Source organism: Mesocricetus auratus, unplaced genomic scaffold (genome assembly GCF_017639785.1).
Source record: "Mesocricetus auratus isolate SY011 unplaced genomic scaffold, BCM_Maur_2.0 Super-Scaffold_100003, whole genome shotgun sequence".
NCBI classification, from domain to species: domain Eukaryota; kingdom Metazoa; phylum Chordata; class Mammalia; order Rodentia; family Cricetidae; genus Mesocricetus; species Mesocricetus auratus.
In genome coordinates this window covers 99,956,298-100,388,235 of record NW_024429188.1, presented here as the reverse complement: position 1 = coordinate 100,388,235, position 431,938 = coordinate 99,956,298, and the positions used below count along the sequence as shown (strand labels likewise).

At 39.8% G+C, this 431,938-nt stretch overlaps 1 protein-coding gene and 2 long non-coding RNA genes across 5 annotated transcripts; 1 reads left to right on the top strand and 2 right to left on the bottom strand.

Annotated features, from left to right (window-relative positions):
* The first annotated feature begins 20,384 nt into the window (after nt 1–20,384).
* Nucleotides 20,385–281,649, top strand: Hs6st2 (heparan sulfate 6-O-sulfotransferase 2). 3 transcript variants are annotated; one of them, XM_005085552.4, is made up of 5 exons: nt 20,385–20,924; nt 21,717–22,235; nt 211,065–211,097; nt 245,581–245,667; nt 278,529–281,649. In XM_005085552.4, exons 1-5 carry the CDS (start codon nt 20,497–20,499, stop codon nt 279,409–279,411), a joined length of 1,950 nt encoding a protein of 649 aa, XP_005085609.1. In that variant the 5' UTR covers nt 20,385–20,496; the 3' UTR covers nt 279,412–281,649. The 3 variants fall into 3 exon arrangements, with proteins under 3 accessions (XP_005085609.1, XP_005085610.1, XP_012980301.2); XM_013124847.3 differs by lacking the exon at nt 211,065–211,097 and having other exon boundaries at nt 20,386–20,924; XM_005085553.4 differs by lacking the exons at nt 211,065–211,097; nt 245,581–245,667.
* On the bottom strand, nt 257,719–259,264 carry LOC121140030. The gene is made up of 2 exons (XR_005876864.1): nt 258,165–259,264; nt 257,719–257,823 (listed from the first exon to the last, which is right to left on the bottom strand). It is a non-coding gene; the product is annotated as an uncharacterized LOC121140030 (long non-coding RNA).
* On the bottom strand, nt 265,523–275,214 carry LOC110343799. The gene is made up of 4 exons (XR_002386134.2): nt 275,037–275,214; nt 272,780–272,927; nt 269,380–269,457; nt 265,523–267,167 (listed from the first exon to the last, which is right to left on the bottom strand). It is a non-coding gene; the product is annotated as an uncharacterized LOC110343799 (long non-coding RNA).
* Nucleotides 281,650–431,938: the final 150,289 nt, after the last annotated feature.

Here is a 431,938-nt window from a genome sequence, read left to right as displayed (position 1 = left end):
TGCTATATTGTACTGGTACAAAAGCCTGGTACTTGTTAGGAGGCTCAGGTTTGAACTTGTCACAATCCTCCTGTCTCTGACTCTGGGGTACTAGAATTAAAGACTTTAAATTTCCTTTAATATAGGAAGTAGGGCAAAGTGAAACATGTTGACAATTTCATGGATATCAGCCATTATGGCATGCCATCACAGGGTAGGTGAGAAGTATCCTAAGAAAATTATTTTTCATTCTAGTGTAGGATACTTTTGAACAGTTTATTTATAAAGCCCATGAAAGGTCTTGTATATCTAAGATGACAGTAGATAAAACAATGGAGAAGACACTTGAGTTTTACGTGCAAAGGCAAATTAAACTAACCTGTTAGAAGCTATTATTTATACGCTGCAGCGTCTGGCATCATTACTCTGTAAAATGCCTCCCATTTGCTTTGATATCTTTTGTTGTTGTTCTGTAGTTGATCAAAAAATGAACAAACATGTTGTGTCCTTAAAAATTATTGAAAGGAATATATTTTTTCCTAAGCCAACCACTACAACACGTATATGTTTTATTGCTGCCTGTCTGTATAGTCCATTAAGAGATCCAAATCCGTGTCCTCAAGTGGGGCACTAGTGGCTAAATGACAGTGGTAGGAGAGTGTAGAAAGTGGCTTCCCAGCACACCCACACAGCACTGGGGCTTTCTCTTTTTCTTTCTAAAGCACTTTTCCTTCTTTAAATTGGATGCCTGTTGTCAACTAAAACTAGAGAGCATGAAAGGTGAAGGAAGAAAACCTATATTTAGGGGCTGGCAAGATGACTCAGGAGTTAAAGGCCCTTGCTATTCTTGCAGAAAACCCAAGTTTGCTTCCCAGAACCCACATGATGGCTCACAACCATTTGTGATTCCAGTTCCATGGGGTTTGCTGCCCTCTTCTAACCTCTGTGTGCACTAGGGGTACACATGCATACATGCAGGCAAAACACTTATATACACAAAAAGATTTAAACACACAAAACCCCATATCTATAAAAATTCAACAAATGGAATGAATTTTGAAGCAGAAATATTTATTGCACTCAAAAATCAATGCAGTCATTTAGGGGCCATGCATTTAAAGGTGGAAAGCCACACACACCCAGCATGTATCTCATCGACTTCATCAAATATTGGATAAGTCTCCTCACCATTTTTCTGAAATAAACACTTGAATTGTCATTCTGACCACTGTCCCTACCTGAAAAATGTCTAAATGTTGTCATTCTGAGTTCCCTGAAGCTTGTGCTTGTCACTATATTAATGTTGACTACCTAGACTTCGAGTCTGGGCTATTGTGGGTACCTATCTGTGGTGATCTGAGTGAGAATTTCCCCCATAGGCGCCTATATTTGAATACTTGGTCTCCAGTTTGTAGAACTGTTTTTGAAGAATTAGGAGGTGTGGCTTTGTTTTGAGGAGGTGTGTCACTAGATGTGAGCTTTGAGGTTTCAAAAGGTCATCCCATTCCCAGTTAATTCTCTCTCTGTCTCTGTCTCTGCCTCCAACTTGCAGATCAGGATATAAGCCCTTACCTATTGGTCCAGCGAAGTGCCTGCAGGCTTCCCATTGTGGTGATCATGAACCCTGAGCCCCAAGAAGAATTTTATTTTCTTTTGAAGTTGCCTCAGTCATGGTATCTTTTCACAGCAATAGAAAAGTAACTAAGACACCATCCCATGGTTTGTTGTAGAGCTGAATTTTGTAGTCTTTTCTATAACTTGCTAACTCTGTGAACCCAGAGAGATGATTTTTGCCTCATTTCTGCAATTCTACTGAAAAAGAGTCTGGGAAACAGGAAAGAATGTAAGAGAGATATGCATGGTACCCCAGAGAAGAGGAATGAGGCAAGATCTCCTGAACCGATTGGGAACATGGCGGGGGTTGGGTGGAGTGGGAGCTGGGAAGAAGAGAGGGGGAGAAGACAAGGAGAGAGTAGGTCATGGGGCAACAGGAAGGTTGAGTGGGGATAGAATAGGGGGAGATAAAGATGAGAAATACCATAATAGAGGGAGTCATAGGTTTGAAGAGAGATCTGGCACCAGTGAGACCTCTAGCGATCTACAAGGATGACACCAACTGGCAATCTAAGCAATAATGGAGAGACCACCTTAAAAGTTAGTAATTATTGTTTAAAAATATAAAAATATTTCAGTGTGTTAGCTGTATCAGTAAAGAGTAACAGTGAGTTTCCCCTTTTCCCAATGTGAATATGTAGTTGCTTGATGAACTGCAGAATCTAAGGCCACTTTGGGGTTGATTAGGATAAACTTGAGCTCTTGAAGATGGATCTGATAATACTTCCTGGGTGAGAAGGCAGCCCCCTGTCCTTTTCTCCAAGAACAAATAGCCTTGCATTTTTTTTGTCCCTGAAATCTACATCAGTTTTGAACCTGGGGTTTCTGTATGGGACTGGGGTGGTTACTGAAAACCCTTTGTGTTTCACCATTTCACCTCAAAATGTATTGTCTTTACTACCTTTCCTCCAAAGAAGAATTTAATCTCATCAAATCCTTAAAATTCAGTACTTTTGTAATCCTCAAAAGACTGTGAAGAATGACTTCAGTTTCATGAAGAATTCTTTGCCTTTGTCCCTGCAGCCACTTTTTGAGAGAGAGGTCCCTCTATTTTGCCTTGCTAGTGCACCGTACGGTGTCCTAAACATGTTCCTTCAGTTTGCTTTTCTTATGTATCTCAAACCTGGTCCCATCTCCAACCAGTCTTCCCAGAAACCTCCTTTAAAACTGCTTTTAGAATTTTATTTAACATCTCTTACCCCCGCGCTCAGACAAACTGTTCTCTACTTTCCTCATTTGTTCAAATGGATAGAAATCTAGGAGAAATTCCTTCATGTAGGGACTCCTCAAGCAATCTCCACTAAGAAAATGGTTGATGACGTCTGCAATTCAAGAGGCACCAGTTGTTGGCACACCCCTGTAAGCTTGGGATGACAAAGATTTATTGCCAGGATTAGAAAAAAATCTTTAAAATGGAAGGAATTCTCCCATTATTTGATGCTTGAGATATTATGCTCAGAACAATGCATTCTAGGGGCTGGGTGTGTAGCTTAATGGTAGATTGTGAGATAGCCCTGTTCAAGGAACTGTATTGAATCCCAGCACCAAACAAACAAACCAACCACGTTTAAACTGAGAAAGGGACAAGGTAGGAACTGAGCCCATAGATAGAAGCCCTAGGGAAGTAGGTTCCCAGGGCAGGGAATGGAGGAGGGTTGGAGAGTGGAGTGTGTCAATGAGGAGGATCAACTGCTGACTTTTCTCCTTTGCACGGTGTCCATCTGGCCCCAAGTTGTTGATTTGTGAGCACGGATGCTTCCTGCTTTGTCCTGTTACTTTATCCCTGGCAATGAAGGGCAGGGGGAAGAACAAGGGACAGCTGTTTAACATCCCGCTCTAGCTGCTTTGCTGAGAACAGAGTGGAAAGAGGAATGCATTCATGTTTATTGAGCACCTGCTATCTGCCAGTTACCAGGAATGTCCATATCGCATCAGTATTAGTCCATAGGCGGTGTGGCGGTGTGTGTGTGTTTGTGAGGGGGTTTCAAATAACCCACTGAAAGAGTCAGCCTGCTGGGAAAGAAGGGAGAATGCCAAAAGCCATCCAGCAAGCTCACTTAGCCATCTTGTGCTCATCATTATTATCTGCTTTTCAACAGATGTGGAGGCTGAGAATTAGACTGAAAGGCCCTCCCAAGATCCCACAGCTAGTTTATGGTAGAGATGGCTGAGTTTGCCTTCTCTTCTATTAGTGAGAAATCAGACATCCTTCTTGCACCAGTATAGCATGCAAACCAGAGGAAAGGGACATGTTTGATTTCACTTGGGCATTTCTGTTAGTGGGTATCAGGTGTTAAAGTAAAGGTACGTATATTTCCAGAGGAACCCAATTAGAAAAGGAAACACAGTGGGTTAGAATGCACAATTCCACTTTGGCAGCTGCCTATATGGTCAAAGAAGCAAAAGAATAAAAGGGGGAAAGAAAGAAAAATGGCAAGGCAGCCAGAGGCATATATTTTTAGAGAGCTCAAAAGATAAAAATGATAGTCTCCCTTGGAATTTATCTTAATGAGCAAGACTCAATCAATGGGAAGTGACAGATGGGATAATTTCAAGTTCAACTTTCCTTCTTCTGTTTCTTTGTATAAAAGAGAACCAACTTTTTGATCTTTTTTTTCCTCAGCTGTAATATTCTGCTGCATAAAGAAGATTGAACACCGAGTACCACATTAATATGTTATTGGCATCTTTCTTTTTCATATCCTACATGTTGATTGTAAAACCGTCCAGAGAGACTGATAGCTGTAATATATTACAGTTCCTCAACCTCAAATTAATTTCATAACAGTACAGTAGAGCCAGATACTCTGTACTCTAAGAAATATCTCAAAGAAGGTAACAGTCTTTTTCTTTGAAGCCCCAGTTCTAGCTATTTTATTTATTGTATAACCTATCTAGACTAGACTTTTCTGCTCCATTACCCAATGCAGCAATTACCACTACCCCTGGAGGATCCCACGCCTGCTTCAGGTGCCTCCATGTGTGAGAGTCTATGGTGAACTGAACAAGTATAGGAGGAGCAGAGAACTGTGTGTGAGATGTGCAGTCCTTGTCTCCACACTCAGAGCTACAGGGTAAGTAGACAGGCTCATGTAGACACAGCTTAAGCTGATGAGCTCATTCAGGAGCAAGGCAAGGTACTTGTCAGGGTATCACTTGAACCCTTTCCTTCGCTCACAGGTGTTTCCCACCCAGAAGAGACAAAGCCTAAGAGAATTCTGTCTTTCTGGCTTTCATTTGGGAAAATGGTTGTGAGGGATGAACATGAGCACTCTCACTCCCCACCCAGTGAGTCTTAGGACCACTTTATTTGCCACAAAGAATCGGAAATAGATGCCAGGCTTGGACTCTTTTCGTCTAGGACTGTGCTGTTCAATATGGCGGCCATTGGTCAACATGACAATTCTAAGACAACTTATGTGAGCCAGGTAGTGGTAGCACATGCCTTTAATCCAAAAACTCAGGAGGTAAAGGCAGACAGAGCTCTCTGAGTTCTAGGCCAGTCCAGTAGGTCCACAGAGTGAGTTCAGGACAACCAAGGCTACACAGAGAAACACTGTCTCAAAAAAAAAAAGAAAGAAAACAAAAGGAAGGAAGGATAATTTACTTAAGATTAAATTAAAATTACCTAAAATTAAATCAGGGAGCTAGGGACACAGTTCTGTGGCAGAGTGCTTTCCTAACATGGCACCAGGGCCTGAGTCTAATAAACAAATGAACGCACAAAAACCCACCATCAAGAAAAAACAAACAAACCCAAAACCAAAACCTAAACAAACAACAACACACACACACGAAACAACCTCCTCCACTTAGGCTTAGTGGTGCACACCTGTAACCCTAGCTACTTGGAAGGCATGAGGGTTGCCTATGTGAACTGTGTAGTGAATTCAGGGTTAGCCTGGCGATTTAGTGAAAACTGGTCTTAAAAGTGTAAGCTGAGAGGAGAATGGACTGGGAAGAAATCTCTGTGGCAGAGCTCGACTATCATGTGTGAGGCTCTAGGTTAAAATCCTCAGTACTGAAAAATATTATTTCTTAGTCTCAGTTGCTGTATTTGAAGTACTCAGTAGCTGCACACAGGTAGTGACTAACATATTGAAGAATGCAGACAGAGAACATTACCATCACTGAAGAAATTTATTGTTGACAGCTCTTCTCTTGACTCCAACTGGGTATGATCTTGAAAGAAGAGTAGAATAGTGATTAGTTTCTGGGAGAAGGGAGACAGAATTTACAGAATCTCCTTGTTCCTTGCTACTGGCTTTGTATGGTGCATTGCTCTATGAAAGGAGCATCTTTGAATATGTAGTTATCTACAAAGTATAGTCAGTTGTCAGAAAGAATGGAGGGCACCTGAAAAGGTAGTCTCCTTTGTAAGTCATGTGAATAAAGTAAAATGAGATAGGGAAGCAAAGCACAGAAAGTTCAATGGGTATGAAACATAATTAAAATTTTTCCCTCATCTAAGTTCAAAAGAAATTTCTCCAGTATCTTAATTGTTCATTTTTAAAATGTGGTTACTATAACTATGAAATTAATTCATCATTAAAAGTAAGTGTCATTTAAAGTTCATATCTTCGGTTAATATTTAACTTATTTATTCAACATATGCTTTTAAGTACTTGGGATGCTTATCAGGCATTCTTCTAGGCCTTTGCTGGTTATCAATAACTAACAGATACCTACAAAGAAGAATCTTAATTCCTATTAGGTAGAGATAGAAAGCTAGCAGGAAAGATCATAAACCAGTAAACATATGAAATATGTAGGAATGTTTCCTTGACAGTAAGGGATAACTGCTGGAACTGGACAGGGCACATTCCCTTGGTGCTTTTGACAGAATAATATCTTACAGCTGTAAAAGGTAAAATCCAGGTTGGCCAGAATTCATGAATACCTATACACATATTGTACTGTGTGGTGGTAAGGCTGTGTGAAGTGGAATACTTTCATACAATATTCATAGCACTTTTTTTCTTTCATGTAATTGTATATGTTTATGTGCTTGTGTGTACAGGTGCATGTGGAGGCCAGAGAAAAACTTTGGGTGTCATTCCTCGGGAGCCATCCACCTTGATTTCTGAAGACAGGATCTTTCACTGATCTAGAATTCACCAATTAGGCTAGACCCAGGATCTTTCACTGATCTAGAATTCACCAATTAGGCTAGACCCAGAATCTTTCACTGATCTAGAATTCACCAATTAGGCTAGACCATCTGACCACTGAATCTACTGCTCTTCACTTCCTGACACTAGGGTTAAATGTGTACCCCACTAACATGGGTAGCTTTTTACATGGGTTTCTGAGGCTTGAACTCAGGCATTTTTTTCTTGCAAGGTAAGTACTTTACTGACTGAGCTATCACTCCAGCCCAGAACTTCCTGTTTTGGTGGCAATATGCTGTTATTTTTTTTTTGGCCATACAATTTCTACTTTCAGGTTTATGGCTCACACAGGATTGACTGGCTTATTTCATATTAACAAATAACTTCAAGACATCTTACTACTTTAGAACAAAACGATTGTTTATTGTTCACTTTGTGTGTATACAAGGTCACCAAAAGTCTTGTTCATGGACCTGCTCATAATAGCTCAGCACTTAAAATTAGAACAGTGAGAGTTGGGTACAACAGCTCAGGAGATTGAAGCAGGAAGATCATGAGTTTGAGGCCAGCTTGGGCTGCACAGTTAGATCTCATATCAAGCTGGGCTGTGGTGTCATTTATCTTTAATCTCAGAAATTCAGAGGCAAAGATAGGGATCTCTGTAAATTCCAGGCTAGCCTGATCTATAGAGTGAATTCCAAGATAATTAGAACTATATAGTGAAACCCTGTCTCAAAATAACAAAACAACAGAAGTTCCATATCAATGCAAGTAAAATAAAATGATAATACTCATCAATATGAACAAATGTTGGATAAAAATATGTAATATAGTCAACAAACAATGTAATAATTCATAACAATGGCTCTATAGCCCCTCATAATGTGGGATATTGTTAATAAAATAGTGAATGAAAGAAGCCACACACACACAATTGTGCATGATACACAGAATTCTAAAATGGCCTTCTAAGACTCCATGAGCCTGGTATGTATGAACCTTGTTCTGGATGTTCAAGCAAAAAGTTTAAAGATGCAATGAGAACTTCAAATAAATTGTCTGAACAAAAATGAGATTATATTCTGGTGATTCAAATTAAACTCATGGATTTTTAAAATGATCAAAACGTAAGTAGACACTTGTAAGAAAATGTCAAAGAATGCAAACTTTTAGAAAGAAATTTATTTTAAAATAGTTATCTGATATATATGTATACTGTGTGCATACATAATTTTACCACTTATTAAAAATGAAAACAATTTTTACACAAAAAATGGAATATATTCTTGGGCTGCTGAGGTGGAAAAAATTGACATGGAATGAGCTCTCTGAGTTGAGTGGTGGTGGTGTACACCTTTAATCCCAGCAGAGACAGGAGGATCTATGTGAGTTCAAGGCCAGCCTGATCTACAGAGCTAGTTCTAGAACAGCCAGGGCTATAAGGAGAGATCCTGTCTCAAAAAACAAAAGAGAGAGAGAGAGAGAGAGAGAGAGAGAGAGAGAGAGAGAGAGATACACAGAGAGAAAGACAGAGAGACGCTCTCTGTTGTTCACCTGAAATTGGAAGAGGTCTTGAGACAAGGAATGTTGGTGGCCTCTAGATGCGGACACTGACCTCAGTACTATAATTGCACTGAAATGAGTTCTGCTAAAACCAGTGGAATTGGATGGGGACCCCAAACCCTCAGTGATATCCTAGTTCTTGCCGACACTTTTATTTAAAATCTGTAAGGCCTTGGAAAAAGAATCCAGCCATATTAGCTTTGGATTTTGAACAATAGAAACTGAGATAATTGATTTCTGTTGTTTTAAGCTGCAGAGTCTGTGGTAATTTGCTACTAGGCAATATAAAACAATTGCACTGTGATTTGATTTATAGAAAGCACAAGACAGACAAAAGTAATCTATGATAATATAGATTACTGTAGTTGGATTTTTCTCTGTACTGCCAGCTCACAAGTAATGACAGAGAAACTCATTATTAATTATGAAAGCTCAGCCATTGCTTAGGTTTGTCCCACTAACTCTGATAACTTACATTAACCCATTTAATTTCATCTGTGTTCTGTTATATCATCTCTCTATACTGCCCATCCTACTTCCTCCACATCTGGCTGGTAACTCTGCCTTCTACCCAGAGCTCTTTGCCTGAAAGCTCCACCTGTACCTCCTGTCTAGCTATTGGCTGTCCAGCTTTTTAGTATACCAATCACAGCGATACATTTTCACACACTATACAAATATCCCACACACATTAAAATGGCAATGTTTATTGATATTAAGATATTAAGGCTGATTAGTCGTGTATGTTCACGTTATGAAAACGTATCACTGTATATTTATCCTGTGTTCACCTTCCTTTATGTATATTACATTTCAATAAAATATTTGAAGCATACCTATAAAACATATATTTTGCTTTAAAGCAACTACAGGTAAGCTAGACTGTAATATTTTTTGCCAATGAGTTTATTTTATTTTAAAAATTTCCCCAAAATATACTTGTAAAGTCACTCATACACTGACCTTAAGGATAGACTTTACAAGAGATTTTATAAATTTATTTTTGATTAAGGTATTTATTAAAGCACACTGCAACATGATTAATAAAAAACAGGGACAGATATTGGGGTTCAAGCTAAAGATCAGAAAAGCAAAGCAGCCAAGCCAGTAGCTCCTACCTCTACCTCCGACTGAAATGGGTGATCCTGACTCTACCAATCCTCGGAGTGCAATGCAGACTGCACTGCTCTCCACCAAGCCTCAGACTGCAATCTCTGAGTTCCTGTCTCCTCTCTCTGTATTTTCCTCTCTCTTCCCAGGCGTATCCATCCTGTCTCTATCTCCCTAGTGCTGGAATTAAAGGTGTGTGATCCCAAATGTTGAGATCACCTTTGTGTGAGATGTTTCTCTTTTAGACGGAATCAATTTTGTGTATCTCTGAACTAACAGAGATTCCTTTGCCTCTGTCTCCTGAGTCCTGGGATTAAAGGTGTGCACCCGCACTGCCTGGGTCTATGGCTGTGGCTAGCTTTTCATTTTGATCTCTAGTGGCTTTATTAGATTATAAACAATATATCAACACAGCACAGATTTAAAAGATGATAGAAGAGAACATATTAAGTCAGTGTTCAAAAAGGGTTAATCTGTATTGTGTTTTCCGTTGTGAGTTATTAATAACTTGGAACTGGAGATATAGCTCAGTTATTAGAGTGCTTGTTTAGCATGCATGGAATCCTGAGTTCGATCCTTTACACTGCATAACCTAGGCAGAGTGGCATACACTTGAGATAATGAGGTCCTGTCTCAAAAATAATTAAGTAGATAAAAATTACATAACTGAAACCATCAAAAATCATAATGATAGAAAAGATTGCAAAGCTTATACAGAGTTGCAATGACTAACTTAAGCCTGAAATACCAGGGCTGTGATTTGAAGAAAATCCTAGACATCTCTTCTGCCTTTTTCATTAGGTGGCTACCTCTTCTTTGCCAAATCCTCTAACAGATCTTTTATATGCATCATCTGTAATTTCTCTCATATACATTGCAGGGTAGCTGATAAGCATCATCCACATTGTACAGGGAAGACACGGAGGCACTGTAAGCTAAGGCTTTGCTTCAGGCCACCAGCTACTAAGGAACCGGACTGAGATCCAAAGCTTGGCTTGACTCCCCAGTGTGCACTTGCTACTGCAGTGCCTGCTCCCTGGGTGGCCTAATTAGGATGGTCTAAAGGATTCCTTGGATTTAAAGCAAGTTTTAGGAAGGAGATCCTGTGTGTCCTGAACCCTTAGATAAAAATAATTGTTCTTTAGGTTGTTTTCTCTCCCCATACACACTTCAGAGGACTGTCAGGTATGCTTGAGGGTGAGTGGGACTAGCATAAAAAAGCAAGATTCTGTCTCCTAGAATGGGTTAAGTAGATAGTTCTTAAATTGTCTCAGGGTGGCTGGCTTCCCAGTTGTCTAGTCTCTTTCTGAGACCATGGATGAGCCTCGCTTCACATTACAGGCTTTATTATCTGAATTTCAGCATGCTCTCAATATGATGCCCCTGCAGGGATTATATTAATAACCTTGATGCAAACACTGTAGACATGGAAAGTGAAACCCAATCTCTGCTCAGGAGATTCCAATCCTCAAGACAAGGTCCAAGCCATCCATCCAATTGCAAGAGGCTCACAATGGAGGCAGCTGACTCTAACCTGGACTTGACTTGGAATTCATTGAATACCCAGGAGTTAGTCAGAGGCCTGACCTGAGCTCCACTTTCCTGAGCACTCAGGTTACTGAGATTAAAGAGCAACCACTGCCCAGCAGGACTTGTGTGAAGGAGAGGGCACAAAAAAGACTTGCTCAGAGCACCCAGCTTAGGGTTCTGCTAGCCTTTTACATAAATGGTCTGTTAATATTCCAAAGAGAGACCTCTGCCTTGCTCCAGTTTCAGGGTATGGGTGCAATTCAGCTTGACTCTCCCACTCTCATGGTTTTGGTGGAGTTTGTTGTTACTGCTGTTTTATCTTAAGTTGCTTGCTCTAGAGTTGTAATAGAGCACAAAAGATGTTTGGAAAACAAACAGATGTCTGTATAATTTTTGTAATGTGCACATCTCCCTGATCATTGAATGAATTCTTCCATGTCAGTGATACAGTGATGGATGAAATTTGTATGGAATTAAAAAAAAAGATTTTCTGTTGCCATCCAACTTGAAAATATCTTTGTTTAGGATGTTGTGGTATAAACCTCTAATATGGATGATAAATCATGTCTAGCTATATCTTCAGACTTGAGTCAACAGAGAAAATTGCCTGACCTGCTTGCTGGACTCGAAAGTGCTCTGGCAAATTATGGTTGTTAGTTTGCTATTGCTCCGGCATCTTAGCCTCTCAACTGCCCTGAGATTTTGTCCTTGATAAGAGCACTAGAAGCTGTCCATTGGTAATTCATCATCTGACGCTTATCCATAAGACTCTGTAACAAGTGCCAGTTTCCACTTTAACTACCTACCAAACCTCTGGTAGGACCAGAAACTGGGGAAAGCTTTGGGGTAAAGTGCAAAACATCTTTTATGATTGAAACTGTGCCCATCACTGTCCCTCTTTTATTCAAAAAGCAGCTTGTAGAGTTTTTCTATTTAAAAAAAGGTCAGCTATTTGTTGGTCAATTGATATGGATGTTTTGACGTGAACTGCACTAAAATCTTTCCAACATAATTATTTCAGAAGTTTGAGGGTACCTCATTAGAATGAGTGTAGGATTTGGAGCTGGAAAGAGTTGGGACAGTTTCGTAAAACATCAAGAAAAAAGAAGGAACTGGGTACACTGAGAAAAACAAGGAAAAGAAAGACAATGAACATAGTTCCCAGAACTTGAATATATCACAGAGATCCTTGCACACCAATATTTATTGCAGCACTATTCACAATAGCTAAGTTATGGAATGAGCTTATGTGGTCAGCAACAGAGGCTTGGATATAGAAAATATAAATTACATACATAATGAAATTTTATTCAGCCACAAAGAAGAATGAAATCATGTCATTCACAGGAAAATGGATACAACTGAAAATAATCATATTTAGAGGATCAGGTTAGACTCAGAAATGTCAAATTGTTTCTCACTCGTAATTGCTAGATTTTATATAGTTATATGAGACCATGTATGTTTATACAACATGGAAGTGAATTGACAACTGTCTAGGATGATAAAGGGTATTCATTAATAGAATGTGGGAGGGAGGAGAAAAGGGATGATGGGGAGTATGAGAGAGAATATGCTCAACATACACATGTAAGGAAACTTGAACAAGTGAACCCAAAGCCAATTTCTGTCACCAGAAGTTCCTCTTTCTATAACAAAGACAGAAGGGGTATGTGTGGACTAACTAGCTCTTCCTGGCATTCTCCCAGAGTGTGCCAGCCTCCTAGCATTCATTTGCTGTCCTCAGGTTCTTTCCTCTTCATTGTACTTATTTACATAGAGAGTAAATTCTATAAAAATGTGTCCTGTCTGTTGCAGATGTTGGGTTCCCAATATGAGACTACAAAAAGGGAGCCATTTATCATCATTGCTCGCTCCTTGAGTTCCTGAGAGTATTACCTGGTACTGACCTCTGTGACTAGAGAGAATCAAGGGAGCAGTTAGCAGTGGTATTCCCATATAATATTTGGCCACTGGCTAAATTTTTCCAGCACTCATAGACCTAAATTCCTCATACATGTAATGAGGACAGGAACAGCCACCTTGAAGGATTGTAAAAGTTCAGTCATTATCTGTGAAAGTATCTGGTAAACAGCGAGGCTCTAGACCAAATATTATTGTTATTGGACACTTAAAGGAATTTTTAAAAACAAAGAATCCAAGGCCTACACATCCAGGTTATTACCAAGTACAATAGACAAGGTTTGCTTATTGCACCTCTCAGAAAAAGTGTCTGATCCTGTACACATTCCAAGGCTATGCATGTATTGCATTGTTCCATCCAACAGTGTCTCAGTCTCTGTTTCTTCCTGTGAAAATTCAGGCTCTGGAATCTTGATATCCTTCAGTGCCTTTTAGAAGGAATGACAGACTAGTGAATACATTGCAGAGAGCATTTATTGGAGTAGTGAGCACTTCCTTGTCTATTGCCTTGAGATCATGTTCCTGCAAATGCAAGCCTGTGCCCATGTGCACATGCACCCCTCACCACAGACTCTCTGTGCAGCTCTTCTACCTAAGTCTCTGGATTTTTCATTTGGAAAAATAATGTGTCATAGACTCCAGCTCATGCCCAGGTACCCTGGATCGGGGTGAGAATCCTAAGGGCAACATATACTACAGGTTGTGCAACTAGAGACATCTGGATTCAAGAACTAGTTCATTCTAGCTGTATGGTTATAATAACAAATCCCAATGTCCTCATTTGCAATGAACTCATTAGATTACTAGGAATATTGAAACAGTACATGTATGGTGTTTAGCACTATATCCAGTATATAAGAGATGTTTAGTCCAGGAGCTGCTGGCATCATTTGCTAAGCATTCTGGTGCTACCCAACAGGATATGTCACCAGGGCATGCCACACCTGATCACCATAAGTCACTGGGGGTAGCATACTTCCCAACATGTCCACTTCTTCCCTCACCCACACCTGGCTGTATTTCGAGTCCCTCCTTGGGCACTTCCAGCCATATTTTGTCTCTTTTCATTGAAGGCTCAGATATTATCTTCTCCCTCAGCTAAATTTTCTATAAGATGATACCCATTAACAGAACATTCTTCAGTGTAGAAGACGAATCTCAAAGTGCCTTTTACCAAGCTCATTTTCCCCCCACGGCTCTAATGTTCCAGTTCTCTGCAATTTAATGCTACTTAGTGAAATGTGGATTTTGAAAATATGGATAAAACAAGTAAGTCCCTTTCCAGGCTATTCAATAAAGTCCAGTTAGGGCTTTAGGAGCCACTGACCTTGCTCTTGGTTACAAAAATTAATTTTAATTTAGTCTGTAACATGCATAGCTTCCCAAATTTCTTTTTTCCTGACTTACGCTCATAAGGCATTCCCTCCCTAGCTCATCTGGTGTTAAAGGATCCTTTTCCTGTATATAACTTGAGCCTTGAGGCTTATGTCCTCCATGTTACCTTATGATACAATTTTTAACTTTTTACTTTATTATCCAAAATAAGCTCTCCCGTGGTGACCAGCCTGTAATGGATGAAGAGAGAATGCATTTCTCTCTTGTTGAAATCCCAGAATGGGAAGCAAATGGGAGACCCTGGGTCAGGCAAGGACACTTGCTTTTATTATCACTCTCATGTCAGCCAGAGGTCTGTTCTCAACATTAGTTTCCCTAAGTCTTCCAATTTTGCTTTTACCGTGTCAGTCATTAGAGCTTCAAAATTCTTTTTTCAGATTTCTATTTTGTTCAGGTGACCTGAGAAAGTTTTGGAAAGGTTTCTCTGTGTATCCCTGGCTGTCCTGGGACTTGCTTTGTAGACCAGGCTGGCTCAAAATCAGAGATACATCTCTCTCTGCCTCCTGAGTTCTGGGATTAAAGGCATGCACCACCATGGCCTGACCTGAAAGAGTTTACTCCTCATTGAAATTCTTGTTCTGGTATAAAAATACTTATTTATCATTATTAATTATTTTATGGGTGTTTGGCCTGCTTGTATGCAAGTGTACCATGTGTGTACAGTGACCACAAAAACCACAAAAGGGTGTCAGATGTCTTGGATCTGGAGTAATAGACAATTGTGACTCACGTGATGTGAGTGCTGGGAATTGAACCTGGGTCCTCTGCAAGAGCAACTGCTTTTAACTACTGATCCACTTTTCTAACTCCTTGTTCTGCCTTTACAAATATTTTAAAATTTATTTTATGTGCATGTTTTGATAGCAAGTATGTATACCTTGTATGTCCAGTGTCCTTGTAGGCCAGAAGTCATTGGGAACCCTGGAACTAGAGTTATAGATGATTGTGAACTATAATGTGAATGATGGGAACCAAACCCTGATCCTCTGCTAGAGCAGTAAGCTTGCTTAACCCTGGAGCCATCTCTCCAGGCCCCTCATTTTGCCTTTTTGACTCAGATTTTAGTTAGAGGGTTGGTCATCTTTGATAGTGTACAGAAAGGTAGATCTAGAAAGGATTTGTCCTTCCATCAGTCAGCAAAGATTACATCTCTCTCTCTCTCTCTTTCTCTCTCTCTCTCTCTCTCTCTCTCTCTCTCTCTCTCTCTCACACACACACACACACACACACACACACACACTTCCTTCTTCAGGTAGACCTATAGGATCCAGTTGCACTTTATTATTTTACCAAGGTGAGCAACTAAATTCCAGAGATATCAAAGATATCAAGTGACTCACCCATGGTCATGCAGTGAGCTAATGCAGTTGTCGTGGTTTCTGACACAAGCACCTTCCTCTTCCCTGACTTTGTGCCCTACTCCTTCATGTAGCTGAATGGTTCCACTAAGATACATCAGCAGAGAGAGATAGGGAACTGGGGGAGGGAGGGGAGAAAATAGCAGAGATAAATAGACAAAGCCACTTTAACCCCTCTTAGTGTCATGTCAGTTATCATCAGTAGGTTAATATTGGGGAAAAAAAAGATATCAGATCAAAGATATTCGGAGTCAAAATTGGTAGAGAAAGGTCCGTTTTTCCAGGAACCCAAAGTATTCTCAGTAGCTTAGTTAACTCACACGAGAACTCAGTGAGGTCACTCTGAGCTTCGTTTTTATAGAGGACAAAACTGAGCCTCAGAGAGCTCCAGTTGAACTTCAGAGCAGTGTCCTCTCCAGAGCTTTGCTCTATCTTTTTTAAGAAGGCCCACTAGAGCCGGGCGTTGGTGGCGCACGCCTTTAATCCCAGCACGCGGGAGGCAGAGGCAGGCGGATCTCTGTGAGTTCGAGGCCAGCCTGGTCTACAGAGTGAGTTCCAGGACAGCCTCCAAGACAATACAGAGAAACCCTGTCTCGAAAAAAAAAAAAAAAAGAAGGCCCACTAGAGATTGGGTTCATTCTTACTGTACCCATAAAGCAGCTCACTATTGTATGTGCAGGAACTGGGATGCAGAGAATTGAGCAGACTGCCTAGGAGCTGAGGCTATGCTTGCTGCAGGTTGGCATGCTGTAACATCTAAAAGCCCAGCATGAGCTGATTTCTATTCCTTCTCAGCAAGAAGGGGAAACTGCCCTGTTCCGGAAAGGCTTCTGCAGTCGTCAGCCTGCATGTTCACACTGATGAGGCACTTATTTTACTTTCACAACACACTCCTTCAGTATGCACAGCACCCCAGCATTAGCCTCCTCTTCTAATTTCCTGAGCCCCAGGTTTTGTCAGGCTAGAAATCAAAGCTCTGTGTTTTGTGAGGGAAAATGGGACTGTGGAGAGGGACATGTATAACACACCCAACCTGTTTATAATATTAAAGCTTGAGCGTCAGAATAGTGTTTCATTAAGCACTGCTGTTCATTCAGTTTGGAGAGACACAGAAACACAGAAATGAATTGGCCCCATCATTTGCATGCCTTCAATCATTGTGACAAAAATGGCCTATTATTGAGAATATGAGCATTTTCAAAAATTATAGACAGCTGGAAAAACGGGGCTGAAATGAATACTCGGGATGAGGGGAAAGCATATTGTTCTATGCTTTATAGTAAATGTGTTACACTCTCCCTAATATTGTTTCCGCTATTTCTATTCTAATTTGAAAAGGGGATCCTGCTGTCACTAGTGTATTATAGGCCCATAACAAATGTAGCTGCTGAGATCCTGTGTTGCGAATGCCGTAGAATGCAATAGAATTTCATTTTGAGGACCAGGAATCCAACTTCTCCTACTGTCTGTGGCATTTTGGCTTTTGAAGCCGACAAGTAACCTTGGTCTTGGCATTATCAGATCGGGAAAGCGCTCTTTGAATCACATTAACCTTGCTGTCTTATACACAGGGGACAAAAGAAGCCAGCAAGGAAGTGGCTTCCCTGGCCTACTAGGTTTCTTTGCATCCTAGTTAAATTGTGGTAGGAAAGTCAGGCCAGGAGAAAGAGGCATCAAGATTACCATATGAAAAAAGTCAGAAGGACGCTAACCTCTTCCCACCAGGGCTGTCTGTAACCAAGCAGAGCATCCCTGGGAAATGCATGCAATCTGCAAGTGTGGGAGAAAACAGGAGTGGCCTAGAAAGGGTCACTGTGAGGAGACCTGGGAGTTTTCAGCCTGGGATTTGTCCCAGCTCTCTAGTCCATTCCCATTCTTGAGAGTCTCATTGTCTTTCTTAATGGACTGTCACTATTTCTATCACTATCCACGTGTCCCCGGTTCTCGTCTTTGTTCTGTGACAAAAGAACCCGGCTATCTCAGTGGGTGCCCTCCGGATTCGGATTCATGCTTATAACAAAGGACTCCTGCCAGTGCTGCTTGCTGTCCTCTCAGCCTCCAGCACCCAGACGCAGGGCTCCCAGTGCTCTGCTTGCTATACAAGCCAGGCTGACCTTTGTGCTCTCTGAATCACCAACCTTTTGTTGAAAACCACTGAAGGACAGTTCTGTGCAAACACTGAAAACCTCACCACGGTCAACCAGAGGCCCTGCTCAGGCTGCAGTGCCTTCCTTACCTTCCAAGTACTGAATCCTCAAGTTTTATACTCGCTGCAACTCAAGTTGCTCCTAAGAGATGAATAAGCAAAGACGTTGCAATTTAGCCTGTTCTTTTGCTCTTTTCCTCCTATCTCAGTCTCTCTCCAGAAGTCACACTCTTTGTGCCCAACCCGCAGTAAGTGGGCAGCCTGCTGAGAATAGTTATGAATGTGGTCCAAGACAAAAATGATAAACTGGCTTAAAACATTATGAGCTAGGTGTGGAGACCCGGACCTTTAATCCCAGCACTAAAGAGACAGAGGCAGGAGGATCTCTGTTAGTTCAATGTCAGCCTTGTCTACATAAGAAGTTCTAAGCCAGCAGTTCAGGGTTATATAGTGAGAATGTATTTCAAAACAACAAACATGAGATTTTTTTGCTATTAAATAGTGTGTGTGTGCGTGCGTGTGTGTGTGTGTGTGTGTGCGCGCACGTGCGTGTGTGCCTGTGACTATGCCATTGTGTTCCTATGGAGGTCAGATGACAACTTGCAATGGTTGGTTCTTTCCTTTTACCACATGGGTCCCAGGAATTGAACTCAGATAGTCAGGTTTGGCAGCAAGTGTTTTTACCTGCTGAGCCACCTGGCTGAGCCACCTGGCTGGCCCACATGATTCATTTCTTTGTCTCGCAAACATGAAGAGGGGTCAAAGAAGGGCTTGTAAATGAAAATATCCTCCACTGAGCTGTTTATATATTCACATTGGCCTGTTAGCAAAGCACTACCGTTTATTTCCTTGAGCTCTGTAGAGATAAAGCTGACTAGCACTTCCACTGATATTCGCATTGTGAGCATGCTTGCCTGTTTGTGCATGTGTGTTTACACTTGTGCCCAGGTTTCTTTTTTTACGCTTTGAGAAAATCCTGATTTTTCCCCCCCTGGTGCTGCTCACCACCTCCCTCTATCCTCCACCCAAGGTAATTTCCTTTTCCATATTCCAATCCCATTAATCCTTCTTAAATAAAAATTCCATAATTGGTAGCTGAGGGGTTGAATGTGCAAGCCACCAGTTTCAGAAAGTATTTTCTTAAGAATCCACTGAATACCATTACCGTGGTGATATAATGATAGGGGGAACCTTATGTGGCATCATGAGGAGAGCTACCTACTGTGTCAGGAAAGAGGGCACTGTGTGGGTGGCCATGAAAATGATAATCCCTGTATCTTCAGGGCTTACATCCTAACAAGCCCCCAGCGGGGTATAGGTCCTATTCCACAGATGTAGCAGACCCAGGGTAGCTTTGAGGGGAAGGTGAGGTCTACTTTGTGTATTGCAGCATCCAGTTTCTTTGAACAACTTTGCTCCTGGAGTTTGGGGCCAGGGATGCAGGAATGCCACACCTGCAGCAGCTAGACAAAGAAACCCTTAATGTAGGTTCCCTGAGGCTTGGGTAAGTCCAGGCAGAACTGGAGATTCTGAGTAGAAGGACAGGGGCACTGCTGTAAAATGGCTTGACACGGATCCCTTCATTCTTCAACTAGCCTCAGACTCATTTGGTACACCTAGGCAAGGGTTACAGGTAAACAGCACCTGGTGTTTGTTACCCAAAGGTTTCTACATTTTATCCTCACACTAACCTACTTGGTTAAAGGGGAGGCATTACTTATGTGACAGAAAAGGAAACTGAGCATCAGGAAGAGCAAGTTAGTATGCCACAGTTTCTGTAAGGAAGTGTAAAATTCCAAGGACTCAGTGCTCTGCATGCTGCTTCACCATACAGCAAGGGAAACAATGCTCTGGGAAGAAACATCCCTACACTAGCTCTCAGCTTACAGCATCCTCTTCCAGTGGCCCCAATGCCAGTGGTACTGCTTTGAAGCCCGCACTACTTTTGCATCAGTTGGATTGGAAGTGCTTGTTCAGTAATGGGAACTCCAGTGTCTTCATGCACTGCAATTTCTCCTATTAATTAGATAGGAAACGTCTGGGGTCCAAATTGTCAAGGAGCCTTATTCTCAAGGAATATCCATTCTTAAATTCTGGAACTCCGGGTCCCCCAGCTGAAAAGAGTTGAACTGGTCTTGATAACGAACACATAAATATTTATTGAGAGACGTGTTCTAATTATGAGAAAATGGCTGGATAGTTCCTGGGTTTCTGAAAATAAATCCCTGTGCTGTGCTGTGTGACCTTGAGTGTATACCTAATTCTCTCTGGGCTTCAGTTTCCTCAGATAGCACAACATTTTGACTCACTCTGATGTGGGGTGTAGTTAATTCATTCAATAAAAAATAGTGAGTGAATCTTTCTGCGGGCGGTGGCCTTGGTGCAGGGGATTTAACAAGGGGAGAGGAATAAGGGCGAGTGTGCTTTGAAAATGCTCAAAATCCCCCATATAAGGTTTTTTTAGTCATGCTTTATTTCCATGCTGACTTACCTTTTCAGAAAATACCCCCTCTTCCGTTGCAGAATGGAAATTGGCAAAGAGAGAGGGAAAAGGTCCAATTTGCGCCTTAGCTATTTTAAGGGTGGTTGAAATTACGAGCCAAAGTGGAGTGATGCACTCTCTGGAGTGACCTCCGTTCTCTCCAGCACAGGAGAAAGCCCAGGGCTTTTGCTTCAGAAGTGGCTGGGGCTCCTGGGCGCGAGGCATTATTATATAAATTCAAGCTCGCTCCTGATCCTTAGTACCCTGAGTTGCCTGAAGGGGGGAATGGCACTGCCTGCGTTTGCAGCCCGGGCGCTCAGGCCGCCTCTGCAACCAGAGCTAGGAGCGCCTGCCCGCACCACCTGTCCCCGCCGGCATTCCAGAGTAGAGGCCGAATTGGCAGCAAGCCTGCCCGGGTCGGTCGCCGCCTCAGTCCGCGCCGGCCCTCCTAGGGGTGTGTCTCTGGGATTCAACTCCCCGCCGCTACAGGACGAGCCCCCAAAGGCATTTTCTTCCTTGGCGGGAGCCTTGTGCGCCCCGCTCTTCGCGCTGCTGCCTCGAGGCCGCCGCAGGCGGATGCACGACCTTAGGCGACGCTGGGACCTGGGCTCCCTCTGCCGGGCCCTGCTCACTCGGGGCCTGGCAGCGGTGGGCCACTCGCTCAAGCACGTGCTCAGTGCAATCTTCTCCAAGATTTTCGGTCCCTTGGCCAGGTACGTGGTGTGCGAAAGTGGGGTTCGCGCTCTGGGTCCAGGGTGAGCCGGGGTGGCAGGAGCAGGGAAGGTAGCCGGGGAGAGAAGGCAAGGCTCAAAGTTCCAGTGAGCTTGCGGTGACCGGGCTGGGGGACTCAGGACCGGCTGAGCGCGCAACTGACCACGGTGCGGCTCCCTCCCCGCTGTTCCGCGGGAAAGGGCAGCACCGCCGCTGCCTCAGCTTGCAAAGTCCGGCTGCCCGCGGGCTCCCTTTCTCCCCTCCAGGGGAACCCTGGAACCCCAACTCACTCCCAGAGGTCACCCTGTGGGCAACGGGACAGGCACCAAGGGAGCCCGCGTTTCGGGTCGGCAGCTCGCACATGCGGAGGGGACTGGGGTCTGGGGCACCGGGAGAGTCCCATGGGCCAAGTGGGATGGGGATGGGAGCTGCAGAGAAAGAACAGAGCGGGAAGCACCCGGTGCCGGATAGGGGTGGGTGTGAGTTAGGGAGTGCGGAGACAGGGACAGGAGGGATCCTTCGGGGACCAAGACACCACGGAAGGGGGCCAACGGCCAGCGGGATGGAGTCGGGGTGAGGGATGGGGGTGCGGCAGAAGCCACAGCGCTGAGCCTGCCGGGAAGGAAGGAAGCGGGGAAGGGCGCCGCCGCCACCGCCGCTGTGTTGGAGTACTCGGTGTGGACGGGAGGGGAAAGGGGCGCTACGGTGGCACCAAGGGGTGGGGGCGGTGCGGGAGCGAGGCGAGAGCGGGCCAGGCTGCGGGGCTTGACGTAACGAGCTTGGGTTTCCCCCAGCGTCGGGAACATGGATGAGAAATCCAACAAGCTGCTGCTGGCTTTGGTGATGCTCTTCCTATTTGCCGTGATCGTTCTCCAATACGTGTGCCCCGGCACAGAATGCCAGCTCCTCCGCCTGCAGGCGTTCAGCTCTCCGGTGCCGGATCCGTACCGCTCGGAGGATGAGAGCTCCTCCAGGTTTGTACCCCGCTACAATTTCAGCCGCAGCGATCTCCTGCGCAAGGTAGACTTCGACATCAAGGGCGATGACCTGATCGTGTTCCTGCACATCCAGAAGACTGGGGGCACCACTTTTGGCCGTCACCTGGTGCGCAACATCCAGCTGGAGCAGCCATGTGAGTGCCGCGTGGGGCAGAAGAAATGCACTTGTCACCGGCCGGGTAAGAGGGAGACCTGGCTCTTCTCCAGGTTCTCCACCGGCTGGAGCTGCGGGCTGCATGCTGACTGGACCGAGCTCACCAGCTGCGTGCCCTCGGTGGTGGACGGCAAGCGCGATGCCAGGCTGAGACCTTCCAGGTGAGTCTTTGGCTACTTCTCAGTGGGTCAACCAGGGGCGGGAAAGGCTTTGACTGCAGTTTCTGGGGACCCTGTGCACACCTTAGCATCCTGAGTGTTGAGTCGCTGCCGGGTAGAGGCTAGGTACCCTAGAGCATATCTTTACAGCGCTGAGATGCTGTCAGGAAGCCTTTGGGCTCCAGCCTGGGACAGCTGGTTTCCCTATCAGGCCTGCTTGGTGGTTCTGAGTGAGTATGGGGAGAGTGGCCTGGCTGCCTGGAATGAGCATCCCAGCAGCAGTCAGGACTGGGCACTACACTCAGAGCACTAGAGAGCCCTAAAGAAGTGCTTTGCATGCAGTCTCTGGGTTTCTACTCTTTATGTCTTCTCTCCTCTGCACCTGGCTTGCAAGCCCAGAGCTCTTTCTCTCTTTGGTGATCCTTCCCAGGTTCGTGCTCCCACATTCTCTTTCCCCTTCTAGTTTCTGGCTTTCTCTAGCGGGAAATTCTCTGCCCATCTTGTCTGCTGTCGGTTACTCCTTTCCTTTTCCTGCTTTTTTTTTTACAGCGTCTATCTCCCTTTCCAATTTTCTCCTCTCTTTCTCACCTTTCTGTTTCTTCTTTCCTGGCTACTACTGCCTCCCAACCCCAGGTCTCACTTGTCTCTGGAGAGTGGATGTCATTCTGTCACTGTTTGCTGACACTCAGTAAGAGCTTCCAGTTCCCATCCTGTGCCCCTCACTGCTGCCTACACTGTGTTAACAGTGCTTTTCAAATATAAGGGGGCATGCTGCCCTGAAGACTAGCTGGAATGTTGCTCTAGACCAAGCATAGGGCTCAGGGACCCCAGGAGTGGTAGGAGCTTTTTCTGAGGCACAGAAATTCCATAGCCTCAGCACCCATGACCTGCTCAGGGTCTGGGTGACTGGGGATGATGCAGGAGCAACTGATTTATGAATAGTCTGTAGCCAGCAGGGCATTTTCTTCTCTCTAGCTGCTATGGCCAATTCCTGGAGGTCATAGGATGCTGTGAAGTGGACAAAAGGAGCTACTTTGGAGACAAATCAACACAGCCAGGGCTATTGTTTCCCAGAGCTCTTAAAAAACATCTAGGCTGGGGCACAGAGTCTGAGAATGAGTTAGTTGCAGGGAATGGGATTGGGGTCTTCCAGCAGGCAAGGCCATGATCATGTGTGTCTTGCTTTGCCCATTTTGGTGACATCATGGGCCTTCAAGGGTGCTAGTATTGCTTTTGACCACCGGGGCCCATCTTACCTCCATATCCCGTGGAGACACTCACTCAGTTTCCTGGCCAAAATGGTGTTTTGCAGGCGGCTGTTAAGAAACTGTGGGTGTGGTTTCTCCTGTCTAGCTTCAGGAAAGGGAACCCCTGGTTTTCTGGTCACAGCCTCAGTTTACAGTGACTTTTCTCAAAGGCTGGAGTTCTGGCTGAATCCTTTGAACTTCTATTTCCTTTCTACACTAACAAATTATTTATTTTCCCATCCCAAGAGAACCTTGGTCACAGGAACACTGGGCCTTGATTTATGGCAAGAATTGTGTAAGTCATTGACACAACAGCATCGTGGTGTTTAAGAAAGCTCCTTCACATTTGGCAGTACTGTAAATGATCTCTTATGCTGTCTAAGCTTGTAGGTATACTGAGGGATGGACAAAAGTAAACTTCCACCATGACAGCAGTGGTGAGGAAATACAAGAGAAGTCTTCACTGCTGTGGAAGCAATAGCTTTGTCTAGCGTTTGTGTGTGGCATGTGTGCCTATTTCAGTTCTTTTGAACATGTAGGTCAGGATGTGATGTCTGTAAATACATTATTAATGTAGTCTGAATTATCTATTAAACAGTCATTGTCCTTTGGCAGGTTCCTTCAGATGTAATCTATAGGATAAAGGGCTTGTCGAAGCCTCTTGGATTGTCTCTAGTTGAAGCAAAATTGTAATGCAATGTGATTTTCTCAGACATTGAAAGGGTGATACCACAGTGCCATCTAGTCTAACCAAAGAAGAACCACGTTTGAAAAAGTCAGTTGACTGTGCAGTAAACGAAGTAAAATTTCCTAGAGAAATACAATACTACCTCAAGAGCACTTTTATTATTTCACTCCTTTCTGCCCATCTACAGAATTATTCAGTGATAGCCAGAGGGATCCAGAATTTTCCAGAATGTTGACCGATCCTTGCTTGCAGAATGAGTTCTGATAATTAGTATGAATGCATGCATGCATGTATGATTGCACATGGGAGATGAAAATTTAGTAGTCAAGGCAACTGCATGGCTAGTGAGTCCTGAGGTGAGATGCTAGTCTCAGGACTGCAGAATACACCTCTGAAGTAGTTTCCAAGAAGAGCAGCCTGTGTAGATAAGTCATTCTATTTTGTCATAAGCTGCATATTATCTTGCTGTTTCTCTGGGAATGTGTACTCTCTTTTGGAGGAAGGCAGGCAGAACAAGAATATTCCCTTTTATCAGAAGGAACTGAAATCCACAGAGGCTGAAGGACTTCTCCAAGGTCATTGAGGTCTTTGGTGACACAGCAGAAATCTGTCTCTAGTTTTGTCTGACTCCATATACTTTGATATGTTGACTGTGCCTTGATGAACAGTTTTGCCAAAACACAATGAGGTATTTCCTTCTAGTGATTATAAATGGTAGCTGGTACTAATTTCACCTCCATTATTACTGTTATCAACCATTTTACACTTGCAGCTTTAGGGGAACGGTTGGGCCATAGTTGCCACCCTGACCTAAGAAGAATGGATTTCTGTATCAAGAAAGCTTTGTTCCAGCAGGAGTAGGTATTGGTGTTAGATTGCTCTGAGGCGTCTTTCATATGTTGGAAATCTCTGTAAAGCTAAACAGGATGGTGACAGATTGGAGGTATGGTTAGTCAGTGCCAGAAGGAGCCACCTTCTGAGGATGAGCCTTTCACCCACATTAGGGTCACCAAGAGGGCCTATGAGGCTGTAATGTAAGTCCCTGGATTCTGCCATTACTGCAACATCTGAAATGTTTTCATGCCTCCAGGGATGGTAAAGTGCTTGGGTGATATATAATAATATATTGCTGAATAGAAAGGACTGATCTTATTGTCTGGGGAGAGGGAAGGGAGGGAGCTTGAGACAGAGCCTGAGAAAAGCTCAAGTTGTTTATTAAACTAATATTTCCTTAAAAAAATTAGAAGTTGTGTTTCATCCATCTGTTTGCCAGTATGTTGCCTGAGGTCAGAAAAGAGTTCTGCTCATTTTAGAATTTCTAAGACCATTTAAAATATGTATCAAAACATTGTTGCACACCAGCTGTTCAAATTCTACAGGCTTTTTCCAGGCCCAAACTTCCTGCGTTTATAGCCAACTCTAGTATGTCACTTGGTCTGTGGGAGGAATTCAAAACTGCCAAGAAAGTGCACAAACCCTGTTCTTAGCTTGGTAGTGTGCTGGCTGGTGTTCATAGGATGGGTGTGGGCTCAAAGCACATGACTGTACTGAGACTCAGAATTTGCATATCTGCTAAAGTCTAGATTTTTAACATCTCTATAGTTTTAGTAGCCACACGGAAGAATAACATTAAAATCTGGTAGCATATTGTTGATAGGAATGAACTAAAAGGTTTTTGTTTAGATATAGGAAAACTTTCTGTTTGGGGGATCAGCCATTCATTTACAAATATGATAAAAACTTTCTATTTCTTTTAAAATGGTGCCTTTATTTTGAAAAAAAGCTAGAATACAGTTCATGTGTCTGATCATCCCTTGCATGTCCTTACTTGTATTTCTTCTCTTTATTGGTTTTGCAGTGAGGCAAGAGACAGCCGCGTAATGCAAGATGAGGCAGGGAGTGAATGAATTGTTATAGCAAGCAGTGCCACCCATGTGGTTCACCAGGCTTTGGTCCATTGGTCTCTCACCTTTACTTAGTTGCAGATGCCTTCCTTCCCTCCCTCCCTCCTTCCTTCCTTCCTTCCTTCCTTCCTTCCTTCCTTCCTTCCTTCCGTCCTTCCTTTCCTTCCTTCCTTCCTTTCAAGATTTGCATCTTATGTCTATGGTATTTTGCCTTCATGAATGTCTGTACACAATGTGCATGCCTGATGCTCTCAGAAGCCAGAAAAGGGTGTTGAATCCCCTGAGGCTGGAGCTAGAGATATTTGTGAAGCATGTGGGTACTATCAATTGAACCTGGTGCTCTGGAAGATCAGATCATGCTCTGAGCCAGTGAGCCACTTCTCCAGACTCGATGCCTTTGGTTAATTTATCTGTTGCTGAGAGCTTTTGTGTTGTTTATAGCCACGGGTACCAAATACCCAACAGAAGCGACTTAAAGGGAAGAACTATTTCTTTGTGCCCCTTTTCAGAGGGTTCAGTCCATGCCCTCTTGGTTCCATGTGCTTGGGTAGGATATCAAGGCAAGAGGAACAGGTGGCAGAGGATTTTTCTCACCTCATAGCAGACAGGAAGTAGAAAGGCAGGAAGGAATAAGGTATCCCTGAGGATCTGTCCTCGGTGAACCCTTTCTTCTAGCTAGGCCCCATCTACTAAAGTTTCTACCAGTTCCCAAAATAGTGCCACCAGCTGGGAACCAGGCATTTAAAATTTGAACCTGTGCAGGAACATTCATATTCAAAGTAAAATAAAGAGCAGGATGATGGGTGGTGGCGAAAGAAAACACGAATGAGAGAGAACAACAGCGTGTATAGAATTCTAGCTGTCATGTGGTAATTTAGATCTAATCTATGAACCAGGAGAAGTAATAATCATGGCCCTGTTATGGTGCCAGCAGTTGTGAAGATGAGAGTCAAACCAATGCCAAGAAAGCCCAGCTTATCCTCTTCAGCCTAAAGTCCCTAAAGTTTGCCATGTGAAATGTAGAAATGTGTAGATAAGATGACTGCAGGAGACCTTCATAACCTGAGGTGGTCCTGTCCTCTTCCTGGCCTGCAATGTGTTCTCTGTAAAATGGAAGATTTAAATAAGATGTTTCCGAAGGCCCATTCCTTTATAAAGTATGAAGACAAGTTAGAAAAGGGAGAGGTCTGTTTGAAAAGTCCTGTGGGACTATGAGGTTGTATTTAGGAGAAAGGAATTGTGGCTAGTCACGGCATCCTCTTGGCAGTGTGGAACCAGTGGGCATTGTGAAGCTAGGTAACCTGACCTTGCTAGGAGCCTGACCTAGAGAAGGCTCATACTTGGGGAAGTAATGGCTGTGGAGGCAGTTGGAGGTGAAGCCCCAGCATTAGGAATCTGGAAATGTGATGAAAAATATCAACCCATGTGAGTATGAGAAGGTCTTAAATGGAAGAGGATAAGAAGCACAAAAGTAAATGAAGGCATTTAATGTTCATTTAAAGGTACCTCTCTGATTTCTAGTCTCCAATTGAGCTAGTACCACAGATTAAAACAGAGGTTGAGTAGGGATGTAGCTTGGGCTTCGAGAATACAAAGGCACAGTGACTGGTGCTTGTTGCCTAGACGCCTAGTGGGCAGGGTTTGTAAGGAGATGAGAACTGGGGCTCTGGCCCTGGTTTAAGCTTAGTGGTGTATGTGGGAATCTGTGAACACAGTTCATCTGAATTCGCAATTGGCATTATTATTTAAATGATAGCTGCAATTCACACATGGGACTCTTAGCCAAAGAAAGGAGATTTGAATAAAGTAAAAGATAGACAGTTATGATTACATAAAGATGAGAATGTTCATCTGTCAAAAGAAAGAAAGAGCAAAAATGAAAAGGCATATGTCAAACTTATGAAAATATGTGCAACAATTACAATAGACAACAGGCTGAAATCTTTTCTGTACAAAGAAACCCTATGAATTGATTAGGGAAACAAAGGGCATGTCCAGACAGTTTAGGACATGAGGCCCAGGACTAGTTTGCAGACATGAAAAAAAGACTCAGTCTCCCTGGTACAAAAGAAATGCAAATAGAAGTGTTTAAACTTAGGATAACTTTTTTTAACTCTCTAATTAACCCTAATTCAAAAATATAAAAACTAATCTACATTACCACAAAACCAAAAATAAAATATGAGTAGCCAGTGCTGAGAAGGATGTATATCAAAATTCTTATAAATTAATGTTGAGAGTATAAATTTGAATACTCCTTTTGGAAATAAATTAGATAATAGAAATACAAAACATTAAACATATTTACTTCTTCACATGACCAGGATGTGCAAGGTTCAGGGTTCAATCTACAGTACCCTTAAGTTTTTTCTTGGGATTTCATTGAAACAACCCCCACTCACATTTGTTTCCTCATTTATTTATTCATTAGACAAATATTCACTAAGTACCTGCTATCATCACTAAAAATTTATCCTGTGGGCATTGTGATCAATCAACTAGACTGTTCTTGCCTCTGTAGTCCAGGAAAGAGTTACAATCTAATTAACTAAAATCATTAGAGGAGCTATAGGGGGCAATCTCAGTTGAAACAATGGGACTGGAAAGTCCACATAGAAAAGAGTGCTTCAAGAATGTTAATGAATTCACTTGGATAATGATTATTGCAAAATATCATGTTATAAGTATGGAAAATGCTACTGAATCATTGCTAAGCAGAACCCCATAGAATTAGAGAATCAGTAAGACTAAGACTGTTTCTTTTCTTTCTTTTTGAAAAGAGAGGAGGAATGGGAGAGAAATAGACATTTTTTCTATCTCTACTAAATCTAAGCAATAAAGAATACAGACAAGAAGAAGACACACCAGGATCTTAAGAGATAGGGAAGTGATTTGTTTTTATTATTCTGATACTCTGAGGATTTTGAATTTCATTTGCAAGTATATCAATCTGATGATAAAGGTAAACCTAGCTGGGCTGATAACATATACCTTTAAACCAAGTGCTCCAGAGACAAAGGCAGACAAATATCTACAAGTTCAAGGCCAGACTAGCCTAAGTAGTAATTTCTGGGTTAGCCAGGGTTACATGGTGAGACCCTGTCTCAAAAATAAATAGATAGATAAATAAATAAAAAATAAACAATACCAAATTTTTAAAAACAACATTTTTCTGTGGCTGCCATAAATGTACTTGTGTCTAAATTTTGCTTCCTAAAGACTATCTGTGGATGTTCCTCTAGCCTTTTGACATCCTGGTCACCCTTAATGAGGAGAGTAGCTTCAGTCCAGTCAACCCTCCCACTGAAAGGCAGAGGTGCTAAGGCAGATTAGTCCAGCACTGGGTGCTGATTTTTCTCCTAATTGGCTAATCTATTTCTGACATTCCAAGGAACTCTATACCAGCATAGCATAGAAATATCTAGGAGAATTGCTATTATTTCTTCTTCACTGGAAGACTCAGGAAGCTAGTGTTTTTCTCTGATTGGAATTAGAAGACTTAGTTTTGCTTGACCATGACTCTTCAAGACAAGTTAGATCATTGGCCTTCATGGGAATCTAAGTGAGCTGATTGCTTATCTACAAGATCAAAGACTAGAGGTTGGTTAAGGGTTGTGATTCTAAATATCTGTGTGAACTGCTATCATCAGTTTGTGCATGTATGTGGTTCTTTGGTTCAGGAAAGAAGGGCCTATAGCTGGACAGCCTTCTTAGAGCAGTTTTACTATATAAGAGCTTTACCTTTAATTAGACATAAATGAAGTCCATTAGAATACTTTGTTTGCCAGTTATTCTGGATGTCCATGAGCTGGCTCCCTATACATCTATCGAGGTGCATACCCTTATTGTTGAACCTGCTCTGAAACTACGTCCAATGTAGAAGTTATTTTGACAGTATAAACAACGTCATTTATGGTCGTAAAGCTAACATTGCCATTCCATAACAGAAAACAAGGTATTTAGTGATTGAGTTTAGAAAGAAGGTTATGAATGTGAATTTCCCTCTTTCCATTAAAGGATAATGAATAATCCACTTAACGGTACATGTCATATAAAACAATGCCATTGTAAGCATAGGGAAATATTTGAACTTCAGTAAGATATTTATTGGTGAGGGAGCTTTCCTTGCTCTGGTAGGTCTTGGGCTGTGCAGATTATTCAGTTGGTCTTATTGCATCCATTTGTTATTTCTGCCATTTTGCCTTCTAGAACAGAACAGTGTTGAAGACTTTGACATATTTCAGAGCATTACACTAAATAAATCTGTCTTGCACATTCTACTGTGCTTTTTCTGGAATATTATAAGTATTCAAATATAGGCATGCATGTAGATTCAAAATAAAATTCAATACATGTAAATTCTGCATAAATTTCTTACTTATAACTTAGCAATAATTTTGAACTTGTTATGCCATGATATAAATATATCAAATGTGAGCTCATGGGAATTACCAATAAATATATTTTTCTGATTAAACTGTGGGCTTTTTTCCCACTGACAATTTAAGCTTCAATTTTGAGTTATAAGAGAATAATTTGCACTTCATTTACTCTAAATTGTCAAGAATTGCACTCTTCCACAATGTAAATGTCTGCAAAGAAGATTTCTTATTCAGTTTGATTGGTTTTTAAATTTTACTAGCAGAAATGCCACAGTGAGCCTGAGAAAACTGGGCTGTTGCTTGTGATGAATTCAGTCCTGGTGAATCACTTCCATGTACATGTCTGTGGAACCACAGAGCAATTGAAATGTGCAGTGTATTGATTTATATCAGATGGATTAGGCTTGTGTGCATCATCCCTTGCATTAATTGACTGTTCCCTATCGTTTTTGGAATTTTTAGGCTCAAAGACTAGGTTCTGTTAACTCCAGCAAACTAGACTCATCCTCAGTCTGCCAATTAAAAAGACAATAGTGAAAAATAGAAAATGTATTCAGTATGCTCAAATTGTGAAAAAGAACAAGTAAAGGGGGTCAGGTGATTCCATAGCCCATATTCGGTATACTGACATTTTTAGGTTTCAATAGAGGGCAAGAGATATGCATAATGAAGCAGTCCTAGTCAAGATGCGGGGCCACATGTTCATGACATACCATTGTCACTGCTTACGTCCGTTATTCAAGGGTTCCTGCTAGGATGTTAGAATTGTATGAAATCTCTCCATGCGAGGCAAGTTCCTCCATTGGCTTGAACATTTCCCTCTTTGAACCATAAACTTCCCAGGGGAAACTTTAACTCTTTGAGGCCTATTGTTTCAATACTCTATCCCAAAGGGAGGGCAACAAGAGTCTTACTTAGAATGTCTTCTCTCCTCCAAGGACAGTTCCAGCATAACTGTGGCAGTCAAGAGGACAAATGGTTAGAGCCTCAGCTCTGATTCTCATAGGGATTCTTGGACTTTTGTTAACTGCTCATAGGAGTGAAAAAAGCAAAGGAATTTAGAAAGTCACTTGGGCATCCTTGTGTAACTGTGCATGCCTGTAATTCCAGCACTGAGGAGACTGAGGCAGGAGGATTGCTGTGAGTTTGAGGAGAGCCTAGGTTACAAGTGAAACTGAGATCAGCCTAGGCACTACATAGCAAAATCATATCTCAAAAAAAGACATGCATGATTAGGCTACAGGTAGGTAACTCAGAGGTAGTGTAAATAGACCCTTTTATGATGGTAGCCAACTCACCCATTCAAAACACAGATTATCACAAGGGATAAAGGTACAAAATGCAACTGTACTTGAAGGGTTGTCATAGCTACATTATACAAACACTAACCAGAAGGAAACTGATGTAGGTGTACAGATGTGATGATATTTTGTTTATGATCTAAAATAAAGCTTACCTGAAGATTGGAGTGCAAAGCTAGCCACACTAGTCAACCATGGAGGCCAGGCAATGATGGCACACATCTTTAATCTCAGCAGTAGCACTAGTTGCTATAGAGGCCAGGCAGTGGTGGAATACATCTTTAATTCCAGTAGCCACACTCGTTGCCATAGAGCCCAGGTAGTATTGGTACACACCTTTAATCCCAGCACTTGGGAGAGAGAGGCAAAAGTATCTGTTAGTTCAAGGCCACCTTGAGCGACACAAAATTGATCCAGTCTAAAAGAGAAACAGAGCTCACACAAAGGTGATCTCAGCACTTGGGATCCTATGCCTTTAGTCCCAGCATTAGAGAGGAATATAAGGCGGGAGGAGACAGGAATATTGCAGTCTGAGTTTTGGTGGAGACAGAAGCAGTCTGGAGATGCAATCTGAGGACAGGATCTCCTTTTGGGTCTGAGCATTGGTAGAGGCGAAAACTTTCTAGTGGCTGAATGTTTTGCTTCTCTGATCTTTAGCTTTATCTTCATATCTATCTCTGGGTTTTTATTATTAAGACCAATTAGAATTTGTGTTACACACAGATATCAAATAAAATAGACTTTAAAAAATATTTTTTTGATTTTTTTGAGTCTGTCCTGGAACTCACTCTGTAGACCAGGCTAGCCTCGAACTCATAGGGGTCTTTCTGTATCTGCCTTCTGGGTCTAAGGTTGTGTACCATCATGCTTGACTGCAACATGCTCTTCAGGCCCTAAGAAATAATCTTAAAGACCCTATACAGTATTATTTAATAATTAGTTTTTGTTACCTGTCCAGCAGGTACAGGGTACCAGATTATGCTTGGGTGCCCGAAAATGATCATTAGTAGATGGCTATTACCAATCTTTCACAGATTATGGCAAATTTCTTGATTTACATGCAAAAGTGAAGAACTCCAAGTCAGTCCAAGTGAAAAACTGTACAGTCCAGTTATCCTGGCTTGATTGGTGAAGATCTATCACTATTTTGGAGAATATTCTTAGCCAAACCCTGAGCAAGCAACATTACATATTTTTTCATGTTATCTACAAAACAACCCTTTGAGATAGATGTTTTAAAAATTTACATAAAGATGAAAAACAGAGGATTGCAATCTATCTTTCTATCTACCTTTCCATCCATCCATCATATATCTATCTATTTCTGTATTATCTCTCTTTCTCTCTCTCTCTCTCCTTCCCTCCCAGCCCCCTCTCTCTCCTGCTAAATCTAATCATCCAATCAGTATTGGAGCAGTATATAAAAATATTCAGAGTACCTGGTCAACTATAGCTTTCTGTGTTTAGAAGCAGAATGGAGACTTGATGTGACTATTAGGGATATTAGGAGCCCATAGGTTAATGACTTTAAAAAGTTTAATAAACAGAACCAAGGAGATGGTTCAGTTGGTGCTTGCAGTAGAAGCATGAGGGCCTGAGTTTGATCCCCAGCACCTATTTGTGACCCCACATGCCTGTAATCCCAGTGCTGAAGACACAGAGAGGATCCAAGGTTTACTGGCAGAATTGGTTAGCTCTAGTTTCCGTCACAGACCATGTCTCAATACATAAGATGATTGATTTCAGGCCCCATATGCATGCTCATACTTGTGTGTACTACCACACATGTGCATACACAGGAACACACACATACACCACACAATGGCTTTAAAATTTTGCTCTTTGAAGTGAAGTCTGCTATTCATTTTTTTCTCTCTTAAACAAATACTCAGACAACTAACATTTAAAATGCTTTCAAAACCAATTTTTACAGAGAGTTAAAGTTTTTAAAGTGTGTTAGTCATGGGAGTTTTCTTTTGTTACTGTAAGAAAACAACTTCAGGAAGGCTCAAAGTTTGAGAAAACAAATCTCATGGCGAGATCACTCTACTTTCTTCTAGGCCATGGTGAAGCAGTGGAACAAAGTTCTTTACCTTGTGGCATCCAGGAAGCAAAGAGGCACACAGAGACAGGAAGAGGTCAAGGACACAGACAGAGTACCTTCCTACGATGTGCCTCAGGTGACCTGCTTCCTCCTCCCAAGTCCCGCACTTCCTTGTGAAGCCCCAAACCATGAATCTTTAGAAGACATTTTTCTTAATTCAAAATATAACAGAGGAGAAACTGTGTGTGTGTGTGTGGTTTTGGTTTTGGTTTTGGTTTTTTAAGCCTGGGTTTCTCTGTGTAAGAGCTTTGGCTGTCCTGGAACTCGCTCTGTAGACCATGCTGGCCTCAAACATATAGAGATCCACCTGTCTCTGCCTCCTGAGTGCTGGGATTAAAGGTGTGTGTCACCACTGCCCTGCAAGAAGAAACTTTAAACTTTAAAAAAATGAGGTGGACATTGTGACACACCACTCTTAGGCTGGGTACTCAGGAAGCTGACATGAAGGATTATTCAAGTTCAGGACTTCAGGGACAGCGTGGGCAACACAACAAGACCCTATCTTAAACAATCAAACAAAACCAAAAATAAGACAATAAGAAGAGGTTAGAGAAATGGTTCCCTTTTTTGTTCGTACAGAAAATGAAGCTCTTAACTATAGTTTAATTGCTGCTCTGTGTGCACCGAAAATTTACTGTGCACTCTGGAAGATTTGTAAGGTGCCAATCACCTTGCTTCTACTGGAATGCTGTTGTTGTTTTATTAGTAATATCAGTATATCAGTTTCAGTGTTGTGATAGATCATGACTCTGTAAATGGCCATTGTGGTCTGTGTAGATTCAGTGTCATGGAAGGAGTGTCACTGTTTTCTACAAGGGCAGTTCCTGTAATATGGAAGCAGAGGAGCCAGTGGAATAAAGAGACTCTCTCAAAACCAGAAAAGATGAATTTGAGAGCTCGTTCTTATCCTAGGTCCTTGTCATAAAGCTAATACGAATGTATTTGGTTTCTGAAATAACCAAGTGAGGGAGAGCAGGAAATTGTTATAAGCATCACTATCCCCTCCCTTTTGAAGAGGCAGCTTCAAAAAAGTGTCATTAAGTGAATGTGCAAATTAGCAAAAGCCTGCTAGCCTGGCAGATATTATTAGTGTAGATGGCAAGAAAAAAATAGGTTGAAGGCATGGAAAAATGGTCATGCCTAGGATACCCAGAGGACAGCAGAAGCTTGAGCTGTTTGTCCATTTAGACAAGACTGAGGGCTGAGTGAAAAGTTAACCAGCAGTATATGTTATGGTTGGTAAGCTGCTTGAACTTTTTTATTTTTTCCAAATATTGTAACAAGCAATATTTGTGACTGGTTTTGATGCAGGTATGTTCCAAAATTGTAACATCCCATGCTAGTTCATTAATACATGTTGAAATGAAACATATCAGACTGAATGATGTGTACTAGGACTATTTAAGACATCTTAACTCATTAAAGACTATAACGAACACATAGAAGTAATTTTATATATAAACATCACATAATCACATACATTTGAGAATGTGAAGTTGAATCAAGATTTTAATAATTATGGTTTTAAGGGACAGGAGAGATAGCTCAGTGGCTGTCAGCACTGGCTGCTCTTCCAGAAGATCTGGATTTGATTCCCAGCAACCACACAGTGACTCACAGCTGTGTCTAATCTCAGTTTCAGGGGATCTGACACCTTCACACCCATGCACATAAAATAAATTATTTAAAAATTAGATGAGCAAAGGGGTTAAGACTGGGCTGGTTTAACCCCCAGAAACAGCTGACCTGACAAGGGTTAGCTCTTGAATCCCAGGCTAATGCCTGGGAATCCAGCATGGGACTGATCAAGACCCCCTGAATGTGAGTGTCAGTGAGAAGGCCTAGGTAATCTATTGGGCCTTGGGTAGTAGATCAGTATTTATCCCAGGCATACAAATGGACTTTGGACTCCCATCCAACAATGTGAGATGCACTCTCACCCTGGACTCTCGGGAGAGGGTCTAGGCCCTGACCTGGATGTAATGACAGACTATGGATACCCCCATGGAGGGCCTCACCCTCCCTGGGGAAATGAGGGGATATTGGGGGGGTTGGTGGGAGGGCGTGGGAGGAGGGGAAGGAAAGGGAAAGAGACCTGGAATTGACATGTGAAGCAACCTTGTTTCTAATTTAAATTTAAATAAAAAATTAGTTTTGAGTAAAATGATTAGTGTATATTTCTCTTAGGTAAAGATCCATACTTAACATTTACCACCCTCAGTTTATTCTTTGTGATTTTGGTGGAAGGCAAGAAACAGTCAGAAACAAAAACAACAACAAAAGCACAACAATTAACCTTACACAGACAAACAAGAAACAAAAGAGAAGAACACAGAGATGATTTTAAGATTAGTATAGGGTTTTACAATCTTTTCTGTAGTTCTCACCATATGGGTACATGAAATCTGCATCTCTTTCTCATTTACATGTTTATGAAGTTAAAAAAAATAGGCACATGCACACACAAAATAATTAGTCAAGTGATGTGTTTAACAATGTTTGGTGACTTAATGTCAATTACAGGAGGTTTCTTTTTTAATAAAAGCCTTGCTTTCCTAATACAATTGCCCCCATGCTTTTTGGTTTATGTACTAGGGACAGAATCCATTTAAAGTGCCAGAATTTGCATACATACAGCCTTGAGTGAGATGTCTGTTTATTCCAAATGATTTTGAGAAACTTTTAGTGAGGTGCTTAGAGACCTGGATGGCATGAGAGATCCATTAGGGTGAGATGGATATCACATTCTTAGGTTTGAGAATTTCTTCCTGTGCACGTGCAGAAAGGGCTGTGTTTTCATTCTATGGAGTGCTAAAGGTACGTAGCTCAGCTACACTATTTGTTTTTTGGGTGTTTTTTTGAGATGTTTTTTTTTTCTGTGTAGCTTTGTAGACCAGGCTAGCCTCAACTCACAGAGATCCGCCTGTCTCTGCCTCCCGAATGCTGGGATTAAAGGAGTGCGCCACCACCGCCTGGGTCAACGTCACTATTTAATGGAGCCAGATCTGCTGAACTCAGCTCAAGGAGGGCATCTTGTGTCATAGGCACCTTGTCTAATGCCACTGTAGAAAACTGGCTCATAATTTCCCAGAGTTCAGTTGAAAGCTGAATGAAAGGCTACACGCAGGATTTGTATTCATGATAATCAGAGTTTTCTTCTTTTTTGTTGACATAACTAAATGACAGAGTGCCCTTTAGTGATTCTGACTATCCTTTTCCAGATCTAGTGATGGCCCGCCCTGGCCCACCCTGACCCTGCCCTGGCCCTCCCTGGCCCGCCCTCACTTCTCATGGCCGCACAAACTTCAGGACCCGTCAGTAGATCCTCATCTACTGCATGGCATTTGAGAGAGGCGATGGCCTGATGCGAACTGTCACAGCCCTTGTAGTGAGAACCTGAGAAGTTTAGGTCTCTATTGGCTGTCACTTCTTTAGGACAAGTGACTACAAATGCACTTGCTGGGTCTTCTGGTCATTACACATTGAGTTTCATACTGTCAAGCTGTTTTTCAGAATCATTGCATAGCATTTCACATTCACAATAGCCATGTAAAAGTGAGCCATTTCTCCTCACACTTGTCTGCATCTGCTGTTGCCCCTTTTGAAAATTTCAGACATTTTAGTAAGTGTGTAGTAATATCTTATTGTGGTCTTTCTTTTCTCTTAATGTTTAAACATGTTTTAACAGTGTCCTTTCCTAGTTGATATTTGTCTTTTTATGCAGTCTGCCTTTATTCTGATTGGATTGTCTTTTTAAAATTTTCAGTGTTCTTAGACATTCCCTGTATCATTTCTTTTTCATTTATCATGTTTATAAGTATCTTCTCTCAGGCCATTGGTTGCCTTTTTCATCTTCACCCAATATTTGATAAGTTATAACATCATCTCTTCCTTCTGTGGATCATGCTTTTGCGTGTCCAGTCTGTAACAATTTGCTTATACCTGGGTATTGATTTATTTTCTCCTGTGACTTTCCCCCTAAATGTTTATTAGTTTCTACATTTGAAACTATACTATACCTTGTTGTATTTATATTTTGAAAATTAAAAATATTTATTTTAGATGTATGGGTGCTTTGACTGCACACATTTATGTGCACCAGGGTAGAAGAGAGCATCAAATTTCCTGAGACTGGAGTTCCAGATGGTGGTGAGCCACCATGTGAGTGCTGGAAATTGAACCTGGGTCCTTTGTAAGAGTAACTAGTGTGCTTAACCACTGAGCTATTTCATCAGCTCAATATCATACAGCTTATTTTTTTCTTTTTCTTCTTTTTTTTTTGGTTTTTCGAGATAGGGTTTCTCTGTGTAGCTTTAGAGCCTATCTTGGCACTCGCTCTGTAGACCAGGGTGGCCTTGAACTCAGAGATCTTCCTTCCTCTGCCTCCCGAGTACTGGGATTAAAGGCATGCACCACCAACACCCAGCTCATCTTTTTTTCCATAAAATTTCATTCTATAATATTTACCGTTTAGTATACAATAAAATTACTTTGAATATTTGTCTATTGCCGCATACACAAACATTTTACTCTTGTGAGCAAATGATATTCTATTACACACATGCATGTACCACATTGTGTTAATCCATTCACCATCTGATTTACATTTAAGTTGTATCAAAATTTATGATCATTTTGATCAGAAAGTAAAAGTGCTTGCCAAGCAAACCTGATGACCTAAGTTCAATCCCTGGATTGAAGGAGAGAACTGACTTCTGAATGTTTTCTTCTCACCTCCACATTCACATACTGTGGCACACTCATGCCTATAAGTACACACACACACACACACACACACACACACACTTGCATGCAGGCATGCATGCACGCACACATACACGCACACGCAAGCACGAGCCTATACATACATAAATTGTGGAGGGGAGAGAATTAAAAAAAATATGAGGTTGTGAGGGGGCTAGAAAGATGGCTCTGAGGTCAAGAGTACTTGCTGCTCTTGCAAAGGTGCCTAGTTCAGTTCCTAGCACTCAGGTCAGGAGGCAATAGCCTCTTCTTACTCCAGCCTCAGGAGGATAAAGTGTCTATGGCCCCCATTGTTAGTGTTAAGGCATCTGTACTGGCCTGTCCTTGGGGTTCTAACAGGATACGTTCTCAGCTGCAGCCACTAAGAACATCTCCTGTGCACATTCACTATGTTCCCTTTTAAAAGGGCCCTGACCACCTCCCATCTCTCTCTCTCTCTGCTTTTCTGCCTGTCTTTCCATCCCCCCTCTACCTCTTCTCTTCTTCCATTCCTGTTCCCAGAGGCCAGTCTCCCCTCTTCTCTCTCCCATTCCCATTCACTTTCCCCCAATCAAAACTCTACCCAATTTCTGTTTCATGGTGTCATTCTCTCTTGTGTACCTTTAAAAAAATCACAACATCCATGGGTACCTGTACTCATATACATGTGCACATGCACACACACAGACCCAATTATAAACAATAATAAAAATAAACATAAAATTGTGAGCATTTGTGTACAAGTTTTTGTGTGAACACATCTTTTCCATGGGTTTGAGTGGGTATGTGCAGACACTGGTGCTGGAGTTGCATATATACATGAGTAGAATTGCTGAGTCATGAAGAGTTCATGTTTGACATTTTGAGAAATTACTCAATTATTTTCTGAAGCAACTACATTCCCATAAGCAGCACGTGAGGTCTCTCATTTTTTGAAACCTCAATATTTATCACTTGCCTTTAATTGTAGTAAAATACCCACAACTTACAATTTGTCGTCATTAATGTTTAGGTCATTCAATGCTGTGAAACCATTACCATTATCTAATTCATACCCTCAAAGTAAACTCCTTACCATTAAGCACTCACTTCCTTCCCTTTCCCTTCTTACAGGCCTTGGAAACCACTAATATTCTTTCTGTCTCTATGATTTGCCAGCTCTGAATATTTTATACAAATGCCATCACATCGTATATGTCTGTTCCTGTCTGAGTTCTTTCACTTAATGTGATGTTTTCAAGAGTCATCCATATTTTGCCACCTGTTTTTATTATAGTTTTTTTTATAAATGTGACTCAATGTGGGACTCTTTGCATAATGTTATTAGTATATATCAATTGTGAAAAATAATGGGTTTCATTATGACATTTCATTCATGTGTGTGAAGTACTTTGATTCTTTTAACTCCCATATTACTTGCATTTCTCACTATTTCCCCTGTTACTTTTTAAATTATTTTCCTGATGGCTAGTGATATTGAACATCTTCTCAGGTTCTTATCCATTCAGTTAATTCCTTTGGAAAAATATCTGTTAATTTTTTTGCCATTTTTCATTGTGCTTTTTCTTTTCAGTATTGAATTAAATATCCTTTATGTATTCTAGATATAAGTCCCTTATAGCAGGTATGCTTTTCAAGTATTTTTCATCTGATTCAGTGGTTATTTTTACTGTATTGAAGATGTCCATTGTACAAAAGTATTAAAAACATTTTTTTTGGTTTTTTTGAGACAGGGTTTCTCTGTGTAGCCTTGGCTATCCTGGAACTCACTCTGTAGACCAGACTTGTCTCGAACTCACATAGATCTACCTGCCTCTGCCTCCCTAGTACTGGAATCAATGGCATGCACCACCACCACCCAGCTAAAAACATTTTTGGAGACAGGGTCTTACTATGTAATCCTTGCTGGTCTTGAATTCACAGTGGTTCCCAATTTTGAGTTCATTGTTGTATGTGTTGTAAGAAGTCCAACTGTATTTTTAAGAAAATCAATCAAATAATTTGTTTTGTTTTGAGTATGGTTGTTTTGTAAGTCTCTGTACCACATTCATGCAGTGCTTGCAGATCTCGAAGGGGGCATCTCATTTTCCAGAATTGTAGTTACAGAGGGTTGTGTGTCATCAAATGGATGCTGGGAATCAAATCTGGGTCTCCTAGAAGAGTAGCCAGTGCTCTTAACCCCTGAGCTGTCTCTCCAGCTCGTAACTGTATTATTTTCTATGTGGATATAAGTTGCTCCAGTGCAGATTTTTTTAAACTTGCATTGCCTTAGCAATGTTCAAAATCAGTTGACCAATGAAATGTATATGGATTTGTTTCTGGGATTTTAGTCACCTGTATAGGTGTCTTTATGCTAATGTCACAGTCATTTATACTACTGCTGATGTTGCTTTGTGATTAGTTTCAAAATCAGAAGAAATAACCATTTTTCTTCTGTTCTGTACATTGATTTCATTATGAATTTGAGGAAGAGCTAACTTGCCCATTTCTGCAGAGAATCCAACTGAGATTTTGTTAGACATTGTTTTGAACCTGTGAATCAGTTTTGGGTAATTGTGTCCTAGTAACAATAGTAAGTCTTCAAATCTCTGAACATTTGTTTGAGTCTTTATGTTTTCAGGGTTATTCTGTGGATTTCTCTTTGTAAGTTTGGCATTTAAATATATTATATATTTATTATTCTTTGGTTGCTGTTTTAGGTAATATATTTTTGAGAGAGGGTCTCTATCGTAAGCTAACCTTGACTTCCATGTGTAGCCAAGGATAACTTTGATCCTGTGATCCTTATGCCTACACCTCTGGAGTGCTGGTATTACAGAGATTCGCTAACATATACAGTGGACTGACCTCAGGGCCTCATTCATGGTAGGCAAATATTTTAGCAAATGAGCTATATCCCGAGGCTTAGAATTTTTCTTAATTTCATCTTTGCATTGGCCATTGCTAATGTATAGAAAGACAGAGTGGGCTTTTGAATATATATCTTGTAACCTGCAACCCTAATGAACTCATTTATCATTAAATGGATATCAGATTTTGTCATAATTTTCTTGATTTATTGAGGTAATTGTGTCTTTTCATGTTCATTCCTCTTGTGTAGTGTTTTATATTAGTTGACTCACGTTTTAAAACAACCTTTCATACCAATTGGCTCTGTGTTGTTGGCCTAGGCCTGCTAGTGCTTTGTTGAAGTTTTACATTGTCCATCTGTGCTGGGTAGTTTTATGTCAACTTTACACAAGCTAGAGTCATCAGAGAAGAGGGAGACTTGGTTGAGAAAATGCCTCCATAAGATCCAGCTGTAGGTAAGGCTGTAGGGCATTTTCTTATTTAGTAAGTGATGGGTGAGAGTTCAGCCCATTGTGCCTGATGTAACTCCTGGACTGGTGCCAACTCTGGGCTGGTGTTTCTGTAAGGAAGCAGACTGAGCAAACCAGGAGGACCAAGGCAGTAAGTAGTACCCCTCTGTGGCCTCCGCATCAGATGCTACCTCCAGGTTCCTGTCCTGCTTGAGTTCTTTTCCTGAGTTCTCTTTGGTTTTTTGAGACAAGGTTTCTCTGTGTAACAATCCTGGCTGTCCTGGAACTTGCTCTGTAGACAAGACTGGCCTCAAATCCACAGAGATCCACTTACCTCTGCCTGCTGAGTGCTGGGACTAAAGGTGTGCGCCAACACTACCCTTTAATATTATGTAACTATACTTATTTGGCTGTCTGTATGTGAACTTGAATTGACCTTATTTACTTTCTACTTGATGACTTTTCTTTTGATTATTTTATGTGTATGTGTATTTTGCTTGCATCTATGTCTGTGAAGCATGCGATTCTCTCAGGTTTTGTTTATCTGCCAATGTCTTTACAACAGTTTCCTTTTGAGAAATCCTTTTGCAAGATAAATGGGTTTTAGGGCAGCAGGTTCATGGAAAGGTGGGAGCCTGTTGGAGGAAGCAAGGCTAGCAAATAGGACCAAAAGTTTAAACAGATGAGGAAAGGCTGTGGCTGGAGACATGGGTCAGCACTCAGGACAGCTGTCTGCTCCTCCGCAGCGTAGGGACTCACAGCCATCTAGAACTCCAGGTACAGGGATCCAATGCCCTTTCCTGGCCTTCCTGAGGACCAGGGTTGGATGTTTTAGGGAAGGATTAGGAACTAGAGAGGTTAGACAATAGGCTGGGTAAGGAAAAAGGAATGGGGATGAGGGCTGGACGTTAGTGTGGCAGCCCAGCGGGGAGAGTAAAAAGCTGGGGAGCAAGGCAGAAAACAGAAAGCCTTGGAAGAGGGCAGAAGCCTCTCTGAAGGGTGGAAGGAGGCTCTGATGGATGGTAGGATTATGGGAGTGGACAGAATGCTAAGCCGAAAGACAGATGTAATGTGGAGGTGAGTAGGAGGCACAATAGGAAGGAAGAAGGGTGAAGACGTGAGCAAGAGGATGAGGGTGTGGTAGGAGGCTTGGGTTTGGCAGGATGCTGATGACGAGGGCACAGAGCACAGTGGAGGTGAAGAGAACTGGGAGGGAGGGCAGAAGGCTCATGGAAACGTGGCCTCCAACTGGAGGAAACAAGGCTGCAAATGGGGCCACAAGTTTAGATAGCCCCCAAGAGTCTGGGACTGGACATCTGGCTCAGCATTCAGGACACTGCTCCTCCAGAGGACCCAGGTTTGTTTTCAGTCACCCACATGGGACTCACACCAATCTGCAACTATAGTTCCAGAGAATCTGATGCTCTTTTCTGTCCTCCCTGGAATCTTGGTGTCATAACACATAAACAGGTAAATCAACAAAGAAGAAGGAAGAGGAGGAGGAGGAGGAGGAAGTAGAAGAAGAAGAAGAAGAAGAAGAAGAAGAAGAAGAAGAAGAAGAAGAAGGAGAAGGAGAAGGAGAAGGAGAAGGAGAAGGAGAAGGAGAAGGAGAAGGAGAAGGAGAAGGAGAAGGAGAAGGAGAAGGAGAAGGAGGAGGAGGAGGAGGAGGAAAAGGAGAAGGAAGAGGAGGAAGAAGAAAAAGAGAAGAAGGAGGAGGAGGAAGAGGAGCAGAAGGAGGAGGAGGAGGAGGAAGAAGAGGAGGAAAAAGGAGGAAGGAAGAAAGAAACACATTTGGAGAGACTGTTGGAGGCCTCTGTTTTTATGATCCAGCTTTCTCACTGTTTGCAATCTCCAATCTACTAGTACGGACATGGAGGCATGGAAAGTAGCTGAATGTCCTTTTAAATCAGGACAGTCTAGAAGACAGTATTTTCTGTTTTCACCCAGTTCTCTTGATATAGACCCTCTTCACTAATAGTGAGCTGGAATGTTGTTGCCTTTCTATGACTGCCATAATCTTTGTGCTCTAATTGGGGATAATACGGAGGAAGGGAATTCTGGCTTCTTGGCAAGTCTTGCTTGGAATTTAGCCCCTGTAGCAAAGAACTGAAACCAGCGAGATATTCTGGCAGTCCTGTGCTCCTGGGGAGACACAGCTGTTCACTTGGAGTTGGGAGTTGTGGGGACTCCATCTATTGCCTAGATCCACTTACTTTGCTGGTAGAGAAACAGGGAGCAGATCAGGTCTTAAGTACTACATTGCTACAGATTGTTTTCCATAGCAATGTTTAGCAGACAGTTTAGGGGAATAAATTATATCTTCCTTTTCTGTACACGGTTAGCACAATTTACAAGATGATAGACAGCAATTAGCTTTTTATTTTGCTGTTGTTGTTTGTTTGCTTGTTGCGGCAGTGTTGGGGATGGATCCCAGTGCCTTGTGCGTGGTAGGTTAGCGAGCTTCAACCCCAGCAGTGAGTGCTAGTTTGAGTGTATGGTTTGCCCAAGTGTGGACATACCATTGGGAAACAGGTGTGCAGAGCTCCTCAAACTGATGCTGTAGATGAGGGACTCATAAATGAGTGTCTGTGCTGCTTAGTTTGTCTAAACTTGATACTCCCTAGAGAGTGTTACCTGGGAAGAAGGAACCTCAGCTGAGAAATTGGCTCTATCATATCAGCCTGCAGGCATGTCTGTGGGGGCATTTCCTAGGTTAATGATTGGCTTTGGGAGGGTCCACCTCACTGTGGGTAGTGCCACCCATGAGCAGGTGGTCCTGAGTTGTAAAAGAAAGTCAGGTGAGCAAGTCATGGACAGTAAGCCAGTATGAGGTGATTCTGCTTCAGTTCCTGGTCTGAATTCCTTCAGTGATGGACTGTGATCAGGATGTGTAAGCCAAATAAATCCCTTTCTCCTCAAGTTGCTTTTGACCACAATATTTATTACAACAATGGAAAAATTAACTAGGCCAGTGTTTTAAAGTTTTTCCCCTTAATTACAATGTTAGATTCCCGTTGGGACTGGAATCCCTTGATTTTGTTTGCTTATTCAAGTTAGTTAGTGTTCTTGTTTCTAGTTTTGATGAATGAATTTTTGTTTAGCTTTAGGACACATTGTGCACTGTATTCAGGAACTCTTGTCTCCTGTTTGAATTTTTTATTTTAGGAGTCTTAACCTTGTTTTCATCTAACATATAGGTCTTAGCCCACTGTTTTGGGCCATGGTTCCATTGGGAGATTAATTTCCAGAGTCTTTTTGTATTATTTTGGTCTACTCAGTTTATTTTATATTAGTAAACTGGCATTGCTCTCAACTGTTGCTGCCTGAGAATGCCAAAGGTTTTCCCAAGCCAGACTTCTGGGTAGTTTTGGTTGGTGAGGAACATATTGGGATCCCCTAACCATACTTCTCTGGTTTGGTGTTGCAACACCAGTGAGTAAAGTTTTGGGAACCTGGTAGCTAAGAAGTGTCTTAGTCACAGCTGCTTATTTGTTTGTATGACACTGGCAGCTTTCTGCAGCATCTCTGGAAAAGGAAAGAAATCTCAAGTCTGTGAGAACAAAGAGGCTTCCCAGAATGGGCTACATGTCATGATTAGAGATCTTCTCCAGTTCTGCCTACTGTTCTGTCATCTCTGGGGAAGAGGAATCTTGGATCCTTGTACAAAGAGACTTTCTGGACAAGCCTATTTGATGTTATTGTTTCAATTTTTAAAGTTTCAACTGCCTTCTCCTGTGTCTTTGGGTTGTGAAAGACAGTCATATCCCTTCCAGAATAAAGATGATGCCCAGAACAGGTCACCTGTTGTAGATGAGTTTCATTTGTTGGTTGTAGCCATCTAACTTAGGCTCTCTTGGTAGAGAGGGGAATCTGGCTCATTGGGAAACATGAGGGCTGCTTTCAGTTTGCCTTCATTATGGTAAATATTCCCATTTGCTCTGGAGGAGCAATTGGCTTACCTGGCCTATTTTCTGTATTAGGATCAGGGAAACAATAGGCCTGGTTTGTATCTCTTTGTTGGGGGAGAATCAGGATATATTGTCTAGTGTGGTTTTCGTGTCTGGCTTGTCATCTTAGCACTGTGATGGTTAGTTCTGTCAACTTGACACAATCTAATGTCACTTGGGAAAAGAGTCCCAAGGCAGGATCATCTCGATCAGATACCCTACGGGATTATTTTTGGAAGATGGTCTTGATTGTTATTTGGTGTGCCTACTGTGTGAAGCATCATTCCCTAGGCAGGGAATACTGGACAGTGTAAGTGTAGAGAGTTTGAGCAAAAAATAGGCATGTATGTATTTATCTTTCCTCTTGTTTTGTAATTGTGGATCTGACCAGCTCTTTAAGTTCTTGTCTTGACTTTCCAACAGTAATGGACTATAACATGAACTATACCCTGGAATTGTAAGCTAAAATAAATCCCTTATCCACCAGGTTTCTCTTTATATTTTATCACAACAATGGAAATAAAATTAGAACATTGCTTTTGTTCAACCTTGATATCTCTTGAGCTGTTTCCATGCAGGGTTTCCTATTGTGTTCATCCAGGAAGAGTAGAGACAAATGTGAACATGACGTTTTTTGTTCAAGCTGTAAGCTCCTCGATACATTTTGTGTGGATATGTTTTTAATTCTCTGTAGTAAATTCCCAGGAATAAAATGTCTGAGGCATATAATACTTGTCTAATTGTATAAGAAAAGGCTAACCCTGCTTGGTAAGTCACTATGCCAGTGAGTACTCAGTATTTCCTTTCCAACATTAGCCATGCCCCTAAAATTTAGACACTTTATTTTTATTTCTATTTAGTTCAGTGTAATTTGTGATTTCTTTTGAGACTTCTCTTTTGATCTGCTTGACTTAGATGTACACTGAAACTGGCAAAGAATCCTGTTATGGTTGGGAAGATTGGATTCGATCTTGCTGTTGGGGAAATAACCCTCATGTCTTGGTTCATGGTACTGTGTGGTATTTGTACACACTTGTTAATTTTCTGTCTAGGTTTTCTATTCACATTTGAGAAAGGGATAGGAAGTCTCCCTCTAAGCATATTTGTTCATTTTTCCATCAGTTTTCACTTTATGTTTTGTAGCTGTAGTTTGATTTACTTAGAGTTGCTGTATATCTGTGGCCCATTCATTATGTAATGTTCCCGTCATTTGGGGGAATTTTCTTACTTGAAATCTATTTCCTCTATTAGATATATCTACTTACACTTGATTTTGATTTCCTTTTGCATAGTAAAATTTCCTATCCTGCAGTGTCTTCTTAAGTGGTTTTAAATGTTTATGTCACGTTTTCCTTCAATCTGTAATTAGCTGGAATAAAGGGTGATGCATATGTTCTTTCATGTCCAAGACTAGAATTCTAGTTCACCTATTTCTGTTTGCTTGAATGATTTAGGTTGGCTTTTTAAGCCTCCGAGGCTGTTGCACACACCTAATTTTAGCTCAATAATCTCATGTTACCAAGTCTACTTCTCAGTACATCAAAGGATATAGTGGCCCCATTTTCTTTATTTCCAGAGATCAAATGTTTTTAAACTAAATTTAGGGACTAGGGAAATAACCCAGTGGGACAGCACTTGCCTGGCATATCTAATGCTCGGCTTCATCCTTAGTACTGCAATTAATTCACTTTAGTTTAAAGACAGGCTGGCTTTATGCTGCTCAGGCTGGCCTTGAACTATTTATGTAGCTGAGACTGATCTTGAGTTGCTGATCCTCTGCCTCGGACTCTCAAGTGCTGAGATTAGAGGCTTGCCACCACAAATTACTTGTTTATCTATTTATTTATTGCTATTTAATTTTTTAGAAGAGTATTCAAGGGCATCCGTATCAGTCTTCTTCATGGGGTTTAAACTCCTAGTTTAAAGTACTTTATTTAGCATTCCAAAACCATTACTTTCTAAGCCCTGTGTGGGAACGATTGGAAAGCTTTTTGTTTACAGAAGGCTGTCCTTCCATCATTTTCTATCTATATCCACAAGTCCATTATTCAATGCTAGATAAGTTTATAGTCACTGTGAATGACTATGACCATCACTTTCAGAGACCAACTGGCACATATCCAGTCAGATTTGGCTTAAGCTTACATTTAGCTATTACTTAAAACCTAGATATTGAATGTATTTGTAAGATACCATGCATTGTTATGGTATAACTATATGTTTTGTCAAGTTTAAATTCGGTTTAACATAAGCATCCTCTTTTTGTGGTGAAATAATTTGAACTCCTTTCTTCTACTTTGGAAATACACAGTAGAGTATAATTATTTGCAGTCAGGCTACTGTAAAATAGCACTCCAGAATGTGTTACTTCTAGTAACTATGAGGTAGTACCCATTAATCCAACCACTCATTGTCCTTTCCTTTCTCCTACTTTCTCCAGCATCTGGTACTCCGCATTCTAAGAACTCTCAACTTCTGTGAGATTAAATATTTGAATATCTAACTTTTGAGTAAATGTATTCCTGTTCTTGGTATATTTCAATTAACATGGTGATTTTCACTTTTAGCCATGTTGCCACAATTGATAGGATTTCATTTTTTCTGTGGATTTTATTGAGGGTGTATAGTTACTGCTCACATATTCTTTTTCTATTCATAAATTGATGGATGCTTATGTTGATTTCCTATCTTGGGTATTGTGAACAGTGTTATCATGAATGTAGTTGTGTGTGGGGGGGTGTGAGGTCTCTTCAACATACTGATTTAAATTCATTTGAATACATACCCTTTGAAAATATATGAAGAGTTGGGATAATGTATAATTTGGAAGACTCTGCTGCCACAAATTCAGCATAAAACAGAAACAAAATTTATGTGTAAAGTAGGTTGATGCTAAAACACAAACTCAGTATCATGATGTACTTTGACTAAGCTGAAGTATTTGCCATTAACTAATTGACTCAGGATGTAAATGTCTATGTGTGTCATTTCCATTTCCTTGAGTTACAGAGCTGGCAAATGCCATAGGCACTGACTTGTCAGAGGTTTTAGACTACTAGTGATGGGGAACAAGCAAATAGTCTTTTAAATTGAAGCTGCTGTGATGATGGAGGGACAGGGTTCTCAACCAGAACATACTCTGCTTACTGAGGTAGCAACTTATCTGTGTTCCAATAGATGCATAGCCCAACAGGGAATAGGGAAAATCTTTAGGAAATAGTGAGAAGTTGTAGCAGCATGAGGAATTGTAACTTGTAGGCTTAGGATGAGATGTGGAACCTCAGGAGTTGATTCATACAGACTTGGAGGGCATGCTATACTATACTTTGAACTTCGTCCTGAAATCAGTGTTTTTCTGATTATTAAAACAGAGGTGTCGGGGTAGATTTGTGTTTTTACCAAGTTACTTTGACTTCTATGTCAAGAAGAGAACAGAAAAGGGCAAGAATTTGGGGTACTCAGTTAGACTAACCTGGGAGGAAGTTGGGTTGGAGGAGAGACTGTGAGAAGATGAAGAGGTGAATGAATTCAAGAAGTATTTAGGAAGAAGGATAGAAGGGAAGCAGAAGCTGAAAGTTATATAAGCTAAAGATAAGAATGAGGGGACAAGAAAGGTAGCACTTTCAGAAATCTGGAAGGAGTGCTATAATAAATACAAGAATGTGGGACAGCCCAGCTTTCACTTACGGAATTTGAAAAGAATATATGCTGACCATGTTGAGATGGCCTTGTAGGGTGCGAGCTCAGAACTTCAGATAGAGTCTGAAAGTTCTGAGTTTTTTCCTTAGGATCTCATTTAAATAATTTCTAATTTTGTGAAAAATAAATTCTAGTTAAAATGTCTAAGCAACTTGTCTGTGCAAGTTGCTAAAGGAAAAACAGGAGAAATTAGACCTAAATGATAACAGAAAGTATATGAAAAGACATTTCTTTTTTTTTTAGTTTTTAGAGACAGTTTGTATTGCTTTTGAGGCTGTCCTGGAACTCGCTCTGGAGACCAGGGTGGCCTTAACTCACAGAGATCCGCCTGCCTCTGTCTCCCGAGTGCTGGGATTAAAGGCATGCGCCACCAACGCCCAGCAGTGAAGAGACATTTCTTGACCGGATGGGATGCTAACTATTGGGATGTTCCAGGCAAGGGTTATTTTTTTATTGTTTTTGAAAGAAGGTCTCATGTAGCCCAGGCTGGTTTTGAACTTACTATGTAGTCAAGGGTGATGTCGAACTCTTGGTTCTCCTGCCTGTATCTCCCAACTGCTGACATCACAGGCCTGTGTCACCATATTCATTTTATTCAGTACTGGGGTAAAACCCAGGACTTCATGCACTATAAGCAGCACTCTTTCATCTAAAGTAAATCCTCCCACCCCACATCCCAGGTGTGAAAGCCAAGAGCTCTGGGGGAACAGGTATACCTCTTGTCACAAAACTTGTACATCATGAAGGAAATGCTTATATTTGTACTTTTCTTCTACTTCTTTCTCTATATGACACTCCAGATGCTTAAATTTTCCTATATCACACTTGTTATCAGTGTCTTATTTGTAAAATGGGGATGTTACTTCATGGGGATGCCCTACAGTACAAAGCTGTTACAAAGTAAGTGAAGGGCTTCATGGAGTGTAATTTTTCTGGTTACACTGTGAAATATGTCAGTGTTATTAGAAAATCTGTGTGATTGTTGCTAAGATTAGAATGCATTGCTGTAATTAGAATTCATTATTTTACACCACTTTTACTTAAGAACAAATTATATAATTACATGGTTGTAATGAAAAACAAAACCTGTTTCTTATTGTGGTTCTGTCTGTAGCTGTACAAAATGTTATCAAAATGTGTTCATTTTCCCAAAAATCAACCAGTTTTTCTAACCCTAGCTCATTATCTTAGGTTCAGATCAATTCAGTTCTGACACTAAAAAGTTTAGATTCTCCCATTACCACAGATTAAGAGCTCTGTTCTACCTGTCAGTTCTCCACTTCAGATGCCAATCTCAAATTCGAGACTTTTATTGAAACTCTCAGATGGTTCACAGAACTCAAGAAACACTTAAACTTCCATTTACTGGTTTACTATTTAATAAAGGATTTGATAAAGGACACAGATAAACCTACTCATAAAAAGGCACACAAGCAAAGTATGTGTGAATCGATACAGCGTGCCTATGTCTTTTCATGGTTTCAATTCTTGCCCTTTCCACATGTTTACCAATATGGAAAACTTATAAAGCTCATCTTATTGGATTTTTTAGTGGAAGCTTTATTAAGCATGAAAGAGTAAATCATTGGCTTTTCATGACCAACTTGGTCTTCAGTCTTCCAATCCTCTCTCTTCCCTGAAGGTCGTAATTAGGCTTCAAAGTCCCATCTCTTTATATGATTAGAAGCACAAGTTGGTACTCCCAGATATCAGCCATCCCCATCCCGAGATATTATTAGCATAAAAGGGCATCTCCCTCTGTCTCTATCTCTCTCTTTTATACACAAGTATATATTTTACTATAAATCACACTACTACGTTGATAATGGGCCATTTATTATTTCATTTTCAGATTAAACATGGATTGATGAAATGGTACCCACCCGATATTTTCTAAGATTGGGAAATTGAGCATCTTTAATCTGAACATCTACAATCCAAAATGTGCCAAAACATGAATGACTTAGTATACTGGTGTGATTCCTCAAGTATAAGATTTTACACCTGATTTCAGATGACAGGTGCCAGTCAAAATGTAGCTCTACTAAAAATTGTACAAAAATTTCCTTCAGAATATGTGTATGTGTGTGTGTGCGCATGCGTGTGTGTATGATGAGTATGGAACAATTGATTTTTATGTTTAAACTTCCCATCCTGTTATGAATATACAAATAAAATTTGAGAGGTTCTCTCAAGCACTCATGGTCTCAAACACTTCCAATAAAGAATATTCATTATGTACCTGTTGATAACTCACCCAGTTTCAAAGATGCTTATGTAAAAGCCAAAATATGTTGTAAATTTGTAGCATGTGTTCCTCTTCCATTTAGCATGATGTTTTACACATTCTCTATAGACCTGTATTATCCAATTTTTGCATGTTGTAGTAGAAATTTGGAATTGTGGTTACTCTTAATATGTTTCATAATTATTCTTGGCTTCTGACCTGGGCAGAATCTAGAGAGATAAAATTCAGCTAATGTGCCACAACTGAAAGATTTTTAGCTATTATAGATTGTCTGTGATGGTACTGGACAGCTAAAGAACAACACTTTATTAAATGATGGATTTTAACCGGTAAATAATTATTGCAGAGGATCTTGTTATCTATGCAAGATGTAGAAATCCAAGCTATTTGAAAGTTTTTATGAAGCTCAATTGGTATTTTCTGATATGTGTCAGGGTTATCAATTTATATTGTTACACATGGCAAGAAACAGGTGGATGGCACTATCTCTTGGCATAGTGGTACCTACACTGATGAGCTAACTGGCTTTAGACAAAGACTCTAAAGTGCTTTCTATTTCAGTGAAGTAGAAAGTAATATTTGCTAACACTGACCTCATGGAGATGGTAGATTGCTAATTAGATTATGCCCTAAGAACACTTTGTGTGATGTTAAGAAATATGTTGTCTCAAATTAAGTAGAGCCTATGGTTTTTATAAATATAAACATATTGCCAAGAGATGAATCATTGATGGATCAAAGCATACACACCAGATAACAGGGGTTAGTAACGTCAGTGTGAGGGAAAACAAAGAGGAGGGTTTTTCTTTGGAAGATGGGACTACTGGTCAGATTCAGACAAGGACCATGGCCGCATGAGCCCAGTGGCTTTTGGTCATTTCTTGAGAATGAACTGAATTTTAAAGAGTAGGATAAGTGGAGGCAACCAGTATGATTTTGTACCTGTTTTCAAAGAAGAACCTTTTGGTTGAATTAATGCGGTATTTTCTTTATCTCACTAGTAATTTTTGAAAGAATGTTTACTTGTTAAAATAAAGCTGCTGTGTTGGATTTACAGCTCGCTGATTTTACTTATTGTTATGAATGTGTGGTTAGAAACAAAAGCAGACACATATTCTGTCTTTCCACAATGCAAGAGTTTATTGAAAAGAATTTAACAAGCTCTTCCACCTCATTGGCTTTAATTCACCAAGTACTCTTAATTTCACTTGATATTTATGCCTATTTGAAAATAGCTTTTATAGAATCCCATTCCAATCTTAATTGCTTAATATTAGCTTTCAGATAAGACACTATAATTCACACAATGATATGTAGTTTACTGAATGGCTATGAATGAGCTAAAGCAGTTGTGGTTGATCAAAGGATCCTTACTATAGACAAGATGTAGAAAACTAAGATAGATGCTGTGGTAGTTTGAATATAATTGTCCCCCATAATCTCATAGGGAGTGGCACTACTAGGAAGTGTGGCTTTGTTGATGTAGGTACAACCTTGTTGGAGGAAATGTGACACTGTGGGGTTAGGCTTTGAGGTATGCTCAACATACCATCCAGTGCCACAATCCACTTCCTGTTGCCTTCTGATCAAGATGTAGCCAGCACAATGTCTGCCTGCAAGCCACCATGATCCCTACCATGATGATAATAGACTGAACCTCTGAATTATAGGCTGTAGACAGAAGTTTCTGTCCTGCCTGGTCCTGAAGCCTTTTAGTCCCAAATAAACACACAGAGACTCATATTAATTATAAACTGTTTGGCCGATGGCTCAGGCTTCTTATTGGCTAGCTCCTTCTTAATTATTAACTCATCTCTATTAATTTGTGTGTCTCCATGTGGTCTTGGCTTACCAGAGAATGCCTGAGCCTCTTTCTTCCTTGGCAGCTACATAACATCTAGCTTGTGACCTTTCTCTGAGACTCTTCACAGATTTCTATTAGTCTGGTAGCCCTGCCTGTACTTCCTGCCTGACTACATCCTTCCTGTCCATTAGACGAAGCAGCTTTATTCAATAACCAATAAGGGCAACATATATTCACGGCATACAGAAGGACATCCCCTATCAATAAGCCACCACCTCAATTGAATGTTTTCCTTTATTAGAATTTCCATGGTCATGGTGTCTCTTCACAGCAATTGAAACCCTAACTAAGACAGGTGTAAAGAGAGTTATCAATTACATAAGATATTGGCTCAAGCCTGCTGAAGTCCTGACACAGGGTTGCTGCCAGTTGCAGAGCTGATTCTTGGTCTACTGTGGACAAATGGTAGTTCAACTAGACTAGATCAAGCAGGGAGATCCTATCAAGCAGAAGCACTCTGTAGACAGTTCAGAGTTCATTGCCTGACCTGTAATGCACACTGGATGGCCTTATGATGCACTGGGTGCTGCCTATAGCCAGTATTAGGTGTGTCTTATTTTGTATGATCCTGTTGAAGGACTTGCATGATTCATTGGTCTAGTAGTTGGATGAACTCACACTTTGGTTTCACTCAATGGACTCACACTTTGGTTTCACTCAATGGTTTGGATATACCCACATTGCCCTTGTGTTTCTTATTTAATTATTAAGTTCATAGGTGGAAATATTTTATTTATACAAACAAGTTACCAATCTGTGCCACATGGTTTTTGAGGGACAAACTGTCATTATTCACTTGTACATTCAAAATTAAAAGTCATTCTGCCTCAACATTTGAACCTAAGATGGATCAAACTGCTGTCTTACAAAAATTCATATAATCTGAACACCACTGCTTTATACAATATGGGGTTATTTAGAGCAGAGACAAGCCTCATCTCCACATCCTTTTTAGATCTTTGACCACTAAGGCAACAGAAAGAAATGATAGCTAATTGGTTTCTGATGAGCCAGCCAAATCACTCTAGCAAATATTATCCTACCTCTAGCCACACAGTTGGAAGCAAAGAAGCTTAGGGGTCCTAACTAAATCATTGACATGTCTGCTAGAATATGATGTAGGCTTTACTCAAAGTATCTGGGCATTAAACCTGAGTTTATTCATTAAGGGTCTTCTGGGTTCAACCTGAACCTATCCAGACTTGGTCTTGGCTGGCTCTCAGCTCCAACATGAAAGCAGAAATTTGTATGACCTTTTAGATAATGTACCCGGTTTGTAGCCTGTGTCTATTTCAGCATGGTGCTCAACATTCTGTCGTACAGTTGCCTTTTTGTTTTGATTTCCCAGATGTTAGCTTCCTAGGGCCAGTGACTTTTCTATGTCTGTCTTCCCAGTGTCTTTGTTTGTTGTGTCAATAGGTGAGTGTTGAATTAGAAAAATTAACTTTTTAGTGCTGTAGATTTAGCCTGTCAAAAGCCAAACACAATAGTCTATCTTTCAGTGAATGGTTTTAGAGGCAGTTTTCTAGAAACCCAAGTGTACCTTAAACTAGCATCTTTCAATTGCACTATGTATATAAATCAACCGAAGATCTTGTTAAAAATCTAGATTCTAATTCAGTGAAGCCTGAGATTCTGATTTTTCACCTCCCAAGTGAGGTTAATAATGTTGTTTGTAGACTATATTTTGAGAATTAAAAATCTAGACCATGGGTGAGCCTTGTCTCATCTCCAAAGTTGATTCCATCATCAAGTTTAGTTGACTTTGCCTCCTCTGACACAACCTGTTTTTTCTGTAGCCTCTGTTTTAGCTGAAGATTTCATTGTTTTCTGCACAGATTGCTGCAGTATCTTCCATCTAATCTAACTATATCTTTCTCCTCCTTTCTGTTCTGTATACTGCTGCCAAATGATATCCTGCAAATACGTCTTTGGTCATGCCAGTCTATTGTTGAGAGGCTTTCAACAGAAGATAATAAACTAACAGTCCTGCTGCTAGATATTTTAATTTTGGGTGGGAGCAGGGCTATGCTAAACAATATAGGATCTGGGAAGCTAAGAATGTAGGTGTTGGTAAACCAGTCATTAGGAGCCAACCAACTAGCCAGGGCTACTTATATATACTTGCTCCTCCCTTCCTCCCTCCCTCCCTCCCTCCCTCCCTCCCTCCCTCCCTCCCTCCCTCCCTCCCTCCCTCCCTCCCTCCCTCCCTCCCTCCCTCCTTTCCTTCTTTCCTTCCTGGTAGTAAGAAAGCCAGGCATCCAAAATGCCAAAACTATTGACCATTGCTTCAATCAAGGTTTTGCGTGTCATTCATGATAAAATCCCAACAACTTGAAATGCATTGTTTCCAATTCTTTGGCAGATGAGATGTTTCAGCTGTTTCCTTGTCCAAATATTAGCTAACCTGGGCTCTGTCAATCCCCAAGTCCACCACTAGTGTTTTAGTTTGAATTATTATTTCTTGTACCTAGTGCAATACTTTATTATGTACCCCATACCTGAAATGCCACTCACCAGTTCCTTTTTCTTTCAGGCTTCTCTTGCTGTGCTTTCAGCTGGGGTCTGTTAGGTGGTTGACGTGCATATAGTCTCACTCAGGTATAAACTCACTAATATCCAATCTGATCCAAGAGTAGAACGTGGTGGCAGCAGAGGATGACAAACTTCTAGGATTATACTTTTCTTTCTTAACAAAAGAGCTCACTGTGCTTGTTGCAACAGGTATATCTGGGATGGCCAGACATTAGGAGATGTGAAAAAGAGCAAAGTATCCTACCTTCCTGAGAAGCAGTTTGACTCTTCTCCAGGAATTCTAACTGGCCTGTTCTGACCATTGAGCTGCTGCTGCTGCTGCTGCTGCTGCTGACACCGCCGTGGAGTGTGGCTGCATTCAGGAAGAATGATGAGCCCTGTTGACTTTTGGTAGTGTTTGTTTTCTTCCTGCTTTAATTTAGGAACTCATTACAGGGGTTGTTCTTTGTTCATCATTCCAGGCTTTTCCATATGCTTACTAATGCCTCCAGCTGGTTCTCTAGAGAAAAGTGCTGGGGAGATCAATCAAATGAGATCTTAAAGGGTAAATAAGGTTTTTAAATGTGTCCGAGCAGCATCTCTTCAGTTCAGTGGGAAAAAGTGCTTCCAACGAAAGAAATTTGTCCAGTGAATGCCTCCCAAATGGCAGCAGAGCAATGGGCCTCAGATGGTTGTTTTGTAACCCAAGTGTTCAGTTCTGCTTAGATTTCCAATGGCTGCTTAAAACTTAAGAGTGAGGGAAAATGAAGTGCATTTGACTTAAAAGAATTCACTAATGGAAGATGAAAGTAGTGAAAAATGTACTTTCACACACATTATTGGATGGTTGTATGTGTGAGTAGAGGGGTTGGGGCAGGAGATTGGGAAAGGAAAGTTACATTAAGTATCCCCTTTCAATAATTTCACAATACACCCCTTTTCTACTTCCTGCATATCTCAACAAATAAGGATCACAGAGACTATAAAATATTTCAGGAAAAAATTCCAGAGTCATTTAGAACTCAGTAGTTCTGGTCTCTGTCTTCTCAGAAGCTCCAAAATGAGAAATTTTATTATGCAAATTAATGCACCCAGAGTAGAATTTATAGGATTTTATGATATTGCAAATTTGAAAATTACATCTTGTCTTTTGTCCTTTGTTGTGACTTAAAATGTGGCCATGCCTAAGGAATAGAGTGAATATATTGAATATTCTAAGCCACTTGGAATTGAAATATACATAGTGAACGCTATTGGTTATACAGAGGTCTAGGTTCATCATGGAGAATTGGCTAGGAGAGCCCTTCTTGTTCTATTACACAGATGCTAAAAGTTGTTAGAGACTACCTGCCATCACTAAACCAGAAAACCAATTTATTCTGTGATATATTAAAGAAAGCATACTTGGCATGACAATTTTGTAAAAACATTATTGAACATGGTCCACAATCCAGTATGCATTATCCTTTCTTAATTACTATTTCTTGAAAAACTTGACAACAATCCCGTCTGTTAGAGTAAGGGATTTAGGACTGTCTAAAGAAGAACACAGGCCAGAGTCAGCATGAATGTGTGATAAGAGGAATTAGCAGTATTTGCTTACCTTTAGCGTGCCATTTATTCTGATCTTCTTTTCCAGTTGCTTCCAGGACAGGGGCCATTAAGACCAGAGTGTCTATTTGGATGCTTGCAATCAGGCTGAGGGGCTTTTGTCAGAGTAAATCAAGTATCTTGTATGGCTTCTCTGAAAGTTCACTAAGTAAGGGTGGCTTTTGTTCTACTTGACCACATTCCAAGGAGGTAATAAATGGGGTCCAATTGAACTGTGTTTCTGAAAGATTTCTGGAAGAGCTTGGGGGGAGGTACCTCGTGTCTTGGACATTATAGTTGCTCATGGTCTGACAGTCACCATGGTTATCAGTCATAGACTTGTAGCACCAAATGCCACATCCTTTTGTCTACCCATGGTTGTCAGAAAGACAAGCCTGGTGTTCCTAGCAAATCTGCCTCTCAAGTTTCATGTCATTGTCATGCCTTGGCTGAATTGAACTTCTAGGATGGTCCCTGTGCCTGGTACCTGGCACACCCAGAATTGTTAGTCTGCATTGTCCTCACGACTATAAATGATTTCAAAGGAGACAGGAATGAAAGAATTGGTGTGTAAGTAATACTCTTGGATAAAACAAACTCTGTCCTAAGATGAGTATGTGTTAGAGCTGTCATAAAAGATCCTGGGCATAAAACTGCTTTCCACATGGGAGGAGATGTTACTGCGATTATCAATCACATTACAGCTAATTCAACTTCCTCATTTGCCCAGGCCTAGAGAGGCGCAGAACTTCTTCCTGATGCCTTTCCTCATCACATCAGGCTTCTTCCAATATAGAGAATTGTGTAGTACATTGAGAAATGGCTCCATTTAATCTTTGAGGTCTCAATGGCAGGTATGCCTTTGGACAAGTGGATGTCTAGACAGTATTCTCAACCTTGTAGAGGTAGCTGTCAACTTGTCAAATGTTATCTTAAGATGTGGTCTTTTTAGACACAAAAGAAACATCTTCCAGAATAACCATTCTGTGGAATATGCTTGATTAGAATCTTGCTGCTGTTTCCTCTGTTGTTTATTTATTTTTATTTAAATTCTATTCATACACTATATTTTGAGTGTTTTTCCCACTACAGCTTCCAGATTCTCCCCACCTCCCTATTCACCCAACTTCTTCCTGTTTTTATTTCTCTCTCTCTCAAACAAATACCCCAAAATAAAAACAAAGGAATAAAAAAATAGGACAAAAGATGCCAGAACAGTCTTTTAAAAAACCTATCATTTATTTTAAAATTATTCATACATCTAATACATTGAGTATATTCTTCCTCCTTTCCCTTCTCTTTCTCCTCTTGACTCCTGTTAGCCCAATCCCTTTGTTCCCCAAGACGGTTTTACTTCTATTTTCATGTCGTACATACACACAACATTTTATATTATCTATATGAAGGCATATAATATTTGTCAGAAACTAACTTAATTCACTTACTGTGATCCTCTCCAATTGTATCCATTTTCCTGAAAAGGACAAAGCTTCCTTGTTGTCGGCCAAAAATTTTCATTGCGTATTTTCTTTATTCCATTGTGTATTTCCCAAAGTATACTTTCTGTATGCATTCCTCTATTCTTGGACACCTTGGTTGGTTCCATAACTTAGGTACTGTGAATAGTGCTACAATAAGCATTGATGTGCAAGGATCTCTGTGACAAATTGATGTGGATTCCTTTAGTAAATGCTCAGAAGTGGTATGATTGGGTCATATGATAGGTCTCTTTTAGGTTTTTGAGGAATCTCCATACCGATTTCCATAGCATGTGGACTAATTTACATTCCCAGTTGCATCCTTGCCAGTGTTTGTTGTTACTTGTTTTCTTAATCAGTGCCATTCTGTCTTTGGTGATCTGGACATCAATGTCCTTTGAATTTCCATTTCTCTGATGACTAGTGAGGTGGAACTTTTTTTGTTCATGTGATTACTGGCCATTTGTATTTCATTTGTTGAGAGCTATCTTCATTTCATTAGCCCAGTTATTGTTTGCATTATTTTATTTCTGATCTAAATTTTATTATCCTTTTGTATTCTAGATATTAATCCTTTGCCAAATGAATAGTTAGCAAAGATTTTATCCTGTTCTGTAGACTGTCTCTTCTCTTGCTTAAGTCATTCATTTTTTAAATCTTTTTTAAATTTAAGTTAGAAGCAAGCTTGCTTCACATGTCAATCCCAGCTCTCTCTCCCTCCCCTCCTCCCCTGACTGCCAGTCCCCCACCCAATCCCCACTCCGATCTCCAGGGAGGGTGAGGCCCTCCATGGGGGATCTCCAGAGCCTGTCATTTCGTTCAGGGCAGGGCCTAGGCCCTCCCCCCAAGAGTCCAGTCTGAGAGAACATCCCTCATTGTAGGATGGGCACCCAAAGTCCATTTGTGTGCCAGGGATAAATACTGATCTATTACTCAAGGCCCCATAGATTGCCTAGGTCTCCTCACGTTCAGGGGGTCTGGATCAGTCCCATGCTGGCCTCTTAGCCATCAGTCTGGGGTCCAAGAGCTCCCCCTTGTTCAGGTTAGCTGTTTCTGTGGGTTTTACCAGCCCAGTCTTGACCCCTTTGCTCATCACTCCTCCCTCTTTTTCGCTGGATTCCAGGAGTTCAGTTCAGTGTTTAGCTGTGAGTGTCTGCCTCTGCTTCCATCAGTCACTGGTTGAAGGTTCTAGGATGGCATATAAGGTAGTCATCAAACTCATCATCAGCGAGGGGCATTTAAGGGAGGTCTCTCCAGCTTAAGTGGTTCTTTTGCAATACAGAAGCTTTGTAAATTCATAAGGCCCCATTTTCAATTATTATTTATTTATTATTATTATTAATTATTATTATCAGCAGCAGTAATAGGATTCCTAGTCAGAAAATACCTTATAATGTCTACATTTTGAAGTGTGTACTCCATAGTTATTTTCAGTATTGGTTCTTATGTTAAGATAATTTATTTATTTGTGTTTAATTTGTGCAGTGTGAGAGACAGGGCATCTTATTTATTCTGCAAGTATATTTATCCTGTTTTTCTTATACTATTTGTTGAAAAGGATATCTTTTCTTTAAGATGTATTTTTTGTCATCTTTGTCAAGATCAAGTGGCTGTAGCTGAGTGAATTTATATGTGGTTCTTTGATTCTGTTCCACTGATCTATGTGTCTCTTTGTGTCAGTATTATGCTGTTCTTGTTTCTATCATTGTGTAGTATAACTTGAAATTGGTATAGTAATGCCTTTAGTAATATTTTTTGAATAACACTTTGCTGCTATTTCTGATAGTCACTCATAATATTTAAATTGTAGAATGACAGATTTATTATGCCTCTTAGAAATTTTATTATCCAGTAATTTATTTACCATGTTCCCAGGTCCCAGCTGTTTCTAGAAGGGACACAAATGTCAAAGAAACTGCCAGGCATATATTGTTGATGGATGCTAAGATATCATGGGTTATTGTTTGCAATATTAATATTGGTACTTACGAATATTGAAAGAAGATGCACAGTCATAGTAAAACCTGTCCTTACTTTAGGTGTTAACTATTAATAGATATAATCCATCATCAAATTAATGAAATTTAGTGCTTTTCTGCAAACAGTGAAAGTTTACAACAATGCAAACAATTTTTAATTTTTACTTTGCTCTGAATGTTGAAGTCATGACTATAATTTCAGGTAACAGAAGATTTGTAAACCTTCAGAATTGTAAAATGTGTCTAACCTACAGCAACAAGGTCATATGAGTAGTTAGCAGAAAGATTGGGAAAAATCCTTTTAAGTGCAACTTCACTTTTCTTTAAGTGTCATTATGCCTCGTGTACAAAGTCACATTATATCTTCCCTTTGATTTTCCTTTGACATTACTTGGTTGTATATGAAAACTATAAATCCATCTTATTACAAATTTCTTCTATGATTTGAATGTGTCTTCTAAAGTTCCTGTCCTGGAAACCTAGTTCACACCAGATGTGACCCTACTATCTTAGATCTTGAAGCTTCTAGGACTATAAGCAAAATAGACTTATGTTCTTTATAAATTACTAGGTTCATGGTATTCTATTTTTTGAGACATGGTCTCACTCTGCAGCTCTGACTGTCCTGAAACTCACTTTGTAGACCAGGCTGGCCTTGAACTAACAGAGATCCACCTTCATCTGCCTCCCAAATGCTGGGATTAAAGGCATGCACTACCACATCTAGTAATGGTATTCTGTTATAGCCGTGGAAAACAAACTAAACTGTTGTCAGTGATATGTTTTTTTTATATTAGTACAGCCTTTAGTTTTACATCTACTTTTCTTTTATGTTTTGTTTTTTTGTCTTTGTTTTTTTTGAGACAGGGTTTCTCTGTGTTACAGTACTTGCTGGCCTGGAACTCAATTTGTAGACCAAGCTGGCCTTGAAATCAGAGATCCAACTGCCTCTATTTCCTGAGTGCTGGCATTAAAGGTGTGTGTCACCACTGCCTGGCTCCTCTACATATTTTTCTTCTTTTTTTTTTTGCATACCACACTTGTGAAGTAGGGCAGGGACAGCAGTTGTAATTTTAAAAAGCAACATGCCAGAGAAAGATACCATACGGCCTCTGGTGACAGGAGTGACAAAAGAGAAGAGAGAGGCAGAGAGAGGAAGGAGGGAGGGGAATAGAAGGAGAGACAGAGATAGGCAGAGAAGGAGAGAGAGAGAGAGAGAGAGAGAGAGAGAGAGAGAGAGAGAGAGAGAGAGAGAGAGAGAGAGAGAGGAGGTAGGCATGGACTTTTTAAATGTAATGAATGTGCACAGGTGGTGCTCTTAGTGGCTGCAGCTGAGGACATATCCTGTCAGAACCCCAAGGACAGGTTCAGTACAGATGCCTGTTTACTAACACCAGCACCAGCACCAACCTGTCATTATTAATGATGCTTCTTTTTCTGTATTATGGTGGAGAAAGTTGTAAGTCAAGGAGAGGATAAATAGCTGGCTTAGGATCAAGTATACAGTAATCTAACTGAGATGGTCATTGTGACATATTCATTTAATTCTGTTGCGCATGAAAGCAAAACATAGAGATAAGAATGTGTTAGGAAAAGACATTCACAAGAAGCTAACTGGAGAATTGTTTCACTGCTGAATCCAACTCCTTTCTACCAGAACTGTTAGCTAGCTGACATCTTAATCCAATGAACCTACAACATTAGATCATTTTAGCTATAAATGTGATGTCATACATGCAGACCTAGCATAGCCTTATGCTGCACCTTGGATGTTTATTGTAACAGAGACTATTCTAATAGAAAGATCACCAGTGGGCTCAGTGGCCAGTAGTAGTGCTTCCATTACTACATGAGAGAGTGCCATACGGAAGAAGCTGTGCTACATGAGAAAGTGCCATACCAAGGGAGCTGTCTTTAAATTTAAGGGTCAAGTGTGATAAGGGTCAGTGGTTAACATGGGGCATCTGCCATGCTTTGAGATAATCTGTCTCTGTTCACACTGCTTACAGGAGAGCTTCAAGGACTCATTTCACTTGGCAGATTTCAGTCTGTTGTGATTTTTCGTTTTAAAACACATCTTTTCTTTTGAAAATTTAATGAAGTGCTGCCACTTTCCTAGTGTTTTAAATTGTTGATCATTTTTTAGCTGGCACAGAAATGTTTGTAAGTGTTAATACTTAAAATACCATATTAGAAAAGAAGAAAAAGCCTCGCCCATTTGTTTGGTGCGCGTTCTGAGTAAGGGTGGTACTTGCTATGCATACTAGAGTACAAGCCCTGCTCGGCTGGCATTTTGGACATCCACAGATGGCTCACAAAGAAATGCTTTGGTCATATCAAGACACTGAACCTCCTTGGTTACTGACCCAGTGTGCTGCAGGTCAGGGCCATGGTGTTGGTGATTTAAATACCAACAAAGTGGTTCTGCCACTCCTTTGAGTGTCCCATTAGTGGATGAATAGAAAGTTTCCATCCTTAGAGGTGTCAAGTTGCATGATACCAAGCGTGCTTAAGTGAGGCAGGCAAGATACAGTCTTAAGAGAACCATCCTACAATCAAGTTAAGGATGTTTTGAGACAGTATCTAACTATACAGCTCTTATTGGTCTGGAATTGCAATATAGGCCAGCTTGGCTTCCTACTTGTAGTGATGTTTCCCTCTGTCCCTTGTAAGTGCTGTGCTAACAGGTGTGAGCCTCTGTGCCCCCTCACAAGCTCATATTCAAAGCAACACTTGGTGGTTGGAATACAGTTTTCCTGGCTGTGATTTCCCTTAGAACACAGATAAGCTTCAGAGGCAGAAGTTACGTATTTGGTACTCATCAGAGGTGGATCCCTCTCTGCCTGCTTGATGAGTGTATTACAAGGGGGTGGCAGTTGTCAGTAGATTCAGTAACTCCCTGGTGAATTTAAGTATTTTTCTGTGGGTTGTTAACGTGATGATATCATATAAAAAGTACTGTCAGGAAAGCATATGTTTGCAACATGAAGATTCCTTAATCACCCCCGCCTTTGGGAGAGCAGAACGAGATACACACAAAGATTTTATCATTGAAGCAAAAATTTCACATGGCTTCCAACATGATTGGTCAATGAGTTTTATTTAATAATTCAATAGAAATAACTCCAGGACAACCTACTAAACCCGAACTGAAAAGAACAGGCGAAAGGACAGCATTAGATAACAGGCAGCTTGAAGCGCCAGGGAGGGGTAAGGCAGAGAATGGAGACAGCTATCTATTCAGCTTCCATTTGTAAGGCCAGTGAACATTCTGTTCGATTTAGTGGAATTTGAATGATTTTGTTTTGTGGAATTTCACATAAGATATTTGATCATATTCTTTTGTCTCCCCAGCCCCTCTCAGACTCTCGCAACTTCGTGTTCTTTCTGTTCTTTATCTTAAAAACAACAGCAATGACAATGACAACAAAGCTCGATCACACACACAAAAATAACTATGGAGTAAGATTTGTGTTGACTAACTTCTCCTGAGCATGAAGGCTGCCATGGAGTGCAGTTGATATACCCAATATCACTGCATTAGGATGCATTGTTATAAAGGGATAAAGGCGAAATTAGAACAGGAATATTAAGTGTGGTATGGGAGGGAAAGGGAGGAAAGAGGAGGAACTGTGGAGATGAATAGCTAACAATTGGTTGAATCTTTTTTTGTCTGAGATAGTGTCTTTCTGTGTAGCCCTGACTGTCCTGGAACTCCCTATGTAGAGCAGACTGGCTTAGTGCTCACTGAGATTCTCTTGCCTCTGTTTCCCAAGGGCTTGGATTAAGTGCGCATGTGCCACCCCATCTGGCCTGTTGAACTTTTTTATTTGTTTGTTTTTCTTTTTTTTCTTCTTTTTTTTTGTTTTATGAGAAAGGGTTTCTCTGTATTGTTTTGGAGGCTGTCAGTCCAGCCCGGCCTCGAACTCACAGAGATCCGCCTGCCTCTGCCTCCCGAGTGCTGGGATTAAAGGCGGGCGCCACCACCGCCTGGCCTGTTGAACTTTTTAATGGCTGCTATCTTTCAGAATCTCAGGTTAGGGACTATGAAGGTATTTTGATTGATATAATCTCAGATTTCATAAATCCTGATTGACCAACAGGATTTTGAAAGCTGCTTCCTAAAGATGATGGGGATTAATAAGTCACCTGGAGATGGCAGACACATAGGCAACAAGAAAAGCCAAATAGAGCCTTATCTGATACTGTAAGTTGGGGGTTTCCAGAAGGGCCAATTGAAGGGAAAATTTTATCAAAATGGAAGAGCAAAAGATGAACTTTTTTTTTTCACAAAAAAAGAACATTCCAAGTGAAATTATAGTGTAGTTTTAGGGGAGTAAATTCTCGGTCTTAGGCCCCACATGGTTCTAAGCTATTTAATCATTTCAAAATAGATACCATCGTAGCAGTTTATATGAGTATCAGTGGCTGAGTTTATTATGCCATGGATGGGATTATGTGGGATCTAAGAGAAAGAGCTTCAAGTGGTTGCTCATTGTTCCTAACCAGAGACCAATGCAGTGTGTCTGTGAATTTGGATGAGAGTTAAAATGCAGGATGCAAAGATGTAGAAAACAGGCAAATAACCGAACTGAGAACTGAGAAGGCCTGTAGGTCTCATTGAATCCAGCCTCTTAAATGAACATATGGGGAAATTGAGGTTCTATGTGAGAAAGTAGGTTGTATTTTGTTGTTCCAGGTTTGATTGCAAAATAAAGTATAAGCTACCTATCCATCTACTGTTTGCCTCCATTTATACTTAGTATGATTTTGTTATGGAGATTAGAGTCATGAGATTCTGAACTAAGTGACTTGTATGTGATTAGAGTCATGAGATTCTGAACTAAGTGACTTGTATGCAGTCTGGCTGGTGGAAGGAGCCAGGGTCTGTCTGTTTCTAGTCTGTGAACATAGCTATTGGAACTAGTGGTTTGTAGTGGGAGGTGGAGGGAACTTAAAAGGGCTTTCAGAAAGGTCACTGTAAAGAAGTTATATTTAAGCTGAAGTTCATGGACTCTTGGGGAAGAAGGAACCATGTTACAGATGGAAGAAGCCAGCCAGCGAGCTGCACCCACCCAAGTTAATTTGCCCTCGGGACTGTTGCTGGGGTAATTCTGTGACAGGCCTACTGCAGTCTGGTACTTTCAGTGCACAAGTGCTCCATTGTTGGTGGCTCTAACTTGAGAGTGCACCAGAGGCTCATGTCACGACAGTTTTCTTAAAGCTTGCCTGTCTGCTGTGTTTTAAGTAAGATCAGGATGAATCATAATGCCAGAAGTGTGGGATGGGTGGGAAGGGAATGAGTTAGGAATGGCCTTGTAATCTCATATTACTGGTAGAATACTGAAAAATATTTCTCTAAGGTTTTAAAGATACATCATGCTACAAAGATTCCTAGAAGTATTTCCCTATGACCATGAGAGGCCTGTATTTGCAGAGGCACCGAGATCAAAAGCAAAGAAGGACTGGTTGAAAGAAACATAAAACCCTGCTTGTCTGGGTCCTGGAACAAAGACATGTAAGGCCAGGCTTTGACTTCTGCACTGGGACTGTGTTGCCTTTGATTCTCCTCCTTTACCTTTCCTGTTTAATATGTGATACACATAAAAAATGTAGTTTCATCGAAAGGATTCATAAGGCATTTATCTTAGCCCCATTCTCCATTGTACTGCTCACCTCAGTGTTCTTTGGTGGTGATTAAATAAGTGCATGCTCATTGCAAGAGCATGTGTAAAGTTGCCTTGCACATTGCCCACTAAGAAAGGTAATGGATTCAATATTTTGGCTTCTTATTTCTCTTCTTTTTCTGCTTGCATACTTTTAAAGATTTTGTTGTTTGTTATTCTTCAGTGTTGGCCACTCACAACTGGTGGAAAAGGACTGGATCTGAGGTGATTTGGTCTAATAAACGCAGTAGAAAGCACTTGACTAAAAGAAAATCCTAATGTTAATTTGGTTCAGTCTTTTTTTTTCCTAATTGAAAGTTTGAGAACTGTTGCTGATATCCTAAATTCATAGCAAGCCATTTCTACAGGGGTTGGAAACAAAAGAAGAAAAGTCACTTATTGTAAGGTTCAGGACCAAATTTGAAGGTTTTCAAGGTCCCAGTATGGCAAATGGTGGAGTGAATGTGAATGTATTATGAAATCATGTTCCTATCATCATCTGCGCAGTGAAGAATGGAATTTGGGTCTGATGTCTGCATTTATTACCACCCCTGTAGCTATTGAAGTGATGACCATTCTTGGTGGTGGTGTAGTATGATGTATGAAATGCTGCCTTCATAAGGACCTTGATACAGGGCAGAGGTGATTACAACAAATCATTGCTGCTGCTATAATGTTCCATATACCAAGATTAAACCACTAGATGAAGTAATGTGCTTTTTTTTGAAAAGCAGCTGGAAGGAAACCAGGATACAAACTACTGCCAAGTGAAATATAATGCTCCAGGGGACAAAAAGAAGATACTGTAAACTTAAAAACATTACAAAACTGACCATCTGTGTTATATATTAAACCACAGGTTTTTGATTTGTTATGGTTTGAAGAATGACTTTATAACATGTGCCACTCCCCCCTACCTTCCTCAGACCCAGGAAAATATTCAATTTTCATAAGTGTACTTAAACCATTTTTTCGGTGTTTTTTTTTTAACTTCAAATCAACAGTTCTTAATTAAGGCCTTCCGCTTGTTTCTTCACATTGAGCCCTACCACATAGTAGTCTCCTTGCTAATTTCACATCAGCACCAGTGTGTAACCACCCACCAAGATGTGAGTCGAATCAGTGTGGAGTTGACAGTTGAAAAACATCTCTGCCAGGGCTTAGGAAATAAGAGCCTGTTACACTTATTTTTGGGAAACTCTGTGGCATTAAAATCTTAAGCTTTCCATGTTTTGAGAGAACTGAGCAGTAGTCCTGCTTCTTTTAGTTTTGTTTTTCCTACTAGAGATGGAAACCAGAGCTCTGTATCCACTGTGCTATGTTGTGTTTGACAACCAAGTTCCCAGCCCAGCTCTAGTAGCTCCATCTTAATTAGACTAGAATTTTCTCAAGCAGAAAATCACATTTATATGTTAGCTAGGATGTAACACCTGATAACTATCCATTGTCTCCAAGCAAAAGGGACACCTCTGTGTTTTCTTGCAATTTCTATGGGACTGGCTTTGAAACACTTGTAATTTAGGAAGGCAACTCGTGGTTAACCCAGCCTCTTTGGTAGGTTTCCAGGGTTCTGTAGCTTTGCTAGTTCTCATTTTTTGAAAAGCACAATGTTTTGAAACATAATTTACATTGCTATATAGTTTACACATTAAAGGGTGAAACTAAATTTTAGAGGATATATTCACGGGGTTGTATATCCAAAACTATAATAAGTCTTAAAACATTTTTATTACTCCCCAAAGAATTCCCACACTCCTTAGCCTTTATACTCAGCTTTTCCTTTTGCAAAGCCCTAGGCAACTACTAAACTGCTTTCTGTCCATTTGTTTGTTCTCTACATTTAACATAAATGGACTCAAAGCATACATGATCTTTTATTACTGGCTTCTGATTCATCTGTGTTGTAGTATCTCTTAGTGCTTCATTCCAATTTGTTGCTGAATGTCATTCTATTCTATAGACATATCACAGTTTTTTTTACACTTTTTATAATATGTTTAAATTAGAAACAAGCTTGCTTCCCATGTCAGTCCCAGCTCCCTCTCCCTCCCCTCCACACCTGCTCCCCCCAGCATCCCCAGCTCTCTCAGCTCCCCACCCAATCACCACTCCATTCCCCAGGGAGGGTAAGGCCCTCTATGGGGGATCTCTAGAGTCTGTCCCCAAAGTGTCCAGATTGAGAAAGCATCCCTCATTGTGGGATGGGTCCCCAAATTCCATTTGTGTGAATACCACAGTTTTTATCCATTCAGTTGCTAATTGGCATTTGGGTTGTTTCCTGGTCTTTTGGCTTGTGCATAATACTGCACTAGACGTTTGTGCATAGCCCTTGTGAAGACACAAAGTTTGATTTATAGTAGAGTTGCTGTGTCATATGGAGTTTCAATGCTTAAACCTTTGAGGAACCATTTTACACTCACATCGGCTATATGTAAGTTCCCAATTTTTCTGTATCCTTGTCAGTTCTGGGTAGTATCCCTATAATTACTTTTTGTCACAACCACTCTAGTGGATATGAACTGATATATCCCTGAGATTATAACTTGTATTTTTCTGCTGACTACTTATGTTAATTATCTTTTTAATTAGACTATTAGTCATTTGAATGTTTTCTTGGGTGGGGAATATTTGCTTAAGTTTTTTGCCATCAAAAATTGTACCCCTGTCTTTTTGGTTAATGAGCTGTGGTTATTCTTAATATATTTTAGATGTGGTCCATAAGTTGAAGGATTTGTACAAATGTTCTTCCATTCTGTAAATTGGCTTTCCATTTCCACTCCTGCAGTGCTGGGGATTGAACCTGGGGGCCTCACACTATCCCTGAGCTGTAGTCTCAGTTTTCTGTTTCACTTTCTTGGTGGTATTCTTTGAATCCCAAAAGACTTACATCTTGATATATAGTTTATGTATTTTTCTTTTTTGTTTATTGGTTTCATAGCAAAGAAGCCATTGCAAGTCATAAAGATTTATAGCTATATCTTCTAAGACATGTATAGATTTGGCTCTTCACATATATACTTGTAGTGTGATCTTTCAAGTTAAATTTTGCATATGTTATGAAGCAAGGGCCCAGTTTCATCAATTTGAATGAATATTGTTTTGAGATAGAACCATTTGGTGAAAAAGCTACTATTAGTTGTTCCTTTCCTATCTCACAATAGCTATGCATAGTAATTATTCCAGTGGGGTAGCTATAAATTTGTTAGGCTGACTTTAGCAATGGTGGCACCATAGTCATATTCTGCTACTATCACCTGTGATGACTTGTTTATTTTCAGCAAAAATTATCATGAATCCACATTTTACTTACCGTGCTTGACTCATTACTGCAGAGGAAACTACAGAGAATTAATGAGTTATCATTACCATCTAAATTTGCGTATCTCCTTGAATGCTTGGTCCCTAGCTTGGAGGATTATCTGGGTAGGAAGTAGAAACTTTTGGAGATGGAGCCTCATTAGGGTCACTGACTGAGGTGTGCCCCTAGGAACTATACTGCCTTTGGTCCTTCCTGTGCCTTCCACTCTGCTTCCTGAGTTTGATAAGGCAACAGCTTCTGTCACATATTTCTACCACCGTGATATTATCCTTCTTCACCACAGAAACAACAGAGCAGGATAAGAGTAGACTGAAACCTTTGAGACCACGAGTCAAAACATGTCTTTCCTCCCTTGTTATACATATCAGATATCTTGTCATAGTGATGAAAAGAAGCAATAAAATACAGAAAATTGCTATCAGAAAAGTGGGGTCATTGCTGTGACTATTTGACAGTGTGCTTCAGAATTGTTCGGACCGTTCTAGTGGAAGCTCAACAGATCAGCATGCCTATAGGAATGATAGGAATGTAGACAGAAATGACTGCTCAGGAGGTTTCAAATTGCAGCAGGGACCTATTGGGAATTGCATCATTTGTATTACATCTTGGCCAAGAAATTCTCCCGATTTTGTCTATGCCATAGGGTTCTCTTGGAAACAAGTTTTTTTAATTTGTGTTTACTATTATTGTTACTATTATTTCTCTCTGAGTGTGTGTATGTATCTGTGTATGTATATGACATGTGGGGAAGATGTATGTATGTGTTTCACAGCACATTTGTGAAGATCAGAGGACAACTCTGGGGGAGTTGGTTCTCTCCTTCTAACTTTGGTGGAACAAATTCAAACTGTTAGGCTTGTATAGCAGCTGGCTCTACCCACTGAACCATTTAGCTGACTCAAGAAGCTGGGTTTATAAGTGATAGACTATTTATTCTGGTAGAAAGAAAATTACAGAATTCAGGCTGTGACATGAATTTTTGCTGGCTGCCTTGCTCCACATTTACACGGAGAATCAGGAGCAAAAGAGGAACAGAGAGATTTGAAAAGCTTTCAGTTTGGTCAAAAAAGAAGTTTGTGCAAACTTGGGGCCAGTGATAACAAGAAAGATGATTTGAAGGCATTTCAGGAGTTGGTCAATTACCACTCATTGCAAGACGTAAAACAGCAAAGTGCTTTGAAAGTGTTTTTTTTGGGGGGGATTAAGAGGTTTCTAAGGTGTCTTGCTCCCATATGACCACATAAGGAAGCATCTCCCCAGGTTTCCTATCTAGACACTTAGTGAATCCACGATTTAAAGGATTCCAGCTCTAAGGTGAGCTGGCAGCATCTCTTTGTGTCATTTATATGACAATGTTTTGGGGCACGTCGGATGCAAGTGTTATATGGTAATGCCAGAAATTAGATAAGAGACTGTGAAAGGAATGGGAAAAAATCTTAAGGGAGTTTGAAAAGGAGAGAATGATGTTCATGTAAAATGAAAACAGGATTTGTTGTGGGGGAGGCACAAGCAGGAGGAGGGTAGGGGGAATGGGGTTGGGCATTTGGGAAAGTGGGTGGATAAGAACCAAGTATGGCATATGTAGATGAAAGTGCCATAATGAAACTCATTGTTTTGTATGCTAGCTTAAAAATAAATTCGGATAAAAGAGGTATGAGGTCACGGAGGTCTCCACCTAGATTTCAAAGGAAACTGCAGCCATCTATACAATGTGGCAAGGTCAGACTCCCTGCATGTGAACCTTGAAAAGGCAGTCAGTAATGTAAGGAAGAAACCTAAGCTGCAGTAGACTTTCCGGAAGTAAAGAGGTCAAGAACAAATAACCTGTGCTGAAGAAAAGTCCAATGCAGTGAGCACATTATTAAATGAGAAGTGTAAATGAAATTCCCCCAAATATAAAGTAAGATTCTACTGATAGCCAGCTGATGAATTCATGACTAAACTACATCAGGTGGTAAATTTCTAGCAAGAGACAAGAGGTAACAAGTGAGAGACGAGCGCCTTCATTATACCATCACATCTGAGCTGATATCCAAGTGTGTTTGCTCTATTTGTTTGTTAAGAGTAAATCATTATATCTGTCCCCCAGTCAAAGAAAGATAGCACACAGGAATGAATACCAGAGCTATGGATCATTGGGAGGCGGCTACCTACCATCTCTCTCTAACTTTTAGCATTCTACCTTGAAATATTATAGTATTTCACATGAGATATGAAATAGAGCCAGGTGTTGGTGGCGCACACCTTTAATCCCAGCATGCAGGAGGCAGAGCAAGAGGATATCTGTGAGTTTGAGGTCAGTCGGTTTACAAAGCTACACAGAGAACCCCTTTTTTTTTAAATCAAAACAAACAAAAGAGAAAGAAAGAAAAGCATGTAATAATTTATTTTAATTTTCCTACTCTCAGAATTTTTGCTATTTTCATCATATTCTATGTTATATATGTTATATAGCACATAGTATAACACATTTAAATTGTTAGTTATATTTTAAATAATTGTAGAGGCCAAAACCTAGATATTTAATAGTTATTCATATAACTGTCAATTATCATGTGATTTATTTCTTCTTTTGTACCCCTAGTAGTTCATTTTACTTCTACTAAGATAATTTTATTTTATTTTTTAGTTATGGTCTTTCTGGCAATGAATTTTCCTTTAAGCAAAGGAAAATGAATGAGTGTGGATTGAAAAGAAAAATCTAAAGCCTTGATTACTAATAAGAATATTTGGCAACTTCCAAAAACCAATTCCATTTTGCTGTATCAACAGTAAATGACTGTCCCACAGAATACTTCTGATTTTACCTTATTTTTGGAAGACTAGTGTAGGCAGAGGTTCTGTTTAGCCTGGTCCCACTGCCATTTAGCCCCAAATAAGCACAGAGAGATTATATTTTGAACTGTTTGGCCAATGGCTTAGGCTTCTTACTGGCTAGTTCTCTCTTAATTATTAACCCATTTCTATTAATCTAAGTATTTCCACACACTCTTGACTTACTCCTTCTTCTGCTAAATGATGTCTCTCATGGCCTCTCTCTTCATCCTCTCCCCAGCATTCTCTTCGTCTGCTAGCCTTACCTATACTTCCTGCATGGCTACTGACCAATCAGTATTTTATTCATCAACCAATAAGAGAAGCATATATACAGAAGGACATCCTCCATCAGACTAGAATGATAAAGCATCCTCCATCTATGTCATCAGTTTGAAACTGTGACATTCATTCTTGTTTGGCCTTCTTGGCCTTTGATGGATAGTGTGGGTCTTCATGGCCTCTCATGGAAATTATAATGTCATTCTTGTCTTTGTTACTCTCAATGAACTTCCTTATTTTTTCTTATTTGGATTGGAATGTTCTATAGTGTTTCTCTCTTCTCTTTTTCTGCATAGGGCCCATTAATATTCTTAAACTTGTGCATTTACAGTTTTTAGAAAATGTTCAGAATTTGCTCCTTATTTCTTCATATCTTTGAGAGCTTTTAATAAAGCTCTTAATGTTTTGTCACAGTTAGTGTGTGTATGTGTTATGTATGCTCATGTGTGCGTATGTGTGTGGAGACAAGAAGTCAATATTAGATATCTTTCTCTATCAGTCTCTACCTCACTTTTGAGATAGGGTTTCTCTCTGAACCTGGATCTCATATCTCATGCATGCATCTAGCCAGTGAGCTCTGAGGATCCACTTAACTTGCTTTCCCGACAATGCTGTGGTTACAGATGCATGCTGTTGTGCTTTGCTTTTATGCAGGTATTACGGATCTTAATTCAGAACTTCACGCTTTCCTGATAATCACTTACCCATGGAACCATCTTTTCAATTCAATATCAGTTTGTTCTTATTGAGACTTAATTTTATGCTTTGTTGAGGTATCATCATCAGTCTTTAACCTGGGGCTACTTTTATCCTGTTCCTGAGACAATATACCTTTGAGGGCTCTATTTAGTGTCCCCAGAAAACACAGAGTACTCCTGTTCCTTGTTCACTTCATAAGGATTGATTCTCTATTTTTGAAGTAGCAATTCTTTCCTTGAACTTGAAATCTAGATAGATCAGTGCTTACCCAGCAACATGAAGGTATCCATCTAAAAAACCTTGATTTCTCTTCTGTCCTCTGTGTTACCTTTACTAATAGTTTTTAAAGACTGTTTTTGCCTCTCTATATATTAATGTTAGGGGGGTTCCTAAATATTACCCCTCCTTCTATTAACATGGAAAGCCTTGATGAGCAGTGGGACAGTTTTTTGGTTACCTAACTTGTTTGCTTCTCTTAAAGGGTACATTTGTGTGTTGGCTGATATTGATGATCTGAAAACCACATTTTTGTAACATGTTGTATAGTTTTATAGTTGTTTAATCTTATTTCGGTTACTCCATTGCGATAGAAGTGGAATGTGTTAGCATGTATTTCATGTCTGACTGAATTTATAGCGTTTCTTTCCAAGTGCTGAAGTCAGATCATCTAGCTGTAGCTCCTCTTCTTCCCTTTCTGTGCCCCACATTTCCCTAAATGTCTTGCCCAGCTTGGGAAGAATTCTGTTTGGCTTCAGTGGGCAATGCTCTTTGTCTGCCATTTGAGCCTGGTTCTTGCTTCAGTTCTTTTCTTGTGCTCAGAGGCACACAGCTGACAGATGCTCAGGTCAGAAGAGCCTTAGGGCCCTAATTTTTCATGTCCAAGCCCCCGGAGCCATCTGGGCCACTTACCTCTCATAGAGAAATTAAAAAGTGCTCCTTCTTTTATCATTCCAATTATACCTACAAGGAGATTTTTAAAGTTTTAGTAGCACTGGCTCTTAACAATTGCTAAGATAGTCAGAGGGTTTTTTGCTGGGTGTGTGTGTGTGGGGGGGGGGATTCTTGGGATAGAATCTATGCTAGAGAAATGCTCTAAAAGGACCCAAGATGTAAAAACTAACTTGACTGTAACAACAGCTGCTGTTTATCAAGTGGTAACCATACCAGATGCAGCTGTGTTTTGAAGTTCTATTGAGTTGAGGAGGGTCCTAAGAGAGCTTGAGGAATTGCTACCACTATGTGGCAGCCACTTCCAGAATTGAACTCAGAACCTAGGGTCTCTTTGTACCACATCTCATCCATCTTGCTGCTCTCATGTCTATGTGTACATCAGTGTTCCTCAAATATGACATGTATGGAGAGCACCTGAGAATCTTGGAAATTACAGTTTCTGATTCAGTGTCTCTGGCGTGAGTCCTGGGATCCTGGTTGTCTATTAAGTGATTTGTTCAGGCTGGTACTATTGATTCATAGATCACATTTGAAATACATAAGTATATGCTAGTAGAAATGCATGGAAAGTCAAGTCTCATAACCTAATTGGACATTTTTAAAAGTGTTGAAATGATGTAATAGAACACATTTTTCTTTGCTTTTAACAAAATACATTAAACATAATTTCTAATTTATGAAACATTTCTTCTTTTAGTGAATATTGTATAAATTTGGGTAAGGAAATTCACCAGATGAGGAAACTTTTGCCCCATTTTCTAACTTCTTTTCTCTTTCTGTGATAAAAATTTTCTGATAAAACAGGTGGCTTTTTCACACAACATCACAGTTTTGAATTTTACTTATATTTATGTATCAGTTATATCTTGTGTCATTTTTTCCTTTTATGATTAAGTAATATTCCATTATATGGATGTACCACAGACAGTTTTCCCATTATCAGTGGATGGTTGTTTTACGGATTGTGAATAGTACTGTTATGAATGCTTCTGTATATATTTTTTGCATAGGTGTATATTTTCATTTACCTTACATTTACACCTAGGAATAGGTTGTTAGGTTATTTGGTAGGTGTATGTGTTACTTTTAAGAAGCTGCTGGCATATTTTCCCAACTGGCCGTACTATTGAACTTTTCAACAGTGATTACTTTCTCAATGTGTTAGTTCATCATATGCCGACCAAGCTGGTTATTATCTGCCGTTGTCAGCCCAATAGATGTATAGTGGTCTCCCATTTTGTTATTGATTTAATTCAGTGTATAATGGCAAGTGGACATCGTGTGTTGATAAGCAATTATTAATATATCTTCTCTGAAATGAGCAATCAAATATTTTGTTCAGTTATATTTGGCTTGTGTTCTCATTAGTGATTTCTTAAAGCATTTTTTTGTATTCTATATCCAAATTGTTTATCTCTTCTGTCTGGCAAATTCTCTGTCTTTACTCATGTTGCTAGTATCCTGATTTTGCTTCCACTTTTGAAGAATACTTTTACTACATGGAGAATTCTTGGTTGGCCAGTTTTGTCTCAATTTTTTGAATGTTACTCTGTTGTCTACTCTCTCAGTCGATACAGATGAAATCCCAGCCCTTATTGTATTGATTCTCATATATATATATGATATATATATGATCTCTTTCTTCTCTTGAATTGTTATAAATGTCTTTTTTCCTCAGAGCAGGAAGGAATTGTACTTAGACTTTGTGGAAGTCATCCAAGTGCTCTACTGAACTGTGACTCTAGCATGTTCTTCTCTTTGTATTAATCGTCTGTCCTGTCTCTCTCTTTGCCCTGTGAATGCTTTGACCATGTTTCTAGGTGTGGAATCCTTTGTGTTTATCCTTCTTAAAGTTCTCTCTCTAAGCTTTTGTTTGTAAGTCAGTGTTCTTAGTCACAGTTGGGGAATTTTTTAACCATTATTTCTTATACATTTCTCCCCTTTCCTTCTGGAAGTTTCATTAGAATAATGATTGTTGTCCCACATATCTCAAGTCTGATATTTTTAACTGTGTCCTATTCTTCTTCAAGTCAAACTATTTCTTTTTAATTTATCTTCCACTTATTATTCTTTTCTCTGCCATCTGAGTCTACATCTTTAAGCCTTTCCAGTATATTTTAAGGTTCTCCTATTTTAATTCTATAGTACAAACTTTCCACTTACTTTTATCAAAAATGATTTTTGATATATTGCCTTTTGTTAAAATTTTGTTGTTCTTAATTGTGGTGTGTGTGTGTGTGTGTGTGTGTGTGTGTGTGTGTGTGTGTGTGTGTGTGTGGTCACAGACCAATCTTAAATATCATTTACCAGGCAGAATCCACCTTGTTTGTTGAAACAGTTTCTCACTGGTCTGGAGCTTACCAAGTAGACTGTCAGGCTGCCTTGTGAACACCATAAATCTCTGTTTCTTTGCCTCTTCATCTCTGTGATCATAAACATGGTGAACCTTTTTCTTCTCTTTCTTCCTTCTTTCTTCATGAGCTCTTCAGAACAAGTGTAAAGTAAACACTCCACCCCAGGACTATGTCCCCAGCCTCTTCTTTAATTTTTAAAATACAGTTCTTTTAAATTCTATGATATGATCAGAACATACTAACACTCAAGGAATCAAATCATCTTCATATGAGAGTTTGGAGTTTCAAGATTTATTATTTTTTCTCTCCTTTTCCTTCTCCAATTCTTCTTTCTTCCTTCCCTTTCATTTTCTTTTGTCACCTCCCCTCTTCTCCTCTCTTGTCTGCTTTCTTTTCTCTCACCCAGACCATACATAATATTTTCTAGATAAGTTTGATTTATCTAGAAATTTTGTTGTGTTATGTACTCAACAAAAAATACCGACTGGGTATGGGAAGATGGCTCAATGGTTAAGCACATACTCCTCTTCCAGAGGTCACACATTTAGTTCCTAATACCCATATGAGATAGCTTCAGAAGTACCTGAAACCCCTGTCTTCCAGGGACATTTGAATTAATGTGCACATACCCACATACAGACATAGACGCATGCATGTACTTTTTAAAATGAATATTACAAAAATGGTTGGTTAAATAATATCTCTTGTTGAGCCTTTTAGTGCCACCCTGTAATCTCACTTACTTCTGAAACTGAGACAGGAAGATTGCAAGTTCAAGTCCAGCCTGTGCAAATTCATAAGACTCTGTCTCAAAATACAAAGTAAAAGAAGACTTGAGTGCATTCCTGTACTCGCAGCATTTTGGAGATGGAGACAGGAAAACCAGTTTATCAGACTTCACAGTGAATTTTAAGCTAGCCTGGGCTACATGAGACACTGTTCACTTCTGCACAAACTGGAGATGAATCAGGTTTAGTGATGGAGTACTTGTGTAGTATGTGCATGGCTTTAGGCTCAATTCTCAGTATGACAAACCATAAAAATCTCTGCCAAATAAACAATACATTATCAGATGAATTTTCTTTCTTTAAATTTTTTACATGTGGTTTTCATTTTGGTGAAGGTTAGCCCCTGTATTTAGTGCAGAAGGGGAAGTGAAGACAAGCAGCTCTGCTTGAAAAATGTAACAGGAAACAAATATTTTGTTAGCATGTGTGAGTTGGTAATGGAATATGCAACAGAGATAATTCATAGCTGCATGCCCTAACAAAGCCTGGGCACCAACCACTGAGCATTTGTTCCCAGAGGGACTCCCGCTTTAGGTACAAGATTGGATCCACATTCACCATAATTTGAGAGCATAGCACCCTAGCAGACAACAAGAATTGCAGGAGAGTGTTAAGAGAACAGTAGTGATCATTGTAGGTGGTGCTTAGTGTCCAAATGGAGGGGCAAAGGTTTCCCCGGAACCACAATCTTTCAACATCTTTGTTTGCTTTATATCCATCAGTCGTCACAGGGAGTGAAACTTTGACTGGTATTTCAAGAGGCTTATGCCAAGGAGGTGTTCAGTTGCTATATAATGGACAAGAATAAATCGAATTGAAGATTGAACTGAACTCTGAATGTGATCTCTAAGGTTCCTTGCAGTCTGAAAATTCAGGCTCTTTGGATTTCAGCCATGGCAGTTCTGGCTCAGCCTCCCTTTGTTTTACCCACCTCTTTGTATTTGAGTAGTGTAGGCTTTCAGTTGAGTCTCGGGAGGGTGGAAGTTTCTTGTTGCACTTACTAGGATGTGATAGGATTTCAAGCAACACCCAAAGAATACGTTTCTGGGAGATCTAGCCACACTCTCTGCACATATGGTGGTCTGAAATATATGGCTACATAGAGCAAGCTTTCGTTGCCATGCACAAGATCCCTGGGCTGTTAGAGAATGCTTTAGCTTGGCTTTAGTTAAAGGGTGGAATTCCTCCTGAGGTAATCCCTTGCAGCCCTCAAGTACTTCCCATGTGACATAGAATTTACTAGTCTCTGAGTTAGGGAGAAGAGGTCAAAAGCCTTTGGAATTAAGTTGTACACTCTAGGTCTCTAATTAAGCATAGATGTTAATTCTTTAAATGCTTGTAATTAGGAGATTTCCAGATTTGTATTGGTTTTTGTCAAGCAATCTGTTTGGGAAGCTGGAAGCAACTGGGTACTGATGGCTTTGGTGAAATTTATTTAATTTATTTTTATGACAGTCTTCATGTTAGAAATGAGATTTTCAAATATTGCTTTGCCAAGCAACATTACTTATTTGCTGGTTTTTATTTCAGGATTGGGACTGGTTCAGGGTGCTGGGGAAGCATTTTGTGCTGCTATGTATTACAGTTGTAATATCCAAGAAAATTGTTTGATTGTATGCAGTATTTAGGATGTTGTACTTTATTGAAAATGTTCCAGACTTTGACAGTGCGATGCGTTTATTATTCCTGATTTATATTCCAAATGATCTTATTTCCTCTAAATTAATACTTTGTGCAATCTTTGAGATTCTATTATGCTTTCTAGCATCATTAAGAAGCGTTTCATTGGTGTTTTGTATCATTTGGCACCCTCAAGCATTAAAAGGAAAGTGAAAGCAGATCCATTTCTTTTGTAGCATAGAATCTCTTTGCGTTAACATTCACATTGATCATGAGCCAAACCAATTGTTACAGCTTTGGCAGAAGCAAGAGCTTTCCAAGTGTTTAGGACTAGAGGAGGAGGTTCAGATCGTATCTCCTCAGTGGCTATTTTTTCTTTTAAACAGTATTACTCACAGTCCCACTTCTTTTGGAATGTCATGCCCCTCCATTGTTTGTACAGTTTTCAAGAGCACCTCCTGCTTGAAGCCTCTACAATGTCCATATCAAAATTGATTGCACTCTAACTTTTGATATCTTGGTTCTCAGCATTACCTTTCTTTGGGATCCTTGCTAGTATGTGTCTTGTTGTATGAGCTCCTTCTTGGTTAATTGTTTCATTCAACTAAGAGACACTTGAGAAAAGCAAGCATAAGGTTTGGATTGGAGCCTTACAGTGTCTTCCAGAGTGCTTGGTGCATCCATGTTTGTTGAACAAATAGCTGTCCTCATCAACTGCACTGATTCTTTCGGGGGAACACTGATTGAGTCAAACAGCATTATGGATGGACTGGGGTCTGACTCCAGGTTGGTAGAGCTGATGCGCTAGAACTGGAAGACTCAGTTGAGCTCCTAATGTGCTATTGATTAGTAGCATCACCTTCAATGACTTCCCTTTTCTGAGGTTATTTTCTGTTTGTTTTTTTTTATACTATAGATATTAGTACCTGGCATACATAATGTGAAAAGAAACTATAAGCATGAAAAGAATGATTGTATAAGCCCATCTTTCACAAATTATGAATAAATGCATATAGTAAATTTCCATTTTTACAGCTTCATTTTCCCTCACCTTTAAAATAGCAATCTTAATACAATCCTGACCGAGTTAGTGGGAGCATTAAATAAGGAAACAAGAAGTACTTAGCAGATAGTAGGTGTTTAATGACTGGTGTGTTTTCTAGTGTGGGCCATTCCCAGAATTAGAGAATATGGGCTGAAGGTGGGCTGCTTGGACTGTGAATTCAAATAGTTCCCCACCCCCTGGCTTTGGTAGTTCCAATTTCATAGCTATAACATGCAAAGTAATTAAATTTACTTGTAAATGTTTCCAGGCTTCTGAATGGCAGCCAATAAAAAGGGTAAATATTATTCTTTTTAAAAATTGATGTCCTTGATGTGGCAGAAATATTGTATTTACTTACACATATTCCTGCCGCAGACTCAGAAGACGAATAAGAAAATTCTTTTTTCTCTCTGAATTTCCAGCTTGAAGGTTTTATCTATATATAAACAGTGATGGCAGCTACCAGCAAGGGCAAACCAAAGGTTCAAATCAGAATTACGGCCACCTCTGCTGGTAGACTGGACGAGAGCTCATTCCTTAGCAGGCATTCAATCCCCTAAGCCCGCAGCTGTCTCTTACATCCTTCCCACCATAAAGTAGGTGCTCCCTAAGGACTGTGCACTGCCTCCCTCCCTCCAGCCCTCTTCTCCCCACCCACACTTACTTCCCAGAGCCTCTACCCTGTGGCTGATTTTTCTTTCCTGGGACCAAAGGCAATTAAGCATCAAAAAAAAAAAAAACCGGAAAACTTGCAAGGAAAGAAGGAAAGGCGATCCTAAATGTAAACACCCACCCCACAATGGTGATTACTTGAAAGTAGGCTGTTATTCTGTCTCCAGATCACAAATAGTCCCACTTTAAGCTCTGCCACTGAAAGAACTATTGAAAGATAAGGGAAGGTCAGCACATCCAAATTCTAATTAATTTAGAACGTGATGCTTATGGTGCTCTGGATGGGTCACAGTTCTTGAAGGACTAGTGTTCCAAAGGTTAATGAAATTTGCCTAAGGTGTTGCTGGATTAGAACTTCTATTCTTACATAAATTGCCTATCTTTCAGTCCCCTTTGTCCTTCGACATTTTCACCACAAAGAGGTCCGGGAAAGCTCCAAGGAGTCTAAAAACCAGACTATATTTGTGAAAAGACATGATTATAGACCTGTGTTTCAGAAAAGAGGTATTTCCAGATCTTCTCATTACTTAAGCTCCTTACTTGTCAGACTTTGGTTGTTTTGAAATCCCCTTCATTGACATGACAAACTGAAAAATAAAATTCTTTACGTTAATGTGCCTCTTCCAAAATACCTGAGATTTTCCTTTTAAATACTCCAGTTTTGGTTTTTAAGTTTACATCCTTTTAGATATCCTGAGGCAGATGTTTTCTAGCTAATAGAAATCAGAATGCCAGCATAAAACCAAGTATCCCTTTACTCTCCCTGCCCCTGCAAAGTTTAGTGTTCTTCAAAGAACACAGATTTGAAAATGGAATATCTCCTTCTGGTCCAAATCTGGGGCTATAGACTTTGGCTTTACGTGTACTTTTCTATAGAGATTTGACATTCCCTTGATTTTTCTCTGTTAAAGAAAGTGAATTCATTCAAGATCTCCTCTGCCATCCATCAAGAGCCTCCCCCAAGACGAGCTATCTGGAAAGGTTTATACAAAGAGTAAGGTAACCATCTCCCTGGGCCATAACAAGATGCTTAGACATCTTGGGCACTGCAGACACAGATGGAGAGAGATAAAGGAAGCAGCTGGCTAAGTTCCTGACTCTTTTAACACTCCATCCTGCCAGCCTATGCACACAGGGGACTTTGAGGCTGTTCATTACTTCTCAGACAGGGCTGGAAAGACAGATACAAGAGCCTCATCTCAGGAGAGCTAAGCTCCAACCCAAGGTGCCCAACCGCTTCAATCCTTAAATTGAATCTTGAACTGAAAGGAGCATTAAATATGAACAATCTCTTTAAAATCAGTTTGACCTTTTGGGCACTGCCTGCTTCTCCTAGGGATGTGCAAACCTCTGTGTTCCTGTTGCCACAGACACATTGCCAATAAGGTACCATTAATGGGCACTTCATTCTTCAAATTGAATGTCTGCTACACATGCCCAGTCTCAGATCTTTTTCTTCTCTGGAGCTTCAATGCTCATCTTGTGAAGCATAATTCACATTAGAGAGGAGTCAAAAGTGTCTTGTCATTGAGGAACAGGCTTCATTTACTCTACTCTTGGCCTTCTTTCTACTTGGACGTCCAACTTCCTCTTGGCCCTCTGTGAGGTAGTGCGGAAAGAACATTCCTGAGTCTCTGCCACCCATGTTTTTCCATAGGTCTCTTTTCTGGAGGAGGAGGCAGAGGACTACAGGGAGGAGGAGGAGGAGAAAGAGGAGAAAGAGGAGGAGGAGGAGGAGGAGGAGGAGGAGGAGAAAGAGGAGGAGGAGGAGAAAGAGGAGGAGACCTCCTAGGAAAGTCATTTCACACAAGATAGAAAAGCCAATCAAGTCCAGAGAGGTTTTTGGCAGTCACCTTGGTCTGGATGTTGTACTGGACCAAGATTGAGTTGAGTTTGTCCTTTCCATATTCACACAGCTAGTTGAAGGAGAAGTACATAATGGAGTCCTGAGGACTTTCAAGGGAAACACTGTATGATTAGAAATTTTGAGTTTCCTGATGAGCTGACACCTTAAGCTGAATTCAAAGAAAATTTTAAATGTTTACATTTATTTATTGTAGGTGAATGTATGCCTGTGTATTCACACATGCCTGGCACATGCATGGAGATCAGAGGACAATCTACAAATTTTGTTTTCTCCCACAATCGAGTATGTTCTAAGGATCAGACTTACGTCACCAGCCTTGTTGGTGGTACCTTTACCCATTTAGTCATCTTATTGGCCCTGGAAAGAGGTGTGTGTGTGTGTGTGTGTGTGTGTGTGTGTGTGTGTGTGTGTGTTTGTTTGTTTGTTTAATGTTTCTTATTTCTATTCTCAGTTTTTGGCTTGCTTTATACCTTAAGGAAGATATTTCCCGTTGTAATAAAATTGTGTTGTGGGTTCTACTTATTGATTCAGATCCTTCCACCTTATGGGAGCAGTTCTAGGAAAAATTCACCTGATTATTTATCTAAAATTACACACAGGTAATTCTCTTGGTCAAAGCAAGAGTGCTGGGAAAGTGCTGTCTCTGATCTAGGGCAAGCTTGAAGCTACAGTGGTAGCAGTAGGCCTCTCAGAGGGCAGTGTGCACTACCTAGCTCCAGCTGCCTGAGAAGCACTCTGAGACGGATAGCTATTCTTAGAAAGAAGAGATGTAGAAAACTGCAAAATGCACAAAGACAGTATCTCTTATGACTCTGAAACTCTGGCTTTGTCTCACAGGGATCTGCAGTAAGAGCTACTTGAAATTTTACTGTGGTTCCAGCCAGTACTCAACTAGCCTACTTGTTCCTGTTCCTGACCATGGAGAAAACTTATACTTTGATTCTTTAAAAACATTTTGAGGAGTATATGAATGCTTCCACACTTAGGTGTATATACCCTTTCTATGCTTAACCAGGTCCTTTGTTTGTTTAATTGATGCCATTAGAGTTGTGTCATTAAAGTCATTCATTTATGCATTAATTTCCTTCTATAATCAAAAAACATATTTTGAAATTAAGTCTGTGTTGCTTTTCAGTGATTAAAAGAAATTACCCAGATCTTCTAATTTGCAAGCTTCTTTAAAGTAGGGAAGTGCATATTTCATTTGTGTGTACATACTGCTGAGCATATAGTTTCCATAAGTATGAATGGATGCTTGAGGCAAATGCAATTTAATCAAGTTTGCCACAGAGGCATCTATTTCTCCAGCCAGATGTTGGTATTTTAATATCTTTTCATAACCGGAGGTCTGAGGGCATGGGGAAATAGCTGAGAATGAGAACTCTGGAATAACATGATATTAAAATAGATGCATGAGCGAGGACCCAAAGCTTCTCATTGTTAGAATTACAGAATAACTTTTGCTTCTTTTTTTCCTGGGAGAAATGTAAAAGGATGATGAGTGGGAATAGAGAGAACAACAAGCCCATATCAAGCATACAGGCAAAAAGGAGTGATCTGGAGTGGTCAACCTTAGCTCTCTGCTTTTGTAAGCAGTCAGACCGTAAAACACAGATTGGTACCTAGAGTGGACTTGGTCCCTGGAAACCTTATTTTAAAAAATCACAAATTGTGTTCCAACATTTAGTAATATTTAACCTTTCTCCTCACTCCTTCCCTCCCTCCCTGCCTGCCTGCCTCCCTGGCTCCCTTCTGGTCCCTAAGGTGTTTTATTGGCAGTAATTCAGGACTGAGAGATTGCAGAATGGATGAACCAGGTTCAAAAACTCTGGACATCCACATAACTTAGCCAAGGACCTGCACAGTTCATTGTCTTTATTCCTGTGGACTCCACGAAGGAATCTATGTAGCCATAGATGACCTAAAACTCCTGGTTCTCCCATTTTTACCTCTTTGTCTTGGGAATACAGGTGTGGGCCATCACACCCAATTTATATAGTTTTTCAAATTGAACTCAGGGCTTTGTGCCTGCTAGGTAAGCCCTCTCTACTGACTACACCAGTCCTAAGTTTCTCACTGTGTGCTACAAATATGATTCCTTCATATAGATAATTTGAATTTTACTAATAACTGCTTTAGTACACATTTGAAAAATATTTTATTCATATTTTAGCCATTACATTTACAATTACTGCAAATTATAAAGCACCTATGGAAGGTCTCTATAATAGAAATTTCTGTGACAACAGAAATGATTTATAATATGAACACTATCCAACCCTGATAACCACTGACATTTATGATTGTTGAACACTTGAATATTGCTAGCGAAATCAAGAGGTTTTAATTTTTATTAATTAATTATAACCCAAATAACCAGTGTGACCAGTAGAGTACTTAATAATTCAGACATGAACTCCAAATATTTTTTATTTTCATTTTTGTAAGTAAGTAAGATGCAGTTGAAAAAGTTACATAATTTCCTAGGAGTGACCGAGATTGAATGTAACTCCTGGGTTTAGTTCTGAAGCCATTGTCCTGATGTTTCTGCCATATTTACCATTTAGACTATGCTTGCTCTACTTGTATCCAAATCTGTGAATGGACAACTCTGGTACATTTATAATCAGACATACAAGGAAACACACAATAAAGAACAATAGTTGTTAAAGCGATGCAAACTGATCCCAGGTCGAACCATTTTTAATGATATGGTTAAAAAGTCACAGAAAAATTGGTTGAAAATTCATTTGAGAGACTGTATGTTTTGTGGAAATTTGAAGAAATGATGAAGAAAAGATTATAGGTTGGACTACTGAAGCAGTAAAATGTGCTTAGAATTAAAAATAGATTTGGAGGATATTCAATAAGGGAGAAGTAGGTGATAATTAAGATCATAAAACACTTCAAGATGGATACCCAGGAGTTAATGGAAAACAAGGTGAACAGACAGTTCGCATAACTAGTAAGTAGGTGTATGGAGAACAGCTAAGATGGGGCTTTTCAAAGAGCTACAAATTAAGTTCTGATAAGATAGCGTCTTGTACCATTTGAATCAGCCAGTTTTAAAGACAATATTAATCATCTGTGTTAAAGAAAGATGGTAAAGCTAGCAGACTCATATGTTGCTCATGGCAGCCAAAATTGCTCTGATTTAGAAAGCAAATTTGATGTCATCATGAATCATTAATGTACTCAGTCCTCCTGAAAATTTACCCTGCGTGAAGAACTTATGGAAAAATGCACGGCCTCGCTAGAATTTTAAAGTGTAAAAGAAGCTGTGCATTGAACATATGATAATCTAAATGTATAATGTGATCCTGCAGAAAGAAAGAAAATGAAACAATATAAAATACCAAGTCATGGATAGCGTGTGTGTGTTTAAATTTATTATCACACATCCACACACACATACACTCTGTAGAATATTAGATCTGTGTTAAATTGATAATTATGAATATTGTAACAGCATCGAAAATGTTCATCATGGCAAATGAAAAACAGCAAGACACAGAGTTATGTCCAGGCTAAAATTTCAACATTGTTCAAAAAGATATATAGATACATGCGGATCCAGATAGAAAGGGAACTCAGGAAAGTGAAAACATCTGGTGTTTTGGTGTCTTGGGATTAATTTTTATTTACCTTAGTTCTGTTTTCTGAAGAGACAAAACAGAAATGGAAACACAGACAAGCAGTCACAGAAATGGGCTTCACTCACAAAGCATCATTTCTTATTGGAAGCTGCTCCCTTCTCTCTTCTCAGACATCTATTTCTCATTTTGATGAGCAGCACGTGATCAGAAAGAGTCCACCTTCATCCAAACACAATCAGCACAAGGAGGGTAGGTACTGCTTTCTGTGAGGAGATTTACTCTGTGATGGTTGGCAGAAGAAAGGATGTATGAAGGATGTGTGGGTAGATTTCACAGAGGTAGTGGGAATGAAAGAGCAGACCATCTGTTAGAATGGGCTGTGGCAAATTAAACTGCATGTTATGAACATGGAATACCAGAAGAAAATCCAAATGCTCTGGATTTGGAAAATGACCAGCTGAGGCAGTCTAAAACAAATTAACTACAGACTGACAATATGTCGTTCATAAGCTCAAATAATTCCATTACTAGGGAGAACATCATTCAGCCAAAATTTGCAGACCACATTGGAAGTGGATTCCCCTTAGGGAGAAAAAACAACTACCCACATCCTTCCACACCACACACAGATGCCTCTAAGGGTGCTGCTATTTCAATGAGGATGGTAAATTCAGAAGGAACTGAAAGGCATTGGGTTTACTTTCAGCTTATATTCATTAGTGAATTCTGACACCCAAATCAGGCAATCAGAATTGTCAGAATTGCATCTGGATAGCAGCTCTTATAGATCCTCCTCCTGTTCCCCGTCTCTCTTTTTTCACTAACTCCTGGGTATCTTGCTTATTTACTGAATAGCCTCCAAATCTCCTTTCCCTTCCTATCTCCCTCTCTTTTCTTTGCCTCCTCTTTTCTTTACCTACCTAAACAGTTCACATTCTTATTGAAGCAGACATATCTGGAGTTATGCGCAATTTCAGCTCACCATCATTTCCTCCTATCATCCATTTCTTCTTTGTTATTACTAGGGACTCTTTCAGGTTCCCAAGTCTTTTATACATGGTGATGGTGGTGATGTTGGTTCTTCCCACACACCTTTAATGTTTTACTTGGATTCATTATAGTGTTGATAATGATGATAATCCTGATCTCTGTGTAGTTCTTATGTCTCAAGTGTACTTCCAGTGATACCACACTCCTGATGTGGCTTTGAGACTGTTTTGGTTTGCTTTCTAAGGAAGTAGCTAGATACATGTGATAGTTTGAAGGGTGATGCTGAAACAGCCTAAGTATGTGGACTGGCTCTAGGGAGAGAGATTTTGGTATTTCCCAATGCACCAAATGCCACGAAGCAGTAGAGTGTCTGTCTGTGAAAGGAAGTGCCATCTAATATAGCAGGTCAAAGATAGAACACGCTATTTTCAAGACAAGCATATATGGGTGTGCAGGTTATTCATTGGTTATAGATATCTGGCAGAGGAAAAGAGAAGCTGAAGTACAGCCTGTGCTTTGGAGTTGGTCCATGAAAGCCTGGAGGAAGGCATACCTGGGATGTTACTTTGCGGTGGTTCCTATAAAGACACCGTATGTTCAATAGCTATTCCACAGAGAAGTACATCTTACAGGGTCGATTGTTGCAGACCAAAGAGGAGAAAAACTGAGCTCAGGACTGTTTCTTCTTTGTCATCTCTTTTACTCCTGGGTGTAGTTTCAGTCTCTTGAATGTGGCGCCGGTGCCAGAAGCAACTCCGAGGTATCAGGAAAAGAAAGACCAGATGTCCAGCTGTTTGTACTAAGAAGTGTCTTTATTTTGCAAGTGCTAAGATGTCTCTCTCTTATAGGAGAAAACAGTCTTATATATAGTCTTACATCACAGTAGAAAAACCCCAGGTGGAAGAGAGCGTGTTTTTCTCCTGTTGGGGCAGTAAGCCAGGACTAGAAAACAGGATGCACCTGTTGCTATCAGCTGACTAACAAGTCAGAGAGCCTGTGGGGGCTAGGCCCCAACATTTGAACTTCTAGAAAACCTCTTATTTTTGTGTCTGTGTGCATGTGGTGTGTGTGTGTGTGTGTGTGTGTGTGTGTGTGTGTGTGTGTGTGTGTGTGTCTGCTTGGAGTCTAGAGGTCAACCTTGCATATAGTTCCTCAGTAAATGTCCACATTTTTTTGAGACAGCATCTCTCACAGACTGGTACTTGCCAAATAAGGCATGCGGGCCAGCCAGTGAGTCACTGTCCTATAGTCTCTACTTACTCAGGCTGCTAGGATTGGAAAGCATTGGACCAGGCATTGACTTTGTATGTGGATTCTGAGAACCAAATGTAGGTGTAAGAGCTTCCGTGACTGATCTCTTTCCAGACCCTGAATTTTTCTTAATATATTCATGGAAATCTTGCATCTTTTCTATCATTTGCTAACAATATGCATATCAACAGTATCAACTTCTTGAAGATAGATAGATAGATGAATAACATTGTGGATAGTACTGAGTCATAGTCTCAATTTATAGACTATTTTTCTCTTTCTTAAGTGAGGAAAAACTTCCCATCATGGTTTGCCATCGAGGAGATAATGCAAACTGAAAGCACTATGAAAATCACAAAGGAATTTTCATCAGAATTATTAAATGAGACCTTGTTACACTAGGAAATTAGAAGTCTTAGGATTCTAGTCATATCAGTGTCTTTACTGAGCCATCACTGTTTCTTATTTCACCATCCAAAAATCTCTTATCTTCTGCACTTCACTGTGAAGTTCTTATTCATTGAACACTTTGTGGTTGACCTTTACACCACTGATTTGGTTGATTCAGTCTAACATTTGGTAGTGAGTCACCCTTTTGTACATATCCTATGTTTCTCTTGAATAGATTGTAAATTCCTGGGGCCAGGTGATATGTTGCAGTTTTCCCCTTAGAATTCCACGCAGGTCATCACACATACGTTTTACTATTAAATTGAATTGCTCCTCTTTCTTCCACTTCCTTCATCAAATATTGATTGAAAGTTTATCATGTTTAAGTCTCCATTCTAATGGCCAAAATAAACAGAAGGCCCTGTCCTCATGAAGTTTTCTATTCATGTCCAGATCTTCCACTTATTCAGTATGTGTGGCCTTAAGCATGCTCCTTTCCTTAAGGGAGGAAGTGTGGCCTCTAGTGTACACTGATGGTTTCATAAATATTTCCAGTTTTCTTTCTCCTTGTTTTCCCTTAATCACCAATTGCTTCCATGATAGTCTATTTTCCCACTATTCCAAATGTTTACTATTATACAGAAAATAACAGAATGCCCTTTTAACTATAGGTCAATTTTTGGTATCTTTATGCTCACATTTGCTTAGAGAAAAATTCTTTTTTCCTTTCCTATTTATAGATTACTTAGGACAAAGACAGTGGCTGTTTTATTTCTACTTTGAGTACCCAGCTCACAATATACTTTCATTTACTTTTTCAAGCATTACTTTAGATTTTTCCGTTACAACAGTGGCTCACTTTTGTTTGTTTCCTTTAGTTCTCTGTCCTGAGAGCAGCTCCCAGAGTTACAGCCTTGGCTTCTTCAGCTGAAGGAGATTACCTATTTAACCATGATAGATCCTCACGAGAAAATTGGCTCCTTTTTTTCCTTCTATAATTTTATTTATTTAAATCTTGACTGCTTATAGTAAATATCCTCTCAAAGATAATTTCATTTTCAAACAATTTTGTATGTGATTTGATGCAGCTTAAGTGTTTATTTGGAATATTGTTTTTCTTTTGTAACGAGTTCCCAACAATAGCTCTGTTGAACTGCTTTTATATATTATTTATTTATTTATTTATTTATTTATTTTAGCCTGGCTACTGGCAGGATTCTGGTTAGCTTTCCTGGAGGTATATTAATTTACTATAGTCATTAGCTTTTGGGAAACTTCTTCGTTGGCATCTGATCTTTATTTAAAAAATAGTAGAATTTTTTAACAAATGTAATGATTTAAAAGGATTATAAGAAAAAGACAGCAAGTTGTTGCCATGTAAATTTTGTAGAATTTGTAGTCCAGTGGCCATTCTCATAGAATTTATGTTTTGTACAGTATCAGGATACTAAGGTGAAATTGGTATTATCATATTATGAAACCAAAAAGTAGTCAAATATGTTATCGGAATATGTACTAACTCGGATTTAGTTCTTAAATAGCTTTGGCCTAAGCAGATGAAGGTTCTGTTTTGATCCATAGCTTCACACATGTCAAGCTTGAATTTTTGCATGTAAACTCTGATAGTGTACTGTCTTTGCTTGTTGCTTTCAACATGCTGTGAGCTTTATAACTTGGAAAAAAACACTAACCAACTCAGCTAAGCACCTACAAGTTGTCCTGCATGGAAGAAAATGCAATGCCCCCCTTAGGTCCATAAGCTAATAAGTTTCTTCAAATGGTCTTGACCAGATTCTAAGTGGCAAGGTCTCAAGATTTCAGTTAGATTAGTTTAGGGAGTAGAAGATTCAAGTCAGTTCACAAATAAGTACATTTCTAGTAAGTATTTGGGAATTATTTATTATTACCAATTCTGTTGAAAGCCAATTGTAAAACACACACCCTTCCTCCAAAACCTCAGCTCTAGTTGGGTCTCTGTATTAATATAGCCATTTGCTGATTGCATCATTTTCTTTCATTTGCCATTATGTAAATATGTTGCACATGCCTACTGTTTTTAGACATAATTCTAGGCACTGTATTTTGCTATTGAATAAAACAACATAATCCATTTTGTGAGACTTACAGTTGACTATCTTCAAGCAAGTCATTTTATTTCTCTCAACTTCATTATGCTTAAAACAAGCATAATGTCTTCTTGAAGAATTAATAAAAGAAGCCGGGCGTTGGTGGCGCACATCTTTAATCCCAGCACTCGGGAAGCAGAGGCAGGCAGATCTCTGTGAGTTCGAGGCCAGCCTGGTCTACAAAGTGAGTTCCAGGACAGCCTCCAAAGCCACAGAGAAACCCTGTCTCGAAAAACAAAACAAAACAAAACAAAAAAAGAATTAATAAAAGAATAAAAAAAGTTAAGTGTAGATATGTTGGTTACCACATAGGACATGGTAGGACCTCAACAATGATAGTACTTATAACCTTGTGTATGCTGGAGAGCCTTTGGTCTGGTACTAGCTAAGAATGAAGGTAATGGGCTGCATAGAGACCAGTTAGTCTTTTAATATAGGGGCATTATATTACATACTTCAAATAAACTTGAATGGGAGAGCATAGTACACTAAACATGGGATTTCTGGATCTTTCCATGGGAAACTTAAAGATGACTTGTTTTCCTCTAGCATTTTAAAAGTGATAAAATACAAGGGAGATTGAGCAGTTGTTCTTAGTTGCCAGAAGTGAAGGGGCGTAGAGGCAAAGGTGGATGGTGTTCAAATATGTTCAGTAATGTTATAAAAACTCTGGATGTTAATTTTACTTCCACAAGTCCAGAGTAAATGATAAAGATTCCTAAATCTTTAGAACACCTTTCTCCCCCATTAGGAGTATTTTAAGGTAGAACCTGTGGTGATTTTCTATGTTAAAATAAAAATTAAAAGCAGTCATGCTGCAATTTCTCAAAAGGAAGTTGTCTGTGCCTATGAAAGTTGCTGTTATTTATTGTATGAAAGCATAGATTGAAAGAGACTACAAAATCATTACCCTTTGCTTTCAGATTCATAGATTTTGTAGTAAATCGCACATAATAATAGTTTATGAACTTTAAAATGTTTTTGTGCTTTTTATATTCTGCTAGGAAGATAGGAATTATTATGTCCCTCTCAGAAGTAAAGGCACTGAAGAATAGATGCTTGCCCTAGAGCCTCTTCGCTAGATACAAAACCTACAGCTACAAGGATAGCCTTACTTATGCCATAGCACTGGACTGCAACAGACAGCCGTTTGCTCTTTTCCTCAAATTGACAGGAATAGGTTGTACCAGTATTCATTAAGAGAATGAGAAGTAATTAAGTCTGAGTTTCTTAAAACAAGACCTCCATCTATAAAAGGATGGAAGGTTTGTAGAACTGTGAAGAACTATTTAAAAAGTCTCAGCAAAGGCTGGTGTTGTGGCTAGCAAAAGAGTGAAAGCTGTGAGACTTGCTCAGATTCCAAAATGCTGTTCAACAGGCCTGCTGGTTGTTTTTCATAATTGGAAACATGGCTTTATGGGTTGTGGGTATTTGTTTGTGCTTGGATGTACATTGATCCCTTAGTGGCTTTTGAGCTCCTGCTTCACGTGTTCCAAACTGCAGAAGGCCCAGAGTGCCCACTCTCAATTCATTTGAAATCATAATGTGCATTTTATAAGAAATCTATATATTGATATTTTGGGGGGCTAATATTCTTTGAATACCTACCTTTTACATTTAGAGGCTCAGATTCCACATTTGTGTAGGATTGGAGGTGGAGACATAGGTACAAACCATTTTATTTTTCAACACAAATCCTAAAGACAGAACAGTTAAACTAGGAACACATTCAGACTCTTGGCTATAGTGTTGGAATATCACGACTTTCTGTTATCTATGTCCATGTTGTCCCCCAGGACTACAAATTATTGGTAGGTGTCTATTATGATAGCTCAAATAAATCTCAAGTTGAAGTTACTATGTGTCTCCAGGTTGACAGGATGACTGCTGACAGGCAGCAGAGCCTGTGGCTATCAGTGGTGTGTTGGCCTGCCATTCAGAAACCCTTTCTCACTTTAATCAGAGCCATGGCACTTAAAAGGATGAACTGTCTGTGGCATCCTTTTATGGAATAGCTCTAGGTAGATACAGGGCCATAATCTGTATCCTATATTGAGATTGGTCCTAAGGCTCATTGATAATAGGAGACTTTGGCGCAAACACATTCATTTAGATATAACTTGTGTGGTTTGACTACATATGGCCCACATAGACTCATGTGTTTGAATGTTTGGCCCATAGGGAGTGGTACTATTAGGAGGTAGCATTGTTGGAGGAAATGTATCACTGTGGGGCCAGGCTCTGAGGTCGCAAGTACTCAAGCTACACCCAGTGTGGCACATATTTCACTTCCTGTTGCCAGTAGATCAAGATGTAGAACTCTTAGCTACTTCTTCAGCACCATGTCTGCTTGTACACTGCCATGTCTTGCCAAAATGACAATGGACTTAACCCAAAACTGTAAGTCACCCCCAATTAAATGTTTTCCTTTATGAGAGTTGTCACATTCATGGTGTCTCTTCACAACAATAGAAACTCTAAGACAATCACTGAGTGGGTTTTTACCAAATATGTCACCCTTAGAATATCAATGAATTTTTATGGGTTGATGGTAGGAAAGAGTTTTCTATTTCACCTGTATCTCCTTCTAGAATGTTTTGCTGTAGTAGTATTTTTGCACCCAATTTTGATTGAAAAGATAAGCAAGTACCATATATATATATATATATATATATATATATATATATATATATATAGCCTTCTTGACATGGAAGGGAAGTAAGGCTGTGGCATGTCCTTGTATATGTTGGGTCCAGGAATCCTGCATGAGGGTGGTGAGGAAATGAAGAAATGACAGACACACAGACACATGTACAAAAAAGCTGGCCTCAGGTAGATTTTGCTTGCTCTGATGGAGGACCCACAGAACCCTGGAAGTAGTGTATTTATTTTATACATTTGAACATGGAAACAGAGCTATTTCATACAACTAAACAAGAAAGTGATGATTATGGTATACAGCTGAATAAGGAGTCAGGTTTAGCTTTTTTGGTGTAAGTGGTCTCTGTAGGGAAGTAGTCTTCAGGTTGTAAATATTCTGGTGGAGAAAGCTATGGTAGACATTTCCTGTACACACTATCATTACACTTGGACCAAGAGAGAAGAATTTTCCATTTCTCTGAGCCTAGCTCTGGGAAGGCTTTGCCAATTCCTATGATTCTAAGGTATTTGGGTCCTTGTGTGTCAACAACACACATGCACTCTGGACTTATATTTACTTAGGAGTTCGCATGCTTCCTACAGGCTTTAAATTAGGAGCATGTTAAGGCAATTGTGTAAAGGATTATTTATGCAGATAAACTCCTATAAATGTAAATGTAATATATTTTATTGTTTAGACAGGGAGAGAATGCCATGTTTGTAGATCCTTTTTTGTAAATAATTAAAATACCCTCTGCTCCTTGTTGTAGAGACCACTGCAGTTTGGATTGTTGTTAGTATAGAGAATTAGGATAGAAACACCCAGAAATGCATCTTTCAAATACAGCTGACTACATAGGCCAGTGTTTTGTGGCCTTTTTTTAATGATGGCAACCTAAGGAAGATGTTTATTCAAATTATCTCTAAATAATAGGTAAAATACCAAGGAATGAGATTGGCAGAGAGTAAAACTGGATGTCGATGACCATACACCACTATAATATCTAAGGTTTTTAGTTTTTCCTCCCTCTATGAACTAATTTTCTTACCCTTTGTGGGCAGTATAACCTGTGTTGAAAATACATGGTACTGATATGTAAAGCTATAGTCAATTTATGTAGTGACTTTTTTCCAACACAATATTTTTATTGATTATTTGGGAATTTCATACAATGTACCCTAATCACACTCAATCTCCATTCCTCCCAGGTTCACCTGTGCCCTCTCCCCCAAAAAGAAAAAAATACACTAAGTCCAATTTGTGTTGCCCATTAATCTCTGATGATGGATTTTGTTTCCATCACCAAAATTAAATAACCACCACTAGGAAAGCCATGATGCCAGTTTAATTCTTGGTATGTGTTAGATTCTCATACATTGTTCGATTTAATTTTAACAATCACCCTAAATTTGAAGAGTTAAACAACTTTTCCAAACCTCTAAGCTCACAAAGTGGCAAGGTACGGTTGAACCCATAACTTTCTGATATCTACCAGAGACTATGCTCCTCTAACACATTTTTTTGTAAAGGGAGAATTGTATATGCCTTTTTAGAATGGACAGACAAGTGAATGAAGTTGGTTTCGAGGCTTGTGTATTGAGTTTTGGCTAACCTTCCTTTAGTAGAAATGAAAAACAGGAACATGACTACAAGTAAAAATTCTTTGTCTCTTTCTTCTTATTGTATTCCTTTTGTAGTCAATAGAAATGACCTTTGCTTCCTCATATTTGCTGAGACCTCTGAACTCTGCCTTTCCTGCATTTGACAAGGTTTGTGATATTGTGTTCCTAATTCAGCTCTTAGTTTTACAACAAACAGTCTTCCAGGTGGGAAACATGAAGAGGACCTTTGGTGAAATGTTTGGCCAGTTGAAAAGTCATGGTAAGTTGAAGAAGATTTGTAAAATAAAGGGGGGGGGGGGGAGAAAGTGAATTTATTTTCAATGAGCAATCAGCATAATACATTGCATACATTTATGGAATTAGCAAACAATAAACTTTAAAAGAAGATGGCTTGTGGAAAATGTGCTGGTGTCTTATCAGAGACCAATATGGGAGCCAAGATAACATTTGAAAAGAATAAAACGAAGGGCATAGGCCATGGGCATCCTTGTGATCCCAGGTCTCAGGAAGTGGAGTTAGGAGGATCATGAATGCAAGCCCAATACTGCCTTGTCTTTTTTCAATTAAAAATCTTCCTTGTTTATTTATTTATTTGCTTACTTACTATTTGGTATTTGTGGGGGGGCACACATGCCACAGCACACATGTGGGGGTTAGAGGACAGCTTTTTGAATTAGATTCTCTCCTTCCACTTCTACTGTAAGCATCATTACTGACTAAACCATCTTGCCAGCTCTCCCCCTCCCACAGCCATATCTTTTTATATTATTTGACTAAACCATTTTGCTAGCTCTAGTCCCTATGTTTTTTATTTTGCATCATATCTATTGTTATTGTTATTATTGAGAGAGGGTTTCTCTGTGTAGCCCTGGCTGTCCTGGAACTTGTTTTGTAGACCAGGCTGGCCTTGAACTCAGAGATCTACCTGCTTCTGTCTACTGAGTGCTGGATTAAAGGGAGCCCTATCTTTTTAAAAACAGAAAAAATAATGAGGACAATAGACTCAGCAAAGTGCATATATGTCCACATAGTAATACATTGGTTACAGTATAGATTTTTTGTGAAGAACTTTCTTACAAGGTACTCTAAAAATAAAATAAACCTACTGAATACCAATAAAGTCATATACTATACATTTTCTCCAAACACAGAGTCTTCCTGGAAGTTGATGCTTGCTCTTGGAGATGCTCAAAATGATTCTTGATGTAGCCCATAAAGAGGCATTTTTAGCAGATGCAGAGATAGCCTTCTGCTAAGAACTAGTTGGCCTGGGTTCTGCCTTCCTTTCCTAAGGCATCCTCGGTGACTTTGTCAAGTGAAACTGTATCTCTGGGCTTTTAGATCCTATTCCATGAAATAGCTGGGCTGAAGTAGGTAATTTCTAAAGTGCTTGTAAGTCTCTTCAAGAAGGAACATGGCTTAACACTATTTTCCAGCCTTTGTCTGTCATTCTAAAAGCTTCTGCTCTATCATGGGCAATTTCATACCATGGCCATTTTTGGTAAGATGATAATATACTTTGGGTTGATAGGCAGTAAGTGAAAGAATTGTGTTAAATCTTGTTATATGTATATTAAACAAACTGTATTTGCTGACATTTATAATGCCACCAAGTGAACAATTTACAAAATCAGTATGCCCTACTGAAACATTTGCACAGATAACTTCATTGGCTACTTGGGTTCCGGTTAAGGTGAATGCTGAAAAATATTGTCTTTTGTCTGTACTAATATTTACAGCTCAGTACACTTCCCATAGGTAGAGATAATTGCCTGATATTGTTAGCATACCCCCTATGTTCTAAAGTGGGATTCTGTGATTATAATGATTTCCATTTGAAAAAAATACTGCGTTTGGCTGACAACCTCCACCCTAGCCTTTTTTCCTCATACACTTCTTTGTCTGGTTCTTAGAAGCCAGCAGAACAGTATGCGTAGTTTAATTACCTTCTGTTTCTTTCATCCAGGTTTTGACTTTCTCGTTGCATTGTCAATAGGAAGACTGGACAGTTAATATGCTGTATTGACTAAATAAATAAAGGCCAAAATTATGTGTACAATAAAAATCACTAGAAGGAATTGATTTCAAATTATAACAGAAAAACCAGACACTGAAAGCAGATTATCTTTGATTTTTGTTTCAGTGGCTAGCTGGGATTTATCAGTCTTAATGAAGAACAAAAAATACTGTTCCAGACCAGTGTATTTCTATCTTGTTATCAAGCTTCCCCCATGTGCTTATGCCTGTGTGTCTGTCTCTGTCTCTTAGTCTGTCTCTCTTTATGTTTCTATCTGTCTCTTTTTAACTCTTCCCCTGTCTTTCTTTTGACTAGACAAGGAGATTTCTTTTTTTCCACTGAAGATGCACTCTGGAGGAACTTGGGTACATTTGAGTGTGTGATAATTCAGGTACATCTATACTCATGGTTTATAGATAAGAGAGGGCTCCATATACCTATATGGTTCTAATCAAAGTCTTTCTAATAATTTGTTTGTGACTTACCTTTGCAGTAATTTGGTACTTAAGGAGAGACCTATTTTCCAGAACTGGACTCTTCACTATTCCTGCTACCATAGGGCATCCTTCCAGAATGCTGTTGGTTTTCAGTTACAAGCTTTAGTGAGGATGCTCTCAGAAACTGCACAGAATTTCCTTCCAGGTCTCTGGAGGAATTATAAGCTGTATATCCTGTACTTCTTCCTTATATTTGTGGAATGAAATGACCTTCCTTTTGCAGTGTCTGAGTTCATGACACACATCTATGAAAATAGCCCATTGGCAACTATATGGATATATGCTGAGTATCAGGAAATATAGAAAATATTCTCCTGTGGAGAAGGGCCAGGATTGCTCAAGGACATTTTTCTTTTAAACAAAAAGGTTGTAGAAAATGGTTTTCCATTAGAGCCACCGTTATGTGTGTACAGATGCTAAGCCTCATCCTAAATTGTCTCATTGTCATCTACTCTACCTGGGAGAAGTACATCTCTGGCCATGGAGATAGAATGGAAGGAGGCAGATTGATGGTGCTTCATTTTTCCATTACCAGGTAAATGACTTCACTTTCAAAGGTCCAGTGAGAACAAATGAGCTTTAGGTTCCCATGCCGAATACAGTCCTGGGAGAGAGGTATCTTTAGTAGATGCGCTTTAGCGTACTGCTGCTCTGAAAAGAGCACAGTGCTGGCAGCATTCTGTTCACCTGTTAGAATCTACAGGCTCGAAGAATTCTTAAAAGTCATCTACTTCACCCGCCCACCCCCATCTGATACACCAGCTGCTTCTACACCCGAATTGCTAGCTTTGCTTATGCACTGTGCTCTCAGACCCAGGGACCTCAGAGCCTAGCCACGGGTGATTTTGAATTCCTATTCCACATTACTATCACCCATTGACACTGGCTGAACTATCTGGGACCTCACAGAACATTTCTAGCTTCATTCATATGAATCTTTCAGAAACTGGTATGGGTTCTCTCTCCCATGCGTCCTAGTCTAGTTTGAGTTCTTCCAAGTATCCTCTAATCCTGTAGACGTAAAGACAAGAAGGGAAGGATGCCTTTGAGACAATTGAAGAGCAGCATTTTTCTCTCTTGCTTAGAGTGAGATTGTTTGATGTGAATTAGTGGAGACTTAGGGGCAGAGTGAGGGGTTTTAGAACCATTCCTCTGATGATGTGGACTTGCTTTTCCCAGTTCCTTTTATTTCCATTTATAGAGATAAGTAGTTCTTCCTCAATATCCCTTTAAGAAGATTCAGATACAACCTCACTAGTGGAGCTGAGCAAGGAGGCATAGGCCTGTGATCCTGGCACTTCAAGAGACTAAGGACTGCAAATTTTCAGTCCAGCTTATGCTACATGGTGTGATACCATCTCAAACTCTTGTGTTGATGAGCTCTTTCCTTCATCTTTACGCTGCACTTGGACTTAACACTGAAATTCATGCACGCATTAGTCTTTCTTGTGACCTTACCATACTGGAAATTATAGCTCAGCATATACTTGACAATCGTTGCCTTGCTGCTTGTAAACCAATGGTTCTGAATGGGTGTGATACAGCTGCCTCCACTCTCCTGGGATATCTGGCAATGTCTGGAGATTTTTTTTAAATTTCTGGGCAGTGGTGGATCATGCCTTTAATCCCAGCACTCAGGAGGCAGAGGCAGGTATATTTCTGGGAGTTCAAGGTTAGCCTGGTCTACACAGAGTTCCAGGCCAGCAAATGTTACACAGAGAAAACCTGTCTTGAAAAACTAAAAAAATATATATGTATAAGTGTCTGTCTGTCTGTCTGTCTGTCTGTCTGTCTGTGTACTGATTGAATGAATGCTGCCTATGGAGGCCAGAAGAGGATCCTGGATCCATTGAAACTGGAATTGTAGATGGTGTGATCCACCATGTGGATGCTTGCCCTAAACCCAGGTCTCTGCAAGAACAACCCAGATCTCTGCAAGAACAAGTGTTCCTGAATGCTGAGCCACCTCTCCTACTCTGGACACAGTTTTGATAGTCATGGCTGAGTGTGTATACCACCGGCATCTACCAGGTAGAGTCCCGATGTGCTGCTAACCATTCTTCTATATACAGGGCTTCCTTTCCATTTCAAAGAAAACAGTTTCAAGGTCAAGAAACTCTCCTAAAGACCAATATGCACACATTCCTTCCAGGTTATTTCTCTACAATTTCAAAGGCGCTTTACGTGCAATTTTTACATTTACATCTCATTCAATTTCATCTATTTGTAAATCATGTTGCATTAAGATGTTTGTACATGTAACATCAGTTAGCAAGGCTTCAGTATTCCTAGCTTTGTGCATTAAGTCTTCACTGCTTGTAATGGTCAGTTATTAGCACATATAGAGACCCCTTCTCTTTCTTAGAACAATGTTTTCCTGAACTGGCATGTACTTCTACAGCAGGTTGGTTAACAATCTGTTTCTGTTTTTTTTTTAACTATAAACATGTTTTGGCAGTCTCTGACTTTGATAGCGAGCTGGTGGGCTCTAGAATGGTATGTAGTTAGATTAACAAAAGACCACTTAGTGTCTTTTGTAGTGTGCTCCAACTGGAGGCTCTAACTGCCACATCAGCGGAAAATATTGGCTCTGAATAAGAGCAAGGGACAGGGAACCAAGGATACCTAGAGTGTTGCTTGGCAAAATCCATTCCCTCCCAAGTAGTATTCAAGTGTTATTAGTTCCACATGCCTAGACAGAGATAGGGATGACTGTTACTGGTAGGCCAATACTGCTACCTTTAATGGGATTTGTTTTAAGGAAAACTTTCTTACTTCTGTTCAGATTTCTGTACCAGGCCAGGCATTGCTCCAGTTGCTGGCTTATTGACTGTATTGTTGCCACTATTGGTCAAGATAAGCAGACTCAAATTTCAATTCCCATTTATATAGCATTTTGCAATCAAATTGCATAAGGTAAGGTAGGCAGTTCTCATGCCCTGGTTGCCAGAGATGTCTACCTCTTGAGATTATTTTCCAGAAAGCTAAATATTTCACTTCCTAGGGCCAAATGAGTGATTTTGTTGTTGTTGTTGTTGTTCCAAAGAGTAGAGCAGAGGTCAATAAGCTATAGCCAATGTCAGTGTGTTTCCTGTGTCTCTCTGCCTATAAACTAAGAATGTTTCTTTTAAACCCTGTCAAGTGATTGAAAATAGTCCAAAGCAAAATATTTTATGATGTGAAAATTATATGAAACTCAACTTTCAGGATACATATGAAAAGGATTATCAGAACACGACCAGGCTTATTTGTTTGGATGTTTTCTTTGCCACTTTCATGACGAACAGAATTGAGTAAGTGTGATAGAGCTCTTATAGCCCACAAAGTCATGTATTGGACCAAAATTTCTATCCTTTTACAGAAAAAGAAAACTCGTTTTTTCTCACTAGCATAACATGTAAATGAGTCTTCATTTTGTGCGTTTTAATCTGTTTAGTGCCATGAAAATAATCTTTCTGTTAATATCCTGTGTGATAGGAGTTTTCTGGCATCTGACCTAAGAGTGAAACTATGTAAAACTCTGTAAAACCCAATCTTAGAGCTGGGAGAAAGGGTTCCCTAAATTCGCTGGAGATGGTAGGGATGGGAGTTTCTGCATTCCATGTGTGTAGATCTAAGAGTATCCCCTAGAGTTGTACAGTCCTTTCTCTTTGTTGAGGTTCTTGCAATGGCACTGTGGGCAACAAAATCTGTTGAGAGAATAGAAACTGAGATTTCACCATCTCTATCATTTTTATCATTAGGATTATGTTATTCAGCATTTGAAATTCAAACTCTCCATCTCTAATATACATAGTTAAATATGATACAATCACTAAAATTGTGTACTTTATTATGTCAAACACCAAACATTATAAATATAGTGATGCATAATCTTTTAAATTAATAAAATTATAATTGCATAGTATAACATAATATACTAGTGATGATGAGCAGTAATTATCAACCAATTATATACTCCTCATATAATTGTTACACATTATATGTTAATCTAAAATTGTATATACCATAATATATTACACAAATAATATACTATACTATCATACTATACTATTTTGTAACATGCAGTTATTTGTTAATATATAATACTATATAAGTATATAAACACTATATACTTGTAGAGTGTAGCCTTTCCTTGTGAGCCGCTTTAGTTTTTCACCCTCTCCAGCCACCTGAGCTCTGCCACAGTGGCAGTCCCCAAATAACACACAAGACACTATATTAATTATGAAGCTGTTGGCAGTTTGCTTATTTCTTACTGGCTAGCTCTGACTTAAGTATTTAACCCATAATTGTTAATCTAAGTATTTCTCTTACCGGAGAAAGGGATCAGGACCTCTTACCTCTATGGTGGCTTCATCGTGTCTGACTCTGCCTCTCATTCCCAGAATCCTCCTTGACTCCTAGTCCCACCTATCTTGCTTCCCTATTGGACAAAAGTGCTGTATTCAACAACCAATAAGAGACAGATTTACAGAATTACATCTCCCATCATATACTTATATATTATAACTATGAATATGAATTTCAGTTAACTATATGTTTGTATTTTGTCAGATGCTTGAGTTTCAGGCCTACCCAGACTATTTGTAGCTTCTCAAACATTCTATTTAGCATTTTATTTAGGATGCCAAGACTTCATTCTCTTTTATGTCTCTAGCATCATGTAAAGTGTTCAGCATAGTAGATTCTTGTTCAATGTTTATAGAATTAAGCTCACTTGCTGCAATTGAGAGAATATCCTTGAGATTTCTTCTATACAGTCCTATAGAACTGATGAGTGATTGAACAATCCCCATAAGAATTTGTCTATAATTTATCCAGCATTCTCAAGGGCATATCTAGGCTCCATCTGTACCAGGTTGTTGGTGTTGATTCCTCTAATGCATTCCCTGTGGTTTTAGGAGAGGCTACAAAGTGAAGAGTGTTTTGTTCAGGAGAAGGAGGAGGAGAAGTAGATTAGTTGGATTTTGCCCTGATGATAGCTGTCCTGCTTGAGCATCACATTTGGAAATGGAGTTGAAGAGAAAGTCTACATGGAGGCTAAGAGAAATGAGAAAGAAATAAATGGTAGCTAAAGACCAATAGTTGTTTTATATAACTTAGGTGTAGAGCTTCATTTAAAAGTTTATTTCCTTGGAAACATGAGAAATGCTGAAATTTGTACTTTTAGATGAAGATCTAGGACCATGGAGAACCCGAAATGCTTCCCCACATAAAAGAATCTTTCTTGAACTGTCACACATTAGTGCTTTATAGACTATTTTCCATATTGGTGTTTTTCTCATTGTCTATTGTAAAGCTATTATTCCTAGAACTAAAGATAGTAATCCAAGGGTGTTGTGAACAGCACAAATGAGAAGGTTTTTTGAATATCTATTTCTATTTACAGATCCACTTGGAATAGATTCACTAATAGATTCAGTTTAGATAGAGTGTACATCTGTTTATACTCATTGTTTTTAGATTTTTTCATGTTAATGTCAAATCATGACAACTATATGCATATGTATGTGGGTAGGTAAGTTTCCTCTGAAGAATTAGAAGTAAAATCCCTATTTATCTTTATTATTCCTATTGCTTTGCAAAAATGCTTAAGAAATCTAACATTTTCAGAGCAAACACCAGAGCTCTTCTGAGTGGTATGAAATTTAAGAACTATGTCAGACACAGAAATACAGAAGTGACTTATTACACAATACTTAAGAATGTTTTATTGTTTTTATTCAAATAGTCTGGGGATGTTGCAATAATTATTAGTTCGAGAAGAATCTAAGATGTTTAATGGATATAGTAATTATGAAGAAATTATTCATAATTACTTGTCTAAGCCAAGTTGAAGGTGATGTTACCTTATCAACAGATGCCAATGTGGACAGCTACCATTAGGTACTTTCTGAAACACTGCTAAGCCACAAAGCATATGTGTATGACATGTGCATACACATACATCTGGTCGTCCTTATTCATGGGTTCCACTCTTGTGAATTCAACTAAATGAAGACTTAAAATATTTGAAGTGCACTGTGTCTGTACTAAACCTGCATGTGTTTTTTTTCTTGTATTTATTCCCTAAATAGCCTAGCGTATTAACCATTTTCGTAGTACCCACTTTTCACTAGGTACTATAAATCATCTAGAGAGGACTTAATACGTATTTCAGTATGTGCATAGATTATATACAAGGAGCTTGAACATCCACAAATGTCAGTATCTGCAGGGGCTGGGGGTTGTCCTGGAATCAACCATCCACGAATACTGAGCAAAACTGCAAATGTAAGTGACAAGCAAAAACATCTTTATGTAAGTATGTAGGGGGGAGGGGTGTCCTTGCTCCTCAGAGAGATAGAATAGCTTCCCAACACTATTGTTTTATAAATGCATTGCTATTAAATCTGTAGCAATTTATCCATACACTTGTGATGGAATTAAAGAGCTCCCACTGGTTCCAAATCTGTAATGAACTGTGGGTAAGTACTGCACAGGCTTAAGTATTGCAGGCACAAGAGGCCCTCATACAAGAATAGAGTCCCTGGGATTTGAACCCTGTGGAGGCTGCTTTGGTTGGATGCAGTGATTACCAATGAGGACATTTGACTGTGTGTGATAATTGGGGAAGGCTCCCTCCTTCCCTTGCAGAGTGGTTTAGGGAAGTGGGGACAGGGTGGAGGAGAGCAGGCTAGTTTCAAAATACTGTTTTCTCTCTGTCGTCTTCTCTGGGGGACTTTCTGAGAGTAAAAATGGAAATATTTTCCTGATAGTTTGGCAACACATTTAATTAGAGGTGGTAATGAAAAGTCATTACAGCAGCACAATGCATTTGTATTATGAGTTAGACTTAATATATTTAAGGGTACTTGCTCACAAGCTGTTTGGTGATTAGGGACCTATCTATTGAACATGTAAATAAATAAATAAATGAAACTGTTGTGTGAAAAATTAATGCACTGAAGTTAGGCTGCATATAATTGGTACATAACCAAAATTGAGCATATATAGTCCCCAAAGAGAGGCAATAAGCCTTGCCAGGGAGCTTTGCTCGTCTAAGCTGTTGTTTGTGGCTCTGCATGCTGTTGGCTCAAAGCCCACTCTGGACCCTAGAAAGCAGTAGGGTGAGTTGATCTGTTCAATCAAACTGATTGATGTAGTCACTGGATTTCTCAAGTGTGTTTCCTCTACTTTCATATAGGCAAAGCCCTATGTTCAGTGGTTTTGATTTTTTTCCTAACCTCTAATCATCTAAGTATGGTATCATGTCTTCATAGCCCATTTCCTTCTTGAGTGACTTTCTTTCATCTCCAATCTTCTTAAGACTTAGGAGAGATAAAATTACTTCATCTGTCCTTTGATCTTCACCTACTGGGCATGCCCATCAGTTACAGTTTTTTTTAATGAAAATGTTTTTACTTAGCATGGCATGTCTGTAGATTCTAAACACAACTGGCTAAAAATTTGCTTCATTAAAAAAAATCAGTAAGGCCAGTGTTTTGTCTTTATAAAACATGCTTACCATTGTCTGCCTTTTCTACTTCTCAACTGGCTGTTTGGACGTCAAGTTAACTGACTTCTGAACATTATACCTGTAGGAATGTCCCCATTTCATACAGTATGTCACTGAGTCAAGAGCTTCAACCAGTGTCCCACCGTATTGATTCTTCATTTTATCAGGAACCCCACTGGCAGTGAAAAGGCTCTGTGTCTAATTCAGATAATGAGCTCCATTGCCAGAAGTGCCTCCACGCCACGAACTCCATAATCAGCCTGGGAATTCTTCTTGTGGAAAGGTCTGTGCTCAGTTGCTGCTCAGTTTGATGCCCATTAGGGATAGTTACAAGATGCAAAGCGTCTTCTGCAGGAAAGGTGCAAGAGGAGTGTTCGCAGTTGTAGGGAGATCCAAGGATGTTGTCACAGAGCAACATTTATGCTGATTGTACTTATTTTCTTGATTTGGAGAAACACAAACTCCAGATGAGAAGAGCAGACATCTCACTGGAGACCTTTAGAAAACTGAGCAATAAATCTAACAGGCTTCTTTGGAACCCTGGAAAGCTCCTAAGTGTCAGGTTTCCATGGTTCTACATAAGAGTTCCAGCTCTTTATTTTTCATAAAAGCAATCAAGAGACTCAGTTTCTTCTTTAAAGTGTGAGGTTTGGGAAGTGTGTGAGATCATGTGATTTCATTTCCTCCACCAGGACTTTCTCACCAGCTCTAACTAGAACGTAAAGTTGCACTTGAAATAAATTAAGCTCAGTAAGCCTGTTGCTTTCTACTGACCCACTGTCGTTTAAAATTGCTTTGGGAGTTTTATGACCCACCCCTGTGAAGTTCTTTTTTTAAAGACACAGTATGTATTTTATATGAGAGGGAAATATAAAATGTTCAACTTTACCACATTTCTCAATAAGAACAGGGAGCATGGAGCTTAATTTAAGAATAAGTGATAGTATTTTTGTATTTCTGAGACTGTGAATATATGTTAGAATTGACTTTAGTTCCAAGTCAAACCAGCTAAGGAAACAATAGTTATTGAAGAAGCAAATTAAAAAGAGGGAAGAAGGGATGGAGAAAAAGAGAGAGTAATAGTAAAATGAATATTTCATAGCTCCTCTAATGTACTTAATTCCAAAGTGTCATTTGCAGAATCTTAAAAACCTCCAGCAATCTTAACAAAAATGTATCAGGTGCATATCTTTGGGTGAAAAGAAGAATAGAGGAGCAAGGAATGGGAAAGGAGGGGAGAGTGGAAAGGGGAAAACAAAGCAAGAGGCAAAGCCTGCCTTATTTCAGAATGTTGAAACTGTGGGTTGGGAAAAAAAGAAACTGTAGGTTGGGAACCTGCATTATTCATCTCCTTATGCTAAGGTTCCCCCATTTCCCTGAACTAAGTCCTGTTGTTAAAATAATTGGATATTTGGAGTAAGAACTAAGAGGTCCTTGGTTTATAGTGAGGTGCAAAGGAATTGGAACCACTTCATGGCATTTATTTCTTATTAGCCCTGCCGAGGCTATAATCTGAAAATGATAATGGGTTTCAGTTCCTTACTTCCATAGAGACCTATATATTTTGGTAGTGGTGTGCATCGAACTCAAGGCCTCCTGTATATTAGGCAAGTGCTCTGCCAATGAGCTTTATCCCAGACCCTAGGAGCTATTTTTTGCCTGCCTATTCGAGTTGCAGAATTATGGTATCATCTTAAGCAATTCTTGCTTGCTATAGGCAACACATTTAATAGTAGTGGGAAGTGGGATACTCCTCACACTTGGCTTGTCATCTACAATTGTATTTCATCTCGTGCCATAGAAACCCAGAATCACTTTTTCTACATTCAAGTATCATGTGGAAGAAAAGCAAAAATTTTCCTTCCTTTGGAAATCGTATTGCTATCTCATATTGTCTGTGTTACTTAATTCTTAGTGGGAAAAGCAAAATTCAAATCAAAATAATAAAATGCTATATTCAGTGTTAGTAGTAGAGTAGAATTTCAGATCACAAATGATAATTTTTAATTCTGGTTCCCTAGAGCCCTAGCCCCCTTACACCACCCCTTTAATCCAAACCTAACATTTGGAGATCTCCTCATTCCTTTTTCAGTAAACACCATCTGCTGCTAAATAGTGAAACGGAGATACTTAGCTAATGACCTGCTTGCTTAGGGATATGTAGCAACCAAGGCTCAATGGCAAATGTGGGGCAGGGGAGGGTAGGGGAGATAGGTTTGGTGGGCAAGAAAAGAGCATTTTGATAAAACTTTGATGTTACGTTTACCAGAACCTGATGAAGTGTGGGGGGGGGGAGGTGTTCCAAGAACAGCCAGATTGGTAAAGAACTCATGACCATTAAAATTATGTTTTTGTGTGAGTGTGCAATACTACCACCATCAAAGTATAATTACTGCAAGATATAGTTGTAATTGATCAAATAACCACATGATGACTGCAGTTATCTGTGTCAGAAAGAAATCTATGCTTTTGTTGAGGAGGAGGGAAAAAAGAAAAGACAGATAACAGCTATGTACAGCTCGTGTTAACTGCTCACAGAGAAAAACAACAGAAAACCCTGACAGGAGCAAGTGAAGGGCAAAATACAACAAACCAAAAACTGTTAGTGAGATGAGTGGAAGTGTCGGGAGTGTCACTGGACACCTGCCATTCCCCAGAAGTGCCTGGGACAGTTTGAATGAGAGATTAGATTAAGTTTTTTTGGAATTCTATTTTCCCAAAATCTTCCTAGGAAAAGGACTGCCTGTGTATCTAAGATAAGTGCTACTGGGGGCAAACAATGACTATTTCCATTTGAGTTAGGGATTCAATGACACTGCTTAGAGCTCAATTAGTGAGAAGCCAGGTTTTCCACAATCTGGTAAGCTCTGTTCAGAGGGTCAGTCTTGGCCTCACAGTGGTAAGGAATTGGTATTCAGGCAGAAACATACATCCAAGAAGTGAGGTAGCCATCTCCAATTCCCAGTTCCAGATATAATGGAGCAGAATCCAGTAGGCATGTGAACAGTGTCTATTTACACATGTGCCAGGGCTGCTGTTTTCCTTCCCACATTTTCTGGAGGAACTACTGGAGTCACAAATCCAAATTTGTGGCTTGCCCTGGGTAATGAGTCATTGGATGGAATTTCATTTGGTAGATTTAAAGAGAGTTAGTGTTGATCTATGAAGCCAGATGATTTAAGAAATTGAAGCAGTAACAAGTAAATTGCTTTTCTCTTGTAGTGCAAAATGCTTTTTAGGCGTTTTGGCTTTTCTTTTTAAAATGGATTTATAATACCATTTCTCCCCACCTCAAGGCTCAAGTAAACATTTTTGCTCTGATGAATCCTAAATGGCTCCTCATTTCCCACCAACAGATTGTCCAACAGAGTTTTTAATATCTTGTTTTAGACTATAGAAGCTAGACTTTTTAATTCTATAGGAAACACAAATTAATATATATTATAATCTCATGGCATTATTTCTTCTATAATTTCTTAGGGAGCAATTATGCTCAGTTGTACTCAAATATTTAGCCTAGTAGCCAAGGCCTGCAGTAACTAACCAGCACAAAGTCGCTTGCCCTTATCTATTTCTCTGGAGACAGTAGGGAAGTCATACCAGGAGTTACTTGTTGAAAAGAGACACAAAAACAATAAACATAGTCAATTCATTCAAGCAAGTCACCGAAAATTGTGCAGAACAATTCTGAGAACGAACACTTTGGGAAGCTATGTCCAACCCATGCTGATACGTAGTCAAATGCTTTGCAAGTAGAGGAACATTGCTGCCTCCCAGAGCCAGCAGCATGCTTTTGGAGGCTGGATAGGAGGTGGAAAGACTAGAGTGGTTCCAAAATAGCCACTTCTGTCTTTGCATGTCCTCTTGTCAGTCTTTCCAGTTGTAAATAAATATCTTCTCTTCCAACCACCTTAAGGACAATGCTGCCAAGACTCTTGAGAGACTGTTGAAGTTAGGAGGAAAATTAGCAGTTAGATATAGAGATTTCTGAATGAAATAGGTTTACCTTGTAGAAATTCAACAGACTCAGTGAACTCAGTGTGGAGTTTCTTGAGGGCAGGAACTATGTAGCACAGGATTTGTTATCCTTGTAAACAGCTTGGAGCATCCCATGTGCTTCATGCTGAGCAAGCATTTCAAGCTGCTGAGGAGAAAGGTACCTTGGCATTCTAGAGAGGAGACAGCTAGCTTCACTTAGGGGACTCTGAAACTGTGCCCCCAAAATGTGTAAGTTGAATCCCCCAAGTCAGGAATTTGGGGGGCCTGGGGCTTTTGCCACCAGAGCATGTGAGGCAAGGCGTTGAAACAGGAAAGCAAGCTGTTTAGCTTCATTATTAATCTGCTTCTCTAAACCATAGGGGCCACTTGATAAGCCTGAAGTTTGTGGCTGCAGGGAGACCCATAGGATGTATGGGAGTTCAAGTCATAGAGCTACCGTTTTGAGATGGGCCCTCAGAATGATACTGTAAGGAGGAGGAGGAGGAGTAATCATTGGGTATTGTTTAAGAGAGCAGCTGTCATTATTGCCATTTCTGGGTGGAGGTCAGGTAGTGGGTGAGAGCCTCTGCCGGTCATGGTTTATGTAATTTGTGTTCTGTTCTCTTTCTGTTACGCCACTCATCCGTGCAGCTGTACATCTCTCATGTATTTTCCACTGTAGTGGCCTTTGTAAGACATAAGGTGAACAAACTGCTTATTAAGGTAAGACAATGGAGGCCCCATTTTAAAAAGGTTAAGATGTACTCGAAAGTGTCAGTACATCGTAGTATTCATTAGCAGTGTACGGATGCACAGCCTGGTATTTTCCAAAGGCCACACTAACCTTTTCAAGCATGGAGCCAGCTAAAAGGAATAGATTTCCTCACCATTTGATGAGAGAAGAAATCTTTTAAATGCTTATTTTTATTTGCTCACTGAGAATCATCTCTGTGAAGCTCAACATGGGGAAATGAATCCCTAACACTTTAGCAACTCACTTAAAATACCATTAGAAAGTACTTGGGTTATTAAAAGCTGAAAACAAAGGACTGGGAGCCCTCTGGGGCTAATAAGTCCTAGAGAGAAAACGAGACCTACCTTGGGCCTCCTGTTTGCCAAAAATGTCTCTGAATTTAAGCTCTTTATTGTTAAAAAGCTTAAGTTTTGCCAAACCTTTTTTTCTTTAAGTACACCCACTTTTCCATGTAATTGGCTCAACACTGCTATTTGCATAATTGTCATATTTTTCTACTTCCCAAGAGGTCTGTTAAGCATAAAGGTGAACCACAAAGTGGTTTGACAAAGTGCACATTTATGTGTGATGTGCAATTCTCAAGTCATGAAGAAAATTGCATCTTTTCTATTGAGGTTATCTTACACCTGGAAACCAAGTATTCAAAACTCATTGCCCCCTGAGATGGGTTTAACCTGCTTTTCCTGGACTTGACCAAAGACTAATTTCCTGAGCCCTGGGTCTTCAAATTATGAGGTTGCCACAGGGCCTTGATCTTATCAGGGACTTAAAACACAACCATTTTTCTTTCAGCTTTGCTATAACAATAAGATCATTGAGTCTGAATCTTAATGTTGGATTTCACAGTAGCAGGGCCATATTTTGCGGTGAGGTGTCTGACAATCATTTAGCCACTCAGAGCTTCCCTTTGTCTAGCTGTAAAATAGTGATGCGTTTAACTCACAGAGCAACTGCATATCCATTTATGAGAAAGCGTGTTTCCTAGGGCGTGGTTCAGAGTAGATGTGCTGACAAATGTGTGCTACTTCTTCATTTCTTCTTCTTTTATAGTAAGTGGATGGCATTCAAATGAATGAATGAGAAGTCTCTATCTTTGCTATAGGAAAGACCTGGATTTATATTCTATGTTTTCTGCTTATAGGAATAGTGGCACAAAGAGCTATGTGATTTTTGAAAAAGCATATGGTGTTTTTCTTTTATCTGGTAATTGGGACAGATGCTAGAAATATGGACTTTTAATTTTGTATTGAGAGGATTAAATAAGATGCTGAATATGAAGGACATGTAATGTTCACTGCATCTGTAACCTGGAGTTACTAGTTTCATCTGTGATAGGTTTGTACCTGTTACCTGGTTTGGAAAACTATGGATGAGGATGTGAAAGCTGAAGTTCACTTTAGATTTGCTGTGTGTTATCTTGTAGGTTTTCACACTGAGTAGGGAGGAATGTGCATCTTCTCTTCCTGTAAATGGCCTGACCCAGGAAGACTTTTGCTTACTTCCTTTGCAGTGGAACTCGATTCTCCCAGGTTTCCTGAGTGCTTCTGGCTGTGGACTGATGGCATCAGATTGCAGGGCTGAGTGGAGAAACAGTATTCATGGTGTGATAGTGATCAGATGAGGGAGATAACAGGACACTAGACATCCGGCCTCTGAAGGCTAATCACATGGCTGATTTTTGAGTCCTGGGTTCCCCTTGACAAGGTTACCACTCTTTACCAAGGGTTTCATGGTCAGAATTCTAGCCAAGCAATAAACTTCAGCAGAGGGGAGGAACTGAAATTTGTATTGCTCTGTCATTAGCTGGCACTTGCATTCAATTGTTTATGTATGGAGCCAATATAATATAAATGCATCAGAATAATAACTTGGAAAATATCTAGAATTCCTACAGGTAATTCAAAGTGTTTTCATAAATCTCCAAGGGCTATTGTTTACATTTTTTGCAGTTCTTGAGATTGAACCCATTACTGCATACACTTATTTTCTTTTGTAATTAATTCTTATTTAAATTAAAAATAATCTTATTTTACATACCAATCTCAGTTCCCTCTCCCTCCTGTCCTCCCATTCTCTCACCATCTCCCCATCCCTCCCCCATCTACTCCTCAGGGAGCAGGAGGCCTTCCATGGGGAAACATCATTTGGGACAAGACCTAGGCCCTCCCCCGTGTATTTAGGCTGAGAGTATCCTTCCATAGGGAATCGGCTCCCAAAGCCCATTCGTGCACTACTGCTGGAAGCCCCATAAACTAGCCAAGTGTCCCAACTGACATACATGTTCAGGGGGCCTGGTTCAATTTTATGCAGGTTCCACAGCTGTCAGTCTGGGGTTCGTGAGCTCCCACTTGCTCAGGTCAGCTGGTTCTGTGGGTTTACCAGCATGGTCTTGACTCCTCTGGTCATCACTCCTCTCTCTCTGCAACTGGATTCCAGGAGTTCAGTTCAGTGTTTAGCTATGGGTGTCTTCTGCTTCCATCAGCTACTGGATGGAGGCTCTAGAATGGCATTTAAGGTAGTCATCAATCTCATTACAGGGAAAGGGCATTTAAGGTAGCCTCTCCACTGTTGCTTAGATTCTTATTTGGGGTCATCCTGGGAATTTTCCTAGTGCCAGGTTTCTCGTTAAGTCCATAACGGCTCCCTCTATTAAGGCATCTCTTTCCTTGTCCTCCTCCTCCTTCTCTGTAGGGAATTGACTTTACTACTGACCTTAAACTTATTCTGACCTAAACACTTTTTAAACAAGAATGTGGACATTAATACTAGAAATGTTAGATGAAAAAGGTGTGTGCTTGTGTGTGTGTGTGTGTGTGTGTGTAAAAGCTTAAACTCCTAATAAGCAAATCCTTTAGCTATAGAAGGAAGATAGATTCCTGGTTGCCAGGAGATGATACCCATGGGGACTTAGAGAAGACAGAGCAGACATTCTTTTGGGAGTGATGAATATATTTTAAAATTTATTGTGTTGCAATTTACACACTTCTGTGAATATGCTAAAATCTACTACACAGTGCATTTTAAATGAATGAGTTGTTTGTTAGGTAGATTATTTCTCAATAAATCTGCTACAAAACAAAATAGCAAGAAGAATGATATACAGATTGGAAGTAAATGTTTCTTGAAGCTAATAGTGGATATAATACAGTGGTACCTTTTAACTGATTTTAAGATGGGTTCATTCTTTAGCTTAGACTGTTCTAGGACTTACTATGCACATAGGCGGACCTCGATCCCTCATCAATCCTCCTACTTCAGCCTTCTTAGTGTTGAGATTATAGGTGTGAGCTACCACACCTGACTGAGCTACTTATTTTCTTATCTGTATTTTGCCACATTTTTCGTGGTGATATATTGGTGTGTATACATACTGTATAATGAAAATGTATTAATAAGGAAAATAAAATGAATTAATACCACCTTTTCCATCTCATGAAATTGAATATAGAAATGACAAAGAGATTCAATTATGTTTACAGAAAATTAAAGTGTAATATAAAATAGATGATCCTGTGTATGGATGAAAGCATTGTCACTCACCGTTTTTATGAATACTGAATTTTATAAAAAATTTGCCAAGAATAATGGCACTCTGAAACAGCACACATTTATTTTGGAAGACTCATGGCAGAAAAACAGCACACAACTCCTTTCATCCCAGGATGGATGTCTATCATGATTTCACTCAGAACTCCTGAAAATTTCACTGCATACTATGATAATTACCTCATAAGCACGATGTGCCACACAAATTCCTGTCTTGATCTTATCCCATAATTTTAATAGTAGCTTTTATCAAAACACTCAGAAAAGTGATTTTCGTGTGTTTAGCATTAAGTGCTGGTGGGAATTACTTGCTAAAAGCTAGCCTTTCTGGGGAAGCTTAATTGTAGTTGAGTGATTCCCTGTTGCGTCCTCCTCCATGATAACCCTTATTATTATCCTTTGTACGCTGTAATTTGTCTTCCATGGCCTACCTGTAGCATAAAACTTTTGGTTGTTTTACGCCTTTTTCAGATAGTTAAACAACTCAAGCTGTAAAAACCACAGAGAGAAGAGAATGTGCAATGTGATTGGATTTATGCACCATCAGACCCTTTTCAACATTACTGCCATGCTTTTTATATTGAAGGGCAAGGAACAGCTGTCTCCTTCTACTTTGGTGTCCAATTCAGCTGTTTCATATTCATCCTGTACCTTTAAGCATCTGTTGACAGGAGGGAAGGCTCACTGTGAAGACGATTGTTGCTTTGGGTGTCTTCTGTCTAAAACAAGCCCGACCCTTTGTTTGCCCCTGGAATAGAATGAGTGTGTTCCTCCTGGCTCTCATTAGCCACAGCTGTTGGTACCTTTTAGTAGATGAGAACCATTTCTGAGGCGTTTCTGCATCTCTCTCTGAGAACCGAAGGGTATTGTTCAGAGTGTCACTGGACGAAGCTTGTTTGCTGTGGAATGTCTGCAAAGTGCCTGGGACTTACTGAGCAGTGGCCTGACTGCTATTAGTCCTCCTTGTCTTAGGGATAGAAAGTTCCACTTGAAGGTCCTCTTCGCCTTTCATCTTTTACCAGAAAAATACAGAAACTTGAAGGCTTCTTTTGTTGGAACCCCTTGCTTTACAAATGAGGAGCCCAAGGTGGGTCGGCTCAACTGTCTTGTTTTACATGGCAGAGGTGGCTAATGCTTTTGAATGTCTAGAAAGCGACATCGCAGTAGTGCAGAGTTGTTACTCACCCCTTTGTATCATGTTTCTGAGAAACATTTGTCTCTTTGTGTTCATTACTTTACCTTGAATCCAGCATATTGAAGTTTTAGGTACATAGGCTTTGTTCTAAGGGGGGATCTGATCACTGCTCGTAGAACTTAAGAAGTTTAAGCAAACTAAAAGAATAATTGAGGAAAAGAGAAATCCTTGAAATGGTGTCTTGACATGTCATATGTGAAAATCTTTCAGCACAGCACCTTCAGTACCTTCTCACTCGTCTCTCTTACTGCCATCTATCCCACACTGCATATGTAGTCACTTTTGCACACAGCAGTGGAAAGGGACACATGCATTAATGCAATTTATGTACTCACTAGAGGTGATGTGCTCTAAGATTTCCTATACTGAGTGTAAAATCCTGGGCCTGGGGACCCTACTAATGACTTTTCAAGAGCCGTTCTTTACAGAGGCCAAGTCTTCAATCTTGTGAGCGGACCATCAACCCCAGTGACAGCCTACTTTGAAGGAGGCCTCGTAATGGCAGATTTCAGACCCTTTCTAATGGCTTTAGCTAATGGAAAACCTGGAGGGGAAGTAGGAAAGCATCCTCAAGTCTCTCACAGGTGGAAAGGAAGATAAGAATTCTCTAGAAGTTCTGTGAACTGACAGGAATTTAAAATTTTGGGTTTGAAATACATAAAGTCACAAGAGATGATGGCGACCCAGACTTGATTTACTTGCTGGTCTCTGGAGCATTCGCCTAGGAAAAGAAATTAACTTTAGAGGCAAATTAAAGGATTAGTATTGGAAGTGCTACTTCTGTGGCCACTTCCTCTTTATAGGTCTCATATACATCCTAGCCTATGTCATCCAAGGGCTCAAGTGGGCCCCTGTAACCTTGTATTTTAGCACTGCTTCTCTCAAAACTAGGCAGGGCACCTTTAAGCACGCTGTGGATAATATTAAATGCACAATGCAGATCTAAGATAATCCATATGAACTGTTCTGTTGCTTCAAGAAGAATCATTTTGTCCACCTGTCTGTTTGCAGAGCCCTTGAAAGAGTTGTTCAAGCCTGGACAGTCCTATGGTGTCTAAGGTCTTTGTCCCTCATTTCTGAAAACACTGCTGAAGGAAATGCTGTGCACAGACATAAAAGAGACTTTGAGATAACCTGAGGTTGGAGTCTCATAAGAGGAATAACCGAGAAAACCTCCATCCTCCCAGCATAACCATTTTGATAATTCTGGTGTATTTTCTGTCTTTGTTCTGTCCCTTTTTTTGTCAGGACAAGTCATAATACATAGGAAAGCCCTTATACCTTGCTTTTTTAACTTACTGTGTTCACAGAGCCTAACCTAGGCACACCGACCAAACGTGTTTCTCATTCATTTTCATTGTTTGATCATAATCTTGCACATAGGTTTTCTCATGTTTCAGATTATTTTCTTGGTGTAGATATCCGGAAACGGGATTACTAAATCAGGCTCTAAAGCTATTTTGAGGCCCTTGATGCATGGTGACAAATTGTTTTCCAGGAGTGTGCCAGTTGACTCAGCTGGGGACAGCAAGGCCCGAGTCTCTCCTGGGCCTATAAATGTATACAGATAACACTGAAAATATTTTTCACTTGCTGATAGTTTCTTTCTTAGTGAAAGCATTCTCTTCCCGTGTAGATATATAGCATTATATTCTCAGATAGAGATACTTTTGAGATTCACTATAGACTGAAGATTGTCCCCACACAGCTGATCATAAACCTGTGCCAAAACAAGGAAGCACTTCCCGGTAATGAGGCCTAGAGAAGGCTGTCTGTCTTGTTATCCAAACTCCATTTCTTTCTTTTTAATTTTTCCTTTTATTGAAAATAGATTTTTTCACATAATATAACCTGATTATGGTTTTCCTTCCCTCCACTTCTCCCAGTTTCTCCTCCCCTCCCCTCCCATCTGGATCCACCCCCTCTCTATCTCTCACTGGAAAATAAACAGGCTTCTAAGGGTTAATAATAAAATATAATATAATAAGATAGAACAAAAATGGACACAACAGAATAGGACAAAACAAATAGAAGGAAAAGTACCCAACAGAAGGCACGAGAAACAAATACAAACCCAGAGAACCACTTGTTTGCACACTTGGGAATCCCATAGAAACATTAAACTAGAAGCAATAATACATATGTGAAGAACCTACAGAGTAAAAAGAGAGAGAAAATATAAATAAAATAAATAAAAATAAGATAAAAAGCCTTGAGCCCACTATCTGTCAGCTATCATTCAGTCTACCCTTAGGAGTAGTTTGTTTCCCCAGTGAGGCTTCCTTGGAGAAAACTAGATTTTTATTTACAAGTAGTTATCCATTAGAACCCTCTTCTAGGTTAGGGATGGGGGCATGTTTCCACTTCTTTCAGTTCTAGGAAAACATCTGGTACAGATGTGCGCAGACCCTGTCCATGCTGCCTCGGTCTCTGTGAGTTCACATGTGTGTTGATCCTGTGTCTTCCACCCCTTCTGACTCTTAGAGTCTTTTGGCTTTATCTTCCACAAGGTTCCTTGAGTCCTGAGGGGAGCGATTTGATAGGACATCCCATTTAGAGCTGAGTGTTCCAAGGTCTCTCACTCTCTGCATAATGTCTGGCTGTGGATCTCTCTGTATTTCTTCCCATCTGCTGCAGGAGGAAGCTTGTCTGATGATGACTGAACAAGGCACTGATCTGCTCCTGTAGACAATGAAAATATTTTTAAATGAGTATAATTGACATATAGTAAATATACAAAAGTTTAGTTTATAAGTTTGGTGAGTTTCTGCATTTGTGCTCCTGTGTCAATGATGTCTAGATTAAGACATAATATTTCTGTCATTTGTAGTATCTCTGGAAAGTTCTATTTTGCACCATTCAATATTTTGCTCTGCTAACACTCATGAAAAGCCTTCATTTGTAAGAGTTGTTTGAATGTTTCTTTCTTAGTCTGAAGAGCTTTGGCAGATTATTTCTCTCTCTTTCTGTTTTCTTGTTTGAATCAGGGTCTTACTTTATAGCCCTTAGTGGTGCTGGTCTTACTATGTAGATAAGACTCTCCTCAAACTTGCAGCCATCCTCCTATCTCTGCCTTTTCAATACTGTGTCTACAGGCATATGCCACCATGAGCAGTCACAGGTAGCCTGTGAAGATGGCTTTTTCTGCCACTAAGCTCTCTGTCACCCCATGTTGGTTGCCTGAGGAGATCTGTATATCTTTGTTTCATTACTGCTTAGTTGGTGACGCTGAGCCTAGATAGCCTTGACCACTTTTTTCGCCATGTTTACCATACCCACTAACTTCTTTTTTTCCTCTTCAAGTACGGACAAAATCACTGCAGTCTGTGCTGTATCACATGAGGCAGCAGAGAACAGTGATGAAGAAGGTGTGGAACAGAAATAGGGCAGGAGCAATGCTGGCTCAAGAAGAACAACCATCCCCTAGTATTCCTCCTGAGTATCTCTTTTTCTAGCGTTAAAAGAGAGGTCACAAAGATCTTGGTCCGCAGATCTAGCAATACTTTTCCCGAGCAGAACTGTTCTTTGGACTGTGAAGTCCCTAGCACGTGAATTTAAAGGGAAGTCTCCCAATGTGAGAAGGAGTGGTTCTTGAAATGGTATATTCCTGTTGGCCCATGTATTTGGAAATCTAAATTTAGAGAGTAAGCATTACTTGCTGAGACTAAATGCTCATTTTATCTTCAAGTTTGACAATCAGGATTGCCAATTTTCCATGCAAACTATATTCAGCTGCCTCCCTCCTCATAGAAACAAATTGGTTTTTTTTTTTCATAGGTTGACAAATGTCTGAAATCCTTTCTGGTAGCAAAGCAGAGATCAGTCCAGGTTAGGAACATCATGTGCAGGAACATGGATGATCAATAGTAGTTGCAGGTGTAAATTCAGATGTTGAGAGCAGAAACTGAGAAGGTTAAGCCCCAGATGGAGATAAGAGGAGAGAGGATTAACAGTGATGCAGGGTCTGCACCTGAGCAGGGAACAATGTCATCTGCATTAACCCATTTAATGTTCACCATAAGACTGTGCGAATGGTGTCATTTATCCCTTGGTAATCATAAAACTCAAACATATCCAAAGTCTCAGAGCGTATTTCTTTCTTGCCACTATGTCTTTTCCTTATTTTACATTATTGTTAAATTCTTTATCTTTTTCTCCTCTTTCTCATTTTTATCCTTTGCTATAACATCCTGTGCTATGGCAAATATCTCTTCTCATTCATGTGTCAACGACTTCAGAGAATTTTTCCATTCAGTTTCCCCTTCCTTCATGCCTTTCCTGACACTGTGGGCAGTAGTGAGCTTTTATGACTGTTGCGGTTTGAAGCTCTGACAGTTATATCGCTTACAACTCCCACAACATCTATAGAAGTTGTGTGCATGGAACTCCCAATAATTCTTTGTCATGAATAATGTCATGGCAAAAATGAGCTTCTCATTAGGACGATGGCTTCTGTATAAAGGTACAAATGACCTCTTTGAATTGACCAAGAGCTATTGGGTGACATGTGATCAATAGAAACTCTTTAGTTCTTACACTGCCACCTTAAAATCAGCATCATATTCCATCATATTCCAAAAGTGATCACTGAGTTTGCTGCTTTGCCATCCTTCTGCATTGGCATACATAAACCTTGGAGTATTCTATTTTAGCATCACATCAGAGAACTTTCAGACTTCTTAACTAAAAGCAGAAGCATATCAAGCAAGAGCTAGATGGCCTGACCATAGCACATTCCTTTACTAAGTAAGTGCTCTATAGATAGTTCCCCATCTGGCATAGACATCAAGGGCTCCCATTTTCTCCAAGGACCTGTGAACACTTCACACCTATATTGCTACATTAGAGCAGTCATGAAATTCAAATGGCAGTGACTTGTTTTAGGTGCTCTCTGAAAAGAAGAGTGGTAAGGTAATTAATGCTTATAATTATCAATGTGCCTACATGTTTCATATATTCATAGGATCACAGTGGAGCTGGGTAATATGAATATAAATACAGTTTCAGTCTCATTTTTAATTTAAAAATTTCTAGTAGTCACATGAAAAATATAAAAGTTTGTAATGTTACTTTTAATAACACATTTCATTGAACTTGTAACACAAGCACTATGTCAACAAAGAAGTAATGTAAAATAATAGTGATATTTTTCTTTATTGTAGTCGATCATTGCAACCTGATGTATAATTTATACATAAAGCACATCTTGTTTTGGACTACTCATATTTCAAGGGCTTGAGAGCCATGTATAGCTATTGACTACAATGTTAGATCCAAAGAAATTTCTAATATAATCTATCTCGTAAAGGTAAGGATATTTATTTATAAACAACAAAACCAAGAAGCCACAGTGTTTATTGGAGCTCTGCTCTGTCGTAGGTACTGCACTGTGGAAGGAAGATGTAGAAGTGTGTGTGTCCCCTCTGTTTTCAAGCTGTCACATGTGAATACTGAAGTCATTCCAGTTATAATATACAATGTGTCCACCACAAGGCAGTTTTTTTTAAATTGTTCTCAGGCACATGATTCATTTTTCATGCATGTGATTCATTTTCAGGCAAGTAAGAGATTTGGGCAGGAAAGGATTCTGAGTTTCGATGTAAAGTAACCCTTGATAGTTGCTAGAAGACAGGGGACATTAAGTAAAATATATTTATATGAGATATCAAAAAAAGAAAACATGCAGTTTGGGCAGGGGGTACAGCTTAAGTAAAAGTATTGGGATGGTGAAATTCTAGTATTCTGGGAATAGATTAACTTGGCTCTAACTGAGAAGTCATATCAAAGAAATTAGAGACAGAAGGATGGGATTCCTTTGGGCTGTATTGCAGAGAGGATGGCTAAAATGCTTCAAATAATAATGACAATGAAAATAATAGTAGCCGCTGTCATCTAGGTATTAGGGACCGGTTCCTGTACTCAGTACTTTGTATGTGTTGACCTCACAATCAAGAAAGCTAAAAATATAGAGAAGTCGAATGACTTGTCTATGTGGGCAGAAGTGAGTTTTGAATTCATACCTGTCTGACTCAGGGTTGTTTACCTTAACTATTAAAAGCTATGCCTCTGGGAATGCGGGAGCTATGACTTGTCTGTTTGGCTCATGAGAAGGCCCTAGGAATATTGACCACTTCAACATATGGCTCTCTAGGGCTGGAGTTCTCTGCAGGTTCTTTATTCTAAAGAGATGCAAATAGGCACAACTGTTATGCTGTTTCTGAGGTTGATGGAAACCTTGAACTTAAATATTTATGACTCTAGTTGAGTTTCTCTTTTTCTGTCCTTACATACTCCAATATTATACTAAAATACTGAGATCAATGCCTAAAACATTTTTTTTGAGACAGGATTTCTCTGTGTAGCTTTGAAGCCTGTCCTGGAACTTGCTCTGTAGACCAGGCTGGCCTCGAACTCACAGAGATCCACCTGTCTCTGTCTCCCTAGTGGTGGGATTAAACACATGTGTCACCAACGCCTGGCATGCCCCAATCTTATAGAAGGATAAACAGGGGCTGAGAAAGGAAATGACTTTCCCAGCCACCCAGTTTTGGAAGTGACAGAGCTGGGCCCCGTATCATGATTCTTTGCACCTAGAAATCTCTACTGCCACTAGCTAAAGGCTTTCTCAAGACAAAGTAATATGTTTACATTAGGAAATGTATTTCAGTTATCCTGCTTTAGCTGTCTTAGGTTAAAGCCTTATTGTAGATGATAGATAGCTCTGAATTAAGAGATGAATTTCACAAAGGGTTGTTATAAAATGAGATTCTACTATGCAGAATCTACAATTTTTAATAGAACCAGATATCCTTCCTATAGGGAAACTGAATGTAATCAAATTTTTACCTTCAATGCATATTTAAAAGTAAAGCAATTCTTTTTAATGTTGAACACTAGCAATTCCATTCACTTGGAAAAGTGACTTTAGTTGAATATCAAGCCATAAAATAAAACTACTTAAAACACAGGGTAGCCACAGAGCAGTGATCAGGCATTCTGGTAGATGTTTAGGCTTTTTCCTATCTGACACCCACTATTTACAACACAAGGTTGCCAGTTCCTGTAAATCTGGCTTCCAGGTCTCAATACAGTCTATTTCTTTGTGACTTCTCTTACACCTCCTACCATTGTTTATCCTTATGACTGGTTGCTACTTAATATTTGGTATCTATTGGAGCCTGATGTCTGTGGCACTCAGACTTCATAAAGGGAGATCTAAGAGTCAAAAAGGATATGTAGTCCCACTGCAATGAAGCAGTGATATTATAGAAGACAGGATTAAAACACGAGGAGCAACTAGTGAACCCCAAACAATACAAAAGCGTGCCATATAATGTGCAGATACCAGTATAGACCAGCTCCCTCTGTTAGATCAGTAACAGGGCACATTGGCCATTGCCTTTTGATATAGCTCAGAGAAGCACAAGATGCCAGTTTGTGTTCCCAATCCACTAAGGGCCAGCTGCCCTTTAGCACAGGACTACTTTTTCTCAGGATAATATTCTTAAATTAGGTTCCAGTTTCATGAAATTCATGACCAATTAGTTGTCCTATTTCAAGTGGTCATCACTGAAAACACACATACAAGTAACATTATTCAGATAAAACAGGTAATATTTAGGAATACATACATACATATGCATGCAACAACAATTAGTGAAAAAGAGGCCATGAATTTGAAGATGATTGAAGAAGTGTATATGGGAGGGAGGAAAGGAAGGGGAGAAATGTGGTAATCATATTATAATTCAAAGCTGTAAAAATGGGGACATGCCATATTCGCTTCATTCTATGTCATTCCCTTAGAGAGTTGAGGCATCTTGCCATATGAAAGCCTGTGAGGCTTTGAAACCTTTTCTCTGATTCTGTCATTTAGAAAATTTGACGTCCTCCTGGTAGTAACCAAACTGGCCTGTTTAAAAGAGCCTGATTTTGTAAAGCATATCCCTTGGGCTTTGTGGCAGCATACACCTTGGGAAATGTTATGGCCTCCAGTGACTTGGCTCCCCCACAGCAGTTAAATGGCTGATTAGGTTACAGTTTTGTCAGCCCCTTGATTTTCCAGATGTCAGTCTGGAGCAGGAAGTCATAAAGAGAGTGTAGCTCAAGCTATTTGAACAACAGGCCTCTGACTGAAACAACCTCCCTGTATGGTTGATAAATATTTCCCCCTCTTAAGAGAAAACCATGCACAGAAACAAGCACATATGAATAATTTACCAAGCTGTAATAAGCTATAAATAACAAGCCTACTAAATAATGAATTAACCCAACTGCTGATTCATAGGTAAATGTCTCTTGTAAAGCAGCGATTTTATGGATTTTACAACTTAGTTAATATCTACTCATATTTCATTAGGATGGCTGAGCTGAAGTATTGGGGTAATAATCTAGATGGATTTCAAAGTGATGCAGCACATACGAAGTCCAGGCTGAGCTTGGGGAGCTGCCAGGTTCCCTTTCTTCTGGCGATTGTACTGCACTGTAGTCTTTTCTCTCCTCTGTGGCCCCAGCTCGCCCAGCTCCTCAGGGCAAGCCTGATATCTGAGTAGGAAGGAGGTGTCCTCTCAGACCATGAGCAAAGTTGGAAACAGAGGTCACTCTGAACTGGTGGGAAGGGACACATGAAAGTCACTTTGGTTTGCAGTTTGGTTGGTCTATCAGCTCCCCTAAAATTCCCTAACAGAGGCACAAGGTTCTGGAGCTGAATTCTTGATGGTTGAATATTAACTGACTACTTATTTTGTGATTTTGGACAAGGAGTTTATGTTATCAATGGTCACATTATATCATGTCTAAAACAGCATCAATAATTGTATACACAGCTCAGGTTTATTTTGAAAATTAAAGAGTTTGTATTGTCAAGTTCTGGCACATTTCTTGGCCTATAGCAAGTACTTTAGGCCTGGAGATGTGACTCAGTGACAGAGAGCTTGCCCAGTAGACACAAAGGCTATACAATCCCCAACACTCTTTCTCCACAAAAAGAAAAGGGAATTGCTTTGTGATTTTCATTTTGGTGTCTTTCAGCCTTAGGTCCGGAAAGTTGAAAGATGGTGGAGATGAGGGTGATTCAAATGTCCTCCATTGACTCCAAATAATGAGAATTAAGAGTGGTGCCTATAATGTCATACTCAGGAAAAACTGCTCTGGCCAAATACCTAGTTATTAAAAATAAGATATGTTGTGTATATGTGATTGCTTAAGATGAGAAACTACCAGAAATTACCAGTTGAATAACCTTCAAGAGGTAGTTTTAAGTTTGTTTTTACTTTACAGTGTGTGTGTGTGTGTCTGTGTGTGTGTGTGTGATGCATATGTGAATGTGGGTGTCTTGCCTAGGTATGTGCATAAGGAGATAAGACTGTCAGGTGATTTCCTCTATTGTTTTTCACTTATATTTTGAACATGGGGCTCGTCCTTTAGTCTAGACTGGCTGGCTAGCAAGCCTACTGGATTTGCCGATCTCTTCCCACCATATTTCCTGGGGTTAGAGATGATACCATATCAAAAAATTTACTTGAGTGCTAGGAATCTGAATTCAGGTCCTCATGCTTGCTCAGCAAGTACACTTGTCACTGAACCATTTCAATAGAGAAGGTTAATTTGAATTTCATAAATAAGCCTTAATTAAGGTGTACAAAAGATTTCTATTGTCATCTTGCAGTGGCATTGGATTCCTTAAGCTGTGGAGGACATCACTGTTGCTGGTAATAGGGATAAAACTAGGGTAAAAATGCCCCACACAGTGAACCATCACATCCAAGGTATAAATCCTACTACTGGCATAATGGCCACTTGGTTGCGATTAAATGTAAAAGTAGACCAAGCCCTTGCTCTGACTTTTAATGGGTAACCAGCTAGTTATCATGGCTCATCACTCCAGATATTCCTATCATTTACTAGAGCACAGAATCATAGGTATAGTTTGTTACAGTGGTCCTCAGCAGTTCCCCTGAAGTCCCACGTGATTGCAACATCATTTCTCTGCATTTTAGTCTTGGGCTTTGGTCTGTGTCCTGTTCTTGGGGAGGCTTTGGCTTGATAGGATTGAACTCCAAAACTCTTATTTTTAAATGGCCAACATTAAAAGGTTGACTGTGTACCTTCAATAGCCCATAGGCTGTACAGTGTCTCCTAATAGAATAATTACCCCCTACTGCCTTGCGTTCTTCTCATTTGGCCTGTATAGTGAAGTGCACCAGGGCTCAAAATTAACATTTGGCTAAGCTTTGTCCTCACCCTCACTCCCAGGTAGTGGAAATAAATATGGTAGATTAACACTGACTTAAGACCTGGAGAAATAGAAACAGTTGCTAAGCTACTAAGTGGGCTCTGTCTGTGTGTTTCGTTGTATTAAGAACTTGTGCTAGCATCTATTCAGGACCTTAAACTAGAAAGAGGGAATGGGGTACTGGAGAGGACTTTAGTTGTTCAAGTTCAGTTATTGGTCATGTCAAGTGCTTGGATGTGGAACTACAAGTATACTGGAGCTGACTACAGTTCTGCCTCCAGGTGGGAAACAGGAGGCACATGCTGTTTTCTGGGTCTCTAAATCTTTTAAAGACGGCATTGGTTTGGGGCTTCATTTTTCCCTCTGCATTTATTTCAGGAAGGTCAGTTCTCAAGAGAGTGTTGGTCACACTCCTAGTTTTCTAAGCAGTGGGTTTGTATCCATCTCATGCAGTCAGTGCTAGTGATGAACTGTGGACAGCAGCTGGTCCTAATGAGCTCTTACCTTAACAATTCAGAAAGCATAGGAAGCCTGACCTTCTGCACCCTTAGTCAAATTGTTGCGCTGCTTTGCATTTAGTTTTTAATTTTCTTTTCTGTCTTCAGATCCCAGTTCAGGGAAGTCTTCATTTAACAATGTTCACTTAACTTAGAATTTGTTAGAGCTGGCTGCTGAATGCAAATGCCACACCTCTAGTTGGTACTAGGATTGCTTTCCCTGTCCTAGTTGAAAGGCGTTGACACTTAGAGGTAAAAAGAAAAGCTATTTCCCAAATTCCACACTGCCACATTCTCTAAATCATTCATAATGGCCAAATCCAGCCATTGCATGTTGGTTCATGTTGCATGAAGGCATTCCTGGTTTTTGACTTGTTTTCATCAACTAGCTCATTCTGCTTCAAGTTGGGCATAACAAAAAATCCTATAAAAATTAATGCAGCCTGGGACACTCTTTATGGAGGATACATTCAAAATACATCTTTAAAAAAACCCAGGAAATTGTGCCTTCTGTCTTTCACCTGTCAGCATAAGCAATAGAATTCTATAGCCCATTCAGTGGCATATTTAATTAAGCAACCTATCTTCTGAATGCACTGGGGGTTGTCTGACAGTGCTATTCACTCCTGATTTGGATGACAAAGGATATGGTGAGATATTCAGCAGTCTGGTGGAATGGAAAGAAACTCCCAATTGGTCACACCTACCTATTTCTCTTGGCATGTTGCATTCGCTCTGATAATATGGAAAATAGGCCTTTTATGTACCGAGAAAGTCAGTGGACACCAACCTCTTGCCTTTTGCACTTCCACAGCAAGCCTTGTCTGAGTTTTGCACACATTTTCACTATGGGTGAATAGATATTCAGTTGTAGATGGGAAATTTTAGCATTGAAAGAAAAAAGCCAGGTGCTCATTTTAACGATGGTATGGAATGGTTACTTCCAGGCCATCGTTCTTTATTTTGGTGGGAGTTACTGCCTATCTTAATGGTTACTAATAGTATTATGGATAGCTTTACAGTGTTTTCCTGGTTCCAGACACATTTCAAAGTATTATATATATTATCCTTCTTAGCACACCTATGGTAGAGATGCAGTTATTATCTATTAATGCAGACCCAAAACCTAAGACACAAAGTGAAGTCACACAACCAGGAAGTGGCAGAACCAAACTTGGAATGCACATCTCTTTTATCCTAGTCTATATCCTTAACCACCCTGCACTGGTTTTCTAGGAGGCCCAAAGGGATTTTCATCCCAATACAACAATTACTACATGGGAGTGGGTTTCCAAGACTCCAGTGTATATACCCTTTTGAGGCCTCTCCAAGGGAACCATGGGTTCTTCACTTTGGTTTTAGAGGCTACAGAAAACTCACAAAAGTCTTCAAACTAGATGCAAACATATACATACATCTTCTGGGGAGATGAATATAATCTTATCTGCTTCTTGCAGAAGCTTGTGATATAAGATGATTAAATTCTGTATGTAACTAAAATGCAGATAGCAATTGTCTTGTGTTATACATGAATATGATGCCTGGATGTGATCATGAACATGCGTTGGAATATAAGGAAACATTTTATTATTACCATAGCTGTAAGAGGTAGGTATGAATATCATACCCATTTTACAGAAAGGGAAATTGAACTTAAGACAGGTAATTTTCCAAAGGTTACTAAGCTAATAAATGGCAATATTTTTATTTGAAGCCCAGCAGTCAGCCTTCTAAATTATTGCTTTAAATCGTGTTTGAGAGAAAGTTTCTCTTTATTCATTCACCTATCTCCTAGTACAGGGCCTGATATATAGAAGATAGTTATTGGTATTTGTTGAATTGATTTGTATGCTGTTGGTTGTATGTGTTTTTCCTCTTAGGAATCGGTCTCAAAGATCTCATGTATAAGCAGAAACACCACAAAACTGGGCTGGATGGATGAAAAGAATCAGCACAATCAAAAGATATTTTAGGGTTTTTAAATAAGGGTGGCTTGGCAAAATCTAAGTATTTTGCTTTCAACCAGGTCTCCCTGGAGGGTTGCTGCATTAATCTCTGAGCCCATTTTTCTCCTGACTCAGAAGATTGCTCCAATTAGTCATAAGGTACTCCTGAGTAGGGACTAGTTACCTTTTTTGCCTTTATAAAACTGGATGATGCTTTGTATCCTGATTACCAAGCATAATTCTCCTTGCTTCTTATTACCAAGTGACTAACTGGAAGCCCCTCAACTCTCTGTATGTAATCCCAATTCAAATCTAGGTCTCTGCTGGGCTTCTTGAGGGGAGATTGGAGGAGATGTAAATCCAGTTCAACTGGAGCTGAGTGTTGGGTTTCTAGGATAGGGCAGTCTTAAAGACCTGAACAATTGCCTATGATTGTGAAGAGTGAGTGCATGGTGAGTTGGCGAACGGGTGAGTAACAAAGTGGAGAGACTCAAGTTTTTAATCACCTTGATTACATGTTCCAAGGTTTAACTTCGAGGCCTCCACTCTTCCCCTAATTTTACCTGCTGTGATCTTATTTCACTTTTCATTTTATTCTCTAATCACTGCCGATTAGAGCCCGAGTCCATGCTGGTTCTGTTGCCTGCCTCTCGGCCTGATGGGCCTCTTTGTACTGAGGCATAGAACCCAGCTGGCGCTGAGACTTCCCAGGGCCCGGAAGCTTCATTACTCTTTGTTGGCAGTGAACTCAAAAGTTACTGGCTTTGGGCTTGGGTTTTCTGAAGTACAGAAAAGCTTACCATTTGGTCTCAAAGTTGAGAGTCTTTTTTTCCCTGCCTTTTTTCCTGAATTAATCACATGCATGAGCTAATTATAATCCAGCAAATATTTTAAGAAAACTGCCCTCCTATAGTACCCTTGTACAAACTGCAAACTGTTTGCTCAGTAATTAATATGTTTCTTTTATTTCCTTTGAGGTGAAAAACCACCGTTGACAATGACTCCCTACTCATTTGGTTCAAATAACTAATTTTGTACCTGAAACTAATTACAGTAGTGACACCATCTTCTCTGATTAGGTCTCTCACTTGAAGAACTTGAAGCAATTTATAACTTTGGAATCTTGGGAGCTAATCTGTCTGTGGGCAGCACAGCAGCAAGCTGTTATCAGCAATACAGTTAAGCCTCTTTAGTTGAGCTCCTGTGAATTCAAAAGGTAGTAATCCAGACAGTACGAAGAACGAATTTGGTACATCTCTGACAATAGAACGTTGGTAAAGGGGTTATTTAAACTGCCAAACAGAACATACTTTTAGAGGTGCCAATTCATATGCAAAGGATTGGGATGTACATATAAATTGTTCCATTAATAGACTCTAAGAATTTGAAGGTTAAAAGTCATGTAGGGGCTGGGGCTGTAGCTCAGTTGGTGGAATGCTCACCTAGCATGCAGGGGACTCTGGGTTGAGTCTTCAGTACCATAAAGAATGAGTATCAGGTTGCATCAGTTATTCAAGTGCTAAGAAGGTGGAGGCAGAAGAATCAGTTGAAGGACATTTTGTGTTCCATAGAGAATTTGAGACCAGCCTGAGATACATGAGACCCTGTCTCCAAAGCAAACAAACAAAACATATAGTATGGCAAGTGGCCGCTCATCAATCAATCAAACATTTGTTGAGCAATGCTATGATGAACCATATGAATATAATTTTTGGATAATAGCTATATTAAGACTCAATAAATGTACTAAATAATTTACCCATTTAAAATTCAAAGTTTGATGATTGTCGGCATAGTCACAGAGTTGTGAAAACACCATCACTGTTTATTTCAAACTATTTGGATCACTTCCCAAAAGGAATCTTATAGCTTTAGTCATAACTCTTAAATTTCCCATCACTCTCCATCTCAGTCAACCACTTTGGAAGACACATTTGGCTGAAACACAGAACCCAAAAGGATATCACAAGACACCTCAGAAAGTAGTGCACATGTTGCACAGCATCCTACATTGTTGATGCTGAAGACGTATCAAGTTGATCATCAATATCATTTTCTCATTTGACATTTAGAGAAGCCACATCCCTAAAATGTGAAAGGAATTGCTCAAGAAAACAATGCTCATGGAGCCATGAATAGAAAGCATGCATTTTGTTAATCTTAGCCCAGTGAAATATCAATTGAAGTTCACATTTGTGGGGCACAGTTTCCGTCATGAGCATAGATTCTCGAGTCAGACTGCCTGGATTTAACATTTTGCTTTACCTTTCATGGGCTGTGTGATCTCAAGCTATTGTTTAACTACTCTGCGACCCAGCTTCCACATTTGATGCATTAAAATAATCATTGTAGCTACTGTTTAGGATTGTTGTGAAAATTAAACCAGTTAAAATGTAGAGCATTTAGGCTATCATTTAGCACTAGATAATTACCACATGAGTTTCTTGGTATTGTTTTGATATCTAGTTACTGAATATGAACACAAATATTTCCTTATACTCCCAAATATGCCACCAGTGTTCTGGTAATCTTCATACCTGCTTGTTGAGATGTAGAAAAATTATAATACATTGAACACTGTGGAGAGGGTTTGTAACATCATGGAAAATAGCATAATGGTTCTTAAGAATATTTAAAAGAATGCTGTACTTCTAGTGTAGCTAAAAAAGAATTGGAATACATATTTGAAAACCTGTGCTCATGGCAGCGTGTTTCACAGTAGCCTAAAGGTATAAAATACTGGCATGTGTAAAATGGGGATATTAGTCAACATTAAGAAGGCAAAACATCTTCATGCATGCTACAACTTAGATGCATCTTGAAGATATTATGCTAAGTGAAATAGCAGGTCATAGAATAATGGTTACTGAATGATTTCCTATATCAGAAGCATAGAGTATTCAAATGTTAGAGACAAGATATAGACCAGTTGTTGTGGAGATATGAGGCGCAGAGAATTATTTTTGTGTTTATGAAAATCAAAAAAGTTCTGGAGATGGATGTTAGTTATGGTTGCCTGACAATGTGAATATACTCTGTTCTTACTGAACCATATAGCTAAAGTTAGTTAAAATGGCAAGTTTAATTATATTACCTCAAGAGAAAACCTAGCCTCATGGAGCCATGCTTTGAGCTCAACCAGGTTGGGTTCTCCCTGAGTTGTCCACAGCCTAAAACAGTGACAGTTCCCACAGCTGACAGCTAGGAAGTTCCTGGAAATGTACATGAGATTTTCAAGTCTCTGCCTGTGTCCTCATTTGCTTGCATTCAAGTGGCCAAAGAAAGTCTCTTGCCACCTCCTGTAAGATCTCCTTCCCAGGAGAACTGTGATGCAGTTGAATCCTATTTTCTTTCTCAGTGTACTTATACAGTGGTAAAATGATTAATGTAAATTAAAAACAATATCTTTGAGAACTAATTCAATATATATATTCACAAAATCATCCCTTCCCCTAAGTTAGTGCAGTAAGAGTCTATTGGTGTACAAGGGCCTACCCCGAGACTCATTGACTGGTTGCTCCTTTTTTGTTTGTTTGAGAGAAGTCTCACTATACAGCTTAGACTCCTGATGATCCTGCCCCAGCCAGCTGAATACTGGGGTTCCAGGTGTCCACACCTGCCCCAGCCTGCTGAATACTGGAGTTACAGATGTGCACAACTTCCACAGCCAGCTGAATACTGGGGTTCCAGGTGTCCACACCTGCCCCAGCCAGCTGAATACTGGGGTTCCAGGTGTCCACACCTGCCCCAGCCAGCTGAATACTGGAGTTACAGATGTGCACAACTTCCACAGCCAGCTGAATACTGGGGTTACAGGTGTGCACAACTGCCCCAGCCAGCTGAGTGCTGGGGTTAAAGGTGTGCACAGATGTCCCAGCCAGCTGAATACTGGGGTTACAGGTGTGCACTACTGCCCCAGCCTGCTGAATACTGGGGTTACAGATGTGTAAAATGTTCCACCCAGCTCTGTTTATTGCTATTTGTTCTATGAATTGGCTGGCTGAATTAACTGCAAGCTTGTTTGAACCTAGCTAGGCTAGCTCATCAGTAGGTTAGACTGAGTTCAGCTTTTTTAGAATGGCCTCAATTGGAATGACTTGGATCTGTTTCATTGTAGCCTCTCATGCTACCCCTATTCCCCAAGTCAGCCCACATTGGTTCTCATAATGTGGCTCAGGTCTAAGGAAACCCACATAGTCGTGAGTAGAAATGCACTAGAACTTTTCAAGTCTCTGTTTCCTTATTTGCTGACATGTAATTTGCCAAAGCAAGTCACATGGCGCAGTTCAGAGTTTACAATGTTAAAGGGCAAAGTGCAAGACACTGGAAAGGCCATAGATGGGGCTTATCAGTGTAATAAATCAAGTACAGTATAATTAAGTAAAAAAATGCAGGAATCTGCATTTTTGCAAGCATCCCATTGTAATTCAGATGCAATGAATTCAGATCTTTTGAAATATTAGTCTAGTATCTCTTGGTACTAAGACTGGAACTGGTATGATAGATGGCTCAGAAAAATGGAGGTTGTAAATGGGTTGCCTTATTCTTTTCCATAGTCCCCAGTTATGATTCCCATGTTTTGGTCCCTCAATGGTAGAGGCTTAAACTAAAGCATTATGCTTTTTAATAATCTTTTATAATCAGTTGTTTGTTACAACAAAGTACACAGTTGGAGTCATGTTGATGAAATTATTTTTGTAACACAGGCCAGGAGGCTCTGTTGGTTTGTTTTGTGTTGCTCTTTACGATATGTCTCTGTCCAAGGGAGGCTCATAGTGATGTAAATGAAGCATTGAGATGCTTTATGGGCCATGTGATAGGATCATAAAGTTGAAGCTTTTGCTTGGATGAAACCTTTCTTAGAATACTAATCCAAGCAAATGAATATGAACAGCAAAAAAAAAACCCTGAAAACATAACAAGAAAGTACAGTCATTCAGTCAGTTGTATGATCTTATCATGAAGACTCTTAGATAAGATGAGGGATTAGAGATCTGCAGCTATTTCTCAATCTCAGTAAAGGCAGGTACCATAACAGTCTTGTAAGCCTGTTATAAATTATGGTGACTGCCTCATAGTCAGTGCTTAAAACATATTTGTTTGAGTTAGTTTCTTAGATTGCTGTGCTAGTTTTCTATTGCAGTGAAGAGACACTATGACCAAGGGAACTTGTTAAATAAAAGCATTTAATTTTGGGCTAACAGTTCATACCAGTCCATGGCCATCATGACAGGGAGCAATGTAGCAGGCAATCAGAGACAGAGACAGACAAGAGACAGAGAACCAGCTAGGGTAGATAAGATGGCTAGTTAGCCTGACATTTTGAATCTGAAACGCCACCCCCAGTAACACACGGATAAGACCACACATCATAGTCCCTCCCAAATGTTATAGAAACTGTGGAGTAAGCATTTAAGCAAATGAACCTATAGGGCCCATTCGTTGCAAAGGGCTGTAAACCTATACAACCTGGCAAATGACCTCATCAGATGACGTCCCTTTGTGGCACATAGGGTTATGGTGGAAGGTGTTTGAGCAGAAGGAACTACAAAACATCAAGATCAAATAATCTCCTTGCCCCATGGACTCCATTTACTAGAATTATTTCTGCTATAGATACAGTTTGAAAAATAAAAATAAGGTGGAAAGGCATGGCAGTGGAAATGGCTCCTTATCACGTCTCATCCTCACATCCCAGGAAGCAGAGAACAGCGGATTCAGGCACGCAACATTTTTGCCCTTTCATTCTATTGGTGATCCCACTCCATGGTACGGTACTACCTACAATCAGCGGATCAGTTCTGCTTCTTCGGAAGCACCCTCACAGACACACCCCGAGATGTGTCTCCTAGGTGAATCTAAATGCGGTGAAGGAGACAATGAAGTTCAATCATCACAGCTGAAGTTTGTCACCTGTCTTGAGAGAGTAAAACTAAAGGGGTGTGATGTTTATTATTCTTAGCAATTCAGTGTGACCACTCTTTTTCCTGATGCCCAGTACCCTCTGCCTTCGGTCATTTTCTATTCTGTCCTTTTACAGTGCCCGCATTTTAGTCAAAATCACGCCTCATGTCTTCTCTATTTCTGGGATGCTTGCTTCTCATAGTGAATAATCTATCAGCTGTTTCTTGAATCATTGCATATCTGTTAGCGTGTTAACATTTTCAGTTCTGCTATACACAGCAATTTTGCCTAGTTTAACAGGCGATCCACAAAGAGCAACTGAAATTGAGTCAAGAGCTCCATCAGTTTTCATTTCCCTCTTCTCCTCTGCCACAGCTCTGCTCCTCCATCATAGCTCTCTTCAGACTCTTAGTATTTTATCTCAGTCACCTATGGAAAGAATCAAGTATTTTTTAAATCTTTTGGTGAAAAGCAAGTTTTGACTCTTTAGATTTTAATTGACTAGTAGCTGTTTCACTTCGTATATTCATGTACCTGATAAAATTTTCACTTAAACTACTCTACACTGCTAGAGTAGTGTAATGAGTATGGAGTTGGCAATAGCACCATTTAACAGTAAGGGAGAAGTGGGCCTTGGAGTCAGCTATATGTGGTTCTGACCTGGACTGTATTACTTTAGAACTATGAAGTTTTTGGCAAGCCATTTCTGCATTTGTATGCCTCACTTTCCTCATTTGTATCAACAGTCTTATGTTCATACATTAGTGTGAGTATTAAGAGAGTCCATTGATATCACTTAGCCTGATACCTAGTAACTATCATGATCTCAGATACCGTTGTAATTGTGATTATTTACACCATGAGAAACTGTACAAAATGCTATATATTGTTCTTCTAGTTCAAGAATCAGCTAAAGATAAATGTTTTTTAACAGTTTCAGAAATTTGGAAAAAAGGTCAAAAGAATAATGCTACTTTGGACCATAGGAAACGACACGAATTTAAACATTTAGTCTCTATAAATAAGGTCTTGAATAGCATGCTCACATATTTTTCTATTGTCAGTTGGTTGCTTTCACTCTAAACCCACAAGAATCAGATAATTTTGATAGAGATAGTACGATCTAGAACACTTAAATATTTACTGTCTTGATGAGCTCCAACTCCAGAGCATTTGATGCAGGTTTTTCGAACATCACAGAGTTGCACAGTTCAGAAATAACCCACATATTATCACCAGTATCATCCCCAAACCCTGTAGGAGTGTCTTTGGATGTGGAATAATTTACAAGGAATGGAATTACACAAGTCCATATGAGATAAATGGCATGATACTATTTGGAATTTTAAGCTGAGGATTCCCATTGCATATATGGGGAATCAGACAAAATTTAGGAAGAGGGGCAGCATTTGTTGTGTATATAGGTTCTTTGGTTTGACTTTTTGTCATCATTGCCTTCTCTGTGCAGAGGAGAAAATAAATGATTCATTTCACTTTGGAAAGTGAACTGGATTTCTCTGAGTGCACTGGGATTCTAAGGAGTTGGTCTCCAAATGTGGCACACAGTCTGATCTCAGCCTGCCCTTCCCCCAAGGCAATTTCTGTGGAGAAGCATAAAATCTTAGAACATCAAGATTGGAAGGAGCCTTGGAGATGTGCAGGCATGATACACATATTAATATCTCCCTGCTGATGTAGATACAATATCCTGTTTGAAGGCAAAATATTGCACAATAAACAAGTTCATTCAATTTATTCATCTAAGATGGCCTTCAGTGGGGGTTTGTTTACTGGAACTAGATTTGAATACCTGTGAAGTATTAAATTTCATATGCTTTACAATATATACAGCTATGGACACAGACACACACAGCCAAGGCTCACTATTGAATTGTGATGGTTGGGGAAAGTTGGGAATGTCTCATCTAGGGGCTATTAACTCTAGTGTTGTGGTCTTCACATTCATCTTTTGTTTGGCCTGTGGCTCTAATAAAAATGCCTTTTTAGTAGGCTTCGATGTACATGGGGCCGAGGAGGAGTCTGGCCTGTTTGAGGAAGGTGTGTGTTTAGCTGAGCTTTGCAGATAGTCTTGCTTCTCTGTCAGAGAAGAGAGTAGGCCTAGGAACACTGCCAGTGGGAGCTGACTAGCGAGTCAGAAGGGGATAGAAGGAAGCACAGGAAAACTGATCTTGCTGAAATCCCAGAGCCTCTTCCATTTCCCCATCTTCTTACATGCTGTGCTTTGAAATTTCCTACTTGTAGGATGTTGAGGTGATGGATACTTTAACCTTTGATTTTCCTGAATTATGCTTTGAAATTATGGCTCAAATAGCATATAAAAGTAACAGAGGCTAAAGGTGGCCCCATGTATATAGATCTGATACTCCATGTTTACCAGACAATCAATCCCCCAAGCTTGCACTTCAGTTTCCATTTTTCCTCCTCCTCTTCTTTTGATAACTATTTCACTAAATAGCTCAATTTCCTACTTTAGCCTAGTAATCCCGGATTGAGAGGAGTGTACTGCTGTGTCTAGCTTGCTTTCTCTTTCATGTCTCAATGCATGCTCCTAAAGTATCTTATGTGGACAGTAGCAAATGATGAAGTTACACAGCTGAATTTAGTTTGTTCCCTGTAGTGATAGACTTCCATTTTGTTGAGATTTGAATGTATTGTAAGAAACTGCCTATCTTAATACTTTGATTTAGAGACGAAACTTCTGTATTTTACATACCAACCAAAGTTTCCTCTATATTACTGTTCTGTAGGAATTACATCATATAGGTTGATGATTTCAGCCAGGATCATTCCCAAAAAATATCTATGGCTTCCAGCTCCTGGGTTAGGTGGTATGTGATGTCCAGGTACTGACATAGGTCAAACTCATACATAATGTGATTAGACATGGCAGACAGGGACCAAACAAACCATTGTCACTATATGGACATTTTGACAACTCTAAAAGAATTATTTTTACTCTGAAGCTCAGTAACATAGCTTGAGTAAGAAAATTGTGTCAAAAATCCTTTTGACATATTTACTTTTTAGCATTATACTTCTATAATGGACACGTTCTTAAAGGTGTAAATAAAGCCAATTATTTTAGTTCACTATTGATTTTGATATTCAAATTGTCGATACTGCTTTGATTTAATAATTAAAAACAACAAGTTGGAGTTTATGTTAATATAGTGACAGTTGTATAGTTGGTCAAAAGATCTTTCTGTTTTGAGTAATTGAGTGCGAGAAAGTATATGTCAAAGCTAATTGCTAGTTAATAAAAGCTATCATTTTTCAAGTACTTAATTTGTGCCAGGATTTTGCAAACATTATCTCATTTAATACCACTGATCATTCTGTGAGCTGAATAACTCTTTTGTTATTGTTGTTTAAGACCATGTATAATGCTATGTATAGTTCAGGCTGTTCTAGAATGTATGGTCCTCTGACTCAGCCTGCTGAATTCTGGGATTACAAGTATGTGATTGCTGTTTTTATATAAATGGTATAGTGAGACTCAGGAAGTCTTTCCCTGAAACAGCTGACTGACGGTTCTAAGAATGCATATCTTTCTGACATTATATCTTATATTCTTTATTTCATAGCTGGAAACTTCTGCTAGCCATTTCATTTGGGAGTGTGTCCATTATATTACCTTGCAGAAGTGGTATAGCTAGAGATATTGACATATCATGAAACTAGGTAGAAAGGCTACATCCAGGAGACTAAAAAGCTTAGGTGCAGAAAGCTTTAGCTATTAGGGACACGCTGGTTGCTTATCAAACCTAGTAGAGAGCACCAGGCCTACAGGAAACAGAGCATTTGCAACAGGACAGGACGAATGATAGGTTCTTCCTGGCTTCTGTTAAATACCTATTTAACCTGCCTTCATGGTTTTAGTCAAGTCATTCTGGCACCACATGACCAGCATTCTCCTGGGGAAGGAGAGAGGGAGGGAGTTGAAAGAAGTTCACTAATGAGGCAATATATGCAGGGAGTCTTCAAATGAGGCTTGATGGCTATAGTGAATGGAGAGAGTTTGAGTCCCTTTCCCCCCCTCTGGTTGGTTTTCCTGTACTCACTGGGCCTTCTGTAGTTCTTGTCCTACCATCTTATTTTAGATCTGAAGCCATTATTCTTGAGACTGAGACATTTATAAGACTAGACTAAAACTCAGCAGCTCAGTTTTATGTTTTGATAACACAAAACATGAGAAGTCAAAAGTGGAGGCAGCCTTCTGAGATAACCTGCTCTCCTTTTGCTATAGATGCCCCAGAGTGAGTTTTCCACCTGTTACTGCTGGATTTGGAAGTGCCTTTTAGCCCTGATGAAGTTTAGCAATGAATATCTAGATAGTACAGCTGTTTGGACTCCTGTTTGGAATCTCCATGTTTATTTGGAAGGAAGGCTTATTTTCCTAGGGAAGTGCTACTACATCACTGTTTCCCCTTTATCTGTGAAGTTAGAGAGAAAACAGGCAGTAAGCCTGCTGTGTGAACTGATCACACACTGTGAAACCCAGGAGAAGGCCTTCTCATTTAGGGAAATGTGACCAATGGTCAAGGGGGAACCCTGTTGGGATATGTTATCATCATTGTGCTACCTGGATTTTAGGCAAAGGCAATGAGCATAATACATATATGACTCTCAGCGGTTTTGTTTTTTCCTCTCAGTGAGTTTTCAATTAAATGGTGGCTTTCTCTAGTACTGTATATAGCTATACCCAGCCCAATCACCAACTTTACACACACACACACACACACACACACACACACACACACACACACACACACACATTTGCATGCACATGCACACAGGCACTATCAGTGAGTTTGTTTCTCTAATTGTATGTTATTCAGGTATTTTGCAATACAAACAATATTGATTATGTTCATTTTGAACAGGTCCCAATTAAAATCTATAAACCCCTTAAGCCTCTATAAAATCCCCACTAACTATCTTAGAACTTATCTTAATAGTAAACTCTAGAGAGGAAAATCATCTCTTTTTGTATTCATATCAGATGAATTATTTTTGTTGTCATTTAAAAAACCCACATATTTAATTGGATCCCTTAGGTGTCAATGAAGGAAAGACACCAATGGGATTCTTTACTTACCAGAATGTTACCAAAGAGCATCTTCCAGTTCCTTTGAGGAGGCACACATTTAATATTTCCATGTAAGAATAAAACCATTCTATGAGCTTAACATCGCCATACTTGGAAATGTAGACAGGAGGAGTTTTCTGGGACAGTAAAGTTCTGTGGCATGCAAGGATCATGTAAAACCAAGGACATTTTAATCTTGGTTCACATGTTGAGCAAACAAAGAAATAATAGGACAGCCATTTTTACTGAAATACTTCTGGTTGTGAGGCTCCAGCTATAGAAAGTTCAAAGTCTTTCCAACTCTCTTTTCAAATATAAAATGCTAATATTTTTGCATACTTTGTTTTATAATCATAATCAATATTCAATTTCCAAGGCAGTTAAACCAATAAAAGAATATAAATGAATCCAACACAAAGGAAAGGAGGTAGAATTAATTTGCTACAAATGGGGCTAAGGAAGAAAATAGGAGACTATTTGTAACCATTGAATCTTTTCTGTGTGTTCATTTCTTTGAATCAAATTCCTATGTCGAGAGATTCTGGGATTATCCCTTGCAAAACAAGAATCAGGAACAATACTACAAACCTCCTAAGTTTGTGAAGTCCTTCCCTCTGTGATGTTTTGGTGTTTGGAAGGGTTTGTCCCTTTGATAATGGGACTGGACCTAAAGTCCATTTGGAGCCTGTAATTGTAACAGGCGGTCTGTGGAGCTGAGTTAAACACGAGAAGCATCAGACAACAGAGGAGATAGGAGAGTGGCACGCTATAGGTCAGGCAGTGTTGCAGATTTTTGAGAAATGGTCCTCCTTCACATGCTACCACACCTTAAACTTTGCAGTGCTCTTTTGGTTTAATGGGTAAAGAGAAGTCTTCCTTATGGCATTTAAAGAGATGTTGAAAACTGTTTATTGAGAACTTTTGAATTACACTGGGTATCTCACAGACATCTCATTTCATCATCTCTGAAGACTCACGTGGTTAATAAACATGCCGTCTCCTCACTGCAGATGAATACAGTGACATACATTTTGCTCTCAGAGCCGGTTAGTGCTGGAAGTGGAGTCAATAGCCCAAAGGTGAAAGGTTACACAATGTTTCATGGCACATTGGCACTGAAAATTTCTCCAATGAAAGGTGTCCCTAAATCTTGACTGTTTAGGGACATTTTCATTTAGATAAGCATTTTCAGCAGCGTTGATTTCCAAATTCACTACCAGTTTCTCTAAAATGACTTTTGAGATCTTGAACCCTACTTTTTGTTATTGGGGCTGATGTACTTTAGGTGTTTGCCCTTGACTCAGTTTCACATTTACTGGGTAAACTCAACACAGCACCTTGCTTTTTCTGGTAGTCCACCTGAAAACAAAATCAAAAGATTCTTAACATGAAAGGATCACACAGCTCCTAGTTTAGTTCCTAAGGGAATGGGCTTGCTACTCTCATAATTTATTTATTCAATAAACATTTACTAAGCATTTACTCAAGGTCAAGCCACTGGCCACGGAGGGAAATCTCACCCTTGAGGATCTCTCACAGTCAGCTAGGAGAGATAAGCAGTAAGCAAGTAATTGTGCAAACCTCATCCAGGTGCTGGAGATTCTGTCCCTAAGTTCTTGAGGAGTGTGGGTGCTTGGGGAATAGTCAAAGCTCTATGAGAAGAGTAGGAGGCCTGTTAACTTTGAACTTTAAATTAGCCGAAAGCTAATCACTTGCCTTTTAAATAACTTTGTTTTAATAGAATCAATTGTTATAAGTTAATTCAAAAGATAGGTTCTCCAGTTCACTGAATATCTTTCTCTCTAAAATGACTGATGATAGGTTTTGTGATGCTTCCAAGGTACTAAACAAAAGTAGCACAGACAGGACGCTATTGGAGTGCATCATCATGCTCTCAAGTCCAATTCCGTGATACATTAAACAACTGTACCTTCCAAATAAAAAGGAAGAAAAATGCTAAGAACCACGACTTACAAAGAGATGGCATGCACACTGTAGAACAAGCAATGATTTGTACACGAGGATCCGTGGAGAGAACTGTGCTGAGAGCCCAGTAAGCCCCTGCCACTTTCTGATCTTAATTTCCTAGTCAGTAAGATGAGTGTTTAGGTAAGTATCTCTATCTTAAGGTTTGCATTCTTTTTGAAGCTGATGGAACCTTGGATTTCTCTTGTAATGCTGCATGTACCATGCTAAGGTTCCTGATCACAGTGTACAGTAGGTTCCATTCTTAATTACTTCACTACACATGCCTAGGCAACACTTTTTAAGGTCATTAGGCATTAAGGGGAGTGTATGGAGTATTATGAAAGGAAAGCAGCTCTCCTCATGTCAATAGGCCACCTCAGTTCTACTGCTTTACTCTGTAACACTTGCGGTGTTTCTTTTCTGAGTCTTTCCCTTTAGATAATTAATTGGAATTCAATCCAGGAATTGGGTCATTTTTTCTAGGTAATAATAAAAACTTGCATCCTTTTCCATAGTCCCTCTTTCTCTTAATGTACACATGTGCATAGAGAAGTATACTCATTCCACATTGGTCATTGGAGAGAAAGTATTAGGTATAAACTCCTGTTTCACTCAGAATCTCAAAATGATGGATGTATTTTTATATAGTTTGGTATTAAATGGAATTCTATTATCCTTGTCAAGTTTCAGACAGGAGTGAGAGCCCAGAATTCCAACAATGATGGTATTCTTGGCAAGCACATTTCAGGGTGGTAAGGTAACTAGGCAGTGTGAAGGCTCAGCCTTCATCTGACTTGGAACTCCAATGACTTAGGTTTGAGCTTAGCATGTTTTATGTACCAATTATGTGGCTTTCTCCATGCATTAAGTACCTATTGCCATCTCGGGGAAGGATGGGACAGATTAATTGAATCTTTCTGTCTTTTTAGTACTCCACAACAAGAGACTTCTTGGAACTAGACTTAGTTTTATTGCCTTGAATTGAACCCAATACCTTCCTTCAGGATGAGTGTATTTACTTTCCCAGAATCCATTTTCTAAGGACAGCCAGGTGGGCTAATCAACATTTTTCTCACTCAAAGAATACAATACAGTCTGTTTATCAATCCATCCTTTCACCTCTGCCCTAATTTTCCTTTTCTAGCTACCATTTTATCCCTTAATATTAAGCTCTCAGTTCTTTAAAGAAAGTGTGGCAGCACTTTCTCTCCTGCTGACAAAATAGGGAGTAATTGGCTCCACAAGATCCTTGCATCTCTTGTCCCTTTCATGGACCTTAACAGCTTTGCTTCATGGATGTCCTATATCTGTACCTTAAAGTGGTAAAAAGTACCTGTTAGAGCCCAGGGATCCACTTGCCACAGAACTCCTGTGGATTATAGTAATAACCATCTGGCCAGACGCTTCTGAAGATGTCTCAGTTAAGGCCTGTTCCCTGAATGGACCTTTGTTTATTTCAAAGCCACACTGCTGTTCCAACCTGAGAATTACATTTTGCATGATGGGCAATGGAAGTACAAGTGAAAGCTCCTTAAGAAAAACCTCCCAGTAAATTTATCAGTCCATGTGTGATTGCCATTTTCAATTCAGCCAGGACATAGCCATTCCTTTTCATTGATAACATATGGTGGGCACTTAGAACAAACCCTAGACCAGATCCAGTCATGGTGCCATCAAGTGTAGCAAAAATTAAAAGAGGAGGAAATGGTATTCAGGTGGTGGGAGGGGTTTGGTAGGTGGGATGGGAAATATTTTATGGTTAACAAGCTTTCATAAGAACAGAAACAAGTTAGATGTGATTTGCAGGTCCCAGCAGAGGGGAAGCATTGAGAGGACTCTCATAACTGCCTCACATTTGACCCTAACCATCTTTCTGTCATCTCCACCTTAAATGTGTTCATAAATGTCATTATCTTTGAGAATACATTGAAAGTATTATAGTACTTTCCTTGCAGCATCTCTTCTCATCCTCTCAGATGCTATAAGACAGAGGGCATCATCCCCATGCTACTGATGGGAAAACAGACACATGTATGTGGATAAGTCTAGGAAGATGCAGCACTCGGGCGTGATTAAAGATCTCTCTGCCTTTGAGGCCTTTGCTCTATACCTACTATTGGGAAATTCCAGCAAGCAAGGAAAGATGCTTGCAAATTCATCAAAAGAGCCATGCTTTCGCCCGAGAAAGGCTTTTTAACACAATAGCTACGTATCCTGTGCAGCCAGACAGATCTGGGTAAGTATCCCTGGCAGTTGGAGCACATGGGTCTCTTACAGAGAGGTTTCCAGCCAGTTCATATTACTTCAGCCTCCAATAATGCAGTTGAGCACAGGCAAGCCACAGGGTTGGCTTTGAACACCAGCAGAAAATTCTATGTATTGTCCACTTCTCTCAAAATCTTCATGAAGTGGTAGGAAGCAGTGATTTTCCATCCAGGGAAGGGATGGAAAAAAAGTTGAAGACAGAATTCAGTTTCTACCAGCTTAACTGATTCCTTTTGTCCTCTTTATAAAGGTTGCCCAAATATGTCCAAATTCCTTTTGTCCTCCTCCTACTACCTATAAGTTGTTAGGAAATAGCAAATTAGGACTTCAGTTCAGAAGTGGGTTTAAAGAACATAAGACCTCCCCAGGCAGGATGCTAATCCTAAAATGACCCTCAAGACATTAAGACAGTAAAGGGGACTAATTGTAAGAAGACTTGAAGTTACAGATAGCTCTTGAGATCTGAGGTTTTTTGACTGTTACAAGGCACTTAACTGCAACCTCTGTGTCTGTCCATTCAATAGAATAATCTTTTCCTGTTAGTCATTGCTCGATTGTTGTGAAAATTAAGCAGGAAGACATGAAAATATTCCAAAACTCTGATGCTCCACATAAACGGAAGTGATTATGAGAAAGTTAAGTACAGAGTGTCACGTAATGGACATTATCCGTTTGATGAGAGAAAGTTGGTGCTGGCCTCTATGGTGCAGAGCACCATACACTCTCAGAGCACATTTACAGAGCAGAAGGAAGCTTTCATCCAAGCCCAAATGCTACGTTTTTGATATGAGAGCTAGTTTGAGATTTAAATGAACCCTGTCTCTCAAGACACAGCTTTGCATCTATTTTGCATTCAAATGTATTTATCTAGAGACAAACTTGTGCATTCTTTAATTCTACTCACAGCATAGGCAAGTAGACCAAATGAGGTGCTGATCCAGCAAAATGGCAAGTAGCCTTTTGCTTCCCTGAAATTGCTAATTTTACAAATGGCACAATGTTGAAACATGGCACGGAATATCTATTTTACTAGAATCTAGCCAAACGGGCACATATGGTCTTGTCAAGAATGAATCAAATGTAATTCCAGGATTCTAATTAAGAAGTTGAAATTCCAAAAGGAAGAACCTAATAGGAACCAAGTCAGGTTTAGACTGCTTCTCCTTAGATTTCTCTCGGGCTCCTTCCAAGGCACATTATTGGGAATACAAATATGTATGGAGTACTTATCGTGCAAACTGTTATTTGTAAGATAATGAACATTTTTTATTTGGTATCTGTACACCATACTCAGGGTACCATACATCACAGAATGGATGAAGTTCAGGTTAAGCCAATATGCCTACATCACTGTTTAGGTTGACACCTGCTCCCATTGAATATGCACTTCAGACCAACTCCCTTGCAGGTCAGCCAAGATAAAAGATAGACAGGGGAACTGCAACTGAGAAAAGCACTGTGTTGTACAGAGATCGAACCAAAGCCTTGTGTATGCTAGGTGATAGCTCTACTGCTATGCTATGTTTTCATCCCAGAAATGTCTTCTCAGTCTTCCTTGGAGCACTTTTTCACCTCAAGGGAGAGAACATAACTTTTTTTCCTATCGGACTGCAATCTATCATAGCAATTGACATGTGAATGACAAGTTGATTTGGATTGCAATCTCTGTGTCTCAGAAACATGCCCAGGGACTCTCTTCAAGTTACTGCAGACCTGGTTTTGAGTCTTTGTTGATAACTGAGCATCTGTGTCCCCCAAAGCAGCCCAAAGGTAGAAACAAACCAAGCATACTTTGACTGTAGAGTCCTAAATATGCATGTGTATATAGCATGTATATGCAATAGATTATTGTTCATTGATAAACAGATACTAATATATAGAAAACATTGATGAGTCATGTAAACACTGCCCTGATTAAAGCCAGATGTGTTTGATTCCATTTATATGAGGAATTAAGATAAGAAAATTTATAGAGAAAGATTGAAGGTTGTCAGGTAACAGCAGAATATTAGAAAATGTTAGCTGAAATTATGAAGTTTTGGGGGGATTTTGAAATGGTCTTAAATTGATGACAGCAATGTTTGCACAGATTTATGCTAAAGGGTACTAAAAGTCTTGAACTGTATTCTTCCAATGAGTAAATTGTAGCCAAATACCTGGATGTGCAATCTCAGTATTTGGGGGCTTAGACAGGAGGATCATGAGTTTAAATTTTTTTAAACTTGTTAAATGTATCTAGTTTAATAAGCTGTTTTATACAGATGTCCTCTAGATGACTTTGTGGTACACTTGGGGTCCACATGTTACTAAAATTCCAGCAAACTCTGGGCTCCTAATCCTTCCCCCTCCCATATCTTAGGACGTCCAGGTTTCTCTCAGCCCTACTTTTCATTATCTGCTTTAACTCTAACCCAATACAAAGTCAAGAATGCTGGGTTTAAAGCTCTGTCTACATGCACACCTCCGGCTCCTTCTGCTTGGACAGACACTTTGCTCTGTAACTTTCACATGTTCTTACTATTCTCATGTTTTCCCACGGCTTGGCAAAGGCTCAATCAAGATAGCTGCTTTGTAGCTCTAAAATAGCTCAGCATTTGGTCATCTACCAGAATGCAGTAATTCTATTAGTGAAAACAGCTGCCACAAAGCAGTTTTTAGGTTTCATACAGGAAATTGTCACTTTCAAAAGAAAAGGGAGTAGACTCCTTTAACCCTCATTTAAAATGACAAACTTAAAATGCAGAGTTGTACATGCTATTCATTATACCCCCTTTTGGACTTACTTTTTTTAAAGAAAAGGAAAGCATTTTGGATGCTACACTCCCCAAACTACTTCCAGCTTTTGACTTTACCAAAGTAAGAAAATATTGTTTTGAAGTCTGAAACAAAGAACACACCCTTTGTAAAGTGGGTGCTAATTCCTGTTTTTTTTTTCATTTTGAGGCAGAATCTCACTATGTAGCCCAATCTCATGACCACTCCCCTGCCTCCGACTCTTAAATGCTGGAATTATATGCATAAGTCACCCTAAGTAGCTCACATGGGTGTTTTCTAATAATTATTAATAAACACAATAGTTTTTTGTTAAAAACATCAACAACTGTAGATTTCTAGAAAGATCACATTGCAATCAAAATTATGAACAATGTGCTTGAAGTCTAGGTCCAAAAGCGATATGTCTTTATATCTCCACTAAACACACTTACTCATCAAAAATTAAGTATCACGTATTTAAACATTGGTAAAGATAAAGTTTATGTCAGAGTGGACCAGGGTCTTCTAACATAATGCTCTGTGATGACTGGTGATAGTCACCATTCCACGTCTTTGAACATGGATGTATCTTACCACTGAATTTGCTTTGGAGTGGTTAACAAAAATTTTAACAGAGTTTTAAAAACCAGTGTGACATTGGTGAGTTTTAACCACTTCCAGACACCATCTTACTGCCCTCAGTACCCAGAGAACTGCTACTTTTAGCACCACATACTTCAGTGTGTACTTTGTTGATTCATTCTTGGCTTCAAAGGATCATTCTGCAAGCCTCAAGGAAAAGAGCGAAATATCGAGTCTTCAGTGCTTATTCCAGATATAGTTAGTTGCATGACTAAATAGACATGTCTTTAATGACTGAATAAATAGATGCATGGAAAGATGGACTGGTAAGCACACCCTCTGTTTATTAAAGTGTACTTCATAGCACATCATTTCAACCATGGTCTGTGTGGTGAAAAGCCTGAAGTGACTTCTGTGGCAGTTTGTTTTAGGGACCTCTGGTCTATTATAGACTGAAAAGTTCAAGTGGAGATATGAAGATACTTGGGAGCTAAGACAGGTAAAACTGAGAAGAGAGCCCAGATGGAGAGAGTCCAGGTAGAGACAATGTGTCAATCTGTGTAGCTAGGGCAAGAAGAGTGATAAACTAATAGAAACCACGAGGAAACAGAGTACTGATTGCTGCAAATGTCAAAGCAGTGGTTCTCAACCTGTGGGCTGTGACCCTCTGCATGTCCAATGACCCTTTCAGTGGGGTCACCTAAGACCATTGGAAAAGACAAATATTTACATTATGATTCATAACAGTGGCAAAATTACAGTTATGAAGTAGCAATGAAAATAGTTTTATGGTTGGGGGGATCACCACAACATGAGGAACTGTATTAAAGGGTTACAGCATTAGGAAGGTTGAGAACCATTGGTTTAAAACAATGTTGCCATTGTTCTAAGTGCGTGCCTTATGTTGTCTTATTTAATCCCCAGAACAAACTCAGGAGATAGAAAATATTATGAACCAATGCACAGATGATAAAACCAAGGCACAGATTCCTTTTCTCATCTCTGGTGTTATAAACTTTGGGCCTAACTATTAGTCTGTCTTAAAAGCCACATAACTGTTCAACAACAGATCTGTGAATTGAATGAACATAGTCACTACAGTGGCCTTTCTTCAGTTCTAACTTGAATTCTGTTACTCCCAGAGTTGGGTATACACAACATAATAATCATACAACCACAGGGTGTAAACTAAATATCCTGGTCTCCACTAAGCAAAGTATTCTACATCAGGGAGAAGGTGAGTCCTTCCTTAGGAGCTGAGCTGTCCAGAATGTTGCCATCCATTATGTTATAGTTATTTGAGCAGTGGGTGTTTGGGAGCCGGCATGAGGCATTGTTGTCCTTCAGCTTAATTCAATGGTTATATTAGAAGCTGTCATCCAAATGTATAAAATAGTAATAATAACAATAATAATAATTGTGATGATCACAATAATAATCACACTAATAATCATTGTGTCCTTTGTGAGTGATTTAGAAACAATACTGACTGCATTATAGTGTGACATGTTCAACAGGAGACCAAGGTGTTAAAAAACAATGCTGGAGATTACATTTCAAGGGCATCAAGTAAACCTGTTGTTACTATTTCCACAGAGGATTTGATTAGGATGAAAAATGCATCTTTGTTTCATCATTTCAAAGCAATTTCATGCTTCAGTTATCTACACTTTTGTCTTCTGAGCACTTCCAAGGGCCACACTTGGACCTCAGCATCAGCCTGCAGTCTTGTGTGATGAAGTTGCCACATCAGGACTCTGTAGGAGTTATGTTGAAAACTACATGGTAACACTTGACTTTGATAGAACATTTAATCATCTTCCTCTGCCTCAATGAAGCAGAGAAGACTCAAAATGCGGTTTTGAAATTGAAACGTGTAACTGAATGAAAAGGTTTATATCAAATATTGAAAAGCTGAAATAGAGTGCAGGAAGTATTACAACAGAGGCCCACAATCTGGAGTGACTCAAGGCCATAGCTGTGAACAGCGATGCTCACTTTTCTGAACTGAATCATGGGAGAGGTGGAGTGGGATGTTAAAGACAGATTCTAGAGAGATTACCCAAAGCACTGTCTGGCACCTGTGGGCGGTTGAGTCTATTATGTAAAAATTCCAAACACCATCTGGTCATTTGTGGAATTTTTTCTTCCTTTTTTCTTTTTGAGACAAATCTCATACAGTCTCCCCAAAACCTTATACTTCTGAGCCACCATGGCAAGCTTATGTGGTTCTAGGGCTCATGAATTCTAGGCAAATACTCTTACTGTTGGGGAAGTCCTGTGTATATGTTAATAAATTACTGCTGGCCAATAGGAATCTAGATAGGTGGGGCTAGGAGTCCAGGAGGATTCTGGGAAGGAGAAACACAGAGAGTTCGAGATGTAACGCCATTGGGGTAGGAAGCCCGGAAACCTCTCCGGTAAGAGAAATACTTAGATTAGCAATTATGAGGTAATTACTTAAGTCAGAGCAAGCCAGTAAGAAACAAGCAAAGGCCAACAGCTTCATAATTAATATATCCTCCTGTGTGTTTATTTGGGGACTACAATGTGGCAGAGCCCAGGCGACTGGCGGGTGATAAACCAAAGCGGCTAGCAAAGAAAAAGCTTCTCTTAACACTTACAAACACTTAGTTACTTAACATCCCTAGCCTCTGCGGATTCCCTTTTTCATTTATGTTCTTCTTTGACAACTTCATACTTGTATATAATTAGTTTAACTTCTTGCCACCCCATTCCTCTATGTTGTCCCCTCCATTTCTCACTCTTTCCTAGAAGGCTTCCTCCTGATTCCATGCCCCTCCCCGCCTGTTTTTACCCAGTGAGTTTAATGATGGTTTCAGGAATGAGCATGGGAAAGGTGATATTTACTGGAATCTAGCAGCTTATCACTATAGTGTCTATATAACTGAAGAGAATGACACACCTCCCCATCAACCATTTATTGCCACTAGGTCCCCAAGGAGCAATACAGGTCTCATAAGACCGTCATGTAAGACTCTTTCTTCCTTATAAATGTATTTTATTTTAATTAAAGTATAATTATATAATTTTACCTCTCCTGCCTCCAGCCCCTCCCATCTCTTCTGTTCTCTCTCAATTTCATGGCCTCGTCTAAAAAATATTATTATACTTATTAATGAAACCCAAATGTGGGTTCCTTCAGTGAGGTGCTTGGTGCCTATGAGATAAAGGAGAGGGGACGCTCCTTGATCCTTCTCCCAATTGCATTACAGACTTTGTGCTTGGGTGCTTTCCACGGATGAGAACAGTGCTGTCAACCCTGGCTGCATTGCCAGTCCTTCTGAGATTCTCATTTATTTAATCTGAGTAGGGATCTGAAACTTCATTATTATTAAAGCTAGGATCCACGGATGAGTCAAAATAAATAAGATGGAGAACCACTGACAGAGCATATGGTTGCATTTGAGAATGCTCTTCTGCTGCTTTTGCCCATTCAGAACTTGGCGGTTGAGTCACCATTTTTGTTGTGACCAGTATGAGAAATGTGTGTAATGGCTTCAGGACTATGACTACCAATGGCAAATTCCATCAACATGTTAGATCAGTGCTTTGGATTGTCTCTCTTCCCTGCTTCTGCTCCTAGCTAATACTGCTAGCCTTCTAGAAGACCATTTTCATCAACCCTTGCTTTAGATTGCCATTCAAAAGAAGTATATGCTTTCTTTACTTTGTAGCTTCTATAATCTGAAAATTGATGAAAAAGAGATACTTTTTTAAACCCCTAGAAGAGCTCCAGAGATGCTTCAATGATTTAGAGCACTTGCGGTTCTTGCAGAGGACCTGTGTTTAGTTCCAGCACCCACATGCAAGCTCACAACCATTTGCAACTCCAGTCCCAGGGGATCTGATGCACTCTGCTGAGCTCTGCAGGCACCAAGCACACATGTGGTATATATACATATATGTAGGCTAACACTCATATACATAAAAGTATAGATTAAAACTAATTTTAAATAGACACCTTTAGCAAGAAGAGCCCACGTTCCATGCAAAGTTTCTTTCTTGGGAACAAGTTCCTTAATATCTACTTTCTGTCCTCCTGACCAGGCCTTCTTGAGACAACCTCCAAAGACAGAACTTATGGGCTATGAGAGAGGGATTTGGGAGAATAATAATTCTAGATGAAAGTTATCTGTCTCCCTATAAATCTCCTCAATAGGGCCAGATGTGCACTTGGTTGAAAGAAATCTATTATCTGTAATTTTTTCCTCCCAGGGACCCTACATTCTGGTGCGAGTGTGAGTGTGGGGCTAGAGATGAAGGAAAAGTCCTGTTTGCTTCAGATGGTGGTGGATGACTCCGGCAAACATAGTCTGGGGCTTAGGAAAGAAGAGACAATGCCTGTCTGGGCAAGTTTTTATTTTACTGTTATTTTTAAGGGTTTTTTTTGAGACAGGATTTCTCTGTGTAGCCCAGGCTGTCCTTGGAACTTGCTCTGTAGACCACACTGGCCTCAAACAAATTTCAGGTTATTGACAGATGGTAAAATAAGAAAAATCAATTTACAGATCTCCTTCCCACATAATCTAAATCAATATTTTGAATTACAAAATACTAATGAAATTGTCTTATTACTTTGTGAGTTAGGAAATGACAGTGAGTCTTACAGCCTTTCTACTATGTGTGAAGCACCTAGCTAGTCTATACGTTAATCTACTACTACGTGGTTTAACTTTCCTACTACCTGGGAGGAACCTAGGATTACTTTCCCATGTTGTAGCTGAGGAGAGTGAAACTCAGATCATTGATGTGAGTTACCCAAACTGGGCAAAGTATTTGGGTAGATCTGACGTGTAATCGAACTCACATCTCTCTAGGGGTGCAGAATAATTCTCATGCTTTCCAGTTTCCATTATGTGTCATGAACCTCATCCTCCTTGGCTTTTAAGTTAAAATTTTTCTCTGGATTACATATTCCTTAAATGTTCCCTAGATTTGTCCTTTCTACATTCTCACTGACTAGTTTTCTTGGTCCTCTCAAATCCAGTTTCCATCCTATATCTTCAGATGGTCAAAATTGCCAGATCCATCTCTAATCAGCTTTTAACTGACTGGCTTCCTAGCATTTATTATGGATTCTTGCACTTTTTTAAGGGTTTCTCTGTGTAGCCTTGTCTGTCCTGGAACTAGCTCTGTAGACCAGGCTGGCCTCAAATTCATAGAGATCCGCCTGTCTCTGATTCCCCAGTGCTGAGATTAAAGGCATGTGATGCCTGCACCTGGTTCTTGTGCTTTTTTGAACTGAGTAGAATAAAGGAATATGCCTGTGAAATTCTTAGCACTGACTGAGCAAGGGGTAAAGGTTCAACAAATGCCAATTATTTTTTTAATTTTATTTTCCAGTTTAAATTTAGATAAGAATCAAGGTTGCTTCACAAGTCAGTTCCAGGTCCCTCTCCCATTCCCTCCCTTCCTCCCGTGCCCTCCCCCCCCCGTTATCCTCTTATTTCTCCAGGGAGGGTGAGGCCCTCCATGGGGGTGTCCATAGTGTGTCATTTCATATAGGGCAGGGCCTAGACCCTTTCCCAAGAGTTCTGGGTGAGAGTGCACCTCACATTGTTCTATGGGAGTCCAAAGTCCGTGTGTATACTTGGGATGGGTACTGATCTGCTGCCCAAGGCTCAATAGATTCCCTAGGCCTCTTCACTGACACCCAGATTCAGGGGGTCTTGATCAGTCCCATGCTGGCTTCCCAGGCTAATGCCTGGGATTCAAGAGTTAACCTTTGTCTGGTCAGCTGTTTCTGGGGGTTAAACCAGCCCAGTCTTAATCCCTTTGATCATCAGTCCTCCCTCTCTGTTACTGGCTTTCTTGAGTTCAGCTCAGTACTTAACCAAGGGAGTCTGCCTCTTCTTCGATCAGCCACTAAATAAAGTTTCTGTTTCCCAGACTCTCTGGCCATAGGATTGTAGGCTGGCACTCCCCAGATCTATGTCTAAAATCCATATATGAGAGAGTACATGCCATGTTTCTCTTTTTGTGACTGGGTTACCTCACTCAGGATGGTTTCTTCTAGTGTCATCCATTTGCCTGCGAATCTCATGATTCCATTATTTTTTTCTGCTGAATAGTACTCCATTGTGTAGATGTACCACATTTTCTCTATCCACTCTTCAGGTGAGGGACATCTAGGTTGCTTCCACGTTCTGGCAATTACAAATAAAGCTGCTATGAACATAGTGGAACAGACATCTTTGTTGTATGAATGGGCATCTTTTGGATATATGCCTAAGAGTGGAGTTGCTGGGTCTTGTGGTAGGTTTATTCCCAACAAATGCCAATTATTGCTGCCATTACTATATTGTTAGATGTGGCAGGGAGAAATATTGAAGGAACTTCTTAGAGAGGGCTTCATGGGGCTTTCTGAGACAATCCTAAATGAATTTTCTCCCAAAATCAGCACAGATTACATTTGCCCCCATTAATTGTAAGAAGTTTTATATTCTTTTCTTTTAAGTTCATTTTGCAGTCTAGGTCATTAGGGACTTTAAAAAATGCTATAAGGGTTTTGATCCAATTTAAAATTACCCTGTAAGATATCATATGACAATCATACTGTACTCCCCACAGCATTTTATTTAAATGATAGTGATGTGATATTTGCAACTAGTGAAAATTATGTACTTCCAGTAACTCATACTTAGGACACACATAACCAGTATTCAGTCTCCTTCAGGGCAGCTTCATTTCCTAGATGGTCCTCATGGGTTTCTCTAAATGATGTAAGTGTTATCCATGAAGTGTTATGCAGGGGTTATGTAATAGAACATCTTATTTTCTGAGTGGACTAAATCACTGTTAAATTGCACTTGCTACCCAAACATGCACAGTTCTTATCCCATTCTGAGGCTAAGTGCACAGGTTGTTCTTTTGTTTGTTTTGTGCACATGTCTGTTTGACACAGTGATTCACTATTTAACCCTTGAAGCAACTATGTAGACCAGGTGGGTATCAAACTCAGTGATCCTCCTGCTTCTGTCACCCAAGACTATACTTACAGGTTATGCTGCCATATCTAGCTCCTTGGACCTCCATCTTAACTGACAATTTTAGGGCAAGTTCCTGAACCTATTGGTGCCCCCATTCCCTTACTAAGATCCATCCATCCCGTAGAGGCCTAAGAAGGAATAGCATTGATCACTAGTTTATAGTAACATTTCTATTTCAGATTTTACTTATTTTTCCTTTTATTGAAAATAGATTTTTCTCACATAATATATCTTGATTATGAATTCCCCTTCCTCTATTTCTGCAATTTCCTCCCCACCTCCCTTTCCATATAGAGCCATCCCCTTTCTGTCTCTCATTAGAAAACAAACAGACTTTTAAAGGATAATAATTTAATTTAATATGATATGATAAAACAAAAAGTAACACACCACATTTGGACAAAACAAACAAAAGGAAGGAAAAGAGCCCAAAAGAAGGCACAAGAGTTAGATACCCACTCATTTACACACTCAGTAATCTCATAAAAACAATAAATTGGAAACCGTAATACTTGCACAGAGTACCTGATAGAGACTTATGCATGCCCTCTACAGTAACATTTTTAAAAGTTAATATTTAAACTCATTTACACAAATATAAGATGAAGCCAAACCTATCATTGTATTTGAAAATTTTTCCTCTCTACTCAATCAGATTCTCTCTACTCGTTTCTGGAGGAATAGTCTCTCTTAGTGTTGTCCTTGGCACAGCAAATGATAGTGTTCCTAGTCAGAGAATTCTAATTCAGTTGAAGAAACGTCAGTTGCATATGTTTAAATCAGAATTTATTTTCTTTATCAGTACTAAGGCTTAAACCCAGGAATTCTACCACTGAACTATATCCTCTTTTATGTTTTAATACAACATCTCACTAAATTTCCCAGGATTATCTCAACTTGCTTTGTAGGCCAGGTAGGTCTTTCAGCTTCCCAAGTATCTGGGGTAACAGGTGTGGGTCACCACACTCAGCTTAAATAAGAGTTCTTCAACCTGAACACATTGTTGGCAGGATACTTCATTGTAATTGCCTTGTGTGTTATGGGATATTTCTAGCACCCCTGTCACTGACCCACTAGATCGGCCAACATTTCAACTCCAGAGAAATACCCCAAAATACTTCTGGACATTTCCATGACATACAGTTTCCTCCATGATACAAAATCTCACTCCACTGAAAACTACTGGTATATAAAGTGATCTTCTACATAAATTAATGTGAGGGTAATTCACTGGCTGGAATGAGTTGGAACCCATACACATGTAAACTATACCTTTAAAAACCCAAGTCAGTTGTAAACTGTGGTTCAGATACTGCATTGCAATTTGATTTATGAATGGTGGTGAGACTATCAGACTTCAGTAGAAGAGAATGTACATAGTGAGGAACCAGACTCATAGGACACATCCCAAGCTTGTCGATGGGACTTGGTAGCAGAATGCAGTGACAGGATATGAGGAACATTTAGACAGTACCTTTAACTGTAGTGTGCAGAATAAGTGGCAGGGAGGATGGAAAGAAGTAGGGTTGACACTTTATTTCTCCCTGCTTTTACAAATGATCACAGCCAACACAAGTCAAACGGAATGACGTTCCTCTGCAGCAATGGAATTCTTTGTTCTGTGAGTCCTACATGTGAAAACACATCATGAGTTGTATTCTGCAGATTCCTCCTCCTTTCATCTCTTTGGTTGTAGTTTTGAGGATCAGAAGATTTAGATTCATATATTTTTTAACTGGAGATGATTGTCTTGTTTTTCACATTAATATACTTCATTAGGTCTTTTAGAATAGGTTACAGGGCTAAAATCTATATCTCCCAAGCACTTTTCTTTTTATCCATGTGTCTTGCAAAGGTTCCTTTTGCATCTATCCAGTATCTCACTTGTCTTTCATTCAGAATGTTATCAATTTTGCCTACAAGACCGGTAATCCAATATTATTGCTGACATCACCATCATCTGTCTAGCCACTCCTCATGATCATATCCATATTATAAATACACCAGAAGAAATTTTTTCTGTAGTGTTTTATTTCTGTCAAAATAGACCATATTCACATTGGTGAGATTAAGAGCTCCACACACGGAATGTTCACAGAAGGACCCCATGTGTGCTTTTACATTTTAATAACTTAGGTGTTAGTCTGCCACTCCATCTGTATGAAGCCATTATCCAAATGTGAGGATATCGAGTTTTAAAGCAGTGATAGGATCCAAGGAGAGGTTTCAAACTGTGAGTCCCTTTCTTTGCCTCTCTTGTCAAAGTTGAGGCGCATGAACATCTTCAAGCCCTACAGTTTGGTACCATTAATTTGAACACAGTGAGAGTGCAGCCTCAGTAGATGATGTGCCAGTGGGGATCTCAGAGTTCCTCAAGCTGACTTCACAGTGGAACTACACTGCCACTTTGAATTGAATCCCCTACAGAAAACTTTCTAGCAATAAGGATATCTTTAGGCTGGTAAAACGGCTCAGTATGTAGAGACACTTGTGTGCTGAGCTGACAATCTGAGTTCAACACTTGCACCCCAATGTGGCAGAAAAGAATGAACTCCTGAGAGTTATCCTGTGACCTCCACACCGCACCTGCACTCACAGTCACACATACATGCACACACACCCATATACATGCATATCCACAGACAAACAACAAATAAATAAATGAGTAGATGAGGGATCTACACTATGCCCTTTCATGTATGAGAGGGACAATAAGCTTGCAGAATCACTCCTGATAGAAGATGCAGACATTTATGCATGCCCTGTATTGTGCAAGGGGAACTGAACTAGATGCAGGCACAGTGGCAAGTCACACGATCCCTGATCTCAAGGAGCTTACCACTGAGGAGCTGTGTGTAGCATCAATCAAAGCCAGTATAGTTGGAAAGCAGTGGGATGTTTTCTGGAGGAGTCCAGTTTTATTCTAGGCTTTTGAAAGTAACCTGTGGAGAAAGGTGTGGGCATTTGGAGTAGCATGGTAGCTGAAGGAAAAAGTTCAGTGGCATGCCTGGTTGGAGTAGAGGAGGAAAGAAGGGCTATGTTTAAGAGTGAGAAGTTGGATAGAAACAATTCCCTTGGACTTGGAAAATAGGTGACTCCATGCTGTCAGCAGTGATAACCAGCATAGTCCATGGTGCTGTGTTTGGAAGGAAATTGCACCCAAACAGAAGACATCCTACAACATTCTGTAGCCCAAGCTTAACTAGTGTGCATCATGGAGATTCTTCTTACAGTTATGGCCATGCTGAACAGTTCAATTGTATGTGATTACAATCAACCTCAGATTCAATTGTCTATGCCTTTCTTGACTGATTATGTGTCTCACCCCTTGCCACCGCCGAAATACATGAGGCACTTTGCATGAGGATCTGGGATTCTACTTCATAGCTGTTTTGAGCCACTGTGTGTAGGAGCCATTTTTCTAGAAGCAGAACCATCTGCACTTGGCATTCAAAATGATTCTATGGGTTGGAGAACATAAAAGAGCAAATAGCACCGTTTTACAAATGAACACGGAGGTTTACCAGCTATTTCTGGGCATCCTTCCAAACCTAAAATCATACACATCACCCAAAATGTATAAAGTTGGGCTATTAGGATGTCATGTTCATGAGAGCAGGGACTTTCTTATGGTTGTTTCTGTATTCACAGCACCAAGAATAGTGTCTGGCGCACAGTAGAGGCTCAACATCCCCTCTTTAATTAATAAGCTGGGAATTAATGAATTTTCTAAGTTTTGATACCAATGATATTTGAACAATAATCTTTATTATAAGTCTGTCCTTTTAGCATTGGATTTGCTGATTTAGCATTGCATCATTAAGTCTACACCTCATATAATTCATATAACATACAATTCATCCTTTCAAAACATACCGTTGAGTTCTATATTCAAAGAACTTTATGATCACTACATCCAGAATATTTTCCACACTCAGAAGACAAACTCTTGATGATTTAGGGGCCCTCTGCATTTTTTTCTCTTTAGCCTTTTAGTAGTCAGGAACCTGTTCCCTATCTGTGGATTCACCTATGTTGGGCACTATATACACAAGATCAACAATATATGGTCTTTATGTCTGGTCCCTTTTATCATTAGCTATGTATTTCAGAGATACAGCAGTGTCGCTCCTTGACTGCTTTTTGTCTAATATTCCATTGTATAGACACACCATGTTTATTAACCTAGTTATCCATGAGTGAATATTTAAGTTTCTACTATTGGGGTATGTTGTTTTCCACATTCAGCTCCTGTGGACATACTGATTTTGGAGGATCATATGTTTCTAGTTCTCTTGATCATAGAAGTAATAGTGAAATTGCTGGGCTATGCAAATATTTGAGGTTTAAGTTTTTGAGAAGCTCTCTGATTGTGATCTAAAGGGTTTATACTCTTTCAAACTCCTACCAGGAGTGTGCAATATCCCAGCTCTCTTTATCTTTGTCAGCACTTGTTACTGCCTGTATTTTTTTTACTTCCACCATCCGCAGTGGGTTAATATTGTCTTTGAATTTAAGAATATATTGAGTAAACACATATATGGAGCACAAACATGAACACTAAACTATTATTTCTGTGCTACAGAAGTAGCCTTGTCAGCACAACATTTTCCTTCTTACATCCTTAGTTTTCATTTAGTTTCATGTTTTATTTCCTCATAGAGGAAATGAAAGAGAGGGATTGGTGACCTGCTAAGCCATATTTTAGCACTTCCTTGATTGAGAGTGTGGTGGTCATAAAAAAACATGCACTGGGCTTGAGATGGCATGGAAAATTCCAGAAATATGCCATTTCACAACATCTGTGCAGAAATTGTTTCTGTGCCAGTGTATTCCATTTGAAGCCCCATTTTCTGTGTGCTCAACTTTTTCGCAGATCTTGAGAAAATGAAATTGAATTTTATGCCTCTTTAATTTGATTTGAGACCATGACCAGACCATTTCTTTATAATAATTACAAGAATGTATTCAATATATGACTTTCATCTTATAGTAATTACAACCATTTACCATTTATAGAACACATAGTTGAGGACACTATAAGTCACATTTCATGCTAATCACTTTTCTGAAAATAAAGGGCTCTGTTGTACAATTCTGAGAACAATGATAGGAGAAAAGAAAATCAATTGATACATCACATCAAAGAGGATCTCAAGAAGAAGACATCAAATATATGCCAAAGGCTCTCATCAATTGCAAATTATGAACTCACCCCAGTCCTTATTTTTAGTCAAATAGAGTATCTTGACGGCTCATTATAACAGCTACTTCAAAGGTGATGTGATATGACAGGATTTTCCCCCAGGGCTTTGCCTTCTTTACACGCCAAGGGCTTCTCCTGTGAGTATAGTTCCCTAGGGTCCATGCCCAAGTGACCAACTCTACTTCGAGATTTTTATCTCAAAGGACAAGGGGCTCATTTTTATGATCTGGTTCTCATTTCCTTCTTTATTTCTAAAGTTGTATTCAGAAGGGGCTTCGATAGCTGTTTCTTCTTGCTCTGTGGAAAAACATCCTCATCTGAAAAATGCCCATTGAGTCCTCCAAATAGTTCTTACATGTCCCAGGCTTAGTTTCTCTCCATGCTTACAGGTTCAGCTTTCCGCTGTCTCTTTTAGGAAGTATTCATTTTTCCTATTAGGTCTTATATGTAATATGTTGCTCATTGGGAAATGAAATTGACACCCATAGTAATTATGCTTATAAATATTGATGTTACAACTGCCTGGCTTCGTAAATTTTAAACTTAAGGATTACTTATGTACCAAACACAAAACTGTGATCATGAATGAATTTTTCTTTAAATATTCTTTAAAGGTAATACTTCTAGCAGTGCTGGGGATTGAACCCAGGACCTTCTGCATGCTAAGCATGCTCTATTATCAAAGAGCCATATCCCCAGACTGAAGATGATATTTGCAATGACTATGTAAGATTCCAGTTTGAGCTTCTATTAAATCATTATTATTATTATTATTATTATTATTATTATTATTATTGTTTTTTGAGTTAGGGTCTTCTACAAACATTTATTTTTTAATCATTGATCATTTATTTTGGTTCTTGCTTGGTATCATAATTAAGGTAGCTTTGAGTATCATTTCAAGACTATACACATTATATGGCTGCTGTTGTATTAGTCAAACTTTACTTAAGATTGTTTTATCAAGGTGAACATTAACCAGCTGTTTATGAGGACCGTTTAACATAGCAAAGGGCAGTACTCAGCAGAAGACCAAAGGAAGCAAATGACTTAATCTATCCCTTTGCATTCAAGGAAAGTCAGAATGGTCACCACTAGCTGACAGAAGTACAGTTTCTCTTAAATATTTACTATTTATTTATATGTGTATATCTCTGAGTACCCTCTTGTGTGCAGGTTCCTGTAGAACCCAAAAGAGGATATCAGGTCCCCTGGAACTACAGTCAAATTACCTGTGAACCATCTGACATGGGTTCTAGGAGTCAAAGTCTGGCCTTTCTGGAAGAGTCACAAGTGATCTTAACTGTTAGCAAACTCACCCACCCCATGAAGCCAATTTTTATATTAGAAATAAACAAAACTTCTTAAGACCTCTCTATATATAGTACCATAAAGATTTATGGCCGATTAGCTGTAGTAGTTGGGGCAACATATTTATATATAATGTTATATAAATCTGTAAAAAGAGAGGTAAGAGTGAAGAGGAGGAATGTCCATTATATAAATTCAAAGAACAAGTCTAAATACTTACTAATTATCTATTATTCATCAGAAATTGAGCTAGCTGTTATCTATGATACAGGGTTGAACTCATTGCTCACCTTCAGAATTTAAAGTCTAGTAGCAAAATTAAGCATGGACCAGAACATGGCTTGGCTACTCTGGGCAGTTATATAATTTCTATAATGTCTCATCTGCGAAACAAGAGTTTTTAGAAGATAGGAATGAGACAGTATTAGTAACAATTCATATGCAAATACCTGACACATAACAATTCATGAAGTAGTTGCCATTGCTCTGATAATAGTGTTTCTTTTCTTCCAGAAATGTGTATGTATAATAGAAACAATAAATAAATGTAAATCAGTTTTGCTATAGCCTCAAATTAAGATGATGATAACAGCTATCTTGGTGAAAAACAAGAAAATATAACATAAGTGAGTTATACCAGGCATGAAAACAATAACAGAGAGTTTTCTGTTGCTTCAGACCATGTAGACCTTGGCATACAGGACTACAAAAGACATTCTAACCTCTCCAAGTCATAGTCCTCCAAGAGATACAAAAATCAGATATACAAAACCATCCCAAGTTTTATCTTTTCAAACTGTCGGTTGTCTCTGCTCATTGCACCACACAGTTAAGGATACCTGTAGTACATTTTGTCTTGGTAATGCGTTGAGTTTCTGCCTGTCACTGGCCTGGAATTGACTACCAAATGCAAGCTTCATTGGACTTGGTGATATTTGTCTCTTGCACCATCCCTGAAGAAGAACTTTTGTAGTTTGAGATTAGACAGGGCATCTGAGAGCTCTAAATGTCTAGTGTAAGAAGTTAGAGGCTGGAAATGCTGTTCTGGATGTCTATGAAATGCAATTGATGAGCAAACTTTCCCCCCTGAGCCACTTTCATGTTATGGGGTGGGAGCTGCTCTATTTCAGTGATATGTGCTTGACTTCTCCCATCCTGGAGCCCATGTATTGAATGCCTCCAGGTTTAAAAGGAATGAGGGCAAATTAACTGTTCTTTTAAAGTACTAATGCTTCAGGCTCTTGTGCAATAAAACCTTGGCTGAATGGAAAATATTATTGTCTTCCTGATTTCAAAAGTTACTTGTTTACCTGTTGCTCATAAAGCACAGGGTAATTTGTGGTTGGGAAAAAGGTATTCTTTGTCTGATGGGTTTCATTTCAGCACTTCAGACTTCTCTGAAGATTGCAGAGATGTTCTATTGCTACACATTTACACAGCTCACCCCGAGGTAGGAGAATTTGTGTCTGGTAATACCTTCCTGCCTGCCAATTTTCCCTCACTGATTCAACCTTTGGAACTGATTTAATCAATGTATCAGCACATTATTCAAGGGGGGAAATGTTATTACAGCAAGGCTTTCACAAAGGCTGATGATTCATGCAGCCTCTATTCAAGACTTTTTAATCACACTGTATAATAGACGTGAATGTGAGTGTTGTTTATGCCTGGAATTTTGATGAAAAGGAAAATATTAAGGACCGGTAGGAGAAGGCCCGGTCTTGAATACAGACATTTGTTCTTTTGAGGAGAACTAAGAATGTTCTAGAATAAAAGGGCCACAAAATCCAGATATATCCTGATGGGCAAACCCGGTCAAGTGAGAGATGTGAGGATGTATGAAGGACAGTGAAGTGCTGAGCCTCTTCTCCACTGGAAGAAGTCCCAGCATTAAGAACAGAGGCCTGAGTTTCCATCCTTTTGTTTTATGGCAAGTAAATGTCCCCAATACTCAGGTACCTTATTTGTTAGCTTTTATTTTCCCATGGCTTCATGGGAATCAAAGGCCAGTAAGTTCCTTGTAGAACTTACTTGTCTTATACATATTCAGTTATTGATGAGTCCAAATCAGAATCTCAGAATCCAAGTGAAGAGCGTGTGCATGTATGTGTATGTGTGTTTGGACTCACCTGCATGTTTACAAGTATGTACGTATGCATGGTAATGTGTGAGTGTATGCACATATGTGTGCAAGTGTTTGCTCATCTGTACAAGTCATTCTCAGCTGTCATTCCTCAGAAGTTTCCAACCTTGGCCTTTTGTTTTCCCTTTGGAGAAGGGGTCTCTCACTGGCACCCAAGAATTGTTGGCTAGCCAGTAAGCTCCAGCTCACCACAGCACTGTGACTGTAAGAGCATGCCACCATACCCAGGTTTCCATGTGGATCCTGTGGTCCTTCTCTTTGCAAGCAATGTACTACCTAAGCATTTCCCCAGACCCAGTAAGAACCCCTCAATGTGAGGTCAGAGGCAATGGAATCCATTGAAGACATAGAGGCCTTGGGTCATTGGAAAAGCCTTCCTGACAAAGGGGGAAATAACTCCTTTTCAGCAGAGTTAGGCTGACAATACTAAGAGAAGATACAACACTCTGCTTAAGAGCAAAGATTTTGTGCTCAACTTGATGTGGATTTGAACCCTACTCCCTGTTTATGGATTGTAGAATCATAATGGCCAAATTTCTATTGTTTTAAAGGTTTGTCAAATTTAGAAATTTACTTGTGTGTTGCATGCCCTGCACACCTGTGCACTACATGCATACTTGTATCCGTAGAGAACAGAGGAGGTCATCAGATCCCTTGGAAGTGAAGTTATATATATACAGCTGTGATCTACCATGTTCATGATGGGAATTAAAGCCAAATTCTCTTCAAGAGCACCCAACACTCTTAACCACTGAGCCTTTTCTTCAGCTCTGTGGGCAAGCTTCTTGATGTCTTTGTGGTTCTGGTTCATTAACATAAAATGAGAACAATAATGCTACCTCCTTAGTGCAGAGCAGGAATGATTCTATCATATAAAATATGGAAAAAACACTACCATATCTGCCAGAGAAACTGGTTCAAGGACAATTGGCAGCTGTGGTAGCAATAACCATTGAGAACATAAGTCATCAGTCATTTTAAAGTAGCTGCAGTGATGGTTCCTTTGGAGCTCCCTTTGATGGAGGTCATATTCTTTATCTTTGGACCTTACTGTCTTTCTTAATGTCTTTCTTACTGTCTTTCTTAATGCTGGAACACATTAATACAGTTCCTCATGTTGTGGTGACCCCCACCATAAAATTATTTTTGTTGCTACTTCACAACTGTAATTTTGCTGCTGTTATGATCCATAATGTAATTATCTGTCTTTTCTTAGGTGACCCCTGTGAAAGGGTTATTCTACCTACAGGTTAAGAACCACTGCCGTAGATCCTAGTAAACTCATATCAGCTTATTTTGGAAACAGGATGTAGCTTAGGTTCTCTTGAATTATTTTGTGTAGCCAAGGATGATCTTGAACATGGTGGAGTTATGGGTGTGTGCTGCCATACCTAGTATATTTAGTGCTGGGATCAAACCAAGGTTTCATGCATGCAAGACAATCACACTAATATCTGAGTTACATCCCCAGTACAGTAGCTGTTCTTAAACGCTTTTGTCATCTGGCTGTTGAGGTTGGATAGATTTCAATTTGCTCTTTATTTTGCTGCATTCCAAGTGTGACTCACTTGAGCAAATTGTGTCAATTTACTCCTCAGAGGTAAACTGACAGATGAAAATAAAACAATTACTTGTTGCATAGGGTTATTTAGAGAATGAAGTAGGACATTCCATATTAAAAAGACTACCTAGCCTCAGGAGCATATTCAATAATGATGCTTCCCTAGGGTATGGAAGCAATACTTTATTTCATGGGGTAGCATTTGACATTGAAGTTCTTGATATTAAAATTGTATTTGACTTGGTAGTACATGCATAGCAATAACTTCCCCATTGACCATTCAGTTCTTGAGCTGGCATCATTGGCTGCCAATCTTCTCATTTTTCTCTATAATGATCAAATTCTCACAGCCCATTTAAGGTCTATATACTCATGACAGAATGGCCTAGACCACTGTCTCTCAAAATCTGGTTGAATCAACTACATCGATAGCACATGAAAGCTTCTGAGAAATTGAAAGCCTGAAGCCTCCCCCCTTACCCTACTGAAACAAACCAATTCTCATATGATTGCTTTCTAATAGTAAGATATTATTGCTTCAGTGTTCATTGACACCCCTATTTGGTTGTTACGTTGTTCTATGTATTAAGCTACATATACTGTGTATTATCATTTTCCAAGAGAGTTGTGAACCCTTGAACAGTTGAGTGCTTTGCTGTGGGTCACACATCTTGCTTAATAACAGGGCCAGGATTATATTGCCAAGGATCCAAGATTCCACTTCCTGACTCTGCCCTTAAGAGCTGTGTCCTTTGCAGTTTGATCTGCTTTTCTTTCTCTAGAGTCTGTTATCCATTGATCATTCTTTTACCCCCTCCACAAATCACAGATGGTTAACTGTATAGAATTGCATTTCTTTGATATTCCATCAACCGTACCAGGGCAAAATCTAAAATGACTTAGTGAACTAACTATGAAAGATTTATATACCAATATGAATGACTCTTGGTTGTGTGTTCTGAAACCTCTGTGTTACTATTTCAGCTTTCTTGTGCAATTAAGTGCTATACTTCAGTGGCTCTCCTTTTTACTTTAATTGCTTTAGGTTTATCTGGGGACCTTGTTTTTAACACAGATTTTTAGTCACTCATGTGCAGAGATTCTGAGTCCTCCAAAATTGAATCTAAGGCTAGGAATATACAGCTAGTACTTTTGAAACCTGCTTGGATTTTTGAGTCAGGTTGCCTGGCTTCCAATCCAAGCTCTGCCAAGTGTCTAGCTGGCTACTTTTGTGCTTTACTTACCTCAACTTGGAAAGAGGTCTGGCAGTATCTTTCCATCAACATAATGTCACTATAACCGTTACACATCACAATTAGTATGAAGCATTTAGTAGAGTGTTGAACTCACAATTGGTGATCAAGAAATGTTAACTGGCATTCTTTTCAAATCTGTGCTTTTGTGGTTACTAAATAGTTATCAGTTTCAAAGGAAGATTCTCTTTGCATGAATACATACACATCTCCAGATGAACTGAATCACCCTTTAAAGCTTAACACTCATGTTATCTTGTCCTTGAAGTCTTTCTCATCTTGCTCTCAACTTGAATCACTGTTCCTTTTATAGCTCATCCACTTGTCCTCCCCCTAGAATAGAAGGCAGTTCACTCTGCAGCAAATTTTAGTAAGAACTTTGCATCTCTTTCCTAGGTTGCCAACCCCTAAGTATATTATAGCCATCTTGTGCTTCTACCAGCGCTTGGTGCTGTGTAGCTTTCCAATCCACTTTGCTATGTTGAGCTGAAGTTCTAGAAGTGAGAAGCCTCCACTATAACACTTCAAAGAACAATCACTTCCCTCTCCCACGCTTAAATAAGTGCTGAGAGGCATAAGATAATCTCTGCTTTGTTTCTGCTGCAATTTGAGGGGAAATATCCAGAAAAGTCAGAACTGGGTGGAATACTACCACCACCAAACTACCAATGATTGCCACTATTTAGAAAAATAAATTCTCACCAGATGGAAGACATTTTCTGAAATCACATTGCTTAGGTCTTGGAGGAAGAAACAAGGCCATTCCTGTCAGGGAGTGTCCATTAACTTGGTGGGTAGGGAGATTCTACTTGACTTCAGGGTGAGTTTCTGTACCAGCTTCTAACAGATAATTAAGTAATAGAGGAACTTACACTTCAGGGCACATGAAACAGTAGCTTGATAAGTTTTCTGCTTTTAACTGACTGTTTAAGGATTTATATTCAGTTTGAGTCTCTAGAACCTACACTTGATAGAGCAAGGATTCGAACCCTGAGAGATGAAATGCACACATCACATCATGAATTCCCAGACTGATGCTGCTGGGGATTTTAAGGATCATTGACACCAGGAAGCAGCATCCAGATAATTGTTCTTTTGCTAGTTCTACTTTTTTTCTTCATCTTTTCTTTTCCTTTTTCTTTCACAAAATATTCATGAGTCTTTATAGCTTGTTTCTCTGGTCTCCTTGATTATGCCCTATTCTGAACTTACTAGCATCTCTGGGGATTCAAATTCAAGCTCTTACACTAATAAGCCGTGTTACCTTGGACATATCAGTTGTACTCGTGGAGAATAAATTCTTTTCATTAAAGGAGAAAACTGGGATGAGAGAGTTTTTAGATCCTTTTTATCTCTAACACAGATTCTCCAAGAAACAGAATTGTGCTGTTCCCTTTTAAGGGAAACCCATTCTTTCCTGATGTTGATATTCTGGCAGCCTAGTGAGCCAGGTAATTCCACTCAAAGTTGTCTTGCAAAGCATTTAAGGAGTTTGGAAGCAGGATATATTCTGTTTCTCCTGTTAAATCTATTTTAGTATTCCAAGTGACACTAGCTTCTGCACAGCTCACATTCCTCATGAACATGTTGTGTGGCAGGTCATATACTGATTAAGACCTATTCGGAGAAAACTTATTCTTTCTGATGGATATCCAAATGTATTGATTGTTTTTTATCTCTATCATAAGATTGCTTTCTGGTCTTGTGACGGATGACAGCTCTCCACACCACTTCATCTGCCAACTGGACAGAGGGTGACACAGACAGTGTTCATGTTTTGTGGACTGAGCCATTAGCTATGACAGGCAGCTCCAAGCCCTCTGTGACCCTGTCATAGCCCTAACATGGTCAAACTGTGCAAGATTAGACATGTCTGAGCTGTACGTTGATGCTCAAACTGATGGCTCAGTGAAAAGAACCTTTGAAAGTGCCAGGAGCTTCTGAAAAGATCCTATACAGGGTGGGACCTGGAGAGATCTGAGAGTGGTGCCTGGAGTCTGTGCTTTGTGTTACCTCTCCATATATCAGTGCAATAACAAGACATTCCTAGAAAAATGAAGACGTGTCTATGAGCTCAGTTATCCAAAGTTATAGCAAGCCCATAGATTAAGTATTTATTATAACAATTCAGGTTTATTAAGCTCTCACTATGTTTCATGCACACCATGTAACTCTGACTAGTTTTCATAACAATTCAATGAACACAATAGTATTGTTCCTGTTGTCTTTAATTTGTAGATTATAAAATGAGGCCCAGAAAGGTTAAGGAACTTCTCAGAGTTAAAAAGTAGGTGGCAGAGTTAATAGTTCAACTTATTTAACAAGTAGGAAGTCTTATCTCTTATGTGCTACTGCAGGCAACTTTGCGTCTTATCCTTAAAAAACCATTAAGAATAGAGAGACATGAGTAGCTTTTGTTTCCTGTGCTATTACTAGCAACGTGGGGCCAAGGAGAAAGTATTATTTTAAACTTACCTCTTGTATGGGGCCATGAGGCATTGGCATGATGAAGCAATATATCTGCAGGACCATTTCAGGGTGATCTGCTATTATTCTTACCCACCATTCCTCCCTGTTAACTTTCCTCTGGATCGTTGGTAACATTGGCACCACTTTTCTGGGGCATCACTCTCTATAGATGAGACATGGAAAGTTATGATCGAGAATTGTTTCATAATTAGCATTACTCCTTATATTCTTCTGAAAAGAAGCTTATGGATCTCCCACAGAAGCCATCATTAAGTGACATGGAGTGACAAAGACACCTGAAACCTTGTTGAAGAAATGCAGGAGGAAGAATGTAGGAGCAGCAAGCAGTATTTCTATCAAGAGTTTGGAGTGGGGATAATTTCAAGCACTTAATAAGCACCATGTGTGTGTCTGTGGGGCTTCCAATAAACACATGGCTTCTGTCCTCAAGGAGCTCAAACATCTCCTAGCATTAAAATGATCAGTGAACTTGAGCATTCAGTTTGGCTTTGAATTCAAGCCAGGCAAAGTGAAACTTGATGGATGATTCAGTATCCATCTGCTAAGTGAAGTAGTGTCTGTTCTTCACCAGAGACAAGCTTCTCTACCAAGCTGAATAATGATGACAAATTATTATTTAATATCAATAATAGCCAACATTCTTTGAGAGTTCATCGTCTACCAGCTATTGTACCAAGCAGAGGGCATGCATTATCTCATCTAATCCCCATAAGTATCTCCATAGTGTACATCAAATTACCATCATTGTGCAAATGAAGCAGTTAAGATGAAGAAGAGTCACCATATGTACCCATACATAATATAAGGGGATATCCTCAATTAAGTTTTCACACAAGTTTCATATCTGTCTTTGACAACATCATCACATAAAGTTTTGTGTTCTTTCTGTCTCCAAAGGCATTAATCACAGCTGTTTTGCTTCAACATTGCCATTCATGTCCTAACAATTCAGATGCAGCTACTTCCCTTGCATGGTTCAAATATAGAAAACTTTATGAAACAACAAGATGAGCCACAATAGGCAACTCATCATCTGCCTTTTTCCAAGAAGGAAGTAGGGATACAGGTAAAATGTTGGTTGGCCTGAGAAATGGCAGGACTTCAGACACCTTCCATTCCCACATCCAGTATTGGCCTCTGAAGATGACTTGGTTCATGTCATGAACATGTTTACCATCAGTCTTATTGGTCCTGGAATTCAAGGTGACATAGGAAGGACAATTGAGGAGCCACATGAAGAGCCAAAGAAGGACAAGATATCCTGTTCCTTCACTCCAATCCACCTATCTGATGGCTAGTGTTGCTGTCAATAGCTCTGCCTTTTTTGTTATGTGCCATTTTGAGGTGTCCATGCCACAGCCATTTTTCAGAGACACTTGGCTTTGATAGAACTCTCTTCCTCCTGCATACATATATTTCTTACATATGCATGAGCCCAAGAGCATGCTCTCTATAGTCAACCACAATGTGTGGCAGCTATGTGGCCTTGTGTGTATCAGTTAACTGTGAGCCTCAGTGCCTTCAGTAAATCATAAATAGAGTTGGTCACAAAGAGTGTTGTGTGTACATTCAGCCAAAACAAGTATGGCCTTTCATATTATTGCCTAGCCCATAGTAAGCAATAAATGTAGCTCTCATCATCAAACTTGGAGGTCACAACCTGTGCCCCCAGCCAAGTTCAGCCACCTTCCCCCCCCAAAAAATGAACTAAAAGAGCTAATTGAAAGATAGAAAGCAGAAAATGGAAATTTATTCAATATAGTCCCATTGGAAAGAGAGGCAAAGGAATGTGGAATTTCCCCAATCTAGCTTTGGTGTCCCAGGTGAGATTAAAGTTGAAATAGAGGTCCTAAGGTTTGCATAGGAACCTGCCTGTGACCTGTCCTTGTCTGGGCTAAAGTAGCCTCACAAGTTGTTAGAATTGTGAAATCTCTTTTTCAGGAGACAAGTCCTTCTCTGTCTGGGGACTTTTCCTTCTCCTAGCTTTTAATTCCTGGGGAAATTGCCATCTAGGAGGGGGAATCACTGTTTTAGTACTTAGGTAGATTGAGAGAGATAAGTGTCTATTCAGATACTCTTCATTTCTGATGGGATCTTTAGAATTTAAGAGCTTTTGTGGAGTATTTTACACCTTCACATTGTGTCTTCCCTGTTTAGAATGCAGAACAATATTCTCTATTATCATCAAATTATTTGCTTTTTCATGTTCCACAAAATTCACCATTTTATATTGAACAATTCAGTGAAATTTAGTACACTGTTGATACTGTGGAATTATCATCACTGTAGTTCTGAAACATTTAAAAAATCACCCCAAAATGAGACCATTAAGCAACCACTCACCATCTTCCACCTATGAAATTATTTACTTTCAAATCCGTTTCTGATACTGTGTTATTACATGAACCTGAGGAATTGAGGCAGATCTATTCTGGGTGGTAAACTTTTCCTAAAAATCAGGAACATATTCACAAATAGAGGAAACCCAAGCACTGTCTTACAAGAGAATACAGTGAAAAATCCAAAGTGATAAGCCCTCACTCTGGCCATCAGCAAAATCCACTCTCTGATATTTATTCCTTATATTTTACATTATGTTCTTGTTTTTTCACTGAATGAGAAAAGGGACCTGCGTCTTTCAGTAAAGTGAAGGGATGGATTTTTCTACATGGTCCTCTAAACAAGTGATGAGAAAGCCAGGAGAAGGTTAGCAGGTCAGTCTCTCTGCACTTCATTTCCATCCTGACACATTCCAGGAGAGCAATTTCAGACTTGGGAGGCTCCAGATAACCCTCAGGGGAAATGTAGCCCTTTGAAGTTACTGGTTGTCTGTTTCTGCAGCTGCTGATCAACTCACACCACCCAAGTTAGAGGGGCCCCACTCATCAGCACTCGGGTGCAGCCTAGTTGACCACTACACGGCAGTGGAGCCCTATATAAGCATCCCACAGCAGGCTGTTTGAAGGGCAGGCTTCATTAGTCGGCTGCCATGGAGACAAAAGAGAAACTCCAGTTGGCAGTGTCTTCAAGAAATGTAGAAAAGGAAAAACAGAAAAAGGAAAAAATAGAGAGAGAATTCTTTGGTGCCAATACTGCGGGATTTTGCAAATGGCTATGAAGCCTATGTGTTAGTCAGTTTGCACTATGGGATGGTGGCGCTACCTAAGAAGGTTTCTGCTGCCTTGAGAGCCAAAGAGTGAACAGGCTTCTTGGTTTAGTGACTATTGGTTGAGGCAGGAATTTTGTTTTGTTTTGTCATTAATTTTTGGCTAGGATGTTGATACTTTGGTCACTGTGCTACCATCTTAATAAAGTATAATTTCCTTCTGTAAAACGATGTCCTTTTGGGGGGCAACTTTGATGCAGGTGGTTTTGTGTGCGTTTGTGTGTGTATGCATACTGATGTTCAAGGCCAACCTCCCGTATATGCTGGATGAATACTTTACAAGCCAGTTATATCTCCAACCCTTGCTGCAGTTTTGAGGCTATAGGAAGAAGTAAAGCAGGACTGATGATATACTTGGGAAACCTTACATTGTTTTAATGGTTAATGAGGTTTTCATAGTCTAGAAGTAAATGCCTAAGAGATGGTGGCACTCTTAATGGGCTTCTTCTGATGGGAATGTTACAGTTTAACCTCCCTCAGAATTATCCTAAACACCAGGGACGTGCCTTTTCAGAATTCACATTCCTAATGCCTCGGTGAATTATCTGACTCTATATGCTAAGTTAAGAACTAGTTAGAATATGTTTGATATTCAGATAACTGGGTCCCCAGGTCAAAAACACTGCTGGCATCAGAAAGATATGTTTGAGCAAGTAACTTGATTGGCTCTGAATATTTGGTCTTGGACCTGAGCTCAGGGAAATAGCGGCCTTGGGAATGCTGGGGGTAGGAACTGTGAAGGGGTAAATTGAAAGGCAGAAGGATGCTTTTCATTTTCTTTTTTTTATTTTTATTTTTTTGTTATTTATTTTTAAGTTTAAATTTAGATTAGAAACAAGGTTGCTTCACAAGTCAGTTCCAGGTCCCTCTCCCTTTCCCTTCCCTCCTCCCGTGCCCTCCCCCCAACCCCTCCATTATCCCCTCATGTCCCCAGGGAGGGTGAGGCCCTCCATGGGGGTGTCCATAGTTGCTTTTCATTTTCAATCTGATCTTTTAACTGGTTATTGGGGACTAATGGGCAGACCCAGCTTGGAGCACAGATTGGGGCCCCGGGATCAGAATAAGCTTATTATTCATAAAGTTACGAGCTAGTTATCCCAAAAATGGGGCATTATGAAATAGGGCTTTTCCCTCATTTCTGTTTATGCACATTTCCTGCTTTACAAAGAAACTCAAGTAAGTGGCCATTACCATTATCTGTGATTGAAAACACGTTATGTGACGTTGTAGGACAAGCTTTGACAGTTATAGCTTTAACTTCATTCATGAGATTAAATTTGAAAAGTATTCTTGAAGGCTTAATAAATAGAGATTTCTAAAAGTTCCATGCTCAAGGGTATTTTCTGATCCTCATGTCTGTTTGAATTGAGAAAGGATGAGATTTTACCTCCTAGTCACAAGGTTGGAGAATTAGTAGCTCCTACTAAATTTGCCCCTTCTGTTCCTGGAGTAAAGTATTTATTAAAAATCAAGCTGCATTGTGGATGGAAGTCAAATCATTTTTATTGCTATACTTAGATGGATTCTTATAAATGAACATGAAATAGTCTAGTTTAATGTCTCTTAAAAGGCAAGTATTTCACAAAGGGGGACGTTTCTGCACAGCTAGCCTTATTTTGGCCTGTGGTCTATGTTTATCTCAAAGCATTTAAAGCATCTAAGTCAGCTTAAACTTGACCTTTAACTGGGTCTGGGGAGAAGACCAGACCTAGAGGCCCACTTCTGTCTCTCTTCTTCCTCAGTTGCTCTTCAAGATGTCCTACCATCATTCTGTAGTTGCATACCTACTAATGTCCCAGTATCTGTATAGATGTCACAGACCATATTATTTCTGTGTTTCCTGACAGACACTGGTCCACGGAGAAGTTTTCTGAGGGGATTAAGTGAGATTCCAGGACCATCTTGGTCCAAATCAAGGATCTGATCCAATAACTGTAAACTAAATTTTTTGTTTAAAAGCCTCCAGCATCTCTGTGGAAGTCCCCATTCCTTATCTTCTCAGAGATGCTGATTTCGCTTTCTTGAGAAGTTCCTTTGCTGATAACACATTTGAGGTGAGTTAAAATGTCGTTATTCCACAGCCTAAGCTTCCTGTTCCTAAGGGTGAGTTACACAATTAATCCTAAATAGTTCCAGCTGTTAGGGTTTCCCAGAGGACGCTCCTTGTGAAGTGGTTTCCCTTTTCACTGCTTCTAATGAGGCTGCATACTTTATCTGTAATAGACAATGCTAGATTACACAGCTACATCTTTATGGTACCTCTAAAACCCTAGGGTTTTAAACATTCTCTAAGATCACTCCTGACAATCTTATATCCAATGGCATTTCCCAGTTGTGGAACCAACAACAAAAAACTTTCCCATTTCCTCTCATGCATTGAGCCTAGCGCTTCTGCTCTGTGCTATGTACGCAGTTTGTCTAGGGAAATGTCTCTTCACTTTTTAAAGCACACACACACACACACACACACACACACACACACACACACACACACACAAACGACAGGAACACTGGGTGTGTTCAGGGGGATGGATAAAGATGAAAGGCAGATAGAACAATGAAGAAAGTGATGTCACAATGACGCCAGAGAACCACTAGCCAGCAAGGGTGTATTAGGAGTTCAAGAGAGATTGAGATTACACAGTATCAATTGTGAACTCTGTAGGATAAGCAGCCTTGAGAAAAACATGCCAACAAGATCACGGAGAATCGTGAAGCAGACAAGACTCTGAGAGAAGGAAGAAGGGAAGGTGAACAAGCACTCACAGGACAAAGGAATCAACCATAAAGTCTCAAATAATGAAGCGCTCTCTCCACAGAGCCTAGGCTCCCTGTACCTCAAATGGAAGTTCAGGACCATGTATCTTCAAAATAATCACCATCTAATGACTTTAAAGTCCAAGATGCCATTCTGAAGATTTAGATGGCAGAATAATTGCCAAAATGCAGGAAACCATGGGATTGATCCCCAGTACCCCATATGCTGGGCGTGGTGACATAGACATATAATCCTAGTACTTGGGAGGTGGAGAAAGGAGGACCTGGATTTCTAGACCACCATTGACTAGAAATGGAGTTGAAGGCCAGCCTGGACCACATGCCACCCCATTTCTCTCCAAAGTAAAAAAATAACAAAACACCCCATGCATGATTGAAATACACCCAGTCTTCCTTTCAATGTATTTGAAATTTTGGTACAAGTTCTTTTATTCCTCCAGAGGGAAAACTGATCACTTTACAACATGCTCGTATTAAACAGATACCCATGCAAAGTCCCGAATAAAATGCTTTACCTTAGTGATTCCCAAGCACCAGAGCAGAATAATTGTCACAGATTCTTACTAGTTAAAATATCATGCTCTAGGTCTGAGAGATGACTCATCAGTTAAGAGCATTTATTGCTTTTCTAGAGGACCCTGATTATAGTCCCAACACCCACAATGGATGGCAACCTTCTGTAGCTCCAGTTCCAAGACATCCAACACCATCTTCTGGTTTCTGCAGGTACAAGACATGTATCAAGTATACACACAGGCAAAACATTCATGTATGTAAAAATAAATATGTAATTACAAATAAAAGCAAAATACCATCCTCCCAGGGACTGGAGAGGTGGAGTAATTGGTGCTTGCTAACAGCATGAGGACCTGAGTTTGAGTCTCCAGATGCCTAGAATTTAAAATTCCAGACATACTAGTTTATGCTTGTAATCTGAGTGCTGGAGAGGTAGAGATAGGAACATCCATGGAGCTCATTGAGTAGTCAGCCTAGATTATGCACTACTTTCCAGGTTGTATTTGAGACTGTGTCTCAACATAGAAGTCAGAGATTGCATTGCGTCAACACCCAGTGTTGACCTCTGTTCTATTCTACCTATCTTTGTGTCTGTAGCTTTAATTCACAGCCCACCACAAGCTTCTGCTGCCCAGCAAGATGTTAGCTTTAAGCTGTGACTTTTCTCTGATATTATGCAAATTCATTTTTATCACTGACTTTAAGTTAGATTGCTTTCTAACAAGGCCTAGACTCAAATGGGTACCAATTATATCAGCAACAAACTGAAACAATATAAAGACCCAAAATTAATGCAGAAAAACAGGTGACCAAGAAAATGTAAACCTTTAAATAAATAGAGAGTCCAATTTTTCACTCATGTACCTGCTTCGTTTGAATTGCCTATCCTTAGCTCCAGTTAAACTTTACAAAACCAGTAAACCAACTGTGGGCTATGGTTTACAGGCTTTATCAATTACTTTGATTTATATTATTATCATTGTTTGCGATGTGTGTGAATGAAGGTTCCTGTGCTATGATATAAGGAGTCAGTTCTCTCCTTCTGAAAACTCTGGATCTAGGGATTGAACTCAGATCCTTGGCCTTGTATAGAAAGTGTTTTTACCTGTGTAGCCATCTTGCTGGCCAGGGTTTGATTTAATTTTCAACACTATATTATGATATTATTTATTCAATTAGGATCCAGCTCGTGGTTTCCATTGCCATTACTTAATAAAAACGGGATGACCTCCTTTGGGAAATGGTTGGTTCTAAGAATGAACCTGGAAATAGTGCAAATACTTTGCAGTGCCAGAAAATAAGCAAGTCCTAATAAACAAACAAAAACAAAACACCAATGGGACATACCTCATGAGTCAAGTGACCAAAGCTGGAAAAATCGGAGAAACTGTGTGAGTTGTATCATTCTACAACCTAAGTATTCAAAGCCTGAAAGCACAGTTAAGAATCCACATTGATATAATTAAATGTTTGAATAAATCAGTGAGCTGAGGGACGATTGCATACAACTCCAATTGATTCTTGCAGATATTTTGCCCACACAGAGTGGAGCATAGCTCTCCTTTCTTTACTTCTGAGAAGTGGTTTGTGCCTTTCCCGTAATGAGTATAGCTTATAGAAGAGGAGGAGTAAAGAGGAGGAGCCTTCCACTGGCAAATCCTGCCATGTAGTATCTCAGCCAGGTACTCAAAGCCAATATCATCAGCCGTAAATCATGTTAAGAATAAAGGTCAGACAAATTCCATCAGGTGAATATTTTATAATGTTGCTCTTCAATTGTCGGGGTCACAAAAAAACATCTGAGAAATCGCTGTAGTCAAGCAGATCCTAAGGAGATGTGACACTGAAATGGACAGAACAAATAAAAGTTAAGAAAATATGAATAAAATGTAGATTGTAGGTATAATAACACACCACTAATAGCCCAAGAATTATAACAAAAGTACTTATAGAACTAAGATGTTAATAATGGATAAAAGTGGACGGCTGGGGATGCTGCTCTGTGGAATAGTACTTGGCAAGCCTGAGTAAGGCCCCAAGTGACATTCATAGAACTAAAAATAAATTGCTTTCCTTGGCGTGATAACACCCACCTGAAATCTTAGCACTCTGTACAAGGGCAACCTGGGATATATATATGAATGAAACCTTATTGTAAAATAACAAAAACAATGTAAGAAAGCCTTTTTCTTCCTCAAATTTTCTGTGAATCTAAAGCTATATAATTTAATTTTATATGATATAAAATTAAAAGAATATTATTTGGATCAACGTTTTTGTGGTTCCTTCAATTTCATAAATAAGGTAAGTACCTCACTCAGCTTGCCACAGTCATGGCCCTAGTTCCAAATGGAATACAAACACCTAGCTTCCTGAAAGAGAACTGTGTACACATCCCAGATGGCCAGTATGTTTTGTGTTTGTATATAAAGAAAGTCAGGCATGGTGAGTAATGCCTATAATTCTAGCATTTGGTTAGTAAAATAGAAACTACATGAAATCTTGTTAAGGCAGGAAAGAAAGAAGGGAGGGAAGGAGGACAGGAGGAAGAAGGGTAGGAGGAAGGAGGGAGGGAAGAAAGGAAGGAAAGAAGGTAGGTCACCATGCAACCTCCTTCTTATAATTGTCTGTATTGACCATTATCCTGGCAGAGAGAATTAGCACTCATCTACCTGAGCCTGTTTCTAAATGCCTGAACCTCTGTCCTAGAATTTGGTATGATCAAAGTAGGTTTTGTTCTTTTTGTTGCTTTCCTATTGCCTTTCACATAAATACTGATAAGACAGGAAAAGCATCTATTTAAGCCTTGAGGTCTTAGGTGTAGACCTTTCCCTCACCCCTCCCTCCACCTCCATTTTGTTCATTGGTGTAGAGAAGCTAGGCTGCCAGGGCATGGCAGAAATCTGGGTAGACACATTGCTTTCACCCTATTCCCTCAGGTGAAACTGCATCAATGAAAGAACAATACTGAGTAGACCTGTCTTTGGCAGGAAGATATGTCTGGAGGGGAGTTGAGTTCCGGAAATAGTTGATGCAGACACTAAATCACAGAATGTACGTTCTGCTCTCTGATGAGCATCTCTGTAAGAAGATCCCTCAAAGTAAGACTTGTTGATTCTCTTTGGAGTAAGTGGGTGAATCTGGTATTTGTCTCCTGCTAAATGAAATGCTAGAAAGTAAATGCCAACGACACCATCCGGATTCATTGTGGCATTATCTCTGGCTTCAGGTGAACTTGGGTGTGGATCTACCTTTAATTCCAGGGTCCCTGAATTGCTTAACAGTGAGACCTGTACAAGTCACCTAACCATCACAGAATCTGAGTTCCTTGCTCTGTAAAATGTGGATGCCAAAATGGAGTTTCGCTGTGATGAAGTGAACTAGTGAGGCCAGCCCATAGGGAAGATGCCTGCTCAATGACAGTCTTCTTCAGTGAGGGCTACAGCTTGGAGCCTGGATAGAAAACTTCCACTAGAAACTGTCTCCAGGATGGCTCTGGAGATGCTGTTTGCATGGGACTCACTAGCTTTCCTGCATAGCACATTAGAATTGGTTCAGGAACAAATGCTTCTCTTGGGAGATTACTGGAAGAATCCCCATGGAAAACAATGGTTGTCCAAGGTGATGCCACACATGAGTACCACTTCTTACTCTCTTTTCAGTGTCACTAAGAAGGGGTTTCCAGAGGAGAGCAGGTCTGGAAGCTTGGCCATGCTTTCCTCATCTATTTGGGGTGCTTGTAGTATTGTTTGAGTTGGGATGTATGATGGTTTCTGTCTAGGCTTTGTACTGAGAGCCTTGGGGTTTAGGGGCAGCAGCAAGTATCAGCCTTCCCAGGTGCTCATCTGAGAATGCCCTGATGGAGTTCTGTTTCAGTGACATTCATAACTGGAGAAGTCTACTCTTTCCTTTTGTTTTTTGGATTGTGCAGCTGAGGACCAGATGACATCATTGAAAACTGGGGGATAGAGTGGGGGCTAGAAACAGCTGTTGCCACAGGAAACAAGGCTTCCCTGCTTAGAGAACACACTGCTCCAAAATGTTCTTTGGGGGTGGAGGTAGATCCAGAATGGCAGCTGTCCTCTACCTGACTTTTTCTTTGTGTACCCAGAGGTCAGGCTGAACTCTAATTACCCACAGCAATTCCAAAACCAATACTTGACCTGCAAAATCTGCGTCCAGCTTGCTCTACTTGACTTATATGAATACACTCTCATCTTGTGGTCAGTACACCATCTCTTGCCCAGAGTGTTTGAACGTGGTCAACATTTCAAAGGGCAGAGTAACAAAGACCATGCAGACTCGTGTTTATGGCTTATGTTTTTTACATATGCTCAGTTCTACATTGGAGAGATGTATATTAATCATCCAACCTCAGGGGTAAATTCTTACACCGAAGGCTTGATGCTGATAGTTTAATTTTAGGTCCCAGCCGCAGGTAGAGGATGGGTATTTGAGGATGAGGGAATTTTCCTAGATACTTGAATTGATGATATTCCTACAGTGCCTTGTTTCTGCAGACTATACTATCCCTATTTGGGGAACCACACACAGTCTGCACACTTCTGGTCCATTACACCACAGCTATAAAGTCCTGGAACCAAAGAAACCCCTACCAGATGTCTGTAGATAAAAACAAAGTTAGCCGCACTACCGTATAAGCCACATATTGTTGTAGTTTTAAAAATAGACTGCGGCTTTTGGTTTAGTTGCTCACTCACCCCACTTCCTGATAGAATGATACTGCCCAGGCGAAGTGGCTCTGGGGATTTCCTTGGCTCTTTTTTTCCTCGATTGGCATCTTCTGCTTCTAAATAAAACCTCAAATACTCCTTCCAGAAATTCAAGTCAATCAACATTTATTGAGCACCTACTGGGTTCATGGTCCTGTTCCAGGCCTTGGAATTGGAGCATGATGTTACACGAACATATGCCCCAACTGGACCTCATCCAGTCTGGAGATGAGGCCTAGTGCTGCGGGAGACTGACTGGAAGAGGCTGCAGGCTGCAGGAAACTTTTAGATGGGAGCTGGATATGTGTGACCTCTTAAAACTCTTTCCTTGTCAATTTTCTTTGTTTCTGGAATACACTGACCTGTATCCAAAATGGGCCTAGCTCATGTTCAAAGCTATGTGATGAAACTTATTACCTCTTTCCAAAGCCCCTTTCCTATTGGTATATACAGCTTCCTCTTAACCGTGCCAGTTTTCTTGAAATGTTTGTTAGCTGCTCCTGATAGAATCACTTCAAATGAAAAAGTGTCATTCCTGTGGATATTTTCTTTACAGCCAAGCAACTGTAACTAGTGACATTACCCCTACCAGTCTGGAGTGACTATAGATCTTTGATACTGCTGAATGACTCCGCCAGGGGTTCCAGTCTGCTTTTATACAAGTGAATTGCCTGATTCAAATAAAACGGGCTGCATTGCTCTTGTCCCCCTCCCCCCAGTTCCCTGCACTCGTCCCCACAAGCATGTGACTCAAAGCCCAAAGCTACTGACCATTCAGCCAGCTGTCTGCCTAGCACAGACATATCAAGTTGGTCTACCCTAACCAACTGGCAGTCGAGCTTGATTGAAAACCATGTGGTGAGTTTTAATATGGGAATTTCTGTACCGGTCTGGTTTGGCTAGACTAGGTACTTTGCCATACCCTGAAAGCACTTGTGTGTATGGGGCCACATTTTACTTTTACAGTGGGAATTTTATGAGTAGGAAGGACTGCTTTACAACTGTGCTGCTGAGGGCTGCATTTGCTCATCATTTGTTGAAGTTTCTAAGAATTTCAATACTGGCTCTAGTCCTTGTGTTGAAGCTCCTGCTTCGGTGCCTAGACAGTCCCTGCCTGCTGGCTCCCATGCATTGCGTCAAGTGCCACGATAGCGGCAAGGACACAGCATGCCATATGAACCAAGAGAGGAAGGAAGGATCACTTCTACTTGGGAGGGGAGAAGGCCAAAGGCAGCTCAGAGGAGGTGATATTGGAGCTAAGTCAGGTGGAAAAGCTATTCTAAGCAAGGGGATCTGTGTGAGCAAAGACATTCGAGGTATTGGGGGAACCTTGTCTGGGAGGTGGGAGGGAATTAATTAATAAAGAGCACCTTGTTATATAGAGCGGTTCTTTCCAACTGTGATCCAGTCACTAAGAATGCACCACATCTTGGTCAGCATTTCCAGACAAAGCAATGTGCACAATTGTAGATCAGTTGCTCCTTCACTGTATGAAGCCACATTCCCTTAAATGGTGGCCACACCAGTAGCAGCCAAGGACTGCTGCTTTGTGAGAGAGAGGAGTTAAATCTGAGAAGATTTATTTTGGTCCCATTACCAGCGGTCTTTGCTGAGCAAGGCTTAACGAGAGCGAAGCTCCTAATGAACTCCTGAGTGTCACCAACGTGTTCAGGGCTGGCTTGCAAAGCCAAAGAAATGAAAAGAAAGAAAGAAATCAAAGGGTCCTTCAAAAGAAAAGAGGTAGACAGTAATGGCTATGGGGTTTGGACTTGCCTGCTTCCTGATTGGCAGGCTGGAATTACAGCTTAGCTGTGTTTGAAGGGTAGTTTCCCTCTAATGCTGTTATTGATACTAGATTCTTTTTTTCCCACAGAGAGACTTATGTTGAAGAAGAAAAGAAAATATTTGATCTCTGATTCACGGGCATGTTGAATGGCCCATGCAGCTGCTTTATCTTTAAAAATAAAGCCTTTTTTTTCCTTTTTTTGGTCCCCTCAAGAATCAAAGAAAGCAATGTAAGGTTTTTGTCACTAACTGTGTGCCTTTCACATCTTTCACATGCCTTTATCTTCCAAACCTTACAACCCTGCTGCTTCTTTACCATAGCGAACAGGGAAATGTCAACCAGTAGTGTGGAGAGTGTGAAGCCTCGAGTGCCAGCACCTACAAAGAGATGACAGGTGACTGCTCAGTGACTTCATTCTACTTTCTGCCCTGTGCCTGTCTCACCTCAGGCAAGCAAAAGATCTGAGAGCATGGAGCTTGGAGAGGCCATAGAGAAAGAACACTGAGTCCAACTTGTACAAATTAGGAAATGGAGACCCACAGAGTTACTCTCTGTGGATTTGTTGATGGTCATGACACCACCCTTGGAGGCAACACCGGGATTCGTGTTCGGATTTCTTTCTCTCTTAGTCTTTTTACCAAATATAAGCTCTAGTCCCTCTTCCTGTCCTTTTCCCTGTCAGAAGCAGGAGATAATTCTGGAAAGGAGGGGAAGTGAGTGTCTTCTTTGTTGCAGATGCCACAAGGTGCTGGAAAGAGAAACAGGCCTCCTTGCTGCCTACACTTACTTGAACTGCCTTGTTCCTCTCTGGTCACATTTCCAATCAGCAAGCTTGCTGTCTTATTTATTTATTTAGCCTTGTTAGAGACTCTAAGTTGCAGAAGGGATTCAGGTAGACCAAAGCTTCCCTTGTGACAGCTATTGCTCTCAAATCACCAGTCAGCCATGGTGTAGGTTCACCTTCTCCAGGAAACACTCCCCCATTTCCACATGTGAGCTGTACAGGATTATCCCGGCCTAGCCTTTAAACTAAGGTATGCCATTACTTAATGCATCTGCCTGCCTTTCTGGGGTGTGAGTTCTTCAGCAATAGCAACCATTTCTCTAGGGCATAGAAAAGACCTAGGCTAAAGTTGACAATGAATATTTTTGAACGATTGAGAACCCAGGTTTTCATAGTAACAAAGTTTCATGCTTATCTCCTCAGCAACTTAAAAAGTCATCCATTCCAGGTAATGAAATGGGCAAGCAAGGCAAGCTTTTATTCTACTTGCTGGGCTTAATACTTCTGCCACTGCTGACTCAAATCTGGAGCAGACACTGTGATGTCTGCCTTGTGTGAACTAGCTCAGTCCTACAGTTTATTTCTCTCAGTGTCTGTGGCAACAGACTTCAGGAAGCAGTGTAAAGGTTGTTTTGATAGATGTTGAGTTGTATTAAAAGGCTGGGGCTTAATTCTGTTCTACTTCACATGAACACTACAGGAAAGATGTTTTTCCAAGCAGGTGTGGAAAAGCATGGAGATTATGAAGCTAGAATTTTAGGTCAGGATTTTTTATCTCTTATCCAAAGGTGACATTTTCACATTAGTCTTTCTTGGGGGTGGGGCATGAAAACAAAATATGTCTTCGCTTCAGATGGGACATCAAGGATAGGCTAAAGAAACAATTGCACTCAAATGTACCTTGGTGAGCCAATGAGGTTAGTTGGGGTTGCTTAGAACATGGGTGGGAAGCTACCTATATGAGCACAGGCAACTTCACAGTAGCTACACTATTGGTGAAAAGTTTCCCTTCTGCAGTAACCATTCATTATTTTCACATCTGCAGGGAGGGTGGGGTCATTTGTATTGGATGTGTTTTTAAAGGCTGGGTACTCCCCACAATGAATGTTAGTGGGCTCAACCTGTGGAAGGTCTCATTTGAATAATCATAGTTTCTCTGGTTTTAAGATGAGAGTGACCATGAGTGTCCAATGGACAGTGTTCCATAACAGGCTTGGTTCAGGTTCCCTGGCATTGGAACTAGCTCCATGGGTTTCTATTCAAAGGTCTTGCTGTTTCTAGAAATGATGTATCTTCAGGTTCTTGCCTGGAATATTTGACACAGTATTTTTGGCTTGGACACATTCACTCCACGGTATCTTCTTTTTGCTCTGGAGCCAAAGCTGTGCAAGATAGCCATCTGATCCCTAATAAAAAAATGCCTGAAATCTGAATTACTTTGAGTGGTGACAAAATGCTACAAGTAGAAACTCCCCACACAGGACTCCATGTGGTAAATTTCAGTAAAACATATGAAATTATTTAAAATCATATAAAAACAACCAGGCTATGTGTATAAGCTGTACATGAAACAATGAATTTTGTTTTTATACTTGAGCCCCATTTCAGATATACATTATTATGTATATTCAGATGTTCCAAAAATCATAGGAAAACCTGAAATTTGAAACACTTAAGCATTCAGAGTTTATTCAAACTATAATAGGAGGGACAGCTACTAATGAATCACTGGGGACAAATAGCTTGCTTTTGAATTCTTATTTGCCCATGTCCATGACTCTCAGTAGTTAATGAAAATTTACAGCCTTTCACAAAAATTGAAAATGTAACTAAAATTTTGTCTGTAAAAATGAAAACCAATATGAGAATTAATAGCAAAAATAACTGATGCTCTAATCCTACCTTAGAACTGATCCTTCAAAATCTTATAGGCCAGGTCTTGACCAAATATTAAAATCTCTTCATTTGATTTTAGTGTACAGTGCAAACTATTGGTCCAGGAGAAGGTAGTTCTCATGCTACTTTCTTTTCAGTTTATTAGACCTAGTATATCATGTAGCACAGAACACTTCCAACTGAACTATCTAGTCAAGAATGATTGTAAATCCACATCTCTATCCTCCTGTCTCTACTTCCTGAGCATGAAATTACAGGCATCAGAATCACACCTGGTTTAGTGTATACAGTGCTAGGGAATCAAGCACAAAGCCTCATGCATGCTAGCCAAGCACTTTACCACCTAATCCACATCTAGAAGTCTCCTTCTGGTAAATTCTGAGGGCCTTTAAATGCTGATATCCCTTTGAACCAGAGCTCTTAGAATTTCTCCCAACTCTGTGATGGATAGTTTGGAATACATCAGGTCCCAAGAGAGGTATTCACTCTACTGTTGGAGATTTGCTTCCATCCGAATTCTGCATGAGTCCACATCAAACATGTGGATTTGAAACATCTGGATGAAGCAGTTCTCTTCTTGCCATGTCTTTCACAGCCTGCAGATACTAATGAGTTTTTCTTTGACTTCATTGATTGTTCAACACAGCAGGTATTCCTTACAGTCACAGAATATCACATATGCTTTAAGTGAGTGATTCCAACGTGGTGCATTCTTGATAGCATGGCCAGAGCTGTTTTCTAGAAAATGTTTAAGTGTTTGTAAATGGCAAGTGTTTGATACATGACTGCCATACTTTGATTCCTTTGTTCTGAATCAAATGGTGGGTATTTGAATGAACCAGATCTTTGACTTTGGAGCTTTTGAACTGTAGGCTTTACCCAGAGAGATGTTGATGGGGTGGGCACTGTGATTTCATAACCCCAAGCCATCCTGGCAGTAGTTCTGTGCAGTCAAATAGGCCAATGAAGTGAATACAACTCAGCCAGTAACTGAAGGAATGATGAAGGTTTATATGACTGAGGTTAGTGGAGTCACTCAACAAGACTGAAGCACAGCAGTATGACTTAGGAGACCTGATAACCAACTGATACTACAGCGTCTGCTTAGCCATTAGTGAGATGAAGTTAGACCATCAGTGGAAACAGATTTGTGTGAATACATTGAGTGCCAGGTGGTCTTGATGAGTTGCTTGGGCAAGTTTGCATAAAAATCTCTTGGTAGGTCCCTATTTTCTCTCATCTTGCCTGACTGATGACTTGGTTGATGTATTTAGCACAATGCATTTAAGTGACCAATAAATGTTATGTCTGTAGGTCCACTAAGATCATGATAGTTACTAAGATATTATTCACATGCTTCATTCACTGGTTAATATATGTTTTCTTCACTCCTTGACAAAGTAATTTTGGTTGGCCCTTTGCTTCAGAGAGAGAATGTGGAATACAAAATGTATTCAGGACCCAGAACGTTGTCTTTTTAACACAGTTCTTGGCATCCATCACCCTATTGCTAAGACTGAGCTCCCTGTCCATGAATGCTCCTTACCCCGTGTGATTCAGATGCTAAGGTCATGTTGTATGGATTGCTGCTAAGCTAGGTCAGTCTTCCACACATTTTATCTAATTGATATTCTAGAACCTTGGTCTGCATCTTGACCATCATCCACATTGAATACCTTGTATGGCTTTGTCAGTGATTCAAGTTCCTCACCAGCCTTGTTTCATGCTTTTCTGGCTCTTTTGGTTGAGTTCATCCTTAGGCAATGAGTGGTTGTTGTTCATTTTCATGGTTTGAGGTCTTGCAGAGTCCCTTGCTATTTTCCCTGTTTCTTTTTGTGTCTTTGTGAAATTTGAAGTGTCTTAGCTTTACTGAGACCCCCGACTACGGAAGGCAAACTCTCAAGCAGGAACTGCTGTTCATCTAGTGTCATTTTGCTGATGTTACTATTGAGCCTAGATAAGACTGTATAGAGCTTACCTTAAATTACTAAATCTTTGAATTATTGGATGATTTAACAGGGAACACTAGATAACCATATATGACTTATGAATTATCTATATAGCTGCTTTCTTAAATTGATGCATAAAATAAAATAGTAAGTCAAGTTTTGAATGAGTAGATTCACAAACAAGACCCATATTTGCCCTGTTGTTGAGGATATGCAGCAATGGTTAACCTACATTTGGGATAATCCTTGTTTGACCTTTATGTAATGGATTCTGTAAAGGGTAGAAGACTGTCTACACTTATAGTCTCTTCCTTTATGACCCTGGAATCTGGAATCTGTTTTATCTTCTGTAACCACTTCTTTGGCTTGTGTGAGCCATTGCTTATCTCCATGTGTCAGTTTCCAAACAAGGTTCAATTCAGTACTTCGTTTTGATTTAATCTTTAACTATTCCGGCAGCTTGGGGAGAGACAGCTGAATAAATGGACATACTTGTAATTTGTTGTTTTCATAGGTTTATTTTACTTTTAATCATGTGGGGTGGCATGTGTATGTGTGTGTACTCACCTATGTGCATATGAACCACTGAAGTCAAGAATGATGTTTTCCTCAGTGGCTCTCTACAGGTTTTCTCAGATTTCTCCTCTTTTGACTGGACAGGCTGACTAGAGTGCCTGTCTTGGAGCCCTCAACACTGAAGTTACAGGTACATGTTACCACACACAGTTCTGGGTGCTGGGTATTAAAACTCAGATCCACATATTGGTATTGGAGACATCTCCCCAACCCTTAGTAGTAATATTTCTTGAATGTCATGAGGTAGAGATACTGTCATCCTCCATTGCACAGGGAAGTCCTCATAGCTTAGAGAGGTAAGGTGGCTTTTCCAAGATCACAGACCCAAGCTGAAATGAACCCCAAGCTAAATGCCTTCAAAACTGCGCTGTCTCTCCCATAGCCTGCTTCTTTTGAGAATAGAACAAGCTTTATGCAGCCATGAGAGTTTGCTGTTGATTCTTCTTTGTTCCCGCTTTCTATAACATTTTGCCAGCTCAGCAATCCACGCTTGGGCAATTCAGGGTCCTTAGAGTACAACAGCCCCCCCCTTCCCTCCATGGTGGCTGACAAGCTTGCACAACTTCCTGACAATTACATGCCCAAATTAAGTAATTTTGCTTCCTCGGGGACAATGAAGTAAATCTAACTATACCCAAAAGACAACAGAGGGAAAGAAGGAAGGGGGAGAAACATACTCCTCCATCTCTGACCTTCCTTGGCCAGTTCCCATAATGTCCCATTGCCTATAATGTATAATCTTTTCATTGCTTTTCATACTAGTCATCCATGTCCCCAGTGAAATTGAAAGGGTCTCTGTATTTCGCTGTCCATTGCTTTTCTGTGCCTGTCTATCAATTTCTACAGCCACTTCCTCAGTTTCCCTAGCCTTGTTAGAATGGATGTAGGCTTTTGACTAGCTAATGGAGGATTGCCATCCAGTGGTATATATGTGGAATTGCATGGCTCCCAGAAAAAAAAAAAAAACGAAGTTGCTCTCATTCCCCCTCCTCCTTTCTAAGGGACAACCCCATCCTCTCTCATGTCTGAAGATTAGTTTTTCCTTGGCTTTCTGCGCATTAGAGTCAGAGTAGAAGTAAAAGCAGGGAAATGCAATGTGGAATTTCAGTCCCCACTCAGCTTCTCTTCTCCCTCATCTCAGAATGGTTTTCTGGGAGATGAATGCTAGGAGCTTCTGATGGGATGGCTTCTTTCAGAGCAACCGCTCTCTGGGTATTGATGGTCCCGAACTGATTAGATCTACAATATATGTCTTGAAAGGGGATAATGCAAAGGAGCAGTTCATCACACATTAAGTACAAACAGCTTTTAAAAAGCACATGCACAAAAACAACTCTACTAACAATCAATGAACTGTAAGTTAAGCTTCGCAATGGAAAAAATATTTTTACACATGAAACTGCCTAAGAAATGTTTGAGTAAAATTTTCCAGGGCTGAAGAAGAGTTAGTTGAGTGCATATTTTCATATACTATTAGCAGGAACCACAAATTCCTCAGCTTTTCTTCAGAGGGTATTCAATAATGTGGTGAATAGAAGTAAACAATTTGTGTGTGCTTTGAACCTACAGCTTTGGTAGCTAGCACACATTATCTCCTAGAAAAGCTCTCAGGTACAGAAACGGGTGTATGCAGATCTTTGCTGAAGCATCCCATAGCAATAGACTCAAAGCGCAAACTTGGAAAAATTTGATTGTGCAACCTGAATAACTGTATAATCACATATTAGATTTTTGGTCAGGTCTTTAATCAAAATCATGCTCTTAGGGACTTTTTAAAGATTTAAAATTCTAGGGAAAGGATTAGTCCTTGTCTGTCTGTCTCTGTTTCTATGTCTGTCTCTGACATCCCCCCACTGTGTGTGTGTGTGTGTGTGTGTGTGTGTGTGTGTGTGTGTGTGTGTGTGTTTGGAAATCCCAGGAACAAACTAACCAAACTAACGACAGCCTTAGTTTTTAACATATCTTAATTTTAAAAAACACAGCAGTAAAATACTTAGCAAATGACTGAGTGTGATAAAATATGAACTAGTAATCATCTCTAAAATGGAGGATTATTGGTGATTTTACTATTTTTCTCATACTTTTCTATATTCTGCTTTTTCTATAATGATTATGTAATGATTTTCTTTTCAAAATATTGGTTTTTTTCAGTGCTGGAACTCAGAGTCATCTCACCTATACCTACACCTTTTAATTTTAATTTTATAGGCAGAAAAGTGGTAGAAAAATTAAAACTGGGCTAGGAGAATGCTAGACCAACTCACATGGCTGGTTGGCACCAATGAAAGTATGAAAACCTTGTATATCCTTGAGTCACAAAGTTCGAGTTTCAGAAGGCATTGACGTACATCTAGTGCTGATTGCATCAAAGCACCAGAAATTTTCTCAGTATCTGTCTTCCTGGCATACATGTTTAGGCAGTCTTTTCTTGAATACTCTATTTAAGGAACTCACAGTCTCTGGCAACTACTTCTTCAAAAAATACAACCATAATGATAAGGCTTCACAAATCTTGTGGCTTATATTAATGAAGTTCCAATAAGGCACTCTAGTTACTCACTATCCTGAATGGACAAATACATTTGTCTGCTTTTTCCAGATGATAATCTTGAGTTGACATGACTGCCAATGTTAAAGGACTTCTTCTATAGGACAATCAGTTACTGGTATTACTGCAATCCAGGTTCCTTGGCAGCCAGGCTGAGGTTTATCCAGAGTCTCTAAGTATCCAGGGTCTCATTTTAATTGGCTTATGCCAGCCTTGGTACAGTTTTGGATCTCTGGGAGATAAGCTCCGATGCAAGGTTACACATCAGATGAAGCCCTGGCTAGGCAAACACGGCAAGAGCTCTGGTGAGAATGAAAAACCTGATTATTTGATTCTCCCTGCTGCAAATCCCACCATCTCCACTTGGAAACCTGTAACTGTATTTATGAAATGTTGTTTTCATAAACTGCTGCTTGTTCAATAAGGCATAAAATAGCCAGTATAAGATAGTTATTTACTCTGCAAAATCTTTTTGTAACAAGGCTTCAATGTCAGAGGAATACTGAATTTCTTTTAGTTTCCTAAGAGATGCGACACAGTAGATTAACTGTTGATATGAAAATGCAGAGTTCCTCTTATATCTGTCAGCAATCTTGTTCCATTCTTTTTCCACAGTTCTGCAGCCTACCTAGGGAAAGCATTTGTACACATCCACTGCAAGGTCTAGTCCCAGATCCATTTGGATTTGTCAACGTCAGGAGGAAGCAATAGGGAGGAAGATAATTTTGTCTGACCTAGGGAAGGTGTCTGTGAGTTAGGTAAAACAAGCTAAGATTCAGTTCATTGAGGGTTGTCCTTGTCCAAAAATATGGTCTCTGTTTCCTGTTCCATCTCAGGCTCTGTGGGGAACGGCAAAGAAGTCATAGTAGAATTTTTATCCCTAGCTGAAGAAGCAAGAGAAACACACTGGAAAGGAAGACTAAACCAAAAAGGACGATGGAGTCACTCAAGATAGCATGTTCTGTGATGGAGATTACCAGCTAAAGGCTGCCAGTTCAGCCAGGACTAGAACAGAAATCTGCCCTGGCCTACATGCATGGGTTATCCAAGAACACAGCCAGTAGATCTCTGAGGACACTGTAGGCCCTGACTGGCGCCTTGCCTGGTCAAAGGCACTCCTACTTCCAGGAATGGATCCATCAACTCTGCAGGAGGTTTGCAGAGCCTTCCCATGTCTAATCTGCTGGCTGCCTAAGCTGGCACTTCCCTATCCTGTGTTTGGGGCCTTCCCTCCCACTAACCCTGGGAAGAGCAAAGCATATTCTAGCCAAAGAAATGCCAAACAGCTGTGCTTGCCCCTTCTGTAGGCTTGACTGTTTTCCCAGCACTGAACTGAGGAATTCAGTGAAATGATTCAGAAAAACAATTGGTCGATTCTATGACTGGTGTTGGGGGTGGGGCATGTATTATGGCAGATGAAATCAGCTTGCAAAAGGTTAAATTTGTCCCCCAGTTCCAGACCATATCTCTGTACCATGCTGCTTAAAGAGGGTAGGGACTAACAGCTAATGGGAAGATACCATATATAAAAAACAAAGGCACAAATAGAGCCTAATATGTGGTTACGACCATACAGTGGCTAAATGTTGTCCCACTTTCCCATTATTCCCCATTACCCTTAATGCGGGCTAGTGAGTACAATACATAATTCTTTTTGAGAGTCCCAGAAAGTGTTTTCCAGCAGATATAAGTTATGTAAAGACGATTGACTTATCATGAAAGGATTTTTTTTAGTTCTTTGGGATTTTCATACAATGTATTTTGATCATTTTTCACTCCAAGCTCCTCCCAAATTTGACAATCCCACTTCCCTACCCACCCAACTTTTTGTCTTCTGGTTATTAAAGACTCATCAAATCCCATTTGTGTTGCCTATATAGTCTTGAATGTGACAGAATGCACAAGACCTTTGTGATCTCAAACTAAACAAAATTCCAGCATGGAGCGAGAAGGTGGACTTGAAGAAAGGACTCTTACTGTGAAAATATTTCCATCTTCAGTGATAGAACTAGGAAAAACAAAGTGTTGGTTCGGTGCTGACATACTTTATCACCTTTATGGTGTGTCTCAAAAGGTGTGATTCCTACTGATGCTGTGTGTGGGTTTTGTTTTATTTTGTTGGACATTTTCTTTTTATTTTATGTGTATGGATGTTATGCCTTCATTTACATCTGTGCCCATGTATGTAGTACCCACCAAGACCAGAAAAGGTCATTGGATCCCCTGGGACAAGAGTTGCAGGCCGTTGTGAGCTGCCATGTGGTACTGGGAACAGAACTGGAGTCTTCATAAAAAAAAAAACAGTCAGTGCTTGTAACTGCGGAGCCATCTCTCTAGACTCTAGGACTGTGGTTTTTTTTTATCACAGACTGTATACATAAGTTACTTCTTGGCTTCCTTACTATATATTCAACTTTAGATGCTTTCATTATATTTAATAAAACAATGAATATATTGCCAAGAAAGACAGCACTCTTAGGTCCTTATTTGCATACAGAATTGCACATTAGAGCCCTTTCACTATGTGCCAGCTTTGATTCTCAGATCCTAAAATAGTTTAGGGTCTGCTTAGTTCTCTACACAGTCTAGATTATTTGGCCTTGTGGAGTAGAACTCTCATTCTAAGTCTCATGATTGCTGTTCGTAAACAGAGAACATTAATTTGGATGAGTTCTGGTGCCACGAACGCAGATCCTTTTCTATGTTTCTTTCCATGTCAGTGTGTATATATTCATTATATTCATCTTCTCATTGCCTTTCACAAGTGGCCATCCACCTTAAGCTTCTTTTTAAGAGGAGAGAAACAGACTTTTGTGTTTGTCTAAGATATACCAGCCTATTGACTGATACCATCCACTCACCTTACATTTGATTATTCCTTCATTTATATATTCATTTGTTCATTCTCTCATTCATCTAGATAGTATAGTGCTGAGCTATATATATATATATTAATATATAATAAACACTTCCCAACACTCTCCCCCCCTCTCTCTCTCTCTCTCTCTCCTCTCTCTCTCTCTCTCTCTCTCTCTCTCTCTCTCTCTCTCTCTCTCTCTCTCTCTGTGTGTGTGTAAGATGAAAAGTAACTTGTGAGGGACCTTACTGGAGTCATCCTCACTTTCAGGTACTTCCCCTGATAGGTATCTTGAGACTTTCAGGGTGTCATTAGGAATATAGTTAGCCACTCTGTGCTTAATATTTCAAATGATCAATTCATAGGTAAGTAGTGAAAAATGAAGTGATTTAAGGATGCTAAAATTTTAAAAGAAAGTTGAAAATCAGCTAATGAAAATGGTATGTCTCTCCGACCTCTACTAACATGATAGGATGTATCTCACTCTGAGAATTACTAGCAGCAGAGCTATTGTTTTGTCTTTAGATTGAATAGGTCAAAGTTGGCGTCAAAAACTCTTGTCTAATTCTTGCATCATAGAAGGCAGCACTGTGGTCATATATGGTCATTGACTGCAGTGTCCAATTTCTCATAATGTATTCATCATGGTGCTGCAAACCCAGTCTTTTTATTGGGGTTGAGTAGTACCCAACCAAGAGGAGGAGGAGGAAGAAGCTGCCACCACCACCTAAGGACCCTTAGTCACTAATTACAACTGCTCTTTCTCAGTGATGTCTTCACTCTCAAGCTCAAATAATCCCAGATTTAAGCAAACTTCAATGTAGACACCATAATCAAAGTGAGCCTTTAGATCAGGCTTCTTATTCTAGTTCTGATGACTCAGAAGTCCCTACACACTGCTTCCAGATTATCTGCCTCCTTAGACATCACAGGCATGACTAACTGCCTGGTTTCCTTGGCACAGGCTGCCTTTTGCCATTTAGTACCTTCTGAACTTCTGATCTTGGAAATACTAGAGTCCTTATATCTTCCTTTTTTTGGTTTTTCGAGACAGGGTTTCTCTGTATTGTTTGGAGGCTGTCCTGGAACTCGCTCCGTAGACCAGGCTGGCCTCGAACTCACAGAGATCCGCCTGCCTCTGCCTCCGGAGTCCTGGGATTAAAGGCGTGCACCACCACCACCCGTCTGAGTCCTTATATCTTCTTGATACCTGGTTTGGCCTGATTGACCCTTGCCCTGTTACCCAAGAGCCCCTTAACATATGACTAGAGTGATTGCAACCTAACTTAAGTAACTTCTGTTCTTACTCCCTTAAGTGTGACAATAATTATTTTGGTCTATACAAGCCTCCTTCCATGGTAGGAGACCCAAAAATGACAATGATGTATGAGTTGTTCAGCTGGCAGCTGAGTAGGACATTGACAAGTTCTCTTTATTTTTTATTTTTATTTTATTTTTTGCCTTTTGTTTAAATCTTTCAAGTATGTTTTTAAAACCAAGAAAACAATGTAGTTTGGTTTATCTATTTGAAGTGATGAAATAAACTGTATCTTATTAATTTAGATTTTGTGATCATCATCTATTTCTTGGACTTTTATTACACATATTTCCAACCACCACCTTCCCCTCCACCCCTCACTTTATCAACATTCTTTTTGGGGTGCTGATCTCTGCTGCCATAATGTATTTTTTCAAGTCTTTCTGTCACTATTCACCTATTCTCATTCATAGATGATATAGCCAATGATGAATGGTATCCCCAGCCATGTAGTTTGAGTTGTATGGGCCAACATGACATATTCTTATTATTTTTAGATTCATTTATTTTAAGTTATGTCTTTGAATGTCTGCATGTATATACATGCACCATGTACATGCCTAGTAATGAGGGGAGGGGGGTGCTCACAATGGGGCATCAGAGCCCCTAGAACTGATGTTAGGGATGGTTATGAGCCACCATGTAGGTGCTGGGAATCAAACCCAGGTCTTATGCAAAGGCAGCAACTGCTCTTAACCATAAAGACACCTCTCCAGCCTTAAGCATACTCCTTTTTCCTAAAAATTTGGCTTCACTGAGAGCTGCCTTTGTTTGTAAAAAGGCCGGCTGTGGTGATTGAAGCTAGTATGTTGAGTGTGCCTGAAATCAGTGTTATGACATCAAGTGCCTAATAGATGTGGGGCATCATACAAGCAGAAGAGACACACCCTTTACTGTACCTGCTCATATAAGGAGAAGTCATGTTCTCAGAAAGGAGAATGAGCTGTAATGGTTCTGAGGTGGATAGAGTTAAACAGAATTCCTGGTCACACTTCCCCTCTCAATTAATGAAATGCCATCTTTCCCAAATAGAAACCCTCATTATTATCTTGGACTATTCCATCACTATCATTTTCCCACCATCTGTTTATCTAACTACATGAAATGTTTTCTTGAAAATAAAAAAAATTAGAGCTTCCAGTATCCTAAGAGATTGTCTAATATGGTGATGTGGGGGAGTTATTTACTAGAACTATCTGTCTCTAGGCAGTTACTTTTATAATCCTAAAACAAAGATGAAATTCATAGCTCTAGAAACTAATGACTAATGCAAATCTCTGCTCAGCTTTCAATTTGGGTAAATAGGTTAATTGTTCTGTGTGTCATTTGAAAAATGGTGATGACTGTATTTTTAAGGTTTGATTGTTAGGGTTAAATGAGAAAAGACCACAAAGCACTTAGCTTTAGCTGAAGTCTATCACATCACCCCATTCCAGATCCAATGCTGGTACTCTCCAGATGTTTCCATTCTTATCGTTCAGTCATGTCTATTGTTTCTAGTATGGAATCTTTAGATTCTCAAGACTTCTACTGTTCCAGATCCAATAGTAGAGGACAACAAGGAAAGGCAGAAGGAGAAGGTTTTCTAAGAACCAATAGGTCAGTGTGTTTGTTAATTGCCTGATCTAAAATATGTGAAGCCTTCTGAACCATATGCTAAGACAAGTTAGCATCGTATAATGTCACCTATAGGGCTAGCTCTTCTCTAAACAGTTACATTATCCTGTCATAACAGAAGGAACTTTAGTAGCACATTTCTATGGAATATAAGGAAAGTGAGGCATCGAAAGGAAAACAAATTTTCCTGCAGGTTATTTTATTCAAGAGGACATAATGGGCATCATTTAGCTGGCTTCGGTGTGAGCACTAGGCACCAAAGTAAGATTAATTGTGTTTTCTTATACATGCTTCCTAAGGAAAAAAGTCATCTTTGTATTTATGATCACCAGAAACTTAATTTTTCACTTTTAGAGGATGGCTATACTAGAATTAGAAGCTTACTTTGCCTGACCTTTTTAGTGTTGATAAAGAAACCTTGATTTATGTTGCATGAACCTCGGTCTTTGAAACTGATAAGAAATGTTTTGTTCATTGAACATGCAAACAAATTACTTTCCAAGGACTGAAATTTAAACTGACATTAAGCTCCAAGAACATCTATATTTAATTATACATAAAGGCCAGAAAACAAATTGTAACTTTAAAATAGTGCAATTAAAAGAGAAGTCCCACCTATGCGAATAATTTATTTTATGACAACACTACCGTTTAGTTTTCCCATCATTTGTCTGCATTAGCAGGATTGGCTTCCCAGATATTTCCAGGGAAACCCTGAAATTTGAACTCATATTAGAAATAATCAGGCAGCACAGTTCCCAGGGCAGCTGATGTTATAGAATCAGGAAGTGTGCTGGCTTCTAACAATGCTTGCCTGTCAGTAGGAGGATTACTAATGAAATGCTGTCGGTAACCATGTATTTCTCTCAGGATGTGACTAAGGGGTGAAATGTAGTGGGAGGAACACGGGTAGGAAAAGCATGGAGATCTGGATCTTAAAATGACCCAGAACAATTTCTTTCTCCACTCTTGTCCACGGGTTCCTCATCTGTAAATTGAGAGGCTGGATTTTGATGACCAGTTGGGAAGAAAAGAGGAGGACTTGAGAGGAAAAGCATGAATCAAATAAGAAACGGCTTGCTTGTTACTAAATATCCATTACTTTCTCCCCAGCACACACTTGCACAATACGCATACATATGCATACACTAGTCCTCCACTGAGCCATACCACAGTGTAATATTGCAGTAAGCCCTGGACTAGGACCCTGGTGATGTGGGTTCACATTCCAGCAGTTTTTTGAACTCTTTTTAATGTCTTTTTTATTTTTAAACTTAAATTAGAGACAAGGTTGCTTCACATGTCAATCCCAGCTCCTTCACCCTCCCCTCCTCCCATGCCCTACCACCAAACCCCTATTCCCCCCATCCCCCAATCCCCACTCCTTTCCCCACAGAGGGTGAGGCCCTCCATGGGGATGTCCAGAGTCTGTCATTTCATCCAGGGCAGGGCCTAAGCCCATCCCCAAGAGTCCAGGCTGAGTGAGCATCTCTCATTGTGGGATGGGCACCCAAAGTCGATTTGTATGCCAGGGATAAATACTGATCTACTACCCAAGGCCCCATAGATTGCCTAGGCCTCCTCACTGAACTCTTAATATGCCCTAAGGTAAATCTTTCCCCCTCTCTTCTAAGTACTAAGTAAGTCTGTTTGGTGCTTCCTGGCTTTCCAAGACTGTATGTGTATAGACATCACACACACACACACACACACACACACACACACACGTGGGGGTGAGGGAGGCATCATTGCTATCTAGCTATCTAACAAATGACAAATACTGCTTTCCCACTGGACAGAGCTCTGTAGGTGTGCTGTTTTATCTGCCTCCCTGATGATTCTGATGCATAGTTCTAACTTAGCTTCCTGACTGGCATGGTTCCCTTGGCCATCCCAACACTGTTATTCTGAAACACCAGTGAGCAGTTTCTGGGGACTGTTTCAGGCCTTCTCTGTCATGCTGTTGCTCTAGTGACATAAGAGTTAGCTTTAGCATGTTCAGCATCTGTTTGTGTAGGGTGAGAGTGTGGTAGGCACAAGACATGCTCTGTAGACTCACCATGTGGCAAGCTGCCAAGATGACTTTCCAGTTGTCAGCTATTTGAACTTTTCTTGAACCATACAGGGACCTGATTAAATTAATTGATTCCCGGATTTTCAAAAATCCATTCTCTGGTGGGTTACCTGCTGCTTATCAAGATGTCTAAAGAAGTCAGTGCCAGGTTGAATGCTTTATAAGGGAGATCATGGATGACCTGACTCAAAATGAATATGGTAAAGAAGCATCTCGGTAAGTTTCTCACATTCAAGCATGAGCATGCAGACAAATGTGCTTATAGAGTAGAAGTATGAAGGGTGTGGAGGCAGCTTGGTTTTAACTTCACAAGGCACAGTCTTTCTTAGCACAGTGCTATGCAGATGGAGAGCTCGACAAGTGGAAAGTGCCAGTGTTACTTTAGAGGAAGCCAGTTACAATGAAGCTCATTGAAGATCCAGATGTGACCCCAGCTGTTCTTGACTTCCACACCCACAACCCTTGCCTTCCCTAAGTTCCATGGTCTCTACAACGAAGGGGTAGGACTCTCCATTACTCATTTTCAAACTTGGCCCCCCATGACTACTTCAGTTCCTCTAACCCGCCACTCAGAATCTCAGGGATTCAGGAAACAACTGCCATTCAAATTATGTTCTAGCTCTGGGCATCATTCTGCAAACCTATAATCATCAGCTTTCAGGAGTCCTAAGGAGGTGGATTACAAATTTGAGTCCAGCCAGTGCTATGTAGCAAATGCATGGGAAAAATAGTTTATTATCAGCAGTTCTCATGCTTTTCAGCCTCAGGACTCCTTTATTCACCTCCGCCAAATATTAACTACTTCAAATTTGTTTTGCTTATATGAAATATAACTATTAATATTGCCTATGTTAGAATTTAAAAGTGAGAATTTCAAAGATGTTTTAATTCATTTTAAGTGAAGACAGTATACTTATTAAATGTTATCACAAATAACACAGAGACTAGTTAAATGAAAACTTATTTAAAAAAGTAAAAGCTATCAGAAAAATGTAGTGCTTTACATTTTGCAAGTATTTGACATTTGTTTTCATAAAAGATTTGTGGATTTTCATGCAAACTTATTTTTTTATCTGATGTCATCCAGGTTGTTTAAGTTGAAAAATATGAATAAAATCCAATCTTAAACAGACATATCCCAGCCCTGGAGGCAGGGACAAGACAGACATATTCCAGGGAGTCTCTGATCCACCAACTGAGCCTAATTGGATGAGCCCCAGGTCCTAGAAACAAACAAACAAACAAAATCCCCCTTGTTTCAAACATCCTGAGGGATGACATCCTGAGGATTAATCTCTGACTTGTACACACATACATGAAAATGACCCTGCTAATGTAATTTTAAATCTACTCATCAAAATCTCAGGTGATTCAAGAGGCAAGGATTTTGAAACTGACCAGGGTCATCAAGCTTCTACCTCCACGCTTTCTTTCCTTTCCTCTTCACATGTTGAGATGGGACTTTGGATTTGTGCCTCAGCCCTTCCAGGATAGTGAGAGGTACGTCTTCCTGACAGTGACAGTTTCAGTGCCTGAAAATAGCATAGAATGGCTTCAGCGATTTAATGGCATCCCACAATGAGGCTGTGCCGCCCATAGAGTGATATAGACTGCAGAAGCCATGGATTCAGTAGCCATCCAGCTGTCTGATCACTGAAGGAGAGAGACAGGCCATAAAGGCAAGTTTCGGTGATATACTCACGTGCCATCATCTTGAGAGCTACATAGTCATCATTCTTATTTATTTCCTAAATCCACATCACAGCCAGTGTCAAATACCATGGGATCCAATAGTCTGCAGAACCCATTGAAACATTGAATTTCTCATGGAATAAAGAAGGCAGCACTGTTCTTTCTTTCCTTGCCATAGTCAGTATTGATTCTGTGACATTTCTTTCATAAAATCACATGGAATTCTCTGGCATTGGTTCTTACAACTGAGAACCTTCTTCTCTAAGTCTCCTGCTGAACTGGATGATGTGAATCCTATGGGCAGGGGTCGGAGGGTGTTCACCAGCAATCGAGTGGACCTGCTAGCCCTAACGCTTATTCTGTAAGATGCACAAGAGACACCCCTGAGCTGTGGAGGAGGGGAGGGCCCACACTCCCACTCTGTCCTTGTTTGCTTTGTTTCTCCTGCTAGCCTAAGCATTAATTAAGAAGTCCAGATCCAAATGCCCAGCATTACCGCCAATCATTTGGGCTAATTGGGTGTCTCCAATTTAATAGAAGTCTTCTCTGAGAGTTAAAAATAAAGCTAAAGCTCTGGGAGAAGCTGAAACCCTGTACAATACTGATGAGAATGGAAGATGTTGCAGCTGCTGTGGGGAAGTGTTTGAGCACGCTATTACCATATGATCCACTATCCTACACTTACATATAAATCTAAGAGAAATGAAAACACGTGTCTATACCACAGCTTGCCTATGAATCTTCATGGTGGCATGAACCGTGACTGTGCAAAACACAAACGACCCAAATGCTTAGAAGTGGGTAAACTGACAAGCAAAATGTCCTGTATCCATTCAGTGGAATATTGTTCAGCCATAAACAGGACAAGAGTTTTGATGTGTGCTACAACATGAACTAATCTCAAAAACATTATGCTAAGTAGTGAGATATACCAGATTTTAAAGGCCACATTGTATGATTTCACTTATGAATAATCTCAGTAGGGAAATCCATTTAGACAGAAGACAAATTTGTGGTTGTAGCACACTGGAGGGGCATTTGGAGTAACTGCGAAATGAATACAAAGTTTCCTTTGAGGTGATGGAAATGTTTTGGAACTAGATAGAGGTGATAATTTGACACCATGTAACTATTTTAAATCCCACTGAATTCCTCACTTTCAATCCTTCATCTTATAGTGCATGGATTCATCTCAATGTAAAAATGCAGAACATGTATAAAAGCTGCCTGAATTCCTGACCATGGTGTCCTCCTTGACTGCTTTCTCTCATGAATTTCTGAGTAATCGGGAACGCAGTTCTGTGCTGTGAATGGCAAATGGATACAGCATAGTTTATAGGTAAATTCAGTAGTTAGGGTGCGAGAACTATCACTTACTATGTACTGTTTCCTATACTCCTAGCTTCACTGTGATATCATGGAAAGCATGGGTCATGTCTAACTCAGCCTTACATCCCATGTGCCTAAATTTTCTTAGTACATAAGAGACATTCAGTAGTGTATTTGAGGAATAAATGAATCAATGAATGTGTCCACTGTATTTCTCAGTTCATGTCTATAATCACAGTGCTAGTAGTAACTGTAGCACAGGATGTACTCAGGATAGGTCTGTGGTCTTGATTGGGAAGTGAGGATAGAAATGTTTAGATGCATTTTACTTCTTAAAAATTTGGATATGGGGGGATGTTACATTTTTGCTATGGAAAGGAAGGAAGGACAGTTATGATATACGATATAGATGAACCACAATATCAATGTGCTAAGTGGAGAAGCCTTCACAAAGGGCAACTACTACCATAGGATTGCTTTTATTTGAAATGTCCCAGAGAGGCTAGAACTACATTTATGGCAGTTAGGGTGTGGGAGATCAACTGGGATAGGACAAGTAGATTTAAAATGTCAAGAATTTCTTTTGGAAATGATAAGGTGATTTTGGTGATGGCTCTACATATCTGTGAGTCCACTGAAAACCACTAAATTATGCACTTCAAATAGATGGATTACATGGGAAATAAAAGTATTAAGCTTACATATATCAGAAGAGTAGAGGATAAATTTTGAATCAAAGGAAGATATGCCTGTAGTTTGGGGAGACAACCATGTAAAATGTAATGTACAGGCACAAAGGGCTTCCCCAGAGAAAGGTCCCTTTAAATTGGGCCTCATTTAAAGGAGCACCTCTTGTGTGTTTCCAGATCATTACCCCTCTGATGAGGGGCTATGGCCAGAGTAACTAACTTAAAGCCTGAGTGTGAAGGGCACCTGCCAAAAGTTGGGTAGCCAGAGATTGATTGTAATATATGTCAGTGAGAAGCCAGGATTTGATTTTCACAAAACCCAGCTGTTTGCTGCCTTGAGTGTGAGCCACAGATCATTCCCCATTTTGATGAGGAAGAATGAACAAGCTGAACGAGGAGCCACTTCTGTAATTTGTAAGTCAGCAAGTCCAACTTCAAATAAGCACCACCAAATCCTTCCATTCTGTGGGAATATACTCAGAATCTTAGAGTTTGTCAACCTCTAATATACCTCTACCACCCGGCCATCATTAGTGAATGGAGGTGGCATTCCTTGTGCCAACATGTGCGGAGACATTCAGGAAATATCTCTGGATCCAGATGTCATCTAGATCTCTTGACTTTTAGTGTGAAGACACTCCCACAGCATCATCCCAATTAGCTGCCAGCTTGCCATGATCAACATCTCTTATGTCTTTTAAAGGCGGCCTTAATAGCCTGAGAGGGCACACCAGTTCCCATGGTGTGGGTGGGTGGGTGGGGTTACAAAGCACTTTATTTGAGAGACTGTTCTGTTTTCTTTGAGTCCAGAGAACAAGGGCATCCAAAAGTATTCTCAAAAAGCTGAGAGCAAGGCACTATCCAAGGCTCTATTGGATGTAGGCTTGCAGATGAGAGTTCAGCTTCATACAGTAATTGCAAAGTCAAACATACACAAATTCAAAATGGAGGAACCTCTTTTGTATTAGGAATGTAGCTAAAGAGAAATGAATTGATTCTACACTGTTTGTGTGAAAAGCCCACAGTCTTTGGGATGAGAGTAGTCTGGAAGCTCTCTTCTGTGAGTGTGTGTGTGTGTGTGTGTGTGTGTGTGATTGTGTGACAATGGGCAAGGTCTTCTTCTCTTCAAGGCTTAGTTTCCTGGCTTGAAGAAGAAGATAGGAAGGAATACCTTACAGTTAGTGTTTGAAAAGAATGCCTGGTCTTCATTCCACATCCTGTGCAATCAGCTTCTCCCTGGCAGTTTTGCTCCCATCCTTCCCTCTTGCACGGATCACTGGAGTTTTTTCTTGTCTTTCTAAGAGAAAATAGTGGTGCTTTTAAACTCCTAAACTAAAAGTCATAATGGCTATGAGATTGGTTTGGGGCCCATGCTGAACTCTGCAAGCCTCTATAGATCCCCCCCTTCCTCTCTGAGGCTATGAATGAAGAACTTGGGTTTGATGGTCTCTTAAGGATACCTTCCTGTTTCAGTAAGTTTAAAACTAAGTGACAAAGTTGTGCATTTCCTGGTTTGCAATGCAAGCAAATGGACTCTGCCATTTGGTACCAACACCTATTATTTCCCAATGCATCCACTCACCCTCTTACCACAGCAATCACATCTGCCTTTTTAGAATAAGGCACATACTATTCTTTCAGCCTCCTCCCTAGATTTCTGGATTCTGTCTCTCCACTATAATTATATTTGTATTGATAAAAATATAGAAACAAGGGTCAAAAGGCAGATAGATCTACTTACTGTTGCAGAGATACCTGAGCTTCCTGCCAATTCCCCTTTCTCGAAGGCACCTGGCCCACCCACAATCACTTGATTTATGTGTAAGACACAGCAAAGATCTGGGGAAGATTTACACCGAGTTCTCATCTAGTCATTTTGTGTTCAAGTGGTTTGCACTCTCTCCTGGAATGCAAAATGAAAAATAGTCCCTTGAGAAGCTTGAAGAGAGGCATGCATGGAAGCACTTTGGAGTGTGCTGTCCCTAGCTCTCAGTGGAAGTGTGCTATGCCTAGCATGATTATATACAGTGACCCTTTCAATAGCAGGCCCACACCGAGGCTAGCACAAAGTCTAATGTACAAGGCATAGTATTTGGGGCTGGAAGACTGAATATGTCTGTCCTAGTGGCTTCATTTATTAGCTATGTGACCTTGAGTAAGTTGTATTCCAAGGCCCGACTATCTTCCTTGTAAAATGAGAATAATGTCTACCTTACAGCACTACAATAAAGGTAAAATCAATTCTAGTTAGAACAACTTAGTGGCTAATGAGCTTGGGGACAGATATACTATGATTCTGAATTTGAATGCAGACTCTACCACTTATTGTGCTAGTTCTTCTGAGCTGCATTTTTTCTTTTTGAATTCTATTCTCATTGCATCTGTTTATTTACTGTTCATTTGTTTGTATTTATGTACACATGCATGCACATAGGCATGTACATGCCAAGATCAGACAGAAGCTTGAGAGAGTTGGTTTTCTTCTTCCTCAGATAGGTCCTGGGAATCAAACTCAGGTTGTTAGACTGGATGAGCAAGTGCATTTTTGTCCTGAGCAATCTCCACTCCCCAACTTGTAGTTTTGTTATCTGCACTGTATGTTTAGACTTTTGTCTGGGTGAAATAGTTCCTGTATAGCATAGTGTCTTCCATAGATCACATACTAGTTATGTTAGGTAATAGTATGCATGTTATTGTTTGCCATCCAGAGATAGGTCCCAATAATTTTGGGAAACACATATTCCTCTGATAGACTCTGCAAATATGCCATCTACTTGGTATTTTAGAAGACAAAGGCACTGGGTAATTTTGGTTTATAATCTACAAAAATATTAATTAGTCATTCCAAAGAAGTGCTTCCGTAGATAGTGCAAGAAAAATCTAATTAGGAACACTATATCTAATCTATTATTTATTTATTTGGTGTGATAAAATACCATTATCCAAAGCTACTTGCATAAAAAAGTTTATTTGGGCTTATGGTCCCAGAGGAAGAGTCCTGTTTGGCAGGTGTGGTGTGTTTAAATCAGATATGTCCACCCAGAGGTTCATGTATTCAAACACTTGTTTGTGTCTGCTTGTGCTGTTTGAGGAGGTTATGGAACCTTTAAAAGTGTTTTTGTTTTGTCTTGTTTTTTTGTAGCTATTTAGAGAACAATTCCAGAAATGTGGGGTTTTTTTGTTTATGTTTGTTTTTCATATTAGAGGAAGTACATCATCGAGGCCAGGCTTTGAGTATTTATAGCCTCACTCAACTTCTAGTTCACTGTCTCTTATTCCTAAATGTGGATAAAGATATGGTCTCTCAGCTCTTAACTTCTGCAGAAGACACTAATTGAGTAAGTGGAGGCAAGAAGAACAGTGACATTCTGAAGTCCTTGTCACAATTTCTGTTAAATGATGAAGACCATTACCCAGATGTTTCATTTATTTGATTCCATAATAACATCTTCGAAAACATCTGAACAAGATGATGTAACTTGCTTACTTACTTACTTCCCTCCTTCCTTCCTTCCTTTTTCATGATAAATGAAATTGAACGGATATTTTATGGATCACTTCAGTTGTAACTTCCATTGGGAATTGCTGCAGATCACAAAGGAGTCCCAGTATTGTTGAGAAAAATGAGACTGACAGTATGAAATAACCAAAGAGGAGCTGTGGTTCAAACATAATTGCCTGAACCCATACTCACTCACCTTTTGCTCACAATTAACTCTTCATTTTGGGCTAGCTAGAATAAAGTTTCCAATCAAATTCATTGTTCCCACCATGATTTGACTTCATCAGAAACCCAAGACCCCAGATGAAAAGGAGTGTCATATATCTAGAATGCACCATCCCATGAGTCTGATCCCGTTAGCGACTTCACTAAACATTTCTTGGGAATGATCTCAGTCCTTACATTAGCACTGGCCAAATAATTACTTGTTAGGGACCTTTTTACAGTCCCTGTGGTGAAACATGCTAACATATTAATGAAGCAGTTATACTTCATGCTGGCAATTTGCCACACTTTTTGTCTATGTCAACATAAACTATTGGGGATAAAATGTAGTTTGTAGTGCCTTGCATGATTGACTATAAGAGATACAGTGGAAACCTTTTTGCTCATTTGACTCAGTGTTCAAATAGCATGCATTGTACATCTTCCAGACCCTAAACTCTTAAACTTAGAAGTAAAATAGGAGGCAATAACCCCAAGTGCTTACTTATATTAATTTTATATTATATTACATATTCTAAATTACTTTTTATCTTTGGAGTCTTTCTTACAACAAATGGAAAGTCTGCTATACTCAGGGAAATTTCTAAGGGACTCTTGGTTCTTTCCTTTCCTTTCTGCTCAAAAATATACATATGGGAATGGAAACAAAGGAGAGTAGACAGGAAGCAGGGGGACTGGGAGGAGAGGAAGGAGGGGAAACTGCAGTGGGTATGTAAAATAAATGAAAATGTTGTTATTAAATAAAAAAGAAGAATCTTACTGATAAACTTTTCAAAAAAGAAAAATATACATGTGAACAAGTTGAGAAAATACACTACTAGGTCCCATCATACAACTACAGATGTTTGCAAGTGGGGAACTCTAAGGCTTGTATGAAAATAGTTGCTAGATTTCAACTGATGAGTCAGCTTGTGTCTTCACACTTATTTTATAACTCACACAGGGGTCCTGTATCACGAATGCTAACACTTCTCAAGAGGCAGGGCAACAGGTTTTCTAAGATTTGTGGTCCTCCATTTTATTTTGCTTTCTTTACTCCATTACAAAACACCCATTCCCCTGCTTTGGGAAAGACTGAATTGATAAATATGTGATGTATATGCCTTCGAATGACCAAGGGCAAGCTAAGAACAAACCTATTTCCCGCCCCAACCTGAGAATTCCTTGGTCCCTAGGTTCTTAATTGGATCATCACTAGAGGGCACTCTTATGATGCCAAAATGGAAGAATTTTCCTAAATTCTGGTGTGAGAGTGGGGGTGGGAGCAGGGAAAGGGGGTGGTCTGCCAGGAATACAGATGCTAAGCAGCTGAGAGCAGGCATCTGCAGCTGAGAACTGACTCTTATTTGGAAGGGGCTGTGCAGCAACTTTTCTTATTAGATCCACTTTGTTTCCAAAACACGATTGGTGCTTCAGCAATAAGGAAAGGGCCCAGGTATTTTGTGTTGTTTCTCAAATGAAACGAATAAAAGGGAATAAAAGGATCATTGGTTGATAATGAGTAAAGTAGTCATTGTAAGTGAGCAAGAAGCATGAAATGTGTTTGTAAATTAACAGCCACTAGAAAAGAGGAATGGCACATCCCTGATGTCTTTTGTAGCTGTTTCCCAGTCTTTTCCAGTTCCTTCTCTTTAGTTGTTCTGAGTGTGGTGTGACTGTGTCCGAGAGAAGATGCTTGTTTGCTTGCTGCCTCTGAACAGACTCTAGTAGACACAGTGTAAGTGGCATACTCTTAACATAGGTCCTGGGCTTGGCTTCAACACTGCTGTACTCTGTGGTGAGTCCCTATCTCCAGAAGGATCTCAGCATCAGGGAAATGTTGAGTGACTCCAATAGTCCCTAAAAGATGTCACCCAGTCCTTAGCGTGTCTCTTTATACACCATCATTCTATGGATAGATCTATAGAAGCTGAATCTAGACTTATGGTAGTCAGGGTATGGTCAAGCAAGTGAATAGGGCACTCAGATCTGAAATGTCAAGGTTAATAGGTAATGAATCCTGAAGTAGTTTTCTGTATTACTTATTTATAGCAGCCACTTGTGTTCTGGCTCAGACATGATGTGATAGGCATCATGGGACAGGTGCTGACTGTATGTTATCATTAGAGATGGCAATGAAAGATTTGCCACCCCCAAAGAGCTGATGTATCCATATTAGTCACTTGTTTAAGTTTATGGCTCACAACAAATACAACCTCAGAGATTTAACATACTAAGTCATCAGTAGTGTTCCTTAAATTGGCTTAATATGCCCAAGTTAGGCAGCTCCTAGCTTGTGCACCAAGTATCATACCTTCCCAGCCTTTAGCATGGCGGTCTTTTAGAGAAATTTGGGAGTTTTTCTGCTAGTGTTTTTGTTTATGAGACTTAGGCTATATAGTTCATGGGAATGTTCCTGATTAAGCCAAATTTATCATAGAGTCTTAGCATATTAGAGTGAACAATGAACTTGTAAAGGGTGCCTAATCAACCAACTTCTCTGATTAGGAACGGACTTGCCAAAGTCCCGAGCCAGATAATGGCAAATCTGGAATGAGTCCTTTAATTATTGAGTTTTAGTCCAAGCTTCTTTCTGTCTCCTTCTACTACACAGTGTTTGTTTCTCCCCACCTTCATTGAATCTAGAGAGTAAACAACCAGTAGTTATGAATGAAATATATAACTATATTTGTGTTCTGTCTTGTGTTATTAGGGGGCAGATTTTTTTTTTAAAAAGGCTTCCTAATTGTCAGAAGGTTGGAGGTAAAATCAACGAACAATAATTACTATGGTTCTAAAAGGCGGTGTATTCCTATGACTGTTGCCCAAATTAAAAAAAAAGTTTGAAATCCTTGTTGGCTCGTAGAAAATGGAAAGACAGGAGGTGAAGTTTGGAAACCAACTTGAGTGTCTTAAGAGAAAGGGAGGTACTGTGAAAGGGACAATCAAAACAGACTGGGAGGACTTCGTAGTGGTGGAAAAGGCTAGTCCTTGTGGAATTAAAACAGACACTCAAAGAACATAATTCAGGAAAGGTGATCTGGATTGCAGTCTTGTCAGGCCAGCCATGAAGTACCCTGTCTGATGCAGTCCATGTGCATGATTTTATACTGACTTGGCATAGACTAAAGAGAGAGTGGTCAAACAGCATAGTAAAGATGTTAAGGCACATGCCTCCACTATATTAGTAAATGTGGTGGATTTCAATGTGGCCATTGACATATAGGTCTTTTTGAGCATGGTTTTGACAGCCTGGTTCTGTTCCCAGAGAAAGATGGCTCAGTGACAACAGACCTGGGAGCTATTTCTGTGGTCTGCCTCAGTCACTATCATTTTGGACTATCCTCTTACCTGGTCTTCCCCTTGAACAAAAATAATCTTACATAAGGTTTATTGCATGTTGACTCTGATTCTTGTCTTCTTCCAAGTTACTGTCACGATTCAATGAGAATAACTTAAGAACTACCTTTCTGTACTCAAAGTCACTGGCCTGCTTACAAAAGGCACCAGGTTTCAGCTATGACTGGATTATGTTCTCTTCTAATTGAATATCACTCATAACAACATATCTTATATGTATCTTGAATATCATTATGATTGCAGACATTATACTTGTCCCATTTTGCAGGCAAGAGAGTTGAGCTGGTAGTCTTCAGATTTTTAATGTAAAATTTCCATCATAAAGAACCAGCCACTTTGTATATTTAAATACATAGAGCTGTTTTCCCAGACAGAAGGATGTTTGGCCACATTTCAATTTGGATACTGTTGTTTTGGTCATGTCTCATTTGCTTGTGAATACAGGAATACTGGGCTCTCTAAACTACCAGTGGCAGGTTGAATTGAGAAAACAACTAGAGATTGGTATATTTTAAACTAACACGGCTCCAAAATGGAAGGCAAAATTATTAGGCTTGGTAATGTGTACTTTAGAAACCAGCTTGTTGAACTACTGAATATCATAGCCCAAGATCAAATGAGTCTTTGGGAAAATCAAGAGCAGAAACAAGGGATCTTGATTACTACAGAAGAGCTCCTACATTTTTATTCTATTTTGCTTTTCTTAAGGTCTAGATTTAGGTCTTAATATCAAAGTGATTTGCTTTAATTTTCTTTTTGAAACCTTAAGCAGCAGCCTTAATACTGTAAACACCAAAGGTAGATGCCGTAGTTTGAGATTCCTAATTAAGATGAATCCCCTCTGAAGTCATGCCGTAGTTTGAGATTCCTAATTAAGATGAATCCCCTCTGAAGTCATTTTTCTCAGTGGTATAGACACTTCTATGTGACCCAAACTCCAGTGACATAGGCCCATGCTCACGCAATCTACCCTAATTAAACTCAGCAGGTCACAAAAAATGGCATGAAAGTAAGAGTGCTCATAGCTTGGGAAAGGGAGGCTCAACAGGATAGGTAGGGTAGCAAGAGAGAGCAATGGGAGGAATCTAATAAAAATACATTGTATACATGTATGAAATCGTTGCAGAGGAAGGATGAATTCCTCTTTAGAATTTCCAAATCTCACGTACTACCACCTTCCTGTTATTACAGTGATACATGTTTTGAATTCACTTTCATCCTTTCCCTACTCACTTGCCATTTTTAGATAACTGCTGACTTTTGAAGGCTAATCCCAACTTCTTGAACTTAGCCCAGTATCCCAGTCTCCTTTGTCTTCCCAGGCCTGTTGTTTTCCCAGGATGGGGCTTGCTGGGAGCTAATGGGTCTCATCTCAGCATGTCACCTGGGCCAGCTCTTAGAGAAAACAATAATAGCCAATGAGAAAAGCTCTATTAAGATGTGGATCTAAGCTAATATTGACAGTGCTATTGAGAGACTTCCTGTTTTCACAGCCTTTCAAAATACAAGCACTGGAGGCTTATGAGCCAGATGGAAAGAACCCTGACTGACAGACAGCCTTTGGGAAGGGCTTTTAAGGGGAAGAGGCCATAATATACAGAGTTCCTTCTAATCAGAAAGTAGTTCCTTATACTACAGATGTTGACTCTTATGCCATTGGGTATGTTCTCCATATATAAAGAAAAGAATAATAAAATTAGGAGAAATGCTTTCACATATGGTATATTTTCGGGAAGTTCTCATTTCAAGCAGATGGCCCACAAAATATTCCTCAAGATTGCAGAGTATACAGAAAGGAAGGGTTTGATTTGTTTTATCCACTGTTGTATCCTATAGCAATTCCTGGCACATAATGGATAATAAATAGAGACTGAATGATTCTTCGGGATTAAAGGACCTTTTTAAAGAATTCCATTTGAGGCCGGGCGGTGGTGGCACACACCTTTAATCCCAGCACTTGAGAGGCAGAGGCATGAGGATCTCTGTGAGTTTGAGGCTGGGCTGGTCCGACAGCCTCCAAAACAATACAGAGAAACCCTGTCTCGTAAACCCCCCCCAAAAAAGAATTCCATTTGAGAACCATCCCAAAGGGAGACTGTGTGTACATTTGTATAAGATAAAATTGTAAATTAATTTCTTCTAATCAGTATGTCTCTCTCTCTCTCTCTCTTCTCCTTCCCCCCACGTTCTTTGGTCACTTGCAATGACTGTCCACCTGTCTGATTGGTGCACCTGTAACATCTTCATGGATCACCATTGAATACTGCATCTCTGACTGTCTGGACATCCAGGTAAGGCAATGAGCTCTTTAAAACCCAGTGTGATCACTGGGAAAATATTAACAAGTAAAAGGGAAGTTTCCCTAGACATAAAAAATGATAATCTCAAGAGATAGTAGTTCCCTGATTGAAGTTAAATTTAACCCACCCATGATACAATTCAGTAAACCAACAGGAATATTTACATCACTTAAGGATTTCCATTAAGATAGTATAATAAAATTATGGTTTTGGAAACTACTGTATATTTTCTTTGGGATTTACTGGAACTAAAATATCAACACATGTTTTTTTTTTGTTTTCGTTGTTTCTTATTGCTGTTTTTCTTAGGGGTTTTTGTTTGTTTGTATTTTCATCCAAAGTTGTATTTTCTTTTGTTCATCAGACCAAGTGTGATACAGGATCTTCTAAGGTGTCTTCAGTGTATAAGGATTTTATGTCATGGGGCAGAATAGTGTACTCTAAATATCTTCTTTTTGTGGCTGGAGTAGAGTTTTGAATGTCAAGCTAATTTGTGGGGGTATCTTGTTTAAAAGATTTAGTGTGAGAACTCACCAGACATATCATGTTGGTTTCTCATAACACTTGTTCCCCAATAGTCTTAACAACTGAGAAGCAAGAAAGTGAGGTCTAACCACACCAAGGACTCATGATTTTTTTAAAAGTCATATACTGTTTCCCAAGCGATAATGCAAGCAAGGCTCTGCTATGGGCTATGCTATTAAAAGGTATTCTTAACACACTCCAGAAGTCTGCACATATTTTTATATAAAAATGAGACATTTCTCCCATAACACCTCATAGACCCTTATAACCTTTTTTATATACAATAAGTATATGAAATTGTAATGGGCCTTGTTATGGTGTAATTAAAATCAGGAAGTTAACTGAGTCTCAAACTGACCTGGGCACCTTCAGAGATGTTGTTCACATTAGAAGTTCACACACATGAGATTTCTCAGTGGTCAAGGAGCTTGTGATCAAGTCTAATGACTCCAGTTTAATGCCCTGAGCCTACAACTCTTACAAATTGTCCTCTGACCTCCACATACATACCATGTTGTGTGTGCGTGCACACACAAATGCAAAATATTAAAAGAAATTTACACTGTAGAGTTAATGTTATGTGGATCTTAAAACCAATGTTATAAGAAAGATCTAAGCAAGTTTTATAAATGAGGAGATATTATTTACTTACTTTAATGCATGTCTTCTGTTTGGGTGGCAATCACTACAGAGATTAATAATTTATCATTGTGTGTGTGTGTGTGTGTGCGCATGTGCACATGCATGCTTTAAATTCTCATCTCATTTAAGAGTATAAGCAAAGTCTAATCTCTTTTATCTGTGTTCATGCATTCCCAATGATGTGAAAAATCTCTCCTCAGTCACTTCAATGAGGTGTTTCCATTTCATTCATGCTACAGAGTTAGACTCAGTCTGGGATTGGGTTTCTTGGCTTTTGTCTTTGCTTAGTTTGACACTGCCCCTTGAGAAAGAGAAGGAAGCTAGTATGAGTAGTAGATCTATTATTCCCTGCCCACAGCAATCCAAAGGATTGGTTCTCAATGCTTCCCTGCTTCTTTCAGCCTTGTAATTTGGAATACCCCCATTTGCTGGAGATGAGCTAATGGGAAAGCTACCTAAGAACGATTTCCTTGCAGTTTGGGAAACTGTAAAAATATGATATCCAAGCAAAGTGGATATTTTTATTATTTTAACTCTTCTCTTGGCAAGCTCTTGCTATCGACTGGTTTTACTGTTCCTTTAACAGGTGGAGGATTTTTCAGATTCTAGATGCAACTAGGTAAGTAACAATGTATTTTTAGTTTAACTGAGCCCAAGAAAGGTACAAAATAAATAGACTCTGCAGTAGCCTGCCAGTTTAATTGCAACACAAAATAGTTCATAGACACTTGGCTTGTTTGGAGTAGAAGCATCACATAGACTCAGGTCTAATGGCATATCCCATTGGGAAGTGGGATGATGATTTAGCTTGCCCCATCACTCCCAAGAGTTAGCTGAAACTGAATGACACAAAAAAGTTTCCGAGTAAAAAGATGTCCTCCATCAACAAAGACTTTACAGTGCTCCAGGAACGCTTGCCTCTTCCTAGAATATATGGTACTTTACAGAACAGTCAGACCAACATTTCCTATGGCATTACATGCCTGTGGGGTTACATGCCTACAAAACAATTGGACCAACATGCCTATGAGGTTACAAGGTAAAGCAACCCCATAGGCAGTAGGCTTGGTCACATGAAACTTCATGGAGAACAAATCAAACCAAACACAAGAAAGTTCCTTTCTGTAGGGAAGGAGCAATGAAATGGTTCAGGAAAGTATCCACAGTTGCCATGGGCTGTATCATATTGTTATCAGTGCTGAAGAGTTTAATGGGAATGATAAGTGTCCCCTTCCCTCCTTCTTTAATTGCATACTCTATTCGCTTGGCATTTTTCTTCCAAAGTTGTGATGTTCACCAGTTTTGTATTTGGGTATTGTAGGTTTATTGGCTCTAGAAATATTTACCAGTGCCTCTGTTTTCTCTTCCTGTCTACCTAGACCTGTCCCTAAATAAATAAATCAGAGTGGAGAGGTGATAAGCTTGGCATTCCTCCACTAGGATAGGCTCCTGTGAAAGTTGACTAGATGGGTCCTCTGTAAGATGACTTTCAGGAGTTTGGCTTCCATTTTTCATCTTAGGATCCTGTAGACCTATTTGACAACTGAAAAGAAGAAACTCATCATTTGAAGCTCTAGTCAGTTTGTAATTCATTGAGATAAAAGATATAAGCAGACATCAACACTTCATCACACATTACTAAGGGAGGGTATTTTAAGGATCACATATTGGGTAAGTGTCCTCGTGGCAAGAATATTACATGTTGCTACTTCTAGAGCAGTTACTTTGAGCAAGTCCCATTTCCACTATGAGCTTTGATTTACTCATGTGTGAATAAATTTTGTAGAGAATTATTAGAATGATCAAGAGGATAGGGATTGTTTTATTTCTAATTGTTCTACAGGAGAAATTTTGCTAGTTTTTTTTCCTTTCTGCTTTAAAAGTTATATGGTATCACTATTCTGACTTTTATTTTTATTTATGGTGCTGCTTAGTTGGAGCAGAAGTTGTCAGAGTGACCTTATACACAGTCTTAGTGAGAAAGAAAAGAGGAGTGCAGGTGGTGAGATGGGAAAGAAACAGCTTTGGTAAATATTGATGGGGCCAATTTTGAATTCTGGTGGACTGCATATTCGAATGATGCATGAAAACTGTTTGCAGGGCTAGCATATTTTTCAGCCACTGGTAAAATCATAAAGCAACAATTTATTTGGTAATCCTCATTGTGCATTCAGTTTCATAAATGTACAAGATTATGATTATCTCTGCCTCATAATTAACAATTTGCCTAAGTACTTGCTATTATTTGGCTGTCTGAATGGATTTTGGTAATCCAGAGGAAGAAGGGAACAATCAGTGCAAACCACTACAAATGCCTAGTATTATTGCTACACACACGCACAATTAGCAGTGATACTAATTGCTTTAGACCAGAACCTCATTTGGTTTTCTATAGACAGCAAAACATTAATTGCTAGAGTCTTGTCACTCATTCACTCACACCCTGTCTGTCATTCTCTCTGTTAACCAATTGGATCTTCTAAGATCTTTGTTGGGTCACAGGTAAATTAGCTGGTTGGATTTCCGGCATATCCTTTGGTGTGGAGCTTCCAAGCTTCTATTTGAGCTAGCAATCAATATCTTGACCAGCCATGGGTTTATTTTTATACTGTTATAAGGACTGAAATGATGCTGACATGCCAACCAGTTCTGCTGCTGTACTTCATTCTACTCCCAATCTTCCATCTTTAACATTATTGCGATTACATCTCTATGCAAGAATTGTCTAAATTCAAGGTTAGAAGAGGCCTTTTAAGAGCATGCTGCCAAATTTCCCTCAGTTACCTGATGCCTTTGATTATTACTGATTTGAATATTAAAAACAACCACCTAATCAATGATGCCACACTTTAAAAAGAATTCAAACCATTGGGAACTATTGTAGCAAGTACATTTGAGTGTTAACAGGTTGTTTTGCAGTCACATAGACTTGAGGTTTGTTTTTTTTTTAAAGAACCCAAAATAGAATTATTCGGTATGTCCTCATAAGGTTTACCTCAATATAACCCCAAAGTTGATGGTGTATGTGCAAAGAGCCTGATAGATACTAAGAATTGCTTCACCAGGACCACCTCCCTTCTCTGCAAGCATAGCTATCTAATATGAATGTGGAGGTGTTCACTTCAGTGGCAACAGCAGGGAATTTCAGCTTCAAATAGGACTCAGGTCCCATCCTAGGACTACCATGCTGTAACTGTGTGACCTTGGGTAATTTATTTAACTTTTTTGCTTCTAGCATTCTCAAATGCAAAAAGGTAGCAACTTTTTAGAGCTACTAAGGGGAAGAAAGTAAAACCATGCACAGAAATACTATGCATTGATTCCCGCACATGGGAAAAGTCGATATCCAATAGTGGTTATTAACTTCGTTGTCTGGGATACCCAGTACCAATCTTATTCTTTACTGATGCTTAATCTTCTGGAACTTTGGGATCCTCACCTGTGTGTCTTGCATACATCTATGCATGGCTGATCTCGGACACAATCCAGAGAAACCACACTGGGAAGACCGCTTTTCCCAAAAGCTACCTGTGACCTCCATCTGTCAGAATTTGATGGTTGCTTCTTAGCTTCAACCACCTGGAAATCTGAAGATTCCTGCACCTTAGCATATCTTCTTTTTCTGAAAAATGTTCACTGTTTATCTTGGTGTAGTCATAATATTCATTAAGTTTGCCTTGTTGGGATCTCTGATCCACACAGACACACACACTAGTGCATGTGCATAACCATTCACTATGAACATACATTTGCTCCCTCTTCAACCCTTTAAATGTTGCAACTCCTGAGTTCCTGCCATTGATCTGCATCTTCTCTCTCGCTATGCTGGCTCCCTGGGTAATTTCATCTCTTCACGTAGTTTCACCTTTAACCCCTATACTAATGATTCTCAAACTGACATCACCAATCCTTAATTCACTCTGGAGCTCTGGGCTAACTCCAATTTCCAAATGCCTGCTGAGAATCTCCAGGACTGGATATCCTAGGAGGCTGGCAGTATAGTCTGGCTTTTGTCATCCCCTTAGAAAAGCAGATGGCAGTTTCAGAAGTATTAAGATTTAACAAAAAGGAGCAAGGGTGAGATATTAGCCTAAGCAAAAGTAAAGGAGGTCTAAGTTAGCAAATGAACACAAACCAGGCTTCCAGTGGAGAATAGTGGGCAAATTGAATCTCTGTCTTCATGAACTGGAGATGCCAACTGGGTCCCTAAAAGTTGTGTGCTTTCTATGGAAAAGGGAATAGCTTTCCTGATTTAAACTGAATTCATTTTTAAGGGGCTGGATGATTGGCATGTTTGGGTGGAATGTTAATTAAAATCATCTTTCTTGGGAAACAAATGGCTATTATTTCAGTGTTTTGTTATAAAAAGGCACATGTCAAAGGGAAGAATGTTCATCTGAGGATTTTGAGAGTACTTGTGTGCATAGACACACTCATAGGCTGGGTCAGAGGTGTCTGAGATATTGTTTGTGGACATCATTTTTTGTGAGGCCAGGTCTTAAACTGTAGCCCAGGCTGACCTGGAATACTCACTTCTGTAGCCCCAAGCCAATCTATAACTGGCAGCAATCATTATAGCTCAGTTTCATGAGTTCTGGGATTGTGAGCTACCATGACAAGCTGCAAATAATTCTTTCAAGAGGCATAAAGATTATTTTCATTCATTCTGTAAACATTTATGGAAAATGCCAGGATCTCTATGGAGAAATGAGACTGTGAATACCGTACCTATAAAGTCTCTGTCCTTGGATGCCTGATACATTTTACTTTAGTTATTTGCAGATACATTGAGACTGCAACTTGGCTGACAATCTTAATGACCAGAGGAACTTAAGGGAAATAAGACAGATCCAAAGTGGGGAAAGGATGTGCATAAATTCGAATTACAAATTGATTGCTTCCTTTAAATTTAGTAAATATTGAGTTGCTTTGGGTTTTTACATTCCAAGTGGGTTCATCAGTGTTTCAGGCCAGATGAACGATTGTGTCTAACCCTAAAATTAAATTAGAGCAAGGGGATAGACAAATCTTGGTTAATATGTGTGCTGTCATTAGGAGACCTGGCTATAAACAAACTCCTCTCGTGGAAACTATGGTCTCAGTGCTGCTATCATTGGTAGAGAACAATAGCTCTTTTCTGGAAGGGTGGCCCTATTCCACAGTCCCAAGGTACTTCCTATCTTATGTGGTACATGAAGGCCAGCTTAATTTCCAAATAATATGAGATCCTTACCCTCACAATTGTACATTATGCTTCCTTTTAAAGCTCTGCATGGTTATGGGTTTGCAGGTCTCAATTCTAAGTGTTTTTGACCTAGCTCTCCTTGTCAAAGTCTACTTTGTGGCCCTTTTCAGATCCCTAGGTGCGGACCCTAATTGAACTATTACAGCTTAGGGATGTTCTGACTATTCCACAACTCCTGCCTATAGCTCATTCCACCATGCTCTTTCTATTACATGCCATATAAAGTTGCTTAGAAACCCTGTATATAAATTTCTTGTGTTCTTATTTCCTTTTCCTTGAATGAATTAGAAACATTGATGAATTAAGGACAGTATCTTATTTTCACTGGATGTCAGGACAGTAAAAACCAATTCTTGAATTTATCCTTCAATATCCTTTCTCACAGATGTAATCAGCCCAGTCTAACTTCTTACGTCTTTCTCAGACTAGTGCATTCAGTGTTTATGTATGGACCACTTTGCATGGTCTGAGATAGGCAAGTTCACTCCCTGTTCTTGTGTTTCTTACGGAATGTGTGTATACATGGAAGCAGGTGTTAGGGGCAATTAAAGCCAAAGCGTATGAATATGCTAGTTTTAGAGAGTGGCCAATGCTGTGAAGGAAATAGAAATTGGATGGAGAATGAGCAGATGGGTGGGGAGTGGTCAGGGAAGTGAAATCTGCTCCTGGCTTTTGTGGACTTTACACTTTGAACCCTTTCGTTTCCTCTCCTTCATGCTTTCTTGGCTTCAGTGCCAATTCCCATTTCCTGCTTCTGCCCACTCTAACATTAGCAGCATAGTCCTCAAGTATAGGCCCACACAGTCCCTTATCACACTTATGCTCCATGCTTTCTTTGTCCTTTTCACCATTCAAATTTGACCTATCCCCCCTTTGCCTATTACAGAATATAAATGATCCTTCTAGTCTCTTAGGGATACTTCATTTCATCACTTTGAGTGTTTTTGTTACTCAAGGCATACTACTTGTTAAAACAAAGGCAGAAGTATTAAAGGTTATAAAGCATTTGACTTTGCCTGTTTGTGTTTGCATCAGGATCTTGTTATATAGCGAGGCTGCCTTCTCAAACCTATTCTTCTCTCTTCTCTTCCCAAGCGCTGAGATTGCAAGCATATGCTGCCATGCCAAGCCTTGGCTTTGCCCATTTCTGTAGCAGGAAGAGCCTCAGTTGGGAACTTGAAACCCTGAACTGCTATTTTAACTATCACAACTTTAGGCTTATTTCTTCATGAATAAAATCTATGTTCAAATCACGTGACCCCCACAGGGTCTTTACAGCTCAGGAGTGGTACAAATAGTTGTTTTCAGAGATATGGACCAAAATCTCCTTCCAGCATTCTGTTTAGTTTTGTAAAGTGGATATGTAGGGACCAACTTCCCACTGTATCAGTACTACTTAGATTAAACATGCATTTTCAGGCAAAAGCCAGCTTTACAATTCTCGTAAATGTCACAAGAAGTTAAAGCACTGCTTCTGGTTCTAACCTCTGCCAGCTAGGGTGACAGTTTAGAACCACAAATGAAATTTTCAGCTTCTTTAATTTGAGTATCTGAAATCCAGTATCTTTCCAGCTTGCCCACGAGGAATCTTCAAAAGGAACCAAACACCATGGGAATAAAGGACTGCATTGGAAGTGGGCTCCCAAGTGATGTAGTATAGGTATTGCAGCCCAGTGATTTACTTGCCAAGAAAAGCATGTTAACCTTTGAAGTCATCATCTCCCCAGCCCCCCTCTCTCTGTCTCTCTCTGTCTCTCTGTCTCTGTGTGTGTGTGTGTAAAATGGGGAAGATGAACTCACAAATTAGAAATTACTAGTTATTTTTTGTTCTCTCTCTGAAGTTGAAGTATTTTCTATTTTATAAATGGTCCTTCTCTGTAATTTTAAATTCATACCCAGCTCCTTCCATTCCTCCATACAAGGAAGCACCATAGGCTTCTTGTTTCATCTCTTCCATTGGCTCACTGTTGTTTCCTAGACAGTCCAGCCTTGAATCATCAACTAGACACTGACATTGATAGAGGACTTCTTCAAGGCTTTTGACTTTCCTAGTTCAGGTGATATGGACGCTAAATAATGTTCATACAAGGCAGTTAATGGCACTTAGTTCTTTCTTCTTGGGATTTCCATAATTTCCAACATGTTTTTTATTTAAAATAGAAGCAAGCTTGTTTTACATGTCAATCCCAGCTCCCTCTCCCTCCCCACCGCCCCTGCCCCTCACCAACCCCCTATCCCATCCCTTTTTTGCTCCCCAGGGAGGGTGAGGCCTTCCATGGAGGAATCTTTAAAGTCTATCATACCATTTGGAGCAGGGCCTAGACCCTCCCTCATGCATCTAGTCTGGGAGATCATCCCTCTATGTGGAGTGGGCTCCCAAAATCCATTTGTATACTAGGGATAAATACTGATCCACTGCCAGAGGCCCCACAGATTGCCCAGACCTCCCAACTGACATCCACATTCATGGGGTGTGGAACAGTTCTATGCTAGTTTTCCAGCTATCACTCTGGGGTCCATGAGCTCCCACTTGTTCAGGTCAGCAGTTTCTGTGGGCCTCTCCAGCCTGGTCTTGACCCCTTGGCTCATCACTCCTCCCTCTCTACAACTGGATTCCAGAGTTTAGCTCAGTGTTTAGCTGTGGGTGTCTGCTTCTGCTTCCATCAGCTACTGAATGAAGGCTCTAAGATGGCATGTAAGGTAGTCATCAGTCTCATTATTGGGGAAGGGCATTTAAGGTAGCTTCTTGACTATTGCTTACATTGTGGATCTCTGGACATTGCTGCCCATAGGGCACAGTTTACCTTCTCTTTTCTGGAAGTTCTTGTTCATTTGTCAAGACACCTGAGAGAGGACTGTTCTATGTGTACAGCTACGGAATGCCACTCATATTAAACTGTCATAAATGTATCTTTAATGACCTTTACTGATTGTTTTTATATTAAAATGGAAAGGCATAAGAGTCTATATGAGGAGATTATACATAGTCTTTCTCACATTTTTTCCTATGACTTGATTTGGCAGTATCCTAGATGATGTATGGGAAGAAATAAAAAGCACAGGAAAGAAATAAACACTGTAGATTTCTCTGGCTAAGAACCATTTTCTGACTCAAAATCCTTTTAAACACTGTAGATTTTTTTCTAGCTAAGAACCATTTTCTGACTCAATCCTTTTAAACAATACCCTGATTTTGAATTGGTGCAGGAGAATGTGGTCCCTGTGATGTCCTTCTGATTTGATAACCTCTTGAAAATAATGGGAATTAGTTTCTTGTTACATAAACATAGAAGGCTTGAGAAATTCACAAAGGATGAAATAGAGTCTCAAAAATAATTAGGTGTAATTATAAAGATGCTGGGATCTTATAAAAATGAAATAGAGTCAGAGGATTTGAGTAGTTTAAGATTGTCAGGAAAAAAACCACAGGATGTATTACTGTAGAGCCATGTAATTCAGTACTCCCCATTCATGGAACACCATGCAAAGCCATGCACCAGGAGACTTAAGCCTCATTTACTACTTTCTATATGAGCAGCTTCAATGTCTCCCTTACAGTGCTCATAAAATATGTGGCAGTAAAGTAATACTCTTGGAGCAGATTTTAAATTCAGCCTATGTACACTACAGTTGACTTTGAATACCTGAGAATTACATTTGTACTTGAAATACACAATGAAAGGTTCTATGGCTCAGGGATGGTCCTGCTTTTCAGCCTTTGAGACTAAAGAGAAACAGATGATCCCTTTCAAAAGATGTGGGGAAACCAAGCAGAGCTCCACAACTTGGTGATTACCCAGTACTGCGATTGAAGATTCTGTTTTTAGTGTCATATACACTAGACAAACTAGTGGCATGCACCTCTATACTTTTTAAGGTTTATTTTTATTTTCATTTTCTCTGTCTCTCTATCTCTCTGTTTCTCTGTCTCTGTCTCTGCCTCTCTCTCTCTCTCTGTCTCTGTGTGTGTGTGTGTGTGTGTGTGTGTGTGTGCACTCCCATGCACGCATGTGCATGCTATGTGTGTACAAGTGCCTGTCTTAGGCAGAAGGAGGCATTGGATTCTCTGGAGCTAGAGTTACAGACAGCTATGAGCCACATAGCTTGGGGTGCTGGAAACTGAACTCCCACCACATGCAAGTACAGGAAGCCCTCTTAAATATTGATCCATTTCTCTAGTCCCTACTTCCATATTTTTAAATGCAATAAATGACTCAAACATTGTTGGTCCTTGGTAATCTTGCAGATGTCCATAACTGCCAATAGCACTGCCTCCATTTCTTTCCACTTCTGGTCACCCCTTGTCATTACTGACAAATACACTTTAAATATTATATTGATATGTAAAATCAACATAAAGATATTTGAAACCATGTGGTATACATGATAATATGTAAAATTTTGTTATGACACCTTAGAATTTAGTCTTTTTATGCTATTAGTTATAATGAAGTGAAATTTAATTTATGTTGTCTTGTATCAATTAAATCTGTGGAATGTTAATATAGCACTTTGAAGAAGTTTAATCAAGTAAAAAAAAAGAATGTTATAAGCAAGGATAAGGTGAATGGTAGGAGAACCCCAAGTCCATTGAGTTCTCTTTTTTGGTTAACGTAAATGCTCTCTACCATGTTCTTTTAGCAATTCCATTTGTTCTTGAACTATCCTCAGTAAAATGCAGTTAGCAACGTTGGTTTTAGAAAATGAGAAGCCATTGGTAGAAATTTGATTATATCTTTTTAGGATTTGAAGTCCTTGATTTTGGAAGTAATGACATGACCAACAGGTATTTCCTGCAGCAACTAGCTACTTCCTTTACCAAGAAATGTGCCCATCACTGAGGGAGCAAAGGTCAATTATAGAGAGATAATGCCATTATTTGCCTTATAGTTGAACTGGGAAGAAAAGAGCAATAATGTGGTAGACACTAATATGTGCCTACTAATATAAAGGTAAATCCTTCATGCCTCAGAAGATCTGCATTAATTTTAGGTTGAGTCAGAGGTTACCAGAGAACAAACCATTCAAGGATTTGCTGGAGTTAGCACTGGAACCATTACGCTCATTTTCTTTACCTCACATTTAGATTGCTTTGCAGTCTTGGAACAATTCACATACATACATGGATACATACATTTGCCACTTTTTTTTTGCTTTTTTGAGATAATTTTTTCCCTGTGTAGCTTTGAAGCCTGTCCTGGAACTAGCTCTTGTAGACCAGGCTGGTCTCAAACTCACAGAGATCCTCCTGCCTCTGCCTCCCAAGTGCTAAGGTCAAAGGCATGCACTACCACCAAATGGCTACATTTGCCACTTTTTAAAGACAGCAAGAAAAATGATCTAGCTTCAAGGTACATAGTTGTTACAAGAAGTATGATTTGAATGCTGCACCTGTGTAGACCAGAATTGTTCTCATTTGACCAACTGTTTTGAAGAACTAGCATCAACTTCCTTTCTTTTCCTCCTTTTTTATTGTTTTAGAAGCTTTAGGTCTATTGCTGAGACAATAGAAAAGATTCAATGTCTGTTAGCCATAAGATTCTTAGGCTCTGAACAGAGAATTAAGGTAGCCTTAATTCTCTCTTTGGTGACTCTTCAAGTTGACTGTAACATGGACTAGATTATAGTGCTGCTTTAAGAAATAAGGACGAGAAAACAAGCAACATCCTTTCCCCTTTCTCGCTGTCAACAAGTTACATTGGAAGCTATGGATTAAATTAAAATTGGATTCATGATTTGCCATGGGGGAAATATGTGCAGCATTTCAAATACTGTAAGGTTGGGGTCAACCAGAGATTAGAAGAGGTATCATAAAAATTAAATTAAAAAACTAACCCTGAGATATTTTCTAATAATCCCAGAGGAGAAAGGAACTTTGGTGACATTTTTAGCAAAAAAGAGACTTTATCAAAACATGACCAAGGCTTGAGGCTGAAACAATGGTGTAAAATACTGAGACTCTACTAAGTTTTCTGTTACAAGGGTATGATCACTTGAGAACAACTTATTGTGTGCATGAGCAGGTGTGTAGAAATGAAGATAAAGAGAGATAGACAAAGTACCTAGAAGCCGGATCAAGGCATGAGCAAAGACCAATAATTGAAATCAGCCAATCTAGGTTATAGTCCAATTTTGTCCTTAAATTCAGAGACACCTTTGTCAGGTCACTTGCCTTCAAGCCTCAGTATATTCACCTATAAAATGAGGGGGTGGGATAGAAAATGATAGGAGAATTTACAGATCCCCTAGTACTTCCTGTGAGTACTACGGAAAGGATTAATAGGGAGGAAATATACACAGAGTCAAAAAGGATTAATAGGAAGAAAATATACATATACACCTTCCCAATGAGAAGGAGCCATGTATGTGCACAGATCGCTTTAATAGAAAAAGTAGGACAAAACTAAAACCATGTTGCACCAGTGAATCTTAAAATGTTCCAGATAGATCTTTAAAACTGTCTCATCATTTTTGGTATTGCCGTGGTAAACTGAGTATTTGGCTGCTTTATACTGTTAGGCACCCATCACATTTCCTAGGGGATGGTGGTAAGGCCTTCTAACTTGTCTGGTTGCCTGCCCCTTCTTCATAGGCTGTGAAGTGTGGGGGAATGAAGATCTATCTATAAATGATCTTTGATGCCCTAATGGGAGAAGGAAGAAGTTGTTTATCAAACTTTGTGTACTGATCATTATAGTGGATTCTGCCCTCCATTACGAACCCACCTTTCAAGAGGTAGATATAAAGGACCTGCTCTTTGACCATTTGAGAGTGTAGGAAAGCAGATGACCTCCATGTTTCTTCTCATGCAGTTTCTGGATACATGCCTTTAAAGTTCTATGGATAATTTAAAGCAGAATGTGTTTCCTGGCTTTCATAGTCACTTTAGCACTTTCAAACCGTGTGAATCTCATTTCCAGAGTCCTAGAACTGCTGACAATAATTAGTACTAACTGATGTTCCAGAACTCCCCACCCCCCCAACTGAATCAATTCAATAATAAGCTAACGATGTAGTCAGTGAGTGAGACACAATGAACCAGGCCTTTCAGACCACTTTTAGGATCTGCTTTAGTTTGCCTTAATTTGCCCTTGCAAGAAATGAAATACTGGCTTTTTTTTGCTTTTATTGTTCAGTGTATCATATCTCACCCAAACACTTCACCAAGACTACCTGAACAGTTTCATCCGAGGGCATATGAACTGATAGTTAGTAGGTCTGTCTGTACAAGAAATGGTTGGGCATTGATCTCTCTGTGGGCTCTGAAATGCCATTATGCATATATCCAGATTTTCACATTTCAGTGCTAGCAGGTGTAGGAAAAGTATATAAAGAATAATTCCCCGTAAAATAACCTCCTCTAGTGAAAGATATGGCATTAGTGTAACTGTACTACCATGTCCATTACTGTGATACCTCCTTTTGAAGATCAAAAACTCTAAGAACAAAGGCCAGGATAAGTATGATGCGGAAAAGAGAAGAAGGTTGGTTGAGACACATGCAGCCTACTTAATGATATTTGAAGATGGTCATAGTCAAGGGTAATAGAGGATGCTGAAAGTTTCGTGTTCATGTACATCTCCAGACTCTCCTCTTCTTTGAGCTCTCTAGACTATTAACCGACATCACATTCTTCAGTCCCACTGACTAGCTTCCTTGGTATCTCAGACTTCTCCTTAGAACATGGACGTCTTAAGGTATTTCCCACCTTAGTCAATGACAACTCTGACCTTCCGGTTGCTCAAGTGGAAATAGTCCCATTCATACTAATTCTTGTCTTAGGACACATAGCCACTAGCACATTCAGTCTACTCTGCCTTTCACTGTGTACCAGGAATCTGGCTGCCTCTTGCCAACACTTTTGTGAATTTAAATAACACTCTACCTCATTCGGACTACAATGCTTCAAGGGCCTGCATAGTCTAGCCCCTGTCTCTGACTTCTTATTTTATTACTCAACCCCAATGTCCATGTCTCTCTAATTGCACTGGTTTCCTCACTTTTTCTCTTTTTATGCAACATTTTAATAAATTCTTTTATAATTTCACACGATATATTTTTCAACACTCACCCTCCCTATTCCTCCCATAACCACCTCTGTACCCTACCCTCTGTACTAATCCCACCCCACACCATCCAGTCTATTGTGTTAGCAACTACTACTGGCCATGGACTTTTAAAAAGCCACACCTGACTTTTATCTACCTAGTCACCCCAGTGATGGTCCATGATGATATACTAGGTATCATACCACTGAAGAAAATTGTCTCTCCCTCTCCCAACAGTAATCAAATGCAAATAGGTCCTCAGGTAGGGGTGAGACTTCAAACTCACTTCTTCTTCTCCATGCTGTGATTTGGTCTGGCTTGAGCTTGGGCAAGTCTTGTGTGTGCTGTTATGGTGGCTGTGAGTTCATATGTGTAACTTCCATTTTTATGTCTGGAGAAACTGTTACCTTGTCGTCACCTACCACCCATGGCGCTTCCAATCTTTTCTCCTCTTTCACACAGGTCCCTGAGACTTCAGGGCAGGGGTGTGTGATAGATGTCCCATTTAGGGCTGAGCACTCCCAAGTCTCTTATTCTCTGCGTGCTGACAGTTGTGCGTCTCTGTTAATCTTCTGTTTCCTTGATTTCTCTTAAGTTACCAGAACTTCTGCAACACCAGTAACTTGTACTTTATCCTCTCTTCTCCTAGAAAACTCTTGGCCAAGATACTCAATTTATTCCTTAATAAAAGCCCAATTCTTCCCAAAACCAACCACACTACCTTTTAAAGTAAAATTCACTGGACTTGGACAGTAGGAGGTCACTGCTGACCTTTAAGAGAGAAGTTGCAGTCAAGTGGCATAAGCCAATCCAGGTTATTTATATACTTGTCTGTATCCCTGACTAGTCTGTGCTTCGTGAGTCTGGTACTGATGCCTCACTGATCCTGTGTCATCCCTCCTTGTGCCTGGCACTCAGTAGACAGTCAGTGTTTATATAATGGGGACAAGTATCTTGTTTTTAAACATTTGGTTACATAAATTCACATTGCAATTGGTATCTCAGTGTTTTTCAGGGGATCTTTTATTCTTTGCCTACTCAATGCTTGAGTACTGCTGTATGTTACAGTGTTAAACAAGCAGTTTGGAGGTTTATACTATGTGCAGGTTACAAGGCAAGGCTGAATGAAGCCATCCTCTTTCTCTTAGGGAGAAAGGAAACTTGAGGGTGTCTGATGGCCTATTAAGTGCCCCACCTGTCTTTTCAAATTCCCCTTTTAGACACTGGAAGTGTTATTTAAATTCACAAAATATCTATGACATCAAGCCAAACTCTTAATGACGTTGGGGTGAGCTATTTAACAGGTGATTTGGACAGTTACTACCCACTGGTGAAAAACACAAGTAATGTGAGAAACTCAGTAATGTCACTGTGCCTACCCTTTACTTCATGTCCTCTCTTTTATTTGGAAGTATGAGCAGTAATGGAAGTTTCCTATGCTGCTCCTTCGTTTAGGCTCTGCCCTCTGCAGTCTTACCCTAGCCACCTGCTACAGAAGAGGTTGACCTTCTTTGTATCTATGTATTCTAGAACCTATTGACCTCAGTGATAAATCCTGCTTTTCTTTGCTGTCCAAGAATTATGTAAAGGTCACTTCTGCAATGTGGGCCCCTAAGCCAATTTCTGGGAAGTCTTTGAAAGACTGCACCAATACCCAGCATGGGTCTTAAAGCAGCTCTGCCTGCAACTGTTCAGTAATATATTTTAAGGTCTCCATTTCCAGAAATGGATTGTGATATGTATCTTGTGATGCTGGCTACAATCTGAAGATGCTGTCCTACCTGGACTGAGGCCTACCACATTTATCATGTAACATCTTTACTTGAGTGGAAGGAAACACAGTATCATTAGTGTGACTACTGAGAATCCGTAGGTGTATTATGAGGAATAAACAAAGTTACTCACATCCCACAAAAAGAGTGTTTTTTCTGTGCTTTGAATCCTATATAAGCATATATTTAACTAATATGCCAGTCAGGCTCAGTCTTGTCAAGTACTGATTAAGCCGGGCATCATGGGAGAGAAGTGCATGTGAAGGTAAACCATGATCCACAGACCTTCAAAAAACCCCACAGTTCCCAGGGGATGGGATACAGAGATAAAAGTGCAGGTGGATATTATGCTTTTAATGTGATATAATCCAGTCTGAACAAAATGGACTCAATTGAAAGGGACTGATGTTGCCCGGAGCTATGAAGAAGACTAGCAACAGAAAAGGCAACTGCAAGTTTTCAAAGAAAAGTGAGAGTTTGCTCTGACAGAAGATGGGGAAATGTGATCCACTTAGAGGAAGCAGCTTTGTCAGTTCTTAGAGGCAAGAACAAGCATGGAAGATCTCAGAGAGCTGCTGGCATGGTACTTCGAAAACACATAAGGCTGAGCTCCAACATGGAGGGCCTAAGAAGGCGTGGAGAGATGTAGACCTGCTTTGGACGGCAATAATGAACTATCTAACATCATGAAACAAAGACATAAGTATCTGGGTGTGTTGTCAAAGACAATACTGGCCCAGTTGGTGATCACAGAAAGGGTAAGGTGCCTCCTTTGCTACTTATCACCCTATTCTGCTCCTAACCAACCACTCTGTCCACACAAAGGAAAGAAATGCCAGTGGGATTCAGTAGACAGTGCTATTCCCTGGGCGTGGATAGACTGCAGTCCCATCACTCTTTTTGATGGCTGCTTCACTCAATACGGGGGAAGGAGAGGGAGTGTGTGTGTGTGTGTGTGTGTGTGTGTGTGTGTGTGTTGGGGGATGAGGTAAAAGCTCCTTGTTTCTAAGCAAAAGCCCTCAGTAGGAGACTGTTTGTAATCATGCCTAAAATTATTTCATTATTGGAACCTGTGTTTGATCTGTGATTATGAACTGGATGAAGGAATCAAGCAATCAACCACTGAAATTGTAACCATAAATTGTTCTATAAACAACCGGTTTCCCCTGTCTCCCCCACCCCAAGCAATGAACTTGAAAACAGATGCTTTTCTTGTTGTTCTTTTCCCTCGTGGGTTTTAGCCAGCACTTTTGAGCCTTGCACAAGCCAGAGAGCAATGCTTGCCAGCTGCAGTCTCTGCATTTCCCTCACATCTGGATTGCGCGTGTTCTACCTTGTTAGACTAAGACAAGACACCTAGGGAGTATGAAATCGTTAAAAATGTGCAACTTATTAAGATGGGTCCAGTGAAGGTGAAGAGGTTTACTTTAACTAGAGTTGATGATGGAGAATAAAGAGAAAAATCCTCAGGAAATGTTTGCCTTTTGAATATATTAGTCCATGTAGCTTTCGTCCTGCAGGGTTTTACTAATTAGTCCAAAGGCAATCAAATGCCACTGTCCACAGAGATATATATTTCCCCAAGACAACTGTATGGCTTATTTACTTTTTCTTCTCTGGAACAGCAATATACCCTTTGACATATCTAGTAAACAATTGAACATCCTAAGCTAGGTCTAAATTTCATGTTGCAGAGACTGTTATGTCAACTTAGGCAGTAATATTGCAATCACGACCTAGCTTGCTTCCATTATGCTTGAAGACAGGAAGGTGAGAACAGTTTGAGGTGCATCCTTATCAACTGTTTCTCTGATGTTATGAGGTAGCACCTAGCAACTTATCAAAAAGTTTCATTATCTCCTTTTGTTATGATGAACAGCTCAAAACATATGGACATTATAACTTGGAAGGATCCTTAAGGATTTGTCCAAACCCTTCCATTTTACACAAGGGCAAGGCTCACAGAAATTCATTTCCTCCCCGTTCTTCTCAGCTAGTCATGAGCAGAAGCAGAGGTATAGTCACACGTGCAATCCAGGTGCTTTGTCCCATCAGATAAAATCAGCTTGTCACCTGGCCCTTTGGAGTAACTTCAATAAGCTAATAATAACACTATCAGGTTCATAAGCACACGTTCTTGCCGCATAGCAACATAGCACCATCATTGACTGTACCCAACATATGTGCAGGTACTGCTATAAGAGTTAGTGTAGCTGTTTTCACCATAGTGTGGTTCTAGGGAACTAACTCAAGTCTTCATGCGTGCTAAAGAACTGTTTTATCACTGAACTACCTCCAGGCCCTGTCCATAGTATCAAATATCTCTTCCACTGTTGCTGTTAGTAGTACTGATGGCATTTAAATGCCATTGTGTTGCAGCCACGGTAGAACATGGAGTCCTTCTTTGTGGAAATAGAACTGGGGAAGGTTTTATGTTCTTTTTTGCTTCCCTAAAATTTTGTCAATAAAAATCACAATAAAGAGTACTTCAGGGTCAGAATGGACTTAAGGTGTAATGGGCAGTTATAGAAAGACTATATGTAAATGGAAGATTCTAGGTCAGGAATAGATGTTGATGATGGCTTTTCAGACAGTCTCTTGACTTATAAAACATGGAAAAGAATCTATACTTACTGTGAGATAGCTAGAAGGAGGAAAGTAAAGGGAAGAGAGTAAGGGAGAAAATTCTACATGAAGAACTAAAAAAAGCAAATTATCTCTACACACCTCCCCACCCTTGGCAAACTCAAAATTCTCTGGGACAAACAACTGATACTCACAGAGCATTAGTTATTTATACTTGGAAGTGAGTGCCTCAAGAAACTAAAGACTTCTCATTTCTTAGGCACATTGCCAACTTAGGGTTTTACATCACAGGTCAACAAATTCTGGCTCAGGACCAGTCTAATTCATTGCAAACCTCCCCCAACTCCAGATAGTGGAGATGAACCTGAGGGCCTCACAACTGCATGCACCCTCCCTGAGTTACACCCTGAGCCCCATTGCATGGGTTTTGCTAGGATCTATGAGCTAAGAACAGTTTGTGTATTTTCAAATGATCAAATGCAAAAAAAAATCCTAAACACTATTTCATGACACTTGAAAATTACATGGCACACAAATTTGAGTGTCTGTAAATAAAGTTCTGTTGGAGCACAGCCATGCATTAATTTGCATGGTGTCTATGGGTGCTTTTGGGCTATAGCAGTGGAGTTGTCAAATGTGTAAGTATTTCCTTTCTGGCCTGTTATAGAAAATCTGTGCCAACTTCAGCTTTCAGTTGAAGTAGCTTCCTGATCTAAAAGATGGTCATCGCTTTCTCTGGAGCCCAGCTCTTAGTTACAGGGGTATTGAGGCGCACTGACCCAGAGTGTCAGTGTGACTCAGTTCAGTGCTTGCTCTTTTTAACCACCATTCTTTAGAGTTAGAAACACACAATCCTAGCTTACAGTCTAATTATAAATTATATTCTGTAAAGATATGCCAAATGTTTAAGTGTTCTAAAATGTAATATTAACTTTCCTAGTAATTCTCAGTGAGATTAAGGGGAAATTTTGGTATTTGCCCTTGATAACAACCTGCTTTGTATAACTAAAATCAAGCAATTTGAGTCTGAAGGCTTTTGGAGGGTGTATTTTGAGTGAATTAAGTATAGTTAAAGCCTGAATGGTTAAATCAGCAATTAGACTTAAAAATGAGCCATAGATTCTATTTTCTTAATGCCTCTATACCAACAGCTTTGATATTGACTTGGTTGTGGGGTAGACTATTATATGTACCAATTTTGAGCTAATTATTCATTGTGGTGTCTTTCACCATAATACCCCATCAAAGCTGGGTTTCCCAAGGGCATTTTTGAATAATGAAATCGAAGCAGGAATTTACATCCTCATCTAACACTTCTCTCTGGACAGCCTCACTTACTTAGGTTGAAGGAGGGTTGGTCCTCGCTTAGGAAAGACAGCAGGAGATAAATGAAGGGGCTAAGAATCAGCCTTGGAAGGCCGGGAAAGTCATTTTTTGCACATTAGCACGCTGAACCTGTGAATCATTTCTCGTGCAGTCTAAAGACATACTTTGCATTGATTAGCTGTCATTGAAGCCTATGCAGTTCAGGCCATTTTCTCCTTTCTACTTCTTTAACTGAGCACTTGTATCAACTGTAGCTTAGATCTAAAAGATAAGAATGCATCCTATGCCTAGAGGAGACTACCCTGCTAGCTATAAGGGCCAAGAGCCTTTCTGTCTCACATCTCCATCACTGCCTCTGTGAACTAGAGTGCTTTAGTTGATATTAGAGATTGTCATTTCTCCATTAGCGTCTTATATTTTGAATCAATAGTTTCAGACTCCTAACCAGACACTTTCGTTAGGCTGTTTTTCATGGGTTTTTAACAATAGCTCTCTTGCTGTTGGCTTTGTGGATTCTAGAAGGGTCTCCCTAGCCCCAGATCTTCTGGCTTGTCTTTGCTGCTAAAGTAATCAAAACCACGTTAAATTTGAACTTCACAAGGCTCTAAAATCAGAACAGAGCTATCTTCCAACAACTCTGAACCCTGGAATGAAGGTTTATATGAACAGTATTAGAAGTGTCACCTCAGCCGGTCGGTGGAGGTCCACACCTTTAATCCCAGCACTCAGGAGGCTGAGGCAGGCGGATCGCTGTGAGTTTGAGGCTGGGCTGGTCTGACAGCCTTGAAAACAATACAGAGAAACCCTGTCTTGTAAAAAAACAAAAAAAAGTGTCACTTCATGTCTTAACATCCACAGTTTCCAGTCAATGCAGCTTTAATTGTGCTTAGGTGTCTGGCCACTAGTTTAAATTCCAAGTGTTTCACCTGAACACTTTGGAAACTATCGTTTATCCAATAACCTTAAATGATTTCTAGTCAGCCATTCCTTATCCCAAAAGAGTGCCACTTATGATGAAATTCGTTCAGAGAAGTCTTGATCTGCAGGTTATCATACTCTGTTGCCTCTCCCTTCCCTCAAAATCAGAAGAGTGTCCTTCATGTGGCCAGAATAGAATGTTCAAACTGACACTGTCTCTAGGCGCAATTGTTCATTCATCAAGGGTGACCATCATTAATCCAAGCACCTCCTGAAGGTAATGAGGCTGGGGTTTTTGATGGTTGTTGTTTTGTGATACTGGGAATAGGGCCTTATTCATGCCCGGCAAGTATTCTACCACTAAGCAGCATGAGTCTTCCCTTCACGTTTTGTTTTGAGACAAGTTCTCATTAAGTTGCCTATTCTGGACTTGAACTCATGTTTCCCTCCCCCTCCCCCTTGATCTTCCTGTTCCAGCCCCCACTCCCAGATCGATCCATAACTATATATTCTATTTCTGTTTCCTAGTGAGCTCTGTCTGTCTCCCCATTTTCTTGCTCTATACCTAACCTTTATGATCTTAACAGCTAATATCCATATGTACATGCACACTTACTATATCTGTCTTTCTGGGTCTGGGATACCTCACTCAGATGATTTTTTTCAGTTCCACTCATTTACCTGTGGATTTCATTTTTTGACAGCTGAGTAGTACTTCATTGTGTAACTTTGCCACATTTTCTTTATCCGTTCATATGTTGGAGCATCTAGGTTGTTTCCATTCTCTGACTATTATGAATGAAGTTTCAATGAACATGGTTGAACAAGTATCTCTGTTGTAGGATGAAGTACCCTTTGGGTATATGCCTAAGAGTAGATAGTTGAATCTTGAAGTAGACCTATTCCCATCTTCCTGAGTAACACACACTGATTTCTACAGTTGCTGTACAAGTTTGCACTCCCACCAGCAAGGGATGAGTGTTCCCCCTTACTTCACATCCTCACCAGCATGAGCTGTCATTTGAGTTCACTATTTCAAGTCTCTAGTATATTTGACAATGGGTAGTACACAACAGATCTTTGTTATCAGTAGCATTTTATCCCTAGTAGGTGCTAAGGAGATTGTTACTGAAACAATAGTAGATCAGTATTGTGAATTTGTACCATAGTCCTATATGGCTATAATAGGACAAGAGCCATGACAACATTTTAATTACAAACACTCCGTGTTAATCTACTCTGCCACTTACAGTTCATGAGTGTTAGGCCAGCTGTCAGGACTGCATTGTTTTAGTCTACATTTCATTTGTGTGAATTGAAGCATACCACTCACTCAACTGGAGGACTGGTTTGATGGCTTCTAGCAGTAACCCCAATTTCCCAATTCTCAATATGGCCCTCTCAATAATCTGGATTAAATCAGGAACTAATATCATGCATAGGTACTATTTACAGAAGTCTAATTAATATCACTAACTCCTTAATGAGATACCTTTTTTTAACTCCATGGCCAAGCAGGGTCAAGCAAGTGACGTCAGAATGCCAGGGTGAATTATTGGGTTGTGTCAACCTAGGCAGGGATGAAAAATCACCTCTGTGAACTTAATCCAGGAGCAATCAAAGAGCCAAAGTTTTAATTAGTGAGGGTAGTGATTTACATTTGCATCCAGCCTCCAAAGAGTCTGTATTAGTTTTTAAACTTCTGCATTTCCCATTGCTGTCTGACACTGGTTAGAATAGTTAATCTGCTGTTACATAGCACTATACTTAATGGGCCTTTGCAGTTACTGACCTATGAATCCATTTCCTCACCTGTCATCAGAACCATTCCCATTAGAGAAGTCAATGAAAGATCATAGGTAAAGAAGGGGGCCATTTCAACATGGTACTTGGTTCTTTCCTGTGTACATAAGAGAATGCAGAAAATATTAACCTGGGCTTCAGATATTGGGATTAATTTCTAGTCAAAGGTGGAATTGTGCCAAAGCACCATAATAAACAAAAGAATCCAACAGATTTACTTTTGACACAGCACACATGATAGGCGGAAAAGAGTGCTAGTCGAAAAAATGTCTGACTTTTCCATGCTTCTGCATTGATAGGATATTTGACAGTTATAGCATGTTGTCATGACTCTGTGCGATTTTGAGATGCCTTTTGAAGGTATACTGGAGTTTTGCAATCAATCATATTTCATCAGAAGATAAGTATGATGTTGTAATTGAGACCAAATAAAATAAAGTGTACTACATAGTCATGAATGATTCTTCTCATGTGTCTCATAACTGCCCATAAAGACAATTACCATGCCTTGGAAATGGGGATACCATCAGTGTTCCTGGAATCTTCCTATAGCCCTTTAGGTGACACCTTTGATTGGAGCAGCATGCATTGGATATAGCGTAGCTTCTAGTGGATTGCTGAAGATCTGTTCTGAGACTTTATCACATTGCCTACATCAGCTCTTCATTTGCCAAGCAACTCTTAGCATAAATTTCCTTCCAACAATCTGGAATGAAGCTAGTATCATTCACAAGTATAAATTTACCCAAGTCTAATTAATGGCTCTTACTTACTAATGAGTTACTCCTTTTGACTCCATAGACAGGCAGGGCCAAATACATGATGCCAGAATTCCCTAAGTGAATTATTGAACTTGTGACAACCAGGGCAAGAATGAAAAATAGCCCCAGCATATTTAATCCTGGAGCAATTAAAGGGCTGAAGAATTAATTAATGTAGGTTTTAATTTGTTAAAGTCTAGAAGAGGGAGCCTCTGTCTTTGCGCTGGAGCCCTTTTATGAGTCCTCTTTGATTACAGGTGAGTTTGCTTCCAGGGAAAGATAATTTTCTTTATAGTCTTCCTGCATAATCTATGGATAAGAAAGAAAAGTGGGCTCTGAGACTGCAAAGTACATCAAATTGGATTTGCAGGTCAGGTACCAAGCTGCTACCTTGCCCAGAGGGACAGCTGTTTGGGGAATTGATAGGAGGCATAGATGGAGAATTACAGATAATGGAAGCAGATGATGATAAAAGACAACGGGTGCTATCACTGGACAAAAGAGTAACATCCCGGGTGCCCTGAAGAAAGAGTTGGAAAAAGGACTCAAGGAAATCAGGAGTACATTTCTCTGTAGCTTTCAACTGAGTCTCCCTCCGCCCCCACACCAGATGGACACAGCAGATTCAGACACGGATTTGAAGGCAGAATCCAGGCAGTTGAGCCTACCAAGGAATGCCTCAAACTCACCAATGCAAAATAGCCAAATGAACGCAATCTTCCCTGCTGTGCAATAAGCAGATTGTTTGGTCCAACTTAATGCTTCTTCAAAGAGACCAGAAGTTGTCAATGTCTTCCTTTCTATAAGATTGGATGATCAAAAAGGCTTCTACCACATTAGCATAGCTTAGTTGCCACTGTCATCTTTATTGTATATCTGTAATGGCTACCTGAAGTTTTCCAAATGGAAATTAGACCGTAACAACTTCGCTTTTAAAAAAGTCTCCATAAATGATAGATGGAGAGATAGATAGATAGATAGATAGATAGATAGATAGATAGATAGATAGATAGATAGATAGATAGATAGATAGATATGTAGGTAGATAAATAGACAGACAGACAGATAGATAGATGGGATATTATCTTTTAGTATTTTCTAAGAAAACAAGTGCTGATTTGACTCACACAAAAAATAAAGTAAATTCAATACTCCTGACAAAATAGCATTGTCCTTTTTATCACAACTTAACAGTGCCATTAGCCATAATGTTTCTATTATGGCCCTGGTTTCCAGGAAACTCAAAGCTAACTCCAACACTCAATTTCAGTAACCCAAGGTTTTGTGAGGCTTTCTCCCTTTTAAAGTCTTTCTGTTGATTTTGTTTTCCCTATCTTCTAATGGTACTTTAGTGGAAAGTCCCCCAGCTTTGGAGATAAGAGACATGTTAGAAATGACAAATACTGCTCTACTCTACTCTGAAAGGATATCATGCAAGTTTTTGTTTTCTCTGCTCCATGCTACTATCTTGGACCTGTTGTTCTTGTAATAAACTAAGTTTATGTTAGCCACACTTTTGACACTACAGCTAACGCTTATTTTTAATTATTCTTTCTGTCTACACAAATATCAGTAAAAGTGGAGGGATCATGGAGCAGCGGGCGTCACTCTCTATTTCCTTATTTCTGAAGCTGGTTATTTAAAATTGATAAGAAGGATATTTCTACTTAATCCAGAATTTTCCTGCACTGGACTTTCTGACCTGCATAGCTGACTGATTCTAGAATCGTTTGACATGGTATCTCACTTGATTTCCAGTTTGTCATTACTTCAAAGCTAAAAAAGAACTCTGATTCCAGAAGCCATATTGTCTCAAGAAACAAAGCATCTGAGTTTGCTCAGAAACAAAATCCAGATGTGTCTGCAAGCCATATGTATTCTGTAGTGTGTGGTCTTTCATAGACCACTGATAACCCTATTCTGGAATTAAATAGGTACTTCCATAGGTCTGACATGAGTTTTGACATCTTGGCAAGCATGCAGTAACAGAAACTTCCTTGTAACTGAAACAAAATTCTTACCAGGACCAATCAGGGATAAGTAGAGCAACAGCTTCTTGAAGGAAAAGCTTTAGAAAAGATCTAACAACAAAGCTTTCTGAGTATGAGAGGGTCATTCTCTTCCTTTAGGGTTTTATTTCCCCTTAGTGTCTCTAGAATATTAACACTAAATTGTACTTCCATAAGTGCTGAGTGAAGCCTTTTCCTTGCTGGCCACTTTGGCTTTTCCCTACCAGTCGCCTGGGCTCTGCCACATAGTAGTTCCCAAATAACACACAAGACGCTGTATTAATTATAAAGCTGTTGGCCTTGCTTGTTTCTTATTGGCTAGCTCTGACTTAAGTATTTACTCCATAATTATTAATCGAAATATTTCTCTTACCAGAGAAACAGGTCCAGACTTCTTACCCCTATGGCAGCTACATGATGACTCCCTGTGTCTCTCCTCCCCAGAGTCCTCCTCAACTCCTAGTTCCACCTATCTTGCTTCCCTATTGGCCAACAGTGCTTTATTGACATATACACAGGACATCCCCATCACATGAGCCCTAGATAAACAGAGTATGTGAAAGGTTACTTTAATAAAGTTCTCTGGAAAATGGGAAGAAAGCATAATTGACATTAGAAGAGGACACAAAATGCATGATAATAATAATCCCAAGGTAAGTATTGAATAACATGCTTGTGATGTTGGGAAATCTAGGACCTTTTGGGTACTAGAACACTGCTCTGCACTGTCACATCTTTGATCCTTACGCATTTTTTGTCAATTGCATCTATTTACTTTTTATGTGTGTGTACATGTATGTGCACAACACAGCACACATATGGAAGTCAGAGGACATCTTGCAGGAGTCAGTTTAATCTTTTCTACCATGTAGCTCCTGGGGATAGAACTCATGTTGTGTCAACCTTAACTTAACCCACTGAGCTGTCTCCCTATCCATGAAATAGATTTTAAAAGCTCATTTTGTTTATGCCCAAGCCACAAAGAATTGTTTGTGTTCCTTTCAAGTAGTCAACTGGATATCTCTCCTCCCAAGTCTGGGTTTCTCTGAGTTAAATACCATCTTTAAGTGCCAATACTGCTTTCACTAGGTAGAATCCTCTGTTCTGCCACCAGGGCCCTCTTTTGGGGGAGCCATCTGGAGAACTGACTTATCTACCTGATGATTGACTGAGATTCTCGAGCCTCAGTGAAGGTTGCATTCTTCCCAGCTTCGGTTGTCTCCCTATGTCATATGTGGAATTCTTTCAGCATTATCTGAGAGGTCTTCAAGCTCATACCCGTCTGTTGAGTGGGAACCTAGACATCGTTTATGGCATCCCTTCTTGGATGGTCTCAGTAACAGCAAAGACGGCTATTTTCTTAGAAACTTTGAAGAATTTCAGGAAGAGAGCTGGCCCTTTAAGGTTTAGAAGTCAAGATGAGGGCTGTAAGGCTTATTTCTGACTTTGCATATAACAGAGAAACCAAACAAACAATCAAAAGCCTAGTTTTTTTTAGAGATGTTCTAACTATATTTGCATAAGCCTTAGTACATTAAGTTTATTCTATGACAGTTTTTTGTTTTATTGACCTTTGTTGTAATAAATAAGGCCAGATTGAAAAAAGCACGTCTAAAGTGTATAATTATGGATTTGGTTGATGTACAATAGTCTTCCTTCACTGTACTTAATATTGTCCTTGCTAGGAATTGATGAGAACAGGTTGCATGTGATCAAGAATTCTTCACTATCAAATGCTCTTGGTGTGATAAAGGACAGGATGACTAATGAGATACCACAACTAACCAGAAAAGTCCCCTAAGAGAAAGCAGTGTGCAGCACTTGGAATGTTTGGACATAGCACAGTTTCATAATCAGCAACTGAGTCTCTAATGATTGGAATACTGCTCTCAGTTTCTGTCTCCTTGTTGGCTTTCAGAAGCACACAGTCTCATCTCTGGCCTGTCCTTAATCATCTTCCTTGGCTATTCCTTCTTCTATTCCTTCCTCGCTCAGTGCACTCTACATACTCCCTCTGTGTAGTCTCTTACTCTTACTCTTACTCCTGCCAATTCCCAGATTTGTGAGGCCAGCCTTCACTTGAGATCCCTGTCTTGCTAAATTCTGTATCCGTATATCCAATCACCAAATCAGCATTTCACTCCTAAGACTTTTTTATTTGAACAATAAAAGATCACATGACTACAATAACAAACTTCTAATGTAATACGTGTCAGTCTGTTCAGTCCAACAATTGCATGCTATCAGCCATTTCATCAGGTACACTTATCAGTAAGCTAGAAATGATAACTTTCTGGGTACCAAATATTATAAGCTTTTATGAAAACATATGAACACAATTCTTAAAAGTCTTGTAAGAGTATATTATTAGAAAATAAAACAATCCCTGATAACCCAGTAGGGAAATGTTCTTCACCCAAACACAGGCTTTTGGCTTATCTTATTCTGCTATATAAAATCAAATTTTGTGTCAAGTAATTCAGCTGCCTTTTCTTTTTTCTTTGTGTGTTAATTCTTGCTCTCGTGTTTGGCTCCTTCAGCTTTTCCTAAAAAGTTCTCTGAGACTCTAGCTTACTCTGGGAACTCCCTAATATATATCCTTCACCAACAAGACTCTAGTTGTGAATTTTTAATTATGTCAGATCGTTTTCAGTAAATAGAACTGCAGGCTCAATTAATGCTTGTCAGATCCAATTTTTGTTTCACTTGCTATTGAGCTCCACTCTGTGGTGTTTGCAGTAATTGCCACTTTCTCGGGAAAGAGAAATTTCTCCAGAGATGCATGTCGGCAGCTCTTTAGGTCTCCCACCACCTCGCCCTTCACGTAACAGTTCTAACTGTAGTTTTTGGAAATCAGGGACAATGGATGTAGGTGACTGTTCGCTTGATTTCTACTAGTGTAGCTGTCGTGTGCAGTAGTAGCTCTCAAAATGCAGATCACGAGCAGACCACATTAGCATTAGCTGAGAACATGTTAGAATTGTAAATTCTCAGGTCCTGGTTTTACTCCCAGATAGCTTGTCCCCATGTGCAACTGTGGTTTTATTATTGAAGAATGGTATCCTTCTACCACCCAGGATGGTACCTTAGAGTGAAGTTAATAAGCCAAAATATAGAAGCAATGTAGGAAAGGGGAATAGAACTGCAGAGGAAAGTTAGAGTAGATTTTAGTTTAGCCTTTAATATTTGGTTAGTCCTTGGGGAGAGTGGACAAAGAAAAGATATGAACTGTAAATGAAGCTTGGGATTAATGGTTACTTTTGTTTATCAGTCAGTGTCTTCCCTGCACTGAGGTGGCAGCAGCATGGGAGGGACTTTGTTATGGGTTTCTAGTAAATGTTAACAATGTTATTTCTACCCACTTTCTGTACCTACTTTAGTGATCCACCTGAACTAGGGAATGGAGACAGGCTTGCAAGGGAGATGGACAAAGAAAGCCACTGAGGTATACAAGGATCCAGACTTGTACTTTCCTTCATTAACCTTAGTATTGAGCTTTATACAACTAAATCTACTGGCTTGGCCTCTTACATGGATTCCTGATCTAAGGATCTTTGCAGAGCCCTTGGAATTCCCATCAACCAAGGTGGAACTAAACATTCTGGCAAAGGATGTCACCGGATATACCTGCTTCTTAATAACAAGGACAACTGTCCCATCAAGTCTCACTACTTATCTCACAGCTCAGGACACCCCTTTGAAGCAGAGATTATTTTCTTCTGGAATTCCAGTGCCATTTCTCTAAATGTCTGTCCATTAACCCAGCTTAATATGTGCCAAGGCAAATCCCCCAGCATCCTCTATAACCTGTATCCTCCTCCTAACTAATCTCTTTCTCTGGTAGAGTAGATTTGTTTCCCAGTCATCTGGTTTCTGAACTTTCTCCACAGCTGTTAGAGTTTATTCTCATTCCTCCAATATAGTCAATCTCCAAGTTCTGTTACATTTTCTTTTTATTCTGGGCATGATTTCTTTCTTTCCACCTCTCTAATGACCATGCCAGACCAAGCACCTTTCATATTTCAGGTCTAAATTACCCAAAGCCATCCAATCCCAGAGCTATGATTTTTGTTCCTCAACCTCCCTTCTGATGGAGGAACACCAGAGGTATGAATATAGTAATAGTACAATAGCACTCATAATTGTTAGGTGAATTTACACTGGCCCCAGATACTCTGAAGCAAGGTCCATAGTCTTTTAAAATACAAAGTGATTGACCAGCTTAAATGAGACAAATATAATTTAAAATCTGACCCAAGTGAGACATTAAGGGATATGACTATCACTCCCTTGGCAAAAAAAGCAAAACAGCATGTGCCATAGGTGAAGAGAGCTCATTGGTGCAGGTCCTGGTGTCCTGTGGTGAGTTGTTAGACTGAGAACTTAATGGAAGGAGAGAGGGCACAATAATGTATGTGCTCAGGCAGCCTGTTCTCAAAGCTTTGCAATTACAGAGCAGCTGTGAGCTTCTCTATGAATGGATTACCTGATTGGTTTAATCCCCTCTGTTTTACATATGACAATCCTAAAACAGCAAGAAGTAAGACATCTCACCAGCAGCCAAGATTAGAACTCAAGATTCCTAAGCAAGAGTTTTGAGCTTAGGAGTTGTCCCTGGGAGACTATAGTTATTCTTGGCTACACAGCAAGAAAGATGAGCCTTTGTCTTCTCTGAAAAGCCTCTGTTGCTATCCACAGTTAAGCCAAGGAAAGCCAGGGGGAGGAGAAAAACAAAAGTGCATCTTAGAAAACTGAACCTTCTCTGCTTGATCAGTGACAGAAATAGAGATAATGAATATAAGAGACTAAAAGGACCATGGACTCTAATTCAAACACTTCAGGTAGAAGGAAAGAAAATGAAAAAGTTGGGGGGGGCAAAGAAAGAAAACCACTCAGGACACAATAAGGAAAGAAAATGAAATCCAGATGCTTCATCAGCTTTAATTAAAGGAATCAATATTTGAAGAGCTTTCTTACTAGAACAAGGGCAAACTACTTCAAAAAATGCAGGCCTCTTTGAGAAGAGCAAGGCAGGCGCTCACCAGGAGGCAGTCGTGATTTAAAAGCCTCTCCGAAGATTCCCTCTTGGTGGATGGGTTGTTGAGTGAACTAAACATCTGTTTGGGAAGCACACTGGATCAGTTTGTATCCTTGCTAGTGTCCCACTTTTAAGTGCATTTCCAAATGCAAGGAACTCTCTGAAACCTAGACTCTGCTAGAAACACAGAATAACTACTATTTCCCCCAAGATAAACTTGGAACAAACCCTTCACATCTCTATCTCTACTTATCAGAACATGCATTGGAAATCATTAAAAGCTATATGGTTGCAACAGGCTTAGGACTATTATTAAGAAACACTATCCTATCATCCAAACATGCTTTCGTGAAAATGAAATTGTTTTCAAAACTCACATGTCTTTGCAACAAACATAATGATCAACCATTAGTAACTGGATTCCAATTCTCCTGGACCGTTCGTCAGTCATGGAAAATGTGTGATATACATGTCCCTGCTTCTTTTTCTCATACTGATGCCAGACCTTTTGATCTTTGATAATAATACTTCCCTCCAAGCCCAAATGCAGGGTGTTTTTTTATTGATTTGTTCAAGAAATTTTCTATGTGTTCGCTTTGCCTGTATTCTGTTGCATTAACCAAATTCACGAGCATGGATTAGTTATACAGAAGCTGGGGGTTTTTTCCATGTTTGTAAAGGCACTGAAGATCAAGAAGGGACAGTTTGATATCCATTGTCTCAAACCAAAACGCCAACCAGATTCACTCCTGCTGGAGTTTTCTCAAAGAGGTAATTATGGAATCCTCATGTTATACAGAACATGGCAGATGATGGCAGGACATGTGATGGCAGGACATGTGAGACATGGGTTGAAGAGAGTAGATGTATTGTGGAGTGCTAGACTCCCTTGAGAGCAACCTGCTCTTACAGTAACTAACCCATTCATGAAGGCTTTGACTCTATGAGCCTGATTAAATGCAGATCCCCGCTAAATCTCCCTGTTAAATGCCTCATCTCCTACCAATATCATTAAATTTGGAGATCAACCCTCAGCATAGCTTTTCCATAGGACAAATGATACTTATACCACAACAAGCACTGACTTAAAAGTTGTAGAAGAGATAATCAACAAAATATAAGCAATACATGGGACTATATCTGCTCAGTGCCAAAGAATGATGCAGCCACAGGAAGTATACAATAACCCATGCCTGCTTAGGACTCTGGGAATTAATTTTTACAATTTCAGTAACTGCAGAAGCAAACTGTTTTTCTTGGACATGAGGTTTACTCTTAGCACAAAGATCTTATGAGCAAAGATCACTATGAGCAATACAGGTTTCTGCATGCCACCCATCAGGAAAGTAGATTAAACCACTGAGGGATGTAGATTGGTAGAGGGTATGACCTGCATGAATGAGGTTCTAGCTTCATTCCCCAATAGCAGTAAAAAAAAAGTGGATGTGTTTTCAACCAATAAGTTCTTTGTTCATAATTACTTCTCAGGCAAGACCGAAAAAACTTCAGCAGAAGTGGGTCTGGTTGCCATTTCAGTTTCTCCCAATGGATATCAAATTGTCTCACCAGAAGTCCTTTGAGAAAGCTGTAGACTTGGGTCCATCACAGTTTTCCTACTTAGATGGAATAATGTACACAACACTGTGGGATTTTCTTTCTCACCCTTCTAGCCTGTGGAGCATGTATAGAGTCTGGAGGAGGAAAATCCTCCTTGCTATTAATAGTTAGTGAGGACAGCTCACCAGACTGTCAGAGGAGGGCTGGGACACATTAGCTTTTCTTATCAGAAACTCACCTGGAATTGGTTTCACAGGCCTTTGATGAGGCCCTAGGAGAGTCAGAATCTTATCTCAGAAGAGGATACAACTCAGGTGGGGCTCAAGAGGGCTGGACCCCTACCTTCTGGGATTTCAGACACAGCTCTTGAGATTACAACTTAAAGGAGAGATGAAAGGGAAGAGGGCTGACAAGTGGTGTAGGAGCAGATGGATCAAAGGAGTGACAAGTGAGCCTGTCTGTTTCAGATGCAAAGCGTAGGAACTAGTTCAAAATCAACGCAGTCCCCTCCCCATTCTCCTAGGCCACAAATTATCATCCATATAGCTTAGAAGCAAGCAGACATTCCTGTAAGTCCCTGGGATTGCTAGTTGTTTCAGTAACTAGGATTCTTGGCAGCATCTTAATCTTTGGGCCTTTGACCTGTGTCTTTCCAGATCTTGGAGGCTCCCAGTAGTCTGCTGCAGTATTTTCTCTTTATCTCTTACGAGGCACTTTGGGAAAACTCGAGGCCCTCAGAATTACTGCTTTCATTGTCTTTGTGTCTTAAAGTTTGAGATTTATGGCATCTTGTCCAGGTTTATCTACCGAGCCTAGATCTCTATGATAGGAAAAGACAGCTTTTTTTTCTGCCAATATTTGGCACATCTCTCTGCACAACTCTTAGTATAGCTACAAAATTGCCCTCCTAGGATCCAAGCCTGCCAGAAGATGCTCTCGCCCACTCCCCTTTCTGATACATTTCCCACTGGGAACCCATCTGTTATTTGCACAGAACACACATTTGGAGACATTTGAGTACTTTCACCTCTAGCCTTGGTGCCATACCTTCCCCCATGTGATTTATTCTTGAGAATGTTTTTGTTTTCATTCCCCTCAGATCTGCACTTCAGGGATTTGGCAGTAAGCCTGGGGGTGGGGTGGGGTGGGATCATTTCTATCTTTTAAAGGCTACTGCCCCAGGACAACCCACCTCCAGAGAAGCAGTTAACAATAATAAGGCTGTCATTGCAGGCTGAAATTTTTCCCTGATGTCCTGCCTTGCTCTCCCTAGAGAATCACTTGTAATGCAAATTTTAGAAGACCTTCTTCCCCAAGGCACAGAGGTGGGAATTTAGCAGTGAGAATGCTTGTTGTTTTATTCAAAAGTACAGGACATCTAAAATTAGATGGGCACTATAATCTGAGCTTGTGGCCTGATGAGGATGATTTAGAGAGTCTCTGGTTTAAGAGTGCTTCCAGGCAAATTTCCCACTGCCTACTGTGTTAGGGAAGTATTGGAAGAGGCCCAGTGTCCAGGAATGTAGAAGGGAGGTGGCTAAGACCTACTTGTGTTTATTTTCCCCGCTTTGAGTCTGGGCCTCTGGTACCCCACCCTGACCTCAAACTTGATTTGCAGCTGAGGATGAGCCTGAACTTTCAATCCTCCAGCTCCCGCCTCCTCAGTGCTGGAATTGCAGATACATACCACTGTACAGGGTTTCTGCTGTGGCCTTAGGGATCCAACCCAGGGAGTCATTCATACACACTAGGCAAGCATCCTACCGACTGAGCTTATAGCCCCAGCTGCCACTTGTATGTAACAGGAAGTTTATTGCAGCCTCTGCGTCCAACTGTACTTTTTGAAAGTAATAATTTTGAATGCTTTTGAATGAGATCTCTTTCTCCCTCTCTCTTTTTCCTTCCCTCCCTCCTTCCCTCCCTCTCTCCCTCCCTCCTTCCTTCTTCCTCCCTCCCCCATATCCATCTTTCCTTTCTCCTTCCTTCTGCTGTTTCTTACCATACAAAGTTTCATCATGACGCTTCCATACATACCTCTGATTGATCTTTCTGACCCAGAATATTTTGTCTGGATTTGAATTGTGGTGGTCAATTTCTGACCTTGGTTCTGGATAGGGAGGGTGACTGGTATTCATCCCCAAACTGCCTAAGGAGTTCTTTGCCAAAAAGCCATAGTGGATACATAGGAGTAGCAGTCTCCATTGAGTTCGTCAGTCTCCGGTGAGCATGTCACCCAAGCTCACGGTGAGTTAGAGAGCTGCACAGTCAAGGGTTGTCCCAACTGGTTCACTATTTAAAATTTCAGCATTTAGCTGCAGAGCTACACACCATGCAGCAGCATCAGAGCCACCTGCATGGCCCCTACTTTACATGACTGCTCTGAGCCCTTGTGGGCACTACATCCAAACTACTAGAGCTTTTGCTAATGTCGACTCCTCCTGGTTTGTGTTTGTCTATGCCTATACATCTTTATTACCTTTGATATCACAAGGAACCCCTCATTATTTCTTGTTCCAATCACATCCTGGTGCCCATTTGAAACTAGTGACTATAGGATAGAATGTCATTTATGATCCCTTCCCAGCCTTCACATAAATGCTGCTACACAGAGACACTTATTTGCAAAGGACTTGAAAGATTCATAAGAATCTAGTAGGCTCTTTGACATTGTCTTAAACACTACCTCTACCCATAAAAGGTTCTAGGCCCATGAGATGGCTCAGCAGATAAAAGAACTTCCTGAGTAAACTCAACAACCTCAGTTTGATCCTGGAGCCTTTGGCTGAATGATGAACAATTTAAAGTTGCCCCCTGACTTCCATATTTACACCATCACACACACACACACACACACACACACACTAAAAATAATAAATTTTAAATAAAAAGAAGGTCCTGGACTGATGAGGTCGCTCTGAACACTTGCTGCCATGCCTAATGACATGAGTGCATCCGTTGGGTCCCATATAGTGGAAGGAGAGAAATGACTCCTCCAAGTTGACCCGTGACCTCTATGTACGGGCTGTGGCACATGTGCATATACACTTGAGTGTACACATACAATAAGTAAATAAATATAAAAAAGAGAAGGTCCTATTATATACACTGAACAACAAGATAGGCATGTTCTACCTTCACTGTTTATGAGGTTATGCTGATGAAGATTTTAGTAACAAAAATTTCTAATGAAATTGGGATAAATAATTCTGCACATCAAGTGAAGAGAAAGGCTTTGAATTGGTTTCCATGGAAATCTGAAGATGAAGTACAGTATTAATTTCAAGGCAAAGCAGCTGAATTGAAGATAATGGTAAAATAGTTTGATAAAGGAAATAGAATAAAGTAATCAAGGAGACTCCAATCAATTATTCCTCTTTGTTTACCTTGAGGTGATTAATTTCCCTTCGTTTATTAACCTGATGAGATTAAGCAGACCTTCCTTGTGATTTATTTAGTAATTGTTTCCAAGGTTTGACATAAGCTGTGGAGTTATTGAAGGTGGAAATTTAAATTCAATTACTCATGAAGCAAAGGGTGCTTCTCTTGAAAGGACCTCTGAATGCATGAATGCATGGCCTTCCCTCACCACATTATGAGAGAAAATTATTAATTCATCTGATAGTATCTGCCACAGCCATTTTGAAGTCACTTGGTTCCATATCCCCTCACTGAAAGTCAGCAGCTTCAGAACTGAACTTGTGGTACAGACACTCCAGTGGCTGGAAAAGTAATGGGTTTCATTTCTGTTTGTTTAGAGGAGAGAAACTACTGTGCCCTTTTATACATTTTTCCCCAATAAAGCCTTCCTGGAAGCTTGGGCTATGGTGCTACTATTAATGGAACATAACAGGTCAAACTTTGCTCTGAAGGACAGTTTTATTTGACCTTGAATAATGGTTCCCACTGTCTCTGACATTGAAGGAAATCACTGATTAAAAATTTGCTGGGGAAGGGAAGGAGAGAGAAAGTTGTTGAATTAAATGACTAATTACTTTTTGTCTCTGTGTTCTTTGTATATATTTTTGTTCGGTGGGTATAGTAAGGATAGATGGGGTTCTTCAAACTTCAACTCGGGTGCCAACTCTCCATCATCTACAAAGACCCGGAGCGCATCTAAGAGTGGGAAGTAAGTGCTGCTGTGCATCTCACACAGTTACCACACAGCCATGTGTCCTCATTTTGTCATTCATTCATAGCCATTCAACAAACATGTATGGGATGCTTTTTGTGTGTCTGAAAGTGGGAATTAAAAGAACACTATCTATGGAGGTGATACTCGTATAAGGAGAAGGGAAGGAGAAGAAAAGTCCAGAGATGATTTTGCAAGGGTGAAGGTTAAGGCCATTTGTCTGGAAAGGCAATGCAAGCTTTAGTCTAAGATGCTAAAAAATTAAATAAACAACACTGGTTAATCACTTTATTGTTTGTGCAATGCATGAAAATCTCTGTCTTGAGATTTAAATTAGAAGGTTCTGGAAAGCCATTTCATAAATTTCCTCATTCAAATACATTTACATTTGAGTTGTATTACTGTTACATGATATGTTTATTCTTTGCACAATAACTAGTATGTAAATGTTCTACATCTTTTTTATATTGAAAGAACATGGATTGGTTGGGTTTTTTTTTGTTAGATTTATGTCTTTAAGGTGGTTCCAGAAGACAGTTTTGGCTAATCTCTCCTCTTGGATTTAGCAGAGCATGGCATTCTGAAGTGGTGTGTCCCCATGGAGATGACATACCTTCAGCTACGCTGTTCCCTCTCCAATAGGTGCAGCCCTTTTATGAACACCTCAGCCTTTCTTTTTATTTATTTAATTGATTTTTATGTGCATTGGTGCTTTGATGGCATGGTCTGTATGAGGGTAGCAGGTCTCCTGGAACTGGAGTTACAGACAGTTGTGAGCTGCCATGAGGGTGCTGGGAATTGAACTCCGGTCCTCTGGAAGAGCAGTCAGTATTCCTAACCACTGAGACATCTCTCCAGTCCTGCAGCTTTTCTTATAGGCTCTCTTTCCCAAGGATATGGGCCTTTAGACTGGCCTGCATCTAGAAAATGAAAGATGCCATCATCACACTAGAAGCTCCAATTTGACAGTAAGATATGTCACTATAAGAGCAAGGCTTTGCAACGGAAGGTGGATTTGTAATGGTCATATATTTTATGTATTCAGCACTGGACACTAAGTGCTGTACTTTGAATATAATCTGCTATTCGATTCCCAATGTGAAAGATCTATTGGCTGCCGCTTTCCCCTTCTTTTTCACCTCCTGAATACCATTTCAGTTTTGCATATAAAATTGATCGTGGTCTATCTGTAAAAATATGAAAGTGATGGTAAAGATATGAGACTAACTCTCTGAACAGGTAGAATTCATTTCAGTTATTTATTGCCAAGCACCACAGTCAAAATGCTGTATCAATTATGAAGGAATGGAATTGATGGACAAATTTCCAAACAGTTGAAGGTTTCCAAATTAGTCCCACTCCATTGTTACTGCACATTGTCAGTTCCCAATGATGCACTGGAGAGACACTTTAACTCCATACTTGAAGAAATGACAGACCCCTATCTGGGCGCAAACTCAATCTGGGTACCCTTATTCATACTGGTCGCACTGATGATTGCAGAGTACAATTTCCATTCATTAGACCCTGATGTATAATGTTGATATTTGTGATTTATTGATGTACTTCAAAAGGAGCATTGCATTGTAACTTTGGACTTTGCAGGCACCTGATCTTTCACTTATTAAGTGAGGACTGTCTGTATATCACCCAAGGAGAGGTTGGTATAATGGAAGTTAGGTTGATGTAGAGAATGCATGCAGAATACCATATTCAGGTTTTTCACAATAGGAGGGCTGAATAAATGCATTCCCAAGTAGATAGCCGGGATCTTCTATCACAGCTACTGTGTTTGCAACCATCCTAAGCTTTTGCCATTTCTGAATTTTGAGCTAGATGTCTTTTGTTTGCCACACACACTGACTACAAATTAAAATAGTTCTTTTCAATTTCTCATTATGTTGGTTAGTTATTACTATTAGAAAGTTTTCAGATTCATTTTTTACAGTTGTATGGACCAGATTGCTTTGTATCATAGCCCTTCTTCCATTGGTTTTGAGGGATAGAATTTTTCTTAATCTGTCATTGCCTATTTTGTCTGCCTTGGACTATCTTTGTCTTTAGGAACAGTGCCGGTGTTCCATGGTTAAGATAAGACTTGGGGGCCTTCTCCACACCTTGCAGAATACTTTCTAGAAATGTTTCGGCGTTGTGCTCAGTAGTTCAGAGGAAGGTGTTCTATACATTTACTGCTAAGTTGTCCTTGCACTCCCTTGGTTTCAGGGTGTAGGGTGGTAGCAATGGCCAGCAATGGAAAGTGCCTTTCTGTTGAGTTTCCTGGGCATTGTTTTATCTAATGACAGTAAGATATGCAGCTACAGAATAGCTCTAGTTTCTCTATGCTGTTTTTGAGGCCAGACATGGGTTGGAAGAGTAAAAGAGTGTTCTTCTCTGAAAAGAAATCAGCTCTTCCATTTTCTGAAGAAGTATAAAATGCAAAAGTCAAGCTGTGCCAAGTTTGCCTCATGGCAGAAATTATTAGTAACTAGTATGTATTGCTTATGTGCTCATGTGCCAGCATGTCTATGGTCCATATAGTACATTTTTTCTCATGAATCCTCGCCTACATAAAGCTCACAAAGTAGACGCTATTATTAGTATTTCTACTTTATTTGTGAAGAAATTGCGAATCGGGAGATAATAATACGTCCTAATGAGATCTACAAATGAATGGTTTTTGCAAATACCATCTTTGACTCAAGTTTTAGAAGTTATTATAATATGTATAATATATATAAATATATATATAATGTATGGTCTGCATATTCTTATAACTCCAGTATTAGGGGACAGAATCAAGTGGGTGCCAGGAGCTCGCTACCCTGCCAAGCTAGGTAAAATGGATATGGTGAGACTCATGTTTTGTTTTAAGCAGAGAGCAATAAAGGCATGATATTCTCCACTGACCGTCGTATGTGTTTGCATGGGCATGTTTTCTGTGCACACACATGCATACACCTCTCGCTCACTTGCCAACCCTCCCCTCCCCCACAAAGGAAATGCATGCTGGAAAGGTGGGTCAGAGAAGCTGGAGTTATGGAGTTGGTCAAAGCTAAAACTGCACGAGCAATTACTCCTTCTGACTTTCCACCTATTTAGAGCCGGCTGAGGTCCAATGAAGCATGGTCAGCGAGGAGCTCAGGAAACCTCCAGCTTGGCTGTTGTGTCAGTTCTGCTTGCTCTGTTGCATTGCCTGGCTCTGAAGCTGGGCAGCCAACCTTCTGTTTCAGGGAGGAACAGATGGGGTGGGATATATCTGAGCAGCAGAGCCAGACCACCCTGGCAACGACTTCCAGCGAGGAGCAAGCAATTTCTTCAGTGTTGACAGTGAGTCAGATTGACAAGACAGAGACAGAAATCAGTACAGAGCCATAGGATCTAGACCAAACAGTGTAAGTTTTACAGATGCTGCTGACCCATGACCAGCCGGGCCAGGCCACAGCACTGGGCCTCACACAGGGCTCCTTTCTGGAATATAAACATGTTACTCTGGCAGACACAGCAGTTCACAGACAATCAGTTTACCTCCCTCTGGATCACACTGAAACTGTCAAGGCTGAGAATGCTTAGCTGCCCCTGGGAGCTTTCAGGGGTCAATTTTGCTAATTCGTTCTGGTTTCTTGAGGTACGAGTCTTAGTATGTGACCCACTCTGGCCTTCAACACAGGAGTTTCTTACTCTCTGGGACTAGTGGCATCTATCACCATGTCCAGTTTTAAAGTGCTCATTTTTTTGTAGCAGAATATTTCTGTTCTTTCCAGGAGACCAGCTCTTTTGCTGGACAGACCGTAGATAAGGACACCACCATTTCTGAGTCACATCTAGTTACTAGCAGATGAAAGCCTAGATTTCTGGTCTTCTAGTGCTGTCCCCATATCCAATGCTCAACACTGAATGGTGTCATTCTTTCAGAGACCATCGCATCAGTTCCTGACCTCTTTTGCTCTAGATGTCCACCAATGTGCTTTACTCCCCATATTCCATGATGAACAGATTGGGGGTGCAAAGAAAATGGAGACTTTGGAAAAGTTAGAGTTATTCCACTTTATAAAAAAATCTGGCAGTGGTGGTGATGAAAGAAAAAAGTATGCACTTCTCCAGTTCTTCCTTATTCTCTGAAATACAATTCTGCTGTTATTGTGGCACTGTCAATGATGCGATCATTAGAATGTACAGATCAAAGATTTTTTTCTCTCAAATCGAACAAGCAATGCTGGTGGCCATTTTTGTGTAGAGATACAGATGTTCCTCGACTTGAAATAGGATTATGTTTTGATAAAAAACCATCATAAACTGAAAATATCATGTTCAAATACATGTGAATGAGCCGGGCATTGGTGGCGCACACCTTTAATCCCAGAACTCAGGAGTCAGAAGCAGGCGGATATCTGTGAGTTTGAGGCCAGCCTGGTCTACAAAGCGAGTTCCAGGACAGCCTCCAAAACAATACAGAGAAACCCTGTCTCGAAAAACCAAAAAAAAAAAAAACATGTGAATGCTGATGAGATAATTCAGTAAAGTGCTTGCCATGTAAGAATGCACATACGTGTAATCCCAACACTCGGAAGGCTTGCCCTGCTTGGTGAGATCCAGACCAGTAAGAGACCACTGAACTCCAAAATGCCCATACTCATACAGGTGTGCATGCACATTCTTAGGAGGCTGAGAGAGACAGGTTGTGAATTTGAGGTCAGCCTGGGCTACAAAGCAGAACCCTGTCTCAAAAAATGTACTTTATATACTGCTGTGTATTGAATGTCAAATATGCCCTCTCATACTTGTAAGATTTTTTTTCTATTTTGGGCTCTTTTGGCTTTTTGGTCTTTTTGAGGGACCCACCACCCAGCTCCCAAATAACTCACACACAGAGGCTTACTCTTAGTTATGAACACTCGGCCTTAGTTTGGCTTGTTTCTTGCCAGCTTCTTTTAACTTAAGCTATTCTTTCAACCTTTTTGCCTCTGAGCTTTTCTCTTTCTCTATTTCTGTATACCTTACTTTCACTCTTACTCCGTGGCTGGCTTGGTGGCTTGCCTCTCCTTGTTCTCTTGTTGCTCCTTGCTCCTCATTTCTCCTCCTACTATGCTCTCTGCCTGTCAGCCCTGCTTATTCTTGCTCCTGCCTTGCTATTGGCTGTTCAGCTCTATATTAGTACCACCAAGTATTTTAGACAGATAAAGCAACACAGCTTCATAGAGTTTAACAAATACAGCATAAACAGAAGTCACATACATGAAAATAATATTCCCCGACACATACTACTCTATTTTAACACTTGAACCGTAGCTATTAATGCTGTTCTGAGAGGCTATGGAATTTTTTACATGTTATGCCTGGTGCAGGCCTAGGACCATAAGAATGGGGCTCAAGCTTTTGGATCATCTCTGCTTCCAAACCAAACTCTCTGCTTCCTGATGTTAGAACAATTCCACAAGCCCCTGACACTACTGACCAAAGTTCCCAGCCACTATACTTTCTTTGTCTTTCTAGACTGTATGCCTTGATCTGTGAGCCAAAATAAAGCTCTCCTCCCTTAAGTTGTATCTGTCAGATATTTTGGTATAACAATAAGAGTGACTGATTATGGTGTGCCTGTTTAAATTAGATTGTATGCAGATGAGATGATGCTAAAAATCAGTTAGTCTCAGCATGAGATTTAACCTATGCTGAGACTATGGAAAGTCATGGACCAATTCCCATTTTAAATACTTTTTTTGCTTGGTCTACGGTCTTATTTTGTAGCCCAGGCTGGCCTGGAGCTGACTATGTAGACCAGGCTAGCCTTGATCTCATAGAAATCTTCCTTCTTCTACATCCATAGTGCTGGGATTAAAGGCATCCATCACCATACCTGGCTCAATTTTTCTTGCCATGAATATTAAAAGCCAATGTTGATCAATCAAGCATGAACCTGGTAACTGATACCATGGCGAGTTAAGTACTTTAAATAATGGCTTAAAGGAATTGAGTTAAGGGAAGGAAAAAAGTTACACAATAAGATGACAAAATCCTGTTATGGAATATTCCTTTACATTGTATGAAAAATGTCACTGTTGTTGGTTTAATAGGAAGCTAAATGGGCAATAGTTAGGCAGGAGGTGTACTGCGAAGTTCTGGGAACAGAGAGCTCTAGGAAGAAGAAAGGTGGAGGTGCCAGCCAGAGGAAGCAGGATGCACATTATAGAGCAAAGGCAACCGAGCCACATAAAAAACATAGATTTAAAAAATGGGTCAATTTAAGCTATAAGAACTAGTTAGAAACAAGTATAAGCTAAAGCCATGCTTTCATAATTAATAAGTCTCAGTGTCATTCTCTGTGAGCTGGCAGCCCAAAGAAAAATCCCTCAACAAAGTCCACCTTTGTTCATGTCACCAAGCTGCATGGGACTGACCCTATTAGTGGATGCTACAGGATGACTGATTACAACCTGGATTTACTGGAAGTTTTGTAGCAAGCAGAGTTCTATCTATTCAGTGATACCTGATGGGAGCAGGGTAGAGCATGGTTTTGGTTGGCAGGAGCCAAATAACAAAGCTTTCCTGCCTAAGGAAGAAGTGGGAGCTTGCTTGCTCTGCAGGTCCTCCCTCGGGTGTGCTTTCTGATTGGTCTAGCTAGCTGTGTACGTACATGTTCATCACAGAACGTACGACACACCTTTCCTCTCATTGAGACACACGTGTTTGTTCTGAGTCCATAAGCTGTGACTGCTTCTAAACTCTGAGATTTTTCTGTGTGTGTATATTCTCTCACTTCAAATTGTGGTATATTGTGTTAACATAATCAAGTGTTCAAGTGTTTTGTTTTTCCTATAATTTTGTAGTTTTAGGTGGCAGTAATACCAATAGTGTCCTTCACTTGGCTGTTAAACCAGTACCACAAAGATGCAAAACCAAAGTATTAAGCTGATTGATTAATTTACTCCTCCCCCCTTATTACATTTTATAGGAAAGGGGAAAAACAGTTCCTAAGTAGACATGGCCAGGACAAGCTCCTTTGCAGCCTGACTTTCTTCTCCTTCAGTATTCCCCAGCCAGAATACTATGAAACTCTTGGTTAAAACAAAAATTTCAGATATACCCCAGAAAACACATTCATTAATAAGTCAGGAATCTGGAATAAACCATTTGAGAAAAGATTTACAGTAGCCAGGGACAAATAACTTAGGCTTACCATACTTTGGTACTTTGATGTTTAACCTCAGGCTAAGCAGCTGCAGCACACGCCTGTTCAAATACTTCTTCAAATAAATTAATCGGGCAGCCTTGTGTATTCATGAAAAGATATCATCCCTGGAGTCAGACAGACCTGGATTTGGATGCTGGCTCTCATGCCCCATAACTTTATATGTACCTCATTGGGCCATTGTGAGGATTAAACATCCTAATCCGAGTGGAGCTCTCAGAGTGCCTGGCGAGTGTTCACTAAATGTCAAGTAGTGATTATGTTTATTTTGTTTGCCAGTGTATTGCAGCTGGGGACAATGTGACCTGCCCAATAGGATTCTGGCCAGTAGGATTTTGATGAGCTCTGGTTGGCTCATCTTGTTTATTTTTCTACTTTGCCAGCTCTTGAAATGGGGCAATAGTAACCTAACCACTTGCATATACAAATACTACAGATTATACAAATACATATACATATACAAATAATGAGCAGCACATCCAGGAAGAAGAACTTTGCTAGCAGATTCCCACACCCCTCCGTGAGACACAATATACACACTAGATAGGAAGTGCCCCTTTCAGCAAGTGCCTGTCAGTACTGGTCTTGATGGTGCCTCTTGGTGGGAAAGTGTGTTCTGCTCTTTGGGTCCTGGAAAGAAGAACCTACGTTTTTGTCTGCCAGCCAACACAAACACTTACCACATAAACTCAAGGAGGCAAGATGCTTCTGCTCCCTGTATATTGGATTAAAATGGCAAATACTAAAACTTGATGGCTACTTCAAAGGTTGGAGCACTACCCCGTGAAGAGTACTTCTATGTATTACATTCTTCACGTGTAAAAATGAAAACACTTCACAAATCACTTTTCTTATTGCTGTGACCAAACACCAGACAGGAAGCAGCTCAGGGAGAAAAGAGTCCATTTTAGCTTACAGTTCAAAGGATACAGTTCATCATGTTAAGGAATGCATGGTTTGAGCATGAGGTGACTGGATACATTCAGTCACCAGTTAGGAAGCAGAGAGTGGATAAGAAGTAGGACTGGCCTCTAAAATCTTAAGGCTTGCTCCCAGTGACCTACTTTCCCCAAAGACATTGACATTAGCCAGAGACTAAGTATTCAAACACATGAACCTATGGGAACTATTTTATATTTTAATGATATCAGATACTAGTAGCACCTTCTTACTGTATAAGGTTTTCAAAGTTTTTACTGAGTGCATACTCGCAGGTGTTGAGTACCATTCTGCAGATTCAGAAAAGAATGCACTCAACAATATTCTTTCTTTGTCATTTTGCCCATTATAGAAGAATTATGTGGTCATTAAACAAATAATTGTACATAGACATGATTGCACATGCCTGTAATCCCAGCTTTTAGGAAACTGAGATAGGGGAAGTCCAAGTCCAAAGCTGGTTTGTGCTACATAGTAAGACCCTGTATCACAAAAGAAGGAAGGAAGGAAGGAAGGAAGCAAAGGAAAGTCAAAAGTAAAGACAAAAATGAATATGTAATATTTCAAAAAGGAGTAAAAAAGTAAATGATAGACATAAGGAATGGGCAGGGCAAAAATTTGTAGATTTAGATGAAGTGATTGTGGGAAACCTCACCAAAAAATGGAAAGGTATGAATTATTTAATGAATTAGTACATTGTTCTAGTTTCATTTCTGTTCCTGTGACAAAATACCTGGACACAAAGCAACTTAGAAGAGAAAGGGGTTTCTTTCTGTTTACAATTTCAGATTACAGTCCATAATGATCTCGAAGTTAAGGCAGGAACTTCATGAAACTGGACACATCGAATACACAGTGAAGAGCACAGAGAAATGAATATGTATGCCCGCTTGCTTGCACACAGCTAGATTTCTTCACCCATGCAGTTCAGTACTGTTGAAGCTGGGCTGAGTCTTCCCACATCAGTTAACTTAGTAATTCAATTCCCCCACAGACATGTCTACAGGGCAACCAAATGTAGACAGTCCCTCACTGAGATTTTCTTCCTAGATGACTCTAGGTTGTGCCAAGTTAACAATTAAAGCTAACTACCATATACACATAAAAGGATTTGCAAGGTAATCTCACATATCATAAAGTACATCAGTGCTTTGTTATGTATCACTTATTGAGTGTTTTCTGAGTCAGGCAGTATGCAAAATTCTTCACATTCTCCCTTGTTTGACCATTAGAATAAGAACTATTAGCACATTGCCGTGGACTGAAAGCCCAGACTGAATAAAAAGGGAAAGACAGAGAAAGTGAGCTGAGCACCAGCATCCATCTCTCTACAGCTCAACTGCAGACAACCCTCATGCTCATGCCACCATGTCTTTCCTTACACCATCACTGCCTTCAAAGCTCCGAGGCCTGGGCAACCTATGGGGCCCTGGACAATGGATCAGTGTTTATCCCTGGAATACAAACAGACTTCATGTCCATAACACAAAGAGGGTTGCTCTCTCAGCCTGAACTCTTAGGGGAGTGCCTGGGCCCTGCCCTGAGTGAAATGACAGACTCTAGATATCCCCTATGTGAAAGGAAGTGGCCATAGTGTGGGAGGCTGGGGGGGGGATAATGAGGGGGTGCGGGAGGAGGGGAGGGAGAGGGAACTGGGATTGACATGTGAAGCAAGCTATTTAAAATTAAAGTAAAAAACAAAAACAAAAACAAAAAACTCCCAGTATAAGGGACATGAGGAGGCAAAGAGCTGAATTTGCGTAAGCCCGAAATTACTAAAAACTACAAACACACCTAGTTTTTCACAAAATTTTATAGAGACTTTGAATCTTTTACCTTAATTATACCAGCAATTCCATGAGGAAGATGATGAGAAAACTAAACTGACAGAAACAATGCATTTTGCCCAAAGCCACACAACACTTTATCCACTTACACTCGGGTAGAAAATGTACAGAATTCATTTCCAACACAGGTAGTAAAGACTGATAGATATATATAAGGCGTAGGAGCTTTTTCAGAAATAAGTGGTGACATTTACTGGGTACTTTCTTTGTACTACCCTTGTTCTAGATTCTTTAAATACATGAATATTCTTACTTAATCCTGGAGAGTACCACATGACATTAATGCAAGGAAAACTCCTCGAATGTTTCTATGTCATTGGACCATACAAATTTCTGAAGGGACTTGGGAGTGAGCAGCTAGGTATCTTCTACACACCAGTCTCTTTGAAGATTCATTTATTTTATTTTATGTGTATCACTGTTTTGCCTGCATGTATGTCTGTACACCATGTATTTGCCTGTGCCTGCAGAAGTCAGACGGTCACATCTGACCCCTTGGGGGACTGGAGTTATAGATGCTTGTCAGATGATATGGTGATGCTGAGAGCTGAACCTGGGTTCTCTGGAAGAGCACCAAATGCTTGTAACTACTGAGCCATCTCTCAAGTCCCTAGACATGGCTTTTAATGTGGCTGGATTGTTGAGTTTAGTCAGATCAGTGATTCTCCCAGTCTTTTAGTCTGTTTTTTTCAGGCATCATAACTTCAACTGAAGAACTGGGAATGGTGGGCTTGCTTCCACACGCCTCTTTCTCATCATGGCTAGCCTTCATGCAGCAACAGCCTCAATGCATGTTTTCTATAAGCATTGGCATATGCACCCAATTGTTCCTGTTCTTGCATGTTTCAGGGATGACCACAGTCTTTTGTGCCCTCACAGTAGGGAGTAGGGCAACTGGTTAGGCTGTGAACTTTGTCAGAAAGCTAGTCTGCTGCCACTGCATCCCCACATCACTCTCCCAGGATCACTGTCATTCCTTCTGCAAAACATGGAGAATTGTTCTTGGTGTCCTGGCATCATCAAGAGGATGGAAAAGCCAACAGTGAAATGTCTCCAAGACCAACCAACAGCTACTAGTTACATGTCCATTGTGTTAAGTGATTGTCAGGAACTGTGGTGGGGGGGAAGCGCATTTTCACATAAACTGGCAAACGTAGACCCTTTCCCTTCACACTGTCTTGCTCTTACTGGACCTGGTTTGTATGGTTCTTCCCCGCACCCAGATTGTCATATCCTTTGCTAGTCATCATATGCCTAGTGCTTCACCAAACTCTCACTCTTCAAGTGTTTTCCTTAAGCAGACATGATCTGAAGAATAATTAGCAGTAGTTGACTTTACCCTTGAAAACACATTTGAAGGTTGTGAATTTCGTTTTCTGATTATTTGGCTAGCTAACCCCATTTGATGGCGGAGAAGAAACGGACTGTTTTGAAGGGATGTTTGTTTTCTTTATTGTGTTTTGGGTATGAACTTTACTGAAAAAGGATAATATGTTGCAGGCTTAGTTCCCAGATACAGAATACATTTATTATGTATTCTCATGGTGAGTATATAACAGATGTGCTTTTAGGAGCTGGGGCAACAGGGGCATGGCTTTTGAAGATATATTGTATTTTCTCTCCCTCTTCCTCCATTCCTTCCCCCGTTCCTTCACCATGCTCTTCCTGGCTGAGGTGAGCAGACTCCTCCACCCCCATGCCATTCTCCCTTAGAGTCTATGTCTTGCCAATCCACAGAAACGAAGCTATTCAAACATGACCTGAAACCTCTTAAACTGTGTCCACGTGAAGACCTCCTTCCTTTAAGTTGTTTATATCAGGTATGCTATCGTGGGGGGAAAAGCAGCTAAGGAACACATCTGGTATAGTATGTGAGGCAGTGTTAGCCATTCATACATTTTTGGGCACTGCATTTTATACTAACTATGAGCAAGAGCAAGGAAAGAGTGGACTTCTTCTCACCCTCTGCTTGCTCCCCACATATCTCTTACTGTGTCTGCTAATCACCATCATCCTTCTCAGTTCCAGGTTTAGCTTCTAACCACTGAAAATACGAAAAGAAATACAAAACCCTAGATCTGATGATTCACGGCACTGTATTTATTGCATTCTTCCTTTGTATGTACCAGTGTTTCCAATATGTGTTCTCTCTGGTCATTTGGTTCTGAGTCAGGAATGGAGAGGCTGCCAAAGGTAAGAGTGATGGACAAGCTGAATTAGTAAGTACCTGAAGCCCCAGGCTCCCACTCTGCCTCTTCCTCATCTGTTTTGTGTATCAGGGTCAAACTGGATTTCCTTTGAAAAATCCAACTGCTGAGAGCTAGTTTCTAAGTACTGGTGCAGACCTAATCAGATAATAGCCAAGGTGAAGAGTGTGAAGATTACAGCCTGGGCTGTCCTTGCCCCAGCTGTCCAGAGACAGTGGAAGCATCCCCCTTCCTATCTTCTGCATGCTCTTTTTAAAAAGACAAAAAAGAAAGAGCCCCCATCACGTGGTCAGATTGTTCTGCCTGAATGAAAGGTACCTGATGGATAGGTGATGATACTTAAGATTACAGCTGACATGCAAACTGAATCTGAAATACTTAGAAGGAACAAAATGCCTTTGGTTTTGAGTAATGCTCCCCAACTGGCTGCTGTTCTCCAGACTAAAGAAGCATACACTGTTTCCACTCCATTTCCTTCCACTGGCCTCAGTGTGAGGGTGTAATGAAACCTGTAGGGGAAGAAAAGAACATTGGCTTAGAGACAGGGCTCTTTCAGTTGCTAAAGCCATCCTGTCCCAGAAAATGGCCCAGCAGATGTTTACAGGTCAAGGTCCAACCTGAATGCCATTAGAAGTACTGTGGTTTTTCTAACATTTATCCTTGCAGGAATTTTGTATAATTTTTGCTTCCAATTTTTAAAAACTCTCTTTAGTGTTTTCACTGTATACATGTCCATTAGCTAATTCAGTAGTATCCTTAACCACATGCTCACATCAGAGAGGGATGCTCAGGTCCAATTGGCCCCTCTATCTGAACCTCCTCTTTTGTCTGTCTTTTAAGAACTATAACCTGGGAAACTGTTGCTAAGAGTGCTCTAAAAAATACTTTCTTGATATATAGTTAGGGGCTTGAAGAGAGCAGGAAAGAGGCAGAGGCAGACAGAGAGGTTAAAGGCAGAGTCCAAGAACTTGGCATACGTCTTAAAAGTAGGCTAGATGTAGTTTGGGACAGAAAAAAGAAAAGATAAAGACTGAACTTCTGTCCTTAAGTCTGACCCCGACTAGCTCTACCACCTTGAAAACATCACTTAGCCTTTCTAGGTCTGTGATTTCTATGCTATTAAATGAGTGGGTGCCTTTGCTGACTCAGGTACAAATAGCTAGATAGCCCCTCGTCACCAGTATCTGAAGAAATAATGAATCAGAGACACCAATTCCTCCCAGGTACTTTGGTGATGCTGCAGTTTAAGGCTGGTGAGCTTGGGGAGATGTGTTTCAAAAGAAGGAAAAATCTTTCATGTCTCCCCCACGTAGTGTCCATGGTGGTCTATTAGGAGCACATTTAAAAGAAGTGGTCTCATTCTATATTCTTCTACTCAGGACAGAAAACCAGTTTGTTTGTTAATGGGACCTTAAGCAAATTCTTTCTAGTGAAACCCAGAGCCGCTTTACAAAAGGCAGAGAAGTGCACTTCCCGCCCCTGCCCCCACCCCTGCCCCAAATCTATTTAAAAATGTTCACTTTACCATTGCTAAACTTCATTACCACTCATCAGAGCTGCATCTGTAAGATTAACGATCATCCCACGGGGAAGGTAGTGACAGTCAGGAGAAAACAATCCCCAGCACATGCTACTTACTATTCTGTACTCTGAGAATTAACATCAATAATGGCACTGCAACATTGTTCAAAATAAAGAAGGGAGATTTCTAATTGTCTGGTAAAAAAAAATCCTGGTTTGGCTCCCTTGAGAAGAGACCTGAGTTTAAATCATGAATACCACACATCTCTGAACAGTGTGGGGTGTTTGCAAGTGCTTTAATCAGGATGACGTGGCAGTGGCCTGCTTTAATTTGATCACATTGATTAAGTTTTTATAAGCTAATGTATGTTGCAATTTCAATTTCAGTTAAATGAGAATATCCTACCATTATTAGATATTACCAAAATGCCCCAGTGAGTGAAGGCTAGACTTGCTGTTTTCAATTGCTACCGACTTCCTGATTATATCATCTGTATTAAGTGCAATCAATGAGTGCTCAAATTAAATTTGCCAAAATTTAAGTGCAAAATATATTTCCCTATACCTTTGTATATTTTTCCTCGAGGTATAGAGTCTATTAGTTGTGACTCATTGATTACTTCTAGTGATAAATTTTACAGGACTCTCTCCCCTCATATACCAGTTCCTGGAATAGTCTATCTTGTTCGAGACACTGTACATGTGGGTGATGAATAGGTACCTCCCTAGTATATGTCTGCTATAGTTGTGCCTCCTTTAGCTTTAGATAAGCACTGCCTTATGTAAATGCAATTGCTTTGTAAATGTAAATGCATATTGGGTCATCGATCACCCCATGATAGAAGAAACAGAACAATATGGGAGGTGAGAGAAAACCTGTCTGGGGACAGAAATGAAGAAAATTGCTAAGTGGGTAAGGGATTGAATCGATAGAGCTGAAGAGCTTTCTAAAGGGGGGCTGGGCTGGAAAGAACAGTGCAGGTTCTTCTGGGGCAGCCTGCTGACTGGTATTTGCAGAGGCTGCCAAGGGCCTTGCTTTCCTGGAGTCCTGGAGACGGAAGACAAGGTAGCCCAGTTGGGAGCAGTTTGCAGCAAACCATTTGGTCCTTTTTATGGAGTCTAAATTTCAAAATGTGCTGTTCACTAAATGTGTGACTCACCGGGTAATAAAGCCCTCTAAATCAATGTGTAAGACATCGTCAAGATAGCGTCTTTCTATTTTTGCCTGTACATTTACTTTTGTTATTCCCGCCTACTTCTAAGAAAGATTTGGGGTGACTACCAAAGACATTCTTACTCATGCCTTGGAGTATTTAAGAGCCAACTCTGAAAGTTGCCTCCATGTATATCATATAAACAAAGAAGAATGATTTGTGAAAGTCAGTATTACTGGGGCCCTCTCCTTTTAGCTCTGGGGGATGGTTAAGTGAGGGATTTACTTAGGGTACTTGTTCAATTCTTGCTTCAGTGTTCCTGTAAAACCGTCTTCCCCAGCATCTATGCCCTCCACACAGTGTCCTTGCTCCCTATCCTGTTGTTTTATCTGCTTTCTAATGAAGTCTACTAACTAGCAGAGGCTTTGGGTGTCAGTTGCCTATGGGCTCTAAGGAGTCCCTGTAATGGGAAGGGAGGGATTTGAGGGCTGGAATAATCCTGCTTAAGGGTTGGCTCCTGATCTGTAAAGAGTATGTAGCTTAGTTCTAGATAAAACAAAATAAGGCGTGTCAAAACTGGGGAAATAGGTTCTGAATTGTCTCCCAGACTGCAGTGTTGGGTCACCCAGTTAGAGCCCTGTGTGAGCTCAGAACCATGCAGTGTTACTCAGCATGTTCTAGGAAGAGCAGAGCCAAACCAACTTGGACTGTCGTTTCTTCTCGGCCTCCTTCTTCTCTCGTCTTTCTCAGTCTCTGTGCCCTCTCCTCTGATCAGTCATCTTTGCTCCTGTAAGAGGCTTGGAGAAGGCACCTTCTGCAGGACAGCAAAGCCTAGCAGAGTGTGTGTGTGTGTGTATGTGTGTGTGTGTGTGTGTGTGTGCATGCGTGCACCCACGTTTGTATGTATGCAGATGCATGCACATGTTAATGCCAGAGGTCAACCTTGGGTATAATTCCTCTGGAGTCATGAACCTTGTTTTTAGACACAGTCTTTCACTAAAGTCTGGAACTCACTGATTAGGCTAGTCTGACTGACCAGCAAGCACACAGATCTGCCTGTTTCTCCCTCTCCAACACTGGGATTACCCTATGCCTAGCATTGTATGTGGGTGATGAGGATTTAACTTGAATCCTAGTGATTTTGCACAGTAAGTAATTTACTAATGAAATCATCTTCCTGTCCCCTAGTAGAGGCTTCAAATGTTTTCCTTATGACAGGCAATATAGATCATGAACTTAAAGTGTGTCACCACCCTTGCTCTACCTCTTACTAGCAAGTTGTGTGACTTGGAAGTTGTACACCCCTCTGTGCCTCAGTTTCTTTGTTGTTAAAAGGGTGACAATACTAGTCCCTACCATGTAAGCTTGTCATCATAATTGAATGAACACATTCTAATTCCCTAGAATTGTCTAAGACACCAGCAAAGGTGAGTGAGCATTTGTGGCAATTGAGTATAGATGCATGTAAGACTTCTTTGAGGCTTTTAAGAACTCCTTGATTGATGAGGAGTCACACCTATTCATATAACTTGTGGACAATGCATATCCCAGTACTGGAAAAGGCTATATTGGGATCAATTTTAAACAATTTGCATATGTATTTCCAATGAGACCCAGTGCATAAGGACCAAAAAAAAACCCACCCGAACTGCTCATAACCTCACCCAACCTGGCCCCAAAGGCCAAAGTATCACATCCAAATCCCTCTACCATGTCCACAACATTTATCCCTCTAAACCAAATGTTAAACAAATAGCTCCAGAGCAGCAGGCTTTTGGTACCATTTAGGAAATTGCACCTGTAATGAGGTAAAGAAAAGGACTGGACATGATGGTAAACAATCTGTAGTCTCAGCTTCCAGGAGGCTGAGGCAGGAGGATCACCATAAGTTCAAGGCAAACCTAACATGTTAAAGTATGCGCACACAAGTTGGGGTCTTAGACAGATACACTCTTGTAAGCCTTAGACTTCCAGTTCTGCCTAACCTAGACCTGTACTTTTTGCAACTGGTTGGCAATTCCAAAATAGGGGTGTGTAGAATCCTCACATTTAATTCCCTTTCATGGCTTTACCTTGGCAGCATGGGAACGGACAGTTCCAGTGCTCAGTCTAGGGCCAAGATGGAACATGGGTCAAGTCATTGCTTTGTTGTAGCACCTGAGTCTTGCTTTGGACATGGAGATGCGCTGGTGGGAAGGGAACAGCTGAATGGCATTGCCATTGTAATCCTGGAGCCCAGGGAGGCACGTTCCCAGTGCTAACTAATGTTTCCTTAAAAGATCCTGAAATGTGTGTGGCGTAACACATAGTTTATCATAGTTATTCTGGCTCCAAGAGTGCAATGAAAATGTTAGCCTTGGCATATCAATCGTGTTTTACAGATGACTGTAATTTCCTGAATGTCAAAACTCCAAATTTTTCTACTAAGCAAACTTTTCAGTGGCAAAACAGATTGCCTCCATAATGTATCACTGTGGGCAGGAAAAATGAAATCTTTATGCACTGTATTATGAATCAATGAGGCATTGAGATTCTTGGAAGGGTGAGTGGACTCTGGAAAATGAAAAACTGCCGCTATTCCATCTTCACAAACCGCTGTTCGGGGAGCAGAGGCTTTGGTAGCATTCAGTGTGCGGGCCACGAAAATATGAAATTCAAGTGGAAACCAGTTCCTGTCTTTCCTTGAATTTTGAAGAGCAAATGCCACTGTAAATACAGTGGGAGTCAGGTCATTTAACAAAGTCTTGCCCCAAGACCTCCTAATGTGATTCCTTTTGCTTCTAGAATAACAGCTCTGTTGGATTATGGCTAAAGGGAGCCGGGTAGGACTGCACATTTCATTAAGAGTGAAGTGATACACTAGTGAGAGGCTGGGGAATCTGTACCAGGCATCTTGCACTTTGCTAAGCAATTTACATAGGCTTACTAAGAATCACAGTTCTGGGGCTGGAGAAATGGCTCATTGGTGAAGAGCATTGACTGCTCTTCCAGAGCACCCGGGTCCAATTCCCAGCAACCACATGGCAGCTCACAACTGTCTGCAACTCCTGTTCCAGTGGATCTGACTCTGTCACAAAGATATGCAGGTCAAACACCAATGCATATGTAAATGAAAATCAAATTTAAAAGAGAATCACAGTTTTGTGCAGTAGATGCTTTCAGAAGAGGAGAGGTATACTTTCAAGTCATTAATACAATGAACTCTAGAACTTGCCTCCAGAGTATCTGTATGACTGTGGGCCCACAAATTACTGAGGAGGAGAGCAGAATAGACAGAAAGAGAACCTGCTCTCTTCATAAAATGCCTATGATCTTGGAGGGAAGAAAAAGACTCAGACATGAATTCTAAGGTGAGATGAGCAACATCCTCTAGAACAGGGTTCTCACCCTTCCTAATGCTGTGACCCTTTAACACACTTCCTCATGTTGATGGTCTAGACAGTGGTTCTCACCCTTCCTAATGCTGCGACCCATTAATACAGTTCCTCATGTTGATGGTCTACACAGTGGTTCTCACCCTTCCTAATGCTGTGACCCTCTAATACTGTTCCTCATGTTGATGGTCTAGACAGTGGTTCTCACCCTTCCTAATGCTGTGACCCTTTAATATACTTCCTCAGGTTGTGCCGACCCCCAACTACAAAATTATTTTTAATACTTCATAACCATACTCTCGTTGTTATGAATTGTATTATAAATATCTGATATATGACCTCCAAAAGGGTTATGATCCATAGGTTGTGAACCACTTCTCTTAAAGATGTCCAAAGAGCCACTTCTGGAGGTTCATACGAATGCATGATGGTGTCAACTATGAATATGAGGAGGAAAGGAACCTTATGAAGACAGTACAGTTGGTGCTCTGTGTTCATGGGGTCCACTTCTGTGGGTTCACCTAACTCTAAAGGAAAAATATTTGGGAAAATATTGTGACTGTCTTGAACACCTACAAGTATTTTTGCATGTAACTACTCCCTAAGCGGTAGAATGTAAGAATTATTAGCACAGCGTTTGCATAGTGTTTGCATTGCATTTGGACATTATAAGTAATCTAGAGATGATTCATCTGTATGGGAGGATGTGCATAGTGTGGATGTACCTCACACATCAGTTTATATAAGGGACTTGACCATGTGTGGATTTGGGCATCCATAGACACTTCTCAAACTCATCCCCTGTGGATTTCCTATAAGCTATTTGGAAAGAGAGAGAAGACAGACCATGTTGTGCCTGGGGAAAACAGCATGGGAGCAAAGCCATTGGTGGCCATCTGCTATGAGGCAGTAGGAGGTCAGTTTGCTTAGTTAGTGTGTGTGGTTTTATAACCAGAGGAGTAGTGCTGAGACAGAAGACAAGACTGAACCAGTAACTTAGTGAAAAAAGTGATTGACATTATTCTGCCAATATCTAGCCTGCTATTTCCTCTGTAAAGCCCTGGGCTTTACCCTTTGTGGCTCTAATTTCATATGAATGTGATTTATTGCTTTTTAGTTAGTACACAAAATTTATCACTGTACCTTGCTTGTATTTATCCCTATTTCTTCTTTCCCATTCTTTCTGGTCCCCATATCTCCTTTCTGCATTGTAAACCAGAAATTCTGGCAGGATCTCAGCCCCAGTACAATTCCTGTGGGGTCCTTCTTAGCTGCCTTTTCTTTCCTCTAAACTTGATGCTCGGTATTATGCATGCCTTATGTACCCCGTTCTCCACCCCAAACCCTCTCCTCTCAATGTGGGATCTGATTGTAAGTTCACAGATGGCTGGTTGTCTTAGAGGTCCTGCAGTCTCCTCTATGTAATGATAAATCTTAATGGCTTATGACTGCCAGGTGGTGGTGACTCATGCTGTTAATCCCAGCTCTAGGGAGAGAGAGGCAGGAATATCTCTGTGAGTTCCAAGCCAATCTGATCTACAGAGCTAGTCCAGCACAGCCAGGGCTGTTACACAGAAAACACTGCCATGAAAACAAACAAACAAACAGATGAATGAACGAACGAACGAACGAATGAACGAACGGTTTATAGTCCTCCACATCTTATTCCCTACCATCCCCCTACACACACAGGCATATATCTTCTATTCTGGCTACTATGAGACGGAGGGACACTGTTCCCCAGCACTCTTCAAATCATACCAACCCAAAAGACTGGCTTTGGTTTCTTGTGTTGTTAAGAGTTGCAGAAAGCCCATAGTATGTCACACCAAATTCCTTTCATTCTAAAAACAAGCAAAGTGGCACCGGATAGCAAAATGAGTCTGGACGTCTAGACATGGGTTTAAGACATATGAAACGTGATCACATACTAGGTATGTGACCTTTCACCTTTCTGTGCACTAATTTCTGTGTTTGGAGGAGTGGGCTAGACCTGTGTATTTTACAGGCGTGCCATGAGGATCTAAAGAGAGTGAAAGCAAATGTGCTGTGTTTAAAGATCTCTTTGGGGACAAAAGAAGAAAGAGGGTACGATGTCTTTAGAAAGGTATGGAGCCATAGCGCCTTAATCCTTGAAACTGCACCAAGAAATAGCAAGGTTTCTAGTGAAACACCTCAGCGGTAAGCCCCATCACCCAAACGGGGCTTGGTATGCTGAACTGCAGCAACAGCAGCCTTTCCAAAGCTTACCTGCCCATATATCAACTGTCAGTACATTCTTTCCAGGTGAAGGTCGGTGTGTTCTCCCCACACCTTGACTCATGAATGTTAAATGGAAGGAGGTGGGAAAGGGGAACAACAGAACTTCAAAAATAGCCCTAGGGAAATCAACTCTTGCTTTAACTTACCGTGTTCATGACTGATTCATGATTCTGAAAGGGTGGGGGGGTGAGTTTGATCAAACTGTCACCAAATGGCCTCATTTCAAATTCCTTTGCTTTCTTAGAGCAGAGAGAAAAAAATCCTCTTGGTGATGATTATGGAAACAGCCTTTTTCCTGTGTACAGTAGCCAGCTACCTGCAGGCTGTGGCTCCATGAAGGCCTCTGTCATGCTCCTCTCCCTAATGCTGCCTGAACTTTCCTCACTAAGTCAAGGGGGCAGGGCATTGCCCCATAGGGATGAGACCTTCTCACAAAAATTTTCTTGTGCTGCTAAATAGGTGATAACCTGGTCAAATGTATCGTTAACGCCTTTCCTCCCAGACCTGAGGTTTTCAGAAATTTAAGCCAAAGAAAACCAGGGGTTGGGGGCAGAGAGGCAGAAAGGAGACCAGGCAGGAAGGCTCACTAATGGGAAGCTACGAGACAAGGGATGGAGATGTCAACTGTGTGCACAGTTCTGACAGCACAGGACACGAATAACCAGCAGCTAAGAGTAGAGTATTTCAGTCTTCAGTGGGAAGAACCAGGAAAGAAACAAACTTTGCCACCCTTTCAGGTAGGAAGATGATTGTCACATTTTCTGCTGCTGGGGAAGGCCAGCATTGGGACCAGAAGAGTCCATTAGTTCTGATGGGTGGAACAAGGAACTGATGTAGAGCAGATTGGAGATGGTAACAGGAATATACTGGGCAATCAAAAGTTTCATGGTGGATAGTTCGTCAACTGTCCATCAAGTGTGACATCTTTTAACATATCTGATCCTTTTCTTTGAGATGGGAGAGGTGCCAAATCGTTTGGCTCTTGAGGATCTTAAAGAACAGGTCTGTGGCTGGTAAGACAAAATGTGAGAAAGGAATTATTCCAAAATTAGTGTTTACTATGGAAAAGGACAGTGAAAAACACTGCAGTGGTAGTTTTAGAAGAGCTGCCTTCTACTTCTGGACCCAGTGGTGACTAGTTGTATCTCCTTGAGCAAATTGGCTATTTATTTGGAAACTTAGTTACCTCATCTTCTGTTAATACTCCTCTTGTATTTATGAATAATGAGAATGATCAAAGAAATACCCAATTTTTATTAACCAGACTACTGGGCCTTACTGTTCCCCCTCTATCCCTCCACCACTCCCTTTCTCCCTCTTTCTTCCTCCCTCTCTCCTCTTAGGGATGAGTATCAGTAGAGTTTTTTCAGTCAACCTTTGTGAACCACCAATACAGTCAGGAGGATATCAGCTAGAATATGTGGCCTTCCCTCCAACTTTAGTCATCATCTCTGAGAATGAACCTCACATCTAGTAAGAAAGACCAAGAGAGGAAGGGAAGCCCTGCCCTCTGAGTGGAACATATATGAATGGATGAATGCAGCTTCCCATTGGCACATGTTCAGTGTCAGTATTGAATGAAAAAGCCAAGGACAATGTTCCCTTCTATTATTTGCCTAAAGTTCAGAACACAGGATCAGACATCTCTTTCCAAGTAAGTACTGAGATCATGAATGGTACAGCTTTAAAATCATGCAGTAAAAAGAAGTGAACTTGCACCCATCAGAGGTGCCTTTTGCCTGATTATTATATCCAAATTGCTATTAATTTTAATTTCTAAAATGTTTAAATGATGAGCAAGGATTTGGAGACTTGCCTTTGGATTGTGGGTCTGCCACAAACAAAATGTGTAACCTTGGCATAGTCCTTACCCTTCATCTCTAAGAATTGGTGTTTCATTGCTCAAATGCTTGGACCAGGTGACCTTTAAGAGGCCTGTCAAGGCTCTGAGAAAAATACAGATTTGTCATGTACACCTGTGATGGCCTATGCCTTTAATCAGGTGGTCAGTTCCATATACAATACATAGCTTTCTCTACCCACAAAGCAACCATAGCTAAGTGCACTTAGACTAGCATCTGGAACATTCCGTCCAATCCCCTCTGAGAACTGCTCCCAGCATGACAAATAGCACAGCCCCACTTCTTTTCCACAAAGTAAGACTCAATTTTGCACAAGATGGTGTTTATAGCATGCCCTTTTACTTTCAACTCTGTCAAAAAACTGTGGCATGTTTATATATTCACAAAACAAAATAAAACCATGACATACATTTTACAGTATACATCGGCATTGGATTTCATGCACTATAAATCTACTCATTCTGAAACGTTTTGGACCTGAAGAAAAATGTTCTTCTCTAGGATTCCAGACATTCCAGTGTGATTTTGAATCGCTACCTACAGGAACATGTTGTGTGTGTGTGTATGGGGGGAGATGGTGAGGGCACTCATCCCTTGGTTTCCCAATACTGCACTGCTGGTTATGGAAGAGGATCCTTTTTTTTTACCTTAAAAGGGAAATAGGGCTGTCCAAGCTCCTTTATCTACACGAAAGATAGATCTCTGATATACAGAACATATAGCCCTATTCCAGGCTTCCAGCACTAAATTTAAAGATTACAACTTGCTGTTGGATTCTTAGGTAGATTAATGAGTTTTTATTTTTTATTTTTTGGTATTATCACTATGAAGGCACAAGGAAGTACCTGCTACTATACAAATGCTGATTTCCACACACTTGTGGTGCTGCCATGTTCTTCAGAATGTATTCCTTTTGGCAGCTGGAATAACTCAAGAAAACTATCTCCAGGGAGATAAGCCTACGAAATTCATGACCTCTCCATCCTATGAGAGTCTGAATGGTTCCAATTCTTTCCAGTTGAAATAGTTAAGAAGGTCCACGACTCCCCCACCAAAGCCAAAGTTTGCACTTCATTTTTCTCAGCACCTTAAAACAATATTGGAGCTCATTAAAATCAACCCAGGGCACAATAAGGACAGCCTTCATTTAGGAGAAACTTTCCCCCTGTGCTGTTCTGGAAAATAGCACAATGCTGAGGACAGGCATTTTTCTGACTAGGTTTCTCCTCTAATGATTTCTGTAAAAGAACACTTGAGGAGGTGCCTGCCTGGCTGACAGTGTGTGTACAGTGGACCCTGGGTGAATGAATGGGAGCAACCAGCTTAAAATCTCCATAAATAGTATTTATTAATCACTTACCATGTGAAAGGACTGTGACTTCTGTGTCATTGTGCCAGTCCATAAAGGAGTCCACCATGCCTCTGTATTTCTCACAATCTGGAGACAGTAAGAGAATAGACTTATCAGTTTCTGCAGCTGTGGAATGGAAAGCTTGAGCTAGAATACTTATCAGCTATACTTCAACCCCAAGGCCCCAAGTCTCTGAAAGGCTTGGATCCATTCCTAAGGCTTTATAGGTAGACCACAAAACTGCAGGGTTAGCCCCAGTCATTTAGTACCCTGTCAAAGCCAACTGCTTCATGTTTCAGGTATTGTTTCCCCCCACCAGGTTGCTTTTGTTCCTGGCCTAGGGAATCTGAGGCTGTGTACAAGGGGCTCAGGGCTTATACAGAACTTCTAGATAATAGTATCTCACTGTGTGATTTTGAAGGATCATTGACTTAAACCTCTTTGTTGAATAACATTATCCGTACACCACCAACAGCAATAGTAGTAACTAACACTTTTTGAGTGTTATCTTTTATGTCCCATAGCTTCACAAGTCAAAGGACATCCTATTCCATCCTTGGATCTGTAGGTGACTGAATTAGATGCCACTTAGGTCTTAGTTTATTACTTTCCGGTTGAAACCTGAAGCATGTTGTGTTTTATAGTGGTTGTGCTGGCCAATCAAAAGGCAGGGCAGAGCCATTGGATTTCCAGCTCAGGAGGTTATAGCAAGTACCATCTGAAGAGTGAGACATATCCTAGAGTAATCACAGAGAGGTTCTTTAAAAGCTTCCTTGCCTGCTTCTGATGCCGTGGGGTGTGACATTTCCACTCCTTACCCCCACCTACTTATGTTGGGGTTGGAGGAAGGAAGAGATTCAACCCCTATTGCTGGCCTCAGATGCCCACCGTCAAGGTGCAGCAGGTTTGTATAGAATGTCACATAGAAAAAGTAGAAAGACTCAGAACCCCAAGAAATATGGTGTGGGCAGGAAGGAGGCCCTGGAAGGGAAATTAAGTAACCAGAGTTTGTTAATCAATGGCAAACTAGTGTGCATGTGACCTAGAGAAATTATATCCCTTCACGCCTCCTTGCAACAACCCCCCCCGTCTACCTCATACACACACTAAAGAGGGTTTTCTCTAAAATTTCCCTCCTCCTCAAAAACACTTGGGGTATTAATGGACCGAAACTCACAACATAATTTTAGAATACAAAAATAAAGGTGGTGGGGAAGTGGTGTAAGCTGCAAAGCTTTTCATGATGCCAAGCAACGGAGTGGATTCTGGGTAAAGACCACGGGTCATAAAGCTTGGAATTTCACATCTTGTTAAAAAAAACTCGGTTTTCCAACTGTTTGCAAAACCCTTTATATTTATGTACTTTGAGACCTATGGGACGTTGGGAAAGAGGGGAATGACTTTTTTTTAAAAGTTAATACCCCATGACTTAAATTTGAATTCAGATATTTTAGAAATCTTTTCTATAGAGGGAAAACACTGAATCATTTGTCTGCCCCATGAAAGATATCACCAAAACCAGGATTTTGTTTTAGTGAAGGCCATTTGTACTCAGAGGAGGTCCCCATGTCACACATAGATAGGCTCACCGCTAGTTAACCAGAGTGGGGAGATAAATTCTACCCAGAGAACTAGTCTCTTTGTTGAGGTGTGAAGAACAGCTAAAAGCTCTCAAGGAAGAGCTGAATACAGTCACTTGGTACTTAAAGACTGGGGCATGTCTTGAGAGAGATGTCATTAAAAATATTTGTTGTTCTCTAATTGTCATAGAGTATGCTACACCAACCTAGATAGTATAATTTAGGGCATGCTAGACTGCATTTTAATCATCTTGGTCCACCACAATATACGAGTTTTATCTTTTTTGGTTTTTGAGACAGGGTTCCTATGTGTAGTCCTTGCTAACCTGGAACTCACTCAAGGCTGGCCTTGAACTCACAGAGATCCACTTGCGTCTGCCTCCCAAGTACTGGGATTAAAGATTTGTGCCACTACTGCCCAGCTATGAGTTCTATCTTTGACAAAATCATTGTATCTTGTTTGATGGGAATGAGACCTTCAGCCTGTTTCAGGTTGGTTTTCTGTTCAATAGATGCTCTGCTTGGAATTGATAACCCCTGCTAACGAAAGAAGTCCAACCCTTGAGGGACCATAGTGAGTTTTGGTCATCCTATAGCTCTGTGCGCCCCTAAGAATTGGTCCTGTACCACTTGGCTCCCTGGCTGAACCAAGCCAAATGATAGCCCAGAGTAATCACTTGAAAGTGGAAAAGTAGAGAGGTTCAGGATCCACATTGTTTGGGACTTCCAGTGTTGGGAAAACAATGAAATGACTTTATAGGTATTAATGCTCTGTGTAGTCACTGTCTACAAATGTGATGGCTCACTATTTTTACTAGATAAAGCTTGACTACTAAGCCACAAGACCATTGTGACAAATGTACCAAAACCAGAACATCTGAATGAGCATCCACCCGCTTCAAAATAGTCCCCTTGTGAAGCCCTTGTCTTCTTTAATGAAGCTGTTGCCACTGCTGATCACAGCCTTTATGGAATTTCTCTTTGGGGACTGCCAATATATGAACCACACAAGAAAATCAATTCAAACAGCAACTGCAGGGCTGAAGGGTTCTGGTCCCATCAGAGGCCTGTTTTCTTTTAATTCAATTTACTGTACTTTTATTTAGTCGAGGCTCACATGTGTAATCCTCCTTGCTTGGACTGTGTTATTTGCCTGAGTGAGAGGATCACAGCATTTACTTCAGACCTTTTTAGCTAAGGGTGGAAATCACTTAGCATTAATGATTCAATTCCATGTATATCCCCTACTGTCTGCTAAATTCACTGAGGGCCAATCACAATTCTTGCTTTTCTATCACTCTTCATTATTCCAAAGCCAAGGTAAGGTGTGCAAAGACTTCTGAAAAAAATTCAGAAGTAAACTATAGGTATAATATAAATATAATGAAAGTTTGATCCTATTGATTTGGGTTAAGAAACTGTTTCCTTTCTTAAATTAACTTTTTATTGATAGCTCCTATGACCTTAAGTGGTATGAGTTTTCTGGCCTTCCTCCACTTTAAAAAAATGGCTTTGATATTTATTTCCTCTATGAATGGTGTAGAAAACTCTTAGGATGGCCTTTTCTAAACCAGTGACGTCAAGGAAAGTCAACATTTACACCTTGATCCTCCCTCAGAACTTCATCCAGGAAATGGGTCCCTGGATGGTCCCTGACAGAAATGAGCGTCCCCAGAGGTGGTCTCATTAGCACCAGCAGAATCTTGGGCTTTCTTTCCATTAGGACTTTACTTGGTTGGAAAAACTTCTGATCGCTGACACCACATCTTTGGCCAGAGCTTCTACAGCTCCAATGTTTTAGGTTGTAGCAGAATCCAAAGAAAGCTCACTGAAGCACAGGTTCCGGAGCCCTAAAACCCAAGTCTTGGGATAGTGGATGGCTAAAGAAGCCTCTAGAAGATGAAGGTGCTGGTGCTAGGTCCTCACATCTGGAACCACTTCTTCTCAAAGCTGAAGACCCGGGGTTTTGCCCCAGAACTGGAATGAGAAAACAAACAAAACTTTTCCAGAATCCGAAGATACAAGTATGAATGCCCTTGTTTTAGTTTGAGACATGACCTTGGGCCATGCTGTCCCTCTCAGCGTTTCCACTACTTAATGCATAAGTGACAGGCACAAATCCCTCCTAGCTATGGGCTTGAGGTGAGGAAGTGCCTGTTCTCAACAGCCAGACCTTTCTATGTGACTGGGATTAGTGAGTTCTTTAAAGGTTGGCTGACTGTGCTGTCCTGTGTTTTTCTGGTTAGACTGCTTCTCAGAAGCCCTCAGCAACTGTGAAGTCTGGGTAAGGTCTTTCATCTCTCAGAGCCTGCTTCTAAACCTTGAATCAGAAGGTTCGCTGCTGCAGCCATTTCTTCTTGCTGTGACAAATCTGAGCTTCTGTGACTTGCAGCTCAGGTACTTATTGCTGAATAAGTCAATAGTAAAACAAGGAGAAAGCATGCTTCTTGCTCTTTTCCATACTTACTTTTTAATGCCCTTGATCTTCCTAGCCTCCTTTTAAAGTGGCCTATTGCGTGAGATGTCAGGTACAGCAGCTGAATAGAACCAGATCGCCTTCAAATGCTCCATCACCAGTACAAAATGGTGTATCTCTTACTAAATACTGACATCTAGTGGCTTTTCATTATCAAAGAATAAGATGCACATTTTACTTGTTAGCTGCTTTGGCTGCTTTATTCAATACCCTTTCATTAATCACATTGTGCTAGGCCCAGAGGAGCTTATATTGATAAACAATACATATTCTCTCCTCTGTTAGTGCTCATAGTTCAAAGGGAGATGCAGAAAAATCACTAGACAATCACAGCATATTGTAGTGATTGTCTCAATAGGAACGTCCCAGGGCAACCAGCGTAAAAGCTGGAAGCTTATTTTGTCCAGAAAGTTTGCATGGAGGAGAAAACCTTTGAGGAGAGTGTTGTTTTCTGGGTGATTTATGAAGGACAAGTAGATGCCATTTGAAAGAGTGGGTCACTCTATACAAAGGCAAGGGTCTTATAGAATTATTGACTGGGATAAACTTGAACAATAGAAAGTATTTTTATATCCTTGAAGCATAACAGACAGAACAACATTTCTCAACTGTTGCCATTTGCTGGATGAATGATTCTTTGTTATGGGGTGCTTGGCCTTGTAGAATGTTTAGTGATATTCTGGATTCAAACCATTGAAAACCAATACTAACTGCTCCTTCCGGTTGTACCAATCAAAACATCAATTTTGTCAATTGTCAATATCCCCAAGTCAGCACAGGAAAGGGTATGCTCATTAAAGATTAGGCTGGACAAAAACAAAGCTGGGCTCCTGCTATGTCTAATGCAGAAGACCTGGATTTCTAATAACATCTTTGAGAAAGCATTATCGAGAGGGTTTGCTGGGGAATGACAGGTCAGATGGATTTCTTGTAGGACTGTGGAAGTAGCATGGGACTGGATACACAGAAGTGGTCTGAGACACTGTATAGCAGTGATCTAGTAGAGAAGTGACAAAGGCCTGCCACCTGGCTGGCGACACAAAGCTTGGATTGGAGAGACCTACTAAGATTCAGGATCAGCAGGATGGGGAATTGTTTAGATATAAAAAATTCCTAAGACAGAAAAGTCAAGAGATTACCCCTGGGTTTCTTGCTTACACAGCTTTTTCTTTGGATCTTAACATCTCCATGATTTCCTACCAAGACAGGACGCTGTACATGGAAGGCAGGCAAGGCAGAACATATACACAAGTTAAGTGAAGTGAATTTGTTCATTGCAGACTGGCAGCAAAGAACAAAAGCAGCCAGGATTCATTGTGAGCTAGTCTTTCAAGGCCTAAGAAAGCTACTCGGGGTGCATGGAGTTCTAGTCTTTCAAGGCCTAAGAAAGCTACTCAGGGTGCATGGAGTTCACACGCTTGTAATCCAGCTACTGAGGAGACTAAGGACGATCATGAGTTTCAGGCCAGTCTGGACTATATAGCAAGCTCCAAACTAGCTTGAACATCTAGTGAGACTCTGTCTCAAAAAAATTAAGTATTCATATTACACTTGGACCACAATAAAAGACCCCCAATTTTTTTATCTTAAAAACAATGTGTGTCACTTACAAATGTTCGAAGTACATTGTGCTTCCAGGGCAAAGGAACAAAGTCTGGGCAGTTCCTCCCTAGCTTCAGATGTGTTCCTTAAGAAGGACAGGAACAAGGCTGGGGCTGGGGCTTTTTCAGGCTATTCTTTCTTATCTCAGCATATTGCATTCCAAGCATATTCTGCAGCAATCTCAAAAGCAAGAAACAAGAAAAGGTTGAGTTACTCCAAGGCCACCTGGAGAGCAGCTGTCCTGCAATAGAAGGTGGCTAGCCTTGGGGTGCCGTGTGCCACTGCAGGCACCATGGGCACACAGGGGCTCTGAATGATCAGGCATTCCATTAACACAGGAAACTGATGGGGACTCATAATTCCAATTTCACAATGTGAAACCTGTTCATTTTAATTAAGTGACACATTTGGTCACAAGACAATACTGTCCAATTATTGCTGAGTGAAACCAACTGTGTATGATTTTCCTGGGGATGAGTTTGTCTTGCTCTTCGAAAATTAAACCAATCTGTTCAACAGTACCAGTTGGGTTTATGTAAATCTGAAGGGAGGTTTCTAGCAAATGCCACAGATCTGCAACATCTTGTTCTATTTTAATCATTGCCTGAATACATGCATGACCAACAAGAAGGTGAGCTGAAGGTACGGGGGATATAATCAGAATCCAGATGCATTTTTGACAGGCTTAGGCTTCCTTAAAAAGGAAGAAATGGAGCAAAGTCACAAGCAACCTACATCCATCCAGGATGAGTAGACTAGGGTTCAAAACTGCTCATCAGGTTCCTGGGTTAATAGAATGCCTGCTCATTCTTGATTATCCACCTCACTTTTGAGGCAAGGTCTCTCACTAAACCCAGAGTTCATTGACTGAGCTAATCTGGCTGACCAGTGAATTCCATGTTTCCACCTCCACAATTACAGACACACACTATACACCAGACCTTTTACATGGATTCTGAGTACCTGAATTCAGGTCCTCGTGTTTGCAATGCAAGTACTTTCCCAAGTGAGTCCTCTTCCAAGACCCAAGTATATTATGTTTATATGTTTTCCCACCTCCAGCATACAAGGTAACTCCAGAGGTCAAAGAACACTGAAGACCAGACCATCAGCACATCTTCCTTTTCACCATTGAGTCGTATTTCCAGCACTATCAGATGCTCCCAATGGAGCCCATCTAGGTCCCTGAGACTATTTTCCCTGGAGCGATGGAGCTATTAACATAATCTCCAGTTTTTTGCTACCTGAATCCATGTAGTCATGTGTGGGCTCTCTTTCTCTCTCTCTCTCTCTTTCTTTCTTTCTTTCTCTCTCTCTCTCTCTCTCTCTCTCTCTCTCTCTCTCTCTTTGTGAGTGTGTGTGTGTGTGTGTGATAATACTACAGTACTACAGTATGGAAATTGAGACTGCTCCCACCATACTGGATTAAATAAATTTCTTTATTTCTAATAATCAGGCTAATTGTCACTAAAATCTTGCCTTGTGGTTTGCATAAAGGCTCCAAAAATATGTTGTGAATGAACAAAGAAATGGTTGAAAGGCAAATCTAGCAGTGGGAGGAGAGAGTCCATGGATATAGTGGTTATCTGAATTCCTAAAGGATGCTGAGAAACAGAAACTGATACTCTTCCGTAATGGGTCTTTTCAGAGATACATTTTAGTGGTATCAGCCCAGTTTTGTCCTAGAAAAGGTTCAGAGAGATGAATGAAGATGCTCAGCCCACTCTTCATTCTGACTCCCAGGTTCTGTGCACGATGATTGTTTAATCCCATGAAAATTTATAAGGTGGTTTTAAAAAGGAACACCCTCCTGTGATATGATCAAGAGTTTTTCTCTGATGAGGCATGTCCCTAGCCCTGTCCTTCCTCTCACTTGGATTGGTTCCTTCAATGAGCAGTTGAAGGACTGCTAAGATTATGCTTTGGACAGGCACAAACACTAACAAAGCTGGAATGGGTGGGACAAGAGTTACAGAAACAGGACAGTCTGTGTTCTAGAGAACAGTTGAGAAGGAATACAAATGAGTAAGTATAATTTAGAATGAAAAGTGTTTTAGACTAAGTATGGAAGTGCTATGGTAACACAGGGCAAGAAGGAATGCCAACAGTAGGCAGTAGGCTTGGTTTTCTAAGGACAGATGGTACTTGAACTGGACTTGAAGGTGAATATAATCTTCTAGACAAAGAAGAAAGATTGTGCCAGGAAGATGAAGAACCACATATGCCACGTGACAGGAGGCCCTAAGTCTGAGTTGGGGGAAACCTTTCCTTGTTGAACACTTAATAGGGCAGGTAGTTGAGAATGTCCTCTCAGGTTTCCTCTTAGAGAACATCCACAATTCCTCCAGATGGAAACGACAAAATCAGAAAAGTTGCAAGCCATCACCCCAGTTTCCTTTAAGAAATCGGAATACTCAGTATTTGCTGCTGATTTCCTACCACAACTATAGCTTTCCAACAACCTCATCCCCCGTCTACTGTATGTGAATGACAATGTCTCACAAAAAGCACAATTGTGGGGGGATTTCTCTCTTTGATTATGCCTACCCACCTAGACCTCAGTGTATCTGGGCTGTTGGCCACAAATGTATATGTAATGTATGTGGTTGAGTGTGTCAGCCAGTAATTTTAGAGTCTACTAGTCTGCTGTTTGTGCAGAGAACTTTAGATGGCCATCCAGCAAACCTTCCATGGTGGTTATATTTGTTCGTCTGTTCAGTGAATAAAGAAAAAGGACATTTTTGGAACTGACAGAGTTAATTTTCCTATCCTGAGAATGGTACTGTGAAAGCAAAGTAGATGCTTGCTTGTATGCCATTGGCAGATACATGCCTACTTTAGCCTGTGACTAACGACTGTGTTTATTTCTGGAGCCACTGGGATGTTCTGCCTGTCTGTATATTCCATTTCTCTAAGTATGAACTGTACTACTCTGGCAATAGCCGAAACAGAGAGTATCATGTCAAAGAGTTTTGATGTGATTTTCTTTTTTCATAATATTTCCAGATTAGATCAAGTTATTGGGAAAAATGCTTGTGCATCATTCATAAGAATCATTATAATTCTAGCTTCCTTATCAACTCCGTTTCACTTCCATAACTCATTCGCTTCAATTGAGTTTCCATTTTGTGATTGCTTTAATAAGGGTTTAGGAGTTTGGAGTATAAAATAAATTGGTTGCACACTAGAACAACAGCATCATTGGGAAGAGAACAAAGGAGGGAGGGCAAAAGACAACAAGGTTGTTATCCAGAGTCTAACTTTTTTATGCCTGTTGTGGATACAGTGTCAGGAAATTGAATAAATTTATTAGCTCTCTGGTCAGGCTAGCTGGATATAAAGCGGGGACCACAACATAGTTCACAGAACAAATGCCACTAGATCTCTCATTCCTCTGTTGCATTGCTTAGTGACCATGAGCAACACATCCGCCACACACCTTCCTGACTGCACTTGTGTCAGCTGCACTTGTGACTGTTGGTCTTTTGCTTTGTCCATAGGAACTTCCACTATATCACCATCCTCCGAGACCCGGTGTCCCGGTACTTGAGCGAATGGAGGCATGTCCAGAGAGGGGCGACGTGGAAAGCATCTCTGCACGTCTGTGATGGAAGGCCCCCAACCTCTGAAGAACTGCCCAGCTGCTACACGGGTGACGACTGGTCTGGCTGCCCTCTCAAAGAGTTCATGGACTGCCCCTATAATCTGGCCAACAACCGCCAAGTGCGCATGCTGTCCGACCTGACTCTAGTGGGCTGCTATAACCTCTCTGTCATGCCAGAAAAGCAAAGAAACAAGGTCCTTCTGGAAAGTGCCAAGTCCAACCTGAAGCACATGGCATTCTTTGGCCTCACCGAGTTTCAGCGCAAGACCCAGTACCTGTTTGAGAAAACCTTCAACATGAACTTTATTTCGCCGTTTACCCAATACAACACTACTAGGGCCTCTAGTGTAGAGATCAATGAGGAAATCCAAAAGCGTATTGAGGGACTGAATTTTCTGGATATGGAGTTGTACAGCTATGCTAAAGACCTCTTTCTGCAAAGGTATCAGTTCATGAGGCAGAAAGAGCATCAGGATGCCAGGCGGAAGCGTCAGGAGCAACGCAAGTTTCTGAAGGGAAGGTTCCTTCAGACCCATTTCCTGAGTCAGAGTCAGGGCCAGAACCAGAGTCCAGGGCAGAATCTGAGTCAGAGTCCAAATCCCAACCCAAATCAGAACCTGACTCAGAATGTGAGTCAGAACCTGACTCAGAGTGCCAAACCCAATTTGATCCAGAAGGCGAACCGGGGAAAGCAGAAGCAGGGCTCAGGCCAGGAGCAGAGTGATAGCACCAGCAATGGCACCAAGGACTACATAGGCAGCGTAGAGACATGGCGCTAACGGCTCTGAAAGGTTTGTGCACACTGCTTCCCAAAGCACCACCAAAAAGATGGCATGTATCTTACAAGATGAAAATGTCCAAACACATCCTGCTTCCTTCATTTTGGAAGTTCAAAAAAAAAAAGTGTAGATGTTGCATTTACAGTTGCCTTTTGATTCAGTGTTACACTGTGTGTGGCTAAAACAAATCTCAGTGTGTAATTAAATTGTCTTTTTGGGATGAACTATTTCTGCAATCCAAGAGCCAAACCAGACTCACCAGAAATTGCAGTTTAGATATTTTAGGAAGTTCTTAAATTAGCTATGGAGACGCAAAGACAACACGAAATGTGGCTATTTAAACTTAGGGCTAAGAGATTTTAAATGATTCTGGAGACTCTGTTAAAACCCAATCTTGTGAGCACCCCCCACTCCGCCTGCCAGAGGGAAGCATGACTAAAACATGAGCAGACTAAAAGACACTCAAACCTTTCATTCCCTTCTTGTTTTAACAAGGAGTCTATTTAAACACAAAAACAACGGATGATAAATTTTGCCAAACTGTAGAAAGGAAACAATTTCTCACTTAAATGTAGGTGGGTTTATGTAAAAATATGGCTTTTCAAATAGATTGGGATTCATGTCTTGTAATTTAACAGATGTTTAAAATTTAAAATTTTTCTACCTTCTGCTGATTAAAAGGTTTTAAACAGGGTATATCTCATATTAACAAAGCATTTTTTTCCAAATGGAATAGCAATGGAAAGATCCAGTTTCCAGATGGTTTCAGGGCACTGTAATTTCAGCAATTTCAATCTTTTTGGCGCTGCTTCTCATCCACTTTAAGGCTTCTCCGAGTTGTGCTCATTCCAAATGAATCCATGTATAGAATTTTTCTTCATCATCGAAATGGTGTGTTGCTGAATCTCTTGTGGTATTTAATCCTGGATTAAAGTCAGGACTTTCTATAGAATTGTCTTATCAATGTCTGTGTAGTAAGGTCCTTAACAAGAAACTCTCAAACAGGATAATGTGTCTCTAAATATTGCTGAACTTATTATTCTTGACCAGACTGAATTGAACCTGAATGTGAACTGTTTATTATGTCATTTATTGTGATATTTGCAGTTTGGCTGGCCATTTCTGGCCCATGATTCTTTTCGTGTGTGTGTGTGTGTGTGTGTGTGTGTGTATGTGTGTGTGAAAAGATGTGTACACAATAACAAGAACAAAGTTTTTGCTCAAAGACAATGGTACTAAGCATTAAGATAGTCAGAGTTACTCAGTAACACCAAAAGCTGCCGCTTGATACTTGGGGTTAACACTTTTACCAGATTTCATGAAAGATCAAAAGGGAAGAATGCTCCTCAGTGAGCCTAGGTTTCGGGGACTTGCAAGTTGAGAATGGTTTGGCAGTGTAAGTCTGTAATTACACATTGACGGCATCAATTGCAAATTGAACAAAGGAGCAATTATGTACCCACTGTGTGGTTAAGCATCACACTGCTTGACAGTTTCCACTTCATGGTTGTTGCTACACTTCTATAAGAATTTACATTAATCCCTTGGCTTTCTATCAAACAAGGTGACTAGAAGTGGCATTTGTTTTAAAGAGGAACATGCTTAGAAGTATGACCATAAAGTCCTATCTAGCACAGTCTGCCCAAGTGCACGACCTGTTGTCATATGTAATGATATGGCCACAAGTTAGACAAGAAGTTGAGTATCTGGGTTTAAAGTGATTTTTTGACTCTGCGCTCTAAAATAATATTGACAGCTTTTGTTTTGTGGTATTGCAGTGTTGAGAATTATGATACCTTTAAAAACTGGAAGGACTTTCTGAAAGCACATCTTTAAGTCAAAGTGTTTTAGAATAAACCTATTTGGTGTACATTGTGTTCTTAAAATATTCTGTAGATCACTATGATATTTCAGTTTCTTTAGCTTTAATTGAAAATGTTTGCTCTTAAAACTGACAGTGTTGGAAAGCAGGACAAAGTCTGAGCCAGTGGAAAAGCTCATTACAGAAAAAAAAGTGTGTTATTGCTGTGGTGTGCATGGTTTGCAGAGATTAAGTACATTTTCTCTGTCTCTACTGATTACTGTATATAGAGAATGGTATAAATATACATTTTTGTCATCATCATGTAAATCCCACGATTTCAAACTGTTAACATCTGTTCAGTGGTGTAACTTTACAAACCGTTCACTGATTTTGTGTAATTTAAGAATAGATGTGAAATAAAGTTTCAATTGCAAGCTTTGAGCAATTTCGTGATTTCGAGGTTCACAGGCACTAGACACTAAACACTGTGACATCATAAACAAACCAGAACTGGAATCTCTTCTAAGACAGTGTTTTTCTTTACACTTGACAGCAAAGTTTGAAAATGAGATGGTTCATTCTAACCCTTCATGCTGAAATGCCCTTAATTCAGGATGCTTCCTCCTTGGAGGCCATGATTTGAGTAGAACAAAATTGTCCATGAAATACAAGGTTTGCCATGCAAATGAAATATACCCATGTTTTAATTTAAAGGTTATTATAGTAGGTTCTTTCATATGTGGTAGGATGCAAAAAGGAGAAATACTCTTAATCGCCTACCTCCTCCTTTTGTCCACAAGAAAAAGATTAAAGGTATGTATTAACATTTTGGCTTTGACCACAGTTTGCTCTACTTATATTCAGCATGCACATTTCCCCCAAATCCTTGGGGTTGGAACTATAAGTAGGGATGATTTATGCTAGCTCTTTCTCAAAGAGAATTTACATATTCATTCCAAGGGATTAGAGGGAAGAAACCTGCAGGTTTGGGTGGCTGTTAGTATCCTCTGCTTATAATCTGTTCTTGGGAGGTTTTTCATACCAACTGTTGAGCAGTAACTCAGAGACCAGACCTGGGACATAACTCAGTTGCAAAATGCTTAACATGCATAAGTCCCTGAATTCCAGCCCTAGCACCACAGAAAATGGTCAACTAAAGGTCTCCAGTATACGAAGACCCCATGCTTCCTGGGAATGGAGGATCTGAAGACCTAAAATATAAACTACTTAGTACATTGGTTATTTTTTTATTGCTATGATTAAAAGAATAAAACCAAAGCTTTAAGAAGGAAGCGTTGACTCTGACAGTTCTGAGGATAAGAGACCATCATGGCGGACAGGCATGATAGCACACGAGAGGCACAAGAGCCAAAACAGGAAGCCGAGAGCACATCTTCAATGCAAGCAAGAAGCGGAGAGAGCAAACTAGAAATGGTGAGATGCTTTTCATCTTAAAGCTTTCCTCCTATGACATACTTCCTCCAGCAAGGTCACACCACCCATACCTACCCAAAATAATGCTACCAACTTGGGACCAAGAGTTCAAAGACGTGAAACACAGCACTTAGTGAACAAAGGTTAGCTCCATTTTTCACTTGTGGGATATGGGTACCACTGAAGAGCAGGGGATACTCACTGAAGTAGTAAACAGGCAGGTCTCTGCATTATATGTAGCTTCAAGGCACCAAGGAAATGGTTTCCTGAGAAAATGGGCTATTTGAGCCTGGAGGAGAGCTGAAATGAAGAAATGACTGAGTGACCTACTTCCTGAGGCTTGAGATGCTCCTGTGTGTTAGTTACATTTCCCATGAATGTGACCTTAAAGGTGCAATGCGAAGGAGGGCAGACATTCTTTTCATTCCTGGTTTGAGGGTACAGTCCTTCATGGTGGCAGAACTGGGAGGGAACTTGCTCCACAACTAGGAAAGGAGATGGGACACAGCAGGGGCCAGGCTATAAACCTCAAGGTCCACCCTAACAGCTACTCATTTCCTCCTCAGTTGGGCCGCTCCTCTCAAATATCTCACAGTATCTGAAAACAACACCAGGACCCAGGGACCAAGTGGCCTAGCATCTGAGTCTGGGGGACATTTCACATTCAAACTGTCACACTTTCAGAGTTATAGCAAAATAGGATCGGGGTGGAGTTGAAGGGGAGAATGATTTCCTTTTATAGGGGCAAAAATAAGGCAAAAGCATGGCACCGCAGGATTGGAACAAGAGAACTACTGGATACTCCCAGCTGCCAATGTGCATACAACCTGTTGCTTTCTGGCACTGTCCTAATGACATGGCTCCTGACACTAATATGTTGGGAAGGGAGAGTATAGTGTAGCAGTGAGCCAGGATTTTCTTCTTTCTTTCCTCACTGGGGATTGAACTAAACAAAGACTGGGCGCTTTTAGAGAATACTAACAAAAATCAAGGATGTGCTGACTCCCCAGACTACCACCAAGAACTCTGATTTCCAGCCATTTGCAGGGGAAGGAGGAAATATCTTGACACTTCTCTCAAGGAATTTGACTTTAGACATAAACATGGCAGCATGCAGCTCTCAGATTCTCACAGATGCTTAAACCCAAAAGCTTGAGGAGAAATTACAGTGTTATTGGAATGTAGCACAGCCACATCTTTATTTTCTATGGCTGCTTCTAATCTACAAGCAGCAGGAGTCATTAAAGTGGAGCTCTGGGGCCTGAAATGTTTATTTCCTTGCCCTTTGGACAAGAAGTTGATTGACCTTGGAGCTATGGAGCAAGTCCAAATTCCTTGTGTATTGAAAGCCTAGCAGAGTTTGCCAGAGTCAGAGGGAATAGGGGTGTGAGTCAAATGCCATACTTCCCAAGTGCACCACTCCACAAGCTGCAGTGGCTTACAAGAGTGGGAAGAAGCTGATCTTTACTGTCACAAGTGAAGACATTGAAAACAAGTGCTGTGTCAAGGAGTCTGAACAAAAACTTCAATCATGTCAGATGCTTGCAACATGTTCACCAGTTTTGAGAGGGGGGAAGGGGCTAGTTTGAATGTGAGCTTGTAAGAATTAAACTATGTGTAAGTGTGCAAAGTAAGCATAAACAGTGAAGTCACCACTCAGCCAAAGGAACTGCAGTTCTCTTGGTCCTAATCACAATGAAATCTTTCTCACCCACTTCTTCTACTCTTCTCATCTCCCCTCCCCTTCATCGTCTTCTCTTCTACCTTCCCCTGCTCTCCTCTTTCTTTTCCCTCTCTTCTTTCCTTCTCTTGCTAGCACAACTATAAACAATATTTATGAAATGATGGAAATCAGTTTGTCCTCACTCTTTCTCAATCCCCCTTTCTTGAAGCTCACCCATGTCTCATGGCTTTGTTTGCCAACTGGAACCATAGTGAATGATTTCCTCTCACCCTGAACACTGACTGCTGCAGATGTTATAGACTGAGAACAAAGATTTCAGCCACATACTGTCTGGGTTTGGTCTCAAGCTCTCCCCCAAATACCAACTCTAATGGAGAAAGCAATTCCTTGTATAAATTGGAGTACCTGTCTACAACACATTTATGATAGTGACAGAGGTGCAGCAAACCTTGTGTATACTTGCCAATAGAGTTATTATTACTGCCTGTTGCATGACGGTTAAGGGTCTTCCAAATGCCACTGTCTTCTGAGATCAATATTTGAAAACACTGGGCTGTACGGTAGCCTGGCAGTATTGCTCTTACCTATAATGCCCAACCGAGATGGGTATTGCGGGGGAAAGCTGAAAGATCAGAGAATCAAGGCAACCAAGCCACTAGAGAGTGCTTACCTCTACCAAGGCTCAGACCAAAAGGGGTGATTCTATCTTCAGCATGACTGCAGACTGAAAAAACGGCGCTGTCTCCACCTGACTTATATTCCTCTCTCGTGCTGGGATTAAAGGCATGCACTACCACTGCCCAGCTTCTATGACCAATTAGTGTGGCTGTTGGGATTAAAGGTGTGTGCCACCTCTGCCTGGCCTCTGTGGCTGACTAATGTGACTAGCTTTGTACTCTGATCTTCAGGCAAGCTTTATTTATTAAATCATAAACAAAATATCACCACACCCAAGGATCTAAAGTCTGTCCTTAGCTCTGGGATGAATGAATAAATGAAATTAGAATAAAAAGTGAAAATGTTGGCAAGAAAATAAGCAAAATCCTATTTTAAGGCACTGTCTTCCTAGACATGGTGGGTTATGCCTGTTATCTCAGCTCTTGGGAGACAGAGACATAAGGATTGCTGAAAGTTCAAGGTCAACCTGTGCAATATAGTGAGTTATAGGTCATCCCATGCTTGCGAATGAGAAATGGTCTCAAAAACAGTAAACATATACACATCTTATATAATAATACAATCTATATGCTCAACTTGTATAATCAATCACGTGCCCCGAAACCTTTTTGAAAAATGACATGTAAGCTTTGAAATAGTCAATGACACAAAACGTTCTGAAAGACCTTACCCACTTAAATGCCACTGTCTCTCCAACAGTAAAGATGAATTTTCTGATAACCCTAGTCGATTTAGAACCTACTTTGAAACACTTTGGCAAGGTAAACTTATGACTTCATTCCTTTCCACCCATATCTCCACCTAGCATCTCCAGAGGTCAGGCTTACCTGACTGATGAGATGTTCAAGGGCTCCTTGGGTGTAGATGCCTCTGTAATAGATCTGGCCTGGTTCCTAAGTTTCCATACTACAAGTTTTTATTCTGGGTAAAATGTATAAAATCAGCACAATCCCAGCACTCAGAAAGTAGAGGCAGGAGAATTAGAAGTTCAAGACTATCCTCTGCTACATAATTTATTTTGAGGCCAAACTGGGCTATTTGTGAAACTCTGTCTCAAAAAAAAACAATGCTTATGTACTACCTAGGAGGGAGGAGACAGAATAACCGATTAATGTATACGTTAGTTAATCGGGTTGGTAGTTACAACAGACTCTCAGGAAATGTGACACAAGCCTTTAAATTAAAGTACCTCACCTCATTTACAAAAAAGAAAACAGTCAGGCAGTGGTGGGACATGCTATTAATCCCAGAACTGGGGAGGCAGATTAATCTCAGAGTTTAAGGTCAGCATGGTTTGCAGAGCCAAGTTCCAGACAACAGAGGCTACGCAGAGAAACAAAACTTGTTTCAAAAAGTCAAACCAAAACAAAACAAGACAAAAAACAAAATCCACAAATGACATTTGCTTCTATCTCATTTGCATTTTTATGTTCCAACCTTGTTACTTAAAAGATAGCATAAGGTTTAATAACCTTCAAATGTCCTTGTCTAACCAAGATCAACAATTAACAAATGGGACCTCCTGAAACTAAGAAGCTTCTGTAAGGCAAAGGACACAGTCAACAAGACAAAACTGCAGCCCACAAAATGGGGAAAGATATTCACTAACCCCAGATCTGACAGAGGGCTGATCTCCAAAATACACAAAGAACTCAAGAAGCAAGTTTCCAAAACACAAATAATCCAATTCAAAAATGGGGTACAGATCAAATAGAGAATTCTCAATAGAGGAATCTCAAATGGCTGAAAGACATTTAAGAAAGTGCTCAGCATCCTTAGCCATCAGAGAAATGCAAATCAAAACAACTCTGAGATACTACCTTACACCTGTCAGAATGGCTAAAATCAACAACACCAACGACAGTTATGCTGGAGAGGATATGGAGAAAGGGGAACACTCCTCTACTGCTGGTGGGAGTGCCAACTCGTACAGCCACTTTGGAATCAGTATGGTGGTTTCTCAGAGAAATGGGAATAAATCTACCTCAAGACCCAGCAATTCCTCTGTTTGTCATATACCCAAAGGATGCACATTCATGCCACAAGGATTATGAAGTCAAGTATGTTCATAGCGACATTATTTGTAGTATCCAGAACCTGGAAGCAACCTGGATGCCCCTCAACCAAAGAGTGGAAAAAATGAAAATTACACAGCAGTAAAAAGCAATGGCATCTTGAAATTCACAGGAGAATAAATAGAACTAGAAGAAACTACCCTCAGTGAGGTAACGCAGACACAAAAAGACAAACATGGTATGTACTCACTCATATATGGATATTAGATATAGAGCAATGGATAACCAGCCTATAACCCCAAAGAAGCTAGGAAACAAGTAGGACCCTAAGAGAGACATACATAGACCCCCAAGAAGGGGAAAATGACAAGATCTCCATAGTAAATTGGGAGCATTGGGGAGAGGGAAGGGAGGCAGGAGCAAAAAGAGGGGAGAAGGGGAGGGGGAGGAGAACATGAGGGATCAGAAAGGTCGAGTTAGAGGAAGAACAGAGGAGAGCAAGGAAAGAGATGCCCTGGTAGAGGAAGACATTATGGTCTTCACAAGAAACCTGGCCCTAGGAAAATTCCCAGGAATCTACAAGGACTACCCCAACTAGCAATCTAAGCAATAGTGGAGAGACTATCTGAAATGCTCTTCCCCTATATGAGATTGATGACTACCTTAAATGCCATCATAGAAGCTTCATCCAGTAGCTGAGGGAAGCAAAAGCAGAGATACATAGCTAAGCACTGAGCTGAACTCCTGGAATTCAGTTACAGAGAAGGAGGAGTGATGAGCAAAGGAGTCAAGACCATGCTGGGGAAACCCACAGAAACATCTGACCTGAGCAAGTGGTAGCTTACAGACTCCAGACTGACAGCTGAGGAACTTGCATAAGACTGAACCAGGCCCCCTGAATGTGGGTGTCAATTGAGGGCCTTGGGAAGTCTATGGTAACTCTGGTAGTGGAACCAGTAGTTATCCCTAGTGCATGAACGGGCTTTTCGACCCCATTCCCTATGGAGGGATACCCTGTCAGTCTAGATACAAAAGGGATGGGCTCAGTCTTGCCCCAAATGATATGATAGATTTTGATGCTCCCCCATGGGAGGCCTCACCCTCTCTGAGGAGTGGATGGGGCGTGGGATGGAGGAATGGCGGGGGGGGGGGGGGGGGAATGGGAAGAGGGGAGGGAGGGGAACTGGGATTGGTATGTAAAATAAGATTTTTTAATTTAAATAAAATTTTAAAAGGTTTCCTTTTTTTATTCTTATTATGTTTTATACTTATTACTTATTAAGATTTATACTTATTATAATCTTACTACTTCACTAATCTTGGTAACCTTTAATGATGCCTACCTGGATATAGGAAGAGTTTATTGTACCATAACCATGCTCTAAAGCAATGGTTTTCCAACCTTCCTAATGCTGTGACTCTTTAATACAGTTCCTCATGTTGATGGTCTAGACAGTAGTTCTCAGTCTTCCCAATGCTGTGGGATGGATTGACACAAGTCAAATTTCTAAGCCCTTTATAGAGCCCATTTCAGCTGATAATATGCTCCCCCAATCTTGTAAGAATTTAGAAAGTGGCCTTTTTGATTCACCCTCCAGGTCAGTTGTATGTTGCCCATGTGAATGGTCACAATGTCTTTGTCACTGTCCTTTTATTTTTAGCCCCTTTTCATCACCAGACTCCTCTTTCTAAAATTGTTTCTCAAGGTCAGATCCATATACACATGGCCTCAAAACCCTCCTCATTCTCAGACTCCACTGCTCATATTCTGAAGTGCAATAAGAGACTGTCTTTCTGTGAGAAACCCCAGGTGAGTCTACATGCTCTGGTAAAAAGGAACCACTGTCCTGAGCTTTGCTGCTCTCCTGTTCACAGACAAAATGCAGTCCCCTAGGCTGCATGCCCAAAGCACTCTACAATCTGGCACCTTCTCTTCCAAGGTGCTCTGTTCATTTGCATCTTTGCTCCTATCCAAATGGTCTTACTCCTTGGACAGGAGTTTACCAGGTATTGCTGCCTCTAAGACTCTGGAAGCAATCTTCAATAGGTGGATTGTCATCTTAATAGAGCTTTAGGAAACACTCACACTTTGGTCAGTAAGAAACAAGTGTCAATCATTTGGGGCAACAAGTGGAGTAGATAAGAATGTTCTACTCAGATTGAGTCAGTACAAAGCAGAGGATGCATACCTAGAATACTACAGTTTGAGGGGCTGGAATGGCCAGCGGGTATGGAAAAAAACTGGAAGTTTGATCACCATTTCAACTTAGAGCCACATAGTTTGGGCTCCATGTCACAGTTGTGCAGGCCAGCCACAGAATCTAGGAGCACAGTCATCCAGATCACAAGATTTTTTTTAAAAAACTCATCTCTGTACTATGTACCAACGTTGTAACTTAAAAGGGCTCCAGAGATAAAGATGTCGTTGGACAGAGCTCATGTGGAGGGTTTTTTTTAATTGGGGGAAAGGGAATGGGAAAGGAGGAAGAGAACAAGGGAAACCAGCTTCTGGGGACAGGTGCAGCAGAAAAGAAAAGAAAGGTGGGGGGCTGGGGAGTCAGAGAGGCAGGCAGAGAAGCAGAGAAAGGAACAGACACAGAGAGAAAGAAAGATGGGAGGTAGGCAGGTCCCTTTTAAAAGGAAACAGCGAATGTGAGCAGGTGCTGCTCTTAGTGACTGAAGTTGAGGATGTATCCTGTGAGAATCCCAAGGGCAGGCCATTACAGATGCCCGGATACTAACAATGTTTATCATCTGTTAACCTTGTTTTGGTTTTGTAGACCATTCAGTGGCCATATGATAACGAATAATTTCCCGTATGGTTAGCCCAGTCCTAAGAAGCTGAGAGGAAAGCTCAAAAAATGTTTACCAAGCAGTGTTTCCAAAGCTAAGTGTCATGGCTCACACTGATGGTCCCAACCCTTAAGAAGCTGAGGTAGGAGGATTTCTACAAGGCCAGGCTGGGTCACATAGGAAATCCAAGAACACATTGGCTTGTTCAACATAGGTAGACTTTTATCTCAAGACCAGCCAAACAAACAAACGGATTCCCAGCTGTGTGCCTTTTCCCAAAGTAAAAGCCTTTCTGAACACAGCAGCCTCCTGATCACAGTTCTGTGCAAGAAGGCTTTCAGTTCTGTTGGAGGATGCTTAGTGGATGATGTTTAGTAAAGATTCTTATAGGAGGGTTATTATGGGAGGGTTCTTAGAGGAGGGTGCTTAGTGGAGGGTTCTTAGTGGAGGGTTCTTAGTGGATAGTGCTTAGTGGATGGTTCTTAGTGGAGTGTGCTTAGTGGATCCTACCCTAGAGTGTAAGTTTCTGAATACATGGGACAGGAGACAACTGCTACAGCCCCACTCCTCCATAGAAAAACAATTATTCAGTGCAGACACCCCAGTGCCCTTATCAGGAGATTAGGAGCTCAGTTTTTAATTAATTTTTATTTAAATTAAAAAACAAACTTGTTTTACATGTCAAACCCAGTTCCCTCTCCCTCTCATCTTCCCACTCCCCTCACCATCTCCCTATCCCACCCTCCATTCACTCCCCAGGGAGGGTGAGGCCTCCCATGGGGGATCATCAACGTCTGTCACATCATTTGGGGCAGAACCAAGACCCTCCCCCATGTATCTAGACTGAGAGAATATCGCTGCATAGGGAATAGGCTCCCAAAGTCCATTTGTGCACTAGGGATAAATACAGGTTCCACTCCCCATAGACTGCCCAGGCCCCCCAACTGGCACCCACATTCAGGGGGACTTGGTTGGGTTTCATGCAGGTTCCCCAGTTGTGAGTCTGGAGTCGGTGATGGAGCTCAGATTTGACTGTTTATTCCTGCCAGACACGAAGAGCCCACCTCCCAACGAGACTTATAAGCATAATGAGGATGCATACTATCTATCAAATATCTACTGCATGTCACATACTCTACTTGCCTCTTCATATGATGCTGGTACCTACTTACTGAAAGTTTATTATAGCTCAGACACTCTAGGAAGTTCTTTATATACATAACCTCACTTAGTAATCTTAATTACCTTGTGAAACAGGAACAAATTATTTCCTGTATCTTATACAAGAATGTGGGTAGGCTCAGGAAACCTTAATCCTTTCACTGACAACTTCAAACCTAATTCTAAATCCAACACTCCATCTCTTTAGGTTATGTGTTATTTAAAGCATTTTCTTATGGGACTTTTCAAATTTCATCAGAAGCAAAGAAGCACCAGGAATGCCCATTTCCCCATCACTCAGCATCAGTTGTTATCAACATTTGCTCAACTTTAATTTTCTTGATGTTATACATATTTCAAACAAATGCACCTCTAAAAGAAAAACATACTAACAAATAAGATGTATGATAGTTCCACAATATAGGAAAGTAAGGTGAAGTTCTAGGAGGTTTATTTGGGGACCAAAGAAGCAAGATTTTTTCTTCTTTGTTAAAAAAAATCACTGGCCTTGAAAGCTTGAGTCACCTGCCTCTGCCTCAAAAGTTCAGGGATTAAGAGTGTACAAGACTATACAACCACAGGTACCAGATCTGGCAGCCACATAATTAGTGAATAAGAACCCTGGCTTTCAGAGCCAGGCCTGTCAACTCCAAGGCTTTATCTGTGACCTACCTGGATTTCTCTTCTGTAATTGAAGCTTCCTAAAGCACGGCAGTTGGAAGTTGGAGACCATGGAGTTCCTAAGATAATCAGTATGGGAAGCCGTTGCTGAATGCTCCAATAATTAACATTGGCCTCTTTTCCAATTACGTGTAGTCATAAAATAACTAGTTTTCCTGAGGTTCTTTGACTCCACACTGCTCATCATTTGTCTCTGGTCCCAAACATATCCAGTCCACACTGGAGGAAGGGAACAGCCTTGAATTCAATGTGATTGGTCCCTAAATGTACTTTAAGGTCTTGCACATGGAAATAAAAAAAAACCTTGGTCCTTGGGGCTGGGGAAATGGTTCAGTGGTTTAAGTACTGCTCTTGCAGAGGACCTGTGTTTGGTTCCCATGACCCACATCAGGCATCTTGTAAATAACTACCTATAACTCCAGTTTCAGGGGACCCAATGCTCTCTTCTGGTCTGCATGAGTGCCAGGAAGGCATGAGACACAGATATGTCCATGCAGATACTTACATGTACACAATAACAACAGCAAAATCTTGGACTCCTGAGTCAGGATTTTTTTTCCAGTTTCTAGTTAATATTTTTTTTATTTTATTTTCCAGTATAAATTTAGATAAGAAACAAGGTTGCTTCACAAGTCAGTTCCAGGTCCCTCTCCCATTCCCTCCCCTCTTCCCGTGCCCTCCCCCAATCCCCCCCCCCGTTATCCCCTCATTCCCCCAGGGAGGGTGAGGCCCTCCATGGAGGTGTCCATAGTCTGTCATTTCATATAGGGCAGGGCCTAGACCCTTCCCCAAGAGTTCAGGGGGTGAGAGTGCACCTCACATTGTTCTATGGGAGTCCAAAGTCCGTGTGTATACTTGGGATGGGTACTGATCTGCTGCCCAAGGCTCAATAGATTCCCTAGGCCTCCTCATTGACACCCAGATTCAGGGGGTCTTGATCAGTCCCATGCTGGATTCCCAGGCTAATGCCTGGGATTCAAGAGTAACCTTTGTCTGGTCAGCTGTTTCTGGGGGTTAAACCAGCCCAGTCTTAATCCCTTTGATCATCAGTCCTCCCTCTCTGTTACTGGCTTTCTTGAGTTCAGCTCAGTACTTAACCAAGGGAGTCTGCCTCTTCTTCGATCAATCACTAAATGAAGTTTCTGTTTCCCAGACTCTCTAGCCATAGGATTGTAGGCTGGCACTCCCCAGATCTATGTCTAAAATCCATATATGAGAGAGTACATGCCATGTTTCTCTTTTTGTGACTGGGTTACCTCACTCAGGATGGTTTCTTCTAGTGTCATCCATTTGCCTGCAAATCTCATGATTCCATTATTTTTTTCTGCTGAATAGTACTCCATTGTGTAGATGTACCACATTTTCTCTATCCACTCTTCGGGTGAGGGACATCTAGGTTGCTTCCAAGTTCTGGCTATTACAAATAAAGCTGCTATGAACATAGCGGAACAGACATCCTTGTTGTATGAATGGGCGTCTTTTGGATATATGCCTAAGAGTGGAGTTGCTGGGTCTTGTGGTAGGTTTATTCCCATTTTTCTGAGGAATCTCCATACTGATTTCCACAGTGGCTGAACCAGTTGGCACTCCCACCAGCAATGGAGGAGTGTCCCCCTTTCACCACATCCTCTCCAGCATAAATTGTCATTGGTGTTTTTGATTTTAGCCATTCTGACAGGAGTGAGATGGTATCTCAGAGTTGTTTTGATTTGCATTTCCCGGATGGCTAAGGATGTTGAGCACTTTCTCAAGTGCCTCTCAGCTATTTTAGACTCCTCTATTGAAAACTCTCTATTTAGTTCTGCAGCCCACTTTTTAATTGGGTCCTTTGGTGTTTTGGAGATTTGCTTCTTGAGTTCTCTGTAAATTTTGGAGATCAGCCCTCTGTCAGATGTGGGATTAGTGAATATTTTCCCATTCTGTGGGCTGCCTTTTTGCCTTGCTGACTGTGTCCTTTGCCTTACAGAAGCTTCTCAGTTTCAGTAGGTCCCATTTATTAATTGTTGATCTCACTGTCTGTGCTACTGGTGTTATGTTCAGGAAGCTGTTTCCTGTACCAATTTGTTCAAGGGTACCACCCACTTTCTCTTCTAAGAGGTTCAGTGTGGGTGGATTTATGTTGAGGTCTTTGATCCATTTGGACTTAAGTTGTGTGCATGGCGATTAACATGGATCGATCCGCATTCTTCTACATGCCAGTCTCCAATTATGCCAGCACCATTTGTTGAAGATGCTTTCTTTATTCCATTGTATATTTTTAGCTTCTTTGTCAAAGATCAGATGTTCGTACATGTGTGGGTTAATACCCGGGTTTTCAATTCGATTCCATTCGTCTACCTGTCTATTTTTGTGCCAATACCAAGCTGTTTTCAGGACTATAGCTCTGTAATAGAGCTTGAGGTCAGGGATGGTGATGCCTCCGGACGTTGCCTTGTTGAACAGGGTTGTTTTGGCTATCCTGAGTCTTTTGTTTTTCCATACAAAATTGATTATTGTTCTTTCAAGGTCTGTGAAGAATTGTGCTGGGATTTTAATGGGGATTGCATTGAATCTGTAGATTGCTTTTGGCAGGATTGTCATTTTTACTACATTGATCCTACCTATCCAAGAGCATGGGAGATCTTTCCATTTTCTGAGGGCTTCTTTAATTTCTTTCTTTAATGATTCAAAGTTCTTACGATACAGGTCTTTCACTTGTTTGGTTAGCGTTACCCCAAGGTATTTTATGTTGTTCGTGGCAATTGTAAAGGGTGATGTTTCTCTGATTTGTCTTTCAGCCCTTTTATCATCTGTATATAGTAGGGCTACTGATTTTCTTGAGTTGATCTTGTAGCCTGCCACTTTGCTGAAGGTGTTAATCAGCTGTAAGAGTTCCCTGGTAGAGTTCTTTGGGTCATTGATGTAAACTATCATATCGTCTGCAAACAGTGAAAGTTTAACCTCTTCCTTCCCAATTTGTATCCCCTTGATCCCCCTTTGTTGTCGTATGGCAATAGCTAGAACTTCAAGTACCATGTTGAAAAGGTATGGAGAGAGTGGACAGCCTTGTTTTGTTCCTGATTTTAGAGGAATTGCGTTGAGTTTCTGTCCATTTAGTTTGATGTTGGCTGTTGGTTTACTGTATATAGCTTTTATTATGTTTAAGTATGTCCCTGTTATCCCAGATCTCTCCAAGACCTTTATCATGAAGGGGTGTTGGATTTTGTCAAAGGCTTTTTCAGCATCTAGTGAGATGATCATGTGATTTTTGTTTTTCAGCTTGTTTATATGGTGGATTGCATTGATGGATTTTCGTATGTTGAACCATCCCTGCATCCCTGGGATGAAACCTACTTGATCATGGTGAATGATTGTTTTGATGTGTTCTTGGATCCGATTTGCCAGTATTTTATTGAGTATTTTTGCATCAATATTCATGAGGGATATTGGTCTGAAGTTCTCTTTCTTAGTTGTATCTTTGTGTGGCTTGGGGATCAAGGTTATTGAAGCCTCATAGAAAGAGTTTGGCAAAGACCCTTCTGCTTCTATTGTGTGGAACACTTTGAGAAGAATTGGTATAAGCTGTTCTTTGAATTTCTGGTAGAATTCTGCACTGAGGCCATCTGGACCTGGACTTTTTTTGGTTGGGAGACTTTTGATGACAGCTTCTATTTCCATAGGGGTTATAGGTCTATTTAAATTGCTTATCTGTTCTTGATTTAGTTTTGGCAAATGATAGCTGTCCAGGAAGTCATCCATTTCCTTTAAATTTTCGAATTTTGTGGAGTACAGATTTTCAAAGTATGACCTAATGATTCTCTGGATTTCCTCAGAGTCTGTTGTTATGTCCCCCTTTTCATTTCTGATTTTGTTAATTTGCATGTTCACTCTCTGCTGTTCGGTAAGTTTGGACAAAGGTTTGTCTATCTTGTTGATTTTCTCAAAGAACCAACTCTTCATTGCATTGATTCTTTGTATTGTTTTCCTGGTTTCTACTTTATTGATTTCAGCCCTCAATTTGATTATTTTCTGGCGTCTACTCCTCCTGGCGGAGTTTGCTTCTTTGTGTTCTAGAGCTTTCAGCTGTCATGTTAATTCTCTGGTATAACTGTTCTCCTGTTTCTTCATGTGAGCACTTAGTGCTATGAACTTCCCCCCGTAGCACTGCTTTCAAAGTGTCCCATAGGTTTGGGTATGCTGTGTCTTCATTCTCATTGAATTCGAGGAAGTCTTTAATTTCTTTTTTTATTTCCTCTTTGATCCAGGGATGATGCAGTTGAGCATTATTCAATTTCCATGAGTTTGTAGGTATTCTGCAATTTGTGTTGTTGTTGAATTCTAATTTTAAAGCATGGTGGTCTGATAAGATGCATGGAGTTATTCCAATTTTTTTGTAGCTGCTGAGGTTTGATATGTTGCCAAGTATGTGGTCGATTTTTGAGAAGGTTCCATGTGGTGGTGAGAAGAAGGTATATTCTTTTTTATGTGGATGAAATGTTCTATAGATATCTGTTAATCCCAGTTGGGTCATTACTTCTATTAGACCTTTTGCTTCTTTGTTGAGTTTCTGTTTGGTATTCCTGTCTAGTGGTGAGAATGGTGTGTTGAAATCTCCCACTATAACTGTGTGGGGCTTTAGACGAGATTTAAGTTCTAATAATGTTTCTTTAACGAATGTGGATGCCTTTGTATTTGGGGCATAGATGTTCAGGATAGACACTCACCTGTGATGAGTATGTAATGACCTCCTTCATCTCTTTTGATTGATTTTATTTTAAAGTCTAGTTTGTTAGATATTAGGATTGCTACCCCTGCTTGCTTCTTGGGTCCATTTGATTGAAAAATTTTTCCCAACCTTTAACTCTCAGGTAATGTCTGTCTTTGAGGGTGAGGTGTGTTTCTTGTATGCAGCAGAAGGAAGGGTTCTGTCTTCGAATCCATTCTGCTAGTCTGTGTCTTTTTATGGGTGAGTTAAGGCCATTGATATTGAGGGATATTAATGACCATTGATTGCTCATCCTTCTTCGATTTGCGATGGTTGTTGTTGGTGGAATTATGTGTGGAATTTCACCCCTTTGTTCTTTTGGCTGTTGGTAGAGAGGGATTCTCTAATGCTTATGTTTTTCTGGTTGTAGTTAGCTTCCTTGGGTTGGAGTTTTCCTTCCAAAATTTTCTGTAGGGCTGGGTTAGTGGACACATATTGCTTGAATCTAGTTTTGTTATGGAATATCTTGTTTTCTCCGTCTATAGTGATTGAGAGCTTTGCCGGGTATAGTAGTCTGGGCTGGCATCCATGGTCTCTTAGTGTAGGTAGAATATCTATCCAGGACCTTCTGGATTTCAGAGTTTCCATGGAGAAATCAGGTGTAATTCTGATAGGTCTGCCTTTATATGTTACTTGACATTTTTAAAAATTAATTTTTATTTAAATTAAAAACTATCTTATTTTACATGCCAATCCCAGTTCCCTCTCCCTCCCAACCTCCCATACACCCCACTAACTCCCCAACCACTCCTCAGAAAGAGTGAGGCCTCCCATGGGGGATCATCAAATTCTGTCACATCATTTGGGGCAGAAACTAGGCCCTCCCCTGTGTATCTAGGGTGAAAGAATATTCCTCCATAGGGTATGGGCTCCCAAAGCCCATTCATGCACTAGGAATAAATACTGGTTCCAGTACCAGAGGCCCCATAGGATGCCCAGGTCCCCCAAATGACACCTGTGTTTAAGGGGCCTTTACATTATCTACTTCCCAGATTCTTGGTTCAATTCTGGACCATTAGGAAATTATTTTCATGTGAAACAAAATGGTTTTGGTCTCCAATCCTTTGTGGGCCCCCGGTATTTTATATATTGTGATTTGTAATTAATTAGTGTCTTAGGGTTTTTTTTTGTTGTTGTTGTTGTTGTTGTTGTGAAGAGACACCATGGCTACAGAAACTCTTATAGAAAACTTTTGACTGGGGTGGCTCACTTACACTTTCAGAGGTTCAGTCCAATATCAATATGGCAGGGAGCATGGTGGCATGCAGGCAGGCATGTTACTGGAGGGATGCTGAGAGTTTTACCTCTTGCAGGCAACAAGAAGTGGACTCACTGTCACACTGAGCGAAGCTTGAGAAAAGAGACCTCAAAGCCCTCCCCAACAGTGGCACATTTCCTCCAACAAGACCACATCTCCTAATATTGCCACTCCCTTTGGGGAGTTAGTATATAAAGTAATGGCATATAAAGAAAATAGCATATAAAGAAAAACAAAACAAAAAGAAACACAAAAAGGGAAGGCCATTTGCTTGTATCTCACTTGCATTTCTAGATTGCAGGCTTGTTGCTTTAGGGAGACATTGTAGAATTTTCACACATATTTATCATTATATCTTGTTCTCATTTTTCATCCCCCATTGGCCCTCCCATGTGCCCCATGTCCCCTCCTACCATTTACCTTCCTTACATACCCGCTCCCGTTTCATATATACTGTATTTCTTTTTAGAGACTATCAGTAATCATAATGTAAACGCTGCCTTTCAGGGCACTGAAGAAGGTATGTGCTCTGCCTACATGGCAGATGAGCTATATCAGGAGCAACAGCATTCTTTTGAAAGCTACTCTAAAACTTCTTTCACCTCTAACACCATCATCACGCTCACAGCCCATTTTCACTTGCCTTCATCATTTTACAAGTTTACTTTGAGAACCTCAGAGGACAAATGACAGAGATGGGACTCAGCCCAGCAGCTCTCTGGGTCTGGTGAGTGTACACAGCATTCAACTAACAGTTAATAAGCAGATTGTTAGCATGTCTACTTTTCTTTTTTACCCTCTGTTCCATTGCCTTTGTCTTCAGCCAAAAGCAAATTCTTTTCTCAGCCTCCTACTACAGGACTGTAATGGTCAAAGGCACAGTGCCAGGAGCCATTATCCTGGTCCTACCCACGTATCTTCCGTGTGACCTGGGCTAAGTGACTGATCCTTAATGTCCTCACTTCCAATTTGAAGTTATAATATCACTTATTTCATAGATTTTCCATAATTAAAGGAGTGAAAGAATGCAGAGTACCTTTTCCATTTGTAAAAATAGTTTATTAAGTGTATGCTTTATACTATTTGCAAAAACTACATGAAAGGCTTTTATGTCATCCGATAAAAGTGTTTTCTTGCTTGCTATCCCACAAGCAAATCATCCCTGTGGATTGCAGCTAAATGATAGTCTCTCATTCTACTTCTCAGCTACCAATCAGATAAAATAAGTATTACCTCTTACCTGGACTAACTTTCTAAGGATTCGTTCGCGCAACCTACTTTTAAAGCAGAACTCTGGAGTGTGACAGTTTGATTGAATTAATGGAGGAAAACATTTCTAGCATGCAAGCAATCGATCATTGTTTCTACCTGATATGTTTTATTCATCTGGTACATTTTTATGGAACGCCTACACTGTTTTCCTTGGCAACGTTTTACATTCGTTGTATTCAGATAAATTACCCAGTGGTTGAGCTCATGGTACTGGAAAGAAATGTTTCTACATAGTGTCTCTAAAGAAAACAGATTTCTACCTTGTATTTGTAGTTCCAAGTTTTTTATTGCTTTTATTTCTTGGGGGTGAACATGACTGCTACAACGTACTTGGAAGTCAAGGGACAACTTGCTGGAGCTGATTCTCTCCCTTCACCGTGCCGGTCCCTGAGACTAAATGTAAGTTGTGAAACTTTGTGACAGGCACCTTGACTTGCTGAGACATTTCACCAGCCCCTCTACCTTTCTTTTTCTTTCATCCTAACAACATGACAGTGCTTATTTCCAACAACATAAGGAATTACTATTTAACAGATGCACACAGTAGTCAGTGCTCAAGCTCCCAAATTCCTTGTGTGTGGAAAGTTGCCTAGGCCATCCATATGTACAAGCCATGTTCTCTGCATTCTGTGTAACAACCATCGTTTTCATTATTTCATCCCTCTGTCAGCTCATGTTCCAGGCTTTGAACATAAAGCTAATGTCATCTGTAGTTAGTGTACTAAATGATGGCAATATGTCACGTATTCTACTTTAGTCCCCATCTCATACCATTACAAACAAAGGCCACCGAAAGTATATTTGAACATTAGCCTAATTCTTTGGATTACCATAGAAATGCCCTCAGGATCTGACTCCGAGGAAAGCCCATGTCAACACTTCCACTGCAGGCATCACCCCAAGGGTACTGTCTGAGACTCCCCCTCACGTTCCTGGGTGTCATTTCACCTCTAAAGATTGAGCACAAGCTGCCCCTTGCCTTATACGGTCTTCCTTCTCCCTCACACACGACCCTTCTCTTCTGTTCTTGTATGCCTCCCTGCCCAATCACATACAACCTACACACCATACACACACTGCCGTGCAGCTCTTTCAAAGGAAGTTCGTGAAGACATGATGTTAACAGCAGCTAAAACAACAGGCTGTTCTGAGAGGAGGTGAAACATTCCATCCCAAAAAGAAGCTCCCTAAGCATAGAAATTAAATTGCTTCAGGAAGCCCAGGAACTGACCTCCCCTCTTCTCAAGGGCAAGTAAGCTGTAATGACTGCTGAGAGACAGTCATGGACAATCTGAACCTCCCGGAAGACCCTTAAAGCGACAGGGCTGCCTGGAAGAGGGAGATCAGCCCGCTGCCCAAAAGAAATACACCAGCTAGGGCTCTTGAAAGAAGGTGGGAAGAGCTGAGCTGTCTGGAAGAGGCGCAGAGCACTCGGGCTTTCTGAAAGAGACACTCTGCAACCTGTTGAGCCGTCTGCAGCCCGTGCAGTGTGGTCCACGTTTGCAGCTTTCAAGAGCTGTCACTGGTGCGGGGGTGGGCTGTGATGACGCACAGGAAGGTGTTACAGGCTAATAGAAAGAACATATTTAGAGTGGCAAAGGGTAGCAGCCCCAGGAAGTGATGTTTAAACCGAGACATAAGAGGATGAAAAAGGGGGTGAACATGCAAAAAGGCATCCTGTCTAGGGAGAGGGGAAACACATTTTGTGTACAAAGCAAATGCTTGTTGGAAGAATTAGAGAACGGGTGTTAGGATCCTAAAAGAATTATTCTGCCAAAAGGCTTTCATTGTGAAGGGTCACCTGTAATGGAGTGAGTCATCTCTGATGTCTGTTTTCCAGTGTGGGTTTTCCTCCCTCACAAGTCAGACTCCAATCTCAGTCATTTAGGCAGTAGGCTTTGAGGTTATAACAAGCGCTTTCAGCAGAGGGCGCTCCAAGTCAGTCATCCTATTTCCTGATAAACCCATAATTACAGGCCAGTTCGGCTGCTTCTCAATCCTGCAGCTCCTCCCTAGGAACTTTCTACCAGCTACAGCTTGTCACTAAGACTGGCTAAGAACAAGATGTAGCTCTAGATATAAAGACAGTGGAGGGAAGAGTATCTGTGTCTGGGATTTGACAGCACGTATCATAGGAGCTGGTGAACAGTCTAATTAGTTGCTTGGCATGTCATGCTGAAGTTTGAAATTTATGATTGAGAAGAGAAGATGGACATTGATTTTTAGCACTTAAGTACACCATAGAACCCAGAAGGACAGACCCAAGCACAGAAATCGAAAGCTCTGGAGGATACGTGGAAAACTCCATCCGTCGCAGCTCAGACCAGCAAGGTGAGCCAGCAGGCAAGTGCCAAAGGGTGTTCACTGCAAACTTTCACATCTCCCATATCAGTGACTTCTTTGATGAAGCACTCTAATCAGGGCTAGGGATATAGTTCAGTGGTAGAGTCCTTGCCTATCATGTAAAGTCTGGAGTTCCATCCGCAGTATTTCAAAATTAACAACAGACAAACCATTTTAATCAAAACATACAGGAAATATATGCAGCTTAGCCCAGCTATTAGAAATCATTACAAAGCCAGCACAAGGGCCATGACTTAGGCCTTACTCTTGGGAGCCACTCTGCTCGTAAACTTTCTTTACAATGAGCACTTTTTATCAGCTTCCCCTATGTGTGAGTTTCGCTCAGTGTACTTGAGTGAAACTATTTACAATATGTCACACTGTTATTTCCTCGGAGATATGCGTGCCTCACTTAATAAGGTTGTTTTAATTTGAGGCATTTAAGCTAAATTTTGTTTAACATTGTGTGTGTGTGTGTGTGTGTGTGTGTGTGTGTGTGTGTGTGTGTGTATTGCTGGGGATAAACCCTGAAGCCTCACAGCATGGCAGACAATACTCAACCTCGGACTCTATCCCAGGCTCTGCTGATGTTAGTTTAGTGAGCACCTTTGCTTGGGTGATTCTAAATGGTGAGACTTCAGGTGTTTCAGCTCATTGGAGACCAGAGCAGCTGCTCAAAGAAAGTAAGTAGACAGCTGCTATTTGGTGCATGTGATATGTCTAGGGTAGTGACTCTGAACACATGGGTCGCCACCGCCGCATGGAGTCCCATGTTAGGTATTTACATTACAATTCATAACCATACCAAAGTTACAGTTCTGAAGTAACAATGAAAATAATTTTATGGTGGTAGAGTCACTACAACATGAGGAACTGTATTAATGGGTCACAGCATTAGGAAGGTTGAGAACCACTGTGTAGACCATCAACATGAGGAACTGTATTAAAGGGTCACAGCATTAGGAAGGGTGAGAACCACTGTGTAGACCATCCACATGAGGAACTGTATTAAAGGGTCACAGCATTAGGAAGGGTGAGAACCACTGTGTAGACCATCAACATGAGGAACTGTATTAAAGGGTCACAGCATTAGGAAGGGTGAGAACCACTGTGTAGACCATCAACATGAGGAACTGTATTAAAGGGTCACAGCATTAGGAAGGTTGAGAACCACTGTGTAGACCATCAACATGTGGAACTGTATTAAAGGGTCACAGCATTAGGAAGGGCAAGAACCACTGATCTGGGGGAATAAAACTTTTGTGAAACAGCCCCTTTAACTGGCTTTCAGGATATCTCACTAAGTCTAAGTCTTGAATACACCTAAGTAGTTGAGGCACTGGAGCAGTTGTGACTAAGTGGACTAAGTGTACACATGCGGGTACTGGAGAGAGAGAGAGAGAGAGAGAGAGAGAGAGAGAGAGAGAGAGAGAGATTGAAATTGATCGAAAGAGAAGGAAATACGGTATGGAAACATGCCCTTTAATTTCTGATTTAGCAACTGATAAGAGAGAAAAATACAAGTTAGTGGACAGCCTTTGTAAAGTTTCAGCAGAGACAATCTTGGCTGCTTGTCCCATAGCAGAGAATTTGGCAGTTCATAGATATGGCCACACGGTGGTGTAGTAACTGTGCATATGGTGTGCACTCCAGGGAAGTAATCAAAACCCTGTTAATATTTAGCATTCTTGCTTTTCCATATGGGACCTATGCATTGAGAAGACAGAACATGTGGAAGAAAGCCAGGAAATTTGAGTATTGTGCCAAATATTATCTACAGTGTTTGAGAATGAAGAAAATCTATTTACACTCAGACTTGGCTCTGGAATCCTAGTGAAGACTACTGGGTATAAAGTCTGTAAATGTCAGTTAATTGTGGGCTTTTTACTTCCTCACTTGTACTGCAAGCTAGTAAATTTTGGGCTGTATTGGTGTTTTTTATACAACAGGTTCTATTCCAGTTGGATGTGCTCAGTGTGCTGTGGGGTGGAATGGGACATAGATTTTTCCCTTTTCTAACCATGAACATTTCTCTTGAAGCCTGGATTATGAGGCTTATTTATTCTAGACCACTTAAATCCTATGAAAATTGGCATATATATATATATATGTGTGTGTGTGTGTGTTAAGTGTTTATTTTTAAATAATTTTGGATGATTTGTCCTTTTGGACATAGATAGTTTTGACATACTGCTTATCAACATGATTATTGAAGGTAGGCATATGACCTGTAGGGCCTGACTAAAATGTTAGAAAGAATAGAATTTCAAGGTTATTGCAAGCTAACTTTAAGTAATTGAGGGCAAAAAGGTAAATTCTGACTTAACTTCAACTTACTCACTGGTTAGGACAATTAGGTACTTTAACAGAGTGATCAGAACTTAGAGATCCATCTTTTTCTGTTGTTGCTTGCTTTGCTTCTTGGAATGCCTTTGATAAGGACAGTTTTATTGTTATAATACAGAAAAGGGCAAAAAGAAAAAGACGGTAGCTAGCATACAACAAAGGGTTAATATCCATAAATGCAAATAACTCATATGTACAGATAAGAAAAGAAAAACAACCTAACAGACAAATAAAAGTAATTAAGAAGCAATTCAGAGGAAAATATAAATAGCCAATTAACATTTGAAAATATGCTCAGTCACCCTAGCTATTGATAATAGGGAAGGGCAGAGTCAAATAAAAGCAGCCTTTCCCCCCTCTTAGATCAGAAAAAAAGGAACAAAGCAAAGAAAATTAAAGCATAATATGAAGGTTCTTGATGGTGTAAAACCTTTGATTCTAAATTAGAATAACAATTCTGGATAGAAATTTGGCAGCTTCTAACAAAAATTCCAATGTGTGTGCCAAGAATTCAACTTTTAGGAAAGTATCCACTCCTTTATAAATACTTGATACATGCTCACATTTGTGTAGACAAATATATTCATCATGATATTGCTTATATGAGTAAAAGAGCCAATATAATTAGCTATGAGCTAAATTACTCATAAATAAGCATGGGTTGTTAATAGCATTCAGCATGCCACTGTTAAAAGAAAGAAAGCTGAAGTGTGTGAGCTGGCATAAACTGATGTTGAGTATATGTAGTTTTAAAAAGTGTGTGTGTGTGTGTGTGTGTGTGTGTGTAAATATTCAGAAACACATGTAAAAGAAAAAATCAGCTGTAAACTGACAATACGATTCTATCTAAATCTGTGGTGGGTGTATGGATTGTCAATGTGAAGGACCATAGCTGCATTTCTTTTAATATTCTTCTTTTAGCGTTCATTCTTTCATTTTTACTTTTAATTTTCATTGTGCATATTCATTGAATGAGGTTTCGTTATATAAAGTCATCTTTGTAAAAGGATAAATGTATGTTGAGCACCTTCCCCCCATACCTCCTTCCCCTCCTCTCTCCCTACCTCTCCTGTTAGCGTCCTTTGTTTCCCTAGACAGTACTGTTTCCCTTTACATTCTTTTTTCAATATTTTAATAATGACCAGGTGTTAATGCATTACAAAACTTAAAAACCAAATTCACTTGAAAGATATTATTAGATTTATAGAAGTTATAATTTCTCTTCTCAAAGCTCCAAATGTGCCAAAATAATCCTTAATCACAAATGCACAAAGCTGGGATCTACATGAGGTAGAAATTTACAGCTATGTGCTCCTGATGTCCCTTAAGTTTGTTCTTTTCGGGCAAATGGAAGTGAATTTGCTTTCATTAGAAAATTTTCTTGGCTGGTAGCTAGCAGCTGGCAGCTGGAAGTCACTCTCCAAGGAATCATGTCATAGGCTGGGTGAGCAGCAAGAGAAGTAACTAGAATTTTTTCCCATCAGCCTCCTTTGTCACCTTCACAGATTGAAGACTGTTTTGCATTTGGCTTTTCAGGTCCTTTCTCATTTTAGGGCTTTCCAAATCTCGCATATTTACCATTATGTACTTTTTTAGTGCTTGTCGTTAGAGCTCCATGCTCTGACTAGATCTGGATATTTGGAAAGTTGTTTTCCAGGACTCTAGGGAAATCCCAGCAGAGCCAGCTCCATCTTTTGCTACCTTCTCCTCTTTTTTCTTCTTAAGAACCACTAATGACAGGATCTATTTCTGAACCCATAAAATTGTTCCATGCTCCCCTATTGACCACCTGGGGGCTTTCTCTCCTGGGTTTTGACTTGCTCAAAAGGTTTTCATTCCCAAGCGACTCGTTCTTAATGCTCATAATTTCAGTGTCTCTTGTAAGTTCCGGTACCATTCCATCAAGGTCCCATCCACCTTCAACCTTTAATTGTTGACCCTCACAGGAAAAGAATAATCAAATAAAAACATGCCATGATAAATGTTATTCATTTCAGGTGATGATTCACCTTTTTTACTGAACAGTTTTCTTAAACATATTCCTAAGACATATTGGGCCATTTGTAGCCCTGTACTGTTTTACAAGCCTCGAGATTGGTACTCACACATCGCCAGCAGATTCTGACCAGCGGTGGTATTTGTAAATGGCATTGCAGCCTTCTCTAATAGCTTCCTGATCTGTTCATCTATAAAGAATCCCTTGCCAAAGCTCCCTGTCTTCTGCATCACCCACTGGCTTTCTGTCTTTAACTCCCCTTCATCACATTTTGTCTGTCTGTGGGAGGTGATGTATACTCAAGATTAGTCTTCTTCCCTATACATTTCTAAATCCATTTCCTTTTGCTTTGGGGTTTGAAGGATAAAATGGCTGTCATCTATAGTGCAATCTTGTATCCTTGTATTAAAACTCCTTTCCTTTATTTTCCTGTAATTAACAGGCATTTTTTATCTTTTACCTGCTGAAGCATTGATGGAAAATATTAAATGGTGTCAGCCTTAGGTCACAGGACCCAATGTGCATCTCTGCCTCTGGTTCTTATTGAACTAGCAAAAACCACTTTGTCAATATCATCCTCTAGCACCAATTGTGTCGGGTCTGAGCCATATTTTTCAAGCTAGTTAATGAGCAGGTCATGGCCAAGAGCAGAATCAAAAGCCTTTCTAAAGTCAATGCACATTTATGTCATACGGATCCCAAATCCATTAAGTTCGTCATCTTTTACCAGCAGAAATTAGATTGGGTCAGCATGTGTCGTCCTTACATTTCCCCACAACTTTGGTTGGGAGTTTAGGGGGGGAAAAGTCATCTTGTGAGTGAATTGTCTTAACCTTTTTATCTCTTTGCACTCTTTGAAAAGGGTTCATAGGTTCATGTCCCTTCACAGAATCTAGAGATGATTCTCTGTACATTTAGGGATGAAAGTTGCATGACATAATTCAGATGCTCAAGTATAAACTGTATGACTTTTATGAAAGTTGAGAGTTTGGTGGACCAGGTTGTCTGAGGCTGGAATGGATTTTTGAAACCTCAAAGCCAAGTCCAGTGATACACTTCCTCCAACAAGATTGCACCTCTTAATCCTTCTAATCTTTTTAAAGAGTTCCAGTCTCTGGTCAAATATATGAGCCTATGGTGGTTATTCTTGTTCAAAAACCACAGTCATATTCTCCACTCAATGCCCTTTCTCCTCGCAAGTAGTATCTCTTCTGCTTTCATGACACATATATGATGGAAAGAGAGAAAAGTCTAAATATGCATATGTGGGTCTTTGGTATATTTGGTATATGTGATATTTTGTTTTCTATTGTTTCTATGAAGAGGTATATTTCAAAAGATTGGAGAAACATTCATTGCCATCACTTTTTATACTTCCTGATAATCTCTTATATATTTTTATTATGATTTGCTTGATTTATGGTATTTTGAGTGCACACATACTTCTGTACACATTTAAATTTCATTTTTATAACATTAATGTTTTCTCTGCTGTGATCTATTTTAAGGACTGCACAGTAATAAATTGTAGCCTTTCCCTTATTTAGAACTTAGTATGTTTTGTTTCCAGTAATATAAATATCACTTTATTTATAGTCTTTAATGCATTAAACATTGCTAAGGTTTGAATGATTTGATCAAATTGAAAATACTGGAGCCAAGAATGTGAATGCCTTTAAAGTTCACACTATGTTTTCAAGGTTAATTTCTGAGTTAGATATGCTGAGCAATATCTCAGGGTATGCTGGAGATATAGTCAACAAGACATATATCTACAGATGCCTAAAAGTGTACCTGAATTTTCACTCATCAATTCACTCTTAGAATCATAAGGTGTTAAAGATGGGAGGGATGCTGGAAATTAGACAATAAAATCTTTTCTTATATAGTCAGAAACCCAAGAAAGTTATGATTTACAAAAATTCTTGGGAGTTAGATAAAGAGTATAGAAGTTTGCACATTTAGAAGAAATATGGATGTGAATAACTGGTTACAGATCAACTTTCCTTAGTAATATGCATTTATTACAGAATTAGAGATGTTAGCAAAAATAACTCAAGCTATAAGTATATTTTAAGATGATGGGGTACATGAAGAAGACTGTGCACAAGAGTTGAGGAGATAGGCAGGGTGTAGATGGACTGAGGGCCAAAGGCTATGGTTAAGAGGTAGCATCAATGGCAATAAAGAAGATCCTGTCATGAACAGAAAGAAGCTTATATTAGCAAGTAGGGAATGTCTTGGAACATTTGGTCCATGTTCTCTTGACTGGTACTAACAATCTTAGCAATGTTTAGACAATACTTACTAAGGAATTACATAACTGAAATAATTTAATCTTCATACATACTCAATAATATAATTCTGACTTGACAAATGGAGAAACTCAGACCCAGTGAGATCAAGTAATTTCTCCAGGTTTACATAGTTAGTCAACATTGGTGTGGTATTTGAACACTAGTATTCTGGCAATGGGCCTATATTCTTAATACCAATGCTTTGGCATGTCCTCAGTGGGCAAAACATCCAAGCCCAGAGAAAAGAAATAAGGACTCTCCTTAAGATCACCTAGCAAGTTAGTATTACAGTTGCTACCGATGCTCTGCCTAGTGAGCTTTCTACCCTTCTCATTGTAGCTTGTGCATTTTGAGTATTAAATAACTAGTGTAGAATCAAGGTGCTGATGGGTAACTAAGCAGTACAGATAGCTCCCCTATGAAAGCTCTTATCTCTGTCATTAAAGGCAAGAATTTTAGTAATTTACATGAAGTAGAAAGGTATTCTCCGGTCCCTGGCTAGACTAGTAATTTTGTTGCTCATTGACACCACTCCACTCTTTTCTCTTTGCTCTAAAATAAATACAGACTTTCTCCCTTATTGCTACAGCATTGTCTCCAAAAGTGAATGATATCTTTTCATCACTGGACACTTTCCTTCCTATGTCATCATTTTACAGATAAGAAAAAAAGTGATGAAAAAGTTCATTAGAGACATAACAATGACGACCATGTATGATGATCTCAAAATATAAATGCATTGTGCTATTTTCAAGCCCTCCCTGATAATGCAAAAAGAAAGTCACAATGAGTTTGGAGAACTGAAGGCTATCTTGAGTAGCTGGTGGACATTTGGGATTGGGAGGGTAAATAGGCTAGAGGAATGAGCAAGGTTCAAGTCCTACAAGCAGACTCTCTGTGTTGGGAATTTATAATTATCCTGAGGAAAGGGAAGAATAAGTAGAAGAAAGAAGAGAGACAGCAGTGGAGTTGTGAAGTTTCTGGAAAGAAGTAATTCAGATTTCATGCAGCTCACTCATTCATTGTTGGGGATGCCCTTCTGTATGTATGTTTCCCTTATTGGTTGATGAATAAAAAAGCCAGTAGTCAGTTGGGAAGATAGATGGGATCACCAGACCAGGAGAAGGCTGGGGAAAAGAGTGCAGGGAGAAGCTGCAAAGAGATGCCATGCTGCCGAAGGAGTAACATGCCAGATTACGGGTAAGCCACAGCCTCATGGCAATACAATAACTAAGACAGAACTAGCCAATAAGAAGCTTGAGACATCGGTCAAACATTTTATACTTAGTATAAGTCTTTGTGTGTTTATTTGGGGCAAAATGGCTGTTGACCAGGTGATGGTGGCACACACCTTTAATCCCAGCAGTGCTGGGATGTAACCAAGGACACTGCACATGTGTGGCAAGTGCTCTACTTCCAAGTTCCAAGTCTTAAAAGTTAACCAATCTTGTCAGAGGGGCCAAGCCACTGATAGTCATACTTCATAAAAAATACCTTCAAAGTATTGGGAATATTATCTCAAAAACAATACATTTGAAAAATAGAAAAGCATAGAAAGTTTAAAACAGTAACTATCCATTGTTAATATTTCTGCATTTATCTTTGTACATTTTCCCTATATACATGTATTTTTTTACAAAATGGAAATTATACTATAAATACATGGCTTAAAATGTGGTTTTCTTCATTTAAAAGCACACCTTGAATACTTTTCCATGCCATTAAGTTGTAATATAACCTCATTTTCATAGTTGTCAAAATCTTCTGATTGTATAACCATGGATCTCAATAAGAAGGAATGAGGTGAAGTGCCCCCAGGAAACTGGTGGGTTTGTGCTAAATCCTTGTAGATACTACATATAGCAATCCCAGCTATGAGAGAGTCTAAGATGGGAGAAGGACAGTTTCAAGCCCTGCCTGTACTAAAGAGTCAGTTTAAGGTCAGCCTCTGCAAATTCGTGAGACCCTATCTCAAAAGGAAATGTATGAAGAAGGCTGTGACTATAGCTCATTGGTAGAGCATTTGCCTAGTATATGTGAGATCCTAGGTTTAATCCCCAGTACCACAAAACAAAAGTAAACATCTAGCAGAATAGAACACTGAAAATTGTACAATGTTGCAGTGGTTTAAAGGAGAAACATCCCCCATGGGTTCATGTATTTCAGTGCTTGGTCCCAGTTGGTGGTGTTGTTTGGAGGCAGCCTTTAGGAGGGGCAGCCTTCCTGGAGGAAGGGACCGGCTGTGAGAATGTGTAGCCCCACTCTGGTTTTGTTCTCTCAGCTTCCTGCTCCCACATCCTGCTGTCCTGCCTCCCTCTGCGATTCCCTCCTATTCCGCTGGAAGCATAAGTGAAACAAGCTTTCTTCCGTAAGTTGCTTGTGGGCATAGCGTATTTATCACAGCGACCGAAAAGCAACTAATGCAAATGTTATTTCCAACTGTCACTGTTTTCCACTTTTTCACATCTTGCTGTTGCCAATATATATGGTGACCATGGTAGTGTACGTAGCAGATCTCCGACTGTGAAGCACAGAAAGGACCACAGGCCCCAGCTTCCTTGTTCTGAGATCCTCTGCCAAGTTTGAATTCCCTCCTAGACTAATTTGGTCGGGCTTCCATGGCAGCCTGAGACCATTCCAACATCTGGTTCTAGTCCTATTTTCTCTCACATTTGCTGCCTTCAGTGAAGTCTTTCCACGTGTAGTCCTATCTTTGGATTGTTGCAGGATCAACACTAACAGCAGGAACACAGAAAGGACCCAGGCCAGAGCCTGCTGTGTCTTTCTGTCTGCCAGCTACACAGAACCACAGTAGCAGGGTATCACCCTATAACAATCCTGGAACACTCTGGATGCTGGTTCTCCTATACTTGGCAGGAGCTATCAGGCCTAGCTAAAGTAAACCCACCTCTTGGAAACTGATGATTAAAGCTACGTAGAAAAGAACAACATTTAAATTTGTAAATGTTCTCTAACTCCTACAGTCTATAAAATTCCATGGACAACTTTACTGTGTAGCTACATGGTGACCCTGATGACATGTTGCATGAGTCAGCCTGCTTTTGGCCAAAGCTACTGCCATAAATAGCAGCAATGGCCCTATTGATAATAATTCTATGAGCTAATATTTATCAAACAATTGTTTTAGGTACTATGCTAAGCCCCATACACAGATTATGATATCCTTTGTAGAGTTCATGTGTTTCTCTTCTCCAGGGCAGTTGTGTTTGTGGAAGGTCAAATAACTAGTTAGGGATAGCATTCAAAGTCAAATTTATCTAATTTTACAATTTCTTTTCTTGGCTGTAAGGATGAGTACTCCTGGAGCACACTCAAGTCAACTTTACTTTTGCCAACGGTGTGTCTAGGTCAGGACCTCAGGCTTTTCTTACTCCACTTGCTTACTCAGAAGTGATCCTCCGTAGCCTAGGCATGTTATGCAAAATGGGCAGTGGTGCTGGGTGGGATAGAGTTGGATAAGGGATCTGGTGTAAATTTTCATGCCAGAAAATTTGTAGCCAAGAAGACAGCAGATATGGTATAATCTTTTTTTTCTAACTGGCAGAGAAACTGGGACTAGAAAAAAAGTGTCTGTGCATTTTCTCTTTACATTTGAAGACACCATGATCATGAAGAATTCAATGAATCAATTATACACAACAAACACAACAAGGAAACAGAAATGGTATCTAATGAACTTCCCACAGTCTCATTACAAAGAAAAAGCCCAGGATAGCTTTGTTTAGAAACAGTCATCCTCAGTTCCATTAATATCAGACATGACATTGTGATTACCTTAATTGCTGCCATTCCTCTGTAGCAGATGAGGTAGTTATTATTTTATGACTCATGGGACACTCAAATTAGTATAAAGTCACAAGCTCCACTCCTGACATCAGTTTAGCCTGTACCCAGATACACTCCGAGCATGATCTGAATCAGCTAGCAAACTGCTGTGTGCTTGTTTAATCATGCAGCCTAGGCTGACAATGGGCACTTAGTGCAGTCTTAACACCAAGGCTATTTATTCCAGAGCTGGAGATGACCATCCTAACTCACCCAGTGGCAAATTGCTGCTGCTTCTTTATTCTTGCTGCTACAGTTACTGCTGGCACTTTACTGTTCTCTTTCATCTCAACTTCTCTGATGCAGTAGTGTGGAAACCAAGTTGGTGGATTTCAATGAGTGCCCTCCTCTTGACCCTAAAGTCAAAAGAAGCTAGCTGAGTAGTCACACTAATGGCAATAAACCAGAAGGGTGAGTTTGCAGCATTCAAGGTGATAGATCTGGCATGTTGTTCAAGAGGTTCTACATGCTGAGCCCGATAACTGGACTGGGCTTTGGTGAATTAATAAGAGATAGGAATATTTGGATAATTCACCTGGTCTCTTATCAGGTACTTACATGCTTTTAACTTGTCTTTCCTCTTAACCTTCCTTCCTTTCCTTCCTTTAGAGAAAGACTCACCATGTAGCCTCAACTGGAACTCATGAGTTTCCTCCTACCTCCAGAATAGTGTGATGACAGGCTTAAGTCACCACACCTGGAATATTGTATACTCATCACCACTCCTATACTTATAAGTAAAGAAAGAAGAAGATGGAGAAAGTAGGAAACTCATATTCACATCACCATAACTATTATTTGTTATATACTAGCCTCATGCAAAGCAATGACATAAATTATCCTACTATGGAGAAAAGTGCTCTAAGAGAGGTACCAGTCCCATATTACAGAACATGAAGTTTGACTGTTAGAGTGGCTTAATAATTTGCCTAAGTTCATATATACCTAATAAATGGTTAAACTCAATGCCACAGGAAAACCATGTCCTGTTTGGGACTAAAATACAAAGAAACATAAAACAATTATTATAAAACAATTCATTCCATGAAAGGTTGCTGGAACTTCAATGAAGTTTGAAAATATATGTCTTGTTTATTTCCAATTTGTGGGGTTTTTTATTTTTGAGATTGTAATTTAATTACAATGTTTCTCCCTTCATTTTCTACCTCCAAATGTTCCTATATACTCCTCTTCACTCTCCTTCAAATTCATAGTCTTCATTTCATCAATTGTTATTTAATGCATATATGTATTTGTATATAAAAATATCCTTAACTATAACCTATTGATTACATATAATTTTTAATATTTATCTTGTTTCCTATTTTTAGCTTGGTTATAATTTTGTAAAGAATGAGCTATGTGGCTCTGACGAGTGAAAATTGTTGAAGGATGAATCTTATAAAAAGTTCTGTCATTTGTGTTTGAAAAATATGTATTTGTAGTTACTAGGAACCAAGGTCTTTCTCTTTTTACAGTTTTGTGAAACATCATTTAAATATTTCATATTCTTATTTTTAACCTGTTCTCTGAATTATTGAAGTGGGATTTTTTAAATTCCTACTACCGTTGGGCTTTTCTATTCCTTTTTTATAGACTATTTGATTGCACATTTTAAATACTGTGGCATCAGTGAATAATAATTTAAAGAATTTCAAAGATTATAGTTATTATGAAGTAATCATCTTTAACAATATTTTAATAGTCACTAACTTGGGTAAATCACATTTCATTTCTTTAGCATATTCATGGCATACATTATGTCTACATTTTTACCTTAACCTTTATCCTTTTTATGGCTCTGCTATGAAAAACACTGAGTTGGCCTTTTAAACTAATCTACTCTGAGCATCTTTCTTGTTAGTTGAAGCTTTTAGTCCCCTTATATTTCACAGAATTCATGATCTATTTGGATTTCTATTGCCCGAGCTGTGTTCTTTCCATTTGGGCCACTTGTTCTGTGCTTTTCTCATAATGACCCTAGATGGCTTTGATTTATCATTCCACTTTCCTCCCTATGTAGCCATAGACTGCCCTCTTCATAGTTATCTTTCAAATGGCAACATGGATGCTAAGCTATCAAAAATATTCAATTGTGTTCTTATTCCTTTGGCCAATTACTAGACTTCATAACAGTAACTTCATCTATTCTTCACCTAAAACAACTAGTTTGCTATATTGGTTGAAAGATTACAGTTTTAATTAGTTTTCTACAGTATTAGTTTTCTCTTATTCTTTTAACCATATAAGGAACTATAATTATAGAAGCAGTATAAGATAACCCACCATGGAAGACTCTGTGATTAATCTTCTGTCACACAGACCTCAGCAGGCCATGGATATTGGAATGGTGATCTCCTCAGGTTCAAGAAGCATCCGTAACTCTCAACTAGAGCTAGAGCTGAAGTCTAATCTTTACTCACATTCTGGTCTGATAACAAATAACTTTTTGTCCCTCTGTATGACTGTGAAGATGCTTTGAATATTTCATTCAAAATTTTTAATTTAGTTTGATTTTTTAAGGTAAGAGAGTCTGTCAAGAAACGACCAAAATTAGCTTGTCCTTGCTTTTGTAACATTTTATTTCTGTCTTTTTCTTGAATTCTTGGATGCATCTGCTTCAATTGACTTTTAAATATTTCTTCCTTAGCTTTGAATTCACCTCATGAGGGATTCCTCTATTGTCAAGTCGAAAGTGTGTAACAGCGTTAAAATGGATTCAGTCGAACCACAGAGGAATTTATAAATTATGAGTCAAAATTCCACAAGAAGCCAATGCTCTAATCTGATAAAGACTTTGAAACAAGTCTAAAAACACTTTTAGAATCTCAACAAAAAATCCTTTCTACCTTTTTTATCCTCACTAACTTAATTTGTGTGTTTAAATGCTACAAAAATCCAAAAAAGTAGAAAAGCCTGTTTTCTATTCTATTGCTACAATGTAGTGTTATTCTAGTCTCCTATTAAAGACCCAGTATTTGCTTATATTTTGGTTTACCACATACAGTAGGAAAGCTTGATATAATTTAAAGCTATTTATAAACACAGTCTACAGTATTTTATGTGACACCTGACTTATAGTTGAGTCTCAGGAATGCAATCTGTTTGTGAAACATGGCCTATTTGTAACTCGGTTCAAAAATATATATTAGGGTTAGCAGTGTAGCCCCATGATAAAGCAATTGCATGTGGCAGCAAGCTCATCCATAGCAAAGCAAAAATTAAATCAAGTTGATACTTGTTAACATATTGTCATAACTACACTAAAGGAAATATTTTAGAAAGATATTTTCAACTTCTATGAGGCAAATACAACTCTTCATTTTCCATCACCCTTTCATAAGCTTTATTTCTATGTTCATAGTATTTTCTTAGCTGGAGTGATAGGAAGTACGATGCTGAAGTCTCCTTTTGAACACTTCAATGTTTCATAGATATTCTTTATTGATGTACAATTTTCTATCTATAATTTGCAGTATCTGCGTGATATTCTGCCCATCTGATTTCAATAGTCTGCTCATGGTACTGTTTTAAAATGTGCTTGTGTATCTATTTTTCTTCTTTTGAGGTAGTGCCTTAGGAGAAATTGATAGAAGTAAATTTACTGTGTGTGAGCTTGGTAACATTTGATAGCTTTTTATATAGATTGAGCCCTGGAAAAAATGGTATCAACATGTAATGACACCAGTTGATGATGGGATTACTCCCTTGACAGCAATCAAAGTATTATTTCCATTTTTTGTTGAATAATATGTATGAATGATGCATTTATTCATTATATGATTATTGAACTCCTAGAGAAGTAGGCATTGTGTTAGGAACTGTAAACACTGAGGTGAATAAAATATGAGCAGTGTATTGAAGGAATCACATGTATAGATGAAGAGAGTGTGGTCAGTTCTATAACAGAGGCCTTACACATGTCTATGGAAACACAAATGAAGAATGAACTAATATCTGAGCTTACTTCTCCTTTTTGAGAATACAGGCTGACCTATCATGAAAGTTGGTTCCCACAGAATGCATAAGAAATTCCCCAAACCAAATAGGATACCTTGTATTAGTTTTTGATTAAATTTGTATTTCCTTATTGTTTTCATTCCAACTGTGCTTATTCACTTGTAATCACTTTTGCTCGGCTTTCAGGCTCACTTCATTGCACAGTGTTTAAAAACAGTATTAATTGTAATATTTGTAGCAACTTAGTACCACAATGAAACAAAGTTAACAAAAACAAGAATGTCACAGAAGTCCTCTGCTAGAAGATATAAAGGTGACCAAGATGCTAAGTTGGGACATGAAGTTGTTTGCAGAAAGGCAAGAATGCCTATCTCTTTAAAATGTGCAAAGAAACAGAAAATAAGAAAGGTGGAGGCTGGGAGGAAGGAAGGAAGTGGGGAAGGAAGGGAGGAAGAGGGAAGGAAATTTGTTATGGTAATAGTGACTGGTAAATAGACAGGACACTATTTTAGTCAGGACTAGTTCAGGCACACCTTGTCGATTGTACCATGAGTGAAGTAAAGAATTCTGGCAAAGTAACTGTTCACATCCCAGAATGGGGAAGCCTATGTGATAAATACATAAATAATCTATCGAAAAGAACAAAAAGGTAGCAGCTGTCAAATACTTTCTAGACAAGGAGAGCTATAGGGTGCAATGATTACTGGAAAACTAAAGAAATGTAGATGCCAGCAAATTAGCAATGGGCGTTTGCCTTTAATCAGCCAGTTGATGCCATGTTTTTAAACATGTTCCTCAGTGATATCACCTTTCCACCTTTGACGAAACAGAAACTCAGGAGTACTGAAATCCAGAGCTGCAAGGACTATCCCTTAAGGTTCTTGATTTCGAGCCTCTCATATTCCAAATGAAGAATAGTTGCCATCATTAATATCAATCTGCTGAGTGGAACTTTGGTGTAAGAGAAAAAAATAATTAGACTTACCTACTCGTTGGTCTGTTTCCATTACATCAATGTTCTCCAAGTTGAAAACTAAGAGAATTAGTTGGAAACACCATGGAGTGTTGGAGAAATGAATTGCAAGCAATTTCAGGGTGCATTTTGTAGTTGTTACCACATGGGGATGAGTCATTTTTGTTGAATCTCTCAGGGATGTATGCGCTGACAAAGGGTGGCACTAAAAGGAGCACACTCGTGAAGAGGCCACTTAGCACCACTCTCCTGACTGCAGTGGCACAGCCATTACTTTTATTAAATAAGTAATATTCTGAGGAATCCACTTTCTCATCATTAAGGACCATTAAGAGCTACTGTTTGTCATACACGTAGCCTAATGGAGCTCTAGCGATGCTTTTACTAAAGAGTTTCTAATTTTCAACAGGAAAATGAGTAAGACTGGATGCAGTATTTAGATTCTTCCTTAAAGCTCTTTTAAATATCCCTCCTTTGCCCCTCTGCCCCGAGAAACAAAGCTGCCCCACAGTAACAGGAGCTCTTCAGCAGGAAGAAATTAACTTCTCTGGGTTCTCTAGCCTGGGCTGCAGTTCAGGCTTTGGTCACTGGGGAGCACACTCATCCCTCAATTGAAAGCTTGCACTAGCCAGGCAGCTTTGGAGTCCATGCTGTTCACAACTTGTTGCCCAAATCATTTAGTAGAACAAGAAGCAACCAAAGACACCACTCTTAAGCCAGAGGCCAACTCTGATCTGTTCTATGATTACAAGAGCTGTTTCTTGACTAACGACCCAAATCGAGTAATAGTAGTGGAGTAAGAAAGTATTCATATTGGCTATGGCAAGCTGTTTGTATCCTTATGGTAAAGCTATTTAGTGGGGTCAGAAGTCAGCTCTAATCTAATAGGCGCGAAAAAGGTAAGGCTAACTACCTAAACAACTTATAAGTAAGACTCAAGGAAATTTCCTCCCTCCTCCTGATTCCCCCATTTGTCTTCTCGTCAGTCTATTGCACTGGGTAAATTAGAAAGCTCTTTGAAACTGGAACTTTCCTTTGATGTTTGCAAACTTCGGTGTGATTTATTGCTCGGATCATATTGAAGGTTCTAGCATGATCATTGGTGCAGTTACTTGTCTGTAGATTCAGAGATAAGTAGGGCCAAGGAGCACATAACTAGAAGAAATTTGAGCCAAAAAGTATTAAATTACATTTTCACTAACAAATCTGTACAAAATGTACTCTGGCTCCTTGGCCATCTGGCTGTTCATCAGTTTAATTTTTAGTCCTGACATGATAAATAACAGTCAAGTAGATGGCTTTGGACAGATCTTGTTTCCTTTGCTAGGTCAAGGATTAGTGAATAATCCTGAGACTATTCATTGTATGTTCTTTAAGTCTGTGAATGTTAAAGCCATCAGGATGCAAGGCACTTTGTGTCAGATATAGAGGACAACTTCGTTGGCAAATGCTTTTTAATTAACAGGGGTTTGGTATCAGCTTCCCTATCTGCCCGCTAGAGTTCCCATGTCTGCACAGGTGCATCCTGTTGTGATTGTAGAACAACAAAGGGAGTGTGAGGGCAGAAACACTCTAGATAATGATGACCTAAGGATGACAGCTCCCCCCACCCCGTTCTCTGTCTCCTGCTGTACAAGTTCCCAAAGAACTGTCCTTTAAGCAAACTCTAGTTCAAACTGGTTTGATTGATCCATTCTTTTGAAAAATACTTCCTGAATACTGCTCTATGCCTGGGTCCTGTATTAGGCCCCGACAATGAGCACAGTTTAAAGTAAATTAATGTGTATGTTTCCATGTGCAAAGACCTGAGAAGATTTCATACATGAATTCACGAGTTTTCCATCACAGAGATGTCTCTATCATTGCCTTTAAAATTTTTTTATTATTTATTTTTAAGTTTAAATTTAGATTAGAAACAAGGTTGCTTCACAAGTCAGTTCCAGGTCCCTCTCCCTTTCCCTCCCCTCCTCCCGTGCCCTCCCCCTAACCCCTCCAATATCCCCTCATTTCCCCAGGGAGGTGAGGCCCTCCATGGGGCTGTCCACAGTCTGTCATTTCATACAGGGCAGGGCCCAGACCCTCCCCCAAGAGTTCAGGGTGAGAGTGCATCTCACAATTTTGGATGGTAGTCCAAAGTCCATGTGTATACTCGGGATAAATACTGATCTTCTATCCAAGGCTCAATAGATTACCTAGGCCTCCTCACTGGCACCCCCATTCAGGAGGTCTTGATCAGTCCCATGCTGGATTCCCAGCCATCAGCCTGGGATTCAAGAGCTAACCCTTGTCAGGTCAGCTGTTTCTGGGAGTTAAACCAGCCCAGTCTTAATCCCTTTGGTCATCAGTCCTCCCTCTCTGTCACTGGATTTCTTGTCATTGCCTTTAACAGCATGCTTCTACAATGAAAATAGATAGCTCCAGTTTAATGCTATAAAATCTTAGAAATAGTGTTTCTGCCAAGTCTGCCCATTGCTATGATTTCATAGAGTGGTATGGAAATGAAGAGCAGATATCATAGTGAACTTCTACCCATGACTCGTTGAGACTTGTATCTGTGACTATTATTGAGCTGAAATGACAAGAAGGAAAGATGGGAAGAGAGTGAGTGATTATACATAAGGGTCATAGAATTGAAGATACTGGGAAATTTTGTATGAAGAATCCGTGGTGTCGGATGAGCTGGAGCTGAAGAGTCAGCAACTGTGATTGACAGAACAGCAGAGCCGAGATGAAAACTTTGTTTTGCTTGGACAGCTGATACTGGTCATCTGGGGCTGAGGCCATTATCACTAGGCAAAATCGACTCAGAACTATTTCCTCGGGGTCAGCACATAGAATCTGTAATCCTGTCAGTACCAGGATAAACCTTGAGCTGGTAGATGAGCTTGCTAATGTGCTAGAGCTCCCCAGGAGCCACTGGTTTTGAAAGTCTGAATGGGTCACAAAAAGGGCAGCTAAAGTTTGGCACCATGAGATGTCATTGGTGAAGTTACAGCCTCAGTTGAAGCAGATACCCCAGGATTGAAGGGGTCATGGAGGAAAGTTGAGGCTTGGCACCATGTGGCAGGGTGAGAGTCCCTGAAGGAACCTTATGAGAAGCTAGGGGTGAAGATACAGCCTGGCTGTACTATAGATCCCAACATTTTGGAGATGACAGTACCATGGGATGACTACCAAGAACAGCAGCGTCTATGGAGCACAACTAAATTGAATTTAGGAGACAAGCTGTGTATACTTCAGAGACTGGAATCAGAAAAGTGGCACACGTGCTATGGGTCTCAGGGGGTTATGAGTGGGTTCCAGATGTCAAATGTTGAACTTTTTACATGGTTGGACTTTTGTTTTGCTTTGATTAGATTGTGGCTGTACCTTGGCTATTTCCTCTTGGATAAAGAAAATATTTAACTTATTTTTTTATTTTAGAGGTGTCCACATTGAGGAGACTTAGAGAAAATGTCCCAGCTAGATTGGCCTGTGGGGAATTTTTTAAATTGATGATTGATATGTGGATGGAACCAACTTACTGTGAGTAGTGCCACCTCTGGGCTGCTGGTCCTTGGAGCTATAAGAAAGCAGACTGAGAGAGCCATGAACAAACAAGTCAGTGAGCAGCATTTCTCCATAGCCGGTGCCTTGAGTTCCTGCCCTGACTACCCTAGATGATGGACCACAAGTTGTAAGATGGAATAAACTCTTTCTTCTCCAAGTTGCTTTTGCTCATAGTGTTTTATCGCACCAATAGAAACCCTGAGACAGCTAGTAAGGTCTACCACTTAAATATCCATCATATGACTCTGGACCGCCAGGGCCAATATTGCCTTGAACACTCTTTTCAGAACCTCTGATTCCAGATCTTCCTTTTAAAAAATCCCTTAAGTTATTTGTATGCACAGAATAATGTGAGAAATTATGCTCTGAATAGGTAACTTTCAAGCATTTTCCTTCACTTCCACACATTAGACAACCGATTCTGTACAGGACACATTTCCCTCCAAGTGACAAGGTCACAAACCCTTCTACACTATGAGAGAAAATGACAAGAAAGCACTGAGATGCAGCTGTGTTACATTATGATTTAGAACAGCTGATCTGTTTAACTTCCTTTTCCTAGAGATGGAATGCCTATATCCTTTATCAAGCTCAGAGCAGATCTGGGTGGCCCTTTGCTTTATGAAAGTTGTATTTGCATATAATAATAGTATTTATTTATTTTCTTTTTATTTAAAAATATTTTTCATTTTACATTCCAACACCCAGTTCCTCCACCTTGATAGAGAGAGCCATTGTGGGATTAGGGAGAAACCTGGTGCTAGGGAAATTTCCAGGAATCCACAGGATGACCCCAGCTAAGACTCCTAGCAATAGTGGAGAGGATGGCTGAACTGGCCTCCCCCTGTAATCCGACTGATGAGTATCCCAACTATCATCATTGAACCTTCATTCAATTATTGAGGTATCCCAGACTTATCTGGATCATAGATGCTTTTGCTCCAGCACTGAAATTAAAAGCATGTATCACCTTGTCTGATGACAATTGATGTTTTAAAAATTATCCACAATGATGTATGAGTGAGCATATAGAATTTCTCTTCCCTAGTCTGACTTAATTTGCTTAACAGAATAATCTCCAGTTTTACCCATTTTCCTGAAAATGGCATGATTTCTTCTGTTTTATGGCTGAATAAAAGTTCATTGATTATATAATGCAGTAACTTTATCCATTTATCTATTGATGGGCATATAGGCTGATCCAACATATAGGCTATTGTGAATAGCATGGCAATATACATGTGAAAATATCTCTGTAATTTGTTGACTCAGAGTCCTTAGGTATATGCACAAGAGCACTATAAATGGAACATATGTTAATTCAGTTTAGTTTCTTGAATAACTTCCATATTGTTCTCTGTAGTGGCTGCCAACAGTGTATGAAAATCCCTTTTATCAACATCTTTGTCAGCACTGTCATTTTTTTGTCTTTTGGGTAATAGCCATTCTCACCAGGGTGAGATGATATGTCATTAAGGGTTTTGAATTGCATTTCCCCATGTTCATGAATTTGTTAGCCATATTGAATTTCATCTTTTGAGAAATGATTATTCATATCCATTGCCCATTTTAAACTGGATCATCTGGGTTTGTTGTTGTTTTCTGGTATCAGAGTTGTTTATTTTATGAGACTGGGTCTTATTAGGTAGGCCAGACTGGCTTCAAAGTTGATATCCTCTTGACTCAGTGGTCTCCTGAGTGTTGGGATTACAGGTTTACCCACATATTCTAGGTCTCAGTATTGAGACTTATGTAAGTTCGTCGTATATTCCAAATATTAATTTTCAGATGCATAGGTTGATTTTTTCTCCCATTCTGTAGGTTGTCTCTTCACTCTCTTGTTTCTTTGGCTATATAGAAGCTTTTGTAATTTATTATAAACCAATATGTCTCCTTTTGCTTCTATTTCCTGTGCTGTTAAGTCTTGTAAAAAAACACTGCCTATACCAATGTTTTAAAGTATTTTCTCTTCTAATTTTAGGTCTTATATTAAGGTTATGGATCTATTTGAGTTGCTTTTGCATACATAGAGTGACAGGGACATGCTTTCAATGTGCGACTATCTCATGTCCCAGCACCAATTGTTCAAGAAGCTGTCTTTTCTTGTATGTTTTTGACACTTTAGTCAATAATCAGTTGGCGGTAAATGGGTGGGATTATTTGGGTCCTCTCTTTTATTCCATGGAACAGTATTTATGATTTTATCCAATGCCATGCCCACTGCCCCAGGATATCATCCTTGAGTCTGCAGCTTGTTCTCCCCTAAAAACCTAGTTTTTCAGGAGCTTTTTTTGTCATTGTATCTCAGGCTCAAGATGCCAGCTGCTAATATCTGCAGGTGGCTAATAGGAATGTTTACTCACCTACCTTTGAACAGTTTAGTAATCTTATCACTGTTAGTTATAGGAGAGCCTTTTCCTGCCAACAACATCCTTTCATCTTTAAAGACCATTCTTTTCTGACCTTGACTCCCACATACTGCACTTGTAGCACTTGGTGCCTGTGTTTTCTGCTTACCTAGACGATAAGCATACCTTTCTACATAGACTGCACTGAGCCACATGGACTCCTATCTTTTCATGAGCATCTCTCATTAAAAAATTGTTTAACCCCCAGAAACAGCTGACCTGACAAGGGTTAGCTCTTGAATCCCAGACTGATGGCTGGGAATCCAGCATGGGACTGATCAAGACCCCCTGAATGTGGGTGTCAGTGAGGAGGTCTAGGTAATCTATTGAGCCTTGGGCAGTAGATCAGTATTTATCCCGGGTATACAAATGGACTTTGGACTCCCAACCAACAATGAGATATGTACTCTCACCCTGAACTCTTGGGGGAGGGTCTAGGCCCTGCCCTGGATGAAATGACAGACTATGGACACCCCCAGGGAGGGTGAGGCCCTCCTTGGGGAAATTAGGGAATATTGGGGGTTTGGTAGGAGGGCATGGGAGGAGGGAAGGGAAATGGAGAGGGACCTGGAATTGACATGTGAAGCAACCTTGTTTCTAATTTAAATTTAAATGTAAAAATAAACATATATTAGAAAAGCAAAAAAAATGTATAGTAAAGTACACATATTTAAGTTTTTCCAGACTCTAGAACAGTGGTTCTCAACCTTCCTAATGTTGTGACCTTATAACACAGTTGTGGTGACCCTAACCATAAAATTATTTTCATTGCTACTTCAGAACTGTAATATTGCTACTGTTATGAATAGAAATGTAAGTATCTGATATGCAGGATATCGGATATGTGACCCCTGTGAAACCGTCCTTCAACATCCCTCAGGGGGGTCACAGCCCACAGTTTGAGAACCAACTACACTAGAACCTTCCAGAACTCTGCATGAAAAGTCCAGATGTCTTTGTTTTGTCTTTGATTACCACTCGAAGCCATAAACTAGACACCAAACTGGTATGGAAAAGAAAATATGGGAAGCAAAGATGTAGAATCTTTAACAGGAATGAGGAAGATTTTACAAAGGAAACATTCTCTTTTCCAGGGAAGAAAATCAAGAGTGTCATTTCCCCACTTTATGAGTATAATTCTATATCACCCAGTGCTATGGTATAATGTGGTTTCTCCCTTTCACCAAACAAGAAGAGGTCTGAATTCCAATGGAGTTGTGTTGGAAAGTAGGGCTTTTGAGGGGTAATTAGGTCTTTAAGAGGTGATTAGATTGTTAAGAGGGATTAATGCCTTTCTTTCAAGACTGGGTTTAGTTCTCATGGGAATGGATTAATTGTTGCAAGTCTGGGCTTTTATAAAGTGGTTTGCTTTTTTGTCCTCACCCTCTCTCCCGTTCATACCTACTCATCATTCTTGTGCGAGCTCCCACCATGTCATTCAACTTGCCGTGTTATAATGCAGCATGAAGTGTCCTGGATACAAGCGGCCACCTAATTATGATTTCCTTAACTCTGAAATCACAAGCTAAAGAAATTCCTCTTCTTCATAAATTATCTGCTCTTAGATATTTTGTTATAGCCACAAAGAATAAAAGACACGAGATGATTTAGTTCTGAAATACTTGTATATGTATGTGCATGTATGTTATATTTGTATGCATGCATTTTCTGTGTGAATTTGCATGTGTGGGGGTTCGAGGAAAACTTTGGGCATTGGTCCTTGTCTTCTACCTTGTTTGAGACAGGGTCTCATTGTAGCTGTATACACCAGCCTTGATGGCCCATGAACTTCTGTAGATTATCCTGTTTCTGCCTCCTATCTCCTCTGGAAGCATTGGGATTACAGATACTCATGCTACCTGTCTGATTTACACATGGGACCTATGGATTTTAACTCAGGTCCTCACTCTTATGTGGCAAGTGCTTTTACTCGCTGAGTGATTGTTCTATCCCACAAAAGATTGCACAGTGTCAACAACTTAATATGAAAAGTTGACATTGAACTCAGGATCTTCCTGCCTCATCCTCTTCAGCATTTGTCCACTGGCATCTGCTACCACAGAATGCATCTTTCGTATTTGTATGAATATGTATTATGAAACCCAGGAAGGACCCAGTACATGTATAATGAATATATACTAATTAAAAATCTTGTTAAAGAAAATAAGAATATGGTACATACAGATAATATTTTAATTCTAGGCCAATTTACTTCCTGTGTAATAGTGATGTTTTTGCTTTCAATGAGGAATGCAATGCTGAGCTCAAGTACCTATTCAATCTATTTGGGAGTTCTTCCTCTTTTGAATCGTACTTTCTACTTGCTTAATTATTAGTGCTCTCTGCCTGCCTGTTCTATCTCCTACCGTAAAAGATTTCTCCTGAAAAAAAAATCCAGTGCTACAAACTGCACTGCTAGACCATCTGCATACAAATAAGAGGATGAAGTTTAGTTAAAATGATTACTTAATACAAAATTTAAGGCATGACAGATATGAAGTTTTATTGGCAGCAAGGCTTTCAGGTGTCCTTCAAATCCCATCAATAGTTGCTTGTCTGCTTCTCCCACAGATAAGGCCAGCTCGGAGGGGAATGACACCTATCCCTACTAGCTTCATAAAGGTATTAGTAAGAATAAAATTAGGTGAGAGTCATTAAAGTGCTTTTGACGCAAATCAAATCAAGGCTTTGATTTTTCCCAATTTAATCTCTCCAATGCCTCGGGCTCAGTTTCCTCCTTAACCTCTCCATCTTTTAAGATGGAGATGTTGTACTCTTGAAATTATTTGCAAGGCTGTTATGTACAAAGGGAACAAATTCATTCATTGGGATGCCAGTGGATTAAGGATGTGTGAGGCTTTAATGAGAACAATGGCATGACAGAAGTAACAAGTGGTTGTATTGAGCCTGCACTTCAATTGGTCTGGTACTAAACAATGCCTAGGAGGGAAAAATTTGGTACTTTGCAATCATTCATCAGAGAAATGGGTCTTCTGTTGTGTTTAATGACTTAGGAGAACAGTTCTACTGTGTTTTAAGAAGAACTACTTATCTGTTGTCATTTCTTAAAACTTAGTGTCTTCATGTGTCACAAATAATGGTTTTACATTATTTTTCTTCAGGCATGGTCTTCCAGTCTATTGCATCAGAATAACACAATTTACTACAAATTCAGATTCCTGAACACCTTACCAAGGATCCTGATTCAGGACCTCTTATAATGGAACCATGAAAATCATATTTTAAATAAAAATTGAACTCTCTGGCATAGTAACATATGCAACCCACCATCACCAGCAGATTGAATTCTTGAAGTATTGCTATAGGATAGTGGCTCTCAGTTGCAGCTACATAGAAAAATCATATGAAGCATGCACAGATGACATTTATTGCCACTGCCACTCCAGAGAAATGCAACCTCAACTTGGGATGTAAAGCCCTTCTGGTAGTATTTTTAGAGCCACCCATAGGATCACTAGCCTATTCTTAATGGATTGCAAAGATACTACCCCAGGGTATGCAAAGTACAGAGTCCCTATATCCTAGCTAATCTGAAGTTTATTTTATCTGCTAGGTTATGGACCTAAAGAAACTAGAAAGTCCTTACTGTGTGCTGTATCTTGGGGAAGCATCGGTGAATCAAACAGAAACTGATTGCTCTTGAGGAGTTTATAATCTTCAGGGAGTGCAAGAACCAGTGAGCAAAACAAAAGAAGTATGAAAAATTTTCCAGCTTCCCACAGCTGATGCTTCAAGTTAACTGAAATAAAGATCTTGTCATCCTACACCTCAGGGTCTTATTCCTTATGGATCCCTTGCTTTACCTCCATTCTATTTCCTTGTTCACAGCATCCTTGGTACAAAAATAGACAGGTAAACCAATGGAATCGATTGAAGACACTGATACTAACCCATACACCTATTGAAACCTGATCTTTGACAAAGAAGATAAAACTATACAATGGAAAAAAGAAAGCATCTTCAACAAATGGCTCCTGCAAAACTGGATGCTGGCATGTAGAAGACTGCAGATAGATCCATACCTATCACCATGTACAAAACTTAAGTCCAAATGGTCAAAACCTCAACATAAATCCAGCCACACTGAACTTCTTAGAAGATAAAGTGTGAAACACCCTTGAGCCAACCGGTACAGAAGACCACTTCCTGAACATAACACCAGTAGCGCAGATACTGAGATTGACAATTAATAAATGGGACCTCCTGAAACTGAGAAGCTTCTATAAGGCAAAGGACACAATCAACAAGACAAAAGGGCAGATCACAGGATGGGAAAAGTTATTCACCAACCCCACATCTGACAGAGGGCTGATCTACAAAATTTGCTAAGAACTCAAGAAACTAGTTTCCAAAACACCAAATAATCCAATTAAACAGTCGGGTAGAGAACTAAATAGAAAATTCTCAATAGAAGAGTCTAAAATGGCTGATAGACACTTAAGAAAGTGCTCAAAATCCCTAGCCATCAGGGAAATGCAAATCAAAACAACTCTGAGATACCATCTCACTCCTGTCAGAATGGCTAAAATCAAAAACATCAATGACAGTTTATGCTGGAGAGGATGTGGAGAGAGGGAAACACTCCTCCACTGCTGGTGGGAGTGCCAACTTGTACAGCCACTTTGGAAATAAGTATGGAGATTCCTCAGGAAAATAGGAGTCAGTCTACCACAAGATCCAGCAATTCCACTCTTAGGCATATACCCAAAAGATGCACATTCATACAATAAGGACATCTGTTCAACTTTGTTCATAACAGTATTATTTGTAATAGCCAGAACCTGGAGGCAACCTAGATGCCCCTCAACTGAAGAGTAGATAGAGAAAATGTGGTCCATTTACACAATGGAGTACTACACAGCAGAAAAAAAACAATGGAATCTTGAAATTTGCAAGCAACTGGGTGGCATTAGAAGAAACCATCCTAAGTGAGGTAGACAAATATGGTATGTACTCACTCATATATGGATTTTAGACATGGAGCAGGGGATTGCCAGCCTACAATCCCACCACCAGAGAGTCTGGGATACAACATGCTACCCAAGAGAAGGGGAATGGGAGCATGGGGGGAGGGGAAAGGAGAGGGAGCTGGAAGAAACTGAGGGGGTGAAGAGGAGGGGAGAGGAGGACACAGGGGAGCAGGAAGGTTGAGTCAGGGGAAGAATAGAGGAGAGCAGGATGAGAGTTACAATAATAGAGGGAGTCATTATAGGTTTCAGGAGAGATCTGACACTAGTGAGATTTTTCAGAGATCTACAAGGATGATACCAACCGGCATCAAGGCTACCTTCAATGCCCTTCCCTGATAATGAAATTGATGACTACCTTATATGCCATCCTAGAGCCTTCATCCAGTGGCTGATGGAAACAGAGGCAGACGCCCACAGCTAAACACTGAACTGAACTCCTGGAAACCAGTTGCAAAGAGGGAGGAGTGATGAGCAAAGGAGTCAAGACCTGGCTGGTAAAACCCACAGAGGCAGCTGACCTGAACAAGGAGGAGCTCATGGACCCCAGACTGGTGACTCAGAGGCCAGCATGGGACTGATCCAGACCCCCTGAATGTGGGTGTCAGTGAGGAGACTCAGGCAATCTATGGGGCCTTGAATAGTAGATCAGTAGTTATCCCTGGCATACAAATGGACTTTGGGAGCCCATTCCACATTGAGGGATGCTCTCTCAGCCTGGACACATGGGAGAGGTCCTGGGCCCTGCCATGGATGATATAACAGACTTTGAGGATCCCCCATGGAATGTGTCACCCTCCCTGGGGATCTGGAGCTGGATGGGGTGGGGGGTTGGTGGAGTTGATAGGGGCCAGGGGAAGAGTGGAGGGAGAGGCAGCTGGGATTGACATTTAAAGCTAGCTTGTTTCAAATTTAAATTAAAAAAAGAGAGAAAAAAGCCTTGCTGATGAGAGTTAGTAGAAGTTGTATTTATTTAAGATATTAGGGACATTCCTGAGTTTCTTTTCAAGCCCCAAAGATTCCCTCAAGTATGATTCCCACACCATCTGCTCACCCCTCAGGAACTGGCCTGTATTAGTACACAAATATGATTATAACAATACAGTGATAGAATTAAGTTTCATGAGATTACAATGAGCTGCTCTCTTGCCTGTGCCTCAAATGTAGCTGGCTCTTTAAATTCAGTGCCTGAGAAAGCCTCTTTCTTTGACAGAATTTTATTGGATTTTATCTGGGAAAAAAGGAGCTATTAAGTAACAATTCTACTTTGGGTCATTTATGGACAAATTTTTCCTCCACCCCTCCAACAGAAGGATTTAATTAAGAGTAGGATTTTGCTGTTTAATCATCTGATGAAGAACATGGGCCATGCCATTAAAGAGTTTAAAGTGACAAATTATGACATCTTTGAACTGGCAGGACAGTAAAAAATAATTCACTTGTAGCTTATGTAATTTACCATCTGATAGAAGATTTTATCTGAAAAAATTGTCTGTGGATAAATTATCTTCAGATTATTAAATTGTGTTCCATAAAACATTATTTCAAAAAAAGGGAAAGAGTTTTTCAGTGACAAAGACCTTATTTTAATTTGACATTAAAGAGGCCACAAATAAAACTTTTCTCTTTTCATCTACTATATTCATGTATTCTTGGTACAAAACCTAATCTTTTTTACATTTTTGAAACATGTGTGAGAAAAAATTCTCAAGTTTTAATTCCTCGTTTGAAATAATGGGTAATTTGGGCACACAGCTTAAATCTCTTTGGTTAATACACATTTTCGGTATGTTAACAATTTTTAATTTACAGCAACTAGAAATATCCCCACTCTTCTGGAGAGAAGCGACGCAAAGACTTGGTTGTAAAAATAATGGCAGGTGGGGGGAGCAGAAAGAGGCATAGGTGTGAGCTAGGCTGAGTCCTTGGGCTACAGTAGTGCTCATGACTGGAGGGATTTTACTAGCTAGGGACAAACTGTGAGAAGCAGATCCCTAAAGTCATTTGAACATGAGCTGAAGGAGTTTTTGTGTTTACAAATGTGTGATCATGGTTGGCCTTCTCGCTTACCCTGGCTTGCTTCATTTAGGTCCCACCCAGCCAGAAAGCATCAGTTCTGAAGTGTTTCCTGGGTAAAATAAGCATTTTCAATGTGAGTATAGTTTTAATCACAAAGAGGTCTCATGGGGTCTTGTAACAGTTACATTGTGATATAATATGATTCACATTAAACATCCACATGTAGTCATAAGTCACTGAGATGTGCAATTGTGAACATTATCCAGAACATTTTTCATATTTCTTGCCCCAAATACTGTGATCACTGACTACGAACTTCCTTCTTTGTTAACACCAGTAATCATGAATATCTTACACAGAGACAATGCCTAAAAAACAAGGCAGTTATCTTCTTGATAATACAGGAGGTAATTCCTAGTGTTCCTGGTTAGTCCTTCCTTGAAATGGATATGCTTGGAGAAGAAGGCAGAATAAAAGGGCGCCTCCAGGTTTACAGGTGGGGAGTTAGCTGTATTCTTAGTTGCTACACTCACAGATATGATGATAAGGAAGCTTGGAATACTACTAAAGGGTAGTCAAGTCAGGTTCAAATGGTGTGAAGTCAAAACAATGATGACAGAAGAGGGCTGGAAAATAATCCTTAGAAAAATCTTGTCCAACTTTGAGACTCACTGTTCTCTGGGGACATTTTTGGTGGTCAGTATTAAGACAGTTACAATTGCATATTCATTGCATCCGTGTGCTTCTATGTGCTTGGACTATAATAGTGCTTTATGAAACCCATCTTACAGCTGTAAACTAAGGCCTAGAGCAGTGGTTTTCACCCTTCCTAATGCTGTGATCCTTTAATACACTTCTTCATGTTGATGGTCTACACAGTGGTTCTCACCTTCCTAATGCAATGCTATGACCCTTTAATACAGTTCCTCATGTTGATGGTCTACACAGTGGTTCTCACCCTTCCTGATGCTGTGACCCTTTAATACAGTTCCTTATGTTGATGGTCTAGACAGTGGTTCTTAACCTTCCTGATGCTGTGACCGTTTAATGCAGTTCCACATGTTGATGGTCTACACAGTGGTTCTCACCCTTTCTAATGCTGTGACCCTTTAATGCAGTTCCTCATGTTATGATGAACACCAACCATAAAATTATTTTTGTTGCTACGTCATAATTCGTGCTACTGTTATGAATTGTAATGTAAACATCTAATCTATAGGATATCTAATATGTGACCCCAAGGTGTCACAACCTACAGTTTGAGAACCACTGGTCTAGAGGTTAAGAAACCAGTTAAAGGTAGAAACTCTTAATAAGTTAGTAAAATTTAAAACTCAGGTCTTTCTAAATCCAGAGTACACACTAAATACACACTATTTACCTAATCTCTGGTGTGATGAGAACCTGGTGATCCCTTCATAATCTTCTAGCCCTAAGTGAAGACTGAAGAATACACACACACACACACACACACACAGAGACATACACAAATCACTTTTGCTTCCATACATTCTCACATTACTAATTATCAGGTGGCCTTGCAGACAAGAAGTCTCAAAATAATTCAATTCACTTCCTTTATAGTATAAACACATAGAAGGGATATTATTCTATTCTCCTGCTTATAGTAATGACAACTCTATGTTGGAAAATTCTAAGGGAAGGAGAGGGTGAGGTAAAGGACCTAATGATGCTTTCCCTTTGTATCTTTCTATTTTCCCTCCCAGCATTGTCCTCTTACATACTCCATGTTTTGAAAACACAGGTATGGGATAGTCCTTTACAAGTGCTGTGTTGGCTTTGATGTAGATCACTGTTCTCAGCCACTGAAGACATTGTTCTTTTTCTATTTAACAAGTACTTATCTCAGGCCACTTTCATAATTGTAACTATGTGGCTGTGCTTCCCTAAGCATCTAAAAGACACTCTCCTTTTCTAGTTCAGAACGTGTTCAGGTGAAAGAATACATTCCTCCTCAGTTCAAATCCATATTCCTCCAAATTCATGAAAATAGACCTCAGATTGAAGATTTCAGTGTCTCAAGGCTCTCATCCTTGTGTCTGTCTGTCTGGGGGACGCATTCTTCATTCTTGAAAACTTCAGGAAATACCCTCTAGTGTTTGTTTTTTCTCGAAGGAATTAAGTCATTTTTATACTGCTAACTTCTGCTTTTCTGAGTAATGTCCTAAGATAAAAACACAGGGAACCTCATCTTCTTTGCCATCTATCCTAAAGAAGTCTTCAACACAGCAGTCAATGGCTTTTTATCTAAGGTATGCCAGCGCTGTTTTCCTTCGTCAAACATTTGCAGCTAGGTTGACTTATCATTCCTGATCTTCTGGCTTTATCTGCCCTTTGATTTATTTTGCTAGGCCAGAAGAGAGAGTTAATCTTCATTCTCATTTTTATCTGAGTCTTGTACTCACTACTAAGAATCAGGCATGTTTGCTTTCAAATAAGCAGCATAGAACTGCAATTGAAGAATTTAGATAGTTGTTGAGGAAAGCAGGGTGGGACTTTGAACACTTCATTCTTCCAAATAGCTTGGGCAATAAGGTGGTGCTGGCAAACGTCACAGAGCTCTTACAAGCTCACAATGTGTGATCTGAATTAGTTGTGTACAGCAAATATTTACTAGTCTCTTACGTGTCAGGTCTCATTCTGTTTTAGATACTGGAAAGAATGTCAGTGAACAAAAACAAGAGATTCCTGTGTCAGGTTCTATTGTATTGTCTGTGGACATATATGTATTACACTCAATTCCACTACAAACATTGAGATGCCATCACTAAAGAAAACAAGGCATTGTTGATCTCAAGGAAGTTATATTCCAGCTGATAAAGACCGGAAAGTATCCATAAATATAAAAATTATCAAATTATATACTATGTTAGATTCATAAAAGTACTATGAAGATTTCAATGAAAGCTGAAGCAAGGTTAGAGGAATTGGTAATGCAGACCGGATTGGATAGGTTGCACTGTAGAATAGAATGTCACAATAGACTTGATTAAGAAAGTGACATTGGGCCTGGAGTAAATGACTCAATCAGATATTAAGAGCACTTACTGCTCTTACAGAAGACCTGGATTAGGTCCCAGAATCCACATGATGGCTCACAATTCCAAGGGATGCCACAGCCTCTTTTAAACTCTGAAGGCACCAGTCACACATGCTACGTACACATACATGCAGACAAAACACTCGAACACATAAAAGAAAATAATCTTAAAAAAATAAAGTGACATTTGATAAAAAAAAATGAGAAGATCTAGCCATCCAAAATTCTTGGTAATACTATGACACGCAGAAGGAAACCCCAGAATCAGTGTAAAATATATGATTTTAATCAATATAAAAATTATTCACCGCCTACTTCTGTCACATCCAGGTACCCTTTCCATATATCCTCACACATACACATTTAGTTGTATTATATAATAGTGGTCACAAAAATATGGCTGGTTACTGAAAATGTGCTATAAAGTACTTTATTTCTTATGGAGTGTTTTAATGGCATCTAATATGAGAGAAAAGTTTTTGTTTATGTTTTCTGTTTTTTAGTATAGGGTCTCACATAGCCAGGCTGGCCTTGAATTCACTAAGTAGCTAAAGATGACGTTGACATTCTAATCCTCCTGTCTTCATCTCTCCCAAGTTCTGGGATATAGGTGTATACTACTAAAGTCCTACAATGTGCTCTTAGCCATGGATGAGTTGGTGCCTCAAACTATTATTGAGACTGATAAGGACACTTGTTTATACTGGAATTTCCAGACTATTTGGAGTCTTCCCTGCACTCCCATTTTCCTAGCCCAGTCATGTGCCTTGTGTCAGTATCTCATCTCTGCTTCCACTGAACCCAGTCTTCCCACCAGACTGCTTCTTTAAGCCTGCAGTCCCACTCACTTACTATGCAGAAGTCCACCAATTGCATTGTAGGAATCTGACTCCATAGTGAGCAGTTTTTACCAACATTTACTCTTTTCCTTTCATTCACCAAATACATGGTTTATACATGCATTTTCTGTCATTATTTAAGACACGCTGTCACTTCCTTGTGCACCTTCCAATAGATTCTCATTGTAGCCCAGGCTGGCATCTAACTCATGATCCTCCTATACTAGCTTGCTGAATTCTGAGATTACAGGCACTTATTAACACACTCAGCTTCCTGCCATTGTATTAATGGTGTTTTTCTGAAGCATAAAAGTGTTTAAGTTTGCTAACATGTAACTCCACTTTTAGTTTCCTTTCTTACATTTCTGGTGTCGTACATAAGAAATAATGGTTGACTCAAGGTCATGAAAATTTATTTTCATGTTCTCTCCTAAAATACAACTTAATATTTAGGAATTTGGTGCATTTTTAATTAATTTTTGTATATGATGGGACAGGATATAGAGGTCAAACTATTGTTAACCATGTGAGCAAGAATATCCCAGTACCATTTGCTGAAAAGTACACACTCCTCCTTTTCAATAATCTTGGTACCCATGTAAACAAACAAAAATCATTGAAAATTAGAGGCATTACTTCTGAACACTGAATTTGATTCTATTGATCTATATGTCTATCCATATATGAGTATCACTTTTTTCCTTTTAAGACAGAGTTTCATGTATCCCAGGTAGATCTTGAATTCATTATGAGACTGAAGATGAGCTTTGTGTTACAATAAAAAATTTTCTGATCCTCTTGCCTATCCTTCCCAAGTTCTGGAATTATAAGTGTCCACCGCCACATCCACTTCATACAGTACTGGGAGTAGAACCCATGGCTTTGTGCATGCTAGGCAAGGATTCTACTGACTGAGGTGTAGCCTTAACCTACAGTCTTTTGATTTTGATTTTCTTTCAGTTTTGAAATCAATAGGCATGAGTTTTCCAACTTTGTGTTTTTCAGGATGGTTTTGGTTATTCTAAACTTGCCCATCTTGTGTATCTGCTGCTATTTTGTATTCTCTGACTCCTCTCTCTCTCATAATTTTAAACCTTTTTACATACTAAGCACAAATTCCCCTACCTCCTGTCCTCCTGTTCCCTCCCTCCAGTCCTTTCTACCCCTACCCCAACCACTCCTCCTCTGTCTCCATTCAGATGGGGTAAGGCCTCCCATGGGAATCAACAAAGCATGGGGGAGGACCAAGCCCCTCCTCCATGCATCAAGGCTGAACAGGGCATTCCACCATAGGCAATAGGTTCCAAATAGCCACCTCATGCAAAAGGGACAGGTCCTGGTCCCACCACCAGGGGTGCCACAAAAGATCAAGCTACATAACTGACATCTCTCTATTTCTTCTCCACATATTAAATTTGTACTAGATTGGGAATTTAGAATTTAGCTACATTGTGACAAAAAAACAGTGTAATCTCAATGACAATCTGCTTTACTTAACCATTTCATGAACTGTATGTGTCCTACAACATTTAATCAATTGTAAATAATATAAACAATGCAATTTACTTAACATTCTCTGCTACCACTTAGCTAAATCACTATCATTTTTTCCTTTTTTAATTAAATTAGAAACAAGCTTGCTTGACATGACAATCCCAACTCCCTCTCCCTCCTCTCCTCCCCTGCCCCCCCACCAACTTCCAACCCCTTCCCCTGCAATCCCCAGGGAGGGTGAGGCCTTCCATGGGAGATCTTCAAAGTCTGTCATATCAACCCAAGCAGGGTCTAGGCCCTCCCCCATGTGTACAGGCTAAGAGAGCATCCCTCCTGGCATGGGCTCCCAAAGTCCATTTGTTCGCCAGGGATAAGTACCGATCTACTATTCAAGGCCCTCCCCACCTCTCCCCTACCCTCCTCTCCTCTCCTCTTCTCCCCCTCTTTTTCTTCCAGCTCCCTCTCCTCTCCTCTCCCCCATGCTTCCAATCCCCTCAGGAGATCCTGTCCCACTCCCCTTCTCCAGGGGGAAGGGGAGTGATACCAGGCATATCTCTCTTAGGGTCCTCCCTATTTCCCAGGCTCTCTGGCAGTGGGATTGTAAACTGGCAATCCCCTGCTCCATGTCTAAAATCCATATATGAATGAGTACATACCGTGTTTGTCTTTTTGTGACTAGGTTACCTGACTCGGGATTAATTAGGCTGGTTTCAAACCTACAGCAATTCTTTGGCTACTGCATTCTAAGTGCTGAAATTGCAGGAGTACACTGCTCTACCAACCTGTAGTGTCCACCCTCTCCACATATGCCTATCTTTATATAACTGTCAAATTCTAGCTGAGTCAGAATGTGACATCTGTAAGTCCTTAAAGAGGATTGGGAAAATAGTTAATGTGTTGAAATGAAAATGAAATGCTCCCTGCTCCTGTTTTCCCATCTATTTTCTTTTGAAACCATGTTATTTCCACGCTCACAAAGCATCAAGGAGTCTCTAACAGACCAAAAATATTCTATTGGAAATTGAGTTAACCAATGTATGTTTTGTTCTCAACAACTGCAGTAGTTCACACATTTACTGGAACCCAAAATGCACTGTTCTGTTAGTATCCATTAATATGCCAGTCATTGGCATTAAGCCATGAATTCTTAGAAATCACGAACTATGCTTCTTTATTTGTTCTTAACTGTGAGTTTATCTTGTGTTGGGTGATCTACATAGTCATTTACCTTGATAAGTGATGGTGATTTACAATCTTAGAAGTGGAGAGTGTTGGGTAAATGGATCACTCAGAATGGGCCTTGTACCATTTCACTTTTCCACGTCTTTTACTTCCTCAAATGAAAACCAAAGTTTCAAATTCTGAGATTCTGATTGGTTGTAGTGGATTTTATTACTCTCCCTTGCTCTGGTACCTCCAGCTGGTCCCAGCTGACCTCATAAATGTTCGGCTATCATATAAGACTTACTGTCAGTGGTGAGTATCACTACCACTACACACACCCCTTGGCCATTCACAAATGGCTCCCAGGAAGCCACATTCAGGTATTAGACTTCATCAAACATTATGCAGCATGTCCTTCTGTGGGTTATACTGAAAATACTGAAGCTATTGCTGCCTGAAAGTATTTGTTTTTAACCTTGCTGGTCTTTTGCTTGTAAATTATAGTTTCTGATTTTGTGTTTTTATGGGTTGTGTGTGTGTGTTATCTTGTGCTTTTTCTTTGTGTTTTAAAAAATTATTCTGGTTTTTGTGTTTCATATACCTGTTTGATTTCTAAGAAAAGAGAGAAAGAAGACATGAAGTTGGATGGATGTGTAGTGAGGAGGGCCTGGGAAGAGCTGGGGGAGAGAAAACTATGATTAGAATATATATGAAAAATCAAATAAAAAAGAAAACTGAAACAATACAAAAGTTAAAATGTTAGGAACATTTAACTGTGTTGTAACTAGCTTTACTTGTGGTAATTAGTGGAAGCCTCGATTTCACCAGAAACCCACCTAGAGAATAAAATAGAGTGATGAGGGCAGTGATATACTTGCCTGTGGACTATCAGAACAGTTGTAAATATATGTAAATATATGTAGAACTCATGTCTCTTCTTAACTAGTCTGAAGTCTTTTAAAGGACAAAAACTGTGTTTATTTTCCATCTCCTGGATCTGTCTTAGTTTCATTAAGGGCTTATTAAATGGCTAACCTCTTATGGTTATCTGTGCCTGCATGCTTGTTTGTTGACAAAGTAATGAATTTTATTGTAGCATTTTGAAAGTTCATAAATAACAGTCATCAAAATATGAGATGCAAAAATTCTCATTAAAATTATTTTGAATCCCATATTTTAGAGCTTAATATCTGATTACAGACTTTTCAGTCCATTTGAGAAATTATACATAGCTATGTATTTTTCTTTTCTTGATGAAAATTAGAATCCTACTTTATCAGTTTTTCTGTAATGTGTTAAATGGCTTCATTGTATATATTCATTTCACATGGTATTGTGTGACATAGGAACATTTTCATACAAGTATATAATATACATTGAGCATATGACCCCCATACCTCACCCTTCCCTTTTAACCCCTTTAAACTATGAATATTTTAAATTGTGTGTATTTATGTCTTCCAATACTTTTATATACTGTGTAGCATTTGGTCAGACTTGAGAAAATCAATGTCATTATCTTTCTATCTAGTTTATCTTTTTGTTTAGAGTCTTTGAACTCTTTTCTGATTGATCTTCATGAATAACGCAATAGATATAAACTTTAGTTTCCTCATTGTGCTGGGGAGCATTTATTTTTTCTTTTAGTTATTTATTTTTCTCCCTCTCTTTCTCCGATCTCCTTCTGCCCTCCCCTTCTCCCCCCCCAATCCAATTAGGAGATCTCATCCCATAACCCTTCTCCCAGTTACCATGCATTTCTCTCTTGGGGTCCTCCCTGCACCCGAGACTCACTGGCGGTGGGATTGTGGACTGACAACACCCTGCTCCATGTCTAAAATCCATACATGAGTGAGTACATGCCATGTTTCTCTTTTTGTGACTGGGTTACCTCACTCAGGATGGTTTCTTCTAGTGCCATCCATTTGCTTGCAAATGTCAAGATTCCATTTTTTTCTGCTGAGTAGTACTCCATTGTGTAAATGTACCACATTTTGTCTATCCACTCTTCAGTTGAGGGGCATCCAGGTTGCTTCCAGGTTCTGGCTATTACAAATAATGTTGTTATGAACATAGTTGAGCAGATATCCTTATTGTATGAGGGTATATCTTTTGGGTATATGCCTATGAGTGGAATTGCTGGGTCTTGTGGTAGACTGATTCCCATTTTCCTGAGGAATCAACATACCGATCTCCAAAGTGGCTGCACAAGTTGGCATTCTCACCAGCAGTGGAGGAGTGTACCCCTTTCTCCACATCCTCTCCAGCATAAACTGTCTGTAGTGTTTTTTATTTTAGCCATTTTGACAGGAGTGAAATGGTATCTCAGAGTTGTTTTGATTTGCATTTCCCTAATGGCTAAGGATGTTGAGCACTTTCTCAAGTGTCTCTTGCCATTTTGGACTCCTCTATTGAGAATTCTCTATTTAGTTATGTACCCCACTTTTTAATTGGATTCTTCGGTGTTCTGGAGACTTGCTTCTTGAGTTCTTTGTAAATTTTGGAGATCAGCCCTCTGTCAGATGTGGGGTTTGTGAACTTTTCCCATTCTGTGGGCTGTCGTTTTTTCTTGTTGACTGTGTCCTTTGCCCTGCAGAACCACCTCAATTTCAGGAGGTCCCATTTATTAATTGTCGATCTCAGTGTCTGTGCTACTCGTGTTATGTTTAGGAAGCGGTCTCCTGTACTGATTCATTCAAGGGTATTTCCCACTTTCTCCTCTAAGAGATTCAGTGTGGCTCTATTGATGTTGAGGTATTTGATCCATTTGAGCATAAGTTTTGTGCATGGTGATATACATGGTTCTATCTGTTGTTTTCTACATGCCAGCATCCAGTTACTCCAGCACCATTTGTTGAAGATGCTTTCTTTTTTTCCATTGCATAGTTTTAGCTTCTTTGTCAAAGATCAGGTGTTCAGCATTTATGCCCATGCTTTCCTCTATATTGCCCAGCTTCCTTCTACCCTTTCTTCCCAGACCACTCACCCTAAACTTTACTAATCATTGATAATCATTCTTCTCTTTTAGATACTGATTGAATTAAGTAATCTTCATGTACCCATTAGCAGCAACATGTAAAGACATAAGACTTAATTATCCTGAACTTTTTAAATTGCCAGTATTATGAGAAAGAACTAGAAAAATATGTTTTTTTCTTTTAATAGAACTAAGGATCTAAGTCTGGGACTCTTACTGTCAGTTTGGAGAATTTATTTAAGAGGAGAATTTTAGGTTTGATGCAGTGTAGAATCTTTTCAGTTCCATAGGGATAATATATTAATAGGCTCCTATTAAATAAGCAGAGTTGAACAGAAAAGAAATTCCTGTCACTATAAGCTCTCCAACTAAGTATTTCCAACTTCTGCAGAATATCAAACAGAAGAGAAACAAAAAAGACTGAAGAGGATAGGGAAGGAGGGAGGAAAGAAAAGAAATCAATTAACAAGATCTTGTTAGAAGTGTAGGAATGTTTGATTTCTTATTTTGAAAAACAGTACTTAAATATATGATTTAAACTATTTAAAGTTGCAGCTTTCCTTTCATAGCTGCATAGTGACCATGTCAATGAACTATTACAGTTAGGATATGCCAATAAGAGGAAATCACAAGTGAAAATTATGTCAGATGTAGGTTGCATTAACTAACCACTAAATATGAAGCTTTAAGGTAGATTGTGTGGGGGTGTATTTTAACACACAACCTAAATGAAAATTAAATCAATTATAAGAATAATTCAAGCCCTAATTCACAAAGATTTGCTTCAATTAGATAATTGATGCAATTAGGTGAAAGGTTTTTCATAGTAGATTTTTTCCAGTCTGAATTATCTCAAATTAATTTAATTTTCCGCTTCACCTTGATTATGTAGACCCAGTTGATGCTTGAGTTTGAGAGAATTTAAGTACCTGTTGTGCTACTGGTTCAGATAATTCCCTGTTCTATGGGCATATTTTCCTTCATTCCTATAAAATGTGATCTGCAGACTATGTTTACAAGTCAATTTCAGAGATAAACCCTCCAATTTACAGAGCAAATGTGCAGGGCTTTCTATCTAATATATCATGGGAGATAATTACTGGAAAAAAGCTCTAGTGAAAATGTTCAGTAGTGAGCATTTCTCCCTTTGATATTTCCTTGTTTTGTTGAAGAGTGTGGGCTTGGGGAAAAATCGACTCAAGACAAATAACACAAAGGCTTTTTAAAAAGACATATCTTAAACCTAAAGTATTTGGCATGATTAAGAACATACTGCACTGTGATGGAAACACTTCATATTCTTCAGGTCAGATACTTAGCAATCTCAAACAGCTGCACACAAATGTCAAATGAGAAGTTGATGGAAAGGGATTCTGGGAAATGATGTGCAATGTTGGAATAAAATGGCCTCAGGTCAGATTCTATAGACTTAGAATTGGATATACACCACAACTTAGGAGGTTTTGCTATTTCACCTTTCCCCGGGTTCTCCCTGCAATACAAATTACATTATTGAAGTAAGGGAGGGACAAGTAAAAAAATTGAGGAACACTGTTTTCTACATCCTAGGAACTAACTATGCAAGGGAGACAGTGGAATGTAGGGTTATTCAATGTTGGGAGCGAAGGCCCCAGCCAAATCAACCGCCATATGGGTAAGAAGCCCAGACCCTTTCCTCTGGTAAGAGAAATACTTAGATTGGCAGTTATGGGGGTAAATACTTAAGTCAGAGATAGCCAGTAAGAAACAAGCAAGGCCAACAGCTTCATAACAGAGTCTTGTGTGTTATTTGGGGACTACAATATGGCAGAGCCCAGGCGACTGGCAGGGGGGAAAAACCAAAGCAACGGACAAGAAAAAGGCTTCTCTCTACAGTGTACTTTGCCTTACAGAAGTTTCTCAATTACACCTGTCAGAATGGCAAAAATAAAAAACACCAGTGACAGCTTATGCTGGAGATGATGTGGAAAAAGGGGAACACTCCTCCATTGCTGGTGGGTGTGCAAACTTGTACAGACCACTTTGGAAATCGGTGAGGAGATTCCTCAGGAAAATGGGAATCAGACTAACACAAGACCCAGCAATTCCACTTTTAAGCATATACCCAAAAAATGTACCCTCATACAATAAGGACATTTGCTCAACTATGTTCATAGCGACATTATTTTTAATAGCCAGAACTTGGAAGCAGCCTAAATGCCTCTCAACCAAGAATGGATAAAGAAAATGTGGTACATTTACACTATGGAAATGTGTAATGCAGAAAAAACAATAACATGTTGAAATTCGCAGGCAAATGGATGGCACTAGAAGAAACCATTGCTAGTGAGGTAACCCAGACAAAGAAAGACAAACATGGTTTGTACTTACTCATAAGTGGATATTAGACATAGAGCAAAGGATTACCAGCCTACAGTCCACAAACCAAGAGAAGCTAGGAAACAAGGAGGACCCTGGGAAAATGGATAAGATCTGAGTAAATCAGGAACATGGGGGAAGATGCGGAGAGGTAGGAGAGAGGAAGGGAGAAGGGGAGGAACATGAGGGATCAGGAAGGTTGAGTTGGGTGAAGAACAGTGAGGGTGAGCAAGTAAAGAGATACCTTGGTCGAGGGAGACATTATGGACTTAACAAGAAACCTGGCACTAGGGAAATCTCCAGGAATCCACAAGGATGACTCCAACGAAGAATCTAAGCAATATTGGAGAAGCTACCTTAAATGTCCTTCCCCTAAAATGAGATTGATGACCACCTTAAATGCCATCCTAGTGCATTCACCCAATAGCAGATGGAAGCAGAAGCAGAAATAGCTAAGCACTGAGCAGAACTCCTGGAATCCAGTTTTAGAGAGGAAGGAGTGACAAGCAAAGAGGTCAAGATCATGCTGGGCATCCTCACAGAAACATCTGACCTGAACAAGGGGGAGCTCACAGACCCCAGACTAACAGCTGGGGAATCAACATAATATCAAACCAGGCCCACTGAATGTGGGTGTCAGTTGGGGGGCTTGGGCAGTCTATGGGGCCTCTGGCAGTGACACCAATATTTATCCCTTGTGCATGATGGGTTTTGGGAGCCCATTCTCTATGGAGGGATACTCTCTCAGCCTAGACACACGAGGGAGGGCCTAGGACCGTCCCCAAATGATGTGACAGACTTTGATGATTCCCCATGGGAGGCCTCACCCTCCCTGAGGAGTGGATGGGGGATGTGTGTGTGTGGGGGAATGGGAGGACTAGGATGGGAGGGAGAGGAAACTGGGATTGGTATGTAAAATAAGATTGTTTTTAATTTAAATGAAAATTAACTTTAAAAGAAATCTATGAGAATTTTTTCAGTTTCTTTTCTTTTTAAAATTATATTTGTTAATATTTAAAACACTTTTTAAATTTAAATATATTTTGACCACATTCTTCCCCTTTCCAATGTCCTTCCAGATCCTTTTTCTTCCCTACCCACACAACTTGAAGTCTTTCTCACAAAACAAAAAACTAATACAACTAAAATCCCCCACACCAAGAAAACAAAATAAAACTATACCCAAAAAGGAAAAAATCCAAACCACTAAACTATACCCAAATAAAAGCACACACACACACACACACACACACACACACACATACACACACACACACACACCAACACCAACACCACCAACAAAAAACAAAAACAAACAAAATGTGGATTCTATTATATGTTGGTCAACTACTTTGGAACATGAAGCCTACCCTTGAGTAATTTATATACGCACTGTCACTCTTGAAGAAATCTGAATTCCCCTCTCCTGGCAGATATAAATGACATTTTTTTTGTTAACCTTAAGGTTGCCATTCATTCATTCACTCATTCATTTTTATTTATTTTTTGAAACAATTTTTATTATATGTTTAAATTAGAAACAAGCTTGCTTCCCATGTCAGTCCCTCTCCCTCCCCTCCACATCACTCATTCAGTTTTAAATTATAACAAAATAAAATATAATAAGATAAAATAAAAGCCATCCCATGGAAGTTGAACAAGACAAACCAACAGAAAGAAAAGAGTCCCACAGAAGGCACAAGAATCAGAGACCCACTCTTTCATGCATTCAGGAATCCCATAGGAACACCAACCTGGAAACCATAATATAATGCCAGCCGACCTGATGCAGACCCATGCAGTCCCTGTCCATGCTTCCTCAGTCTATGAGAGTTCACAGGAGCTTCTCTTGTGTTGATTTAGAGGACCTTGTTTTCTTGGTGTCCTCCATCTTCTCTAGACTCTCCACCTTCTCTTCTGTAGGGTTCCCTGAGCACTGAGGAAAGGAATTTGATGAAGATACCCCATTTAGTACTGAGTGTTCCAAGGTCTCTCACTCTCTGCATAATGTCTAGCTTCATGCCTCTGTATTTGTTCTCATATACCACAGAAGGAAGCATCTCTGATGATGGCTGAGCAGTTCTCTGATCTATGATTATAGCAGAACACCATAAGGAGTTATTTTATCATTATATTTTTTCTTTTATTATACCAGTATTGTATGGTTTTACCATATGTTCAAAGTGAATACAAGAAGCCATATCTTTTCAAGTTAACATACACATTAACAGAAAATAAAATAAATAGGAACAAAGTAATCCATTTATAAGCATTCTCCTTTATTCCTTCTTCCTCTATTCTTTTCTGTAGTATGTGTAGTATGTGTTACATGTGTGTGTGTGTGTGTGTGTGTGTGTGTGTGTGGTGTTGCTTTGTATATCTATATTTAACAAAGGAGCAACAGATGAAAGAATATATGCAATACCTGTCCTTCTGAATCTGGCTCTTCACTTAATATGATAATCTCCAGTTGCATCCATTTTCCAGCAAACATACTTTCAATCTGCATGAGTAAATAAAACTCAGTGTGTATATATACCACATTTTCTTTGTGCATCCATTTCTTCTTCTACTTCTTCTTCTTCTTCTTCCTCTCTCTCTCTCTCTCTCTCTCTCTCTCTCTCTTGTTCTTTGTATGCTCTAGGTAGTAATCATCTGTCAGATATATAGTTAGCAAATGTTTTCTTCCATTTTAAGCTGTTTCTTCCCTTAACTAATTGATTCCTTCACTATATAGAAGCCTTTAAATTTCATTCAATTCCATTTGTCAACTCCAGGCATTATTTCCTGAACTATTGGAGTCCTTTTCAGAAAGTATTTCCTGTGCCTTTATTTTGTCACGCTTTCACTATGTTTTTCTCTGACAGTGTTGGAATTTTAAGTCTTGTATTCCAATTTTTAATCCATTTTGAATTGATTTTGCACAGGATGAATGGTAGAAATCTATTTTCATTTGTCTACATGATGGTGTTGTCTTTTCTCCAGTGTATGTTTTTAGCATCATTTTAGAAAGTCAGGTGATTGCAACAGGGTGGGTTTATTTTGGGGTCCTCTATTCTGTTCCATTGCTCTTTGTCTGGTTTTGTTCTAGCACAATGCTGCCTTTGTTATTATTGTTCCGGAGTACAACATGAAATCAGGTGTTGTACTACCTCCAGCATTAGGTTTTATATTTTTGCATGGAATTTCTTTGACTATTTGAAGTCTTTTGTGTTTCTATATGAATGTTAAAGTAGTTTTTCTTAGTGTTTTTGAGAACAATATCATTGGGATTTTATGGAAATTGCACTGAATTTGTGGATCAATTTTAGTAATATAGTAATTTTCACTACATTAATTCTGTCAACCCATGAGCTTGAGAGATCTTTTCAAGTTTTAGTTGTTTTCAATTTCTTTCTTCAATGTTTAAAAATTTTTCAATATAGAAGTTGTTTACTTCCTTGGCTAGGTTTATTTTCTAAGTAGTTTATTTCTATAAACAGGATTATTTTCTGATTTTTTTCAGCATGCTTTTTTGTATATAGGAAGGCTATGAATTTTTGCATATCGATTTGTATTTCATTATCTGTGTATGTGGAAACATTCTTTCATCCCTGAATGAAGTCCATTTAGTAACGGTTAACAATTCTTATTAGGAGTGACTGAATTTGGCTTGTAAGCATTTTAATGTAAATTTTAAAGGCAGATTTTTAAAATTTATTTTTGTATTATGTGTATGGGTGTTTTACATGCATGTATGTCTGTGTATCATGTGCATGCAGTACCCAAGAAGACAGAAAAGGACATAAGATCCTCTGGAACTGAAGTTGCAATTAGCTGTGAGCTGCCATGTGAGTGCTGGGATTTAAACTCTGGTCCACTGCAAGAGCAACAAGTACTCTTAATCAGTGAACTATCTCTCCAGCTCCTCGTTGTGAATTTTTTAAAATCCATGTTCTTCAGAGTGTTGGCCTATAATTCATTCTCTCTCTCTCTCTCTCTCTCTCTCTCTCTCTCTCTCTCTGTGTGTGTGTGTGTGTGTTTGTGTGCTTGTGTGTGTATCTGATTTTGATATTATGGTAATATCATGTTTATGAAATGAGTTTGGTAGTATTTTCCCTTTCTGTTTCATGGGACATTTTGATAAGCATTGGTATTTTTCTTCTTTAATGTCTGATGGAATTCAGCATGGACTCCATCTGAGCCTGGGCATTTTTGTTTTGTTTTCAGTTGGAAGATTATTTATTACTGCATCAATATCATTGTTCAAAATAGATCTATTTAAACTGTTTATATCTTCTTGGTTTAATTTTGTTAGTCAAGACATTTATTCATTTCTTTTAGATTTTCTAATTTGTGCGAGTTCTTTCTAATTAACAAATGAATCATATTCCATTGTATCTATGTATGGCATGTTATCTTGGTAAGCGCATATATATATGCATTATATATATGTATTATAGATTTAGAACTAGGAAGTGTTTAGAGAAAGAATTCATTGAAATATAATTACTTAGATTGTTAGATAAAGTACTGGGCATACTACAGTCATACCTTCAATATATCATTCTTTCAATATTCATGTATTTGAGAATTATTCCAGTATGAAGATGAAAGGAGGAGGCTGAAGGAAGGGTCGAGTGATTAAGAGCATATACTGCTCTTGCAGAGGGCCAGGCTGAGTTTCTAGAATTGATGTTAGGCATCTCACATTGCCTGTAACTGCAGCTACAAGGGCTCTGATCTGATGCCTTCTGCTGGCCTTCATGCTCATCTGCATTGCACTTTTGCACATGTGCACACACACATACCACTGTTTAAAAATATAATGTTGAAAGGGAAACAAAAGTAAACTAAAACCACCAAGGTGTGTGGATTGACATACTTTACTGATTTGTCTTCATTTTAGTGGATTTCACTTCATAAATTCCTTAGTGGATTACTATTTATGCTGTTTCAATACTTTTCTATGATATTCATTTGATTATGTTAGGATGCTCTCTGTGTTATATATTCTAGTGTCTTATTATATATAATGTTATTTTATGAAATATATAAAACAACAATTTCTCCCACTTTGTGTTGAATTTTTACTTCAACTACAGTGTTTCTGTATACATAAATATTTAAAATGATTACGTATTCATGTCTATCAATCATTTATAGATTCTCACTTTATGTTATTATTAAGAAAGCATTTTCCACTCTAAGATTATGAAAATTAAATATCTCTGGGTTCTAGTGTTTTTAGCATTTAAATTATATAGAAATCTTGCCTTATTTTACTTTAAGGCATCAGATATTATCTAAGTTAATTTTCCCAGGAAATGACTTGCCATGTGTTCCAGTATCATTTATTGAATAATTCTTTCTCCTTTTTCTGCCTTTAAGTTATGTTTTCACTGAGATGTCAATAAAAAGGAAACGTTTGTTTATTTTAACATTTTAAGAAAGTAAACTGTTGCTGAAGTTTCTTATCCTGCCTTGCCCACTTTAGCCCCAAATAAACACACAATGACTTATATTATTAATCTGTTGGTCAATGACTAGGGCTCCTTATTGGTTGGCACTTTCTTAATTATTTGCCCGTAACTACTAATCTATGTATTTCTACATGGTCTTATCTTACCAGAGAACACCTGGTGTTTCCTATCCTCCTGGTCCCTCTTGGTGTTTCTTCCTGTCTCACTCTGCCTCATGTCCTAGAATTCCTCATCTTCTAGCCCCGCCTATCTTCCTGCCTCTATTGGTCAAACTGTTTTATTCATCAACCAATAAGAGAAACACATGTACAGAAGGACATCCCCAAGAGTAAACCATCATTCTGGAAAATATGAAATGTAACCCAGTACTTCCATATATACACAACAGCAATTTCCCTTCTAGATAAAAATTACCTGTGATTCTCGTGTCTAATGATTTATTCTACTTTAACATTGATATACATGCAAATAAAATTTTCAGTTATTGTGTAAAATATCATAGTATGCGCAGAATATATGTATAACAAAATTTTATACTACTTGAAGATTGTGTATGTGTGTGTGAGAGACAAATGTGATGCATACACACAGGTTCATGTGCACATGGAAACCAAAGATCTTCCTCTGTTATTCTTCACCTTGTTTTCTGAGACAGGATCTCTCACTGAGCCAGAAGCTTATCATTCCGGCAAACCTGGCTGGTCATTGAGCTACTGGGTTCCACCTGTCTCTGCCCCGCAATGCTTACATTATAGGCATATGCAGCCATGCCATTATGAGGATGCTGGGGATTCTCTTACATTCACAGAAAGTACTCTTACCCACAAAGCTGCTTCTTCAGCTCCTTACCTGAAGAGTTTATATCTGGCAGTGAGCTAGTATGCCATAAAGTACAGAATATGACATTCTTGTTACACTGAATATTTAAATCTGTATTTGAGTTTTGAATGCCCCTAGAGCTTATTAAAGCTCATCCTGAGAAAATAATGAGCAAAGTGGATCCATCATATTTCTCATTAAGTATAAAGTCACCAATGAGTTGCAAATAATCTGGTGTGGTAATCTACCATCTTTTAAGGTTTAGTTTTGCTCTTTATGTTGTCATTAAGAAAATAAAACTGCAACTGGGTTCCAGGACTTCAGTGTCTTGTATGCAGCAGAAGGATGGATTCTGTCTTCGTATCCATTCTGTTAGCCTGTGTCATTTTATAAACAAGTTAATACCATTAATATTGAGGGAAATTAGGGACCATTGAGTGCTAATTCTTGTTTGTTTTGCATTTGATGGTGGTGGTAGTATCGTGTGCAGATTTATCCTGCTTTATCTTTTGGCTTTTGGTAAAGTGGAATTATCTGTTGCCTATGTTTTTGTGAGTGTAGTTAACTTCTGTAGGATGGAATTTTCCTTCCAGTACTTTCTGTAGGGCTGGATTAGTGGATATGTATTGTTTAAATCTGGTTTTGTCATGGAATATCCATCTACAATGATTGAAAGCTTTTCTGGGTATAGTAGTCTGGGCTGGCATCTGTGGTCTCTTAGTGTTGGTAAATATCTCTCCGTGACCTTCTGGCTTTCAGAGTTTCCATGGAGAAGTTAGGTATAATTCTGATAGGTTTACCTTTATATGTTACTTAGCCTTTTTCCTTTGCTGCTCTTAATATTCTTTCTTTATTCTGTATGTTTGGTGTTTTGATTATTATGTGACAAGGGGACCTTTTGTGGTCCACTCTATTTGGTGTTCTGTAGGGTTCTTGTACTTACATTGGCATGTCTTTCTTTAGGTTGTGAACGTTTTCTTCTATGATTTTGTTGAATATGTTTTCTGCACCTTTGATTTAGGTTTCCTTGCCTTCTTCTATACCTATTATTCTTAGGTTTGGCCTTTTCATGGTGTCCCATATTTCCTGAATATTTTGCACTAGGGATTTTCGAACTTAAGATTTTCTTTGGTTGATGAATCTATTTATCCTGAGAGTCTCTCTTCCATCTCTTGTATTCTGTTGGTTAGGCTCGCATCTGTAATTCCTGATCATTCATTTACCCATCTTTTCTAATTTCAGCGTTCCCCCAGACTGTATTTTTTATTGTCTCTATTTCAGCTTTCAAACCTTGCACTGTTTGAATTGTTTCTTGAAGTTTTTGGTTTGCTTTTCTTCCACTTCTTTAAAGGATTTTCTCCCTGAAGTCCTGGAACCCAGTTGCAGAGAGAGAGAGAGGAGTGATGAGCAAAGGGGTCAAGACCAGGCTTGTGAAACCCACAGAAACAGCTGACCTGAACAAGAGGTGCTCATGGACCCCAGACTGGGAAACCAGCATAGGACTGGTCCAGACCCCCTGAACATGGGTGTCAGTGCGGAGGCCTTGGCAATCTATGAGGCTTCTGGTATTAGATCAGTATTTATCCCTAGCATACAAATGAACTTTGGGAACCCATTCCACATAGAGGGATACACTCTAAGCCTAGACACACAGAGGGAGGGCCTAGGTTCTGCTCCAAATGATATGACAGACTTTGAAGATCCCCCATGGAAGGTTTCACCCTCCCTGGGGAGCAGCACTGGGATGGGATAGGGGTTTATTGGGGGAAAGGGGAGGAGGAGAGGGAGAGGGAACTAGGATTTACATGTAAAACAAGCTTGTTTCTAATTTAAATAAAAAATAGAAAATAAAGAAAATAAACCTGGGAACTCAAAGCCAATGACAAACTAAGAAAATATGGTTCAATGTGCTACTTGATTCAGAAAACTTGCTGAGTCTACAGAGAATAACAAAACTAGTCAATCCTTGTAAAGATATTATCAGAAGTATTTTTCATCTGTCTCTACATCGTCAGTGACACTCTGATGGTTGTTGCTTAGCAAATGTGTTATAAAATGATTCTATTTTTATTTCTATAGAAATAAATTCATGGGACATATTATAACTATAAAACTATTTTCATCTCTTACTAGTTCTCAGTATTGCATCGTGACTTTTCCCATTTATGCATTTATAGGGCGTCATTCAAAAGTGAATACTGACATGAGAGGGTAGCTGAGCTCTGGGGCTCATATCAACTTTTCTGTATTCTTGGACAAACTAGGCCCACTTTGGAGCTCCATTTCCTTCATTTTTTATCAAAATAAAGGAGTTGCTTCTGTGAGTTTAAGATTGCTTTCTGGACAGGCATAGTGGCATACACTTGTAATTCTAATACTCAGGAGGCAGAGGCTGTCTATGAGTCTTGTCTAGTCTGAGCTACATGGCAAGACTCAGTCTCAAAACTAAAGTAAAAAGGATGATGATGAGGAAAATGAGGAGTAGGAGGAGAAGGAGGGGGAAGGGGAGAAGAAGTAGGAAGAAGAGGAGGAGAAGTGGGAATTTCTCTTTTCTGTTAGTCTAGATTTTATGTTTATGACACAATAGCAAACTTTATTTGTAGAAACTGCCTAAGGGAGATCCTGGCAAGTTTTGTCATGCACAGATATGGATTATGCCCATTCATTTGTGAATATGAAACACGACCTTCCCTATCAACTAAATGATGATTAATAGCTTATTTTAGAGTTTGACAGCCTAGCACAAAGTAAGCCAAGAAAATTGTAAAGCACATGACTCTCTTTTCACTTCAATCACCTGTGAAGTTCAGACTGTACCCTGATACACCAGGTGCATGTCTATAGCATGACTTGTAGATAGAATCTTGATAGGACTATAAAATTCAATAAACTCAAAACTAACCAAAAAACCTCCTTACACATGTTCACACCTAATTTCATGTTGAAATGTGTTTTACAAATGAACTATGCATTGGTCTAAGAGTCTGTAAATCTACAGTTCTTGTTAAGTATTTTTAAGATGAGAAAAAAGATAAGTTATATGGAAAAGACTGTGGGCGGCTGGCTTGAGGACTTCTAGGAACTAAATAAGACTGTGAAAGTCTCCATTACTTTTATAATTCCTGCAGATTATATGTCCTGCTTCCATAATGCCACATGGTGAAATGTCCATAATGAATATATAAAGCAATAATCCCTTCTAATTTATTTTAAACAATATTAGGCTACTGAGTATATAAATTGAAGAATCCCTTAAAATTCTAACTAGACATTTCCTTATAAATCAAACGATTTGTTTTCACTACAGAATATGACACTTTCAACAAAATAGCCACTCTAAAATAATTTCTGAGCTTCACAGTTAGAGTCAGATGTAGTTCCCCTCTGTTCTTGTCTAGTGCATGGAAAACACTGCTCTTTGTGTAATGCCACAATGCCACGTATATGGTATTGAGGATGTATAGTAAGTAATGCTTTCATTACTGAATCATTAGGACAAGGAAAATGAGAGAGAGAGACAGACATATATATAGAGAGAGAGAGAAAGAGAGAGAGAGAGAGAGAGAGAGAGAGAGAGAGAGAGAATATAGTCTTGTCAGCAAAATCAGGCCAAAAATGTAACTATCTGGCTAGTTTCACTTAACAGTGATCTCCAGTTCCATCAACTTTTCTGCAACTGCATAATTTTGTTTGTGACTGAATAAAACTGTTGTGTACGTGTCCCACATTTCTTTGCCCATTAATCCACTGATGCACACCTAGAATGCTTCTATAACTTGACTGTTGTGACTAGTAACACAACAAATAAACGAGTATGCTAGCTGCTTTTCATCATTTTAAACTTAGTTAAATTTATAATGTTCAGCCAGAGATGATAGTAATGATGGGACACTTACCAAGACTTTCTATAAGCTACCTACTGGTCACTCACTTATCACAATTTTCAGAGTCTCTAGGTGTAATCAGTATAGTTACTATACTCATAATATAGATGAGATAATTGAGTTTCAAACTTTTCAAATAGTTTTTAAAAGGCCTAATTGTCACCCAATCCAGATCTTATTTCAAAGGCTTTTTACTCTCACTGTGGCTACTTTTCAAGGGAAGTAGAGCAATTAAGATGTACCCAAATGGTTATTTGGGTTCAAATGAATGTTAAGGTTAAAATGGCAGGGCCAGGACATTGAGGAAGGTCAACAAGAGGGTTTGTAGCTGGGTATGAGATAGCCAAGATGACCAGATTAGAGGAAGGACAAGGCTCTGGGGAAACTGGTTCTGTTCCCCAGAACATATGCAAGGCACCATTGTCTTTTCTCCTATTTTCACACCAAATTCAGCTGATTACAACTGCTCACACTAACAATTGTACATATTGATAATTTTTAGTGAAGCCTCTACTTATTCCAGGAAGGAGATCATCTTAGATTATCCCCACAGTCAAGGAGCTAAATATGAATTAAGAACTAAAAACTGCAGCTACATCTTGGTAACTGTGACAGGAGTACCCCATATACAAGTGTCCATGATAAACAACAGGTCACATAAACATCCAAACAAAGCAAACATGGTTAGTTAACTGCTGGCAGACCTCCCCCGTGTTAGAGGCTAACAAACCTAGCCAGGGCCAAAGACTGGCAAACTAAACCATGATTAAAGGATGAGCAAGGCTGAATAAGATTTATGACCCCTCTCCTCTGTGGAATAAGCAGCATGGGACCAGTATATGATCATATCCCTGATTAGATCAAGGGAACATACACAAAAACACGGGACTTCCCATTGACTTGGCCTGCAATATGTCCAGTGAATTATCCAATCTTCATAAAATTAACTTTTTTCCTGCCAGTTTCTGTTCTAAGTTTTTGAACATTCTCCTAGACAAGGTGCTTAGCAGCAACAGCTCAGGGCCCTTCCCACAATGGGAGTCTTACTTTTGTTCTTTCATAGTAATGCTTTCTTTAACTTTGCTGGCTCCCACTTGGGTCTGCATCCTTAAACATCAGCAACATAAGATAGTAACTTGAGAGCCACCACAGGCTGACAGTTGGTGACAATTGATTGTCTCACACATTAGTCCCTGGGCCAAACACATGTGTGCTGTGTGTGAGCCCCACAGATCTCAGCACTCTGCATCAGGTACACAATATGCAATCTGTTGAGGACTGAATAGAACTACAGGGTAGAGGCAGGGCAAATGAACTGTCTGGCTGCTTGAACTGGGAAATACATATTTTTTAACATTACTAGTCCTGTGTTGTAGGCCTGTATACCTAAGCAGCAATCTATGTTATTGACTCTCCATCAGTCTACTTGGAGATGGTGAATCATAGAATGATTAGCCTTTACCAGTGTATGAGTCAAAACATTATGTGTCTTTGTGTATGTTCATATGTGGTTCCATTTATAAACACCCTAACACACAGCACTGCCACCTTTAGATTTTTTCCTTTATTTAAAGATATTTATTATCTTTATTTATTTTTTATTTAAATTATAAAGAAGCTTGCTTCACATGTCAATACCAGTTCCCTCTCCCTCCCCTCCTCCCCAGGACCCTCACCAGTCCCTCCAACACCCCCCATCCCCACTCCCCTCCCCAGGGAGGGTGAGACCCTCTATAGGTTAAAAAAATCTCTACACCCCTTTCTCTATGTTTCAGTTCTAAATGTGTTTCAAGGCTCATGGGAAAAGACACCCATTATATTTATATCTGTTTTTTCCAGACAAGTCAGTCTTTATTTTTGAAAATGATTATGTAGATTTCATTTACTTCCATGAAACTAAGGTCAGGCAACAAACAAAATCACGTAGATTTCTCTCCAACCTGCTTACTTGCATCTTGGTGGGGGAGATGTTGGGATGCTGAGGAAGGCAGCGCAGGCGTTGCTTTGGGGCCAGAGATGTCCTGGTCTCAGCTACTGTTGTACTTTGCTCTGAGAGAGCCACCAAGAGCTTGCCCTCAGGGAGAAGCCTCCTCACCAAACCCCAGGGGAAAAGAGGCACAGTCCCCTTTCCTCCACCAGGCTGCCACTGAGTCCTCCAGATCATCCTCCATTACTGGGAACTTGAAGTTGTTGAAGATCTGGCCCAGTGCCCATCGGTAGTGCCTGGTGATCTTGCAGTAACCCTGAAACTTGAGGTGGTCTGGCTGCATAGTGATGTTACTCGTGTCTGGCTGACTGATGTGTGTGACTGCACCGCAGTAGGAAACAATGACCTGTGCTGTCTCCTCGTGCCCACAGTCCTGGCTTGACAATAATGGGGAAAGGCTCACCTCAGGGCCAATAGTGCAACAACTTAACCAAGCAGTGCTGGACAGTGCTGCAGTGACAGGATGGGGATCACGGTTCATCAGGGGGTCACAGGCTCACCAGGCCAGGCTGGGCACTTTCCACCTCTGGCTCCACAAAGCATAGTGCTCCCTGATTTGCTGCAACAGTCCCTGCTACCGCTCCAACTCCACCTCAGCGTCCTCAGCCAGGAGGGTCATCATCGAGTACACTGTCTGAGGGGGACATGCCAGGGGCCGGGCATGTCCAGAAGAAGGGAAGCACCAGGACATTTTAGCCCACAAAGATGATAGTACCCCAAAACACAAACCCTGCAGACTGCTTCTTCAGTATCCTGTCCCCAACAGGAGGGCAGGCAAGGTGAAGGGAGTCTAAGGGTTTAATTCTTCTGGGATGAGACTAGGAAGAAGCCATGTACCTTTCTTTGCTTCTCTCAGTTGATCCCCTGGAGATCATCAAGTCCCCCCAAACCCTTAACACTCCATTTTCAAAACTGAGACTCAGATCCACCAAAGCATAGTTTCTCTCCACTTATCCAGGTCCAAAGTCATGGTCAGATGGAGTCTGGGGAGAAGGGGTATGTCCAGGCCCCCCACTGCTGACTTCAGTGTACCTCCCAGGTGCCTATTACATCCCTTCATCCAGATGGCTTCTTAAGCTCAGAGGTTCATGGTAGGCAGATTCCAGGTATTATGCCATCAGTTGCTCAGGCAAGAGGAATCATCCAGTAGTTCACTTGTGTTCTGCTGGCGCTCAGAAGACACAGGCCTTTTTTTTTCTTGGTTTTTTTCAAGACAGGTTTTCCTTGTATTATTTTGGAGGCTATCCTGGGACTTGCTCTGTAGACCAGGCTGGCCTCGAACTCACAGAGATCTGCCTGCCTCTGCCTCCCAAGTGCTGGGATTAAAGGTGTGAGCCACCAACGCCTGTTCAGGACACAGGCTTTAACATTGACATGGCCTAAGAGGCTGATTTCTGGGTGAACCTGCTCCCTGCCCATCAGATCCCAGGCCTCGATCCTCCCAGCTTCAGCTCCAGGCTGGGCTGGTTCCAGCCTCCTATTTATATCTGTTAAGCACAAAATCTGGAACCCGAATCATGTCTACCAGACTGACTCCTATGCAAAACCAGTGTTTATTTGCAAGTTAACTCAGATCCCCAGAAACAGAGCAGAAGAGACCCAGAGCAGCAAGGAAAGGGGGTGTATATAGTAGACATGCAGGAGGGAGGGGCTTGGAGAACTACAGGTTTGGTATTGGCTCAAACCCTGACTGGGAATATCTGGACTAAGGTGATTGGCTCCCCTGTGGTCTGGGGGAATTGCAACGTTGTTGTCTCAGCTCAAAGGTCCCTGGAGTTGTTTACTCGTTTCTGATTGGCCTCTCTCGAGTGATGCTCGTTTCTGACAGGCCTTTCCATGGGCTAAGGGCAAGCGAAGGTCAGGGACAGTCACATCTCACTGACTGGAAGAGGTTGCCTTCTACTAAAGTCAGGGGGATAGGAGGACATCTCTATGCCAGGGGTTACTACTTCCCTAGGCTTAAGATCTATGGGGAGTCGTGTCCCTAGACTAGACACCTTCCCTAAACTGAGGTCCAGAAAACGTCTTGCCTCTAGACTAGAGGTTACTACTTCATGTTCACACCCCTAAACTGCAGGTTCCTACTTTACTGCTCAGGGATTGGTTGGTTTTCCCTGCTCGGGGATTGGCTGGTTTTTTGTCAGGGGCAGAAATGGCTGATTTCAGAGCCAAACTGTGTTTCTTTCTATGGTTCTTTTTGGCTTTTTGGCTCCAATTCTAGGGCCTAGGCAAATTTCTTTTACTGGTCCCAAATCCAGGGGCCGAGTGTGTTCTTTTGGTGGTAGTTTCGTGGTTAGGGTGTTTTTCGCTGGCTCTAGGCTTAGGGATAAAGTGTCTCTTTCTCTGGCTTGGGTCCCAAATCTAGGGTGTGTTTCTTTCTCTAGGTTGGGGCTTGCAGCTGTGTAGGGACTGGGGATCAGAGATTTTCTTTCTCCTTTCAACTTGCATTATGGTTGTTTCATGTTTTTTGTTCTGGTGTGTGTGTGTGTGTGTGTGTGTGTGTGTGTGTGTGTGTGTGTGTCAGAGAGAGAGAGAGAGAGAGAGAGAGAGAGAGAGAGAGAGGTTTTGATTTCTAGACTTGTATTCAGTCACTCTTCCACTTTATTCTCTTAAACAAATGCAGAGTTTGCCCTTAGAGATAGTTTTACTAGTCAGGTTTCCCCCTGGCATCTCCTTCCAAAGTTAGGATTAGATGCAGGCTGGTATACCCACCTGGAATATTTATGGGTCCTGGGAGTCAGAATTCTATCTGGGTTCTGGGGCCCTCTTGATCACACTGGAAGGAATGCTGAGTCATTACCCAAGATCTCATTTTATTTGTTTGAGAAAGGGTGACATTGCTGTGTCAGCCTACCCAGGGATAGTTCAGATATGGATAACAATATCCAGACACATGATATTTTTTTATGGTGTTGACACTTTTTTTTCAAGACAGGATTTCTCTGTGGCTGTGGGGCCAGTCCTGGAACACACTCTGTGGACCAGGCTGGTCTTGAGCTCACAGAGATCAGCCTGTCTCTGCCTCCCCAGGCCTGGGATTAAAGCTGTAAGCCACCACCACCCAGAAACTCTTACTACTCTTTAATTTTTCTTATTGTCTCTTTGTTTTTCCAAATAAAATCAATGATAGGCATTTGGTAAATGCTCAATGAACTGCAACTGAGGATTCTGAGCACCCAATGCTACTGTATCTCTGATGAACTACTATTATATATAATCTTGTGTGCTTGGACTAACTTTACAATGCTACATTAAATTCTGATTATGTCTGTCTTGCTTAATATCCCTGTTCAAGTTCCTTGATGTGAATAAAAGTTCACAGTGTATGATTGGCCAATTCCTGCCCATCCATTTCAAGGATGAAAATGTTTAAATTTATAGTCACAATCAAAAGTTATTTTTAGCCTTTTGCATATATTGACATTTTTCACTGCTCATGCCTTGGCAGGAACCAAGGCAATGGCACCAACCATTCTAGAGTGTCATTGTATTCATTACCACCATGCTTGTAGTATTTTTTAATTCTTTTTTATCATTTTTATTTTAATTTTAAATAGCTTGTTTTACATGTCAATCCCAGTTCCCTCTCCCTCCCCTCCTCCCGCACTCCCCTTCCCCCCTCCCTCCCACCCTATTGCCAAATCCTTCCCCATAGGGGATATCTAGAGTCTGTCATTTTACTCTTGGTAGGGTCCAGACACTCCCCTAAGAGTCCAGGCTGAGAGAGCATCCCTCTTTGTGCTATAGGCACACGAAGACAGTTTGTATACCAGGGATAGACACAGATCCACAGCTCAGGGCCCCATAGGTTGCCCAGGCCTTCTCACTGACACTCACATTTGGGGGGTCCAGATCAGTCCCATGCTGGCCTCCCCACTGTCGGTCTGGGGTCCAAGAGCTCTCCCCTGTTCAGTTCAGCTGTCTCTGCTGGTTTTGCCAGCCCATTCTTTGCCCATTTGCTCATCACTCCTTTCTCTCTGTCACTGGGTTCCTTGGGTTCAGTTCAGTGATTAATTGTGTGTTTGCCTCTGCTTCCGTCAGTCACAGGATGAAGGCTCCCGGATGGTTATAGACATCAAGTTCATTATCAGGGATGGGCATTCGAGGTGGTCCCTCCACTATTGCTTAGCTTGCCAATTGGTGTTATCCCTTTAGATCACTCGAGATCACTCTGGTGCCTGATCTGTCTTCGAACCTATGATTCCCTCTTCCCCCTATTCTACCCCCACCCCCTCAACCCCTTGTTCCCCCATGACCAACTCCCTTCCTCTTCACCCCCTCTCTTCTTCCCAGGTCCCACTCCCCCCCACCCCTCGTCGTGTTCCCCATCCATTCAGAGGATCTTGTCTCCATCCTCTTCTCTTGGGTACTATGCATATATGCATATCTTTTAGGTTGTTTCCTGTTTCCCAGACTCTCTATCTGTGGAAGTGCAGACTGGCACTATCCTGATCCATGTCTAAAATCCATATATGAGTGAGTACATACCATGTTTGTCTTTTTGCGACTGGGTTACCTCACTCAGGATGGTTTCTTCCAGTGCTATCCATTTCCCTGCGAATTTCAAGATTCCATTGTTTTTTTTCTGCTGAGTAATACTCCATTGTGTAAATGTACCACATTTTCTCTATCCACTCTTCAGTTGAGGGGCACCTAGGTTGCTTCCAGGTTCTGGCTATTACAAACAATGCTGTATTCAATTCAAATACATAAAATGCTGATAGATATCACCCATATAAAACAAAAGAGATGCCTAGGTAATCAAGAATTTAAGAATCAACATTGTTTTAGGTGGGAAAAAGACCAAACTTGTAGCATAATTCATGACCTGTCTGCTGCTTTTCTTCCTGGTTCAGGCTGTGACCCCTTCTCTTACCATGATACAGCAAAAAAGGGCTTCTGTTAGCTTGGACTATCCAAGGGGCCCCTGGAAGTAGAACCAAGATATAAACCTGGCACATGAGCTAGCATGTTGGAATCCATTCCCTACGGTGGGATGCCATGCTCAATCTCAATGCATGGGAGAGAGGCCTGACCCTACCCCAACCTATTGTGTCAGACTTTGTTAACTTCTCATGGGAGCACTTACCCAAGAGGAGTAGACTGAGGGGAGGCTGGGGGAGGCAAGGAGGGACTGGAGGAAGGGTGGGAGGGAGAACTGTGGTTGGAATATAAAATGAAATTTAAGAGAATAAATAAATTATAAAAAATGGCTTCTGCCCGGTCCTCACACTTCCACACTTCTACCTGTATGCAGTCTTTGTGCATGGTAACTTATTCACTGTATGTCTGTCTCCTCTCATCTTTGACTTTTTGCCTGACTGTCACATATCCAGACTTTAGATTTCATATCTATACACATTTTCTATCACTATGTAATAAATTACTACAAATTCAATAGTTTTCAATGTCACAAACTTATTGGGAGTCCGTTGTCTCAGCTTATTTTTCTGCTGGAAAGTTTCACAGGAAAGGAAGCAGATATTCACAGGGCCAGGTTCATATCTGGAGGTTTGAGAGAGAATCTATCCCTGGATTCATCCAGGTTGTTTCAGAACTCTTTCCACGCAGGTATGAGAGTGGGAGTTTCATTTCATTGCTGGTTATTAGCTAAAGAGCCATTCTCAGTTTCTCATTCCCCACTTCTTGTACATATGATCTTTTCCAACGTCACGATAGCAACAGTGTGTCAAATCCCCCCAATGCTGTAAATCTATTACTGTAAGATCTCTTGTGCAGCCAGAGAAAGCTCTGATTTTAAGCACTCCTGTAATTAATTTGGGGCCATTTATATAATCAAGGATTAGGTTCCTCTGTTAAGATCTATAATGTGTACTGTATCTGCAATGACCATCTTCCAAGGTTCTCCTTACTGTAACAAAGGCATCATTGCTGGGTAGCATTGTTATCCCAAACTCCAAGGGTTTTCTGACCTCTCTTTCTGGCTAGTGCTCATCCTTTCTCACTTTTCTACATTTAGTTTGTGTCAGTATGCTGGTGTTATCCCCAAATCCTTTCTACCCTTTCTCCTAGAAACATTACTGCCTTGCCACTCTTCCCACTTGCCTCACTACTCGGCATGATTATGTGATCAAGTTTCTTCCAGTTGCCTATAAACAGAAGTGAGATGTGCAAAACAATATATGTGCAAAAACAATTGTTTGTATGCTCTTATAAATGATTTCCTTGCTTTTCTTCTTATGTGGCAACCATGCTAGTGACCTTCCTGAGCATGCCAGCAAAACTCATACTCTGGGAGATGACAGCACAATAATATGGAAGAGAAAGGGTTCTCTAAATGACTCCTTTACTAATCCAAACCTGAACTTTTCAAGATTTTTAAGTGAGAATCAAGTAAGGATATCTCAATAAAGTTACAGCACTGTGGAATCCTTTTAAAAAAGTGTAATATATCCTTTGCCTAATTAAAAAGAGAACTTACTGCCATTTGGAATTACATACTGGTGTACCTGTTTGAGGAAAATCTGTCTCCCCAGCTGTAAGAGAAACTCCATGAAAATAGGGAATATACTGGATTTATTTACTGCTATACCTCCAGTGTCTACCAGAAGGTCCAATACAGTAGATTCCCATATTTGTTCAGTGAATTAAAGTTGCCTATCTCTTCATATTCTCCCAGCCCCTCTCTTTCGCAGTGCTAGGGTTTGAACACAGGGATTCACTCACACTGGACAAGTGCTCAACTCTAGTCCCAGTGATTCCATTTTAGATAAGACAATGTGCAAAGTATTTTGGGTATAGATGTTTACTGGTAGTAGAATCTATACAATACCTCTATTTGAAAGATTTGTCTGAGGAGTTCTTTTTAAAAACTCTCTTTTTTATTTATTCTTTGTGTTTTCAAATCATGCATCTCAATCCTATTCATCTCCCAATCCATTCGTATCTGCTTTCTGCCATTGCCACCTCACTTCCAACAAAATTTAAGAAAGGAAAAGCAATCTCTTCATGGAAGTTGCAGTGTGACACAGTGAGTCACACAATAAAATCTTCATTCTATACATCTTTACTTGCAAGAGAGTCATTGGTCTGATTCTAGGCCTCTGGTTTCTGCTACACTATCGATATTGGGTCCTTATTGACACTCTTTTTGGTTATCTCGCTGTTGCCTTTGTCGTAGAGATCCTACAGCTTTGGGTCTGCAGGACTGGTCCTGTTATGTGATCCAGTGGATCGCAGATGGGATGGATGTTGGGGTGGGCCAAGTAATAACCCTAGTTCTGGGCCTGGGTGCTTACAGGATTGATCAGCCTGCCAGCTCGGCACCATCCTCACCATCATGGTTAGCTCTTCAGCACTGAACTAGTCCAGGCTAGTCCACCCTATGCAGCAAGGAGCAGGGGACAGGGCTGTTTCTTCTGCTGTCATGCCTTTTAGGTCAGCTCACCCACATCTACACCATCAGGGCCAGCTCTATTCTGCTGCCCATTCAAGGTGCAAGGACCATTCTTCTGAATGCTGCAGTTGGTGAGTGGCAGAGACAGCTCTCCTGCTCTCCTGACCTCGGGGTCAGCTCTCTCAAATTCCACAGGCAGTGAGGGGCAGAGGATTGCGTCTCTCCCTCGCCCAAGCCACCATATGACAGATAAGGAATGGCACCAGATCTCCCATGCTCCGGTTCTCAGGCTGGCTGATATATGCCTAAGAGTGGAGTTGCTGGGTCTTGTGGTAGGCTTATTCCTATTTTTCTGAGGAATATTCATACTGATACATTTAAATTCAGTTTCCTGAGCTTCACCCCATACACACCCTCTGTAGGCAGGAAACATACACGCCTTTCAAGCATTGATTCTGGTTTGGGAGCTAGTAGTCGGAACTCTTCAAGCAGTCTCAAACTCAGAAATAAAGTTGTCTGGAAAGGGGTGAGCAGCTAGGGGATATACTCCATGGTCTCAGAGGCTAGACAAAAAAGGGAAACAAGGCCCCAAACAAGAAGTCACTAGAACAGGCCAAGAGGCAAACTAATGAAATGCCCAATTCAAAGTTTGTTTGTTTTGAGGGAGAGAAAGGCATGCTTTAATTCTTTCCTCTCTTATGGGTTGATGGTCAGGAGCAAACATTTTCCAGTGTTGATTTTTATAGACAGGCCTTGGGGACAGACAAAGATAGCAAGACAAAGCATGATGAGGATACCAAGATGAAGAACAAACTGGTTGCCAGGAAAACTGAGCAATGGAATGGTTGAGGACCAGGAGCTAGGACCGATATCCAAGGCATTTTTCATCCTGATTACTAGAAACTTTCCACTGATAGCTCTATGTTTGCTCCATGACCTCTTGACAACATTGCCCAGCAACCAAAATATTCTCATCTAACCTCAAAATTCTCTGATGATTGAACCCCTTAGCTTCCATTGATGATACTGTATTTTACTTTGCTCCCAGAGTAGGAGAGTTCAAATGGGGCATTGGGAGGCACAGACTGATTCTAAGCTTCATAGCCATCAGTCAAATCTAAGAATACTGACTGTGTTAAAATAGTAAGTCAATCTGTAGGATACACAATCTTAAAAAAGGAAGGAAGCTGGGTGAAGGGGAGACATCCATCAACTGTAAAATGTTGTTTGTGAGCATGTTCAGTTTCAACTGGGTATCTCCTGCTCACAAAGCCCTGTGTGACATTTCCTTCCCAGCCTAAACAAGCACATGGAAGGTGGGAATGCAAGAAATGTGACTGTTCCTGGGCCTATGGGATTGCTGGCAAGATAGCAACAGGATGTGGGGGATCCAGAGGATTAGGTGGAAAGAAGACCGGAAAACAAGGAAAAGCTTCATCTTCCTATAGCTCCAAAGCTTTATGTGCTCCAGCAGGAGCCAAATCTCTCCCACCAAGAGAAGTAATGATGATGTTCCCTGACAAGGGCAATGAGGGCATTTTTCTTCCATTGCTCAGGAAGTATGTTAAAGGCAGGAGTTTAATAAAGAAACAGTGCTCACAATGGGGAAATGGAACAGAAGTTTTCCTGGCTTCCTGTTGGCTGTTCATCTTGCTATCCTCGTTTCTGCCCAGGCCTGGCTACATAAATCAAGCATGGAAAATGTTTGCTTCCGGTCATCAATTCACAAGAGAGAGAAAAATCAAGGTCATATGTGTAAAAAGGCATCCGTTCTCTCCCTCAGAAGGAACAAATGTAGAATTAGCTAGTCTTGTGTTTTTGAGTATTTGTCATTTATTAAGAAGGGCAAAGGAGGTAACAAAATTTTATACTGTTATTACAATTTTACATGAAATGTTATGCATTAAAAATTCAGTTACAGCCAAATACTGTATTCTGAAATTGTTTTGATTGTGTTGTTTTTCAGATAGCATCTCATGAATTCTAGGTTGACCTCTAACTTGATATGTAGCTGGAGATAGTCTTGAAATTCTAATTCTCCATCTTTCTTCTCAGCAAGAGGATACAACAACATGGTACTATGTTCAGTTTATGTGGCACTGGGGATGGAACCCAGGCACTTGGACATGCCAAGTAAGCACTCTAACTTATCTACATCCACAACCCTTTAAATACTGTCTTTCAAAACATCCCTGCTCTCACAGATGGCAATTGGCAGATGGTAAGCAAAGAAGGGAAAAGGGATAAGAGATGATTATTCTAGAATAAAGACTGACAAAGAAAGTAGAAGTGTATTCACATGGCAACGGAGAGAATCAAAAGGAGTGGAAACTGATGAGAGAAGAACTTTAAAGACTCCCTCTTCCAGTGTCTTGATGTGGTCACTGGCCTTTCAAAAGTTGATGAATGGTAACCAGGTATGGTGGTGGTGCACACCTTTAATCCTAGCACACAGGAGGCAGAGGCAGGAGGATCTCTGTGAGTTTCAGGCCAGTCTGGTTTATACAGTGAATTCCAAGTCAGCCAATTATATTCAGGGAAATCCTGTCTTCCAAAAAATTAAAATTTTCAAAAACAGTTGATGAGTTGGCACAAAGCGAGCACAGCTGCTTGACAAAGATCTAGCAAAGCTGAGCTGCATGATGGAAGCCATGCCACCTTTGGTTTTCATCTCCACCTATTGCATACTTGGGATACTTTAAATATGTGTACAATTTTGATGGAAATTTTCCTATGAATCATTTATACCTTCTCCCAGGAGTACTACTACTAAGCTTCTCCAGGATAGTCCTGAACATGCTACCCTTCCCCCTTTTAGGGAGATGTCCTTATCTACTTCCTACACCTTGGAGGTTGGGACACACATAAAGAAGCCAGAGGTATCTTTATGAGACTATGAGCAGTTCTTGAAACACCTATCCTGATACTTACCCAGGAACAAGATATTCAAAACAAAGTAAACTTTAAAAGGTCATCAAGATTAAGTAGGCTACAGGAGTTGGCCACAGTTCAGATTGCAAGTACCTTCCCACTATACTCAGGTGATTACGTGGCATACACAGCAACAAAGTTAGATTAGCTGAAGTTATCTCAACCTTACACAGAGACTTATATTGATGAATAAAGATGGAGTAGAAAGATGATACAAGAATGAGATGTCAGAATCTCTCTTTCTTAGAAAAGTTATGCAGAGCCACTCTCGTGTCAAATGACCAAGGAACAATTGAATGACAGAATTAGACATATAAACAAATTCCATAGATATAAAATGTAAACATTGTATTATGCCAAAATTTGAATAAAAACTGCAGCAGCTTTGACATGAGGATATTTCTTGGGCACTCTGACCATTAAGAGTTAATAACACACTGCTTGGGACATAGCAAACTGTCCAGACTAGCTTGGAGATTTTGTTCTGGCCTAGTGTCCTTGTGGCCACGAAAGTAACAAATCTGAGAACATGCTGTCATATTCCTTTAGATTCTTAAAAATTAGGTCACAGGGTTAATGAGTAGCAGTGATAATGGCTCTGTTTATCAATAATGTCAAAATTTGAGGGAAAATGATTGGAAATGATAACTCTATTCTGTCATAGTTTATTAATGATGACTAAAAGATAGACAAAAAGAAGTTAAACACATGTCCCCAAACAAAAAATGATATGATTTGTATAAATGAAGAAGCACTCTGGCTGCTTTGCTAGTCAGTCAGGCTGCAAGATTCTCCTGACCACCATGACCTGGCTCACCTCCTTCCCTCACCAGCTCCTTAAAACCTCTGCTGGGACCTGACTACCACTGAATATGGCTCCCAGCAATGAGCCTTTTATCAGCTGTAAATAAATCTAGCAAGGATCTGGGGAAATAGTTTGGTTGATAAAAGTACATACTACCAAGCCTGATGACTTGACTTCAATCGGAGAGAACCAAAAGATAGAAGGCATATTGCTCTTTGACCTACACACACGTGCACATGCACACACACACACACACACACACACAGAGAGAGAAAGAGAGAGAGAGAGATTTTGTGCATACTCCACTAATCAATCAATGTAAAGTCTCCAAAGGAAGATTCTTTTCACTATAAATCACATTTCACTCTTATTTTCAAGCCTCACAGCAGACTTTTAAAAGAGCCTTTATTTTCTCAATCACAAAGGTTTTGCATCTGTAAAAAGAATACATTGCTTGTTTCTTTTGGAATCTTAGAAGTGCTTTTGAACTTACAATTGAGACCTTGTTGCCATGAAAATAAATTACCTGGTTACTTCATTTCTCTTTCTCACTTGTTTGCATATTTTCTTGTTTTGTTTTGTTTGCTTGACTGTACTTGCATGGATAAAGTGTGACAGGCAGTTAAACTAAGCTCAGTGTAATTGCATTTATGACCAAGTCGACATTTTTCATGGCTAAATTCCATGAACTGAAAACTCTTCATTCTGATAAGAGACCATTAGATCAGGTGACATTTATGGACCCCTTATTAGGTTGGAGACAGATTTGTGTCTCTTCAGTACTACATCTATCATTTAGGTCATTGCCCTGTTAGTGGCACCTGCCAGTGTAGCATATATCTCTGTAAGTCAGCTCACCCCAGGGTTCTGAGTTGAGAAGCAAACTTAGAAGGTATACTTTAATGAAATGCTGGTCCCTTTCTTTCTACTTTCTTTTCATATTTATTTACTTTTGCATCAATTATCATCATTATTACTTATTGCCCATGGAATTGGATGCTTTGACCTTGTTCTGACAAGCCAAGGACCCTAGCACAATGCTGTGTGTCTGGTTTCACTCCTCTTTGCCATTTTGTTTACTTTTGAAACAGGATCTCACTATGTAGTCTAGGCTTGCCTTGAACTTGATATACTTATTCCTCAGTCTCCCTAGTGCTTAAATGACAGGCCTGTACCTCTATGCCTTGCTCTGTCTCTTTAAGTCATCTACAAACATCAATATCCCTATTATCTGTAGAAGACACTTAAACATAAAAAGGTAACATGAAAGATTCATTTTAAGAGCCAAAGAAAAAACTTGGTAACTTTTCATTGTTTCTAATATTTCAATAATCACCCTCTCATCCTCTTTCTTACTTGCCCTCAGCTTGGCATGCTTTTTATGTTAGTTTGCCTTGTTTAGTTGAGACAGTGTTTCACCCTGTAGCCTAGGCTGTCTTCAACATGACAATCGTCCTTCTTCAACATCCTGAGTATTGAGATAAATCATGAGCCTTCACTCCCAGCGTCCATGTCCACTTGGTCTTATAATTGACAGACTACCACAGTTCTGCCACTGCCAACTCAGTCTGTCCTAGCCACACAGAGAAGCCAATTGGTGCTCTATTTTTTCCTTGCTCTAGGAGCACCAAAAGCTTGTAAATAAACGACTACACATCTCATCTACTTAGGGTATCATTCCTCGAATGGCTAGCCAAGTCTATTTTTTTCTGTTTTGTCCCCATTTAAAGACCCTCGAATTTTTTTAAGACCCTTGGATTTTATGTTGCCATAATATGCCCTGGTAAATGCAATGAGTCACCAGAAGTTTTAGTAAAATCCCTGGTTTACTGATCTACACTGTATAAACTTAACCTATGTTGTGCCCAAAAATGTGCATGCATTTGAAGGAATTCATTTTTTTACAAGATTTTACATTGTTTGAACATACCAAAAGATTTAAACCCATAGTTTCCGCTTAACATCTTTATATCTCGTTGCTTATTTGCCCCACTTATTGGATGTAATGAAGTGAAAACTTTAATGAAATGCAGTATTATGATTTTTGCTCACCCATCCTGACATTCAGTCATTTGTCTTCATTTTGTTGCTCCTAATGATATGTCATTGCTATAAAAACATTGGTGACCTAGCTAAGGAACTTGAATAAATATGTACAGTAATCTAATCATCAATGATAGCTAATGAACCCTTGCAGTTTATAACTCTTCCATAGTATATATGTCTGTTCATACTCAGAAGAGAAAAAATATGTATAGAGGTCAATAATTTTTCAAAATATACTAGTTAGCCAACACAAAAGACTACATTTTGTGTGCTTTTTGTCTTGTTGTTTGTCTTATTATTTTTTAAAACAGTTTGCTTGTTTGGTTTTTCATGGGTTTTGCTTCATTAGATAGAGAGATTGAGAGATAGATAGATAGATAGATAGATAGATAGATAGATAGATAGATAGAATATTAAGTAGGGAGTTGGGAAGAAGGATCTGGGAGGAATTTGGAGAGGGGAAAGGATATGATAACATGTATTGTATGAACAAATTTACGTAAAATTTAAACACCCAGACCCAAAATTAAAAATAGAAAAACAAAAAATATTTAAAAATTTGTGTTACATCTGAGAATGTCACTTGTGCATACAAAGCATTTTGACTATATTCACCCCTCATTCCTCTGAATTCCTCCCAGATCCACCCCACCCCTCTCAGTTTTGTGTCCTCTCTTTTCATAACCCACTGAGTCCAATTTGTGCTGCCTATACACTCGGTATGCATGGAGCCATCCGCCAGGGTGTGGTAGACATACCAGCAGTCACACCTTTAAAAACAACAGAGTCCCCCTTCCCTAGAAGTTATCAAGCATCAGGCAGCCCTCCTCTATTCATGCCAGACTGTTGACTGGCTAAGGCCTGCGCATGTCTTGCACAGTCAACCACAGCTGCTCTAAGTTTATGAGTACAGTGTTCCTATCATGTTCAGGAGACTTTGTTTCACCCCCATTTTTCCCAATATCTGGCTCTTAAAGTCTTTCAGCTCCTTGTTCTGTGATGGCCCCTGAACCTTAGAGACAGGGAATGTTATAGAGATGTTCCATGTATGACTGAACACTCCATATAACACCTTTCCTTTGCCCCTTGACATGTTGTAACTTTTTGTGTTATCCTTAATCTCCTGCATCCAAGAAACTTCTCTGATGAATTCTGGGAGCTCACTAATCTACGGGTTAGAGATAATGAATTTAAGAGTGTTGCTTGATACTACATTCATTTAGATAAATAGTAGTAGGTGGCTCATCTTTGGGCCTATGAGCTCCCCAACCATAGGTCCTTGGAAGTCATCTGTTTTATTTAGCATAAAACTTATTCTGAGGCTCATAAATAATCAAGACATAAAAAGAATTTCTGTGTTCCCTTTAAAGATCGAGGACATAATTTCCACTTCAATTTAAAACACAATAGGAAGCTGTCTAGTCTCCTGCCTCAACTCATTCTATTAAACCCCTTCCAATTTCCCAACCAAATGACTGTGTTCTCCCTACAATCTACATCTTTGAGAGGAATAAGGATCAATTGTTCTCTTCAATTTGTTACTAGGTATATACTTGCTTTTACAGCCATGATTAATGAGTTGTAGGTGCTCCAAGACAGATATGATGGTTTTCTCTTGATTTTTAATTGATTAGAAAGTTATTTCCTGAAGTGCTGGTTGTCTTATCTCCACTAAAATTTCACCTACTTGTCAAAAGAATAGGAGGAAACATAAGAAGAACAGGAAGGGAATGGGGGGGGGAGAAGAATAAAGAAGCAGGGGAAGGAATCTATCTACACATTTGTCTATCATCTGCCTGTCATCTATCTATATTATCTATCCATTTATTATCTTAGAAAACAGGGAAGTTTTTAGTAAAGTTTGTTAATAGACTTTCCTTGTGTTATCCAGAGTGTCCTTGAATACAAGAACTCAAATGATTTCCTTGTTTCACGCCAAAGAGTAGCTAGGTTACAGTCATTTGCCATCCTGTCGTGTGTGTGTGTGTGTGTGTGTGTGTGTGTGTGTGTGTGTGTTGTCTTTTCTGTTTTCACCCTCAGACTGAAAATGGTGTTCGTTTGAAATATTCATACTGGATAGTGGTGGTGGAGTCTGCAGAGGAAGCCCATGACAACAGCCTACAGTATTGAATGCTTGCTGTGTTCCAGGTACACAGTTGAGATTTGCTAGCTATAAATTGTTCTATACCTAATCAATACACGGAACAGTAGATTGTATAGTGAACTTACAATATGACAAGTTTGGGAATAGATGCACATTCACCACCAAAATTAAATAATATTAATTCCTGTTCACATCCCAAAGTTACTCCCTGTACTTTTAAACCTCTTCCTTCTGTTCCTCTTGACCCATCCAAGACAATCACTATTCTGATTTCTATCATTTCCAATTCCTTTGCACCAGTTAGGATTTAAAATAAATGGTATCATCAAAGCATTGGCCTGCATTAATAGTTAATATTTCAGGGCTTGGATAGATTTACAACAAAATTTGTTTATGTGATCTAATTGTGGACATTTAGGTTGTTTCCAGCTTTTCACTATGTAAATAAAGCTACTCTGAACATTCTTATACAGGTGGCTGTATGGTAATATGCATTCTTTTCTCTTGTGTTAGTATCTGGAAGTGGAGTAGCTCAGTGTAGTAATTATCAAGACATTTTCCAGAATATTTATGTAATTTTCTACTACCAACAATATGCATCAGTACCTACTCTCCTACATTCTTACAAACACTTGATATAGTCGCTATTTTAAATGGTATTCTTATTGTTGCAATGTAATAGTTTACTGTAATTTCAATTCGCCACAACATGGATTGGCCTGGAATAACGTAAGGCTCAAGAAGACAAATATGAGATGAAAAACAATGGAGTAAAAAAAAAGTTGATACCAGGGTCTTGGGATGTAGTTCATTGTTAAAGCACTTGTCTAGCTTGTGCAAGGCCTCTCTCCAGTGTCCATCATGGCAGTAAAAAGAGTTTACTTTCATGAAAGTTGAGGGTACAGTGGTATATACTAGAGGCTTTGGAAAGTAGGGGAAAAGAAGACATTGGGGAGAAACTGGCTGATCAAATAGGTACAAAAACACGACTAGATAGACTAGGAAAAATCAGTTCTGGCGTTCAGTGCACTACTAGGGTAAAATATATATAACAATATGAACTATTTAACCTCCAAAATGTAGACAATATTGATTTCTTAACTATGAACAAATAGCAGATAACTGAGGAGATAGATGATAGATTTAGTCTGATTTAAACATCATTCAATGAATGCATATGTTGAAACGTTACATGGCACACATTATTGTGTACAAGTTCATGCTTTTAAATATCAGTTCAAAATTAAATATACACTTCTTCAGTGATCAATAAGATTGGTCATCTTCTCATGTACTGATTTTCTATGTGTTCTTTGACCAAGTATCTAGTTCACTGTTATTTTTAAAATAATTTTTATGTTTTGATTTTTTATTATTTAATTTGAGAGTTCTTTATATGTTGTGGATACATGTACTTTATGTGGATGCAAGTGCTTTATATGGTATGAAAGCATTTTTAAGTGTCTGCTCTCTAAGTTTGTAAGTTGAACTAATCCGCATAATAAATTCAGATTGATATACTGCAACATTTAAGGGTAAATTTAGGTATGTATATAAATAAAAGGTAAAAATAAAATGTAAAAAGAAAACCCTACTCACAGATTTCTTGGATAATTCTCCCAAAAACGCAATTTGCAAAGTATGGATATAGTACATTTCACCAAACAGAAAAGCTTCTTCTTTTTAATTTATAATTTTATTTATTTATTTTAATTTCACTTTGCATTCCAATCCTAGTTCTCCTTCCCCTTCTCCCAAGCCCCCTCACATCACTCCCAGTCCACCCCCATCTACTCCTCCCAATGGGTAAGGGCTCCCATGTGGAGTCAATAAAGCCTGGCTCATTAAGTTGGGGCAGGATCAAAACCCTCCCTCCTGCATTAAAACTGAGCATGGCATCCCCTCACAGGGAATGGGCTCCAACAAGTTAGCTCATGTACCAGGGATAGATCCTGATCCTACTGCCAGGGGCGCCTCAGATAATCCAAGTTTCATAACTGTCTTCCACATGCAGAGAGCCCAGTTGCATTCTATGGAGGCTCTATGGCTGTTGGTCCAGAGTTCATGGGTTTCAACGAGCTTGTTTCAGCTGTCTCTGTAGATTTCCCCTTCATGATCTTGACCTTCCTTGCTTATACAGTCCCTCCTCCCTCTTTTCAACTGGATTCCAGGAGTTCAGCCTGGTGCTTGGTTTTGATTCTCTGCATCTGGTTCCATCAATTATTGGATGATGGTCCTATGATGACAGTTGGGGTATTCACCAATCTGATTACAGGTGAAGGCCAGTTCAGGCACCCTCTGCACTATTGCTAGGAGTCTTAGCTAGGGTCATCCTTGTGGGGTCCTGGGAATTTCCATAGCACCAGTTTTGTCCCTAACTTCATAATGACTCCCTCCATCAAGATATCTCTTACATTGCTCTCCCACTCTGTCCCTCCCCTAACTCGACCATCCCATTCCCTCAAGTTCTAATCCCCCAGACACTTCCCCTTACCCCCCACAGTTTACACAGGAGATCTCATCTAATTCTCCTTCCCAAGACAATCCACGTGTCCCTCTTAGGGTCTTACTTGCTACCTAGCTGATAGAAGAGAAAGTGGGAAGTAGCCTTGAACACATTGGCACAGGAGACCACTTCCTGAATAGAACACCAGTAGCAGAGTCACTGAGAACAACAATCAATAAATGGGGCCTCTTGAAACTGAAAAGCTTCTGTAAGGCAAAGGACATGGTCAATAAGACAAAATGACAGCCTATAGAATAGGAAAAGATCTTCACCAACCCCACATGTGACAGAGGACTGATCTCTAAAATATATAAAGAACTCAAGAAACTAGACACTAAAATACCAAATAATCCAATTTAAAATGGAGTGCAGAGCTAAACTGCGAATTCTCAACAGAAGAATCTCAAATGGCCAAAAGACAATTAAGGGATTGCTCAACATCCTTAATCATCTGGGAAATGCAAATTAAAATAACTCTGAGATACCTGTCAGAATGGCTAAGATCAAAAATACTAAGGACAGCTTATACTGGAGAGGATTTGGAGTCAGGGGAACACTCCTCCACTGCTGGTAGGAATGCAAACTTGTATAGCCACTTTGAAAATCAGTATGGCAGTTTCTCAGAAAACTGGTAATCAATCCACCTCAAGACCCAGTGATACCATTATTGGGCATATACCCAAAGGATGCTCAATCATACCACAAGGACACATGCTCAACTACTTTCATAGCAACATTATTTGTAATAGCCAGAACCTGGAAACAATCTAGATGTACCTCAACTGAAGAATGGATAAAGAAAATGTGGTACATTTACACAATGGACTATTACTCAGATGTAAAAAAAAACAAAAACAATGACATCTTGAAATTTGGAGGCAAATGAATTGAACTAGAAAAAAAATCCTGAGTGAGGTAACTCAGACTCAGAAAGACAAACACAGTATGTACTCACTCATATATGGATATTAGAGGTAAAGCAAAGGATAATCAGATTATAGTCCACAGCTCCAGAAAAGCTTCTTTTGAAGAGAATGAAAAGGAAGGCCATAGAGAGGAGAACATATCTGAAACCTTATGAAATACTTACATCCACATAAAAAACCATGTGTCCTCAATATATAAAGAACTCAAAGCAAAATAATCAAACAGGCAAAGCAACAAAAATAATAATGTAATGCAATGCCCAGATCTAATCATAAAGAAATCTCTAAGAAGCCTCTAAAAAGCAAGTTTAAGAATGTCAATATCATAAAAAAATGAAGATTTGTGGAATGGTCCAGATAAAAGGGTGTTAAAGATATTTGGTGGCAGTACTTGACCCTGTAGCAGGCATGAGGAAACTACAAAGAAAAAATTTTACAACAACAGAATAAGGTGCAATGTGGATACATTCTTGATTAGATTTGAGCAGTGCATTCCAGGCAGGGAGACAGGCTTCCTAGAGTATTAGAATCAAAGGTACATGCCATGTATATGCTCCTCATTAGTAGGGTTAATTTTGATCATCTGGAAAAATAGTTATCTAATTTCTCCATTGTGTGATTGTTATATTTCCCAGCAACTGATAATGAGCAGTCTATGAAAAGATATTTTATTACCTTGTAAATATTCTCTTCATTAAAATTTCCAGCTAGATTTAGCATCCACTTAACATCATTTTATTTTATGCAATCTCAATTACAACGCTTGTAGAATATTACCTTTTCTCTTATTAATTTTATATTAACCGCTTTATTTATTTAGTATTTGTTTGTGTATGCATATGCACTCATTCATGTATATGTGATAGTGCATTGTGTCTGTGTGTGCACACATGCTGTGTGCATTCTACAGTGCACATGTGCAAGTCAGAGGATAACTTGTGGAAATCGGTTCTGTCCTTCTGTTATGTCTGTCTTGAGCATGAAACTTATGTTGCCAGGTTTGGCAGCAAGTGCTTCTGCATATTAAGCTGTGTTGCCTTAACTCTATTACCTCCCTTATGTTTGCCAGTTAGCATTTAGAAATGAATTATAACCTAGCACTTTTCCTTCCCACTTGTTGTTTGTTATTGCTATGATCTTTAGACTTTTCACACAATATTTTGTAATTATTATTTATTTTGATGTCAAAATTCCACAGATTGGTGAGTTGGAGCACCTTCAAGTCAGATCCCATGTTTTCTAAGACTTCATTGCTCATCTGGTACCTTCCTTGCCCTCAGAATTCAGCCAGCTTTTTGTGTCACCCTGGTGGAGAATTTGCTAGACTCTCAGACATAGGGTTGGATTTTATTTTATTTTTAAGTTCAATATTTATTAGCTTGAAAGCCATTACTTTATAAGTTCCAAGTTTAAAAAGATGATTTGGCAATTACTTGGTTGTAGCCAGTGTGTCTGACCGTCCCCTGGCATCTCTCTGTCTTCTCCTTTTCTTTTTCCATTTTTTCAAACCTAAATTCCTCCTCCTATTTACTTTCCTGTCAGGGAAGCTCCACTCATATCTCTTCCCTTGCTATTGGCTGTTCAGCTTTTTATTAAGCCAATCAGGTGCCTTAGGCAGGCAAGGTAAAACAACAACACATCTTTACATAATTAAACAAATCCAACACATCTTTATATAGTTAAACAGATATTCTGCAACATAAACAAATACAACATAACTTTACATAGTTAAACAAATGTAACATATCATTGCATAGTTAAATATTCTGAAAAACATGATGAATGATATTATACAATTGTTTTAAACATAAGAAATATTTTATATGTGTCATGGAATTTCCAGAATAATGGCATTAGACTGAACTGCAAACATACTCTGAGAATGCAGAGCTGCAAGAGCTCTTAATGACACGATGCTTTATCATCCCTGCCCTGTCCCAGATGATGGAAATGAGTCTCAAACAATTAGAGTGTTACCTAAGATCATAGAGTCAACTAATGACTGATTGCTGTTGTCATGGTACTTCCTGCCAGCTACAAATGTTGCTGCACCAAAAATAATATTATAGTATTGGGGTTTTCAGCATACACTAGTTATTTGGTGTAGTAAAGCTTTGTTGTGGTATTTGATACATGCATAGTAATACAGTATTTTTAACTTAAACCTTATTTTTCAGAATTTCATTTATGGGTGCTGTATTTATATAATTTCTGCCCCTCTTTCTGTCCCTTTCAACTTCCCCACTCCTTTTCAAATTCCTGACCTTTTCTTCTTCAATCATTGTTACATACATATGTATACTTTTTGCGTGTGTGCACGTGCGCACACACACACTCACACGCACACAAGCACACACACCTACTGAGTCCATTCAATGTTGCTTGTATGTACATGTATTTAGGACGGACCACTTGGGCTTGGATAAACTTTCAGGGAGCATGTCCCTGGAGAAAACAGATTCTCCCTCACTCAGATGCCATTGATTTTCTGTGACTCTTTACCTAAGTGTAGAGGCATGTCAATTGGTGTCATGATGTAGGTCCTGTTTAGGCAAACCCTTTGTTGAGATTTCATGGATACGGCATCCCTGTCATATCTAGAAGAATTTTTTCCAAGAACTCTTTTATAGGGCTGGTTTGGTGGATATGAATTCTTTTGGCTTATTTATATCATGGAAAGTTAGTCTTTCTCCTTCAATGATGGTAGATAATTTTGCTGAGCAATGTAGTCTGGGTTGGAATCAACTGTTATTAAGGTAGGTTTTTGCTTTATATGTGACTTAGTTTTTTTCTCTCACAGGTTTTAAAATCTTCTTTATTATATATATATATATATGTATATATACATATATATATAGTGTTTTAACTGTAATATGCTGCTGGGAGTTTCTTTTCTGTCTCTTTCTATATGGTATTCTGCATTCTTCTTGTGTCATTGTGGGTAGGGTTTTCTTTAATTTAGGGAAATTATCTTCCATAATTTTATTGAAGATCTGCTCTATGTCAGTGGCCTGGAATTCTTCTTCTATGCCTTCAATTCACAGATATTTGGTCTTTTCAATGTGTCCATAATTCTTCTTGTGGATTTCTTTCATATTCCTTGCTTGATTGGTCCAGTTCCCCTAGCTTATCTTCAAATTCTAATGATTTCCTACCTGATCCGGTCTATAGTTAAGGCTTTGCCCTGTGTTGTATAATTGGATTATTGTGTATTTCAATTCCATCTTAATCTCAACCTTTTTACTGAATTAATTTTAAATCCTGCATTGCATTGTCTTTGTCATTTTATTCATCTCTATGTTGGTGTTCCCTTGGACCTCAGTCAGGAATTTATTCCTGTTCTCTTCACGTTTATTTAGGCGCTTGTTTAACTCCTTGAATTTTTTAATCATGTTTATGATACATTTTTAGTTTTGTTTCCTAGGGTTCATGAAGTTCTTCTTATTAAGGAACATTTCTATTGGACTAGTCAGTTTGGGGACGAGATACTGCCTCGAACTTTTTTTGATACTTTTTGTGCTTTTGTGCTGTGACCTGTGCACGTGGACTCTCGTTGATTGTGTGTCTGATGTGAGATTCTGGCCTACGTTTGCTGAGTGGTCACTTCATTCTGTTTGCTTTGACTTCAAATCAGATATAAAGATTTGGTAGGTCAGTCATAATAGTGTTGGTTTTTTAATGGAGGAACAGGGGGGATTCCAGTTCAGTGGTGATTAAGAAAGTGCATGTGCGTGTGTGTGTGCGCATGTGTGTGTGTGTGTGTGTGTGTGTGTGTGTGTGTGTGTGTGTGTGCGTGCGTGCGTGCGTGTGTGTCTACCAGGGCTGATACAGCTCTGGAAGCTGTGCTGAGTTGAGAATGTATGAGGAACAGGTAAGGATCTGTGTGCTTGCCAGTTTGGTTTGTGGAAGCTGAATTAATTCTGTATGGTGGTTTGAATAGGAATGCCCCCATATAGGTTCATATATTTGAAAGCTTAGGGTGTGGCAATATCAGAAAGGATTAGGAGTCACCTTGTTGGAGGAAGTGTGTCATTTAGGGTGGGTTTTGAGGTTTCAAAAGCCCAACCCAAGCCCAGTGACTATCTCTGCTGCCTGTGGATCCAGATAGAACTTTCAGCTCCTTCTCCAGAACCATGTCTGCCTACAAGTCACTATGCTCCCTGCCGTGATAATGGCCCTCTGAAATGGAGCAATCCCCAATTAAACACTTCCTTTTATCAGATTTGTCATGGTCATGGTGTCTCTTCACAGCAGTAGAACACTAACTAGTCAGTCTGGGAGTGTGGAGACAACATGGGTGGGTGAGGTTTTGGAGCACTCACCTGGTATACGGGTTGTTGAATCCAAACTAGGCCTTCTTAGAGTATAGAGACATTATAGCAGTGAGTGGGGGTATGGGTCACTTACCATCTGGGCTGCTGCAACAGCTGCTTGTAGAGACAGGTCAAAGTATGTGGTTATGGCATGGGTAATTGGGGATCTTAATAGTGTATTTTTTCATTAAAGTACACAAATAAGAAAAATCTCAATAAAGCACATTGAAAAGTAAATGCATTACTTAGTCAACTACACACTTTGTTCTAGCTTGAGTAGCTATTCACCAAGGCATGTGCATGGAACAAAACTTCCTTATTGATGATTTTTAAAGAGAAGGACAAGTATTCTCCAGCTTTTCAGCCTTAAGTTCAGAACCAGAATTTTAATTAGCTAAGCTCCAAAGCAATTTGTCAACGACTTTAGCTTTCATGTGTCAAACAAAGTTGAAGAAATTCATCGAGCCTGAGCACTCTTGGCCAGCATCAACATGTGAAGTGATAATAATTAGCATTTGATGTGGGACCTCGTGTCTACATTCTCATCCCCATAAATGGCTTCCTGCTGTTCACCTCTGCAATATGAGGGTTTGTCTCATAGGCCTTCTTGAAATGACTGCTCCTATTGGCTGAGATAGAAACAGCAGGGTTGGAGAAATGAAAAATGGATTTACTGCATTTGACTGAAGCAGATGTCTGCAACTGGTAGGATGCCTACAAGGGCATAGTTATACTGGGCTGCACTGTTCACTTGTGGAATGGGAAATATAAGCCCGTGGAAGTTCCTAAATTGGAGGTGTTTAGCATAGGTCATTTAATCTGTTCTCGGTGTTACTCAGTGAAATTTATTTGGAGTCTGAGGTTAGTCTACACAGCGTTTCTCCTAAATTGTGGATCACAACATTCTTTGAGCATGGGAAGATGGTGATTTGGGGGTTATAAGATGTCCTAAAGTAGTTATATGCTACATAAATATTTTCTGGCCACTGAATAGATAATATAAGATCTTACACATGTACACTCCTACTTTTTAAAAGTATCTATATATTAGCATTGAAAACAGTTGTTATTGTAGCTTCTGTCATATGTACATTTTTATACAATATGTAGCTCAGTGTAAGATGCCTTAATGGAAGAGCCACAACTTTTCTCATGTTCATGCTCCCAGAAGCTCAGGGTCAACCACTGTTTTTTTTTGTAAAGAAAAGTCTCTAACTCAGAAACACATTTCTAGATAATTTCACACAATCCTCTTCCACCTCTGAAATAGGAAATAAATTGTTCAGCGCTCTTCAAGATCAGGAAGAAAGAATAAATTAGAGCTCTGCAAAGCGCAATGGCATAATTAAAGAAGAGGTGGATTTAAAAGAAAATTGACAAGGGCATGAGCCTAAATAAGCATTGGTAGGGGGATAAACAAGAAAGGGGTGATAGATAGCATAATGATTACCTAGGAGGAATCAATACAAAGAACACAGAAGTATTCATTTGCTGCCCACAGGCTTTACATAGGCTAGCTAGGATTAAGAGAGAGAGAGAGACAGAGAGACAGAGAGACAGAGAGACAGAGACAGAGACAGAGAGCATGAAGCTTGCATTTACCATGAGTACTTCTTACTACATAGTGATCACAACACAGTGAAATTTAGAAAAGGCAAGAAATAAATAAATCCATTGTGCATTCATATTGTAAAGAGATGCCATGGACAAGCTGTGGATACAGTGAGAGGGGGAAACACTTAAAGGTGGAGTTAATCCAATACTTTGTAGGTTGTATGAAGAATAATGTAGAGCAACTAACACAACCTCATACATGACAGAGCTCAAGGTTATCATAAGCTTAAAGTATGTATGGCTTCTTGTAATAAAACACACAAAGAACAAAAATTACTGTCTTTGGGAAGTTTTTTGAGATGGGGTCTCATTCTATAGTTCAGGCTTTCTTGGAACTGCAGAATCCCAGATAGTTTTACATTCATGGACTCCCCCTGCCTCTGCCTCTAAGTGCTAGGATTATAGGAAGCAACGCCACAACTGGCTCCATTTAAATAATTGTTTACAGTAAATTAATGTTGCCTTGTCGGAACAAAAAAGACTCCAGATGATTTTATCCTGTAAAAATCTCTGCAATTGACTTTGCATCTCCTTTGCCCCTAGGGGGCAACTCCTTCATATTCTGTTTCTATGAATCTAGGTGCTTCAGGTAATCCTTATGAGTTAAATCATTCATTTTTTTGGGTAACTGGCTTATTGAACTTAATGTCCTCAAGGTTTGTCTTCACAGTAGTGTGTAACAGGTTTCTCTTTCTTCTTAGGGTCAAATAATATTCCATTGATGTTGGGGAAGTCCTGTTATTTGCCTGTGCATTTGTCAATAAAGTACTGTCTGGCCAATAGAAAACCTAGATAGGAGGGACTAGGAGTCGAGGAGGATTCTGGGAAGGGGAAACACAAGAGAGTCAACATGTGACGCCATGGGGGTAGGACGCCGGGAACTATTCTCCGGTAAGAAACATACTTAGATTAACAATTATGGGGTAATTACTTAAGGCAGAGCTAGCCAGTAAGAGACAAACAAGGCCAACAGCTTCATAATTAATATAGCGTCTTGTGTGTTATTTGGGGTCTACAAAGCGGCAGAGCCCAGGCAACTGGCGGGGATAAAGCGAAGCGGCTCAAAGAAAAAGCTTCTCTTAACACATTGATTGTATTTGCCACATTTTCTTTTAATTGGCAGATGTCAGGTTGATCCTACCCCTTGGCTATTATGAATAGTGTTTGCCAAAGGGTTTTTTAATGTTGATTTTAAACCTAGAGCACAATACATTTATACAAGCACATATATCATTTATATATTGTTTCTTCCAAACCTAATGTATAGAAGAGCAAGAGTACCAACTTGCCTCTTGGCAAGCTAGCATTAAGACAGCTCAACACCAACAAGTACACAAAATACACAAAGCAAAATGAACTGTGATATTTTAATATCCTATCCCAGTACAGCAGTGAACCATCTGTTCATTTGTTAAACTGGTGTCTTAAGGCTAGGCCCTACCTTGTAAAGAAGAGAGGATTAAACTCAAACATTTCACTTTTAAACCGTAAAATTTCTGGAAATTCTTTATTATAGAACAGCAGCATAAGATATCCTAGATAGAACAAAGGTTATTTGGCACTTATTTTCTTCTACAACAGTGCTTGTCAGGCTTAGCCATTCAGAATCCTGCAAATGCTATAAAGATACATACACATGAGTTCCTGATTTGCATGTCCAGGAGCTCCATTGGAAACTCCCAGCTTGGGACACTCTACCTCAGTCTGATCCTCATGCTCTTACTAGAATGGATCATGTGAGTCACCAAGAACTCCTCTTCGCCTATCCTGCTGTTTTGAATCATTCCAGGAAGTCTCTATTTTCTTCCAGATCCTTGGTGTCATAATTCTCTCTCATTGTAGCTCCAAGATATCTCTGCTTCTTCTTCCTGGACAATACTATATACTCTGGGTTTCACTGTCTGAACCTACTGCCCACTGTTCTGCAGGGTCGTCCTTGAGTGGTCATTTTACTGTTTTTACACAGTGTCCAGTGTTCTTTCTATTGGAGGTTATATTGGGAAATTAATCAAAGCACTAAATTATTCAGTGGGATATGCCAATAAGTCACTTCTCTGCTTCCTAATGACATGGTCCTTTTGTCAGATGCTTCCACTGATCATGCCTTTGTCTTTAACTCTCCCCACCACACACCATTTCTGTTGCCTCATCTGGGAAATCCATCCTAGCACAGACAAAAAGGGGAGGGAGAGAGAGATTTAATATCTCTCTCGTTATGCTTTAAATAATCAAATCCCTGGCCTACTCTCATCCATACCCAGATACAGATGTTTTCTAAATTGTCATGAGTTTGTCATCTCTTCCCCCACCCCAAATGTTCCCAAACTAACACAACATTAAATGAGAAAATGCCTCTCCATAAAATTTGCTTATTTTACTATTTGTCTCCTTCCACATAACATCCCTCTCATCATCTGTAATGTGCAATCAATCATATACCCCCGGGAAGGTTGTTCATTGGTCATTTACATGATTAAAGAATGGAGGAAATGAGATACTTCAAGGAATAGAGGTGTTTTAATAAATTCCAATTTGAATCTCTATTCACTACCTACCCCCTACTGACATAACATAGCAACTTTTGCTACTTTCACCCTTTCTCTGAAAGGAAGTTTCATATTTTTCCTATGCAATGGAGGTTTTTACTTATTAAGGATGCCAGGAATATGCCAAACCATGCAACCCAATGGGAATCCCTATTCTGGTTGAAATAGGAAGATCACCATGGATACATCTCTGCTTCACTGCATGATCAACAACAGCTGTTGAGCCAAGCATGGGAGGCTCCTCAGAGTGCTCATCACACAAATTACATTAGGTAAACCATAAATGCCACATATCCCTTAGTGTCATAAGAATCAGACATCTCCCAGTCCAGCAGCTTTGCTTGAAACAAAGTGCTCAATAGTTGCACATGCTCTCATACCTATTCAAAATTCCTTACTATTAGTGATTACCTTACTACCCAGTAGATGAATGGAGTACATTTGTAATGTGCTTTTCCCCAGCAATTCAGCCCACGTCCTGAGGTCAACAGGTGCATAAAACCAGAAGAAAACTGACAGCACTTGCTTTCACAGTGATGTGTGCATGCACACACAAATCTATATGATACATACATATGTACATGCATACACACATATATGCATATAACTGACACAAATATATGACTTCTGGAAATATATGCTGAGCTTTTCAAGAATTCCATACCCCTGTGCTCTGCGATGTGTTTTGAACCACTTGCTTTCCAAAGGACCAAGGCTCTTTGTAGAATCTGAAGTGACCTGCTAGTCTACAAAGCAGTAGAAGAATTGATGTATGCCTTGCAATTTTAGAAGCTGTTTGTATCCTATGCACAAGGAGTTCCAGATTCAGTTTGCCTATTTTGTAGGCTGACCACTTCTGCCATGCTTTGAACAGCCCAAGTTCTCTTCTAAGCACATATTTTTGAGTGATAATGAGAAGCAGGTCGCCATTGTCACAGTCAATGTGTCATGACCAGTCTGTGTAGGACTTCAGTTGGATCCAGTCAACTTGCCTGGTTCAAACCTGAGAGGCTGAATGTGGATTGAGAAACACCAGGTAAAGATGCTTAAGAAAAATACAGCGACACAGGATAGAGTCAGGAGGGCAGCCCAGTGAATACTCAATGCCCCAGGTTTATTCTTCAACATTCTTAAGTACCCCAACCAAAAGGGGGCCATGAAAAAAGATTTCTTTATCATGTATAGGGAAGAAATAGACTTTCTTTCCTTAATCCTCCAAACATTTGGTTAACCACACCTTGGACTAAATTTCTCATTATCTGACCTTGAAGGTCAAGAATAGCCACATATCAAACCAAGTCTGTTGTTATCTAGGTAAGACATTCCCGACCAAGACCAAACATCCAACAGTGGCCATGCCTTAGACCTTCTGGTGATATGACTTTAACCTTGGAAAAGTAAGGATAGTTTTGAACTCTCTGCCTTTGAACCAAAATGAAGCAGAACCATCTTTATGGGCCCGACACACCAGGAACAAGAATTGCTGGGGCTCACCTCAGCAATGCCAAATGACTGAGACTACTACAGAAGCAGCAAGACCAGCTCTTAGCAGCCTACAGAGTCTTATCCAAGACTTGTAACACGGATATACTTGGTTCTTTGCTGTGAAGAGAAAGAAAAATTTTGCTGTGACAAAAGCAATGCAAAGAAGGAAGAGTTTATTTTGACTCACATATCACCTTGGTGGTAAAAGAATGGGAAGCAACTGGTCATATGGCATGTGCATTCAGAAAACACAGAGCAATAAATTCTTGTGCTGAGCTCATTTTTCTGCATTTTGTTTAGTACTGGACTTCATAAATGGTTCATGGAATGGTAACACTCACATTTAGAGTGGGTCTTCCCACTTTAGTTAACATGATCTAGAAACAACCCCAACACATAGACTGAGGTTTGTTTCCTATATTATTCTGGATTTTGTCAAGTTGTCAATCAATATTAACCATCATACCCCTTACATGCACGCACGCACACACACATGCACACACGCATGCATGCACTCTCTCTCTCTCTCTCTCTCTCTCTGTGTGTGTGTGTGTGTGTGTGTGTGTGTGTGTGTGTGTGTGTGTGTGTTTTCCCATAGTGATCCTATGGAAGGCCTTCCTGGAAAACACCGTTGCATAACTTAAGCTAACTTGAAGCAAAACTCTCATGATAACCTTCTATACCTATAGTTTTGTAGTAAGCACTTTTCTAAGGAAAACCAAGTAAGAAAATCATTGGAATATTTGAGATATCTGGTGGATCAATATTTTTTGCACAGCAGAAAGATCAGGGAATAAACAGAATGGAATTCTAAGCAAACAAGCCTATGAATGGAAAGGTGAATGAAGAAAACATATTAAAGGGAAATAAAGAACACAACTTTTTCTCTATAAACAAAGCAATCTGTCTTTTCCAAATGGGTTTATCAATGCTAATACACACCTGAGATACAAGAGACCTAATGAGAGAAACAACATATCCTGAAAAAGTCTGATCTATTATATGAAAACTTTTGCACATCCTCATTCTAATTACTGAGTGACTAAGGAAAATAAACTAGAAGTTCTAGGCTGTAACAAAAGAAATTAAACTGTTTTTGGAGATGAAATTGCCATGAGAAGAAAGTTGCTGGGCTAAAAGTTTGAGAAGTAAATATTGCATTTTTCTCCAATGTGTGGAATTTACATTTCAGTAAACATGACATAAGAGAACTGACACTCTCGGGGAGGAAGATAAGGGAAGATTATGGGGTGGCAAATATGATAAAAGTACAATGATATGCACATGCAAACTGTCATAATGAAACCCATTTTAACAATGACTTTAAAAGTTTATAATAAAAGGAATAAAACCTAAGAAGTAGCTCTATTCCTCAAGATAAAACAAACAAAATCCCCTCAGAATCTTCAACAAATAAATGGTTGCACATGTTCCTTGATTACAAAAACAGAGAAAACAGATATATGTTCTGTTATCAAATGGTTCATACAAATATTACAAGGAAGAGAAGCCCTCAAGTCAGTAAACATATACTGGATGAGATTTTTTTCACCAAAGCTCAATGTACACCCCCAAGGACATGCTAGCCAGGTAAACAAGAGGATCAAAATATCTGAAAGGAAGCAAGTCATAGATGACTCTTACAATACTAAAACTAGCATGCTGCTCTCTTTCAAGGTACAACATAAGAGAATTTAGGGAAAGAGTGGGAGAGGACAGAGGTACTAAAAGTCCTGATCATCGCAACATGCCAAAAATCACTAGACCCTACATTCCAAAGAAAGAAGGCATTTTATTGACAGTACTCTTCCCTCACCTTGAGATTCTCCAAAGAGAGGAACCGGGGTGGCTTGCTGATTGTGAGGCCTGTGTAGTCAGATGGTGTATCTCACTCTCAAGGGTCTTGCACTTGGTTTAATGATCTGTTGTTACTGTATTGAAATCCTTAAGAAATGTTTCAGTAAAAGACTCTTCGTTGTGTTTTCATCTTGTTACTAGGCCCTACAAATTAGGTGACCAATTCTGGCTAGAAAACCCATACTTGAGAAAATTTTTAGAACAGGGGGGAAAGAAGTAAATCATAAATACATAACCCAATTTTTAAAAAATCACATAGAGGTAGCCACAATTTCTATGTTCTAATTTCTGTACTGCTTCTTATGACTACTGGCCCAGGCATTAAAACAGTCATCTCACATATAGGATGCTATTCTAATGCTTTTTATTCCCACAGTGTCAGGAGCTTTTTATTTCTTTAATGAAGATTCTTTTTCATGACTCACATTTCAAAATCCCATTTCTAGTATTTGGGGAACTGAAAATGGGTTCACAACCAAAAACCTATCATTTCTTTCCTTGCATAGATATTTGGGGATTTAGACTCCACACTGGGAATGGAAATGATTGAAGCCATTGTAGGACAATCAAAGGAAATACCTGATGTGTTTGTGTTAGGAGAAATACACAGCAAATTGTCCTTTCAGTCACTGTTGAATTATAAGTAGTTTAAGCATTGGTTTATTGCTTCAGGGATCTCAAAAGCAAGAGGTGCTGCCATTCTAATTGCTTCAAAATTCCCATTTGTTGTCCAAGTGCTTGAAAGAAAGCCTGATAAGTAATTTTATCTTGGCTAAAGCAATCAGTTAACAAAGTCATTAACAAGATGCTGTGCACAAGTGAAAGGAATTTTATAGCCCAGTTTTTTGAAAAGTTGCATAAAATTTGTCAAAAGGTGATGAATCATTAACAAACTCTTATTTTTTAGATTTATCTTATTTAAATGTATATATGTGTGCTCCATGCATCTAGTGCCCTCAGAGGCCAGAAGAGAGCATCAGATTCCCTTGGAACTGGAGTTAATGGATGGTTGTGAGCTACCATGTGGGTGCTGGGAACCAAACTCACTGATCATTTATCCAACTTTTCTATTTCCAGCATTCCCTCAGTTTTTTTATTGTTTCTATTTCAGTTTTCAGGTATTGAACTGTTTGAATTGTTTCCTTCATCTGTCTTTTATTGGCTTTCCTTGATTTCCTTAAGAGGTTGTTAATTTCTTGTATTTTTGGATTGTGTTTTTTTCCATTTCTTTAAGGGATTTTCTCATATCCTCTTTGAGGACCTCTATCATTTTCATGAAGTTGTTTTTAAGGTCATTATCTTCTGCTTCGTCTGCATTGGGATGTTCACTTCTTGCTGGTGTAGAATCCCTAGACTCTGGTGGTGTCACATAAGTCTTTCTGTTGTTGGATATGTTCTTATACTGTCATCTTCCCATCCCTCTTCCAGTGGGTACAGGTAGGGTCTATCCCTCTCCTGGTGGGTATGGGTTCAAGGATCTATTCTCTCCTCTCTCCCAAAAGGTGTAGGGGCAAGACAAGAATGGTGGCTGATACTGGTTGCTTTTTTCTGCTTCCAGGACCTTTTGGGGGATTCGGTGGAAGGAAGGGTACAGCCCCACATGTCAGGGCACTCGAAGAGGGAAAGGTTGAGAACCACTACTCTAGTTTTAATATGGATCATCCCCCAATTTATTAATGAGTAAAGTCTCCAAAGTCACATATTAATGGTATGAGCAGAGTACAAACCTATTTTTCCCATATTTATAGATGTAGATTCTTTTTAAAAGTCATTTATATTAATTAGGACCATTGGAGTGGAGACCACGTAATTTGGTACTGTTTTACAAGAAGGAGAGAGGCCACACACACAGGCACATGCTCACTCTCTCTTCTCTAACAATGCTTTTAGAGATATGTGAGCCCTACATTTTTCTGACTTCAAAACAAGAAGACAAAATAAATCTGTATTCTTCACAAAAAAATTGCCTCAGGTATTTTTTTACAGTAACAAAAAGGTGAGTAAATACAAGGTATATTTTATATGCAACAGGTATTGATGCTGCAACGATAAACGGCACACTTTTTTTTTTTTTTTTGGTTTTTACGAGACAGGGTTTCTCTGTATTGTTTTGGAGGCTATCGGTCCAGCCCGGCCTCGAACTCACAGAGATCTGCCTGCCTCTGCCTCCCGAGTGCTGGGATTAAAGGCGTGCGCCACCACTGCCCGGCGGCACACTTACTTAAAGTAAAAATAAGTATTTATTGTAGAAACTACTCACAAGAAACAAACAAGTAACCCAGATGAGCCAAGTAGTTTTCTGCCACCGAACTGGAAGCCAGAAAGCCGGAAAAAGAGAGCTAGACTTCCGCTGTTCAGTCTTTTATACCTTCCTTCGTAACACCCCTAGCCATGCCCAAAAGTGGGCCTGGCTAATGACGTAGTTCACTGCCTATGTACGTATATGTCTTTATGTCCGTCCGTATACGTCTTTAGTCATGCCTAAAGTGGGTGTGGTTAGTGGTGCGGTAAACCGCCCTTTTATTACCTCATCTGTGTGCACCTCTAGTAAGTCACATGGTTAATGGTGGAACACTGTTTCCTTCTACAAGGTATATTACAAGGTAGCTAAATTTGGCAGCCATAGAAAGTTATACCAGATTTTGTCATATATAAAGAATTATTTAATTGAATGATGTAACCAATTTCTTACCTGAAAGTCAAAGCCTTCTATGATTTAATTCTACCCACGTTTCTACAGTTATTTCATCGAACTCTATTTTACATGCTTTCTGACTCAGTTATTGATTGAACACAAAGAGCAGTCAGAACCATTGTTAGCTATCTTGAGATATCATATATATTGGAGGTTGAACAGCATAAACAAAATGAACTTTTTTTCACAACTTTGGAGAGTAGAAGTTCTAAGATAAAGGCACCAGACCATTTTCCCCAGTGATTGGCATCTTTCTGGATCGAGGATAGCTACCTACTCACTATGTTCTCACATTGATGCAAGATTTGGAGAGGGTAGAGAAGTAGGAATCCATATCGCTGGTGTCTCTTCTTATAAAGACATTAATACCATTAGAATCAACCTCCCATCCACATGTTGCCATCTAACATGAACTATTTCTCAGAGGTCCTGCTTCTAAATAACATTTGGGGGTGGGGAAGCCTTTGATATATGAATTTTTGTGGCAACACAATTCAGTCTATAGTACATCTCTATCAGGTTAAAATTGAATACACCCTTTCTGATTAATCACTAGTGAATCTAAGCAGTCCAAGATAGTTGATTATTTGCCTAATCAAACTTTGTTATTAGGTATTTGAGAGTTATTCAAATTAGGTAACACAAAGAGAAAAACACATATAAGTACACATGATTGAAGAAATTATTTTATCCAACAAACATTTACTAAAACTGGGCTAGGTCCTGGTGCTGTAAGATAAATACCATTCCCATCCTTCAGAAATCTTCAGTATTGAATAACATGATCTCTGCTAACTGTAGACCAGGTAATTTCATCTTGTGGTTATATGTGTTGAAAAGTCTGCATTCATTGTAAACATTGTCTTATCTAAAATTAACCCTATATGCCACTGTATCTTATGATTTCCTACATAACAGAAATGATTCTTAGTGGTATGTACTTTTAATCACTGCACTGTTTCTCCAGCCACCAAATCTGTTGTCTATTGAATATTGTGTTTACTATATTTTAATTAAAACATAATTACATCATTACCCACCATTTCCTCTCCTCCCTCCAACCCTTCTCATATCCCCTCTCTCCAATCTTCCCCATGACCTCACCCTCATTTTCCTTTCATATTAGTGGCCTCTTTTTCTTTGATTATTATTGTTACATGTAGATATGTGAATATGAGTGCATAAAAATGTGTAAATGTGATCTACCCAGTAGATATTTTGTTGTTTGTGTGTATATGATTCCAAAGCCAACCACTTTGTGCTGGATAACAAATTAAGAAGCTCATTCCCAGGAGACTCTAATTCTACCTCTGTTAGCAGTCATTAGTTGCCTATAGTTCTTTATCTAGGGGTAGGACCCTATGTACCACAAATTAACAAACACCCAGAGACTAATATTAGGATCACCCAGAGACTAATATTAGGATTCAAGCTTCAAGCTGAAGATCAGAGAAGCAAAGCAGCCAAGCCAGTAGATCTTACCTCTATCAAGCTGAAATGTCAATCCTGTCTCCACAAATCCTCAGAGACAAAAACTCTCAGTTCCTGTATCCTTCTCCTTATATTCCTTTCTCCACCAGCCATATCCTCCTATCTTCACCTCCCTAGTGCTGGGATTAAAGGCATGAGCTCTGTTACTCTTCACTCATTAAAGGTGTGTGTCACCACTGCCTAGCTTCTATGGCTAACTAGTTTGGCTGGCTTTGCTTTCTGATACTTCAAACAATTTTTATTTAGTCATAAATTATATATTACCACAACCTTATATGATTTTTTCTCCTTCTACATTATCATGTCTATTTATATTGTGAGTGTTCCAGTTATGTTTAGGCAGCTATATCTATGAGACACAGTGTTCTGACTAGTTTTATGTCAACTTGACTTAAGTTGTTTCATTTTGTTTTTTGTTTTGTTTTGAGACAGGGTTTCTCTGAGTAGCCTTGACTCTCCTAGAACTCACTCTGTAGCCCAACCTGGCCTCAAACTTGCAGAGATTCACCTGATTCTGCCTCCTAAGAGATAGTATTAAATATATGTGAAACTACTGGCCTGCATTTTGGGGGAATTTCATGGGACCCCCTTTTGCCCACAATTCAATTGAATGCAACCCAGTCCCTCTATTGAAGGCCTCAATTGGTGAAAAGAAATGGCCAGTAGGGATTCCTTCTCCCCCATTATTAAAAGACCTAATTAAGATTGCCTTCATATATTTTAAATTGTTTCCATTGCACTAGATTTATTTTACCATCCCTCAAATGCCCCCTCGATTCCAGCTGTCTCTTCCCAAATTCCTTCCATCAACCCTATCTCCTCTCCCCCTCCCCCACCTCACCTCCTGTTCTGCTCCCCACCCCCGCATACCACACCCAGTATACCTGTAAAATCAATTATATGTCTGCCTCCCAGGGAGATCCATGTGCCATGTGCCCACTTCCCCAGTCCCTTCCTCTATACCTAACTTCTCTGGGTTTATGTACTTTTTAGGTTGTAACCTTTAATTCTATTGATGCTACCACCTTACAAGGTGGAAATGGATGGTGTAGACAATACCATGGACATCACAATAGGAAACAGTTCCAAATTTCCTAAGTGGACTCAGTCTAATCAAAAAAGTCCTCACATACAAAGACTATCTCTAGTTGTCACAAAGGACATTAAGTAGAAAGGAAAATAAGAGATTTCAAGGGGAAGAAGAATTACATATGCCATACACAAGGAAGTGATAGATAAGGGGCCCTTCAGATAATATCAGCCGGGAATGGGATAGGCTCAGATAAATGAAACATGGAAAACTTTCTGGAATAACTGGCCTTTGACATGAGCTTTAGAATTGAAGGTTGCAGAGATGAGAGGCTTGTTCATTTCAAAGGAAAAAAGTGAGGAAAGGAACATGAACCATAGCAAGACATGTGGAAAGAAGTATTTGGCAAATGTTCAAGTCACCATTAGTTGTAGGAAGTAAGGCTGGAAAACTAAACTAGTACCAGATCATAAGAGCTTCAAATTTCTGAAGGAATTGTTTATGTGCCTTATTCCAAAGGTCTTAAAATTTCATGGAAACTTTCTGAACTAGGAAATGATGTAACTGAATCTACACTTAGACTCCTCACCCGACATCATTCTGATGGATCTGTCTGTATATTAGAAAGGCATTATCCATTTTATTATTAGATGTTCTATGGCTTGAACATCTGTGTCATCCCCGAACGCATGTGTTGAAATCCAGTCTCCATCAGGGGGCCTTTTGAAGGAACCTATTGTGGGGAAGTGATTAGATGATAAAGGCGGAGTGCCGGTGTATGAGAGACTTCCCCTCAAAAAGGGGCTGTAAGGTCTGTCTTGATTCTCCTCCTGCCAGGAAATACAGCAAGAAAGATGGCATAAAATGAGGAGCTCAGCAGACATTCATTGTGTTAGCGACTTTATCTTCTTCTTCTTCTTCTTCTTCTTCTTCTTCTTCTTCTTCTTCTTCTTCTTCTTCTTCTTCTTCTTCTTCTTCTTCTTCTTTGGTTTTTTCGAGACAGGGTTTCTCTGTATTGTTTTGGAGCCTGTCCTGGAACTTGCTCGGTAGACCAGGTTTGGTCTCGAACTCACAGAGATCACCTGCCTCTGCCTCCTGAGTGCTGGGATTAAAGGCGAGCGCCACCAATGCCCAGCCTATCTTGAACTTCTTAACTTCCAGAATTATGAGAAATAAATTCATGGTTTAGATAAGATACCCAGTCTATGGCATTTTTAATAGCAGGTCAAATTGACTGAAATGAACATTGGGGAGGATAAATTATTTCTTGAGCTAAAAATATGGATTAGGAAATACTTTGAACTGAATATGGATAAAATACAACATATCAAAATTTTGCAGAATGTCACTAAATAAATATAAAGTGGAATATCTGCTAAAACGCTAAAACAAATGGTGGGGATAGGGACTGGGAGGAGTGTAGGGATTTAATATATGAGAGAAGACTAAATTATATATATATATATATATACTCCCCAGGGAGGCTGTGGCATTCCATGGGGGTTCTTCAAAGTCTGTCATATCATCCTGGGCAGGGCCTAGGCCCTTCCCGATGTGTCCAGGCTGAGAGAGCATCCCTCCATGTAGAATGGGTTCCCCAAGTCCATTTGTACACCAGTAATAAATACTGATCTACTATCCAAGGCCCCATAGATTGCTGAAGCCTCCTCACTGACATCCACGGTCAAGGGGTCTGGATCAGTCCCTTGCTGGCCTTTCAGTCACCAGTCTGGTGTCCATGAGCTCCCCCTTGTTCAGGTCAGCTGCCTCTGTGGGTTTCACCAGCTGGGTCTTGACTCCTCTGCTCATCACTCCTAACTCTTTGCAACTGGGTTCCAGGAGTTCAGTTCAGTGTTGAGCTTTGGGTGTCTACCTCTACTTCCATCAACCACTAGATGAAGGCTCTAGGATGGCATATAAGGTAGTCATCAATCTCATTATTGGGGGGGCATTTAAGGTAGCATCTCTACTATTGCTTAGATTGCCAGTTGATGTCATCCTTGTAGATGTCTGAAAATCTCTCTAGTGCCAGACCTCTACACAAACCTATAATGACCGCCTCTATTATGGTATCTCTCATCCCGCTCTCCTCTATTCTTCCCCCTACTCAACCCTCCTACTACCCCATGTTCTCCTCTCCCCTCCTCTTCTCCCCCTCTCTTTCTCCTAGCTCCCTCTTCCTTCCTTCCTCCCATGCTCCCAATCTCCTCAGGAGCTCCTGCCCCATTCCTCTTCTGTGAGGTAGCATGCATATCTCTCTTAGTGTCCTCCCTGTTTCCCAGACTATCTGTCTGTGGGATTGTAGGCTGGCAATCCCCTGCTCCATGTCTAAAATCCATATATGAGTGAGTATATACCATGTTTCTCTTTTTGTAACTGGGTTACCTTGTTCAGGATGGTTTCTTCTAGTGTCATCCATTTGCCTGCAAATTTCAAGTTTCCATTGTTTTTTCCAATACTCTATTGTGTATATGTACATGTTCTCTATTCACTCTTCAGTTGAGGGTCATCTAGGTTGCTTCCAGGTTCTAGCTATTACAAACAACACTGACATGAACATAGTTGAACAGATGTCCTTATTGTATGAATGTGCATCTTTTGGGTATATACCTTAGAGTGGAATTGCTGGATCTTGTGGTAGACTGATTTCCTTTTCCCTGAGGAATCTTCATACTGATCTCCAAAGTGACTGTACAAGTTAGCATTCCCACCACATCCTCTCCAGCATAAACTGTCATTTGTGTTTTTGATTTTAGCCATTCTGACAGGAGTGAGATGGTATCTCAGAGTTGTTTTGATTTGCATTTCCCTAATGGCTAAGGATGATGAGTGAGTTCTCAACTGCCTCTCAGCCATTCTAGAATCCTCTATTGAGAATTCTCTATTTAGTTCTATGCCCCATTTTTTAATTGGATCATTTGGTGTTTTGGAGACTAGCTTCTTGAGTTCTTTGTAAATTTTGGAGATCAGCCCTCTGTTATATGTGGGGTTGGTAAATATCTTTTCCCATTCTGTGGGCTGCGATTTTGTCTTGATGACTGTGACCTTTGCCTTACAGAAGCTTCTCAGTTCCAGGAGGTCCCATTTATTAATTGTTGATCTCAGTGTCTGTGCTACTGATGTTATGCTCAGGAAGCAGTCTCCTGTACCAATTTGTTCAAGGGTACTTCCCACTGTCTCTTCTAAGAGTTTCAGTGTGGCTGGATTTATGTTGAGGTCTTTGATCCATTTGGACTTAAGCTTTGTGCATGGCGATAGACATGGATCTATCTTCAGTCTCCTACATGCCAGCATCCAGTTATGCCAGCACCATTTGTTGAAGATGCTTTCTTTTTTCCATTGTATAGTTTTAGTTTCTTTGTCAAAGATCAGATGTTTATAGGTATGTGGTTTAATATCAGGGTCTTCAATGCAATTCCATTGGTTTACCTGTCTATTTTTGTGCCAATACCAAGCTGTTTTTGTTATTATAGCAATATAGTAGAGCTTGATTTCAGGGATGGTGATGCCTCCTGAAGTTTCTTTATTGTCTTGTTTACTAAGTTGATCCAACCTATCTAAGAACATGGGAGACCTTTCCATTTTCTGGTATCTTCTTTAATTTCTTTCTTTAAAAACTCAAAGTTCTTGTCATACAGGTCTTTCACCTGTTTGGTTAGAGTTACCCCCAAGATATTTTATTTTTAAACCTGGTTCTTTAGGAAGAAAATAAAACTGGAGAATCTTTAGCCAAAACTAGATGGACAAGAAAGGAGGAAAAACTTGCTTGTGAAAGCAGATGACATGTGACTCACAGGTAGTGTACTTGCCTAGCATATCTGAGACACTTAACGTATATTAATACTAGGAACAAGATAGATGACATTATCATAGATACTACCCATATCAGAAGGAGAAATAAGGGAAATGTGAGCTGTTTTAGATTATGCCAAGTATTAAGCTAATTTATTTAATAGACTTAGATCTCTTGATGAAATCAACCAATTTCTTAAAAGACGAAAATCCATCAAAAGCTCATTCAAAGTAAATCATAATCTTAATAGCTCTGTGTCTATTAAATAAATTGAACTTGCAGTTTACAACCTTTCAACAAGAACTGTAGGCCTAGATGCTGCCACTAATGAATTTTGTCAAAGATTTTAGCAAGGAATATACCAAGTTTATGTAAACTCCTCCACAATCTTGAAATTGAAAGCACATCTCAACTTATTCAAAAAGACCAGCATTACCCTCCAATCAGACAGCTCTCAAAAACAAAACATATCACTACTAAGTACTCAGAAAAGTGTTCAACATCGTTAGCCATAAGGGCAATGTAAATTAAAACTACTTTGAAATTCCATCTCACACCACACTGAGGAGCACATTTGAAGCTATCTAGTGAAATGTGTTGAAACCCTGTGTCAAACAAACACCTAATAACAGCATGTGGCACAAATCATAAACAACAGATAAACCAGCACTCACAGCACTCAAAAAAATAAAAACTTGTGTTCCTCCAAAGAATGATGGGGTGGGAAAGAACTGAACAGAAGGCAACCCTTGCAAATGCAAAACTTATTTACAGAGTACCTGTACCTGTCTATCTCTATCTATCTACCTCAAATACTACCAAAAGAAAAAAAAATCCCACTGGAAGCATAGGCAAACCCAATATATAAATGGCAATTCAGCCATAAAAACATGTGCAGTTGCTGCCTACTAGGGAACTGTTAATTAAACTCTGCCACAACCATAAGGGAAAATTTAAAAGAAAAAGAAGAAAATTGAACTGGGTGGTGGTGGTGGTGGTGGCAGCGGCGGCGGCAGCGCACACCTTTAATCCCAGCACTTGGGTGGCATAAGCAGTTTGATCTCTATGAGTTCAAGGCCAGCATTGTCTACAGGGTTAGTTCTAGGACAGAACTACACAGGAAAACCCTGTCTTGAAAAAAACTAAAAGAAAGAAAAAAAATGAAAGGAAGGAAGGAAGAAAAGGAGAGAGAGAGTGAGAGAGAAGAAGAAGAAGAAGAAGAAGAAGAAGAAGAAGAAGAAGAAGAAGAAGAAGAAGAAGAAGAAGAAGAAGAAGAAGAAGAAGAAGATTAAAAGATAAAAATGGACAGTGGAGGAGAAATTGGGAATTAGCAGCTTCAGATATGTGTTGGGGCTCATACTTCTAATGCCAGCTATTAGGAAAGAGGCAGAGACTGAATAATCAAATGAAGACATTTAATGCTTTGTCTATTCAAATTGATTTCCTCTTACAAACTAACAAGCACAAATGACTGACTGTTCAATAAGCATTCGTTGATAGCATTCCCTAGAGGATTTAGTTTGTTTGCTTTGAGTCAGGATCTCCACGTGTAGGTCAAATAAGCCTAGAACTCACTCAACAGCCCACAATAACCTTCAAGACCCTCCCTGATAATGAGTTTGACGACTATTTTACATACCGTCCTAGAGCCTCCATCCAGTGACAGATGGAAACAGAGGCAGTCACCCACAGCTAAACACTGCACTGAACTCCTGGAGCCCAGTGACAGAGAGGGAGGAATGATGAACGAATGGGTCAAGACTGGGCTGGTGAATTCCAGAGAAACAGCTGACCTGAAAAAAGGGGAGATCTTGGACCCCAGCCTGATGGCTGAGAGGCCAGCATGGGACTGATCCAGACCCCCTGAATGTGGGTGTCAGTGAGGAGGCCTCGACAATCTATGGGGTTTTTGGGTAGTACATCAGTATTTATCCCTGGCACACAAATGGACTTTGGGAACCCATCCCACAATGAAGAATGCTTTCTCAATCTGGACACTTTGGGGAGGGCCTGGGCCCTCCCCGGAACGAGATGACAGACTCTAGAGATCCCCTGTGGAGGGCCTTACCCTCCCTGGGGAATGGAGTGGGGATTGGCTGGAGACCTGTGGGTCTGGGGGAGGGAGTAGTCGTGGAGGGGAGGGAGAGGGAGCTGGGACTGACATGTGAAGCAAGCTTGTTTCTAATTTAAATATATAATAAAAAGTGTAAAACCATAAAAGAAAATGCCTCCGTATTGTCAGGCCATAGGCAAGTCTTTAATGCATTTTCTTAATTTATGATTGATGTGGGAGGACCTAGTTCATTGTGGGTAGTGCCATCCCTGGGTTGGTGCTCCTGAATTCTATAAGAAAACAGGCTGAAAGAGCCAAGATGAGCAAGTCAGTAAACATCACTCCTCCAGGGCCTCTGCATCAGCTCCTACCTCCAGGTTCCTGCCCTGCTGGAGTTAGTGTCCTCACTGCATTTGATGATGAACCCATAGGGAACCAAGTGGAATTAACCCTTTCCTCCCTAAGTTGCTTGTGGTCATGGTGCTTCTTTGCAGCAATAGAAACCCTAACCAAGACAGGCTTAATGAAGATAAGTACAGAAAAGAAAAGAAAATAGAAATTGAATTTGACCAGAATGGTTGATTGTTGGATTAGAATGGTTTCTCAGAGATTTCCCTTTTTCTTTTATCAGCCCACCTGCAATAGAACAAATGCCAGGAAGTTAACAGAATGTGCTTGTGCTGTAGCTGAGTTTCACTGGTGATGCTACTTTAGCTATTCTCTCTCGAAGTCCTATCATACCAAATTTTTAAAACCAGTGCTGAGTATTCAATCCAGGGTTTCATGCATGCTAAAAAAAAGTGGTGCACCACTGAAGCCACAATCCAAGTGAGCCATTGGCAGTATGACTCAAAATCAGGCCCAAACCAAATGTATCCTGTGCTCACAGAATCATTTCACAAGGCAAACAGTCCAAATGGGTTAGCAGCCCTATTTCTTATGTTTGAGGACACAACTGACCCTGGCCTTCAAGCTTTTCTGGGGGCTGAGTCCTGGTGATGATCCCTTTCTGGGAGCTTCTTCACATATATGGAAGTCCAGTGTTGCTCTGGGGGGCTTCTAAGGCCAAACAGCCTGTTCTCTGTTCTTCAGCTTAAGAAATCAATGCAGAAACTCCCCAGACTTCGTGAGTCAAGCATTGTGTGTAGCAACTTGTTGGCCAGCAGCCTTGGCCCTGATCTCTGGGGCATGAAAGTCTGGAGTCAGACACGTGTTCTAATGACTGAAGAGCAGACCTCTGTCGGGACAGATGGAGGTGTCTGCATTGAGTCACTCTGTTGTTGTCATTGGCATAATGCCAGAAGAGCAGCTAGCATTGTCCTTTGCACATGAGGGAGGCTTTGTGAAGCTTCTTGGGCGAAGAGAACAGATGTGAGAGTAGTGAAAAGGCGTTTAGTATGATATGCGAATGGCAGAGTTTGGGTTCTTTTGAGACCTTGTGACCAAAAGACTTTTTAAAAAAGCTTAGAGGAGGAAAGGCTTGTTTTGACGCATGGTTTCAAAGAGAGTTCGGACTATCCCAGTAGTTAAATCATACTAGCAGGAGTGGCTCTTTCCCTGGGGGCAAGAGCATGCAGTCACACTATGGTCACAAACCAGGAAACAGACAATGACCAGAATAAGGAGCAAGAATCTCCCTAAGAGGTCTGCCCCTAGTGACCTTCTTCTGTCATCCTACCTCCTCCGCACCCCTTTAAAGGTTTGATGACTTTTAAAACCTAAGGACTAAGTGTTAGTCTGTGGGTGATACTGATCTCAACCATAATAAGCAACAGAGTGGCTGGCAGCATCTTCTCTTATGGGTCAATTCTTTCTGTGCCTCTGTATCCTCATCTATAAAATAGGAGCAATAATCCTAAATGTCTTGGGAGTGTTGTTGTGAGCATCAAATAAACTAACACATTAAGCACATTGAACAGATCCTGTATAAGTACAATGCAATTCCTTATTAAAGTGGTCTTTGGTGACTTGTCATGTTGTCTCCTTAAGCATTCAAGACCTCTTGCCTGAACACACACACTCACACACACACACACACACACACACACACACACACACACACACACACACTTTATTCTCTTTGAGCAGACTCAATGTTCATACCGCTTTCATAAACATCCTCGGAACCTGGGAACTGAAATGGCAGCTTACAGCCATTCAGCTACTTTCTGATAGATACAAAGCAGTTCACCTTGGCTGAAGCATCGCGTTTTCTCTTTCTCTTTTAATGGAAGAAGGTTAATCTAGCCCAATCATAACACACTTAGACTGGACAGATTTACAGGACTGCTTACGTTAGGGAGGATATGAATCTTTTAAAATGCTTGCATAAAACAATTGCCCTCTGAACTTCAGGGTACTAATTTAGTGAATTACTTTACTATTTCTAGATGCCCTGATAACAGAGGTTAATGGGACAGTCACATAAACAGGCAAGAAGTGACAGAAGTAGGAACCCCAAATTCACAAAACAGAACAGAATAAAATGGCCAGTCTCCCAGGCAGTTCAGCCTCTGCATTATTATGGAAAGCACTAAATCTGATATTAGTTGAAGCACGAGATTATGGAAAGCATTAAGGATGTGCGTCAGCTGCGCAACATAACATCTAAGAGATATCATCAGGGAACAAGAAACTAAGCAACAGTCTGCAGAGGAAAGCAGTGAGTGGAAGAAACCCAGGACACAGAGATGGAGTTAAGTGGCTAAGAACCAAGCCCAATTCAGGGCCACATCCCATGCACACCTAGAGATACTTTCCTTTAATAGGCTACAGTTCTGCTAGTCCTCTTTTTAGCTTAAAAAACTGAGGTTTAGAATATTTGTTCAAGGTACTTTATAAGTGACCAAAGCCGTGGTTTTTAAAGCTTGATATGCCTGCTTAGTAGAATAACTGTCCTGGAAAGTTCGCCACTGGCCAATGGACATGCAAGAGAGTGGATGGGAACTAAAGCAGGGTAAGGGGGACCAGTGCAGTAGGGAAGAAAGGTGTCAAGGACACAAGGTTGTTGGTAGCGCTGCTTTAGCGAGCATCTTACTAACATTTCCCACATCTTAACCATTTGTCTCAATCTCATCTACTCAAGTATGACATAAAAAGAAATATAACCCACTGATTATTTTACTTAGAGCACTTAAAACACTGGATTTGAATTCCGGTCCCAGCCCAGTTCCAGCTCTAAACAATTCCCAATTTGTCTGGATTTCACTTTCTCTGTGAAAAAAATGAGTGGAAGCCAGATTTTCTAAAAGCAAGGATGTAGCAGATCTTCTCTCCAGCAAAACAATAAGTGGTCCCCTGAGAATTTTAATAAAGCAGTCATTTGAAATTCTCTAGTTATTGTCCTAAGAACATAAAACAGACAAGTGTCCAATCACATATAAGCCTGTAATCCCAGCTCCTGGGGAGGCTGAGGCGGGGGTATTAAAAGTGCAACTTAGGTAGACATTATCTCAAAATTAAAAAATGTTTTAAAAAAGTTAAAAGGGGCCAGAGGTGTTGCTCAGTGATAAGAGTACTGACTTTTGATTTATCAGTTCAGGTGAAACGCAAGTGCTTCATAATAGCTTAAAACTCTCTCTCTCTCTCTCTCTCTCTCTCTCTCTCTCTCTCTCTCTCTCTCTCTCTCTCTCTCTCTCTGTGTGTGGGGGGGGTGTGGGGGTGTGGGGGTGTGGGTATGGGTGTGGGTGTGTGATTCATTTATTATTGTGTGTCTGAGTGGGAGTGCACATGTGGAGGTCAGAAGACAACTTTTGTGGACCCTTTACTTGTCTTCCAGGAATTGAACTCAGATCCTCAATCTTTCATGCTACTGAATCATATTTCTGACCCCATAGTAGGCATAAATAACAAGAGCTGTTCTATTTGTTGAATATAACCAGGATTGTATCATACAGTAGGAGCACTCCAATAGGAGAAGAATTAAACTGTATTTTAAACTTCAAATTGCCAGTTTAACTGGCTCATTCTTTGTAAACTCCAGCAACTATCACATATCTCTTAGAACTTTTCCAGAAATTACTTAGTATGTTTAAATACACAAACTTGAAATAAAGATTACAATGATAATCTAGTTTTAGTTTTAAAAATTAAGGAAAGGGTAAAACATAAGAGAAGCAAATTGAATTTAGGTTCTTTCAAAAATAGCTTTCAGACCCCTATTTTCTTGGTCTGCCTAGAGACAGTACTGACATTATCAAATTACCGACCAAAGGCTTGTTTTTTCAGAAATAAGGCTAAAAATGAAACGGAAAACATGACTCTTCATTGCTTGCATAAGATCACTATTACATGTCATGTATGGATGAGGATGCGTTCTAGGGAAGATTCGGAGAAAAGTAAAATATGAGAATTCAGACAAAATTATACATGAGAATGGTAAAGTGTTGGGGGAGGAGAACAAGAGGGATCAAGAAGATTGAGACAGAGGAGGAATACAGGAAAGCAAGAAAGGAGATGCTATAATAGAGGGAGCCATTATAGGTTTAAAGAGAAATCTGGAACTAGGGAAATGCCCAGAGAGCTACAAGGTTAACCCCAACTAACAATCTAACCAATAGTGGAGAGGCTATCTTAAATGCCCTTCCCCAATAATGAGATTAATGACTACCTTATATACCATCCTAGAGTCTTCATCCAGTAGCTGATGGAAGCAGAAGCTGGCAACCACAGCTAAGTACTGAGCCATACTCCTGGAATCCAGTTGTAGAGAGGGAGGAGGGATGATCAAAGGAGTCAACACTGGGCTGGAGAAACCTTCAGAAACAGTTGACCTGACCTAGTGAGAGCACAGGGAACTAGCATTGGACTGAACCAATCACTCTGAATGTGGGTGCCAGTTAGGAGGACTGGGCAGTCTATGGGACCTCTAACAGTGGAACCAGTATTTAACCCTAGTACACAAATGGACTTTGGGAGCCCATTCCCTATGGAGAGATACTATTGCAGCCTAGATACGTGGATGAGGGCCTAGGCCCTCCCCCAAAGAATGTGATAAACTTAGAGGATCTGGCATGGAAGGCCTCACCGTCCTTGGGGAGCTGGTGGGGGTGGGTTGGGGAGTTGGCAGGAGGAATGGGAGGATAGGAGGGAGAAGGGATGGAGGAATGATATGTAAAATGATTATTTCTAAAGAAAAAAGAAACCAGTCATAAAAAACATTATCAACAAAAAAGAGAGAAAGGGGGAGTAGAGAGATGGCTCAGAGGATAAGAGCACTGGCTGCTCTTCCAGAGGTTCTGAGTTCAATTCCCAGCAACCACATGGTGCCCACTTCTGGTGTGCAGACATACATGGAGGCAGAATGTTGTATTCATAATAAATATTTTAAAAAAGAGAGATAAATCTCCCTCGGTATAAACTGAAGAAGAGGGTATAAAAATTATGTAAACCTGGGACAGTGAGATGGCCCATCAGTAAAGGCACTTGCCACCAAGCCTGGTGACCTGAATTCAATTCGCGGTACCCACACGGTGAAAGAGGAGAACAGAGTCCCATAAGCTGCCAAGTTGTCCTCTTACCTCCACACTTGAGTCACAGCTTATGTGTGCCCCCACTGTACACATAATAATAAATTAATAAATGATTGAACGAGTAAATAAATAAATAACATGCTTTTTAAAAGCTGAGCATGGTGGTGCAAACTTATAACCCCATCACATGGAAGGCAGAGGCACCTGGAGTCCTGTGAACTCAAGGCTAGCCTGGTCTACATAGTAAGTTCTAGGCCAGCCAAGGCTATATAGTGAGAGGCTATGTCAAAAGTGTGTATTTTAATGATTCCTAATGACATATTACTATACCCATAGATCACAGCATCAGTCAACCTTCATAAGAGAAGTTTCTTGAGGCAGATGATAATTAACCCAGAGACCCACAGCTGAAAACTTGCAGAGAGTGAAAAACTTTGGAGCATTCATCTCTAAATGGATGTCTTTATCAAGCCCCTTCCCTCAAGGATAAGGGAGCTATGTGGAAGAGGAATTGTAAGTGTTTTAAGAGGGGGGGAGACTGTAAGAGCCAGACGTGGTGGATGATGACAAGGGAACATTATTTCCAGACACAACAGGACCAATATGCATATGACCTTTCCCACACAGACTGTGACAGCATGCACAAAATCTGCACAGGTTCAAGATAGACAAAATCTTAGCACTGAGTGGGGAAGTGGACAGAAGGTCACACTCTTATCCAAGAAGCTATTAGCAATTGATATCTACTGGGAGAGGGGAAAAATCAAGTTTTTCCAATGGAATGGCACAGAGTGTATCGATCACATTCTAGAGTAGGCCCCGTGCCAACACAAAAGGAGATCTAGGTTTTTGTGTGCTTTTTGTTTTGTTTTGGTATTTTTGTTTTACTGGATTTTTATTTGTTTTTGTGTATTGTTTAGAGAGAGAAAGAAAGCATTAAGTTAGGTAGGTAGAGAGAGGGGAAAGATCTAGGAGAAGTTGGGGGAGGAGCAAGAATATGATTAAAATATTGCAACACAAAAAATTAAAAACCCAGACGCAGGTATTGGAGTTCAAGCTTCAAGCTGGTGATCAGAAAAGCAAAGTAACAGGCCACTAGCTCTTACCACTATCTCAGGCTGAATAGACTGATCCTGCTGCCTTTCCTCTGGGTGGCTGGAGAATCCTGAGACTGAATGTCTTCCTATCCTCAATGTGGCTGGAGAATGAATGCCTGATACTGAGACCTTGCTCCTCCTGTCATCTATACCTCCCTAATGCTGGGATTAAAGTGTGTGATCCCAGCTGCTGAGATCATCTTTGTGTGAGCTGTTTCTCTTTAGGACTGGATCAGTCTTGTGAAGATCTTGGTGGCCTTGGACTCACAGAGATCCGTCTACCTCTTAATCCTGAGTCCTAGGATTAAAGGTGTGATCCACCACCTCCTAGCTTCTGGCTGCAGGGATTAAAGGTATGTGTTTGGCTTCGATGGCTTGTGGCTGAATTTTCTTTCTGAATCCTCAGACAAGTTTTAACAAACCATAAGTAGTACATCACCACAAAATATATTGTATGAAAAATGTGAACAAAACAAAAGCAAAATCTTTTTAAGGAAAATGATAAAAGTTCAATATTGGTATTGTTGTTAATTAGTATAGAGGGGCCTAGTGATCTAGTACGTCTTCTTGAAAATGGGGGGGGGATAAATGTTAGAAGTAACAAAAGAAATGACAATTAGCCTAGTTAAAATGCAAAGTGTAGACTTAGCCTATGTGTCCTGAACTGACCAAGTACTTATTGGCCGTGTGACTTGGGGCAATTTCAGTTTCCTTACCTATGAAACAGGGAAGAATTGTACTACAATAACTTTTGTAAAGGTGCAAGGTTTGGAGTCAAGTCAGGGTCTCACCATGTAGCCCCATCTGGCCTCAAATTTGATGTTTGCCACTTAGCTTCCCCAGTGCTATGGTTACAGTGGTTAATTCTGATTATCCAATAAATTGGTTAAGAATTGCCCAGGAAACTGTCAGTTAGGGGACCAGGGCCATAGTGCACTGCTAAACTTCCCTCTCTTTGTGACTCAGAAGCGTGTAACTTTCCCCTTTTCTTTTTCTCTTTTTACTTTCAGACATTGGCCACAGCCTTGGCATGCTTTCTAGGACGCTGGGCTTTTTTTTTCTCTTTGCCACTGAAGCTACACCCTTCCTCCTTTCTGCCATGTGGCTTCTTATGAAGAGCAAGGTTTCCTCTCTTCCTCTTTTCCATTGTCCTCTTCTGGGCAGCTGCCGAGATTTACAATTTGTCTTCCCTGGGGCCCTTCTTTTAAAATGTTAATAAAATTGTGTTTGAGCTTCCTTCTGAAAAACAAAACAAAACAAAAAGGATTGTCCAGAAGTTAAACAAAGCATACTTCTGAGTGTGTCTGTGATGACATATTTCCTATGCCATTTAATCATGAGCGCTCTGACTAAATGAACAGATTGATCCTCTGATAGAGTCTGGCTTGATATCATTATTGAAAGGTGGTGAATGGTGGAAGATGGGGCCTGCTCGGAGGAAGTAGGTCAGAGGTGGTATATCAGTGGGTTCGATTCCATGCCCTAGTCTCTTGTATTTCTATTCTCTCTACTTCTTACAATCCAGGAAGTGAAGTACAGCCCCTGTCATATACTCTTGCTGCCATGATCTTCTGCTTAAATTCATTGGAAATGACCAAATACGAATGAACCCTCCGAAACCATGCTCCAAACAATCCCTTCATCCCTTAAATTGTTTCTGTCAGGCATTTTGACCCAGTGAGAAGAAAAGGCACCGGCATAAATACTTACACAGTAATGTAGCTGTGATGGTTTGAAGAGTTTCTGCACAAGATCTAGGCAGTCAGCATTCCAGTGTGGTGGAAGGGACTCAAAAGTCATCCATCCCTAGCACTATCTATCAGCACTTGATGACTTTTGGCGGATGGAGAATCAGCTTGCTTTAAGGGTGTGGTTTCTGGCAAGGTGATCACACTCCCTCGGAGGGTTCCACAACCATGACTACATGGGCATAGCAGATTTTACTCTATGAGCTATTAAAAAATAGAGGGCATCAAGTTAGGAACCAGAGTCAGGGGATACATGTTCAAAATATATTGCACGCTTTCATGAAATTCTCAAAGAATTAATACAAATACTACATTAAAAATGTTTAATGAGATTAAATGATGTAATGAGCTTGCTACACAGTAAGAACTATGAAAATATTTATGAAAATTAAAAATAACTGTAACTGGGTATGCTGCCACACTCCCTTATTGCCAGCACTCATGATAGAGGAAGGTGGGTCTCTGTGAGTTCAAGGCCAGCTTGGTATACAAATCAAGCTTTAGGCCAGCTAGCTAGGACCACATGGTGAAACCTTATCTCAAAATATGGGGGTTGGCAAAGATATGGCTCAGAGAATAAAGGCACTTGCTGCCAAGCCTGATGACCTGAGTTCAATCCCAAGGATATTGTAGGAAAAAAGAACTGACCTCCACACACATGCACATAAATCAATGTAACATTTTTATATTAAAAATACTTTAAATAATGATGGCATCTCTTTTCCAGTGTTAGTTAGGCCTCATGCATCACTATTATTAACATAATTCTCTCTCACGCCCTGTAGATAAGGCGATAGGAATCAGATTGTTCTCATTACAAAATAGCAATCTTTCCTCTTTACAATGAGGAATGCTTTTCATGGAAAAATGTTTTAAAACTTGACTATCCTGCTACTCCACTGTAAGAGAAACTGTGGCCAGCCTACCCAAGCCAGAACGGCTCTGCCCCTGGTGCCTAGGCCAGCCTGTATGCGCATGTGCAGCAGGCACTCCCTCCCTGAGCCAAGCCACCAAGCCTGCCTCAAGGCCCAGAGATGCTGCTGAAGTGACACCTGACCGGAAGACACCAATGAGGAAAGGACAAGGCAGCAGAGTCAGCTCCTGAGCCAATAGGACTTTGGGAGGGGGTATAAAGGCAGGACTAATTTCCTTAATAAACTAATCCGCAGCACACTCTGCTATTCACTGACTCCTGGTGACTAAGTCTTTAGTGTTGCTGGTGCTGCGTCTTCTCACCCCCTCCCCCAAGGGGTGTCTGAGTACGGTAACTCGCAACACTCCACAATTTTTTTTACTTTACTGTCTTAGCTGGAGGTCTATTGCTGTGATGAAACAACATGACCAAAAGCAGCTTGGGGAGGAAAGGGTCTATTTCTTCACACAGCCTGTAAATCTGTCACCCAGGGAAGTCAGAGCAGGAAGTCATAGCAGGCACCTGGAGGCAGTAACCTATACACAGGCCATGGAGGAGGGCTACTTACTGGCTTGTCCTCACAGCTTGCTCAGTGTGCTGTTTTATACCATCTGGGACCAGGGGTAGCACTGACTACACAGGCTGGGCTATCTTACATTAATCAAGAATTGCTTACAGCCCATCTTAAGGAGGTAGTTTCTCAAGTAAGATTCCTTCTTCCCAGAAATACCCAGGTTTGTGTCAAGTTTGACAAAATCCAACTAGCACAAATAGAGTTATTTGAATCTTGTCTAGAGTAATTATTACTGTTTTTGATTTTTCAAGACAGGGTTTCTCTGAATAACGGCTCTAGAAGTTCGGCAGCTCACTCTGTAGACCAGGCTGACCTCGAACTGATAGAAATCCACCTGCCTCTGCCTTCAGAGTTGTGAGATTAAAGGCGTGCACCACTGCCACCTGACAAGTAATTATTACTTTAATAACTGTCACACAGTTACATTTCTAATTCCATTACTGCTCTAGATTTCTTTTCTGGTACCTACATTAAGAAGATCATCCTTACTGGGAGGCGGTTGCAGAGGAGGTGGATCTCTGTGAGTTCAAGGCCAGCCTGGTCTACAGAATAAGTTTGTTCCACGACAGCCAGGACTGTTACACAAAAATCCCTTTCTCCCAAAACGAAACAAAATAGAAGATCATTCTTGGTTGGTTTTTGATTCTTATTTTATTTAACAAATTGTAATTTTAACTGTCATCTACTTAGAAGCTTAAACTGCACCTGATTTGGTCAAATGGAAACACTGGGAAGATGATACCTGTTTTCTTTTGACATGTCTCCCTCAGGATATTCCAGATTCATCTTGTCCTACCCTTGAAATCAGACATTTTTTCAAAGAGTCGGGATTCTTTTTCAGTATCTAGAATCAAGATCATGGCCTTAGGAATGCACATTTCTTCTGGGTAATCTTGATCATAAGAAATACAAAACAGTGTGTGTGTGTGTGTGTGTGTCTGTGTGTGTGTGTGTGTGTGTGTGTGTGTGTGTGTGTGTGTACATCAGCCTCTAGGTGTATTGATTGATTTAGAACTGGTCTCATGTACTGCAAGTTGGCTTGACTGTGTAGCTAAGAATGACCTTACCTCCTGATCCTCCTATCTTTACCTCCCAACTGATTACTCTGCTTTTCCCACTTCTAATATTTGTAGCTGCTTCCTGTGACAATAAGAAATCTAACATTCTTGATCCACATTATATTTACTTATTTGTTCAGTCCTAGAATACACAGAAAGTAATTTCAGTAGTACTATCCTACTCCTTTGAGAAAAAGAAGTCTGCCAACTAGAATTCAATATTATTTTAGAGTTCTTTCATCTGTACCCCAAGGTTATATTGTCCAAATAGTATCTCCAAAGGTTATTTATTGGTTGTAGGAGGTCCAGTAGTGGCCCAGCAGCCCAGTTTTGCAAAGTCTCTCTGTGATGGAAGAACTCCGAGAAGTAGGCTTGGACCTTTACACCTAAACTTTTGCCTGGAAATGTGGAAAGTCAAAGCAGCAGCAGAAAAGAATAAACCCTCTGGGTGGAAATGTACAAACCAGAGGGAAAGGAGAAACAGAGGACAAACAGGCCAAAGAGGCAAACTGAGAAGCTAACCATTGAACTGCAAAAATCACAGGGCTAAAGCTAAGGGGAATTTGACCTTTTTTTTTTTGAAAGCAGAAGAGAAATAAGCCAAGTCTGATTAGTAGGACACACTTTATTGTTTTCCAAGCACAAGCTTTTAGAGGAAAAGAATGTTCCTTTATGTCATTCATTATGTGAGAACACTTTTATTTAAAAATTGAAAGTGGGTAGGTGAGATGACTCTGAGGGTTAAAAAAATCCTCATCCTAAAGCCCCAATTTAATCTCCAAGATCCACATGGTAGAAGGAAGGAAATGACTCACATAAGTTACCTAGCAAATTCCACATGAATGTCCTTGCCACTAAGATGTAAATAAACAAATAGGTGAAGTAATTTGCTGTTTGTAGTTTTTTCTCAAAAGTGTAAGCTAATACATAGCACTGGAGTTTGGCAAGGTTTCTACTGTCTTGGATGTTAGGCAGACATTTCATAAGTTGGGAAAGGCAATGCTTATTATGTCTGACTTAAACCACAGTTTACAGACTGTAAACATTTAAATTGTTTTTATTCTTATGTTTTTCCTCCTTTTTATTGAAAATAGATTCTTTTCTCAAACAATACAGTCTGATTACAATTTCCTCTCCCTCTACTCCTCCCAGTTTTTCACAACCTCCCTTCCCATTTGGATCTACTTTCTTTAGTCTCTCATTCAAAAAGAACAGACTTCTAAGATATAACACCAAAGCATAACAAAATAAAATATAGTAAGATTAAAACAAAAACCATCACATCAAAGTTGCACAAGGCAAACCAGCAGAAGGAAAAGAGCTCAAGAGAAGGCACAAATGTAAGGGACACACTCATTTAAATACTCAGGAATCACATAAAAACACTAAACTGAAAGCTATAATCCATATACAGAGGACTCCAGGCAGGCTCATAGGTCCTTTGCTTGCTGCATCAGTCTCTGAGTTCATCTGACTTTTGTTCGGTTGATTTAGAGGGCCTTGTTCTCCTGGTATCCTCCATCACCTCTGGTTCTTACACTCTTTCCACCTCCTGTTCTTCAGCATTCCATGAGCTCTGAGGGGAGGGTTTTGATGGAGACATCACATTTAGAGTGATGTGCTCCATGGACTGTGTGTGTGTGTGTGTGTGTGTGTGTGTATGTATGTATGTATCCCCCTCCCCCTCCCTCCCTCCTTCCCTGCTCCCTGCATAATGTCAGGATGTGGGCCTCTGTATCTGGCCCCATCTACTGCAAGAGGAAGCTTCTCTTATGATGGCTGAGCAAGGCACTGATCTGTAAGTACAGCAGAATGTCACTAGGAGTAATTTTATCACTACTTTTTTTTCTTTACCGCATTTGGTTTTATCCTAGGTTCCTGTGCTATCTAGTCTCAGGTTCCTGGTCATTCACACAGTGTTGAGTATCGGTTCCATCTCTTGGAGTAGGCCTTAAATCAGATCAGACATTGGCTGTAAGGGAAGAAAATAGTTTATTCTAGAGCCAAATTTGAGTTACCATGATCTTTTGTAGTAGAATTGCCTCTTAAAGAAAACTTTTCTTTGAATTTATGTCTGCCTAGTAGCAATGTAGCACAAATATCTGCAACTGTAAAGTCAATGGAAAATGGTTTAGCATCTCAAGATTAAGATACGAAATTGTCAAAATAATGTCAAGAAAAGAATTTATAATCACATAGCTTTTCAGATTAGGAGAAATTGTTTTTAGTATTTGTGTACTGCTCCTCAAACATGAAAAAGATTTTAGCTACTTTTCCTTTTCTGCCTTCAGAATTATTATGTTATTCATTTTCAAATAAAATGTATTTCATTTGGTTGTGTTACTATTCCATGTTGGAATTACTCCCAATTCTTTGTAGAGTTTGACTCTTTTACAGTATGTAATGAAATAGTAACTTTTTTTTACAAATTTCTATATGTCTGAATATTACAGTGTATGCCTACAATCCTAGCACTGGGATAGCTGAGGCCAAGATCAGGTAGGGAGGATAGTGAAGCTGAAACCAGTCTGGACTACATAGCAAGTTCAACGCCAACCTGGGCTACATGGTAAGACTCTGTCATAAAAATCAAAACTAACGAAATAGCAAGCAAAAACAAAAAAATAATTTTACAGAAAATCATAGTACTGCATTGTACGGGTGTAGCATAGTTTAGACAACCACTTCAATATTTTGTAGCTACAGACAGTGTCAAAATTAATAAAGCTGCACTTCCTTTCCTATAAATGAAAACAAATCTTCAGGATATAGTGAGGTTACTAGGTCAAATTTATATTTAAGTTCATTTGATACTGACAAATTCTCTTCAAGAGACCAGCAATACAAGTAAATGTCTTTTTTGTGCATAACTTTTCCAATTAGAGTCTCTTGTTGGACTTTTTAGCCTCTGCTAATATGAAGCACATTGTAATTTTACTTAGCACATCCCTATCGTAGGGGAAATTCTCTGTTTTCACATGTTTAAGAGCTACTTAAAATTTTGATGAATTGGGTGTTTGTGTTATTAACACATTTATAACAAGGGTTTTAAATTTTTTCCTTAAATTTTTAGAATTCTCCATGGTGAATATATCAATCTTTATGGTATATGTGTCAAATATTTTCAACCATTTTTCTTATTTGTGGTATAATTTTGTATGAATGTGTGTTTTAATATAGTCAAATGTATTGTTCTTTTATAACATTCTGCACTATATCTAGGCCTTTCCCTACACATCCATCAAAGAGGAGTTCATTCTTGCCTTCCTCTAGGACTTTTATTGGTTTACATTAATATTCCTATGTGATCCATACAGAATTTATCATTATGTACTATGTATAAAATGAATCTCATTTTTCTTTATTCCAAATGCCTACATAATTTTCTCAGAATCATGTATTGAAATTTCCATTTGTTTACTAAGAAGTCTTTGACCTTCAGAGTATTGATAAATTTCTGAAGTGTGGAGAAGGTATACAACTTATTAAAAGATTTTTTTAAAGGTGAAGTGGGTACCTTTGGGTGGTTATCAACAAAGCATGGCATATCAAGTTGAGGTAGGACTAAACTCCTCTCCTTGTTTTAAGGCTAGGCAAAGCAACCAAGAATTAGGAACAGGTTCCCAGAAAGCCAGACAAAGTGGACAGGCCCCACTTCACTGCCCAGAGTCCCACAAGTAGACCAAGCTGCACAACTGTTACACATATGCAGGCCCCCTAACTGTCGGTCCATAGTCTGTGAGCTTCCATGAGCCCAGGTTAGTTGTTTCTGTAGGTTCCCTTGTGATGACTTTATCCATGCTCTGGCTTGTACAATCCTTCCTTCCTCTCTTCAGGAAGATTCCCAGAGCTAGGTCCAGTGCTTGACTGTGGATCTCTTATTCTGTTTCTATCAGTTACTGGATGAAGGTTCTTTGATGAAAATTGGGGTAGTTAACAATCTGATTACAGAAGATGGGCAGTTTACCTTGTTTTATTACCATTGGCATGACTCTTTGCAATTTCATAAGAAACCTTTGCCATAACTTCTATGAAAATTCCTTAGTAGTCTACCTGTCCTCAATCATTGATCTCCACCATAATTTTCCACAGTAGCATCAGCCATAAAATATGTGAAACATTCATCTTAAAATGGATGAATATTTGGCCACTCATCTATTTAAGACTGTCCTATTACTCTTAGAACAAGTCTTTTCATCTTAGCACTACTGATAGAGAGGACCAAATATTATTTGAAGTCTGTTTTGTGCATTGCAGCATGCTGATCAATATCCCCGGCCTCCACTCAATAACCAGTAACAGCCCATTCTCATTTGTGATAACAAAGTGTTTACAGACATTACTGAGTCTCCTGAATGGGGGAGCAAAATTGTCATCAGTTCATGACCCTTACATGTACAACCTTCCAGGACCTGAACTCTGCTCACACCTCTCATTTTAGTACATGTCATATTTCCCTGTATTCACTACCTTTTAATAACATTAACCATTGTTTTATTTATATTTTAAAGATGTATCTTGGTTTAATAATGTATTTTTATGTCTGTACATGGATATATGTAGTGCCTGTGGAGGTCAGAAGTAGGCATCAGATTCCCTGAAGCTGGAGCTACAGGCAGTTGGTAGTTACCTGATGTGGGTGCTGGTAACCAAAGTCAGGTCCATTGGAAGAATAGGAAGTGTTCTTCAGCACTGAGCCATCTCTCCAGCCCCATAATCACTATTTTCATCACATGACTTCTCTTTTTGCAGTACTTTCACTAAGCATATCCTCAACACACACCACATTGTTTATCACCCTTAATATTCTAACTTAGGAATATTGATCCAATCAATTAGTCATTATTTCTTGAAGATACCATCTCAAGGGCTTGTGTACTTCCCTTCCAGAACTTTTCCCAGTTTTTTCCATTAGAATATGGCCATATCAACGGAATCTCACAGTTCTATCCCAGAGCAGGCTCTAGACTTGACAGCTTGGGGTCTTGACATATCACTGCCATTTAATAGTGTTGTTGGACAAGTCCCTTGATTTATTGAACATTTATGATCCTCCTCTGCCAAAGAAAAGTCTTTGCAATTTTCTCCTTGAGCTATTTTGAGAAAGAAAAAATATCTAATGCAACTGTTTTAGAAATATACTATACAATAACTCAAATAATACTAATTACTGCTACAGATATTACTGTTATTATTATTACAAATATCTATTATTATCATTTCAGGCTACATGAATGTCCTTCAGTAATTTATAAGGAAATATAAGGATTTATTTTGACTCACAGCTCAGGAGTCTGGGAAGCCTACAAACATGGTGTTGGCATGTGTTCTTCATCTAGTGACATTCTGAGTGATGTTCACTAATTTTTGAGAACAGGAGAGCAAGAAGTTTTATGGTAAAGGAGGCTAGAACATGACAAGAGACTGGTTCATAAACTCCTCATTTTTAAGTAACCAATCCAGTCTTCTGAGAGCAAGACAGACATTTATCGAGACTCTACCCTCATGGCTCAAACATCTTCCACTAGGCTCTACCTCTTTTTTGCCCTTTTTTTAATTTTTAAATTTAAATTTAGATTAGAAGCAAGGTTGCATCACATGTCAGTCCCAGGTCCCTCTCCCTTTCCCTCCCCTCCTCCCACGCCCTCCCACCTCACTGTCCAGTGACATCAGGTTAAGCTTTGTAAAGGTGAAATCTTACTCAGTCTATAGCAAGTAGCCACTCAGCTATCACTTTCCAGATAATAATTTTTCCCTTTGACTAAAGGGAAATCTTTCTCCTCTTTAAAATACATAAGCAGCTCTCTCTGCATGTCTATATTTAATATATGTAAATAATACATGACATAAATATAATAACATATTATATAATAATGTAAATGTAATAATTATTATAATATATAAATGATACATGTTTTACAATTTTTTTCCAGAGAGAAAAAATAGTAATAATCAACCCAGCATGGTCTTTACTTAGATAGTATGGTTATTTTTTAGGTGTGACTCATCCTGAAACTTAACGTCTACTCTAAGTTTTTACCAGTCCATTCTTTGCTCTTCAACATCACCTTTGAAAAATCAAAAGGGAATAATTATGTAATGCCCGAATCTTTTAAAATTGTATGTGGTGGTAAATGTGTGTGTGTGTGTGTGTGTGTGTGTGTGTGTGTACATACACATGTGTGCTTGCCTGTAGAGTCCAGAGGATCTGTCACTCTCCACTTTATTTCTTTAAGACACAATCTCTGGCTGAATCCGGAGCTAGGGTGGCAGCTGTCAAGCCTCAGTGATCCTCCTGCCTCCCGCCCCTGCCTCCTGCCCCCTCTAATAAGACACGGAAGTTACAGATGCATGTACAAGAGGAAGCTGGATATTAGATAAATATTGCAATGAATCTATAGGTGAATTTGAAAATGGTTTCCATTTAAAGTTACTAAATATTCCAATTGATGAGCACAAGATGTCTTTCCTTTTGTTTAATATGTCTTAATCACTTTCAAGGAGTTTCGCAAGTTTTCAGTGAGGCTGGGAAGGTGAATCAGCAGTTAGGAGTACTTGCTGCTGCTTTTGAAGAAGACCTAGGTTCAGTTCCCAGTACCCAGATATTAGCTCACAATCATCTGTAACTACAGTCCTAGGGTTCACTGTTATCTGTATTTCAGTTCCAAGGGGTCTTTTAATCTCCATAGACATCAAGCCCACAAGTGATGTACATCTATACAGGGAAACACTCAGACACATTAAGAAACACATGTCAAGATACTAGAAATTTTGCTTCACTGTACATGTATGGACACTGATGAGTTTTTTAATCATGTGTCCTACAAATTGGCTTATTTGACTTAAGGGCTGTCAGTTTTGTTTTGGTTTTTATTTTTGTGAAACCCTTAGTGTTTCCTTGTTCAAGATGATACTCATCTACAAGTCATAACAGTTTCCCTCATTCCTTCTCAGTCTGGATGCATTTTGTAGCTCTTTTCTTCTAATTGTTCCGGCTGAGACCTCCAATAAAGTGCTGAATTGAACAGGAAAGAGGAGATAAAGTTTTATTTCTAATCTTATGAGGAAAGCTTATTATCTCAAAATTAAACATGCTACTAATGGTGGTTTTTTAAAAAATAGATACTCTATCAACGAGTTTCCTTTCCATTTTTACCTTGTCGAGTGTTGTTATATAAGACATTGGAATTTTTCAATTATACTTTCAGCATATTTTGAGGTAAATATGTTATTTCTCCTCCTTTATAATCTAGACATATCACATAAAATATAGATTGATTCAACTTTATGCTACTGATACAACCCCCACTTAATTATTGTGGACAACATTTGTCATGTGCCGCTAGATTCTCTTTGACGGTATTTTGGTGGAAACTCCTGCAACAATATGGATGCTAGATATTGGTCTACAGTTTATTTTCTTTTTTCCATTTTTTATTTTTTGATTTAATTTTACATTCCAACCACAGTTCTCCCTCCCACCCCTCCTCCCAATCCCACTTGCCTCTTTTCACTCCCCTCACCTCCCCCCTAGACCAACCCCAGTCCACTCCTCATGGGTAAAGGCTCCCTTGAGGAGTCAACATAGTCTGACACAATAGGTTGGGGCAGGACCAGGCCCCTCTCCCATGCATTAAGTCTGAGCTTGACATCCCACCCCGGGGAATGGGCTCTAACAAGCTATCTCATGTACCAGGTTTGTATCATGGCCCTACTGACACGGAGCATGGCATCCTACCCTTTTGTCCAGCTCTGTTATGATGATAATAGTAATTTATACGATAACCCAAGAGAAAAGTATTCCTTTGAGTATTTGCTGCTTTTTCATGAGAAGTTCCAATACTGAAGCTATTTATAAATTCAGTTGAAACTAGGTTTTCCTCTCATTTTGCAATTGTTGAATTTCTGTTTCAATCTTTGTATTTGTTTTATATATATATACATATATGCATATATATATATTTCAGATATTCAGATTTTGTAGTTCTTCTTGAGTATGTTTCTGTGGTTGTATTCTGTAAGAATATATCCATTTTATCTACTTTACCACCTTTTTATTTTTGAAAGGTTCATAGTAACATCACTCTTGTAGTTTTTTTATTTCTTATTGTTTATTTACAGTGATGGAGATTGGAGCCGGTGGCTTCACACATCTTAGGCAATCATTCTATAACTGAACTAAATTCCAGTGTATATATCTCTCTTTTAATTCTGGTCTTAATAATATGAATCTTCGCTTTTCGTGGATGCTCTATCTGAAGATTTGCCATTTTTGTTGTTGTAAGGAACTAGTATTTAGTTTTATTGGATTTATCATTGCTTTTCTGTTCTTTAGTTTATTAATATCTTTGCTATTATTATTTCATTCTGTCTGTGTGTGTTAAGTTTAGCTTATTGTTCTTAAGTTAAAGTTAGGCTACTTACTCTGGGTTTCTCTTTTTATTTGTTTTTCTTTCTTTCCAGATTGTTTTTTAATTATATACATATGAATGTTGATCTGCATGTGTACATATGCACCTATTCATGCTTAGTGCCCACCGAGGCCAGAAGAGGAAATTAGTTCACTTTGAACTGGAGTTACAGACAGTTATGTGATGCTATGTGGGTGCTGGGAGTTGAATATGGGTTCTCTGTAAATGCAGCCAGTGTGCTTAGCCACTGAGCCATTTCTCCAGCCTTCCTCTCTCAGTTATATATATATATATATATATATATATATACATACATACATACATATATATTCCTCCAACTAGAGTGTTTTGACTTTCCATTGTTTTCTTTGTTGTATTTTAATCTCAGAACATTATCATAATGTTTCCCTTAATCTCATTTTTTATTTGGGATTATGCTCTTTATTCATTTGTTGGTTTCTATATGCCTTTACAAGCACTTTGCATATTATTTAGCCCTTCAGGCTTTACCAAGATTCATTTTAAACTCTAGTTTATAGTTTATCCTTCAGACATGATGTGCTCTTGAGAAGAGTGTGTGTACTTTGGCGAGTGGCATGTTCTATAGAAATCTGTTAGGGCTGGCTACTCAAGTTGTCTGTTTCACTTTGAATCTATCAACTGTTGTCATCTTGATCTAGTTGCTCTGTGCATTATTTCATATGAGATACATGTTGACAACTCAAATGATGATTGCTGAAGTATTTCTCCTGTCAATCCTGTCAGTTTTGCACTTTTTAGAACTATGTCAGGTGGCTATTTGTATATAATTGCCATATTTTCTTGAAGAATTGACTCATTTATCATCATGAAATGTACTTCTTAGTCATTCAGTAAAATTTATGTCTCAAAGTTAATTTTATCTGTGTTACTATAGCCATTTGAGCATTGTTTGTATTATATTAACATGGCATATCATTTTTCAGAGTTATGAAAAATAACCAAAGGCTTCTAGCAAGCTAGAGTTCTGCAAAAAAGTTTATTATGAAGTAATATTGCCTATCTCCAGTCAATGCTTAGCTACAATCGTGGAAGAAGGGGCAGAATGGTTGTAAGAGCAAGAGGTTAAGGAGGACTACCACAAATTCATGTCTTCTAGACTTGATGGGATGGACTTCTGCACTCATGAACTCACTGTAGCTGCACAAGACTAAACCAGTCAACATTCCTGCATAGAGTGGGGATGAGGTTATGCACTCCCACCCTTAACAGAGGGGATAAGTACAATTGATGTTTGCTGGAGGAAGAAGAGTCAGTTTTCTTCAGTAGTGTGGCCCATAATAGGTCAATCAACATTAGGTAAATGTCCCAACACCAATTAGTATATGGTCAAAACAAATGGGAAATGGTATATTATCTTTTTAAAAAGTCCATGAAGTTGGAAGGTAGTAGGGGGTAACATGGGATACAATAAAGAGGGAGTGCGGGAGGAGGGGAGGGAGAGGGAACTGGGATTGACATGTAAAACAAGCTATTTAAAATTAAAATAAAAAATGATATAAAAAAGAGAGGAGTAGAGGTGAATGTGATCAAAATAAATTGTATGAAATTCTCAAAGAATTAATACAAATATGCTGAAAATATACCATTTGTTTAAAAACTCATAGAAATAAATTTCAGAAGTCCCTTGGTAATTTTTGCTGATATTTTTTCTTTATTAATTCTTTAAGGACATTTTAGAATTTTTCTAGGTATCAATTATTTGAAGACTTTAGTGACTAATTTTTTGGCATGATTCTACTGTGACCTGAGGACATATACTATGTAAATAACTTTCTTTTGTTAATTAGTGAAAGTGTTTCTTTTAACTTGGAATTTTAGAGTTAGAAGAAAACACAGTTAACTGAACTTTAAATCAAATACCTTTATAATTTTACTCCTTCCATTACAAATGTCTTATAAAGAAGAAAAATCAACTTTTATGGGCCAGTTTGGACTTAAACACTAATGAATGAAATTAAACATTTGTATATATTAACTAGAGATTTTGTTATGTTGAAGGGCTATCATTTGAATACAAGTATGTTTATTAAATACCAATCATACTATTGCTATGCAACCTTGGATAAGTGAGTTAATTTCATGCCATAGGTCAAGTTCCTTGCAATTTTGTTGTATGTAAAGTTGAAACATATTGAAACTCTTACATGGTTGTTAACATTATTAAACAATATAGAAACTGTCTAGAATAGTTGGGACATAAAATATATGAAGCAACAAGTATGAAATGTTAGCCTAGGCCAGAGACTAAATGGATGAGCATATGGGAGGTACTTCATAAGCCATTTCTCCATTTTCTGTTCCCATATATATAGTTGCAGGGTCTTAGCCCAACCACGAATGGCTGAGTGGGGTCCAAGGAAGGGCAACTGTTCCCCAGCTTCCCAGGTTCTTGGAGACAATCAGAAGCAGCAGGGAGCCTAGTCAAGCAGGAACTCGTTTATTGCCCCACAGCAAGCATCTTTTAAAGCAAAAAACTGCAGAGACCTCATCTGGTTCGATCTTGGCAATCAATCAACCTTTTTTGTAAACATCTCACGACTAGCCCTCCTGAGTTGCTCTTGGCGCCATCTTTAACTGGCTCATGTGCCCTTTGTATAGTTATCTTAAGGAATTTGCAGGAAATACTGAAAGGGGAAGGAGATTTCATAGTATTTATTAGTTATGTTGGCTGACATTCACTTGTTTTATTGTTATTGCTTCTTTCTAAATAAAAGGAACCTCAGCAGCTTCAGAGTTCCAGTTACTGTGTTCTGATTGAGGTTTCTCTCTTACTAATGACTGACACTTGTCTTCAACTAAACTAATGGTATCATGATCCTCTGAGTATGTAATTATGAAAGGAACAGAAAATTTACACGTCTGTGTGAAATTCTGCATATGACACTTTAAGAAATTTTAGTGGGATCAGAGTGGGATCAGATATTGTATTACTAAAACAGCAATTGAACCAGTAAAATGTTCGAGTGAACTCAAATTAAGATTCTCAGGTCATTAATTTAACTTCCACTGACTGAATGTTTTTGATGTTCAAATACCAAAGAATTGAAAATAGAAAAGAAATCTTACATATGTTAGAGTAATTATCAGACACTGAATTCCTTTTTCACTGGGTTTAAATATAGTATTATTTTTGGAGTTAATGTGTTCATAATAACATTTGAAATTAAGATTGTGAAATCTGTAGTAAAATGAAGGCATCCACTTCATTTTTAAATCCATGTTCACATTCTTTCAATCTAAGCAGAACTACTCACTTCTTTTATTGATATTCTCTTTACATCTCTTCTCCACTTCCAGTATACAATACACTAGAAGGAATAAAAAGCACCAGTTTCAATTCATATATATGTTTATTTACATACAAAACACCTTACTCCCTTTCCCCTTTGAGACAGGACCTTTCTATGTATCCCTGACTGGCTTCAAACTCACATTTCCACATCTTCTTTCTGATGGCTGAGATTTTAGGCGTGAGTTACCACATTGAGATCTATGTCTTCATAGTTGAACATTTATTTGGGGAGTCATAAAAATGTAGCCATGTAGGCTATTTGCTTATAACAATTGCCTTTTGTGTGGTTCTAAGGACAGAACTCAAGGCCTTGTGCACATTACACAAGTATTCTTTTGCTGAGCAACACTCTTCAAACACTTACTTATAATAGGCTTAAGATGTTTTATCTTTATTGTTATTTTATTGTACCCTGACTGCATGAGATGAGCAATTTTGCTCTATCACACATTCCTGCCACTATGTGTTGGCCTCATTGCTGGACCACAGCAATGGAGCTTGGTACCCACAGATGGAAACTTCCTAAACTCTGAGCCAAAATAAATCATTCCTTCTTTAATTTGGTTACCTCAGGTATTTTGTCACAGCAACAGAAAGTTATTAAATTTTTTGCAATTCCCAGAGGGTCTGGTTTCCAAAGCCAGCTGCTTATATCTTCAGACAAAAAACAAGCTGAAATGACTAATAACTGATTTACATATGACACTTGTGGGTATCAATGACTGGGAAAGAGAAAGAATTCTGTGGCTTGTGTAGGCTGACTTTGGTACACAGTTTTGTGTATCTAAGGATATGGTTTAGTTTAGTCTAAAATTGGTTGCATTTACCAAGGAAATATTGTGTCATATGTGAGCTGCATTTAATAAGCTGAAAGGCAGTTTTCAGAATAAACAGAGAAACACAAATGCCAAAGTTTTCTCTTTGCCTTAAAGTTCAGGAAAATGAGCCTGGTGAGATGGCTCAGTGGATACAGGCACTTGCTGTGCAGTCCTGAGGACCTAAACTCAATCTCCAGAACCCACAAAGTGGTGAAAGGAAAGAACCCACTCCATGAAATTGTCCTTTGACCTCAAGACACACACTCTGGGAGCCTAGGTCCCCAATAGACACAACACACACACACACACACACACACACACACACACACACACACACACACACAATATTTTAAAACAAAAATATATCTGCAAAAGGTATTCCAGGACATAGAATGAAGAAAGCAATGATGGTTAAAATCTTAAACAGTATAAACTTTAAAGAGACATTTGCCTATAATTTTGCATTGAATAATCCCTTCTAGAATCGATGCAAACTGTTTTTTTTCCATTGTTTTACAGTGCTGGAGTTGGAACCCAGGGCTCATGTGTATTCAGCACATTTTCTGCCATGGAACTCCCAGATCCAAAGATTTGGTTTATTTTGGGGTAGGAAAGTATTAACTCAGCATCTTTGAGATCTCATGGGGGATATTTTCATCCTTGTACAAGGGGACTTTCCATTTATGTACTTATTTGTGTAGGGAAACCCTACTTGTTTATTCATGGAACATTTTTAAGTCTTAACTTCCTTGACAGTGGTAATGGTAGAGGTATAACTCAGATATAATTCTAGTTCTCAAGACCTGATATGACAAAATGAATGGAAAAGGGATTGATTTCCATCACAAACTGGTGGTTCAAAGGAGAATTTGAAAACTGAAGTGAACTCCATTTTGTCATACTGCCATCAAAGGCCTTTTGGTACACACCTCAGTGAAGGAATGAAAGAATGGTCTTTCCCTCATACATACCTAAAGAAACTGTGAGCCATTTATTCAAGGACTTCCATAAAAATAAGCTAGGAGTAGCTGGCCAGTGGTGTCTCATTCCTTTAATCCCAGCACTTGGGAGGCAGAGGTAGGTGGATCTCTGAGTACAAGGATAGCCTGGTCCACAGAATGAGTTCCAGGACAACTGGGGCCACACAGAGAAACCCTGTTTCAGAAGTAAAGAAAACAAAAGGAAGATAGAAAGAAAGAAAGATAGAAAGAAAGACAGAAAGAAAGGAAGGAAAGAAGGAAAGAAAGAAAGAAGGAAGGAAGGAAGGAAGGAAGGAAGGAAGGAAGGAAGGAAGGAAGGAAGGAAGATGCTAAGAGCAAAGCACTGCCTGGAACGTGTGAGGTTCTGGGTTCCATCCCCTGTACCACACAAAAAATATTTCATGCAAACAAAACTACATTTTCCTGTTCTCCCTCTCAAATACTCTCTTCCTGAGCTTATTCTGCCAAGTGAGAATCACACAAAACAGCCAGTGCTTTGGGTTTTCATAAGGTTCTTTGAAAATGTTTATCACCAAAATTGATAGCTTGATTCTGAGAGTGCAGTCTTAGGGTTGGTAAAACACTGTATTGAGAAACTCCCATTATGGAGAGTGTAGATCAGTTAATATATGTATTATCCTCAATCAGGAGTGAGGGACGTTCACTCTCAAGCTGTCCCAAGGAAGCAGGTCTATTGCTTAAATGTAGATCTTTTTCCCCCAGTGGTCTGACTCCCATTCCTCAAACATGCTACCTGCTAAACACTTAGAGTTCCTTACAAGACCAACTTCAAGGCCTTGTTCATGTTTATCAGAGGGTTTTATTGGACAATTTTGAACATAAAGGAAAACAACGGCAATATCTGACTCAGTCTAGTCACCTGCTTTATTACTATTTGTTAGCAGTAAAGATGGGGTAAGGACTTAAGTGACCTCCTTTCTTAGTTGTTTTGATCATATTTGTGAGATAGGCTTATATCTCTTTATAGATAAGATCAGAAAGTTATGAGAGATGATTTATCAAGGACCTTCAATAAATCAGTGGAACTGGAGGGAATGATATTGACTCTTCAACTAATATTCAACCTCTTTTGGGTCACATCGTAATAATAAAGTAAATATATGTGTGTCAAATATTCAACAATATATCGAGTCTCAAAATTACTTTCACATGCTGTTATTTCAATAGCAGTTAAACAGAAAAATGTGTCTATAAAATATGCAAAAGTGGCCTGGCGGTGGTGGCACACACCTTTAATCCCAGCACTCGGGAGGCAGAGGCAGGTGGATCTCTGTGAGTTCGAGACCAACCTGGTCTACAAGAGAGACTTCCAGGACAGCCTACAAAGCCACAGAGAAACCCTGTCTCGAAAAACCAAAAAAAAAATTTTTAAAGCGTATCAAACCACAAAACCAATTTTACGTACTTTTATCTCACTAAAAGTAGCTGCACCAAATAGTCCTACCTTGGATTTACTTATTTATTTTTATTTATCAGAAAATTTCATAGAGCTGTTCACACTGTTCTTCAACTTATAATCTTCATAGGCACTCATCTAGATGGTTGATTAGTTACTTTTCTGTTGCTGTGATTTATGGAAGAAAGAGCTTTTTTGGGCTTATGGTTCCTGAGGGAGAATCCATAATGGTGACAGAGGCATGACAGACATAGTTGGAGCAGGAAGCTGCGAGATCACATTTTCAACTACAAACAGGAAGCAGAGAGAAGTGGGATGAAGCTCTAATCCCTCAACCCCTGCCCCAGTGGTGTATTTCATCTAGCAAGTCTCCACTTCCTAAACGTTGTCTAACCCTTCCTCTAGGTAGGGACAATGGGCGAACATTTCCTTTATAACAAACAGAATGAGTACTATTAATATCTTCAACTGTAAAACAGCCAACAGATTTACCTTAAATTAAATGTTTAAAAAGGGGAAGAAGGTAGACACATTATCCCTATAATTATTCACTATGAATAGGCCCATTTTTTTACTTTGCAATGGAAGTGATTAAGGCAAATTGCCTGTTTTTATTTTTCAAAGAAATCAGTGACCGGCCCTGGATCCTGACTCATCCCCTACTGACCCTCTCCTCCCCCAGTGAAAATGTACTGTCATTGACTTTTCAGAAGAACACAGTAACTACTGTGTGACCACATACTGTGGCTCTGAAATGGACTTGAGGTCCTTAGATCATGGCATCCTATATCTGAGTATTCTTCACAGCTCTGTATTCTCCTCTCCAAGACTTCTGCTGTCTTTTCGGCAAATCTCAGTTGCACGAAGGAGGAAGACTGATGGATCCAGTTGCCAAGGTAGAGAGAGTGTAGCCATGCAGTGCCAGGCTCATGCTGTAACTGGTGAGCACACCTCACTAGAACCTTGCAACACATCCTGTAATCCCAGCTGGGCCTCCCCTGAGCAGAGGCAGCAATTATGCATGGTGGTTGTGAGATGTAAACAAATGTCCATGGGGGACTGACTTAGAATCAGCCAAATCATTTCATTTACAGCTTGCATCAAATTGGAAGGGCTATGATGGGGGAAATGGAGTGCACTCATTTACTGTCTCAACAAGTGTTTTAAGAACTCATGTACAATGCTTTCTCTTTGGAGATGTGATTGTACAGTATATTCAAGGCTCAGAAGGCATTTTAGAAATAGACCATATCTTTAAAATAACTCCATATTTCCTTTTGTTCTAAGCTCAAGTACACCAGTGTGCCTTTGGCTATTTTCCATTACTATTGTTTCTTAGGACTCAGTACCATAAACCTGGGAAGGGATAGTGAAAAATTGTGTTTTTACTTTTACTTTTTGAAAAAGATTTATTTATCTTATTTCATCTGTATGAGTGTTTTGTTTGCATGTATGTATGTGCACTATATGAGTGCCTGGTGCTCAGAGAAACCAAGAGTGCATGGAATCCCATAAAACTAGAGTTAGAGACAGTTGTGAGGACACCATGTGGTTTCTGGGAACTGAACCTGGGTCTTCCAGGAAAGCAAGTGTTCTCAACTGCTGAGCCAACATTCCAGTCCGCCATTTTACTTTTGATTGTATTAGTCATACTTTGGCTATTCCTTAGCAAACTTTAAAGCAATGATCAGATCTAGGCATTCCCTCTACCCCCTTTTATTTGAGATAGTCCCTCAATTTACATAATAAATGTAGCCTTGGCTGGCCTGAAACTTACTATGCAGAACTAGTTGGCCCCAATCTCAAAGAGATTGTCTGCTTCTGGCCCCTCAGTGCTGGGATTAAAGGTGTGTGCCATACCACTCATAACTGTTGTGACATAATCTTTTTTGTACACTGTGAAGATGTGCCATTTGTTTTGGTTTAATAAAGAGCTGAATGACCAGTAGCAAGGCAAGATTTCCAGGCACAGAAGATGCTGGGAAGAAGAAGGGCAGAGTATTGAGAAAACTCCAGAGATGCAGAGCAAGCAGCATGGACTTTACAAAGTAAATGTAATCAAGCCATGTAAAAGAAGGTAGTTTAAAAGATATGGGCTAATTTAAGTTGTAAGAGCTAGTTAGAAACAAGCCTAAGCTATTGGTTGAACTTTGTAATTAAGAAGTCTCTGTGTGGTTATTTGGGAGCTGGCTGGCAGAACAGAAATTTCCCCTGTGAAATGGAGTCGTATGAGAAAAGAAGAGTGTTAGACGAGGTCTTTGGAAAAACCTGTTGTAACATAAAAGGAAAGAAGGTGACACTAGTTCCAGAAGTAGAATAGCCTCTTATGAGCAGAGTCTGAGTACGAGGCTAGTGAGCTGTCTATGGCAGAGCAGCACTGTACTCCGGATATAGGATGAAAAGAGGTGCCTTATGGGAGAGGGAGAGTCTCTATGAACATATAGAGCTTTCTGCTCTATCTGCTGATGTTGTGCAGCTAAAGGAAAACTGACTCCAAAACGATGTTGTATGTGACTAAAAGTCATGCTTATTAGCTGTATGACCTTGTACAAGTTACTTCTCTCTACATCTTTTTCTGTTTTGAAAAGTGGGCTAATTATGCTGTCTACTTCCTGAGGTTGCTGGTGAGAATGAAATAAGATGGTACTTGGAATGCTGCCTACCAGGTACTAAGCACTGTCAGATTTTCTCCAGGTGCAGACAACATCTGTGGTCAAGAGAATTTTCTTCCTGTATCCAATGAAGACACATTCCAAATACAAGATAGGAGTATTGTGCATTTCTTTTTCATTTAATGAAACTTGTGGGTGGCATACTAAAATCCACAAGGCAGAGAAGCAACTTGGGCTCTGGGATAATTTCCCAAAAGGCCATCATCAAAAATAGGCAGATGCTAATTCTGAAATCCCAGGTAGTGGCAGGGTAGTCTTTTCCACTCCAGGCTACAATAAGACCTGAAATTTCCTGCCATCATGCCTTAATGTCTCCAAAAAACCTTTTTGAAATGAACACATTACCTGGGAAGAGTAACACATTAATCTGTTAGCTGGATAGATACTTTAGCTGAGATTACTTTCATCACATTATTTAGTTTCTGGCAGTTGGACCCTGCAGCCAGAAGATGAATGATGGCTAAACGATGCTATAAGGTAAGGAAAGGGGAAAGATCATCTGGATTCAGCCTTTAGATTGTGGGGATAAAAGCTAGGCAAAGTACAGCTCTGAAGAGTCTCCAGGATAGCATGCAGAGTTCCTATAACCCTACTGTCTTAGTCACTGTTCTGTTGCTATGAAGAGACACTATGACCACTGAAACTCTTACAAGAGACAACATTTAAATCTGGGACTGCTTACAGTTTCATAGACTTAGTCAATATAACCATGCTGGGAAGCTTGACAGCACTCATGACAGGCATGTCGTTGGACGAGCAGTTGATAGCTACATCCTGATCAGTAGACAGAGAGAGCCTGGATCTGGCACAGGGTTTTGCAACCTCAAATCCCACCCCCCAGGGACACATTTCCTCCCAAAATCACACCTACTCCAGATAGGACATATCCCCTAATTGGCCTAATCCTTCTCAAATACTACCACGCTCTGATGATTAAGCGTTCAAATATATGAACCTATGGGGACCATTCTTATTCAAACCACACCTACTTTTCTACTCCTTTATCTTATTTCTCTCGCATGTTTGCATATGTATGTGTGTATCACGTCACTGAGCACACCACTAAGCACACAATCAAAGAGTTCTTATGAGATATCTGAAGAATAAATTTATGCCTGTAATAGATCAAATCTTGCAGGAATGTTCTGTTTTGAACATGAGTAGGACTGGCTTGGTATCTCATAATAGGAGTTGGAGCTAGAATCTAGAGGCTGATCTGCTCCATAGGGTGAAGGAGGTGCTGGGAGCCTGAACATAAATGCACTGGGATAGTAATGACAAAAAGCCAGAGTGTAGTGAGAGAAAGTGACAGGCAAAAACAAATGTAGAAGATCTAAGAGGCGAAGCAGCATATAGTTAAGAACATACCCAGACAATATTGAGTTCAAAGACCAGGAGAATCTGGACTATCGAGGAGGGAGTAATTTATCATTATTTTTAAGTGCTTTATATTGAGTGCCTCTTTGTTGCCAGATATTTTTACCAATCCCTTAAAGTATTTTGCCAAATTACTTATGTCCAAGCTTTGCCAAATTAACCCTCCAGTGTGATGTAGTCAAATCAGGTTTCTTTTCAAGGCAATTTGTATACTGTGCCTCTGAATCTGATGCACCTTCCTTCTCTCACCAGTAGAGCATTTGCTGTTTGTCAAATACTACATTAAGTAAAAACCACCATTATCATTAACAACCCCTTTCTAATCCTCCACCATCTGTCATAATTAACCTCAAAGTATACACTTTGAACAAAATGAGCACTGTCTTTCATTTCTGATAAAACAGAAAGAGAAGGAATTTGCACAAAGTCACTAAAATACCAATAAATATTTACTAGCTTCTAGTCCATTCTTTTCATTTGCGCATTATCATTCCGTTTCAAGCCAGCTTCACAGTAACAGTACCCATGCATACTGATATTACATGCACAATAGCATGAATGCAGAGTGCAATGCCATCATTAATGCATCAACATGTTACATGAGGTTTAGAGCATGCTTCAGCATGAGTAAAAGTAGTTATTTGATAAGCCAGAGATTGGAAAAGTAAGCCTTTCACATGTGTTCATTTTTCCTCCTGTGGTAATACATCTAGTGAAATTATGATATGGAGTGTTGTCTACTTGACATAGTACAGATCATTCAAGAAGGTTTGTATTTAGCTGTCCTAACCATAAATAATTAAAACATAGTTCAATTGGGGTGTCCTTTAGAAAAGAATTTAAAAATAATGAATTCAGCTCATTCCCATTAAAAATGAACAAAAGTGATGTTTTATTCAAGAGAAAAAATAAATAAAATACATTCCTGGCCCATACTTTAAGCAGTCAAAGAAAAGAGAAACAAAAAGAGCTAAAAGGAATAAAAGAAAACCAGCAGGGTAAAAGAGAGGATAGTGAAGAATGCAGATGGTTGGAGCAGGGAAAAGTGAAAAGAGACATAAAGGTGCCAGAAAAGTATTAACTGAAGAAAACCGATCTTAGTAATGCAGGGAAAGTGAGGGAGAAATGGCAAGAACATAAAGGAATGGTTAATAAAATCTCATACCAAACACTCTAATTTAAAAGTGTCTTGTTACACAAACTAAGAATAAATAGCATATCTCCAAGTTAAGTTTAAGAATAAAAGAATAGCCTCTCCTAATTGTTATTCTCATCAATGCATGCACATAAAGAGAATGACATAATTTTTGCTTTAACCTTTTATCAACCTTCTTTCTTTGATATTATTTTCATATCATTTTAATTACAATATTAAAATAATTTTATTTACATATAAAATACTTTGCGCATTTCCTCCCTTGTTAGGTAATTTATGTCCTCCCTTGTTAGGTATTTAGATTATTTTAAAGTATCGCTTAATATTAAAACAAAAGCTGCTTGCTTTTTTCCTCTTAGATTATTGCTTCAAGGTTATTTCTGGGATCAAAATTCTGTTTTAAGGCTATGATTGTATTTTATAATACTTGACTCAGTTCTCAATGCCTAAAGTGCTAGAAATATATCAGTCATTTTAGGGCCTGCATAGTATTGTGTTTTGTGAGTTGTTACTTTTTCCAGCTAAGTTAGTATCAAATGGTGTCTCTTAGTTTGAATATGCATATTTTGTCCATTTGGTATCTAAAAAGAACTTACAGATTTGTAAGATTTCTTATACAGTTTTCATGCTAGTATTTTCATACTTGTTTCAATACTAGTTTTACACTGTTGTGTTGTATTTTTTTGCTTCATCTTCCCTTAATAATACTTTTTAGTCAGCAACTGATGGAAGCAGATGCAGAGATCCACAGACAAGCTCTGGGTTAAGCTCCAGGAGTCCTGTTGAAGAGACAGGAGGGATTTATGAGCCAGGGTGGGCAAGGTCATGAGGGAGAACCCACAGAGTCAGATAGTCTGAGCTTGTGGGATGTCAACAGGCACTGGACAGACAGCTGGGGAGCCTGCATGGGACTGACCTAGGCCCTCTGCCTGTGTGTGACAGTTGTGTAGCTTGGTCTGTCTGTGTGGCTCCTAGCAGTGGGATCAGGACCTGTGCCTGGCACTTGAGGTGGCTTTTGGGAACCTATTCCCCATGCTGGGATGCCTCACCCAGCCTTGGTGCAGGGGGAGAAGTTTGGTCCTGCCTCAACTTTATGTGCCATGCTTTGTTGACTTCCATGGGAGACCTGAGGATGGAGAAGGGAGTAGCTGGGAGGTGGGGGAGGAAACAGAGGAGAGGAGGGAAGGGAAACTGTTGCCTGTATGTAATATAAATGAAAAGATTTAAGAAAAAAGATATTCAAAACAAAAAATATCAAGGCCACATAGTTAAAATCAGTTACTTCCAGATTTTTCCTTTTATAATGGTAAAATGTATTATTATTATTATTATTATTATTATTATTATTATTATTATTAATGTGTCTGTGTGTGCAGCCAGATGCATGTGCATGCTATAAGGCACTAGTCAAGGCCAGAGAACAGCTGTGTGGAGCTGGGTTTTCTCCTTCCACCTTTACACGTTCCAGGAATTGGACCCACATTATCAGGATTGTGCTTTTATGCACTGATCTATCTTGCAGGCCACAATTCCAGAACCTTGAGCTTTCTTTACAGATTTAAATTTTTAATTCATGTAGTAATATTACATGTAGCAAAGGACAAAAGTTTACATTAATTTCTCTGCATATTCATGAGCAATTATTCTATAGCAAAGTATATCCACTTTACATATAGTAAACTGTAGACTGAATGATTGTGATGAGTCCATGAAAGGTCTCATTTACAGTAATGTATCACTCTGGTTGAAAATGCCAGAAAGTCAGGGAACTGAGGCATGTGTGGGGACAAGGATATATACAAATCTTAGTATCTTCCTCTCAACTTCTATGAATTAAAATCCTTCATCTTCAATTTTTTCTAACATTTACTACTGGTTAATTTTCATAACTTGTTGTCAAAACAGAAGTTTCCCAGAAACACTAAACTTACAAATGAGTAAAAGCATTAGCGTTTTGATCCAGTTTCTACGGGAAATGATGTTTTCCAAGATAAGCAATTCGGTTCTTCAGTATAAAGGCTCTGTCGTATTAGAAACACAGTTCAAAGCTGGGGTGGTAGTATATGCCTGTAATCCCAGCACTTGGAAGACTGAGGCAGAAGGACCTAGCATTCCAGCCCAACAGGGGTTACAAAAGGATGTCCCATACCCAAAACAAATCCATGCAGAAAGGGACGCGGTCAATACTCTCAGATGATGTTAAGCATATACAGAACTAGGTTTTATTAAGTGCCTTCTGGGTGTATTTAATAAACAATCAGACATTTTTAGTAAGTATCTGCATTTTATCTGTTACATTTTGGTCTTAGCTCCACATTGATGGGAGATGCTATGACATACTAGGTAGAACAAGTGTCTGAATTCAAATCCAGTCAGACCCTATACTAGCTTTGTTCAATATTGTGTAATAGTTAAGGCATGGGCCCTGTCATAAAATCAAAATGATTTTGAATCCTTGTTCTTTACTGTGGAAAACACTTGATGTGCCTGTTTTTAACTTGACAAAATCATCATCACCACCATCATCATCACCAGCACCTTATAAGGATTCTTATGAGAATTAAATGAGGGAACACAGGCCTGGTATGGAGAAGTTCCACATTAAGTTATTCATACGGAAGAACAGGTTTTCTTTTTCTTGTTAAATAGCATTCCTACCTTTTGTTTTGACTTTTTGTACCATTTTATCTGTGTTGTTCTTAGAATATTTCCCTCTGAAGACACTTTTTAAAAATATATTATACTTTTTCAGTAATCAAGGAAAATTCATATATAATTTCAAAGGCCTGGAGGAAAATTGTCTTGTAAATTGTCAGGTCCCAGTGTGTCTTGGAAGATGTAATTCTTCCATATTTGTCCTGACTTCTGTATTTACTAGAAAGTTTCCAGATGACTCTGACAATTTTATGTAACTGAAAAAATGCCCAAGTTTCTAAAAATTCCTTTGTGACCTGAGAAGTGTTCATCAATTTCTTAACCGCGCTTACAATTATTTTAGCATTTTGCTACTTACTGGATCACTTTATCATTCCTTGTCTAAGAAATATAGTGTTCACTATTTTTAAAAAGCGTTACCTTGGAAGCCAACATCCATTGACTATCTAAACGTTTTTAACAGCTAGATTCTGCATTTTTCCTGTTTCTTTATTTAAAAGCTTTGTGTGAACCACAAACTCCAAATTCCCAACTCTGAATGAAACAGGCTTTTCAGGAATGGATGAATGAATAATGAATAATGCCAATAGCTCTTGAAGCACCCTTCAATGGTTGGAGGCTGCTTTCTGTAATGACAAGTGTTGCTGTGAAGTTGCAGCCTGCAGAGCATTTCTAGAGCACAGTAATAATTAGCAAACAGTGCTGTTGATGATACAAGCTGGCGAGGAGAGCACCACAGATTCAAACAGGAGGGGGATGCTTTTTTCCTTCATAGTATGGCCTTGCTTCTATGTCCAATAGCACAGGTTAGTTGTCTTCTTAAAAAGAATAATAAATGAATTATGTTGTGTAGCAGAGGAAAAAATAGGAAATCGAATCCAATATGATAAGAACTTTTAAAAAAATCCTTAAAACATGATACAATAACACATTAGAGATTTTAATTGTGCACCTATCCAGCATCTTTAAAAATATGTCCATATTTGTTTGTCCACATGGAGAAGGGCCTAGGTCACATGGGGAAGGGTCTAGGTCCTGCCCTAGATGAAATGACAGACTCTGGAGATCCCCCAAGGAGGGCCTCATCCTCCCTAGGGAATGATGTGGGGATTGGGTGGGGGGCTGAGAGAGGGCTGGTGGAAGGATAAGGGAGGAGGAGTGGGAGAGGGAGCTGGGATTGACATGTGAAGACATGTGAAGCATGCATGTATGTTTCTAAGACATAATTTATTTTAACAAAAAAAGATGGCTCAGTGGTTAGTAGTACATAATATTCTTTGAGAGGACCTGAGCTTGTGCCCAGCACACATGTCTGGATGTCCACAACCTTCAGTAACTTCAGCACTACAGGACCTGAAGTGCTTCCCTGGCCTCTAAGGGTATCCCTGCATGCACATGTACATCCAGTCACACATACCACAAATAAATCTTTGAAAAAAGAAAATAAATAGGCAACGAATCGATTTGGTAAAATATATCCATATTTGTTTGTGGACTATACTGATTCTTCTATTTCTAAATTGTTGCGTCAGTTTTAGAATTTTTCCTACACCAATCCAAGTTGACTATATGTTATTGTAAGAAAAAAGGGCTACCTGAGGCTGCTCCGTTTGCACCTTAATTCCAAACCACTTCCATGACACCAGGTATAACGATACTCGAGGCTATATAGGGAAAAACAATATATTTATTTATTAGGGAGAGAGAGAGTCACACATACCAGGAGTTAAAAGCGTGGCTGGCTTCCAGGAGAAAAGAGGGAGGCCCCTTTTCCTTTCACTACCTTTTATCTCTACCTTGACCCCACCCTGTTGGGCGGGTAGCTTTGTGGGGTTCACTCCTACAATTCACCTGGAGTATCAGTGTGGACACAGTTCTATTTTCCTTTGGTTATGTCTCCCTAGTCACGTCTAGGGGAGAAGTACAGAAGAGAAAATGGTGGATAGTTCCAACTATTCTATTAAAGCAGAAAACAATTCCATGATGTGTCTACCTTTGTGAATGAGTCTTTCTAAAATACTGATAGGGAACAATATCTTGTGGCCATTGAAAATACTCTCCACTTGATCCAGTGGCATGGAAATTTGCCTCATTTTATTTGGGATGATCGTGCCACCTGGAAAAAAGGAAGAATACTTTCTGGCTAAAATCATTTGTAAGGTTACTCTCCCCTCCAGTGTGGGGAAGAGAATTATAAAATCTCATTTGTAGTTTTCATCGGCTAGCATTTTCAAGCATGAGATAATGTTGAAACTATCCTGTTTCACCCAAATGTTTAAATTCCTTAGGGTGTACCATACATTCATGATAAAGCAGTTATTCTAGCAACTCGAGAGCAATAAAACAGGGGCAGGAAACCCTGCATGTCCCACAGGAGATGTGGAAGCAATGGTAGACAGATGTGAGGGAACCAGTGTTGCCCAGGGTCAGTATAAAGACTCCTTTGTTGAGGCACTGACATCAGTTCTTCATTTGTTGGGTCACTGGGCATAAAGTTATATAATTCAACCTTGTCCTTCTCCTAGTCTCCCATTGTAGACAACACCTCTTTAGTGTTCTGTGGTGGTTCCTGTACTGGCAAAAGCCACTTCCTATACATCCTAGACAAGTTTGACTTTTTTTTTAACAGTAGTTCAGGGAATTGGGCAAGTAAGAAGTGGTTAGTAATTCACGAGGTAACTAGAAAGTCCTTCTTATTTTGACATACTAGGATCCTAGCCATAACTCTGAAACGTCAGACAATGCCCCTGCACATTGTCCTGGTGACTTTCACAATTCTTGCCAAACGCCATTGTGGATTTTTTTTCAGTTATATAAAAGGCAGTTTGTGCCCAATCTTCTCCTAACCATTGCTGGCCTACTCTTATTATTTTGCATTTAGCACACAGAGACTGATTTCTTGCCTAAAATTAGTTGGATTCTATTTGGATCAGTTCAGCAGAATTAAAAAGTGTAATTAGCCTGAGAATGCACCGCACTCCCCAACCTAACTGCCACTTA

Excerpts from the sequence above, each read along its gene's own strand:
- Hs6st2 (XM_005085552.4), top strand. The coding sequence starts at position 20,497 with ATGGCACTGCCTGCGTTTGCAGCCCGGGCGCTCAGGCCGCCTCTGCAA. Across the intron at positions 20,925-21,716 it reads ATTTTCGGTCCCTTGGCCAG|CGTCGGGAACATGGATGAGA; the intron begins GTACGTGGTGTG and ends GGTTTCCCCCAG. Across the intron at positions 211,098-245,580 it reads CAGATTCTAGATGCAACTAG|TAAGGATAGATGGGGTTCTT; the intron begins GTAAGTAACAAT and ends CGGTGGGTATAG.